The sequence below is a fragment of the Momordica charantia genome, assembly GCF_013281855.1.
Source record: "Momordica charantia cultivar OHB3-1 chromosome 3 unlocalized genomic scaffold, Mcharantia_2.0 BLBB01000003.1, whole genome shotgun sequence".
Lineage (NCBI taxonomy): Eukaryota > Viridiplantae > Streptophyta > Magnoliopsida > Cucurbitales > Cucurbitaceae > Momordica > Momordica charantia.
In genome coordinates, this window is record NW_028275161.1 from 16,814,458 (window position 1) to 17,363,951 (window position 549,494).

Consider the following 549,494-nt stretch of genomic DNA (forward strand, 5'->3'; position numbering starts at 1 on the left):
CTACCATGGGAAACTCCATGAATTTTAAAGGGTATTAGAGCTCAATAAACTCATAAACAAGAAAAAGGATCTGATCGAGATTGGTGAATTTAAAAGAACCGTCATCTCAAGGGGCATGTTATGAATCCATATTGTCCCGAGTTTTGAAATATGACGTCTGTATCTCCTAATTAGGCTAATGAAATATTTTATTTCAATCTTTTGACTATTTGTCAACCTCTGACATGGTATATTTTATAATAGAATAGTTGACTTGACAGTTTTTATTTCATAAAATAGATGATACGGTAGTTCAAAAAATGAAAAGAAAAATAAGAAAAATAAAACCTCTCTCTCCTTATCGTGTCCTAGGATTTCTACGACAGGAAATAACAAGCTATCAATTTTTCAATAGTGGTCGGAACCAAGTGATCGAAGTTAAGTATTTTCACAACTGAGACAAAGAGGCGAGGGTGAGAATGAAGCAGAGACAATTTTAGTCAAACCCAACAAGAACAAGAACCCTAGTAAAGCAGAGAAATAACACCAAGAAGGGAAAAAAAATGAAAAAAGACAAATCCCCTGCTGAAACAAATCTCTCCACCTTCTTCTGCTGCATTCAAACAGGCCAAAACTGGCGTCAGATCGCAAGTGGGCACCACTATTTATTGGGGTTTTGTCAAAATTTGAAGGTGGGTTTTTCAATCAGTGAAACTCAAACCATGGAGGATGATCAGCTGGCCGATCTGTGGAATTGGGGATGGGGGAGACTTGGAATTCAAAGTTTCTGAAACTTCCTACATTTTTTCTTCAACAACAACCGCACTCAACCAAACACGAATCACATTTCACATTTCACATTCTTCTGCCCTTCAACCATTCTGTAGGAATGCAACCATTGAAGCGAAACTTTATAGAAATACACTTACTTTATCACTTCATGTTCATGCCCTCATAAAAATTACACTTAATTACACTGTTTTAACAATATATCCACCATAATAGTTTTACTTGATAACAATGCCCACCACATTTCCTTTCCATTTAAGGCCTGTCTCTCTATATACATATTTTGGAAGAAGCTGATCCTATATAATGCTTGGAAGCAAGAGCTGGAAGAGTCGTGTGTGTGTGTAATATTATAAATACTGATATTGGCTTTTCTGATTCTTTTGGAGATGGGTGTCTCTGGCAAATACCTCAAAAATCAACAGAAAGTAGTATACCTCCAAATTTGGCAGCCTCATTGCAATGGCTTATTTGTCCCAAAAAACGAAACTTCCTGCAATTTTCATGCCAATGAGATTCTATCAGCTTAAATTACAAGTTAAATTTTCAGAGTTGTGCCTAGTTAATCCCTGTGCAATTTAACAAACTCAACTTATATCAAGCAAAATAGGGGGAAGGAAAAATGAGAGGAGAGAAAAAAGTACCAAGAGTGGGCATGAGAAGAGAGATGACAGCAATGGCAGCCACCTTGAGAGGCAAGCCAATCTTGACCATATCCGGAATTTGAATATAGCCAGTGCTGAACCCAACCACATTGGAAGGTGTAGCAGTGGGGAGAAGGAAGGCCAACTGAGCCCCAATGGCACCTGGAATCATAAGGAACAGCGGGTGGAGGTGCATGGTGGTGGCTATTTGGATCAGGATTGGGATGACCAGCGTGGTGGTGGCGTTGTTGGAGGCGACCAGCTCGGTTATGAGGCTGCTCGTGAGGCAGACCGCAGGAGCCACGGCTAAGTATGGGGCTCTCTCTAGAAAGTTTAGTGCGTTGGCTAATACGTCTGCCAGACCACTCTTGTTTACCCCATCTGCTATGGCGAAGCCTGCCCCAAGGAGTAGTATGATCCCCCATGGCAGCTTCTTGCATTTGTTCCAGTCCATTAGCTTCTCCCCCTCTTGCTTCTTGTTTGGGATTATGAATAGTAGCGTTGCCATCATCACCTACCGAGTTTCCATAAGTGAAATAAGAGCTAAGCAACACGGATACAGACACGAGACACAAACACGGTTGTCTTAGAGGACGCTAATTAACAAGTGTTTGATACATAACAAGTATTGTATTCATATTCAATTTGGGTGTTAATAAATGCATTGAGAGGTGCAAATTGAGAGAAGGTAATAACGTAATGAGTAAGTGATATACTCACACTGACAGTTCCATCGCCAGCACGGCCATTGAAGAGAGCTCCCCAACCAGGAATGTCATCTGTGATGTTCTTCGTCATCCACAAGAATATCAGAATCTGCAAGAAAATATCTCTGTTTCAGACTCAAGTTCAAAGTTTTCTCAGAAAAATGATGAACTAGTTTAGTTTAGGGGCAGACCGAGAACACAGCCAACACCATCTTCTCGGCAAAAGCCATTGGACCTGCTCCATCATAATCCAACATAAATATCTCAAGTATCCAAATTTGTAAGAATTGAAAAGCAATACGAGCATGATTTGAAGCTCACCCAATGCTTGGAGTTCTCTCCTGAGTTGGCCCTTATCGAGATGAGCGGAAAGCGCGGGGCCCGACCCTCTGGGGCAATACATCAAACACAAGACGACCCAAAACACGAAGAAGATGAGCAGAGCCATGGGCAGCGCGAAAAAGCTCCAAGTGTTGAAGCTGATGGGGTCCGCCTCCGGAAAATAGCTCTTCCACATTCCGACCAGTATGAGGTTGACGCCGGTGCCGGTGAGAGTGCTCATCCCTCCGATCGGCGTCGCGTACGTCACCCCCAGAATCACCGCCTTGCAGAACTTGGCCTCGGCGTCGGACCGGGACCCACCCGTCGGAAAACGCTGGAGGATCCCGGTGGCGACCGGCATCATCATCACCGCCGTCGCCACGTTGTGCATCCACATGCTGACGAAGAAAGTGGTGGCGCAGATTCCCAGAAGGAGCAGTGGTGGGTTCAGTGGCTCCCCACAGAACACAAGAGTTACCTGAGATGTATCGTGTGGTCCAGATTACTCCTTATCTTAAAGTTTGTTTGATGAAGACAAATTATTTCTTATTCCAAAAAATAAAATAAAAAAGTTTAAATCTCCTTTTTTTTATTTTCTTTTATCTCTCAATTTCTAGATTTTTTATTCATGAATTTTAAAAAACTAGCTACATTGGTCCCAAATCTCAAAATCTTATTTAAAACAAAAGAAAGCAAAGATCAGGATAAGAATGATATTTGCCTTTCAACATTATATTTATTAAATTTTTTTATTACTTTAAAAAACTTCTCAATTTTGGAACTTCTGTTTCTGTTTATTTCATTCTTGTATTTTAATTAGTTATTGATAAATCATTCAACTATACCTTCTTTTTATCTAAGTCATTCCTTTTATTTACAAAGTTGATTTAATTTGAACACTTTAGACCTTTAATGTGATGATCTAATTGTTAAACTAAAGAATAATATGCGGAGACTTATTAAACATAAAATTAAGAGTACAAAATAGAGAAATCAAATTAGATTGACATAATCTTAAAAATACCAAAAAATCAAATGAACAGAGTAGAGAACGTCCTTGGAAGTAAAGGAGAGTGACGAGATAAATATAATCTATAAACCAAATTTATAATCTAACTTATTAAAAAAGGGAAAAAAATAAATAAGTTGATGTAAATTGATATTTTTAAAGCTTATGAATCAAACTCGAAATATTTTAGACCAAATCTGAATTTAAAGGAAAGGTCAAATAGAGGGATGTGGACGTGGATAACAATTTGTTTGAATGAGGAAAATCGGTTCTCTTCATTCCTTTCTTGGAACAGAAAATTAAACATCTCTCCTTCACTCAATTTTATAATACCAAAAAAAAAATTAATCAGACTGGTTAATGGTTATTCAATTAAATAGAATAATTAGTCCACCAAATCATACCTCCAAACAAAAACAAAAAAATTATTAAAATATTTTCTTCTCCATGTGAGGTTCATTTTCGTCTAACTACTTTAAGTTTTGATTTATTTGAGTTCATATGGTTTGGTACTATTTGCAACCATGAATTTATATCATATAGAGTTTCTTCTATTATGAAAATTTTTCAAAAAAATCACTCTTTTTAAAGGAAAGGAAATCGAACCAATAATTTGAGGGTTACAAAACTAGAATCAACATTTTAAGAGTAAAAAACTAAATTGACGGGCGAAATTAACCCCAAAAATGGCAGTGAACGGAGAAAGAAAAAGAAAGGAAGAAGAAGAAGGAAAAAAAAAAAAAAAACTCACATTGAGAGCCAATCTTTTGTGAATATTGTAATGCTCGACGGCGAGAGCGAGAATGAAGCTACCGAGAACGAGGGCAATGACGTCGTCCATGTAGGCATGGGCCACGTCATCGGCGGCGGCGATTCCGAACAGCGGGAACAGAAACAGCGGCGACATCGACGTGATCGGCATCGGCACCGCCTCCGTCAGCCACCACGTGAATATCCACGCCAGCACCGCCAGCATGTTCCGGCTGCCGGCCAACCCATCCAGCTTCACGAACCAGCACACGGCGGCGCACAGAACCGGCCCCAGAATGACGTACAAGTTCTGAACCGTGAAGACGGAATTCACGGTCGATCGGAAGCTGCCGGACCGCCGGACTGGGTCTCCGACCACCGGCAGAAGCGGCGCCTTTGGGTCGTCGGAGATCGGAATGGGTGCGTGGCCACCGTTCATTTTTAGAGAGAGAGAGAGAGAGAGACGAAATTGGGGAATATTGATGAGATTAAATTGGGAAATTTGGGTTGCGTTGTCTGAGTTGGCAAATTTGATTTTGCCTTTTTGCTGTAGAGTTTCCTCACAAATAGTTTACTTTATTATTATTATTTGTTTTTTTTTTAACAAAAGAGACGTGTTATAACTCTTTTTTTTTTTTCAATTAGACATATATTTCTAATTAAAAAAGAGATAATTTGTACTTGGATTGGAGAAACAGCACAGATCTCCTAATAAAGTTAAAATAACAGAGCGATTTCAATGATTTGCGCAGCCCAAATCGTATCATAAAGTCCGAATTAAAACTATACTATTCTAAAAATAAGTTTCAAGATAATTATATTTAAATAATGAGCTGTTTTACCGTATTAAAAAAATCCTGATAACTACTGTTATTGTTTTTATTTTTCTTTTCCTCTTAACAATTCATATTATATCAATGTACTCACAATAATTTATTAAATCATGATTTACATTTCATCTAATTTTTTAACTCTCAAAAGTTTTTTTATTTTAGGGTTCACACTATTTTACATTCCTGCAAAAACAAACGTAGGAATCCAAATGTCCGCCTCACGGGAATCTTAGATTCTCACGAAACAAACGACCTATTAGGATTCACTCTCCTTCCGAGATAATGTCAGCTCGTTCATGTATCCCTCTACTCATGTGTCACATGTTTATGAACTTCCACTTTAGTTCGTCCTCTAAGACAGTAATATACAAGAAACGATCCCACCCTTAAACTATTTATAATACACTAGAACTATGATTTAAACTAAATTTTGGAATCTAAATCTGTTTAAATATGATTAAAATCTTAAATTAAACATATAATTTAGTTTCTCAAACTTTTAAATTTTCAACTTCCTCTATATGATTTTTTTTTCTCAATCAGCCCATCAGTGTCACTAAAAGTCTAAAACAATACAAGAATAATGATGCATGAATTTAGATATGGTAATTTATATGAGGCGGCTATCGAGTTTATATTCTACGGCGACAAGAGTGATTTAAAGTTCCAAAAGTCCCTTGGTTAATATTTTAATTTCTTATTTCTCACTTAGAGACTTGATTTTCTTGTTTCCAAAATCTCTATATAATTTTAAGAATGAAAAATAAAAATAAATACCAAACAATTATTTTATTTAAAAATTAGAAATGTGAAATAAAGAACGGATCGTCCTTAATGACTACAAATCATATTGTATTGACTAAATAAGTTTTTTTTTAGTACAACATGTGAGGTGGAGATCGAACTCACAACTTTTTAATTAGAGATATATGTTAATTACCGCTAGTTATGCTCACTTTTGCAACTAAATAAGCTTTTCATTTGATGGATCGACCATAGAATCCTGTTCAATAAGTGGAACGCATTAGTTATCCGCTCTGGGGGAGGCGAGAACATCTTGATCGAAAGCTTCCCTATCTCGAATAGAATGAATAGTGAGAAAGACTTTTCCAAATTCGCCGTTAAATTACCTGTATTTCAATTAGTTTAAAATTTTCCATATTTTCTTCAATATTTAATGCCCCATCCGTATTAGAATTAAAACATCATATAGCTCAATTTAATTTGTAGTATCAACAAAATTTAATTTGTAAACGAATTACTCATAACTTAAAAATTTAAAAGAAAATGCATAAAACTTTAGATTTTATAACATTAATTAAGAAACGTATGTTCCAAATTCCTTTGGCATAATTATAATCTTGTGGATGAAAAAGTATAAATGCCAAAACTCCAATCTAAGAAACTTGTGGCCTCCCCTCGTACTTTTCAATCCTCTTTTCCCATTTTTTTTTCTTTTACTCAATATGTTCTCCTTTTTCATTATAATTTTAAAATAAAAAAAATAGTTCAACAATAGGGATGGAGATTCAATCCTTAACTGATTAAACTATATTCAAATTAACTATTTTTTTTAAACCTAACATATCAAACATATAAATAAACTAATTGACATAACATTTTTTAGTACAACATGTAGGGTGGAGGTTCGAACTTACATGATTGATGCTCGACATAATATATTTAGTATATAAATAAAAATAATTTAAATAAGCATTAGGGAACTGAATTTATAATTTGAAGAAATTAAAAAAAAAAATAGTAGATGTAATAGAGAGAAATTTTTGGAAGCAAAAGGGATGTGTGGATTGTTTATTAATGACTAATTAATTAGTTCAAAGTTGTATAGGACCAATCAAAAGAAACCACATCCAAATATTGCTAAGCATAAAAATTCTCTCTCTCTCATCCACTTATTTGGAAAATCTTTGTTTTTTTTGTTTTTTTTTTTTTTTTGAGAAATGGAAAATCTGTGTGTTTTAATCTCCTCAAAAATAAATAATAATAATAAAATCTATTCATTGGATGTGGCTTGTACAAATGGGACACTCCAAACGTCGTTATTATCCTACGTGTCAAGAAACTAGTGATGATCTTCTTCAATTATATAGGTGACATGGAATTTAATTCCAATACTATTAGTTGGTTACATCCAAAATACTTTATTGAATTTTGCTCCAATAATTGTAAGTTTATATATCTTAGATTCAAATCATGATGTCGGATCCCATGGTTTTTATTTTATTTTATTTTGTATGGAACCTAATTGAGATGGGTATAAATTAGTCGGATTTTTTTTAGTTCAATAACATGTGAGAATAGAAATTTGAACATGTAACATTTTTTTTATCAATGATATATATTTTAATCCGTTGAATTTGATGGTTAGGTTTATAATTATGAGAAAATAGATGGACCACTTTAACTAGTTTGAGAGGAGATAATTTTAGAGCAATTTATTTATAAAAAAACTTTCTAATATTTCCTGTTACTATTTATTTATTAGAATATAATATTAAAAATATGAGGTAGGAATTTGAAGCTTCAAAATCGTTAACAAATGAAATTTTGATTTATATGAATATATACATATACCTACCATTTCTAAAAGTTCCAAACTTTAATACCAAATTCATGCCTCAAAAAGAAAAAAAAAAACCAAATTCATAAGTTAAGATATATACAAGATAAGTCATTAAATTAGGCCCCACCTTCACATCTTAAATTGGATAATTAGCTTTTTTTTTTTAATTTTTTAAAATAAAAACATATGTACGAGGGTTCACAATAAAGATGGTGTGTCATAGGAGTTATATATATAATTTTTAATATCTTATGATAATTGCGTTTACATGAAGATGATATTGAAAGTAAAAGTTTGAATCTGTAATTTTTAGAGAAATTAGTTATTAATGTCTTGATCTAAAAGTGAATGTCCCATAGGTCTATAAATTGGATGTGCTAATATATAAATTTGTCTTTTTTTTGGTACGTAATAAATTTGTTTTTAATGCTTGTGTCATTTTTTAACTTCTGTCCTTAATGTTTTACAATTTTTTATTTTTTTAAAGTAATGATTTTTTAAATCTAGCCTTCCATAGTCATTAAAAAGTTAGAATTCATATTGATGTGATATTAAAATATATTTTTATTAATTGAGTCAGAAGTTTTTCTTTTTTTTTTTTTCAATTTTAAACATGCGTGTTCATCCATAAAATAAAAAATGTATCCACTTCCTCATGATATCAACTTGAAATAAGTGAGTTAAGATAGGAAGAAAAACCAATTAGCTCTTGAAAAATATAATATCATTTTTATTATAGTTTAGTTTTCAATATTACTGAATTTGAATGTTTATCTTAAATACGTTTAAAGGTATATTTAGGAGAAAATACTGTTTTTTACATCTAATTTGACATATATCAATGGTCATACTAAACTTTCAATTCATCCTTAAACTTATATACACGTCACAACTTGTACTAACTAATAATTTATGCTAATTTACACATTAATTGAAATAAAAATATAATATAAAATACTCACTAATAATTAAGCTTTTCTCAAATTAAGTTTAATTAACATACAAAATCGAACATTAAATAATTCCGCTTAAACTTACTACTTAAAAAAATTGACTCAAATATCATTTTTGTTAAATCCTATCGATTCATACCAAAATAAATATGTCTTACAGTTAATTTGACATTGCCTATGAGAATAATTTTTTCGATAATTAAAAATCTATTAGAGGCTAAAAATTGCAACATTCTTCAAAATTTAAGGTGAAGATTGTAGTAATTATCTAAAATTTAAGAGCAATTGGATAAAATTGAAAGTTTGGAGTAAAAATTGATAAAATTAATCTTTTCTCCTTAAATTTATATAAATATATGTTCGAGATATAACATAAAAATCTTGATAAAATAATAGATGTGACTTTGAATAAAGGAGACAGCCAAACTTAAAACTTATATCGAATGTTCGGTGAATCCTTAAATATGATGAAACCTATCATCTGATTCCTCATGTTCGAGTGGACACGACCAGCGCCACGTGTCCGATAATATAGGACTCGATGGGCCTCACAAGCCTAAAATCTGGCTATAAACCACGTGGGCCCTGTTGATGTGTACATTAGGAATCTTCATGGTCATACACGTGGAGAGCTGCAGTTTCTCGTGGGTGACGTGGAATGAATATATCTCCCAAGATGTTATATTAATTAGCAAAATTTAGTGGGTAGTGTTTACTCATTTCAATTAGGTACGTCTTGGTATTAAAAAATAAAAATAAAAATTAGGTATGTCTTTAAATTTCCCATAGAATTATTATTATTCACATCTTCAATTGGATAATTGGCTCTCTTTTTTTTCCGGACTGTTAGCTTTAATTCTTGAAAATATAAAATATCAAGGAATTGAAAATAAAACTGATGGCTCATCTTTTAGAAAATCATATGCTTTAAATGTACACGTAAAAATACCTCATAATTGATTGGTGGTGATTCAATCGAAAAAGATCTTTCAGAGAATGATGTTGGTCGCTCCACGTCACAGTGACCTTCATATAGTAAAAGTCTGAATTTATGACTTGATGTGTTAAGTTATTGTTAAGATCAATTCATTGAAGTAAATACCTTTGTAAATCTATAAATAGAATGCGTTGATATTTAAATTTATCTTTGATGCTTGCTGTCATTTTTTTTTTAATTTTTGTCCTTAATGTTTTACAATTTTCAAAAAAATATTTTGAAGTATTGATTTTTTTAAATTTAGTTAGAATTCATTATCGAGATGACGATGTGATATCAAAATTTATTTTATTAAATTGAGTGAAAAGTATTTTCTTTTTTTTTCAACTTAATGAAATTCATCCAAAAAATAAAAAATTTATCCACTCCCTCCCATTATCTAAGTTACAATAACTTATCCAAACTTGAAATCAGTTAGTTAATAAGGAAAAAGAAGTCATTAAAAATATTACAAGACCAAAAATAATTAGAAATAAAATGTCTTTTTATTATAGTTTATTTTTCAATATGACTTAATCTGAATGTTTATAATAAATACATTTAAAGTTATATTTATGGGAAAAATCTATTTTTACCTCTAGCTTTCACAATTTATATCAATTCCATCCGAAACTTTCAATTTCATTAAATTGAATTTCAATTTTCATCCTAAATTTTCAATTTCATTAAATTAAACCTTAAATTTATATACATATTACAATTTGTACTAACTATTAATTTCTACTAATTCATACCTTAATTGAAACACAAAATTAATATAAAATACTCACAAATTTAATAAAAATAAAGTTTATTTTAAATCGACTATTAAATAACCCCACCAAAACTTAGAACTTAAAAAAAAAACTCTAATGGATACATATTATTCAAATTTAGTGATAAAATTAATCTCGTCTTCTTATATTTATATAAATTTAGGTTCAATTTGACATAAAAATCTAGATCGGCCACAAATTGATAAAATAATAGAGGTGACTGAATAAAGGAGACGGCCAAACTTAAACCTTATGCTGAATGTTCGGTGAATCCATAAATATAATGAAACCTACCATTGGATTAATCAAATAATTAAGGATTCAATTATCAAAAAATAAAAATAATAATAATTAAATAGTTAAGGATTCGAGTGGACACGACTAGCCACAGGTGTCCGATAATGATAGAACCAACCAGTGGGCCCCACCAGCATAAGAATCTGCCTATAAACCACGTGGGCCCACGACGATGTGTACATTAGGAATCTTCTTGGACATACACGTGGAGGGCTGTAGTTTCTCGTGGTGACGTGGAATGAATATATCTCCCAAGATGTTGATACACAAAAAAATAATAATTTAGGACATGAAAATGAGTGGTATGAAGGGATTTTGTGAATAAATAGGGACGAGTGGGACAAAAAATCAATTTAAAATAGTACTCTAGCTAGCTTTTTGTCAAATATTTTAATTTATTCGAATTTATATTTTATTTATCTGATTTGCTCTCTTGTATTATATCATGTCAAATTATCTCTTTTAATTCAACCACCATGTGTAGATCAGTATCTAAGCAATAATGTTATTACGACGACAAAGATTTATCATAATCAAAATCGAAAATTTAAATACGTACCTACTGAAATGAATAAACACTACCCACTAAAATTTGCTCTTTTTTTTTACACTAAACATAATAGGTTAAGATTTAATTAACTAGAAATTTATTAAAATCAAAATTTAAAGTTTAGAAATGAAAATAAATAAATAAATAATTGTTAAAGTCGGACACACAAAACTATCAAAATTCATAGACTTGAATTGATAACTTAACATAATTTATTCTAATCTTGATCTCTTTTTTATAATTATGCACATGGATGGAGATTGGAGAGCAAAGTGACGATAAAAATTGTCAAAACGAGTATAGTTTAACGGTAATTGACATATACGTCCGTCCAACTATGAGGTTGTGAGTTCGAATCCCCTCCTCAGCATATCGTAATAAAAAGAAAAGTGACGACAAAAATTCATGATTAATTCTCCTAACTGTAGGCAAGAAGTCTTATGTCATAAATTAGTGATAAAAGTATACCAAAAAATACAACTTCAAAATACATCCATTACGTGCCATTAATAACTTCTAGGTGAGGAGAGAAAACAAAGGAATAAAAAAAAATTAATTGAATTTAATACTTTGATATAAACTTAATAACGTAAGTATACTACTTTTGTAATTTCTAATCCTAATAGAAAATCTAATTCAAATAACATTATCTAATAATATTATTTAATATCCTCTCTCAAACTCACAATTGGCTAAATAAGTGAAAACTAATGTTTAAGTCAAAATAGAAAACCAAATCCAATGCCAATGCCAAAATTAAAACTAAACCAAACCAAACTCAAAACCAAAACCAATGTTGTAGAAGCTGCAAATTGCTATAGAAACTATAATATCCCAATGAACAACGCCAATGTCAATGCTCATGTCAATGCCAATAGCAACAACAAAAAATGTCAATGTCAATGTCAATGCCAATATCAATACCAATGCCAATGCCAATATCAATGCCAATGTCAATCAATGGCAAGAAGCGAATTCAAATAAAATTCACCACACAAATCCATCAATCAAATCCAATCCCCTTCAAAAGAATACTGCAAACAAATTTATTATTTCTTCATCATTCTCCATATTGTCTTCCATGCTTTGATTACTATCTCATCTAACCTGATTGCGCTATACCATAATAATTTTAAGTGAGGAGAGAAAAATAGATAATAATAAATAAGATTTCATTGAATTGAATATTTTGATACAAATATATTAATGTATTTATACTACCCTATAATTTCTAATCATAATAGGAATTCTATTTCATTTAACTGATTTTATTTCCCAATCTATTTTATAAGAGAATCTTACTACTTTTTTAAACCTATTTTGATGAGAATCCTAAGAATGAAAGAAAAAAAATCTTAAGTTAGGAAAAAAGAGTTATTAAATTATCCACGAAAAAAATATCTGAACCTCCTTCAAAATCAATCTCATACGATGGGATAAGTTCTTAAATGGATTGTAATGGTTAAATATTGGATATATATATATATTTGCAAGAAATTAAAATATAAATATTAAACATTAGAGCATACAGGATTCTTCAAAATTAGGTGAGTTGATTCTTCAAGAAATTCCACTATTGTATTAATACTTTTGTAAGTGATGCGTGATTATGAAACTCTTCTCTTTTACTTTTCTCTCACACTTCACACTTTTAAGGTACCTCAAAAAGCAAATTTGGTAAAAATAGGACAGAACCTATAGGTAAGAGGATTAGAATGTGTGGCTACGAACACGATGTCGAGGTTTCTCCTCTTCTACTTTTCTCTCTCACTTCACACCTTAAGGTACCAGGATAGGAGCTATAGCTCAGAAGATTAGAGCACGTAGCTACGAACAAGATGTCGAGGTTCGTTCATAGGATGGGGCACGTAGCTACGACACCAACATGGTGTCGGGATTTGGAAAAGAGATAAAAAGTAGTTGTGAGGGTAAGGAGTTGAGGGAGCGGGTGGGGAGAGGGGTGAGGAGAATGGAAGCCAATCATCAAGGTAATTATAAACATCAAGATGGCGGAGGCGACGCTGCTCTGATAAGACAGACATTAAAGAGCAAAGAGACTCGGCCCTAAGCTCGATCCCACCAAAGCAAAGGCTCCACAAATCCTTCTCATCCAACAAACACCCCATCCACTCCCACAACAAACATATTTCATCTACTTTATTGCCCCCACTTGGGTCACAAGCCCGCGCAACCAGACTCAGCACTTTTTTCACAATCCAAAAGCCCAATAAAAACAGATCTTCAGCTGATGCTTTTAGCGATGTGGGACAAAAATTACAAAGACTTATTCCTTGCCAATTTCGACTTCAGTTTTTTTAATTTTAAGTTTCTTTCCTTTTGTGTTGTATTTGTGATCCAAGGCCAACACTATTACTTTCGTTAATAAAAATCAAGCTATTACAACTAATTCATAAATGAGTTAAATAAAGGGTTACCGAAGGTTTATAGTTCTTTTTAGTTCAAGAATGTAGTTAATGATCACTAGGTAACTAATTATAACCGGTAATGAGTACAATTTCCCTTATGCATCGAGATATTACCATGGGCCAGTATTCCATCTTTTTTATCTTCAAATTCTGACCATGTGTAATAGATTAAACTATAAGTATACGCTTCTAATAGATTCTTACATTTTCAATCTTGTGTGTAACAAGCCATGAACTTTCGATCTTATAACTAATAGTTTGCTAAACTTTTAATTTTGCACTTGCTAGATCTCTGCTCTTTTTTATCCTTCACTCACACTTTCTTCAAGCTAAAACATAATTTATCTCACCAATTTTTTTATACATATTTTCTCTCATTTGTGTCTTTATTTTGCAAGGCTGCTCTCTCTATGCATTTTGTCTCACTTGTCTTATCATTTTTTTTTACAACACATAGAAATAGGGATTAGAAAAGATAAATACCTTAACCACTGTAAAAACGACTTTAACCACAGCTGAAGTGAACATAACTCAACAGTAATTGACATATATCTCCAATAAAAAAAATTGTGAAATCAACCCTCCACCCCACATGTACTAAAAAAAAATACCTTAACCTCCCGTTGAAGCATGTTTAGGTTGGTAAAAACATATATACATATATATATTTAACTCAAGATCACTGGTGAAATATTAGATTCAAGCAACAAATGAATTTTTTATTATACAATTTTTGCTGAAGTGAAGTAGTTACAATTCACATACTCCTGATAAAATCAATTTCTATCTAAAACTATCTCAGACATATTCACAAGAAGTTCTAAATTCATCGGGGACGTTTTCGTTACTTGTAAACAAGTCAAACTTATGTTGATAGGTTAATTGAAATTCACATATCTTGCATCATAAGCTAGTTAATCTTACAAGCTACATAAACTTATAAAAGCTATTCTTATAAGCTTCTCATGTAATCACAATAAGAAAAAAGCACATATAATTCAAAAGCACACCTAAATTTTTGTAATAAAACATGTTTAATGAGAATTCAAACTCACTTTTTCTTAATCGAAAATATGTCATAACCAGTTGAGCCATACACTTTAGAATCAAAACGCATCATTTTTTGAAGAGAACAAAACACATAATTTTTTTTTTATATTCGTGAGTGTCCAAATCAACTTACGCACAACTCGACTAATCTCACGATGCAAACACCTGACCCTACAATATTTGGTGTCGAAAAACACATAGGAATTACTAATTCCTATGGTAGGTGGCAGTCATGGAATTTGAACACATTCTCTCTCAATTAACCCTAACCTCTTTGAACCAATAGGCTACCCATGATGATTACATCATTTTTCTTTTTTGAAGAGAACAAAACACACATCATTAATATAACATTTCCCATCAACTACAGACCATAATTAAGAACAAAAATAATATGAATGTCATCTTATGAAACTCAACTTTTCCCAAGAACCCAGCAACCTGAGTGATACATTTTATCTATTTACAAATAGGAAATAGTACTTTCAAGTTTCAAGCATACCACAAAACTATCAATTCCACAGCATTATAAAATTCAACTATTTGATCCAATCTAACCACCTATACAAGATGTGATAGTATCGAAAATATCCTTCTCAGCAAATTTATTAAAAAAAAAAAGAGAGAGAGAGAGAAAGAAAGGAGCTCTCTCAACCATATATTTAACAATCATGGTACAACCCATGACAAATACAGGTTGCCTTGTGCATTGAGATGTTGTAATGTGCCAGTATTCTATCTTTTCTATCTTCAAAATGATGGTCACGTGCGTATTAGAATAAAGCACAGAATTCCCCTAAACTCAAGATGCCTCAAAGGATAAGATCTGGGTTTGTATACTAAGTATCGGAATCCTACGGTGGTGTGGGACTTCATAAGAAGATCTGTGATCTGAAGCTTTGAGAAAATGTATGGCATTGAACCCTATAGAAAGTGATGGCGAAAAAAGTGCCCTGAGTGAGGCTATTTCGATATGTTTTGTTCGCTCATGATGTGCTATTTGAATAGCATTCTAGTTGTCACAAATGAGGATAGTAGGCCAGAAAAAGTGACTCTCATATATTGTTGTAACCATCCCAACAAAATAATCTCATCATCAACTTCAGTTGTAGCCATGAAGGATATCATAAAACGTGAAGTTTGGGATAGAAATTAAGGACCTGTTTGGTGAAAAAATCCCTTATTGTTCTCTGTTCTTAAGAAGTAAACTTCTCGAGGCTAAGTACGTTATAAACTCTATATTAGCTGCTGCTACTCTATATATACGTATATGTATATTTCCACTCTTCCAGTAGCTCTTTCTCCTTTTGCCTATAACACCAGTTTGAACCCTTCTGACAAGAAATCCTCCCTGAAAGAAACAAATTAAACTCATAGTTCCATAAAATTTATCAAGTGTAACTAAATGAACTGGCCACAATATCTACAGATAGGGATCCTGTGTAGACAGTAAATATTTGTATATGAATAAAGAAAATCAAGCGACAAATTGAAGTAATTATCTCATGTTAACAAAATTTGGAAAGGACAGGGAGAGAAGAAACAAGAACAGAAATGCTTTCAGACAAAGGATATATTAATAACCTCTTATCTTCAAGGTTGTTTTCAGGCTTTTCTCTATAAGCATCAATTGGAATAAGGCTTTCCACTAATGTTTCTGCTTCAAAGCTATGAGGCAGGCCACCAATCTCAGCATCACGAACTTTTTGATTTTGTAGGTCATACCAGATGAGTCTTTTCCTGTTCTGAAGTAAAAGAACTTCACGGCCAGTCTTTGAATAAGACAACAGTTTGACAGACTTAATGGAACCATCGAAATCAACTTGCGAACCAACAGTGAGCAGTTTCGTCCATGACTCCTGAACTCCATACTCCTTCATCACCCAAACCTCTAAACGAGCTCTTTCATAATTTGCAAGCAAACAGAGATACCCACCTAAAACATGCACATGAATTTCACATTTGGTATCAGTAAACTCTGGCAATGGAATCTCTTTGAATTTATCAGTTGCGAGAACGAAAGCCACCACTAAATCAGCCACCCCCATGCCCAGATTCTGATGAGACACAACCCAATGTAAAGCACCGTTGACAAAAACCCCCATTTTCGAGCTATAGCGCAGAGAGTAAGTCATACTTTGAATTGGAATCCAACAAAACTTTCTCAAGCTAAAAACCTTGACAACCGATTCGATATCCATAGGGTTCAATCTAATAAACTGCGAAATTTTCAAGAGTTTAAAGTCATCGTGAACAGAATCGTACCCGAATCCGTAAGCGTCGACAGAGAAACGAAAAACATCATCAGAGCGCCGCTCCGGGGGAAGAGACGGCAATATACGGTACTTCCGGGTGGATGGATTCCAGAGAGCGATGTCATCAGCTACGTTACAGATGCACAATATGCCGTTACAAGAACCCCAGATCCTAATCCGACTGCCGTAGCACATGAGAGGGTGAACAAGCTCCACGGCACAGTCGAAGGGGTCGAGATCGACGGAGAAGAGAACGGAATTTCTTCGGATGATGAGGCGGAGATGAGTTCTGGTCTCGATTGATTTCTTCAGCTGAAGATTGACGAAATCGGAGCAATCAATGAGGCACTTCCATGTCTTTGACACCCGCCTGAAGCGCAAGATAGACTTCGCCGGTAATCGGCAGATTATATCGACGACAAGCTCCATGGGTACATCCTCCATGGCTGTCCAAACTAGGGTTTTCTCGGGTCTTCAGAAGTTCGACTGTTCGATTTTGGCTCATCTTTTATCTTATTCACTGCGTAAGGTAAAATTTTCCCCAAGGATTGGGTTTGGTTAAACGGAGAGAACCAACCAAACCAAACGGTTTAACTTCGGTTTAATTTTTTATTAGTTCGGTTTCGATTTTGCTTCCTCCCACAACACAGAGGTAAGACGACATTAATTATAAACCTGCTCGTGAGGCTAATTGCAATCGAGTTCGGTAGAATGGATTTAGTGGATCTGCACGAATGAGTAAAAAAAGAGATGAAGTGATAAAGGAGTTTTACCTCTATACTAAACAACGATGGCCCCATACCCTAAATTGACGATGGTTTCATGCCCTAATTTAACAACCTTTTTGCTCTCATACCACGTTGAACCACAATTCAAAAGTTCGATTATGGTAAATTTTAATTTTTTATTGACATATGAATAGTCTATTTTAGTCATGTTGTTGTCTTTTTTAGTTATGTTCCAACAATATTTTTTTGTAGATCTCTTTGTTGGTCGTGTGCCTCTGTCCCGAGACCATCCTTTTCTTTTTCTTCTTAATATTCCTAACATTTGCCAGAAGAAAAAAAGGTAATTTAATTTTTAAGTATTCCATTATTGGACTAAAATCACAAAAAAATATTTTATTTTCTCTTTTTTCAAGGAAAAGAAACTTTAGCAAATAGCCACTTGGGCTATCACCAAGAATGGATCTTTCGGACCAAATTGGTGGATATCAGTCCAGATACATGACTAAGGCCCAAACTCCAGCCCACTAAATTAATTGACAGTTTCTGCTCGTTAGAATTTACGGATAACACATGATTAAGTGATATATTATTTTATTTTTAGATTTTATCCTACGATTATAAATACTGTTCTAATGATGAAAAATGAATGAACTGTATTTAAAAAATTTTCATACAACCGTAATATTGAAAATCTTTTTGAAATACGAAATTTGGACAAGAGTTTTAACAATTTTCTGACGTAACATATATTTTTTACACCATAAAGAGAGAGGAGGCTTTTTTGTTAACAGATTTTTTACGGAATGGCTTAAAAACTTTATGTACATGTTAAAAATAAAATTGAGAATTTAAAAGGATTAAAGATCAAAAACTATCTTTTATATTTGCTATGAAGCTTGCCTTCTAGTATAATAAAATAACATCATCAAATGAAAAAACCAAGTTTGTATAGCTAATTGTATTAATTTTTCTACATTCTAATAAAAGGTTAAGATGGCTAATATTTCCCATCTTGATAAATCTCAATCATTACATCAATTCAAACGACCAATATTTTCTCTTATCATTTTAAAGGTCAATGATTCGTTCCTCACCTCTGCAATTGTTAAATTTAAAAAAAAATATTATTATTATTATCATTATAGTACCACTAGTTATAATCATCCTGATAGAGGTAAAATCTACAAGATAATCAATGACTTTAATAGATAATAGAGTATTTCATTCCCAACTTCTCATTGATTATATATATTTTTTTTTTTGAGTAAACATTGATTATATCTTTAAAGCTAAGAGTGTGACTAGATGATATAAAAAAACCTAGTACATTGTAATTGAAATTCTTTTGGCATATAAATCCCTAATTCACAAACACTAAAATCTCAAATCAATTCAATTTCAACACTAAACTTTAGGTAAGAGAGATAATAAATTAAAGAGTTATGTATCGTTAAAAGAAAGAGGAGAGAGAACACATATTGTGAAGCAGACCAATCTAAGAAGCTTGTTCCAAAAAATTTTAAGGATGAATTTTAAATTTTCAATGTCCAATTAATTATACCTCCCGTTACTTCAACTTTTGAGAAAATAACTAAAAATTCTAAAAAATTCCATAGAAAGTTTCAAGAGTATTATTCAAATGATCAACTCCTAATTTTTTTCAATTTGTTTTATAAGACAATGTTTTAATCTTATGATATTTTAGATTATAAAACCTAGAAAGGAGGAAAATAATTAAATATATAATCCCAATTAAAGGAAAATGCAGGGGAAAAATAATAATACTTATCATCTCACACCAAATACTTAATTATCAAATTTAATAACTCTTAGAAGTTGAGAGATAATATATTATCTTCAAACCCATATAGCAGCCAAATCCTTCAACTCCATAACACATCCTTCAACTTAATTTCTTAATAATTCAGATATATAAATTCCCCACTCAAAAACCTCAATAAACCAATAGAAAATCAAAGAAAGAAAAAACATCACATAAATTAATAACTACTTAAATACTCTCTCCCCTTCTTCAGTTCTTCCCTTCACATGGCTTCCATCTCTCTATTCTTGGCTCTTCTCTTCTGCTACCTCAGCTGCTTTCTCTTTTTCAACTGGTTTCTCATCCTCCACTGCGGCTGCGGCCGGTTCGGCAGCGGGCTCGGCGGTTTGAGACTCCTCGGCCTTTGGCTCTTCTGCTGCAGGCACGGCTTCTTTGTCCACTGATTCAGCTTCCGCTGCTTCTTCCTTCTTTTCTTCTTCCTCAACTCTCGGCTCCTCTGCCGCTTCCACGGCCTCCTCCGGAGCTTTAGCCGATTGTACGGCCTGCAGACAAAATTTTACCTTTTTAACTTTTCATAGATATAATGAGGTTGTTGTTTTAAAATTTGTCACAAATTAAGAGGATAAGGAATCTCCTTCCTTCTTCGCTCCGCCCTTATTTACCTGATCTGCCTCCGTGGCTTCAGGCTTTGGTTCTTCTACGTCAGCTGGCTCAGCCACCGGAGATTCTTCGCTCGCTGGCTGGACTTCGGGAGATTTTTCTTCGACCTTCGCCTCCGGCGCCTCCACGTTCTCCGGCAAGTTCGCAACCGATGATTCAACCTGCAAAACCCAATTCATGTAATATTTAAGAACAAGCGAAAATACACCAAGAGAAAAAAAACAGAAGATCCTTTCACTGCATGTGCCATGACGAACATATAACAGGAGCGGAGCGAAGAAAGGAAAAAGAGGAACAAATTACCCCAGATCAAAGAGTTAAATATTTTAGTCTTTTTTCTAGCTTACCCATTAAATTTTTTAAAATCGAAGATCATAGGTAACAAAAAATAAAGTTGTAAACGGTGTTCGAATAAAAATTTATGAATCCGCCACTAATTACAAAAGTTCATCGATCTCGTTAGATCAACTAGATCTACGAGCATATAAATGCGCCATACTTGAGAATTGGTGGCTAAAGTTGAGTAAATTAAGAGTTAAATGAGAACAAATTGAAATGTCTGGTTGATCAAAAAAGGGAGTGATCAAGCTTCTCTTAGATATCTCTGAAGAGAGAGAGGAGAGAGAATGGGTTACCTCAACACTGGCCATTGGAGAAGAAGAAGAAATAATGAATGGGGAAAATAAAGAATAGGGAGAGAATTGAGAGAGAGAGGGCTGCTTGTGAGTGAGATGAGGAAACAAATGAATGTGAGAACTATTTATAGAGTAGAGTGAATGGGCAAACCAATAGAACTAGAGAGAGAAGAATCTTATGCAATAGAACAACTCAATTCAGTGCCACTGGTATAAGGACATCAGTTTTGTCCAGTTGTAAATGTTTTCCCTTTATCAATTATTAATTGATTCAAATTCTTAGTGCAAAATACTTGGCTCTTTACCGATGAAGACTTGTTTCTATCTTTGTTATCGTTGAAAAATTGATAATTCATTATTTTTTTGAAAAAAATTTATATTTTTACCTTTCTTTCTAAATTGTCGAATATTTAATAATGATGAGATCAAGATTGGTCCTCGTTGTTGATGAACAAGTATATTTTATACTTCTACCCTACCAAAAGTTATTATTATTTATATATATGTTAGTGCTGGATTTGGGATGAGGTGACACGCTAGTACGAACTCGACATAGACGACTAGCCGACTTGAATTAGTATCTGCAAGACAAAATGTAACATCGGTGGGGTGTGCTTGGTTAAATGCACACTGAAACTTAAATTAAGACTTAAATCGAACTGGTGCAGTGACGAGTTGGTGTTTTGTGCGCACAAGACTGTCTATCTTTACAAATGTATAAGACTCCACTTTTTATAAGAGGAGAGAATATTGGGAACTGTTACTCGAACGAGCAACGTCCATATCTGTCAGCGAGCAAATCTTCTGCTTATAGACATATCCTAACAGCAGAATCGTCCTTCTACTAGATGTCAACATATATTTCACCATACGAACTCTGCTTCGGGTAAAAACCAAGCTGAGCACTACTTCGCACGATACAGACCTACGTACCTTCATCAGCTCAATAGTTGAGTTGCTACCAGATTTATGTGTCCTAGTCGAAGAGGACCACGTGTCGCTCTCTATTTTAACTCATAACAAATATATATTTTCTTTGGAATTATGATATATAAGAAAACAATAAATTGTGGTTAAGAAAAAAAAAAGAAGGAAAAGAAAATGGAAGGAGATGTGTGATATCAGGATCATATCTTTTCTTTTGAGTTGGTTTCTGTGTGTTTTGAGCAGCATAACATGGGCTTGTATGATTGACATTTCTCTTTTATGTATCCCCACACCTTTTTTTAGGTTTTCTTTAATTTGCTTCCCTACCATCAAAATCCAATTTTTTATTTTTCAATTTACTCGAAAGGTGTCCTTATTTATTTAATAACGATATTGTTTTAAATCCATCCTTCTAAATTGTTGATACCTATGATAATCCCTATCATCGTTATTTGGTATATCGTATCGATCTTCTTCATAGAAATTCGTTCACAAAGATTCAATGATGGATTTAGATGTGTGTGTGAGATCTCTAGTTTCGTTTCTTCGGTTTGGTTTTTGATCATTTTTGTTGGGAAATTAAGGCACTCCAAACAATTTTCTCTTCTAATCACACTACACAAATAATAGAAATATAAGAAAAGCAATAAATGACACAAGAACTTATACTGGTTTGACCAAACAGTTTATATACTACGTCCAGTCTTCAGTTCAGATGCGGGTTCCACTAAATGAGAATTGGATACAAGTATACTCATAATATCTCATTTTGATATTCACCTTCTAGAGGTCCCAATAAAAGCTATCTAGTTAGTTTTTAAGTATTTAACATTATACTTTAGTACAGGAATGAAAAAACTCACAAAGAATCAAGATACAATTAACCCAAAAAAATGTTCTCGATCGGCTCTCTTTGTGTGTTGCCAATACACCGAGCCTATATTTGAAATCTGCCAAAAAACTGCTCTCAATGCGACTCAAGAACCCTAAAACTGAAACTAATGTATTTATAAAACATCGTTATAGTGTCATGGTGCCACAGACGGAAAAGTCTGCGAGCATCCCCCATCGCGATAGTGCCGCAGCGCCCTGAAGCTCCGCTTTTTTATTCTTTTCATTCCTGCTTCGTCCCGACTCAATCCTGACTCGTTACGACGTCGATTTGGCTCCACCAATCCCAATATTTTTATGAAATATTTTATATTTATATGATCGCTATATTAGCCGATCATATTTGTTTTAAATGAATTCATAGATGTTCACTCTATGAGTTTCCGCACACCTTCAACCGTACATTCTCATATGGAAAGGTCAATATATGACGAAATTTTATAACTCTAATATTTTCCATCTTGAGTATCATATATGAAGTGAAAATTGACCTTTTAATAAATAAAAAAAATAAGTGGATTAACTAATTAACTCAATTTTGATTTATTAGCGTACCATTAATCAAACAAATGCCCACGAAAAAGATGAGACCCTCCGCGAAAAAGCACCTGGCGTGGCGATGATCTAGGCCAAGGTGGGCCCCATATATGTGGGTCCCACAGGAATGGCTGCCGACGTGGCTATTTCTTTTCATTTGTTTTTCCCTTTCCCAATTTGACCAATTTTCGTGTGAAGTGGGGAAACCGACCCTCTTCCATTCCACTGGCGAAAAAATTTGCGGGCCCAAACGTATCTGTCTGCCAGATCGGACGCTCGTGATATGGGACCCACTCTGCCGCCCCTCTACTGTGCCACGTCAGATCACGGTCCTCGCTTCGATCCGTGATCCCATGATAATAAATGAAAAAAAAATTTCTTTTACAAATTTTTTATTATAGTTCTATTAGTACTCGTAGTTCAAGATTTTAAGTGTCGATGTAGAAAGAAATATCGAAGTCTCAATTTTATGAAAAAATAGGTATCAATAAAAGGTCGATTGATGTTGATTGATATTTCTCTACAAGGTAGAGAAATTAAAAAATCGAAAAAAATATGTTAAAGTACTAGTTTGGTCGCTTTTGTTCATTTTGGTTAATGTACTTTTAAAATGTTTGTTTTGATCCCTATACTTTTAATTTTAGATCATTTTAGTCCGTATTCTTTCAAAATATTCATTTTGATCTATGTATTCTTAAAATGTGACAATTTTGGTCCCTTAATTTTATTCTTAATCTCATTTTTTTCTATCACAATTTCAACACGACACTAACATCAATATATTTCTTAAAATGTAAACATTAATATATACTAAAGAGTTTTCACGTGCAAAGTTTTGCAAAAAGAGACTAAAATGATCATTTAAAAAAACAGTGATCAAAATGAACATTTTTAAAATACGTGGACTAAAATGAACCAAAGTTTAAATACAGATATCAGAGTTCCATTATAAGAACCAAGGGGCGTTTGGTTGGAGGGTTTACTGAGCTGGAATGGGCATGGGCAACTAAACCCCTTGTTTGTTTAACATATTGAAAATTTTTTATTGAGAATAGTTTATTCCCACGCATCCTTTATTCCTATGGACAACAGTTTTCTTTGACCTTCTATTTTCATAGGTTTGTCCATCGATTTTGTGTCAGGTTTTTATTTCTGTCCTTTTAAATAATTTTTTTAAATATAATTATTTATTTTATTTTATTAACATAAATTAATTAAAATTAGTCAAAATATTTAAATTAAATTTATAATTAATAAAACAACATTAAAATTTTATCCAAATTAATTATTCTATTGTAATAAATTAAGTTACTAAAACATATTCTTAATTTTTTTCATAAAAAATGTAATAGATTGATGCAATTGATAGAATGAAAATATTAATTTTGTTAAACATATTTCTTTTATGATAATTATTAAGATTGATTGCTAAATAAAATCAACAAATAAATTTATATATATGTGTATAATATATTTACTAATGAGTCAAATTTAAATTAAAACATTGCTTAAAATAATTTTAATATTCTAACTTAATAAATATATTAATTAATTTTCATTAATTTTAAAGCTTTATACATATATATCATTTTACTAAGTATGTATATATTGAATTTTACGTAAATAACCTTTACTACTAATTGTTTCATTGATGATTATGCTAAATGGTCAACAATTTAAAATTTAGAATGTTAATATAAAATAATTTATAAATTAACATTATTAAATTTATATAATTTATTTTAATTAAATTTGATTAGTTATTAATTAGGTTTACAAGGACATAAAATGCATATTTCTTATTCAATCACACAAAATAAACATATATATAATTTATTTTCAGATATTTCAATTTCAGACCTCTGAATCCGAAACATGTATACAACCAACCACAGTTACAATTTAAACCCAAATATTTTAAATCCCAAACTATCTTTTTGAAACCTCCAACCAAACCATCCAAAAGAATTAAAATTCAAGAATCGTATTGTTAGATTTTAAAATTTACAAAAAAAAAAAAAAAAAGCAACATCATCGGCAAAAAGTCAAGTAAATCCATACAATTGCAATTATTCGTCTATCACAGGAGAACAAATGAAAACATCTGGGAAGGGTAAATCAGTAATTTGACGCAGAACATTCACTGTGGGGCCCCCTTCTGAGGAAAGGATGTACCGCGGTGGCCGATCTAAAAGTTCGATAGAAAGTAGGACGGTGAGACGGGCCCCACAGGCATTTAACCGTTGTTAGACCAATAGTAGAATGCCACGCGTCATCGCCTTTTCCTTTATTTTCTTTTATAAAATAAAAAACAGTGGGCCCCGACCAGTCTGCCAGTCCATTACATCATGATGTATAATATTACTGATGGACGGATCGCATAGGCCCTATTCGGTGCCACGTCATCCAAGTTCGTGACAGCATATTATATATATAAATGTATTCTTAGTACAGTAATATTTTATATCTTATTGTTCTTCTTATGTTATGTTTAAAAAGTTTATAAATCTGTTTGGTTGATGACTTTAAAAAAATGGAAAATAATGGATTCAACCAAAAAAAAAGGTCATAAAACTGTGTTTTTAGTGTTTCCGAATATAGTAGATTTAAAGATTAAATCTCAATATAAAAATGGTTAGAAGTATATTTATAATTATATTTGTAAAGTAGATACTTATCAACTAAATATTTAGTAGAATATTGTGTTATAAATTTTGTATAATTATCATTTATAATATTATATCAGTTGTAGTATATTATGTTTTACACATTTGAATTTAAAAAAAAAAGTAAAATAAGTTTATTATTAATATGGTATATTTATAAAAAAATTATATTTATTTCATGTAATTCTACATTATATGGTATATATTGAAGTCATATAAGTGGACTAAAATAGATAAATAGATGATCAAATGTTATCATATCTAACACTTATTTAACATGACAATAAATCGATATTTTCTGTTTGGTTAACTATGCTAGCAAATTATACTAAGGTTTAAATCTAAGTAAATATTAATTAATTATATTAAGGTTTAAATATTAGAAAATATATGAATATTTCAAAAGTAAAAGATAGTTTAAGGATTATTTGTGAGGTTTAATCAAATCATAGGAACTAGATTGAAATGGATAAAATTATAACAACCAAATTGAAACTAAATTGGAACTCTTAAATCCATAAAAACTAAATTAAAACTATGCCCAAACTATAGGGGCAAATTTTGTAATTTAACCCTTAAATTATGACAATCCATCCACTCAAAACTTGTAAAGTTATCGCAATTCAAGACTCTCGTCATAAATGAATTACTGCCAGATTGAAAATACACCATCCTTAAATTATTGAAATAATTTGCAAACCTGTTGATCGATCAATTATTTAATTGATTCATCACATTATTAACTTATTTCAATAATACATCAAAATATTTCTCTGTTTGAAGTCCATCTTCCTAACAAAGTTTCACAAACAACTCAATCAAATCTTTTCTCAAAAACAAGGCTGGACACAAATTATTTAACAAAGAAAATAAAGTATGTTTTCTACAAAAGGTACCTCCTGAATTCTTCCCCATGCTAATCCCCGCGAAATTTGGTGGGAAATTTCGAGGGAACAGGGAAGGCTTCCCTGCATCCCCACCACAGGAACACCCCTACACACAAGGCTACAATTACATTCTTTAAATCAATCTCAAATTTGTTAATTCTTTAATCAAATAAATAAATAAAGCAAAGAAAAAGTGATAAAATCAATGTCATTGTGATATGAAATGTCATGAGTTCACAGAATAGGGGATGATGCAAACATGTTTGGTATAATGGACAAATGCAATTAATTTAAAAGACAAGAATAAGTGATGTATTATAATGGCCAAACCATGTACTATATAAACTATAACATCCACATGACAGTCTGGCACCATATAATCAAAACTCAAGCAGTAGGTAAGTTGCTTTCATGATGCCTTGTCCAAGTTGAATGGGCAAATTTTCTGGTCCATTTCCAATAAGAATCGACTCCTTTAGGAATATCAAATTTTGGGATCATGTTGCCTTTAATGACTTTAGAGAAGAAAAATAAAAGAAATTGTGGAAGCTGATGATCTTGGGGGGCACCAAAACATTGTATATTATAACACCCCCCCTCCTTTTGAATTCTGACAAATGAAAGGTGATAAATGAAGAAACATGGTTGGTCCACTGGAAAGAGCCTGCTTTCTTCAGGGAGAACCAGAAAGGAATACTTGAAATCAATGATCAATCAGCATTTACTAAAAGGTTTCAGCCACTGCTACTCATGGAGAGTGTTTGGCAGAACGAATCTTCTTTTTCTCTTTTTTTTTTTTTCCCTTTCGTGATGAATAAAGCTCCCAACCATGTCTTATGGAAGTCATTTCTGAGACACTTTTGACATTTTGGAAGGGGAAATGGTCGTCTGGATTTTGTAGGTTCTATAAAGCATTGGGTTGAGATCTCAAATTCTAGTCCAAATCCAATCCGAGGCATAAACCGAACTAAATATTCTTAGAAGACCACAAAATTCTTAGTTCCAAGGTATTCATAGGTCGTGTTCTAATAGGTCATACTGGCTTGGTTTTCTTCCACAGTATACAGGCTCTATCCTGATTCCCTGATTCATAAAGTGAGTGTGTGAGTGTGCGCATGTGAGAGAGGCTTATATTCCCTCCTAGAGAATTTCAGCTTCATCATTGCATTCCACCTTTTATAAGAATTGATTGTACATGACTTGGAAAGATATCAATTGCTATTAGTTGGCTGGAAATAAGTTAATGTTACACTGTCCATGGGATAAAAGAGATCTCTACGTTTCACAACAAACCCAAAAAGTGGTCCTAAGTTGTAATAACAATGGAAAATATACTATAGAATGAAGAAATACATTAGCAGAGAACCCGAAGAAGGAAGACCTGTGAGCCAGAAATCAATCAGCTGACAAACTTTCTCAACACAGCTTCAGCACGATGCTCAAACTTAGGCAGGACCCATTCATGCTGTACTATGTCTAAGTTGTCCTTCTCTGCACTCAAACCCTGACAAGAAAAATGCAATACCAATAGGATCAGCAGTAGGGATTTTGAATAATGGTCTATTCAAGTGTTCATAAAGGTGATATTGACCAATCATATTTCTTAACAAGTAAACAATTATATTAGCAAAGAGATTTGTTATATAGATGGAGTACAAAGAACATCGAGTCATGTTGGTCTAGGTTTTACTTTGAAAAACGGTCTAAATGACCACTAGCCAGTGCCGTACAAATGAGTGACCCAATAAAGAAGATGGGAACGAGGGAATCAAAGAGGTCCAGATTTTAAGGAATAAAGTAATTCCTGGAACCTCCATTAGCATTAGCAGATGCAGATAAAACGTCCATAGTAAATTGATTAAAGTTCAAAATCACTTGAAAATTGTTGCAAGTCGCACATCCCAATGATATAATCATATTTGGTTGAGGTAGCAGAGCAATTGATGTGACAAAAAGTATAAGGTGGAGCATCACTTATACCGAGGCAAGGATCGAGGGGGTTAGATTGTGTAAGAGAAATTAGCTCATATGTGCAACACACGGCTGGGTAACATAGAGCTAAATGAGCCTTCAAATATAAATGTCGAATAACACGGTCTACAGTATGCATTTCGCAAACACTACATCAACAAGATGTTTCAAATAAATCATCAAAGAAATCAACAAAAAATCAATTTTCAACTCCAGTGTTTTCCACTGATATCAATTCCAGGTGAACGAGCAATAGGAAAGTTGGGACAACTAAAGGCTTGTCCTGCCTAAGACCAGGCAGAAGTAGGGTCAATCACAAACATGGGATTCAAAGTAAAAAAAAACATGGATTGAAAGTAACATAATGTTAGAGGACCACCTACATCTACAGTTCTGGATTGAAACCTATATGTTTGGTTACCCCATTTAGAGAGCAAAACAATTTATCATTTCAACCTCCATTTCATTCCCTTCCTGCCCCAAAAGTTATCTTGATCCTGTACTTTATATCATGCAGTTCATTCTTTGTCAGTTTGCTCTGTAATAACTACTCTACCAACCTGAAATTGTGAATAATCATATGACAAAAATAAAATTCGTGGTCCTGTGTTCTAGTACATCTTATTATAGTCTAGTTATTGGCCAATGAAAGCATTCTAACTTTTGACTTGAAAAAACCAGGCACCGCCAGAATATTCTACTTTTCCTAAAATATTAAATCCACATCAAACTAGGAAACAATTGCCTAAAAATGCAATTGGTGGTCCTACGTTCTAGCATATCTTGTTGTCATCTATCTATTGGCCCAGGAAAGTATTCTAACTTTTAACTTGAATAAAACTAGGCTTCTTTAGAACATGTACTATTTTGCCAGAGATTATATCCACGTAAAACTAGGAAACAATAGATTAAACATAATATAGATGCATATAGCTGACTGGAGACGAGAAACCACAAAACCAAGCAGCATGATGGTCAAAAGGGAGGGCAACATCAAATGATATTAATTGCATATATGATCAACTCAGGACATACATGTCACAAGGAATTTAAAATTTCATCACGACATTTTAATGGTATGGGTCCTACAGACTACATAACTAAGTATTATATTCCTTGATGACTTTTCAAACTCACCGGAAGCTTTTAACTTGAGACCTCTAAGCCAGTATGACCGAGAGATTCGAAGACCTTGTCAACCGGACTACTACTTGGGGGCCCAATACAAAAGACTGCTATCAACAAATAACTAAAAGGTACAACTCTGATCTTCAAAATGAAGGGTATGTATGACAATCTTCCCTAACGGGGCTAGTGCAGGATTGAGCAAATCTAGAAATGGCTATTCAACCCAAGCTAACAGTTATCACACTGAACTTGCAAGTTCAACCAAAAGGAATTCCTCACAAACGTAATGCAGACAATCAGGAACATAGACTGGATAACCATATTTAGCGCTGCCGCTAGGTATCAGATTTAACTACACAGGCGCTACTCATTTCAAAGTATACATGCATCAGGTGGTCATGAAACTAAATAAACAGACTCACAAGATCTATCCTTTACAGTGTGTACAATATTCTTTAAGGTGTGAGGCACACTAAAGCACAATATTCCTACAGAGCATGTAGAAGGAAAAAAGAGGGCCTACCCTTAGGCCCACGATAGAAAAAATATAAATTGTTATGAATAAGAAGATAATGAAAGGTTTAAGAAATTAGGACTTTTATAAGAGATTTTATGGAAAAATTAACATATAAATGAATAAATAAAAGGGCTTCAAGCATGATTCATTAAGGGCAACTCTCTTCCAGGGGGGAGGAGTGCTTGAGTATGTACTATAAATGAAGGCCAAAGTTTGAGACTGAACCAGAACCACTGAAAATATGCTAAACTTCCTTCAAGCTTAGTTTCTCTCTCGGGTAAAAGAATAAAAAACAAAATGAAATATAGGCAGCCTCAGCCATGTTCTTTTTAGAAGATTATAAACAAAAATGGTGTCAAATACAAAAAAAAAAAAATTAAAAATCAAAATAAGAAAACACATTTGTTCAACCATGAAAATTGATTTGCGTGCTACTGATGCAAGCTTGGGTATATGAATGTGTGCATGAGTACATGTGAAGAGAAAGAGGGAGAGTAATTAAAAATGAAATATAAAACTTTAAGCATCCAGATGTGGCAGCCTGCAAATTGAGCAGCAAGTTTAAAACACCGTTAGTAATGACTAACAATATTTACCTTTGTTGGGTCCATGCCGAAACCAGACATTTGCATCATTCTCTGTGTATCATCCATTGCTGCACCAAGAATCGTTTTCTTATAAGACACAATATAAACACTGGAACTTTCAAAATGCTACTTACTGTGAAAGCAAATTCCATGAAAAAACTAACCATTTTCTTCTCCCAGAATGAGACTGAATAAACCTCTTAATCCGAACAGATTTAGGAAGTACCTTACACAAGTTACATGAACTATAAGTGATAATCATAAATCACTCAACCAAATTCTTAGGGCACAACTTTACAAATAAATCTCCAAAGAACATTAACGCATGCACCAAAATATCATAAATAATGATCTCGGAAAGTACCATGAACGGCTACTGACATAGCTGACATCTACAGTACTCAAGTCAATACCATTCTGTAACATCGACCGGAACCTTTGAGTCAGAGGAAAGGGTATTTTTGCTATGATAAGAAGAGAAGACACCATCAGATGCAAACAAAATGGAGGCTGAAAAAAATAAAGGACACTTGCACAGGGAGAAAAATCAATCAGCATTAAATGTGCAGGTTAATAAACCTGAAGATGTTAATTTTTCTACCAGTAATAACCAACTGGATTGTCAGAAAAGAAGATAAGAAATGGAAGAGAAACAGCAAAGATATAGTTAACAAGAGATATACATAGTGGTACAAAGTTCCCATATATGAAAATCATAAATAGTGTTAGCATACCATTTAATTTAACACCTAAAAAGTATAGAATTTATATATTCTAGATAATTTGGAAATTCAATCAACCAAATAAGTGACCCTCAGGTATTCAAAAGTATTAGTAGTATGAAGAACATACCTGCTACAAATCCGGAGAAGAAAAAGTTTACCCATGCAAATGTAAGAGTCTGGTACAGAAGAAAAGGATAAAAAAAATTATGAGAATAAAAAGATAAATGAAAATGTAAATAATCAAACTTCATATGATACCAAACAAAAAAGTAACTATAGTCACCTGAGGTATAATCATTGAGAGATTCTTCTTCATCATATCCATTGCCATATTTGGATCTGAAAACATCTGTGCTTGTGCATTCTGGGCCTGGCCTTTGGGAACATAGAGCAGACCATTCTCCTGCCAATTCCATGTGTAGAATATCTAGGTTATCAGAGTGTCTCTTTATCCCCGTTTGATAAGTAGCATATCATAGTTACAAACAATGAAATCATCCTACAAGATTTAAAAAACACAATATCACTGCAACCGTCCTAAATTGGTTGCCCAATATAAGGGGTTCGCATTCCACATGCCACCATAATCAAGGATGCAATGAATACAAGTTACAACTGATGAAACCTTATGGGCATTGCATAAATACTCTACAATTCAGACTCAAAACCAGGATTCTTCGCTTCATAACTTAATTCAAATACGATAATGAAGTAGATGAGTAAACAAGATTCCTATCTCAGAAACCATAACCTATTAAAGCTTCCTCGGGTTCCTACTGAACATGAAGACTCGAGCTCAATCTCGACAGAGAATTTTACACCTTACGCCATCGATGAAGTACAGAAGTATGTAAATAGAAGGGTTTGAGTAAGTTCAGCATGCTTGAATAAACACAGAATCACACACTACATTGGAGGGGGGGGGGGGGGGGGGGGGGGGAAGCACCTCGTTGCCGTAGTAAACTCTGCGGGAACGAAACGACTTGAGGGGGATAAAATTAGCACCAGCACGTAAATTCCGAGCCCTAAGTACGATTTGCCTGAAACCCACCATTAAAAAATGGGTCACGAATTAACGAGATGATGAATGATGTAGGGTTGAAGATTAGGAATCAAAATTTACCCTTCTCGTACGACTTTGGCATCGGGGACTGGAGACGAGCGCATAAGCTTGGAGACGAAGTAGCGGAGAACGCCGATGAGAACCATCACCACCGAGAGCGGAATTAGCACCCAATCTCTGATGGCGGTGTCGAGCACTAGATCTTCCGCCATGGCTGCCGGCTAGATCCAATGGGCGAGCTCTTCGAAAACGAACCACGAAAGGCGAAGCCACTCTACTATTCGAATGTTTTGGTGCTTTGGTCCGTCTATAGGAAAATTGGCCAAGGGAGAAGGGTATTATTGTCATTTCACTCTTAACCGAGTGGCGAGTACAGGGTTATTTCGAACGTCGAACTTCGAAGTACATTATTATCTAATTATATAAATGTGTTTAATGTTTGTGTCATTTTTCTAATTTATGTTTTAGGAAAAATAAAACAAAAAAAAAAAGAGTAATTTCATCTTGGCTAAAAATATAATTTTTGTCACTATATTTTCATTAACAATATAGTTAATGAAGTTTAGATTTTGTTATACACCTTCAAATTTTCAAACGATTCCGTTGTTGTAGTTTAATTTTTTTTTAACCGATTTAGTCTCTACCTGGTAAATTTTGTTGAGTAAATATGTTTACCTAAATGATTGAACAGTTACATGAAAAAAATTAATACTTCACTTTGATAGGATAAGTCGTTTCAAGTTGTTTTGTTCTTACTCACAAATCTTGATAGGATGTTTTGTCCTTATTTAGATTGTGTCAAGTCAAACACGCTTAATTTTGAAATTCTTATGATTTAAGCTTTTATTAACATGCTTCCATGATTTCACGACTTCTCTCATTCAGTTGTGGTACTGGTTCATCCATATATCTCTTACATCTACTCGAGCGTCACACATTTATTGCTATTTTAAGAGTTACTCCACAAGCGACTGAATATTCTACAAGAGTTTATTCAATCTTATCATACCATGTAATCCTTAAAAAAATGTTTTGAGTGAGTTATTTCAGTTTCGCTTTCGTTCTCTAGAATCAAAATTCAATCAAGTAAAGTCTTACTTAAAAATTCAAAAATTAATTATTTTATTTGTTGAGAACGAGTAGTTATTTAGTTTATAGGAATTAAAATAAAAAATTCAAAGAATAGATTTTTCTTTGTTAAAAAGATTGTTCTAGAAATTTTTTTCCTTCAAAATTTAACATAGAATTTTAAAAATTTATTAAAACTATATTATAAAACAAAAGAACAAATAATACATTTGAGTAATATAATATGTCTAAGTTTAACTTTTAAAAAGAGAGACAAAAAGTTAAATGGTTATGAAGGTGCTAAATAATTAGATTTTTTATTGTTTGGTAGATTAGCATAGAAGTCAAAAATAAATTAAATAAAAATAAATTCATCTTTTTTAAAATCTAATTATCCAATTAATTACCAAAAACACTTGTCACACATTCAATCCATATATAAACCCTTCGGTTTTTCCCCACCAATTTTCCTCCTCTTACTATTTACATGGAGCTTTTATTTCGATTTATTCAATTTTTTCTGTTTAATAATCTGAGTAGAAATCGAATCATCAAACTTTTAAAATTAGACTAATCTATAATGAAAGGAAATATTAACTTTTATATTTAATGCCATATGGTTGAATTATTCTTTTATTATTTCATGTTGGCCATATTTTAGATGGATTGAGTGTGGATTGTGGATTATATATGGATATGTTCAATACTTGAGATTTAAAATTCATATTTTAGTATAATTTTGTAAATTGAAAAAAAAAACATATTTTAATTTTTCCAACCTGAATTTGTAATGGTCACATCTTTATGGTCAAGAGGTTATAAGTTCGAATCTCTTGTGACTAAATTGCAAGTACAGGAAACCCTTAATTATTAATTATGTGTCAACCCGAACATAAGGATAATTTAACTGGTTAAGACACCTTATGTCTATGTCTATTAAAAGATCGTGAGTTCGAATTTCTATTCATTATATTGAAAGAAAGCTATTATTTATGTACTCTTTTTATACTTAAATGTGTTAAATTTGTGTCTATCAACTGTTACTCACCTGTGAATATATATATATATATATTTATTTATTTGTGGATGTTAAAAGAAATGAGTAAACTTTAAAATCTATCCGTGGGGTTTCTTTGGGGAAAGAATATATTGGTCAGATAAGAAACTTATTTATTGATAAATAAAAAGTGTAAACACAAGGGAAAGAAAGGAGTCTTGGCCTATACCTACACAAAAGTTATGACAAACTTTCGGTTAGGAATTTGGTTTTGGTCTTCAGCATCGATAGATCCAATGAACCATGTATAAGAATCTGGGTAATTACATATTTCTCAATCGATATGGTGCTAAGACCAACATACTTTGCTTGAGTTTGAAAAATGTTTCATTGAGAGTGACAAAAAATAGAGAGTTGTGGGAACGTCTCGTGCCAGGTATTTCCTCTTATTTATAGAGTGAGTCATCGGGTTAGTTTGAATAGACCAACTCGATCGGATTTGATTCGCTCGAATTTGGTCTAGTTGGGTGATTCGATCCAAATGGGACCCATGTTATTTTCTTAACTTCAATTTAATCCATGACTATTTGGTGCCATCATTTCACCCATAACACCATCCCATTGTTACAATGAGTTAATTGTATTGGTACTATAGCTACACGATAAGCACTATGGACTTTATATCCAACGATCAAAAGAAATATATCACCTAACAAGAAAAAAACATAATAAACTTTTTTCGTGGATAGGAAAATTATTATGTGCCTTGAATTCAAGGAGGAATCAAATATTACATGTTCTAAATTGAAAGGTCAAATTATTTTACGGTTGAAATAATGTGATTTATCTATCAAGCTATCGAGGACTTTGAGGGAAATCTATTCCAAAATTTCCAAAACAATTAAGATTCCTCCTAGGCTCCTAAAGAGATGAGATTCTAATAGGAATTTGCAATGGCATAAAGTTTGGGAAATTTAATTAGAGGGTAGTTAGCATTTGTTTATCAAGCTCCAAACGAAGAAGTTCGAGAGAAATCTAGTCCAAAATTTCTGAAACAATAACATTTCTCCTAGGCTCCTAAAGATATAAGATTCCAATAGGAATTGCTAAAACTTGGTCGATAAAGAGACTCTGGTTAGAAATAGCGTAAAGTCTTAAAAATTAATTAGAGATGAACTATTTATCTATCCAGCTATTGAGAAAGAAGTTTGAGAGAAATCTCTATTCCAAAATTTCCACAATAAGATTTCTTCTAGCTTCTAGGCTCCTAAAGAGACAAGATTTCAATGGGGAATTGTCCAAACTTGGTTGACAAAGAGATTCTTAGTGTTGGAAACCATAAAAGTCTTTGGAAGGGAGAAGCTATTGATGGAGAAGTTTGAGAGAAATCTATTCTAAATTTTTCGACACAATAAGATTTCTCTTAGGCTTCTAAAGAGATGAGATTTCAATAAGAATTGCCAAAACTTCCTTGGTAAAAAGATTTCTAGTATAAGAAATGGTATAATTAAAATCTTGAAAATTAATTAGAGAGCCTTATTTTTGCTAGGCAAAGATGTTCGATAATTTCTTATCATAGTTTCCATCCTTCGGCCACGAAGTCTTTCAAGTACTTGATGATATATCCTTCCATGAGTCCAGGCTTTGAAAATTTTTATTCACATTCAACGTCTTGGTCTTAATTTTCATTGAAATTCATGTTGAGATAGTTTTCTTCCTCTGATCTCTCTTGGGCAAAAAACACGAAGGTTACAATTTAACTGTTCCTAAAGTCACTTATAATCGAGTAAACTTATCGTTCTATGCCTGCAACATTATATATTAATAATTACCTACCATTTAAATGTGTATCAAATATAAAAACATACTTACAAAAATAAAACAATCATTTTATGTGCATTGAAACACACACTACAAAAACCGCGCCGTTTTAAGTAGGCGACGAAAATTCGTCTAAAGATAAAACAACGTCATTTTGACTTACTGTTTTTCATAAACGGCACCATTTTTTTCGATACTTTTAATGTGCGACGAAATGAATTTTCTATCACATTTTAGCGACGAAGTTTTTCGTGTCTTATGTAGAAACTTAAATACATTTTGTCGCATATTTTGCAATGTAAATAAGTTTTTGCGACGAAAAAAATAGTCTGATTTATTGTAGCGACGAGGTAACCCAATCGTGTGGTGGGAGTAGCTGAAGCAGTGCAAAACAACCAAAAATGAAAGACAATCCTTCATATATATTTTCAAATGCCATCAAGAGTGCATCAAGCACCACTCCACATGTAATGCTTTTATAACTACCAAAAATTTTCAATAATACAATAATTTAATTGAGTAATTCTCTTCCTACTTGACTAAATGTTTAAATAGTATTATTTTAGTTTTTATTTTTGACTATGTATATGACAATTTTAATCCATTTATTTTCATTTTATCTTTCGCATGACGCTTTGTTCATTAAATATTAAAAGATTTCTATTTATATAAATTTAATAAAGGAACAACGGTTACATAAACTAAGATTTTGAAAGTAAAATGACCAAAATAAAAAGAAGTAGAATCAAAAAAGAGTATTTAAACTTTGAATGATCATCAACTACATAACCCCACCACCAATACTTTCCAACCACTTTTCATTTAACATACTACTCAACAAACATGGAAAAAAAAACTTCAATTTAATTTGACTCTAAGCATCTTCTTGCTGTATAACTTTATTCTTCCCATTCACATAAATTATGATTAGTTACAAAGATTACCATGTATAGAACAATAGTTGAGTTAAATTTGGGAGGATGAAAGAAAAAGATCAAATTTTTTTTTCTTCTCTAAAAAATGAGAAAGGGTCAAAGGGGTGGGAGAGGTCCACCTAATCCGCAGGCTAGGCTGTTTGATATCTCGTGTTTGTTTGTGCCCGCAGTTGAAATTCCAATCCAAGTGATTGAGATTTCAGCAAGAAAAATAAATAAACGAGCCCCTCGAATCTTGGTCCTGCACCAACGGCACTCAGTGGCCGTCCCTTCGCCATTTCTCTCTCGGGATAGAATTTCGGATCACCGCATGACTCGTTCCTTCTCCCTCTTCAACTTTTTCTAACCGCTTTCGCCTCCTCATTCCTTTTTCTTCTCACGAAGGTTATAGGGTTCTTCTTCTCTCTCGATTCTTCTGCTTCCCTTTTCCCCTTTCTGGGTTTTGCTTCTTTGACCTGCCCCTCTTTACCCCCTTTTTCGTTTTTCCCGTCTTTGTCAGACAGATTCTTCTTTTTCCCCAATTGGGTTTTTGGGGTTTTGGGGGTTTTCACTTGTTCTTTAGCTTTTTGGCTGAATTTGTACTGGTGGGTTCTGGGTGTGTCTGTTTTTTCTTCGCCCCCAATTTCTGTGTACCATTTGTAGTGGTACGATTCTGCCTCTGTTGATGGCCTGTTGTTGATGTCTCTGGACGTTGAAGCCGGTTCGAGTTCAAAAGGGATCATGGGGTTCGACGAGAAAGACAAAGATGGGAAAGAAGACGCTTCACCAAAAGACGTTTCACAGCCCAAAAAAGCTGAGGATGAAGAGGACCCGGATGCGCCTGCTGGGATGAGTAGGAAAATGAGCGAGAACTCCATCTGTGCAACTGAAGAGGAAGACGACGAAGATGGAAGGAAAATCGAATTGGGTCCTCAGTACACTTTGAAAGAACTCAACGAGAAGGACAAGGTACTTACTACGACTACTACTTTCACTACTCTCTCTAATCTCTCTCTCTCTCTCTCTCTCCCTTCAGTTTTTTGAGACCCTTGTGAGATTTCATTTCTAGGATGATGAAAGCCTGAGGAGGTGGAAGGAACAGCTTCTGGGGACTGTGGATTTTGAAGCCGTTGGAGGTAGTAGTTCATTTTGAATTTGTAGATTTTTGGTTGTTCTTGTTTGTTTTCTTACAGAAATTTGCACTGTTTTTGTTTTGTTTGTGTATGAAACTGTGAACTAGAAACTCTGGAACCGGATGTGAAGATTGTAAGCCTTGCAATAAAATCGTCGGGGCGGCCTGACATTGTTCTGCCAGTTCCAGAGAGTGGGAATCCCAAAGGCCTGTGGTTTACTTTGAAGGAAGGCAGCCGTTATAGCCTCAAGTTCACTTTTCAGGTCAGCAACAACATTGTTTCTGGCCTCAAATATACCAATACAGTGTGGAAAACTGGCGTCAAAGGTAAAAAAGAAATGAGAAATCTCTCTGTGTATACTCTGTTTTGCTCTGTTTTTTCTCTCTCTCTCTCTCATTAATGGTGTAGTACTGTTGTTTTTTTTTACTGTTACAGTTGACAGTACAAAAGAGATGATAGGAACCTTCAGCCCCCAGCCTGAACCTTATGATCATGAAATGCAGGAAGAAACAACCCCTTCTGGCATCTTCGCCAGGGGATCATATTCAGCCAGAAGCAAGGTCAGTTGTAAATATTTTAGCCTTTCATGTTTTCAGTTTTTAAAAATTTGGATTTAGATTTTGAAGTTGTTTTGAAAAGTCTAAGACAGGAGAATGCCCTCCCAAGGGCAGCCCACTTGGCAAGTACATGATGTCTCTGACTTAGAATCTTCTATTGAACTTAATATCAAAACTCTTGATGTCTTCATGATCCGGACCTTGGGGCGGGCATGGGTACCCTTAGACATAGGAGAGCAAAACTCCGAATCCTCATTCTAAAAAAAAGACAAAAAGTAGTGGTAAACAGTAAATTGAGGAATGAGGCTACATAATGTGAAACCGTACTACCATCTTGAAAACCCATGAAAGTTGGGTAATCCACGTGGGATGATAAACTTACCTAACATGATTCTCAGTGAATTTGTAGAAATTTAGATCGAGTACTAGACTATGAAGAATCAGACAGGATATTAAATATTGAATTTGAAAGCTTTTATTAATTTCCTTTATGGAAACCAATTAAAAGCTCTCAATTTCAACTGCACCTGCTCATTTATGGCTTCCATCACATGGCTTCACTGGCTGTTTATCTGAGAGCTCTCTTTCACATTAAAGAGAGAGCAGCAGCTTTTTTTTTTTTTTTTTTTCCATTTTTCATGGCCATGCTTATGCAATAAGTAACAACTTGCCAATTTCCTTTTATCCTGCCTTGTTTTGAAAGACATGTTTTGTTTCACATGAATCATGAATCAATGTCTGTAATCTTGTCTGCCTTTTTTCTTTGTTGTTTTTTTTTTTTTTGGTTGGCTCAGTTTGTTGATGATGATAACAAGTGCTACTTGGAGATCAATTACACATTTGATATCAGGAAAGACTGGAAGGAGGACCAGCCTGCTCAATAATATGATCGTCTTCTCGAATATGATTGTTTGATGGTCGATTCGTCCCCGAACCCGCCACTGCTCGGGTTTAAGATGTTTGATTTTGCTGCTGTTCTTATTTGTTCTTCTTAATCTTCTCAAGGTTGATGTTTCTTTTTTTTTTTTTTTTCTTTTTTGACAATGAGGATGAAGGATGAAGGATGTTTTTGAACTAACAATAGAAAAAGAAAAAACAGAGAAATGGGTTAGATTTGTACTGTCAATAAAAAGGCTCAGCTTGGTTTTTTTGTTGGTTAAATGTTAAAACCAGCCTTCTCTCTTTCCTTCTCTTTATGATCTCTCTTATTACTTCATAAATTCGCTCTTCTTTTCTTTAGTAATGTTTTGTTTTCAAATTCCTTTTTTTTTTTTTTTCATAGAAATAAGTGTAGTTGATAGTGTTCGAACCTTATTAATGGTTTTGTTTATTAAAAAAAATAATTTTATTAAACTTAAAATTGCATACTCAAATTAATAAAAATAAACCAACATTTTCAGGTCACCAAAATGTCAAATATTCGAACTAATAATATCTTTTTTTTTTCTATAAACAGTTTGGAAGAAACACTTAATAGATTGTTAAAAAAATTGCTTTTTAAAGTAATTACACCTTTGAAGTATGAACAATTGCTTTTTAAAGTAATTACATCTTTGAAGTATGAAGTAAGAAAATAAGGAAATAACAAAGAACCGAACAAATTATTATTAAGAAAAACTTCTAAGAAAATGCAACCAAGTGCATAATCAAAAGCAATTTTTATAAAATTACTTTTTAATCTTAAATAATTAAAAGTATCTCAAGCTCATTAAAGTCTCCCAATACAATAATACAACAATTCAATTTCTGTGTAGTTTCATTTCTATAATTTCAATTTAGTCATTGAATCTTAGTACGTAACAGTTTAACCTCTATAGTTTAAAAAATTAAATAATTTAAACCCTATTATATAACAATTTAGCACATTTGGTCCCTTATCAAGTCTAACTACTTGTATAGAAAATTCTATTAAATATTAATAATATATTTGATGGTCGAACTAAAATTTAAACTGAAAGTATGAGGATAAAGTAAAAGAAAAACAATATAAGATTTGTAGTATCAATAGACAAACATGATCATGGGAATAAAAATTTTGAATTTAGATTAAGAAATTAGCTAATTTATACCGACACATGAACATGCACCACTTTTAATTATTAAAAGGTGTTTTTCAAAATCCACAAAATTGGATTAGGGATATGATTTCTCCCCCTTCGTTTATGCAATCAATCGTGGACAATTATAAAAATAAAAACCATACTTTAAGGTAAGTTATTTCTTAAAGGAAAAAAAAAAAAGCAACATGGGTCAGTTTGGTCATCGATGTTTCGCAATTATTAATTTTACCTTTGATGTATTAAAATTTATCAATTAGATTCGACGCAATTTTTTTTAAAAGTATTTGCTAATGTAGGTTTTTTTTTCAAGATACTATTGACAAAAAGTTTTTTTTTTAATAAAATTATTATTTTATTAACATACGTAACTCAACCTCTCAGTGATACGTGTCCAAATATGTTAATAAAATAATAATTTAATCACATGATAATTTTATCTTAACAATTTTCTTTTAAGAAACGATTTAATTGAAAATTGTTAACCAGCTGAAACAAATTTGAGAATTTTAAAAGGTCAAAAGATAAATTGAAAAAAATATATATTAAAGATTAAGCTTCGTATATTAAAAAAAAAATCAAACTAATGTGTTAGGGTGTTTTTTGTTTAATGATGGTATCTTGGCATGTGATGATTATGCGATGGGTTTTGTGGAATTTTTTTATTTATTTTTATTTTCAAAAAGTTATCCGATAAAGTTTGTCATTTTTAATGGATTGAGTTAATTTCTAGCCAGATTATATATTTAAATATAATTTTAGCAAAATAAAATAAAACCTATCCGATCAAAATAAGACGGTAGAAAAATAACGAAAATATTAAATTTTTTGTTCAACAAAATCAAGTATAAATTTTGAAAAAAAAATTTGAAATAATTTGTTCTATTGATGATGCAAAAATTTTGTTACACACTCTCTATATCTATTTTTTTTAGACCATTTTGTTACTTACAATAATATTTTTAAATTTATATTTATACAACATTTAGGTCTTATGATTCGATATTAATTAACAAACTCTTTTATTCCTTAAATCTGCTTTAAAAACGTTAACATGAACTTAATTCAACAAGTTATAAATTTAAATCTTTATAGCTCAATTTAATTTTATTTTTTAAATACTAAATTTAGTTTTTAATATTTAAAAAATATATATTTATATAACAACTACTTATTTAAACCTTTTATCTCTAATTAATTTATTTAAGTCATATTTTCTTTAACGATTTCAAATCAATCCATATTATTAATAAATATGAAATAATAAAAAATATATACTATTATTGCTTTTATTTTAGTTTTTAAATAACTTTTATTTTAGTCTTCCTCCTTCCAAAATTGATATTGTTTTAGCAAAAGTTTTTAAAGACATTAATGGCATAAAATAACTATAATACTAATAAAGTAAAAGTTTATGTATCAAAACAGGTATATTTACTTGTTAATGCGTTAAATAATAAGCTAAACAGTAAAAAGCCCCTAATTTTTAAGGTAATTTCCATGTGGTTCTTTATCTTTTAAAAATCTTAATTTGGTCCTATTGTACTAAAATTTTGGGGAAAAAAATATTTTTCTTCTAAACTTGGCAAGTGATAGCACACTTTGTGAGCTACATTTCATGAGATTTATATTGAAATTATTTGTTAGTTTTCGTTTCTTCATGACAAATTTAAGCACATAAGATATATTTTGCAGGAATAAAGCATCAAGAAGAAACGAGACATATTTGGATCAAAATGAGAGAAAAATCGAAATCAAAGTGACCAAGATAGAATAACAACAAGATTTGGAGCTAAAAATCAGGGGAGATAGCGCCACGGCACTAGCCTAGAGCGTCGCGGCGCTCTAGAGTTTAAATTTCGCGTTTGTGAATAGTGTAGCGCCATGGCCCTGTATATAGCGCTACGGTCCTGCCGTGACAACTTTTTATAAAAATAGGGTTGTGCAGCCGTCGAAAGGGGGAGTTTGGAAGAGGTTTTATGACAGTTTGCCTTTTTGGCCAAATTGGAGGGCAAGGAGACCATTGGAAAGCTTAGAAAAGTGATTTTCAAGGCTCGGGATCGTGGAGGTCGCTTCGAGGACTGACGATTGACACGCCGAACATAGTTTCTTCTCCTTTCCCTTGATTTTTCTAGTTTTGTTATGGACTTCTCATTGTGATTTTATTGAATATGAGAAGCTAAACCTCTTATCTTAGGGATTGATGTAGCCATTGAATTTTATGCATTGATTGTTTAGTTTTCTTGATTGAATGTTTATGAATGTTCTATTTATGCTTCTCTACGCTTCATGCCTTGAATCTACTGGCCATAGATTGATTGATTTTAGACTTGAAATCTTACGCTCGGGAGAGATGGTTTAGAGTTAGAACTGGGATGCATAACTAAAGGGGTTTTAAGATCGAGAGATTTAGAAGTTCTTTAGAGGTCGTTAAAATACTTGTTCAATAAAGCCTTTACTTGTTATAGAAACTAGATAGGGATATTGGTTTCATAATTGGTAAGGAGAATTAACTTGAGCTCGGGAGAGGCAGTTGAGATTTGAGAGTTCTTGGCCTGTAGAATTAGTAATTCGTTCAATCTTGATTAATTAAGTAGTTGGTTCATAAATCCAATAGGTGAAATCAATTCCCTAAGACCTTTCTCCTCATTGTTTTTATCTTTGTTATTGCTTGTTTATTTCCTTTGATTATATTCTCTAATTTGATTTTGATTCTCTAAATAAAATTGAGCGATTGTATATGTGGTACTAGAGTGATCTAGAAACCCAATCTAGAGGACGATATCGGTATTTGACTTACCACTTTATTAAAGTTTGACCCGTACACTTGCGGTAAGCAATTTCTGCTACAGCAAGATCAGTTCTTACTATAAACTTTCAATTTCATCAAATTGTACCATTTGATAAGTGTTGCTAATTCTACCACTAACTTTAACAAAATCCTGAACAACATTTTCGGGCTCCTATATACCAATGAGATTTAGTGAAACTTAGGGAGGTTATACCTGGCGAAGCAAATGTGGAGTGGTTTTGAGTGTTCCCATTAGTAGTCACAGAGCAGCTGCCAACTGATAGGTGGACTTGGCACCATACTAAGAATGATTTTTATTGAGTCAAAAGTGGGTACAAAGTAGCTATGAGAGATAAATTACTTTCACTTTCAACTAGTGATAAAGAAGCTTGGTGGAACAAATTCTCATGCCTCTAAAAATTAAAGTGTTCATGTGGAAAGTATGTATGAACAACAATCCAGTCATGGCAAATCTAAGAAGTAAGGGTTTGGATGTTTTACATGTGTGCCCCGTGTGTTTGAAGAAAGTCAAATCGATGCCAAGCAAATTTGGAATATTGTGTGTAGGGGTAGAGCAAAATCTCAATGATTTTTTCATTTTTTGATCCCTGGTCTGTTTGGATGAATCAGTTTTCTACCTCAGAGTTAACACTCGTCACTGTAATCTATTGGACCATTTGGAAGGATAGAAATTTCATGAATAACATAAGGGCAATCTCGGATCTATTTGTGAAGGCTTCTTGGATTATTGATTATGTAGAAATTCTCTTCACAAAGCCATAAGAAGTCAAAAGATGTTAATATTGATTTAATAATGTATTTTTTTAATGCTGCTGTTTATCATTTTGCTTGGACCTCTCTTACTTGTTATCTTGTATGGCCCATTATTCTTCTTGGTTAACCCAACCCATCTAAAGTTCTAGGTCTTGGTTTTGGAACACTTATATAAGCATCCTTATCCCTTTTTCGTAGAGGAGAGAAAAACCCGAAGAAGAAGAGAGATAGAGGAGAGCCACCACCTTGAGAGAGAGTTCAAGCCTTCACCTCCAACCCGCTGGAGTGGTTGTGCAATCGTAAGGTTCTTTGGCGATTTTGTTCAAATCCGGGTTTGGATTCAACGTAGATCTAAGCGTTGAGGTTGTATCTTTCTATCTTGGTTGGTTCTTACCTATCCTTGAAGAGATTTACATGTATTTGAGATTGCTTCTCAAATCTCTTCTTGAGTAGAAGGTTTAGATCTTGACTCTCTGTTTTAGATTTTTCAATTATGTTTTGGTGTATATGCCTATTGTGTATTTGTATTTCGGTCTTTGTAGTTAATAATAAAGACTCGCAGGGATATTATCTTTGCAAAGCAGATGTAGGTTCTATTTTAGGACTGAACCACTGTAATTCTTGTGTCAATTCTCTATTCTACATTACTGTTAGTCTCTAGAAATTATGTAGAGAATAATTATCACATTGGCCTCTTAGTTTGCATGTGTAAATACTATTTTAGGCTATAGAGAAGTCATTAAACAAGAAAATTGATTCTGGAATTTATGTAAAATTGTAACAAAAGAGAAAAAGGATTCTTTAATTCGTTCCAATTTGTGGGTGCCTCCTCCCCGTGGGCTATGGTAAAAATCAACACGAATGTTGCTTTTGCAAATCGCATAATGGGGTATTGGTGTTTTGCTCTGAAATGAGAATTCAAAAATTGTCCCGGCAATGGTGGATATTCACACGGTAGAGTGTCCTTTAGTGGGCGAAAATTTTGACGATTCATGAGGTATTGAGATTGGCTCTGCGTCTAGGGTTGAGAAAGGTAGGGAGAAAACGTTGAATGATAGAGATACAATCGGTTACAGGATATGAAAACTCTCTCTTGATCATTTTTTGAAATTTCTTTTAATCAGTCAAAGCGAGCATAACTAAGCGGTAATTTTGACAACTGACCATCAATTTTCTATAGCCTTGATGGCAATTTAATTGTTTTTTAATGAAGTTTATTCTAAAAAGTGCCAAAAAAAAAACTTAATAATTTAATAAAAATCAAGTTTTACACATAAAATTAGATTATCAACTATTAAATAACCATGCTTAGAGGAAATTGAGATTTTATACCTGGTAAAATTTCCAAAATATCCTTTTCTTTTTAAGCAAAATTCTCCACAATCTTGAGTTTTCTCATCTTAAAACTCACATTCTTTTTTATTTGGAGAATCACTTTTGATTCCCGAAAACAAGAAGTTTTTTACCTATCGATAATTTTCTACAATATATATAATACGTAAGAAATGGCTCCTCCAACGATGAAAATCGAATTTGCATAATCTCGGTCAAAAATTGCATAAATGCTGAGACTTGTGCAATTTCGATTTTTTTGAGGTTGGGATTATATCTAAAATGCCTTCTTCCTTGCTACCAAAAATCGTCAAAATTGCTTTTAAGAAATTGAATTTAGGGTGTGTATTTTTCTTCTATGCGGATAACAACGACACCTGCTCCTCAACTTCTTCTTTTCAATCGAAAATTTGGTTCAATCTTTTCTTCTCATATCTTCTTCATGGATTTTCTCTTTCACCGTGTAGATTTCAAATATTATATGAAGTGTCGGTCCGAATGGAAGGGGTTAGGGTGCGGATTATGCTGGTTTAGTTATGAGATGATTTTTTTTTGTGGATTCTAAGGGGAGACTATTTTTGTAATTTTACAAGAGCAAACAATAAAAATTGGTCAAAAATTAAAATAAAGGATCACAAATAAGGGTTTTCTTTTTTCTTTTTTTTTTTTATAAAAGGGTAAAAAATACGAATGAATAATAAAATAGGGTTAAAACCTTAATTTTTCTATACTTAACTAGCCAAAGCAAGCCTAGCTTTAGTCTACATCATCCTTTCTTTTTTTCTAATTTTTTAATTTATTTATAAAGTTTGCCTACATCCTATTAATTTCATACTATATTTCATTTGACAGTTTATGATAACATTTTTTTTCAATAAATTTTCAAATGAAAACTTTGTAAAAAATTGCAACAATTTTTAAATAAATTGCAACACTTTATATAAATACAAGTCTAATATTAGTATCATTAAATTATTGTTTATCAAGCGAGAATCTTGAAAACTTAAAAAAGCAAATCAAAAGCAACTTGAAAAATTAGAGCATTCTTTATTAGATTAGACTTTAGAGAACCGAGTACCCTCTACTCTGAGTACCCATTGTTATTGGTTCCGCTCTCTTCTGATTACCAGATTCCAGTTCCAAGACCATTGAACTTCCTTCCGCTTCAAGTTCCTCCGAAATTCTGAATTTGATCGACCTCCACCGCCTTACAAGTTACTACCAATTCAGCCCGGTTCCTCTCAAGATCATGAATCGCGGTCGCCCTGGATATGGAAGACCCCATCCCAATAGCAGAGGACGATCTTTTCGCTCCGCCGATAATTATTCCTATCGTCCCCGCCATGTAACTTTCCTTAATCTCCTCAATGTTTACTCACTTTCGCGTATTCCCTGTTCTCTGATCTTTCTTTTGTTTATTTATTCCTGCCCATCAATTTGACTGTTCGGATTCTATTTCAGTAGAGGAGGGATTTGAATGGATTACCCATTTGTGTTTTTGTGTTGCCGTGTGCCACTGGTGGATTACAATAATGGCACTAGGAAGATTAATGGGTTACTTGTTTATCTCTGGAATTTTGAAATTTGAAGTTTGTTTGTAAATAAATGAAAATGTAGTGAATGACGAAGGTGCTGGAGTTTAGATTTTTACTCTCACGCTCACTTCTATTCTGTTCTTTTCACATTCTAACACAAAATTCAGGCTGGAGGTGAGGGGCCTTCTCTTGATGGTTCTTCTAACCCTAGCAGTGGTGATTTCCGAGGCAGAAGTTCTCAACAGATGCCGTCAAGGAATTTTAGGAAGAATTATGGGCAGAATCAGGCCTTGAGTTCTGAACAGTGGCAATGGCGGCCTTTAAATAGTGGGAAAGATGCTTCTCCTTCTCCTGGCGCTGTGGATCTTCAGCAGGAACATAGTTCAGCTGATGGTGCAGGCAATGCCTCTGAACAATTGTTGGCATCTACGGAATCAAATTCTAATAGCAACGAACTCTCACCGTCATCTGCTCTAAATGTCTCTAAAGATTTGCATTCTGCTGTAGAAAGAATTCAGATTCGAGAACCTACAACAGAAGGGGAAAGTTGCAGTAGTTTATTGCCTTATGATAATTGTAACAGATTAGCTGCTGTTGACCAGGAACTCAAGGTTCAAGTTCCCTTGGAATCCTGTGCTAAAGAAGAGAGTTCCTCCATAAAATCAAAGGAAAATAATGTTTCTAACTGTAAGGGTTCTGAGGACAACAATAAGCCTTCAGTGAACCTTGATCCTTTTGATATTTGCCCCCCAAAGTCTGGACGTATTACGCTGAATCCTTCTTTATTAGCTACGAACAAAGAAAAGAGGAACGAGACGAAGCGCACAACGGAGGGAAACTGTGGAGTTGTGTTGAGACCAGGCATGGTTCTTCTGAAGAGTGGAATTTCCCTCAGGGATCAGGTATACATTAATTTTCACTCTCTTAGACTTACATACATAAATGAATAATGTATATCAAAATCTTGTTATTGTAGAATAGCTCGAACATAACTGAACCAGTTCTTGAGTTAAATGTGTTTCCATATATACATAATGAGGGAACGCTCACCTTCCCAGGACCGGGAAGTGCTTTATCATCAAGCAGTAAATGGATTTTATTAAGTTGGGTTGTAGTTTTCTTTCACTATGGTCTGTGATTTGCGTTGAGTCTAGGATCATCATGCAGATGTTGGATGGTTTTGTTTCTGTTGTTTGATTGGCATCACACTATTTTTTCTGGCTCTGTTGGTAGTATTTTCAAACTCTCTAAGACCTGCTTTATTATTTTCTATCTTTATTATGCTCGCAGGTGCAGATAGTAAAAAGATGTCGGAACCTTGGTCTAGGCGCTGGAGGTTTTTACCAACCCGGTTACCGCGAAGGAGGAAAATTACACTTGAAGATGATGTGCCTTGGTAAAAATTGGGATCCTGACACTAGTACTTATGGGGATGTCCGTCCATTTGATGATACAAAACCACCACGCATTCCAGTTGAATTTCACCAATTGGTTGAGAAGGCAATCAAAGATTCTTATGCCATTATGGGAAAAGATTCAACAGCCAAAACTCCTGAACGTGTACTTCCATGGATGGAACCGAACATCTGTATCGTAAACTTTTACTCGCAAAATGGGCGATTGGGTCTTCATCAGGTCTGCATATAACTCCTCTGCTCTTCATTGCTCTTCATTTGCATACTTTTTCCATGACAATCTCTTTACATCCCATACAATGACCCTTTGACATTGAGTTATTTTAATATACTCCCATTACATTAGGATCGAGATGAAAGTCGAGAAAGTCTCGAAAAGGGGTTGCCTGTTGTTTCCTTCTCCATTGGCGACTCTGCAGAATTCCTATATGGTGATCGAAGTGACATCGATCAGGCGGAGAAAGTCACTCTGAAATCGGGAGATATTTTGATATTTGGTGGAAAATCAAGACATGTTTTTCATGGGGTGACTGAAATTCATCCAAACACTGCTCCGAAAGCACTTTTAGAAGAAACAAATCTTCGTTCGGGTCGCCTGAATCTTACTTTCCGTCAATACTGAAAAACAGTCTTCTGCTTAGCAAAGGAGATATCCATGAACCGACGCTGTTAAGGTGGGGATTTTAACCCTCGAACTTTTATATATATAGACGTTGGGGATTTGAACCTCCGAACTTTTATATATATAGGCTTTGGACCAATACAAATGTTTTAGTTGTGGTATGATCATCTAATCTTGAGACATGCTAGAGTATGTTTAAATGCTGAGTTTTGTAATTACTTGTAAATACCCTGAACAGCCTGGGTAAATACTACTCTCTGTGTGGAGAGCCCAATATTTTTGAATTGTAATCTCTGATATCCTAAACTAGTTAAATAATATAAAAGTAGCCTGAATTATAGCTTAGCTTCAATTATGATCCCAATGTTATAAAAGTTGTAATTTTATAGGCTGTCTAAAAAAAACTAGATCTCTTTTTAAGCTTAAGCCTTAATTTTCGATGAAAAATTAAATAAAGAAAAGTAATAGTGATATATGTTTTTTTTGGAGAAGTTAACAAATTATTTTTTTCTAACACAATTTGAAAGTCCAACTCTCTATCTCGAATTAGGAAAGTTATCACATGCTAGAAATAGAACACATATGTAAATAGGATAAAGATAAAGTTTAAAACATAAGGGCATTTTGGCAAATTTGGAGTTTGAAAGGAGCCGTATGTAAAAAGTAAATAAATAAATAAAATGTTAAAATACTATTTTGGTCCTCCTCGATTTATTTTAGTCCATGTAAGAAGGGGTACCATTTTGGTCCCTTCATTTTATTTTTAATATCTTATTTCTATCCTAATTTCAACATGACACTATATTCAATATATTTATTGGGTGTAACTTTGACTTTATATTAAATGATTTTCATGTGTAGAAATTATGTTAAAATTTTACAAATAAAAACTAAAAATGATAATGTTTTAAATGTACCATAACTATAACCAATATTTTGAAAGTACAGAAATTAAATTATAAGTTAGAAGTATATTGGCCAAAGCGAGCATAGCTTAACGGTAATTGGCATATAATAGTTTCAACCACGAGATTGTAAGTTCGAATCTCCCGTCCCAACTCGTTGTATTAAAAAAAATTAGAAGTATATTAATACGGGACGAAAATATTATTAAAAAAAATGGTAGGGAAGAAGCATTAAGCCCAATTACCTAAAATTTGGATCCATCTCTTCATCTTCAGCGCCCAACCTTACTTTCCAACGCAAAAACGCTCTGAAGATCAAGAGAACAGTGGCCGCGCAAAACCGGCGAGGACAAATTTGGAAAGCTGATCTTCTGAAGCATAATCGATTCAATACTTGGAAGAATCGAGCTTCTCATCGGTAACTTCGAGTAATCAAGCATTTCCAAGGAGAGCCATCGCCGCTGGAGTTCCGGAACCACCTCCCCTTCGTACTCTCCTTCTTGACTCTCTGTTTCCCCGCTTCACTTGCTGGAACTATAAGTTTGAAGTTATTGCCGGCTCTCGTGGAAGGTATGGCACCGCTGCTTACTAATAATGAATTATGGTTTGATTTATTTCATTGGAAATAGTTCAATTATTGATTCGGGCAAGAAAATTGGGGAAAAACTTGAAATGATTGTTTTGAATTGTTAATTGTTCCTTTTTTTTTCCCACTACTTTTCTCGGCTACCAAACAGCTGCTGCACTCCTTATTATTCCACATTCGAGCTATTCTTTTACGTGTTTCATGTGTTCTTGCGGCTTCGATTTCAGCTTGTTTTCTTGCTGAAATGACCATATGTCAATCTAGGGTTGATATGCAACTAGAAATTTTGGGAATTCTTGGTTCAGTTATGCAGCATGAATTTGATATGTCTGATTAAACTTGGGCTATTTGGTTGAAGTTATATATATTCGCGTCATTACTAAATTTGCCCAATTGCCAGACAAATTGAAAAGAGTAATATAATGGGATCAAAGAGACGAGATGATAATGCTGTAGATGAGGAAGAGTTAGCTCCAGAAATAAAGAGGCAGAAATTACTTGGGGAATTCTCACCTTCTTCTCCTCCACCGGCCTCAGAGAACCCTCGGCTTCCTGGTTTTAACTATGGTGATGATGATGAAGAAGAAGATTACAAATTTAAACAAAATGGAAGCAGAAATGGTGGAGATGGAGGGGACGACAATGACGATGAGGAAGATGATGAATACGATGATGATGCCAATCACGTAAAGCGAAGCCGTGATGTTGAAGTTCGAAAAGATTGTCCTTATCTCGATACTGTAAACCGTCAGGTGGGTTGCTTGTTTCTTATATGTACATTGATTATGCATTTCTGCATCTCGGTGTTAAGGCCATTTGTTTTTGTAATGAGTTCGTTACCTGCTGCTTACTATTTAGTAAGCTTTATTTCCTTCTTGTCAATTCATATTTGTTAATGCTTCGCAGGTTTTGGATTTTGATTTTGAGAAGTTTTGCTCTGTCTCTCTGTCAAATCTGAATGTTTATGCCTGCCTGGTATGCGGCAAGTACTATCAAGGGAGAGGGAAGAAATCTCATGCTTACACTCACAGTCTCGAAGCAGGACACCATGTGTATATCAACCTTCGGACGGAGAAAGTTTACTGCCTTCCTGATGGCTATGAGATTAACGACCCCTCATTAGATGATATTCGCTATGTCTTGAATCCAAGGTGTTTGCTTATACTCGATCCATTATTTGATTAGAACTTTTTTCTAGTCACTGTGGCACACTATTGGCGCATGGTACAATAATTTTACTGTCTCCAATGCTAAATTTATACTAGTGCCACAACAACACCCAAAAAAACGACAAAAAGAAAAAAGAAAAAGATAATCCTTAAGTTCTAAATTCAACACCTTTAATGTTGTTTTTAGCTAGCTGACTGCTTCTTAGTAACATTTATATTACTAAAACATTGAGAGCTCAATTTTATAAATGTTTCTTGCACTTCATCATCTTTGGTGAAATAGGGATGTGAAATATCATCATGGATCCTTAGATCAAGAAATCACGCCAATACCAAAATGATGTGGGACAATGGTAATACATTTCTGGGATTAGTTTAAGAATTTTTAGAGAGATTTAGGAGTGCTCATGACTGTTGAAACCACATCCGGTGTATATTTAATGGAAAAATGCAACATTAAAATTACAAACAAAATAGGAGGATAGTTGTAGAATTTCCTACTGGACCTTAGTGTTCTACCTAGGGGATATTTCTTTAAAAACTTCTTAAAATTATATTTCAGTTTTAGAGAAAAATTAATCATAGTTAAATAAGAATACTCCAAATTCATCTAAGATACTTATTAGACCTAAACATAGATAATTACAATTAGGATTTAAGAAACTAAAGATTCGTATAAATGAGACTTGTTAATAAAAAATATCTTCAAAATTTATCAGAATATGAAACATAAAATACAAATATTAATACTAATAATATAATAAATTATAGCGCTTGGCTATGGATAGTAATCATACTATCTTTAATGAAATGTGTTTTGATGATTCTTTTGGCACCATGGTGCAGGTTTACCAAAGAGCAGGTAGAGCTGCTTGACAAGAACAAGCAATGGTCTAGGGCACTTGATGGATCTGATTATCTTCCTGGAATGGTAATTGATACTCCTTTATGATTATAGCCTCCTCATGATTATAATGATTGGAAGGCATTTCTCGTGTAGCCCCTTGGGCGGGGTTTCCCTCTACCCGGCCCCTAGGTTGTCTCCCTCTTGTCATAATTCATACTTTCCCATTTCTCTTTAAAAAAAAATTGTGGGTTGTCTTTTTTGTTAGATTGGTGAAGGCCTGAAATTTGGGTTTTGTTAAACAGGTGGGGCTTAACAACATTAAGGAAACAGATTTTGTAAATGTGACAATTCAATCCTTAATGAGGGTTACTCCACTCAGGAACTTCTTCCTAATACCCGAGAACTATCAGCACTGCAAATCTCCACTTGTCCACCGGTTTGGTGAACTCACACGTAAGATTTGGCATGCAAGGAACTTCAAAGGACAGGTTTGACTGTACTGTCAAGTCACTGACATTATTCTTCTCGGATGTGGTTGAGTTTTTATTTTTTAAATTCATTGATTTTTAATCCTTGAGGATTTATAGGTAAGTCCGCATGAATTTCTGCAAGCAGTTATGAAGGCTAGTAAAAAACGTTTCCGAATAGGTGCACAATCAGATCCTGTTGAATTCATGTCATGGTTTCTTAACACACTTCATTCAGAACTGCGAATGTCAAAGAAAAGTAGCAGTATAATCTACGAATGTTTCCAGGTTCTCTTCAATTTCCTGGAGTTATATCGTGAATTATGCTTTGTTGGTACTAGTAATAAGTGAAATTTATGTCAACTTATTTATTTATTTATTTGGATAGGGGGAATTGGAGGTTGTGAAAGAGATTCACTCAAAAGCTCTCACTGAGAAGAAAGAAAATGGTGACGATCAGGATGCTGGAAGTGAAGGAAGCAGCGTCATAATGGAAACTTCTAGAATGCCATTCTTAATGCTTGGATTGGATTTACCACCACCACCTCTTTTCAAAGATGTTATGGAGAAAAATATTATACCACAGGTAGGTGTCATTTTGTTGCTATTGTCTTCAGCGCAGTAGGATACTCATATAAATACTAGTTCCCAATATCTTTTGAAGATTTTCATTCAGTGCTTATTTCAATATTGGATATTTATTCTGGGGCATTTACAAACATTGACCCTACAACTGCTTTGACCATTGAGAGTAAGGGTAACCAAGATAGGGGAGGCTTTAGAAGAAAAGAACATGGAAAGAACCTGAGAAAGACTCGATAATTTGTTTTTTCCTTGTGCTTCGGCTTTCTGCTATTTGGAAAAAATGGTTGTGAATTTGAGTTGGAGAATTAAAGACCTTCTAATGGTTCTGTTTGGAGGCGCAATGGTTGTAAGAGCTCTCTTAAATTGTTGGTTGTTTTGATCGTTGCTGTTAAAGATTTGTGTCACTCCATAATAATTTAGTAATAGAAGACCATGAAGAAACAAAGGTTGTAACAAGATCCCAAAAGGTAATTCTATCTGAGTCACTTTCATGGAAGATCCTTCTATTTCTTTCATATCACACTCCCACACCAAAGGATGTTCACTTGGCCTTAAAAAATTGTACCAACCATGAGCTGTACAAATGCATTCGAAGGTTTGTTAGGGAATACCTAGCTAAGATTGAACGTGTCAAGCAAATCATTCCCCAACAAGCAGCCACAAAAGGGCCGTATAGGAAAAGATGAGTTGTCTTATCCATTCTTTCTGCACAGGATGCACCAATTTGGAGAGAAATTCATCGTGGGCATCAATTTCTGAATCCTGAAGCACGTCTTAAGCCTCTCCTTAGGAAAGATCCAGAAGAAAACCTGGGAAGTTTCAGCTGCCAAGTAGCATTTCCAATGTTAGGAGGCATCAACACCTGATGATTCATGAGCTTAGGCATACGGGATTCGACAGAGAAGACTCTACTGCTCTCAAGCGTCCAAAATTTTAGGTCTTCACAGTTGGTGAGAGCAAAATCAGCCAAAGTATTTGAGAGCACGGCCCATTTCTTCGGAGAGAGATCCCAACCTCTTCGATTTTCAGACCAACATTGAGCTATCACCAAATCTTTTGAGTTGGCCATCCTAAATAGTCTAGGAAAAGCATGAAGGAGAGAGTCATTTAGGAGCCATGGGTTCTTCCAAAAGCGCACCTTATCCCATTTCCCACCTTTTTGTTGTACCAATTGTCTGCTATGGCGCAACATTGGTGAATCTTAACCCATGGCCCTCTATAATTGTAAATTCCTTCAATAACCAGCCACCATTTATTGGGAAGAAGATTGTTTACTGGTTATTATTGTTCTCCAAAGAGCCGCCTTCTCCATTAAAAACCGCCATCCCCATTTAGCCAAGAGAGCGGTGTTTTTTTTTTGCAATCAAACTCCCCAAACCCACTCCTCACAAGCTAGTAGGCATAGAAATCACCTCCTGACTAATAGGGTTGGGGCCTCCTTTCTCCATACCACCTCTCCCAAAGAAATTTCTGATTAGCCTTTCCAGTCTATTGATGATTTATTTTGGACATTAAAGTTTGAGAGGATGTAGCGAGGATACTTGAGAGAGGAGTGATGTGGCTAGTGTTAATCTACCACCTCTACAAAGGAGATGTGCTTTCCATCTTGCTAATTTCCTTGCCACTTTCTCCTCGGGTTCCCGAAAAGCCAATTGGTTGTCTTTTTCTCCCAACGGCATACCTAGATAGGCTAAAGGCCTGGAGCCTACCTCACAACCCCATGAAGACGGATGCAGTACACAACACCTTCTCTTTTTAACATTCAGACCATCCACCAGACGTTTTGCCAAGTTGTTCAAACCTGAAATCACTTCTAAACAGCACACCATCTCTTTTAGGTTGGATAGAATTTCCCCATTGTCAGCTGAAAATACCAATGTGTCGTCCATAAATTGTAGATGACTCAATCTCTAAGTGTAGAGTGATTTGAGTGGGTTGTTGTATCTTGGAGGGAATAGACTTGGGAAGACTGATAGAAACCAAATAGCTAAAATAGATTGAAAGATAAAAGATAGAAGGCTAATCCCAAAATCATTCAAGGAACTTGGACCCTCCCCTCTTGAGATCACTCAAGCCTAAACCACACTACACAGTTGCATACTTTCATCTTTTCCCCCTTACTCTATTTATAACAACTCTCACTAACAATTTTCCTATCTAATTGCATATCATTACTATTCTACTAATAACCCTAAACACTCCTAAGGTCATTACTATCAATCTATCAAAAACCTGCAGCACCCGTGGTTGATAAATAAATACACATCGCAGAGGGCTTGAAGCTCCTTAAAGAGAGCCAGAGACCCACACCTCAACCTAATTGTTTACGTGTTTGTTCTCAATATTTACTTAAATTACGTTATTTGTAATTCCCTTCCCCTGCCAAGAGGCAATAACTTGAAGTGATTTAATTTCTAAATAATTTTTTATTTATTTATCTTCTAGGTTCCGCTCTTCAACATTTTGAAGAAATTTGATGGTGAAGCTATCACAGAAGTTGTCCGTCCACGTATAGCAAGGATGCGCTACCGTGTCACTCGATTGCCTCAGTATTTAATTCTTCATATGCGACGATTTACAAAGAACAACTTTTTCGTGGAGAAGAATCCCACACTAGGTAGTTATTTGATTGCGTTATATTTGTAAAAAGATTACAGCAGAGTGAAGCCTTCTTAATGTGTCATCTTGAGGTAATCTAATGATTGAAATTTTGGTTTCAGTGAACTTCCCTGTCAAGAATCTGGAATTGAAGGATTACATCCCCTTGCCAACACCTAAAGAGAATGAAAAATTGCGTTCAAAGTACGATTTGATTGCAAATATTGTCCATGACGGCAAACCCGACGAAGGGTGCTACAGGGTGTTTGTACAGAGGAAGTCAGAAGAATTATGGTAATTTTCCTTTCCCTTTTTGTAAATGGTGCCCAATGATCTAGAATTTGTCTGATCCATTGTAATCTAATGTCGAAATTACAGGTACGAGATGCAGGATCTTCATGTCTCAGAAACACTTCCTCAAATGGTTGCTCTCTCCGAGGCTTATATGCAGATATATGAACGGCAGCAATAGACAGGAAGTTCGATGTCCACATCTAACTGCATATTTAGTTGGTTTGTTCGTTCCCCCTCTAGAAGATATGTCCCTGTACTTGAACAGGAGAGATTGGAGAGAAGATGAGTTTTGAAATGGTGGGATATAAATGCAGCTTCCTGTTATGGAAAAGCAAACACTTTCACATATTTGAATCTAACTTCTTCGTTATTTGTAGAATCAATTGTCATTCTGGACAATGCTGCACACTCATTTCAGTAAAGCAGGTAAAAAATTTGTTCCCCAACTTACTTTTAAGTTTTATGTGACATATCATTGATATACTAGGACTGTAATTTTCATCAGTAGGAAATTAGGCTTGAAAAGTTTTCAATGCAGCCTGCAACTTTGGTTAACTTTGGATTGGAGGACTTGTATTTGCAGAGTTGTGACTGCGTTTCAAAAGCTTTGGTTCATGGCTGCATTTTTTACTCATAAGTGGTATGTGGATCCCAATGTCTCTCTTAGTATCGTTCAACCATACCATAATTTTGACTGTTGCATATTATATCAAACTTGTTTACTTTATATTAGGCAATTTGGATTATTGAGCTGATCACTTAGTTCGCCCCTCTTTAGTGTTTAATAAATTTGTGAATTCAATATATATATATATATCAAGATGTTAAAATACTTTTGATCCCTGTATTTCAATTTTGATTCATTTTAGTCCTTATACTTTTAAACTGTTCATTTTGATTCATGTACTTTCTTCTTTAGTTCATTTTCGTCTCTATACTTGGAAAATGTTCATTTTGGTCTTTATACTTTAAAAAAAATGACCATTTTGGTCCTTTCATTTTATTTTAAATCTCATTTTTTCTATCACAATTTCAACATCACATTATAATCAATATATTTCTTACAATGTAAACATTACTTTATACTAAATAGTTTCTTTTATGTGTAAAATGTGTGTTAAAATCTTACGAAAAGGGACCAAAATGATCCATTTTTAAAGTATAAGGATTTAAATGAATATTTTCAAGGTACAAGGACAAAAATGAACCAAAGTTAAAAATAACATTTTCAAAGTACAATGACTAAAATGAACCAAGGCTAAAAGTACAGGGATCAAAATAGTATTTTAACTTATATAAGGGTCTTTTAGACAAAATTAAAAGTATGTTAAATTATTAAATTTATTGGTATAATTTGGGCTTAGTTTCAATTTGCTGATTTTAAAAGTTTTTCACTTTAATTTCTATTGTTTCAGAAACTACATATATTATTTTTTAAAAAATCTTTTAATAAAAAATATGTATTTGATGGGTGACAACTTCATGTTTACCTAAACCATAAATTGAAACTTTAAAATTGTCAATTCGAGTCTATCTCTGATTAGAAAGTCATGAATGTAAATCCTCACCTCACCCCAGATGATTGTATTAAAAAAAATTGAAACTTAAAAATTAAATAATGGTAAATGACATTAATTTGGGAGGGAAAAAACGCTAAAGAAACAGGTGAAGAATGAATACACAATATTTACAATTACGAATTACAAAGAATTGAGAAAAACAAGACATGCATAGCAATTAGCAGTAACATGGCTGACCCACATTCAATGCCACTCTTTAATACAACTCCCAACTGCACAATTTCAGTCTATTAATTCCAATTCCACGCCCATTTTTCTCAATCCCATCCCAAATCGGAAAAAAAAAATGGAGAAATCACGATATCCCTCAGTGGCCACGGCGGCGGTGATTCTGATGACCGCCGTCTGGCTGATGAGCCTTCCGGCGATGGTTTGCCCGGCGGCGGACGGCAAGCTCTGCAGCAACTGCATCAGAGACAGGTTGAAGCTAGATTGCCCGGCCTGCGCGCCGCCGCTCCGCTGCATGGCGCAGTGCCTGTGGGGCGGCGCTCCAAGGTCGAGGTGCGTTAAGCGGTGCGATTGCGGCGGCGCGTGGCCGAGGCTGTCTACTTGTAGGCGATGCATGTCCAGATGCAAGTGCAGTTGCGGCCTTTCTTCTTCGAGCACATTAAAAGTTTAAAACTTAAAACCTCACTTTTGGGATCTGGGAAGTACTATTTTGGTCACTTTGCTCCAATGTTTTTGTTCGGTTCATTTTGGTCACTGTATTAGTTCACTTTATTCCGACTCTTTTAGTCATGTATTGGTTCTTGTTTTTTTTATAAACGGTTCATTTTGATCTCTGTTTATTAAATTTGAATGCGAATTTTATATACGATGGAAATTCTTTAATATATAATTATAGTGTTACGTTGAAATTACGACCTAGAAAGTGAGATAAAATATAAAATAAGATGGCAAAAAATACATGACCTAAAATAGACATTTTAATGGTATATAGACTAAAATTAACCAAAATTAAAAATAATTTAAACTAATTAGAATGTTATAGGCATGTTTTGGTTTGCATATAAAGTTACGTAGTTAATTTAAGAATCGAACATTTCACACGATTGGACGATCAATCGTACTTGAATGTTTTTTACATGCAACTCAGGAAATATGAAATTTAAAAAAGGATGGATCCTTGGTACAGCTTTTCATTAATAGTCAAAATCTATCCTATATAATGTATGGCTTGGCACCCTAACTAGAAATAGAAAATGAAGTTAACATAAGCTTTGTTGAGGGGTTAAAACACTTTGATCCTTAATTATCTCGAAGCCGGAGGTACAATCTCCATCTCCACGTTTGTTTTTATCTTTTATTTTATATTTTTGTGAGAAAAAAAAGAGGACAACCTAGGATAAAATGTTTAGGCACTCAGGGGACAAACTTGAGCTCTGTGCTTGGATAATGACTCTCAACCTGCATTAGAATCAAGTAAAGAAACTGTTGTATTTGTACTAATTTTGTACCTTCCTTTCCTTGGGCGGCTTACATGAAATGGGAGTTTGGTGATGTAGATGTTGTCGAGTTTGATTCTCTTTCTTATGATGAGTAAAACGATAGCTAGATATATAAGTATTTAGTCAGATTTATAGTTCCACCGTCTTACTTACATTTAAAAGTCTTGGATTCCTCTGATTCCAAATTCTCCAAAGGGAAACAACCAATTCCTCAAAATCTGTTGTGTTAACCTTTTCTCGCCAATCCCTAAGACAAATCAAAGGATTTTGGTGCTATCCATTCGTTAAGAGTGTCGAGAATTTGGAATTTCTCCACTGCCTCTTCACAACCTTGCAACCCCAAAATACATGGAAACAACAATTTTGAACATCCACTCCCCCGTTAAAGTAGATTGACCCTGTAGGGAGTTTATCTGAGCACAATCGTCAAAAGAAAATTCTAAGTTTACTAGGGATATTCATCTTCCACAGCTCATTCCACTACTTGAGTTACCGATTCAATTGAAGAGGAAGAAGCATTAGAAGTTGAAAGTGTGTCATATGAGATACTTTATAACCGCTCTTAATAGAGTAAATTTCATTCTTCTCAAGATATCAAATCAGTCTATCTCTTCCACGTAACGAAGCAAGCAAGATAACTAGAATATGTTTGGCTTCATCGTCTGAAAAAATATATTGGATTATCTCTCTATTCCATTGACCCTTAATGACTAACCTCAGTTTTAACATGAAGACTCATAAATGATGAGATTTTCAACGAAGGATGATTCGACACCCAATTGTTCCCATAAATCTTAACATTCTCCCATCTCATTCCATCCAACCTTTGCAGACACAAAGTCACAATTTCCCTATAATACCTTCCTTTTAAGAACTTGGCAAGGAGAGAACAAGAATCATGAAGAATTCTCCAAGCTTATTTCAACGGAGGAGTTTTATTAAAGAGTTCTAAATTGCGAAATCTTTTACCAACAAAATATTTTGATTTCCACGTAGGTTTTCATCCTATCCAATGAATTTTTCGTATCTTCCTCATTCTCTCCCCACCATCTATACATTTGTTGTACTAAAAAAATATTAATTAGTTAATTAAAGAAAATAATTTCGTCTGGAAAGCACAAAGTCTTTTAACCCTAAACCAAAGTCATAAAAAGCGAAAGCCACATATCACTAAAAGACAGAAATACCCCTACGCTATCATGATCTTGAACTAGAGGATAAATTCGGAAAACAAAAATAGCATCAAAAGTTCCTTAGATGAATTAATGTTGTAGATTGGATACATAGGTTCTCTCTTGAATTATGAAGAAATGACAAATAATAAAATAAAAAATAAAAAGGTAATTTCCCCGAGCCTTTCATTCTCTCTAGAAAAGTGTCATCATTTTCTCATTTAAAGGAGTAATTTGAGAGCTGTTAATTTAGAGCTAATTAATTTAACTAATTATATAAATTAAAATAGTTGTTTTTTTCTTAAATAATAATTATCTTAAAATTTAACTAAACTGTAACAAAAAAGAAAATAGACAGTTGATAAAGAAACTTCAATTTTAGATAAATGGATATTAAAGACAAAATTACCATACCTTAGATTTTCTTACGTTCTTTTTTCTTTTTTAAAAAATACTTTAACTACATTTTTAAACGTTCAATAACAGTTACAAATGATCTAGGGGATCTCTACCTTTTTCAAATATTCATTTCCCCATCTTTAAACTAATTTATTTGTCTAACCAAAAAAAAAAAAAGGAAAAACTATGACGCGTGGATATCCGACACGTGGGAATAACCGTACACTACGCCGCAGCAGATTATTGCCCACTGAGAAACCTCTGGAGGCAACGGAACCCCAAATACTGAGCACAGAACCTCTCCATTTCCTCGCCGCCGCTCTCCCGGCAAACCTCCGCCTCCATCTCCGCCACCGTCTCCTCCCAATTCCTCACAATTCCGTCCAAATCCCAGCCGTTGCGGTCCACCTTCGCCTCCGCCACGGCGTCCAGGATCTCCTGCAGACCGACGATCCGGCGGCTCACTTTCCTCCTCGCCTCCCTCACCGCTGGATCGATCCCCGGCACCGAGTCCAGCCTCAGAAGGAGACTCATCACCGCCTCGTTCATCCGCACCTTCTCCAGATCGCTGCTTCTCACGGCGTCCACCGTCTCCTGCCGCTGGATCAGAATCTGGATTTGATCGGCTTCTCTGTCGACGGCTGCGATCGTTCTGAACAGAGCGCGGATCCGGCGGGATCGGAAGGCCGCCTGGATCTTGGCGGCTGCGGAGGACTGGAGATGCAGGGAATCGGGAGGGGCAGAGTGGTCATTGTGGGCGGCGCCGCCGTGAGAGGAGGAGCTCGAAATCATGGAAGAAGGTGGAGGAGGAGAAGGATGAGTAAGATATTAATTTTTCTTTTAATAATTGAATTAAATCAATTCGAAATATATTGAGGCAGAGAATAGAACCGACCGTTTTACGCTTATCCCAATGCTCTCTTTTTTTCCACAATAATGATGGATGCTTCGTTATTATTATTATTTTCTTTTAAAAAATCTTTTTTTATTATAATAAAAGAGAAAAGGGTAAACTACGCTTTTTTTTTTTGTCCATGATTGATTTTTATTTGGTCTTTAAATTTCAAAAAATTCAGATTCCTATTTTTAAAAAATAATTTTAAATGATCTATGACTCTATGACTAAAATAGACTACAAACGAAGTAACATGCCAACACTAAATTGACAATTCTCATATGTATATGTCAATATAATTTTATATAAAATCAACCCATATGTTAAACAATAAACTCAACCCGACCTGATCATAAAATATTTGAGTTGGGTTTGATTCGGGTTACTTACTCAAAATATTGGAGAAAAAAATAAATGATAGTATTTTAAACGTTTATTATATAATGTTTAACATTGAATCAATGTTCAATATTTATTTATATATTGTTTAACATTAAATTAAAACCTTAAAAAAAGTTGGTTTTAAAAATTGTTGTAGAACAATTCATCTCTAAAGAATTATGGAATGAAATAAAATTAAAATAAATATAATTATACATAATTTTAGTGAGTAAAAAAATTAGTTTTCAATTAATAATTTGGGTGGATTCGATATTTATTTTAGGTGAACTATTGAACCAATTCAACCCATAAAATCTTTCATCTATTTAAATCTAATCTAACCAAAACAAGTTTATACAAACTATATGGCGTGGGTTGAACTTTATCAATTTTTTGGGTTAGCAGGTTTTTTGAACACTAATGGTACAATTTAGCTTTTTATTTCTCCCTGTTGAGTATCGACCAACCCCACCAAAATAAAAACAAACACAAATCTATGTAAAGTAAAATTGTGGTCTCAAGGAGTTGAAGAGTCTGAAAACAACAATCTCATGCGACAAAGAACCTAACTAGATCGAACCATATAATCCTTTTATGAAATATTCGAGGTCTTGGCTTTATGGCATAAAAGAGTCTTGATTACGAATCTAACAACTTCAACATCGTCATTTTACGAGAGATGAAAAGTAGCAACATTGAATGACATCAAATGTCTTTGTAGGGCATGGGCATGAACCTAAGTAAGAAAATGGTCACTATCCAAATTTGTCCAAGAAAATGAGGAAATTTGAAAGGAAAAAACTCACCTTAACAACCAATAAGATAGATAAGAGAGAAAAGAAATATTAGACACATTACAACCCCATCCATGTGGTTATTATACCCACGAGCACATAAATACACATTCACAGTAATGTTAAAAGCAAAACAACAATAATACTATTTTTAAAAATTTAATGACTAAAATACACCTTTCAAGAGTTCTTGAACGAAAATAGAATAAACCAAAAAGTTCAAATATTAAAATAGACATTTAAATGTCGAAAGAAAGTTTAGTAGGGTAGAAATTTTCTTAGTCGATATAAAGAAAATGGATTTCATAGGTCGTAACCAGAACGAATTCTACATCTTACCTAGCTCAATATAGTAATTATACATGTTCTATCTTACTCTAGTAAAGTATATCACCCTATGATTACTAATCTAATTAAGGTTGTTACATGATTAAAAAAACCAAATTCAACATGAAGCAATAACCTACAACACTATATTTGGATTAAAAAAAAAAAAACTCAGCTGATCCAATAAGTAAGCCCAAGCATAAAGAGAAAAAGGGTGAGAGTTATATAAGAAATGGGAGTGTGGGGAGGAGAAGAGGTGGAAGGGGTTGACGGAGCTGCGGCTGAATCCGCCACCGACACGTCGTTCGTTCTTTCATCTTCTGTCGTTTCGGAATTCTGTTGGGCTTGGGCTTGCACTTGCACGTGCAGTTTCAGGCCCTTTTTGCAGCTCTCTTGTTCGCTACTCGCGAAGTAGCGGATCCCTTCTCCGTTTAACGCCACGATATCTATGCCGTCCGTGTACATCCTTGTGAAATTACTAACATCGCACGCTTCGTATTCCTCTTGGCTTCTCAGCTCCACCACATTGCCGTGTGCCGCGGAGTATGCGAACCCTGCGCCATACCACAATCCAAGTTTATTCCATGGATTTTCAAATATATATATATATTTTTTGGATATCAAAGAAAACAAAAAAAAGTGACTTTTTTAATTAAAAAATTAGGTTAATTTTTTAAATGGGGTATCTAATAAATAGTCCTTAATTTTGAATGCGGTATCTAATAAATAATGAATTTTAAAAAATATTTAATACATTTCAAAAGTCTAATAAAACTTTTAATTATGTGTCAAAGTTCTAATATTTTTAAAATGAAAGTTTCTAGTTTTTTCAACCTATCATGTCCATACCAGAAATTATTAAATACAAACTTAAAAGTTTATATAAAAATAAATCTATAATTAAGAGGAAAAAAGATTAAAGATGGATTCTATAAATAATTATATAAATATAAACGAGAAAACATTGTAGGTCAATAATGCACGAAATCAAAATAAATCAGAGAGATCTCAACATATCCATTCGTGAATTTCCAGGTGTTTCCGAGTTCCTGGCGGGTGGGAAAAAATCGCGGGTTCCGATTTCCATCTTCCTCCCGATCAGAAATTTCTTACGCATTAAATTAGAAAATGGACGGATGGATCGGCAAAGAGATCTTACAGATTTTGTCTCCGACTCGGAAGGATCTCCCGGCGGACCAAGAACTGATGTCCGAATCGACGTCCCAGCCGCGGTCGCCGCCGACGACATGGTGCGTCTCCGCTCCGGCACCCGGCGGCGTCGCCGAGTTCACAAAAAACGCCGCCGTCAAAACCGCGAGTAGCTTCTTCATCGCCGCCATGGCTACCGGCTGAAAAAGCTAGATCAATTGCTCTCTCCAATGCCGCTCTGTATTATATTTCTCCTCAGATACGGAAAAAGAATCGGAATTCGAGAAAGCAAAAGGATTAGGTTTTTTTCTTTTTTTGAGAGAATCGTTTGCCTTTTGCTTTAGTATTTACATTTCGTAATTACTTCAGTTAGTTTTGGTGGTTTATTTTTAGTTACCATTGTAAAAATTTGTTGTTTTGACACGTGTAACTCCCACGGCCAACCAATAACACAATTTTGCATCCCACATCGGTAAAAGGAAGAGAAGAGGCTTTGTTTTTGTTGGGGCTGAAGAAACGGCAACATCGCCGAGCCCGGTAGCGTGGGGTTGTGACCCGAGCGGGGGCATTAAGATAGTTGAAATAGTGGATACGTGTGTGTGTGGACAGATGGGCTTGACTGTGGGGTGGAAGAAGAAGGGGGCATTCTTAGGGACCCTATTTGGAGGGATCGAGCTTAGAGTGGGAAGTCTCTTCGCTCCTTATGTCTGTCTTATCAGAGCAGCGTCGCCTCCGCCATCTTTGTTTAATTACCTTGATGATAAAAAGGCTCTATCTATTCCTCCCCTCTTTCACTCCCCTTCCCCTCCCCCCCTCTCACAACTACTCTTTTTATTCATTTTTTTTAATTTAAATTCTAATATATGTTTTCAAATTACACCTCACTCATGTCTAATACGGATTTCACTGACTCTCTGTTTGATCAAAAAAAGACCAAGTTCGAAATCCACATAGGTCGGAGCATGTGAGATGATCTTCCTTAGCTTCAGCTCGGCTTATCGTAGGCATGTTTTAAAAGTTGTCTAATCAATTTTTAGACTTTCACTCTTTTTATTCAATTTTTTTTTTCTAATACGTGTCTTAAAAGCTGTCTAATCAGTTCCTAAAATTTTAATTTTGTATCTAATACGCGTTTTATTTACTCTCTATGTTCTTATTGTAGACATGTTTTAAAAGTTGTCTAATTAATTTCTAGATTTTCAATTTTGTATCTAATACGTGTATGAATTATCAATCTTGTATCTAATGAGTTTTTAATTTTTTGGACTTTGTACCAAACATATATTAAAGTATATTTTGTTATTCAATCTTTAACTATTTCAAATGAGAAGTGTTCCAAACAAGCTTTTAAGATCCCATGTTCTTATTGTAAACATGTTTTAAAAGTTGTCTAATTAATTCCTAGACTTTAATTTTGTATAACTGCGTCTTGAAAATTATTTAGCGTTTGTATAAGTTTTTAATTTACTTCACATTGTAAACGACATATATTAAAATATACTTTGTTATTCAATCTTATAGGTATTACAGCTCTTTCACTCACTTTTATTGTTATTGTTTTTTCAAACTTATCTATTTACGAGCTATTTATTCCAAAATTAATATGAATTAGTAGTTTAAATGATTTGACACATTTTTCTGTATTTGATTAGATTTTCCCTTTTTAAAAACCTATTCCATTCCTTTAAAAAAAAGAAAAAGAATAAACTTGACCTCTTTTCCATAATTTATCAAATATATTTGTAGTGATCAGGTGGGGATGGCAAAGAATCCCGTGGACCCAACTTTGTAGATACCCGACCCAATCGGAACGTATCGGTTAAATTGGAAATTTTATTCGGGGATCTGGGACGCCGACCCCATCATTGTCTTTCGCCTCCTTTAATATTTTAATATTTCTATAATTATTAATTATTTTATTTAATATATTGATTTTTAAATATATTTTATTAATTTTGTTAAAGCTTACGCCCAAAATTACCCAAATGTTAAATTTACATTGTTTTAACTTTTTCTTAGCAGCCACCCACACACAAAATCCACTCGCTCTCAACCCTTTCTTCTTCAAGTTCCTTCTTCTAGGAAAGCAACCTATCACAGGCGCAAAACTAAGGAAAAAGAAGGAAAAAAAAAAAAAACAACAAAAACAAAAAAGACAATTGAAAATTCCCAACGGGTCCCGCGGCAATTGAAAAAGTATATTTTTTATATATTTTTTTTATTTTGCACTTTTGAGTTGTAGTTGTTAAAAAGTTACGAAGCAACATTCGCGTCGTCGGCCGACGCACCTTCCTCCGGCGAGTAAATTACGATCACCTCCGACACCTCCGGCAGTCTGAAACTCACTTTCTTCTTCAACTTCCCACTTTCGCTTCTGCAAATCGAAAAACTGCCGCCAGAAAACTCATCCTGATCTGCAACCGATTCGCCGACCGCACCCCCCGATCTCTCACAAATCGAAGACGAATTACAAATCCTCGTTGGATGCACTTTTCTCTTGAATCCGCCATGTCTCGATACGTTAAACTTTCCGCCATTACCGAAACCTTGCTCCGACGACGGTCCCGGAGAAGCCAAAAGCAACTCCTCCAGAGACAGGTACTCCCTCTTCGTTTCCTGCTTCTCAATCGACGCCTCTTTCTCTCTCTTCACTTCGATTTCCTCTCTCCTCCACCATTGTAGCCTTCTCCACTCGGATATTCCACGGCCTGCAAAATCGAGCCCTAAATTTTCAAAAACAGAGAATCGCATCGCAGTAGGAAAAATTTCCGAAATCTGAAAGCGCTTTTCGGATTACCGTCACCGGAGGGGGCCGCCGTCGTCGGTCCTCTGACGCACGAACTCCTGAAGCTGCAGAGATTGGCTCCCATGGGAGATCGATCGGAGGATCGAAATTGGAAGCGCCTTCCGATGGAAACTGGATTGATGAGAAAGAGAGAGGGATCAATGGTGATAAGTAAGGGAATTTTGGACGGAGAGGCCTAAGAGGGAGGAGATTCATGTCAGTTGCAAGGAGTCACTTAGTTTGTATCATAATTTTTGTTTGATTTTGGTGGAGATTAGTTTACAAACTACTTGTTTGTTCTTCGTTCTTGTTCTTATTTGATTTCATTGTCCAAATTGAAAGGGGTTCACTTCATAAAAAACTATGTAGTTGTTTGATTTGCACTTTTTGATTCTGGATAACTTATTGCCTCAGTGATATTCTAGTCAATATATAGATTTCACTTCCTCAAATAAATAAATAAATAATAATATAATATAGTATAGTGTTCTAACTATATAGTTAATCTTACAATTTCTAAGATTGATGGTTTAACTAGCGTCCTTAGCCCTCATTTCAATTTTCATCTCCATGAAATTTACCACTATATTCTGTATATTTTTCTCGATAATTCATGGAATTTGATTGCCTGCTTATTATTATTAAGTATTATTATCATCTTAAATAATTTTTTAAAGAAATTTCTAATTAAATGATTAATGCATAATGATGATTTTATGGTCCAAGTATAATTTTTGTGTGTTTATATATATAGGGGCAAGGGGCAGGGTTGGGAATGGGGTAAAATATGTACCACACCATCTGGTGGATGACTTAAATGAGCATTCCCCGTCACATTTAGGACAAGTCTCTACGGAAAAAATGAACCCACATAATTTGATCGATATTGAAGCTCAAAAGCAGTATTAATAAAAAAATAACAACTGGTTATTTTTTTATTAATACTGCTTTTGAGCTTCAATATCATAATTGTTAATTAGATGCATGATATTGAAAGATGTACGTAGCCACATTATGTTAATTCTATCATTTATCTCATGAATAGAATGAATCTGATAAAAAAAAAAGTCTCGAGAATGATATAATCTAAGATGTGATAATCTATTTAGTTTATGATCTGGTACCTTTAGTTAAATTGAAAAAAAATAAGGTCATGGATGAATTTATAACAACAAGCTTGAATAATTTTTTTAATGGGTTGCTTAAAAAGATCAAAGTTACCCATGATTGGATTGACTTAAAAAGTTTCATTCTTACTGATTTGAACATATATTTATTGGTTAAGGTATATATCATCACTAAAAGGTTAAAAGTTCGAGTTCTCACTTTTTCACGTGGTTGAATTCAAAAAGATTAAAATATACATATGTATATGTATATCCTTCTTAGCCCAATAATTTAATTAATTATTTGCGTTGTATATATCGTTTTTCAATTAAAGTTTTAATTAAACAAATTTAACTCCAAACACTCGACGTTACATCTCTAAATTAAAATAGGACCAAATAGTTACAAATAGAAATAGGGAGATTATGAGAATCAAAATATATAAACTAATATCATGTACTCAAAAGAAAAAAATAATATTATATTTAAAGTCAAATTCCAATTCGGTCGGTATGGTTTGAACTTAGGCATCAATTTGATCATTATTATTTTTATATAGTTTCAAACTAGTCCATATAATTTTAAAAATTTCAATTTAATTTTATCACACATAGTCTTTGGTGTTACAAGTTGTTGTTATATTACAAATATTTGACACAATTTATATTTACATAACAATGAGAAGGTGCTTTTTAATTCGCTAATTGTATTGGTTTACTATATTAAGATTAGGGTGGAGTAAAAAACCAAATGAAATAAGTGAGTTTTATAGTAGGTATAAAAAATGGTGCAAAGACCATTTTTAAGGTATGACTATTTCAAAAAAAAAAAAAAAAAAACTATAGTGACCAACGTAAAAATTTTAAAAACATAAGAGACTAAATTAAATTCAAACTCAAATCATAAGAACAAAATTAGAGTAGCATCACATCACAAAACCTACACAATTATTACTAATATGAACATAATTTAACTGGTTAAGATATATATCGTTGAGACTAAAAAAAGATTAGAAATTTGAATATTCACTCCCACATGTTTTTTTAGTTTAATTGGTGGTGAGATTCGAACCTCCGATTTTTTAGTCGAAGACTAAGATTATTAATTTTGAGTTATGTTCGTATTCGTTGAAAATTTTGTTACTGGTAGGAGGAAAATATTGTAATTTTTTGTTTAGTATGAAGAAGATATTGTAATTAAACCTTACTACTAATGGAATTATAACTATAAAAGTTTAATCGCACTGATTTGTCAGTGCTAAAAGGCAAATTGTTGAAGGTAACCATCTAATAATTCAGGGGTAGTTTTAGTAAAATTTAAAAAAACGGGTTTATTTTTATATTCTTATCGAAAAAAGGTCATTTTTGTAAATTAATTACCCATTTTCTTGGGCTGTAGGTTTCGGTGCGAGATCATCATCGTCGTCGTCAAATGTTCTCTCGTGTGGAAGAAGAAGTGACAGTTCTGAATCCAATACAGAAAATTCCATTGGAGTTAACATTCTCTTCTCCGGCGCTTACCAAATTCACAGAGAAATCAAGGACGAAGAAGCTTCGTGTAATGTAAGCCTTCACTACTCGACAGGTTGAGATCAACTTTTTTCGTTTATCCACTCTGTTTCGCTTCTCTTTCTCACTCTTTGTCATTCAGACTTCAATCATTTTGATCCGTCGCCGTTCTCCACCTGTCTCGTGCTGCGTACAGCCACCACAGGTTCCACTCACTCTTTTGTTATTTTGTTCTTTTTGATTTCGAGCTCGGGATTTTGTTTTTCAAAAACAAGCTGAACTGATTCATTTGCGTTCCTAATCACATGAACCGTGTGCTGGCGTTTTGTGTGATTGTTCTACCAGGGTATATACGGCATTGATGTGAGATCTGGTTTTGGAGAGAGATGCAGAGAGAGAACAGTATCAACTATCCGTCGAGCCCTAGTGCTCGGCTTCGTCACCGTAGGCGATCAAATGAGGTTTCTCCACCTTGATATGACTTTTATTGTTTTCCGCTTATCTTATCAGCCATTTTCTTTTCACATGATTTTGTGTTGCCTCAGGGAAATGATATATACACAAATGGTATAATTTTCTAGAACTTGCTAATAAGTTACTAATGATGGTAGATTAGTGTTTATCTTCATTTTTTAATAATAATTAATACTGTTTTCTTTTTTGTTAACTCTTTTGTCGCTTTATTTATTTTCCTTTTGAATAAATTGCAGGAGAAAAATATTTTATCTTTTTGCAACTGTTATCATTTGCTTGCTCTGTTGACACAAAAATGCCCTGAATTATGCTTTTCTTCCCCCAATTTTTTTAGGGTATTGCGGAGGATTTTAAGCCAAATGGAAGCAATTTACTTGTTAATGACAGAAATAAATACAAGTCTATGTTGATTCGTGCCTATTCATCCGTCTGGATGATTGGAGGGTTTGCATTAGCAATATACCTTGGACATCTCTATATTATGGCTATGGTGGTTGTAATCCAAATCTTTATGGCACGAGAACTCTTCAATCTACTTAGGAGGACCCATGAAGATAGGCACCTCCCAGGATTCCGGTCATTAAACTGGTACCATATGTATCTACTTTTTATTAAGAAGGATTTAATCTACCAATGAGAATTAATGGTTTTAGATGAAATGCCACAGCCAATCTTCTTCCATCAAATTTCATTGCTGTTATTAGTCGTTATAGGTGTTTTATGATTCCCAAACTCTATGTAGGTACTTCTTCTTCACGGCAATGTTTTTTGTTTATGGCCGCCTTCTCAGTCAACGGCTTGTCAATACTGTAACATCAGATAAAGTTCTGTATCAGCTTGTTAGCAGCATTGTCAAGTATCAAATGGCCATTTGTTATTTCTTGTATATTGCAGGTATGTCCTTGCATTATGCTTAGTGACTTAACTTCAGCAATGAGGACTAATGACATCTGGATTATGTTCAATTGGTATTTATTGTCTGCTCGGTTCTTCTATTTTGACTCTTGAAAATAAGTTAGTTTACTTTTATGAGTGCATGCTTGCTATCCTATTATCTGAATAATATATATCTCTCTCTCTTTCCGTAAAAAGATTATCTGGCTGTTGAAGTAACACCTTGTGTTGTCATGATCAGGTTTTATGTGGTTCATTCTTACTTTAAAGAAGAAGATGTACAAATATCAGTTTGGGCAGTATGCATGGACACACATGATCTTGATAGTGGTGTTTACACAGTCTTCTTTCACTGTTGCTAACATCTTTGAAGGAATATTCTGGTAATCCATTTTGCTTTTTGAGTGTCCTTTGTTCTATTTCATTCAGTTGTCCCTTTTCTTCTTATAATAAAATTGTCCTTGTTTAGATTTATTTTTGACCTTTTGCTTAGCTAATTTTTGCTTGATACCATCTTAATTCTTAATATCAGGGTATATTTCATATCATCAATGAAATATTGTTTCATATCAAAAAAAAAAAAAAATCTTAATATCAGGGTCTGAGTTTTCACTTGGTTTCTTATGCCAATTGTTTTTTTGTTATCTTCTCTGAACTATGGTAGTTATTTCTAGATGTTTCTTATATCAAAGATCTTAGGATACTAAATATACGAGTTTATAAAATATTGAAACAAGGATTATCTCATCTATGACTTATGCAATACACTATACCCAGCATGAAGAAGCATAAAATCATCAGGTCATTCGAATCACATTATTTTATTAATTTAAACATCTTCTCATATTAGGTAAATGTATGTTTTTCTTTTGGAAATAGAAATATGTATTTTATAAATGAAATTTACAAGGAGGGGGAAAAACCCCAAGCAAAAGGTTACAAAAAGGCCCTCCAACTGACCAAAAGAATTAAAAGATTATAGTTTGAGAAGGAAAGGTAGCATTTACATTATGATAATTCAAAAGCAATTACAATGTCAAAAAAAAAAAAAAAATCAAAGTGTCTCCCAAAGTTGCTGGAGATTCTATTGTTTCTCTCCAACCACAATGACCAAAAAAAATCTTTAGAGATATTAGACCATAACATTTATTTTTCTCCATGAAAAGGATGGGCAGTGAAGGTAAATGCAGATCGGTCATCAAGTATAAATCCAGTTGAAAGCATTATGGATGAAAGACCAAAAGCTGTGAGCAAATAGGCAAGAGGATAAAAGATGCACAGCACTTTCAGCATTTTCAAAACATAGACAGCAGCAGTTTGGAGGGAGGGCCATGTGGGGCATTATTTTTTGAATTACATTGTTTGTGATTATGGCTTTATGAGAAAGCTCCCAAAGAAAAAGGAAAAAAACTTTTTTGGGGAGCTTCCCGCCCCAAACCAAACAGAGAGAGTGATTTTCTAAGCCATGAAGGTGTGTGAAAGAAGAGAATAAGGAGCGTACTGTAAAAGTTTGAAGGTAATTGTACCTTATTACGGCTTTATAGAAGTGTTATGTTTACTTAGATGCAGGAACTTTTATGGAGCCACAAGATGTACAACAAGACACAATCTGAGTTAAAGTGAACAAAATCCTTAAAAATTTCAGAAATATGATACCTTGAAAATATAAATTAACTCTAATTAGTCGTAGTGAAAAATAATTGGGAATGATTAAATTCTTTGGTGGAGGTCTAAGAAGAGATGCACCCACTCCCAAGCCTCTCCCACAAAATGACAATAATATAATTACTACCCATGATTCCAGCATTCTTCTTGAGAGTAGGATCATGACTAGATATATAACGTCTTCTACAAACTAAGAATGTGAATTGGTAAAGGCTAGTTTAATAACTCTTAGCCTATCGATCAAAATCATTACTGACGTCCATGTATATAGGACCAAATGCAATTCATGCAAGATATATTTTCTTTTGGGATAGGAACAAAGCAATTCATGCAAGAGATGAGACGAGGTCTTGCTAGCAAACCAATTGGCAGTACTATTTGTTCAAATAACTCTCGTCTCTCTTAAGGGGTTTGGGATGCAGATTCAGTATCTTAAGCTTAAGAATGTCAAGTCTGGAGTTTAAGTGGAGGATTTAGTTTGAGGTGCAGGTTTAGGAAAACTATGTGATGAGTTTGGGGTAATGTTGAAACTCATGGGTTTGTCTAGAAAACCCCAAGCTTAGACAACCCCACTGGGAAAACATGGGTTAACATCTGAAGCAAAACTGACCTCACCTTGAACACCCACTTAAAGGAAGATTCAAATGTTTATATTATTGTGGATTCGTTCTTGAATAGAATCTTCTTAGATTTATCAATAAAAGGGACAAATGTCGCACAGAAGAGCTATAGGTGGGAATTCCGATGATTGGTACGAGAACATATACAACAATCATTGGGGATTCTTGGTAGGTTCGTGGGTTCAAATTTGGGATCCAACCCAAGTTGTGACATTTCGCATGAGCCAACAAATAGTCACAAGACAACCATTTTGCTACATCAGACTAAATTATTTTACCTTGAAATTAACCTAAAATATAATATCAAATAACAGGAAACTCCAGAATAATTAAATTCTCAACTTGATATTAGTTCTTTCTAATTTTGAGATAAAAAGTGACATATTCCTATCTAGTTTTGCACCTGCATTTTATCTGAATTTAAAAAATTATATGGAGGAAGATGGTTGTATGAAAATTTTTTATGCAAGGAATTAGATTTTGTGCTCAATGACCTCTTAGGTATAAAAGTATGAAATGTTCGAGGAAACAATGCTGTTGTTTGTAACTAGAGGTTAGATTTGGTTTTTACCTGGCCACATTACCTAACTAGTGCACATATTTTTCTATTGAATCATAAATTTTTCATGTCTAGTATTGTCGGATCAAAGTGTTCTCTTGAATGGTTTCATTTGTATTGTAATGATCTTTTTAATGTGCATGATGAAAAGTACACAGTAGGGGAAACCTCAAACTTGAGCTTACAAAATTACACTCCATTTGTCTAGCATGCCCAATCAATGTTGCGAAACACTGCAATAATTTGTGAATAAAATTTGATGGCATCAAGGTCCATTATGTTAATAGTTAGCATTTTAATGACCTTTACTTAAAGCCAAATTTTAATTCTTTAGATTTGTTATTTGATAGATTACCAAATGTATGGGCAGGTTTCTCCTTCCGGCAACACTCATTGTAATAAATGATATTGCTGCATATTTTTTTGGATTTTTCTTTGGAAGAACCCCGTTGATCAAGATATCTCCAAAGAAAACTTGGGAGGGATTCATAGGAGCCTCTGTGACAACTATTATCTCGGCATTTATGGTGATTTTCTAACAGAAGAATGACTACTGATGCCAATTTAGAATTTTTTTATTCCCGTCTATTTCTAATTATGTGCACCTTGTTGATTTTGGAGTATATCAAATGACTGTTTCTTCTTGGTTAACCTGAGAATGTGTCCAACTTTGGGCAAAAAATGTACCTTGTCTTAGCCCACCTATTATACAATGGTTTTGAATGTGCTCGAGATGGTTGTATAATTTGTAAGATTCTTATCCAAGTACAAAAATGTCGAGTTTTTAGGCTCTTAATCCCCATAGCAAGTGTAAACCACTGATATCTGATTTAGGTATCTTCTTACTATAAAACACTCTCAAGTAGGTACGATAACTTTTTTAGTTTGTAATTGTATTGAGTACAACTAGGACATATTATGGGTAATTAATTTTAGTTTTCTAGATTAGCAACCTTTCTTACTTGTCTTCCTACCATTGTCTCTCAATAGTCCTTGATGATCAATTGATATTCATTTTTTTTGTTTTTTGTGAAAGAAACAATTGATGTATGAAATTACAAAAGCCTCAAGAGAGGGATTACAAGAGACACTTCCAATTTGCTAAGATATTCATAGATCTAGCTTCTAGCTTCTGGAATGCATTAGATGATGCTAAGTAAACTTTTACCTATTATTTAATGTTTGGACAGAGGTATTTTTCTTCTTCATAGGGGGATGATGTCAAGATGGAAATATCAACTTCTTCAAGTGTATTGTGCCCATCAGGTCTAGGCCTAAAAGTTGATGGCATTGATTGGACTTCTATTGGCATTGAAGAGAACCTTTAAATGGATTTTTTTTTTTTGTAACTGAAGTCTTTCTAATATTTGTGCCAATTGGTGGAGGATGGGTTTACGAAGATGAAATTGGAGGCTTCATCTTAAATATCAACCTGAGGATTTAAAAATGAAGAAGTGTTTAGATGTAGAGATCCTAGTTGAAGTGTGTACTGTGTCGTAAAGAAGGTGCTTGAAAACAGTCCTCAACCCCTGCCCCTGCCCCCACAAGAAAAAGAGAGAGAAAAAAAAATGCCTTAGGCACGTAATGTAAATGCCTTTTATTAAGATTGATTTCTAGAGCTACGAGTTTCCTTGGGGTCAGGCGGTTGTCCTGTGAGATTAGTCCGGAGATGACTCTATTACCATGGATAAGGTAGATATTAAAAAGGAAGTAGTTGATTATTACAGAAGGTTATATACGAAAAGTGCATGTATTGGATTTCTTTTAGCAGGATTGTTTTAGGAAGCAATTTATCATTGTTTAAAATTTTTCTATTATTTTCAAGCCAAAGATTTCAAAAGAAGGCTCAAACAAATTGTGTCAGAAGATATATATATATTTTTTTGTCCCTTGAAGGGTGGCTGTGAGAAGGCTATTAACGTTGGGGGGAGAACTGATCGGCAAAATGAGACTTAATGAAGGGACGACTTTGAGATTCATCATCCTTTCTACAAATGAAGCACCAACCAGGAGGAAGAAACCAATTGCAGATTCACTTCTGGATGTTTAGTGCGCATTTTGATACCTCTTTAGGAAACTCCTGAAGGAAAAACTTCACCTTTTTTAGGATACCTTGAGTACCAAATATTATTACAGAGTACCGTCAAAAAGCCTACTTTTGGGAAGGTACCTAAAAAGGGATTTTGTGGAAAGATCCCAGAGGAGCCAATCAATTAAAACCATTTATTATAGGGTTTGGAGTATTACGTACTGATGAAGGAGAAGTTTGACATAAAGTTTATAAAGTTTGCCAAGTCTTGTATTTCTTGTTCCAGAAAATTCCTTCTAAATGCTGGTTACAATTGAGAGAATAGAGGTTCCAAGTTTCTTTCATGGTGCAATCTTTGTGGTTGGGAGCGAATATAGTCTTGAGATAGCAATAAAGGTAGAGAGGGGCACTTCTGATCCAAGTTTCAATTCAAAAGCTAGCATTTTTCACACTTCCAATCGAACATTTAATTCTTTTGATGATGTGGTGTCTTTAAGCTTAAAAATTGGACCCCAAGGGTCTTCATAGAGGAGTGAAGAGAGAAAGCCCGGCCCTAGACCACCACCTATTTTTAGAGATACCATATTTAGCTACTAAGAATTTTCTCCAAAAACCCTCTTTTCCAACACGAGAACAAATTCTATTTTCCAGGTTATGGATTTGAAGCCCTCCAAATTCTAAAAGATTATGGACTTAGCTCTAACCAAGTAAATTCCTTCCTAACTTCTTCCCGTTCTAAATTCCTAACTTGGTCATGACATCAGATGCTTCATCAATTCAGAGGTGAGTCAGTGTATTCTTATATTGATATTACTATGTGAGCTTTTAATGATTATTTTTTTAGACTGGAGCAACTTTTGCAATAGCAATTGACCACAACAATGTATGTTTTATTTTTTCCTTCTTTAGGTGGGAAAATAACTGAGAAATGAGAATAGTCCTTATAATCTAGGAAGCACCACCACGTTAAAAAGGGGACAGTGTCGGTCTTGGACACTTGTCCAACATGCTAATATTTTTTATATTTATTTTTAATTTTTCGGACACACGGGCGACATAGTGAGGACACACAATCTTATACATAACGGAACAAATTGAATCATTTGATTCAAGAACATTAAGAAAAGCAAGGCTTTTACTCACCTGAATCACGACACAACACTTTGAGAGTTAACCAAGAACAATATGGATAACTAAGAAGAAGGTGGGGGGGGGGGGGGGGGGGGGGGGGGAGGAGTCGGCAATGTTGAGAAAGAAGGAGGTGGTGGCAACATTGTTAGGATAAAAACTAGGGTTGAGAATGAGCTTTTGTAGTGGGAAGAGAGGAATAGGATAAAAATTAGGATTGGGAGGGTAAGAAGTAGTTTTTTTTTTTAATGGGAAATGGGCTGGAGGGATAAAAACTACCTTTTTTTTTTTTTTTTTTTTAATTTAGAGATCTTTTATACATATGTGTTATAATTTTAATTAATATTTGAATTAAAAAAAAAAAATATATATATATATATATATATAAATTTTATTTAAATATTAATTAAAAAGCAGAACACATATATAATTTTTATATAAAAAAATTAATTTGTCCCCACCATGTCGTGTCCTACCTTTTTTTTCAAAATTGAGGTGTCCCCATGTCTGTGTCGTGTCGTATCCGTGACTATACTTCTTAGCTTATAATTAATTCTTGAGATTGGTTTTTAACTTGAATGGGGTGTTGTTCATTTAACTTATTTCATAACAACCTTCAGTTACTAGATATTTTTAAAATATTACTTGAAAAAAAGTATTACTTTTTTATTTCTCTGATTTTTGACTATCATGCAGTTTCCTACAAAAGTCCTTGTTTATGAATATGCTTTAAGTGCTGGGAAACATGATTATAACAATAAAGTTGTAACTATAATACTGATGCTATAAACTTGCTGGTGCAGCTTGCGAACATCATGGGTCGCTTCAGTTGGCTCACTTGTCCAAGAAAGGTGATTCTTTTGTAGTTTTCTTGCCCTAATTTTTGGTTTCAAGTATAATCAATCGTCCATGCCTGCTTACCTAGGATACAAAATGCAGGATCTATCGACTGGTTGGCTTCACTGTGATCCAGGTCCCATGTTCACACCAGAATATTTTACTTTACCAGAATGGGTTCCTACATGGGTGAGTACAGTGGCAAACTTGAATCTGATTCTTGTAATAATTTTTTTTTTGTTTAGGTAATTAATGTGCTTGTTTTTTATTTTTGATTGACCTGTGAGTTTTTAAAATCTACTTTACCCACATTTGTTGAGGTGGGATTTGGAGTGAGAGAAATATAGAATCTTTAGAGGGATTGATCGACCTTAGAACGAGGTTTGGTCCCTTGTTAAATTTAAGGGCTTTTGTATTATCTCTTAAGTTTGATTGTGTTTGAGATTTGGTCCCTTGTTAAATTTAAGGGCTTTTGTTTTATCTCTTAAGTTTGATTGTGTTTGCTTGATCCCCTTCCTTTAGTTTGTCTCTTTTTGGATTTGGGCTATTTTTTGTATGTCCTTGTATTCTTTCATTTTTTCTCATTGAAAGCATGGTTTATCATTAAGAGTAACATTTGTTGATTTGGGAAAAACAGTCCTATTTATCCTTTTCACTGGTAATTATCATTTGGCAATCTAAGAACCCTTTGTACAGATTTTATTGGCAAAAGGTTTAATTCCAATGTTTTACCACAATGACATTTAATCTTAGAAGATCTATCTTTTGGAATTTCTATTTATAGAAAATGAGTTGAGCGATTACTCCATTGTTCAAACTGGCATTGTTGCAACTGCCCAATTTTCAGAATTCTTACTTTACCCTCTTCTTCTGCTTCTATCTCTCTTTTTTCTCTTCTTATTTTTTTTATTTGAATAATTGATGAAAGATGTAATACCATGAAAACAGGGATACAACCTAGAAAGCCACAGGCAAGAGGGATCCCTCTGCCGTAGGTTATAAAAATATCCTCCAATCTAAGTTGATAAGAAAGCTGCTGTAGTTTCAAATTTCATTATGGAAGTCCCTGTGAGACAAAATTCATCACTTTATTAGAAATCATCCATGAAAAAAATGTGATTTTAACAATTTTTTTGAGGTGGATATTGTCTTCTTTCTGCGAGAGTCTTTCCTTTTAACATCACACTTTCATCTTATTTAAGTGCACATATTTGAACCTTCAAGTTTGTAACCTAACCTTGACCGAGAAGATATTAACTATATTATGTGGGCACACCACTTTTATGATAATCTCTGTCTAGCTTCGTTCATGGTGGGATCTGGTTATAGCACATATATTTTGTACGTGCAAATAGGCCATGTTCTTTTTCCATTCTTACCTTGCTGGATTACATCAGATTAATTTAGCCTGTGTCATATCTTTGTCGGAAGCCTGAAAGATCCAGCAGATGGATTTGTTTGAGGCGGTAAACAGACACGTTTTATTGCGTTTTGCCGGAGTGGTCTGTATTCTATGATCTGCAAGCTTGGCTGTATACAGTTCTTGATGTTACAATTAGTTATGACTAGTCAATTTCTGTTCATATTTTTACTTGGATCATTCTTTTGCAGTTCCCATGGAAGGATGTCACCATTTTGCCAGTTCAGTGGCATGCTATATGTCTTGGTTTATTTGCGTCAATAATAGCTCCTTTTGGTGGCTTCTTTGCCAGTGGCTTTAAAAGAGCTTTTAAAATCAAGGTTCCTCATTTTTCTTATGGCAAAGCCTATTGATTTTGTAGCTACAATAAAATGTGACATTTTCATATCCCTTTGAAGGATTTTGGCGATAGCATTCCAGGACATGGTGGAATCACAGACAGGATGGATTGCCAGGTATAATGAATTAGTTTGGATGGTAAAGAATGTTTTATCCCTATCATGACATATAGGCCGTAAATTAGAGCTTTCCCTCTTAATATAATTGTGACTTGGATGGTTATGCATATTATTGGTGCTTACATCTAATTAACAACGTGTTCTTTGTTAAGAAATCATACTTCCAGAGAAGGACATTTATACCATTGCTCACTTTGTAAAATGAGTGGGAGAAGAAAAGGTCTTTCAATTCTTGAGATACTCACTCATCCAAGGGCTTCGACAATTGGAATTCTTTGTATCCTTTGTGTTCCAACCCAATTTGCGTAAACCATATTTACTAAACAGAATTTTGTGCCAAATAGTATCCTTCTCCTACGAGAATTTCCATGGCCGACCCATTATTTCGATGTTTCCTTTTCTAAGATTTTCCATCCTAAGAATCATCATGGGTTACTCATTGGTTAAAAGGGGCTAGGGTTAATTGAGAGGGAATGAGTTCAAACCCGATGATGACTACCTACCTTAGGAATTAGTAATTACTGTATTTCCCAGCACCAAATGTTGTAGACATATGATCCTCATTCACAAAGTGTCTAACTATAGTTGCATTCCAAATGATTATTTTCTATTATTGGTGACTTTCCTTGGCATTTTGAAGAGAGAAGAAGTAAAAATGAATTATAGAGAAAAATTGATTGGACAAGGAAGAATCTTCCTTCTTTAGAGAGGAGGTTTTTTCCATTTGTTGTTTCCCCCAGATTCATCAACAATGATCTCTTAAGCATTTTGAGGAAGGGTTTTCCTTAGAGGCATTTGTAAGTAGGTCAAAGACCAAGAGCCTACTCCACAAGAAATTAGATGTGCTTCCTATCAAATCTATCCCGATAACAATTGATCCCAGCCACTTTAGATTCAGGAGGTTAAGATTTTAGCATGAAGTCTTCCCATCCACTTGAGTAGGAAGACTTCTACAAGAATTGTGATCAACTGGTAATCCACACCAAACAAAAGATCATTTGCAAATTGCAAGTGATTAAGGTGGATAGTATTGGTTCTATCCAACCTCAAGAACAGCCCTTTCCAACATCCTGTTTAGAGGGTCTCCTGTTATAACAGAGAAAAGATGAAACAGGACCAGATCAACTAGTCCAGTCTCCCAGTAGCTTCAAGCTTACCTCTCAACTCTCATTATGAAAATTAGGATGTTTGTTTCATCCTCCTTTCCATGATCAGGAGGCTGCCTTCTGCATTATATACTTTTGATGTCCCTCACCATCTCACGTCTCTGTTCCGTGCTTTATCTCACTGCCACTGGCTCGCCTTCTTTTGGGTCATCACTCCAACTCTCTATTTGTCTATGTTTTTGTCCCCTAATTTTTGTATCTGATTCTATAGTAAGAACTGATGGACTGGTCAACCTTAGTTCAGTTTAGTTTGGTTCTATCCATTATTGGTTTAGTTTGGTCTAAAACCAAACAGAACCTTTGCACCCCTTATTTTTCTTTTTCATGGTCTATTAACATGAATCTCTTTCTTATCAATGTTCCCCACGGTTAAAATATATGGTTTTTGAAATGCAGATGGTGATGGCCGTATTTTCATACATCTATCATCAATCATTTGTCGTGTCTCAGAGCATCACCGTTGAATCAATTATTGACCAGGTAAGATGACTGTCCTTTTCGTTCACCTTTTCTTGTTAAAAGATAATCTTTTGGGCAAGAATATATGTGCTGATGGTATTCATTTATTCTAGATACTAATGAACCTTACGTTTGAGGAGCAACAACTTCTGTTCACGAAATTTGGGCAAATGTTGCAGGACAGGCTGATTCCACAATAGTAAGATCTGTTGTCCTTCTGTATATGGTGATCTAGGATAAAAGATTTGATGCTGACCTGTATATGGATGTTTTGTTGTAATTTTCTTTAACTCCTATAATTTATCTGCAGCAAGTCTCGGAATTTAGATGATTTTTTCCCATCATACTTTGTATAGTTTTTGTGCATTTTGATATTGTACATGAACTCCCCCGGGAAACCATGTCCTCTTCTTTCTGATTTTTTAGGTTGAATGTAAATACTATTACACTTGCTGAACTGAAAATTTCCTCGCACAATTTCAGCTACTCTTGGTTTTATAATGTGTTTGAGAATGCTGGTACGAGTAACGTTTTCAAATGGAATATTTTTATATTGAATTTTTCGTCTTCTTTTACACCATCCGGAGTATTTTCCCTTCTTTCATGATGTTGGGATTTAGAACTTTCACAGAGAAGTAGAAGAGGTTAGAAGACTCACATGAGAGGAAATGTGAACTCAGCCACTAAAGCCCAAGGAGCCTATTTGATTAATTAGGAAAGGAAATATAGTAGCCTCACCTCCAAAGTGACAGTCTAGTTGGCAAGAGTTTTCGGTAGGATTTTCGGTCTCTTGGTCATACTGACTTAGTGGTTTCAAGTTCGAATCTTCTAGTGAGTTTAATATCAAAAACCCTTTACGTCTCCCGGATTTGGATCTTGAGACGGGTGCGGATCCCCCTGGGTATAAGGGAGCAAAACTCTGACTCTCCGTTATCCAAAAAAAAAGAAGAAAAGAAAAAAGGAAATATAGCAGCCTCTGTACATGTACACGTCACTAAGTAGAAGGGCATATAGGAGACTAAGCTTGGTCATAGATTTCACCTTTGAGTTGAAAATCCTTGGTCTAAGATATCTATGTGTTTGATCTTCTTACTAGACTTACTTTTGATACTGAGCTTCTCGTTGACAACCCTCTCCCAAATAAAATGATGATCAATCTTTGGTTATTTGATGCACAATTTGATTTTCGACTATGCAAGTGGTATTTACATTGTTATATAGCAGAATGGGAGCAGAAGATTGGGAAATATCAAGTTCACGAGGTCAGTCGTTCAGCCGTTTCATTTGCCATCCCTTGGTATTCAAATTCGGTACTAGACCTCAAGACCACCTCTTGTTTTGACGAGGACCAAGAAATTTAATGGTTGCAAATCGAGGTATGGTACTCGCTTGTACTATGTCATCCTGGCAAGAACTAGCTTAATGCACATTAATAAAGCATGTATTATAGAAGCATGCTTTTGAATATCCTCAAATGGAGGGACATCTCTTCTTGCATTTAGAGCAACAAAGAAGACGTTTTAACAAATAGTTTAGCCCTCGAAGAGATACTCAATAAGGTAGTTGACTAATATTAGTTCTATTTCTGCAGCCAAACCATTAGCTATTTTTCAAAATTTAGGTGTATTCTTATAGAGCAATACCTACAAAAACTTTACATTATATACCTCTCTTTCTAAGAGCCTTTGTTCTTGACATTGGTATTGCTTACTCTAAAAATATAATAAAAATTTCAAAATTAGTTATAAAGAGTATATTTAATCGGCAAAAAATATTTTTCATTTCAAAAGGCATATGCTAAACTAGTCTCAATAGTTTAGGATAACTTTTGAGTGTGAAGGGGTATGCAACTTAACATATATACACAGATATATGCATATATGTATGTATGTAAAAATTATGCATATATCAATTAATTAGTACTTTGAGATACACACATATGTGTTAAAAGTTTTTTTTTAATTAATTAGTACTTTTCACTATAAAAATGATGTAAAGAGCTATGAAGAATACATACGTGATTTGTAGGAATTTTTTTTATCGCTTGGGATATGGTTCGATAGTAAATTGACATAGTTTGTAGGTGTGAGATATTATCTTCAGACTATAGTTTTTTTTTTAAGCGGAATTTTATTGTGGGTGTGGGCATGAGGTAATGAGAGCTTTCTAGTTTTTATTTGTTTATTATAATTCACACTTGCCTAATAAACAGATGATTTGGAGTTTGTTAAAAGAAGGAAAGAATTTCCAACATAACTTTGACAATAAAACAATAGATGAAATTCAAAAGTATAAAGTAGGCATGAGTAATATTACTAGAAATAGACTATTCTAGTGGCCATCATGTGTCACTTCAACTCTTTCAATCCTACAAAAAATTTGAGAACACAAGAATAAGGAATGCCAATTTCTTTAGATGGTAGGAATCAAAATTTTAAGTATCTGGATGGAAATGTCGATTTTTGATAGATATTTCTGGAAATATTATAAAAATAAAAATTTTGATTAACAAATAAGTATTTTAACCTTTTTAAATAATTTAAAATGATTAATATTAATATAATGTTTATAATGGTTATATATTTTATATTTTGTCGATTTTTTTTTTGTAATTACTATGGAAATGTCGATTTAGTCCTCATGTTGATGTCGAACCCATGAATAACTAGAAATAACTAATTAGAAGTCAATTATTTATCAACTCTAATAAAATTGACAGCAAAAGAGAATAATTTTTATGTATTTCTCTCTCTTACATACAAAAAAAAATTAATAGAGGTCCGAAAAAAATGAGTGTTGACCGATAAGCATCTAAGTATTGTTTGAGTATTATTATTTAAATTTTACGTCACTGAAAAAGTGTGGCTAAACTCTAAACTCAATCAATGTATATAGTACAAAATCAAGTTCAGATACACAATTTTACAATGGTTTAGACCTTGATTAGAAGTAGGGGTCATCTTTCTCCAACCCTTCAAGATATCCAAAGTCCAACTCAATCTATTCTTTAAAATGCCACTATGGGCTTCCACAAATAGATCAATTTAATTCATTCTAATTTTGATCCAATAAAATCTAACTAAAATTGGTATGGTGATGGGGACTTTTTGAGTACATAAATTTGACTTTTTGACTTAAAAGTACACTTTTTTCATAGATAAATAAATGGTGAGTTTGAGTCTCAAAAAAAAAAAAAAAAATAATAATAATAAAATGGTGAGTTTGAAATGATTTTATGAAAGGGTGAAAAACATTTTTCAATATTACAAAGTACGTTTGGAAGTGCTTTTAGTACGGCATTTTTTTTAACTATTATGTTTGGGAGTAACATAAAAATATTTTTTGATAAAGTTAAAAGCACCCGAAGTGCTTTGTGAGAATGAATTTGAGTGTGTTTGAAGATGACGGTAGAATTAGTGATTTTGAAAAGGAGATTTAAGTATAATTAACTTTCTAAAATCAACATCCAAATGATATCTTAAGGTGTGTTTAGGGATGATGGTAGAATGAGTGATTTTGAAAAAAGAGATTTAAGTATAATTGATACCTTAAAAAATAATTTTAAGTGATTTTATGCTTTCCTAAAATCAAAATTTTAATTTGCCAAACACGATTGCTTCCAAACACACCCTTAAAAATCAATTTAAAGTGATTTAAAACTTTTTTAAAATTAATTTCTTTATTTGACAAACATGATCAATAGAAATGAAAGTGATTTTGATAATGACAAAAATGATTTCGACTCCCAAATGATACACCATTTACAGGGTGCTTTTAGCATACATTATAGTGATTTGTTGCTAAACACGCTTTTTACTAAATTATAGACGAAACACTGGCAAATATACTCCTTTGGTTAAGTAATCAGAAGTGTTCATAAAATTAAAAAAATAAATTTTTGAGTGGTTTTCTTAAAAACATTTAATTAGTGTTTTACTAAAAACTACTTTTCTTAGAGTCATCTCACTATTAATAACCAACTTACTCCATTTCTTTTTTTCGAATCCTACTATCTAAAAAACCTTATTTTAATTCTTTTAAATTTTAACAAAACTTTAGAGCTACTCAAACAATATAGATTATTTATTTCCAATTTTTTTTATCTACAAACTTCAGCCGTCGGATCAAAATTTTCAAAGAAAATCATTACTAAAATCGATGGTCGAGGAGTTACAATTAGCAAGCACGTGCATGGAGTTAATCATAAGAAATTACCAGATTCATTGAACCTGGGCTTGTTAAATAGGTTCATTGAATCTGGACGTCAGAAAATTGGCTAATAATTAGATTGTAATAAAACAACACCCATTTTCCACATCTTGTCGGATGATCTGGCTTGGTTTTGAAACTCGCCCACCAAGAACAACTCTGACGTGGCAGATCATGTGGGCCATACTCACGAAGATATCTTTGAATTGCCACTCTGATGTGGCGACACGGGTCGTGATCTCTCTTCCAAGAAATTATTCGAAGAGGTTGAAACAAAGTGGTTGACAATTATTTCACACATTTCAATTCTATTTCATGGAGTACTCAACAGCTTCCTAAAGTACATTGACTTGTCCCTCAGTCGAAACACTTGGATGTATGAGATAAGTTAAACACTAGATAGATTTTAAATGTCGATGTTGATAGAAGTGTCGAGATCTCAATTTCATGAAAACATGTTGATAGAAATATCAATGAATATTTGATCTGAAAATGCTATAAAAATTAAAAAAAATTCATAACATAATTAACAAATTAGTATTTGACCATATTTCTAAACAAGTTTAAAATTTATTAATATTAATATTATCTAAATACTACTGATATATTTTGTTGATACATTTTTTTGAAAATATTTTGTTAGATATGCATGTTGATTTATCCCTCATGTCGATGTCGACCTCATAACTATATGAAAATATTTACACGTGGATGGAAATTTAAAACCTTGTTTGTTAAAGTATCATATAATTGGCAATCACCTTAAGGCATTAGTAATCTTTTTTATAAGTTAAAACTATTTTTAATCTCCACCCCATAAATCAATAGTGAAGACGTCGGTTCGAGTATATATTCCCATGTCGTGTTTGAATATTTCTATGACTTGACCATTTTGGATGTTGTGTTCGTTAGAGTTCATCTTAATGCAATTGAAAAGTTAAGGTCAAAATTGATACATAGAACTAAATATAAGGGTAAAAATTAAAAATTTCTCAAATTTTTCTGAGGATTAAAATGAAACATTTAAAATTTAATAGACTAAAATTTAACATTTAAAAGTTCCTAAGTACTAAAATAAATTAAATGTTACTTAAACATAAAAAATAATTAGATTGGACATAAGATTTGAAAATGAAAGGACTCATGTTGTCTGTATGGGACTCGAGTGGAAATCCTAATTAGAAAATAACTAAATGTACAAAAAAAAGGTTGAGAAATTCGATAGTAATTAACAACAGTACATTTAATTAACATGGTCCACCACTATTGTGCACTTATTTAATGCAACTTGGGAAAGAGTTATACTTTGGACTATTCTAATTAATAAAGTTTGTTAAAATATACCCATTAGATTTAGTAAAGCGAGTATAATTTAGCAACTCAACGGTAATTGATATATATCTCAAACTAAAAGATTGTGAGCTCGATCTCCACCCTCACCTGTTGTATCAGAAAAAAAATAGTCATATGATTCAAAGATAGATTTTGCATATTAAAATAATTGCATTCACATAGAATAAAGTTTATACAACTTTATTTGAACTAATAATCTATGCTAAGTACGAGATCATGTTAAGAAGATGTCAATTTGAAATATTAGTTGATTAGTCAAAGAGTTGAAACTATATATTTTAGAGTCATTAGAAAATTAAAGTTAAAGAATAAATAATATTCGAAATAATTACTTTTTAAAAGTACAGTGACTAAAATATGACGTTTTGAAAGTATAGAACCTGAACTCAAGTGGACATTTTAAAAGTACAAATACTAAAGGAATCAAAGCCGATAGTATATGAACTAAAATGATATTTAAATCAATATATAATAATGGCATTATTATCCGTAAGAAAACCTTTAGGCTTGTTATCCAGGAACTTAGCTTGTTCAAAAACACTGTAATGAAAGGAAGATAGAAGTTTGTCGCTAGGTATTTGACCAAATATGATTCCACATAGAACTCGTCATTAAAATATCCCTAGAGGGAGATAAGGGCTAAGTGGAGCGAAAAAAGTTTTCAATGACCGGCGGTTACGATTGTTGAACCCCTTAGGTCGGTAGTCGAACCTGAGGTCGGATTCCTCAGGTCGGTGGATGCCTCCTTTCATCTCAACTCGGTATGGGTCAAGTCGACGGGTTTTGATGGTCCATTTCTGTATCTTTAGTACTCCGAATTGAATAGATAATTACACGTGTCGAATCTGATTTTGACCACCAATATCTAGAATGGGGCTAAAAGGATTTTTTACGCCTCCTCTTTTCTTAAGTTACATTTAGAACTTCATTTAGAACTATTTTGACATTTCATATTTTAAGTTACACAATAAAATTAAATTATGGAATCATTTTTTTCACTATAAAGACTCCTTTCCTTGTTGCTCTCTTCCTAGATTTTCTCCATCTTTAACTTCATTTGACTGTTTAATTTAACTTTATACAATAAGTTATATTTAATTCATATTTATCTACTAGAATATAATATCATATTGGTAAAGAAACAACAATCGATGAGTACTCTATCTAGGGTTTATGTCTAAATACTTAATTCTTAATTAAATTTTTTTTAAAATAAGAACATAAGAGAAAGTAAAGTTATTACAGCATTAAAGGTTATCCACTCTAACGAAATCACGATGTCAATAGGGAGATTCTTCGCACGACCAGCTTTGAAAAGTTCCCTGCATCACTGTTTTATTAGTTTCTATTAAACATCTCATATTGAAAAAATAAGAGACCTAATGAATATTTATAATTATATAAATACTATTTCTTTCCTTGTTAATTGGTCTTAAAATGAAATCTGATATTCATATGGTATCAGAGTCCAAAAACTCAAACGACGGTACCGACCTAATGAGATCAAGTTGTTAACTATTACCAAATCCCCACTACAAATTCACCCACATTTTAACCAAAAATATTGACCAATAAAAAATACTAAATATCACACTTCGCTTTCCATAATTATTAGAAAATTGCCACTACCATCAAAATAATGTTTCTTTTAACGATACTTAAAGTGCTAACTCATTTTATTTCTGATAACACCTAAACTGATATTTTATTTTCATTTAATTTGTTACTTTTTAGCTTTATTTTGTTGGATTGTATTTTATTCCAGATGATTCGTTTGGTTTCATTTTTATTGGTTGCAACTAAAAATTTAACCGTTCTTGAAAATGATAACTTTTTATACCTTATTTTTCTAATTCGTCAACCAACAAGAAATATAAGTACCAACAAAAAACGTAGATGATAACCAATAAGTACCTAAGTTTTTTTTTTTTTTCATTTCTTTCTATTTTATAATGTTATAGAATAGAGAGAATTGGACAAATGAATGTAGCCATGAATTGGGAAACATTCATTTCTTCTCCATCCAAAGATGCCCAAATACATTCCTCAAGAACCAATTTCCCCATGATCATATATAAATAAATCCCTCCATTTCTTCATCCTTTACTCTCCAAAATCTTCTCCTCAAAATTTCCTCAAACATTATTCCAAAAGATCCTTCCTTTCCGGTTCCCCCTTCACTTCAATCCCCATCTCTCAAAAGGGTTCGCCGGAAAAGGGGAGAATCCAAAAGGGTCGTTTCGAGATCGGTAAACGATGAAGATTCCGGCTAGATTTCAGCGGGTGGCGGCGGCGTTTCAGGAGGGCCACGAGAGCAGCGGAAGCGAGCACTCGCCGGAGAGTTCCACCGACCTGTCGGACCTCGTGAAGTCGTTTATGGAGAGATCATCGGATTATAATTTCGGAGGTGGAGGAGATGAATATGATGATGGCGCCGGCGGGGGCGTGGAGAAAGAGCAAGACGGCCCCGTATCGGACGGCGGTGGCTGGTCGTTGCCGGAGGCGAAGGAGACTCTGGAGAGGCTGTTTGGATGCCGAGAAAGTGAGAGAGAAAGAGGATCAATTCGCCGGAAAATTCAGGCTCAGGCGGAATTGGCTTGCCGGATCATTGGCGAGAAGCCTTCTTCTCCGGGATTCAAACGTAAATTGATGACCCATTTCCGGGAAAGTGGCTTTGATTCCGGTGAGTTTTCTCAGTTCATTTCCAATTTTAGCTGTAATGAAATTCCATTGGGATTTATGTGAGCTGAAATTGGAACTAATTGAGATCAAATTGAGTCAAATTTGTTGGTTGGTTCAATTTCTTGAAGTATAAACAAAAACTAGTTGCTGTATTTTGTTGGCTTTGGTCATTTTCATATAATATAGGAAAGATTATGTATCATAGTCTTAAATACTTAAAAAGCTTTTGAATCTAGAACTTCACACATATGATCGTACTAAAAAAGCTGGTAACAGGGTGCAAATCCAAATTGTTAACCGTCTCTCTACTTGACTTTCAGGTCTGTGCAAATCCAAGTGGGAAAAGTTCGGGCGATTCCCGGCTGGGGATTACGAGTATGTGGACGTAAAAGTCGATGGAAACCGTTACATTGTCGAAGTTTTCCTTGTCGGAGAGTTCGACATTGCTCGCCCGACGAGCCAATACGTGTCGCTTCTAAAAGCTTTCCCTCAAATATATGTTGGGAAAGTAGAGGAGGTGAAGAAGATAGTGAGAGTGATGTGCATAGCCATGAGAGAGTCAATGAAAAGCAAAGATATGCACATCCCACCATGGAGGAGAAATGGGTATATGCAAGCCAAGTGGTTTGGTTCATACAGGAGAACAACAAACGAAGTGGCCACCAAAAGGCAATTGGACCCTCAAAACCCTAATTTGAAGAAATCAATAGGGTTTGAAGCTAATTTGCCTGTGAAAATTACTTACAATTGCAGAGGGGAATTTGGGAGAAGAATTAACAATGGGTTAAAAGTTGGGCATTTGAGTGCTGCTTTTGATGGGCAAGGCATTGGCTTGTGATCATATATATATATATATATATATATATATAGTATATATATATATATATTATTATATAGTTCCTCTATTTGTGTATATAAAGTTACCAACTAGCAAGCAATTGGTTGTGATTCTTAGAGGTGAAAATGTTTGGTATTTTTTTATGATGTTTTAGGGTTTTGTTCAAAGAGATTGGGAAGGGGGTGGAGGGGGACAAAAATTGAGATGCCATTGATTATTAAGTTGCCAAGGTCAAAGAAGATAAGAACAAAACCATAGTAAAATTTGTTGGACTTTTGATCCATTTCTTGATAAAGTAATGAGAAGTACCTTTTTGTGAACACAACAAGCTCTCTTTCTGATGTTGGTATTATATATAAAAGAATATTCTAGGTATATATTGAAGATGTGTTTTTCCATGCAAATCCTCAACATTCGTTGAAGGGCCGATCCTTTTGTGCCAAGTAATGTTGTGAGACTGGTACTTGACGGCTCACGCTCGCTCTTTTTTGAAGGTCCTTTCTATTCTTAGTATGGTTTTTCCGACCGGAACACAGCTTAATGCTCAGCTTTGCAGAGCAACTCTTTCCTTTTTGTTCCAAGAAAAAAGATACACATTTGTTAAGAGTCAGTAGTAGAGAGTTGAAAGTATTATTTTTATCTGTTGATGTCTGATTTTAAAATTATAAAAGTAGCATGTGAAAGATGCTATGAGAAATGTTTATTTTTTAGTATAATTTTTTGGGGATACGAGGGAACGAACCTCTAACCTCGAGGGAATGAGTATATATCAATACCAATTACCGTTGAGTTATGCTTATGTTGGTCAACAAGAATGTTAATCTCGAATTAAAAGTAATTTTGAATTTTACTTGATTGATTTTGTAGAAGGCGCTCTCGAGCTTTGGTACATACCTACTTGAGAATGCGAAAGATACCTCAATTTAATTTTTGTATACAAGTTATATCTATTGTATTTGTGAAAAGATGACCACTCATGAAATTCAATTATATAATTGTGGTCAACCATGCATTAAGCTCCCTAAATGGTCATTAATAATTTTCTCCAAGAAAAATATCAATGTCCAACATATAGATTTAAAAGAGAATATTGAAGTGATTAGTGCAAATTTCACTATACTAACAAGACTTATTAAACACATAACTAAAAATTTACAAGTAGAATGACTAAATAGACATAACTATAGAAGTTTTGGAATACTTTTTTCATATTACAAATGATAAATAGACATAATTTCGAAACCAAACCTATAATTTAACCTTATTTCATTTGTTTTTAAAGATTTTCATTTTAGGTTAATAAATATTATTGTTGCAGTGCGAAACTGAATCATTAACGACCTTTAGGATAATAATAAATGTCTTATCGAGTGAACTACATCTTGACTTGTTTTCTTATGTGTTGTTGGAGAATGATGATAGAATTTTACTGCTACAATTTCTTTGATAAGGAGAAGTTATAATTCCAACTAATAACTAAAGAGAGTAAAGATAGAAACAAAATGATAACTACAAATTAAATTCAGTGGTGATATAATTGTCAAAACGAGTATAACTTAGCGGTAATTGGCATGTATCTCCAACTAAGAGGTTGTGAGTTCGATCCTCAATCCACATATTATACTAAAAAAATAGTGATATAATTTTGAATAACTTGTAGAGTAAAATGTTTTAAAGTTGGATTATGCCAATTCATTCTTTAACTCAATCACCGTTATCTTGTCAAAAGAGAAAAAGAAAAAAGAAATTTAAGTTGAGATACTACTGCACTTTTTACTTTATTTTATTTTGGTTCTTTGATTTTAATTCTTGTACTTTTAATTTTTTATTATTTTAGTCATTGTATTTTCAAAACATTTGTTTTGGTCATTGTACTTTTAAGAAAGTGGTCAATTTGATCTAAATTTTATAAACAATAGAAACCTTAATTTAAATTTATAGTTGTATGGCTTGAAATTCAGCAATAAAGTATTATATTAAAATCATGATTGAATAAAATTAAAATAAAGGGATTAAAATACACACAAATAGATGTTCGGAAAACATAAACACTAAAATTAACCAAACTTGAAAAAAAAAATACTAAAATAAACTTTTGAGAGTACAGGATAAAGATAATATTTAAACCCAAAAGAAAAAGGAAAAAAAAATTGTCAAACCCGCACACGGCCATTGATCAGCTTGGCCGCTCCGAATGATCCAATTCTATAAGGCCATTCTTCAGAGCTCAGATTCAGACTTAATTCAAGCTGGTAAGCACGGGGATAAAGCAGAAGAAGACTATTAATGGCGGCTTCGAAGCTCCAAGCATTCTTGAACCACCCGGCTGGCCCTAAAACCAGTTAGTTTTCTCGATCTTCCACAATCGATGCTGTAATTTTTGTTCTATAGGGATCAAATTGAAGTATGCCATCTCGTTTTTCTTTTCGTCTTAGATTTTGCTCCTAACGTCTCATTTTATGAGAAGAATCTGGATTGCGATAGATCCATTTCCATTATGATTGATTGGTTAAATTTTACTTCGATTAATGTTATTTGGAATTCTAATGTTGTGGCGTTCATTTTCTTGTGTATTATTTGGCCGGATAGCGGATGGTCATTGATTTTTAGATGGTGTGGATTGCAGAAGAAGCCCAGATAATTTTATAGAACGATTAATGCAAAATCTGAAACGGATGTCTGGCAGTTATTGTTCAGTCAACGTGAAAGTTTATCGTGGATGTATGAATCGGTTTCTTTGGATTCCCGATGTAGTCGTAGAATCTTTGTATTTAGGTACCATAGCCCACGTGTTTCTCGTGAATTATTTCAATTCACTATTTCCTGGGCTGATATACCTTCGAGTATAGATAGGGGTTGTATTTCTGCGCAAATTGAAAGCATAATGATATTCCCAAGGAGAGGAAGAAATTCAAATCAGAAGATATGAGAAACTCATTAGTATTGTGGCCAATTTTCCCCATATCTGGCCTCTTACTTGTTAAAGGTGCCTGTGAGGATGTGTTTCTCTTGGGAATCGTGTTTCTGCTTCATGATGAGGGTACCGTTACTGACTTCTATTGGTTGTAGCTGTGGTAAATGCAAATCCTCTTAATGTCCATCTACAAAATTCTTTCCTTGTAGGGCATCATCATAGGGGCCCTAATGCTCAAGTCACAAAATTATTTTCAAGAAATTTAACTTGAAATTCTCAAATGTAAATGGAACTTGCTCAAAATATTGCTGCACCTGGACCTCTGCCTTCATGTTAATGCTCTCCTAGTTCTAATTTGTCAGTTACTCAATTTTAATGGAACAATATTAAAATGTTTAAAGTGGTTACCTAACCTGATGTTCGGAACATAAATTTTCATTTATAACCTGGATTGAAAGAAAATTTATGCTTTTTATCGCTGTATAATCACCTTTTGGCTTTTGTACTTCTTTTCAGTCAATAACATTATCTCTTGTTCATAAATAAACAAATAAAAACTACAATTCTTGCTTGCCTTGGATAATATCTCATGATATGGTTACTTGTTGGGAGATTTTCCTACTGGGTTTCATAACAGGATGTGGTTCAATACTTACAATGACCCAAAAAAACTGTGACCTACCTGGAGTTTTATTGCATGATCTCTGATAGGAATGTAAGATTTTATAATGCAATTAATTTTTGTGGCCTTGTACTGAGGCTCCCATCTCAAGAATTTTTTTTTTTTGTTTTTACGATTTTTTATGTTAATCTTTGTTGGGAGGCTTTCTTGTAATAGTTGTTCTGAGCAGGGGTTGCTTCCTCTCCCTGCCCCTAGTTTGTATCTTTTTTTTTGTTCCTTGTTAATAATATTATCCTCTTCATAATGCAGTTCACTTCTGGGCACCAACCTTTAAATGGGGTATCAGTATAGCCAATATTGCTGACTTCGCTAAGCCACCAGAAAAACTTTCTTATCCTCAGCAAATAGGTATGTGTTTCTGAGGCATTGGAAATGCAAAGGGAAGTTGAAAAGGTTATTCAAGCCATGTAAAGTCCGCACCTTTTGGTTTTTTTACCTCTATCTTTTCTCACGTTCACTCATATTGCTATTTCAAGGGAAGGTTAATGTACTTTCCTTTCTATTATAGTTTGATTTTGAGTTAGAACAATTCCTTTATTGACTTTTTTCCTCTTATTGTATACATCCAGCTGTTACAGCCACTGGAATTATTTGGTCACGTTACAGCACTGTGATCACACCGGTAAGTTAAAGAAATGATTCAATAAATGACTTAAGGAACCATAAAGTGATGATTATGTAACCATATGAATGGCACATATTGTATACAATATAATTATTGTAAAGACTATATTGGCCTTTCACCTCATGTGGTTCAATCTTCTTTTCTTTTTTGGATAAGAAACCATGATTTTGTTGATGTGAATGAAATTTAAAACTTCCAAGAAATTACAAAGAGCATCCAAATTGGAAGAAATGATGGAGAGGAAAAATTACAAAATTCTCCCAGATAAAGAACCCCCTAGGGAAGCAGCCTGCACAATAGCACTCTCTTGAATAATTCTACTACCCTGCTTAAACTAAATGTTCCTGAAAGTGGCATTAATAGCATTAAGCCATAAGATACTGGGACTGGCTTTGTTTTTTAACAAGGAGTCACATAAGAAAGAGTGCAATCCTTGCTGCACTAAGTAGGGGAGGGACATATTCATGATGAAGCTTTGAAGCATTTTCCACAACACATGGAGAGAGAAAGGACAGCTAGAAAAAAGATGCTTCCTTTCCATAAAGCTTTGAGGGTTTCATTGGGGAGATTACTGGTGCCTCTATCAAGTCCTTGATGAGAGGACTTGCAAGAAAGGGCCTTGATTTATCAAGAATCCTAACTCTTCTATCTTAATTAGTGGTGAGGGAGCAACCATAAACTTTCTCCATCAGTTCCAACTTCCAGCTGATCTTCCACCTAATCCAAGAAATTCCTCCCGAGGTCTCAAAAGTCCAAGAGTTGAATTGACTATTCCAGTTCTCAGTTACTGTCAGTTCCTTTTCCTTGGCAATGGTGAACAAGTTTGGATATTTTTTTAGCTGATGGAAGATCCATCAACCAGGAATCTACCCCAAAAGCTGACAATAGTACCTTGCCGTATCTTAAACTTCATGCGCCTCTTGATCAGAACATTTAGAGCCAGGATATTTGCCCTCAGGGACTTCTCACTCTGTGCTAGAGGTGGTTCTCTCTTCCCAAGGAAACCTCCACAGCCATTTAAAAGTAGGGCAATATTTGTTATTGTGCTGTCCCCAGACCCAAGGCTACCCAGGTTTGACAGGTTTTGCCACCATTGCAGCATTTGTTAATTTAATGAACAACCCCCCCCCCCCCCCCCCCCCCCCCCCCCCCCCCCCCCCCCCCCCCCCCCCCCCCCCCCCCCCCCCCCCCCCCGGCAGTCTAAGATTGGTTCTCTCTTGTAAAAAGTCTCTCAATTGCTTAGGATTTAGTCACACCAACTGGCACCTTGTGTACAAATAGGAAGCAGGATTGTGGACTACTTAGGATCACTTAAGTTACCCTTAACCTTCTGCCTCTTGAAATTAGGATCCTCCGTTGATGTGAAGCCTCTTTTGAATTTTCACTATAACAGGACTCCAAATGTCTTTTCTACCATGATTACCACCAATATTCAGTAATTTGATTGTGTTCCATGAGTTTTTTAAGAATTTGGAATACATCTAAAGCCAGGAGCTTTGTTACTACCAAAGCTAGAAATTGCATTGAAAACCTCTTGCTCCAATGAGTTCTTGTTATCTGTGAATTCAGATGATGGAGAGCTGGAGGAATTTGGGTGCCTACTGGATGTCCAAAATGTAAGTTATCCCACAGAAAGCAAAGATAAAAAACGCTGGTCCCACCAACTTTTAGGAGTAACTCTGCCATGTCCCTATTCATTGTTGGAACTAACCGATTCCAACACCTGATGAGTGGAGAACGTGGTCTGGAACAAGGAAGGTTAAGTTTTTTATGTGGACCATGTGTCATAAGGCTTAATTACGGCTGACAAAATTTAGATGAGATGTCCAATATTGTATCATGATGCTGAAGAAAACTGCAAACATTTTTTTTTCACTACCGTAACAGTTACAGCAGAAATTGTTGGGAATTCTTGCTTAAACAACTCCAGATTTTCTCATACCTATGATATTGTTTCTTCCTGAAGATTGTCCATTGAACTATCTTTTGAAGCATTGAAATCACGGGTTTTGACCAAGTTACAGGAACAGAGGCCACCAAGGTCTTCCAACTCTTGCCCAAAAATCCTCTCTTTCTGAAGGAGCTCTAGAATCAACACAGATAGAAAAGGCCCCTAAACAACCTCTTTGATATGAAGAATATGAATCCAACAAATTAGAATATGTTTCCAAGAACCAACTTATCAAAATATGTCCGGGCGATCTGTCTCCAATAAGAGTTAACAGACTTTATCCACAGCCACAACTTTGCCTTTGGCAGTACTACAAAGTCTGGATTACCCTCTAAAATGAAAATTTTGATCAAGCATCTCTCTTCTTACAGGCCCCAAGCTCTGTAACATTCCAACTCAATATTCTCATTGATTCTCCATCTTTCTTGGGCTTCACTGGTTTTTCAAGCCCCAATCGTAATAATTAAGAGAGCTGATTGAAGGAATGATTCGCTGTATTGTAATATCCTGACTGATCTATATCTTGGTGGAACCGTGGAAGTATCTAATTGTAGGCTTGTGTATATCCCTAAATATTTCTCTCTCCGCTAAAATAATCTCAATTATATTGTTTGGAAACAAAATAAACTCTAGGGAACAGGCATATCATTAGTCAGCACACGGATGCGTTGTCTATTCTTTCCCTCATCCTTGTGCTTAAGAATGGCTATTTGCATGTGTTTGGTAGTACTTTAAGGAACATATGAATAATAAAATTAGATTGATGTGGGATGTATTTTGTCACTTCTTTCTTTAACCTTCCCTTGAAGTACCTTGTTCAAACTAATTGGACGAATTAGCATAGGACCTTAGATTGTATCTTAGCTAATCACTGCACTTTCTGACTCTGAACATTTTTTTCTTTCCCGGAAAATGCAGAAGAACTGGAACCTTTTTAGTGTCAATATTGCGATGGCAGGGACTGGCATCTACCAATTGACAAGAAAAATACAGTAAGTGATCACTTATTTATGCTCGTTTAAAAAATAAAAAAATAAAAAAACTAAAGGCATGGCCTGGTGGGGTGTGGGGATTTTGTTGTGATCTAAATTCTAGGATAATACTAGCTTTAGGTTTAAGTTATTGACACATTCAACTTGGAGCCTAAATTATGAAGATAAGCCTAAACATGCATTTGGATCTTTCAACTACTATATTTTCAAATCAATCATGTGCATCTATGCCAATAGTTTCAAAATATTATTTTTAATACTAATCTCAGAATTGGTATCGATAGAGAGAACTCATGTCCTGGAAGTTTGCGATTTTGTTTTATAGGCAAATTCTGCTCTTGATGTAAACTGTTGCACTTTATTGAATGCAGAACCTAACATATTCAAACAGAATATTCTTATAAAAAACAGACAATATATGAAAGATTATTTCAAAAAATTGTCCTCATTAACATAATTTACCTTGGAACTTTGCCTAGTTGTTTGTTGGATATTTTTGGGAGGATAGAGATTCTTCCATTTATCCTTCCTTTCCATAATCTTCACTTTTCATGATCATTTCATCTGGAAATGTATCAGGCACGATTATTTCTCTGGGGAAGAAGTAGCTGCTGCAAAAGAATGATGACGAAATATGAAATTTCCCTTGCAGTGATTTGTGATGTACCATCTGATCTTCTAGCAAAGGCTCTATAACTCAGTCTTATCTCCTTGATTTTACTTTTGTAGTTAAGCTTGAAACTGTTGGGAAAATAAATAAGATCCTGATTCAGGCAACACCATCCTCTTTATGAAACGCTTCTGAATCCATGAGTTATGGCAATTGTGCATTTATCACATCCATGCTGTGCAGGTTCAAATTTCAATGGCCGTTTGAATTTTTTAGATGTAATATTTAAGGTTAAATTATATGTTTGTTGCTTCAATTTTGAAGTTATTCAAAGTTGAGTGGAAGGACTGAGACACGAAATCTTTTTAATTCAATAAATATTGGATGAGTCTGAAGATAATTGGTGTTTATATACAAAATCATGCTTAGATGGCAAAGGTTCAAAGATTTATTCCGATTAAATATAATATTATTGAGAGTTTTAAAATCTATAAATTTGATAAATTTCGAAGAAATTGCTATATCCTCTAATCAAATGGGAGAAATGGGTGGATATTCTGATGGCTCAAAAGGATTTAATGAAAAGAAAATTGATTAAGTTGGGGGTGGGAATTCGAATTCTCAATTTTGGTTGGATATATGTGCATTAACTTGTTGAGTTATAGTCTAGTTGGTATTGTAGACAATTTATCATGTCACAAACCATTCTCAACAATTGCAAACATGAGCTTAGCTCAACAATCAACATAAGTTTAAATCATTTAAAGGTCAATTGACATATATCTCTTACCAAAAGGTTTTGCATTTAAATCTTCCCACCCCATTTATTGTACTAATAAATAATAATAATAATAATAAATAAATAAATAAAAACAATTCTCAACCGACATAAGTTTAGCTTAACGATAATTGACACGATTAAGAGGTCATGAGTTTGGATCTCCCACCCTCAAACGTTGATAAAATTTGTAACCAATTTGTAACCAATTATTTAAATGAGATGGTTGTTTTAACTTGTTAAGATGTTTGAAGTTTTTCCTAGAACTGTTAAAATTGGTGCTTCCTCTATCTTGCAGCAACGGCATATTGGAGTTCATTTCTTCTCATGGATGAGACAACAGTGAGTAATAATTTCTAGCCAAAATTGAACAGAGAAATCAGGCATGGTGGTTGGAAGGGACAAGAGAAGGAAAAAAGAAAACATCATATATTGATTCAACCAGCAGGGATTCCGAGTCCATAAAACAAAACATTAGACACTGAAATCAAATTAAGACTAAAACCTCAACATCTGCATAATAGTACACAATCCCTTCAGCTCTCATCATTACAGTTTCTACGTCCCGTAAGTTATGAAGCGCCCGGAAAATATCGATATCAAATCTCGAGGATAAAAGAATTGGAACTGTATATGTTCTGTGACAAATCAAAATTAGCTCAAATAAGCAAGCATACTAAAGAGTATTAGAGAACCATATGGTTCCAGGATTAGCAGAGATCTGGGGATGTCATAACTCAGTTCCAACAAGAGAAGGACGAAACTGCAGCTGCTTGTAAGACGTTGAAGACGGGTCCAAGCAATGAACACACCTTTTAGGTCAGCCCCTCCTCTTGCCATCTCTAATGTGATCAGCTTTCGAACCAGTTTCACCGTCGTCGTTGAGAGCATTCAAGTTCAGACTTAAATCCAAAGTACTTTCATTCAAATCTTGGCGAACTGCATGATCGTTGTCCTGAGACCAAAAAAGCCGACCAGAATAGGTTTGAAACATTAGAAAAATATGAAGCTTAATAGCCAAAGGTTTCAGGTTACAATGTCAATGCCATTACAGCCAAATAATTGTAGTGTTCTTTAGCTAATCAGTTTCTATCGAGCATATGGAGCACTTTGACATTGTAGAAACAATTTACCTGACTTTCTTCCATTGGCACATCATTAATATCTGGTTTCTCATCTAGCAGCTCGCCCTTGGCATTTGCCATTGGTTCAACATCATATGATTTGTTGGCTTCATCTTCAACTTTATCAGAAGCTTCATTTTCTGCAGCCTCGTTTTTCTGTTCCTCTAACACAGCAATCTGTACATGAAACAGACAAATAAATGCACTTTCCAATCCCCAAACGTCCATTTAGAACTTAAGGACACAGTTATACAACCTGTAGAACAGATCCTGTTCAAATAAGGTCGTTTACAACCCCCGAACGTTTCACTAATTTATAACCTAAAGAGAGATGTAAAGATGTGCCGAACCCCATACCTCCCACGACCTATTTAAACTCACAAAAAGTTTCTGTTTTGGTCCACCTATATAAGCTACAGCAAAATAAATGACTTGCTATAGTAAGCAATCCTTATCCCAAAATGTTGAGTTGAGACCAAGACAACTTAATCATCTTGCCAAGGCTCGCCTCTAGACCAAAGAGATGCTAAAAAGCCTGCCACAAATGACCCCACACCTTTGTAGCAAAATGGAAACTCACAAGTGATTCGGATTTTGCAGCAACACATTTACACAAGCTACACCAGTTGGGTCGAGGAGAGCCTCAGAATGAAATCTGAAGTATTAATGATCCTAGGGACTACCAAGAAAATATATGAATTTTCTTTGAGATCTTCAACCTTCAAGTTTGAAGAAGAAAAGAGAAATTGAAGAAAAAGGGAAGGAAACCAACTCAATGAAGATTTACAAGCAGAGGGTACCAAATGGATCAACAGACCACACAGACAATCACCTGACAAGGAAAGAGGTTAAGTCTTTGAGATAATAGAAATGGAGTTCTTATAACATTGCAACTTCTCTTTCTATATATCATTTTCCGCTGTTTCTTATCAATATATGTGTGTGTATATATACAACGGTACAAACAATGCTGTTAAAAAGGTATGTCCTATAAAAAATAAGTGTTCTTGTTAGCAGAGGTCATTACAGCATTAAAAACTATAATCATTGCAACTGTTAACAAAGTATCTGGTTGTTAGCTGAGTTTATTAGAGCATTAAAAAATAGGTTTAAATCGTACGTTGGTTCCCGTACTTTCAGTTTCATACTTTCCAGCTTCAGCTTCCGCTTCAATCTATTTTGATCCCTTCCCGTAATTTTCTAATGTCCATTTTAGTCTATTCCCTCTACTTTCAACTTTTGTTCATATTAGTTTATGTACTTTCAAGGTGTTTGTTTTGATTCCTACACTTTTAAAAAGTGACCATTTTGGTGTGTAAAATCATAACACAAATTCTATACACAATAAAAATCTTTTAATACATGATGGCAATATTTCAAGAAATTAATCGAGTGTTGAGGTGAAACTGTGATGGACAAATAAGATAAAAAAGAAAACAAAGAACCAAAATAGTCAGACCAAAATGGATGTTTGAAACTTGAAGTACAAAGACCAAAATGGACGTTGAAAGTACAAATATCAAAATAGACAAAAGTTGAGAATGCGAGAACTAAAATATGATTTAAACCTAAAAGAGGAATAATAAACAACCATCGTACTTGTTGTCTAAAGTTTTGAATTCATCGAGCGATTGGAAATATTCCAACGGAACCGAGGGAGGCTGCTTAACTCTTTCCCAGGCAATCCTGTCAAACATCCAACTCCTATTCCCTCTTTAAGGTCCTTTATAAGGTTACTCATTATTTGGAGAGAAAAGTTCGAAGCTCCATATGTGGTGGAAGTAGCCATAAAGGGGGAAATCACCTTATTAATTGCTTTGAATTTTATCACAAGTCCTAGTTTTTTAAAACAAGAATGGTCATATGTAAACCTCGCATTCTTTTAGGTAACCAGCCTTCCAAATTGCCTTACATATTAGCATTGAGAACACCTCTCCACTACAAAATTTACTGGGAAACAAATCATCAGAATGCTGTCCATCTATCAAGAGGCTACCACCACCACAAATCTCGACTGTGAGACTCTGAAAATTACATCTATGTTGTTGAGTTACCTGTTGAGACCCCAGTCTTCTCTCTCCTGACAAGACCTACCTAAAGGACCACATGACCTCCTAGTTGGGTTGTAAACAGTAAGTTCCAAAAACAATGACACATGCAACATCTGAAAAATAAACCTTTGCTGTTATAAGGCAAGGCTAAATAACCTCAGAAAGGAGCTAGCCAAGGGACGACTCTCCACCCAATAGGCCTCAAAAAGCAAGTACTTATCACAACCTTCTTTTTTCGAAAGGCAACCAACGAAACAACCACATGCAATCATCGTCAAAGCAAGCCCACCTCGAGTTCGACTCGACATCCCGTGAGCGTCACCCCCACTCGATGGAAGGACGTGGATCTCCGTCTGATCCGACTGGAAGCCGTTGGGGTGTGTGTGGCCCGACAATTGACATTGCACATTCCGACGACCATCTCACTCTGCCAATTGCCAATCCCACCCACAACCGACACCGATGCCCGAGGCCCAAGCATGCCACCACCCCAAACGGGGTGGAAAAACTCGTTTGGAGCTCGAGAATCAACCTTGGAGCGGATACAAGGAATGGAGAGCAACATCGCAACATCCCACGCCCAACGAGGCTCATACCCTATTATAAAGACCAGATTGTTTATTATGTCTTAATCAGTAACGCTGGTCATATCCTACTTTGGATGCCCATGGCAATTAAATAAACGATTAATTCATATAGGAATAATACATATAAACTTAATTGGATGGGCAAAGAGATAGTGATATTATTCAACAAGAGAACAAAACCTACTACCAAGGCACCTTTTTCATTATTGAGTTTCTAAAAGGATGGAATTGGTATTAGTAACCAAAGGAAATCATCAGCCTACAAAAGCTGATAAAGAGGACTCAAATCTTTATGCCGTTTTGTTAGATCATGGAACATCAGAGGTCTCCCTTACATCTTCAGCAAATTGAAATCTCTCCTTCCGTAGAAACCTAAAAGAAGAAAAATTCCAAGAGTGATTATCTTTAATGGGCAGCTTTGAGGGTATTTCCAACCCAAGTAGAACAGACTCTTTGATGCGGTCTACTGATTCACCAGGATTTTGAGCGTTAAATCTCTCCTCAATGGCCTAAACTCATCTAAATGGGTACTTAATCACAATACAAGCTCCATTGTTTGGAAGACTAGAATCCCAAGGAGAAGATATTTCTTTGGGAGGTGCTTCTTGAAAGTATAACACTGCTGAAAAACTATGAAGAAAGATGCTGGCTTCACCCTCCCAAACGTGTATATTAAGTAGAAAAGAGCCAAGAAATCCCAAGACCATTTGTTCTTTCACTGTGACCAAGCTTACAAGTTTTGGAGTATGTCGTTTCCTTCCTTTGGGTGGTCTTCTTCTTTGAGTCTCTAAGCAGCTGATAATATATTTTTCTCTCTTCTCCTTAACCACCACTTCAAGGATATGAATGGAGTAGTTTGACTTAATTTCATTCGGAGCTTCTTTTGGTGTATTTGGATTGAGAGGAACCTAAGACTTCTTTAAGAAAGATAGAGATTTCCTGTTTTTTAATAATGTCATCTTTATTACAGCTTCTTGGTGTAAGCTTATCAAGCTTTTCTATAGTTATTCTGTTCCTGATTTTTCTTTTAGTGTAATCGGAGGGTTGTTCAATAACCTTGGATACTATTTTAATTGCCAATGAACCAATAGAGAATGGAGATAGAATCAAGAATAAAGAAGTGATTTTCATGCTAGACCTTGAGACAGCCTATCATAAGGTGGATTGGGTTTCTTTCAAAGGCAAATTTCACGGAAAAGGGTTTTGAAGTTTGATGGAAAAATTAGATCCAGGATTTTTTTTCCTCTCTTATAAAAAGCCCAAGCTGGAGCAAAACAAAATAGAAACAGAAATAATTAGTAGGAGGAAGGATAATTGATAATTACAAATATATATATATATATATTCAAAGAAAATAACCAAAGAGAGACATTGGCTCACTCCAAATATCTTCTCAACCTCTACACCCTTTGAAATTCTCTTATTTCTCTCAAACCAAATATTCTCGATCATAGCAAAGAACATAATCAGCCACAAAAAACAACTCCATTATGAAAGGAAGGTGAAGAAGCACCCCTTCTATCCTACCCCCAACAATCACTGCTAGAAGCCAAACGCACACTAAAGATCTTAAGATATTTGTCCCAAATTTTAGAAGAAAATTTACATCTTCACAACATATAATTCAGGATATCTGACGCCTAATAGTACAAAACACAACAATTGGACCTCAAACTAAAGGCAAATATCTCTAAATGAAATCTGTGGCTTTGATCCTTCACGAGACAACCAGCCAAGAGAAATTTTACTTCTTAGGGATTTTAGTCTTCCAGAGGTTTGGTGAAGAAAAGTGAAGACAAAAATGAGGGTTGAGCAATGAAACAAGCACAGAAAGCTTTGCACGAGGTCCTTAAGAGCCCAAGGGTCAAGGTGGGCACCATGTAACAAGAAGAGCAACGAAATTAAGTTCATAGACTCAAGATCAAAAAGATCTATGGAAATGGAAGTTATGAGAAAGGGAAGGAAAGTTGTCATCTCACAACAGAATAGAATTAACAAAGGCATATTGCCGCAAAGAGAGGTTCTAAAGGTAGGTAAAAAGGTTACAGAGGATTTCACTATCATTCCAATAATTCCTCCTAGAATAAAAGGCGGGACTCAATGAAATGGCTTTTCAAGACTCTTAAAAGTGCCTTGTGCCATAAAATAAGTAATCAGATCAAGAGACAACTGAATCCACTCATGTTAATTTTATGCCACAAAGAGAAGTATCAGATTCTTGAGAGAGAAGCACCAAAGCTACTTTGCTAGGAAGGCAACAGTTCTTTTCATCAAATTCTCGAAGGCCCATCACATAGCTTAGACACACCCAACTAACTAGATGATCACGAGACTGTCTTCCCTCCTCTAGTAAAAAAACAACTCGATAACCTCTCAAACTTGAAGCAAACTAAAGACGTAATCCTAAAGAAAAGAATCTGTCGAGGATGTAAACATAGTCCTACATTGCTTAGAAGTGCGGAAGTTTCATAGTATATAAGAATAGACAAAAACTTCCTAGATACAAGGCATATAGAGTGGGAGAAAAATAATCGTGCAGACTTGTATCATACTATTGTAGAAATATGGAGAAATCCATTGCGTTCCAACAGAGAAAATAATTAGGAACCCCCTTAAGGATCTACTGGATGACGTTAGTTTACCACGCTTAAAAGGAAAAAGAAAAGGGTTTTCTTCACGAGCTAAAGAACTTCTAACATTTTTCAACCACAGGGACCCAACAGGAGCAAGCCCTAGGGTTATGCCCCATCGGGAGGCATTAATAGGACATGGGCAACTTAGAATGTGGCTAAGGTGTAACTTGAAAATTCTCCACAACATAACACAGTCCACATTCTTACTCACACATTTGCCCACACGCATACTGGGGCACTCACATGAAATTCAACAGACCAACCAAGCCACAGGGAAAGCATTCAAATTTTCAAATTCAACAACAAACCCAGATCACCAAACAGCAAAAAAAGAAAAAATGACGGGTACCGGCATGTATTTAAATTTCCGGCGAGGAGGCTCCTCAACCACCGGTGGGGTCTCTTCTTTTCCGGCGTTCTTGTCGTCAGTGTTGCCATTGTTGAGACTCTGGGTAATTGGCGTCCACTTGTAGAGCAAAAGATGTGAAGCGTTAGTCCCATTGGCAGTGGCAGTGGCAGTGGCAGTGGCATTGGCGTTGATGGTATTGGCGTTGGTGTGGCGCTGGGAGTGGGAATGGGCGTTGGATGCGGCGCTGGACGGCGCAACGTGGACCCATTTCTTCTTCCACTTCCTCACCGGCCCAGTGAACACCGTGGCCGGTCCGTAGCGAGTTGAAGACCGCCCGAGTCGGGCACCAACGCCCTCCATGAATCACAATCAATTTCTCGGATCGGTGACTGCCGCTGATTCTGATAATAACTGGCGACTCGGTGGGGCGTCCGATCCGTATTGGTATTGGGGGAATTGGAAAAATTGAGAGAAAAAAAAACAAAAAAAAAGGGAATTTTTCTTTATCTCCTTCCCTCTAAAATCCTTTTGCCTTCCTCTAAAACGCACAGACAGATGGCTTTTTCGTTTTCCAATGCCGTGTTCCCGTGTAATCCTCACCCTTCAAAACTGAGATCTGAATTTTTTTTTTTTTTTTTAACAAGGTTATCCAATGGGGGCATAAATAATGAAATTTGTTAGGTATATTTTAGCAAACATATGGTAACCTACCACGCAATGCTTTTTGAATTAGAAGAAAGTGAATGTCGTGTGTCGATATATCATGATTTCATATATATATATATATATATATATATATATCAACTTCGCATGTCTACCTATCACATGGACGTTTATCATTGATAAATATTAATGATAGAGTCTATCATAGTAAAGGAATAAGGAATAAGATTTTATAAGTATGGTAAAATTATTTGTCATCCATTATAATTCTCCTGAATCTTTATGATTGTTATTGTTTCAAATCTCGGTATGCTTGGAGAATGTTGTCTATTTATCTTTAAGTCTTAAGGCTGCATGGTATTGATTTTACACTCTACCTAAAATGTCTTGTACCAATATAATTGTAACTCGTACTTATTTATATATTAAGATTTTATCAACTTATAACTAATGTTTGGTATGTATCAATGGCCATTGAACCTCCCTTTCAATAGTCTTTTGTTCATTCGCTCGCAAGTACATTAAGAGTTGGATTTTCTCCCAATGAAACTTGAGAATTTTATTGATAAAACTTAAAATCATACTATGATATAGTCAATCATCATGAGTTGGGTCAATAAATGCAAACGTAAATAAAAACAGTGATATTTTGTAATTTTTTTAATGAATTTTCAAGTATAAACTAATTAAGACTGACCCGTCCTATCAAATTCGAGATAAAAATTAATTAATTATTTTGAAAAATATAATTAACAAAAATTTTGATAAAATAATTAAAAATTCTTGAAACTATTTAGAATTAATAATTAAATGAATACAATGTTTACATTTACAAATTAAAAAATTAACCCATTGTTTAAATACACTTTTTTTTCCACAGTACATACATCTCAAAAAGGAAAAGAAAAAGGTAAAAAAATCTCTCTAAACCATCGTCCACGCAAATAGCCGTCTTCTCCCTCTTGTTTCCACGCCATCGGAATCAATCTCTTCGGCCAGAATTTCTCAATTCAGTTCCAATTTCTCACTCTTCCGATCAGCTGCCATTTCCCCTTCTCTTCACTTGCGATCTCCCTAAACATACACCCACTCCCAAGAACGCACAACTACTTTAATCTTGCCCTCCCAATCAGAATCAGGAAAACTCCCAGCAAAGGAGGAGATTCCAGAAAAGTTGTATGAAGAAATGAATGTATGAAAAGGAGGAGCAGAAACAATAGGTGATGTTTTATTTTTAAAATTTTGAGTTCATGGGTGCTGGGTAAATCTTAATTTCTTGATTTTTTTTTCCTGGTTTCAATTTTGGTTGTGATGCATTTCTTGTTTTGATTTGTTGACGTTTGTTTTCCCTTAACTTGTTAGAAGATGCTTGTTGATAAATTGTGCATTTTGTGAAGGAGGGGGTCGAATTGAGAGTGGTAAAACTATCTTTGGTGATTGGGAACTCTAGCAAGGGACTCCTCTTGTTCTTGTCGAGACGTATTTTGTCATAATGCTTTTCAATCACTGTTTTAGTTGACCTGAAGTATTATCTTTCTTATTGATTTGTTGGCTTTTCTTTGCATTTTATATGGTGCCTGCCCACAGAAGAAAGTTCCATTTTGGGGTTTTTTTTTAATTTCTAGTGTTGCGTCCCATTCACCTTGTAATGATGTTTACATCTTTTGTTCTTGTCTGAAGTACTGGGGAATCACTTGCTTATTTTTCGATTTAGATTCGTGCACTTAAAGTAAATGAGAAAGCTTGATTGGTTAGGGTAAACATTTGCATTTCCTTTTGGCCGAGTGATTTATGTCATATGGGTCTGCATACTAATATATGATTACGAAAATACCAAAGCTTTGGTTCATCCATTTCATCAATGCAAGCTTCATTTTTACTCGGGCGAGTCTGCATTGATGTGATAGTGTCATAGAGATGTTTAATAGGAGGTCTACCCACAACCACCACGAGTTGGTCTCATAGCCATGGGCCAATTCGAAAAGAAGTAAAGGACTTAGAGAGAATGAGTTTAGACTAGACTATCTACTCAGATTTAATAACATACGAGTTTCCTTAATAACTAAATGTAATAAGGTCACACGGTTATCTCGTGAGATTAGTTGAGGTGTGCGCAAGCTAATTTGGACATTCATTGATATAAAAGAGAAGTATGGCTATGCATACTTGCGTAGACTAAAGCATTATTTAGAGCGTTGAGTTGTGTAGGTAGGAAAACTAATGCACACACAAGCTCTTGCATTTTTCCAGAATGAATAGGCAGGCTTGTGCCCACAGTTTACTTGGCTCTTATGAAAACATCTAGGCTAGGGATGAGATCAAATGAGAGGATATCTCGATCTGCTTGGGTTGATATTGAAATTGTGTAGAAAGGAGTTGGACATTGGGAAACTCATGGGAGAGAAAATTTAAAGGTGGACCTCTTGGCTTCACAGTCTAGAGGAACCCTTTTAGATTTGTTTTTCCACTTTGTGGTCTTTTGGAAGATGGGGATCTAGTTGCACACATGATGGTTAATGTAGGATTTAAATTCTTGGACAGTGTCTTATCAAAAAAAATTCTTGAACAGTGGATTTATTTTTGGACCCCAATTTATTTATTTATTGATTAGAAACATATTTCGTCAACTGTTCCATCGTATGAAATATACTCGGCTAGAAGCTAGCAAAAGCTAGCAAAAGCTAATAGGGTTGGAAAAAACCTCCCTAGTTATCATAAATGGTTGAATTTGAGCTACTTCAAATATATGGAGTGAGCTTTTACTTGCTCGTGGGATCGTTTGGTTTTCTAGAATGAACATATTTGGAAACATCGCTTGCTAGGAGCGTCCATCTTAGACTCTTAGTATATGGTACTTAACTTGCCTCATTTGTTTTTGAAAACTATAACTCAAACAGTTCTAATATTAACAGGCAATTTGATTTGCAATGGATTCTAGCACTAATGAAGGCAGTTATCAGACCAAACCCAAATGGAGAAAAGTGGCATATGGAGGGATGCAACCCGGGTTTGATGACAACTATACCGATGAGTCTTTTCTTGAAGAGATGGTCATGAATGCCAATGTCGTCAAGAGAGATATTCTCAAGGTGATGTTGGACTCTATTTCCATCTCTGAATATCTGTGCATTGTGACCCTTGTTGGACTCGTTTGGACGTACACACTCAGATCGACTCTCGATGAGGATTCCCTCTTATTTCTCGATATTGGTCTTCTAGTTTCAGGATTTCTAATTCTTCTTTTCACTGAAGAGACACTATCCTTGAGTCTTCTCTTGCATTACTTTCTCAATATATCCTTTTTCACAACTGGGTTGTATGTCTTGGCTCCCATCTACCAAACTCTCACTAGATCCATTAGCTCTGATTCTATTTGGGCACTGACTGTTTCACTTATTATCCTCCATCTCTTCTTACATGACTACTCAGGTTCCACTATTAGGGCTCCTGGGGATCTTAAGAATCCAAGCTTAACCAGCTGCATTTCTTTAAATGCTTCTGTTGTGGCCTCTGTTCTTATTGCTTCTCGTCTTCCATCACGGTTGCATGTGTTCGCCATAATGTTGTTCTCCTTACAAATTTTCCTCTTTGCTCCACTGGTTTTTTACTCTATCAAGAAGTATTCTCTTCATCTACATCTCTTATTTTCTTTCTGTTTGATGACGCTCACATTGGCGTATGTTTATTTCCTGCACCAGTTGCTTTTCGTATTGTTGGCCAGTCTGTTGGTTTTTGTAACCGTGGTTTGTCCATATTGGCTCATACGAATTCAGGAATTTAAGTTTGAGATCAATGGTCCTTGGGATGAGGCCAAGCTTTGTTTTGATATAAGAGATTGAGATTCTGTTAGAAAAAGGGTAGGACAGAAAATGTAAGAACTTGAGAAGACTATTTCTATCAAGGCCATACCGAATTTTGATTCGTTTTAGTTAGAAAATGCACGAGTTTGGAATTCGATTCATCGTTAAATTTCTTAGTTATTTTTCTATGTTGATTCAGCTGGCTTTTATGCAAGAGTAGGGAGGAAAATCATGAAAGTGGGAAAGAATGGGTGAAAGTTTCTGCTCAAAGCTCATTCAAGCATGATGATAATTTCAAGTGATGCTATGAATGATCTAGTATGAATACTGATGAAAATATCAATAGAAGAACATTCTGCTGTACTTAGATGCTGACTCCATGTATCCTTGTGTCGGGATCGGGATTGATTTAGCGAAAAACGAGATTAATTTTAGTGTAGTTCTTGGTTTTGAAGGTGAGGTTTTTTACTTTCTGTCTAAAATGGAGAAATTGTTTTTACAGATTTGTAACCTTTTTAATGCACACAAGAAAAAAGACCTCAGTTTCTCTGATAGTATAGGCTAAGGGTATTTGTTCTTGTTTTGGCTGAGTCTTCCTAACTTGTAAACCTCAGTGTTTTTTTTTTCCTGATATTTGCAAAAAATGGAAATTTTTATAGATTCACTCATAATTTATTATTTGAAGTTCAAAAACATGACACGTCACTAATTAACATTAATTATTAGATTATACTTTTGGAACCAAGAACATGTTGATTTTAAAATACATGACGCTATAAGATTTAAATTATTGTGAGCCGTGAATACATTTGAAAAAGAAAAAAACAACTAACTTCAATTTGATAGAGGGTGTGTTTCAGAAAAAATGATTTTCAGTAACTTAAAATATATATTTTTTCTAATTTATCAAAAATTCATTCATAATTTTAGGAAAAACAAAAGTTGTTATGTTTGTAATAAGTGTACGTGCTATAGTTTGTTTTTTTTTTCCTAATATTTCACATGATGCACTGTTATCTAAGTTTTATATTTTGAAATGAAAACGTACGTGTAGTTGCATTTAGAGCCATTTAGAGAGAGTATTATTTAGAAAACTTATTTATACAAATTTCTAAAATTTTCTAATTTTACCCTTTTAGATTTCTGCAAGTAGGATTTTATTTTAATTACATTTTACCCTTATTTATTGTATTTATATTTATTATAGTTATTTATTTTTTTAAATATAAAAGATTTAATTACATAAATTATTATCATAATCCTTTAATTATTATGGTCCCATACTATTATCAATCACAGTATATATCTACTTATATATTCGCATATATACATTCAAAATCATTATAATATATATCCGCATATATACATGTTGAGTTATAAGATATATCATAATCAAACTCACTATAATATATATCCTCATATATAAAATAGTTCACACGAAACCAGAAATGGAAAACAACCGTTGGAATGTAAACCTTTCGATCGGGATAAACGTAGACGGATTGCTCTGGCGACTGGAGATGAAGGCAGGCAGAAACGACCGGAGAGGAAGGAAGGATGAAAATCTCCTTTCAAACGTTATAAACGGAGACGGGTAAAGGAGAAAAACGGAAACGGTCGGAGAGGAAGCCAGACAGAGATGAACGATCGGAGAAGAAGAACGGATGGTCGGAGGAAGGAGAAAGGAGTTCCGAAAATGGATGGTTTTGGGACTTTTTTATTTTTGAAAATATAATTAAGCACATTTTAAGGGATTTAAATTGTAACTTCCGAATTTACCAATTCTAGATTTTAAAAATTATTTAATATTGAGGTGGATCCTTAAAAGAATATACTAGTAATTTATGTGATGAATATCATCCTAATTAGTGTTGTTTAATGACAAATGTTTAAATTTTATACATTTCAATCATTTTATGTAATTATGATTCATAAATAGACTATCAATATAATGCATTTACTGTGAAAATAAAAATTTTAGGACTTGTACTCATTTTTTTTAGTACAACAAATAGAGATGTCTAAACTAGGAGGTTGATGGCTTTTACCCACCTCTACTCTGGTTTAGATTTGTCGTGCATTATTCTCTTTTATCAAAAATAAAATTTAGTTGTGTGGATTAGTTAATACAGTGACATTAACACTAAACCTTTATGATTTATTGCTTATATTTTATCATATACTTTTTAAATGATAATTTTTTAAACATGAAATATATTTCATCTACTCAATTAGGCGTGGTCAGACAACTATTCTTGCTAATATTTTCATAACCTCAATTTGACCACGTACTCTAACCAGAGAAATAAAATTATTTAATACATAAAAAGAAAAAAAAAAGAAAGTAAAAAGGAAGAAAATCTCTTTATTGTTCAAACTGTGAAAGCTGAAAAAGCGTCCAAGTTCATCTCTACCTGAAACTCCGGTTCATATCCAGTCTGACCGGAGCTAGAAATCGTACAATTACGAACATTTCAACTCTATCATTTGAATAATAAGTCTGGAAAAGTACAGTGATCTATGCGGGCCCATTCCATCAAACACAAGAATATCCACCCAGGAATCGCGACGTAAAAATATATGTCTTAACTCGTTGAACTAATTTGAAAGTTTGCCCCAGCCAACGAGTAACAAGAGTTCCCATTCAAAGGTCTGCCATTGTTAACCGAGAAAAAAGTGGAACTTGAAAAGAGGATGGGAGAGGGGTCTCATGCCCCATGAGTGAGTTGCCAAGTGCCCCGTAGCCTAGAAGAGCAGTCTACCACAAGATCGAGTGAAAGCCTGGAGCCAAATTCCCTTGTCGGGGAGCCCTTGATCCATTGCCAAGTTTGGTCTTTCTCCAATCCTGTATGGAAGGAATCATCCGGAGTTTCACGATTGGATAACTTTATTGTTAGTTTGAATGTAATTTTAAAATATTCATTTTAGTCTTGCTCTCAGGAAAGGGGATTATTTTTTTAATTTATAAAATTTCAATATACATTTTAGATCGAAATAATACTTAGCAAACTTTTTTAGATTTTTTTTTTTTATTAAAAGCACCTGAATTATTCTTTTGAGGTTATGCGCTATTCATACTAAGAAAAATAGTACGGGGATAAAAAATTAACGGAAGAAACCAAAATCTTTTATGTATGTACTGTGTATACTAAAATCCCGCGTTTCACGTGAATATTGCCCGTCGCCATGCATTGTAGTTTGCAGGAGCAGTAGCATCGTTTCAATCCCCACTCGCATCTTCATTCCACGCGCCGCCACTCGCGGAATCGAATAAAATCCTTCTGCAGCTTTTACAAGCTCCGGACCTTTCGCTCTCTCTTAATTAGATTCCGCGCCGTCCATCTCACAAAACTTTTCTCCGATGAAGAAGCTCTACCGGAGGAGGGGAACCGTCCACCCCTCGCCGCCTACCATCTCCGACCACCTCTCCTTTCTCCCCGCCGCCATCCTCGCCCTCGCGGCGGCGCTCTCGCCGGGCGACAGACAGGTCCTCGCTTACCTCATCTCCTCCACCAACTGCTCCGGCCACCGCTGCAAGGCTTCCGCAAAAGGCGGCCCCGACCACCCGCCGGTGTTCAACTGCGACTGTTTCCGCTGCTACACCAGTTACTGGATCCGATGGGACGCGTCCCCGAATCGGCAACTGATACACGAAATCATCGACGCCTACGAAGAAGGCTTGGCTCAGACCAGAACCAGCAAGAACAATAGGAAAGAGAGGAAGAAGAGAAGTACCGGATCCGGGTTCGAGTCCGGGCCCGGGCCGAGCGAGGGGAATGGATCCGAGGCTAATTCGAGATCAAGAGATCTGGAGCCGCGGCCGAGGGAGACGGAGGCGGCGACAGAGAGCGGCGGCGGCGGCGAGGATGAAACGGAGAAAGGATCGGTGAGGAAGATTGTGAGTTTCATAGGGGAAAGAATCTGGGGAGCTTGGAATTAAGTAGTTGATGATGAGTTTTTGGAGGTTCTGTTAATTACTCCAATAATTATGGAGGAAGATGAGAGAATTGAAGGAGAAAGAAAAAAAAAAGGTGAATCTGATGAATTAGTTAAGCTTCCATTGATCATCATCTTCTTCTTCTTCTGGTTTCTGGTTCTGAAATTAGTTGTGTATATAAAATTGTATATATATATAGCAGTTTTTGAATTTGGGGATGACTATATATATATATGTACAAATTAATTCTTAGTTCATACATCTCTGTTTGTAAAACTAGTTGTTTCATTGTTCATAATTAAACTCTATTCTCGTTCTGGAACTTCTAGCAATTCTTCTTCTTCTTCTTCTTCTTTTTTCCTTTTATTTTATTGAATTTTTAATACCCCAAACAGCCCTAGGGTTTAGGGTTACTCGTACTTTACAAGTGTAGCTATGAAAATTTTGATTATCCATATAAATTTATATGTCTGACAGAAATTTAATATTCTACTCTTTTATCATATTTTTGCTCTTACAAAAATATCACAGAGGTAGAGATATTTTTACTTCTGAACTATACAAAATTTAATTTAATTTTAGTATGACAAAAATTGGGTAGAAATTTGAACCTCCACACCCAAATAACAGCTAAAAATGTGGTAAATTATTAGACAACTTAAATTTGAAGTAGGAAAGTCTAAATTTTCTATAAAATAACCTAGAGAGACAAATTCATGACTTAGAGAGAGATAAATTCTAATTATTACTAAACTAATATCATGTTGACAGATTGGTTAATTAAGAATTTTATAAATATAAGTTGTGGATATCATATAGCAATGGGATTTCTTTAAATTTAGAGAAGGTTTAATATCTATAAAGATAGGGATGGGGCGGTTTAAAAAGGAAAGAATTTAATTTTTATAGTTATAGGTACGTAAGCAAATAAAATTGTAGTTCTACTAAAAAAATAATAATAATAAAACGAAATAAAATTGTAGTTGTAATTTGTAAAGAAAGAAATAAATGTAAAAAAGGAAAAAAAAAAAAAAAAAGGTGATATCAGATGTGTTAATTTATAAGTGGAAAATAAAGAAAAAAGGAAATAGAAATGATGGGTCAGGAAAAAGGACGGGACTGCTTCGATTAAAGCGATGGAATCAAATTTCAAAAAATTAAAACATTAAAAAATTAAAAAAATAAAAAGGGCAAAAAGGGCGGGAAGTGGTCCCCACTAACGACTCCATCTCCAATGCTCTTTTTCGGTGTTCCCCATGCCACGCCCATGCTTTTATTTATTTATTTATTTTATTTTTTTCAGGTTTAAATATTATTTCGATGTTTAGGGTTTAAATTGGGTTATTTTAGTTTCTCTAGTTTTAAACCGTCTATTTCAATCTCAAGGTGATTATTTTTATTCTTATTTATAAAATTTAAATACAGATTTTATATATGTTGGATAACTTTTTTATACAAATGTATGGTTATATTTCTGAAATTTGTATAATGTCGTACTAAAATTTTGATGAAAAAAGTAAATGAAAAATCAAATGAAGGTACACAAATTTTCACTTTGAGTACATTGATAAAAAAAATGGATGCTTTGAAAATTGGAGTGAACAAAAATTGAAAGGGTAAGAATTAAAATAAATATTTTTAAAGTACAGAAACCAAAATTAATCAAAATTTAAAATAGATCGACACGATAATACTTAAATTTAATTTTATTATTGGAATAGGTTATTTAGAGTAAACAAAAAATTTTAATGTATCATACTATTTCAACTTTGGATTTTGTTTCGATGCTTAGGAACTTCCCCACTTTGTTTTAGTTTTTAAACTTTTGTTAATAAATTTTGTTCTATCATTTGGGTAAATTTTAATTTGCTACACCTAATTTTAAAAGTTTCAAGTTGATCCTCAACTAAAATTCAATTTTGTCTCTATATTTCATGAGTTCTCTCTAAATTTCACTTACCTACGTGAAAAAACTTTATATATATATATATATATATATATATATATATTACTAGATTTTAAACTCTAAAACAATCCACTAATTTAGTTATCCAAATAGAAAATTGTCACCTAGAAAACATTTATTAATAATAGACTTTTTAAAACATTTAATAATTTGTCACGATCTCAATATTTTTCTAGAAAGAGATCCTAACGATGACAAAAAAGAAAAAGGTACAACAAAGAAGCCTTACATTATAAGCCCTACTCATAACATTTTGTTTCAAATTATTTTTATTTATTTATCTTTTTTAATACAATAACATGAGAGGTGGAAATTCAAAATCACGGTTTTAAGTTGAGACTAGATAACTTAACTAGTTGTACTAAGTTTATATAAGATTATTTCGAGTTATTTTGATACTTAATTATGTTGTTTATTGATTGAATGTGTTGCATTGAATAAATTAATTATTAGGGCAAATTGTAAATTTATTTTCTTAAAAATTCATAAACAAATTGAATTGATTCAAAATATTTGGTTGTACTTTTCTTATTAAAAAAAAATCTGCCATATAAAATAATCTCTCTACAATTACACTATCTACTAATTTCTTTTATTCTTACATGTTTACAAACTCTTTTTCATTCATACGTATTCTCAACTTGAACATAACTCAAATGGTTAACGTATATACCATCAACCAAAAAATCGTAATTTTGAACTTCTACCCTCAAATGTTGTTTTATAGAAGATTTTTTTTTTTTTTTTTAAAGTTTAACAACATAAGAGGTGAGAGTGGATATTCAAACATCCGATATTTTAATCATATTTTAATCCATTCAGCTATGCTCTAGTTGATAATAAAACATGTCTCTAATTGCCCAATCGGATGTCATCCCTAGACGAATTGCAAACTTGAGGCTTACAATGAATGGGGATTTGTGTAAAAGGAAAGGGCATTTGGGTAATTTGAGAAGAATTACATGAGTTTTGGAGCCCATGTAATAAAGAAGAAAACGATTCGAGGGGTGTTTTTGGGAATATGTAAAATATTGGGGTCTTTCTTGCCCCACCAATTAATTCAGAAACAACAAAATATGGACTGTGGGCTCAATTATTAATTCTGTTTTTTAAAAGTATCCACAGCTAAAAGAAAGGGTTACAAACTTACCATTCAAATATAAAAGTCGGAATTTAAATCCACGACTTTGAAAAGAATATTTTGATTAGTTGTTTGGGATAAAGGACTTTCCATAATATTGTATGATTTAATTTAGGCATAAAATTTTCATAGTTTTATTTTTTATTTTATTCAGAAAATTTCATATCAGTAGAGATGTTGTCTCTCACTTATATAACAATGATTTTCTTCCATCGTAGATTACAGATTTTAAATTCCTCATTTTCATTTATATATATATTTTTTAAATACACATTAAGTAATATTTCTAATTTTTTAAAAAATGATTACTACAGAATCTAAGCTACTTCAATTTTAATTTATTTATTTCATGTGTTTCTTTGTTGTAGTATCTAAATTCTAGAAACTTTCAAAATCTAAGCTATAAATTAAAAAACTTAGAAAATATATATTTTTTTAAGTTGGTTAAGAATTTAAATGTATTTTTTTAACCAACGTAGAAAACATATAAAAAAGTTGTAGAAATCAAGCCTACTTTTTAAAAACAAAAAAACGAAGAATGAAATCATTATCATTATCGACATAACTTAGTTATGATGCATGGTTTTGAAATTCCCTGGCTTTAGGAATAAAAACGAAGTTTTTTTTTTATATAGTTTAAATTTCTAACAAATAGTGTTATGGTATATTTTGGAGTGATTATGGGAGTAACACATCATTCTTACCTCCAATTTTTTTTTAGTACATGTGAGGATGAAAATTCGAACTCATGAATTTCGGTCGAAATAGGTGGTGGAGCAATATTCAAGTTGGGTAAATCTATTAAACTTACTTTTTAGATTTTATCAAGAAAATCTTAGAGTAATAAAGACGTTATCCTATTTTTAATCACTACCATATCCAGGACTTTCCCTTGAAAAAAAAACATTTTTTTTCTTGTTTCTTTTTTTTCGTTTTCAATTTTTGAGAAATATAAATATTTGGTAACTGTTTCTATTTATCATTTTTTAGGTATTCTGTATTTGGTAACTACACAATTTTGGAACTAACAAAATCAAGTTTTTTTTTCCTCTTAATTCTCCATTTCAGTTTTTTTTTTTCGAAAACATAAATGAAAGCATGATTTTATCCTTCTTAACTTATAAAAGGCATAATAAATATTAAAAAGTAAAAAAAAAAATTAAATACTCAATTTAAAAATTATTTTCATATAACCCTTTAAACTTTTTTAATTCTAAATTTTAAAGAAATGGTTAACAAATACAATTTTGTTTCGTTTTGTAATAAAAAAAAACAAGAAAAAGAAAAAGTTTATGTAACACCACTTTCTTTTTCTTTATTAAAAAAGCGAAAACAAGAAACATGGAAATAAAAATATTACCATCCGAAATATTCCTAGTCAATAAGAGAGCCTTTTAAAATTTCAAGTATTTAAGTTTTTCTCAATGAAAATTTTATCTCAAGTTTTTTTTTTCGTGTTTGCAATTGGTTTGAAATTTCAAGTTTAATATTCCATTTCAGTACTATATAATAGAAATTCGAACTCACAATCTATTGGTCGGAGATAAATACCTTAACTAGTTAAGTTATATTTAGGTTGAAGAGACATTATTAGAAGAGATTTATTGACTAGTAAGAACGAGTGTGTTTTTCAAAAGAATGATTATAATAAGTGAAAGAAGTTAACCTTCACTTTCTTCTTTTTCAAAGGAAATAAAGAGTAGTTTCTTTCAACTTCATAGAGTGTAGATTCAAATTTCCAATCTTTTGATTTGAGATATATGCTTATATGTGTGTTACTAAATTATTATTATTTTCTTTTTTTGCAAAGATAAATATATTAAACAAAAAACGGAGGATCTCATAGCCTGAGATAAGGCACAACACCCCAAGGACCAACAGAACAAGAATACATAAAGTAAATCAAGAAAATAAATCTCGAACCGAGATAAAACATAGGATCAAAACTCAAACAACAACTCCCAGATGATGTAATACAACAATAATAGACCTCAGCTTTCAAAGCAAGCAAGATGAGAGAAGGCGACCGACACACCGCACCCACCTGAACTCTAGCATTACTTAATTAACTTTTCGACACTAAAAAATTATTGAATAATATGAATTCAAAACAATCCAAATTGAATTTGTCCAAGTACTAATAATGTTGATCAATGTCTCACATCATATGAAGAATATTCCTTTCTAATAAAATTACAAAAATATAATACGTAGCATTTGAGACACCATAACTGCAAAGAATCCTAGTGGGTTTAACCTAATTCCACTATCTTTCTAAATGATTAATTGCTTTTCTCTTGGAAAAATGTCTACTTAATTAGACTTTGGTTCTAAATATTTAAAAACCTATATTTTAGTCTATTAAACTTTAAAAAATAAATATTACAGTGTTTGTTTATCTCAACTAAACCTATGTTGCTTTTATATTCTAATTAATATGTGGACGCTTAATGAGTTATATACATGTTTACAACTACGTATTATTTCATTTATAACAATTGATGTTAACTTAAAATCAAATATCAAAATAGTTATTTTTTAGTTTAAAAGTCAAAAATAAATAAACATAAAGTTTAAGAACTAACACCACCCCAAATAGTAATAATTTATGCATTTTAGCCAAAAATTGATCAAAGCACTCAAGTAGGCAATCAGATTCTTGTAATACTGCATATTAATACTCTAATGCCTAAGTCGGTTGTTAATCATTCTCAAATTTGAATCAATAATCAAATTCATGTGTACCTTATTTATAAGGATGAGAGAGTGGTTGCAACCGCTTAGAGATCGCACACGTTACCATACCACAGGATGGTCAATCTGTATCACATTCTTCAGGTATAGTTTTGTTTGATCGCAGATCGGCAGGTGATCCATCCTTTCGCCCCCTTTGCTCAGTCAGTCGTCTTGATCCGCCAGAGGGTCTTGAGCTAGCTTCCTTGAAGAGGCTTGATGGGAAAGAGAGGTAAAAGAACCTAAGGAAGGTACCTCACAAGCTCTTGGATTCCATGGCTAAGGCTTACTTTGGCAGATTTTAGGTGAGGGTGGACTCGGCACCAAATTCGCTTAGTGGTTAGTGGTGTAGTTGGACAGCTTTCATGTAAGACATGGAGTATTTGGCCAACCAAACTTTAGTTCGACCATTTAGCTTGTAATTCAGAGACACGCAATTTGCTACATGTCAGGTTCGGAATTCATCCTTCATCACCGTTCTTTCGACAATTATTTTTACAATAAAATAAATATACAAAATTAATTTTATGGCTAAATATGCGTAGGGTAACACTACGTCTAAAGTATTTAAATTTTTGCTTTTAACTTAAACTTTGAATTGATCGCTTCATTTCACAATTCACCCAAAGTGGTAAAAGAGATATTATTAGCGAAGAAAATTGTTAAACCTTATGAACATATGCATTCGAGAATAATTTATACCATTAATTTTAGAATGATATCAGTATCTATGGATCAAAGAAAATCAAAATCAAATTAGTAGAATTATAAATAACAAGATTTATGGAACAAACGTTTCTTATTTATTGTTTTCAAATGTTTTAAAAAATATAAGTATTTGGTAACTATTTTTTCTCATTTCTCATTTTAAATAATGTTTCCCGTAAAAATTTTGGAAAACAAAATCAAATTTCTCATTTTTTTTTGTTGTTGTTTACTTTTCCATCTTTTTTCTAAAACATGAATAAAAGCATAATAATATAATATAAAAAATCTGCTTTTTTAATTTAAAATATTAAGGGATAAAAAATAAGAAATTGTTACAAACATGTTCTATATTTTTCTCAATAACAAATAAACAATAAAAATAAGAAACAGTTAACAAATATAACACAATTTTTATTTATTATAAAAAAAGCAATAATAAATAAAAATGGAAATATTACTAAATGGGCATAATCTACCGAAACCACAATCAAATCTATATGAACAAAAAACCCAATTTCTTTCCTTATTTGAATAATTTAAATATAATATGTTATAATTTTTACCATTTTCCGTAATATTACGTCTGATTCTGATCTACACGAAGCTCAAAAATGCAAAATTTTCCAATATCTACGTGTAGGTCTGTCCCTACTTTTATAAGCAAGATTCAAATGAGACATCATCAAAAACATAAAAAAGGATTACTTTTTTTTCTTTTTTTTTTTTATTTTTCCAAAGGAAAAAAGATGTTTTAATTTGCAAGCATTTAAGTAACATCTCTATTATTGAAAAATCCAATTTTTGTAAGGTACGTCCACATGTAGAATAAAGATATGTAATTAGAATTGTAATAAACTGTTGATTTAAATACTATTTTAGTAATATACTTCTAAACTGTGTAATTTTAAAATTTTCAATTTGATCTTTGTATCATTTTAGTTCATCTACTTTTAAAACAACTATTTTGATGTCATCTATTTTTAAAAAGTGAAATTACCTTCGTTCTAATCATTAATCACTACCTTAATTTTCACAGATTTGGGATTGACACAAATTCAACATTTTTTTCTTTGAAGTACAACACAAATTCAACCCTAGTTAATGTGTTGACAACTATAGTAAAGTTAGGTGAAGATTCCCTTTGATTGAGCAATTTTGATTGCACTTTTAAGGCTTGCTTGAGAGACAATTTTTAGATGGTCTAAACACTACTTCTATTCATAATGCCATTTTTAAGCTCAATTATATTCTACTAATATAATCCCATTATTTTGGAAAGACATTAATTGTACAGACAAGCTCTTTCTTAAAGAAAATTAAAACAACGATTTGTCTAAACAAGTAAAACCTTTTTTTTTTTTTAAATAATCTCTCAAACAAGTCGTCGTTTTTCTTAATACAATCGAACAACACAATTGTACGTAAATTAGCTCGTTTGGGATCATATCTTCTTAACTTAAATAGCACGCTTTCTCTTACTAACTTATCCACTTTCTCATACCAAGTTCTCCATATACATATTCTTCACTAATCTCTCTTCATGCACTCAAATATACCTATACTTTCTCACAATTTATTTATGCATATACTTTCTCTCTAATTAACTTATTTCTTTCTTTTTTTGTAATTTCTAATTAGATCAAAAGCATTTTGAAATATTAAAACCAAATAAATTGTTTCCTTCGAAGAACTTATAAATTTATGATTGAAAAGTAATTTTGATTAAAGTATCATGTGAGGGTGCCCAAAGAGCTAACTTACATGAAGAAATAAAAGTAAATCAAGAAAACAAATCTCAAATATAGGATCAGAACTCAAATAGCAACTCCCAAACCAGTACAACGATAATAGACTTTAGCTTTCAAGGCAACCGGCACACCCCACCCACTTGAACTCTAGCATTACGCTCCCTCCAGATCACTTTTAGATCAATTAAAAACTCTCTCAAACAAATCCTAATTTGTAATTAAATACTCTCAAAATTTATTCACAGAAAAACTTTTCAAAAAATAGGATGCATGATATTTTATTGATTCAAGCAAAAACAGAAAAACAAATCAACCAATCAAATTTGCAGAGATTTTAACTAATGCTAAAAAGCACTCCACTGCATAGAATTGCACTACCTTCTTTCTGGAGATCGACAACAGGCACCCCATAATCTACCATATTACGCAGTAAAATCATGTTTATTATAATTACTTTACAATTTTTACCCCTCTCTCATTAATCGATGACCCATAATTTTTTTAATTAACTGTTTTATATTTTTATATTATATTTTTAATTTATACTGCTAATAAATTTTCTTCAAATAAAAATTTGTGTCCATTTTTATTAGTTATATGGTTTTATTGCGAAATACTATAAATTTATTATTTAATTTTGTTATTATTAATTACCTTTTTAGAATATAATTTATGAATAATAATTTTTAATAATATTTTATATTAAACCGACAGTTGTTGTAATTTTACTTTAATTATTCATTATTTATTAATATTAAATAAATTGTTATAATATAAAATATTTACTTTCAATAATATAATAATAAAATAAATTAAAATTTATTATTATTGTAATTAAGAAAAGATTAACACAATAATGTATTTATAATTAGTTTGAAAGAATAAAGAGGTATACTAATGTTATATATGTGATTCCAACAATTTTAGTAAACAAAGAATTCTGATTCCGTTTCTTAAATTTTCATTCCGATTCTTGGTAAGTAAAACAGGACTAACGTAAATATAACTTGAAAATTTATCGACATATTTAAGATTTTTTACTGTAGCTATTAAAGGGAAAAAGGCTTATTGACGCTTATTTCTGAGTTCCTAACTGGGAAGGAAAACCAACAACCCCCTCCAATACTAGTTTAATAACTAGATCTAGAGTCTGGAAGACATCCCCCCAGCCACCACTAGAGTTTCACCTGTGATATATGAAGCGTCGTCCGATGCCAGGAAGGCAGTGGCTGCAGCCATGTCTTCGGTCGTACCAAGCCGATTGAGTAAGGTCTTTGCCTCAACGCCCTTCTTCTGAATTTGGTTCAAATCCAAGTGTAGTAAGTAACAAACTTTGCTATTTAGTATTTACCAGTGCAATAAGAAAGCCAATCCATTGAAATGGGTTACTTACAATGGCATCATTAGACGTGAGGAAATCAGCAAAGTGCGTCGGTACGAAACCAGGGGCGACACAGTTTACACGAGTGTCGGGGGCCATCTCTGCTGCGAGAGCCTGAAGGAAATCAACAAAACAAGCAAAAGAAAAAATAAATATTTAATTTTCAGAAGTCCCAATAGTTGCAAAAAGCATGTAAACCCATTTTTTAACCTTAGTCAGTCCAAGAAGAGCTGTTTTTGTCACCCCATACATGGCCAACAAGGCAGAAGGCTGGTATCCTTCAATGGAGGAAATGAGAACAACTGAAGAGCCTTTCTGCAAGTGAGGAGCTACTTCCTGTACCAGAAATTAATGAAATTTTAAATATATGCACAAGTAGTGTTCATACTGAAGGGGGTAGTTCAAAAGATTTTTGAAGTTCACAAATAATCAAATCTCAAATCAGCATAATCTTTAATTCCAAAAAGCCCTGAATCATGAAATATTATGCATCAGTACAGTATAATACCTGCAAAAGTAGGACCGAAGCTTTAACATTTATGTCCCACAGCTTGTCAAGGACAGATTCTTGAGTTTTCAAAATGGAATCTACTGATGGATTGACAGCTGCATTTGATACAACTACATCTATTTTCCCATATTTCTGAAAGAAAACCATTGAAATTTAATTATTTGATGTAACAACCTTCAAGGATTGGTGGATAATTACAAGCTACAAGGTAACATGAATAAAGTCCTCGCCTGATGGAACTCTCTAACGCTCTCTCCCTCTCTCTCTCTCTCTCTCTCTCTCTCATGTTTTAAAATCTCATAACCAACCTCATTGATATATGCAAAGGAAAGAGAAAACAGAAATAGTATGTATATCATTAACTCTGAGCTTGATATAACTCTATCCATGATTATCACCAAGAATACAAAGATCATAAAGAAAATCTGCCCATTTTTTGAGTTGTAGGAATGTGGAACTTGTTTGCCTTCAGAAACAAAAACATATGCATTTATAAGCTCGAATCTTCCAATAACATGATGGTTTTTAAAATAATGTTGAGTAATCATCTATTATAACCACTTCCAGTTCTCACTTAGTTCAGAAGAACTTAAAAAGAAGGAAGTAAATAGTCTCACCTGAATAGTCTTTTCTACAAGGTTCTTCCTTTGCTGTGCATTTGACACATGACAAACAACCCCGGACACTTCAAGTCCTCGAGCTTTGAGTTTTTCAACTGCCTCATCTACATTTTTCTACAATAACGCTAACTAGAGTTAAAAGGAGGTTGTGAAACATACAAATAAAACACGAAAGGTGAATTCCTTCTAGTAGGTAACGGAGGAACTCTGAATGAATAGAAAGAATATTTTTGGAAAAAATACTTTGAAACAACATAAAACACATCAAACTCAAATTTCTAGATAGAAGACCAGGTTTTTATTTCTTTTTCCACTCTTTTCTTTTTCTTTCTCCCTTTCTTTGTTCGTTTAAATGTTTCAGGGAAGGGTGGACTAGAGGCCAACTGGTATATGATTAAGAAAGAAAGTATGCATAACATTCATGAAATACTTTTTATAACACCTCTGATTTATTCTTCACACTGATAATGGGTAGAAAAATATTTACTGATGATGACCATTTAAGTATTCAAAATTTTATAAATTAGAACCAGTTATTTAAATTTCAACTTAATTATTCATCTACAATTAGCCAAGTTGATATTGAAGTGATAGTTATATAAGATTTTCTTTCTGGAGTCGATTCTTTTCTCTAATATATCCTCGTTGGACTAAATACTAATCCATACCAATATTCTCTTTTTCTTTTCTTTTCGACCCGGGCTTATAAGGTGGACTTTTAAGTGAAGATACAAGTATTGAATCATCTCAAATTTGACAGCAAAAAAAGATATAAATAAATAATCCAGTTTAGATTCTTTGAACTTTCAAACTTATTCCAGTTTCATCTGTATGTTTTGAGATGTTCTGTCTTTATATTTGAACTTTCACAAAATCTGTTTTCATCTCGGAAGGTGTGTATTTTAAAGCACAAATCCATGGCATGCCTTCACTACAGAAATTAAACGGCAACAGGCCAAATAAACAGTGATACAAAATTCAAGAGAAAAACATAACAATTGAGAAACAATGAGTTCGAGAATTGATCTGGATCTAATTTCAAGACATTCAATCCTGAAATCTCACAGTGACAAACCAGAAGCAAGAATCACACCGGAAATTGAAAACAGCAAAATCAAGCGATAATTTCAAATTTGTTGAGATTAAAACAAGAATTGGGGAACATCGATGAACCTGTCTGCGGGAAGATATAACAACGGAGGCACCTTCCACGGCGAGACGTTCGGCGATTTGGAAGCCGATACCCTGAGTTGAAGCAGTGACAATTGCCACCTTCCCCTGAAACCTTTTCCCGATCTTCGTATAATCCATTTCTCTCCGTTCAAGGAAATTTGGAGCAAGTTTTTCTGGTCAATTCACGAGTTTCTTCCCGGGAAGCGAGAGAGAATTTATTTTGGATTTCTTTTTTCCTTTTCTTTAGGACACCTGGAGGATGAATTTTTTCCTTTTTGGAAAAAGAGAGGATGAAATAGTTATTATTGATTAATATTAATATTAATAATTTTTGACGTATTTAAAATGATAAAATAGTTATTTATTAATTTAAATATATAATACGTATCCTCTATTTCTCATTCTCGTCCAAGACTCAAACCAAACTGTTTTGAACTGTTTTGATAAAATAGTTATTTATTAACCTTCGGCCAGGTATTCTCGACCCTTATCGAATCGAAACCAACCATCCACTCCACTTGAATAGTTGAGTGATCACCGACTAATAAGAAAAATAACTTTTGTCTTCTTCAATTAGAACAAATTCAATCGACCATAAACAAGTTCCAATGGCCGTTGATTGTAATCAATATGTATAACTACATTTAACATAACTCACTTATTGAACGAAATTATACTAAGGTTAGCTAATATTTTGTTAAATAACACCAAATTCAAAATTTTAAATACTTAGATCTTTACATGCGAACATTGAACTTACCACAAGGCCATCGTTATTCCTAATCCATACTCTCCTTAGGTTCTATCAACTTGGTTTTACAAATTCATTTGAACTAATAATTTATAAATATCAACATCACATAACAAGCCACCAATATCGACAAACTCTCAACGAAAATACAACTATTATCGCAAAAAGAATGCAACGATGAACCCACCATTGGCCTTTTTTAAAAAAAATAAAAAAAAAAAAAGACGAGAACTTTGAAGATTACATCAAAATGCCCAATCAAAATACACATACACTTGAGCATTAACTAAAAGTAAATAATGAAGAAAAGAACTTCCCAAAATTTGAATTCCAACATTCACTGCAACTACGAACATACTATGAACTATCATATCATTCTATATTTTTCACTCATAAGGATTTTTGAAGTTCTTCAGAAGTTCTGGGATGTCATAGCCAAGCATGTCATCCACAGCTTGAATCATTTTGGGCTTCAATTTCTCAAATTTATCAATACTGTACCCATTTAGTACCTCTCTAAAATGCTCCACATTTGGGAAGTCGCCCGCGGGTAGGTGGTACTCCCTTTGAACCTGTGATCCAAAGTTCGAGAAGGTTGACAATGAGCATAACTCGACCGGTCAAGACATTACTTACCTTAGGAAAAAAAGACATAGAGAGGAAGGAGAGAGAGGAGCTACCTTTCCAAACTCATCTTCAAGATTGTCAGTAAGCCGTTGTTGAGCTTTAGCTTTGCCCATCATCGCAGGCATCTCTTTTTTAAGGTGGCTGATAATGTAAGCATGAATCTTAGCCGCTCGGGCGCGTTTTACAAATTCATTAATCTGGGATGTGGAAACGAGAAACGAGTTCATTGTTTAGAACATAGTGATGGTAAATGCAAAAAGTGTCTTGATTCTTGCACATTACATACAAACACGTACCCGACGGTCGCACGCTTTCTTTGGGATATCAATCAAGTCTGTTAAGAGGTCATCTTGTTCCTTCACAAAGAGATCGCGACCGATTGGCCCAACTGAGGCTTCATTAACAGGCTTGTCGTTGAATGAACTGATAAAATCAGATATAACAAAATTACCAAGTCAAAACATACATAAATAATTTGTTTGATACATAAAAAGTAGACTTATGAATCAAAGACCTACCCAATATATACACGAACGACCTCTGGAGTATTCAACACTTTTCCAAGAGACCACATCAATGCTCCGTATACTCTCATTAACTAGAATGATGGAAAGTTGAAAAAGTACACATTATAATCCTCCACGAAAGGATACTACAAGGAAGAAAATAATCATATAGGTCTAACTCTTACTTGTTGAGTATCAACTTGATCTGCTTTATTGAGAACAACTCGGATCTTATCATCTTGACCACGAAGAGATCCGATTACACGCTTGAACTCGTCACTGATATCGAGTTTATGGGGATCAAACAGAAGAAGAATGAGATCGCATTTTGCTGCAAACCATGATATAACCCCTGTGAAATCATAGCTTCTCTGTGTGCGTTGCTTTTCCCCAGATAGAACTCCAGGAGTGTCCACAAATGTAATTTGATCGAGCAGCTGCAAGTATAGGTGAAAAAAGTTGGCTTCAGTATAGCAATTTGGCACAATGAAACTGCAAAACATTTAAGAGCAATAAATGAACTGATGGTATTAAATGTTTTTAACTAAGTTATCAAAAACTTCCAACTTACAGGATGTGGCATTTGGGAACATTCAAACTTTGACAAGAATGCTCCACCGAAGGATGTCAAACCAGAGAATGGCATGTCTGCATGAACGGCAATGGTGTTTCCTGGAACACTTCTCTCATCTGGTCCAGACTGAGTAAAAATTCACAATACAGCAATGGAACCATGAACATGTTAACATATGCCCCTTAAAAAGAATATATCATCCAGTTTAACTACATAGGGACTTGCAGTTCTTTCTTGTACGAATAATGCATCTGCCAGAAGAAATGGTATTTGGGCCTATCGACCGAAGTAGCTTTCGAGAAAACACATTTCACAGACAATGAGAAATAAAAGAACACTGAAAAAACTGCTCGTGCCAACTTTTCTCCATTTGAAAAATTATAGGAAACGCATTCAAAAAGGAGAAAAAAAAGCTACTAGGAGTGTACAATATGCAGTTAACGAACTACAATCCATATCTTTCCTTTGACAAAATATAAAGAGCAAAAAGATCATCTGCAGTGATTAGCAAGAACTATAACATTCAGATGCTGGAATGTTTCAAGCAAAAAATATTGCAAGTAAAGAACATGACCAAAGGTCAGAAATAAAAACTTCAAAAAGCAAGCTATCAGTTATAATGTATGAGTTCAAAATTAATATTAAACAACAAAAGAAAGGGCTTCTCTTACCATAACTACTACAAATCTATCAGTTGTTGGCTCCGGTCCTATGTGAGCTCCTGAGGGAAAAAAATTAAACAAATAAAAAACATGTAATAATTCAAAGTTAACATATGCCTATTAGTTATTACGAGAGCGAAAGAAGTAAACTCGACTCACCTGGATAATTACATCTTAACAAATGCTTAATAAATGTTGTCTTTCCAGTTGAATATTGGCCCAACAACATGACCATGGGCTTGGCATCAAAGTCACTGCTTGTCTGTGCAAGAAATTAGTCAAAAAATTGTTAAACGCATTGAAGTAACATTTTACAAAATGTTGGTAATCATGCAAGAATTTCTTCTTCCATCTCCATTAAAAAATTTAAGTGGACAAGAAAATTCACTATCTACTCACCAGCAGTGGGGACACAAAATCATTAAACCGATAAGTAGCTTCCAAAGGCTTTAGCTTTTCATTGTATAGTTTCTTCAAACCGTCAATTATTGATGTAACTGCAGTATGGGATAGCTGAACAAAAAATAATGCGGAAGAAAACATTACCAGAGAAGAATAGGTCAACACTTGCAATCACATTTAATTACTATGAAAAGTATAGATATGGAACAAATTGAAAAATAAAACTCATAAAAATAAGCAACAAGGGAAAAAAAAATACATTTATCAGAAAAGACCACATAATACCTTGCTCCCAGATTTTGAAGCAAACCATGGAGTTGATGACGGTGGCTGGGATTGAGGAGGTCCTATATTGGCAGGGTATCAATTAAAATCACAGACCATGGTGGCAATTATATTATAGAAATTCAAGAATTGGAAATTGTCTAACCATTGGTTTCAAGTTGGCTAGATGTTGCTAACCACTTGGACTTCTGGAAAGAGGGATCACAATGCGTTAATGTTTCATTATTTCAATGTAAAGTTCACCTTGTCAAACGAGTGACATTACTTACAACAACGTCCAAGCCTTCTAGAACTGGAAGTTTAATTTCCTCCATCGCAGCTGTATGTGAGAAAAAGGACGTCAATGTATGATGGACAGTAACCAAATATTGCCTTTTCGTTACAAGGTGTTATGTAAACACATGAGCACAATAATTGAATTCACTGGTTACGATATGAACCAGATTTCTTAAATTCACTTTTCTTCAAAACCTTTCACTAATAGTTTTCAAATAATCAAGTTCATCAATATGCAATAAAGTCAAGCAAGGAACCAAACATTAGAGGATGGATTAACTGGTCAGAAATAATTACTAGCTTTATATCACAATATTCCATCTTGTATTCTTTACCGTGAGAGCATTACCATTGCTACATTTCGAGGATCAGAGAAAGAGAGAATAAAAATAAATAAATAAACCTGAATATCACTGATATCAATACTGATATTCATAGAATTAAAAATTCTGGCATATGATATCTGGATTATTTGATGTCTTGAGCCAGACAAAAAATCATATTAAAAACAATATAGACTTGATAACACGGAAAATCAATCTATTACATTTCAAGAATAAGAGCCAAAGTATTTCAAACCATTAAAAGGGTAATCATTCAACTTGCCTGCTTCTTTGAGGATATCTGCATTCAAGTCAGACCCTGATTGAGCTAAAGAAATAAGCTGGTCGTCATCAAAACAATAATTAGAATTAGAAAGAACTCCATGTAGTGGTTAAAGTAATAAAATCAAAACAGAGAAGTATAATAGAACCTGCATGGCAGTAACAAACTGATTGAACCCTAAATATCCTTGTCGTTTGGAGTCTGCAATAGCCCAAACCTTTAAACAGGAAATGAAAATATCACTTTAGTTTCACTTGCGGCAAAGTAGAAAACGGGAAAAGATATAACATCAGAATCCAATTTATCCCCCCCCCCCCCCCCCCAAAAAAAAAAAAAAACAGACAGCAAAGGCAGATACTCGATGCAATCTCAATGTATTAGCATATTCAACTTCTTAATATGTATTTAGTCAAAATGCCCCAACATTTTACCATCACAGTTTCTCTCAGCGTGATTAAGAGGAAGATTTGTAAAGCACAAAAAGTTTGAAAAAGAGACAAAAAAAACGAAAATCTGTGACCACAAAACAAATGAACGTAAACACAAACTTTGACCAAATACACAAATAAGGAAGATTCAGAAATACTGATTATCCACCTCTAAACTTAACATCAAGTTCCTAACCAACTCAAATCATAACTCTCTAGTTTACAGAGTTCGATGGACTAAAAATTAAAAAAGAATGAAAGAGAGATACCTGTTTGAGCTCTGCGCGAGAAAGATGAGACATGGAGAAGAACTGTATGGCGTCATTTCCAGTAACACGGCCATCTCCATCTACACGAAAAGAGAAAACAAAACGATGAACATCTTGATGATAAATTAAAGAAAAAGAAAAACGATTGTGGGTAGAAAGATAACCTGAATCGGCCAAAGTGAACCACTCCTGAAAGATCTTCTGCTGTTCTTTCGAGCAGACTCCAATCGCACCCGATCCGATCTCCATATTTCAGCGAAGCTCTGAAACTGATTCGGAAAAATGGAATTCGAAAACTGAAGATGATCTGCCGGATTATGGCGGCTCTACTCTCTACTCTCTGGTGCTCTGTTTGATTTTTATCCCTTTTTTTTCATTTCTTGCAACAGTTTTGGCGCTCGGGATGGGGAAAATTGAAACGCACGTCGATGCAAGAAACGATGCCGTTGTGGCTCGTTTTTGTCGGGCGCGGAAACGGCTTACGGGGAGACCGAGCTGTGCTTCTGTGTGACGTGATGTATATACCAATCTCTGTAGCCTTCGGAATCGGACGGCCTGGATGGAGTTTATGGGATGGCGTTCGTCAGATTTGATTTAGGCTGGACACGTGGAGCGGAGACCAGGAAGATTTGGTGGGGACTTTCCAGTGGATTATTATTGATCCGTCCACCCGATATTTTTGAATGCGAGTAAGAGCGCCCGTTTGAAGTCTGAACAAATCTGCTGCGTGGAGCCCACGTGTACATAACTGTTTAGTGGATGAAACGCAGGGGGCCCGCAAGGTTTTTCAAATTTTGAATTTTCTACCAAAATTGTGAATGTAGGCTACATTTATTTAACCGCAATCGTAATAGAAAGTAACCGTAATAAAAATCAATAGTAATGAAATCAATCGGAATCGTAACGTTATTCTATTGATATTGTTTACTAGAAATTTTTTGCAATCGTAATGAGAATTCTTATGTTGTTTACTAAAACTATTGGAATCGAAATCGGAATCAGAGTCAGATACATACAATTACTAATATACTCCTTTCTCCTTTTGAGCCAATTACAGATATATTATTGTGTTAATTTTTTTTAAATTACAATAATAATTATTTTAATTTAATTTATTACTATATTATTGATAGTAAATATTTCTTATTATAACAATTTATCTAATATAAATACATAATGAATAATTAAAATAAAATTACATCAAATAAAATATTTTTTATTAGAACAACCAAACTTTAGTAAAACATATTATTAAGTTTTATTATTCTAATATTTAAAGTAATAATATCTATTTTAAAATTTATTGATATTAATTAATATTATATAATAAAATCATATCAACTAATAAAAATTGGAGTATAAATGGAGAAGAAATTATAAAAGTATAAAAAAAACTAATTAAAAAATTATATGGATCTAATCCATAGATGAGAGAGAAACGATAAAAATGATACATTAATTATAATATATATGTGGGATCCACGAAATAAGGAATGAGAATGGGATTGATGAGGTCGTAGGAGTGTAATGGGATTAGACATGTAATGGGATTACAGAATTTGAGGTGAATCCCACCATTTGATTACATTCTTACAATTTGGTAAACACCATCAAAGGGAATCAAAGTTTTCATTACGATTTATTGATTACGCGGGTAACTAAACGGAGCGTAATATTTGACATTTGTTAAAGGTTTCCAATCTGGAAGGAGATAAAAGTAATTTCTTAACCGATTAAATTATTTATGTGTTACTCTATTAAATGTGTGTGTTTTTTTAGTACAAGTAAGTGTTTTTAGTAAATATGGAGATGAGGATAGTCTCCGATTTTTTTTTATCATACTTCTACTTTATTTTTTCTAATTCAACACGTGGATAATTTTAATTTCAAACTAGTAATAGTCCGACCAATTATGACACAAGTAAATAGATACTCAAAGCAAAACCGAGCGTAGCTCAAATGATTAAGGCACTTATCTTTGACCAAATGGTCATTAGTTCCAACTCCCACCCTACAAGTTGTACTTAAAAAAAATAGATACTCAAAAATTATGTCTTATGTCAGACATCTATAGGTTTTGTCACATAAGCCCAAAGGTTGTTTGGTTTTAGTTTTAATTTAAAATTTTTTTGGAATAAGATGTCCGGAAATAAAATCCTTTTGAATAAGATTTCTAGAAATACAAAAATAATTGTGTTTGATTGTCTATTGAAATATTATCAAATTTTCATGGAAATAATGATGTTTGTGTTTGTTGCTGCAAATTAATGTTATTAAAATCAACTTTAGACAATATTAGTCAATTTTAAATAATTAATTGTTGCTAGTTGATTTATTCTTATTGAGTTAAATTACTTTAAATTATTTTAAACAATTATAATTTAATTTAATTTTCATTCATTAGTAAATTAATTTTCCTCAAAAAAAAATAGCAACTTTAAATTTTAGATGGTTGATTTTATTTGGACATTTAAAACAAATAAAAATATATGTAGCAATCATTCTAAAGAAAGAGAAAAATATTCAGCAATCAATCTTTTAGTTGTAATTAATTAATGGTAAATATTATATTTTATAAATCAAATATAATATTTATCAAAGTTAATTGCTAAACATATATAAAATTATTCATTTTAATTTTATGGGTTGAAGTTTTTGTAATAACCTAAATCAAAAGAACAAATAACCAAAGAGAAAGGGAAAAAAAATGAAAAATAGCAAAATAAAAAGGAGACGAAAAACAAATTGGAGGTGTGGGGTTTACACCTCCAACCTCACGAATAGATATTATATTCACTTTGGAAGATATATTTTAAATTTTAATATATTAATAATTATACATAACCCATCAAATAGTTCAATAAATTATTTTAAATTTCATGAAATTTTTTATCTTGTTTGAAATGTTAATGATTTCAAATGAATTAACTAAATTTATTTGTTTCCATGTTCGTGAGAAAGGAAAATAAAATAAAAAATTTACTGATTTAGGTTTTTTAATCTAAATTTATTAATTCTAAATTAAAATATGACCAGATTAAATTGGTAATCTATTTTGAAATGCTATGAAATCCTATAAAATCCGATCATTTTGATTCCGAATTTTTTGTGTGTATAAAATAATGATTTCAAATACGGTAAGATTTAAAATTATTAAAAATCATGTGCTAACAAATAGTGGAATTCATTTGAAATCAGTCATATTTTTGAGATCCTTCAAAATTTGAGATACAAACAGAGCCTTAAAATTTGAGATACAAACAGAGCCTTAAAGCATATAAATTGTGACAATTTGCATCATAAATACATGAATTTAAACAAGATTAAGTGATTACTATCCTTATGAAAGAAAGTGATTACTATCAAATATATATCAATTGACTATGATTTTTATATGCAACAATATTATGTAATATTTAAATTCAGATGTATATTTAAATCAAAATACAAGAAAGAGATATTCTTTAAATTGAAAAACAAAACAAAAAAGTGGAAAATAGCCAAACTATGGAAAACCAGCAGAGCACTTCCACTCTCTTTAGTGTTGAAGTAGTTGATCATATTCTTCACTTTGGACACAAACAACAACATACCTGCATATTTAAATAAATATAATATTTCAGTATTTGATACTATTATTTTCATAATATGATATAAGCTAAATTATATATATATATATATATATATATCAGACTTTAAGAAATTGTTAGTATTTTAAATTTTGCTAAAAATACAAATGTGTTTTTAAGGAGGAAAACTATACTAAAAGAAAGGGTGAGAAAGAAAACATAATTTCTAAAAATAGAAACTAAAAGTTAAATAACTATAGATGTAAGGCATTAAAAATTTAGATGTCAAAATAAAACAAATTTAATAACGTTTAAACCTCATTTTGGTCTCTGAACTTTTTAAAATATTCATTTTTTATTGTTGAGTTGTCATGATCTAATTTAATCTTTTAAAAATCTAAAAGTAACTATTTTGATATTTAAATCGTCAATATCTAATTCAGTCATTGAATTCATAAAAATAACTATTTTGTCCTTCATGGTTATATTTTCTCACTTAATATATGCTCACTTGATAGTTGATACTCGTCTCAGGCAACCGAGCTATGTAGCTCCAATCAAAATTTTAAAGATCAATGTCACATAAATATTAAAGTCTCGAATTCAGACCTGGATAAAAATATTGATAAAATTTCAATATCAATAGATATTTATGAAAAAACCATAAAAGTAAAAATAAATTCATAAAAAATATTTTTTTTTAGTACAACAAGTAAATATTCAAGCCCATGAATTCTTGGTCAGAAACACGTGCCAATCAGCTAAGTTCATTTTGGCCCCAAAAAGAATTTAAAATCAATAAATTAAGTTGTTCCCATTTTTAAAATAAGTTACAATTTCTTATTATTAATATTATTTCCACTTATTTCATTGACATTTTTTAATATCTCATCAATAATTTTATAATATAATCGAAATATCAACTCACAGTATCGAACTCATCCACGCATAGAAATAGAAATACACGTGAATGTTGATATTCCAACGAAAATCTAATAACCTAGCTCCAATAAATACTCATGTACCTATAGAAGTTGCGTAATTAGTTTGTTAAAAATAAAGTAAATGCAAGCAAAAAAAAACTTCAAAATTAGGTTTTAGTTTATTCCCTATCATAAAATAGCCCCCAAAAAGGAAAAAAAGAAAAAGAAAAAAGGGTTTACCTTGGATACAAAGGAAGTGGATCCATGGACTATCTGAGGGATGGGCTGTTGCTTGGTCTGATTCGTCAATGGCGGCACAGCCTGAGAACTATTCGAACCTCCAATTTTCTTCTCCATCTTCACTTTATTGAAAATCGCCGTGTATCCATCTCCCGATTTCGGATCCCTCGCATCCCAGCTCCCAAATTTCGGCACCGACGCCACCATTTCCCCCTCATTCCGCCGAGCCCTAGGGTTAGGGTTAGGGTTCCCGCCATGGCCGGCCGCCGTCGGAGGAAACCGGCTGATTCCGTCCACTCCATTATTGATCTTCTTCCTCCTCCCCCCCGGCTCCTTCAGAAGCGAGTAATCCGAACCGCTCCTCTCGCTGCTCAATTTCTCCGATCCGGAGCTTCGCCGGTCGCGATTAGGCTGCTCGCGAGGCCGCCGGTGGTGGTCGTGATGCCGCCGGCGGTCTGAGGGATTAGATCTGTGGTTCGCGGCGGGGAACGCCTCCGGCGGATAGGTGTCCGGATCGTTGGGATCGAAGGTTACGCCAGCGGCTCGGAGTTCGCCGGCGTTCTCGAAGCAGATGGTGTACGGTACGTCGTCGGTGTCCCAATTGCCGAATTTCGGAACGTGAGATGACGATTTTGCCTGCCAGCCCAATATTGGATTAATATAAAATTTACACAATCATTAATTTGACATTGTAAAAAATAAAATAATCTCCCAAATCAAAAAATTTAATTTGGTAGCTCTATAATCAGAGAAACTACGAAATCTTAAGTTTATAGAAATAACGGTAATTAATGGCCCTTCTTTCTTTCTCAACTTCAATTAAAAAGGAAATAAACCCTCACCGTCATGAGCTCTGACTCGTGGTGACAAAGTTATGAATCGATTGATAAATTCAATACCAATATCTTGATTTCTAATGTCACGATGGTGGGTCAACGTTGCAAGAGGAGAGGAGCAAGAATTAATGTTTGATTGGTTAGACAATTATTTCGACACTTCCCAAGTGTTGTTCGATGTTTCTTAATTTGCTTTGATTTTTATTTATTTTTTCTTACTTTCTAGTTATCTACATTCTTTGTTTTGCTTGGTCGATTTTATTGATTTTGGTCGTTGATTTTGTTTTCTGCCACTATTATTATTTTTTTTGTTCTTTCTAAAGTTGATATGTTGGTATTTTGTGATATAGAATATGATATATTGAAAGGCCGGCAATGATATGTTTGTGTAAACTATTTTAATTTCATTTGTTTCTTTTTGAAGGGTTTAATATAATACAGAGAACAAATTGAAGGTTGAACGGGTGTATATTTTCAGCCCAAAAAAAATCAAGATTTAAATCTCCACCTTCCACTGTTGAATTAAAAAAAAAGATAAATAATAATAAAATTAATAAATACAATTAATATGTATTTTTAAAATGATATTACGTAGCGTTGATTTGGTTCTTATACTTTCAAAACGGCAAGTTTGGTTCATATATTTTTAATATTTGTTCATTTTAGTCAAAGTTCATTTTGGTTATTGTATATTTAAAAAATAACTATTTTGGTCATTCTATTTTTTACTTTTATCTAATTCGTTGTATCACAATTTTAACATAACATTTCACTCACTAGATATATTAAAAAATTTCTATTGCGTATAAAATTTGTGTTAAATTTTTACAAATATGGACAAAAGTTGTTACTTTTTAAAATCACAACGACCAAAATAAACCCTTCGAGAGTACAAAAATTAAAATGAACGGGACAAAAACAATATTTAAACCTTTGTTTTAAATTGTCACCAGGTTTTTTCTAATACAGTATAAATTTTGACATTTTTAATGCATTTCACGTCACATTTGAATTTGTCTTGCTATTTTTGTAAAATTTTAAATTTTTTGTAATACATATTTCTTTTATGCATGAGATAAGCAAAACCAATAGGAAAAAAGCATCTGAATTTTTGGCATGCTTTCAACAACTCTCCTTTTATACTATACTATTATTAGTAATAACTATTAAAGAAATATATTTTAAATACTATATTTTAACTTAACTTATTAACCTTTTTTTGGATTAATGGCAATTTTTTTTCAAGAAGAGTTGAATAGCAATTTAACATAACATGCAAAGAAGAGGTCAAATCTTCATATTAAACATTTTTCTTGTTTTTTCAGTACAACGAAGAGGAATCTAGCTAAGTTCACGTTTGACAAACATTTTTCTTGTTAGTCACCGTCATTAATGTAGTTGAGTTGAAATTTAATTATAATTATGGATAAAATGACAATACCTAGAAGCCTTAGCAATTTTGGAGGGATTAAGAAGCAACAACAACGGAAGATTAGCCTGGAAACGGACTCGTTAGAGATGGAGAAGCTACTGAACAATACCGACATTGATATTACCGACATCCACTGAATTGTTGAGGAAATTAAAGCTCTCGGGAAGGAAAAATCAGTGATTTCAATTAAATTCACCAAGAGGTGGGCGAACTCTTTGGCTCCGGGCTTACTCAATTACTCGAGTGGTTTCTGGTTGAATTGAATGCTTTGATTTAGTTCTCTTTTAAGCCCTTTTATGTTAAAAAAAAAAAAATACAATTATGAAGGTGAGAACCACATATTTTTATTTAAAAATTATCGATTTTATATCATTAAAGATATTTTTCCTCATATTTATATGTCCAAAATTTCTCTCATAATTTCTACTTTAACCTCATATGAATTGATGCTATATTTTTTTTTTTACTGCATCAGGATTTTGAGTAATTTAAAATTTTGATAAATTTCATTATTTATTGTCACGATAACTATGTATCGAAAACGAAAAAAAAAAATTCCTAACCATTCTTATAATTTTAAAGTAAATTATATATTTAGGCCACGTTTACTTATCCACAATCGTAATGGAAATCAATCGTAATGAAATGGATCGAAATCGTAATGTTATTTCATTGATGTTGTTTACCACAAATTTTCTAGAATCGTAATAAGAATTTATTTCATGTTGTTTACTAAAACTGTCTGGAATCAGAATCGGAATCAGATATATAATAATTACTAATATACCCCTTTCTCCATTTTAACTAATTACAAATATATTATTGTGCTAATTTTTTAAAATTACAATAATAATAAATTTTAATTTTATTTATTACTATATTATTATATTATTGATAATAAATATATTTTATTATCTAATATTAATACATAATGAAATTAAAATAAAATTACATCATATAAAATATTTTTTATTAGAAATATTATTAAATTTTATAATTATAACATTTAAAAGAAATAATATTTATTTAAAAATTTTATTGATAATATTAATTTATCATATGTAATAAAATTACATCAACTAATAAAAATTGGAGTATAAATGGAGAAGAAATTATAAAAGTATAAAAAAACTAATTAAAAATTATATTGTATTTAATCTGTAGAGGAGAGGAGAGAGAAAGGATAAAAGTGATACATTATATAATATATATGTAGGGTCCACGGAAGAAAGAATGAGAATGAGATTGATGAGTTGTAGGAGTGTAATCAAATTATACCTAATGAGATTACAAAGTTTGAGGTAGATCCCACTATTTGATTACATTCCTAGTAAAAATCATCAAAGGGAATCAAAGTTCTCATTGCGATTCATTGTTTACGATTGTGGGTAAGTAGACGAACCATTAGTCTCATCATATTATAATTTTCTTATAATTAATTTATAGCTTGAAAGATTATATTAATGAACCTTTTTTTATATGTTTTTTTTTTCCTTTCTAACGGACATGAAAACAAAAGACTCCAATTATATTCTCGTTTCAAATCTTCTTCATGCCAATAAGATTAAAAGAAAAAATCATTTATTTAACCATTTTTCATTCAGAACTAGGGTTATTAGAGAGGAAACAATAACTTGAAATTAATTATTTCATTGTAACATTTTCGACGTTATTTCAGGTCGCAAAGATTTCATCGTACAAATCAAAATTTCTTGTAGATCCACATAAATACACACGCATATACTACATGTATGTATATATGTATGTATATATATAAGTAAAATTCATAAATAATATTTATGGAGATTAGGAAATTTAAATTGTGTAAGAGGTAGCAAAAAAGTTCAAGAAATACCAACAGTCTTGTTGAGCAGCCACAGGACAAGTGCAAGTTCAATGGCAAAAATGGATTTCAGCCATGTTCTGTCCACCATGAATCCATACACTGTAATTCCTGCTTTGTTATTCCTCAAATATACCACTGCACACACAAAAAAAAAAGTTTATAATACTTTTATGAACTTTCGACTTTGTATCTAAGAGGACTGAAATGTTTTAAAAAGTATTCAATAGGAGAAATTGGACCCTTTTTTGTTTTTTTAATTTTTCAGAATTAATGTCGGATGGCTTACGCTGCGAATTCCTATAATCGAAACTTACAGGACTTGAACCCAAAACCTTATGGTAGGTGATACCATAAGATCCAAGCCCTTTGATATTGCATCTCCTTTAGGAGATAGAGAACTTTGACGATCTATTAGACACTTCTTACTTACGGGCACCTTTTGATGCATACAGTTAAAAAAAAAATCAGCTACAAAAAATTGATGTTTAGATTCTAAGCTTCTTAATCGCGATGTCATTTTCTTGTTCTGGAATGGTTTTCTTTCATTCTTTTAGGATTTAAAGTTTAGGGACTTACACAATATTAAAAGTTGAAGAGAGCTATGTTTACTTACCTAATGCCTGCCTCTTTTGGAATGAGATTGTGTGGGCAAAAACTGGCATTAATTTGGCATCGTCCAAGTCGTCATCATCCTCATATTCGTCATCAGAATTAGATACAATGGTTGACATGACCCGAGCTGCCGTCGGCGTCTCACCGTCGAGGTCGTCGAAGGTGTTTATGATGGCGGCGACGTGCCACTTGGCAGCAAGGCACGTGATGGACTGTGCCTTGTGGGTGATCTTTGCAGCACTTCGGAGGCATATGAAGATGCCTGTCACCAGGCTGACGGAGCATAGCTGCATTCTCAAAATTCATAGCTTTTACCAATGTAACCAAATCAAATTCCCACTAAATTACTAATTATAGGTGTTTAAAGCAAGTATCTTCTACTTATACCCAAAAAAAAAGTGACAATTAGCCAATCTTATAATTCAATTGGTCAAGACAATTAATTATATCCGAATTAAAAGATCATGAATTTGAATTTTCACCCCAACATATTGTACTGAAAAATGACAATTAAGGTGAATAAAAAAATGATAAAACTCAAGCGTGCTTACCGATCAAAAGCAACTACCGTTACAAAATTGACAATTAAAAGTTGTGAATCCAGGAGGGAAGAAGTAATTAAGATTACCGCAAGTTGTCCAGCCTTGGAGAGATTGACATGGGCATTGGATCTGGTAGTCATCAAGAGAGATATAAATTGACTGGCGGTGACCAAAACCAGAGACAGCAACATGAACACTCTGAACCGATGGCTGACGATTCTGAGGGTTCTTCTGAGCCCCAAATGCTGCCTCAAGATGGCGCCCACCTCCGTCTCCCGATGGAAGGCGCGCCCGAAATCTTCGAGGCACACCATCTGGAGGCGGCAGACGAGGCGGAAGAGGATGCAGACGAAGAAGAAGATGGAGGTTCTGTAGAGCCAGGAGCAGAGCTCCAGTGCACAGCTGGTGATGTAGCTGATGTACATGTTGTTGCCGTAGTATGGGATTTGGTTGGCTGCTGAGACGTACCACCACACTTTGTACGCTGCTTCTGCCGTGAAACATGGGAGGAGGAAGAAGCAGATCAGCTCCATTGATCTCTGCCACAAAACAACATTATTCATGTCTAAAATTCAGTAATAATTTTAATTCTGTTGAAGTAACAATTTAATCCTGATCTTTAATTTATAGTAATCTATTTATATCGTTTAAATTGGTCAATTTAAACATTGTAATAAAATTTGTAATATGATTTATTTAGTTCTCTAGAGTGAACAATATTTTTAAAATTTAATGAGAGTTTCTAAACTTGTTAAATAATGTCAATAAATCTCAAAAGCTTTAAGATAATTTGTAAATGTAATCATTTATAAATATAATGTGGTTTCTTAGATGAAAATTTTGGTAATTAACAAATCAAATGTATTTAAAAACTACAAATACTAAATAATTACCAAATGGACACTTAATTCTGATTAGATCTTTTAAAGGAAAAATTATACATTTTTTACTGCACTAACAACTGTTAGGTACTAAAATTAAAAAGCTAACAATTGGACATTATAAAAAAATTTATATTTTTTTGACCTTCCACCATTTTTAATACGAACAAGTGGGATAGGACATGATCTCTAGAGACAAGTGTCAATTATTTTTCATATTTACTTTTAAATTTCTGCTGTCTAGTTAAATTGAGTTTATTTTTTAAAAAATTACCAACAAGTATGAATCTATAAAAAAATTAATTAGAAAAATAGCGTTAAAAGTATAGAAAATAAATTAAATTACGATTAAGGTACATATATTAAAATTATAATTTAACATATAAAAATAAATACTTATAAAAAAAGTGATCGACTTAAAAAAAATATTAATAGCAAACTTAGAAATTAGAGGAAGTGTGATTTAATTATTATTATTTATTATTTTTATTTTTTTTGAAACAAGTGTGATTTTAACATTTAACTTTCTAGATGCATACTTTTAAATTTTTTAAAAAATGAAGAGGACAGATAAGTGAGAAAGATTTAAAATTAAAATTTATATATGCATATTGTAAAACTTTTTTAAAATGGTGTTAGGCAGACATAATACTATATTTGTAAACTTTCAAATTAAAATTAATATATATATATATATATTTATTTATTTATTTATGTATACCTTCAGCAAACATTTTTAGAATTTAAAATGATAATCAAAGTCTTTTTTTTTTAATAATAATCAAAGTCTGAAATAGTAAAAAATACGTTCGTTTTGATAAATTCATAAGCTAATATAATAATAATTTGTCTAATCAAGCTCTATGGACTAGAGACATTCTTTTATTTTACATCAACATCGTTTAATTATTATTTTTCCATCAACTGGCATCGACTTGCGCAAAACACATATTTAACAAAATAAAATATTATAATAATAATAATTTCGGAAAATATGGACTCATTAAATAAATAAAATAAAATAACGATCGAAAATGATTAGTCTTCGTCTTCATCTTCACGAAAGGGGATTTTCAAATGCTCTGAACCCAAAAAAAAAAAAAGGAAAAAGAAAAAGGATCAAAACATACCTGCAATTGCTTCGAATACTCATCCCGAACCTTCCGATTCGCTTCACAGAGCTTATCGAGGAACAGAAACCGCCTCAATCCGTAGAGACGGAGCCAAAAAGAGAGGCAGGCGAAGGAGAGCGTCGCGGCGGCGGAGAGCGAGAGCTGGACGACAACATGGAAAGGCCTGCTGTGATCTTCGTCGCAATTGGCGCAAGCGAGAGCGAAGTGCGAGGCGAGGGGGACGGCGATTGCTAAGACGAAGAACACGAAGCAGGAGACCGAAGCGCGCCATGGATTCGACTGATCCACGATGATTCTGCAAATCCATTTCAGGTAAGATTCGAAGGCGCTTCTCGATTCGGATTCGGCTGCTGCTTCTGATTTTTCCGGATCGAGCAATTGATGCTGTTGCGAATCGATTTGAGACGAGGCTTTCTTCTTCTCGTCTTCCATAGCTTCGGAATCTGCTTCGCGGCCGGAACAGAGAAGCGGGAGATTCTCATAGAGCGGAGAGAGAGAGAGAGATGACGTGGGGGAAAGGGGAGGAGAGAGGGAAATATATAATTATATTTAAGTTTTTGTTATTATATTTAATTCATTAATTATTTATTTATTTATTTGTGTGGTTATATATATTAAAATAATCTGTGGAGTTTCTGGATTATATGAGATATCTCGCTGTGAGACGAAAGTAAAGTCAGAAGTGGGGCCCAATGGGAGCAGTGTCCACATTGAAGTTGCCACGTGTATATCTTCTTTGTTGCAGTTGAGCCACTGCTTGAAGGTGCACAGTAATATCCACGTGGCGCTTAGCTGGCTGATTGTCGACGACTGTGGCTGAAGCTGATTGGTTGATTACTATTTAAAATATCATCTAGTATGACTTTTCTTTTTCTTTTTTTTTTACTTTTTTTTTTATGGAAATTTCAACCCCAACTTTAATGGTAAATGATGTGAAGCTCGTGTTGATATAAATAGAGACAGCTTTGGGTCTATTTTAATATGTTTTCATTTTTTGTTTCAAAATGTTGATGGAGGTAAACCTTTTATAGCTATTTTTATTTGTCATTTTTCATTTTTAAAAAACTTTTTTAGTTTATGTATAGATATTGAAAATAATTAATTAATGACTCGTTTAGTAATGTTTTCATTTATTTTTTTTTCAAGTTTTCGTCTAACTATTTAATATTTCTCATTTCTTAATTTTAAGAATTTGTTTCTTGAATTGTATAGAAATATTTTAAATAACAAAATTGTATTTATTGTTCTAGCTCATGTTTCCAGTTTTTTCAAAATAAAAAATAAAAGAACTATTTTGTTATTTGCATAGTAGATATTAAGAAAGATTATAAGATAAAATTGTAAATATTTAACTTAAAAACTTATTTTTCATTAAATTTTTAATTTTAAAATTTAAAATGCTTGCTGAAAAAACAATAAATTATTACTTAGTGTAAATAATATTAATAATAATAAGCAATTGTCAAACTTAATTATATTTTTAGTTGCTAAAAAAGATGAAAAAAAAATAAACTTAAAACATACCTAATAAATAATAAACAATAAACGAAAATATTACCAAACGAATTTTAAATTCTTTGCTTTTCCAATTTCTATATATTTTTTTGTAGATATAGGTCAAAATATTATTTTATCATTTTTTATTTAAAATACATGTATAAAAAATAAATATTACATAAAAGTTTGAGTATTTAATTTGAAAATTTATATCTCAGATAAAACTTTGTACTTACTTTAATCTAATATTTTAGTCAACAATAAATAATAAATGGTCTTTTTTTTCTTTGATAAAACAATAAACAAACCATGAATAATTTTCAAATGGAGTTATCTTTTTATTTAAAATGAACAAATGATAAACAATAAACATGAAACATAAATGTTACTGAACACGTTTTGTTTTTTGTTTTCTTTATATATTTATTATTACTATATTAAAAGGTAAATGTAATAATTATTGTTGACTAGACAAGAAATATTACTCGATTTTGAAGGGGTGAGAAATAGTTTTGAAACGATGAGTTTTTTAAGTAGATAAAATAACATTTAAATTAATATATAAATTTATTATGATATATATTATTACATAAAAATGGAACATTTAATTTGAAAAATTATATTTCATATAAAACTTTTATGTTTTTAAGCTAATATGGTGAACAATAAATATTAAATGTCCATTTACTTTTTCATAAAACAATAAACAAGAAGGAACAACTACTAAATAGAGTTGTGCTTTTTATTTAAAATGAAAAATCGATAACAATAAATAGAAAATAAAAAATGATAAATAATAAACACCATTATCGAACACCCTTTATTTTTATTTTTCTTTATATATATTTATTATTACTATATTAAAATGTAAATGTAATAATCATTTTCTGACCGGCCTAGAAATATTAGTCGAATTTTGAAGATTTGAGAAATAGTTTTGAACATGATGTGTTTTTTTAAGTATAATAACATTTAAATTAATATATAAATTTATTAGGATATTTGAAAAATTATATTCCATATAAAACTTTGTACTTTTTTTTTAATCTAAAATATTAGTGAGCAATATAAATAATAAATGTCTATTTACTTTTTAATAAAACAATAAACAATAAGGAACAACCGCCGAATGGAGTTATGTTTTACTTTAAAATGAAGAAATAATAAATAATAAATAGAAATGGAAAAAGATAAATAATAAACACCAAACAAGAATGTATGAACGCCCTTTGTTTTTTTTTCCTTTATTTGATTATTACTACTCTATTAGTAGGTAAATGTAATAATCAGTTTTACTTGGCTACAAATATTATGAAATTTTGAAGGTTCGAGAAACAGTTTTGAAAATGATGTGTTTTTAAGTAGACAAAAAAACATTTAAAATAATATATAAATTTATTAGGGTATATCTTTATCTTTTTAATTTTAAAAAATAAATATAACATATTTTGATAAATTATACAAAATGTTACTAACATTTGTGTTTAATTTCAAATTTGCCCTTCATATTTTTGTAGTCTCAATTTCATCCCTGAATCTCTTAATTGATTCCATAAAAATAATTTATTAACTATTTAATATACGGTAAAATTTGACACTTAATTTTGGTGAAAATTTTTATGCTAAGACTAAATTATTACGTATTTAGTTTAATAATTAATTTGTTATCCATTTGAAAATATCATGATTAAATCGTTATAAAATAAAATTCAAAAACATCAGCAAAGTCAAAAATAAAAGACGGATATATCTCGGAGCATAACTAGAAACATCGGGAGATTATGTTGCATCATAAAAAATTAGAGAGGCGAACATTAAAGTTGGCTGCAGTATCATTCAAGATAAAATTGACATTAACACCCTATAATCAGAGGACTATAATATATCACCATAGAAGATCACACTCACATCCATCTAGAATCGGATTCCGTTCAAGCAATACATCTTCTAAAGAGACAAGATTTAGATCTTATAGAAATCATATGGACCGTTGAGGAAGCTCTTCTTCTTGTAGAGGAGAAGAAAGTTGTGTCGTTCAAGCATGTTTGCATGGATCAAAATCAAGCGGGAAGGACAAAGCAATAAATGAAGGAATTTCGTCTGATTGGTTCCATTTTACTCCTCTTTGGCTTTTTGATGTAATCCACAGTGAACTGAAGTCTGTTTATTCTTATTTCATTACTTTCTTTCTTTAAAAAAAAAAAGATTAAATCATTATTTTAGTGAAAATGAAAGAATCAAATGTGATTTTTAATAAAAAATAAAAAATAAAAATCAACCATACCATACTCGAACTTCTGGTTCCAGAAAGGACTCGATTGAAATTGGGGCCAAACTAGAACGACAATTTTGTAATTTAGCCTAAAAAAACACAAACATTATAGAAAATAGCATTAATTCGTGATCGAGGGAGGCGAAGAAGGGAAATGGCCACAGGAAAGTGCCAACTGCCGATTAACAATTCGTTGACGGTTCATCCTTATACTTCCCCAGTTCCCCCTCCCACCATTCACAGCTTGAATTCCGAATTCTCGCCATCTCTTCGGTTCCCACTGTTTAGCCGATGTCGACTTCTTGGTCTTCTTCGTCTCCGGCGGTGTTTGCGATCTCCTCCGTCGAATTGAAGCCAAGCAGTACCAAGTGCATAGCCCCCTTCAGAATCGGCTCTTCTTTTTCTCGACGTTCCTTCTCTACACGCCCTTTGATTTCGAGGTATGGGTTCATGTTAGTGGTTCTTGAACAGCGGGAGTGTCAAAGATTGTCATAACTTGTGTTTGTTTAGATGTCTCCGAGTGAGCGAAGAAGGGTTTTGGACTGATTTCTGGAACTGGGTTGTCGTTAGGTTTTAGGGAATTTGGGGCTCTGTAGACTAAGCGCAATCTCATTTTATTTCTTTGGTTTTTTGTTGACGTGGTTAAGAAATTTCTTTGATGCAATCATTTGCATCAATTTTATTGTCTCATCAACTGTAATTGGTGATCTAGAAAATCGTGTCGTGTGCTGGCAACAGTTCTGAAGGAAGATGAGCCAAAAGTTGTTGTGGAGGAATCATGCCCTCCCAAGGCTGTCGATGGAGGGGAAGGAGTCAGTAAGGAAGGACCAGAAAGTTCATCCTCTAACGGATTGGATAAATGGGTTATTAAGTTTGAACAATCTGTTAATATTTTTCTCACGGTAAACTCAGCTGATTCGAATTTCGACTATCATGTTGAAGAGAACTGATTACGTTGAACAAACTGCATGCTCTTTGTTTGTGCACTATCGGTTCTGCAGTAATTGATCTGTTTTATCATGACTCCTTTTTACTAATCTTTCCAGGATTCAGTAATAAGAATTCTTGACGCATTTTACCACGACAGAGCTTATGCGAGGTTCTTTGTGTTGGAGACTATTGCAAGGGTTCCCTATTTTGGTGAGGTTTTAAGATACCTTGAGCTTGATTTTACTTCAAGCCTAGCCAATGTTAGAAACTTTCTTTTCGAGTTGCTACACGCTCTAACAAGTTGCAAGAATTAGTGCCTGTGAAGGTCCAAACAGGACATGTGCCTTGTTTGCTTCCTGGAAACATAGCTAATCTATAATAATCTTTAATTTTCTAGGACTTCTGTTCTCGTTTCTGGCTAAGTCTGTAATTTAAATGCAGTTTTACAGGTTATAAAAATAATTTAATGACTCCTAACGTAGAACATTTTCATTCACTGAAATTGAGTTCTCTCCTAAATATGCAGATAGATGTTCAATTTAAAAGAATTGATCTTACAGATAATTTTAATTTTGGAGCCAGATTGTACAGCTCCTGTGGATTTTATTTGAGGTTGAGGATGTTAGTATATAGTTTGTAATTGTTTTTAACACCTCCCTTTAAATTGCAGCATTTCTGTCGGTTCTGCATATGTATGAAAGTTTTGGTTGGTGGAGAAGAGCTGATTATCTGAAAGTTCATTTTGCTGAAAGCTGGAATGAGATGCACCACTTGTTAATCATGGAGGTAAAATATTATCTTGGGCTTCCTTTAAACTGCACATAATATCCTTCTCCTTATGTTGCCCCTAGGAGATTTCATGATTTCATCCTGATTATAGTTAGCAGTATTCCATTTTTGGTTTGTCCCAGCATGTTGCAGGCCTGTATTGATGATAGATGAAGGCTGACATAAGAATTTACTATTTCCTACAAGATTTTCCTTTTCAATCATCTCTATGAATTATTTAAGTTTGTGCACCCATTTGGAGATTGAATTATTGAATTAATGCACTTTTCTGACTTGAGTGCAGGAATTGGGGGGTAATGATTGGTGGTTCGATCGCTTTCTTGCTCAACATATTGCTGTTGCATATTATTTTATGACAGTATTTATGTACATGGTTAGCCCAAGAATGGCATGTAAGTATCGAAGCTGTAAACTTACAGCCGCATATACTCTCTTTCTCGCATCATGTTTTGCTCCTGTTCAGTTCACTTTTGAAACTGTAATAACTTACGAAGTAAACAGAAAACTGGCATGGCTTTCCTACTTTGTAAAACTAAGAAAGGCATTGAAAAAAATTCCCCGTTTGGCATCAGTTCTTGCGTACATCAATATAAAGTGGCTAGTTACTTCGGGACACCTTTATGCTTCTGCTATGCTTTAACATCTTCAAGTTTTTTGCATTGAACTTTTAATGACATCTTTCTCTATGGATATTGTTCTTACTGCAGATCACTTTTCTGAATGTGTTGAAAGCCACGCATTTTCAACTTATGATAAATTTATAAAAGCCCAAGGAGGTATGTTGGTTGCAGTGGATGTTACTGATCTTGATTTTCCTCTAGTTACCATTGTATTTCGAATGAGAATATCGTTCTGATGTGTTCCATTCCTTGTGTTTATCCATAGAGGAGTTGAAAAAATTGCCTGCTCCTGAGGTTGCTGTGAAATATTATACTGAAGGAGATTTATACCTATTTGGTAATTTCCACCTTTCTAACCACACGCACAGTTCTTTCTGTTCAAACTGGCATTAACAAATTGATTTCATGCAGATGAGTTTCAAACTTCCAGAGCTCCCAAATCACGAAGACCAAAAATAGGTAAATTTTGAAATATTCTTAAGTTGCTGTGGTTCATAGTCCAATATATCATAATATAAAACAGCCATGAAGGCATGTCTTAAACAAGAAGATTTTCTTTTTCCAAAAAAATGGTTGGAAAAAATAGGAGAAGTGTAGAAGCTCGCAGCGCATGTATTTGATTCTTTTTCTTTTCTTTTTATCTTTATAGCCTAGGAAGTTTTAAACTCCTTTCAGTTTATTAAGCGAGCTTTTAAATTACTGGGAGATTCTATAATACGTAATAGTTGATGTAGATGCAAGTCGGTCCCGTTGGATCTGTTGCATGTGTTAGAAAGTAATATAAATTTACATGCACCCCAGAAATTGATAAATGAAGGGATAAACTTTTCAAGTCAACCCCTATAAACATAGAAATGTTATTAGAATAGAACTATAAATGTTATTAGGGTATTAAGAGTATATTAGGAATTAAACAAGGAAGTTGTTAGGGAGATTTGTTATAGAAATAGAGTGAGCAAGAAATGATTGAGGTAGGCTATTATTGTTTAGTGTGGTCTACACGTAAGTAAGAATACTTGAGAGAGGAGAAAGTCCAAGTCTCTCGAATTAATTGATATTTATTGTTGTTCTTTTATCTTTCCATCTATTTCATTTGTTTGGGTTCTATCAACGCATTGTAGCAGAGATGTATTTTATAAGATAACCTCATTAAAATTCTTTACCATTTTCTTGTTATCTAGAGAGCTTGTACGATGTATTCTTGAACATAAGAGACGACGAAGCCGAGCACTGCAAGACCATGAGAGCCTGTCAATCGCACGGGAATCTGCGGTCCCCACATTCTTATTCAGAGAGCTCTCCTGAAGACGACGAGCCACTCTGCAACCTTCCTGAAGCAGACTGTGAAGGCATTGTAGACTGTATAAAGAAAGCTGTCACTACTTCCCCTCCGGTAAAGCAAAAATTATGATATATATGTACAAATATCACATAGAAAGAACATGTAGTTTCACTAGATTCACACATAGCAAACATCTCTCACACCTTCATATAAGAGAAGGTATCCAAGGTCCATAAATAGGTTGATTATCTTTGTAATACGAGGATTATGCGAATTATAAAGAAGTTCGAGTGTTATTTGTAGCGATGCCAAAGAAAATAAAACCATAGTTTTCTTTGAGCTTTGAGAATTCTCTGATAAATTAGGTGAGAAAAAGTCTCCTTGAATATATCTTTGTCCCTTCATAATTCCTGTAGTTCTTTTTATTTAGCTTTGTTTGGAACTTCTTTGTTTGAACTTCGTTTTAAGCCATTCAATATGTATTGAACTTTCTGTTTGGAATTCTATCTTTGGACACAAAAATAATCATTGTAATGGAGGAGTAGTTATCAAAATATTAGGTATGATTGAAGGTTGTAAACTGATCATCTTAAAGTATGATGAGTCAGTAGGATGAATGAAACAAACTTGCTTTTTGGGATGAGTCGTGGAGCAGATTGTTTAGTTGGAATGAGCTATATGTTTAATGAATTCATGAGTCTGTTTAAGTAAAATAATGGGGTGGGTTAAATGTTATTGATCCAAGTGGTTGTTTGTTTAAATTAGTTTAAGTGTGTGTTTGAGAGTTGTTGATGCAGAAATTTGGCTTCTTAGGGTTCCGTCAATATTCGCACCAATATTCTATAATAAAAGGATAACGAGACCTGCAAAACAGAATAACACTAAGACCAACATGGCTGTTGCCACACAGGCTCTGATGCTTAAGTTAGGAACGAAGTAGTTTAGTATAAAGTGTCAGGTATTGTGAGCATAACAAATAGTAGAGATTTGTAGCATACCTCAAAGTATTTTCCCTCTATTTATCGAGGGGAAAACCTAATAGAGATTTTCTCATATCCATAACAAGAGTGATCTTTGGCTGCAACTTTTTAATGCCAAAACAAAAGGTCGAAGAACCACTGGACCTATTATTGACCTTGTGACCAGGGTAGAGCTAGTTGGAGAGACATTAGCTAGCCTCTATCCGCATCAGTGGTTGATCCGTTAAAATCACTTACATTGCTATTGATTGTGTTTGGCAAATTAAAAAGTTGATTTGAGTAAAGTTTAAAGTCACTTTAAATTGACTTTTAAAGTATCACTTCGATGTTTATTTTGAAAAATAAATTATATATATATATATATATATAATTTTAAATAACTCGTCTACCCTTACTCTCAAACATTATATGAATTAGAATATTACATTTATTCTATATAGCTTCTATAACTTATATTAATGATATTGATTCATGGCTATTTAGGGGCTATTTAGTCTAAGGTTTGATTACGTCCTTGACAACAAGGTGTTTGAAATTATTAGTACTTTTATTGGAATGATTTTTGTCAAATATATGTGGGCGACAAAGTACTTAAGAAATACGTATATGTTTTTGTTTTGCAAGGCTAACATGTTAACTATAGCTTTTATTTATTTATTTTTCTTTTATTGTAAATTTCCAAAGAAATAATCATACAACAATATCAACAAGGCTAATGATACTCTATAAATAAACAAAACAATGCTAAAGGGAGAAAACATTTATAACAATATTTTAAAAAAATGTATATGTTTTGAATTTTATTGTCGAGTGGTTCCTATATAGATGATGTAGTGGCAATAATCTTGGTCCTTGTCATATCGTTTACCACGAGGTATTGGATTCGAGTTTTGTACAGATCACTGTATTGTTCAGCCAAGACAATTTATTTGTGACGTTAACTTTTACATTTTTGAAACTGAAGTATTATTGGTTAGGTTTACAATTTAAAATAAATGTATTGGTTCACACTAACTTTTTTAATGAAATTTAGTCTCTCTCTCTAGCTCGACTCGAAGGTTGGATGTCACAAGCTTTCTTGAAAATGTTCCCCCTCTCAAGTGAGAGAAAAACTCTCTATTTATGAAGTTTTTCATGTCTTTCGTGGGTCTGAGTTCAGTTAACTTTTGATCGATCGGTTAGATTTGAGCTAATTTGAGCTTTAGATTCGATTGAATTTGAACCCAATTTTTAAACTGATCTTTTCTATCCAACTTTTAATGAATTTTGGATTTTATTTGAGTTTTGACCCAATTTCCACGAGTAGAGTTGAGATTATTTAGCTTTGGACTCGATCATCTTATTTGATTTGCCAATTTTCATATCTTATAATTTAATTAGACAACACGGGTCATTTGTGACCTCACAATTTGCTATTGGTCAAAATTCATTATTAGATTGTTGTTATTAAATTTGTCGGTGTGATGACTAAAAACTAGTTCTTCTATCAACTAATAGATAAATGTCTCTTCCAATAATTTTAAGAAAATCAAAAGTGATTGATTTGATTCACGATTAAATATGTTATTGAGAAGAAAATCATCATCACTGATCGAAAATAGTAAAGGTTTTAAACCTCGATTCCAATGAAAATCTCAAGATATCAATTTCATGGAAATATCGATAAAATACTGACGTGGATGAATATTTATGTAAATGTTAAAGAAATTAAAAAATATCTAAATTAATGGATAAACATTTTTCTATTTTCAAATAAGTTAAAAATTGATTATATATATATATATATTAATACTTGGAAATGAGATTCAAACTGATAATCTCTTGCGATATTATGTATATATTAATGATAATATTTTTCATATTTTGTTAATTTTTTCTAATATGATATAAATTTCAATTTATTACCTCTTAAGTTGATGTCGAATCCATAGATACATAAAAGTATTGATAATGAATATTTAATACCATAAGTAGAATAACTATAATCATGCATGGCCTACGAGAACGATGTTTGATATGTACTAATTTTTTCGAGGCAAGAGGTTTGGTACCCCGTAACCGGTTTTACTTGACACACAAAAAAAAAAAAACCTACAACCATGCATGCATCTAACCAATTGATTTTAATTTTTTAACATATAATATTATTAAAAAAATGGAATTAATGAATGAATTAATAATAATTAATTAATAAAATAAACACAAAGAAATCTCCCGCCTAACGTGGGCAGTTTTGGCCCTCACAAAATATCTGTCCGAAAACAAAAAGCGACGCCAAAGCCAAACGGAACCCAGAGATTTTCATCTTTTGATTCCCTCTTTTTCTTCCTCCGTACGGCATCACCTACCCCTTCCCCTCCCTTCTTTAATCCTCATTCTCTCCTCCTTCAATGGCAGCCACAAGAATTTCTCAGGCTCTGGAGTAGCCGCTCCAAAATATCTTCACACGGAGGAGCAGCAGTTATGGGAGGCGGTTCAATGGCACCTCTGGTTCCTACTGTCAAAACCGAGCCCTCCGCCGCCGACTCCACCGCGCCGCCTCCTCCTCCGCCTCCGCTTCCTCCTCCTCCGCCGCCGCCGCCGGAAGCAATGGCTGCTGAGCTGGAAGCGGGAGAGCTGAATGCGACTGCGTCTGAGGCCAACTCCGAGGATTTGGACAAGGATATGCTGTGCCCCATATGCATGCAGATCATCAAGGACGCGTTCCTCACTACCTGTGGACATAGCTTCTGCTACATGTGTATCGTGACTCACCTTCGGAATAAGAGCGATTGCCCTTGTTGCGGTCACTTCCTCAGGAGCAACAGTATTTTCCCCAATATTTTGCTCGATAAGGTTCGCTGTGCACTGCTCATGATCGATTTTGGAATTCTTTTTGTTGATCGTAATTTGGCCGCTTCAGGAAGTATATAGTATTTGCGGTTGATGGGAAATGTGATTTTCCAATTTTGAATTGTTAGTTTTTAGAGATTTTATTTATGTTTCTCTGATCTCATGTCTGAATTGGCTTGATTATTTATTATAAATTTAAATGGCTCCTGTCATTAAAACAGAGGTTTTGGTATTTTTCAATGTTACTACTCGCAGTCCCGATTTGCTTATATGAATACCAGTTGAAATCACACGTTACTCTAATATTAGTAAAATATGTGTGGGCGACAAAGTACTTAAGATTTGACTCTGGAGAGTAAAACTTTGGTCCCGCTTAAAATGTTGTTGCACTGGAGATCCTTCAGTATTGTAAGAAATCATTGTTTAATGGTATTTTATTTAATAATGAAGCCATTTAATTATGGGTGAAATTTTATTTCTGCCCTTAGATTTTTCTATTCCTTACATTCTTAACGAACAGTTTGGTACCTACCAATGGAAGAGTAGGTGGAAAATGAATGTTTTCATCTATGCAGGAAACCTTTATATTTCTTAATGACAATCATAAATTGAAAATTTGTTTCAACAGTTTTTGATAAATTTTATCCGACTCCTCCTTTTTTGTCCCGATACTTATGTTTATACTTTGAAATAACTACAGTTTGGGTTCCTTCCATTGGGAATTTCGGACCAAATCCTATACTTGTTTGAAAGTACAAAGACTATAATTGCAAGTAGTGGGACTGGCAAAGTATAGGTATCTTTTTTTTTTTCCTTTTTATATCCGTGAGTGTCCAGGCTAGCTTACACGCACCTCGACTAATCTCACAGGAAAACCTGTCCTGAATTACTAATTCCTAAGGTAGGTGACTATCATGGGGTTTGAGCTCATTCTCTCTTAATTAACCGTAGCCTCTTTGGACCAATGAGCCACCCATGATGGTTCGGTAAAGTATAGGTATCGACATAGAATAAGTGGCGAATTACATGATTCAAAATAACATTTTAACATAACATTTGACTAGCAGCTAAGCAATGGCTTCACATTTTGTACCAACATGACAGAAGATCCTAAAATCTTCATTATGCAGTAGTTAAACTTAATGCTAAAATATTGTAAAGCTTTTATATCTAGTATCTGATGCAATAGTAAATTATTCAATTATGCTGATGATACCTTGGCCATTTAATCATTTCAGCTGAATGATCATGCAACAATGCAAAGCAACATGAATTTTTCTGAGAATATTACTATTAAATCAAGGGGCAGGGATTCAAATTTGCAATCTAGAAGGGATGTTAGTAATGCAATTGCAACTATGCACATGTTGACCTAACGTAAACTGACAATTATCATGTATTAAAGGAAATTATTGGACAAGATCTTCTAAATGTTGGGCAAATTGGATATTTTGGCTCTAAAATTTGAGTGATAGTTTGGAAGCTTCATGTTACTCTGAAACCAAAATTTTTTATGGCCCTGTCTCTGACTATATGTTAAGTGACTGTGTCATTATATAATTGCATTCTTGAATTATAACATTGAAATGCATCTTCATGTTTACTTGTGTACCAAATTTTGCAGTTGTTAAAGAAAACTTCTGCTCGTCAGATAAAGAAGACTACATCCCCATTTGGATATCTTCATCAGGCATTACAAAAGGTCAGCATAATTGTGTTACAGTTTTTTTTTTCCTCCAGAATTGTAAGTTACTATTTTAATGTGTTGATTTTAATACGTACTTCCTATTATTAGTCCCCCTCCATGCCTTCATTGTCCTCATTTTACAAGCTGGTTTTTCCTCCTGACCTTTATCAGGGCTGTGACATGTCAATAAAGGAGCTGGAGGAACTTGTAACCCTCCTTGCTGAGAAGAAAAGAAAGATGGAGCAAGAAGAAGCAGAGACAAATATGCAAATTTTACTTGGCTTCTTGTATTGTTTGAGAAAGCAAAAGCTTGAGGAGCTTAATGAGGTCTCTTTTACTTCAATTGTTGTGTTTGTTTCTTGCTTATTAAAGATTGCGTATGAGAAAAACTTTATGTGATCTTATCAAAAAACAAAAAAGAAGTCTTTTCTAAGGCTTGGTTGGAGTCTGCTTAGGTTTAGGTCACATGTATTAAAGGGTATTGTGAATGTATAACTTGTGTGGTAGAAGTTCCAGTTGAGTGTGGTGCATGTACCAAGTATTTTCTTGATATATAAATAGAATCTCTCATTGATCAAAACTTTTGTTAATTGTGTTAATTTATTTTTATTTTTATTTTTTTACCATTGTAGATACAAGCTGATCTTCACTATATTAAGGAAGACATTAGCTCTGTGGAGAAACAGAGATTGGAACTATATAGGTCTAAAGAACGGTACTCAGGGAAAATGAAAATGCTGGTTGATGACACTGTATCCACAAAATCACGGTCGTCATTGATCGACAAGCATGGAAATGGAATTAATTGTGGCACTCAACGGTCACAAGGCTGGATGAGTTCTGGGAATTCAGCCAACCCTAGAGCTGATGTAAAGATTCAATTAGGTTCCCAGGGACCACTTAGAAAAGATGCTTATTGTGGTTCAGATTTGCATTCTGTTGCGCAATCTGGACTAGCCGTGGCAAATAAAAGGCGGGTCCATACACAGGTAAAACTTTCATTTAAAGTATACCTCTATGGAAAAGCTATCATGATGGTTCAGTCTGGCTTCTTAATCAAACTCAAATTGGCATCTTTCTGTCAACAAAATCTCAGTAATCTGGAGATAGATTATTCGACCTCCTTAATGAATATTCTCCCAAAATTGTTATTTCTCGTTGGTTATTGTGAAGATTGTAGAGATCAGCTTCTTGGTTCTAGTGGTGTATACTTTTGAAAATATTATCACGAGTTCTTAACTAATTCTCTTACTAATCCAATCATTGAATGCCTTGATGCTACATTGTTTATGGCACCCTTTCAAAAGTTATGTGCATCTTTTAATTTTTTCCACTTCCTAAACTTGAATCTTCTTTTTGGTTGGATTTTTAAGGTAGGGCTCCTGGAAAAAGCTTTCTTTTAGGTTTTGTCCTATTTAAACTATTTTGCAGGTTTTGTGGATGTAACAGGATAGAAAAAATTAGGGAGTTGCTTTCATGTTGACAATGCTTGGAGCATAGTGCACATTTTACTATTTCTTTTTGTACTAGGGATGCCAAGTCTGTTGTTTCCGCTTCTGCTGAAAGTTTATATTGTTGGAGATTTTCTTGTACTGTTGATTCTTTTTAGTTGCTTAGCCTTTTTTTTAATATTTGTGTTCTGTTTTCATTTCAATTGTCCAATGGTGGCCAAACCTCCCCCAACAATGTGTATTGCTTCTGGTCAGGAGAAAAAGAAAGATTTGGGCCCTTAATTATTTTCTAAAAAAAGGAGAGGGACTAGGAAACGTCACCTAGAGCAAAGAGGAAATGAATGGGGAAACTATGTAACAAGTATACAATAAGAAAAGGGTGATCAATGGATTAGGACGAAGGAATTCTTTATAACTTGCTGAAGACTACTCCTTTTTATAATTCAACAGACTTCTATTTTGATGCAGCTCTACGTTATTTCCTTTTTCTTGCATTTTGTTATTGAGCCAAATTGATTTATTTATTTATTTTTGAAATTAGAAAATGTCTAGTTTTTCTGTGCTGATTAAATTCACGCAGCAATGCTATTATGTCAATTGATCTTTAGGTTTTTAAAAAATATATTTAAAAAAAAACATTGTTAATCAGAAATGGAGTGCCTACCTTACTGTTTGATACAATTATTGACATTTAGGACCTGTCTTTTCATATAGTTTAATGAACTGCAAGACTGCTATCTGCAAAAACGACGAAATTGGAGGAAGCAATTGTATAAACAAGAAGATAGAGATACAAAGTTCAACAGCGGAGAAAGTTACAATCCTGCTCTTGATGATTTTCAGTCTGTACTAACTTCATTTATGCGATATAGGTACAACTTTTATTTACTTATTTTAATTAATTGGCATTGGTTTCTCTTGTGAGTGTTGATTGCCCTAATTTATTTACTTCTGTCTTATGACATGGTCTAATGGATTAGCCGATTGAGAGTCATTGCGGAACTTCGACATGGTGATCTTTTTCATTCTGCAAATATTGTATCAAGGTGAGTGATTGTTGTTCACACTAATACATTGACATTAAACTCCTTTGGTTTGGGAGATTCTGCTGGAGTGATTCTTTTACAGGGTTTTTAATCATTCTTAAACTTAGTTTAATCTTTATACACTTTATTTATCATGGTATATTGAGCCTATGGATATTTGGTTTAATTCAAAAATAAGTTTAGTCAAACTTGAAGTTATTTTTTGCCCTAAGCTACCTCAAACCTTTTCCTCACAACTCAATAATGATGGACATGCAAGTGTCAAGGATCTTGGAATAATGAGATTCTTGTTATTCACTATTATTTTCGTGAATTACTTTGAACCTTCTTCCATCACCATCTCTATCCTTTTCTGAGATAAATGCATATTCATTTTCTTTAGGGTTTGTTTGAGTTGTTAAAATTCGGAAATGATAATCATGTCATTCTTGTTTCAGTATAGAGTTTGATCGTGATGACGAGTTCTTTGCAACTGCTGGTGTTTCCCGTTGCATCAAGGTTTTTGAGTTTAGCTCGGTAAGCATTTAATGGTTATTCGTTGAGAAGCCACAACGGTCTTACTTGCTAGAAAGACTTCATAAGAAAACTTGTCAATTGGATGTAGAAGATGGTGACACTGATTTCATGTCCAAAAATTTATTTCACACTTCAGAGAACTGTCGCAATTTGTTTGTCCTGTAAGTTAATATTCCCTTTCATTTGTTTGGTGAAACTTATATGTAAGAGTCAATCCATGGAACATTTGCATACAGATGTTATGAAAATGCCATCCCAAAAATCTTGGAATGGAAACTTATGCAAATTTTTTGAATTAATTGATGGAAGTTTAATACTCAGTGCACTTTAGCAAGGACACCTTGATTTGTACTAATCTTTTTAATATGTTTTGACTTGTTGGTTTTCAAATTTAATTTAATATTTTAGGACTTAATATTAATTTGGTCAATACTAGTGGATTGGATCATAGTATTAATTGATGTGGTTTGTTTATTATTTTTCTTGATATAAATCCTGAAACTTGTTTTATTAGTAAGTTAATAACAAGTAAAATATCAGAAAATTCATATTTGAATGTAGTGCTTAACTGAAAATTATTGGTTAATGCAACTTATATCTTTAAGTTTAAATTATTGTGGTTTTGCATTGATCATCTATGAGTGAAGGGCCTGACTGAACACAGTTCACAACAACACAAAATGTTTATGTTATAGCGAATGGCCACATGTTATACCTGTATCCCAATTTTGTTTTTATATGTATGTTTATAAATTATTGATAGTACTTCTTGTTTCCAGGTCGTAAATGAACCTACAGATGTTCACTTTCCTGCTGTGGAGATGTCCACACGGTCAAAACTTAGCTGCTTGAGCTGGAATAAATACACAAAAAGTCATATTGCTAGTAGTGATTATGAAGGAATAGTAACTGTTTGGGATGTAAATACACGTCAGGTGGTGGCCATTATCCATCAAAAGTTTTCTTAGCTTGTTGGTTGTCTCCATTATTTGGTCATGTTTCTCTTTTTTAACAGGCTCTTTTCCTTTTAGAGTGTTATGGAGTATGAAGAACATGAAAAACGAGCTTGGAGCGTTGATTTTTCACGTTCTGAACCTTCCATGCTTGTATCTGGCAGTGATGACTGTAAGGTATTTTACTGAAGAAAACACTCTTTTTGAGTTGGTGAAAATTATTGATCTTAGAAATTGGATTTGTGATTGATGGGCCATAAGTGAGGGTCAACCAGCAATTCCCTAATTTCTGTGATGCATAATTTTCAACCTTTTCAATGATTCACTTTATAGCAAAGAATATTTGACTCATCAACTGTGGCACTTGGAAGATGCTATCCTTTGTTGAGTCGTATCTGTTAATACACCGTTTAATTTTAGATCCATACTGAAACTGTCACAGGTAAACATGATTTGTAGAAATAGCCCAATACAATGGGGCATCACTCAGCTCTGGGTCTGATTAATAGTTTGGTCAGTTCTGGGTGGTCTTTTCTGAAACAAGTTACATTCTGCTTACTAACACCAATTTACAAAACTAGGTTCTGTTCAGTATGTTTTGTATGAGACTATCTCAGGTGCTTCTCTCCTTTAACAGGTCAAAATTTGGTGCACAAGACAAGAAAATAGTCTGTTCAACATTGACATGAAAGCAAATGTTTGCTCTGTCAAGTACAACCCAGGATCTAGCTTATATGTGGCTGTATGTCTATTTTTCTCTCTTAATACAAATATCATAAACACTGAACTGAAATTATCTTTGTTCGTTTCTGTGTGTATGATGATTCCTTTTAACCAAAGCTTTTCTGACAATCCTGATCAACCTTTGCTTGCACAGTTTAGCAAATCCTTCTCTCCCTAATACTTGAGTTTTTTCAGGTGGGTTCTGCAGATCATAATATCCACTATTACGACTTGAGAAATATCAGCCAACCTCTGCATGTTTTTAATGGCCATAAGAAAGCTGTTTCTTACGTGAAATTCTTGTCGAACAATGAACTCGCTTCTGCTTCGACTGACAGCACTCTGCGATTATGGGATGTAAAGGAAAATATGCCTGTGAGTCATCTTCTTGATATGTTGTCTATTGACATCCAAATTGAAGTTAAATCTTTATGAAAATTGTGCTCCTTTACCCCCTCTTCTTTTTGTCTCTCGTTAGTCTTTCTTGGCCTAGTATATTTTCTCTTGATTTAGTAGAATTACTAGTTGAGTTGAAATTCACCATCCTGGGCTGACTTTGAGGTTAACAAGTGCCAATGTAAATGGTAGGAGCTTGCAGGGAATGAGTTTAAACCACGTCGGTTACCTACTTATAATTTAATATCCTAAGAGTTACCTTGGCAACTAAATATAGTATGGTCAGACACTTGTCCCATGAGAATAGTCAAGGTGTACGTTAGCTGGTCTGGACACTCACAACTTATTATAAAAAAACTAATTGAGTTCTAATTTGTCTTTGCTATTTTTTACCTGAAATATTGACTCGTAATCTTTGGGAATTTACACACCAGGTCTGAAAACCTAAACATAAAACCATGTGAAAAGTTGCTAGACTCAAATATTTTCAGGAAAACATGATGTGATTATTTGTGCATACTGGAACTAGGAATCCTGTCATTGTTATGGCTTAGACCCCTTTTTCCTCTCGCTCCCTCCCTCCTCTCAGATCTCTTTAAGTTTAAAACCGTTCATTTCTCTGATAAGAAAATTTAGAATGTACATTATGATGTGAAGTTGGCAATTGGGAGAACTAACATATATATTCATACTGGTTACCGTATATTCGCACTGATTCGTCTCTTTATTATTTCAGCTGTGTGTGTATCGAGGACACACGAACGAGAAGAATTTTGTGGGTCTAACAGTAAATAGTGAGTACATAGCATGTGGCAGTGAAACAAATGAAGTTTTCATTTATCACAAGGTTATCATTTCTTTCCTATCAACATCTTATATTGGCTGCTATATTTTCCTTGTGATAAAGACGATTGGTTGAGATCGACGGGATTTACTTGCAGGCAATATCGAAACCAATGGCTTGGCATAGGTTTAGTTCCTCAGATTTGGAAGATAATGATGAAGATGCAGGTTCATATTTCATAAGTGCTGTTTGTTGGAAGAGTGATAGCCCAACAATTTTAACAGCAAACAGCCAGGGAACTATCAAAGTGCTGGTTCTTGCACCCTGAATCGCAACATTAGAAATGTCTTGAGACAAAGAAAAATGAAAAAGCAGGTACTGAAGTTTCATGCCTTCAATCTGTGTATATGGTGAAATACCACTTCAAGTTATAATCAGCTCTTAAATTTGGTTTTCATTCAACATCTGTGAAAGGGTTGATTATGCAACACTAAGATTTTTTTCCCTTTTTTCTTTTCTTTCTTTTTTGGCATGGCTATATTTAGTGGGAATGGGCTATTTGTTGGAGAAATGTTCATACATAGTTTGGAAACTGCAAATGTTTGTATATTTTCACTGGACTTTTGATTGGGAGAGACAAATAGGGATATTTGTTAAAGACTTAAAAGTTATGTAAAGTCAATGAAGAAATTTGGATATTATCTTGCGTTTTTTTAGCATAGTTTCACGTTTAAGGTATCTATTCTTTTACGAGGTTGGAGGCTCAAAGTTCTACTTGCACTAGAAAAACAAAAAATCGGAATAGTTGGTTTTTCACCAACTCAATTTCGACCCCATTTTAAATAAAATTCTGTCTCAATACCCTATAAAAAGGTTTTAAATATTGAAATGAATAGAGTATGTCTCAACTTCATGCAAGTATTGATAGAAATATCAATAAGATTCTACATTCAGCATACATTTTTGAAAAAATCACTAAAATCGATATATTTGTAAAAAAGTATATATTTAAATTAGCAAATGAATGTTTTACATCATTTAAATTTTGGTCAATTGGTTTATTTTGATCCATATATTTTCGAAATGTTGATTTTGAATTTTGAATTTTAAATTTTGGTTCATTTTAATTTCTATATTTTCAAAATATTTATTTTTGAGCATGTACTTTTACAAAGTGGATGTCTTGATTTTATTTTTCATCTCATTTTTCTATCACAATTTCAATACGACATTACACTTAATATATTTCTTACAATATATTTACGAATTTATATTAAAGAGTTTCAGGAAATAATTTGTGTCATAATTTTACAAATAAGGAATAAAATGGTCAATTTTTTAAAAGTATAGACGTTTTGAACTTACAAAGACTAAAATAAATTAAAGTTGAAAATGTATTGACTAAAATAAACAGAATTAAAATGAGCCAAAATTGAAAATATAAAGGCCAAGATAATATTTTAACCAAAAGTTAAAAAAAATTTATTATTAATATTTTAACCGTTGATATTTTTACGTCATAATAGAAATATTGATTCACTTTTTTTATATATATAAGACATATGAAAAATTTAGATAGAAATATCCACATGTCACCGAAAATAAATACCTCAACCGTAAGAATTGATGGGACAAAGTCAATCTAACCATAATTCAAAGTAGATGGTTCGATCACCAACCCATGATTTATAAAATTAAAAAAAAAAAAACTGATGAAACCATCAAGATTGTGAGTGGGTGTTGGATCCAACGGTCAGGAGAAATATAAGGAGTAGGACCCACATTTCGATTGTTAAACCTCGGCTGTAGTGGAACTTGATCCTGTTCCTTGTGTATCTAGGGTTTTCGGTCACTGAACTTTCGCCGATGATTTTCTCTCATACGGACGCGTGACCTGACCTCGCTGTCTAACTTAATTTTCGACGATTCATCTCCGATTCGCTTCCTTGGGCATCTCAAGGAATTCAAGTTTCTCTACTTTGAGATTCTGGTTTTGTAAGTTTGCTGCCTCCTCCTACGAAAAATCTTGCAATTTCCGATTTCTGTATTGTGATTTTCATTTTCTTTCTAAATTGTAATTTCTGTGGTTTGGCATTTGAATCTTCCGTGTGTGGGGAAGTGGGAAGGGGGGTTGTATTTTCACTTTTATATTTATGGGGAAATCCGGGACTCGGAAGAAGAAGGGCGGTTCTAATCATGCTTCTTCGGGTGTTAATTCAACTCCAAATGCTAATGGGGGTGTTGATTTGGATTCTTCCATCTTTCTGAAAAGAGCCCATGAGTTGAAAGAAGAGGGGAATGTAAGGTTTCAGAATAAGGATTATGTTGGTGCTCTTGAGCAGTATGAAAGTGCACTGCGTCTTACCCCCAAAACCCACCCTGATCGAGCTGTGTTTCATAGCAATAGAGCCGCTTGTTTGATGCAAACGAAGCCAATTGATTATGATGCTGTTATTGCCGAGTGTACCATGGCCCTCCAGGTCCAGCCCCGATTTGTTCGCGCTCTCCTTCGGAGGGCTCGTGCATTTGAGGCCATTGGGAAGTATGAAATGGCTATTCTGGACGTGCAGGCCTTGTTGGTTGCCGATCCTAACCACCGAGATGCTCTTGAGATTGCCCAGCGGTTGAGGGCTGCTGTGGGACCTCGCCAGGAGGCGCAACAGGACCTTCAGAGCCGCCCATCGCCTGCTGCTCTTGGTGCCTCAGCTGTTGGTGCTCCCATTGCAGGCTTAGGTCCATGTTTGCCTGCCCGACCAGTTCAGAAGAAGGCAGCAACTTCAATTGGGGGGCCTACGGTACTGCTAAATAGTAAACTGGAGAAGCATCAAGGGGTTCTAACTACTGAAAATGGCCCAACTGAACCCAAATTTCAATTTCCCAAAGTAGTCTTGAAGCCTTCCAGTGGACCTTCAAAGGCTCCAAATGTAAGCGACGATAAATCGAAGGTAGATTCATTTTCCTTATTGTCGTCACATGCTCATAGTCGACACCAAGAGCCTAAGGTTCAGTCGAGGCCTTTGAAGCTTGTCTATGACCATGACATAAGGCTTGCAACGATGCCAGTGAATTGCAGATTTAAAGTCCTTAGAGAGATTGTGAGCAAGCGTTTCCCGTCATCAAAATCTGTTTTGATTAAGTATAAGGATACAGATGGTGATCTGGTGACAATAACCTGTACAAGTGAACTTAAACTGGCGGAGCTTTGTGCAGATAGCCTTGTTCCTAAGGACCCTGAAGTAGATAAATCTGCTTCAATTGGAATTCTTAGATTGCATGTTGTGGAGGTGAGTCCCGAACAAGAGCCACCTTTGTTGGAAGAAGAGGATGAGAAACCTGTCGAGAGTGAAGAATCTAAGGGAGGTGGCAGTGGGCATGTTTCACCTCTTGGGGAGTCTGTGGCAGGAGCTACTGATTCTGAAAATGATAAGATAGAGAAAGTTGTTCTGAAGGAGAAACCAGGAGCTTTGGAAGATCCCGAGTGCAAGGAAATTGAGATGGATGATTGGTTATTTGAATTTGCCCAGATTTTTAGAACCCATGTTGGTATTGATCCAGATGCTCATGTAGATTTGCACGAGCTTGGAATGGAGCTCTGCTCCGAGGCTCTTGAGGAGACAGTAACTAGTGAAGAAGCTCAGAATCTTTTTAACAAGGCAGCATCGAAATTCCAGGAGGTTGCTGCTTTAGCTTTCTTCAACTGGGGCAATGTTCATATGTGTGCAGCAAGGAAACGCATTCCTCTAGATGAGTCATCTGGAAAGGACATCGTGGCAGAGCAGCTTCAAACGGCGTATGAATGGGTGAAGGAGAAGTACACCCTAGCAAGAGAGAAATATGAAGAGGCACTTTTGATTAAGCCTGACTTTTATGAAGGTCTATTGGCCCTTGGCCAACAGCAATTTGAAATGGCTAAACTTCACTGGTCCTTTGCACTAGCTAAGAAAATAGATCTATCAAGTTGGGACTTTACAGAAACACTTGACCTTTTTGACAGTGCAGAGGAGAAGATGAAAGTAGCGACCGAGATGTGGGAAAAATTGGAGGAGCAGAGGGCAAATGAGCTAAAAGATCCAACCGCATGCAAGAGGGAAGAACTATTGAAGCGACGAAAGAAACAAGCAGGTGGTGGCACAGACAGTGAAGTGCAGGGAATAGGTGGTCAGCTTGAGGTTTCTGCGAATGAAGCTGCAGAGCAAGCAGCACTGATGAAGTCTCAAATCCATCTATTCTGGGGCAACATGCTCTTTGAAAGGTCCCAAGTTGAATGTAAAATAGGGACCGGGGATTGGAAGAAGAACCTCGATGCTGCTGTAGAGCGTTTCCGACTTGCTGGCGCTTCTGAGGCTGACATTTCAGTTGTTTTGAAGAATCATTGTTCTAATGAAAATGCTGCAGAAGGAGACGATAAGAAGAGTCTAAATGTAAATGGCAGTGTGAATCCTGAAAAAGAAGATATCATAAATGAGGCCGATCAAGCATCAGGGTAGTGAGTGAAATGATGTTACCATCACATTATATAACCACAGTGTTCGAACACACCCAAAACTGATTGCTAAACTTCATTACAACGAACCGAAGAAAAGAAACGACATATCGTCTCAGCCAGGCGACTCCTTTCGGATTGACGCATTGGATGCCAACACACTTTGCAGCAATGTAGTTCATTCATCATTGGGGGCAGGTTATGAGTTCTGAGTGGTAACTTTCTTCATGATTTCACAAGTTTTCAAGTAATTTGTCTGCCAGATTGATGATTTTTATCTTGAAGAAACAAACTCATATACTGGTTTTGCCTCATAACTTATTCAAGATTGTGGTGAGCATTTGTTGTTGCATATCCCCCCCCAATATTCTTAATGAACATGTCATGCCATAGTAATATCATAACAATTGTGGCTGGAACTGGAAGGAGAGATGATTTTGGTTTACTTTATGAGGCTTTTCATGTCAGACAATATATGTAAAAGCTTCGGCTCTAGTGTTTTGTTTTGTTTTTTTTGCATCACAACACTTGAAAATATGATTCAATTGCTGTTTTTTAATGGATAATTGACATGAAATGAAGGAGTGTATCAAGTAGTTTTTTTCAGTTGAGATGAGGATTATGTTCCTTACTGAGATCGCCAACCGTTGTACATCTAAAATCGATAGACTGACTTTGGTTTGGGTTTGATCGGTTGGCTTGATTTTTCGACTATTTTTATGTACTTGTGGGTAGTGATTTATTATACTCAATGATCTACATACAAATTTTAAATTTGGGAACTTGAAAGTTACTCAAGATATCTATGGTCCGAAGATGGGGCCCGGTACAGAGAACCCTTAAATTTGTAATTAAACAAAAAAAGGTGGTTTATACGAATTCTGTATTCTATTGGCGATGAAAGGAAAAGAAAAAAGGAGAAATATGTAATGTGGGAATCCAAGAGAGAGAATACAAACTTTATTACTTGAAGAAGCGAAGGAAGATGTTGCGAATCGTTTCGAATTCGTATGCAATCAAGTGTTCAAGTTTTATATATAGATATCATCTTAAGAGAGAGCGATGCAATAGAGGAGAATCAATGGATTTCTTCGACACAATGCAAATCCCTTACAAAACGGTGATAAAAGAGGAATGGAAGAATCTGAATCAAGAATTGATCGACAAGACGAGAATCGTGTTTCCAATGACGACCAGCGGAGACACGGCGTTGCATCTCGCCGTGTACAGCGGAGAAGAAGAGCCGACGAGAGCTCTACTGGCGACGATGTCGGAGATAGATGAAGAATTCTGGAAGAACAGAGCCGGAAATACGCCGTTGCACGAAGCCGCCGCCGTCGGGAATCTGGCCGCCGTCAAGCTTCTGGTGGAGTACAACAAAACGGATCTGTTGGCGATGAACATTTACGGCGAAACGCCTCTGTTCAGAGCGGCCAGATTCGGACACCTTCACATCGTCGAGTACTTTCTGGAAGATTGTGAAGATTTCTTTTCTCGATCGCCGATAAATTGGACCACAGGGAAGCAAATGCCGATCATTCACGCGGCTATTCAGAGCGAGAAATTCGGTTCGTCTCTGTTTTCTCTTTCAATCTGTAAATCTAGGTTTTCTAATCCACCATTGATGCGCGGTCACAGATGTGGTTTTGAGATTGGTTGATTTCGAAAAATCACTGTTGGAGATGAAGGATCCAGAAGACAAAACAGCTCTTCATGTGCTCGCAAACATGCCGCTCGCTTTTCGAAGTGGATCCCCCCTAAAATTCGTCGAATCAATTATCTATAAAGGTAAGAATTCTCACCCCTGTACTCAAGAAAAAATGGAGTCAATTTTGAATTTTATCTAAATAAATTTAGATTATATTGATCTGTTACTTATGAGTCATGACTATAGAGCATAATTAATTTTCGTGATTTTCTTTTAAACAGTGCTTCCTAGTGATGACATTTACAAATATAATTTTTCAAATTTTGGGTCTTCCGACAAAGACGAATCTGAAGGCTCTAGTGCTACGAAAAACAAGAAGAACGAAGATTTAGAAGCACAACGTAGTTCTGATCGTGGACTTAATTTTTGCCATTCAAATTGCTGTAAGTTTTAAAATTTTATAGACTAAACTACTAAATTGATTAATTGACCAATTGTTGTATATATTCAAAATAAATACTAAAATGAGGTTAACTTATAAATTTAGTCTTTAAATTTTGATAGTTAAATATATATATATATATATATATATATATATATATATATATATGTATGTATGTATGTATGCTATTTAATCTCTAAATGTTAAAAGATTTCATCTATATTACTCAGACTTTGAATTGATAATTAATGATATATTAGACAGAGACTAATAGGAAAGGAAGGAAATAGGTAGTTTTATTTTTAGATTCATCACTAAAGATTTTATAATTCTTTAGTTTTTTAGAAAATAGAAAAAATATATCTTTTTATGTAGTTTTCTTTATTGTTTGTCAAAAATTTAACAGTGGCAAAAAAAAAAAAAATATTGAATTTTGAATTTTGTGATTTAAATAGTTGAAAGTTTTTTAGATTCTAAATTTGAAACTTTTTAAAATATAATAAAAATTTTATAAACATTGTAAATCATTTCATTTTTTAATTAAGAAAACATAAATTATAATCTATTGTAAATTACATAATAGTTTAAAATAATAATTAAATAAATCAATACTATTTTAGATTGGACTAAATATTTAATACCATTGGCTTACAAATATAATCCTAAACAACCTCTAAATAGACATTCGTAACCAAATAAACTAAAAAATAATAATAAAATTTGTAGTTTAAATTATCTTTAAAAAGAAAAAGAAATTCTAATTATAATCTTTGTGGCAGGGAAATATTTTGTACACTTTTTGACGTGCTATTTCTGGAGATTCATCTTTCAAGGTTTCACTCTCACTCTTATTTTCTCTCTCTCTCCTGTGTGATTCTGAATTCTGGAAGTTGTACAGGGTGGCCGCAATGGAAACAATTGTACCTGAAAAAGCGGGACCACAAATTGGCTGTAACCATCACCAAGATGCTTGCTCAGATCGATTATTCATGGCTCAACACCAAACCGACGCCGGAGAACAATGAAGTCGACTCCACCGGCGTCCACCTCCAGATCGACGGCAAAGACTTCCCCACAGACACTAACCAAAGGCCGGAGGACGACAAATCGGAAACTAAAGACATCGAGTACGACGATCACCACGAAACTCCGCTCCTCCTCGCCGCCGCCAACGGAATCATCGAGATCGTCGAGGCGATCGTCGATGCGCATCCTCAGGCCGTCGATTACGTGACGGAGAAGCAGAGGAACGTCCTGCACGTGGCGATCGCGCACCGCCAGGAGCCGATCTTCGATTGGATCCAGAAACGGAGATTGATAATGAAGAGGCTCGTCACGCGAATCGACGCATTAGGGTTCACAGCGCTGCACCACGCCGGAATCACGAAATTCTACCACGGAGGAACTCACGGCCCTGCTCTGCAACTCCAGCACGAGCTCAAATGGTTCGATCGAGTGCAGGATCAGATCCCCAAGCTCTACACGATGCACCACAGCCACAAGGGTAATGAGACAGCTCGAGAGTACTTCGACAAGACGCACCAGAAAATGCTCGAGGAAGGAAAAGAATGGCTGAAGAAAACCTCCGAGTCCTGCTCCGCCGTCGCCGTCCTAATCGCCACCGTCGTCTTCGCCGCCGCCTACACCGTCCCCGGCGGCCTCAACAGCAAGACCGGCTCCCCGGTGCTCCTCAAGGAACCGATCTACATGGTGTTCACGGTGATGGACATCGTGGCGCTGGCCACGTCGTTGACGTCGGTGGTTCTGTTTCTGTCGATTCTGACGTCGTCGTTTAAGATGGATGATTTTCTGCACACGCTGCCGCTGAAATTGTCGATCGGATTTCAGCTGCTGTTCTTCTCGGTGGCCAGCACGATGATGGCGTTCGCGCTGACGATCGTGCTGACGATGAGATCGAGGGAGATAAAATGGACGATGAGTTTTCTGTATATGGCGACGTTTTTTCCGGTGACGATGTTTATAATCATTCAGCTGCCGTTGTATGTGGAACTGGTGAAGAATATTTGGAGTTATCGCCACAATCTTTTGAAGTTCCTTCCCATGGGTTTCGTCGCCCCATTTTGGAAGCTTCCTTCCAAAATTTTTATCAGGAAATTTGCTTGATTTTTCATCACTGCCTTTGCAGTGGCCAGTGGGATTCATGGAAAAAAAAATTTATATTTTATTTGTCGAGTGTGTATATTTATTGTTTTTTAGAACAACGTGGCAGAGCTATGCTTGGTTCGTGAAAATATTAGGCCCGCGATTCTATCGCAAGATAAGTTAAGTGTCGGTCAAAAGTCAATGATTGTATAAAGTGGATACGATCTTTGTGCCAACACGTCATATATTAGATAGACTGGAGATGAGATTGTAGGAGAAATCTGTAGGCAATTCTTACACCTTGAATAAGTTAAATACAATATAGGATAAAGCTTCGATTCCTCACTGACGAGGAATTCTTACCATCATTGAATATTTGAATAAAATTTTGTTTTTGCATTTATCATTAAATGTCAAATATTTAATGATGGTAAAGAATAAGTTACCTCTCACCGGTGAGAGCCAAGTTTTATCCTACCATTTGAATTTAATGGAGATGAAGAATATTTTCAACGAAGAAGGGGTGAAATTGTCAAATAGTTCCAAATATTTTAAACTTTAGGATTTAATTTTTACCCTTTGAAATTTAGAGGTTCGGTTTAAACACTTGGAAAAGTTTGAGGGTTTAATTTTTATTATTAAATATTCAGGGGTCTAATTTTTACCATTAAATGTGTATAAGGGTTATAATTGTAACACCTACCATATCATATTTTAGGGGTGATTTGTGCCATTTTTTTTAATAACAATCTACTTACTGATAAGTCTATGAAGTTTAGTCTCAAACTTTTTTTTTTTTTTTTAAGTACAACACACTGTAGAGGTGGGTAGTCTCAAACTTTTATAATTGTATTTTAACATTGAATTATATGTTTAATACGTCATTTACCTATTTAACAATTTTTTAGCAGAGGAACGTCCTGCACGTGGCGATCGCGCATCGCCAGAGGCGTATCTACGACTGGATCGAGAAACGAAAATTGGTAATGGCGAGGCTCGTCACGCGAATCGACGCCTTAGGGTTCACAACTCTACACCACGCCGGAATCACGAAATTCTACCGCGGAGGGACTCAGAGTCCTCCTCTGCCACTCCAGCACGAGCTCAGATGGTTCGATCGAGTGCAGGATCAGATCCCAGCGCTCTACGTGATGCACCACAGCCACACGAAAGGGACGGCTCGAGAGTACTTCGACAAGACGCACAAGCAAATGCTCGAGGACGGAAAAGAATGGCTGAAGAAAACCTCCGCGTCCTGCTCCGCCGCCTACACCGTCCCCGGCGGCCTCAACCAGAAGATCGGCTCCCCGGTTCTCCTCACGGAACCGATCTACATGGTGTTCACGGTGATGGACATCGTGGCGCTGGCCACGTCGTTGACGTCGGCGGTTCTGCACACGCTGCCGCTGAAATTGTCGATCGGATTTCAGCTGCTGTTCGATGGCGTTCGCGCTGACGATGAGATCGAGGGAGATAAAATGGACGACGAGTTTGCTGTATATGGCGACATTTTTTCCGGTGACGATGTTTATAGTCATTCAGCTGCCGTTGTATGTGGAACTGGTAAAGAATATTTGGAGTTATCGCCACAATCTTTTGAAGTTCCTTCCCATGGGTTTCGTCGCCCCATTTTGTGGAAGCTTCCTTCCAAAATTTTTATCAAGGAACGTTGCTTGGTTTTTCATCGCTGCCTTGCATTGGGATTCATGAGAACAAAAGAATTTATATTTTATTTGTCAATGTATTTATAGTTATTGTTTTTTCTAGAAATTTCCATCCTACAGCTTCTTAGTTGAAGATGGCCGTTATCAATTACTTGAGTTTGACGTGTTTATATTTATTATTTCTTATTTTACGGATTAGCTGATCTTACTAATATATTTCTGGATTATTTTTTAAAATATTTATAATAGATCTTCAAAATTGAAATAAGTTTTTTTTAATTGGCCTCTGATAAATGTCATTTTATTATAATTAGTTCTGGTTTACTTATAATGGGAATGAATGGAAATAAAAATCAAATAAATCATTTGGAATCATTATAAAAGGAAATGTTATTCCTTTTGTTGTTTGCTAAAAAATGGTCTCAAATTGGAATCATATATATATGACAATATTACTATTATGCCAAATTTCTAGATTATTACAAATATATTAGTGTGCCTATTACTATATTATTGTTAATTATAAATATTTGTTATTATAACAATTTATTTATTAATAAATAATACATAATTAAAAAGAATTACATCAACTCTAAATACTTTTTTATTATAACACTACTAGAATGGGGGGGGGGGTTGTGACAATCATAATTTAATATAAAATATTATTATTCTAATATTTAAAAGTCAATTCTATTTTAAAAATTTATTGATATAATTAATAATAACAAAGTAAAATTAAAATATTAAATATAAATTTATAATAAAATCACATCAAATAAAAAAGTATACAATTTTTTATTAGAATAAAAATTATTAGTAATGTAAATGAAAAAAACATAAAACTATAAAATAATTAATTAACAAAGTGATCAGTCTCTAGAGGGAAAAATGGTAAAAGTTGTAAAATAATTATAATAAATAAGTGAGACCAGTAGAGTAAGAAATGGAAAGGAGATTGACAAAGTTGTAGGAGATGAATGAGATTGCAAAGTTTGATGTTCGTCGTTGGATTTCATTCCTGCAATTTGGTAAATATCATCCTAATAAATAAGAAATTTGATTGATGTTGCTAACCCACGTCGAACAACCAGGGTAGATCAATCCAAACCTAGTTAGGCCAACCACGTGCACCCGGTAACCCCTACACAACCATCTTAAGACAACCCAACCTTGGACGACTAGCCCAAACTAACACATGCCGAGTCTCTCAACTCGGGCTGACCAATACAAACCCACACTCAATTTGACCACTCAATTTGACTAACTTGGACCCTCATCCTGACCACGTCGGGCCAACCATCTCAAACCTGACTATCCTAGGACGACTATCTCAAGATCGACCACTTTGGGACGACTATCCCAAGTCTGACCCTCCTCGAACGACTATCCAAGGCTCGACCATCTTAGGTCAACCACCCGAAAACCGATCACATGACTCGACCACCCATGGTCAACCGCGTCAAACTCGACCATTCAAGGCCGACAGAATGGGGCTCAACCCTCACTCTTACAAAAGTATTATAGGGAAATGAGGAATGATGGTGGAGATGGGAGAGAGAGAAAAAAAAAACTAAACAAATGAAAGAAATTTAATGAAGATATTTATGAAGTAATAAATTAATTGTAAAGGTATTCTTATAAAAATAATTTATTTATTTCAATGTATTATTAAATATAATGTCTTTTTAAATAATGTGATAGTTTTAAAATACTTTAAAATTAACCAAACATCAATAATTTTAAAGTTATTTTTAATTATTTAAAAACCAATTTTAAAACGTGAAACCAAATATCAAAGTAATTTTATAAAAATCAATTGTAATTAAATATTTTTCTAAAATCATTCAATTTTACAATTATTCCCAAACACACCCATAGAGGAGATCCTAACATATGATCTCCCGTCGAACATATATCTTAACCAGTTAAATTAGACGTGATCAAACAAGATCGAAAACCGATTCGACTGACTAAAACCGATCGAACCGACATTAGTCGATCGATTTGAGGGATGACTCGATCAACATCGATTTTTCTCAGTAGAAAATCGACTAGTCGATCGGTCGATTCTTCCAATATCAAGGACTGATCGACCTATAGTTTAAAAAAAATTAATTTCATACCAATATCTACCACAGGGAGAGCATTTCTCTTAAAATAAATGGTAATTAAGAGAAGATTGAATGAAAAGAGGAAGACGGCGAGAGTTAGGAAAAGAAAAACGAGAGAAATAAAGTGGGAGAAAAAAAAGGGAGGGAAAAAAAAGAATACTTAAAAAGAAAAAAAAAAAAAAAGAATGGCATTAGCCACGTGCGACATGAGAAGTGTAAAAAAAAAAAATAATAATAATTTCACGTGATTATTTATTTTTATAATTATCATTTTATTTATTTGTTATTATTAATTTTCTTTTTTTACCTATTTCTTTACCTACTTACGTGACTATTTAATAGTCATCTCTTCAATTTCTCTCTGTTACTTTTTCTCCTCCCACTGTCTTCTCCTCTTCCATTTTTTCTCCTTCTTCCTTCCTTCTTCTCTTTCTTCCCTAAGATATCTGCATTTCAGTCACACCAAGCTGTTCATTTTTTCGAGTTTAACATCTATTAGAAACCGATCAAACCGACGATCGAACCGTTAGTTAAACAGTCGGTTCGTACAGAAACGTTAAAAAAGAACAAAAATAAAATTTCGACCCATCGATGCTCACCCCTGAGTTGAACTATAATAAGGTTTTAAAAAATGGATTCCAGAGTTGATCGAAAAGAGAAAATTTTTATTAGTTAGTTTTCATATCTCTTAATAATTTCCCCGCTGGAGGAGAATTTGGCTGGTGGGACAAGATAAATTTATACATATTTTTAATAATACTCATGTATCATGGATCAACATATTTATTTATTGCTCAGATCGTTATATTTTTGACAAATAGGAGAAAATAATATAGAAAATAAGAATTTTTTTTCTTCTAATTTTTAAAAGTAAAGAGTTATGAAATTGTTAGCAAAGATAAGAATATAGGTATCTCTACGAGAAAATGGATGTTTAGCAAAATTATACGATAAAAGCTGGTTTAGTCGTTGAGTAATGTGATAAAATGGCCTTTCGTCGCCATCTTAATTATGTGCGATGCTAGGGTTTTCATCGTTGGAGTCCTTTGACGACTCCATTCCAACTATCAAACTTGTGATAAAAATAAATAGTTTGAGCGACGAAAATATTTCGGTGCTATAGTCATTTTTTTAGACACCTATATATTGTTCTATTTTTATTTAGTTATCTTGGTAGGCATCTAACCGTTGAATTTGGATATTTCTTTACCTATTTTATTTGTGCCTAGATTTTATTTTATTTTATGTAAATAAATTTATATTTTATGGAGTCCATATACACATATATATTCCTTCTTGAGCCATTTTTGCCAGAATTTTGATGATTTCGAATATAATAAATTTCAAATATATTTTGTTATTTGTTATCTTTGCTCGTAACTTTGATACTTTATTCAGTTGAACTATGTTTTTTTTAAGTACAACATGTTGGGGAGGAGATTCGAACTCACAGCCTCTTGGTTGGAGGTATATGCTATCTTTGATGTGTATTTTTCGTTCTTATTTGTTTCTTTGTTTTTAATACTTTTAATCTTGTTATAGTTTAATTTTCTATTAATGAATTAAGATTAAGAGTATAAATTATTTTATTTTATTTTATTCAAAAGTTTCGAAAAAAGATGTTTAATTTCAATAATTTCAAATGTTTAAATCATTTTTAAAATTTTCTTGATTTCACGAGGGTTTAAAATGAGAAATTTTTAAAAGTTTGTTAGCAAAAGTCGGATTGTGATTCGTGTAGGAAGCCAATTTAAGAAAATGCTATTAATCAAATATTTCAAACCATTTATATTAATATAGAAATAATTTTACCTAACAATAAAAATTGTTAAAATTCTTCTTTTTCTTTTTCTTTTTACCGGAAAATTGTTAATTGTCATATTCACATTTTCATAAAAATAAATTTAATATCATGGACCAAATATAAAAAAACACAATTTAAAGTTTAGAAGCAATGTAAGTCACTTTATTAGTAAAAAGGAAAAAAAAAAAAGCATATAAGTAATAACTTTATATAAAAAAGAATTGAGAACAAAATAAATATATTGTTGCTAACCTTAGCATATTACTAGTGAATAATGTTTTAAGCATAAAGTTAGAATCATCGTCCAATTAAAATCGTTTAATACAAATCTATGACTATATTTGAGAAGAACTAGTGAGAAATATAATATTAAAATTTTAATAATAAGAAATGAGATAAAAATAAAAACAAAGCGACCAAAAGTTAGAACGTAACCGTATTGAAAACTCAAGACTTGGTGAGAATTCTGTTCCTTACTAATTCGAATCATTAAAACTTACCTCTATTGTTGGGAAGGAATAACTTCTTCTTCAAAAATTATTAGTACGATGATGATGTAACACGATGCAAAAGTGATATATTTCGTATAAGAAATACTGAGTTGTAGTACAATAGGCAGTTAGCTAGGAGAAAAGCAAAGAACAGATGGTTCGGTTTTAAGAACAAAAAATCTTATTTAAAAAATAATAAGTCGTTGATGTTTACCAATAGATATTTCCAACCTAAAAAAAATAAGAGAGATAAAATAAGATAAATAGTCGTCAATTTTTTAATAGTAACCTACTTACCGATAAGCATATAAGTTTAATCCTAAAAAGAATTAGGTTAAATTATAGGTTTAATCCCAAAACTTTTATAATGGCGTTTTAACTTTTAATTATTTGTTTAATAGGTGATTGACCTATTCAGTCATTTTTCAAAGTTTAGACCAGCTGAAGTCAACACTATTCTATCACGTTGCATGAGGTACAAAATTCAATTTTGTAAGTGACACAAAATTACAAATTCATTAATTTATTATACTGAAAATTAACACAAGGGTATACCTCTATATACATCATCCATTACCCCAATTATCATTCACTTATAAAACCTATTGAGTACAGTCTATTTTATATATATAGTGTGCAGCAACAAATTTAATTTTTTAGGGACAAAATATCTGTGATCATAGCGAGTTAAGGCATGTACAGCAAAAACGAAGAGTGAATACAAATTCTGGAGAGAGAAAGTAAAGAGAGAGAATAGAAGCTTTATTACTTGAAGAAGCAAAGGAAGATGTTGTTCAAAAATGGCGATGGAGCAACCTTTATATAATGGATATATCATTTTCAGAGAGAGCGATACAATCATAGATCAGAGGAAGAATGGATTTCTTGGACGAGATGCGAAGCGCTTACAGGACTGCGATAAAAGGGAAATGGAAGAATCTGCCTCAAGAAATATTGATCCACAAGGCGAAAATCATGTTTCCCATGACAACCGGCGGAGACACGGCGATGCATCTCGCCGTGTACAGCAGAAAAGAAGAGCCGACGAAATCTCTGCTGGCGGCGACCTCAGAGGTGGAGAGAGAGTTCTGGACGAATAGTGCTGGAAATACGCCGTTGCACGAAGCTGCCGCCGTCGGGAATCTGGCTGCCGTCAAGCTTCTGGTGGAGTACAAAAAAGAGGATCTGTTGGCGCAGAACATTTACGGCGAAACGCCTCTGTTCAGAGCGGTCAGATTCGGACACCTTCACATCGTCGAGTACATTCTGGAAGATTGTGAAGATTACTTTTCTCGATCGCCGATAAATTGGACCAAGGAGAAGGAATTTCCGATCATTCACGCGGCTATTCAGAGCGAGAAATTCGGTTCGTCTCTGTTCTTTTTTTTACGTTTTTTCTTTTGATCTCTGAGTCTAGGTTTTCTGATCCGCCATTGATGCGCGGTTATAGATGTGGTTCTGAGACTGGTTGATTTCGATAAATCGCTGTTGGAGATGAAGGATGAAGACGGCAAAACGGCTCTCTATGTGCTCGCAAACATGCCACTCATTTTTCGAAGCGGATCCTCCATGGGATCCTTGGAAAAAATTATCTATGCGGGTAAGAATTCTCACTCCCTTGCTCAAGAAAACATTCAATCGATATTCCTTTGGATTAATAGGAAGAAAAATGGAGTCAATTTTTTTACGTTGAAATTTTAATTTTATCAAAATGGATTCCGGAGTAGATGTGGAATAACGTGAATTTGGATATTTCTTTACCTTATTTGTGTCCAGATTTGGTTATTTATCCAAAATAAATTTAGATTATATTGAGTCCTTCTGTGGATTTAATTTTGAACAATTTATTAGTCCGTTACATCCGTTGATGAGTTTTTAAACTTGGTTTTAAGACTGTATTTATTGATTTTCTTTGAGCATAATTCATTTTCGTATTTTCGTATTTTCTTTCAACAGTGCTCCCCAGTGAAGATATTTATAAATATAATTTTAAAACTTTTGGATCTTCCAACAAAGATGACTCTGAAAGCTCCGGTGCTTTGAACAACAAGAAGAATGAAGATTTAGAAGCACAACATAATCCTGATTATGGACTTAATTTTTGCCGTTCAAATTGTTGTAAGTTTCTAAATTTTACAGACTAAGCTACTAAATTGATTAATTGACCAATTGATTTTTCTCTATATGTATATATTGAAATAAATACTGAAATGTGCCATATTAAGAGGTTAACTTAGAAATTTAGGACCGTTTAATATGTTCTATTTTGATTTTTGGCTTTTAATTTTTCTTTTAAAAAATGGTTTCATAAGCAATTCAATTTTTCAATTTTTGATTTTTAAAAACAGATTTAAAAAAGAAAAGATTAATTTTCAAAAACTGATTTCTGTTTTTAAAATCTAATTTTTTTCTTTTAATACTCTTAACTTTTTTTTTCTTTTCTCCTACTTATCTGTAACAAAATTCTATGCCAACTACTGATCTGGGATCCAATTTCTGAATTCACTCATGAAATATTTTCCTTATCACACACCAAGAAAAAAGAAAAAAAAAATATAATTCTATATCTTTGTGGCAGGGAAATATTTTGTACACTTTTTGACGTGCTACTTCTGGAGATTCATCTTTCTAGGTTTCACTCTCTCTCTTCTTTCTCTCTCCTCTGCTTTGCTCTGCAGCTCTCTGATTCTGATTCTGAATTGTGAAACTTGTATAGGGTGGCCGCAATGGAAACAACTGTACCGGAAAAAGCAGCACCACAAATTGGCCGTAACCATCACCAAGATGCTTGCTGAGATCGATTATTCATGGCGCAACACCGATTCGACGCCGGAGATCAACGAAATCGACTACGGAGCCCGTCGCGGAGAACGTAAACAGATAGAAGAAGGATCCCTCCTCATCAACAAGATCCAAACGGAGGAGGACGACAAATCGAAAAGTAAAGACATCGACTACGACGATATCCACGAAACTCCGCTCCTCCTCGCCGCCGCCAACGGAATTATCGAGATCGTCGAGGCGATCGTCGACGCGCATCCTCCGGCCATCGATTATGTGACGAAGAAGCAGAGGAACGTCCTGCACGTGGCGATCGCGCATCGCCAGAGTCAGATCTTGGACTGGATCGAGAAAGAAGAATTGGTAATGGCGAGGCTCGTCACGCGAATCGACGCGTCAGGGTTCACAGCTCTGCACCACGCCGGAATCACGAAATTCAGTCGGGGAGGGTCTTACGGCCCTGCTCTGCAACTCCAGGAGGAGCTCAAATGGTTCCATCGAGTGCAGGATCAGATCCCGACGCTCTACGCGAAGCACCACAGCCAGAACGAAGGGACTGCTCGACAGCACTTCGACAATCAGCACCAGAAAATGCTCGAGGACGGAAAAGAATGGCTGAAGAAAACCTCCGAGTCCTGCTCCGCCGTCGCGGTACTAATCGCCACCGTCGTCTTCGCCGCCGCCTACACCGTCCCCGGCGGCCTCAACAGCAAGACCGGCTCCCCGGTGCTCGTCACGGATCCGATCTACATGGTGTTCACGGTGATGGACATCGTCGGGCTGGCCACGTCGCTGACGTCGGTGGTTCTGTTTCTGTCGATTCTGACTTCGCCGTTTATGATGCATGATTTTCTGCACGCGCTGCCGCTGAAATTGTTGTTCGGATTTCAGCTGCTGTTCTTATCGGTGGCGAGCACGATGATGGCGTTCGCGCTGACGATCGTGCTGACGATGAAATCGGCGGAGATAAAATGGACGATGAGTTTACTGTATATGGCGTCATTTTTTCCGGTGACGATGTTCATAATCATGCAGCTGCCGTTGTATGTGAAACTGGTGAAGAGTATTTGGAGCTTTCGCCACAATCTTTTCCAGTTCCTTCCCATTGGTTTCGTCACCCCATTTTGGATGCTTCCTTCCAAAATTGTTACCAGGAAATTTGCTTGATTTTTCATGGCTGAATCGGTGATAAGGATAAAGTTAAGAGTCAATATTATCTTGTGTTTCGTGTGCTTATATTTATTTATTGTTTTTTATTTTACAAATGGTTTCTACGTAATATATTTCTTTATTATTTTTTGAAACATTTATAGATTTAGATCTTCATAATTTAAATAAAGTTTTTTTTAATTGTCCTCAATAAATGTTATTTTATTACAATTAAATCTCGTTTACTTGTAATGGAAATGAAAATCAAATAAATACATTATTCTGGATGGTAAATATTTGTTATTATATCAATTTATTTAATATTAATAAATAATTAATCATTAAAAAGAATTACATCAACTAGAACACTTTTTATCAGAACAATCCTTCTTATGAAATATTATTAAATTTTACTATTATAATATTTAAATATAAAATCAAATCCCGTTGTAATGAGGAACACAAATCCCAAAATTCTAAACTTCAATTTCTTAATCCCACCGCACCGCAGCTCGCAAACCTAGAACCCATTTTAAATCTCATATGGACTCCAAAATTTGAATCCCACCGCTTCAATTTTTTTTTCCTTTTTTGTTATTAAAGTCTAATTTCAACGAAAATTGGACAAAACACAGAAAAAATTGCTTATTCCATTTAAATCTCTGGTCTGCGTCGTCATTACTTGAAAGGGTGGGGAAGATATTTGGTTTCTGGTTTTCTTTCTTTTCTAAAGCCCTAAACCGACCCTTGAACCAATTTGATCTTGAACCAACCCATAATTGGTAGCCACATCATAAAATTCTCTTCAGTTTAATCTAATATTTAATGACAAGGATTAAATTGTATCCAATTTTAGAATACAATGACTAAATTGTGTTACTTTTAAAAGTTTGGGGACTAAATTGTTACTTTAATGAAAGTACGGAGCAAATGTGTTTTTTAACCTATCATAAATTAATTTATTTTTATCACAAACGAATAAATTCTTATAATGATTTATTTCATTTTTCTATGATAAAAAAATGATATATGCATATAAGAAAGTAAAAAGTTATTGGTGGACAATAGACTTTAAGATATTGATAAAAAAATTGTTCAATTAGATATGTTGATGCAATAGAGATTCTTTGTGTGGGATTTGTGGAGATGAGTTCCTTCCTATTCTTTTTTTTTCAATAAATATTTTTTTCTTAAAGAAATTTTCATTTAAATATTTAATTTCTAAGATCTAATTCTTTCAAATATATATTATAGACAAGGTAGAGAATAATACATTATTTTTCTTAGTACACAGGGGATAACATATTAAAAAAATGATGCAGGGCGGGAACATGAGAGGGGAACCTATTCGGTGTCCTCGTCCTCATTCTCATTCAGGTGGTGGGAAAAAATTTTCCCCCATCCCCATCTCTTGCAGGGAATTTAAACATAAATTTTCCATCCATTTAAGCAGGTCCTAAATTGGATGGGCCAATGGAAAAAAATAACATCCTCATCCCGTACTCCTACATATTGGACTTAAAACTTAAAAGGAAGAATAATTAAATTTTATTTGACACAAAATTAAAAATTAATCCACAAGTAAATTTATTTGTAACTCAATCCAAAAAAGCGAGCACAGCCCAGCAGTAATTGACATATACTTCCAACCAAGAGTTTGTGAATTCGAATCCCCCAACCAACTCAGACCGACCAGTCCAGGTTGTCCAAGTTAGACTAACCCATGTTGACCAACACGAGCCAAACAACTAGGGCAGATCAATCCAAACCCATTCAGGCCAACCACGTGCACCCAATTGGACCCCAGCTTGACCACATCGGGCCAATCGTCTCAAACCTGACCATTCTAGGACGACTATCTTGAGCTCAACCACCTTGGGATGACTATCCTAAATCAGACCACCCCGAACGGCCATCAAAAGCTCGACCACTTTAGGTGGACCACCCTGGGCCCGACCACATGTTGTCAACCACGTCGAACCCAACCATTTCAAGCCAATAGAATCAGGCTCAACCTTCAGTCTTACAAAAGTTTTACAGGGGGGAATGAGGAATGATGGTGGACATTTGAGGGGAAAAAATAGATATTTATGAACTAAGAAATTAACTGTTATGGTATTCTATCGATTATAAAAATAATTTATTATTTCAATTTATTATTATTTTGAATAATGTGGTAGTTTTAAAATACTTTAAACCAAACATCAATACTTTAAAATCATTTTTAATTATAGGAAATAAATTTTAAAAAGTGAAACCAAATATCAAGAGTAATTTTATAAAATCCAAATTTTAATTAAATATTTTTCTAAAATCATTCAATTTTATCATTGCATACTACCGTCTGTGGTTCCCTCAGTTTTACCTGAAATATATATATATTTCAAAAAGTTTGCTAGAGTCAGATTTGGAAGGAAGCCGATTTAAAAACTTGTTATATTAATATTAAATATTATTGACACCTAAAGTTGGAAGATACAAGTAACTTTTAAAAAAAATTAAGAACAAAACAAACACAATGTTGCTAATCGTAACATATTACTCGTCAATAAAAATCATCGTGAAATTGATGGGTCTAAAAGGAGTAGGGACATACAAATTTATGGCTATAAATTAAAAAAAAAAACTAAATATACAAAATGTCAGGTTACGTGTTAAAATTATGATCAAAATAAAAATGAATGGATCAAAATGGTTGCTTCTTAAAAATACATGACCAAAATAGACGTTTTAGAATACATAGAAACAAATACACATCGAAACAAATATTTTGAAAGTAGATCAAAATAAACAAAAATGGAGACTACGATAATTCCAATCTATGAAATAATTTAAGAGGATATAAAGAATAAAAAAAGAATAAATCTAAAACAAATTTAAAGTAAAATAAAATAAAATCACAAAAACCAAGGAGCAGAAGTGGAACTACCCTAACGACCAGCGTTAGGAGACGACGCTTACCCCTTAACGAACCAAACCAACCAACCAACCTTCCGCATGGCGGAGAGTCCAAACTCCGAAAGATCTTCTTGACCCGTTCCCTTCATTTTCTCTCTCGCCTTCTTCTCCCAATTCTCTCATCTTCCAATATCTTCAAAATCATTTCTCCATGTCTCCGCCGTTCATCGTCGATGGCGATGTTTCCGCCGCCAACTCACCCTCTCCGCCGCTCATCGGCCGGCTTGCTTCTGTGTACAGCGAGGTCCAGGCCAATCGAATCGATCAACCTCTCCCTTTCCCCTCTGTTCTCGGAAAACTGTTCGACATTGTCGATGGCCCTCCCAGCTCCGCCGCCGGCAACCCGGGTACTTATTAATTCGACCTTGTGGAGTAATTTTTTTAGTCTTGTGCTACTGTTTCATAACTGGCGACAGTGTATTATTGTGTTTTCCTGTTGCTTTTGGGATCGTGTTGAGGTCAATCGCCAGTTATTAAGGTTTTAGAGTGCTTGAGTTGTGGTTTCGTGAATGCAGCCGAGATCGCGAAGCTGTTTCCTAATCTGTTTGGCCAACCGTCGGCGATGTTGGTGCCGAGCGATTCCGGTGCGGTCAAGGTGGATAAGAAATTGAAGATCGGAGTTGTCTTGTCTGGAGGCCAAGCACCTGGAGGGCATAATGTGATTTCTGGACTATTTGGTAAGATTTTACTTCATCCACATTTATAATTAAGGAATACATTTTTATTTTTTCTGCACAAGCTGTTCTTAATTGGCATCTACGATGTGGTGAAGATTACCTACAGGATCATGCAAAAGGAAGCACGTTGTATGGTTTCAAGGGTGGTCCTGCAGGGATCATGAAATGCAAATATGTAGAACTGACCGCACAATTTATCTATCCATATCGAAATCAGGTTAGAGTTCTACTGGGATTTCTAGTTTTATATCTTTAGAAATTGTTACTGTGAATGCAATTGTTGATCTAAATGCATTGTTTATATCAGGGTGGTTTTGATATGATTTGTAGTGGGAGGGACAAAATTGAAACTCCAGAACAGGTGAAACTCTTTTTCTTTCCAGAATTTGCCTTCTGAGACGCTTTATTTGTAGTCAAGGTAGAGATTGACAGTTGGTTCAATTTTCAGTTTAAGCAAGCTGAAGAAACAGCTCAGAAGCTTGATCTGGATGGACTTGTTGTAATTGGTGGAGATGACTCCAATACAAATGCCTGCCTCCTCGCTGAAAACTTTAGGTACTTTTGAGAAATTATGAGAGTGGAACCAACGTACCATGAAACTTGTAGATAAGGAAGAGTCTTATTACCCTAACTCTTTGCAATGGTTCTGTTATTGACTTTTTCATTCTATTTTATTGTTTTCAAATTAGGAGTAAAAATTTGAAAACCAGAGTGATCGGTTGCCCAAAGACTATTGATGGTGATCTCAAGTGCAAAGAGGTCCCCACAAGTTTTGGATTTGATACTGCTTGCAAGGTATTAATTTCTTTACGGAACTGCTTAAGAACTCATATTTTCTTGTCGGCTCACCTTTGATCAATGTTGCAAAGTTGAAGTAGTTTCTTCAAAAATTCTAGTAAAAAAGGGAATGTTGCATGCTCGAGATGAGGTTCTTAATAGGCTCTGCTGACGTTTACGCAGATATATGCAGAAATGATTGGCAATGTGATGGTTGATGCTCGATCAACAGGAAAATATTATCACTGTACGTATTTTTGTTAATGCAATTGGCCTTTGATGTAAACAGAAATGAGATCTGATGTACTGTTTCTGAATAACTGAATTCTTGAGGACTTTAACAATAAAGTATTTTGGGTTCAGATTTGTTACTAATCCTCATCTCTATCCATCATCATTCTTGTTGACATCTTCTTCTATACTGCCACGCAGATCTTAAATTTCCTAAATTTCTATCTTGTTTCCCCTGCAGAATTCAGAGAACTTTCTTTGTTCTCTTATGTTCATATTCTCCACTATTTGATCTACCTAACGTGAAATTGTACTAATACATTGTGCTAATTTAGTTAATATCTCTTTGTATCTCACTCTCAAGTTTCAAGTATATTATCGTATGCCATTAACAGTGTGCATACATCTGCACTGCAGTTGTAAGGCTTATGGGTCGTGCTGCTTCTCACATTACGCTAGAGTGTGCTTTGCAAACTCATCCAAACATTACTATTATTGGAGAAGAGGTAACTACTTAAACTACTTAATATATAAGTCTTTATTCAGATGTAGATTGTTTAGTCAGGGAGGTGGAGCAGGTGTGGGTTTTACTTCTCTACCTTTCTTGCCCTATGTTAATTATCCCATGAATTTGCTGGCTAGTAAGTTACATGTTGATTGGCAGGGCAGAGCATTTACCACCATATGCTTCACCTTGTTTGTTCTCTCTCAGTACTGTATTTTGTGTGTCCATAGCAACAAGAATATCTGCAATAGATATCTTGTGTGTCAATTGATTTTATCTTACCAATTCATTGGCTTTGAATGTGATGCAGGTGAAAAAATTTCCATTTGGAAGTCTTGAATACTCTGTTTTTTTTTTCCCTTTTCAATGGAGTTTTAGGTTATGGAGTAGACCTAATTTAGAACTTGTTTTGAAGGTTGCAGCTAAGAAGCTTACCCTGAAAAACGTTACAGACTATATCGTGGATGTAGTAATTAAACGTTCCAAGCTTGGTTATAACTATGGTGTCATACTTATTCCCGAGGGTCTGATTGACTTCATTCCTGAGGTACTGCTTTTGTTATTAAAATTAATCATGTCTGTTTCTTTAGCTTTATACTCATAATGAAAGGTGCCACTAACCCAAGATACTGGATCTCAATACCATCATTCTTGAACTCATAAGCATTTATAACCTGCTTTTCTACAGGTTCAGCAACTTATTGCGGAACTCAATGAGATTCTTGCCCATGATATTATAGACGAAGATGGGATATGGAAAAGGAAACTTACAACTCAATCTCATCACCTTTTTGATTTTTTCCCACCAGCAATACAAGAACAATTGTTGCTTGAAAGAGATCCACATGGCAATGTCCAGGTAAGTGTTTTATTATTATTATTATTATTTCTTATAGTTGTCTTTCTGTAGATTTCGGTAGTTCGATTAACCATATTATATTTATCATGTCAGGTTGCCAAAATAGAAACTGAGAAAATGCTTATTCAAATGGTTGAAACTGAGTTGGAAAAGAGGAAGCAAGAAGGTGCATATAATGACGAATTCAAGGGGCAGTCACACTTCTTTGGGTACTCATTCTGTGGCCACTTGATTCAAGATGATGTGAAAAAATAACATTTGTTGGAGTATCTGATGCCTCGTGTGTAATATTTATCTGTTTAATTATTCTGTTGATTTGTAGGTATGAAGGGAGGTGTGGTTTACCCACAAACTTTGATTCAACATACTGCTATGCTTTGGGTTACACTGCTGGAGCTCTCCTCCAAAGTGGAAAAACTGGACTAATATCTTCGGTTCGTCTCTCCCACTTCTCGTAGCTTCTGTTATTTTCCTTTCATTATTTTATTGTTATCAGTTTCCTTCAGAGATTTCTCCCCCATTTCTACTGTTGCCATGGAGTTCACTTGGTATATATGTTAATTATATCCACCAGGTAGGAAATTTGGCTGCACCAGTCGAAGATTGGACGGCTGGTGGAACCGCATTGACTTCGTTAATGGATGTGGAGAGGAGGCACGGTAAGAATTCTTCTTGAAAACTTGAATCCCTTTCTCGTTCTTCTTCTTCTTTTCTTTTTTTTTCTTTTTTTTTTTTTTTGGATAAAGAGACAATTCATAAAGGAAAGAAACACAAAAACAACCAAAGGGACAGGGGACGAGAAGACCCCCTCCAAAAAGGAACTAATGAATCAACGCTCTCCAATCTTGAAAGATCATGGAGAGGTTGTAGTTACAAAAGAATTTCGTATTCATATGGCACCACCAAGAGGCTGTAATATGTACACTATTACAAAAAGAATCAAAAGACTTGGACTTATCATCAAAAGAGCGAATATTTCTTTCCATCCATAGGTTCCAAAGAAGCGCTCGAAATGCACACTTCCACAAAAAAATATGCCTTTCCTTTGAGATGCCAACCAGCAAAGCTTTCCATCATCCAATCCTCAACCTTTCTCGGCATACAACCAGTAAACCAGAAAATCTCAAACAGAATCTGCCAACCTTTAGAAGCAAACGTACAATGTAGAAACAAGTGATCTAAAGATTCTGATTCCCTTAAACAAAGGCAACACACCGACGGGGAAATAGACCAATTTGGACATTTCTTCTAAAGTCTCTCGAAAGTGTTTTGAGCTCGGTAAGCTAAAGACCAAAGAAAAATCTTCACCTTCTCCGGAATAGAGTCTTTCCAAATAAAATTGATTAGGGGGGCTTGTAGCTTTGGGGAGTCGGTGTCCATTTGCTTCAACAAAGCTGATTTCGTTGTGAACTGACCATCCCCTCAGGGTGCCAGACCATCTTATCTGGTTCTCTGCCAAGGACAAAAGAGTCCAGCCCCTGTACTAACTTCACCCAACTCTCCATTTCTCTATCAAAAAGATCCCTTCTCAATGCTAGGTCCCATGTCTGGTTCTCCTCATTCCAACAATCTTTGACAGAAGCATTCTGTTTTAAGGAAAGAGCAAACATATCCGGGAATTCATGCAGAAGAGGCAAATTTCCAGCCCATTTGTCCATCTTTTTGGTAGAAACGATCTGACAGGGCATGAGTAATCCATCCAAAAAGAGATCAATGGAGTTTGTTAAAGGACAACCCGTGGGTTGGCCTGATGCTAGGAAGTATGGATATGGAATTGAGACCCGTGTATTGCGCGTGACACGGTAAGGATATGTTTATTAATATATATGTACCATCTTTATGTATTAAGAAAATTCAAAATCAATAAACTTATGTATTTTTATGCTTAAAAAATGAGTTTGATGTATTTTGCTGCCAAAAGTTTGATACTAGCCTAACAAGTACCAAATCCATATTCACTTCGTACCATTAGTGTATGACTCACGTCTATTGAACTAACAAGTGTCTGAGATGTGTTTAATAAGTGTTAGAGTGACTGACACGCATCGGACATGGACACATTACCCGAATAGAAATGTTTCTGCTTCTTAGACCCGATTGGATAAGCTACAAATTTAGATTTAAGGTCATAATTTTAAACTATGGGTAGCTGTCTATGTTAGTTATAAAATATCTTTCGACTTTTCTAACATTATATTAATTATTATATAGTAAGGATTAAGCTAGTCTGAAGCTGAACATCCATGATTATAAAATATAAGAAAACTAAGGATGGGAGTGTCATGATTGTCTGTCTGGTGACATGTATCCTCTTTCTTAACAACTTCGAAAAGCTTCAGATCGACTGTTCGAACGTTTGCATGACGCCTAGTTGAGTATTTTAATCATTTGATCTCTTTCTAAAAGGTAGAATTAATTTGGCAGGTAAGTTCAAGCCTGTGATCAAGAAGGCAATGGTGGAACTCGATGGTAATATATATTTTTCTGGAAAGAACATTATTATTATTTATTACTATATTACCACCTTCTTTACTCACAAGTTCGGAATTTTGATATACCATACTAAATTTCCATTATTCTATCCATATGGTCAGGTGCACCTTTCAAGAAATTTTCATTGTTCAGAGACCAGTGGGCAGTTGAGAACCGCTACATCAGTCCAGGTCGGTATTTTCGCCCTCCAACGTTAACATCAATATCCCAACTACTTCATATCTTAGCATGTTACTGCTGATTTTGATAAGGAAACTACCATCTTTTTGTTGCTTTTCTGCTATGAGTTCAATCCAGAAATTTAACCTTCAAATCTTTACTTGTTCTATCTGGTTTTTGTCTCATTACAGGTCCTATTCAATTTGTTGGTCCTGCATCAAATGTGCTTAATCACACTTTGTTATTGGAACTCGGGGCTCAGGCGTGATCATATTTCTTAACTCGTGACGATTTTCTGTCCACGACGCAAAAATAGAAGAAAAGAACTGTGTTGAATGTTTCCTTTGGGTGTCAATAATGCTTCTTCTTATTGCCTATTGGAACTCTATTTACAGGCTTACAGTAGGTTTATTGAATAAAAAGGGAAATGATAGACCAATTGTAATAAGATAGATCCTTTAGAATCAACAGTAGATTTTAGAACTTGTTTTTGTTCTGTGTAACAAAGTTCTAAAACATACCATTTGGATTAATTTTGTTGCAGAATGATCTTTGAAATAATTAAAAGTGTTTCAATAATTAGTGTATGTTTTCAAAAAGATTTTAGGGCAAAATATCTTTTTTGGTCGTGTTTGCAGCTTTTTTAATACAACAAACGGGGGGAGAGGTTCGAATTCATGATCTCTTGTAAAAATAGATACTAATTATTGCTAAGCTCATGTATTCGAATCTTACTGTTCTATTTTGACTTTGAATTTAGTTTTCTGCATTTTTAAATTATGCCCGCTTTTTTTTCTTCAATTTATTTACGATGTTTTTCATAATTCATACTAAAACATTTGAATTGTTACCAATTTTTTTAGGTTTTTAATTTCTTTTTTGTTTTTAAAATTTAACTTAGATTTTGAAAATGCTTCGTAGAAATTAGATAACAAAGCTAAAGACTTAATTGGATCGACAGGTTGAAGTTTTAATTTTATAAAGATATTGATATCCGTGAAAAACTTTAAAAAAAATTATGAAAATCATGGAAATTAATGAAACTTATTAGAATCAATAAATATTGATATAATTGGACTGTAATTGACTATTCAAATAATATGTATATGAAAATGTTTACTTTAGACATAAAATTTGAAAATGTTACTAAAATATATAAAAATCTTTGTACATTGTTAATGTTTAAATAGTTTCGACCAAGCTGAGTTCAAAAAAAGAAAAAAACAAAACAAAACAAAAACAATTGAAACTAATTCTTAAAGTTCTAAAAAAAAACTTAAAAAAAAATGTTGTGCCAGATTCCTTTCCGAAACGTAGCAGTTTATCACGACACTACAATCTGCATAAAAACTACGCGACCTTTCTCAAAATCCTCTCCTCTTCCCTTTCTCTCATTTCGATCAGCATCTCCCATGGCGTCACGAGACGAGAAGTCATCGAAGCCCTCCAGCAGTCGGCCCGGTGGCATTCGAACCCTTTCCGATCTGAACCGACGCTCGCCTGATTCCGTCGCCGACTCCGATGCTCCTCAAGAGTATTACACCGGTGGTGAGAAGAGGTCACTTTTCAACCCTAATTTCATGTTTCTCTTCTGTTCTTGCTTGTGGTTACGTTAATTTATTTTCCATTTCCATCACGAGTCTGTTTGATTTATCCTTTCTTTTTACTGTCTGAGATGAAATTAGTTGAAGGTTGATCAGTGCTGTGCCTATGGCTTTTTTGGGGGAAGGGTATTGTATTTCTCGTCGCTTTATTCGTTTGTTTTTTTAATCATGTTTGGATTCCTTTTGGACAATTGGACTTCGGCCGACGTTGTTGGATATTGAAATTGAAATAGCAGCGATTAAAGATGACGTAGTTGAGAAGAAATTCAGTCATTTTTCATGGTTTCATTGGGACAAGTGATTTGCAACATTGAAGAGACATTTTACTCGATGGTTAAGCTGCGGAATATCATATGTAGAGAGGAGGCCAACAGGTTGGTAGTTCTATCTTGGTAGAAATCTTGAACTCTTTGGTTGGATTTGTTTAGCGACTGCAGTGAGCGATTATATTCTATATCAGGTGAGGGATAGTCGCTCGCTACTATATTAGGTGAGTGATGGTGGATAATTTCAATGTGGGACTCAGTTCTGTAACTTGGTACTAGTGTAGGGTAGTGATGATCTTTCTTCCTCTTAATGTTAGCTAAAGGAGAACTGGCAGGAGTCAGACCTGAGGTAGTAGGCTTCCAAGTTTTGCTGTCATGAGATTAATTGAATGTCACACGATCAAGTTTCACTGAGAGAGCAAACCGTCCCTTTTCAATATTCCTGTCCATCGAGTTTCTTTGATGCAGTAAATGGTATTCTCATACCTCATTTTTATACCCTTTGATACTGTACCACTTAAAATGAGCCAAATCATGCCTCAGATATTTGTTCACCCCCAATCAAGCATTTTATTAAAAAAAAAAAAAAAAAAAAGACTTTGGAACTTGTTGATAAGACAAGGTGGCTTTAATTGGCATCATATGCAAACTAGCTCCAAATTACACAATTACCCAAGCTTTTCTTCACTGTATTCACTAGAAATAACTCTATGCCATAAGGAAGAAAGCTCCAAGGGACTTCCAAAACCATTTAGAACGGGGTGCTGAATTCTTCACTGTAATGCTATGGAAACATAGAAGGGAACTATAAATTCTTCATTCTAATGTTATTGAGACCAAGGTCACCACAAGAAATAGGTAAGGAAACATTCTTCCAGTTCACCATATGGCTGCCACTTTGAGGCTCCTTCCTCAGAAGTTCCTCGGAAGCTATTCTATTCTAGAGCTTGCTTGCTTCGGATTCTAAAAAGATATAAAACATAAGTTGGAAACTCTGGAATGATTGAGATAAAGTCAATTTTACCCCTTGAGATAAGGGTCTTCTTCCACTTTGATAGCTTATGTTTATAGGCCACACAGGTGATACTTTGCATTGTACACTCGTAGAAAGATTATGGAAAACCCATTTGATCCCAGATTCATCGAAAAAGATTGTTCCATAAATTTTGGTCAGAGGGGGCACTGGAAAAACAAATAAGCATTCTCATTACTTCTGAAATCTGCTGTATTTAAGCTCTCCAAGTAGCAGCAAACTCCAGACAAAAAATTCAATCCTTTTTTTTCTTCTTCTTCTTCTTCTTTCTTTTATTATTATTATTTAATTTATTTATTTTGGTTTTTCTGGTTTCCAACTAGCCTTGGTTGGGATGATAGGCATCTCTCTTTGGGTGGCTTTCATGAGAGAAAACAGAGATTTGCAGGAAAACATTTACTCCTCGTTTTGGATTAAACTCAATCACCTGGAAGCAATTAACGTTTAGATCATTTAGATTTCATCTCAACGGAATAAACCACCAACCTTTAAGCTCCTGAACAATATATGTCAATTTGATTGATCTGGTTAAAATAAATATCAGGGAACAATGTTCCGAGAGATAGATCAGAAATTAACATGCTCTCCACAATTTGATTACTATCTGATCCCCAAATCTACGCTTAGATGAGCTTATAAGGTAGTTTTCAGCTTAGAAAAGGAGAGCACACTCAAATTAATTTTAACTGTGCCCCAGCTCAACTGCTCAACACCGTATTAACTATTAATAGCAACCTCCTTCTGCCATAAAGCATCTGGTTCCAGGTAGAAGCTCCATGGTCATTAGATTTCATATTTGTAATCGAAATTGGTATTTTGTGGCTGTATATGGTTTTGGTATTATGTATTAATTTATGCTGATCTAAGCAATAATTTAATATCGGATCTAACGTAATGATTTGTTTTTCTTGTCTCTCTTCCCTCCCCTCCACTTAAATGAAAGAAAGAAAGAAAAAAAACTGTCCAATTATTATATATGCCAATTCTAATACCAAGCTCCTTTTGGAAGTTAATCTGAAGTTGAGAATATTGGTAGATGCTTATTGGATGCTAACACTGCTACCCAACTTTCAGTGGGATGCTTGTCCAAGATCCAACAAAGGGTAATGATGTCGATTCACTTTTCAATCAAGCTAGGCAAATGGGAGCTGTGGAAGGCCCTATTGATCATGCCCGTTCATCTTCAAGCTCAAGCAGCTTTACCGGAACTGGTAGGTTACTTACAGGAGAAACTGTACGTTCTGCACCTGATCAGCCTGAGAACATTGTTCACAATATTGTATTCTGGAGTAATGGCTTTACCGTAAACGATGGCCCTTTGAGGAGGTTGGATGATCCTGAAAATGCAACCTTTCTGGAGGTAAGTGGACAATACTGATAATGTTCTAATGAAATATTTTTGCGTGCATGCACGCACGCATCCATTTACATTTTTGTATGTATATCATAAGAGTGGAAACAAATTGAAATTCATTTTATGGGCAATACTTGATCCTTTACAAGTGTTTCCAAATTTGTTGATTGCTTGAAGAAAATGTTGTGGAATACGTTCTTACTTTTTTAGCTTGATTTTTATAAATTCAAATTTCATTTGATCTTAGTAGCAAACTTGCAAATAAGAAATCATACTGATCACTGTCCTGAGGTGGTTGTGTTTACATATTTGTATTATTTGACTCCAGAGCATCAGAAAATCTGAGTGCCCCAGAGAACTCGAACCTGCTGATAGGAGGTCCTCCGTTCATGTGAATTTGATTAGGAGGATGGAGGAGTATCGTGTAAGTATGCTTGTTTATGAACCACGATAAACGACAGAAATTTATTCTGTCGAGGATCGAGAAACTGTAAAAGTTTATAGGCTGGAGCATATAAATATTACACTTGGTATTTTGCGTCTTGCAGGAACCAGAGAAGCCACGTCTTCCATTTCAAGGTGTGGGAAGAACTCTTGGAGATAGCGGGCCAGCTCAAGCAGCAACCCAACCAACTGCTACTCCCACTGATGTCAATGGCAATCCAAGCCCTTCTGCAGGCCTGATCGTGGACGAATCGTTGCCATCAACCTCGATTCAGCTTAGGTTGGCTGATGGAACACGCATGATAGCTCATTTCAATTACCATCACACAGTAGGCGATGTTCGTGCTTTCATCGACGCGTCTAGGCCAGGGGGTGCCAGGAATTATCAGCTGCAGTTGATGGGGTTCCCTCCAAAGCTTCTTAGCGACGTGGGTCAGACAATACAGCAGGCTGGTCTTGCCAATTCTGTTGTCATCCAGAAGTTTTAGCAACAAGCTTTTACGCATTGAAGTTGTTCAAAGATTGGGAAAATTTGTGATGTATATTCGATTCGAAGTAGTCAAGATCGTTTGAATATCGTCAGTGTTGCAGTCCTTAGAGAGAGGATACTTGAGTTCATGTTCTGCCTCAGAGACTTGGAAGTCATTTTCTGCTATTAGTTACTGCAAAAATTCGTCTTTTAGAACTATATATTTTTCAGCTTGCATTTCTGTCTAGGAGTGTTGTCGGGGTGTGGATGCGAACGTTCCTGCAAATTTTGCGGGGATCGGGTTGGAGATTCTCCACAGCGATCAAGCTCCTACGTGAAATTATTCCCCATTATTTTTCTTTTAAGAAATTCTCTCAGGTAATTCTTCATTTTAATAGTTAAATTTCAATGATGAATCCTAGGAAAGGAAAATTGTAAAATTTTCTTAGAACGTCTATAATTCATAATACAAATTATCAAATATATAACCGGGACTATGAAGGAAAATTTTGAGAGGAAAGAAAGAAACTATGAAAGGTCAACCATCGGGATAGAATTAGAAGCCTCATCTTCGCCCTCTACCTATTTAGGAGAGGGAGAAAACGAGGTAGAGACTAAGTATATAGTTTAGGATAGGAGAGGGAGGAAGAATTTAGGGGGAGAGAAAATTTGAAGGGGTTTCGTTTAAATAGTTAAAAAGAAATCAGGTGGGGATGAGATATATATATATATTTTAAGAATACAACGATACGTGAGGTGGAGATTTGAACTCGGTCGAATTTGTCCTCGTATAGGTGACGGGGACAATATTCTCAACTTTGTAATGTTAGAGCCTAAACGGGGAGAAGAAAAAGTAACATCTTTATTTGTATATTTCAGAACTGTTATTTTATATTTCAATTTTGAGAGGGTGAGGAAGAGGTCGAAGTTGAATACTTTAGGATTAGAGGTCAAGTTGAATATTTATAGTAAGATTTTAGAACAGAACAAGTAATCTCAACTATGGAAGTTCAATACTTGTATTTGGTGTGGGAGTGCTGGTCACAAGTGTAATTTTTGAAAGATTCACTATTCACACTCTACTTATCATCCGTCATTAGATGATGAAATTCTCAATATTTTAAATGGTGATGTTGATAGAAATATTGAGATCTCAATTTTATGGAGACGATCGATGAAAATATTGATAAAATGTTGATGTCCATAATATTTTGGGAGAGGTTATAAAAATGAAAAAATTCGTAAAAAATATTTAAATTAACAAATAAGTCTTTCACCCTTTTTAAATAAGATAAAAATCATTAATATTAATATTATGTCTATATTAGTGATATTTTGTTGATATTTTGTGCTTTTTTTATAATATTATAGAAATATCGATTTACTCCTCTCATATTGATGTCGAATTAAAGATACATTAAAATGTCAATAAAAATATCGAACATATTAACTAAAATTAAATACCTTACTTACACCACAAGGCGGGAGAGTCGTGAAGAACAAGTCGAGAGTCTTTGTAGAATGTTAATGAACCAAAGTACATAATCTACCCTCCAAATCAAGGAGAAGAGTGGTGGGTCCATCATCACAAAGTAATTTAGCCAGGTTACCTTTACTCCTACCTAATATATTGGGCAAGAAAAGCCAACTCCAACTCTCATGGAAGATTTTTTTTTTTTTTTTATAGGATTAAAGGTCAAATAGAGGAATTTGATAACGTTCACATTTCTTATTTCTCTTTTCTCATTTTTGTGTATAAAGAAAAATAGGATTGCAGGATCTCCACCCCTACCCCTAGATGAATTCAAGATTGATAAAACAAAATTTTTATTTATGTTGAAACACATCAGAAACAGAAACAATAAACACGAAACTTTTTTTTTTATTATTTCTAAAATTTCTATAGAATTTTGAGAATATTTTTAAAAACTAAAACAAAAAATATATATATAAACATTTTCAAATACTTAAATTTTTTAATAAAATTGAAAATAAAAAATAAGGAAGGAGATTGTTAGGAACTATAATTTTTATTAAAGTTAAAATATTTCTGTCTCATGGAATTCGAGGTTTAAATCTCAAACTCTCCCATTGTGGTGTAATATATATACACATATATATTTTTTCTTTTTTTCTCTTTTTAAAGAAAAGAGTAACATTTTTATTAAATATGATATTAAAATAGATTAACTAAAATATAATAGAGATTTAAATCTTATTTTGTTATTTGAATCTTATTTTGTCTATTTGTTATCCATTTTGGTCCATCCACTAAAAAATACTTTAAGTCCTATATTGTTTTTTTCGTCTTTGTACTATAAAAAATTTAGTCCGTGTACTTTTAAAAAATGATAATTTCAACTCATTTATTTTCATTTGTATGTTATGTTAACCACAATTTCAACGTAATACTCCACCCTTAAAAGTTAAAATATTCTCACCAAAAAATTTTTTTTGCGCCAACTTGAGCATAGCTCATCTGATTAAAGCATCTGTCTCCGATAAAAAAGTCGTATATTTAAGTTTCCACCTTCACATGGTGTACTAAAAAAAATTGTTGTACATACTTGTGTTATGATTTTACACATTAACAAAATGGAAGGACCATTTTTTAAAACTATCATAACCAAAATAATGAAAATAATAACACTTACTTGCTACCCACCCCCGACCATCGTTAAAATTTTGACAGAGGAGAAAAATACTAGAAAAGAGATATTAAGAAAAATGTAAATTTTTTAGTATGTGTTCCTCGATCCAGAATAGAATATTCTATTTTTTGTTTTCAGATTTACTGAATTAAATGGATTCATGTATATTTGAGAAATTCGTTTTTTAAAACTGTTTAAAATTTTGTGATCTAGAAATTTTGAAAACAACTTTTCTATGTTTTCAATGTTTTCTTAATTACATTAAAAATGATAAAAATTTTGATAAATATATTCCTTCATATTATAAAATCATAATAAATCATATAATCTTGTAAAATAATAATTATATAAAATTTAAAAAAAATGTTAATAAATTAATTAATATAATTTAGATTAAACTAAATATTTAGTTTTAATCTGTAACTATTTCTAGTTTTAGGAATATATTACTTAACGTAACTTAAACAATTTTAAATTGAGATTCAATTACGAATCGTTTTCTTTTGACCATTTAGTTATATTAAAATTAAAATAATAATAATAATTAAAAAACGGAAATAAACATACAAACTTCCAAGTTCCAACGTACGTGTGAATGTAAAGGGCCGCGGTTGGGTTGCGCTCCAAAGAAGGCGTCAGTGAGTGTGGATTGGATACTGTTCTTCTCTTCTTCCACGATCATCAGATTAATGGCGATGATGAAGAACTAGGGTTTTGTTTCTGTTCTTCCTCCGCCCCCGATTTCCAATTTCTAGGGCTTCCATTTCCCCTGCTTCTCTCTGCTGTCATATCTCTCAATTCCGTCCCATTTCCACCACGCTCCCATTGCTCCCTCTCTCATGGCCAAAACCAGACCGCCCAAGAAAGACTTGGACTCCTACACCATCAGAGGCACCAACAAGGTCGTTAGAGGTAAAATGTGAGCTTATGGGTCTTGTTAATGGTGCTTTCCCAACGAAATGAGTGCTGATTTGCTGGTTTTTGCAGCTGGAGATTGCGTGCTGATGCGCCCATCGGAAACGAGTAGGCTCCCCTATGTAGCGCGCATCGAGAAGATCGAAGGTGATAACCGGAACAACGTTAAGGTTCGAGTGCGGTGGTACTACCGACCGGAGGAGTCGATTGGGGGCCGGAGGCAGTTCCATGGAGCCAAGGAGCTCTTCTTGTCTGACCACTACGACGTGCAGAGTGCTCACACCATTGAAGGGAAGTGCATTGTGCACTCGTTCAAGAACTACACTAAGCTTGACAATGTGGGTGCTGAGGATTATTATTGTAGATTTGAGTACAAGGCTGCTACTGGGGCTTTCACGCCGGACAGAGTTGCTGTGTTAGTTTTCACTTTTTGTTGCGTTGCCTTGTGTGTAATTCTAGTGCAAATTGCTTGAATGGGTTTCAATTTTTTTTGTGTGTTTTTTCTTGCAGCTATTGCAAATGTGAGATGCCTTACAACCCGGACGACCTCATGGTGCAGTGCGAGGTCTGCAAGGATTGGTAAATCTCCTTGTTATACTTTTTGTGTGCTGAATCGCTGGTTTCTCTCGTGTGTTTGCACTTTCCAGTGTGAAGTATTTACATAACCAATTGAAGGGCTTGATTTGTGTGTACGAGAGTATGCGGAGCATAATCATAATGAACTAAGAATAATTTTAGGATAATTTTTAAAGTAGTGCTTTAACGTGGAGCCTTCTTCAGTTCTTATTTATTTATTATTATTATTTTTTTTTTAGTAAGAAAATTTTTAAAGTACTAGGGAAGTGCTTCTCACTTTAGAGTTCTTTTCGAGTGTTTTTAGATTTTTCAAAAGCACTTTTGGTTATGTAACCAAATATGGTTAATTTTTTTAAAAGTACTTTTAATGGGTTAAAGTAAGCTATACCACAGTCACCTTAATTAAAGACAGATTTATAGATGCACTGAACTTGGCTTTCAGCATCAATGATCATCTGCAATTCGTTAAAATTGCAACACAGACATTATAGTAGGTAGCCAAAAGATCACCTGGATCAGTTAATTTTGTTCCATCTGTAGGTAGGCGGAACTGACCCTCAAAGTGCAATGTGATGTACAGTCTTTTATGCATTGTAATTTGTTGCTAGAAATAGAATATTCACTCAAACTCTATTAGAACTCGATAACTAAGTTCTGATTGGAGTGGCTATTATATCATTTTGTTTTGTGCTGAAACTTCTAGGAGAGTCCCAAACCCAAGAACTCACTCTTGAAGCTTTGTTGCTATCTGAAAGCACAGAACTCTAGTGTTTCCTTTGGTCTATAGGTATCATCCTGCTTGCGTAAGCATGACGATCGAGGAAGCAAAAAAATTGGACCATTTTGTGTGTTCTGAATGTGGACCTGATGCTGACATCAAGAAAAATGAGAATACGTTTTCAGCATCACCGGTGGCGGATGGGAAGGTTAGTAACTGTTGTCTGTTGTTTCCTACGTACAATGGTAGTTTGATATTGTTGCTTCCTGCATACAATGATAGTTCGAATTCGATATTGATAATCTTTGTCAGCCTATTAGCCTTTATGCACTTCAACTCATGTCAGATGTTTCTTTTTCTTTTCTGGTGAGTTTAAAGATTAAGTGAGAAGCACAAGTACAGACAAGAAGACAAGTTAAATACACAATGTTTGGAATCATAGTTCATGTGAAATGTGCAGACGATAACTTTAGTTCCTTTAACAATCAGTGCAATCATATTCTAATTGATTAGCTTTCAATGTTTTTCTTTTTATTCACTTGCTATTATTTATGATCCTTAAAGGCCGGCCATTGGGCTTCCTTTAATGGTTCATTTTTTACTTTCATTGATAGCTACCTAAAACTTTTCTGCATGTATTAGAAAGTGAGTTGAAAGCTCTTTTTGTGAATTTCATTCATCAATGATATCGTGTGTTTTCATAACAAGCATTAAAAGTGAGTTTCTTAGTAAAAATATGTCGTCTTTTTTGGCTTTGCCCGTCATATTGTCAGTTTGTTTGTTTTACATATGGTTTTCCAACTTTCTAACAAAAGGTTTGGATATAATTATTGGAAAGAACCACCCTTGGATCCAACTAAGAGGACAGAAAAAAAAAAAAAAAAAAAAAAAAAAAACTAAGAGGACAGAATTCATTGGGATGCCACCTACCTAAGGATCAAAATATTAATCGTCCTGAAATATCGCCCCATGGCCCCACCCCCTTTGGACAATTACCACTTTCTTATCTGTCAATGCAAGTACATTATATAGGATACCTTTATCATTTTTCACATTCCGGATTTGAGCTGTATTGTGTAGGCAAGCTTTTCCATTAACTTAATAGATCCGTTGTTTATTAGGAAATAGTACTCCTTTCTTGTTTTTTTGATTTTCTGACATTAGTGTGGGACACTGTTATTGATATAGCGAAAAATATAATTTGCTTTCTATGGTCTGAAAAGCTGTTATCATGGATTAAAACCAACGCCAACTCTCTCCATTTTCTGCATCTTTTTTTTTTATTCGAACATTTTACAAGAGTGTCAACCAGAATGGCATGGCTTTCAAGTTGTGTTACATTGCTCTTTGATCCATTTAAAAGAAAAGGTATTGACAAATTATCTTTTATAATAATACCATGTTTAAATTAAATATTTAATCTCATCTAAAGTTGATTGTCTTTTGCATTTCTTACACATCAAGGCCCTTGTATCAGTAATGCTGTTTCTTAATATTGTTTGAAATTTCCTTCATCTTAGCTGAAAAGTCATCTATCATACAACGTATTTATGTTGGTTATAAATTTTACATTTGAAATAAATGAATGAAACTTGTATGAATTCATACTTCCACCTTTCCTTTTGACTGCCATTGTCATCTGCATTTTCAGTGATTCCCTTTTGATGAATTATTATGTGCTTCCTTTTTCACAGCCTTCTGAATTAAAAAGGCTGCAACACCTCTATGTGGAAAAGAAATGCTTTCTTTTCTTTCTTTTTTTTGAAAAGAAAAGGAATACCTTTACATCTTGTAGGAAACAGAAACGAATATATTGTAGGGGAGATGTAAAGAAAAAAGGAGATAAGATATCTCCTATATATCAAGGGATTACAAAACGGACTCCCGATGAGCGGAAAAAAGGAAAAAAAAAATACTTAAACCCCCTGCTAATACACATCCATTTTCGCGATTTTGGCTCGAGACTTCATCAAGCTACAAGTATACTAGTTATCTCCACGGCAGGAGATGTTTCGGGTGGGTAAGAATTAATAAAAGATTGAAGGAACCAACTTCTGTACAAGGATGAGAACAACATGATTGGTTGCTTTAAGATTCTTCATGTGTTCTTTGATGTGTTGTGTTAAACGATTAACGTAGAGTTCGTTATTGTTTGCAGCTCGAGCCAAAGCGACGGAAGCGATGATTGTCGGCATTCTTTGTCAGATTCAACCATGGCAGGAGGTTCAATTTCAATTGATATTTATGGTAGAATGTGTATAGCATAGCTTGGACTTTTCTGTGTAAAACTTTAGTTTAGTGACTGAAGTTATATGTATGTGTGTATGATGTAGTAGTTAGTACTCAGTAGTAGGACTTTAGGGAGTTTGTCAAGAACAATTCAGGCTGGTCTTGAATCCTTTGGCTAAACTCTCCTGATTCTGTTTAGAAATTTTTGGCCCGTTTAATAACATTTATATTTCTTGTTTTTTTTTCTTGTTTTAAACTTTTTAGAAACACAAGCGTAAGCGTTTGGTAGCTGTTTACGTCTCTCTCTCTCTCCTTTTTTTTTTGTAAGAAACGTTCCCAACAATTTTGGGAACAACAAATCAAGTTTCTTGTTTGTTGTTTTCGTTTATAATTGTCTTATCATTCTTTACTTATAAAATGCATAAAAATTGGAAATTGAATTAAAAAAATTGATTACTAAACACGTTTTTATTTCTCTTTTTAATAAAGAAAGAACAAGAAATAGTTATCAAAGTGGTTCTGTTTTTATTTTTTTTAAAAAAAAAACAAGGAACATAAACATTATCAAATGGTCTTTTAGATGTCGTCGAAAAATGGTCGATTCTAAGACTACGATTGAAACACACAAAAGAAATAATCAAAGAAGTGAAGTAAAGTTAGTGTGTGATCCAAAGAAAGAAAGAAAAGTTAGGCATTTGCTGTTTGGCGTGGGTTTCAGCTCAAAAATGGCAACCAGTTGGGAAATTATGAACAACTTTTATACGTTAAAACATCAAACTTTGCTTCCATTTTTGCTTTAATCTCTCTTCTAAGTTACTTTCTTCACATTAACCTTGCTCCTCTCTCTCTCTCTCTCTCATATATATATATAAGAGTATATAGAGAGAGAGAGAGATCATACAATATGGCAATACTTAATACTTGGATCATGGAGTTTTCTTCACTACTAATATTTCTACTGTTTTGGAGTTTTTTTCTTCCTTGTTTTACAGAAGAGAGAGAAATCTACTTGGTCTTAATGGAAGACGACGACCCAGTTGCCTTCCACCAAAGTGAGAGGACAACTAGTCCGAGCTTCGAGTTAAGTATCGTACAAGGACGGAGTGAAGAAGGAAGAAGAAAAACACTACTCCTTAGTTTTCTTTTTAATTCCAAAGCGGGTTTGATATGATGATTTTGTTTTTGATTTTTGAAAATAATAAGTCACGAATATGTTTTTAGAAAATGTGTTTCTATTTTTGAAACTCGACTAAAAATTCAAACGTGTTTTTTTAAGAAAGATGATAAATATAGGGAAAAGAAAACTTATTTTTTACCGTTTAATTAAACTTGACATTAAAATCTCCGACCCTTTTAATTGAAGATATATGCATTGAATAGTTAAGCTATATACTCAAGCCGAAACATAGTTTTTAGATTCTTTCTCATCTGATCATAGTAGTATCTAATACTAGAATTATCGAGCACCCTCAAATAACTTCTCCCGATCGTCACTACAACTAAATATATATAAAAATCCTCTTAAAAAGTGTAAAAACTGACTGTTTCTTTTTGGTTTTTTTAAAAGAAGAAACAGCAAAGTTTCAAAAAAGGCAGCACCAAGAGAACTGGAGGGATTCCACGACCAGTTTCTTGAGAAAAGTCTAAGAGTGGAGAGCTACACGAAGCTTCACAGCTTCAAGCACATCATCAATGGGTTCGCGGTCCACACGACGCCATCGGAGGCGAGAAAGCTGAGAGAAGCTGAAGGGGTTGTGGCTGTGGAGAGAGACAGAGGAGTGAGGAAGATGACAACTTACACCCCTCAGTTTCTAGGGGTTCCCTCCACATTAAGGGCAACAGTGGGATGCAAGAGGAATGAAAGTAGTGGTGGAGAGGGGATTGTTATTGGGTTTGTGGACTCTGGGATTGACCCGACACACCCGAGTTTCGGTTTCGGTTTCGGTCTCGGTCTCGACGAGTCTTCTAAGTTTTGTGGGGTTTGTGAGGAAGGTCCTTTTTTTGGTTCAAATTCTTGCAATGGGAAGATTGTGGGAGCAAGATTTTTCTGTGCTGGGGCTCAGGCTGTTTCACAACTCAACTCTTCTGTGGATTTCCTCTCCCCTTTTGATGCTGAAGGCCATGGAAGGTAAGCCTTCAACCTTAGCTTTTGTGTTTATTTGTTTGTTTAACAGGGGTTCTTGTTTTGTAACGTTCTCGTTTCTTATTCATGTTTCTTCCTTTTTAGTAAGAAAAAATAGAGTTGCATGGCTTTCAACGGCTAAACACGCGTGGATTCAAAATAAATCAAACAAAATTTTTATTTAGGTTGGAATGAATTGGTAATCGAAACAATAAAATAAATAAGGAAACAAAACATTTTTGTATTGTTTCTCAAAACTTTTATAACATTTCGAGAATGCTTCTAACAAATAATAAACGAGAAACAAAACGCTTAGATTTCTTAATAAGATTATAAATGAGAAACAAGAAACAATAATGTTATCAAATGGATCCTTAATTTTTAAACCTTTTATTTTGATGGTTAAAGTTTGTATAGAGGGCTACTTTTAAATTTTAAGTCTTTGTTTTTTATAATTATTTAGTTTTTTCTTTTTTAAAAATATATATATATATATATATTTTAAATTTGTCAATCTAAGTCTCTCAACTGATTAAAATATTTATCTCTGATTAAAAAGTTCGTAAGTTCGAATTTTCTCCTTCACACGTATTATACTCAAATATATATATATATATATATATATATATATATATTTTGAAATTAATTTGGTATGCTAGTACGTCAAAGAATATTGGGTTTTAAAATATATGTGAGTTCATTGTAAATAATTGATGAGAAAAATTAAGTGAAAAAAATATAGAATATTTGAAAGTTTATAATATGAAGGAAAAAACCATTAAAAACTTAGGGTGGTGGGTTGACTTGGGACTTTAATTTGATTATAATCGTTATTATATTATATTTAACTGATCTTAATTTTCATTGAACTGATTGAAATCAAAACATATATTTTTCTATTTTAATTTAGTTGAATAAAAATATATTTGGACATGGTTATCAGCCACGTGGCATCTATAGCTGCTGGAAATGCAGGGGTTCCAGTCGTTGTTAATGGTTTTTTCTATGGATTGGCCAGTGGGATAGCGCCACGTGCACGGTACATTAACACATTCCCAACATATATGTCATTACATTTGTATGCTTTTTAATACATAAAACTTCAATACTCTTTCTTACAAAATTTAGTGTTAAATACAGTAAAGAAAAAGTGATTTTTATTAAAAGATTTCATTACGTATAAAAATTCGTATTAAAATTTTACAAATAGGGATCAAAATAATCCCTTTTTAAAAATACATCACCAAAACAAACATTTTTTTTAGAGTATAATAGCCACAATAGTATTTAATCCATAAACATATATCATTGTGCTTAAGTTAGAATTAACTAATTTGGTTTAAAGTGATTTTTCTTTTTTCTGGACAGAATTGCTATTTATAAGGCTGTGTATCCAACAGTGGCTACTCTAACAGATGTAGTTGCAGCCATAGATCAAGTAAGTTCTTCATACGTCCATTTAATATCGAGTTTCGAAATAGATAGCTTAAGATTTGACGGGAATGCCAAAAACGAGTCAAAGTTTAAGAACCAAAATAGAATATTCGAAAGTTCGAGTTTCATGTCGGGATTTGTTTTGAACAAGTGCAGGCAATTATTGATGGAGTTGATATATTGGCATTGTCTGTTGGACCAAATGAACCACCAGAAGTAGGATTTACGTTTCTAAGCATATATGACATTGCTGTATTATCTGCCACACGAGCCGGAATCCTTGTGGTTCAGGCTGCCGGAAATAACGGCCCGGCCCCGTCAACCGTCGTCTCTTACAGCCCTTGGGCTGTCGGCGTGGCCGCTTCCGGCACCGACCGAGTTTATCCGGCCTCACTTCTCCTTGGCAATGGCCAAAACGTTGGAGGCACAGGCTTGTCTGGTATGTCTAATATGTTGATTAGAACTTGGTATAAATTAATTAAGAAGATACAAAATATGAAAGAATTAGATGTAATTCTCACTAACTGAAAGCAAAACTATGAGAAAAGTTTGTTTAATGTTAAAAAAAAAATGGAAATGTGGTTCATTGCTTGCTTTTATGCATATTAGTGCTATAACTTTCAGAGAAGTTCTCCCTTTTTACTTATCTAGTTCATCGTAATCATTTCTAGTTTGAGGAGCCCTGTTCAGAGATGAGATTCTCATGGCGAATTACCTATTTTGTAATTAATTTTAAATACTTTTAAATTTAAATTTTTAAATTTTTAAATATATATATATATAAATGAAAGAAAATTATATAATGAAAATTATAATGAGAAAATTTAGAGAGACGTGTTTTGTTAATGAAAAATAAATTAAAAAGATGAAAAAGCTATTGAGGAAAATTTTAAATAGAAATTTTATAGATTTATTTTTTAGATAACGTAAATTAGAAAGATAAAGAAAGTTATTAGAAGAAAAAAAAAAGATCAGAGAGAGAAAAGTTTGAGAAAAATGTTTCAATAAATTTTTTGGGAGGAAAACATTTTAGAGAGAAATTTGTTACTAAGAATTTGAAAATCGTTTTTGGAAAACATAAACGATTATCAAACAAATTTGTTTTTCAAAAACTAAAAACAGAAAACAAAATAATTATCAAACAACCTGTTTAACAAATCAAATTTAACTACTCTATTCATCTTCCTCAGGACCCACTCTGGGGAGTGAGTTTTTGCTACATAAGCTGGTATTGGCCAAGGATGCAGTGAACCAAAATGTGGCACTTCCCACTGAAGAGTGCCAATATCCTCAAGCTTTTGACCCAAATATTGTCCAAAACAGCATAGTAATCTGCTCCTTCTCTCAAGGATTCCTCAATGGAACCTCCACCCTCACAGCTATCCTTCACACTGCAGCAACACTCAGATTCATGGCTTTTGTTCTCGTTGCAAATCCGAGCTATGGCGACTTCATTGCAGAACCCATCCCCTTCAGAATTCCTGGCATTCTCGTCCCGAGCGTTTCAGATTCTCAGGTACAATATCTACTTTGATTCAAAACCAGCGAGAAACAAAGTCGTTATCAAACAAGAATATCTGAGAATTTCTATTTGCGCTCGAAATAAATATAGGTGATATTGAAGTACTATGAGGAAAATATATGCAAGGATGGGAGGGGAATGGTTACAAACTTTAAAGGCAAAGCAGCCATAGGAGAAGGAAGATTTGCTTCATTTGGGGGCCAAGCTCCCACAGTTAGCAGATTTTCATCAAGAGGACCAGATTACATGAACAGTAATAGGACTGCAGCTGATGTGCTAAAGCCCGATATTCTCGCTCCAGGTCACCAAGTTTGGGCTGCTTGGAGCCCCCTTAGTGCCTCGGAGCCACTTTTAAAGGGTGAGTTGAGCCAGTGTAAAGTTCTGTTTCGGTCTCTAAACTTTTATTTATTTTCTGCTTAGTCACTTGATTTCGGTCCTTGAACTTTCATCACTTTTTGTTTTGGTCCTTTTTCGCTTTATGGATTGAATAGGATACCATTTTGCACTCTTGTCTGGAACAAGCATGGCAGCACCTCACATTGTGGGAATAGCAGCACTTATCAAGCAAAAGAATCCTTCTTGGACTCCTTCCATGATAGCTTCTGCAATGTCCACAACTGCTACAAAGTATGATATGAATGGAGAGCTTATTCAGGCAGAGGGATATGGCATTCATAGTTTATATCCTTCTACTCCCTTTGATTTGGGCGCTGGCCTCGTCTCTCCGACCAATGCTTTAGACCCGGGATTGGTCTTCCCATCAGGTAAATTCCAACAATACACACTCTACCTTTTCACTATGTCGTATAATGTGGTTTTGAAAATCTAAAAGCACTTGAAAGGGAAAAAAAAACACTCAAACAATGTCCTTTTCCTCTAACAATGCTAGTTAGGAAAATGTTTTACTCGAAAATGCCATTCCTTGAATAGATTCGACACGCTCATAAAACAAGAAAACCATACCATGTCATTTCAACATGAAAATTGGATAGCTGAGATTATATTTGAGGATACATTATGATTCTAGTCACTATATTATGCCATTTTTCAGCATTTCGGTTCATGTTGTTACATAATTTGCATTTTTACTCTTACTATTCAGCATGATATACCACATCAATGGCTCCTTACTATTCAACCACATGATTAACATAAACTATAGTATATTTTAATAAAAGTACATGAACTAAAAATGAAACGAAGAAAAGCATAGATATCAAAACACTAAAAGTCGTTGAAGAAAACTGACCAGCCATCTTGAAACAGAATATGAAGACTATATAAACTTCTTGTGCTCTTTACCTGGCGTTGATCCTGCTGTCATCAAAAGCACCACTGGAAGACATTGCAATGCCTCTCTCTCACAGCCACACCCAGCAGATCTGAACCTTCCTTCACTCACAATATCATCACTGGTTGGGCAACAGGTGGTGCAGAGAAGAGTGAAGAATGTAGGAGGCAAAGTGGAGACATATGTGTGGTCGGTGATCCCGCCGAACGGGACAACAGTCGACATCAATCCGCCATGGTTCGCCATAGCGCCAGAAGGGGTCCAAAACTTGGAAATACAGATCAATGTCACACATAAAATGGATCACTTTAGCTTTGGGGAGATTGTTTTGACAGGAAGTTTAAACCATATTGCAAGGATCCCTTTGTCAGTTTTGGCTGTTTCTACATCCTAAAGGACAGGATTGGTTCATTTTCTTTGAAAGTCTCTCTATATTCCTTACTTTTAAAAGGGGGTAAAATTTTTCAAAAGATTATAATGTGTAAAATGTCAAATAAGTGATAGTTTCAAGATGAAACTAGTACACTAGTGTAGTTCTTAGAAATGAGCTCAAAAGTTTGAATATTACCAATATAGAAAGAAAGATCTTGTTGCTATAACATTTGAGAGCTAGTAGTTCTAATGGCAGACTGTTCTGTCTTTTTGTACAAAAAGGAAGTTTAGCCTGTCTTAAGAAAAAATCTTTTGAATGGTTTCTAAAGGTGAGATACAACTTTTCAATATCGATGGCGAATCTATATATAAATTCATGTGTAATTTCTGTTCTTTTAAATTTTAATTCATTTACAATTGTGGAACACAATTTAAGACGAGACCCTTTAAAGGTGGTCTTCTCACTAATGAATATCTCGTTTGATGTTTTGAAGAAAGAAAAAAGTTTCCTTTAATATAAACTATAAAAATGGCCTCTTGTATATTTCAAACTATGAAGTATTTTTTTCATAAGGGGAAAAAAAACCTATAAAGTTTCATCTCCTGTTACTTCATACGGTAAGTTTTGTACAATTTTTCAATTATAGAGTAGCCTACTGTACAATTTTTCAATTATAGAGTAGCCTACTCTCATTTTTCATCTGTATACTACAAAATTCCATGCATCTTCTTCCCGAAAAAAGAGCAACCTTCAAACTAACCTAAACCTAACTTAACTGGTTAAGATATAGCACATATATCATTGACCAAAATATCGAAAGCCTACATGTTGAACTTAAAAAAAAAAAGTGAAACTCTAAAAATAGAAAACATCACCAAGAAAGAAACATTGAATAAATCATGTCAGGATAATTTCCAAGGACATAAATCTTCTTTTAGCACTCTGCCAATCTGAATACTATGGTTTGACCCAATTAAATGGGTCTTCTAATCCAATCAATTAACAATATGGGATAATTCTTTCATAATTTCACAAAACAAATGGGCCTAAACTAGAGTGGACAATACATTCAAATCATAAGGTGATAAAAAAGCAAGTTACCCTGTCCTGCACATACATTCATTGCACCGTGGATACCTATAAACACTCCTTCCTTTGGGTCTTTTCAAGACGTGTTTTGTTTGCCTAACTGCCTTCCTAACTCTTATCTCAAAAATCCGCCACTCTATAGTGTTGTTCTTCGTAAATATACTTGAAAGCCTTCGTTTGTTCGGTCGAATTGTAGGCATCCTTCCCCCACCGTAGTATATCCGATAACCAGACACGAGAGACGACAACTGACTACCAGAGTCTGTCATTGCAAATGCATCAGCAGCTGTGCAGCCTATGAAGTCCAATGCTGCCAACTAAAAGAACATAAATCCGTCATTCAACTAATATGTTACAATAAGACTGCAAAGTACTTTAAAACCCTTCCGTACAAGAAGAATATAACATTTCACAGCCACATAAGCACCATAGCTTGACCATTGTATGAAAATACATGCAGAAGCAAGATAATTATCAAAGAACATAAATTAGAACTTTCTCGAGAACTGAGGAAGGGTTGTAAATATGCAGAAGAACAAAGTCAAGAAGTACATAACTTCGTATGTACAGAAAGTTTGTACAACAATTTTCACATCTTTATTATGCCAGGTAGTGAACAGATGGGCATCAACTTTAGTAGAGGGGCTGAGCGATGAAAAATGGATGCAATCAATTATCAGCTAAGTTTTTTATAGAAACACCTTTTCTATGTTTTACAAGGGCCAAGGGAGAATTAGAGAGCTCCCAGACCTCTCCCAAACAATCCTAGACAAAATAGCCAAAAAGATACCCCCATACCTGACTACTCGGGGTGTACTACTGTACGTACCCTAACACAAAAACCCACACTGCTCTTTCTACACCTATAGTGGCCCCTCCTTTTCCTAACGGTTTTTCCCTTTCCTATATCCTACTAGCACGTGCCCTTTTCCTAGAGTATACATTCTTCACCTGAGACCTATCAGTTTTTTCCCAGATATTCTTGTAGGAGAAATTCCCTTGAGAGTAGATTACTTGCAAAATTTGTAGGAACACAAGAATAAAAGTAATATCCAAGTAAAATTTCCATGTCTAAAAACGCTATTGTGATCTGATTGATAGTGACAAAGGTATGTAATTACCTGAGAAGAAAAGTTCATAAAAGGTTCGAGCTCGGTTGATGAAAGCAACTTCTCCTTTGTAACCAAATTAGGATACAAGCTAGTTAGAGCATTCAACCTTGAACTCCCTCCATATATCTGTGAGCCTGCCACAAATACCTTCGTCTTGCGTTTGAAACCAAGAGCAGCAAGCATAAGTACTGCTTCTTCAGGTGTCAAAGGACAAAGACCTTCTAACCTAAGTTCTGCAGGAGAAGGTAATCTGCAACAACAAACCAGGTTTTAATTAGGTCAAGGTCCCTCATTAAATATAACAGATCAATACAATGAACTTGAATCTCTTCACTGAGCATGAAACTATTAAAACCTTAATAAATGAAAATGGTGTTTAATATTGCTTTTCTTGGGCATGACAAGCATGGAAGATAAATTTGCAATGAACAAGGTGAACATTAAAGCTCTAATGGAGAATGAGTAAAGAGAGGGAGGAACAAAATCCAAGTCTCCTGTCATAAGCGATGGAGTTCAGAAGTCTGTCTATGCCCCAGAGTAAGCCACATTGTCAGAATAACAATGAAAATTTACATTATAAATAGGTAAACAATCAATGAAATGGCTGTCATCTTCCTGCATATACGCATATGACATATCAAAAAGATGACTGGAAAAAATCACAATACATACTTGGTGGTTTTCTGGAGAAGAGACAATGCTGGAAAATGGACTGCCCGATATGCTTTCAACTCTTTTCTTTCTTCTTCACCTCCACCAAATTCACAGAGAGAGTGAGCTACCATGTCAATTTCAAATCTCAAATGCAGAGATAGGTATCTAGAAGATTTTGCAGAGCGAGCTCTGTTTTCCTTCATTGTTGATTTTGCAAATGGGCCAACAAGATGTTTGTCCAATGGTCCTGGGTAGCCTTCTTGTTGACGTAGCCTTTGAAGAAGCAAGGCACCAGCTTCTTGAATTTTAGGAACAAACCTCAGAGCATGAAAATTACATCTGCATCGAAGTCTCTAGATGGAAAGCCCAAATCAGGAATATGAAATACAGAGAACACCTGCATAACTAAGGAATACAAAAGAAGAGAATATTCCAACATCTGTTGTTCGTAAAATACAAGAAGCGTATAAGAACCAAGGATGTCCAGGTCAAATTACCTGTAACTCAAATGATAATGGGTCAAATGCCAAGCGATTACCAAAACCCAGTAAATGCACGACCTTATTCTTAATTAGAATAGGAAGAATGTTTTTCAAGTAAAAACTTGGCTTGGCCTCTTTGATAATATCAGCATCCGTCACCTGCAAACCCAACAATATTATCAGTACAACTAAATATGCACACATAAGGAACGTAGGAAATGGATCGACTGAAAACTTACCACACTTCCAATCGCCTCCAAGTCTAAGGACCGTAAATTATCTGGAAGTTCTTTCACTATATGGATGTCAGGAGTCATGTAGTTAATAAAATGTTCCTCCTGGTAGATATCGCTGAATTGACTATGATATTACAGAATCTTGCACCATCAATTTTCCATCCAGAGAAATAAATAACTGAAAATGATGCTTATTGACTGACTAATGCATGGCATGGTAAATACAATGAAGACAAAGCAACATTATGAAAGGGGACATCAGAATAATTAATATTAAGTTGGTTTGTATAACCACTACAACATCATAAAGAAAAGGGAAGTTTAAACATTAAAAATCATGTTTTGTAGCTAATGTAAACATAAAGCTCTTTCCTACTCTCATCCAAAATTCGGATTTTGACCATCTTTATTGTACAGTCTTAGAAAGAAAAAAATATACCTACCTATCGCAGCCATGTTTTCTTCGTTTTTTATGTATAAGCTTACAGTAGCCACGTTAACTTTAAACTAGGAGCTGTTTCACAATTTTACCCTATAAAGAAAGTAAAAACATTAAAGTAGAAAATGTGTCTGAAAGAGTGATTGTATTTTAAGGCCTTAAAAAAATCAATCAGCCACTAAAACAAAATTAAGCCATAAATCCAGAAACAGAGCACGAACTTTATTAGTGAACAAGAACCTTAACATAAAAGGATCAAGAATTACAGAATATAATTATATAAAACTAGTAATATAGGAAAAAGGAAGAGGAAAGAACAATCACCTCACATCTTTCCAAACGCTACTATACAAAAACTTGGGAACAACCAAAGTTGAATTAAGTAACCGTGCCAGTACAACGGCATTGCAAACCTATTTCATGCAGGAAGGGGAACAATAATCATAATCAACTACTTAAGGTTGAGATACTCTAATGCAATAACATAAATAGGGATAAAAAAAATAACAACTCAGGTTCAAGGGTGTCACTCACGGCTACTCGCTGTTGATTCATCCCACCGTTTGCAGTAACCATAATGTATCCATCGTTTCTCTCTATTACCATGTCAAGAGTTTTATTGCTAAAATTAGAATAAGAATTAAATTCCATTAAAATTCAAACAAATGAAACCCATTAAAAAATGCACATAAACTGAGAAGACGAGACTCACTGCTTGGCTCCCAATTACGTTGATCAGCACATGGCTTCCAAGCAGACGAAGCAATCACTGGCTCCTGCCACAAGTCCTTCGGCTCGGGTTTGTTTTCTCCCTACCAAAAACAAATCCATTGACGAATTCCGAAAAAAGTTACACATAAATGAAATTGGGATGTTTCCCTCGCGTTCTACCAGTATAAAGAACAAAAATTTATCTTCAAATATACCTCGGCCAACGCATGGGCGGCCAAAGCCAACAATCTACCATAATTTCCCTTTGGCCATTTCCTTCTACTAGACTTCCGTTTTCCCTGCTATGGTAACCAATAAAAGACAAGAATCACTAATTGGACTGCGAATTTGAAACATGATGATAAATTTCTTTAAAGAAATTGACTGAAATTTAGAATTAGTAATCCATACCTGAACTGCAATCCTCGGGGAAGACATATTCCCAGAAAATCCAGTACTGGAATTGACCCCTTTATTATCTTGTTCTTGAAGTCTAACATCTTGTTCTTGTAGTCTCGAAAGCATGACCCAATTCACCAAGAAAAATAAGCCAACCAACAAAATCAAAAACAAAAGCCCTTTGACTCGCTTTCTCCGGTACCACACTGCCCCAGCCTTCTTCTTTACCCGCTTGTCGGCTTTCAACTTGTGCATACTCTGATTCGATGGAAACCCGAAAAGCTTGAGCCCTGAAAACGAAGACGCGTGATGAACGTCGCCGGAGGATTGGTCAAAGCTCCCGAATCGACTAGGACCGAGCTGCGGAGAGTGACTCGGCGAGGCTTGGCGATTCCTGGGCGTGGTCGAGCCAGAACGCACACGACCGGTCCCGACCCTGGTTTCCGGCGAATCGGAATCTTCTTCTCCGGGCACTAGCTCGTCGACGGCACCGCTATGTTTGAAATTGGATCCCATTACAGAAATTGGGAGGTCATCCATGGAGGCCATTTCTCGAACTCGATTACGGATCCGAGATAGCGAAACGAGCGGAAGATGGTTGGGTTTTATAAGAAGAAGAACAAGCGCGCGAGTTACTAAAAAACAGCTAATTGCACCCACCAGCACACACTAATGACACCCACGAAAAAGGAGGAGAGAATTTTCATTCTTTTTCCTTTATATTCCACTATATATTTTTTTATTAAAGAGTTTTTTATTGTGTAATCATTTTACAACAAGTATCAAAATAGTCAATTTTTTAAAATACATCAATCAAAACGATATGTAAAAAAAATAAACCTTTTGAAACTACATGATTAAAATAAATCATAATCGAAAGTATATAAGATCACATTTTTCAAAAAAATGTAAAAGACAGTGGATTATCAATTAAAATAAATAGTTTTCATGCCAATTTGATTGTAACCTCTCTAATCAAGATGTTATAAATTTGAATAACTACCCCACATATTGTACTTGAAATTGGAAAGTTTTCGTCAAATGTATATATTTTTTTTGGGTTAGAAATCATATAATGTATAATAAATTCATAAAATAAAATATGAAGTATTAAGTTTCTTAATTCCACAATTTAAGAGAATTCAAATTTAATCAAGTTCCGGTATAACAACTAAAATACAATATTAAATATTCAGCTTCTTAACAATAGGGGTGGTGGTGCAGTTGGCTAGCGCGTAGGTCTCATAGCTAAAGAGTTATCCTGAGTTCGAGCATCTCTCACCCCATTCAATTTTAATCCAAAACAAAATAATTTAAATTTAAATTTCAGGTACTAAACCACAAACTTTTAAATTTTATAAGGAAAATAATAAAAATTCATATTAGAATTGAAAATGAAAACAATAAAGTACAAAAGTGGTGTATGGAATAGATATTAAACAAACTCTCATAATGCATCAGATTTGTCATCTTCTTATTTGTCTTTTATTTTTTTTTTCTTTTTTCTCTCTACAAGTAACCTTCACGTGTAACCCATTTGAAGTTTTTTGATCTGTGAGTCTTTGACCACACCAAAAGAGAGGGAGAAAAAATAAAGTTTCACAAATTTTGAAATATTGAAAAACTTAATAAAATAGATCATTATTTAAACTTTATAAAATGTTAAATTACAAATTTAGTTATAATTTTAAAACCTACATTATTTAATTGCATAGTATTTCTAGCTTAGTTTAAATAACAAAAAATATATAATAAAACGATTATCTAACGATCTAAAAAATTTCAGTTATGCTTGTAAACTTGCTAAATTGATAAGGGCTCTATTCTTTTCTTTTTTTTTCTAAGAATAGAAAATACAAAAATAGTTAAATACGATTTTTTAAAGACTACCATAGAGACAATTTTAGTAGTTATATTTATTTACTCCATTAAACAATTTTAATTACTTTTCAAAAAATTTTATTTTGATTCTAACAAGTTTTGTTTCTATCATTAACATTATTACTTAATTATTTCCTTAAAAAATAGGGAAAAAAAAAGTGTGAATATTTTTTAAAGACTACCATAGAGACAATTTTGGTAGTTATATTTATTTACTCCATTAAACAATTTTAATTACTTTTCAAAAAATTTTATTTTGATTCTAACAAGTTTTGTTTCTATCATTAACATTATTACTTAATTATTTCCTTAAAAAATAGGGAAAAAAAGTGTTACTTAAATATTCACGACATGCTAATTAAATCGATTAATGATTAAATACAAGATGGGATAAGCCAACTAGATAAAATAAGGACAAATTGCTCGCTTCTTTAGTTTATTCGCGATCAACCTTTATTTTATCGAGTTAGCCTGTGTCAATCGTCATCGATCAACTATCACATCAACATTTAAAGTAATCATAAAAATTTCAAGGAAAAAAAATACTAGCAATGACAATATATATAGATTAGAAGCCTAAAAAATCTGGTCAAAAACTCAGAACAAAGAGAATTTCATTATATTATATGCCCCACAAAAGGTCTCCACTTCTCCTAAAATTATTGAAGGAAAGACAGAAGCTTTGTATAGTAACCATTTCCATGATATACACTCTAATTTTGGCCATAAGTTATAAAATTTGCAACATCATAAATATTTTAATTACAATATCTTGCATTATCTGATTTAGATACAAGTTGGCTTGGTTTTTCACCTGACTGAGTCTGGCTTCTGGGTGTTTTTAGTCAAAATTCCAAGCTCTCTCCAGAAGTTGAATTTGGCTGGCTGTGGAAAAGCCTCAAAATGGCAACTCGACTGCATCGTGGTCGGGTGTTTTATAAGAGAAACCCGACTCGTCACTCGAATGCCTTTTTACCACACTGGCCCTTTGTACTAAACGCACCAAGGCTTGTACTACTTCGGACATCGGAGGTCGAAATTCGGGTTCGGGCTGCAAAAGGTTGAAAAATCATGAACACACTTTGGAACAACTGGAGAGTATGGATCTCACAAAATTGAAGGGAAATTCGCTTGAATAAGAACCAGCTCTAAGCTGAAACTTATTTTTCTGATACACAAAGCATTATTCCAGACAAATGTGAAAATGAAAATAATAAAATGAAATAACTCTCATGGGGTCTGTTGTTCCATCTATCTAAAACAAACATCATAAGATTGGGCGGAGAGAAGATCCAGCTCAAGATGACAAATTTGCTTTCGTTTTTCAAGATTTCGTTAGCATTATCAGATTCTGCAGTTACTAAAGAAATTTACCTGAACGCAGAGCGCGATGATATCGGCAAACCGTGACAGAGATTTTGCAGGGTACATTCCGTTCAAAGTGGGATCTACCATTTTCGCTAAGGAGTCTATATCATGAAGTTGGGGAGTGGCCCATCTCACAAGTGACTGCTCCGATCTTACCCTGGAACTGCACAAAATCAAAGGGAAAGGACACATTATACAGATAAATCAGCAACAAACGGATGTGTTTGATAAAATGTACGTAACTTGGTGCAATTGAGAGTAGTTTACCTGTCGAGTGGCTTTCGGCCGGTCAAGAGCTCCAACATCACCACTCCGAAGCTGTACACATCACTTTTTACAGTGTATACACCAGACAAGGCAAATTCTGGAGCACTGTAGCCGAAGGAACCAACCATCTGAGTAGAAACCTGCAAGAATCATTTATGCATAAAACGTCTGGTTAGAAATTATGTAGTAGCAATCCTGGAAAAGGTGCTAGAAAGATATGGATACACATTTACGAGCTTGAAATATAACAATACTCAAGTATTAACCTGCCGCTCTGTGTTGGGTGTTAAAGCAGCCAAACCGCAATCTGACAAATGGGGGTTGAGCTCTTCATCAAGTAATATGTTTGCAGTCTTCAAGTTTCTATGTACAACAGAAGGCAAGCAAACCTCATGCAAGTATCTACAACACAAAAGTTCCAAATGAGAAGATAATTGGAGTAACTGTTTGCTCCCAACACACTCAAGGAGAGACTGGTTAAGTTGTAATAAACTCGACGTACTCTAAAGCTCTAGCGGTTCCAAGTGCTACTCGGACACGTGCATTCCAAGTCAGCGTCTTACTACTATCTTCAGCAAAATGGAGCGTGTCGTGTAAACTTCCATTTCCAATGAACTCGTAAACTAGAAGACGCTGCCCATGCTCTGCACAATACCCATTTAGTGTGACAATGTTTGCGTGCCTCAATCTTGACATGTTCGAGACTGCTTCAAGAAAATTGTCTTCTTCCTGTAGTGACAATGCTGCATTGTCGATTTTCTTAATTGCCATTGTCTACATTACAAAAAAATAATAAGAAATTACTTTTGGAACTTATTTTTGGTGTATAGACGATTGATGATGAGATGAAGTTACCTTCCCGTTCGGAAACTCTGCTCTGTAAACACGGCCAAGAGAACCTTCACCAACTATGCATTCTTGGTTAAAGCTATTTGTTGCACTTTGAAGAGAAGCAACGGTGTAAGAAGTCGAAGTAATAGGGGACTTTATTCTTTTCACAGATCCATTCTTCGCTTGTAATCTCTCAGAATTCATTTTCTCTGCAGGTAGAGGCTTAATATCGGCAACAGCAGCAACGCTTTTTACCCGGTGCTCTTGCACCTCAGCATTCACTAAAATAATATTAGAGTTGGATAATTCGGCTGATGAAAAATGAAAAACAAGATCCCCGTAATTCAATTGAATCTTAACTAATGTCGTTTATCCTACTTAATCAAATGGCATAGGACGTACCACTAGTGCCAGTAGAGAGCCTTCCACTGGAAGCTCTAAGACCGATGTTCTTTCGTTTTCTCTTCTGGACGCATACAGCAAAAGCAACTAACACAATGAGGACAAAAATTATAGCACCCAGAATTATCCCCACTATTGCCAAAACAGGCAAGCCTTTATTTGAGTGGGATGAGCTGCCATCAGAACTTGGGGCGGTATGGGTGCCACTGCCAGATCCTGGATGTTTCGTGCCATTTCGAGATCTACCAGGAGGAGGTGGAGTAAAAGGTGGTGGAGGAGGTGCAGGACCATTATCAAATGAATTTCCATCATATCTGTTTTATGTATAAGATATATTTAAATACATTAGGCAACAGTTCAATATATCAAGATAAATATACAAAAAGATAATGCCCAATCACTGACATGAAATTTTCGATTGAACTCAGTTCTTTTGGTATCCATCCACTGAAATGATTATTTGCCACATTTCTGTAAAGCAAAGAGCAAAGAAATAAGAAAAGAAAGAGAGGTAACAGCCAACAGGACCTGAAGCCACAATACATAAGAACTTACAGAGTGGTCAAAGGCAAACTGATAAGACTATTGAGAGAACCAGTCAATTGGTTGTTCTGCAAAAAGCTACAACAGTGCAGAACCAATAGAGTTAAAATGTCAGTTTCTTAGAAAAAATTTTAAAGTCTTTTGAAAAGAATGCATCAGTTTCAAAAACTTACAGGGAAGAAACATTGGATAATGAGCTCAAGGAATTAGGAAGATCCCCAATAAAGCTGTTGAAAGAAAGGTCCCTGAAAAAACAAACAGAGATTTTTTAACATTAGTCGATTTGAGAACAAGATCTTGTTGTTTCTCTCATGAGAGTGGGCACGAAATCTGAGATATATGAATGGCCCTTAGTGAAGTTCTCATAACTTAGAAAACAACTAGCTTTTCACTCTCTACAGTCTCCAGAAATAAACATTCCTTAGTTCATATACTTGAATTGACTATTATAGGCTTGGAATTATAATGACTTGATAAAAGATATTGACACTAAAAATAAAAAATAAAAAATGAGATATCCAACTTCTGTCCACTCCGTCAAAAACCCAAATAGGTACATAATCAAACCAATTGGGATCGAGCACAAATTTTATGACCTGGTGGGATATCAAGAGCCTAAAGTGCTCATTAGCGAAGTCCTCAAAGGTTGAGAAGCACCTTACTTCTTCCCCACTCTGTCAGAACCATGGAGGTCTATTATGAGTCTATAAGTTACAGATTCAAATACTTTAATGGACGTTCTGGTTATTTGATTACTCAGGATTCAAAAAGAAATGCATATTGAAGTCATAGATCCAAACATGAGATATGTGAAAGATCGTAAAAATGGAAGCAAACAAGAAAATTATTGCATAACCAGCAAAATGAAAAGGAGGGTTCAAAGAAGAATCTTACAAGGTCCCTAGGGTGGTAAGATTGGTGAAAACGTCTCCTATCGCCTGGGATAGCAAATTATGGCTCATATTCCTAAACCATGGTTTCGAGAGGGAAACATAGTCAGGGGCATCCAGTTCTAACTTAATTGCATGAAAAAGGTTAACGAATGCATAGAACTTCAAAATCACTCACAGATAATTTAGAGAGGCCATGGTGGAAAAGGAATAAGGAAGATTACCACTTAAGTTGTTTTTTGCCATGTTTCTGCACATATGATTGATTAGAAAGTAAGCAACTAAACAAGAACAAACAAACAAGTCAATATATGATTCAGCATACAGGCTTGTGAGGTTCGGCGGCAACTGGTAAGGGATCGTGTCGTGAATATTGTTGTCGCTCATATCACTGGAAAACATATACGATCAGATCAACAAGTCAAAAACACGTAAGCACAGTAACATTTTGGAACCCCAGAAGAGCATGATAAGAAAAATGGCATAGCAGTTTACTCACAGCTTTTTCAATGACAAAAAACTTGATAGCATGTAACCCATCGTGCCATTCAGCCCTAACCCAGAAATCTCGCTATTGGAATAAGCAGTAAATCAGTTCAATCGAAGTAATCAAGCGATAGAAAACCAAAAAAGAATCCTCATTTCTACTCACATGGAAACGACTGCGGGCCCATCACAAATCACCCCTTTCCATGACTCTGCACATGGATCGCCGCCGCTACTAATCCAACCAGTTAGCTGAGGAGGACTGTTCAATGAAGTGTATATAACTTGCAAAGCTTGAACTGCAACAGTAAAAAAGAAAAAACAACACTCAGATGAATAATAATCATTTCCACCTCTTGAAAATCATAACACAAACAAGAACAGCTGAAATCTCGGAAACTAAGCTAAATGTCCTCCGTTATTTGAGGACAAAAGCGAAACAGCATTCAGTAAGAACTCAGAACACTATTTCGTTCCCAGTTTTACTCTCCTGAGTTTTCCAGTCCAATCGCCAAACAACAAACAAATCAGTGCCATTACCGAATACAAACACCAACCACATTTTCAAACAAACAACCAAGAATCACCAATTTCCCAATCACCCTTTTACCCCCACATGACCAAAATCAATCCATCAACCCCAGATTCAAAAAAACAGAGCAAAAACGAAAATCAACCCGATCAAAGAAAAACAAAGGGAAAAGGAAATCGACCCACCATCAGAAGCATCGGTAACAGCACGAGCAAGCCGGAGAGACCCAAAGATCAAGAAGAAAAACACAAAGAGGGAAACAGGAAGGAAGTTCCGCAGAGCCATTTACAACCCCAGACGCATTCGGCGATGCTCTGTTACAAGCTCTTCTCCACGGATTCAGAGCATGCAGAAGCAAGAGAAAAGCGAATAGCGAGAAGAGGAGAAGGGAGAAGAAGCTGCAGCAGTAGAAGAAGCCGAGATCGAGAGGCAGTGGGAAGAAGCATCGCCATAAAAGACAGTGACAGCTATAGAAGGAGAGATTCGAAGCTTATTGCGGAGTAATGAAGAGAGAGAAGGGGGAAAATGGAGTAAGAATGTGTCGGCGAAAAAGGGAAGGAGATTAAAAATCTGGAAATTGGCGGAAAACAGGAGGAAAAAAAGTTGGGTTTTTTGTATGTAGCCAAGGCAAGCAACGTATGAGTAATTTTGGTTCGCTTTTTTATTTTTCTTTTATTCGACTTTATTGCTAGTGGTTTCGGATCCCTTTCTTTTATTCTCACGTTTTTAGTTTATGCATTTTTAGAGCTAAATTTTTGGTCACGTCAACCTTTCACATTTTACACAGTTCCACTCTATTACGTAGTCTATCTTTTCAATTAAATTACTTTAATATTTTTTCTGGTAAAATATATTTTGATCCTCGATATTTGAAAAATTTTTCCAAATGATTTAAAGTCTATTTTGTTAGACAACGTGACAGTTATAATAGCATTAAATATTCGTCGACATTTCCATTATACATGGGTTTCTACATTGACATGAAAATTAAGTGACATTTTTATTATATTATAAAAATCGACAAAATATGAAAAATATCAAAAAAATATCATTAATATTAATATTAATAATTTCTTTTTTATCGATTAGTTTAAATATTTTTTACGATTTTTTAATTTTTCTCACTTTGAAATATCCATGACATCAAGATTTTAACAATAGTTTCATGAAATTGAGATATCAATATTTTCATCTACGTCAACATTTTAAAACTTGACAGTTATGTAAGTGACTGTATGTACTGATTTGACAATATATTAATTTAATAATATCTTTGCAGTGACAGTATTTTCCCTCTTTTTTCCTATTTTCTTCCTTCTTCTCCCTCTCTTCTGTTGACAGCGTTGTCATAGCTACATGTTTATCTTCCTATCTACTACCCACCATTTAGTAATTGACTATTTTCAAATTTTAAGGACTAAAAATGTCTATTTTAATTTTTAAAAGGGACAAAATAGGAAGCTACTCTAACCTAGGAGCCAATACTGTATTTTGAGCCTACTTTTTTTTATTTAAGACGAGGTTGAATTCTTTTATTGAGAGTTCGTAACTTCAATTGTTTTCTTTTTTTTTTCATTGACATTATTATTTTTATTAAGTCCCTATTGTTTTAAAAATTTTAAATAATCCCTTGTATTTTAACATTTTTCAATTTCCTTTACTTTTGGTAAACGAAAAGATTGTCTGATAATAAATTTATACGACAAAATATTTAGTGAATTAATTTCATTTTAAAGTAAAAAAAGATCCACTCATTGGGTTGTCGTGAAAACTCTAAAATATTTAATCTAGATAGTTAGCCACCATAGATTTAACACACTCTCTATAAGCTCGGAAGACTATGGTAACTACACTGAGTACCATACTCCCTTCTATTTATTGCTTGCCACATTTTCAAAATGATGTGGGTCAATTCCTTCTATTCATTGTATAAACAAAATGGCGTATGGTACTCCAATCATACTTAATCTTTTTTACTTACCAGAGTTGCTTAAAATATTTATTTTTAGTTATTAACATTTACCCTTTCTTTTAGTTTGTTGTTAAAAAATTTGCCTAGAAATTTGATATTGTCTTACATTATTTTTTGGATCTTATATCTATTTTGAAATTCAACGTGACTATTTTTTTAGATATATAATAGGTAAATGACACAAAAATACATTCTACATTGTCTTTTAGTACAGTGAATGTGGAAATGAAGGATTCAATCTCGGCCTCAAAGAAATAAACAATATGTCTTAACTATTAGACTAATGTGTTATAATATTTTATGTTTTCTTTTTTCCTTCTTGAGATGCATTTTTTGTTGTTATATTTCTATTAAATAATTTACCTAAAATAATAACGATTAATGATGAGAATAGATATGGATACTAGTACTAGAACTTTAATGCTTAAAAGTTTAGTATGGGATAAATATTTTACTTAAAATCTCACTCTATTTTATAACAATTTTTTATGTTTTTATTTTTTGAAATTGAATTTGTATAATCTTATCAAATCAATATTTATTATTATAGAAAAATATCAAGGTAATTGAGTTTTTTTTTTATTTTTTTAATAAAATTTGTTAAATTTGTAATTTAACTTTTTGTATTTTAATCCATTAAGAATTCAAATCTATAATTTTTTTATTGAGAATATATATCTTATCAATTGAATTATATTCAGATTCTTATAAATGTGTAGTACTAACATTTTTATTCTTCCAATTTTAATGTGACATACGTATTGCCCACTCAATATTAAATTTAATAAAAGCATTCGATCCATTTATAGCATGGTACAATTGAGGGATTTAATTTATTTGGTCCACGTGTTCTTTCTGGGGATTATTTTGGGGGAAATTGTTATGGCTCGTTTGCTCACCAAAATTTCCACTTGCAAAAATACGTAAGTTTTGAAATTTAAAGCATCAAATTGAAATATAAAAAAGAAAAAAAAAAGGGAAATAAAGTAATTGTGTTTTCTTTTTCCTTTCCATTTTAACATTATTTTTAAGTTCATTTTGTACCCTCTTACATGGTACGATGAGACAATACACTTAAATAGTTGTAAAATTAAATACTCATTCTTGTTTTGGTTGAGTCATGAGTGTCTTTTTCCGCACATTTTGTAAATATTATTCTTTCTTATTTCTAGTTTCTTTTTCTATTTTATTATTTTTAATAAATAAAAATATAATTGTATTGGATAAATACTTCTTATTTTTTATTTTTTTATTAATTTATTAAAAAATGAAATAGGTACAACCATTTCATGCTCTCTAACATTTTTAAATATTTTATAAAGTAAAATTTTATGTTGTATTTATTTTATATTTTATTAGTCAATAATGATAAAATAATATTTGTATTTATGTTTTGAAATTAAAAAAAAGTAAAATAAGAAAAAACAACTCGATTTTGTTGCTTCCAAAATTTATACACAACTTCGTAAACATTTTTAAAATTTAGAAACGAAAAACACGAACAACTATAAAAATATTTATATTTCTGAAAAATTAGAAACGAGAAATAAATACGTCACCATATGGGTATTTTGTCACTTAGTATTTTTTGAGTTGATATTAGTTTTTTTGTTTATGATTTGTTTTTTTTTTTTCAGCTAATTTTGAACATTTATGTTGAATTCAAGTGTTTTTTTTTCTTTTACTTACTTGGTAGGTTGAGATATTGTTCAGGTCATTTGTTATTGTAAAAGCCCCTAAAATTTACAATCCAATATGATAAATTAAAAAGAAGAAAAAATTAAAATAAGACCTAATACCAAATTTGGAGTCAGTTATCCATTAAAATAAGACTTAACACATTCATTTAAATACAATTGGGTTAGACTAAATTATCAAACTATTGTAAAATGAACCAATCAAATTCATTCAACCTCTTAAACGTTCTAATTAGACAAAACCAATAAAAAAAATACTAAATTAACAAATTATTTATTATTTAATTTTTATTTTTATCAAAAGATCAATTTCGAATCCTCGACTCCAAGTTTACAATCTCCCCCTTCATCTTCATCACATAAAACGAAGATGAAAAAAAATAATAATAATAAATAAATAAAAACTAAAAGAAAAGAAAAGTTAAGGAAATTTTATTCTCAAACTAAATATTCACAATCAATTTTTAGTATCCATTCGTTATACATAGATATAAAAATATTAAACATACATTAAAAAAAAAATACATTTAATCATCTCCTTTATTTATTTTTTTTCTCTCTCTCTCTCTAATTCCTTGCCTCTCTTTTGCAACTTTTTTGTTTTATATTTCAATATTCTAACGTTCTCTTGAATTATAATAAATTAAATATCTCCGAAAAGTATGAAATATTTTATATTTGTAAAATAAAATAAACGCACTAAGAAACAAAAGAAAAAAGGGACGATGAAATTTAAATTATGGGGAATCAATGGAAGGTTTGAAAAAGCAATTGCAATCTCAATAATTTAAAAGGGTAATATCGTCTTTTGGCATCCTTATACTAATTAGTTAAGTGACAATATCATTAGTAATTATGGTTTTCTTTAATTATCTTTTTTATCCTCTTTCATCATTTAAATATTAAATTTCAACGCCGCGTTTTCAATAATCGCTCTTATATATTAAATCCATGCATAATCATAATCATGTTTTTTTTATAATGATATTGAATTAAAAAAAAATTTATTTGATTTATGTAGTCCTTAAATTACAGTATTTGTGTCTATTTAATTATTAAACTTTAAAAAGTTTTAGTGGGTGTTGATACATAAATTTGGCATCTTTGGATTATGTCAAATTCGCATCAATCTTCTAGAATAAAAGGGATCGACGATACATGCAAAACATATAATAGCACTAAATACTAGCCACACGAACTCTGATGCTTGAGTTAGTATTAAAATAGTCGAGTGTAGAGTGTATGGTATTTAAGCATACCTTTCGACTTACTTCCTATTTATAAAAGTTGAATCTTGATCTCTCAAAGAATTACGGAAGTCAAATCCGAATACATCTAGGAAATCTAGTTATCTGGGCCAGTGTATGTTGTTATGGGTCTGTCGTCAGATCAAGAATTTGGACGCGATGGGTTCGGGCTGGCATGCATCACGGTCGAGTCGATTCTCTAGAGTTCTCGGTCGCAGGGTCGATAACTACTCGGCGTCGTGAGCCTGGTCGGCCGGGGGGCTGGTTTGGGCCGCCGAGCACCGACCCCCTTTATGGTTCGTGCCTTTTCTTGGCTCTCCTTGGATCTTTCTCTCGCTTGGCTGGGTCTCCTCTTTCTTCCTATAACATCATGAATATTAATTTAGGATCATATGTTACCCTCTCACTTCATGATGATAATGATAACAATATTAACTAAATATTTATTTGAAGCATTTGTATCTATTGATCTTACATGTTGTGTATTATACATATGGTAAAATGAGTAGATGTATAGAAAAAATAAAGTGATAATCGGTCTATAAAACTTAAAAGTAATTGTTGCTTACAACAAATATGTTACACGTGCCATTTAAAATTTTGTGGAGCTACCTGCTTAAGATAAATGCATATGCTAAATAATTCACTCTTTAATCTCATCACATTTCATCAGGTTGCAGTGTTTACACATTGCCAACAAAATCATAATCAACTTGCCAATGGAATTGCGTATTTTAGGATTGAAGAGGAACTCGATGGAACATGACTTGAAGATCTTATAAAGCAAGTATATTAATGTTGACAGAGGAATTAGAGCGTGTGCCCCGCTCATATTTATTAAAGTTGGTGTTTTTTTATAATTAAAAAAAAACTTTAATTATATAGAGAAAAGTTTTTACTTTTTTTATAATAAAAGAAAAGGTTTTTACTTTTTTTTAGTAGCTTTTAACATATTAGTTATGAATGATTATTATTATTATTATTTGAGAAAATGAATGATTAAATTTAAACATTAATGTATAAGTATTTTTTGTGAAATAAATGCGACAAAATAATTCAAAATCTCTATTGCCCTACGGTACAAAATTGATTCATCAATAATTGTACTAACGGGCGGGTCCAAGATCATAATTCCATTCTTGCATTTATTATTCGTCCACATTTTGCAAATAATTTTACCGTTTAAAGGAACTAATTTATCCACTAATACATAAAAATATTCAAAATAAAATGAAAGTCTAACATCATAATATTATTATCGTTGTTGTTTAATTAATTATACTACAAAATGAGATTAATCTTATATTCCCTCATGCTTTTCAATTTAAACAATATCTCAAAACCTTAACGTCAATTAACAAGGACATAGTGAAGTAGTAAGATAGAGAAAAATTGTCCCTCTCAAATCGTTTTACATTAAAAAACAAAATTATATACAAAAATTTAAAATTTTAAAGTTTATTTATAATTGTGCCCTCCATATCTTAAAAAATTATTGAAATAGTATGGATGTGTGTATAGAATAGAATGTAAATATTTTCTATTTTTATAGAAAATTTATCTTTTAAAACTCTAAATGTTGCCCTTCATGTACTACAAACTCTAAAAACTTTAAATTAAATCATTATGAAAGAAACGGTTAAATTTTATCAACCTAAAGATAATATGCCCCTAAATTGTAATAAAAAAATTATATATGCCTCTAAATTAGTGTTTTTATAAACATGTTTGGACACGGAGGCAAGTAAATTGAGAAAATAAATATTTTATTGATCAATGGGTCAAATTTTACTAATGAGTGGATTGAATTTCATATGTCAAGTAACATACGAAGGACATGTTTACAAACTTGAATAAACAATATGATTGTTATATATGGAATAAGATGGTAGAAGATTGGGCTACATCAGGAAGGACAACTCGGACCATCAACAAGCAGAATCGAAACAAGACATCAGGAAGGGCAATCAGGTTCATTGACAAGTAGAGCCGGCCCAAGGCACGGAGGCCAACCCCACCTCGGCTCCGACCCCACCTCGGCGCCGACCCCTTCGGCCCTCGACGCTCTCCTTTTCCCTCTCGGTCTTGGTTTCAAGCGTATGACGTTCTGGCCCTAAAGCTGAGCCCTGTACTTGTTCGTCTATCAACGCTGGAAGTATCCTGGCCCAAAGCCCACGAATATCCAACCTAGAGTTGACGTCCTGAGAAATCTTAGGGGGACAAATTGACTATAAATAGGGAAGTGGGTCACCCCTTGAAGGTAAGTCAAGACTACACTTTCAAGTCTCTTACTTGTTTAAGTGATCTCTCCGTTTGCTAACTTAGGCATCGGGGCACGTGTGACTGAAGTCACACTGGGTTAGGGTTTTTGTTAAGTTTTGCAAGTATTTGGTCCCGAAGTATTCAAGTTGGTGCGTGGAGCGGAGAGAACCGGTCTACCAGAATCCCAGCATCAACAATAATAACCAAGGGTTCGTTTGGTAACATCTCGGTTCTTGTTTCTAATTTTATTAAAAAATTACACAATCATTTGACAACTATTTATATTTTTTGTTTATCATTTTTTAGAAACATCCTCAAAACTGTACTATAAATTTTGTAAACAACAAGAAACTAACAAGTTTCTTATATATTGTTCTTATTTCTAATTTGTTCCAAAACATAAATAAATATTTTTTTATATCATTCTTGGGTCCATGCAATTCTATTATTCTTTATTACAAATGAGAAAATATAAATAAAAACGTTATCAAACAAGTTAAATTAATAGTCTTTTTGGATCATTAAATAATGGAAATATTCGAACCTAGTAATGCATTGACCTAGAAACCAAGTTAATATAATGGTCAAAGCATAGATATGCAAAATCTAATTATATATATATATATATATATATATCTAAGAATTTACCCAACAATTATATACACAACTTTGTATTTTATATTAAATAGGAATATAGGATGATGAATATTTTATTAAGGCAAAAAATTATGAAATGGATGGGGAAAAAAGGAGTGGGCCCAAATTGCTTCCCAACGACTAACTCAAAATCGTGGAAGGAGGCCGCGAGAAGTGGGCGGGAGAGACGGCCACCGACTGAGCCTAAGGCTTTTTACTTGGAGTTGGGACAAAATGACCAAAATGTTCAGTTTTGGACTGTGCCCTTTGTTGACTTACCAATGGCGTCTCTGACTTTTCACTTTCTGCCAAAAACCCAAAAACACCCTCATAAATGCGCTCTGTTCTCTGATCCAGTGGGCCCACTCACCAAGTCTCTATAAAATTTATAGCTTCTTTATTTCCAAGTAAAAATGTATTGACCACATAGCTACTACACTTATATGAAGATGGAAAGTTTCAAGTTATTAATAGTTTAATAGTTCTAAAATGGTGACTTATTTTTACCTTTGCAAAATAAAAAAAATTAGTGACTTATTTGATACAAATTTGAAAGTTTAAGAATGTTTGATATTTTAAAAGTTCAATAATAAAACAAAAATTAGTATATGAAATTAGTCATAAATGATGATAAAAATTATTTCAAAATTTTAATTGCATTTGAAATCAAATGGAAATCATTAAAATTAAAATTTATGTTTTCGATGTTCGCAGTAAATAAAAAAGAGGGAAGTATAGCATTTTACTAACATGCCTTTATAATTTAGCATTGTAAACAAAAATAGCATGATATTATATTATCAATAATATAACAGTTTAACATAGAATAGTAACGTCAACAACATCTAAGAATGAAATCATTTAATCAAATCAAGTTAACTTAATAAATTAGTAGGTCAATTGGTTAAGACACTTACCTAAAATCTAGAGACGGTGAATTCTAATCCTCATATCTCTATTTGTTGTACTAAAATAAAAATCAACTTAATACATGAAAAGGAATTACAAAAAATATATTCACACAAAATTAAAGAGAGATTTTAAATGTATCAAACTATCAATCTCTTATTTTTCTTATCAAAACTAAAATAAAAGAAAAAGAAGGGTGATGAGAACTTATCAATTTAGATTTTGCTTGAATTGTGATCCAAAATTATATCTAGAGAGAGACGAAAGAAATATAAAGATGGTTTATCTTATATAAGTTTGAGGTGGAGTAAAGTAAATTTGAATTTATTTGTAATTTGCAAATTCTTGCCCATCCAATTCCAAACAAAGGGCTAAATTTAAAATTTAACCAAAAAAATAAAAGAAAAAAACTTTCTTTTTAACTATTTTTAGGTACTCTGTATACGAGTTTTATTGAAAATCATTTTTTCCTGGGGAGGCATAGGAAGCAAGCAGAGCAAATAAAACTTACACTTTGTCCCACATCGGCGAGGCTCAAGATGAAGAAGCGGAGAAGAGACTATAAAAGGGAAGGGGCTACCACTTTCCAAATCATACCTTTCTCGGCCTTTTGGCTAAGATCAAGTGTAGTATCTGTTCTTATCAGTTTAATATCTGATACGTGGGCCATCGGCTCACATGATATTAAATTTATTTTTCTAGGGGTAGGGCCCACCACAGTAGCTTGCTACTGGGGCCCTTACGCGTCGCCTGGGCCTTACACTACAGCCCAGGCCCGGCGCACTCCTCCATATAATAGTTCAATAGCGACTTGGCCCAATAAGATAGGGCTAAATATGTGAATCATTGTTGTCCATCTTTTACCTGAATGTATCTCAATAATTTGGAACTAGTCAATTTTGATATTCCATATTCTTCCAAAATATGAGCGATAAATAAGGACCGGTAAAAGATTTACTTTTTTGCTGATAAAAAATTTTAACTTTTTTTTTTGTTATTTTTTTTTGTTACTGTAATTTAAAGTGGATAACGATTTATCGTAAATTTTTTTTGTTCATTTCTTTCTTATATGTATAGATTGATAAACTAGAGAGACATATTATGGATTACAGATTAAATGTATGATTATGGATTACAGATTAAATGTTATACTAAATTTCTATTTGGTCCCTCAGGGTTAAAAAGTGACACTTTATTCCTCAACCTTTAAAAAATAGTTATAAATAGTCATTTGACCATTAGTCAAAAATAGTTATAAATAGTCATTTGACCATTAGTTGACTAATGTAAATATGATGTGGCTGTTAACTTGATGACTAGATTAGTTGATACATACTTTTTTTAGTGAGTTGGCAGTGTGAGAGATCTAGGACGAACAGTTGTGTGCGATAGACCGTAAGAGTGGGATGAAATTGAAATTTGAAAAGGGAGAGGAGAATACATGAGAGTGAGAGAGAAATTGAAGGAGAAACCCTAAAACACAATTGATTAGGAAAACAATTGAACTTCTACACATTTTTTATTGGGGCAAAACCAGTGGGAAAAAGGCTAACATATTACCAACATTTGGAACATAGAAGAGATGAAACCTTGAAATTAAAAGTATCGAGCTCATAAGGAGCATGGAATTAAAGAGAAATTAAATGTGCAAAAACATGAAAACAGAGAGGAAAAAGAGAAGATACTCAACGAACAGAAAACTCTACAAAAAAAATAATAAATAAATAAATAAATTGGATTATGCATATTTGGACAGTGGTTGTACAGTCGACTTTCCGGCTAAGGGATGTCGCGATGGAGCAGAGGGCGGCAGCCAACAATTGCCGGTAGAAGAGGGATGCCACCTAAGCCCAAGAAAAATAATGAAAAAATTGCCAACTCATTAGAAAGTATATATCAACAAATCTACTCATCAAACTAACAGTTCTATCATATTTCCATTAGTCAACTAACGATCAAAGGACCATTTAAAACTATATTTTAAAAGTTGGGGGCTAAAATGTTACTTTTTGAAACTTAGGGACCAAATAAAAATTTATCCTCAAATTTAAGGACGATTTTACTCTAATTTTAATAATTTTTTTTTACATTGTTACAAATTTCCCACTATATTTTGAGTAAAGCAATATTTCAAAGTTATAATGGAAACATATATTTTATAAGACCTATTATATCAAATATTATAGGAGTACTAAAATAAATAAATAAATATATATATATATATCAAATATTATAGGAGAAAAAAATATTTCGAGGCAATAATGGTTGAGTCACCATATCATTGTTGACCACCATTACTTGGTGGCAACCGCTATTTTGAGGAAACAATTATATTTGAAGCAATCATTATTTTGAAGCCGATGCTACATATTTTTTACGAGACAGCAATTATTTTGGGACAACGTATATTTCGAGGTGACCGTTATTTTGAGGGAACCACATATTGTTGCTTCACTTATATACAATGGTTGGTAACTACTATTTGGAAGCAACATGTGTTTTAGGCAAAAACTATTTCGATGAAACAATTATGAGGTAACTGTTATTTGGAAATGATCGACTCAAATAGATGTTCATCATAAACTTTTTTTTTCCTCTCCTCTTCCTATTGATCAGAAGCATCTAACAATGTTACAGTCGAAAGAGCTACTAAGCTGCTATTGTTGGGGAACTCAGTAGAAGCGATTTGTCGCTTCCGCCTCTCTAGGCCTATCTCGAATGAAAAAGAGTCTTCTCCCCTCCGTGAGAATAAATCTGAAAGGCATTTTCAATTCCGAAGGCTTTTTTGCTTGAGCAGGGGGCTCCGAGTCTTGTGTTGACAAAGAACAAGATCCTCAATCTCTCCTGAATATCGATCAACGTTCTCTTGATATTCAGGAATTTTGGGGCACCATTATATTTCGAGATAACATATATTTCAAGAGACCAAATATTAGTTGCCTCAATATAATTGAATCACTGTATAACGACCATTATTTGGAGGCAACATATATTATTTAGGTAACCGCTATTTCGAAGAAATAATTATATTTGAAGCAACCGTTATGTTGATGCTATATAAATTTCAAGGCAGCTATTTTTTGATGCTACATATTTTTTGAAACAACATTATTTCGGGGTAACATATATTTTGAGGTGACCATTATTTCGAGGGAACCACGTATTGTTGCCTCAATACATATAATCATTGGCAACAATTATTTGGAGACAATAATATTTGTTTTAGACAATTGCTATTTTGAGAAAACAATTATCAAGACAACCGTTATTTTGAGGCTACATAGATTTCAATGCAACTATTTTAGGGCTACATATTTTCCGACACAATCATCATTTTGGGGCACCACATTTTTTGAGACATATTTCAAGGGACCAAATATTGGTTGGCTTAATATAATGATTGACAACCATTACTCGGAGGCAACATATACATTTTAGGCAATTGTTATCTTGAGGCTGCATAAATTCCAAGGTATCCATTATTTCAATATATAAAATTGTTGGCAACCATTATGTGGAGGCAACACACTGTTTTAGGCAATTGAGGAAACAATTATCGAGTCAACCGTTATTTGAGGCTACATCATAGATTCTAAGGCAACAATTTCGGGGCTACATATTTTCCGACACAATCGTTATTTTGGAACACCATATATTTCGAGACAACATATATTTTTAGAGACCAAATATTGGTTGTCTCAATATAATTGTTGGCAACCAATACTTGGAGCAACATATAGCAACCATTATTTGGAGGCTACATGAATTTCAAGACAACCATTATTTCAATATATACAATTGTTGGCAACCAAATATATTTGGAGGCAACATACGTGTCTTAGGCGATTGAGGAAACAATTATCAAGACAACCATTATTTTGAGGCTACATCATAGATTCCAAGGCAACAATTTCGAGGCTACATATTTTCCGACACAATCATTATTTTGGAGCACCATATATTTCGAGACAACATATATTTCAAGAGACCAAAAATTGGTTGCCTCAATGTAATTGTTGGCAACCATTACTTGGGATGCTACATAAATTTCGAGGTAACTATTTCCAGGCTACATATTTTCCAACACAATCATTACTTTAGGACAACATATATTTCAAGAGATCAAATGTTGGTTGCCTCGATATAATTGTTGGCAACCATTATAGGGAGGGAACATATATTTTTAGGCAACTGTTAGGGCAACTATTTCAAAGGCTACATAAATTCCGAGACAACTATTTCAAGGCTACATATATTATGAGACAAATATTTCGAGGCTACGTATATTCTGACACTGTTATTTCAAGGCAACATATAGTTTGAGACCAAATATTAGTTGCTTCACTGTAATTGTTGGCAACCTCCCTTATTTTGAGGCTACATAAATTCCAAGGCAACTATCTTAATGCTACATAGGCTATATATTTTCCTTATTTGGGAGAAACATATATTATGAATCAACCAATCTTTCAAGGGACCAAATATATTAGGAATCAACCGTTCTTTTGAGGGATCAAACATATTTATGAATCAACCGTTCTTTTAAGGGACCAAATACATTAGGAATCAACCGTTCATTCAAGGGACCAAATATATTAGGAATCAACCGTTCTTTCAAAAGACTAGGGACCAAATATATTATGAATCAACCGTTAAATATTGGTGGTTCGGCAACAATTATTCTGAGGCAACTAGTATCAAGACAACCAAAATGCCAACGCAGCAGAAAAGGAAAAAAAATCATTAAAGTTAAAAAGAAAAATATCTTAAAACCTGTATTTTTTAAATTAAAAGAAAAAAACTTAATTTTGGAAATTAAAGTTTCAAAGCAACCATAGTTTTAAAAAAACTCATGAAGATAACCAGTAAATCCTTTGAAGAAGGTCAAAAGTAGAGGGGGCAGAAATCTTACTTTGCATCTGAATAAGAATAAAATTACATTTGTACCCCTAAAGTCAAAAAAACCAACCGTGGGCCTTTCCCCCTCTTCTTTTCCCATTCGTTTTTGCTTCGTCTTCTTCTTCTTATCCTCTTCGATTCCCTCCGTTTCCTTCAACACAGAAAGCTTCGATTAGACGTTCCATTTCGTTTTGAAAGTAGCGTGGACATTGAAGGTTCGATTTCATTTTGTTTATTTCTTGTTTTCCTTTTCGATTACGTTTTTTTCCATCGATTTCATCTTATATTTTTAGGGGTTTTAGTTTCCGGCGAGTATTCTGGTTGTTTGAGGTGTATGGGAGGTTGAAGATGACTGTCGTTGGTTATTTCGTAGGAAGTGGGTTAGGGCTTCGATTGTTTAGAATCTGGAGAATTCTCGGTGGGTTTCGTGCGAAATAGTTTAGGATTGCCAACGTTTTGGAGTTTGTTCTTAGGAATTTGATGATTTCTCGGTGGTTTTCGGGCAAATTAGGTTACGGATTTGGGAATTTATGAATTCTCGGGGTCTTTCGGGCGTGGTGGATATGCAGTTGGAGTATTAGTTATCGGTTGGATAAATTCTCGGGGCATTTCGGCCATGGTGTGTTGGAAATCCTCTTTTATTTATTTCGCCCGAAATGCCCCGAGAATTTTTACAGACGATAAGTAACACTCTACATTCCCGGGGCATTTCGGGCGAAATAAATTGAAATTGTTGGAGATGTAGGATCTGTCAACTTTCTCGGGGCCCGTTCTCGCCCGTGAAAATAAATTGAAATTGTGACTCATTCCAACTACCCCCATAGCTAACAAATAGGCGAGGCATCCTGCATGTGAAAAGAGAGGAATTCAAAATTCGAAATTCGAAATTTTCGACGTTCTTGGACGGAAGTTATTGTCGTTCGGGCGAGAATTCACGCCCGTATACAATATGATTCTCGCCCGAGAAACTCATATTATATTGTCATTTCCGACCGTGAATAACCCTAACTTCGCCCGAGAATCATGGAAAAATACAGAGTACATGCCCCAAACATGTCGTTCTCTAAGGAAGAATAAAAACCACAAAGATGCACTCAAACGTTTCCAAATAAACAAAAAACAAAAGGGTAGACATATAAATGTGAGACTTCAGAGACGAAAAACACAAAAATAGACCATTCTTTGTAAATGACATTTCACCTACCTCGTTTGTGTAGAAATCTTACTCAGCTACAAACAAACTATGTGGTCAGATGGAAGAGTTACTTTCAATGTACAATATTCTTTTTGTTATCTGCAAAGCTGAGTACGAAGTGCACAGATGAAGAAGACTGGTTTGCTGAAGTGCACAGATGAGAAGTGGTTGTTTGATTAATTGGAAAACCTTAAATTCTCGGGCGAAATAATACCAGTTAACGGCCTGGAATTCATTGTAAGTCAACCTAACTTCTCGCCAATTCTCGCCCATAAACAACCCAAAATTAGCATTTCGGCCAATTCTCGGACGGGAAAAATGCGATTCTGCCCGAGAATTAGTTATCATTATCACGCTTACGGTCGGGAAAATCACGTTTAAGCCCGAGAATTGACGCTATAATTGAGGGGTAGTTTGGTACATTTAATTCCACTGACAATTCTGAAAAAGTATATTTGGGTCATTCAAAACAATTTTTGAGGGGTGGATTATTTGAGCACATTGGAAACTTTGGAGGGTCATATGAGTTATTTTTTCGTTTCTTTTTATGGGTTTATAAAGTTTGGATTCTCGACAGAAGCAATTAACATTTGAGGATTCTGCAAAACCCCTAAAAAAATGGTGAAAACCATAGAGAAGATGCAAAAAGGCCCAGATTTCAATTAATTACCTGCCAAGTTGAGAGAATCTAGGGCTTAAGAACCCCTCCAATTCGAGAACCGGCCGATTACGAACCTGACAAACCAACAAGAAAATTACGCTAACCTTCTCAAGATTACGGGTCTTGGATTGGAGAAAGTCTGCAAGTTGCAAATGAAACTGGAATCTTATTGGGCTGTTGAAGTCTGGAAAATAGATAAGATCAAATAAGAATTGGTTATGATCGTTAGAAAGATTAAAGAACTGACTCACCAGAAAAAAGAAAGAATGCAAGGAAATAAATACCTCAAATTTGAGAAGAGATAAAATATAATTGATATGCAACCTAGAAATTACAAAACAAGTGTCCAAAAGTAAAGAATGTTCCGTAAAGAATGAATGAAAAAACGAAGAAACATAATTAGATAATGAGATAAATACCTCAAATTTGAGAAATAATTGGGAGCCCTTTAGAAATAAAAGAACAAGGGTCGGCTCTGCAAAGATTGTGCTAAAAACCTGAAACAAAATGAGATGATTAAAATTAAGATTCTCGAGGGAAGAAGAGAATTGAACGAAACAAATACCTCAAATTTGAGAAGAGCTTAAATATAGTTGATATCCAACTTAGAAATCACAAAACAAGCGTCAGAAAGTAAATAATGTTCTGCAAAGATTGAACGAACAAATACAAAAATAGAATGAGAGATAACAGAAGTTACGATTCTTGACGAAAGAAAGAGTGAAATGAAATAAATACTTCCTCAAATTTGAGAAGAGCTTAAACAATAGTTGGTACCCCACCTAGAAATCAAAAAACAAGTGTCAGAAAATTAAGAACGTTCTGCAAAAGATTGAGATAGAAGGACGGCCTAAAAGCGAAATGAGAGAAAAAAAAAATTAAGATTCTTGAAGAAAGAAGAGAATGAAATGAAATAAATACCTCAAATTCGAGAAGAGCTTTAATATAGTTGAGATACCCAACTTAGAAATCTCAGACCAAGTCTCAGAAAGCAAAGAATGTTCTGGACGCAAAAAAAACCCAATAATAGAATGAGCAAAAACAAATCTAGATTCTTGAGTTAAGGAAAATCAAAGAAAATAAAATACCTCAAATTTGAGAGAGCTTAACAATAAATAATACAAGTTTTCATAATGTATAGAGTTAACATCCTGAAAGGATTGAGATTTAGTGAACAAACAAGTCTTACCATGACAATGGCACTTATTCTCATGGAGATATCGACCATGATGATTGACTCACAATTTCAATATTTCCTGTGCCAACTTTAGAGATATTATCTATGCTAAATTTCATCTGTCAACAAAGGAATTCATTTTCCATAATGAAAAATATATTGTTATGCTCTGAATATGAGAGAAGAACAAGAAAACAACACTATGGTTAAGGAAAAAACAACACAACGAGAGAAAAGTAAACAGAGTATTGACATAATAAAATAATTTGGAAACAGCCAAGAACTTAAATTTCTTTACCTCTTAAGAAAAGGACATTAATCGATGTCATGCTTCCAATTATGTAAAAGATGTAGCAATTTCAATACACCAGAACTGTAATATACTAACCGAGAATGTGGTGAGAAGAAGAAAACTACTCGAGCACTGCTGGAGAAAAATAGCATAGAAGTTTAAAAACTCATAAAGAAAGACATGAACAACTCAAATTTAAAATATTCAGAACTCCATACGGTCTTGTGGTTCGTCAATTACCTGAAATTTCTAGACACTCCACTATTATGGCTTCTTTTGCCTTATCTAGTTCATGAATAACCCAAAAGATATAAAACAGTTTTCTACTCCAAATACTTCACATCTAAATGAAACCAAAGGCCGTCTTGAAACAAAAGTTGATATGCCCATTTCAAAAACCTGAGGTATTTGATCAAAGACCCAAGTGAACGCAAAAGAAAACCTTAGCAAACTGATCCAACAAATCAACTACGTATTCATTTGGCTGGAGAAACTCATCTGACAAAGGCAAAGTTCTTAAGCTATTTTACTCACAAATAACAATAAAAAAGGACCAAGGCAAAGAACCCACCAAATTAAAAGGCAAGCACATATATAGCTTAAGTAGTTTAAGGTTGGGCACTGGTTTAAGAACTGATAACTTCTTTTCATAGATCGTCCATACCAACTATAGAAATATTACTTAAGAAGAGCTATGATATATGATGTGTGACTATGAAGAACAATAGTTAAAATGTTAAAAAGTGAAGGACATTCCGCCAATATTAAATAAAATAAGAGAATTTCAGAGAACAAGCAAATCTTACTGTGACAATATGCTGCGAGTAATGTTCATTTCCACGCAGTTGTTCATTATAGCACACTTGGAATTACATTGACATCTTTATAAATTGGTTTCTGGTCATTTATAGAGCAAAGGAGAATTGTTCAATAAAACTTACATTTAACCATATCAACAGTTGCATTGAGAAAGACCAATATTTTGAGACAACAAAATATTTCAAGACAATATTATATTCAAACAACCAGTATTGAGAAGAGTTAATTATGCCAAATTATTTCGAAGAAACATATATTCCAAGGCAACATATACTTCGAGTGAAGCAACATGGCAACTAATGCATTTCGAGGGACCAAATCGCTATAATTATTGCCAAACATTGTCCGGAGGCGACATATATTTTTTATTAACGGTTGATTTAAAGCTACATAAATTCCAAGACATCCGTTTCAAGCTACATATTTTTCGAGACAATATATATTTTAAGGAAACTGATCATATTTCAAGGCAATATATATCCAATGCAACCGTTATTTCGAGGAGACACATACGTTGGCAACCATTATCCAGAAGCGACATACTTTTTAGGCCACCGATATTTTGAGGCAACAATTATATATCGAAGCAACTGCTTATTTTGAAATTGTACAAATTCTGAGGCAACTATTACAAGGCAACATGTATTTTGAGGGACCAAATATTGGTTGTCCCAATGCAATTGTTGGCAACAATTATTTAGAGACAAGAATTATATCGATGCAACTGTTATTATTTTGAAGCTACATAAATGTCTTAAGGCAACTCTTTCGAGACTACATATTTTTTGATAATATATATATAGACGTTGTTTAGAGGGCCATATATTCGAGGGACCAAATAAAGTGGTCACTTGATATAATTGTTAGCAACCATTACTTGGAGCCAACGTATATTTTTGGAGGCAACCATTATATCGAGGCATTCGTTATGTCGAGGTATCCGTTATATCGAGGCAACTGTTATTTTTTGGGACATCGAGGCAACATATATTTTTGGAACGTCGAGGCAACTGTTTCAAGGCTACATATTTTTTTAGAATATATATAAACGTTATTTGGAGGCAACATATATTCGAGGGACCAAATAAATTGGTCGCTTGATATAATTGTTAGCAACCATTACTTGTAGCCAACATATATTTTTGGAGGCAACTATTATATCGAGGCAACCGTTATATCGAGACAACCGTGATTTTTGGGACATCGAGGCAACCATTATATCGAGACAACCGTTATATCAAAGCAACTGTTATTTTTTTGGGACATCGAGGCAACTGTTATTGTTATTTTTTGGGACATCGAGGCAATTGTTATTTTTTGGGACCTCGAAGCCAGTCATTTTTAGGACATCGAGGCAACATATATTTTTGGGACATCGAGGTGGGGAACCAAATAAATTGGTCGCTTGATATAATTGTTAGCAACCATTACTTGGAGGCATCCGTTATATCGAGGCATCCAAGCAACTATGATTTTTTGGACATCGAGGCAACTGATGTTTTGGACATCGAGGCCCGTTATGGCGAGGCAAACGTTATGTCGAGGCATCCGTTATGTCGAGACATCCGTTATATAGAGGCAACTGTTATACAGTTATTTTTTGGGACATCGAGGCAACTGTTATACAGTTATTTTTTGGGACATCGAGGCAACTGTTATACAGTTTTTTTTGGGACATTGAGACAACATATACTTTTAGTATATCGAGACAAGATATATTAATGGGGCATCGGGCCAACTGTTATATCAAGGATATCGAGGCAACATGTATTTTTGAGGCATCAAGGCAACTGTTATCGAGGCAACATATATTTTTGGGTATCAAGGCAACTGTTATTGAGGCAACATATATTTTTGGGGCATCGAAGCAATTGTTGTATCAGGCAACTGTTTTATATCGAGGATTGAAAGAGTTTATCAGGCAACTGTTTTATATCGAGGATATCAAGGCTACATATTTTTTTGAGAAATATTCGTTATTTAGAGGCAACATATATTCGAGGGACCAAATATATTGGAGCAACCATTACATTGAGGCAACTGTTACATCTACAAATATTTCGAGAACTATGTCAATATACTCGGTAACCTACACAAGCAATTGCCACTTACTGTGTCCAAAGGGATGCATAGAACGGTTGCAGATCGTTGAGGAACCGCTCAAAATTATCAACCGTTCTGTGTATCATAAGCATAGAAAGTAAATGACCTTAAACGAAGCAGTGGCAAGAATGTTGACAAAATTTCCTTACCAAAAACCTTTCGGACCTTGATTAGTTTAATAGGTTTTTCCGCTCACCACGAACTATGTACTCCAGCTTCAATCTCTCAAGAGGGCACCAAAAGTTATATCATAAAGCAAAAACGCCATGAATGAACATGTCACGTGACGAAATGAGATTATGTATAGCCATACAACAACATTCTTACAGAAAGAAAGAACTATGGAAAAAGGTGGTCATAATAAGATGCTGAGACAGGGCAGAGTGGCTTGCTTTTGCATAATGATCTATATTGGAGACGTAAAAAAAAGTTATGCGGAATCTCCTCATTTGTTTTTCAACAACTGGCATTTAGTCTAATTGGTCCCATTCTGGAAACAATAATTTCCTAATAAATCATTGAATTTGGAATGTTGAAACATTATACGCTATTGATTTCATAGCTAAAAAACAAAATTAGTAAAGAATGGAAAATTGGGAGACAACCCTTGAACCACAGCAGCGACAGCGATAGTTCAAACGTCTTGCTTAATTTTCAATAGGCGGGGTCCGGGAAACGGAAACGGAAACGGATACAAATTCGAGAGGGTAGGGTTTCGAGAGGCGGGCGGAATGGGTCTCAAAATTTTTGTGGGCCGACAGAATATGGAATCTCGACGTATTTGGTACCAGTTTCAGCCAAAAGTGAAGTGGGGGGAAATTTCCGCAAGAAGAGAGCGATCTGAAAGAGATGGAGAAGATACCGAATCACTTTCTCACAAGAAACCCGAAAGATTTTAAGAAAGTGGGTTAATCGAGTGAGAGAGTGGAGAAAACCCTAGACGGTAAGAATCGATAGTTTTCGTAATCGCAAAACGAATGGCAAATAGAAATCGATAAATGAAATCGAAATGGATAAGCGAACCTGGGAACTGATTATGCCGTCGACGAGAGAAGCCGATGAACAGATACGAAAGAAGAAGGCGGAGAAGGAGATGTACGAGTGAAGCAAACCACAGAAAAGAAGAATAATAAAATGAGATGTCAGACCCACATTTATAGCGTTAGCCTGCGTGGAGAATAAGCTACCTAAAATATAATAATTAATTGTTGGTTAAAATGTTTTATTATTACGGTTTAAATCAAGTATTTATTAAATTTATTTAAGCAATATTATTTATATAAAGAAAAATATATATATTTTACTAAATCGTCAAATATTAAAAAGAAAATCCATAATTTTCTCTTCTAGAAATACAAATCTTAATTTTAAAAAAATAAATAAACATTAAAAAAATAGAGGACAGTAGAACAGAGGGATATCGATGCAAAATTTTCAGAAAAAATCGAGCAAATTGCAGGTATCTATGCAATTTTAATAATGGTTTAATTAGGCTATAATAATTATTTTTTAGTATGATATCTAAATATATAAGAAATGTATTTCGAAAATCAAGAAAATTGTGGATATGTGTGAAATTTTTGAATTAATAAATAAGAATTTAATTATAATTTAATTAGACTATAGGCAAGAGAGTTTGAGGCTGGATAACAGAGGTATACGAACTCAAAAGGGTTAGGGTTTCGCAACTGTGAGTTTCGAAGATTTGATGGTCAATTACAGTTTGGATTATCAATAGAAGCAATTAAAATTCGAGGATTATTCATAATCACCATTGATTATATATTTGGAACCAGTTTCGAACAGGGAAAAAAAATTGGGGAAAAACCTGAGAGAAGATGCAACATTCGGAAGCCCCTACGATCGGGTAAGTTTAAGATTAGGGTTAGGGCACAGAATTTCAATTACTTGAAAAAAAATCCATGGGTAAAACTCGTAGAAAATATTACAAAAGCATACTAAAGCACAAATTGATAATTTAGTGATGATCAAGAACGCTCCGAATCGAGGACCAAGCGATTACGAACCCACAAAATCGAGAGCAGAGTCATTACGAACCTACAGAACCAAGAAGAGAATTACGATCTGGTTTCCTGTACTTCCAATCCCGATAATCGACGGATATTAAGCGAGATTGAGTGAGAGAGAGAAGAAAACCCTAGCCGGAAACCGATAATTGAAGTCGGAAGAGAGAATCGAACCTGGATAGATAACTCCGGGAACTGAACGCCGCCGACGAGAGAAGGCGTTGCAACTGAGAAGAAGAAAAACGCGGGAGAGGGAGAGAAACGAGGGTCTGAGGAGACGTTTCTCAAACCAGGGTTTGAAGAGACTAAAAAGACTGATGCCCACTGGCTTGCGTGAAGACGAAGTTAACTGAAACAAAATTATAATTTGTTTTTTAAATAATAATTTAATTTTAACTACACTTTTCTAGCAAATAATGCTTCTTTTTTTTTCTCTTGAGTAAATCGTTTAAAGAAACACTCCCAGAATTGGAGTAGATAATAAAAATCTTTTATGTATTTTAAATTATGTAATTTATTTTTAAAATTTTTAAATATAGTAATAATTTTTACTTCATTCATATTGAACAGACACTCATATCAGTAGTATATTAGATATATATCACACATATATCGTAAGTATATCGGACACACTCATATCAATAGTATACCACATATATATTACATATTGTATATCATTTGGGTAGATTATCATTTTTAAATTGGACCTCAGTTTTTTTTTTAATGAAAAGTGTTATATTTGAAAAAGCAGACGTGGTTACTATTTAGATTCTTGCTTTTGTCTTTTTCTCATAAATGGTATTTATGGAATTTTTTCCCTAAATTTATGGAACAATAATATAAATTAAATTATTTATATCTTACAAAGTTTATACAATATTAAATTGGTTTTGTCAAAATATTAATAAATAAATATGTAATGTAAGTATCTAGTTTGTAAATAGTATTTATTAATTTTATAATTGTTTGTTCCAAAAGCTGTTTTTAAAATATCCTTATGATTTTTTTATTTATATTGAATAAATTATTTATATAATGTTAGAAAAGTACTATAATGGCAATAAAATAAATTTAATTACATTTGAATCCTTTTGACATAAAATTATGCCTTCGCACTGCATACCACATGATACAATATTGAAAAACACTGATATACAATAAGAAAAGTAAACAAAGTATTGGCATAATATAATAATTTAGAAACAGGGATTAAATTTCTTTACCTTAAAAAAAAGGGACATTAATGGAGGTTCGGCTTGCAAAGATGCAACTATTTAAACGTACTAAAATAAAACTTTGTTATACACTTACAAATAATGTAATGAGATGAAGAAAACCACTCAAACATATAGTTTGTAGGCAACGAAGAGAAAGTTTTGAAGCAACCGTTATTTTAAGGCAACAAGACTACATAAATTTCGAGGCTACATATATTTGGAGGCAAATATTTAAAGGATCTATATTTTACGAGACCATATATAATTTGAGGGGACAAATATTGGTTGTCTCAATATAATTAATATAATTACCAAAACAAACCCAACTCAACAGTAATTAAAATATAACAGCCGTTATTTAGGAGTAACGTATATTTTCTTAGACAACAATTGTATCGAAACATATTTTGAAGCAATATAATTTGAGATAACCATTTCAAAGATAAGTTAAAAATAATTAATATTAACATCACATATATATTAATAATATTTTGTATATTCGGAATTCGTTTGAATACGATGAAAGGTGGATTTACTACTCCAATCGATCCACGATATTTAATGCCATGACATGGTATATTAGAGAGAGAGAGCAAAAATTAGTTCACAAGACTGTTTTTTTTTATCTAATTTTTGGTTGGAGATGGGAGGGCAACCGAATTTCTCCTGAATTATTGGGAGAGGAACGCATGAAATGCCGTGAATTCGAAGGCAATCTCTTATGAACGGATATTTGGTTACTTGCTGAGGTAAGAATTCAAGTCCCTCGGGGCTTTGAGCGAGAAGGAAATGACTCAGTCGTTGAATACGAAATCCGAACGAATCCAGAGACAAACAAGGATAACGACCTTCGTCCCTCTCAATCTCTTCGCGGGTCTTGTTTGAAGTTTCGATCGGATCTTTTAAGTATGAACAAAAAAGGGTTGGCAATTTTGATGCGAACCAGGATGAGACCTAACAACGATCTCACCAAGCTCTCTCTATCCCCTCTCACTGTATGCTCGTCTCTCTACGTTCATTTTTTTGATTGTGGGGTTGAATTCAAGTCAATTTCAGCTATAATCCTAGTTTAATTTCTCTGGGTTTATTTTTATTTTGATGGTTGGTTTGAGTTGGAGTGATTTTAAGCTATAATTGTAGTTTGTCTCTATCCCTCTTCATACTGTATGTTCGACTCTCTATGTTAATTTTTTAAAAATTAATTTTGGGGTTGAGTTCAATTGATTTTCAGCTATAATTCTAGTTAATATCTCAGGTTCTTCATTTTAATGGTCGGATTGAGTTTGAGTGATTTTATGCTAAACTGTAATGTGATTTCTCTTCCTATATTGGTTTCGTTTAGGGGGGGCGTCGCAGTATTCTGAACTCGAGTTACTCTCAAAGTTGTTGATGATTCAGGATAATTGAACTGAGAAATATAGTGCCGTAAACAGGTTTTATGATTTCTTGATACAGAATCAGATGCAACTTAATTCACAGGATTCCAGAGGACGTGTAATGGAACATTTCCCGGACGAAAACAAAAAACAGCTCAAGATCTCAGGCAACACAGAAAGGTTTTGAAATTTGATGTACTCGAATGTAAAAGTTATATATTTTCTTGTCCAGACTGCTGTACCGCCACTTATTTTTGTGCCCGACAAGCTAAAGTTGATTTATGATCAATGTTGTCAGAGATTTTGATATTGTTCGTGGATGGATGCATTTGGTCATTTCTATGAAGAAAATGGAAGGTCTAGATGACGTGCTTAATGATTTTTCGAAGGCAAGTCTATAAATGTAACTAGAGTGTTTAATTTCTACGCAATTCTTATTATATAATCATGTTAAACTCACGATTTGCTTTTGGATGTGATTATTCTTGTGTTTGTAACATTCATGTTCCCAGTTCCCTCTTAATTACTTAGGGCTATTTCAGTCTCTCCCCTGAGAACCGCAGGAAGTTGCTTCTCATGCTTGCCAAAGAGTATGACTTCAATAGAACGCAAGTTCGTGATCTGATGAAGCAATATCTTGATCTTGAACTTCCTAGTGGTAAGACTAGTTTTGTTTTCTTTCACAGAACATTTGTAAACATGCACCTATATGTGTTTCATGATGGTAGATATAGAATTGAAGATTGATTTGGATCCGTAGTTCTTGGCTTCAGGTGAGAATGCACGATCTGTTGGTCAAGACGATAAAGCCCCACTTTCTGCTTTCTACCATCTTGAGCAAAATTTGAGGCATGCTCTGAAACCAACATATGAAGTTCTTTTTGAGCGACTTAACACACATCCTGGTGGGCTGGGGTTCTTGTCCATTCTACGAGCTGATATTCTCTCTGTACTTGCGTAAGATTATGATTGATGTTATGTTTTATTTCATCTTGATGGGTTTATCTAATTTCAGTTTAACTATATACCCAATGACACGTGTAGCCATTTAAAGAGACTTTTATAACAAGGTTTTTTCAAATAATTAAAAATAGTGAACTGGTAGTAGATGATCTAAAACTACAAACACATCTGTCAGGGATAATATTGTGACTTTATATTATTAGAGAGGAAAACATTGCGTCTTTGAGAGCACTGGATGCCTACTTAAAGGAGAAACTCGGCATGTGGCTCAGTCCTGCTGTCTTGGAGCTTCACCAAATAACTTGGGATGACCCTGCTTCTTTACTAGAGAAAATTGTAGCTTATGAGGTGTAATTTTCTTCCATTAGTCACTCTTATATGATATCTTTTGTCGTATATTTTGCTTACTTGTTCAAACCCTTCCACAGGCTGTGCATCCAATCAGCAATCTTATTGATCTTAAGAGAAGGCTAGGAGTTGGTCGACGTTGTTTTGGATATCTACACCCAGCGATACCAGGTTTACTCCCCCTTTCCCTTGTGCAGCTTTTGGTTATTGCAGCTAGTCATAGCCTGTGTCATCGGCTGATTATATTTAAGATACAAGTATTATCAAATCATCCCTTTGAAAAACTTTCCGGATTTGGAAATCATGGTATTTGTTATGTTTGTACTTAAGTTGGAAAATTTTCGATTGGTCGTTTGCATTATTTGGATGGAGATTGCATTATTATTAAAATAATGAAGATTTAAGCTCAAGTGCTCAACATAATGAAGATTGCATTCTATCCATTGTCTATCGTGCATTTGTGGCCAGGGCAGTCATATTAGGCAGAAATTATAGGGTTAGGTACAGAACAATAGTGGAATTATGTTGCAGTGCTAACTTCATGTTATAAATTATAATACCAAGGTTTTCTCCAGGTGAACCTCTTATTTTTATTGAAGTTGCACTGTTGAAAAATGTGGCTCAGACAGTACAGGTTATTTCCTTGCATCTATGATCTAAGCTTATTATTTATTTATTTTGTTATTAGCATTATACTTATACATTTGTTTCTTGTTTGGTAGGAAGTTTTGTGGGACGATCCCCCAATACCTGAAAGTGAAGCAACCTGTGCGTTGTTTTATTCTATATCCTCTACAAAGGTATAAATAAGTTTCAAAGTTAATATACTGTTTGATCTAAAATGTTTTGGGAAGGCGTTTACTATATTGTCCTCTTCAAATGCAAGATCAGTAGGACGCCAGTTGCATTTTCCATTTTAAGAACATATCAATATACTGTTTAAAGAATGTGTTATTTTCCACTTCTTTTCATTTTCTTAGTTAAAACTTGTAATATAAAAACACAATTTAGAAAATTAGACATGTTTATAGTTTATCAGTATGATTAGCTAACAAGAGGCTTACAATATTTGGTTCATTCTTCATATGTCACAATTCTCGGGGAGTTAGATTTTTTTACTTGACTATCAAGGTTTCCCTTTTTGCTTTCTCTGAAAAATGGTTGATTTGGTCTTCATGTTGATGGCAATCTATTTGTTCACATTCTGATACTTTTGAAACTCTGCAGCCTGGCTTATCAGGAATCAATCTTGGGAAGTTCCTCATTAAACGAGTAATAACACTTGTGAAGAGAGACATGGCATATATCAGTGTATGTATTCTCTCGATTATTTGGCCAGAGCATGGAAGTTTTGAAGTAAAATTTTTCTGCTAGAAGCCTAGACCTCATGAGAATAATGTTATGTATGGAAAGCAGCCCTCCCTGAACTCTGTACCTTTGATATTTCTTTGACCATTGATGCTCTGCTTGAATTTTGTAACATTTGAAGTTAATTTGGATGGTGGTATCTATAGGCTATTAGGCTGTAGGATGTGACTATGGAGGAGGTTTCGTTCTTTATTCTCTCATCTAATTTTTTCTGTCACCCATTCTGACTTTGATCACTAAATTTAAAATTTGTCCATCTCTCTCTGCAAATGAAGTTGAAGAGAGAGTCAGAATGAGAGTAAGGAGGTGGATGAGAGACAAAAGGGAACGAGAAGAGGGTACAAAGGAGTTTAACTAAAGGGATATTTTGGGCTATAAAATTTTGATATGTGCTGTGAGAGTCCTATTAGGGGTATAGGGGAATATTAGTTTGTTAGTATGAAGGGGTAGTATGGTAATTAGAATGGTGATTAGTTAGGGTGAGTTGTTATAAATAAGGGTAGTAGGGAGAGGAGAAGGATATCTTGGAGAATTGGAGAATAGTTTTGTGTAAGGAACTTGAGAGAGTTCTTTCGGAGAGAGATGACCCTCTCAAAAGGCTATCGATATTGTAATTTCTCTTTGATTTGTAATATAATGATTTAGTTAGGTTCTTGTATTTGGGATCCTAACATGTGCATCAACAAATTCCTTCAGGTTGATAGATATGCAGTTTAATAGAGCAATTACAAGTCATCTCTTCATGCGTTTGATGGTTGAAAATTCGATGATTGTTTTCTAAAGCTTCACTTGCCGTTGCCGTTAAATCACACTATTACTTAGTTGTTTGCTTGGATTAATCACTAATTTTGGAGTTATATTTTCTGCAGACATTCGCAACTCTAAGTCCTATCCCAGGTTTCATGCATTGGCTTTTACCAAAGTTGGCATCTCAATCAAATCTAGCCGAAAAAGAGGTTGCATCGCGTTCATCCGGAAATGAATCTGCTTCCACTTTCTGGGAGAATATTCTTGAACCGGAGGAGGAGAGAGTGCTCCTTGAATCATCACAGTAAACAAATTCATAAATCATTCAATTCATTTCCAGCCTCTAAAAGAATGGTAGTGAAATTTCCACAAAAACACTGACATTTTCCTTGGCATCTTGCAGAGAATTTGTCACTGGAAAGAATGGCATGGAGGTGATGTTGAAGTTATTGACATTGTCAAACCATGGGTGGACTAGTTCGACGAAATTGCTTTCAGCATTAAAACACCCTTTAATGCGCTTGTGTGCCAGGTATAGAATTAGGAAATTTGCAAAAACCACTCCAAAGTCCAAACTATAGAGGTCGTTACAGTCACATCCTCAAACTTTTAATTTGATCATCATCTCCAAACTTACAAAATTGTTGTAATTGTGAACCCTGATGTATCGCAAAAAGCACAAACTACCACAAAACTATAAATATGGTTACAATCAAACCCTTGAGCTATAAGATTGTTATAATCAGATTTTATTGAACTAAAAGAATTGGAGTTAGATTGTAACAATCTATACTTCGAGGTTTTGACTGTAATAGTTACTGCAGTTTGGGATGACTTGTGCATGGACAATTTTTTCAGTTTAGGGAGACGATTAATACAATTGAAATTTTTAGTGTTATTGTAACACCTCTTATAGTTTTGTGCATGATAGAATAAAAAGCTAATGGATTACGTATGCCATTTTATTGATTTTAGGTACCTTGTAGAAGAGAAAAAGAGAGGAAAAGCTCTAGATTCTGTGGCAAATTTTCACTTGCAAAATGGAGCAGTGCGTAATCTAGCATTTCTCTTGGATTTATTTCCTTTGTTAATTGTTACAAAATAACTGAACTTTTGATATCGCTTTGAATGTATTATTATCTTTGGAAGTGTGCTGGTTCTTCAAATGTTGTTTTACTGTTATGGATCAAAAAGAACTAATGGATCATACGATTTGCTTGTTCTGAATGTTCTTAATATGGAACAGATGATCGAAAGACTTAACTGGATGGCAGACCGATCCGAAAAAGGCCTTCTTCAAAGTGGAGGTATCATGGTGAACTATATTTACAGGTAGTCTCCTTTGAATCCTGTCTTTTCACCTTTAATCACTTCATGACTTCTCTCGATAGGCCCAAGATAACAATGCATATCATTAATAAAACGAAACTGGATTGGTTCTACATCAGGTACTGTAACTGTGTTAAAATTCTCAGATTGAAAAACTGACACTGAATATTGATGAAAATTGACTTCATAGGATGGAGAAAATTGAAGAATATGCTAATTCTTACTTCAGCACTGGCCAAATACATTCCTCACCTGACATTCTTCGTTACGTCAAGGTACAGTTTCTGTCACTGGAAGACATGCATATTGACATTTCTCCAACTCCCGAGTAGTATCTTTGTGTATCTCGACCAATCTTATTAGGATAATTGCTCATCTACGTTTACTGACAATCTTCATCTCATCCTTTTTTTCCCCTTGTTTTTAGTCCAAGAAATTGCACGATGAATCTACAGAGTAGAATTTCTGAAAGATTCAATAGGTGGTTATTCTTCTCTGCCGCCATTGTTGCTTCTTCAAGTGCAGCTGGTGGCTACAAACCATACTGTGGGATGTTAGGATATTAAGTATTAAAGAATAAGATATGGCCTTTTGCTGGTGTTGCCTTCTCTAAAATATGTCATCGGTTTGGGGAAAAGACTGTTGTGTGTATAATCTTTCAATATTATTCTGTGTGTATGCTTTGTATTAGATATGCATTTCCCCCTATTATTCTCTTACATATTTAACATCTTTTCTTTTTAAATAGATATTCTCAGTGTTATTTAATCTTGTTTTTTTTTCTTTGAAAACTTTATTCTTGTTTTTTTACGGGGAAAAACTCTACTTTTATTGTAGGAATAAGTAGAAAATACTGGACAAATTCAAAAGAAGTAATAACAACACAAGAATTTAAGTACAAAATTCCAAATCGGAGAAAAGCCACAACCCACCAAAAAGAAATTTACTATGTAAAAAGATTGTTATAAAAATTCTCTGACCGACTCCAATTATACAACAAAATACCCTCTCAAAAGTAAATAGCACTCAAATAACATACCAAGTTTAAAATGTTTGGGAGTCGGGGAACACACCCCTCATTGTACCTCAATTGCTCTTATGATATTTTGCCAAAAACCTTACCATCTTTACCAGAAAAGCAACAAAATTGAATCACAAAATAACCCCACAACTTTATAATAATTAAAATTATTAAATGGGACTGAAAATGTTAATAGCAACAAAATCGAATTACAAAATAATTTCACAACTTTATAATAATTGAAATTATTAAATGGGACTGAAAGTGTTAATATTTAACTAATTTAAGGTTTTACATTATATTTTTGTTTCTATCAAGGGGTTTTGGGTGAAATGTATGAAAAAATGTTTTTTTAGTACAACAAGTGGGGCAGGGGGATTCGAATTCATTACCTACTTGTTAGGGATGTATTCCAATTAAGTAAGGAGGTTGAATGTATAATATGATTTGCCTTATATCTCTATTATAAATCTTTTTTATTTTAAAAAAACTCAATCTAATACCCATTTAGCTACTATTTGTTCATTTTTTATACTAATAATAACAAAAAATAATTAAAAAAATTTAAATTTAAATTTAAAAATAAAAAATATATATTTATAACGGGGACGGGTTGTCCGGGGAACCCGTCCGCGATCGGGGAATCCTCGCCCCCGTCCCTGCTTCTCCAATGGGGTGGGGATGGCCCCCCGGCCCTGCCTCGTTGCCATTCCTAATTATCACAGTATATATTTTGAGGATCGAGATTAAAAAATATATATATTTTATACCAAAAAACAAAAACAATTGAAAGTACAATTCATATAATTTGAAAAATACACATTTTTGTAGAGGAGGTTTGAAGAGCTGAAACTCCAGTTTGTCCCACATCCACGAGGCTCAAGATGGAGAAGGGGAGAAGAGAGTATAAAAGGAAAGGGGCTGCCACATTTCAAATCATACCTTTCTCGGCCTTTTGGCTAAGATCAAGTGTAGTATCTGTTCTTATCAGTTTAATATCTGATACGTGGGCCATCGGCCCACATGATATTAAATTTATTTTTCTAGGGGAAGGCCCACCAGAGTAGCTTGCTACTGGGGCCTTACGCGTCGCCTGGGCCTTACACTACAGTCCAGGCCCGGCGCACCCCTCCAAATAATAGTTCAATGATTTTTATTGTATGTGTTCTGCCTAACCTGGGCTGAAAGTACAAATCGCTAATTATCATTTGGGCTTTGGGCTTCGGGCTTCGTTTTTTGAGGTGGTATCTTGAATGACCACATTTATTAATGCAATTCCTAACCATGGTTCGATTCTGTATTTGCAAAAGTCGAGTGCTCTGTTGGGTTCTCGGTCTGGCGACACAAATTTCTAATTAATTTCGGGATACAAATTTTAACTAATTTTGTGCGGGATACATCTTTCCTTTTTATTTTTCATATACATATATATAATATATATGTGTGTGTATATTCCTCAACACCTTACTATTTGGTCAAGAATTGGATCAAATGCTTTTTCAACGAGCCTGAGATTATTAGTGAGCAGTGTTCAAGTCAGTAAGTGATGTTCGCCAATCTATTCTTGAGGAGAACATAGTTTTGCGTACTTAAAATGAGGCATGGGGTCTTCTATTTATAGGCAGAGCTTCCGACAAAGCTCCAACGGCCCGAGAAATGCAATGTGTTGTTGTGGATGGTGTCGAAATGCTATGCCTACAGAAGTACACTTTCATCAACTTGATTGATAACTCACACATCCAATGTAAAAGTTTGAGCTCGACTGAGCTGATAACTCAGGTATGCCGAAGCGTAAAACTTAGGTCAGCTAACATGGACCATGAGGTACGACCGTCTCCATCTCCAGCCGTTCAACTTGACCTCTGACGAAAGTTCGAACTGTAATATCTTCTATATGTGAATCCTTGCTGACTCATCATTATCAGGTATATCACATGTTGACATCGAGCTATTGAGAAATCACCTCTAAATACTTACCTTTCCATTTGAATTTTAATGAACTTTTACCTCTACTACTTGAATGTATATTGATTCTTAAATTAGATTTTAAAACTTCTCTAGTTCATATTTGTTTCTTAAAACTAAGTTAGTCTAATACTTGTGTTTTTTTTTATGAAAATTACAATAAATGCCCTGAAATAACAAAAATATTATTGCTTTTCTAAAATAAAAATGACTTAAAATTTAAAATTTCACTGGGATTCTATAGACCTTTTTACCAAGTAAAGAAATTCAGTATAAATTTTTATTTTTTAAACATTAAAAAAATAATTATCATCAAATAGACATCAACATGACTGTGTCATTCACGTAAAATACAAAAGAAATTATTATCCACCTAACCCTATATTCGTTACTGTGGTGCACAACACCACCAACCGTTTCATTTGTCAACAAACTCATAAATAGAAAACTCAAAAAAGAAAGGAAAAAACCATTAATAAACCAATCCCAATAATTAAAATTCTTTTGATTGAACATTAGATGAATGAAGGCAATCTAATATAAATACAATCTGAAAAAATATTATAATATATTACATTATGTGACGAGAAAATGAAAGAATTGAAAAGACGGACAAATAAAAAATACATAAAATTACCTTTCAAAAAAAAAGAAAGAAAATACATAAAATCAGCTCATGAAAAACTAATATGTTTAGAACGTTAAAGATTAAAATATTATTTTGTTCCGTCATTTTAAAACATCTATTTTAATCCCACTTTTAACTTTGGTTCATTTTAGATCTCATACTTCTAAAATGTTTGTTTTGATCTATGTACTTTTAAAAAACGACCATTTTAGTTCTTATTTGTAAAATTTTAATACAAATTTATGATTTCATTTCTATAAATTTAGCGTATGAAGTGTCATGATGAAATTATGATCAGAATAAATAAGATCAAAATAAAAATAGACGGATCAAAATAGTCACTTTTTAAAAGTATGGGACCAAAAATGACATTTCAAAATTGAAGGAACTAAAATGAACAAAAATTGAAAATACAAAGACCAAAATCAACCAAAGCCGAAAGTAGGGACCAAAATAGCATTTAAACCAATATTATATTATTTCGTATGCTAACCTTACTTGGGCTTCTGGATATTGAATAGTGTCCTTTGACGGCCCATTGCTCTAAGAGACGTTATTTCTTAACTGGGCTGGGCCTTGTGGATTGGGCCATTCGGATAATGGGTATCATCTTCAGCTACGTCTGAAACTCTAAATATTATTATTATTATCTTAAATGGGTAATGTAATCTGTGTCTTAAATTTTTATTATTTAAGATAAGTTAAATTCAAATTTTATTTCCATATAAGACACAGATTACATTACTCGTTTAAGATATAATTTTAGAATCCTAACCAAATCAGAAAAGAAGAAAAAAAAGGTCTTAGAACTACTTGAATTTTAAATTTTGACTAGGATTCTACAAACGTTTCATAAAATAAAGAAATCAAGAATAGACAGACCAAGTGTATTTTATAGAACAAAAAAATAAGGAAAAAATAAAATAATAAATAGAAATTAGTATCTCATTTCGTAGGTATGACTGTCGTTTTCTGAAAAAATTCAAAATTAATTATTGGTATCTACCTCTATATTAGTTCTTATTTTATTTAAATATAAATATATATATATTTAATTATAGATCGGTACTTTCTCAAAAAAAAAAAAATATATATATATATATATATATCAGGGCCTATTTGTACATTGACATTAATGCCACCCACCATTTCATATTTGTCAACAAACTATCAATAAACTGTTTCAATGACAAAGAGAGCATAGCTCCAATCAAGAAGCTGTGAGTGCGAATTCCCTCCTCAACATGTTGTAAAAGAATAAATAAATAAACAGTTCAATTCCATAATACTTTTGAATGTGAAATGAAGGGTATTATATTATAAAAATGGAAAATTAAAGAATTCCTTTGATAATTTTCTTATTTATTGTTTTTCGATCTTTTTAATAAATAAAAGTAGAATGACATTTGATAATTATTTATGATATTTTATTCTTTTATTAGAAAAAAAAACTTTATACTTGTTCCATTTAATATACCTGTAATTTTATAACTAAAGAAAGAAGATTTTCTACTTAATTATAGTTTTGTGTTGGTTTTATCTAATCCAACCAATTTTAATACATAAACTTCAATTTATAAGAAACAATTACCACCAATTAATCTGTGGCAATTCAAAAAGTATTTTTAAAATACTAATAATTTTATCGTCAAAATATTACGATGCAAAATTTTACTTTTTTATATAAAAGTTTTAGTTCTATCCCTGAATTAATCCACCCAAAATGACTCTCTAGCACGATGGAACCCGATAAATTGGATTAAATTAATATGTGATATTAAATTAATATATGATATGGTAAAGTATTGGATTTCTTTGATACCCCTTGGGTGTGGATCGTGATATCATTAGAGGAATATTTTCTTAATTTTGAGTCTCTACAAAAACAAATAATGAACAAAACAATAAATATTTGAGATTAATAAAAAAAAATGTCACTTTCAAAAGTCAAGTTGAATTATCACTTTGGCCTACATCAATGTCCATATCTGCTGGCTATTCTCTTTGATTTGCCATTTAACTGTTAATGGTTCCCTGTTCCCTTTTAAGAATCTTTGTTTTTTCCCCCTAATTTCTTTTCATATTTGATTGGATATAGATTTTTATATAAATATTATATATTTATATATTATGTAGGGAATAATTTATTTACTTGCCAAGGAATACATCTCCGATAAAAGGTCGTGAGTTCGAAGTCCCACCTGCATTTCTATATATAAAATTTATGCATCGTATATGTTTTACGAAAATTTCGTGTTACATGCCTACATAGTACTTAGACTCAAAGACTTGTCAAAAGTGAAAGTTTCATAAATGGCAAAGGTGTAATTTGAGATTTATATGTTATGCCGATTTTTTTTTATACAACATGTGGGGGTAGAATTCGAACTCATGAACTCTTGGACAAAGATAGGTGCCTTAACCACTTGAATTATGCTCGATTTGACATGGTATACCGATTCTTCAATGTAAATGTGGGAATGGAAAAAATTATCAATTAAATTTGCATGTTTTATGGATCTAAAATGATTAAGAGATTTGATGACATTATTGGTGATATAATTCTTTTTGAATATCTTGCATAAATTGTGGATCCTCCCACCAACTTGGTTCAATGTTCCTTTGCATTATTATTTTTAAATTTAAACATGTGATAACAAATGCTCGTGTGATTGCTGACGTTGGAGTATTAAAAAATAATTAAATGTATCATATCTTGTCAACTTTATTTATTTATTTATTTATTTTTATCAATTGGTAATTTAATTAATATCATATCATAGGTATTAAAGTTTTGTTGGGCTTTTTTACTTTTTTTTTTTTAAGAAGAAAAGGAACTAGAATTACTTAAATGAAGTCACGAGGGCTTAGCCACGTGTCGGAGAAAAAGCTTATGAAGCAATTTTATGGACAACTTGTTTAGCTTCTTGACGCACAAACTCAAAATGGATACGAGAGAAATTCGAAACCAGAGTGCGAATGTCCTTTACCCAGCTACCAACTTCCAATAGGGTTTCACCTTCCCCTTTGATAAACTGATGGATTACCCAAAGGGAACCCGATTCAAAAATCAAACATTGGAAGTTCAATCTTGCCGCGAGCCTCGTACTTTCGAGAATTGCCAGAAGCTCGGCCACAAAAGGTTCATAGTAAGATAAAATCTATTTATACTATTAATATATATGATGTTCTATCTCAAAACCAATATTGAAAATAAGAGAAGTAGCTCATGTCTATTACAAACCATTGTAAGGTCTCTTTTCATTTCAATGTGGAATCCTTAACACACATCTACTTCTGGAATCGAGAATTTGTTTTTGAGCCCTAACTGCATTCCCGTCATTCCAAATTGCCTAGTAGGTCAAACAAACCAATTCAATCTCTTGAGTAGTAAGGACCTCCTTCAACAACAATATGAACGTTCTTTCTAATGGTGTAATTAGAAAAAAAAAGGTTTAATATAATATTTATTTTACTCTATATATATAGACTTATTTTTCTAAAGAAAGAGTAACTTGTCGAAAGTGTCAATCTAAACATAGTTCAATTAGTTAAGACATCTGATCAAAATATCATGAGTTTGGACCCCCATCCACATTGTACTAAAAAATAATAGTCGAGAGTAGATAACCACTTTAACCTTGAAGAAAATTTGATGGCTAAATATCGAGGAGAGCTAACCAACAAAGATATTTTCAATTAGAATAAGCAAACCTATTATTGTAAGTAGAATGGGAGTTCCACGTAAAATTAGTTAACCGATGTATGAATATGACTCACAATTTTTTGTAAGCTTCAATTTGTATAGTTTTGAGATAGAATAACATGAGTTATGCAACAAGAAGTAGAATGGTAAAAGAATAAGAGTGTGTTTGTGAGTGATGCTGTAAGAAGTGATTTTGAAAAAGAAAAAAGATTTAAGAATAATTAATTTTTCAAAATCGTCACCTTAAAAATCAATTTCAAGTGATTTTTGTGTGTTTTCCTAAAATCAATTTTTTAATTTGATCAATGGAAATGAAAGTGATATGGCCCTGACAAAATCACTCCCAAACACACCCTAAAATATCATTAGGAGGAAAATAATTTTATGTAATATATCATGTAATTTGATTTACGGATTTATAATTTGTGAATTAAAGAAAATGAATCTTAGAAGTAGGTTTTAAAAATCTTGATTTGCATAGATCATTAGATTGATGTAGTCTATAAAATTAGCATATCTATAATATCTAAGATTAATTAATAATTCACATATTAAATATAGGCTTATTTTATAATATTAGACGATTATACAAATTTAAACCTATGAGATGTACATAACAGTAGTATACAATATGCTAATTTTTCACTAATTTTTTTAATGTTATTTATTTTATGATCATCCTAAACTTTGATGGATCAAAGGTTATTGGCTTTTTTTCTGTTGACTTTTGAGCTATTTGTTAATTAATAGAGATATCTAACTTTTGAGCTATTTTTCTTGTATATAATCAAAATCCAAAATCATCACTCAACTAGACTTGAATAATATTATATCAATTTTACAAATTGAAACTTATTTTCAATCCAATCATTTATTAGTTTTGAGTTTTTTAAAAATTCATTTATTTAGATGCAATTACAATTCTCCAAATTTTAGTTAATTTAATTTTAAATCATATTATAGTCGTGAACATTTATATTTATTCTATTAAGATTCATAAACTATGCTTTTTTTTTTACTTCTTTGAATCTACTTTAAAGTCATTTTAGTCCGTTAATTTTACTACATACGTTTATTATTCATTTACCTTATAAATATAACGTCATATGTAGTACTTTTAAATTAATTTGGATTAGTACAAGAAATACTACTTTCAACCACGTATAAATTTCCATTGCTACGAGGGCAAAACATCCTCGTGTGCATAAATAGTAAAAAAGAAGAGCTGAAAATATGCTAACAGTGTGTTAGTAAAAAAGTCTCTACTACGATAATGAAATAGGAAAAAAAAAATTCTTGACTTGACCACGAAACCTATTTTTTTGTCATAATGAGACTATCTTTTGTCATCGAGCTTTTTGTTATTTCGTCGTTGATAGCAGTGATTAAACAAATTTATCAAAATATACATACATATACTCATATAAAAGCATTAATACATTTTATACTTATAAGATTTCTTGGAATTCAAGCCATACAAATTTCTTATATACTTTAGAATAATTCCATACACATTATTATTTATTTTTGTGTGGCAAAGAAGGCTTTGCCATAAAGATTTGCTTTTTGAAAAGAAAACTATACTTTAGAAAGAAGTCACATATTTGTATCAAATCTTTAATGATAGTTGAATTATTTTTGGGGTTAGAAGCTGGTTTACACATAATTACATTTTTGTTAATATATATAAAAAAAAAGACACTCATTTCCTTTTACCTTCCGCTTTCTCAATCTTTTTATTTTCTCCGATGATTTTAGTCTCCATATTTTTAAATTTATTATATTTTAGATTCGCAAACACTATTGGTAAATCACTTGTTTATTTGTAGTCTTGTCGTTATTTTGAAATATACTTCTTGCTATTAGTTGTTTAATAATCGGCGACATAACAGTACTGAAAATAGTTCTTTAAAAAAGAAGTATTGAAAATAGTTGAAATGTTGGAAATTAGTTTTGGATAAACTAATTTAATATGCATTTTAAAAAACATTACAATTTTTCATTTTTTAAAAATATGGTATAAGTATGATTTTTTTATCATGTTTTATACTAGATTTGAGTTATATATATACACACATTTTTTTTTTAATTTTCAAAATTTCTTGACCTATATTATTTTTTTTGTTAATTGGGTAAATGCCTGAGTTTTTTTAACTTTGAATTTGAATTCTCAAATAAAATAAATTATGGATTGAATTTTATTTGATCCTCTCCAATTTCGTAGTGCATAAATTTAATTTAATTAATGTAAAATACTTCTATATTATGTAACATGATATACAAGTCAATCTTCCATCTTAAACCTAACTCCCGACTCAAATAGATAAATAACCAAATATATTAAATGTTGAACTATGTCCCAACCCAAATAGTTAAATATTTGTATTTTTTTTTGTTTTAATTATGGATGGCAAGTTTGAATTTTTATTCTTTATTTGCGAATATAATATTTAAAAAATTCTATGCAACTTAATTTAGTAAAAGGGAAATTTGTGGCCACAATTCTCTATTGGTTAGGAATCTTTTTACTTTTAAAAAGAAAGCTAAATGGCAGTCATTAATGGCAATGGCATTATCTTCCCTATCACCTCCATTTGTCTAATCTAGTGATGGAGAATTTCAAATAATTATTAACATTTCATTTCAAATTTGTTTTATGATTTTTTTTTAATAATTATGAAAAAGAAAGAACCCATAGAAATTTAATAGGAGTGCAAACTATATATGTTTACTTGATTGTTGGTCAAATCCAATGCAACAAAATTGTCTTTGAAAAATTTTGCATTATTGAACAATAACAATATGGTATTTTTATTGTCTCAAAAAAAAAAAACAATATAGTATTTTTAACCAATGGTAATAATTAGGTTTAAATCCTATTAGATTCCTAACCCTAATAGGCCTCATAGATGTCAAATTTCAAAATGATTTTTTTTTTGGTTAAATAACGAATGAAAAGTTAATATTGAGAATTGAATCAAAAGTTAATTTGTAAGTGGAAATCTCAAAATATTCACAACTTTAGGGACCAAAATATAACATGATTGAAAACCTGAAACATTAGTAATTAATATAAAATAAATATTTTTCAATTGTGAAATAATAATACTTATGTGTTGATCGGTCAATAAAGAAAGAATAATTTACCTTTTCAAAGAATAGCCCAATTGAAAGATGCTAAATGAACTAACAACGAGCAAGATAAAGAAAACTCATTGCCCCATATGTAAGACCTTAGTACAAGAGAGTCCTTCTCCAATGAGAATTTATAAATCTTTTGGACAAGACAAGAAAGGAACTCGTCCATTATCTAAAAGGGATAAGATAAAATATTTCTACATTATTATCATTAAAAATTTGACAGTTATTTATTATTTAAAAAAAAACATCTATTTTTTTCTCTCTTGTTTATATATTTATTTTTCTTAATTTTCAAAATTTTAAGAGGGTTAGATAGTCATAACACCTAAATGTTATTCACGTTCAAAATTTGAAATATGGACGGAGTCCAAAATTTTCACAATATAAAAGTCAAAAGTATTAATATTATAATGGTATAAATAAATAACCAATATCCTTTCTATTCGCACCATGTAAAGGTTGGAAGATGCCATGTGGCAAGTGGTCATTGGATTGTCATCCGCAACGGTCAACGACGGCGTAACATTAGGTTCCTCTTTGGATTTTATTTAACTTTTGTTTTTTTGGTCGTTCATACCCGACGGGCCGGGCCGGTCTCATCCAACTGTCCCGCGGCTGTCCAAATCTTGCCACCCGCTAACCTCCCAAACGCGATCGCCACGCGGAACGCACGAGGGGCGCGTGTTCCACACCGCCCAACCCCTTTATTCTCCGACAAAATTCCTTCCTCCTCCAAAAGGATTCGTCCGCACGTATTTATACATGTAAATTAAAGACCCTTTTCATCACGGATTATTGTTTTAATAACATATTTAAACATGTAAATGTTATTTTGATACGTGAACTTTAGTTCATATACAAAGTAAAATTAATTATTTTTTACAATGTTTAATGTGTTCACGTAGGTTAATAAAATCATAAATTAACGACGCATTAATTTTATGTAAACAACTTTTAATATATTGTTTTTCATGAAATGATGTAATGAAAATGTTTAATATTTTACCAGTAAAAATCAAAATTCGTTACATTATTTTTAAACATAGTATAGTTTTGACTGTTTTGACATACTTTACTTTATGCCATCCATGTAATTACCTTAAATGTATCATATATTCATGAAAAATATCTGAAAAATTGGGACAATTTGATATGTTTAAGCTAAAAATTTATGTCAATTTCCTAATTTGATATATATATTTTTTAAGATCTCCTAATCTTATTGGTTTTCTCTTTACTACAATAGTATTGAATTTTAAAGACGATAATATTGAATTTTCCTCTTCCAATTTTTTTTTATAATTTTCCATAATTTAATTTTTTATTTTTATCTAGATCTAACATGAATTTGATGTGAGGAGGCTTTTTCCTCAATAGATTATAGATTATTAATGCCACGGAGTCTAAGGCCCATCTGATTGCAACTTTTATTGCAAACTTTTACTCTTCCAAATGAAAGTCCTTTTCTTAATTTTTTATTATTATTTTTGTTTCCTTGAAGAACTGGAGACAGAAAAATAGCCGTTATATTATCCACGTGGGATTTGCCGACATCGAAAAGTCCGTTTCCCGATTCTTCTGATTTCCACTTAATTAAAATCAAGAGAAAAAAAATTAGAGACACTAATTGAAGTTCAACAGTTGATTACTTTCAGAAAATTCCCCGACGATAAAATCTACCTCAAGCTCATGGATCTCACGCTCAACTGTTCATCACCATTCCACTCTCCACAAGGTTTATCTCTCTTCTCTCTCTCTCTCTCTCTATCTGTATTGCTTTAGCTTTCCTTGAATCTGACTATGGCTGTGCTTTTGGTGTTGGTTTCTTCGCAGCGTGAGATACTCTGATAATTCCGCTATTTTTGGTTGGATTTTCACGTGATAAGTTGTTAGTTCAGGACGCAATTCATTGTCCGTTGGATGGTTGCCTCTTTTGGTTGGGCAAGTTGGTGGCGGCGAATCGGAGAGAAGAAAGGGAGATTAGTAGCGTATAGTGTTGGTTTTCCCGCAGCAGGAGTTTAAGAATCTTCTCTGGCTTGATTCGAGCAATCCGAAGGCTGTCTGGTTCATCTTCTTCTTCGGTATTTCTGATTCTCCCAGATTTTGGCGTGCGGAGGGCTGTGGAGGGTTGCTTTGGAGAATAATAGCGAGTAGGGAGTTCTTCTTTTATTGTACTCGTTCTTTTTAATGTGTTCTTTTAAGTGAATCGGGTGGGATTTAATTAGTCTTCCGCAGTCAATTTTGTTGCTATTTCTGCGTGGTTTGTGCTGAAACTGCTTCGTATTCTTGATTCCCTTTCATTATACCTAACAGTTTACTAATAATGGAATTGGTGCCACCAGAAACGTTTAACTACTTCATTTGTGGATAATATGAACTCTTCTAGTCAAATTCATGTCGTTAATTGAAATCATCAATGTAAATGCTAATTCGTGTTTTTCCCAACTGCTAATTGGGCTGCATTCCAGTCCTCGACAATGTCAACTTTTTGTTTAATGTTTCTTTAGATGTGTATTATTGTAATTGATAACACGGTTTCATTTAGCTAATAGATTATTTGAAAGAGCTGGATGTTGGATTCGGTACTCTAATTTAGTAGTTAGTGGGAATGTAGATGTGCCTTCAGTGGTGTCAAAACCTTGCAGACGATTTATTTCCATTAGTTTGGTGACTGAATACGCTCTAATTTCTATTTCAGGAAATAAACTCGCCTGCGGAGCCATAGGAAAATGGCTAATTTAAAGGATATTGGGGTTTCTGCAGCTTTCAATATTATCAGTGCATTCATCTTTCTTTTGGTTTTTGCCGTCTTGAGGCTTCAGCCTCTCAATGATAGGGTGTACTTTTCAAAGTGGTATTTGAAGGGTTTAAGGAGCAGTCCAGCACACGCAGGTGCCTTTGTACGTAGGTTTGTCAACTTGGACTTCAGGTCATATCTAAAGTTTTTGAATTGGATGCCGGAAGCTATCAGAATGCCAGAACCTGAGCTTATTGACCATGCAGGATTGGATTCTGCTGTGTACTTGCGGATATACTTGATAGGGTATGCAGTGAGCCGTATGTTATGTGTTCTATTGTAACTATCCGATACATTTTTCTGCTTATGTTGATGACAACTTTGCATATGAATCCCAATCACATGTTGGAATGGATTTAGAGATATTTTAGACTCAATTTTAGTGGTTTAGTTGTAAAATATGTCCAGTTTAAACTACTCTTGTTAGGTGACGGACCCAACCCAAACCAATTATATGGTATTTGGGTCTGGTTGATTTGGATTGTTTGTCTATTTTAAAATTTTGAAAAAAAAAAGGTGAAAATGATAGTCTTTATAGTATCTATTTACCCATTTTCACACATTGAATTAAAAAGAGTAGTTTAAATTCATCTTTTATTTTAAGAAAACTGATGCTACAAGGTATTCAATTGAACCAATAATATTCTGAAGATTGTTGTCGAGTAAAAAATCTCAATGAGTGAAATGAAATGAAGAGAAATATATGCGTAAGTAACATTATCATAGAGATATTTCCGATCAATATATTTTCGAAAACACTCATTTGGATTGGGTTACCATGATCTTTTGTTAGATTTCAGGATTGTCGCTAGCAATTCATTCACTGACAATCTCAATTGTTAATTTTGGTTGACATCTGCCCTTATATTTTTTGAATTTAAGTTCCACGGTAAATGTTGGTTGTAATATTTAACATATCTTTCCTTACCTTCGTTGCAGGCTTAAGATCTTTGTCCCTATAGCATTCCTTGCATGGGCTGTACTGGTGCCAGTTAATTATACTGATGATAATCTGGATATTGCTAAAGACACGGCAAATGTGACTGCTAGTGATATCGATAAGCTTTCAATATCAAACATCCCTGCTAAATCACAAAGGTTTGAAAGGCTTCTTTCTTTCATGAGCTATAATGGAACTTTTTCTTAGTAAGCCTGTGTGGGCCATAGATGCTCCATGGTTTTGCACACCCGTATGGATTGTTGACACTTGCCAGGATACTTATGGTCTGGTTTGATGATATCCTCTTAAACTTCAGTGTCATTTTCTTCTGTTACTTATTAATTGTAGGTCCTTCTGTTACTAAAAATTTTACCAATTACGTAATACGTGGTTCACAGTCCCTATTGATAATTACATTTTACTAGCACTTGATGTTCAATCATTGTTGCATTGAGCATGGCTCAATTGATTAAGTACATCCCGACCAAAAGGTCTCAGGTTCGAGTTCCCACCCCCACATGTTAGAACTGAAAAAAAGAGAAAAAAAAGAAACTATTACTGCATTGGTTTGTTCAAGTTTTAAAACCCCTCTTTCTTCTTGCGCATATGACCAAAATATCTTGCAGGTTATGTCTTTCATAATTTCTTTATATTATATTGATGAGATAAAATGAAACATGCCAAAATGTTCTCGCTTGCATGCAATTTAAACATGTACTGGTTCTTTGGTAACATGATCGTAGAATCAGTCTTGAACAGTTTACACTATTGCTGTCACCACAATAACCTAATCTTCAGTTTTCCGTTTAGAGAATTTTAAATGGGTTATATTCTGTTCGGAACGTTAAGTCTGTTGGGGGGTAGTCATCTCCCCTAGGGCAAAAATGTTAAGATAAGGAAAGGAAACTTGATTGAACTTTTTACTCTCTTAGTATCTCTTATGTTCTTCTTCAATACTGCAGTGGTACTTATATATCCTCTGATTTGGTCTATAAAATTTTAGTTTCTCATAAATAAAATACTGCAGTGCTTTTCTACTCTTGCTAATAATGACTGTTAATTTTGATGTCTGTTTCTCTCTGATGTTGAGCGTTATTTCAATTTTTATTTGTTGTTCTAAAATGTAGGTTTTGGAGTCATATAGTGATGGCGTATGCATTTACCATCTGGACATGCTATATACTCATGAAGGAGTATGAGAAGGTTGCCTCACTGAGATTGCAATTTCTTGCATCAGAAAAACGCCGTCCAGATCAGTTTACAGTGAGATTAGAACCTGACTTGTTTAGTATGATAAACTTATTACTTTGAAATGGGTCAGATTACTTTTATACTTCTCTTTATTGTGAGATTAGATTTTCATTTTTTTTTAGATAAGTAACTTTCTTTGGATATATCAAAAAAGGAAGACAGACTAAAGGCTGGGGTAGAGGGAACCCCACCTAAAAAACTAAACAACCGCTATCCAGTTGTGCATGAACATGGATAGTTTGTAATTACAAAAGAATTTACTGTAATTGATGCACCACCAAGAGGTAGTGTGCTGTATATTCCTACAAAAGAGATCAAAAGTAGTGGACTTATCTTCAAAAACCTGATAGTTTCTTTCGAGCCAAATATGCCAAAGGAGAGCTCTAGAGGCACAACACCAGATAAACCTTGTTTTCTTAGGGAGGGTCCAACCATGAAGAGCTTCAGCCATCCAATCTTCAATCTGTCTTGGGAAGCAAGTGGAGATCTCAAAAAGAAGCAAGTGGAGATCTCAAAAATATTTAGGAGGAAATGCCAAATCTGTGAAGCAAAAAGGCAGTGCCGAAACATGTGATCCATGTTCTCACTGTGCTTCATAGAAAGAGTGCAGACCGAGGGGGACAGTGTCCAGTCTCTGGAGTTTATCATGGGTATTCAAACTTCCATGGGCAAGGGACCAAAGGAACACTTTTTCCTTCTTTGGAGCCTTAAATTTCCACACTGCTGAAATAAGAGGGGACCTCGAAGAGGGGCTGCAATCCACCAAATTCAAAAAGGCCGAACGAGTGGAGAACTGACCATTTTTGTCTGTGGACCAAACTACTTGATCCTCACCTTCCCCCAACCGCACCACATCAATTTCTTGAATAAGCCCCATCCAGCTTTCAACCTCCCATTCGAAAAGGCCTCTGCGTAGTCCAATATCCCAATCATTTTCATTTACGTTCCAACACTCAGCTACCGTTGCCTTAAGGAGAAAGATTGATCATGACAGGGAACAAGTTTCGGAGAGAATCATTCCCAATCCATTTGTCCGACCAGAATTTAACTCTACTTCCCATTCTCACCTTGAAATCAAGGAACTTGAAAAAGAACGTGTTGTTTTTAAAAATATCAAACCACGGCCTTCTCCTAGCACGTCCTTTAGGAGGAAGTGTACACCATCCCTGGGAATCTTCTCCATAGATACTTACAATCACCTTCTGCCACAAAGCATTAGTTTCTTGGGTAAATCTCCATAGCCATTTAAGCAGTAAGCTATTGTTCTTTTGATGTAAGGCCCCTATACCAAGACCTCCATATTGCAACGGAAGCGCCGTCTTCCCCCAATTCACCAAGTGGTTACTAGATTTTCATTTTCTCTTCTAAGCTTGATCAGGACCATTGGGTTTAAGTCTCTTCACATTGAGTTCGGATTCTAAAACTGGAAATTCTGAAAACATTTTTATATTTGGAGTGTTTACAAATTTAAAATTTGAAACTTTAAAGTTAAGAATTACATTAAAACGATATAAACTTTATTGTTAAAATTAAAATAGGTAAAACATATTATTTTATAAATTATATAATATTTGTAAAATAATAATTACAAAACATTTACAACATATATGTTAATAAATTAATTAATAATATTTTGGATTGAACTAGATATTTAGTTGGTACCTACTAGTTTACAAATATATTACTAAATACATTTAAATAATTTTTAAAATTGAAATATAATTTTTATACCTGCCCACCAAACACATGATCAACACTAAAAACATGGAATACTTGAATGTCTCGTCTTCAAGATTTCTGTTTATCCAACCAAACTTACCCTAAGTTGCTTTTAGTTCTCTCAAGTCTGTAAAATCATTTTTTCCTTCCAACTTTTTTAAGTTCGAAGTCTTTGGTTTTCTCTCCCACTATTATTCAACACAGCGTGGTCCTTCCCTTACTCGGACCCTTCCAGCTTTTGAACATCTTCTTGGAGGCCCATCCCCTTAAAACAAAAGCAAAGTTCCTATGGAGAAACGCTATCAAAGGAATTGCATGGTAGATTTGAATGGAGAGATTGTAGAATATTTAAGGATATGTCAAGAGATAAAGAGAAAATTTGTGAAGTTCTCTCCTTTGGAGCGCTCTCTTTCAAAACATTTCTTGGTCAAAGCATCTTTATGATCTCATTGGCATCCATTGTAATTTTGGTTACATGAAGTCTTCTTTCTTATAATAAAATAATTATTGGTGTTTGTATGAATCATGCCTTTAAAAGATGCTTGCCAGTAACATGATCTGGTGGAGACATCGCCTTGCCTCTCATTCTGAATCTACGTGTTCCTTGTAAGGGGAGCTTTGACCACACACTCTTTGCTATAAGATCCTAGATAATTTATGACAGCCAGCTTCCTTTTGTTCTGGATTGGGATGCTCAATATTTGATGGCAGGTCTTTTCGATAATATTCCTTTCCTTCTATTCCTTCTGACAAGTGGCGATGTAAAACTATTGGAGAAATGAGGCTGCTGCCATTCTATTGGGCCTTGAAAAACTGTGAATAGATGTTATAATTTTAAGGGGAGACAGTGAGAGGGGTTTATTTTAGAGTTGGGCTGAGAAATCCCTCTTTGGGCACTCAACTCTGATGTCTTCTTGTAAGTCTTCTTCTCCCCGGCTAGTCGGAACTTGGAAAGTACCCTTTGTAATTCCTAGCCTGTTCTCTTAGTTGACGCCTAGTCACATTGCTGTGAATTTGATACATAAGTACTACTGTTTCTGGTATAGGAAAAAGGATTCCGTGTTTAAGACAGTAAAAGGAAGGGAAGGTATGGGTATCGGTATGGGGGTTGGGTTTCCACTTTTGGATGACTTGTTGAAGTGTTCTTGGAATAGCATGGTTCACTTTTTCAGGCCGCATCACTAATATCATGCTTTAATTTGAACTTTGACTTGTTTATTTTATTTTTTGGCAGGTCCTTGTAAGAAATGTCCCACCAGATCCGGATGAAACAGTTAGTGAGCTTGTTGAGCACTTTTTCTTAGTGAACCATCCAGATAACTATCTTACTCATCAGGTTGGTGTCTTCTTCTTCCTTTTTTTTTTGTTTTTAACTTTATTTTAAAAACTCAAATCTAAAATAATAAAAAGGAAATAAAATCTCAAATATGGGCCAGACCATCCAAAATACGTCTATGTTGCATGGAATGCAGCATTTGCCGTTGGAAAAATATTTTCCTTTTAGTGTAAAATGATAACAATTTAAATATGTGTTTGACACTGTTCTGGAATTTACTGAAGGCTCATATTTCTTACAATGAACATGTTACAAACTTCTTGTGATTTGAATAAAATATATGCAGGTGGTATATGATGCAAACAAGCTAGCCAAACTGGTTAAGAAGAAGAAAAAGGCGCAGAACTGGCTTGATTTTTACCAACTCAAGTATTCAAGAGACTCTACAATTAGGCCTCTTATGAAGGTAACTATTTAACTGGCATATCTATTAAAGCATCTTCTTCCATCCTATGTTGATTTTCTAAAAACCACTACTGAAATTGGTATTGCAACTAGACTGGTTTTCTTGGACTTTGGGGAAAGAAAGTGGACGCGATTGATTTTCAGACATTAGAGATTGAGAAGCTGTCCACAGAAGTAAGTAATTCTTACCAGATTCTATCTTGAACTTTTTGCACACCTTTTGGATTATACTATTGTGATAACTTACACTTTATGTATGGTTAAGAGCAGTGTCAAACAGTAGGAGTTTGAAATCATAAGACCTTTTATTAATTAAGCTGCACTGTCTATGGATAGAAGCTGATAATATCAATATATTTTTTTGCATTAATTCACATATTGAGGTTATTGGCTCTTTTTGCTTCTGCCAACTAAGTACCTCTCCCTTGATTATAGGAGATGAATTAGTGTTTACTAGATTGTAAATTAGGAAAAAATTGTAGGAAATCACATAGGATTCATCAATGCTTCGTCCTATTTTAGGTCCTTGTTTTTTCCATTATATTTATTGAGGTCTTTGTACTGTCCAGATAGCCTCGGAGAGAAAAAGGATTGCCAATGATCCAAAATCTATAATGCCAGCAGCATTTGTTTCATTTAAGTCGCGTTGGGGTGCAGCTGTTTGTGCACAAACTCAGCAATCTAGAAATCCAACTATCTGGTTGACAGAATGGGCTCCAGAGCCACGTGATGTATATTGGGAAAATCTAGCAGTCCCATATGTTTCACTTACTGTTAAAAGGCTAATCATGGGCGTTGCATTCTTCTTTCTTACTTTCTTCTTCATGATTCCCATATCAATAGTACAGTCTCTTGCGAGCATTGAGGGGATTGAGAAGATGGCACCATTCCTGAAACCCATTATTGAAAGGTATGTTTCACCTTGGATCTTTTAAATCCTGCATTGGTTTTTGAATTAATGACAATTAGAAATTATGTTTTGATTTATTCATTTATTATTAATTTTTTCAGGTCCTTTATTAAGTCATTTGTCCAAGGTTTTCTTCCAGGAATTGTGTTGAAGATTTTTCTCATTTTTTTGCCTACAATATTGATGATAATGGCTAAATTTGAAGGGTTTACATCTTTGTCATCTCTGGAAAGGAGAGCAGCAGCTCGTTATTACATTTTCAACTTCGTGAATGTATTCCTTGGCAGTGTAATTGCAGGAGCTGCTTTTGAACAGCTGAGCTCTTTTCTTAAGCAGTCTGCGGATCAGTAAGATTCTCTCTTAAATTGATCATACTCTACTCCCTTAAAATTAGTCCGTGATCCATAATAGTTGATCTTGTTTGAGGCTGTTGTATGCATTTCCATTGAAGAATTGGAGTTATCGATTTGCAAGTTGTTGTGGCTATACCATGTCTGTTTGATTATGTATATGGTTGAGTGCTTTTTTTTTTTTTTTATGTTGCCCGTGTTTCTAAGGGAGGACTCACTATCAGCAGTACATGCATATATTGTTTTTTGGGTACTCTAATGTTAATTAAAGTTAAATGTTTATTTTACGTTTCCTATATGTAAAACTGCGGGTGCGTTTCAGTTACAAAAAAAAAAAATATATGTAAAACTGCGGGTGTGTGTTTTAACCTTGACCACAGCACATCTCAGTTCGAAATTAGCATCAGTAAATAATTACCTCTTGTCCATGTTGCTTGCTGGTGTTGCCTCACATCTTCATCTCTAATTTGTCAGTTAAAACTATTCCACGAGCATAGAATTCTGATCAAATATTCCACCTTTTGTCCCTCCCTTTTTTCCTTATCTGCAGAATTCCTAAGACAATTGGTGTAGCGATTCCAATGAAAGCAACTTTCTTCATAACTTATATTATGGTTGATGGATGGGCTGGCATTGCTGGGGAGATTTTGATGTTGAAGCCCCTAGTAATGTTCCACTTAAAGAACTTTTTCTTAGTAAAGACTGAGAAGGACAGGGAAGAGGCAATGGATCCAGGAAGTCTTGGTTTCAACACAGGAGAACCTCGAATACAGTTGTATTTTCTATTAGGCCTTGTATATGCAACCGTGACGCCTCTTCTCCTTCCTTTCATCATAGTCTTCTTTGCCTTCAGCTTTGTTGTATTCCGCCATCAGGTTAGTCTTACGAGCACAAGATGCTGAATTTGAAGTCTCAATGTTTTTTCTTCTTTTCGTGTTTCTCATGGATTATGCGTTCAGAGTGTATGTTGCACACGTGTTTTCAAATTTTTCTGCTGCATGACGTCTATATTACTGAATGTTATATTAATTACCATTCCAAAAAATTGCAGATCATAAATGTTTACAACCAAGAATATGAGAGTGCTGCAGCATTCTGGCCTGATGTCCATGGGCGCATCATTTCTGCATTGATTTTCTCACAGGTGGTTCTAATGGGATTACTAAGTACAAAGAAAGCTGCCCAATCAACCCCATTTCTAATTGCACTTCCAGTAATCACCATAGCATTCCACCGTTACTGTAAAGGCCGTTATGAACCTGCATTTCTCCGATATCCCATACAGGTTTGTTGAAGTTTATCGATATGAAAAAATAGTGTGTGCTTTGAGAATCATCATTTTCTTTCCTGAAAGTTGAATTTTGTTTTTCTATCTTTAGATTGATGAAAGCAAAGTTTCCCAATTATCATTTTCTTTCACGATTCATGTTCATCCTAGATAGCCTGATTTTATTTATGGAATAGATCTTTTCTTCTTTTATTTAGAAATAATATTATCTGATATCTAACTTGGTGAAAAGATACCAGGCTGGTTCTAATAGAGTTCAAGGTTGGTTTTAGACCATAAATGAAATGTTTGACTCACGATTTTAACGGGATATTTGGCTCTATCCCATGATTTTAACATAAGTATGAGTTCATTGAATCTGAGTTTGTATATGTTGAATTGTGCAAAGGAATAAGTCATATGTTTCTAAGTTGTGACGTGTATTTAGTTGGTGGGTTTACGATTTGTAAAAGTATGTGTTATCAAAGGTGAGTTGATACTTGAAGTTAATATAGCAGAGTGTGATAATAAATCCCTAGTTTCAACAACAAACTCGTGTACCAAATATAAGTTCGGGTCATTAGTAGTCCTAACTCGTGAGTTGAACAATATCTTTTCCTAATTACATGATGCAATTTTGGATTCTTTCCTCTAAAGTGAAAGCCTTTGCTCTTCAAATTTGAGTCCTGTATTCTGTCCTTTGTACTTGGTTTACCACCCTTTAGTGAAACGTTCGTTAAAAAAAATTCAGATTCAGGATTCGAATCTTCGACCTTTTGGTTTGATATATGCTTTAACCATTTTGAATTATGCTCATTTAAAAGTTGACTTGTGATGTCATAGGAAGCAATGATGAAGGATACTTTGGAACGTGCGAGGGAGCCAAATCTGAATTTGAAAGGCTACTTGCAAAGTGCATATGCCCATCCAGTTTTCAAGGAAAGTGAAGAAGACGATGACGAAGCCGAGTCGAACCAAGCGTTTGAAACAGAGAGTGTGTTGGTAGCGACAAAGCGCCAGTCGAGAAGGAACACTCCGTTGCCGAGCAAAGCCAGTGCTCCTACCTCTCCATCTTTGCCCGAGGTTCGGAGAGACAACCAACAACCTTGAAAAACGTATCCAAGGTATATAGGATTCACATCTCTCTGTACATTTTACTTCTATAAATATAATGTGTTTCTGTTGTGGAGAAATGAGGTTGTAAATTAATGAGAACTGTCATTATGCTGAGCATTCTATAATTTTTTGATTTAGTTTGTTTCTTAATATCAAAGATTATTATCTCTTATTCTCAACCATTGGAATTTGGAGCCTCTTTTGTAATTTTGTAATTTTTAGTTAGATTTCCATGTATAGAATCCTTTTGTAGGAAGCTCTCTGTTGTCTGTTAAGCTATTGTCTGTTCTTAATGAAAGTCAGGTACGTTTTTTTTTAAATTGCGAAATTAATATTTTGAAGTAAGATCTCTGTTTTATAAATTAAGGTAGAGGTTAAAAGTACTAGGTCATTGTATTTTTTAAAATTGACTATTTTGATCTTTATTTGTAAAATTTTAACATAAATTATACTAAATGGAAACTATTTTCCATTTAATATAAATTTATAGTTATATTTTGATAAATTTAATGCATAAAGTGTCATACTAAAATTATAATTAAAAAAATGAGATTATTTTTTAAAAATACACAGGTCCAAAACAAATGTTTTAAAAATACTAGACGAAAGTTAGAAATAAAGATTAAAATAGATGTTTAAAGTAAACATGGTTTTTAAACCTTAATTTTAATATAATTAGTCTTGGACTGATTTCAAATCAACATATTCAACATTCGATCGGATTAATATTTCTAATGTACTAGTTACCTAAATAAATAAATAAATTAGGAGACTATTTTTGTAATTTTGTAATTGGGTTTACTGTTGATTTAATTTCAGACTGGATTCTGTTTTCAATTGAGTGGATAAAAATTTCCTCTGATTTCAGTTTGGTGTTTTCATTGGTAAATATTAATTCTCCTGGTGGGCCAAGTTTGCGAACCAAATTGATTTCAGACCTAATTCTCGATCCAATTACATATTTTAATTGTTAATTTATCTTTAATTTAATTTATGGTTAGTATATAATTAATTCCTAAATAAAATAGATAATGACGTTTTATAATTGGTCCAAAATTTATGGTTTTACCGACTCTAGTGAGTTGAATTCAATTTAATATATAATGAAATATTTAGGGATTGCTAGCTTTAATGACTAATTCAATCTCATGGTTGTAGGTATATGACAATTACCGTTGAGTTATGCTCGTTTGGATGGCGTGTTAGTGTTTTTGATGAGATTTATTAAAAAAAATCTTGTTAGTTTCCTAGAGATTGAATCTCCTATTCCAAAAATAAAAGATTAATTATTCAATAAATCTTATCAAATCTACAAATGTTAAAAAAAAAACTCTAGGATTTTTCTCTCTCTCTTTTTTGAAAACACCTTTTATGGACGAGTGTTCACATAAATATCTATTAAAAAGTCAGAATTGCACTGTTGAGTTTAAAGCTAAAGATTGCGATACTTGTCCAATCCTATAATCTAACTCGGTAAAATTGTAAGTTTATGATAAACGTTCTTGAAATTTATGGTAAAAAAAAAATTTCTTTTATTATTATTCTTTGAAAAACTCACAAGAAACAAATTAGTTATATAAAAAAAAAAAAATATAGATAGATATTAAGGTATAGATATAATTAAGGTTTAAATACTATTTGCAAGTATATGATTCTTATCCGAGGAAGTCTTGTAATGGGTCTATACAAGAGCGGTCTTTGACCCCAAAAATTCATGAAGTTTTGTGTGAGAAGTTAAAAGCTTGCGGGTTTGATCGTTTAAGGTCATCTCCCACACTTGTTCTGTTAAACAACATTAGTTGCCCACAAATATGTTTACACCGATTCTCCTAGAAAACAATAAAAGAACTTACAAAAATATATGAATTGATTTCAAGGATCCAAATTGTAGAGGTGAGCTGACCAATTAATCAAGCTACAAGGACAACATTCTACTTTGTAAGATTATTATGGAACAAAACAGTGCCATGAATTATATATATAAAAAAAAAAACAGTTGCATGAATTCTTTAATAAAAAATTAATAATGAAAAAATGTTAAACTTAAGCTTATTTTTATTTTATAGTTTTTTTAATATAGGATATTAACCAATAATATGTTTAAAATGCTGATTTTGAAGGATGAAAGATTGAACTTTCAACTTAAAAAAGCTGGTAATTAATCTTTTAAATATTGAGTTATGGTGGTAATTTATTTATTCATTAAATTAATTAATGGCATATTTGGAAGGAAATTATTAGATTAGTTAAATATAGAATTGCCAACTATGATACAATTTGACCTCAAATTGTTTATGGAAATTGACACTAAAGAAAATACTTATATAAACAAGGTTATATCTATAAAAGAAATTCTTTACATATATAGAATTATTTATTAGATTAATTAAAAGCGTATTTAGAAGAAAATTACTAGATTAATTAATTAAAGAATGTCCAACTATGGTACAATTTGAGAAGTTAGTTTATGGAAATTGACACACTAAACTACTTATATAAAGAAGGTTATATATACACACTTTACATTCCAATTGTGATAAATAAATCATTATGATGGATTTGATATGATTATTTGTTAATTATCATTAAGCAATTTTTAAGCTATAATAGTGTAAATAACATAGCAAAGCAATTTATTAAATTATAATAGTGTAAATAACAGGGAATAGTATTTGAGTTATTTTAAGCGTGAAAATAAACAATATTTTAAATTTATGTGAACTAAAAATGATTTGTTTTGAAGAGTTTGATTCTTTTATTTAGTTTAATAAGATTATGATTCACACCTCTGGTTTTTTTTATTGTTATATTATGGTTGGCCACGAAGAGTTTACTATTAAATACTATCACTTATTTACATTTTAATATATACATTTAATTATGAGACCTGAAAAAGAATATAACATGTAGCTAAAAAAAAAGAATATAACATTTGATAACTTTTGAGTGTCACAAAGATTTTAATTAATTAATTATAATAAAAACAAATATACTAAAAACTATTATAATAAAAACAATTAAGGTAATCCGCCGTGAAATGAATAATATTATTTGGATTATTTTGACACCGTTAATTGAATAAATAATATTTTAATTATAGGTACCTTAAAAATGACTTTGTCACATCAAAAGAACTCAACCTTGAGTTATTATCGACATTTTTTTCTGTTTTTTTTTACTATCAAGAGTTTTATAGACGACCATATATCTTAAGAATTAATTTTTATGTATTTTCTGACCTTAAAATATTGTAGGATCGATAGCTATCGTGAAATAAGTCGAGGTACACATAAACTAATCCTAGATATTAAAATAAAAACTTTATATATACTAATTTTATAACATGCAATAATTTAGATATCTCCTACTAAAAAAAGATATCTCGAAGGTAAAAATTGCAATAACTAAAGTTAAAGGTTGAATTGTGTGGAATGGAAAAGTTAGGGTAAAAATTGATATTTATCCCAAAAATCAACAAAAATATTCTCCTTCTGCAGGATCTCCATAAAACGACATCGTTTCTCTGATTTTTTTTTATTTTTTAAATTCTTTTGGAAAAGATTTTTCTGATATTTCGAAGGCTATACAAGTCACGAGATAGAGCAAAAGATACTGTGATATTTATATCCACTCGCAGAGTACTGAACGTGTGGTTCACGCGCCTTTCTTCAGATCGCGCCATTAAAACCTGGTATCGTCTCCTTCCTCAGTTCCTTCCCTCTCTCTGCCGTCTTGCAAAATTCTCCAACCCCAGCTCTATTTTCCAACAATGGCGCGAAAGTCCTCGCTCCTCAAGCGAACCCTAGCTTCTCTCTGCTTTGTTCTCGCCGTTTATGCTATCGTCAACACCTTCATCAGCTCCTCCGCCACTCTCAAGCTCGACCGCTCCTTCCCCTTCAGCGCTGCCAATTCTGTCATGGTTTCGGATGAAATTGGGTCCCAAGAGAGTGATCTTCTCAATAGTTCAGGAAAAACGGTTTCGTCTGTGAAGATTTACCTCTACGATGTGCCGATGAGATTTACGTACGGTGTAATTGAGCACCATGGCATAGCGCGCGGGGGAAAACCCGTCGAGAAACTCACGGAGCTTAAATATCCGGGCCACCAGCACATGGCGGAATGGTTTTTGTTCTTGGATCTGCTGCGACCGGAGTCCGAGCGTGTTGGGTCTGCTGTGGTTAAGGTGTTGGATCCTGAGGAGGCGGATTTGTTCTTTGTACCATTCTTCTCGTCCCTGAGCTTGATCGTGAACCCTGTCCGACCTGCAACGGGGCCGAATCAGGAGCAGCGGAAACTTGTGTACAGTGACGAGGAGACGCAGGATGCGTTCATGGAGTGGTTGGAGAAGCAGGAGTACTGGAAGCGGAACAACGGGCGGGATCACGTCATCATAGCGCAGGACCCGAATGCATTATACAGGGTGATCGATAGGGTTAAAAACAGTATCTTGCTCGTGTCAGATTTTGGGCGGTTGAGGTCGGACCAAGCGTCGCTTGTTAAGGACGTGATTTTACCATACTCCCATAGGATCAATACTTATAACGGTGACATTGGAGTTGAGAATCGCAAGACTTTATTGTTCTTTATGGGCAATCGATACCGTAAAGAGGTATATTTAAGCAATGCCTTGAAGTTTTTCTATTTACGCAATGCCTTGAAATTTTTCTATTTATGCAATGTCTTGAAATTATTAATGGTTATTGTTAGGGATTCATCTGTTATTGTTCCTTTACCCTTCTTCTGGTATACATTAACTTTCTGGTTAAGAAAGTTCAGAGACTTGCACAGTTGATCTTCATCGAGAGGGAGTTGCGAGTCTGAGAGAAACTTGTTTTGGAAGATGACAAAATGTTAGTAGACATTGGATATAACCCTTTTAGAATTAAGCTCTTGCGCACTGCAGCAGGTTCCATTACAAGTTGGCGGTAGAAGTTGTCATTTGTTCTGCCAAGGTTCCTTTAATTTTACTGTTAGCTGAAAATGATAGTGATACGAGGCTTCTTAGTTCAATTATGTTTAAGATATATGGTGGTTATACATTCCAGGACGAAGTCTCTAGGGCTTTATTTATTTCTTATTTCCTGCCTGACATGCACATAATAATATGGGATTTGGTTTTTGAATTGATTCTTCAGTTTCTTTTTATATCATATTAGCTAACACAAACCTCAACCAGTTTGCTGAACTATTGCTAGACCTTATGACAATTGATGTAGGAAACTTGTAAGGTATCTATAGAATAGATGAACCTAGATTACAATCAATGAATCATCTATAAATTAGTCACCATTTTTCCCCTCGACTTTCAGTCAATTCAAAGTAGTTGATTCAACTTTGTCTTGCAATGCAAAATGTAGAGTTAATTTGCATATCAGTTATTGCAAGAAAGAATTCCATCTAGTTAAAGTTACACGAAAGAATGCCATCTAGTCTAGACATATGTGCCAGTTAGATAATAATTTTCAAGATAAATCCAAGCGACTTCTTAAATCCAAACGATCATTTCCCCTATGGCTACATTGTTACGACTTCACTCCAACTGCTATGGCTACCTTGTTACAACTTCACTCCAACCAAACCTTGTTTGAATTCTTGATGCAGAAAAAAAGTTTTTGCATCAGTCAATTGAAAACCTGGAAAAAGATTCAACCTATGGTAGAATAGAACTAAATATAAACTTAATATTCACAACACATATGAATACCTTGACTCTAACCTGAACAGTCTCAATGTCCAACTTTATTTTCAATATCTTCTCGCTTCTTTTCAACTGAAGTATCTAAGGATAGCCAACCCAAGACTCGACCCTTTGAAAGTCACTCTCTTCTTTGAAGCTTTATTACCAAATATCCTGACCAGTGATCCATAAAGGAGGAAGAGAAAAAAGAAATCAATACACTTGAATCCTTGCAAAAAATCAACTTCATTTTCATGAAACTTGCATCATATGCTCCTTATTAATAATGTAAATTAGATTGCAACCAAGTAATGGATTTACCATGGAATGTAAAATGGCTCAATTTTAAGCTTGCATCAGTCTTGCCTCTCTCCCCCTATCAAGTTCAGGAACCCTGGCTTTCTCCCTGTTTTCATTTGCAGAACTCTTGGCCCCAGTCAGCTCACTCCCCATCTTTACATTTTCTCCTAACCACAAGGTCATAAACTACCCTTGCCGACCACTCTAAGTTGTATTTAGGCTAATTTACTGATTTCATAAGTTGTGTTGGTTTTGATTTGATGTAGAAATGCAAAACTGTCGGTCTATAGCCTATATAACAACATTTTGTTTTGTTTGTTACCAGTGTTGTTGAGGCGCACCCGGGCGCTCACCTCAGGCGAGAGGCGAGGCGATTTCGCCCAGGTGCGCCTTGCAAGGTGCCCAGGCGAGTGCCTTCAATCGGGCACTCGCCTCGGTGCGCCTTTGTGCGTCTCTCGCCTGAGGCCAGGCGATCGCCTCGTTGAAGTGAGGCGATCTGCCTTATTTATTTTATTTTATTTTAATTTTTAATGTGTTTTTTTTAAAAGAACCTTTCTCCCTCGCAAAATACCTCAATCCACAAACCCTAACCATTCTCTCTGCCTCTCGACATTCACCTTCACCACCCTCAATCTTCGGCCATCGCCCACTCCCGTCTCCGATCATCACCGTCGCCGCTCCCGTCTCTGACTAAACTTATTGCATTTGGTTGTTTTATGTATCTTGTTGACATTTACTATGACATTATTTTGGTATTTATTTTTTAAACTATGTTTACTATATAAATTTATGCACTATATATATAATTTTTATTTATTTATTAAGGTGCGCCTCGCTTCACTCGGGCGTCGCCTTTGTATCGCCTCTCGCCTCAAGGCGATCAAAGGGCTTGTCGCCTTGAGGTGCGCCTTGCGCCTCGAAAACACTGTTTGTTACAATTCTTTACAAAATAAAATGTATCTTTTTAATAGATATTATGGTTATAATCTTCTCTTTGGAGTTCTCTCATTTTTGCAATTACTACGCTTTTTCTTTATTAACATCAATGGGAGGAAATTTTTGTAATTCCCATAGCCTCTTTCAGGTTGATGCCTTATGACCTTTTGTACCTTTAAGGTTTGTTAATGTCAGTGTATGGTTTCTTATTAAAAGAAAATAAAAAGTTGAGTTCATAACCGATTTGTTTGCCGGTCGTTCTTTTGTGTCTGTAGGGAGGAAAAATACGTGATATGTTTTTCCAAATACTTGAGAAAGAACAGGATGTCATAATCAAACATGGAACACAATCGAGAGAGAGTCGGCGTGCTGCTACACATGGGATGCATACATCTAAGTTCTGCTTGAATCCTGCTGGCGACACTCCCTCTGCGTGTCGACTCTTTGATTCTGTAGTAAGCTTATGTGTTCCAGTTATTATCAGTGATAGTATTGAGTTGCCTTTTGAAGATGTTATAGATTACTCCAAGATTGCAGTATTTTTCGATTCGGTTTCTGCTGTGAAGCCTGGATTTTTAGTTTCAAAACTGAGGAAAATATCTGAAGAGAGGATTCTGGAGTATCAGAGGGAAATGAAAGAGGTTAGTATTATTTGTTCTAGGTTTTGATTTAAATCTATTTACCAAAGGGTAAAATAGAGTACTAAGAACTGACCAAATAAGATATCGCTATTTCATTGATAATTCAAATTGGTTGTATCACTGTTTTGAAAAAAAAAAAAAAACTAAACACTTAATAATTTAAAACTTATGAAAACTTGCTTCAAACATGTACGGAGAAGTTTCAACGGATTTTCTACTTCCAAGTAAATAGCTCAGTGATGCATATTAATCGAGTTTCTTCTATTGAATGTATGTTACTCAGGTAAAGAGGTACTTTGAGTATTCAGACTCAAATGGCACAGTGGGCGAAATATGGCGTCAAGTCTCGCAGAAGTTACCTCTAATTAAGCTAATGATTAATCGCGAAAAGAGGATCGTTCAGAGATATGTTAACGAACCAGACTGCTCTTGTCTCTGTTCAAACCAAACTGGCATCAGGGCCATACTATAATAATTTATTTATGAATTTCTGGTAGAGTCTAAGTCGCCCTAAAAATGGCACGCCAGCTACGAGACTTCCAAGGGGGAGGAAATTGAGGATGTAGTTACATGTCTAACTTCCCGTATTCCTCAGTTGAGCTGGCTTTTCTTCTAACCAGGCAGGTATAGGTTGCCATATTTATACGCCTATTCAAGTATTACTTCACTTCTCTTTACTGTTGAGTTGGTTATGTAGAACTGACATAGCCATACAAAAATCTGGTAATAGTGTAATTATTTGTTCATTTTTTGTGCATTGTACAGAATAAGGGTCCGTTTAATCCTCGATATTCGACTGAAACTGTTTTCTTCCCTTTTCCCTTGGTTGTAGTAGGCTTGAGATAGACAGTGGGGCATTAGAAACATCTCCAACAAGCAACTTGGTCTTTTACTTGGTAAATTTGATAAGTATTGTAGATTACATTTCAAATCACTTTCACTCTCTCCTTCAATGTTTTTGGGTGGTGACGTTGGTAGCTAAAAGGAAATTCTTTTGGGTCAATGGCTGAAGGTTATTTTTTTCATATCCCAAACTTGCATAACTCTATAGCTGTATTCATTCCATGAATGCATACTATGTATAATTTGTGGTTACTTGAGTTATTGAAGCAATTTGATGCAGTAGGGGCGAGTTTGGTTCGAGTATCATAGAGAAAATCGGTTGGTGGCAGTTCATTGTCGCCAGAAATCGACCATTTGGTCGACGATCTCGTGAACTGTTTTCTCTTCTCTCTCAAGTTTTTTACCCATCACTTTCAATTTCACTCTTCTTTCTGGATCCCTCAATTTGGCTTTGATAAATTGAGCTGAGAAATTGAATGGAGGTATGTCTCACCATAGAAGATAATACTTCAGAATTAGAACACTCTTTTAGTTTTACCGAATGGAGAGTGGCTGGAGAATTTTCAAGAGAAGTTTTCATGGTTCAAACTTCAAACCATCAATTTTCAATGTAACAAATTATGTTTCAATTCAAGTAGTTTATGGTTTTATTGTCAGTATTTTTTTATAAACCAATCTAAACATAATTCAATTGAGTAAGGCATATTTTTGACCAAAACATCAGAGCTTGGAACTTTCATCTTCAATTGAACTCAAGAAAGAAAGAAAGAAAAAAGATTGACTCTATAAATTTCAAAATTTAGCTTCTCCATGACCCATCTCTTTTTCCTCTACACTATAACCAAAGAAATTATTTAGTTAAAATGTGGACGATAAATATAACCAAGGGTAGATTGGGTAAATTTTTTTTATTTTTTTTTGGTTTTAAATTAATCGAATTTGTTTAATCTGTGATTTAAGTTCTATTTCAAACAAAATTGAGACGAGTTAAAATCTTCCTATAATAGCTAAAAGAAATTATTTATTTAAAATGTGAATGATAAAAATATATTTCACCTAACAAGATTGTAATAGATATGAATTCAACTTAATGAAATAGATTTTGAAAGTTAACATATTTTGGTTATTATTTTGTATTTAGATTGGAACTCTTAACTTTCAAAAAAAAAAAAAAAAAGTCAAATCACACAAACCCTGTAGCTCATGTTCAAACTTTTTAAAACATTATACATACGACAAATAAGGAAGAACGAAAGAAAGTTTGGAAATCTGAGCATAGTTGAGTGGATAAGACGCTTATTACTATCTTAAAAGTTAAAATTCAATCTCCATTGTTCAACTAAAAAAGAAAAACCCGAGAGGAAAGGAAAAAAAGAAAAAGACAGCTTTATACATCCCTCCAATTCGAATCATCTGCAGAAGTCATTGTTTCTATTGTTCCCATGTTCAGCTTGTCACTGCAGATACAATAAATACACATCACAAACAGTTGTGTATGTGAGCAATTGGGTTCAACCTGGAGGCCATTTCATCTGTCTCCCTCCCAGAACATGCAAGTGAAGATGATAAACAGATTGGCCTGTTCACACACACACAGATCAGTAAGAGCAGAGGAAGAAATGTTTCAAGGATATGGATTGGTGATGATTAACTTACAAGCAGTTGCACCACTGTTGATGACTACACGAAATCCTTCAACAATGCCCTCTTTCTCAGCCACTATTTTTGCTGCATACAGCAGCTCACCCAGTATCTCCCCATGTCTTGCCTCAGCCTGATCAGTATATGAAACCTCAAATACTGCATAATATCAAATGCTGAAGAACAGAAACAGATCACAACCAAAACTGCTTCTTCAAGAATATTACAAGCATTGATTCCTCTATCGTTCTTTGGACTTTCACTGCTCTTTGTAAATATGATTAAAGTTTGTGTTTTTAAAGAACAATTTCTCAATATGCCCTCCATGGCAACTTTGTTCACAAGGGCTTGAGGTCTCCTGGTCATACCGACTTAGAGGTCTCAAGTTCGAACCTTCCAAGGACTTTTTACGATGGTTGATATTATTGGCAAATTTTTACAAACTCCCTATCTCCTAAACCTGCGGTCTTATATTGGCTTTGCTATCCATGTAAAGCATAGAAATGCATATGATTCTTCCAGCCAAAAAAGGTTGATGACATATCTCTATGGTATAGTACAATGGTGAGATTTTTTGTAACATAAGATCTACAATAGACTACATGTGATTATAGTGCATTCTCATGCATAAATTCTAAACAAACACTCTAAAGGCATCAATCACCAAAAGTCCAAATTTATTTAATTTGGATGTTGAATATCTAAAGACGTCATATAAATAGATTCCCTACGAACAAACAACTCACTAATCCATTACGGATTGACTGACAATATAGCATATAGCATGTCTCGACGGTTAGCTCACATTTATAAAGCACAACATATTTGAAAAAAAAGAATGCAAGAAGTAAATAAAACAAAGAGAAAATGAACATTCCATATCTTATTTTAGAGAATCTCAGCCTATGCAGACTCGCATATCTAAAAACATAACATCTGCTGCATATGACTAATGATTACAAAGAAAATATATAGAAATTAGAAACGAGAATGGAAAGAAAGTACCTTACCCAGCTCTGTCAATCCATCTCTGAGCTTTGGAATGATTAGTATATGAACAGGAGCCTGTGGATTTATGTCTCGAAATGCTAGGACTTTTTCATCCTCATATACAATGTTTGAAGGAATTTCCTTAGCTATTATTTTGTCAAATCTGAAAGGGGAAAATGTCAAAAAATAAGGAACCAATTAATTCCAGAATTTATATGCTCCATATCAATCTAATTATTATCTCTTAACATGTAATATTGACTCCATCTCAATTTCTTATTGACCACTTCATTGAATGTAAATATGAAACTATTAAAGGGTTCAAGATTTCTTCCAACAGTGTAAAACATCTGAAACATACTTCAAATTACTCCAAATATGGATTGATGGACCTGTCGAACAAGGTTTTCACATGTAACATTGGCTCTCGCTCTTTGCTTTGTTCAAGAGTTGATAATTTTTTTACACTAGCATATCTTCTCATAAGGTTTTAGCAAAATCTAATCAGCCTCACTAATTTACGAAAGACGGTACATGGTTGGAGCTCCACTTTCTGCATCAGACGCAGCTGCTTTTGCAGCAACTTCTTCATTGTTTGTGATACTAGCACGAACTATCAATCTGGAGAAAATACAATGCAACAACAATAACAACCATGTCAAGAAATGAGTACTAGATTACTTGAATGGTGGAACAACAGCAAATTCTGGAACCTTAGTAGATGATATTGTCTTGTCTGTTTCTAGGTGTTTTTTTCTTCTTTTTTTTTTAACAAGAAACAATTTTTCATTAACGTGTCCCCACCACGTTGTGTCATGGGACAGACGTCGTGTCCATGTCCCTGTCCGTGTGTCCATGTTTCTTAGGCCTTAATTACATGGGCATTTACAGGCTTATACCTCAGTTTCATTCTGTTTCTGCGTTGCAACCTCTAATGATTCATTCCCCGATCAACCCATAAAACACATCGAAGAAACGAATTGCAATTTCCTTGTTCCTTTTGAAGGAAATTATTAGACCTTCCATTGTCAACGATGATATATTTTCTACTTTCAAGAGACACAAACCAGAGGCTTCCATACTCATTTCAATGATGATACAAGATGTGGGGAGAAAAACAGAGCAGCTACGAGAAAAAATATGGATCATATTTCTTCGCTACCCTATATTACAGTCGAAATTAACAAAATCCACAAAAGGGATTGCTCAATTACAAGCGGGAAATCGAAATAACTACATAGAAAACGGATTGAATACCTGCGAGAGCAAGTGCGAAGTGGGAGGAGAAAGCTCGTGAAGTGGTTGCCGGAATGTTTCAATTTCGCAGTCACCAATGTTCTTGTAGTCGTAGCAATACATTGCCTGCCATTTCCATACCAAAACAAACAATTGAACCCGAATTTCACATTCCATTATAACAAAGATACTAAAGTATACAAGAAAAAAGGAAGAAGAAGATAGAAACAGAAAGCACCTCAAGAAAGAGGTCCGTGCAGCCATTGGCTCTCTCAATGAACCACGCGAAGAAGACGACGACCACTGCCCACTGCCACCAAGGTGTGCAAAATGAAGAAACAGTTGATGGGTTAGGGATTTTTTTTTTTCTTATTTACATAATCTCATCCAACCCAACAGATATTACTCAAATGGGTCGGGCCAAAATTGAAGGCAAAAGTGGGAATTATTGGTGGTGGCCCATTTTCTCTCACCCCATGTCTTCTACTCTGCGTTGTCCAGAGCGAGAGAGGAGCGCTGACGATGGCTAATCTCTTCATTCTTAAGGTCCCCAGTTGCAGTTCCGCCTTAAGGAGTGTCTCTGTTTCAGCTTCATCAAATGGTTCCCTCTCTTTCGCTATCTATCTCGTTTTCTTCGATTACTTCATTTCTCTTATTCGCTCAAAACAGTCAATGAATTGGGTATTTTGGCGATGAAATGGTAGGCGCTCATCCGTTATCAGCGGGCAGCGGCAGCGGCAGCGGCAGCGGGCCAGTGATCCTGGAGCTTCCTCTGGAAAAGATTCGGCGACCTCTAATGAGGACCAGAGCCAACGACCCCAACAAAGTCCAAGAACTAATGGACAGTATACAAGAAATTGGGCTTCAAGTACCCGTGAGCTTTCTCTCTTCAACTCATCTTAATTTAACACCTTTTAATCTGTTCCCCAAAAGATCAATGGACGGAAAAGATTATATTATTAAGGGCTCTTGATTTCTCTTGCTGTCTTCTACCGCTCCTAGTTTTCAGAAATTGATACTCTCTTAGGTGTGGCTATAGCTGTAATTCATGGCATTTTGTTAATGGGTTGGGCTTGAAAGTTTCATTGGTAGTTCCTGCAAACTTTTCTTGAGGAACAGGACTCAAAATGGAGTTATTTTATCTATTTATTGTTAGGATAAGTTTGCAGTTTGAAGATAGAACCGTGTGAGACAAATATGAACATAGACAATGTAATGTGGAAGAACGACGAAGTTTTTAACTGGGTAGCATGTCCGTGAGTCATGACAAACAATTGGAACGATCCTATGTTCCTCCCAATCACCAAAAGGAATGTGTTGCTCAGCAATTCGATCATTGCCTGCAAAAGTCCATATGTACGTAAAATGTATCAGGGTGTGTTAAAGTGTTGATAAATGATTAAATTTGTCGCAATCCATCTGTTTAAATCTTTTAGTTCAATGGTGATTGAACATGGTAGTAGGAGGTTTTGAGTTCGAACCCTGCAATGTCATTTCCTCTAGGTCTTGTGCAAATCTCTAAGTCCACAAGTTAGAGGAAGCGTTAAAAGTGTTGATAAATGATAAAATTTGTCATAACCCATCAGCTTAAGCTTTTGGATTTTTAGTGGTGATTTAACCAGGTGCCCTTTTCTTCTAGTCAAGAGAGATCGTTTACTTTGGATATTGTGAATCATACGATATACCTGTTATAATCATGAAGATATTAATAGCCATATCGAACAAATAAGTATCAATAGGGTGAAAGTGGGTGATATTGTACACATTGACATTAGTATGTTACTCATTCTCACTGTTGTGGATGCAGATTGATGTACTTGAAGTTGATGGAGTTTATTATGGTATGCTTATACTGATGAACATTTATGTTATTTCTTTCTTCAGTTAAGATTATTATACTACAAGCAAAAAGAAAGTCTTGTATCATACGCATAATTCTGTTTACGAATGTTTTGAGCTTGCTTGATTAGGAGTAGTAGAAACTGGAAATCCTATTTTTAGATTTTTTTTCCAAATAAGCCATTATCGATTTCGAAGAATGAGATTTAAGGCAAATTGAAATAAGATTTACCCCCCATTTCAAAGTGTTAAATCACTCATCAACCTAAAAACATACATACAGAGGTTCAAACACAAGATTCCTAGTTTTGATTCCATGTTAAATCACTAATGAACGTAAAAACTTAACAATAACTTCACAATAACTTTGATATTTTATAGATACCTTAATACAGAGTCTACTGACCATTTTGATAAATAAATATCACATCGGATGTCATTTTGAATAACTTAATTTCCTTCCCTGGCTAGGCTTCTCTGGTTGTCATCGTTACGAGGCTCATCAACGCCTCGGACTTCCTACAATCCGCTGCAAAATTCGCCGTGGAACAAAAGAAACCCTGAGGTCTGTTTCTTTCACTAAATCTTATGAATGCTATTTCTAATTCTAGTTATTGGTCCTTGATCTCACATTAGCATTCATTTATTTGTGTACATTTTCATCTTGCAGGCACCACATGCGGTGAAGTTTCAGTAGGTTGGCTGCTGGTGGTGAATTTGCAAATGCAAGTTCTATCAAACTATCTATTATTTTTGACTGCCATAAAAAACTATTACTGGATACTTGAAACAAGCATGTGTATATATCATTGCAAATACTCTGTGTCAAAGTTTACCTGTAAATAAACCATTACTTCTAAATTCATTAACATTTTTAAAACTTCTGTAAACTTGGGCAAAATGCAATCCAAGTTGCTGCCTTGAAAGAGGCAAAAGAAAGTGATGATGTTATTGATGTTGAGGTTTGTTTCAGGATCAAATGTGACCTATGACCTTACATTCTGATAGAATCTCAAGTCTATTATTTATGTCAACGTAGGAAACTACAAGTCAAGGGAGAATTTGATAGCTCCCTATTCGTTACAACCAACTATTTCGTAAAAAATAAGCCAAAGATCGAGATATATCCTATACTATGTGATACCACATTTGCTCATTTGTTTTGTCTCCTCTTTATGAATATACCTTCTAAATTGGGAGTCTATCACATTCAAAATTCCAAACTGAGATATTCAAGCTTTTAAATTATTCTTACGAGTAAATTATACAACTCAGCAGAATTTAGCCTTACATTTTTCTCATTTCTATTGTGGCAATGTCCACAAAATGTTTCACCATATCTTAAAAAAGAGATTGAAGTGTGAATGGTTATTCTCTATCACTATTGTTATCTTCAATTGACTTGAGAACTGTTTTTCTCAAACATTTAGCAAGATTTGCAGTTGTTTTATTGGATTCTTCGTCTTTTCTCCCCTCCTCTCTCAGAATGATAATTTTTGCTATTAACAATCTTTCAAAACTCTTAATCAAAGGAAACGAAAGATGGGATAGTTTGAAGAGGATAAGCCAGACATGGAACCAAGTAGATGCCTTTGATTTCAAGAGCCTTTTTTTCCGGTAATCCTCTTTCAATCAAATTTCAGTGGATCAAGTGATGAAATAACTATGGTCAATTAGAAAAATTCATGCGATGGCCAATCGTTCGAGCATATGATGTGTTCCAGGTCGGGCCAAAGACGCCAGTCACAATAGTAAGATCAATGGAATTACTTTATATGATCGCTATTTAATTCTATCACAGAACCTGAAGCAACTTCAGACGTACACTTTTAACAAAATTCATACAAACTACAATGGTAGAACAAGAAAATGAAACAAGAAAGGAAAAATGGATAACTTATGTATATTACTATTTGGCTAAGGCAGTTTTACTTGTATGCTAGCGGTCCAGACCTTGAGACAGCAAACCTAGGAAGGGGGCTAGGACCAGAGCTGCCTGAAGTTGAACCCTCGACAAATTTCACTTTGCGGCTAGAACTATAATCCAAAGGGCCCGATCGATGGGCATTCCGGTGTTTAGTTTCGATGCTTCTCGAGCTACCGCTATCATGATCATAGATAGGATTCATTGATCCTTTGAAGTAACTCAAATCACTACTGCCATACTGAGGAGTAGCATCACCACGAGGCTGTCGTGGTGCAGGGGATGCATGAGATACTGCAGGGGAATGGCGTGGGGATGGACTGAGGAGTGCCAATGGCCCTGGAGAATTGGCATAGTACTGGCTATATATTGAACGTAGAATGGCATAAGGAACATACGGCTCCAAAGAGCTTCTTGGAAGGTAAGGTGAGACCTCACATAGTTGATCAAGAAAGATGAGTTGGGCTACAAGATGAGATCTGTAGGAAAAAGAAGTTAGTACCTACAAATAACCACTGGCGACCAATATTGGACATGAGAAAGACGAGGGTAACCTACAAATTTGGTCCTTATAATTTAGGCCAATTTTCAATTTAGCCCTTGTAGTTTCAAAAGTTTCCCAATTTGGTCCTTATGATTTGGGTTTTATTTCAATTTGGTCCTTATGGTTTGGTTAAATCTCATGAATTGTCCATGTTGTTACTATATCACGTGTGTTTTTCAATTTGGCTAAGTGTGTTAGCCACCTTAGTAGGTTTTAGATTTCGGTAAAAATAGAGGAAAATGAAAGAATTTTCAGGTGAATAAAAAATGATTTAAATATGATTTGTGAGGTTTAACCAAGCCATAGGACCAAATTGAAAAATAGCTGAAACAATAGAGATTAAATTGAAAATTTTAAAATCATATGGATCAAATTGAAATTTTTGAAACCATTGGGGCTAAATTGAAAAATGAGCTCAAGCTATAGGAATCAAATTTATAATTTAACCAAAAAAAACTAAGCTTAGACTCCTGAAGGTTTTTAATTTTTAAAACAGGGTTTGAGTTAGCATCAACATAAACTAAGAAATAAATATGAAAATTTGGATGACCTGTTTGTTTCACTCCATGAATCTAAAATGATCCCAGCGGCAAGTTTTACGAAGAGCTGCATTGTAGACTTTATACTTGCTTCAACGGATGTAATACTGTCGGCCTCAGAATTCAATGTTCCACCAACATGACCATTTTGAAAGGTCTGTCTCTGCTCATGTTCACGATCCAATCTCACATACTCACTTCCAGCAATCACTGCAGTGATGCACCTGCAACCAGATTTAGTTGAGTTGCGCAAGCGAAAAGAAGATCCAGATTGAACACAAAGCTATGTTGGAAGAAGCTAGAACAACATGCTATTAGTTGTGATGGAATACTTTTACAAATTAAAATGTATCGCACCAAAATTCACGTGCGTTTGAACTTGGAAACAGTTATTGTAATCTGTAAGATTAACAGGTCATATGCCAGCTCACCTTGCCAGGCAATGGATATTACTGTTGAAGCCTCCCGTATCAACATTGAAGGCGGTTAAGTTCCAAATGTTAGAAGTCATAAAGGAGGCAAATAAATATGGTAACAAAGCCCACGAACCATCATTCGCACCCCCCACATCTTCCAAAATAGATCTTATCCACTGTGAATCATGATCAGAGATTACTGCAACACTGTTAGCCACTTCTCTCATCCTCCTAATATCCTTCCTTTCAGGTAAAGCATCGGGTATATGTTTAACAAACCCAGCTAATAATGAATAAATCAAGGATGCACTATCTTCGAGAACGATTCCAGCTGCTTCAGCTAAGTTCTTATCAAAAGCCAGAGCTAGACCTGCTTGAATACAAAATCCAACTACTGTCTCCATATCAACAATTTGTTTGATAGATGCATCTCTTTCAACTCGGTCACCAGAATGAAGACTGCTGGCAACCGACTCTAGCACCTCATGGTTAGACCTCAACGATGTGTCAATGCAGTTTAAAAGTGCAGCTGTATGTTCTTTTAGCATACGCTCTAGCTTATCCACTCCATAACCACCAAATATGCGAACAAAGGCCTGTAGTTCCCTGGCATCTGTGACAGAGTCAGCAAAATATCCACCCACAGGCCTTGTACTCTTGAAGCATTTGTGAACTGGTGCAAATAGAATTCCAGCACCTGAAGTATCCTTGATTATATTTTCAATGTACCAGTTACAGACAGCTTCAGCTGCTGACCCTGTCTGTTGCTCTGCTGGCTTCTCAAATAAGTGCAGAGATGAAACTGGACCTGAGCATGCCTCCGCAAGCAAAACTTCTCGTATTCCCTGGGTAAGGTCCATGCTAATATGCTGCTCTGCAAGATGGACAATGCTGATATGCCGACGAATCAGAGATTCTAAAACAGAAGGTCGCTGAAGATCATTCTCGGTTTTTATTACAACAAGTAACCTCCTCCTGAAGTTGCCAAGGATGCACTCTCTCATATACTGCAACAAATAATTTGTGAGCTACTATGAAATTGCACGATCCATTCGCATAATGCATGATTCTAAAAGAATTATCAAAGTTGAAATTGTTTACAAGACAAAGGTAGGAACTTTTAAAGAGAGTAGAATAACATAATAAAACAGTATTTCTTTTGTAATTGTTTGTGTTTAAGTTGTTTTGGTTGTTTTTATTTTCCGTTAATTCTCTATCACCCAGTTTGTATCTTTGAACAATTTTTATTCCTTTTCATAACTTCAATGAAAAGTTCGTATCTTGTTAAAAAAAGAAACAGCGAAATATACTTTGTAAACGTTCTTGTATCACTGAGGTCGTGGTTTCAAGTTCCTTAGAGATTACCAACTCAACTTATTAAACCTCACAAGTTGATTGACTACCAATGTTTTAAACCTCACGAGTCCATTGACTACCAAATGTTGTTATTATGTGTTGAAAATTTTTTCCTTCTTTAGACTTGTTGTTACTTCTGCATAATTTCTATTTCGTATTAATTTCGCACTTTTATTTTGGAGAGTTTGAATTCTTAGGAAAAGCAATCATGTTTAGAATTTGAACATAATATTTCAACTTCAGATAAAGACATCAAATGAGTTAAACACAAATAATACTAGTACTCATCCCAGAAGAAACGACACAAGAAGTTGAGTTATGTAAGAATATTCATATTTTCATTCAGCAAATATTTTTAGATGCCCTGTTTTAAGAGATGACGAATGAGAGAGGATGTTTTAGAATATCTTGAACTCTTTCCTCACCGGGACATTCTAGTCACTATTCTAGAAGATTTGATGATATTTTAGTCAAATGTCTAAAAGAAATTGTTCTCTTTCTACATCTCAGTCTGCATCATGATATTTTGGTCAAGTGTACTAAAAAGAGAATCTGTTTTTCTTCTAGTTTTCAAATAATTCGTCCTTAGTTTTTAAAAGATTTCATACCAGGTAGCACATAGACTAGAATACTAATAAAATTCTTTTATTCTCTAACCCCATGTACTAGAAAAGGCAAGTCCGTTCCATTTCCCTAAATATACTAGGAAAAAGACCTGTCAATATCTTTGTCAAACACAGCCTCCTCTTATTTGGCTACTTTCTCACGAAAATGAATATAAAAAAGCATGGAGCTGATTTTAAATGCTCGTGGAACTGTGACATTACTTGCAACTCATCATGACAATTGGAAGACTATAGAAGGAAAAATAAAAGATATGAAAAGCAATCATATCATACCTCCCTCAGCACAAAAACGTGATTTAGAACACATATAGGCTCCATATCATTCAGAACAGAACATAGATTGGTCAACCTTTGCATTGCAGCTTCAAGCCTGTCAGAGGAAATTTGATAAGACTATGATCGTTTCATTGAATGGTAAAACTAACAAAGCATTATAAGATAGTTTATTTATGTACTTATTTATCTATTTTTCATTTGAAACACAAAAGCATTGGTGACAGTAACAAATAGGGTATAAAAACTTCCAGACAATATCCTCCACCAAAAGAACTTTGTTAAATTTGAAACAGATATTATTTAGACAAAAATGATCCGTTGCTAAACTGCTGATAAGTTTATATTTTTTATGTTATCCCACAAGCAATGAGGTATTTCAAATTTACCATAAAATATTTATTGATTCCTTTCAAGCTATGTTGATCAAAACCCGGGAATCAACCAAAACTGTAACAAAGAAAAACAGCTTACATTTTGATTGAACCATTATTTTCAGGATAGCTTTCATAGCCAGGTAAGGGAAAGCCAGCTGCTCCTTTTGGAGATTTATTTAAAGGAATTGAAGCTCTCGAGGCATAATTTAGAAATGAAGCTACTTGCTCCGGCAGAAGCTGAAATATCTTAAAGCATTAGCCTCAAAAAATGATTATTTAAAGAAATAAAAGATAGAGAGAAATTTGGATAGTCAAATGAGAATGGTGCTTAGAGTGCTGGATATTGCAACAATATAAAAGTACCTGAATCTCTAAGGCACCAAATCCTCCTTCAGAATCAAGGATGTTAATTAACCCCTCCAAACCACCCATAATAGATTCAATGAGAGATTCTACATAGAGCACAGCGTCCCTGCCGATTCTGGTGACCTGCCATGCACTTCCAATCACAAAGGCTTCTACGACATATTTGATAAAGTGTGTAATAAGGCAATGTAATACTAGGTGGATATTAATTTGAACCACATCAAACCCGCAAGATAATAGTGATCATGTGACTCATAATCACCTTACAAAATTTCACTAAGACAAATTATAAAAATATTGAAAGAAATATCCGCCTGTCAATGGGGAATTTCCAACTCTCATTCCTCACTCATTCTCTGCCTTTAAGATATCCACATAAACCTTAAATCCAACAAATCTGCAATTAATCCTTCACAAGATGCTAAAAGTGTTGTATATGTACATTGACATTTACTATATAGTTCTCATTCCAGTTGAGAGAGGAATTTTTCTTTTGGTAGGAAACATGTATTTCATTGATAGTATGAAATAACCAGATTACAAGAAGGGCTTCCAATTAGAGACAAGGACATTTAGAAAGTAACTATTGAAAGGGGAATAAAAACCTTTATTCCATTCTAGTCGAGAGGATTTTAAGAAGACGTGTCATTTAATGAGAACACAAAAGTGAACAACTAATTGCATTTTCCTTTCTGTGACCATTGAAGGCTTCTTGTTCACACCATGTTCCACTTGTCTAAATGTTTTAGAACGATACACAAAAAGTAAGAAAAATATTCAAGGATACAAATTCAAGAAAGAAAATTGTTCAAGAATACAGACTCCCGAACATAACAAAAGAAGACAAAACAGCCAAAATTAAAGAAGGCATTTGGTACTATTCCAAGTTCCAATGACAAGGCAAAAGATCAAAGGAGGCCACATTGGAGCAGGCACATATTCACTTGCAGCAGTTCCCACACTTTCACCTTTGAGGCCAAGGTGGGATCTTGGGAGGGGCTATTGTTAAGCCTCTGATACATTACACAGATAAGAAGACAAAAGTGGATGAGGGGAAGAATAAGAAATAATGCAGGAAGAAGGGAAGTTATTAGTTTCGGTTACAGAGAAAGTTGTATATAGAGCATGAAATTGCATCCTAGAAGGTGTGGTAGATTTGGATTAAAAAAAAAAAATGGCAAAATTGTCCAAGGGTTTGGAGGTATAAATTGAAGGGAATGTGATCCTTGAAGAAGAGAAGGTAGGTAGGGCTCTTTAACACTCTGCCAAGTACATTTCTGAGTAAAGTTCATCCAGTTTCGCTTGCCTATCACTTGATGTTTATCTCTCCTTCTATCTCTCCTGCATAATTGATAGGGCAGTAAAGTTGCCTATCCTTTTCTCTTCATTTATCTCTCTCTCCCCTGCATAATTGATAAGATAGATTTAGAGAATCCTATCACTTAATTGCAGTTTAACTTTTGCATCATAGTTGTTACCTCCGTCTGAAGGATATCAATTCATTTGATCTTGAATGTCAATAGACTATATATACCTTGAGACTTGCTGAAATTCAAACTTGGCCAAATTATTGTGCATGTTCAGCCTAAACCATTCTTCAATGTACTTCCCACAGTTCTTGATCCTTGATGACAACTTAATTCAGAACAATTGCCCATAATTAGTTGGTAGGAATCTTTCCTTTAGAAGTCGTCACATCTTAATCTTAAGCCATGTGAACAACTGGCTTGCTCATTCTTCTTCCGTGAGCATGAAGCTGGTTCCCACCAAGTTTGAGGGACCGGATTTCAGCTTATATGCTACAGATTTGATATTTATTTCATTTAGCATATCTACGTAATAGCAGAAGTTCTTAACCTATTTAAAGCCAGTCCAAGAACTCATCCATGTTGAGGATTCATAAAATCCAAGCAGTTCAACTTCCATGCAGTATACCGGTTACTAGAGCTTCATATCGACTCGTCCCAAGCCTTATTGACTTTTTATATCAACTTTTGCATCATTCTTCATCATTTAAGTTGGAGCCATCAGATGGGGTATCTCTTTATTTTTTGTGGTTCTTGGTTTCTTGCCGCTTGTCCAACAATCTTCTATTTGAAAGATCATCTTGCATTGCTTATGCTTGGACTGTTGGTCTTTTGTTTTTTTTTCTTTTTTTTTGATAAGAAACAACAAGCTTCATTCAAAAGAGGTTACAAAGGAGCAACAACCTAAGGGCGGGGACGAGAAGGCCCCCCCCCCCCCCCACCCCACCCCACCAATACATTACAGCTTTCCAATCACGACTGTTGGTCTTTTGTTAAACTAAATTTTCTGGAAAATATATTGGAGTCCTTGTATAAGTTGCTTTAGATTCCCTTCAATGGTCGTGATCGAGGTCAAGTACAGCTGATGAAACAAACCATGATAGGAGAACTGTTTGTCTCCAACAGGTTCTTGTTTCCATTGAAGACTTTCAAGGAGCACTGACACCAACTTTGGTGTAAAGAATACTTAAAGGTTAATAAATTTTTATTAATATCAATATTACTCAACTGCTAATACAATCCAACCCTGTTTAGAGGCTTCCAGGTTGTTAAATATCTAGGGATGCTTCCTTCTAAAATAGAAAATTAAAAGTCAACCTAGATGTTCGAGCTAGGAATTTGATAGCAGGGAAAAGCAAAAAAGAAGATGTGTCAAAAAGTTACCTCCTCTGGGACAATTGGAGAAGCACACTCGGGAAAACTACTAGCAATGCCAAGCCATGCACAGCAATGTTGAGGTCGCCCTTCAGGTCCAAACATTGTATTTCTGAAGACCTTTCAGAAAACAGAGGCATATTAATTAGCACATTATCAGCACATTGACGAACTAAACACAATAGTCAAAATACAACTGCAGGTAATAAGAACCATGGAGTTCTTGAAAACAAAAACTCACTGTTGCAAGGTGCTGGTGGTAGAAATAAAGCTTTTTAAGACTTCCGTGCTTTGATAATTGGGATTCTAGCTCGTCAACACATCTGCAATGACACAGAATATGAATGTCACTTTTTTATGCTGCAAGCGGCTAGATATCTGTTCATTCTTTTCCTTCCTTTTTCAAATTTTTTGTCATGAGAAACCCAGTTTTCATTAAAATGGATGAAACTATAAAAGAGATTGAGAGAGACCTTAGCACCAAAGAAGCAGCAAAAAAGATTCTACTGAAGTAAGCGTTTAAAAAATCATATAAGGCAGAAGCACAAAGAAGTAAATACAAATAACTTCCAATTATCTACAGACAAGAACAATGGATATCTTTAAAATCAGAACACGTGAACACTCAAAGTGAGGTATTAAATTGAATATAAAGCTCCACCTCCTACTCAAAAAGCATCTATCCCAAAACTCTCCTATTATGTTCTAGCCAAATCGTACCTTTAAATGAATCTTTTAAGAATCTCAATATTGTATCAATGGCCAAAATAAGCTAGGAAAAAGTTGATAAATGAAAGTAAATTTTGACATAAAAATTTCTTACGATTAAACATATACCTTCTAGCACCAAGTCATGATGATTGTTGTATTTTTGTTTCACTAACTTATACTCTATTGCTCCTTATTAAAAGATTGCATAAATTAGGATACTTTGAAATTTTTAGCTCTTATCTGACCACACCTCCATTTTTAAGAAGGAAGATTGAATATTACCGATGAGGCTCCTAAGAGAGATACTGTCATGCAAGAAATTGAACAATATCAAATTTAGACTACTCAAAGCATTCAATAGAATTTTGATCAATAGAACTTAAGCAATGGTAGGGTTACAAGCCAGTTACAATGCTGTGTTATAGGTAGATAAAGTACCTGGACCAGTTATATGCAGCATTTCCTTCTGATAATAAGCCCTCTTTCCCAGTGGAGACAGTTGCCTTCTCCAAGTGTCTAATGTTAATAGAAGACCGGGAAGATGTGACAATCATCAATACTGACAGCCAATCCTTTCGTAAGTCCTATAAATGAAGATAACTACCATTTCAAAATCTGCTAGCACATAAGAATGATAAATATTAAACAAGGAATGTAGACGCAAAAACTCCTCAACTTTAATTACCTCTATTATGTACCATTTGAATGGTTAGACTAATTAGCTTCTTTAGAATTATTCATATTTTTTTTCCTTCAGAACACTTGGATGGTTCGACCCAATCACAGTAGGAGATACTTAAAACAATTTAACAACTTTATAGAGATTAAACTAAGAGACACACAAAGAAAATTCAAATATGGTGAGAAAGAGAAATAAGAATAATTTCTGTATAGAAAATGCAAGGAGTGCTGCAACTAAGGCTTTGCAGCCATTTATGAAACCGGTGCATCAGTCTATGCTGCTACTATCTGTTTTATGCTACGATCAGTTGTGAAATTTTAGGTGGTTGTATTCATACTCATGAAAGCATGAGGAGAAGTTGTAGTTTATTTACATGATTGTGTAGCTCTTCACATACGACTTCTCTAAAATTGTTTATTGTGCTATAATTCCCTTTAGAGCCATGCCAAAAGTTTAGAGATGCTAGAATAAACACAGTTGACCTCATTGGTCCAAAAAGTATTTTTGTAATTAGTTTTGGTTTAGGGATGAGAGGATGTTTTATCTTCCTCCTCTTACTTTCTATATCTTTCTCTTGAGATGCGTAGTTTGTTTAAAAAAAAGTTACAAAAATAATAATAATATACGAGGAACATGAACATCGCCAAAAGAGCATGAATACAGAAGCTAAAAAGAACACATTAATGTGCAAAACACTTCAAACTTCCTCTGAAGAAAATACTCATCTTCATCATGAGCTAGATTTTAAGGATTAGTTGCCAGTAAATTGAATGAAATCAATACTTAACAAATAAACATGTGCAAAACTTCTAAAATGCTAACATGTGAGCATAGCTCATACTTGAAAATGATCATGCTTTTCAGAGTCAGTGACTTCATTAAGCCTTATGGAACTTGGGCCTTTTTTTTTAACAAGAAACAAATACAGTGAGATTATCCTTGTGATTATGCTACGTAAAATCCAGGTTAAGCAAATAAGTTACAATAAATATAATTATTTATCAATACTTTAATATTCCTTCTCATTTGTGGGTTTGAAAATTTGCACAAAACCCAACAAGTTGTTATCAATATTAAATGGGGCAGAAATGAGAATAACAGGAGTTTGAACACAAAACCTCCTGCTCTAATGTCATGTCAAATCACTACTAAACCCAAAAGTATGAGTTTATGGACTAGAGTAAATTTAATTATTTATCATTACTTTAACCTGCTATAAACAGATTGCACCTACCAAATTACCAACTAAAATATAAAGTCACTTCAGTATACTGTGAACGTTTGTAATATTAGGAAAAAGAATGTCAAAATCTAGAAACTACATCTTTGTTTATGTTTTCTATAACATATACAAATAAAGTTCACAGTATTTTTCAAGATTGCTTACTGAGAGATCACATGTGAGTGTAGATATGTTTTCGCCCTGTGGCTTAGGTATGCCTTCAAGGTGAAGAACAATTTGCTGAAGAAGCCCCTTTAAACTGGCATCTAAGTCGAGAGCCACCATTCCAGGAGTACCCAACAAAAACCGGATTCTACCAGCACACGAAGAAAGATATGACAATGCATAACCTCGAATTGCTGCACATAAATATATATAAATTTGTCAAAAGAAAAAAAAAAAAAAAAAAAAGAAGAAAAGGGTGGGGAACCTTACCAGAGCTGCATAAAGTGAAAAAACTTAGAGAATGAAAGATAAAATATTTTTCGTTCAATCATAATATATGAAAACTTTCCAGTCTCGAGTGGATTCTTTTTTCCACTCACAAAAAATAAGAAAACTTCACGCTGTTCCATATTTATTAAACAAATAATACAGCAAGCAGCACAGTTTTTAACGACATATCGGTCTTTGATGGGCATCAAAATCACTATTTTATTAACAACATATGATAATTTTATTTGAGAGACTAAACCAAACATAGAGATGAAGAAGCATTATGTCTTTAAATACCGATTTTTAGATGGTACAAAATACCTCCAAGTAGAAATATTTCTGGCTACAGACAAGGCTTAGTTCCAACTGCAAATTTGATCATGGAGCGATAAAAAATAAATGGTAAATTCTACATTGAAGCAAGTAGGAGTGGCCCTATATTATTGGTGCTCAATTTGTTGTTTCCTTTTTGATATCTTAAATTGTTTGGGCATACTTACATGCTCTTTACTAATTTTACGAGTCTAACCCTACAATATTTAGCATTTTAATATCTTCGATAGGTGACCACCATGGAGGTTGAAACCATTCTAAGGGCTACGAGGGTTGCTGTTTCTTAGAACAGAAAATGTAAAAACATGCTTGGTTAACTGCTAATACCGTTCAAATGCCACTCATCTCAAGCGTGTAAGTTGCTTAGCAAAGGCAAACTTAATCATTTAATTATTCTTAACATTTATTTATGAACAGTATTGGTGTGTAACCAAAAGATGAAGCTTTACTAATCTTATGTATCCATTAAACGGAAGGGAAAGATGCCTTTTATAGGCTACTGTTTGGGAGGGATAACTGATAACAAACTTAACTAACAAAGTTCCAACTAATCCATAAGGTAATAACAAGATAACCAAACTAACTACTGTAAAACTAAATAAACTATCCAAAGAATACATCAAATTCCCTCCTAAGAAAAACTCGACCTCGAGTTTCAAGATGCCAATTGGAAAGAGTCTGGTGCCTTATACTCATATATATACGCCACATTCAATACCGGCTATATTCGTAGGTCCACTGGAAGATTGATGCAATAGGCGTTGTCTCCATAACGTTGCAGGACCTCAAAAGGACCTATCTTTTTGTCCTTCAATTTGTTGTAAGTTCCTTTGGACCGTTTGTGACTTCTTGAGATGAACCATGACTAGATCGCCTATCTCGAATTGTTTGGACCGTTTGTGAGCATCTGCAATAGTTATATTGATTAGTACGTTTTCGTGCAGCTTGGTCAGTGGATTTAAAAGGAAGAGAAGACTTAGCTGGTTCATCAAGAAGTTTGGCCAGAGTAAGCGTGGCTGAATTCTCGGGGATCATCGGCTCATTCAACTCAGGAGGAGCAGTCTTGGAAGAAGATGCCCTGTCCCATGTCGTCCGTCGAATAGGAGGCTTCAATCGTTTCCGCTCAATTTTCTCTTCAATCTTGGTAGCCATGGTGATTGCATCCGTCAACATATTTATGGGCTGAACATCCAATTGATCTTGAATGTCCTCTCAAAGACCATCCACAAATCAGGCAATCTTGTAGTCCTCTGATTCGGCCAAGTTAGTTCTGGCACCAGGCCTGTGAAATTCTTCAGCATAATCGGCGATGGACTTCGAACCTTGACGACATCTCTGATACTGTCGATACAACAGTTGCTCGAAATTTACCGGCAGAAATCTTCCACGCATCAGACGGAGCATACGCGGCCAGTTGCGAATGGGTTGCTTTCCTAAACACCGGCGATTAATCTCAAGCTGGTCCCATAAGGCCAATGCTCCGGACTGCAGCTTGAAGGCCACAAGACAGACCTTCTTGTGTTCAGGGTGGTTGGTATAATCGAAAAAACTCTCGACGTTCTTGACCTAATCCAAAAACCCCTCTACATTCATCTTACCATTGAAAGTCAGAAGATCTATCTTCATTCTGAAATCGGGTCGAACACCCTGCCATGGTGGTACTCCTCCCGATCACGCCTAGGATTTGCGCAAAAAAAATTGTCTTCTTCGTCCGAAGAATCGGAATCTTGTACGCGTAACTACAGTTCTTGAAATCGGCGCTCAAGTCCCCCTTCACGTCCAGCTGCTTCAGGTGTTCGCGATCTATTTCTTGGACGATTCTGACGTTGGCCACCACGATTTGCATTGCCTTGGTTACCCAAGTCATCCCGTAGTCGCTCTTGCTCGATCGCAATGTTCTCCAAGTGTTTTGACAAATTCTCCATCAACCCATGGATTGTCTAAACACTGGAACGAACTTCGCACTAAGAATCCTCTACCAACAGTAAACGTTCAGTAGCTGACCTTGGCGATAGTGGTTGATTTGTTGCGGGATCCACCGCGGGTCCCTTGCCGGAAGGCGCTGTGGTCTTCCCAGCCATCAGATCCGAAGAAGCTTGTTCAGGGCTCTAATACCAAATTTGGTGTGTAACCAAAAGATGAAGCTTTAATCTTGTGTATCCATTAAACGGAAGGGAAAGATGCCTTTTATAGGCTACTGTTTGGGAGGGATAACTGATAACAAACTTCCAACTAATCCTTAAGGTAATAACAAGATAACCAAACTAACCAAACTAACCAAACTAACTACTGTAAAACTAAATAAACTATCCAAAGAATACATCAAGTATGAAAATTTAATTAAACACGACAGCTGTAGTTTATACATATTATGTGGAGTAATACATTTTATTCACAATAATCTATGACTAAATATAGTAGTTCAAATGCGTTTGACCCACCTGCAATGTACTTGCGCACTAAACAACACAGGCGATCCATTCCATCTATAAGGAATCCAATAGTTGGATCGCTAGGATCCTGCCATCAAAATTTAGTTGAAATCAAACACTTCCTCAACATTTTGGTATAGGAATTTTACAGGGTGGAAGCACTTTACTATGTCTACTGGTATAATCCTGGCAGCTTTGGATTTTGAGGATGCAATTCCCACATGTTGAAAATACCAGGTCACTTCAGATTGTGCTAAAGCCAGCGCAGAAAACACCATCTGTCATAAATATTAATATCAGGGAAACATGTAAGAAGTTTATGCATCAATATGTTTTAAAAAACTAGTAAAATCCGGATGTAAGTGGTAGTCAGAGTGTAGTACTATTTGAGTGAAAATAAGTCCATAAATAAGTTCATTTTTATCCATTCAGAGATTTCAGAAACTTTCAAAATATGAAAATATAAAACATGGCTAGAAGAAAGAACTAAAGGAACTTCAAAAAAAAAAGGACTATCAGTAATTTATAAGACCAGGATCCAAACAAATCCCACTTACATGTAGATTTTTTTTTTTGGGAAGGGGGATGATCTCTACCCGGCCCCTAGGCTGTTCATTATTCCCTTTTTTAATATATATATATATATATTGGGAATTCATTAAATTCAAAGCTTCCTTTGGAGTTCATACTCTTAAATCTTTTTTTCTTTTCTCTTTTTCATAATTATGATTTCTATTTTGTCAACCCGCCAATAGAAGAAACTTTTTGTAATTCTCATGGCTCCTTCATACCATATCTCTCATTGTGTTTCATTTTCTTGCCTCTTTAATTAAAGTTTAGTTTCTTATTAGAAAAAGAGAGGAAATATTCACACCATACCAACTTGAAAAATCTAACTACATTAGTAAAAGCAACCAAAAATCTAATACAAATAAAAACACCGCAAGTTATGCAAGTAACGAATGTTTTCATAAATATCACACCAAAAGGGAGAAGTATACCTGAATATTAGGGGCTAATAAACTTGGTTGATCAGTGAAGAATATCACCATTCTTCCAATCTCTTGCTTGAGAAATATTCTCCTCTCATGATGTATGGCATCACAAGACACCATTGCTTGTTCCTGGATCTCACTGTAATGCATAACAAATCATTGCATCATCAGATTCATGATGATTTTGACACAAACGTGAAAGGAGGGAGAGGGTGGGAAAAAAAGAAAATGCACACACAATCAGGCCAAAACTCATCAAGATATCTAATGAAGACAAAATCAGGGTTTCTTTTTTTTATGAGAAACATACCAAGAAAAGACAACATAAGGGTTGGGTGGAGGACACCCCCTAAAGACAATAAGACCTTCCAATCATACTAAATCATGAGGATGTCACCACCAAGAAGTATGAGGAGGTCACCACCAAGAAGAAGTATGTTGTACACGGTAGTCCCCTATAGAAGAAGAATCTTCAAAAACCCTTTTGTTTCTTTCTTTCCATAAAATTCAAATGAGAGCTCTAATAGCACAACTCCACAACACCTTTGCTTTGTTTTTGAACCTCATACCCACCAAACATTCCAAAATCTAGTTGTCAATTCAATTTGGGAGGCAGGCCAAAAATCCAAAAATCTGAAACAGACGAGAGCACCATTTCAAAGCGAACGAGCAATGAAGAAAGAGGTGATCTATGGTCTCTGCAAAATGAGGGGGAAAGGGACCATTTGGGGAATTTCCTTTGAATATTTCTACCGAGTTTAAACTACTATAACAAAAACTCCAAAGGAAAAACTTTACCATTTTGGAAACCTTGAACTTCCAAATCACTTTCACCAAAGGGAAATTTTTTATTTTTATTTTTTATTTTTTATCTTTTATATCTTTTTCCAAAAGAGGGGAGATGATATGTCCCCAAAAGATCAAAGGGTTACAAAAAGGAAGCCCAATTGATCAAGATATGAACAAGATCATAATTACAAAAAAGAATGGCGCGAGAACTCCAATGGATTCAAAGAGCTTGTCAGAGTTCCAAAAAACGTCAATACTATAAATTTTCTCTTTGACAACCGTTTCTCTCATATCAAATCTTTCACAGCATAGCCATTTTAGTATAGTTGAGATTATTTTTTAATTTTTCTGGAAAAACAAATTAATGTTTTCAGATATCCCATCAAGAATGGACCTTTGGATAAGATTTACAATTGATATAATGAAACACTCCCATGAACTAAACCTACAAAATACACTACAAATTGATTCGATAACATTAATTCTTCTATGTATCCAAACACAGTTTAAATCCTAGGCATTTAACTCATTTCCCCATAACCATCAAGCAGACCACATTATCCAAACATGCGGTTGATGTTTGTTTATTAAACAATACCAGATAATAAGGGAACTCTGATACGACCCTCCAAGAACCTTTGCCTGTACTTCTTAACAAAGTTATCATGCACATAATGAAATTTGCAGAGTACAATTAACGCACATGGTCGGATATACCAAAAGAATCTTCTTGAAAAGGAAAACTTCAGGTATTGACTGATAACAATATCCTTCCAACCCACCCGATTCTCAATTACTGTAGCGTATGGAGTAAGAAGTAAAACTAGAATTTAAATATTTTTAAAGAAAGGATGATTTTGTGTTGAAACAGAACAAAGTAAGAGACTTGCTTTACACCTGATCATTTTTTCAACCTGCTTGGCAACACTATACTCCAGATCGGCTTCTTTCTGCTTTGTACGCCCAGATTTGGCCATCTTCTTTGATTCTAATACTCTTGGTAAAACATATAATTGATAATCCTCATGTAGATGTATGAACTACATGTCAACAATCAACGATGAGTTAACAACCATAAATGAACAAAATATATTTCAATAAGGCCTTCTAAAGTTTCTTCAATCTCACCTCATCTCGAAATAATGAAAGAATTAAGTTTTCCTTCAGTACGACCTGAAATGTCAGGAGGGAGGATGAGAAAGAGAAGATAACGAAATCCATAAAAAATTATTGATAAATATATGAAGCTGAGATTTTTTTTTGTATTGAGATAAGTGAGAATTATTTATTAAAAGAAGAAATAAAAAATTTTGTGCCCATCCAACTAAAGTGAAAAGACTAGATTTGTTTCTTGATAAGAGATAATTCTATTGAGAAGGAACAATAATACAACAAAGGGGAGGGATGACAAGCCCAACAATATAATAGGAAGATGGCGAAAACCCCTCCAACTAGCTAAGACCAAGAAGCCAACAAAGTACTGAAATATTTGAGACCCAACAATAGGTCAAAATAATCAGGACACACACATCTTTCCCCAGGTTGGTAAACTCCAGAATGCTAAGGCTTTGCTACTATTCCATACAAAATAAGGAATGGGATGCCATTAAGACAACTAAATTCCAACTTCTGAATCACTGCACAAGAATTGATCTCCATTTCCTTTGTTTCCTTCTTCCAAGATCTAACAAAAGTAAAGGGCTTTTTGAGAGACCCCTTTAAGGAAACAAATCCCATTGGTTTCCCATCAATGGCAACCAAAAAGCTAACAAGCACATCCACCATTCCACCATTTCCATATAGTCCCAAAGTGTTCACTCTCCAACAAAGAATCCAAAACTCCCTACCTCATTATTGGCCTCTATGTGGACTAATCGGAGGACTACCTCTTCCTCTGTTTCTCCACGATTATGTCATCACCCATCAACTGCTTTCTTGACCACAATTAGGGTCGACAATTTGTCCAGTACTGGTAAAAGTAGCTTCAGACATGAAGATAGGGAAACACCACACTTTTCAACCTTTTGACCAAGAATTCAGCAACGATCATATGCACACAAATTGTAAGACTAATTGATGTATCAATGAAAAGTTCTTGTTCCTTTGTTTAAAGAAAAATTTGATATTTACCCAGGGACTTCCAGAGCATTAGCTTTCTTTGGAATAAAAGTAATAGTCTCATTCTTTTTTTTTTATAAGAGTAATAGTCTCATTCATAATAGCCCCCAAACGTTTCCATGACCATGATATCTATTTTTTGTGAGAAATATTAAATAATCTACTCCATAAAAGTTTTTGCCCAGTGATAACAAAAACAGGTGGTCTAAGCCACTGGGTAGGAGGATTTTATATCGTATTACCTAAAGAGTAAATATATGGTCCAACAAATTTACTCAAATATAGACAATTGGAATGACATCAAATTAGTACCAACATGATGCATGAACCAAAAATATCAATTAGCACAGGTTCTTATTTTTTCATGTCCTATATGTCTAAACATGAGCATATTCTTAGTTAAAATGGAAATTTTCAGCAGTAAGGAGAGGACTCATAATATTGAGGCAAGTACCAGAGCAATGTCAATGCTGGTTACACGAAGCAGCTCATCAGGACAAACAAGATACCCAAACAATACCCACTCCCGATAGGAAGTGACATTTGCAAGATCTTGTGCTCTCTGCACAGGAAGTGGTTGAACAAAGCAGAAGAATAAACAATAACACTACACTACTTCAAGAGGTTTCTAATTAGCAGTAGTAAGAAATAGAAAGATCATCCAAACTCCAAAGAAACGTTTACCATTGGATGAGCAGAATTTGTAAGTATGTCTGGATATCGAGGGTGATATGGACTTAAAAATCCTTCATTTCTAAGTTTCCTTGTATCTGTTGACAGAAAAATAATAGGACCCACTGCCTCTAAGACCTGAAATGGCAAACCAGGATTACATTAACAACTCTTCAGAAGTTAGAACTTTACATTCAATGCTTACATAAACAGAGAAAAAGAAAGCAAAAAAATATTACTCCAAGTAAAAATCTAAAGATAACATGAAAACCAAGCATAATTATTCGACGAATCAAAATTAGGGTCCAAAGAGGCAAGATATAAATTGAATAAAAAAACTCTTGAACATTTATTTTTATACATCATAGATGTACACCTTTTAGTGCAATCTTCTCAAAATTATAGAATAAAAGCAAAGAAAAACTACCTCCAGTCTTGAAAATCAGATAGTATTATAGTTAATGAACAAAATAACTATTTCAGATAAATATCACTTTTCCTTGTTATTCTATATGTTGAGACTATTATTAAAGCTTGGTTGCAAGAATTTAAAACAGGTGATGTACAGCTTTTGTGTTACTGTAGCTAACAAAAGTTGACATAAGAAACCATTTTAGACCATTTTCAAATCTTCAAGGGTTACAAATCTGTAAGATTTTAGGACCAAATGGTACTACTTTTCAGACCCCATTGACTAAAAGAGGTACTTGTCCTTTTAGTTTGCTCAGTAAGTATGTGTGTGCACCATTCCCATCTTTCTCAACATTTCATATATAAAATGTTGGTTAAATTAAAAGTTTTGTCCTGGAACTTTGAAGGTTGAGTCAAAAAAATCTCTGAAGTTCAAAAAATGTTGGTTTAGTCCCTAAACTTTCAAATTATTCTACTTTGGTCTCTCAACCTTCAAATGTCCATTTTGGTCCCTAAACTCTCAAGTTTGTTCCATTTTAATCCTTAAACTTTTGAAATGTCTAATTTAGTCTCTAAACTTTAAAAATGCAATCATTTTGGTCCTTACTTTAATTTTGATTTTAAAAAATGCAATGTGTTCGTATGAGATGTATTTAAATCCCATAGGTTGAAACCGAGTATTAGGTAAGCAAATTTTATGTGGAAAAATAATCTAACAAAGGACCAAAATAATTGTTTTTTGTTTAAGTTCAGAAACTAAAATAGACATATGAAAGTTTAGGGATCAAAATCAATGTTTCAGCCTCTAGGCTTTTCCTCCTAAAGAAGCAAGGCGATATGAGGCGAAAGCCTCAATTTTAATTAAAAAAAAAATTATACAAATCTTAGATTTGTGTGATTAGGTATTGCTAAACATAATAGTTATATAAAATTATCCAAAAAGAAAATCACCCCCAACAATTACCACTTAAATAAAAATTCTAAAAGTTATCCTTACAATCACTAGTATTATCACTAATAGGATGGACTTATTCTACATAATTGTTGTCTTCAATGGTTTTAAAGTCTAGGTAGTAAAAGTAGCAATAGATCCAATTGTTACAACTCCTCTATTAGCATTCCATAGACAAAGAAACATGTATACCTTTTAAGAATTGGACAAATTAATAATATTCTTTTATCATCACACAAGGCGAAAAGACATTAAGCTTCATCGCATCTTCATAGAGGTGTAAGCTTTTTATGGTCCAAAGAAGGCGTAAGTCACGAGACTAAAAATTAGAGTCTTGCCTAGAGGCAAGCCTCAAGGCATAAGTCTCAAAAGTCTTTTAAAACATTAATCAAAATAATTATTTTTTTTAATTTTAGGAACTAAAATAGGCATTTTTTAATCTAATAAATCCCTAAACATTTAATTTTATGTCCAATAAGTACCCGAATTTTTTAAAATATCTCAAAAATTAAGGATTTATTGGACACAAAATCGAAAGTTCAAAAACATATTAAATACTAAAATTGAAAGTCCAGTGTCCTATTAGACACTTCTTAAATTTTAGGGAGGTAGACATTAAAAGATTATGGACTTGATAGATGCTTTTTAAAGCCCAGACTCAGTAGTTACACTCTAAACGACCTTGCCACAAATTGGAAGGCGTTCCTGTAACTTTTTGGTATTTTGTATATTTCATATCATCAATGAAATACTTGTTTCTTAAAAAAAAAACAAACAAACAAACAAACCTCATTGAAACAACTCTAAAATGGACTGAATTTATAATTTAACCTATAATTTTTGTTTCTCATTATGCCCAAAAAATACGGGCCATCTTTGTAAATTGCTTTTGTTAAAATAAAAGTGACGTTAACCTCTCCAATACGGGGGCTGACAAAATTTAGATCTTCTTGTAGTCCTTTCAAAGGTGGATCATATGAGTCAATGAATTGAACCAGCCTGTAACTCAAAAAAAAAGAGACATAAAATGAATAATTTGTTAGTATAAATAAATATAGGAATCGAGCTGAAACTATGAAAGTAAGAGCTCATGATGAAAAAAAAGTTTAGCATCACCAAAGTGAGATGATATAATATTATTTTGGCTAAGAAAATGGCTAACAATTAGAATAATGGAAGAATTTCAAAATGACTGGTCACTGAAGCTAATGCAGAATCCAAAAACAACACTTCAGCTAACGCAGAATCCAAACTTGTTAACCCGATTAATTTTGTTTTCCATCCAAGAGTGCCAAAACTATACAGTTCAATAAATAACATAATTTTTATCTCTCTGAAATTACAAACAACGACAGGCTGAGGCAGGACTTAATAAATAAATATGCCTCATACCGATGATAAAAATCACAGTCTCGATCATTTCTTGTCATGGCGTGCAGGAGGTTATAAATCTGAAGCATCATTTTCCTTGGCAACTGTCATGAAACCATTATCAGCAAAATCAAAACTTAACATGTCAATGAAAACACCGGTAGTTGCCAACATGAATAGTTGATAAGCTCTTAGATTGATGAAATTGAAACATAAGGAAAAATGCTTAAAACAACAAATGTTGTAGTTGACTTGCCTTATGCGCAAACAAGTTAACACGGATGAAGGAACAAAAGAGATCCATAAAAGCATGCAGGATGACTGAATTTTGATGGGGCTGCAAAATACTGTCACAAGTTATTAGAGATAATATACAGAATCATTGCCACTGTTATTCGAATAATTACACCGAGAAAGTACAGTCAAAAAGTGGTAATATCACAAGTACCAAGTTTTATATACTCATTCAGTGATATTGAGCCTTTAGAGGCTACAGTAAAGCTCTCCAATTGATTTACATTGGAAAAAGAAAGCTCTAGTCAATTGTCTGTGTCTAAACTTTTTTTCCGTTAACAAGTTTGAGGAAGCTCTCCAAAGCTTATGTAGAAACTCTATCTCAAAGCTTAAGAGATCATATGGCCTCCACACATCTAATTTTATCTTCAAATGTATTTCTTGTAATCAAAATTCCCATCGAATGGCTAGAACCATGTTCAACTACAAAATCACATTAAGAGATTTGGTGGACTTAAAAGATAACAATATTTTAGATGTTGAAGATGTGTTGGAGAAGAATGGGTTTCGGGTTCAATGTTGATTTAACATGGTATCAAAGTATGAGGTCCTATATTCAAACTTATGTAATGCTATTTCCTCCCAATAAATATTGATAATCATTTGTTGGGTCTTGTGCAAATTTTCAAGCCTACAAGGGAGTGTTAAACATTGGATTTAAGCATTTGAGTTTAATGGTGATTTAACAAAAACAACTTATAACAAGGTAAAAAAAAAGCATCTAGCCAACTAATTGCATGTGAACCTCAACTAATCGCACAAGACAACTAGCGGAGTCCACAACATTTGGTTGTCAGAAAACTCACAAGATTTTAATATTCTATGTAGGTGGCCACCATGGGGTTTAAACTTATTTCTCCAAAGTCCATTTTATCTTTTCAATTGTCACAATGACCACTAGGCAAACCCATAATGGTGAATAACTATAACTTTTGTAACTACCACTTCTTTTAATGGTGACTAGCAGCAATAAAATTTGAATTTGAACATTCCCTATCCAATAAGGAGACTTTCCCAATATATTTTGTTTAGTTCTAAGATGCCTATAAAGGTGGCTAAGATTCCTGAAAAGGTGACGGAGGGCAAAGCGGGAGATTCAGAAAGTCATCTCATAATTTGGAAAGTTATGATCTGGAAAAAGCCTAATTTCAGTGATCATGGGAAAGGTTAGGATTGGGTGCCATAGTTTTTTTTTCTCCCTCTCTCTCTCTCTCCCTTTTACCCTTCTTGGTCTTGGCATGTTCAACAAGGGTGAAACCTTAAAAAAGCCTTCTATTAATGCATATATTGGTTTCAAGGTCACCCTTTTAATAAAAAAATAATACAAGTTGCTAACCAAACTTTATATAAATATCATTCTGGCTGGCTAACGTCTTCTGCAAATTAAATGACTATCTTTAAGACTCACCAATAAAGTTATAACTGTACTACTAATGTCCAGTATAAGTCGCAGAGCCTGTTCTCGAAATGCCATCAAATCAAGAAGCAGCTGTTAAAGAAAAAAGGAAACTGTTACAATTCATAGTATATGCTTGAAATCTAATCGAGGAAAAGAAAATAAACATTTGGAATGGCACAGTAACCAACGTGAAAACTCTATTTCAGATTGTTATTACTTATTATGAAGTCACAAGTGTTAAGAGTATAAAGAGTTCAAATGAAATTTACATGTAACTTCTCTTGGATTAAAAAATCTAGATGTAACTAAAATAAACAAACCCAGCTGCCAGTATTCTAATTTCTAAAATACAGATATAAGATGAAAGCTGGTTAAAGATCTACCAAATCTTACCTGAACCCATGGTTCCAGACTTTGCATATGAAGTTCTGCACTATCATTGATAGCGTCTAGAGCAATTTTATCAACCTGAGCCAATATTTTCCAACAGCATCCCAAGTTTAATATTACTGTACAAATAAAAGGAACTGATCGTATGTGCCCAAGGGAAAATGACAATATAAATGAATCTTACACGTTCAAGTTGTAATTTGCTAAAATGCTCAGGAAATTTTTTTGAGAGCAATATGCAAATCCTTGGGTGGTTGGGTAAAACTCCTGCTTTCCAAAATGCTTCAGAAAATACATGAGCAATTGGATCGGGATAGTCTAAGATTTGGTTCAACCTATATATTTTAGCCATAAGACCATCTGCAACTTCAATAAGCTGGTACACCCACTGAACATTCAAACCCTTATGGGACCCAACTGAACTGGGGTTCTGGCCATCATGGGCAGTATTCCTAGTACTCCGAGCTGCAACTGGAGAACTCATATCTGGCCCCAAGTACTCGGTCCATCTTGACTGGTCATCCTCCCTTGTTCTAGTACCAGTTGGTGATTGAGATGGATCCTGAACTGAATATCGTTGTCTTGATTTCGCCATTGGTTAATAACTTGGTTCCAAGAAATTCTGCAATTTCAAGGTGGGGTGGTTGAAAATCAAATGTTGAATATAACGACCAAATTCAGTGCTAATTCTGTGAATTGCAAGAGAAATCATGGAAGCGAAAAATAAAATAGTTCCACACAACACTAATTGTTTCTATAATCTTTCCAGCTCCACGGGTCATCAGTGAGCGACAAGACAACGTCGTAGCAAATTCAACCTAAGCAACTAAACAGCCGCAACAATTTCCATACTCTTTTGAAATCCTTCCTCTCTCCAAACTTCTGGAAACCCGATGCTTTGTTTCGGGCAGAAACTACTATAGTAGGAAGCTCAATGTTTGAATTCCATGAAAACAGTTTAAAGGGTATAAACAGCTCCCTCCCAACAGTGCACACGTCGAACTAAATTGGCAAAAAACAGTCACATTCTTTCTTCTCCCCCGTTAAGGCGCATTAAGACATAGAACCAGACGGAACAAACAACAGCGAAAGAGATAGAGAGAGAGACATACACATACCTTGCTAAGCTTGAGCTCCAATGGAGAAGCAGCTTAAGTGAGCTCAGATCCAAGTCTTCCTGCCACTGGAAACGAAAACAAACAATTGAATTACAATTGAAAACAAACAATTGAATCACTGTAATTGAATCAGAAAAAATTACAGTGAAATGGAGCTGGTGATGACGATGAGTTGAATAATTCTTTTGTTTTCTGGACGAGTCAATCTCGCGGGCGTTTTTACGGGAAATTTCTTCGGTCCTCACCAGTCACCACTTCACCATTTTCACTCTTCATTTTAAGAAACCTTTCTTTCTACTCTACTGTCTCAATATTCGGATTTTTTTAATTTTTCTTTATTTCTTTCTTTCTTTTTTCTGAAAATATGTGAAATATTGGGCATGGCGACGTATGAATTGCGTAATAAATATAGTTAAATAAATTTGAAGTAGAAAAAATTAGTTTAAGTTATTATTAACGTAACGCCCACCAAATATGGACCGACCTATCTCACAATGTTTTTAATTGACGAACAACCCAACCTTGAAACATTCTATAGTCAAACCTTGTCGTTAGTGTGAGTTCTTGGAAAACTTTTATCTGTTGAGCGACGATCTTTCCACTCAGTACTATCAAACAAGAAATTAAAGAATGCGTTCACAACGAGAAACCAGATAAGAGAGAGAAAATGTGATCAATGGAAAATGAATTTATTTCTCATTATTCAAAAAATATTTTCCACAGTGATATATATACCTATCTGTCACATATCACTTCACAGCTGTTACCAACTATAACAGATAATTACAACAGAATTGATCTCTCTTCCTAAATGCAATTAATGTGCTCTCTTAACACCCCCTCAATGGTGGGGGAAGCTACAATATTGAGCTTGGACTACAGCGGAAGAAATCGAGAGGCCGAGAGAGGCTTAATAAAGATATCAGCCACTTGAGCTGAAGCTGGGAGATGACAAACCATCAACTTGCGCTGAAGAACCAAGTCACGACCAAAATAAATGTCAACAAACTATCAGATCACTAAAACCGACTTTACTTGACAGGTGAGTCTCGTCAAACTCTGTTACATCTTTACACTCAAAATCGTATTTTAAAATTAGTTACAAACAAAAGATTCGTTATTATATAGATGAATAATATTTTATTTGATGATTCAAATAACAGCAACAAAACATTTGAAGGTTAAAAATATAAAATTTTAAAATTTATAGAAGAGAAAAAAATATGAATATAGAAGTTTTGAGTTCAAAGATATTATTTTAGTCATGGACTACACAATTTTTGTATTAATTAAGAATGTCGTTTATTTGTTTAAAAAGATTATTATATGTATTTTTATGTGCATACAGTAATTACAAACTTCAAATGAACAGCTAATTATGTCCCCTAAAAACACTCTTAATTAATAAGGTCATCAAAAGCTTTTTCTTTTTTCTTCTTTTTTTTTTTTTAATTTGATTGTATGGACAATGTCATTATTAATGCGGTCACGCCTCTTTGTAACTATAGTGGCAAAGACACCCTACCATTATTTATTGCTTGCAATAACTTATATGAGATTTTATTACTCTCTCCACATTAAACAAACAAATCTTAAGAAATCATGATTTTTTATTTGATGAGGATAATCTCACTTAACACTTTGTATATTGGTGTATTTGTCATTATAATTAAATTTATTGTAATTTCCAATGATACCATGTAGTTTAACATGATTATTATAATTAATTCATGGATTAAATGACCAGCATTAATCGATGATGAGACAGTCCAGGCAAAGTCACCTCTAACTCTTTGTGTGACCCATGAAAAGTCTAGTTCGACATTGTCTTGAAAACACGAATGCCACTAACGTAAAATATGTTAAACACCATTACGGAGCGTCAAAATGGGTAGAACAATGTTTTCCAAAACTTCCATATAAAATGTAAGGTTCATTCCTTACAAACATATGAAATTCTATGCAACCTCTCTAAGTTTTGCTCGACACAAGTTCGAATTAAGTATTAACTCAGGTTTCAAAATGAACGTAATCATCAGTGCAAGGTTATGTTTATAGGTCATCAACTCGCTCGAACAAGAGTTCACTTTGGTTTGAACGCTTGACTCAATACATCGTCTAGTATCTTTCACAAACACAAAGTATATGACTTATTCCCTCGAGTTCGAAGATTCAAATTCTCACCTTTGTACCTTTTTGTGACTTAATTTTGAGTGCATTTAATATATCTATGAGCAATTGTCTAATTTAATTTTAAAAATTAAGAAATTTAACTACTTATTTAAATTTAAGATTCATTCTAAAAAATGGAAAGTTTTATATTAAAATCAACTCGTTCCACTAAAAATGAATTTATAGACAAACTTTTTATATAGCATTAATTCATTGTCAAATTACACGAATATGAATATATATTTTTAAAATACGACAAGGTTGAATAAAAAAAAAGTTTAAATATAATATTGTTTAGAAAGAAAAAAAAACACGGCTAATAGAAAAGCCTTCCGACAGAGTTAGTGGTACACACGTAGAACGACCTGCCTGCTGAAAAATAATAATTTAATAATTAATATCATTTTTTAGTTTGACTTGTTTATATAATAATAAAATACATAATACAAATTTAAACTCACAACTTTTTTTACTTGAACAAAATTATTGAATCGTTTCAACTTTAAATAATAATAAATAATTTATCTACTGAACTATTTTTAGTTGACTAAAACCTTTTTAATCGAGATAAAGATATTATTATTACTGAATCGTGTTCAATTTAGTAGGGTGGTCGTTTAGTTTGAAATTTTTGAGTGGATAGGAAAAATATTTGTAAATATATAATTTTATAAATGGTTGTAAATATGAGATTTCAAAAAAGTATTTATAAATATAGTTTTTTCGTAAAAAAAATGATTAATCATTTGATAATGAAATGATATATTTTATTTGATATTGATTAAGATTATATCCATTGTAATTAAATCAACATTATTTTAGATATTAACTAATTAACACATATCTTCAATTAAAATATTATAGTTATGGTTTTTTTTAGTACCCTCACATGGGATACTAAACAAAAACTATAACTACAATAATGATTAATTATCAAATGATGTATAGTTTACTTCTAAAGTTTGTAATTATTATTTAACTGCTATATTTACAATATTTTATCTTAATTATGCTCGACATGAAACCAACCGATTTTAAATATTTTTTTCAAGAACTAACTTTAGCCATCTATGAAAAGGGAAAAAAAAAGGTACACAATTACAAACACATTTTTACTGATTTTATTCTTCAAATAACAATTAGCTATTTTAAAAAATTATACAAATAGCCCATTCTTTCTTTTTTCTTTTTGTTTTGTTTTTGGGTTACTTAAATTTTAATAAAATTGTGAGTTGGAAGTGGAAGACATACTTAGCTTGGACTGCAAGCTACCATGATTGTTATCTCTCACTTTAATTTTGATAATAAACTGCAAAAGATATCACCAAGCATTGGTCGTAATTATGATTTAGCATGACAAAACAAAAAATATGGTGTTCTTTTTTTTTTTAATTTCATGAATTGTTATCACTATATTAATAATAATAAAATAATAGCTTTATCGAAAGCATTTGGTTAATGATAGGATTGAAATATTATTTTACTTCCAATATTTTTAATTTTTTAATTTTGATTCATTTGGTTCTTATCCTTTCAATTTTCGTTCATTTTAATTAATTAAATTATAATTATAATCTAAACTCAACCGCATACTTTTAAGAAGAACTATTTTTGTCTCTTAATTTTATTTTTAATGTCATTTTTAATCATAATTTCAACAAAACACTACACTCGATATATTTCTTTAAATTTTTTCGTGACTTTATATAAAATGATTTACGTTATGGGTATAATTTATGTTAAAATTTTTATAAATAAGGACTAAATTGATCACCATTTTAAAATACAAGGAATAAAACAAACATTTTAAAAATATGAGAACTAGAATGAACTGAGGTTAAAAGTACCTTAATCAAAATGAAAATTTTAAAAGTATATCGACCAAAATAGTATTTTAATCGTGATAGATAGTGGAGTATTAATTTTACAGCAAACCCGCACATCACCCTTAAAGTTAGATATTTAGTCGACATGAGAGTTCAAATAGTTGGACATTATTAATGTATTTTCTTATACGTTTTAAGTTTGAGTCTTTGGAGACTGAAGTTTTGAGCTTTCTTGTTTCCAAGAAATTATTATTTTTATTTAGAATGTAGATTTTGGAACTATCATATTTCGAAAGAGATACTTTTTTGAATTTAAATGAATCTCCGTATCTTTTGAAAACTCAATTTTTGATGTATATTCATGCTACAATAATAATCAAATAAAATTTGTTTTAACCAACATGAAAGTTTAACAATAATTAATATCGGTCTCTGATTAATGTCATGAATTCGAATTCTCAACCTGCTTGTTGGACTAAAAATAAAAATAAAAAATAAACCATCATATTTCTCCACTAAATGTGTTTCTTATTAGAAAAGCTATGACACTATTATTTTTCACCAATATTTGGTGCAAATATTGGCATGAGTGTGAGCTATGTGGGTAGGCATCAACTCAAAATTTGTAGGTAGGTATCGTGTTTAACATTAAGGACAACTAATTTCAAAAGATTTGTAATAATGATGAAATATTGGGTACAAAAGCAAAAGTTAAACTATTTAATTAATATAGATTAGCCATGTACAAAAATTCTTTAAATATCCCTGAACTGTAGAGTAGGTTTTTCGTGATGCTTCATGTTAAAATTTACATTTATAATTTTAACGTTTAAAATTGTTTCAAAACAATCATTCTGTCAATTTTTCATTTACGAAAACATAAACGAGACAGGTAAGTTGTAAAAAAAAAGTACATATGACTACATGGTTTCGGATTTACTCCTAGACTTTAAGGTAAATTTCAATTATATAATCTTCCGTTTTAAAAGTCACAACACTGCTACGTGCTGACATTCAAGTAGTCGCACTGACACTGTCATTTTTTTATTTTCTTTTTAACAAACACGTTGATAGAAGGGGCTGTTTTGAAATAATTTTAAGTTGAGAGTGGAAATAAAACTCTTGAAACAACAATGACATAATTGAAACATATCATAAAGTTCGGACGCATTTTTTTTCATAATTTAACATTTTAAAGAAGTTGTGATATTTGAACTACTCATCACAAATCGGTGCTTTAAGAATGAATAGCTTCATTTTTTTTCTAAGAAAAAAGAAAAACAATGGTCCAATATATCTTTACCAAAAAAAAAAAAAAAAAATTAAAAAAAAAATTAAAAGAAAAAACTATTTTAAAAGCAATTTTGAAACCAATATTAAGTCTCTTTCACGATCTATACATTTGACCTTCCTATTTTTGTCTTAGACAACTTGTATTACACTAAAACTGTATAAATTAGGAGTTACGTATTTTTGTTGTTTAGCTATACTCGTCTTGACAAATACAAGTTTGATTTAAGACTTTACTTCCTATCTATTAATAAATTTATAACAAATACATACGAGTCTTACCATTCACTCAAGTTCATGTATGATGGGTGAGAGCCGATCGAGAGGACAAAAAATGTCAAATGAAACCGATCAAACCGACTCAACTTAGTTACCTTTGAACTCCTCAGTTCATTGCAAGTCTAGTACGATGGGTGAAAGCCGGTCCAGAAGACAAAAAATATTAGGTGAAACCGACCGAACCGACTCAACTTAGTTAGTTTGAAGTATCTTTATTGACTGGTTCAGACTGATTTTAGTCAGTCTCGCACAATTTGGGTTGCGCAGTTGGCTCGGTTTATTTTCTTTTTAGTTTTTCTTAAACCGTCCTGCTTGCACCCGTAAAACCACAAAAAAAAAAGGAACTGTCATTAAAATTATTGAGGTTTTACAACAGAAAAACCTGATAACAAACAATACAATGGCAAAATTCTCTGCTTTCAGTATTTTTATTACGTGAATGAGTAGAGGAACTAGAGGAGCTGTTCCAGTTCCCCAGCATTAAACTCCTTCATCGTGCATGGCAATTGGCAAGACATCTCTTCATCAACCACAGGTGGAAATGGGAGCTTTCCCTTTTCATTATAGCCTGAAAGCTTCTTTAATCCTTTACCCTATTCAACTCAATCTCAGAAGCTTAGCAGAGAAACCATGTCAGAATCCGCGGGTTTCTATTTGCCTTTTCATGTTAACTTTCAGAATATCTATTTTTGTTTTGTGTTCATGGAGATATTCCAGGAACAAGTGGAATTGGTGGCTTTGGCTTCTTTGTTTTCTCGACCATTATGGCTTGAGTCGTTAGAATGATCCCGGTGATAGAGGCCGCAATCTGAAGCGCACATCTAGAAACAAGGCAAGGATCTACTACACCGGCATTGAGAAGATCCTCATATCTGTCTGTCATTGCGTTATATCCATGTCGCCATTCGCCAGCTCGAGTCTTCTCCACAACAATTACTCCATCATCTCCTGCATTACTTGCAATGTATTTTGCAGGTGCAAGGAGTGCCTGCAAGTCATTTCAAAGTCTATTGAAAATTTTAAAGGCACACCAATATCACAGTAAAAACTTAATAAAGTTAAAACAGTCATTTGTTAATTCAGTACCAAAATTCTTTAAGCAATCAATAAAAGGAAACTTATTAGAACTCTATAGAACTATAGAACTGATCATGTTCAAGTAAGGTCGTCAATAAAAGGAAACTTATATAAGTCCAGCATCTGATGAAGTCCTTTTTTTTTTCTTTTTTTCGTTGTTATAATCACGATATTGGGCTCCATTCCTCCACTGCTTCCATTATGCTCATAACCTATCCCGACTAATCTTGAGGAGACTTCATCCACCTCAAGCCTAGCTCATTTCGTATACGTAGACTTGCATCTAGGACCTTGGAGGGTATATCTCCTATCATCTTTAATTCCTTAAGCCCTTGTCACTAGGAACCCCTTGGAGGTGCAATCAATAAACTTAAAACTCAAAGAGTTATTTGTATTTTGTAACACAAAGCAACGGTAAAAAAACCTATTATCATGAAAGGAAACTTCTCTAGGTGATCAACTGGATAACCATATTTCTAAAAGCACTACACTTGGGAAGAACAAAAACTGGAATATTGCGCCCGAACTTAAATTCTGCATTCATCTTCTTTATAATAGAGAACATCTATCTTGCCTTGTCAGATAGTTTGCCTATCAAGAAGACTGTTATCCAAATCAAAACATTCCGTTTCACCAAATCATAAAGGTACCAAGATACTAGCAGTTTGATTTCGAATAAAGAGAGGGCAGAAACCATGGTAGAGAAAATGGGCCTGCACCATACCTTTCCCACGAGATCCACACCCATCTGCTCATCCTGATCCTCCATCGAATGTTTTATGGTTGGAAGCAATTCAGACAGATGAACATAGGTAGCACCTCCACCAGGAACAATGCCTTCATTCATAGCAGCAAATACAGCATTTTTTGCATCCTCAATTCTGAGTTTTCTATCTTCAAGTTCCACCTCTGTATGTGCTCCCACCTAACTTCGACCACAATAATAAAAAAGAAGTAAAAGAAAATATTGTTATGCCTAGAAATAAGACAATATGTCCTATGTAAAATAAAAAGAAAAATGACAATAATCAAGGCAACACAAAGGCCAATACAATAATATTAGGGGGGAGGGGATGGATGATGACTGGTTTATTAATATTTGCAAGAAAATAAAATTTTTGCATTCTTATATTTCAGTCGAAAAACGATTAAGAGGCTTTCTGTTAATTATTTGTTGCTGTTTAAGTTCTTACTCTTCTTAGGTGGACTAAAGATTATCCTCAATCTTTTCAAGCACCATGTGTTTTGTAACTTCTATACTCCGTGGTTTCTGACTTCTAAAAACGGAATAACAAAAACTTGAATCTGTAGATACTTATGAAGACAAATTGAATGGATAATATGCAACACAATAGATTTAACCGATAGCCATAAGTTGAGATCTTGGTTAAGATGAACTTTTACTACTTTTAGATATGATCTTCAATTTGCATTTATATCACTCAGAATTCCCATGCAATCAACTGTTTAACAGAGAAATTTTTGGATGTTTAGATAGAAAACGTTCCTTTGTGCACTATACTTCCAAGGCTGTACAGCATTGTAAATATAAAGAGCTGTACATTAGCCAACTTCAGAACAAGGATGCCAGATTCCTGAACTTCTAGAAGAAATCTGATAAAAAGAAGTTGCGGGAGTGTTCTGACATGCTCCCTAAAGTTGGTAACTTCCAGGTGTCTTCAAATGAGGATGGTGAAGTTTGGTTGATTCTTCATGTTCCTTCTTTGTGATGTCCCTCTTAAAATGTTCATCAAGGGACAAGAAGCATTTAACTTTTAGCTCTCTGAGGCTGTTTGGAAGGCTAGCTATCCTAAGATGTGCAAGGCTTTCTTCTCAACTCGGTGTAAATATTTGGGATAAATCTCGACCAAGGAACCGTAAACGATACTAATATCCTTCTTATGGAGACTTCTTGGCACTTTTTGACTACGAACTCCAATCCCATCCAGCATTAAGCATTACAGAAGCTCTCTTCATCGTGGTTTGAGGTCAAATTTTCAATGGTAAGGCAAAAAAGCCCTTGGGTATAATGCAACCAGGGCTGTCCTTCGGGAAGTTCACTTGGAGAAAGGAATGAAAGATTATTCCAAGTAGAAGAAAGCATCGGGAGGATCTGCAGGAAACTGTTGCTTCTGTAGTCTCAACATGGAGTGATTTGTTTAACTCTTTGTGAAGTTACCCCCTAAATTCAATTGTAAAGCGTTTTTGTAACCCTTGGCTTGAGGGGATCTCTCGACTCTCTCCCTTAGTATCTTCATCTCGTGAATAAACTTCTGTTTCTTTTATATGTAGGTATGTAAGTATAGTGATGAGAATATACTTCCAACTTCCATTTAACTACTATACTAAAAAGAAATTGGCTTTCAGTTAATACTACAAAGAAAGAACTAATCCCTTCTCCATGGTTGCCATAGCGAATAAGGATATATTAAGCACCGGATTGCAGCACATGACATTACAGAAAAATCATCAAGCCAAATAAAATCAATGGTGAAAAATCTCACAAAAGCTGCACTTTCAAGAAATCTTTCAAAACCACAAACCTTAATGACAGCAACTCCACCAGAAAGCTTAGCAATCCTCTCCGAGAGCTTTCTTGAGAGGTTGGAGTTATCTGTTTCAACAAGATCCTTTTTAATCTGCGAAATTCTTGCTTGAATTTCAGCTTTAGTAGAGGGGTCAGCAACTATTGTTGTTGAGTTACATGTTATAACTATTTTCCGAGCAATTCCTAGCTGGTCCGAAGTTGCACTTTCAAGATCTAGACCCAAATCTCCAGACAGAAAATCAGCACCTGAGAATTTTAAAATAAAGTCAACAAACTAATATTGCACTGTCTCATAATTAAATAGTCAAATCAGCTGCAAGTTAATACCCCACAGCAGTCAAAATCACATAAGCCAATCTGATCTATACTCATAAACTTTAAAGTTTAAACTATATACCAGACAAACACCATCTTAGTCACTCGCACTCTTCCAAAATATAAGTAGGCTTCTTATGTTCTAAGTTTATTATAGCATGGAGGCACTGATGATGAGTGCTTGAACGGGAGAAAAAAAGCTTAATAGAAAGTTTATCTATGAGGGAAGAATAATAGAAATAATAGCATCAAAAAACTCTCTTTATTCAATTCGCATTCTGCAAAATAAACCTGAAAGGTTTAAATAAGAGTTTCTACTATCTCAAATAATCATGGAATAGCTTTGAAGCTTTGCAAAAAGTTAGACATAATCCAGTAATATTCTAGGCTCTTTTCCAGGAATCGGATGAAAACTGACCTGACACTACACAGCTTCAGAGCATAAGGCAGTACAACTGGTGAACTGAAAGCCTAAGAATATATTCAGGCCATTTTAAGTGCTTCTCTCTCTCTCTCTCTGTTTTTTTTCCTCTAATAAGAAACAGGGGAAACATCCACTAAAAGGCCACAGCCAACAAATTCATTTTACGTGCTTCTTGAAAGAATTTGAACGGGAAATCAACAGCTATGTCAAAAAGGATAAAGTCACAATGGCACCACAAGTACAATATGAAATCTGATGCATAATGTCACCGAACAAGAAAACCTCCCCTCTGCCAAAACCCCAACACAAATGTACAAAAAGCAGGACAAGTGATGAAATAATTTTATTGCTTATATGTGACATTAAAATAACAAACATGTAAACAAGCATATTTTTACTGTTCATGGATGCATTTAGTTCACCTGTCATTAGTGCAATATCTTGCAATAGAGCTTTCTTTCTTTCACCAAGCCCAGGACATTTTACAACGGCCACATTAACTAAACCCTGCACCTTGTTCAGCACTAGGGTTTCTAGTACTTGTCTTGAGATGTCCTCCGCAATAATTAGCAGAGGAAGACTAAGTTGTACAGTTTTCTCCAACAATGGTACAATTTCTTTGACAGTAGAAATTCTTTGATCAGTTACTAGGACTTTTGCATTGTCAAACTCCACGATAGACTTATCTTGGTTTGTAATAAACTGAGGCGACATGTAACCTTTATCAATCTGCGATGAGAGATACAATGGAATCAGAAGGACAAAATTAAGAGAGAATGAGATAGATTTTGGATATTACAGATGCACATTAAATAGGCACTTGATGCAATGCAAATATAATGGAATCTGAAGATCTGTCTTCAAACTATCCCAAATCTAGAGACACAGAGAGAGAAAAATTAACACCGCTTTAAATTAGAATTATACTATCCTCAGAGGATGTCAGAAAGCTTCTCCTTTTTGCTGATAAATCATTTACCTTCATTCCTTCTTCTATTATTACAGAAGTCTCAGAGGATTTGGATGACTCAATTGAGATCACACCATCAGGGCCAATCTTTTCTATTGCTTCAGCAATTAAGTTCCCCACATATTCATCATTTCCAGAAGATATCATTGCAACAGCTGCAGAAAGGATGAGGGTAGTTCAGCACCATTTACTTCCCAAATGAAACTTCACCGGTGTTCAACCAGATGAGAAGAAAGAACCTTTAATATCATCTTTTCCTTGTACAGGAGTACTTTTCTTCTTTAAGACCTTGATTAATTCCTTTACAGTCTTATCTATTCCTTTCTTTAAGGAAACTGGGTCAGCCCCAAAGGAAATTGCCAATAGTCCAGATTTGACCATTTCACGTGCCAAAATTATTGCGGTGGTAGTTCCATCACCAGCCAAGTCATTCATTTTACTAGCAACCTGAAACCAGGAAATTCAAGAATATATATCTTAAATGTTAAAACTACATCGAAAAAGCTTACGAATAGGTGGGATTTAACTTAACAACCATGAATGACCTCTTGGATCAGCACCACTCCCGCATTCTCAATTGCATCAGAAAGCTCTATAGCTTTAGCAATTGTAACCCCATCATTAACCACTTTAAGTGTTCCTTGTTCAGAGAGAATAACATTGCGACCTGCACGTTTTGGTAAAAAAATAACTTAAATATCAAATAAAAGCATTATTTCAGATGTGATTGCTGAGACTGATAAGATACAGCTACTGCACATTAAATTTAGTTATGCATCATTCTTGTAGCAATTCATAAGGTAGACAGCAGATTTAGCGATCAATAATGAATTGCCAAACAGTTCCTGATTTGAGTGGTGAAAACCGCAATAAAAGTTCTTCGCACAAATCAAATGAAATTATACGTGGGGAAAGAATTTTTCAGTGACCAATCTTTTCACTCCTTTCCTCCACACGCTTTAAGAAATTGTAACTCCAGCAAGTTATATCACGCTCATACATTTTCTACTAAATTTCTTCAACTAAGATGTGAATGATTAGATACTATATAATCTAAATCGGTCGTATTTAATGAAAGAAATAAAAAAAAAAAAAAAAAACTCGCCACTTTGAATCCACCCCACATATTAACCAAGAAAATTGAACTCGGTAAGTACTGCACATCGGCTTCCTAAGCAGAAACCCGCAAAAGATACAGACCCAAAAAAGGAGAAACGCCACATATCCAAGCTCAAGAAATGGCATAAAAATTACAGAAGATAGAAAGCCCGTCCAACCTTTAGGGCCTAAAGTGATAGAAACAGCATCAGCTAGCTTATCAATCCCGGCTAGTAAGGCCCCTCTGCATTCTCTACCAAATGAGATCCTCTTCGGGCCGGCCCTGACGACAAAATTCCTCAAATTCCATGGATTTCTGGCGTACCCAGATAGCGATTGGCTCCCACGGAGCTTCTGCAGAGCACCCAGCAGTTCAAAGTCACAGAAAAGAGACGGGAGAAGTGCGGAAACAGAGATGAAAATCGACTTACAGGGAAGAGTAGAGGTCCGAGAAAGGGAACGGATGAAGAGAGAACGCGGGGAACTTCCATGAGTTTGTCGCCGTCGTTGAGATGCGAAGATTCAATCCAAAGGTTTTGTCGGGGTTTTACGAAGCTAAAAGACTGAATTGTTTCTAGTTCAGGTTGGCCGCTTAAACGAGTAATCTGTCTATTTCTGGATTGTGTGACGTTAATCTAAATAATAAAAATTCTGAAAATATTTTTAATTTGAAACTGAAAAAATAAAACCTAACCTGAGCATAATTTGTGAGTTCAGACAGCTGGTTGATTTCTTATCCCTATATTTATTGTAAATAAAACTTTCGATAAATACACCACGGCCGTTGTAAACTTTTTCGTGGTTAAAATTAAAATATGAAAAAATAATATATGATATTATAAAATAATAAATGTACAAAAAAAAAGTAAAAAATTTATAACATATATATTTATAAATTAATCGATCATATTTCAGCTTCATCAATTATTAAATTGACAATACATTTGCTTAACTAAGGACATGAACATGCGTCTTTGAATTTTAACCCATTGTACTGAAGAAAACGATGAATATTTAATTTGATTTGGCTTCGAAATTCGAAATTTTCCTTTTAATTTTCCCTTTTGTTCATTTTGATTTTTATAAAACATCCAAGAATTTTAGCATGGACCAAATTAATCATTTTGTTAAAATAAACATCTTGAAATTACAAAAACACAAATAAACGTCTTGAAATTGCATGGATCCGAAGCCAAAAGCTGAAAGTATATAAATAAAACAATCTACAAGTTTGACATAAAATTTAAATATAGAGTGAGCAGATAAAGAGCTTGGCATCCGGGTTCCCTCCGAAGTTTAAGCATAAAATGTAAATTTAACATATCACTTATTTTTTAATCAAAAGCCAAAAAGTTGCTTCAAATCACTACACTGTCAAACATATTTTTCAAAATGACCATTCAATTATTTCATCTGAGTGAGAAAATTCCACCAAATTTGTGAGCCTTACAGAGGAAAGAAAATCCAGAAAAAGGAAGAAGGAAGAAACGTGCAGTCCAGAGAAGCAGCTGAACTGAAGTGATCTGATCTGATGCAGAGTTCAAACATCTCAGTGCTTTGAATCTTCTTCTTCACAGAACTTGGAGTACTGGTCAGAGTCCATCAAGTTTTTCAGTTCACCACTCTCACTCACCTCCACTTTAATTATCCATCCATTTTCATATGGACTCGAGTTCACCTAAATTATCATCAACACAAATGGATCAGAAAACACGAAATGGGAAAGTTATCAACCGTGTCACTATTTCTTAAAAAAAGAAAGAAACGATTATCAAACGTAGTTCTGTTTTTCTTTTTTAGAAACAGAAAACACTACGTGAGAAGGGAAAAAAAACGTTACTAAACGAACCCTTAAGATACCAAATGACATGAAAGCTTTCCATGGAAAGGGTGATTACCATGTTCTCAACAGAGGCAAAGGAGTGGATAGATGCAAATAAATGGAAATTCTTATGTAAACATCAAAACATGGTTAAAGAAGGCTGTATAATCCAAAGAATTCAGAATATGCAAACTCCCATGACAACAGATTCATGATGCTAAGAAGAGTTAGTACAAGTCAATCTGCAACAAAATCACATACTTTTGACACGAAAAGAACACTGCACATAAGACTAACGTCTTGCATATAATCCCTCTCCACAACACAATCATGACGAAGCAACTTTAACCTTCACACATTTACCTTAACCAAATCTTTTTTCTTTTTTTTAAAGAAACCGAGCGTTCATTCAGAAAGATAAAAGAATATACAATCAATGGCATACAAAAAAAAAAAAAAAAAAAAACCCACCCAACAAAAGGAATCCAAGCCCACAAAAAGGGGCTCTAAACCACAAGAAGAATACCTGATAATTACATAATTCCTTTAAAACCGAGGCCCACAAAGAAGTACTAAATCTTATAAGCTCCTAGACAGCCTCCAAGACCTCACTAACCCTCTAAAAACTCTAGCTGAATCTTTCTGAGGACCTTTCCACGAGAATTAATGAAATTGAGACTTAAGTCATTTGTTAAATAGAAACCATTTTGAAGTATCTTGAAGTAGAAAGAAAAATAAAATAAGCTTAAATCGTTCAAGAACGTGATTAAATCATCACTTAGAGCAAGAATGTTAGATCAAGGAACCCACCAGACCAGGGGAACTGCTGAGCTCTTCATTGACCTCAATGATTTTCCCTGACACAGGAGAATTAATATCACTGGTAGCTTTAACACTTTCTACCGCGCCGAAGCTGCCATCCTGTTTAACAGAAGTCCCAACTTCTGGTAATTCAACATAGACAACATCACCTAAATGATCTTGAGCATGATCAGTTATGCCAACAGTTGCTTGATTCCCTTCTACTTTCACCCATTCGTGAGAGGTAGCATACTTCAAGTCCTTCAGAACTGCACAATTGGAGATACAAGTTATTTTCACTGCACTCAAGTAGTTTTAAATATAAACTTGAGTGTTAAATCTTTCATGATTCCTTTTGGATAAAGAGAAGTTAATGAATTTTGAATAGAAACATTAGACTTTCTTTTTCAAGCATATGACTATATGAAAATTTTGATTCTCAATTTCTTTCCCCTCTTAAGCATTGAACCATTGAGAAACATGTTGTACATCCCATCCTTTTCTTACATTGTTTATCCGATGCAAATATCATGAATATAAAGTACAAACTTCTGAAAATGAAAACTTTTAATTATAAGAAATCAAGCTTTCACTCGGGAAAAATGAAAGAATATACAAGGGGCATACAAAAAAAAGCCGCCAAAAGGGGCCAACCTATAAGAAGGAACCTCAATACAGTTAAAAGCCTTAGAAACCAATACTTAAACAAACAAAAGTTTGCACATTTCATGTCCCCTTTTAAACCATGGAAATGAAATTTATGTTAACATTTTTGTTGTAGAAGACAGACAGAAAGTTATTGAAAATAATAAATACGTCCTTCTTGTATCTTGTGTCTTAGTTGCTTTATTTCAGGAAAACGGTATGCTAACATTCCATGTCCCTCATTTATTTTCATGTTCCTTAGGAGCTAAGTATGATCGGGAGGAAGATTGAGATTAAAACTAGAAAACGACGTATAATATCATCAGCTAAAAAGATCATCAAGGCACTGGTGTTAGTTCAAATGACAAGATAGAAATAAGAACACGTAAAAAAAAAGTAAGGACTGAAAATAGCAAGTAGAATAGAATAATAACTCATGTTTGAGATTCATCACATAATAATTCAAATGGAAGATGAAAAGATATGCATATTCAACAAATCCTCAAATATTGGATGTAGATTTAAAAGTATAATAACATCAGTGAACCTAACAACCGATTCAAATTTCAAGAAGTCATAAAGCAGAATGGGCAAATATTCATTAAATAATCGGCGAGGGAGAAGGGGCAGACACAGCAGAAAGCAGAGTAAAAGAAACCTTTGTTTCTCTTTCTTTTTTAAAGAACCATTTATTCTTCTGCCTGAGATCCACAACAGATATTCATTACATAATCGCCTCAATAATTCAGAAGACAAAGAGACGTGACTGCAGAACAAAAACGAGAGAAACCCTGCAAATTCTCGAAAAGGGTCTGCCATTGATCAAACAAACGCAAGATAAACAAAACCCATTATTGGGAAATGAGATCTTTACATGTCAGAATCAGATCAATCAATTTCGCAGCCCCTACCATAAATACCACCTCACAAACAATCAGATTACAAAAAACTGAGAGAAAGAAAATGAGGAAAATCACTATGGAAAAACGTCGGTTCAAATTACCAGAAGCAGACCCTCTATGGGGTACTGAGATCCTAAGGTATGAAGCAGCTCTCGAAGCCCAGAGCAATCTCGACGCCATTGATGAAACTCACAGCACTCTGTAAAGAAGAGAAAACCCTTTTCAGCAGAAGCTTGTAACGTGCTTTGGCTTGCCGTCGCTTCTAAGAGAAACGGACCCTTATTTGCTTTGTGGGATCAATATCACTTGCCACAGCACAGTAGGGTTGGTGGGGATGCCGTACTATAGTTTTTTTTCCTAACAAAATTTTCATTTTATACTTGATAGATTGCATTTTGCGTATTTTGGGTCGATTTAATTTCATCTTTTGAGACGTGGGATCGTAAGCAAAGCAAGCATTAAACAGAAAATAAAGAAAGGGAATACGTACGATTGAAAAATGGAAGAGAAATGAAGAAAATTACGGTTTGAAAGAGAATCCCACATTCATCGGAGTGTGAGCCTGGGAGGTGGTGGGTCAAGGTGTCAACAACAAACCCACTTCGCCACTGCTGCGAAAGCGAAAGTTGGTGAGCGGTGGCTTTGTTTGGTAGCTCAAAATGTGTGCTTGTTTTTGGATTTTTGTTTTTTTTTATTACATGGTGTTGGGTGGGAGATAGAATTTATAACCTAACTATATGTCAATCACCACGGTACTATGTTCACTTTGGTTGGAAATTAAATATACGATACTGTTTTTTTAAAATACTATTTTCGTCCTCTATTCTATCCCGTCAAGGTTTTAAATGTTAGTATAGATGAAAATGTTGAAGTATCAATTTCATAGAAATATTGATGAAGGTATTGGTAAAATGTCAATGTCATATATTTCTATAAAAATTAGAGAAATTAAAAAATCGTAAAAAATATTTAAATCAATAGATAAATATTTTTCTATTTTAAATAAATTAGAAATGATTAATACTAATATTATGTATATATAAGTAACATTTTGTTGATATTTTTTATATTTTATCGATTTTTTTGTACTACGATGGAAATATCTATTTATCTCTCATGTTGATGTTGAACACATAGATATATGGAAATATGAACGTGTCGACGGATATTTAATACGATAGTTCTCATATTTTTAAAATGTATATTTTTGTTATTGTACGTTCAACTTTAGTTCACCCAAGCAAATGCTAGCCTGGCTCAGCAGTAATTGAAATATATCTTACCCGTTGTGAGTTCGATCCCCCACCCTCACATATTTGTACTAAAAAAGACTTTAGATCACCCAAGTCTTTGTACGATCATACCTTGTTTTTAATATAAGAGAATATATAGGAAAAGTCTTAAAAGGTTTCCACACGGAGGGTGTCAAAAGTGTTAGAGTTCATCTTGCCTAACATTTTAACTTGTATAGGTGCAGTCACCAAAAACAAAGACAGAGACATACATGATATGTCCCTTGTTCCATATTCAAATGTAATAGGGAGTTTGATGTATGGAACAATATGTACGAGACTCGACCTAGCACGTGCCTTAAGTGTTGTAAGTCGGTTTATAAATCAATTTAATCATACCTCGTTTTTAGTTTTATGTTTTTAAAAATTATGTCGGTTTCTTCACAAACTCAATTGCTTAAAGCATTTATTTCGACCAAAAGATCATATGTTCGGACTCTACTAAAAAAATTTTGGAAATTATTCTAATAATGATATGCCATGGCCATTAAAGAAGTATAAAAAATGAGTGAAGTTTGTTTATCTTTTACTATGTGCAACGTATTGATCACGTCTCATAAAATGCTAGAAATAAACGAATTTAAAAAGGTCAATTCAACAAGAAGTTAGAGATGGACCGGGGCCACAAGTAAAATTTTGGATATGGAAATTGTGAGAAATCAATCTAATCATACCTCGTTTTTATCACAGGATGAATATATAAGAAAAGCCTTAAAAGTTTCCACACAGAGAGTATCAAAAGTGTTAGAGTTCATCTTGCCTAACATTTTAACTTGTGTAGAAGTCAGTCACCAAAAATAAAGACAGAGATACATGATATGTCCCTTGTTCCATATTCAAATGCAGTAGGGAGTTCAATGTACAGAACGATATGTACGAGACTCAACCTGGCTCGTGTAAGTCGGTTTATGAGCAATCCCAATAAGTCTCGTTGGGAGGCAGTAAAGTGGATTATGAGGTTTATAAAATTAAGTCAGAATTATGGCTTGTTATATTCAAAGGTTGGAGACAGTACATATATTCTTAATAGCTTCGTTGATGCAGATTTTTGCGCTGGTCTAGATAGACGAAGGTCTACTTGCGTCGTCTATAAACCAAACATTTGTATCAATTCTTCCTGATAATTTTCTTCACAACTATGATTGCTCATACCATGTTTTTTTTGAGACGACTTAGTTTACTTATGTTGTGTAGAGCAGGGTCGGCTAAATGAAGCATACAAATGTAGTAAGAATATGGACGGCATTGAATGTATATTTTTTTGATATCCACGAGTATTTGGACCGTTATACTGCACCAAAAATATTTGTAGAAGGAATTGAATGGTGAGTGGCTACGTTATGTCTTTTAAAATTTTATGCCGATATGAAATAATGATGGACGGTACGGAGAGGGTGAGCACTAGAATGAGGGAAACGTGCACCGAAAAAGTAAGCTTGTTGCACTTACAACTTAATTTAGCAGGCTACAATGCTGGATGCTATGAATGATGCCTTTTCTTATTTCTCCAAAATTTGAAGGGGATTTTGTTGATGAACTTCTTTGGCTGTATTCCAAAGCTTGTAAAGAACTTAAAATTGGTTGAAATATTCTAACTGGTTTCTCAAATAAAAGCGTTGGCGAACCATCATGAGTTAACTTTGTGGTCAAATAAGTGTCGATGTAAATAGTAAAGAGGAATGAGATTCAAAGCATAGCGGCCACCTCCCTAAAATTTAATATTCTACGAGTTACTTTGGAAACTAAATGTAATAGTAGGATGCTTTAAGCGACATTTTTACCTTTCTTCCAAGAGTTAACAATCCATAGATCCAATTGTTCACTCTTTTAGCTAGACACCTAGTTTCACTCTTTGTTCACTTTTTAGGACCCCTACCTTCCACCAAATATAAAAAACATTGAGCTGCCTAACTTGCCGACATCTCGACGAAGAGAATCTCATCACGCAATATAAAGTACCTATCAATTTAGTAGCATTGTGGACGACCCGTTGAGAGTGTTTTGGAGAAGTAAGGTATCTCGTGAGAATAGTCGTACAAACTAGCTCGAACACTCACGGATATCAAAGAAAATAATAAATAATAGTGTGTTGGTGCCAAACAACATCAAATCTTGCTATATTCTCGACATTGGTAAACAAGAACCCTATTCTCTTGCTCTTTTATTTTTATAAATTTGTTCAGCTTTGCACCTTATGAATCTGAATTATCATTTTGTTTTTTAGATTTGACTCAATTGTCATTTCGTTTGTTATGTTTTTCCTTCATAGCAATTAAAGTCCTTTTGTCTCGCCCTTCTTACTCTGTGGCATCATATCTCATGGATCTTCTTCCTCGATCTCAAGTACTCTTCTCGTCAATTCCTACCTTTTCCTAAGATAAAGATGTCTATTATATGATTTTTTTTGGGAGGAGTCAATCTCTTTTTCAATTTTTGGGCTTCTCCACAAATGAGTTATCAACTTTAACCAAAATTATCCTCTGTGTAGAAGGCTCTTTTGTTAAACAAATAGGACCCGTTTGGTAACATTTAAATTTATTGTTTCTGATTCTTCATTTTAAAGAAAAATGAATTGCATGACCCCGACATCTATGAATTCAAGTATTATGATAAAACAATCTTTTTATTTGTGTTTTGGAACAAATAGAAAATAGAAACAAGAAAAAAGAAATTTATTTTGGTTGTTTCTAAAATTTCTATACGATTTTGAGAATATTCCCAAAAAAGGAGAAACAAGAAATATAGTGCTTAGATTTCTTAAGAAAATTAGAAATGAGAATGTTACTAGACGAGCCCATAATTGTTTATCCGGCTTTTGATAAACCAACCTACGATAAGAACCAGAGACCATGTACAATTAAGGTATGAGAAGTGAATCCCCACCCCACAAATTATCGAACTAATAAAGGTATGCTAAGTTGAATTTTAATATTATTGGGACATAACCATGTACAATTAAGGTATGAGATGTAAATTTTCAGACAGGCAATACAGTTTTGACATCCTTGTGCATTGTTCTAATAACATTGGTTACCTGTTCAATCTGCTCTTCACTAGAACATGCTGAGAGAAGTACTTTGGCAGTTCCCCCATCTGGATAACAACCAGCATCAATCATCTGTTCAAATATTTCCAAGCATCTTTTATAAAGCTTCTTTCTGGAGTATGCACCAATCCGAGAAGTCCACGTCACGACGTCGGGTTCTAAATTCTTTGCTGGAAGCAACAGGAACAGCTCCTCCATTCTCTCCAGAAAACCTGCTCGCCCATACACATTGATCAAGATGTTGTATGTGCTGATATCTGCTCTAAATGATGACCCTTTTTGCATTGTAGATAGAAGAGCTTCCATTTTTCCAAATTGGCCTAAACGGCCGTAAAGATTAAGCATGCTGTTGAGAACAAATGTGTCTGGTTTGAGGCCAGATTTGTGCATTTGGCCTATAATATCTTCACATTTAGCTGCATTGCCAGCGTTTGAATGGGCAGATAAAAGAAGCATGTGGGATTTCATTGTCGGGGTTATACCGATTCGTTTCATCTCTTCGAAAACGGATTGCGCATCTGAATTGCACAAGAATTAGAGTTAGAAAAGCATTCATTTGTGAAAGAGAATGAATGATAGAAGTTGATTGCGTGCTTGAGGAAAATGGTGGAAAAATAATGGCAGCATGCATCAATTTGAACACATGCTTTACATTTAGAATTTAGATCCTTCCCTTGTCTGTGAATGCAACCTTCCTATTGCAAGGTACATGATTTGAGTTGGTTATCTTTGTTTCGTATGTTCAGGGGTGAAGCCAGAAATTTTCTTAAGATGGGGCAAAATTTCACATTCTAACCTTTTATATATATAACCTATTAATTTAAAACATTTAAGGACAAAAAAAAAATAAAAAGTAAGGACAACAAATTAGAGAAAAACTATACAATTCTAAGTATTTTATATATTTTGAATTTAATACAAAGAAAACAAAATAATAGGGATTATGCAATGAGTGAAGAAATATCAGTAAGGCTTCGCTGATAACCATTTTGTTTTTCGTTTTATGGTTTTGAAAATTAAGCTTATAAACACCACTTGTGCTTATATGATTTGCTACCAACTTTTTAAAACCGATTTCAAAATCTGCCTAATATTAAAAATATATATATATATATATATATAGTTTTCGAAAACTTGTTTTTGTTTTTGAAATTTAGCTAAAAATTCAGTTGTATGTTAAAGAAATGGCAAGGAACAAGTTTAATTTCCAAAAACAGGAAACTAAAAATAAAATGGTTATCAAATGGAACCTAAATATATCATTTAAGTTTACATACCCTCATGTAGACCAGCTCTTCCATACGCATCCACCATGATATTGTACGATGCTCTATCTGGTTCACATCCCATATGTTGCATTAGTGAAAAAATTTCTGCAGCTCCATATGGAAAACCAGCACGACTGCGATGACGAAAAAGGTACACTTTTTACCGGAGAGAAAGTTACATCTAAAGGATATTACTGTAATCTGAATTTTTCTAATGCATGAAAACATAAAGCTTAAGAACAGAGCAGCAAATTTATAAGCAATTCTTCTACATTGATCTTAGTTGCGGCATGATGCATAATTAAACTAGAAGGAAATTGATACACTTATAATCAGAATTCAGAAATATGATGTGAACAATTAGAACAGGATCATTCAATTCAATTGCCTACTAAAGATCACCGGTCATCAAGGTCCATATGGCCAGGCCTTCAAAATACTGTCATCCATTTTGAAATGAACAGTGAAATCACACTAAATTTCGAGAATCAAGACTATATCTACAAGAAGGTTGTCCGAGATTAGTTTTACCTATATGCTTCCATGAGGGCATTATAAGCGTAGACATCAGGCTCATAACCAGCCTCTTGCAGTTGTTCAAATATTTCTTCTGCTTTCTCACAAAGTCCCTCTCTAGCAAATGCGTTTACTAAAGCTGTAAAGGTGCAGATGTTAGGTTTGCACCTTTGACTTCTCATTTCATCAAATATCTTTAGAGCCATATGAGACTTACTTTCCTGCATAAATCTCTGATTATTAGGCTAGACGGGAAAAGGTTAAAAATCAAAAAACAATTTGAAATCCACATGAATACTACAGTAGATTCCAGTGCTTTTATTCAGGATTGTCATTATCTTTACAAAAGCTTCAGGCTATTAGATCAATGGCTAAACATATCGTGGCTGGTATTAATTGCTCCATTTAAGAGGTCAGGAAAGTGACTGAGGATTCGGGTGCCCAGCAGGAGATTGATCTCTTTCATATTTGCATTTTTCGTTGCTAGGTACTCCTAAGCCTAAGGCATTTTCATATCTGATTTTCTAAAATATTTCTTGCAGGCTCGACAATTGAAGCATGCTTGTCACTCCAAAGGAACGCAGATTACTTTAAAGTTCAATTAGTTGGTTCTCTCCGAAATTCCTATTTATTTCTTCTCGTCTTTGAAATTGAGAAGAAAATTAGAAACTTCACAGGAACAGGAAGCGCCAAGTTTGATGGTGCGTCCCACCTAATTAACAGGAGAATAGCATCTCTCTCTCCCATTTGGAAGGGGTGGCCTAGGGATTGTCAACCTTATGTACAGTATAATATGGCAGTTTTCCTTGTTGGATTTGGAAATCTCCTTTGGAAGAGAAGACATAATGACATTAAATGATTGTTACTAAGTTCGGTATTGATCTTGGTGGCTGGGTTTCAGGTGGGTGTTAGTTTGGTTAATCCAAGAAGTTCCTGGAAGACTATCCTTAATCTGAGAAGCATTCTTTGGGAGAAGTTTCTATTATTGTGAGTAATGGGAACTATGGCAAATTTTGGGAGGATAGTTGGTGGAACCATGGGGTCGGCTCTTTTGTGCGATGACTTCCCAAATCTTTTCACCTTTTCAGGTAAGAAGGGCCTTACTCAATCTTGGTCTCCTCATAATACCTCATGAGACTTTAGGTTGAGTGGGATCTGAAAGGATGAAGAAATTGAAGAGTGGATTTCTATTGGATATTCAACTGATCTGTCCAACAACCCCGTTATTTACTTGTTCTCTGGCTGTCTAAATGTAGAAGCTATGCTTCTTCCATTTGGTTTCAATTTACACATGCATTCAAGAAACTGAATTGAACATAGGGCAAACCAGACATGGTGAATCTGCACTAGCGTGGCTAGATTAATTGACTCCATCTTCCATGATAATGTCCATTCACCCAATTAAGCCTCGGTAGCAGTCAAAAATCAGATGATCCTCTCAGAAGTAATTAATAATACAATATGCCTTTTCTCTAAATGTTCTCATTATGAACTATTTTCATGCAAAATGAAAACCAAATATTAACATTTCAAAATGTAACAAGCAGATTAGATATCCCCGTTGCTAGATTAACTAATTTACAAGATCCTGATTCAGAAAATGAAAAGGAAAGAATAGTCATCAAGCATTTACATAATAATAAAGTATCGTAAAGATATATTCGCAACCCAAAAACAGAATTTATAAGTTTCAGCTTCAGTATCCAAGATATTCTTCGATCCATCATACCCGTACTAAAGCAAATAAGACACATCATGAAATTAAAATGCTAATAAAAGAGTTCGTAACTTTAACCTGTTCGGGCTCACCTTTCCATACACGTTTATTAACATTGTGTAAGTATCTGTAGAGGGTTGGCAGCCATCTCTCTTCATCCTGTGAAAGATCTCCACTGCTTTGACATTGTTTCCGCCCTTTACCAATCCATCAATATAAGCATTGTATACAATTGCACCTGTATAACAATTAAATAAAGTTTAAAATTTTCTTTGCACCACTGTTATTTTATCTTGCAAGCAAACATTAAATTTCTTATGCCACTTGCATCGATATCGTCCTATTACTTGATAGGTATCATCGATATACTTCAAAGAGTTAGAAAAATAATGATAACCAAAAAAGATCAAGTATCATATAATGATATAAGTAATGGCTGCAGTTGTAGCTACAAAAAGGAAATAGTGCGCTTATCTCCTAAAACTAAAAGTTAGCATCTCGGAATAGTGCATATTTTTGGGAGCCCTGAAAATATAAGTTTAGAAAAATAGCACTTGGGAATTCTTAATGGGTCGCCTTCTCATCTCTTCCTCCCAAAAGTCTCAGATCCTTTCATTTGTTATTCTCATCATGACCACTAAGATTGTAAGAGATTTTTATACATGTTCAGAATTCACCAATAGAAATTTATTAATTCTTTGCTAAGTTAATTTTCTCAGTATGCACAAACATCACAAGGGTAGTTACAGAGCCAAATCAGACAAAACCAACATGGATGGCTGGCCTGGGCTGTTAATGATAACATTGGTATCAGTTTCATGTCATCCACTCTGCAAAAAAGAATGATAAGGCAGTTCGTGCAAGAACTTTGACAACGATTTAACCACTGATTCTTTGATGGAAATGATTGTTAGGTTTTAGAGATAATGAAGTTTTGGTGTTGTGAAATGCCAAGTATTCTCAACTTTAAATTAATTAAAAGCACAAAAAATAACTAATCAGTGGAATTGACGAGACAAGCCAGCAATGACTTGGTTATTCACAGTTAGTATTCTTGACTAAATAACACATGGAGTATGAAGCAGCATAAATAATTTAATATTTGACATATGATTTCATGTAGAAAACTTTTGTATGACTAAGAATTCTCTTTGGAGAGAAATTTGATACCAATGCACATGCAACAAACTGCACATGTTATAATAATAATTGGAACTTCTTAAATTTCTAAGCCCTCAGAAGTTGATAATACTGGCTCCCCATAGCAGGTGACTGATGAGTAATAATAATAAACATACTTGGTGAAAGGCCATACTTTCGCATTTCAGCAAAGACAGCTTCAGCCTTCTCTAGCAATCCAGATTTGCAATAGGCCTTCAGAAGAAGTGCATAAGTATCTTCTGTTGGAATGCAATGAGATTCAAGAAGTTCTAAGTATGTAGATTCTACATCCTTATACAGTGATTTCTGCCCATAAGCATCCATAAGTAGATTGTACACAATCACATCTGGTCGGAAGGAACTCTTGTTCAATATCCATTCACATATCTATACAATATCAGCAGCAATAACAAGTGTAAGCACGAGTTGCATGTGCAAACAAAGCCATTTTTATGAACATGAAGCTCTTTCTCTCTCGCCCTGTCTCGCTCTTTCTCACACCCACACACACACAAAAACACATGTCGTCACATGAGATTTGTTTAATCCATTCAAATTATTTGTCCAGCTTGCATGAACTCCTCTCACCCTACAAATGTGCATAACTATGTATCTTATCGTCTAACTAAACTATCAGCTTAAATTCATTGAACTATAGAAGGAAATAGAAAAGAAGTTGAGGAATCCTTGGATTTGGTTTGTTGCATAACATTTATGGAGTTCTATATACATATCTTTTTTAATTACTTTCTGCTTTTTACTAATATCCACTAGAGAGCTTCTTATAATCTCATTTGACCTTTGGGTTAGTCCGTTAGGGTGGATAATGAATTTGTTCCACTTCCACATTCCAAATATTCTGTAATTAACGTCTTAAAATTTTAACAAAAGTAAATTAAAAACATAAAGGTATACTTGGCTAATATTTTTAACATTTAAATCTTTATTATCATTGTTGAAAATTTGTTACTGTCTGTAGTTAATATTTACTTCATTATTTCCTCACTTTCTCTCGGCATAATGAACTTTGCTCTTTCCCATGACAAACTTATTCTAGTTGGAATCTCCTTGGTCTTTCCTGGAAAATTAGATTTTCTATTAGCTATTTCTTTCTCTTTGAAAATATCGATTTTGATTATTCTTCATGATAAACGAATTGGACCTTTAAACATTCAAGTTAATTGGCCTGTAAGTCTTATTTCCAATATTTTCTCAAATATTCAACTCAGCATATCCCTATATGCTATTACAGATCAGTTTAAGGGGACCCCACTAAATTTTCATCTTTCTTCGGTCATCAGCCTTGGGGAATATTGAAGAGTAAGAGCTCCATGGACCCGAAAGTGAAAATTAAAAGATAAAAGATGTGTAACAGCAAAAAAAAGGAAGGAAAGAAAGGACCAAATTAAGGAAAGGTATTGAGTTCATACCAATATGATTGGACCCCATTTCCTGTTAAGACGAAGTTGAACAGCTACACTAATGATATCATCCCAAGTTGAATTATTGGGAGGTAGAGTGTCAAGAGAATCCCATAGTCCCGTATAATCTACCTCTTCCCTTACAAAGTCCATAATCTGTTGAGCAATAGGGCCCAAAACAGGGAAGATCCCATCAACAAAACCAGATCCATACTTCCATCCTCGTCCCCTCAAGGAACCACCTGAAACAAAATGATAACTGAAATATCTAAGATAATAGACGCCTAAACCTAGATTACAAAGCACAGTTCTAAGTTTGCAACATGTCTTACATCGTTTTCTTGACAATCTTTTGCGATCGAAGGTTCTCAATTTTCCACGTTTATCAACGTAAAGGCCATCACGTCTGGATTTCTCAACAACTTCATTGTCTGCGCACTTCACTGTCCATCTGAAATCACTTCCACAGCATCTCGGTTGTAAGTAAACGTTGTTAAGTGCACTTCCAAAAATCATCCTGCAGAATTTTCCATACAAATTCCAAAAATAAAATGACAGATAATCGCAAACAAATGTTCAGGCTTCTATCTGTTTTTATCGCAAGAGACGTGGTGGCACAGAAACCAATAACAATGAAAGCGAACATTATATTGATCGTTGTATAGTAGCAGTTCAGATTGCAAAGTAACACCCACAAAAATGAATTTGTGTAAAACAAAAATCCTTCTCAGGAAGCAAAATTCACAAAAGCCCATTAAATAAATAGGACAAAAATGGAAATGGAGGTAGAGAACAATTAGTTTTAACATGGAAATAAGCTTCAAACGAAAATTAATCAATGAAGTTACGATAACTCGTTCAAATACAACGACGAACCAACCAACACTAATCGCTGTGTTTAATTCCAAACAGATTTGTCAATCAGTAACATGAATTTTCGGAAATGCATTCCGCTACCTCTCCAACTTCCGTTCCAATGACGGGGAAAATCAACTCTAGAGCTCCCATTTTGAGATTCAATTACAGAAGGAATAATATATAACAAACTCAAATCCAATTTCAACACACGTGTACCATGACGAACTACAAAGTTGCAAGCCGCCATTGGAGTGTTTGCAAGTGACATTGTTTGGAACAAAACAAGTTTTGTAAGCTTGTATTGGAAAAGAGGAGCGATTGAACTTACATGAAAGCGCTGAGCAGAGAGTTTTGAGGAGTTCGAAGAAGAAAGGAGATATGGAACAGTTAAGATATGCTCATGGCAATGGCAATGGCAACGTCCACCACTCTTGAGCCGGGAAGCAGATAGAGGATAAAATAAAATAAAATTTAAAAAAATTAGATATTTGATATTGTACACTAAATTTTAAAATTTTGACCAAATTTGAGAAACTTATAATTATTATTATTATTATTTTAGTGGACATTTTTAGAAACCATATATGTTTCTTTTTAAATTATTTTGTTAGTTTTTAATAACTAGTGAACGTTTTGAAAAGGTAAATTATAGAGCAATTATATTGGATTAAATTATATATTTTATTCCATCCTTGTGGTAAACAATACTAGAAAGCGATTTAAATTCATTAGTTTATGTTTCTAGGTTTTTTTTAGAACCTATCAGTTACTGTTGAGTTAAATTAAGTTTATGTTGGCAATGAAGGGTAATATAACTCACGTAAATTTACATAATCTTGTTATATTTATAAATATTGGCCACCTTTTATAATTTCTCAAAAATTTATTCAATAAGTTCTTAACAAATAAGGTTTTTTTCTTAAAGAAATCAAATAAAACTGCTATTAATTGCCTCGTAATAACCATCTTGTGTACAAGATGAAAATATGAAGCAAAAACAACGACTAGACAATTTATATATATAATAATATTTTTAGAACACAATATCAAAACTAATAATAAATCTCTTCCCCACTTGGTTAATGGATCTTGTAAAAGGGGATTCCCCTTCAACCTTGTCCTAGTGGCTTAATTAAATGCATCTTTCTTAAAAAAAATAATAATCATAATAATTCTTATATTTTAAAAACCAAATACCTTCCATACACATTTGGTAACATTCTCTCGTTCCATTTACATTAATAATAATAATAGATTGCCCCAAAACTCAAAAATAAAAACATGATAATACAATTGAAAATGTTTCTAAAAAACAAGAAACAAGAAACAATTTATTTAGTGGATAAAACTTAGCTTCTTATTAAGGACCAGACTTTGTACTTACCACCATTAAAAAAAAGAAGACAAAATTACTCCTTTTGAGGAGTCAAGTTTGTTTAGTATAATACATAGAAGGGTAAGGTACCATAACGAATTATGTTTAAGTTGATGAGAAATATAAATAATTGCAATGATTTCTTAATTAAATTCAAAACAAAAAACAAAAAATGAGAACGTTAACCAATAGATTCATAAAATCTGAAATAATCCATCTAATAAAATCAAGCGAATCTAAAATCATATGTTAAACCAAAATTATTTACTGTTTAGTGTGGTTGGAATACTACCTAGTCACTAGCTAAAACTGACCATTTTAGAAATTGAATATTGTAGTTAAAATATACACAGAACAACCGTTGAAGGACGACCGCATTCAATTGAATTTTTCCTGTTAAACAAAAGATTTCAGAAATTCCAACAAGAACAGTGCAGAAAAGAAACATAAATCAGTGCAGAAATTCCAACATGGCTTATAATTTTAAACAAGAAAATTTCTCCACAGCATCTAAAATCCAAGCATAATTTTTTTAACTAACATACAATGGTGGCGGGTATTGGGCAACCTAAATGTTCCATACAAGAACAGCAATTTTTCTTCATAAATTTGGCAATGGCAGGGCCATCCCATGCCCCATCAAGTTCACAAGTTGCTACTTCACTTCAAAATCAAACAGTCTTTAAATGAAACCTCCTCCGAAGACAGACATATTGCTTATTCTACTTCAGCCAAGTAATCGTCGATCTCGGCAGGGGTTAGTACTCTGCAAAAGAATAGGTTGAAACTAAATTTGTATGTGGGAAATGGGCTGTTCTAATAGAAAAAGATGCATGAAATATCAGATTGACATGGTTCTTCACAAGCAAATCACGTAAGAGATACAAATTGTGAATTTTTTAACATTTTTTTTAACTATAATACCAACTTGACTTACAATTAACAACTCTACATATATACACAGAATTTTTGGACCACCAAAGTAACTTGCTAATATGCGGAAGATCAAAATTTTCAAATTTCAAGAGTTATCTCTCCAGTCCAAAGTAACTTGCTAGTTTTCCATACTAAATGGAACCCCACCAAATTAAGAACAGTACGCTCACAATGAAGCACATAAACACTACAGCCTACCACACAATTCAACAATGCACAAGGGTTTTGAAGCTCAACCCAAAGTATAGGGTTTTTACTTCCACCAAAACAGAATCGGAGGGACCAACCTGAATTTTTTATCTGTGCCAATAATTCCAATCTCAATGTTTTTGCCAGAGATCTGTCCTTCAAATCTAGAAAAAGCACTTACCAATGATTACCATAAAATAAGAAACTACATTAAGATGCAGAGTGCACTGCAGAATGGCAAATCATATACATGGTTTACAAAATGAGGATTTAAATTTAGATCTCTTCGTGTCTTTATTATTATATCTCCATCCCAAAGATGCTGCCATTTGATAGCATCCTATCCTTAAGGTGGAGAGAGAAATAAATATTTAGAAAGCAAGTTCATACATGAAACAAGATTAGTTAAATATACATACCCCTCTTTCAAGGTTAAGATAGCAGTGTGCACTGCATCATCGAGCTCCATGTCATCAGTATACCTAAATTGAAAAGTAAGACCACCAAATTGTCAAGAAAAATATAGGAATGGGGCCAGGAAGCAAAACAACTTGCAAAACTACCCATGGTATGATACTTGGCAGCTTTTAAATCAGATTCTATGGATAGATTTTGAATCTTTAAATTTTGAGTTCACAAAGCTTGCTTTGGATTCTTATTTAATAGGAAAAATGAAACAGAATAATTAATGTGAAATTTGATGCAGAAGCTGCTTACTTTGGCTTAAGAACTCAGGTGATACAAAACTATAGCAATACCTTTTTTCAAGGAATGTTTTGGCGTTAGAAACATTCTTCCCCATTGCAGAGGCTTTCCAAGAGAAATATGAACCAGATGGATCCACCTAGAGAAAATTATTCCATTCAAGAAAAGTGAATTGGGGAATAGCTTTTCAATGATGCTAACAAAAATTCATAATTTTTATCCAAAGAATACATATATATAATCGAGCCATATTGTAGCTAGAGACGTGATAGGAAAAACAGCAATGTACAGTCAGGATTTTTTTGGACTACTCTAATTAAACACTGTACACACTGCTCGTAGGCTTTTTTTTAAATTAAAAAAATATAGGAAATAAATACTTCATCAATAAGATTAAATATAAAAATGGAAAACAGAATAACCTCCGCGCTATTGTGTGCACGAGGGCATGTACTGAGCATGCAAACAGCTCACTCGAGTGTCTTGAAATCATTATAATAATGATGATGATGATGATAATATTAAAAAGGTGGATTCCTGAATCTTCATTCCCAAGTTTACATGAAACTTAATTTTGATATGGATGAATTATGAAAAGGACTGAATAAGTTAATAAGACACGAGAGATACTCTACCTGGTATAATTGAGGACCATTGTCATCAAACCCAGCAACCAGCAGAGATACTCCAAATGGCCTTACACCACTACAGACAAGAAAAAAGAATGGAACTTCAGAATTCGACGATGAAATTGGAAAATATATTCAGGAAAACAGCACCAAAGTTTCAGTCCGACAAGAAAAATATCGGAAAGGGCAACATGGCACCACAACCATTTTCAATGGAACGAAAGACGAATATGCAAAAATGGGGAAATGGGGGCTTGGAAAGAGAGACTAGAAATGAAAGAGATGTTATCCATGTTATGTCCATTCAGAGACTTTAAAATAACTTTCCGGAAAGTTAGGCTACACCAATTTGCATCAAACTTCCATTTAAAATTGTAGAGTTCGAACAACTTTCAAGACAAGAATTGTGGTTACCCGGATTGGGTGAACTCCTGCATTACAGCTGCTGTTTCCCTCACAAGTTGGGTGACCGGAATTGGTTCCTATAAAACATTTTACACAAGTTACAACCATGTGAATAAAATCATTGATAGTGTGATGAAGAATTAGGAATCACGTGCTCTATTACAAATGAAAAATTATGTGCACTCACTCGAAAAGGAAACTTAGTTAACAAAGCAACTGATTGCAATAATTTGAACAAGCTCAGCTATATTGAAGAGAATCAAAATGAAACTAAGATTGTTGATATTCCTTTTAGAAGTCTAAACTTATTATTTGAAAAGAAAACAAGAAAGGGTGCAAATAAGAAGTATGTAATTTGACACAGTCAATAGTTTATTCTCCATATTCAAGCAGAATGCGCAAGTGTACCAAATAGTAAACTCATTACTTCCACAAACTGAAGAGTACTTCAGTTACAGAGAGAATCAATATGACGTTTAAAACCTCATTGTACCTAATGTACCAAATTGTCCTTATAGTAGACTAATTATACGAACTAAAGAGAGTTTTAGTTATGAATAAATGTGATGCAGGGGTTGAAACCTCATCGTACCTTGTAAAGTCTATGATATTGCTCTGCCTGTTTCCTACTTTTTCTGACCAAAACTCTAAAATCTGGACCCATGCCGCTGCAGGAAAAAATATCATTATAGAACATGAAGGTGCTTACACAGGAAATAATGAATGCTACAAATGGATTGACTGACATGTATGATATATCCAACTTGTTATACTAAAGACCATAGAAATGCTATGACAACTCAAAGTAATAACACGTAAATCACAAAGACAGCACATTTACAACGATACAATAACAACAGTCTGAGGATGCTCCAAAATAAGTTTATCCGTGAGAGAGACATAGCAAAAAAGTAGGTTTCCAAGAGGTAAATAAAATCAAACCTGTAAACAACTCCAATATTTGGTGTAAGAGACTGTATCTTTTGAACCTGAGACAAAGAAAGAGCCTTAAATTATAATGCCAAAAAGAAGAAAGGATTTACAGGATTAATAAATCATAGTTACTAAATTTCAGTAACATACAGATGTTTCATCAACCAAGATAGAAGGTAGTTTCTTTTCAGTCGCAATGACTACACCATTGGCAGCTGCAAAGAAAAAGGCATACCCTAACCGTCAGTAAATACTTTAACACCCTTCCACCGCATATCCAAAGTTATAATCACGAACCACATAATGCAACTTCCCATGTGAGGCGTGAGATCAAACAACCAAAACCCAATACAACTGATTCGATAACCAATCAGAGACCTTAATGCTGATATCATAATTGAGGAAAAACACTTCACGAATAAATTCCTAATCTAAAACCCAGAAAAAATCGAATAAATCACCGTGCTCCTATAATGCAATAGGAAAATCACCTCTAATAATGAATTCTGATGACAAATTAAGAAATCATTCCGCGTCGAGAAATGAGGTAGGATGCAGCAGTAAGATAGATAGATAGATACCTTTGATACCGAGAGATGTCTGACCAGATCCAACCGCTGTCAAAGCGTGCTCGATCTGCACGAGCTTTCCCGATGGACTGACAAAAACCACAAAAACACACCATTAGAAGGCAGAAACGAGGGAGAAAAAGAGAGCGAGTGGTGAGTGACAGACCTGAAAGTCGTGAGAGAAAACGAATACTGGCTATCTCCCATGGCGTCTTCCGAAGAGCAAGCGTGATGGAGGAGAGGAGGGAAATCAAGAAGCGGTTCTGAAATGCGAATTCTGGAGCAGGGCCGGAGAGAAGACTGTGGAGCTAAAAAGCGGGGATTTCTTGTTGCCGAAGAAGGCTTCTGATTCTGGGTACCGTACGACGGGCCTTCGTTTTCCAACTGGGCCTCTCTATTTCATAAATTATTTTCTTTTATTTTGAAAAGTAGGCTTAAATACATTTTTTGTTTTTTTTCTTTTATTTCATTTTGATTCTTAAAATACTTTTAACTTTTAGTTATTTATTTTTTCTGTTTTAGTTTTTGTAATTTAAAAAAGTAATGTTTAAAACAAAAATCCTCTTTAACAAAAGGCGAGGTAAATTATATTTTAATTTTAATAATTTTTTTCAAGTTAGCAATAAAAAAGTTTAAAATTAAAATATATGCCACATGTCGAAATCGTGAGCGTAGTACAAAGGTTAGCCTGATCTATTTGCGATGATTTGTAAAATAAATAGGAAAATATTTAAGTTCCTGGACCACATCACTCCCGATTATGATATGACCCAGTAATAACTTTGACATGGGTTAGCTTTGAGATTTTTTTATTATTTTATAAAAATTGATATATTGTTAATATCCTTTAACTTTCAAAAAACCCATTTCAGTTTCTCCTCTCCTATTCTCTATCCCTGTGGTCTCTTGACTCTCTATTTTGAAAGGCATCTCATTCACTTTCCGTATTTAAATTATAGAATTGCAATTCATAACCATACAATCATTTTTTGCTTTTTATTTTCCTCATCATTCATTGTTTTCCCTCATATTTTAAATGAAATCTATGTATATTTTCAACAGCTTTATTCAATTAGGAGTCTCATGTCAACAATGTGAGAAACACATAAAAAATTTTCGATCATTGAGAATAAAGATTGATTATTAATGAGTTTTTTAGTTCTATTTATTATGGAGAATGGAGAACAAAAATGATATTTGGTTAGGCGTGTAAATAGTATGTTTTTTAAACAAAAAAGTAACAAATAGACGTATAAATTTGGATGAGTCATTTTTACCGGTTTATTCCCCATGAAATCACCCCAGTTTTTTTAAACTAATAAATGCACGATGGTTGAGATATTTAACGTATTTGTGATTCTTAGACATTTTTTTTATTTTTTTCAGAAAAAAAGTCAAATAAAAATAGGAACTAAGAAATGAGAGGTGAGAGATAGTAGGGAGAGAGACAAAATGAATGAGATGCGCGTAAAATATATGTTGAACAGATATTGAGATATAAATTTTAATAAAATAATAGAAAATATTTTAAATCAACCCATGTTAACTTATTATTGGGTCATTCATTATAAGTGTTTTGATCATGAATCTCGAAGAGTCAAGTTTTTTCCAAATAAGTATGTTCGAGCCTAATTCTAACTGTTTTGTTTCGAAGCAAATCACATCCAAGTGATAGTATTATATCCTTTAGTTTAATTTGTGTATGTGATTAATTTATAAAATAAGGATGCTTCATTTAGCCTAATTCTAATTATGGTGAAGTATAATTTTAATTGTTCTGTTCCGGGGTCGTGGGACTTGGGAGTTTTTTTTTTTCTAATATGACGGGGATTTCAAACTCGCGATCTCTTGATCGAAGATAGATACTTAAACGAGTTGAGCTATAGCTTCCCATTTTATTGATTCTGTAATTTCTATTCTAATTGATCTTTTATGTTCATTTCGGTTTCTTAATCCTTACCATTTGGACGGCCAAGATGTCACCAATGCGTATGGCATTACATATCAAGTTGCAGTTCACAAGTCAACTTGGGCCTGGCCCAATTATACGACCATGCACACAGTAAGTTTCCATTTTTGGGCCGGGCCTGAATAGATGTGGGCCTTTCTGAACCGGGCAAAAGTGGCCGGACCGGGAACCCGATGGACCCAAAAAGCAACCCGAATAAGAACCGCACCATCATCTTGCTTCGCAAGAAAGGGTCTGCTTAAAGCACAAAGACAACACTGAAGAAACTTGCAGTTGCTGCTTCTTCTCCTTCCTCCGGTGTCTCAGGCAAGTAGATCTCCGTATTCTTCATACGCTTCTATTCGTTTTGCGTATTCAAATTTTCACGATTTCGGATTTTTGGCGCTGAATACGTCATTTCTGCTACTTGATTTTGGTACGATTCTGATTTCTCAGTGTTTGTGCAGAATCCAGGCGGGGTTTTTTGATTGAATCGGAAAATGTTTCTTACCAGGTGATCCAGTGCATTCCCTCTTACGCCATCTTTCTCTCTCTATTTTTTTTGTTGTTTCTATTGTTTGATTTTATGTAATCTCTTTCTGTGGTTCTTGTTGTGGGTTCTGTCAGGACTGAGTATGATAGGGGTGTGAATACCTTCTCTCCCGAAGGTCGATTGTTCCAGGTTGAGTACGCGATTGAGGCTATCAAGGTATTCTATCGCCTATCTCCACTTTCGCCCTCTCATTTATTGGTTATTTCCATTGAAATTCCGAGATTTTTTGTTTGTTTGTGAGATTTGGCGAATGCTAGGCAGTTAAGTACATTAGGAGCATAATTTGCTCCACGTTTTTTTTTCCTTGTCCATTTTATTGAATCAACTGGGTGAATTGTTGCAGCTTGGTTCGACGGCAATTGGTTTGAAAACAAAGGAAGGGGTTGTGCTTGCGGTTGAGAAACGTATTACATCTCCACTACTGGTCTGCTTCTCTTCCTTAGAAATTTCTATACTCGCATGTACCCCCGAAGTTGTTATTGTAGTCATTTGCATATAAATTTATATTGAGTTGAAGTTAAATGTCTAGCAGTCTAGTTAAACATTTTAATAGACATGGTTGCCAATGTGATCTAGAAGTTTATATGCAGCTCAACGTGAGTCTCTTGCATTCAATCGCAAAAAGAAAGTTGCACACTGGTTTTAATTGAAAATTAGTTTTTGACCCAGCTTCTATCTGTTTGGATTTTAAGTATTTTTCTGGTTTTTGAATTATGATTTTCAAGCTTAGTTTGAATTATGATTTTCAAGCTTAGGCACCATTTTTTTTCCCTAACTTTTATTTAGGAACCAAGTAGCGTGGAAAAGATCATGGAAATTGATGAGCATATAGGATGCGCCATGAGTGGATTAATTGCTGATGCCCACACACTTGTTGAACATGCTCGAGTTGAGACCCAGGTGGTGTTGCGGTTCTTGCCTTACATCTATCTGTGATATATTGTTAGTGACAAACTATTGAATTTTTAACTTCATCTTTTGTAGAATCATCGGTTCTCATATGGTGAACCAATGACCGTGGAGTCCACAACACAAGCTCTTTGTGACCTAGCCCTAAGATTTGGTGAAGGCGACGAGGAGTCCATGGTTATTACTGAAAACTTTTCCTATTCGAGCTATCCTATCTTTTGCCGCTCCACTTACTCTTGAACTAATTGTTCTAAAAAAGTGGCTTTAAAATGACAAAGAAACTAAACAGTTAACTCCACTTTCATCTTTTCTTTAATCTATCAGGTCTCTTTAAATATTTTTTTAAAAAAGTAACCTCCATGTGCATGACTTGATTAGAGAATTATTTCATGTCAAAGTTAATTAGTTTGTGGACAACTTTCTGACATTATATATATGAATATATGAAGAAATTACTCTAATTTTCCTCTGAGTAACTTTGAAATGAGTTGAGGGCGATATCGATATTCTGCATAATCCTTTTCGGTTTTTTAGAGAAAATAATTAATGCTTCATAACTTCACTTGCTAATACATTTTTTGCTTAATTACATGTCTGGCCATCTGATAAAAAATTCAGCCCAAATCATATATATATATATAATGTTTTGTACGCATTTCCATTTTGAGTTATGTATTTTCTGTGCCTCTGTACAGTCTCGACCATTTGGAGTAGCGCTTCTTATTGCCGGCCATGATGAGAAGGGGCCCAGCTTGTAAGTTTCCCTTTGCTTGATAGCTTAGAACTGATTGATTGATGTGATCAGCTGTTATTTCATCACTGCATTCTGTATATGCAACCTCCCCCAAACCTAATGGCAGCTGCATGGGACTTGTGTGAACACTTTTTCTGCATCCTTCCATTATTATGGCAAGAAAAAGAGGCTATGACCAATTGATTACACGTACATATGTATATGGGATGCCTTCATCTCATCTCCAAATTTAGTGCTATAATTGTTCCTCCGACTATGTTTATGCTTTCAATTCTTTTTGTTTTTTACCCATTTATGCGCCATGCATGCTTGTTCCAGCTTTATGAACTGAGTTTTGATTTGGCCCTCATATTTCTAATTGTAAGTTCTCTTAACGATTAGAACATTACATTACATCTTCCGTTGGAGGGCACTGTGTTTGTTTGCTTTTAATGTCAAATCACTTATTTTTCTTTTCATAATCAAACTCTATTTGAGTAGTGTTCATTTTTATTTGTGTAGAGAATATCTGCGATAGCATTGTATGCTATTTTAAAATTAACATCAGGATTCAGAACTTTAGCATCATCAGTAATATGAGTTGTACATAAACTTAAGTTTCATCCATAATATCTTGGCAAAATATGATGTTTTTCCCCAAGTTTTTCACCTCAGAATCTGTCGTATGCAGGTACTATACTGATCCATCTGGCACATTTTGGCAATGCAATGCTAAAGCTATCGGTTCAGGTTCTGAAGGTGCAGACAGCTCTCTGCAAGAACAATATAACAAGGTGTGTTTCATACCTTAAATTATTCGACAGATGGAGCATCCCGAACTCATACTTGTCCAGTCATGAGATGCGTGGTAGCTACAGACCAAATTTAGAAAAGATATATAGATTTAGAGAAGATATATGGTCGTGAAAGTTTATAAACTACCATCTCTCTGCAAGAACAATATGCTGAGATATGTTTCCTACTTAATAATTCGACAGATGGAGCATCCCAACCTGATATTTGTCCAGTCATGAGATGCATGGTAGCAACAGACCAAATTTAAAAATATATATGGTCGTGAAAATTTATAAACTACCATGGCTAGTGGTTGTTAGGACATTAGAAAAAAAGGTAAAGGACATAGAAGGAATAGATTCAAACCATTGTCCGACTCCCACCTATTTTAAATTTAAAATCCTACGAATTCTCTCAGCAACCATGTAGTAGGGCCAAACAGTTATCCGTGAGATTAGTCTAGAGACTTACAAATGTAAAATAAAAAACACTGAAAATGTACAAGCAATACGAGATCTGCATAGTTGAGGCCTGGAACCAAAGGCTATAACAAAGAGCCCCTACAAGCAATCTACCAAATGACTAAGACGCACCCATGCTTATGTCTCTGGAAATCTCAATGGAAAAATCCACACTACTAGAGAGGGATACACTAATGCTTTCCCTCGTAAAAATAAAATCAACTTCTTTGTTTCTGTTCAATTGTACTCTGGAAAGGAATAATCTATGATGAACTCGATAGCTGAACGAATTCCAGCTTAAGCAATATATTCGTCAGTTGTCCAGCAGTCCAGGGTCAAAATTAGTTTGATATGTTACTTCCATTGATTGCAGGAGCTAACTCTTCTAGAAGCTGAAACCATAGCACTTTCAATTCTGAAGCAGGTTATGGAAGAGAAGGTACGTAATCAGTGCTTTTGATAACCCGTAAGAAGAATTGCACTTCTATCACTAACTTTTGCCATCTAATAATATGTTGATAAAACCGTGCCCCTCCGATGTCAGGTGACTCCCAACAATGTCGATATTGCGAAGGTGGCTCCAACGTACCATTTGTACACCCCTGCGGAGGTGGAGGCAGTCATTGGCCGGCTATGAGAAGGTCCTTTCGAAAATCCTCCGAACTGTTGTTATGTTTCTTGTCACTGGGCATGTATTTGTACTCTTCTTTGTCTGGTGAGGGAGAATCTCGGGTTTTCGCCTACTTTAGAAGCTCTTGGTGATGCGTTTACCGATAGCTTACAGATTAATTATGGGACATTCTTGATGGTTTATTGCGAACTTAGATGAACAATTTGATTAGTACTTTTACGGAAGCTTTCTGAACATAATTCTGATACTGCAATTGCGCCATTTTGAACACAATGTGAGAATATCTTGTGGCTAACAGGTAACATTCGAGAGAGCTGCAAGCAAATTCATTCTCCTTTTCTCTATGGTTTCAATACTTACTTTTAGCTTTGGTTTATTTTCGTCCATAAATTTTTAACTTTTGTTCCTTTTAGGTCATGTGCTGTTGAAACGTCTATTGTGGTCCCTTTGGTCTATTTATTTTCATTTTTATCATATTTCTTTCATACTAAGTTTTTTGAAATATAGCCATAAATTTATATCAAAAATTTTTCATTAGGTTGTGCAAATAGGGATCAAATTGGTCGTGGACCAAAACTAACGGTTTGAAAATATAAAGACTAAAAAGTATAATATTTGAAGGTGCGGAGACTAAAATTGTATTTAAACATATATATTACAAGTAGGTTTTGGTTTCTACGTAGATGTAGGAATGAGAACGTCAATGGGAGGTAGAAAGGAAGATGCCTCATCTTTTTCATATTTTTCTCTGGAGTTTATTTATAATTTTACTCTTGCTTTATTTATTTATTTATTAATCTTTGAATTATTTTTTTCTTCTTCATGCAACGCTTCTCTTTTCTCTGAAAATTAAATACATACAACTTTGTTGTCCAAAATTGCAATGAATTTCATTTCACATCTGGAAGTTCACATACTGTGGTATTTCATTAAAAAATGCAAATCTGTGTTCTAAGGAAAGTCTCAATTTCTTTGCAAAAGTACAAAATAAAATATAGTTAAAGATTCTTCAAATTCTAAAATTTAGTAACCAATATTTTTGCAATATTATGGAAATTAAAGGAGAAAAAAAAAGTAGCCATTTTGAAAATACAATACAAGCGGGGAATGATAATGGAGGAGGAACCTGCGGAACAATTTATATAATTTATTATTATTATTATGTTAAAAGGTTATTTAATTTAAATTGTGCTGGATAACAATTTCGTTCTTATTTTTCTTTTCTATTTTAGCCGAGCTTTTTTTTATTATTATTTTTTTGAAAAAGTACAATCTCATCGTGGTACTTTAAATATCGTTCTCTTTTATCTTTTATATCTTACAAATTTTTAGTTACATTCTTAAACATATTTGGTGCGACGAGTCAAATATGTTAAAATTATGGTTAAGTTATAATTATTGATAAGTATTCCTTCAATACAACTTATAATTTGTCTATTTAATTATCAAATCTTTACATTATTTCTAAAATTTGTTTATTAGATTATAAGATTCATGTTTAATTCATGTGTAGCGACATAGATTGAATATAAATATAATTTAAAATCTAAAAACGTTATTAAAATCGTTAAAAAAATAATGATTAAATAGATCTAAAGTTGTAAGTAACTTACCATGTTCAAATCTCTACCCTAATTTCAAAAGTAAAAAAAAAAAAAAAAATCTACCCCACAGGCCACAGGCCACATTTTTTATTTTGAATAGATAAAATACCAAATTTATAATTATCTTTAAATTAGTAAAGTTTTGATATTTATTGTCCCTATAGCGGATGAAAAAGGTATTAAAAACAATCAATGACCATAATAGTTAACATTTATGATTATTTTTATCCTTAATTCAACACTATTCATAAATGGAAGAAAATACTAAATTACAAAAATACCCTTAAAATCTGTCATTCGTTTTATAATACATCCATCTTTTCGGAAGTTTGAATATTATCTTTGACCCTTCATAAACGTTTTAAAAATAATTGTTGAATAAATATTTGTTAATATTTTAATGGAAATTTTACGTGACAATTAAAGTAGAAACTTGTTTAGATTAAATCTGAAAATAGAAAAAATGTAGAAGATACTATCTTTTTGGAAAATGAGACTAACGCAAAATTGTAAGAAGTTAACTTCATAACGAGAGAAGAAAATTTTTAGAGCAAAATTGAGATGTTAATTATCAAGCAATTATAGATTATGTTAGGTCAATATTTTGAATATTTTAACTAGATATTTATTCTATGAATATTTTTGAAACGAATAAGGTATATTTGAAATAAGTTAACGAGGACTTTACTTTTTTTTTTTCTTCCTTTTCTTTTTAGGGAATTCAGCGAAAAAAAAGTGAAAAATAAAAATCCAACTCCGTTTAGGAAAAACATTCAAATAATATAAAAATATTTCGTAATCTCCTCTGCTCGGCGCCTTCGATCACACTATAAAAACGCTGCCAACCGACCTTCGATTTCGGTTTCTTATGGCTTTTCGATTCCCCACACATTCTTCTTCTTCTTCTTCTTCTTCCTCCTCAACGTGAGATTCTCTCTCTCTGTGAATCTTTTTCCCGTCCCCTGAAGGCCGGCGATTCGATTCACTCGTTTCAGTTTCCCGCTTGTTTTCTATCTTCGAAGCCAACGCGCATTTGAGGCGTCTCTCTCGCCGATCGTGTTGTTTTGGATTTATTTTTGAAGGTACTATGTGTAAACTAGACTTGTGCGCATGCTCTGTTTGTTTCTGTTGAAATTTATTCGTCTTGAGAAACATTGAGTCTAGGGCATGTGGTAGTGAAGTGATTGACAGTCTTGTTGGCTGCCTGCTTGTTTTGTTATAGATTACTTTTAATCCATTGCGGTCTTCTACCTACTAATGTAGGTCGTTTTCGGAATGTTTTGGGTTGTTGTTGGTTTTCTTTTGATCAGGTTGCTTATTGATCGTTATCCATCTTACGCGGATTTAATTTCATATGAATAGAGGGCTAAGGTTTCATCAATAACGCATTATTATGCCCAGATAGTTTAATGAGAAAAACCTCGTCTTCATGGACCACTTATAGAAACCGTAACAGGCACACACACTGACACGCTTGTTCACAGGTTCACATCGAAAGAAAAGTATACTTAGCTGGAGAAGTTGGAATGATGAAGAAAATATTATGGGATACCTAAGAGTGAGAGATGGGGCTGGAATAGTGTGAGAGAGCTAATAATTGGAAGGTGTTCGATTTCAACAGAGTGAAATCAGAGAGAGAGAGCATAGCAATGAAATTGAAGGAAGGGTGCTCTGTTTGGACATATGGAGATTAAGGGAAATATTTTTAGGGGCAATTTGTCATAAAGAACGTAAAATTACTAATTAGTAACTTTTCATTTGAAGGCATTTTTAACAGGTGTGGGGGTCAGAATAGCATTTTTCAATTGGTAGGCTAATGGATCACTATTGTCCTAGGTTTTCCTAGTGGAAAATTGGGAGAGAACACTCTCCTGCTTTGATTAAGGGTGTTTTATCCGGGTATTCATTGACTAATTACACCTCTCTCTCTCTCTATTCCAAGTTAAATAGTCACCATTTATTTTTCTTATTCTCTGTCTCTATTGTATTATTATAGTTTTGGAATTGACAGCATTTCATACAGCGAATTAATGGGGGTTAATATGGAGAGTTATGCTCATGGGACTATACCAGAGTATGGTGCAATTTTTATGTCAAATAGTATGACTAAAACAGAATGCTTCAAAAGGAAGTTATTCGGTCTTCCATATTGGCTAGGCAACTTTGTACAGCAAATTAAATCTGGGATGATTTTGTTTCTGTTTGAATACGAGAAGAGAGTACTTCATGGCGTATTTCAGGCAATTTCAGATGGTGCAATGAACATTGTGCCCCATGCTTATAGCTCATCAGGGCAGCAGTTTCCTGCACAGGTAATGTACATGTGAGTAACATTTTCATATTGTTTAAATCAAATTTCTGTTCTAAAATTTCGTTTCTCCTTTCCAATTGCTATTGTTAGGTTGAGTTTAAAATAATTTGGTGCTGCAAACCCCTTTCTGAAGATCAATTTGGAAATGCTATTAGGGAGAACTATTTTTCAGCCAATAAGTTCAACTTTGGGCTGTCTGAAGTGCAGGTTTGTTGTTTTTCTCTCAATTTGGACCCTAATGATTCATTGCCTACTAAAAACTTCTCTTTGATGATTCAACATGTAGGTGCATAGGCTTCTATCTCTGTTTAGCTTGACAAAATCTAATGACCAACTCCGTCTGAGACAGTTAAGCAGTGACTTGTTTGAGTGTTCAAGTGATTGCTTAATTGATGAACGTCAAAGTGTTGCTGATGATGTTAGGCTTCTATTGAATGGGAGGTTACAAGGGAAACAAATGGAGGGTGAAGACCAAAGTAACACCATGCAGGAAAGTGTTCCTCCGCTCTATTACAATCTCAGAAATATAATTCCTTCCACAGAAAATCCAATACATTCTTCTTATATGGATGATACAAACCTCACCTATAATTCTGGTTTCTATAGTAATGCTCAAATCATGATGCCCAGCCTCCACAGAATATCAGACTGCATTACTAGCACACCTTTCCAAACATCTGTATATGTAGAAAACAATACAAATCCTTCTGTGAATCAATGTGAAATAAATGTATCATGTTCTGATCCCAGCTTACTGACTTTTCCTACACGAGAGTTTGAAAATGATGGAGACTTGAGGAGGTCTATCAGCCAGTACGCTTCCCATGAACTTAATTACTCCCCTTCCCCGAATCAGAATGAGCAAAACATAGCAAGGCAGGAAAACACCGAAGCATACTATATGTATGCTCCTGTGATGAAAGAATTTCCCATCCAATTTCCCTTTGATTCAGTCGAAGTTTCAAGTATGCCCTCAAACGAACATACAACAGCCAACCATGGACATGAAATTAATGGAAATTATGGAAGCATGCATCCTAATCATTTAAACAAGGGTAGTGTCTTTTCTCGCTTAGCCTACCCATCTGATGCGAGGGTACAAGAACTTGATGACTATGCTGATCATGAGAAGCAGTTTTTGGATTCATCTTTGGATCAAGTTATGTCTGTACTGCAACAACACCACTGGCAATGGGACATGACTAACCACGAAATGCTAAGTCAAGAATACAAAGTTGGTAGAAGCTACGTGAAAAAACAGACAAAATCTTCTTTAATTTCGTATAGTAATTGCTTTCAAGTTTCCGATAAAGTAAGGACAGACATTGAAGACAGTATAGATGACAGTAGCAAAAATGCTATAGGGCTTCCATTTGTGAATTTCAAGCGGCGGAGGAAACCATGCAAAGCTGAGGATAAGGCCCTAACTGGTGGCCAAAATGTGAGTATTGGAAATGCTCAGTTGTCAGGTGTACAACAGAAAAGAAGAAAGTTAATTCGGCCCAGCTTTGCCCATAGTGAGTTACGTGATTGTGGAGCCGCCAATAGTGTCTCCGGAGGTTTACAAGGCTCATTGAAGGAGAGTCTCTTTGGAGAAAGGACTAGTAGCAATCCTTTAATTGGGTCGAACAAGACAGAGAAAGTCTCTCAAGCTTCTGAATTGCCAGATATTATTTGGCTGGTCGAAGACGAAGACAAGAATATTGGTAGTGGAAGTGTAGCAACAGCAGAGTATCCTTTTGGATCCACTCTAAATGGAATTGAAGATAGGATAGCGTCCTCAAATTATGTTAGTGACCTGAATATTACCCCCAAAGTTCTTGGAGTGAATGAGAGTTGTAGTAGTACTCATAAGGCTTCAACTTCAGAGCATCATATGGCTTCGCAGAATCTGGATAATTCTGGTTTGTGTAGTCGACAAGAATCACCCTCTGAGGGATCTGAACTAAATGCTGGGAGTAGTTTTATTAGGGTTGATGAAGGCGGCAACAAATGCAATGAAACGGAATTAGTTAAAAAGTACGAAAATTGTTGATGAACCAAATCAAGGTTTTGCCACTGCAACGAAAAGCACAAATAAAAGTTGGAGTCCTCTGGACTCAGCTTCAGAAAGTGTTTCTGAAGGATTTATTGAGATAAGTAAGCAAAATGACAACAAGCAGCAGTAGAGGAGACCTGGAAGGAAACTGACCTTTTGAGCTAGACGTCTTTTTTAACCTGTTTTGCTGTGTTTCTACTATGAAACCTTTCTTCCTTTTTTTATCTTTTTCTTTTTTGGTTGCAACAGAATGTTGAAAGTTCTTCTTGGAAGTGACACATGAAAATGGTGGGAAGTCTCACAGCTGATGAACTAAAAGCAGCCAGACTTTACAGGTACTTTTGTTCTTTTGAAGATTTTATTCTTCATGAGTATAGTTTTGTTCAGTTACCATTACAGTGGTAAAAATTATTGGTGGGGAGGTTAGGATTCTTAAGTTCTTGTAATTTTTCGTGAAGAATCATGACACGTAGTGACTTAGAGAAGTTTAGATTAGAGCTGATAGTGTTGTAGAAATGCAAGTCAATCAGCTTTTCCAAGAATATCCCCTCCTTTTGTATAGACTCTTGTTTTCATTTCATTTTCAATACAAAGATTCAGCTTTCTATGCAAAAAAAGAAAAACGTAGAATACTCTCCTCTGCTTGTGATTTGTGCTTTTCTAGCTCTTCATTTGTGCACGACTGTCATGGGAAAATGAAGTTTGCAAGTCATGTTTCTATGCAACCAAACTTTGCCAACACTGAATTATAATTAGTTTTTAGGGCTTCATTTTGTTAGAATTTGTATATATGTTCTAAAAAGATTACTTACATTTAATACTTAAATGGCGTTTTTCATTCTAAAAAAAATAGCATTTTTTATGTTAATTGATGGCGTTTAACTTTTAAATAGTATCTAGTAGGACTCGAACTTTTACAGGCTCATGGCGTATGCATATAATTTTTGGTATTGACAAAATTGAAAGTAAGTTCAAGAGGTGTTGTAGGTCTTTAAACTTTTAGTCGTATGTCTAAGAGGTCTCTAAATCTTATAAAAGGTCAACAGGATGTATTACTTATTAGACATAAAATTGGAAGTTAAAAATTTATTAAACTCAATATTGAAAATTTTGGGATCTATTAGATAAATCTTACAAACCATACTTTAATTTAATCTAATTGCCATTAATTGCCATAAATTGAAAAGTGGCAAGTCACTATTTTGGTTAATAGTTAATTATAAATTATTAGCTAACTAATCTTATTACCATCAAATTATTAATTTAATATTAAAATTTACATTATCTTTATCACGTGGGCTAACTTTATCACCACACCAATTGTTTTATTACCATTTGGCGATTTATTATATTTTTGATTGACCTGGAAATAATATTGTTCACTCATTAGCAAACTTTGCCTAGATGGAGTAAATTGGTTATCAACAATGGAAATTGGTTAATTATTATAAATCAGTAAACCGTTCATTTAGCTACCTGAAATTTTGGTCAACTAAATCAATATCTAACTTTTATTGTAATCAAATTATTATTAACTGCAATATCAATATGTTACCTTTTAAAGTCACCAACTTTAGTCGATGCATGATTTGCTGTATTGGTTGAGTTTGAAATAGTAAATCACTAATTGAAATTATTAAATTTCAATAATTTGTTATCTCAATAGCTTGTCCTAAATGTCGATACTTTGGTGGTTTTATTGGATAGATTTCTCATAATTAACGTGAGTGCTATTTAAAAAATCGGATCCTAGTTCTTTTCTTTCGGATCCTAGTTCTTTTCTTTCTAGTTCAACAACGTATGAAGCGAGAATTTGAATTCTTGAACTTTTTATTGATAATATATATCTTAATTAATTGAACAAAAAAATGTAGGCAAGGAAAAGTTTACCAAGTAAAAAGATAAGAAATATCTTTCCATGAATGAAAACTTTCGTGGCTTCAACAAAAATTCATAAACTATACAAATTTTATTTATAACATTGCCACCACAAATTAAATTATTTAATTGACCTAATTTTTTTAAGAGATGACCCACAACTCAGAAACTTACAAATAAAGAAACACCTCCTCTAAGCCCCTCAAAAAATACAAATTAAACCTCCAATTTCAATTTCAAACCTTTCAAATGGTGTCATCTTCGGATCCTTGAGAAGCTCCCATGACCAACCAAACCCAAAGAACATTGAAACAAACACAAAAACCCTAATTCAAATAAGAATCGTCAAAAGTGAAAAACAAAATCAAAGATATGAAAAAGGCACAATTTTTTAATCCAAAGCATTTGGTCCAAAACACCTTCTTTGAACAGGGTTCCAAACCCATTGAACCATAAATTTCCTCCCCTTGACACCATTCAAATTGTACCCATTTCCCCAATTGTCTTTATAAACATTCCCAACATACCCTCCTCCCCCTCCTGACCCATACAATCCCACACACAAATCAGCTATCTCTGTGGGAGCTGTTGGATCCTCTCCTGCATACCAAGCATTCACCAATGGATTGCTTGATGCTTCTGCCAACTCATGAGCTATCACACTCACCATTCCATCTGCCCCCACGTACCCGTTCGGCGCGCCCATGATCGTGCTCGGCGGTGGCGCCTCCGAGCCCGTTGGCCGAGCAAATGGGTATGCGCAGACGCCAGGGCATTGCTCCCCACTGTGGCCGACCCAAGCATACGGTACCGTTGCACCAACGATCATCGGGAATGTGAAGTAATGGAAGCCACACACTGCCCTACAAAAGTCTTGCACTTGAACATCAGGTGAGGTGAGGACTAAGTAGAAGCCACTATAGGGATTTAGAGGCAAATTATTATAAGCTCTTGGATTTGAGGGGGTGATTGAGTTTTTTATGATGTGTTGAATGGCTAAACGACTCAGGTAGCTGCCTTGGGAGTAAGACGAGTCGTGGAACTCATCGGAGAGATGGACAGTCCCAGTGATGTTCGAGTTAGTCTGGTCAGTGTAGAGTCGGACCGTCTGCCACCAGTGAGCGACAGACGGATAACGAGGAGGAGGAGAAGGAGAAAGAGAGAAAATGAAGTCTCTAATAACATCTTGGTGGTTAGGGTTCCAATGGCCATACCAAATGATATAAAGGTTGATAGGGGAAGCAAGGACAGGACCCATGTGGTATTGTAGGTTTACAAGGTCAGAGGAGCCTTCAAAGTTGTTAAGGTTGTCTTCTTGGGTCCTCCATGGGAGAGCTTGAAGAGAAGAAAAGGAAGCAAATAGGAGGAAAAGGAGGAGGAGACAATAATGGAGATCTTCCATTTCTTCTAGCTTGGTGTTGTGTTTTGATGAGAAAATTTAGACAAGCTTAAGATTCTTCTCTTCTTCCTAGGTTTTCTTGTCATGTCCTCAATTTATAATTGTCTACTTAGAGAGAGAGATAATTTTTTTTTTTTTTTAACCTTTAATATCATGTCCACCATTGCTATTGAGAGAGATTGAATGATGAATATTGTAGGGTGAAGTAGAAGCATGCATGTGAAGAAATATCATACATCTTTTTTTTTTCTCCTTAATTAGTGCACTTGTTTGTCCTCGACATCTTTGACTCTATGTTCCTTTAATAAAGCCAAATCAAGAAAGGTTCCATATAAATCAATTACTTTAGGATAATATGAAAGGTGGGATAGAACATTAACTTTTTAGGACGTTTGGATTTTTGTAACTCCATCGAGAAAAGTCAAGTCTATACTTGATATGTGAATTTTTAGTTTATTTAAGGATAAAACTTAAGTGCTTACCTTTAGGTAGGTATCTCCTATCTATCACCACTAAAAGAATATTGACAGCCGTTTATTTTAGTAGTTGTTAATTTTTTTAGAGTTTGTAAGTCAATCGCACTTAAATTTTATCATTTATTTATTATTAAGCTACATAGTATATTAATCTCATGTAACATATAAATCGAAGTTAGGAAAAATCTTATATGAATCATAATGTCGTAAGTAAACCACAAGTTTCTATAACTTGTTGATTTGCATAATTTCAAACTAATCAAGACTTGTTAAAATCATGGGTCAAAAGATCAAATAAGTTATGACCATAGCTTTAATCAAATTCTACAAAGTTTGGAGTCTCTTTTTAAAGCATAAAAGAAGTTGAATTTTAAAAGATGGGTTAAATTTATTTCTTGCAATGATGGCAAAGGTGGGAAGTCCATGTGGTGGTTGAAGGTTTTTAAAGCATCTTCAAAGTAGGAGCACATTTTTTTTTTCTTTTTCTTTCCTTTTTAAAACCATGTCTTTAAATTTTAAGTCTTTGTCGTTGTCAAAGCGTGCATAGCTCAGCGATAATTGACATATATCTCAAATTAAGAAGTTGTGAGTTCAACCCCCTCCCCACATGTTGTACTAAAAAAAGTCTTTCGTCGGTTAACATGAATATTAATAAAAGAGAACCAAAATAAAAATATTTGTCAATGATAATCTTTTCAAAAATTTTTTGTGTGTGATTTTTTATAATGATATCTTATTATATGATATGAGTGTGATGGTAGGTAGGTTTATCTTATATTTATAACTAGGGATAGATTATATCACATTGATGAATATCAGTGATAGACTTTTTTATCCGTGATAGAATCTATCTATAGTCTATAAAATATAGAGTATATCAATTAAGACTCATACATGAAATTGATAATATGAGTTTATCAGTAATATACTTTATCACTGAAAGATTAATAGACGTTTCAAAATCCTTTTAATATGTTTCTTGAGTGAGTTTAGACTAAAGTTGTTATTAATTATTATTTTTTAGTATTTTTTTTAAACAATAAATGTTAGATGTGAGAATTTGAATCTTTGACGAGAAGAAAGGAATATATATATATATTTTAAGAAGATATTTAAATCTTATTTTAGTAATTTTTTTAATACAATAAATGTGAGGTGTGAGAATTTGAATCTTTGACGATAAGAAATTATATGTCTTTACCGCTAAGTTATAATTACGCTGGCAAATCTTATTTTAGTATTCAAACTTTTCTATTCATCTCATTTAGTACATAAAAATTTTATTATAATTTATAAATTTGATATAAGAAAAAGTATTATAATCTTTTGTTGTTAATTTTTTATTAATCATTAAATTTTTTTTTAACAAAATAGAAAAAGAATTTAATCAAAAGTTCTTAAAGTCAAAATAAAATATTTAAAATTTAAGAATTCAAAACTAGAGCAAAGATGAAATTTAATGAAAAAATAAAATATTGGGTGACATATTAATTTATTTCTTTATTTCAATATTTTGTCAATTTAATCTCTAACCTCAAAAAAATGTTTACTATATCCTAAATTTTGAATTATACTTATTTTTTTAATATATGAAATTTCAATTAAAACACATTCACCATACTTCATTTCTTTGAAATTTGGTAAGGTTTACTATATCCCTAAATATTGAATTATACTCTAATCTTATAAATTTCAATTGAAACACACTCACGATACTTCATTTCTTGAAAATTTAACTGTATTTATGTAAATTACAAGAGGACGATACTAAAAGTAAATACATCAACTTTTTAGCATTATAATTAGAAATTTGATCAAAAATTTTAAAATGGAGTAAATATGTGATATAATTTTAGCCAAATTAAAGTATAATTTACGTTTAAACACTATTTTGAATTTTATTTTGGTTTATATATTTTCAAAAACATCTATTTTAATCTTTATGTTTTCAATTTTGGTTCGTTTTAATCATTGTATTTTCAAATGATCAGTTTTGATTCCAGCAATTTTCAAAAGTGATCAATTTAGTGTCTATATGATATTCATGTGTTGATTCTTCAACATCAGTCGATTCGAACCTCCACTTAATTTCATCCAAACTTTATCCTAGTCATGGATAGAACACCTAGGTTCGGGTTCATAAATAATAACGATGGTCCTCTGAAGACTTTCTTTCACTACGACTCTGGTGGGTTTTCTTAACAAAGTCACTGCCTATGAGTCGCTGTAGTTACACCTCACGAAATTTAGTAGGTACAATAATGGGACAAAAATATAAATATTTAAACCTAGCCTCAAAGAGGGTTGGCGCCCTCGAATGAGACCCGCATGGCCGGAGCGGCTCCGTCACAGAGCCCCTGTATCCTTTATGCCTTTGATGCAACTCTTCGCTTCTCTCCGAATTCTAAACCGCCATGGATTGCATCTCAAATTTTCTTCCATTTCTTGTCCGGATTCCTTCTCTTGCTTTCAACGATCCTCAGTTTCTGCCTCTGCTACATTTTGCTCCTCAGTCCATTTCGATCATTCTCCCAGCTCTTCGCCGCAGTCTCCTGTGCAAACGATTTGTTCGTTGGTCATCGAGTCTTGTTTTCGTCAACCCCATCTCAGACTCTCTCCTTCTAAGTTGAAGCTTGAGCTAGACGCCGATTCTTTGACTCATGAACAAGCCATTTCTGTCGTTGCTTCACTCGCCAGCGAGGAGGGTTCAATGGTGGCGTTGAGTTTCTTTTACTGGGCAATTGGGTCTCCCAAATTCCGCTATTTCATGCGGCTTTATATAGTCTGTACGATGTCATTGATCGGGAAATGTAATATGGAGCGAGCCCATGAGGTGGTGGAGTGTATGATAGGGGTTTTTGCAGAAATTGGGAAATTGAAGGAGGCGGTTGATATGATCATTGACATGAGAAATCAGGGGCTTTTGTTGACCACCAGGGTGATGAATCGTATAATCATGGTTGCTTCTGAAATGGGGCTGGTTGAATATGCAGCCAACGTGTTCGACGAAATGTCTGCAAGAGGTGTGGCTCCCGATTCTTGCACTTATAAGTCTATAATTGTTGGTTACTGTAGAGATGGCAATGTTTTGGAAGCAGATAGGTGGATCTGTGAGATGATGGAGAGAGGCTTTGTGGTTGATAATGCCACATTGACTTTGATTATTAATGCTTTTTGTGAGGAGAATTTTGTAAACAGAGCACTTTGGTTTTTTCATAAGATGAAAAAAATGGGTTTATCACCAAATTTGATCAACTTTACATCTATGATAAGTGGGTTGTGCAAGAGGGGAAGTGTTAAGAAAGCATTTGAATTATTGGAAGAGATGGTTAGAAATGGCTGGAAACCCAATGTGTATACCCACACATCCTTAATTGATGGCCTTTGCAAGAAAGGGTGGACAGAAAGAGCTTTTAGACTGTTTCTTAAGCTTGTTAGAAGTGATAATTACAAGCCAAATGTGCACACTTACACAGCCATGATAAGTGGGTATTGCAAAGAGGAGAAGTTGAATAGAGCTGAAATGTTGTTTGAAAGAATGAGAGAACAGGGGATGGTCCCAAACACAAACACTTATACAACTCTCATTAATGGGCACTCTAAAGGTGGTAATTTCAGTAGGGCCTATGAATTGATGGAGTTAATGTGTTATGAAGGTTTCTTCCCTAATATTTGTACATATAATGCAATTGTTGATGGACTCTGTAAAAAGGGGAGACCAGAAGAGGCTTTCAGACTTCTAAATAAGGGGTTTTATAATGGAATTCGAGCCGACAGTGTGACGTATACAATTCTGATATCCGAGCAGTGTAAGCGAGCCGATATGAATCGAGCTCTGATGTTTCTAAGTAAGATGTTTAAAGTTGGTTTCCAGCCTGATATCCATTTATATACCACTTTGATTGCTGCCTTCTGCAGGCAAAAAACAATGAAAGACAGTGAAAAGTTATTCGAAGAAGTTGTTAGGTTCGGTTTGGTTCCAACAAAAGAAACTTACACATCCATGATATGTGGCTATTGTAGGGAGAGAAAAATTACCTTAGCAGTAAAAATTTTTCAGAAGATGAGTGACCATGGCTGTGCACCAGATAGCATTAGTTATGGAGCTCTAATCAGTGGCCTTTGTAAAGAGTCGAGGTTGGATGAGGCTCGCGGATTATATGATGCCATGATGGACAAAGGACTGTCTCCTTGCGAAGTTACTCGGGTGACGCTGGCTTATGAGTATTGCAAAACAGAAGACTTTGCTTCAGCCATGGTTATCTTGGAACGGCTTGACAAGAAGCTTTGGATACGCACTGTTCATACACTAATACGGAAGCTCTGCAGTGAGAAGAAAGTCGGCATGGCAGCTCTGTTCTTCCATAAGTTACTGGACAAAGATGGCAATGTCAATCGTGTGACTTTGGCTGCATTCATGACTGCTTGTTGTGAAAGCAACAAGTATGCTCTCGTCTCCGACATATCCGAGAGGATTTCAAAAGGTATCGGCTAACCAACCTCTGAAAACAGGAATGATAGATGAATTTGTTGTGTTGAAGAGCTTAAACATGGAGGAAGATAATGGCCAGAAATGGACTTGAATCTCTTGATTACAATTCAGCTGAATTGAAGAGATGTCTTCCAAGATGATAAGGCCTGATCCTGCACTTGTTTAAGCTTTCAGCAGGTACTTCAAGTTTGATTGCATTCTTTTGGCTAAATTACAAAAAAATATCCTGAACTTTGATATTTGTTTAAAAAATACCCCTATTTTTTTTCAAAAATTTCAATACTACCCTTACTTTCATAAACTTAAAAAAAAAATACTCTTTGAACAAGTCTTCGTTAATATTTTGAACGGGAAGTTGACGTAGCAGAATCTGGAACTAAGTAACAATTAATATAGAAATAGGTTCCAGTGCTCTGAGTCTCGAACTTGATTCTCTATTGTTCAGACAAGCTTACACGTTAATTGTCGTCCTAGATTCTCAAGTTTCTATTCAAAATTTTTATGGATATTTGAAGGGGATTTTTGAAACCTCTATACTTTTGAAAAGATGGGGATATTTTTCAAACAAAATATATATATATCTATCTATATATATATATTTTGCAATTTAGCCTATTATTTTCTTCCTATTGTTTTCTAAAGAAGTAAAAAAGAATAGAAATGACAAGAAGAATTCTTTGTTGTTACAGCCACAACATGAACAGTTTTCAGAAGAAAAAAAATGAAGATCTTGAATGAGAAGTACATCCTAAATGGCACATCCTTTGGCCATCTTAAGGATTGGATTGGAAGCTGAAGCCTTTTCCCTGTACATTTTCTGTTTTCCTTTTCCACAATAAGATCTTCACATGTTCAATAAAAATTTAAAATATTATTATATTTTTTTTGAAAAGAAAACATTATTATATTTAAATCATATATTGTTCTCTTCTTTGCATTCAACACTTACCTATATTTAAAAAGTTTTTATTGCATAACTTTCATTTATCATTAAGTGTTGTATATTTAAGAACAAATGAAATAAATGTAAACTTCATTAATTAAGCTTGTGACATTGTGGTATATTTTGTAGCTATAGTAGAATTATTTTTTGTATTTGCTGTAATTTTAAAAGATTACAAATCTAGTTTTTAGTTCTACATTATTATTTTTAGGGAATGTTCTTATTAAATACTATTTTAGTAATATCATTCCGATCACATTTTTTTAGCACAATAAATATTTGATTTCTTATCACAAAGGAGGAGATGAATTATATGTTTTTTACCGTTACATTAGGTTCATGTTGGCTATCATTTCTAACACCTTGAAAATGATAAAATCCCATGAATTAATATTGAATCATAAAATTAAATAAGTGAAGAAATTATCACTAGCCCCTAAAAGGCAACCCAGTTGGCAAGTCCGTGAGTTTAGTATTAAAAACCTTTGATGTCTTTTGGGTCTAGACTTTGAAATACTTTGGATATAAAAAAGCAAAGCTCGACTCCCAGTTAAATGATTAGCAATGGTAAAAATTATGTATCTCTACAACAACAGAAAATTAATTAGCAAAGGTTGTAATTATTTCCTGCTCATTCCAGTTTGAATTTTATTTCAATAAAATAAAAAATTTTCAAATTAAAAATGATTCACTTAAAATTAAAATTATTTATTTGTTTTTTCTGACGACATTATATTGCAAATGAAACGAGAAATTCTAGTGTATAATAATACATAAAAAGGAGTAAATTGATTATTATTATTAATAACTATTTTTTTAAGACAATAAATGTGGAGTATAGATTTAAATCTCCAAAAATAAACCGACATTATTTAAGGCTTTAAGCAACAATAATCATAACTATTAGGATTTGTTCAATTGAGTAAATTCATGATTTTTCGATGACTAGAGCATAACTCAAATTTGTCAAGACATCGTAACTTCCACTACAAGATTAGAGGATGAAATCATCCAACTACATTGCAATATTTTTTAATGATTTTCCGGAAATAAAAAAAATTGGGAAACCTTTTCAAGAACTTTTTCAAAAGCGACCTTCCATGTTAAAAAAAAAACAAAAAAACAAGGGATAAAAAAACTAAAAAAAGACAAAAGGAAGGAGAATTGAAAAAAAAAAAAAACCCCCGAAAAGGAAGAAAGAAGAAGAATAAAGGGAAATTCAGTCAAGCTTGGTGTGCTTCAGTTGCCTTTAAGAATACTTCATCTTCTTCATCTTCTTCATCGTCAAGGTAATTCTGAACTCTCTGATTATTCATTCTTCTTAGTCTTTTCAACTTCTCATGTTTCTAAAATCATCCTATGAATTGAGTTATCTGAATTTACCTTTTCAATAATCCAAACTGTTGATTGGCTGATTGGATTGGTGCAATCTAAAATATGATCGCCGATTGAATGATTAATATCATGTATTTGTTTTGCTGGATGTGGGCATTGATTTCTGTCTTTTGGTTGATCGGGCTGGTCCGTTTCACGTTGATTTCTGATTATTCCGAATTTCGAATTTCTCATCCTCCTCCAGTGCCTAATTTTCTGTTGTGTTTGATCCGAAATGGGATCTTCGGATTCAACAGAAGGAAAAAGGAGATGAATCTGAAACTTGTGAATGAGAATGGGAAATCTGATTTGCCCTTGAACTCACTTCAAGTGAAGAGGATTTTGTCCCTATGTTTATGTACTTTGACTTCGATTCTCTCAGTTTATGAATATCTTTGGATGTTTTGGCAAATATAGTTGATCTGCTATACTTATGGACCATTCTTTCAGGCTTTTCTGCAAAATGGCACGCTCAGCGCTCGATGAAATGTCTACAACTGGTGCCTTTGAAAGAACAGCTTCAACATTTCGCAACTTGATCTCCCGAGATCATTCCTCTCATTTTCCTCCAGAATCAGGCAGATATCATCTCTACATATCGTATGCTTGTCCTTGGGCTTCCAGGTGCCTTGCATATTTGAAGATCAAAGGGCTCGAAAAGGCGATCAGTTTCACGGTAGATCTTCTTTTTCATATCTAAATGAGTGCATGATGTTTTTACTGAAAGCCTGATCCCTTTGCATCCACTGTCTCTTTTTCAGTCAGTCAAGCCAATATGGGAAAGAACCAAGGAAACTGATTATCATATGGGATGGGTTTTTCCTGGCTCTGATACAGAGGAGCCAGGTGCTGAACCTGACCCTTTGAATGGAGCTAAAAGTATAAGAGAACTCTATGAACTTGCCAGTACAAATTACAGCGGAAAGTACACGGTTCCAGTAAGTATCAGCCACGGGTGCGATTTTAATTTGATTTTCTAAGTAGATGTTATGCAGTCCTCTCAGTCTCTTCATCTTGACAGGTTCTGTGGGACAAGAAACTCAAAACCATTGTTAACAATGAGAGCTCAGAGATAATTCGTATGCTCAATACTGAATTCAATGATGTAGCAGAGAATCCAGCTCTAGATCTCTATCCTCCTCATTTGCAAGCTCAAATTGATGAAACTAATGGTTGGATATACAATGCCATTAACAATGGCGTTTATAAATGTGGGTTTGCAAGGAAGCAACTGCCTTATGAGCAGGTAAGCATTCACTATATATAGAAGCTAAAAATTTAGAATGTTAAAAAGTAATGATTGCTTGAAAAAACCTATCAATTCGACCTCACCTGTTTCAGTTAGTTGTCAATCCGTGTATAACTCAGTGGATAAGACGCCTATTAATTTTTCTAAAGTTGAAGTTCAATCCAATGGCGCTCCCACAATTGTTGAACTCTTAGAAAACTGTTCAGGTTTAAATAAGTTGAATTTTTCTAGGTTGGTTAGGTCTATAATTTCTCTTCAAACTAGTTTCGGCTGAATCAAGCTAACTTGAATTTATTCATTCTGTCTATGACAAAATTACTTATTCATCAACTATTTAAGATACATTTTTACTCATAACATTTCTAACAATTTGTTGATTCGAGTCTTATTTTAGTTATAATGGATTAGATCCATCACCTTACCTACTTAGAAGAATTGTCAAATTTACGACTCGAGTAATTAGATTGGATAATGTATCTTTCTAATTTCATCCAACCCGAATCCATGAATGCTCTTACTAAAACCATAAATTTAGTCTAGTACCTGAAAGTATTACTGAAGGTAGAAATAAAATTATGAACCAAGAAATAAAATTATGAACCATTCTTCTACAGGCGGCGGCAGAATTGTATGAAGCTCTGGACAGATGTGAGGAAATACTTTCCAAGCAACGATACCTCTGTGGGAACACATTGTCCGAAGCAGATATTCGGCTGTTTGTCACCATAATAAGATTCGACGAGGTACTTCTACCAACTGATCCTATAAAAAATGTGCATTTTTTCCTCTCTCCTTCATTCTCCTTCATTCATTGGTGCCGAGCGTGGGGAATGCTAGACGTTTGGTAATTTCTCCTCCAACCAGAATAAGAAGAACACATTAAAGTGGCTAATATGTACATCTAGTCGCACAAATTGCATAGTATCGTAAATAGCTACTCCAAGTATTATCGGGAGAGTTTATAAATCAGTATTTTTGTTTTGTTTGTTTTTGAGCTCAGGTTTATGCAGTCCACTTCAAATGCAACAAGAAACTGCTGCGGGAGTACCCAAATCTGTTCAACTACACCAAAGACATATACCAAATTCAAGGGATAAGCAGCTCTGTTCATATGCAACACATAAAGAAGCATTATTATGGAAGCCATCCTACCATCAATCCATTTGGCATCATCCCTCTTGGCCCCAATATTGATTACTCTTCTCCTCACCATAGAGATAGATTTTAATTTCCTCATAGTTTGGCATTGTGAATGGCAACTGTTACAAGAGTTTGTGTTTATGGTTTACTATTCTCCTCATGATAGAGATAAAAGATAGATTTTCTCGAGAGTTTTGCATTGCCAATGGCAGCTCTTAGAAGAGCTTTATTGTGTTTGTGTTTGTTACTTTGTATCCCCTCTTCTTATGAAGAACTTGTTTGAAGTTTGAGTTAAAATATATTTGAGAAGTTTTTTTTTTTTCTTATTTGCAGTGTATTTATCATAAATGGTGTGTGTGTTTTTTTATACTTTTATTAGAAATGGTATTTGAAATATGTATCATATAAGCACTTTTAGAAGAAAGTAAGTTAAATGTTTCTCTGAAAGCACTTCAAGTGCTTTTTATTAGTTTTAAATTTTTTAAAAATATTTTTTATTAGGTAAAACTTGAAAAAAAAAAAGTTTTTAATTAGTTTTAAAAATTTCTATCCTTCGTTAAAATTTTAACCAAATATTGCCCATTTCTAAAAAAACACTTTTAGTTTAGGCCATCTATGGAAACCCAATTTGAATGGTGAAGATTTCCCTTTTTCAAAAAAGATTTTATTTAATTATAAGTACAATAAATTTACATGTTTCGAAATTGCTTTATAAACGATTTTATGATATTGTTTATTTTATTTTATTTTTGTAAATATAAATGATTGCAGATTGGACTCAACTAATTAATAATCTTTTCGAAAACAAATTTTCAGAACAATAGTTCCCGTCAATGTGGGCTGAATCGCAGTAAAATACTCGAAAGAATGTATACTTTTGATCGATCTCGTAAAAACTCAAATAAATTACATAAATTTACGATCTCAAACAAAAAATAAAAAGAAAAAAGAAATGCAATTAGAAAAGCTTCGCCGACGGTGTTCTTCGATGGACTTCGCACCTGGTTCGATGATATGAATGGCGATTTCAGGGATCTAGGGTTTCATAATTGGAGAGAAGAGAGACAGAAAGAGAGGGAAAACTTAGCTTGCTGGCACTGCGATCTCTTCAGAGCGGTTCCGGCGGTGGAGCAGAGGGTTCGCACCGCCTCCGCCTCGTTAGGGCAAGCCGTAGCCACCAGGCACTCCGCCAGAGAACGGTTTAGATGCCGGCAAGCCGATCGCCGCGCCGGACCGTCCGGAACTCGCCTGTGGCAGTCTCGGAGAGCCTGCTCCAGCCGCTCGCAACCGCCAACGCCGCCGCCGCTGATCGGAGCTTCGCCGGTAGGTAACATCCCATTGCTTTCCCATGTGGCTATGGGGTCCCACACCATTTGGGAGGGAAAGGAAAGTTGCTCTGCAAATTAGTAAAGGACCTAACCTAGCGTATAAAATGCCCACTTTTTTAAGAAAAAAGAAAATATATTTTGCAATTTACTACATTAACCCTGAATTTTCATTTCTTTTCTATTCTTCCCGGTTTTATTATTATTCTGTTAAAAAAAATATACATTGGGTCCCTCGAACTAAACTTTATTTAGTCTCTTAATTTTAGGTAATAATTTAGCCCATGTAGTTTAGTTTATAAATTAGTTATCTGATAAAATCTACATATAATTTTGATGAAATTTTTTACGATAGAGATTAAATTATTACAAAATTTAACGTTATAAGCTAAGTTCAAAGATTAAATCGTTACTTTAACAAAAATATATGATAAGTTATTGTTTCTTTTGTTAAATGACCAGTTTGGTTTCTTAAGCCTTGTTTGGTAATATATATATATATATATATATATATATATATATATAGCTCGAACAGTAAATAATATTTACTTCCGTGGAGAGGTTAAATCTCCATGCCTCTACTTCCACCCATATATGTTGTTTTGTCTTATTATTTACTTTTTAAATACATCTTCAAAATCTAAGTCAAATTTTGAAAACTAAAAAAAGTTATTTTGTTTTTGAAATTTTGCTAAGAATTCAAATGTATTTTTAAGAAAGGTGAAAAATATATAAAAAATAAATCAACATAATTTTTATAAATGAAAAACTAAAAACAAAATGATTATCCAATGAGATTTAACTGTTATCTATAAACTTTCAATTTTATAAATAATTATTGTAGTTAATTGGTCATGAAAGTTTCATCAACGTGTCAGATAAATGTTAAACTAACAAAATTGTATATAGATTTTTTTACGTGGGATAGGAGATCGAATTCACAATCTGTTAAAAACTACTTGAAGTGCACATAACTAACGAATACACAAGTTATAAAAATATTAAAAAGATTATTAAAAACTTGTTAAAATAGGTTAGATCAAACTTATATTTAACATTTTATTTCTCTCTCCTTGGGTCATTGTTCTGTCCTTCCCAAAAATGTCTTCTAATTTAGATTTTAAAAATCTCTTCTTGAAAAGACCCACACTCAACTTTCTTCTTGGACTCTCAAAAAAATCCTTTTGGATTCAAGGAACGATCTTTCTTATATATCTATATGTCTATTACATTTTAATATTTATAAATAATTAATATGAGTTTAATTTTCCTTTTAATATATACATATATTTAATATGTAGGACATTGGGATTCGAACCGATGAAAATCATTGACTTTAATCTTTTGGTGTCAATTGAGTTATTTGAGCTTAACTCTTAGTATTATTTAATTGAAGTGTTTAAGTTGGAAAAACTTGTTTTTCAAATTTAATGACGAATCACATGGATTTAGTGATATTGTTGAGTTTGTTGATTTTAAAACTGTTTTTGCATTCTATCATTGAAATAGTGAAAATTTAGAAAATAACATTTCTATACTACATCGTCGTATTATAATTACTTCTAACTTTTGTAGAATTGAAAAATGTAAAATATAATATAGTATAATATCCTAAAATATAGATTAAATTAATTAATATTATTTTAGATTCAACTAAATATTTAGTTGATAACTATGTATATATTACCAAACACATATCGGAAAATATTGAAAAGATATTCTATTTTTGTTGATACTAAATTCTTCTAATTGTGTTCAACGTTGTTTTTAGCTAGATTTGTGCGTTTTAGTGTTGGGTTTTTCTATGTTTTATTTTGTGGTTGATATTTCTCACATGTGGTTAGGTTTTCGGGATTTCTTAGACTTTGAAGAACAAAAATACTAAATATTATTATCGTCGCGATTAAATTAAAGGTATTAAAAAGTAATGCAAAAGTTTGTTCAACATCAAATATAAAATGACAATACCTCTTCTTCAAAATGTGATAAAAATATTAAAACGATATCGAAACTATGTAATGCAATACATTTTTCATCTTCTAGAACATAATTTAACAGTTAAGATATTTCTATTTTACTATCACTTAGAGTTCCTAAATTTAAATTTTCATATTCTACATTTGCTTTGTTGTGATTTCCATTGACTTCTTATCGATATCAACATCGATATTGACATTTCATCTTGACATTTTAAATTCTTTTAACTTTATATGACATGTGAAAGACATAATAAGAAACAAAGTTGTCGAATTCAAAAGCAAAGAATAATGGAGAGTACAGTGATGAGAAGACAAGAGAGGGAGGGATTGTACCCTAATTAATTAATATGCTTAGGCTTGATCTGCAACATTGAGCTGCAGCTTTCTTTTCTTTTACAAACCAACCAAACAAATACGAAAACCGATATCCAATCGGTGTATTAGCGATGTATATATATATTTTAATCTCTAATATTTGAATATTTTTTCAATTTAATCTCTCTATGTTTTAAGATTTTTTAATTATACAATTTTTTAGTGGAGGTTAATTTTATATTTATACTTTCCAAGAGTGTGTTTTTTTCAATGGTGAGTTTTTAGGATTATGTTTATTTGGGCCATCTTTATACTTTAAAAATATTATATAATAGGCCATTAACTTTTAGTTTTATATCAAACCGCTGTATTAACGACGACGTGTATATATATATATACATAAATACATATATATATATATATATACATACACATACATACATATACATATATATGTTATATTTATTCTTTTATTAATTATTTATATATGTTATATACATATACATATATAAACAAAAACATATTTAGTAATTATTTCTTGATTCTTGCTACTTCAAATTTTAGATTGAAAAAAAATAAGAGTTTTGTATAAATTTAAAATTTAACGTTAAATATTCAAATATTTTATGTTATATTTATTTTTTTATATTTATTATGAATTTTAAAAAGAAAAAAATGACTTTAAAAAAAATAAGACAAAATAATTATTTAAAAACAAAAATTTTGATTCTATTGTTTCCAAAATTTCTACTCAACCTTAAAAATATTTCTTAAAAATGAGAAACGAGAAATAAGATAATTATCAATTGTTTATGCTTCTCAAAATTTAGAAACAAGAACATTATATATCAAATATGCCCTAAATATCTAATTAAACTCGCTCAAAATCAACGTGATGTGTAACTTTAAATAATATAGTAAATGCGCCCACATAATCATTAAACCAACAAAATTGATTGGCAACAATGTATTTTGTCCACTAAATTTTTAAACTTAAAAAACGTGTCTAATAAATATTGGAACTTTCAATTTTGTGTTCAATTTATTTTTTAGAATTTAAAAATTAATTTAAAAAAATTTGTCAGACACAACACCAAACATCTATTATAAATTTCTTAAAGTACAAAAACTAAATAACACAACACAAATTTTTTTGGAAATAAGCATATAATTTAAGTAATAAAATTAATAATGAAGTGGAAGAGAAAAGAGCACAAATTAACTTTATTTTTGTCTGTTTTGTATGGATTTTTTACTTTTTTTCTACACTCTTCACAGTTTTGTCTCTTCTCTCTGCTACATTGATTTCTGGAGAATGGATGCTTGAGACAATCAGACAAGACATTCAAGGCTCAAAACTTTTAGATAGAAACAGCATTGACTTTCATTGCCAAAGTTTGGGCAATTTCCTCTGCGATTCAACGTTGAGCTTCTGTTGACTACAATCTTATGTCTTAGAGATGAAAATGATAGAAGTTAAATGAGGAGAAACTATTAGAAAAGAAGATGAAAGGTATCTAGCAAGAATGAATTTTCTTATATACCGAATCCATATAGGTTCGAAAACTCTCACCAAATAGGAGGAACAAATTTCGTGTGTGTTACAATAGCTAACTATTAACTATTAAGTACAAACTATCGATGATTATTTAATCTGCAAAATATTTCAAATCTATATTCCATGGCGATGAATTATGAACATATAAAGATTTTTGAAATCTATGAATCTAACTATTATTAACAGCAACCAGATTGCAAATCAATAATTTTTCTTAAATTAAAGAATATGAAAACGTGAGGAGAGAGAAGAATATTGGACATCCCAATTTCATATCTTGAATTTGCTTTAAAGATGAAAACTTGTAGAGAGAGAGAATAAACAAGATAAAAACTTGACTTTCCATTATTATCCCAATATATCTTGGTTTTTGCTTTTAAGTTAAAAGGAAAAACTTCTAGGAATTGAAAGAGAGAATTGCAATTCCATTTCCATATCTTGGTTTTGCTTTTAAGATGAAAACTTCCTAGAGAGAGAAGGGTTTTTTTTTTTTTTTTTTTTGAGAAGAAGAATTAAGAGAATAATTGACTTAATTCCCATTATACATCTCTTGGTTTCCTAAAGATTAAAACTTTACTAAAGAGAGAAAGAGAGAGAGAGAGAGCATTGACTTCTTCCACTTCCAAACATCTCACAATAATTTTTCCTTCCAAAACTTAATGCTCTTCCCCATGTGATTTGGTTGGGGAAATCATCAATATATAGCAAAGTAGTTGAAACAAATCAATTGGAAGAACCAAAAAAAAAAAAAAAATTTAAAGAAAACCCTCCAAAATATTATTGAATCCATCAATAGGCAGATCTTTAGCCAGAAACAGCCAAAACCCAGTTGGGAAAATTTAAAAAGGATGAACCTTTAGAAGCAATTCATAAATTAATGGCAAATATATTAAGAGAAATTAAAAGTTATGTACCTGAAATGAAGGATGAACATTAGGCATTGTCAATTTTTGTTGGTGAATGAGTGATTGAAGCTACAAGATGACCTGATTTTTTCAAAAACTAAACCCTAAAAAAACAATAATATCAAGATCCAAAACCCATCTCCCTTATAATTGATCCAATAAAACATCTCAAAAAACCAGATCATGCTGGCAGCTTCAACCTCTCAAACCAACATATATTTCCCCAAATTTTGTTTGAGAGAAGAGAGAGAGAGCTAGAGAGAGAGAGAGAGAGATTTGTTTGAGATTTGAAATTAGGGTAAGGCTTTTTAAGGATTTTGGGGAAGAAGGGATAGATTAGTCCATCCATGTTTTTCTTCACTTCTTTCTCTCTTAATTTGTAGCCATGGGAGAGAGATGAAATGGCCTGGTTTTGGTCATTTTACAGCTATATTATTATTGGATGCTGAATTATTAAAATTCATGCTATCTAATTAATTAAGTTAAAAATCAAAAGGTGGAGGGGACCATATTTCTCCCCCGCTCGTAAACCAAATCTAGGTGATGTTTTCGTTTCTTGTTTATTATTATTATTATTATTATTATTTTTTTGTCTAATTTCAGCTGTTTTTGTTTCTGGTTTTCAAAAGGAATTTTTCTAGAATTGTGTAAAAATTTTGGGAAACAAAGTTTTTGTTCCTATTTCCAATCTTTTAAAAAATATAGATAAAAAATCATTTTATTATTTTGACTGGTATATAATCAAAAAATATTATACCACAAAAATTTTGAATATAAAGTTTTTGATGTTTTTTAGTTTAAAATTTTAGAAACAAGAAACAATGGGTGCCAAATGTGTTTTTTTTTTTCTGTTTCTTTTCTCAATAAAAAATAAATAATAAGAAACAAGAAATAGATACGGGACATAACTCTATTTTTCTAGACTAAAAAAAGAAGAAGAAATAGTAACGTTATTAAAGTAATGTCCAAAATTTGAATTTGTAATATACATTATAAAAAAACTCCAATTTTTCATTTTGCACTCATCAAGAATAAATCTTTTCTAGGTATTACTCAAAATAATATAATTTATAAATGCCCCCTTTTACCATCTTATTATTTCAATATATTTATGTACATATTTTGAAGCCTAAAGAAGAAAAAATAAAAAAGGAAAAGCTGGTTGTGAATATGAAATTTTCTAACAGCAGGCCTTAGCTATATATATCTAGGGTTTCATAATCAGACCATAATCTAAACACCTCAATAATACACCAATATTGTCTTTATTTCATTAAATGTCTACATTTTCATATAATAAAATTGTTTATTTTTTGGACTACTTAATTATAATTAAATATTTCCCCATAAAAAAGTATCAAAATAAATTAAAAATAAAACCCTAAATTATATATTTTGAAACCTTAATCTATTGTATTTTTTCAAATTGAACCACTAACTTAACTATAGACAATACTTTGATTTAATAAAAATCGGTTCTTCATATATTTAATTAAAATATTCAATCACAATAAATTATTTGGTTTCATTTTTCAAGGTTGTCAAACCTTTATGAAAACTATATAATAACTGAAAAATCATAGGGTTTGTGATATAATTAATTGAATAATAAGCTTTTTTTGATTTATTAGGAACCTTAATAAATAATTAAATACATATAGGCTAAATTATACCAAATACTTCAATTCAATTTTGTCCTTAGCCTAAGCCTAGGGTTGTAAAAGTTTCAATAATTTTAGGTTAGAGGCAAAATTGATTTCCTTAGTTCAACCAATGTGGGAATGTGGAGAATTGCAACCTTAGAAAAAATATAGTTGGTATTTTAGCCACTGAAATCCCGTCGTTCGAAAAGTTTCAAACATACCCTTAATTTATTATATTCTGATAATAAAACTAATGCATTAAAAAAAAGAATGTAAAATTAAAACTTTGAGCAAAATTGAAACGAGCTACACATAAATTAACGATAAGCTTAGTTATTTAATCTTTTTAGTTCAAAAATTACGAGGAGAAGGAGTACTGAACGATGAACCTTTGAAATGATGTAATAGGTACCTAATCAATCCAATGAAGTTAATTATATTTGAATTAGCATTAACAATTTAGGTTTAGATAATAACTTAATTAGCCAATATATCTAAACTAAGATTCAACTGGCTAAGACATATATCTCCGATCAAACTCCATTATTTTCTTTAGTGACTAAAAATAAAAATAAAAAATAGGAGATTGGCATGTGCATTATGTAATATATTAGGCAGCTGAAGAAGGGCAGTTGGCCTACAAAATACAAAATCATAAAGAAAAAAAAAAAGAGTTGCATTATTTAATAATGGTGGGGATTAAGGCCATAAATTGGGGAAGTTGGTGGAATATATGAGTTGAAATGAGAGGCAGCTGCTCCAAACTTTGTCCTTAGCTTTGGGAGTTTCCTCTGTCTCTTAGGTCACTGCCTTTAATTTTCATTTGGTTGACAAACACACAATGGCTTATGGAAAAATTTCCCTATGGAATTAGGACCACTTAGAAATTACTTTTTTCTCCTTTTTTTTTTTTTTAAGTTATCAATTTTGATTACATTTCATTACATATTGGATCACATGGTTTTGCCTTTTTTTTTTATAAACTTTATCTCTAAGAGAAAGGTGCATGTGTGGTTGTGAATAATTTCAACTAACCCCAAATTCAATATATTTCTTTTTGTTTAAACCTTATTTTTTATCCAAAGTTTTTGTTCTGTTTTTCTCTCTAGCTAATTTTTTTTTAAATAACCATTTTAGTGTATTATTTTGTCACCTAATATTAATATAGGCTTATTCAATTGCTTGCCTCAAACCCATGTGGCTTAAACACATGCATGTTCATGTTTTTTTCGTTCAACAATTTTTAGGGGTGAGATTCAAACCTCCGATTTGTAACCAATTAAGTTATGCTTTGGTGGGTAAATACATCTTTATTAGAATTTATATTAATTGCCAATTTTGTTGTAGCGTGTGTTCAACACACATACTCAAGACCATGTTATTAATTTTTTAAAACTAAGGAAAATAAAAGTCAAGGATCAAAGTTTATTAAAAAAAGAAAAGGAAAAAGTAAAGAAAAACTTAAGGATGATCTATATTAAAAAAAAAATTATGTGACTAAAATAGATATTTTGAATAAAAAAGATAAAAAATATAATAATCTAAAAATTTTTGAGATTTGAGACCGATAAATGATGTTTTTTTTAGTACAACATGAGGGTGGGGATCAAACTTACAACCTCTGTTGTCCAAAATGCATATCAATTACCGTTGAGCTATGCTCATTTCGATATTTTTTTTTCCTTAATATATTTACAGTATTAATAGAAAGAGTATGGTGCCTTATTTTGTTTAATTTTCTTATTGGGTTTTATTTTGTCTCCTTTCAAATTAGTTTTTTCAATTAATGATGATGGATTTTGTAGCTGTGTCTTAATTTTATAATTTACATATAATTAACCTGACAAATTATTTTAATAAATTTGGCTCTGTACTCTTTAATAAAATGTTGTTGATGTGTTATAACACAAGTGCCTTAGCGCTATTTTAAAGGGGATGATTTTGAGAGGGAAGTATTTTTTGTGGTGGCAGATGTATACTGACACATACACTCATATATTTTTTAATATTATTTTCAAATTGTTTGAAAAGAAAAAGACTTTTAAGGTTGGCAATGCTCCAATTTTTTATTTCTAGTTATTAAAAAAAGAAAAAAAAATTGCATGGCCTGAACACTCCGAGATTGAAACAATATTTTTATTTATGTTTTGGAATAAATTGAAAACGAGAATAAGAAACAAAAATATTAAACTTATTTTTGCTGTTTCCAAAATTTCTATACATTTTTTTAGAATGTTTAAAAGAATGAAAAATAAGAAACATAAATATTTGTCAATTGCTTAAATTTCTTAATAAAATTAGAAACAGTAAACAAGAAGTGAAAACGTTATCAAACGGACCGACCTTAATAATTAAACTATATAATGATCAAAAGTGATAATATAATAATACAACTATACAATGAAAAGAAGCAAACACCTTTTAGAAAACATCTATATGGATTGAATTTCCAAATCAATCTTTCTTTCCACAAAACAAAATTTTTAAAGGTGAAATTCACAGTTTGCACCAAGCAACAGCCAACAGGAAAGCTTCCAATTTTGGTATTGACTTCTTTTTTCACTTCTCTTCCAATTTTAAAAATGTAAGATTTTAAATCAATGTGTCCCATCTTCCATCTTTCCCTCATCACATTGGACCACTCCTTGTGGAATCTTTCAATTTCTTGTTCTTAAAAGTTGGGGCACCCCAAAAGTTGGGTTTAGTATTAGTCAATGAGTCCAATAATGGCAATTAGGTTAAATTATGTATTATTAACTTTAATCGTTTCGATTAAAATTTTACTGGGTTATCTATCAATGTTAGGTGAAAATTAATATGGAGAGTGAGTTTGGGAGTTAAGGTAGAATGAGTAATTTTGAAAAAAAAAATTCGAGTATAATTGATTTTTGAAAATGAAGTTGATTAAAATTTATCCAGGGAACACGTCATCAGCAAGTTCGACTAAAAACCATGAGGAGTTCGAAAACCAATTTGGAAGATGCGCAAGATTAAATTGCCGAACTTGGTCATTCATATACGAACTCGACTCTAACGTTCAAATGGATAACTGCTTATATAACTGCGTTCCTTCTTAACGCGTGCAGTTCGCCTGAAATTTCGGAGATGACCATATATTTGAATTCATAACACCTGATTATCTAGTTATTCTATAAATACCCTCAAGTTAGAAGGAAAAATGTAGACGATATTTGAGATTCAATCTTCCAGTGTTCCGAAAGATCTCATTGTTTCAATTATTTTCGATAAAAATATAAGTGATTTTAACAACGACAAAAGTGATTTTTGTCATGTCAAATGTAACGTAAATAAGCACTTAATTGTTTAATTGTATTCTAAAAAAAATCACAAAGATCCAACAAGAAATTATTACTACTTTACACTCCAAAATAAAATTACTTTTCCATCAAAATAATGCTTCAAAACCACTTATCAAAAGTATATGTGTTTCTCAATTATTAAAGTTAAAAAGATCACATGGTAGAGCTCATTTGTCACACATCCACAAATAACTTCCTTATTTAATGTTACTCTTTAACAAAATGGCAGGAGATCATACGATGACCTTTAATAATCAAGATACATAAAGATGATAATGAAATTTGTAAGAACAACTAATTAAAGCCATAGGAACTTAAATTTGTAATTGTTTACGCAAAGAATTGCACAACGGTGTTTACAAACCTAGCTCGAACCCGATCTCCGACTCGACCTGAACAGTGTAGTGAACCTGCACAAGAGGGCAAACTCTCCGACGATCAAGTCAGTATAGGTGGGACTCGATATTAAGTTCGAGGTGAGATTTGATACCTGAACGTGAAATGAGACCCTCTATTTATATGTAGTGGGTCCGACAGCACTCACGACCAGTAGTTATCCCTGTCTTTTGTCATGTCGAACCTGTCGAGGTTGAGCAGATCGAACCCATTCAAGTCGAACCCTGACCTTTACACTTACCCTTACATATGGACAAATTAGGTCTCCTCGGTAGGTTCGAGGTGGACCTGGAATATTCTTTTATTTCTAAACACCACTGAGCGTCCTCCACATGTCCTCGATATTTTCATCCCTAAACAGTAATCATTTAACCTAAAAGCTATATCTTATAAATTTTTATACTTAGATTTTGATTCCTTTTATTATCTTAAGCCTAAGATGTAGTAAAATTGTCAAAAGAGTCTAATTAAGTAAGACTCTTGTTTGGCCATGGAATAATTCTTCAAATAATGTTAACCCATTTTTCACAAAACCCTTTAAAACCCTATTTCCAAAAATGCCCTTTTAAACCCTAAAGGGCCTTACCTTTTCTAGTTGAGAGAGAGAGAGGTACATTAATTAATTAAATTAATTAATGAGTAGGTGAGATTAATGTGGAGTTTTGTCCATCCTAACCAATGACTTTAGTGAACCAAGTAATGTGATATGTTTCCTATATATGTCAATGATCATGTTATAATATTATTTAATTATAGGCTTAATGATGTTTAAACATTTGGTTATGGCAAACATGATAAATCTCCTTTGGATTAATCACAAACAAGAAACATCATGAAGAGATGCATTGTCACTTTTGATTTGATTTTCCAACCAACAATTGACCACATCAATTCATAACACACTTAGATAAGATAGTAAACCAAACAAAAAGTGTGTATTTTGGAATTTCTATTTTCAATACTATTTTTAATTCTAAATCCACTTTAAATCTAACTGATTAATAAATGTTACGTTTGTAGAAAAATCACAGTGTTGTTTTGTATGCATGCATATGAAATACATTAATTAGAGGTGCTGCAAAATCACTAAAGTCACGTTGAATAACTATTTTGTTTTTTATTTTCTATTTTTAAAATTTATCTAATTATAATACTAGTTCTATTAATATATTTCTTTATTTTATTATCCAGCACGTTTTCAAAGTCTAACCAAAAATTTTGAAAACTGAAAGGAAAATAAAAGTAGTTCTTGAAAACTTGTTTTTGTTTTTCAAAATTTAGTTAAGAGTTTTAAACGTGTTTTTTTAAGGACGGTGATAGACATACTTGAATTATGAGAAAGAAAACATAATTTAAAAAATATATAGAACTAAAATAAAATATATATCAAACAAGGCTTAAAATCAAAATATATTGATGACCCATATTACAACTCATCAATGATTTGAAAATTTTATATTTATTAACAGGAGTATAGCTCAGTAGGTAGGTAAAGACATGTCGTTGGATTTGTTTTTTTAAAGTTCTTTGTTGGATTTGTTGCATTAGAAAACTACGAAAAGTAAAGAAATTGTTATATATTTAAAATTATTTTTTATATTATTTTCCTACCATTACTTTTACAAAAATACATATTTAAAGGAAGCCATATTCCATTCTTCTTTTTTTTTTTTTTTTGTAAAAATTCGTAAATGTTGTTTTTAAGTTTTTTGGGCTTTTGGTTAACGAAATCCAAGCTGACCCATTTTCTGAAATAAGCCCATCAACTATCGAAATAATTTGCAATAAAAAAGAATGAGGTGGATTATATTAGACAGTTTCTCTATATAATTGCATGATTCTTCTCTCAAACATACACTTCAATATTTAAAAATATAATTTTATTTCTTTTCCAAGAAATCTTTTTATTACTTATAGACAAAATTTTAAATGTCGATGTCGATAGAAATATTGAGGTCTCAATTTTATAAAAATATACGTGGAAATATCGACAAAATGTCTATGTCGATGGATATTTCTGTAAAAGTTAGAAAAATAAAAAAAATCGTAAAAAATATTTAAATTAATAAAATAAACAATTTCCTATTTCTAAATTAGTTAAAAATAATTAATATTGATATTATGTATATATTAGTGATATTTTGTTGTTATTTTTCATATTTTGTCGATTTTCTTGTACTATGATGAAAATGTCGATTTATCTCTTATGTCGATGTAAAACCCAGTGAAAATATGGATATGTCGATGAAAATATCAACGTATCGACGGATATTTAAAACTATGCTCGTAGAAAAGAATAGGCTCATCGCCAAAAGTTATATGTATATATAAAATGGTATGAGACTCACTTTTATTATCTAAATATTATGTAATATTGAGAGATACACTTATTTTTATTGTATTATTATAATAGTATGAATATTTTAAGGCTCGTTTGGTAAAGTTCTCGATTTTTTGTTTGTCGTTTTTAATTTTATTAAGAAGCTTTAAGTATTTTATAATTATATGTTTTTTGGTTTCTCTTCTTTTAAGAATATTATGATAAATTGTACAGAAATCATCAGTTTTCTTGTTTCCTTTTCCAATTTGTTTCAGAACATAAATAAAGATATTGTTTTATTATTTTTGAATCCATGCGTGTTGGGGTCATGCAATTAAATAATTTTTATTTATTAAAAGTATTGAAATGGAAATAAGAAAGGAGAGCGATATCAAATGAACTCTAACATTCTCATTTCTTTTGTTTTTTGTTTCTTTAGAACCTAATTGTTTGATAACTATTCATGTTTCTCTTTTCTTCATTTTTTGAAACATTTCCAAAATTGTATAATATTTTTTGAAATGACGAAATAAATTATTTCTTGTTTTTGTTTCAAGTTCTTTTTTGTTTTTTTTTTCAAAACATAGATAAAATTATTATTTTTTACTTATAAATAGGTTTTGATGTTGAATGTATTGACTTTTCGTACTTGGTAAGTAATCACAAAATTTAGAAAATAACAATTAAGTCCAAAAAGAAATATAACACTTAGTCCAAAAAAAAAAGAATTATCACAAAGATTCATGTCTCAACTCTTTTTTTTTTTTCCAAAAAATTCTCAATATATATATATATATATATATGTTTGTATTTGTTAGGAAAGAAATAGAGAAAATTGAGAGTCAACAACCTATGTTTTCCATTTTGAGTGTTAATAAACTAGACAGGATTGTATATATTATCTAATTCTGTAATTCTATTTTTCTAAATTTTAAAATATATCATCCTAACGTATTGGTTTCTAAATAGAATATAGATTATATTTAATTTTCATGATCACGTTCGATAATAAGTTCACTTTTTATTTTTATTTGTTAATAACTTTTTTGTTATATTTTCATATTTTTTAAATAACATATTTAAATTCATATTCAAATTTAAAAAATATCAAACGAAGTAGTTATTAGAAAAATTAAATCTAAAAAAAATAATGTAAATGAACGTACAATAATACATTTAATAATATCCAATCCAAACAAACATTACATAAAACTTAAAAGTTAACTGTTTTCTATATTTTTAGAACAAGTGGGTGTGAGATCAAATTCAGAACCTCTTAGTTAAAGATAATGTCAATTACTGAGTTATGTTCGTTTTGACAATTGTTTTCTATTTTTATAAATAATAGTTATAATTTTTTTTAGCCGCCAACCCACCACCATTGAATGACTCACGTTGGGAATCTTGTGATGGACTAGGTAATTGACGAGTGTGACCCACCTATCTAAGTCCTATAAATACATAGACACATTTCATACAAAATATTAAATTTCTGTTTAAAATATACACTCTTCTATACAATTTTAACTAAGTTCAGCTCAACATCAACTTAAACTAAGTACCAAAAACTTAAGGTAATCAAGCACACACTTATGTAATGTTCTATTTGCATGTGTGCACCTTGGTTCAACGTCCACTTCAAATCAGGAGTCAATTCGTTACTTAGTCTAAAATCTTTCATTGACATAATCAATAATTTGCATTAATTTTTCATTATTTATAGCACACTTTTCTTAATTACACAAAATTGAACCCATATAATTTCAAAGCTCTTATATAATTCTTTTAAGGAAAAACAAAAGACTCAAAGAGCTACGTATACTCAAAGAAAGTCAACCAGATTTCGTAAACAAGTAGAATTATAATTTTCCACCTATATATTTCTTGCATTAGAATTTTGAATTACTTTGTCGTTAAAAAAATTAGTAGAAAAGCCAGCGTGAATATAGCTGAATTGATTAAAACATTTTTCTTCGACTAAGATCGTGAGTTTGAATCTCTACATCTACATAGTTTACTTTACAGAAAAAATAAATTATTATTGAAAAAATAGATTAAAATAAAATTAAGGTACTAAAATAGTCACTTTTCAAAATAGGTCCAAACGATCTTCAAAATATCTATTTAGTTCAGGAACTTTGTTAACCTTTCAACTTGGAAAGTGACCAATTTTATCTTTGTTATATTATTTAGCCACTCAAAAATTACTTTCCCAATATTCGGTATCTGACTTGTGTAGTTTTAGTACATGGTCTCCCGTTAACACGTTATTCTATCATACTATTCAAAGTTATCTCATTAATTCGTTGTCTAAATATCAAAAAGTGAAAATAGTTCAACGATAATTAATACATATTTCTCAACATTTTTTTTAGTTAATACGATTAAAATTGATAAAAATTTCATAAACAGAGAAATTCGGGCAACCAAAACATGTGGAGCCGTGGAGGCCATCGACCGACGACTTTGATTCCCAATCATTTCCAAATCCGGACAAATCTTCCGTTTCAATCCAGATTACCAGAAGATTTCTGATTGCCACGCCTCAAATTCCCAAATCCTTATCCGATCCTCGTTCTCCTCCTCGCCGCCGCCGTCTTCTCACAATTTGGGGGTCCGATTTCACTTGCGCTTGACGTTCGTGGGGTGGGATTCCTATGGCTGTGCTCCTGGAGGAGATTGTGAAGTCCGTTGAGTTGTGGTTGAGGCTGATCAAGAAGCCCCAGCCGTACGTCGATCCCAACCTCGATCCGGTTCTTCTGATTCCCGGAGTTGCAGGGTCGATTTTGAATGCGGTAAATGAGGACACCGGCAGGGAGGAGCGTGTTTGGGTCAGGATTTTAGGGGCCGATTCTAAGTTCCGAACTGAGCTCTGGTCTTTTTACGATTCCGCTTCTGGTAATATTATTGGCTTTATGCATCTCGTCGTAGACTAGTTTTTCTTGGTAAATTTGAGATGGCTTCGGTGATTGGGGGTGTCTTTTATTCAGCTTTCAATTTGTATTCTTGCGTTAGGTTTTGGGTTTCCTTGGATAGTGAGCCCTATCACGTAGACTATGGTGTTTTGAGGCTGTTTTGATGCCCAAAATTTAGGGGAAAAGAAGGAGATGGAAGTCATCAATGTGGTATATGCGTGGTGTAAAAAATTAGCCTAGCTCGAATTCTTTATGTCTATTTTTGGTGACTTTTAAATTGATGAATTTTGTTATAGTTCCTATGTGATCAGCTGTGTCATGACGTGAGAACATCTTTAATAAACAACATAGATTTATTCGATTCAGAGTTCAAGGAGAAATGGATTCTGGTCAAGGCCATACTTAATTTGTCTTGAAGGGATCTTGCAATGATATAGGGTGAATTAGACGTTATTAGATGTATAGGTGAGTACTTCAGTCGAAGCTATCCAAGAAATAACGATTTTATCCAACGTTACAAATTGATTGAGTGGACTGGTCATCAAGCAGTTGGTTGGGAACTGATTTATTTGATTAGTTGTGCGAGGCTTGGCTAGTCTGTTGTTGTTGGAATCAGGGAGCAATTTAATATTACATTAATAGAAAATCTTGCAAAATTGAGTCATGGTTAGTTGTGATTGAGGTGCAATGTTTATTGTGCCTTAACAAACATGCAACATGAGGGGTTCAGCTGCTAACTCTTCATTTTTGTTAGCTATGTTCATGACGCGTTCCCCTCTAAAAGTTTGGGAACAGATTTTTTCCTGTTTGCCTAGTGCTTATGATGTAGGATGAGCAAATTATTTGAATTGTAAACCCAAGATATCTAGTTGATATTAATCTTTGAATTATGATGTATAATGTTGTTCTAACATTCTCTATTCATTTTAAAATTCTCCTTCCCTCCACAACCGGGGGGTGGGGGGGAAACAAGAGAGAAGTTTTGAGTAATTCCATTTTTTTTTTGACAGAGTAATTCCATTTCTTGTTCCAATACACTAACATTTTCTACTGGAACAGGTGAGTCTGTATGTTTTGATCCGAAGACCAAAATTAGAGTTCCTGATGAGAGAAGTGGATTGTATGCAATAGATATTTTGGACCCTGACCTGGTATACTGTTAGTCTTATTTATATACTGAATTTTGCTTTAAGAAGTACTTAATTCTAAATTTGTTTGGATTTGGGATGAAGTTATTGACTGGAAAATCTAATCCTTTGCTCTTGTTCTCACATGCACACGAACACGAACTCATGTATACTACTTACTTTTAACGGTCAGTTTGTGTTGTTTAAGCATAGATAAATATGCATTTTGTAAATATAGTATCAACAGATACATGCATGTGTTATGCAAGCACATACTGACCCTCAAATCAAATATATGCATGTGTTGTATTGTGTTAATTTATGTGGAATATCTTACAGGGCTTAATAATGATTATTGTATAAATCCTGTGTAATTTTTGTATTTTACCCCAAAACTATTAGCTGTTTGAATTATTGGCAATATTCACTTTTATGTAGAAATATTTTCTGATCTTTTTGTCCATTCAATTAATTAGCTGTAAGTAGTTGAAACTTATAACTAATGGACTGAACGGATTTTTGTTTGTTTTTTTTTTTCTTTTTAATTTGCATCATAGATGATCGGATGCGATTCTATATACTATTTCCATGACATGATTGTTGAAATGACCAAGTGGGGTTTTCAAGAAGGAAAAACTCTTTTTGGATTTGGATACGATTTTCGGCAAAGTAACAGGTATCAACTAAATTTTGGATTATTTTATTGCTACTTCACTTATTTGTCCTTTGAAAGTATAGGAAAAATCTAAATGATGATAGTGAATCTTGTGATTTATTAATATATATATATATAGAGTTATTTATAAGAAACAATTTCGTATGAAGTTTTAAAGAACCGGAAAAGAGAAAACCTTGAAATCAAAGGAGTTACAAGGAACCTGTCCAATTGGTCAAAAGAGATGCATAAGTAAAAGAACAAAATAGATGTGACATTTTACGCCAAGTGACACCATACTTGGTAATATTAAAAGAATCCAATCAAAACTATGGTTCTTTCAGGAAAAAAAAAGTCTCTGATTTCTTTCAATCCAAGTGACCCAATAGAAAGCTCTAACCATGTGTAGCCAAAGGATCTTCTTTTTGTTGTTGAATGGGTGGCCTGAAAGAGTGAGCGATAGGAGGCTCTTTGGTTCGAGGGGAAGTGCGACTGTCAAACTAAGGGATGCAAGCAATACATTCCAAAACCTTGATGCAATAGGGCAAGCGTGAAAGATATGGCTTTGAGTCTCTCCATCTTGGTATGGAGAATTGAACAAAAAGGGCATCTACTGCAGCAAATCTTGGGTGTTGATGGTACAGCGTGAGATAGCTCCCAAAGAAAGAATTTAATCTCTTTTGGGTATATGCCTTTACAAATGGACTTTGCTAGAAGAGATGAATCATTTGTCATTTTAGAGCCCATATAAAAAAAAAAGATTTGATGGTAAAGAGACTTTTGCTATCCGGTTTCCAAATCCATTTTTCCTCTGCTAGGCCAAGGAGGGAGAAAGAATATTGGAAAGATCTGCCAATTCTGCTATTATGACCTCCTTGAAGTTTCTTCGAAGCCTCAAGTCACAAAAACTAGCTTCTTCCTTCCATACTTTGATTGAAGCAAACTTGTGAAGGGATATATAGAAAGTATGAGGAAAACATAAATGGGTGTCTTTTAACCAACGATCATTCTAAAAGGATGTGGAGGCACCATTTCTCAATTGACCAGCCAAACAGTCATATATGACAATTTGGTGCTTCATGACATCAGATTAACTTATCTCCTAAAAGATCTTAAAGTGATCATCTTTCAAATGTAAGACTTCTAGACAAGTTCTCTTCATGGAGGCAGCGTGCTTGTATTCCATCGAGGACATCTTGATTTTTCAAGTTTCTTTGTTGTCCTCTTTTTCCTATCTTGCCCTTGCCCTGCATGGTGAATAAATATTTGAGTTGAGTTGACTTTGGAGTACCCCATTCAGTTTATTTGAAAAACACATTCATATCAGGTCATGTAATGTTGTCCCTGCTTTGCGCCTTATGCACCTCTTGTAATTTCCTTGTTGAGTTTTCTCATATTGATGGTTGATATTATTTTTAGGTTTGTAGTTCTGGGACTTTTAACACTTCTGCTTTACCTGTTTTTCTAGGTTGCCAGAATCATTGGATCGTTTAGCTGCTAAACTGGAGGCAGTATTTAGTGCTTCAGGAGGGAAAAAGATTAATATTATAAGTCACTCTATGGGTGGTCTTTTAGTGAAATGCTTCATGTGCCTGCGCAGCGAAGTAAAAAATCTCATTCTTCGCATTCTTTATCTACAATCATCTACTGCCATATTCATCCTAACTCCTAGGGGTGGAGCCAATGATTTTTTAAATGGAGGGACAAAAATCTTGTAAAGCCATGTTTAATTAGAAAAGAGTGCAAGTCGGTGGGGAAACCGAATTACTTAATTTTTATCTATAAAATTTAAAAATTTATAAAAAAATTTGTTGACAGCAGAATGGGCCGACAAGCCCCTCCTCTCAAGTCTCAACAACTTGTATCCACACCCTGCTGTCTCACTTGATCACATCAAACACTTCCCAAGTTTATTTTGATTGTTTATTTCATTTTATTTTTTCTTTGGTTCTAGACTTATCTATCTTGCCTCTTTGCATATATTCCCTATCCACAATATGAAGATTTTTATTTAAATAATTTCTTACACTTGTTTGCAGATCTTTGAGAAGTATGTGCAGAATTGGATTGCAATTGCTGCTCCATTCCAGGGTGAGACTTCTAAAGTCAAATATATGCAAAAAGACAGTTTAAATCCTTTCGGCTTAGTAGTTCATAAAGATTGCGCCTTCTTGAAATTATTACCTTAGCTATCTATTATTCTTTAAGGCCAAATTTTGAGACCATAGCTATCTTCAAGAAGAGATTTGAGAGGTCATTACTGATAATTGGGTTAGATATTGTCCGGATGTGCTTTAAACCAAACAAAGGGCAATTTGCCCCTTCTTTTTTTGTGAGATTGGGTCAAAATATGTTTCCTTTTTGGTTAAATTAAAGTTATATCCGGAGATTTCCTACATGTGGGGGGCTTAATATAATAAACAACAAACAAAAAAGGACAGCTCTTCTTTCTAAATGGCCTTGGACGTTTTGTAGAGAACTATTATGCTATTTGACACAAAATTACACAGAAAATAGTAAGGATAACACAAGGCATTTTAATTCTCTATTTTTGAAAATTCTGTTGTTTCATGTTTTGTTGTTTTCATGCATCTTATTTCTGCTTTCTGTTAATGTACAATCAGTAGTTACTTTTTAATGTAGGAATTAATTAAAATTTTCAATTTCAAAGCTAATATAAATAAAAAATAAATACAAACAAGAATATGATAAATGTCTTTTCATCTTGTACTTTTCCCTCAATTGTTTGATCGAAAAGGTTACTCATGGTCCAAACGTCCTCCGATCCTTCATTTTTTATTTGGAGTGGTTGGTTTATGTGATTGCTAGTCCAAATATGGATCCTAAATTGATGTATAAAGTGCACTCAATTAAAAAATTGAAATATTGCTGTAACAGGTGCACCTGGATATGTTACATCTACCTTTGTGAATGGAATGTCATTTGTCAACGGATGGAAACAGAACTTCTTTATATCAAAGTGGAGCATGCACCAACTGGTATGAGTCAAAATGATAGCACCATTATATGTTTTCATGTTGCTTGAATAGTTGAACAGAGCTTTGTAGAAAGAATTTGAAATGAAACGATATTGACTTTATTGTATTTTCTTCCTCTGTGAGAATTATTCCTGTGGTCGTATTTATTTATTTTATTTTATTTTGATGATGGATGAATTTGGTCTTGCAATTCATGTGGCAGTGTCTGTAAATCCTTTCTCTGATTTCTACCTTTTGAGACTCTTCAGTTGAGCTTGGTTCTTTTAATGGAATACAATTCAAGAGAAATCCATCTAAGATTTAGGGGGTCAGTCTTTGGATTTTAGCTTTGGAGAGGTTCAATACTTGTGGTAGATTGTATGATCTTTCTAGTACCTCTGTGTCATTGAGTTCTACTACTTGTTAAATTGTAGAGGAAAAGGTTTTCTTGCTCTTTTTCATCTCGCTTGGTGTGCTTTTATGCTTCTCGTTTAAAGAAATTTATGGACCATTATCTCCTTTTTGTGGATCTTCTAGAGACTTGTGATTTTTCCTTTGATGTTCATTATGCTGATTGTGTATATTTTAGTTTTTAAATTGTATTTCAATCGTTATGGATACTTTTCTGGCTTAATTAATTTGGTTAACCCATCCTTTTTTTTAGTTTCTATTATAACTAACACTGTTGTTTCCCCTCAGCTTATTGAATGTCCATCCATTTACGAACTAATGGGTTCTCCGGACTTTAATTGGCAACATATTCCTCTTCTAGAAATCTGGAGACAGAAACATGATGACGATGGGAACCCTCACAATGTGTTGGAATCTTACCTGCTTAAAGAAAGTGTTGAAATACTGACAGAATCTCTTTCAACAAACGCGGTGAGTTTTAATTGCTGCTATATTGTCATATACATCACATCTAAAGATTGGGTCACCATTATAGTGTGCTATATTTTATATTTTCTCTGGAGGGGGAGAGGGAGAGTCGTATAATACTTGGAAAGTTCTCGAAATAGATGATTTCAAGATGTGAAGATTCGATAATGTAGTTAATATCCTACAATTTATCTTGGCAACCAAATGTGGTAGGTCCATGTGATATTCCCATGAAATTAGTCCAAATGTAGTAGGGCCATGCGGTTGTCCCATGAAATTAGTCGAGGTGCGCACAAGCTGGCCCGAACACTCATGGATATATATGTATATATATATATATATAAAAAGATATATGTGGTTTTTCGCACCGCTGGACTTAAACTAAACTTGAATAGAATATTATATCACAAATAAAAAAGTGAAGATTTAGACCTATGATTATTAAGATGCCTTCACAACTAAACTATATTTAGATCAGTAGTTTTAACTTTTAACTCGAACTTAGTGTTGGTGTTACGTCAATTTGTGGGTGATTACATAATAAATCACTATGATACATGTCTGTGAGATATTTATATGTGTGAGATAGGGAGATCTAAGATGTTACACATTCTAGGTAAACTGATTTTGGTATGCGTTTACAAACTTTTAAGTTTTATGTACTTGAACCAGATTCTTCATGATGGATTGACTATTCCCCTGCCATTTAATTTGGAGATTTTGAAATGGGCAAACGAGACACGGGAAGTTTTAAAGAATGCTAAACTTCCTTCTCAGGTTAAGTTTTACAATATATATGCGACGGGTCTTGAGACACCACATACTGTTTGGTAAGCCTACATTTGAAACGATATTTTACAAAGGATTATTGCAATGAAATTATTAAAATCCTGCTATGTCAGTTTTTTACTCGGCTTCTGAAAAATGATGTATTATTTATTCTACAGCTATGGAGATGCGGAAAAGCCAGTTGCTGATTTACATAATCTACGATATATTGAGGTCACTGTTGTCTATTCTATAGCATCTTATCAAATATGATTTTACATTCTATAGGGTGGAACTGGAACCTTGAAGAAATATTGTCAGACAACTTTTTGCTATTTAACTCAATTTTATATTCTATTGTCTACCCTCTTTCGTCCAACTGTCTTTGAAGTTATGAAAAATCAATCTGGAAAGCTGACTTGAATTTTCATAATTTCAGCCCAATTATATTTATGTTGATGGTGATGGCACGGTTCCTGTGGAGTCGGCAAAGGTTTGTTCTTGTTTATTTATTATCATTATTTTTTTAATAATTGGGATATCGGAGTTCTACTCCTTGCATTATACTTATGGCTCACCCCTACTAATTCTGGGAGGTTTCGCCAATTTGCTATCTCGGGAAGATAAGAAAGATTTTAAGCTATCAAGTTTTCGACCTGGGGCTAAAATCGAGGACTTTAGAGGGTATCTCGAAACCTCTCAAACCATTTTTACTAGGAACTAGGCACCTCTTGGGGGTTTATCCCTGTTTCATTCCTCTTCCTAACTTATGATCAACCACGTAAAGGATGAACATCTGCCAATCATTAAGATGATTGCCTACAATTTGAAGATGTAACTAATTTTCTAGCCTTGTAAAATTCTAATATTTTTTTGTCTTTGCTTCTTTTGGCTAGTCTTTGTTGCATTTCCAACATAGTAACACGAGCAAAATAAACGTTCAGAAGCCACGATGCATTTTCTTTTTCAGGCTGATGGACTCGATGCAGTAGCACGGATCGGGGTGCCCGGTGAGCACCAGCGGGTTCTTAGAGACCACCGCGTCTTCCGGAGGCTCAAGCACTGGCTCAAGGCAGGTGATCCTGATCCCTTCTATGACCCGCTAAACGACTATGTGATCTTGCCAACAGCTTTCGAGGTCGAAAGTCATGTGGAGAAAGGTTTGCAAGTAGCAGCTCTGAAAGAGGAATGGGAAATCATCTCCCATGACCAAAATAAGACAGATGAGTTATGTAATGACAAGCCATTGGTGAGTTCCATTATGCTATCTCGAGTTACTGAGGATTGCCCGTCCTCGAGGGCCGAGGCTTGCGCAACTGTTGTAGTTCATCCCCAGCAAGACGGTAAGCAGCACGTCGAACTGAATGCTGTTAGTGTATCAGTTGATGCATGAAAGTGGCGCGGCCTGTTCTTCCAAACCCGACTGCAATCAGCCTCATGAGCATTTGCCATTGATGCCGTTTGATCGAATATCTGTACAGTCATTATCACTTGTTTATGTGGTGAGAAATGTATATTAAAATTTAGATTTTCTTTTATTTTTTATTATTTTTTTATGTATATAGAAGAGACATAACTAAATGATCGTTTCCTTGCAGTGCTTTAATAATGGGAGAATTTAATCATGTAAATAGAAATATAAATGATTTAGTTGTTTGTTTGTTATTTATTTTTATAAATTTGTATTCTATAATTGTCGAATTAATTTGATAAGTGAATTTTATTAAATGGAATGTAACATGAACTAGTTTGTTCCTTTAATAAATTGGTAAAGTATTAAAAACTTTATATGTCTAAAAAATCGTTTTTGGTGGTGGCAAAACAGAAGATATCTTCTTTAGAAAAACCCTGATTCGATTTAGTTTGATTTGAAAAATAAATTAGAAACACCCTTAATTAAAATTGATACGCTGCTAAAAATAAAATGGGACAAGATTGCATGATAATCTTTTTAAGTTAAATTATAAGATTGGTCACCTATTTAGTTTTTGTACTTTAGAATTTATAATTGGACAATATTGCATGATAAATTCTTTATATGTCTACAATATTGCAACGTACAATTTATATAAGATAAGATAATTGGTATTAAAATTAATGAAATAATTTAGGTTAAAAATTATTTTTGTCCCAATATTTTCATTGAATTAGTGAATTAGTTTATAAACTTCCCCGTGGAGAAGCCTCTCGGAAAGATGGAGCTGGAAGTTCTCCCACGATTTTATTCCATGTACTTTCAAATTTGTAACAATTTAGTCTACATGAAAAATATCGTTTAACATTTAATGAAATTTATTTCATGCGTTGCTTGACAAATTAGTTAGGGACCAAATTTGTCTGTAAATTACAAAGGATAATCAATCATTACATAATAAAAATTGATAATTTATTTTTACGAAATTTTTCACAATATAAGTTTAATTGTTACATAGTCTAAATTGTTACGAATTTAAAAATTCAGAGACTAACCATTACAAATCAAAACTCGGGACTAAATCGTTACTCCAATAAATATACAAAGATATTTTTAAATTAGACACAAAATTGAAAGTTAGAGTTTATCATATATAGATATATATATTGTTTGGCTATTTTTAGTTCAACCTATTAAAAAAACAATAGTTGAGGTGGGGGATTCAAATATATGACGTCTTGATTAGAGACAGGTGTCGTTGAGCTAAAACTCATGTCGGCAAAGGGCAAACACCTTTTACAGATGCAACACAATTAAAATATTTTAAGAATTAAACTTATAGATTAACCAACTTATAAGTAAATGAACCAACTGTTTTCATCAATTTTCCACCCTTCAATTTGAAGGGTAGGATAATCTAAAGAGAAATTATTCAATGGAATTGTCACGGTGATATATACAGAAAAAATAATATTTAAAAACTTCTCTTTTATACCTATAAAATAGATATATAAATAATAATGACATCCTTTTAATCATATTAAATAATTTCTTCTAATTACAAATATTTATAAACTGTAATTAAATGCCAACATGAGCTTAGCGTAATTGGCATATGTTTCAAACCAAAAAATAGATATTTCTAGAAAAGTTATAAAATTTTTTTTTGTAAAAACTATTTAAATTAACAAATAAATATTTAATCATTTTTCAGTAGGTTAAAAATAGTTAATTTTAATATTATAAAAAATGTCGATTTATATCTAACGTCGAACCATAAATATTTATGGCAATGCAACGTGTCACGAATATTTAATACCAGAATGGATTGTGGAAATTAAAAGATGATTTATTTTTTATTTTTTGCCCTAATCAAGATTGCATCTTTTAAAAGAGAACAGTGAGCGCGAGCATGCGCGCGCCAAAACCCAGCCGCGGCGGAGGGAAGACGAAAACGAAAATATTTTCGAGAGAGGCTCCGAATCCAAAATTTCTTTCTTCCGTCGAATCAATTCAATGAGATCTTAATCAGGTTATTTCGACACTTTCTTTTGTTCTTCTTAGAATTACTCTTGTTTTTCGTTCTCTGATTCTATCGTTATTTCCTTGATCGGTGTGATTTTGTTCTTATTGTTGCCTGGATTCAAGTCTAGGGTGGATTATTCCCCTTCTCGCAAGGGTAAATCAATACCCTCTTGAATAATATATACGCAAATCACAAATCTATACTGTTTCGGAAATTGATGTGTCTCAATTTCACGTCTATGTTGAGTGTCCGTGATTTGGTGTTTCCCATTTATTTGGCTTTGAAATTCCCATATGCTACAGGATCAATTGAGTCGATTGAAATGTGGATGAATTTTATCTTTCCTTCTATTTTTTTCGTTTTCCATTTTCTTTTCCCTGTTTCTGGTTTTGGAATTGAGTTTTTATATTGTTCTATGTGCTTCTTGCTTTGAATGATGACCGAGTGGTGACTTATTTGAACATGTATCAGCTGAAAGAGATGGTGTTAGCAGACGAGGAAATCACTAGACTCTTTAGAATACGAAAAACTGTGTTGCAGATGTTAAAAGACCGAGGCTACTTTGTTGGAGATTTCGAGATTGGCATGTCTAGAGAGCAATTTAGGAATAAGTATGGTGAGAGCATGAAAAGAGAAGACCTTGTTATCAATAAAGCCAAGAGAAACGATAGCTCTGACCAGGTATAATCTCATGCTATGCAATAATAATATGAGATTTTAGTGACTCATGCAGTACATTACCACAGGAAAAATTTCTATTTGAGTTCTTCTCAAGTACTTTGACATGGAAAATACTTCACTATTGATCTTTGATTAGTATAATCATATTATTTGATAAATATTTCCCATGTTTATGCAGAGTTTAGTTATAGGAATGTACAAGCTATTTGTTAATTCTTTTATTTGCGACTCTTTTATACAGATATATATTTTCTTTCCTGAAGAGCAGAAGGTTGGTGTCAAGACAATGAAAACCTATACAAATCGTATGAAATCAGAGAACGTTTTTAGAGCAATATTGGTTGTTCAACAGAATTTGACCCCCTTTGCTCGTACTTGCATAGGTGAAATATCTTCTAAATTCCATTTGGAGGTTTTCCAGGTAAATGTTAAATTTCTAACTGTTTCCTGGAGTTTTCTAATGTTGGATTGAATAAAATAGCATCATCATATGCCAGAAATTTAATGAGAACCGGAGGGACCTCGTATGCTTCTTCCTCAAAACTAGTTATCATTGAAAGATTGTTACGTTGAATTCCATCTAGAATTTCAATTGAAGTTAAGAGATCTAAGCAATTACTCGTTTAATCCCTCATGTATAGCTTTTTTTTTTGGTTTTATAAGAAATCTGAAACATATGTATTATATAGACAAAAGAGCACTAAGAACTGGGTAGAGGGCACCCCGCCCAAGAGCAACTAGAAGAGAGCTTTTAAATGGCTGACAATCATGCTAAGGCTTAGTTACAAAAGTTTTTTTCTATAATTAAGCATACACCAAGAAGATACCACCAAGAAGAGGTGTACTAAACATTCCTATAAAAAATATCAAAAGTGTAGGCTTTATCTTTGACGATTTCTTTCCAACTTAATGTGTCAAAGAAGAGCTCTAGCCACACAATTCCAATTCCAAAGGACCTTTTCTTTTCAAGGAAACATCCAACCTGCAGTCCTTTATACAGCCAACAGTCTATTTGCTTGGCAAAACAAACCGAGATGCCAAAAATATCCAATAGATAATGCCAACCTCGAACCACATAAGGACAGTGGATAGATAAATGATAAATGGACTCGCTACTTTTGAGGCATAAACTGCACACCAAGGGAGAAAGAGCTCAGTTTCTACATTTCCCTGCTTTAGCTACAAATTTCTTGTGATTTCCATAATACCGTGCCTACTCTTAATTTACTGAAGTTAATGCCTACCCATTTGTCACTTGTTGATGCAGGAAGCAGAATTGATGGTCAATATTAAAGATCATGTTCTCATTCCCGAGCACCAGTTGCTGACAACTGAAGAGAAGAAGACGCTGCTGGAGAGGTATACTGTAAAAGAGACGCAGGTTAGTATCAAATTCTTTTCCCCGAAAGACACCACATGTTGAGAATTAATTTCTAAACACATACTGAAACGTGTATCTTTTAGTTTTTAATGTGATTTTGAATTTTGCTTCAGCTACCTCGCATTCAGGTCACTGATCCAATTGCTAGATATTACGGGCTGAAGCGTGGACAAGTTGTGAAGATTATCCGACCAAGTGAGACGGCAGGAAGATATGTGACATATAGATATGTTGTTTGATATTGACCTGATTGGCCATTGAAGTTACGGTTCTTGGAGCAGTGGTTTGAATTTTAGGCAATGTTTCTGTTAGCGTGGGCTCAATCTTGTGGGGAGTTTCTGTAGGATTTTGATAGAATTTCAGCGGTAGTGGACTGTTATTCATACACTAAACTGAGTAGGATAATTACATTTGTTTCTTTTCGAGTTTGACAAGTGATGATGAAGATTCAAATTTTCAACCTTTTGGTAAAAAATACGTCTTAACTAATTAACCTATGTTCAGGCTGACGAAGATATGTTTCTCTTCGATTTAACCTTCTGTTGTAAGATAGATTCTTATGTGCACCTGTAGTTCATATAATATTTGCCAGTTCTAAACTTCGATAGAACTTTTGATATCTTTGAAGTCGCATGAGTACAGACAGAATCCAAAATTTTTGTGCTCCTACTATGTTAATTAGGAATCTAACTTATGGAGCCTATTTCATAGAGATATTATTTTTTTTTGAGCAACATAAATATGGAGTGAAGGATTGAACTTCCTAACTTTCTTTGCATGTCCTAATGACCACCAATCTAACCTATGTTGATTATTTTGTAGGGATATTATTTTTTCCTACTATTCTAAATATGTAATGGATGATTGAACCTTTGATTTTTGTCTGCATAATCTTTAAGGTGTAATTTAGTAGATAAGATATTTATTACCTAATTCTATAATTAAAATTTTAATTATTGATTCTCAATAGTTTTATGATCCATTTTGTAAAATAATTTTATTATATTTGCATTGATACTGTATATAGACAAAAGTAAAAAATATATATATCCATGTTAAATTTAGGGTATTAAATTTTGTCAGTATATGGACATTTCAATATATATATGTAGAAAAAAATATATATACCCATGTAGTTAAAATTAGGGGGTTGAATTTTCGTCAACAATGTTGATATTTTTTCTTATTGTTGCAAAAAATACAACAAAATACAACAAAATATAAATAAATATTAATATTAACAATTTTTACCTTAGATGCCTTTTTTGTTTAAAAAAAAAAAAAAAGGCTCGCGCCAAAGAGCAGATGATTGTGATTCTACCCAATTTACTTACCATTTCCAGAAAACCAAAATCTGTGAACCTCAGCGAAGCAGCAACCTGTTCCAGAAGCTTGGAAGTGGAAGTGGAAGTGGATTCTTTGCTTTCCATTACAACACTTTGAGTTTCAGATAATGGCGATCTCCATTGCCTTCTCCGCGAACACCCATTTCCCATTTTCTCCAATTTCCAGATCAATTTCCTCTCTCAGTCCAAGCCTCGCTCTTCTTTTTAACGCCCCAAGAAATGCCAATCATGGGTTTCTGCCAATTCGACTCTTGGACACCAAATTGGACAAAATCAGGGCTGCCTTCTCTCAAATATCTTACGACAAGCAGTACCCAAAAGTGGGCGCCAAGTCTCTCGGACCCATTCCACCTTCCCAGCTAATTCAAGTCGTTGAAAATGCCGCCAAGACTGGAGCAGAGGTTCTGCCAGTCCACCGCTTTTCATTAATTCTTCGTCTAACAAATATGACGATATTTTGTTTTTCTAAATTCTTTTAGTTCATTGGTTGGGTCTTCTTCCTTCACGCCTTTTGAATTTCTTGTTCGTGGGACATGGTAGTTTCTGATATAAAGAATGTAATATAACCAGTTAGAATCAAAATTTGGGAAATTGGGGGGGATATCTTGTATTTGGAAGTGAAAGATCAATTGGGGTTGTTTTACTTGATTTGATTTGGATAATTGGGGTATGCAATATTTTGGGAAGTCATCAAGATCACTCTGAAGTGTCACAATGCAAAACTGTGTTTGACCGGGTATCAAAAATATGTAACTGGGAATTCTAACTTCTGAAGTTATGATCAAATATTACTTGGAGCGCCAAGTGTCTGTTGCTGGGAAATTAAAAGGTCAATTGAAAGTTATTCTGTATCAGTCAGTGTCTGAATTTTAGCTTCTGAAGTTTGCTCTACTATGGAGTTTATTAACACGATTGATGCCATTTAAGAAAACGACACTTTAAGTATTTGCTTGTTCACTTCATAGTGTGACTTTTGAGACCTTTATCTTGATGTTACCAGGTGGTGATGGATGCTGTTAATAAGCCTCGGAATGTTGAATATAAGGGATTGACCGACTTAGTAACCGAGTAAGGATTTCTTTGGAATTTCCAACTACAGTGACATACTTTTTATCTTCGGTGGCTTATCAAACTATAACTTTACAAAATAGATTTTGTTTTGTGGTGTGATATGAAATTTTTTGTTTGTATGATGAAATTACATGGAGACGAAGGAGATTCCTAGCTCATGACTCTCTTGGATAGATTAAAGATGTAGAATGAAACATATACATGTTTTTGCATCTAAAATAGAAGTAAAGATATAGAATGAGTAGAATGAGATATATGCATGTTTTTAAAGCTATTGTTGAATTGCTGCATGTCATTCTTGAAAACTTTCATATTTGGCGCTCTACAGAATCTCTCAATATTTAGTATATATACAATGTTTTCGCTAAATTACCTCTAGCCAAAGAAGCTTAAGACTTGACCAGATATTGTTGTGGGTATGGTTTTGGTCTAGACTTTATTGAATTGCTCTATTTGTTCCGTCAGTTTTTAGAAATGACAAACTAAACCCTCATCATTTGATCGATCTCTTTACAGATTATAGCGATATTTAGAGGGAAATCCCCTCGGTTTGTGCAAAAAAAGAGTTGAAGATTTTTGGCTTAGTCATACGACCCACACCATTTTCTTAACGACTTAGTATGTCATATTCGCATTCTGTTTTTAGCCTGTTTTCCTGATTTACTTGCAGCACAGATAAAATGAGCGAGGCTGCTATCCTGCAAGTTGTAAGAAAGAATTTCAAAGATCACCTCATCCTTGGAGAAGAGGGAGGAATTATAGGAGATTCATCATCTGATTATCTTTGGTGCATTGATCCCTTAGGTTTGTACTTGCGACTTTTTCTTTTCTGTGGTATGAAAATATAAAGTAGTAATTAGTAAATAAAATTTTCAGTATTAGGAGATGCACCAACAGCTTCATAGTAGATGATTTGTTGCCTCCAAGATTTATTTGTAAGTCTTACTAATGATTACTTTGTCTTTCATTTGATGAGGTTAAAGCTAGCAATTAGATACTGAACTTACAGTTCCCATTACATCGAGGTTTCTGGTGACAAAGAAACTTTATATACCACATATGTAGTTTGTCCCTTGGATTCTTTTGTTTGATATTTTATTACTAAGATATGGTCAATCTGCAAGATTCAAACTCAATTCTTCTTGAAAGAGTATTCTGTAATTACTTTTCTTCACAAAGTTATTCCGTGAAGTTGGGTTCCAGTTATAGATATGTCTACTTGTAAATGTGTGAGCATTTTGAGCAGCAAAAGAACTTTTGTCTTGACATCTTGACTGCAAAGGTTTTTAGTTTGAGATGGTATTGTTAATTTTCTACTTTCTAGACATAAATCATACCTAGATTTGAGGACAATTTTATATCATCATTAATTGATTTTAATTTAACTTTTGAAATGTTTATATTGTCCCGATGATAATTTGATGTCATAATGTACTAATTCTTTTTGAACCATTGAAGTACTGGTTTGGTTTTATATCTACTCATTAGTTCATCTTGAAATCCCTTCTAATATATGGAGGACATGTTGAGTTTTATCATCATTTGCTTTTAGAATCCTGCGGCAGAATTTTTAAAGTTTATTCCTCTGTTTTATCATTACCATGTGTGTAATACAATAAGTACAAGTTGTCTAACCTCTTTATTCATCCAGATGGGACAACAAATTTTGCACACTGCTATCCGTCCTTCGCAGTATCTGTTGGAGTTCTATTTCGGGGAAATCCTGCTGCTGCAGCCGTGGTATTCACACTGTAATCTATTTGCATGCCTCGGAGCTGTGCTTTACTCATGGAGCAGTAAACAAAAAAGTTGACCATTAAAATTGAGTCACATTATTGATTATTCAAACAGATAACCAGTTTGTGCTTTTCTTCCCGTAGGATAAGCTGGTCTAAAATCATCAAAGCTTAAAACCCATCTTGTCTGTGATCTGAATGAAAGTTTTTAAAAACTAACAAAGAGAAACAAAATGATTCCTGAAAAATTTTAAACTTTGAGGAACCCATGTGGTTGGATTTGAATCATTCTTAGTATCTAGAATAGTCTGGTTGAGAATGAAATAGGAAACAACGAAAGTAATTATCTGGGAAACATCAAAGTGGTTATCGTAGCAGTTGGGCTTGGACATGTGACAACATAAAGATGAGATGACGTTGACAGAATAACATGCCATTTTCATAAAAATTATGACATAGCCACGATAAGCACGTGTGTTGAAATATATGCTTTACACGCATACCTTTAGGGGTTGGAAAAGCTCCCAGAAGTTTTTTTCCCTCTCTCTCTTGTTGTTGTAGTAGTAGTAATCTTTGGAAGCCTTTGAATATTTTATTAATCAATGAAATTTTTGTTTCTTGTTTAAATAATTGAAGTTTTTTCTCAAATCCTATAACAAACATTATCTTGTTTTGTTTTGTGGTAAATGGGAAAGAATCTTTCATCATATTTTCTATAGATCATGAGACAAAAAATGATAAACCAACGAAATAGATTATCAACTTTTAGATAAGTAATCAATCATCATATTTTCCTGGAAATTAAAGATCAAGGAAGGTTCATGCTTTCTTTTATTCAAAATGACAAACCAACGAAATAGATTATCAGCTGATTTGATTTTCTTTGACATGCTTGTTTTTTTTCAAGGCTTCTGATATCTTTATGAGGTTTTTGCTGGCATAACGTATGTTATTTTTCAGGTGGAGTTTGTTGGAGGTCCTATGTGCTGGAACACTCGCATATTTACTGCAACTGCGGGTGACTGTTCTTATAAATTTTTGCTTAAAATATAGTTTTGGTTCTTAAAGTTTATCCATATTTCTTATTTGGTCTTAAGTTTAAAAGGTTCTATATTAATCCTTCAAGTTTCAATAAGTTTCAAATTCAATCCTCAATGTTAAAATCTAAATAAAGAATTAATAACCAAAGTAACATGATTTGTTTTGTTGTTGATTAACATTAACATTTACATAAAATTATAGTTTATGATCTAGAGATGACAATATGGACATATTTTGCATTACTTGCACAGGATTGATAAAAGATAGGGTTAAAGCATGTTTAGGTAGTTGGAAAAGAAAGGAAAATGTTAGAAGACTAAAGGAAATTTTATGTCAAAATGTCAGGAAACAAAATATAAGTCATGGTCACTTTATCATTAAAGGTTTCAATATGAAGGTCTGAATTTGGAATTGATTACAACTTGAGGGACTAAAATGGAATAATATTTGAGACAACTAGAAATGGGTAATTTTAGGGTCTAAAGCTATATTTTACGCCTTCTATTTTTTTTATTTTATTTTTAGTTTCTGTTCCATTGGTTAGTTTATCTTTATATTGATGTTTGTTACGTTAGGTGGGGGAGCATTCTGTAACGGCCAAAAGATTAGTGTGAGTCAAACTAGCCAGGTGAGTTTGTTATGTAGAAAACAATTTGAAAATGATGACGTTTGTTAGCATTTTCATTGTCTTCCAACTCCCAATGCATTGGAGATATCTGTTTGCTTTGTTAATGAACTATTTATTATTTATTATTTATTTTATTATTATTATTTTGGAGAAATCTTATCCAAATTTTCATGGGGCAACAACGTTTACCTCTTTATGTCTTTTCTACTATTAAATTATTATATTTTTTGATTGAAAAAACTAATTGTCATACTATTGGAACATTGTTAGATATTTTTTTCCCTAATTCACAGATTTGATAGACACAATTAAAAAATCAGTTATATTAAGCATAAGATATAAGTTTGTGTCTAATATATTCTTGAATTTTAAAATGTCTAGGTCAGGGTTCTATTAAACACAAATTGTAAGTTTAGAGACTTATCAGACACTTTAAAGTTCAGAGACCTATTAGACACAAATAAAATTGAAAGGGTAGGAATCTATTAGATATTTTTTGAAGTCTAAGACTAAACTTGTAATTTAACATATATATGTACGTATGCAAGTTTCTTACTGCAGCTTTCCCTTGAAAATCCATGATGCTGAAGTAGTCATATATTTCTGCTGATGAAGATTGTAGCACTCTCGTGCTGTGTTAATGGTTTTTGTTTTCTTCCAAAACACTTGATCTACTACTTGACATCCATGCCCATGAAATTTGACTGTGCTTGCACATTTTCAGAAACTAAAGAATGCTCACGTCACATTCATCTCTTGTAATTAAGTTCATCAGAGAAGTATTCTCATTGTATTTCATAGTGGGGATAGCTTTGTTTGATGGCTTAACACTATTTTCTACTTCTTTCAGGTGGAACGATCTCTTCTGGTTACAGGATTTGGATATGAACATGATGATCCATGGGCTACAAATATGGATTTATTTAAAGAATTCACAGATGTCAGCAGGGTATTCAACTTCTACTGGTTAGCCATTTTTGACAAACAGTGCTCCGTCTACTGCCAACTGTCTACCTATTTACTAAAATTTTTTTTCTCGACTCTTCAATGTGCAGGGAGTGAGAAGGCTCGGTGCAGCTGCAGTTGACATGTGCCACGTATCTCTAGGAATTGTAGAAGCTTACTGGGAGTATCGTCTAAAGCCATGGGATATGGCTGCAGGTGTTTTGGTACTGCACTTGGTCTTGATGTGCATTATTTCCAGTCTTTGAATTGGACATATGAATAGGAAAGCTAAGGTTATTCTGGTGGCGACCTAAGAAACTCGTACAATTCAGAAGAATTTTACTCATTTTTCTTCAAGATGATGACCTCAAAGGAACCAGACTTTAGGATTTCTCTCTTATTCTTTAAGAAGTTGTTTCCATGTGCAGATAGTCGAGGAAGCCGGTGGAGCGGTGACTCGCATGGATGGTGGCAAGTTCTGCGTCTTTGATAGATCTGTTTTGGTTTCTAACGGCGTTGTACACGACAAGGTAATGCTTATGGTTCTGCACCCAGAATAGAAAATTTCATCTTCTGTATTTCTAGGTGCTGATTTTGGGCTACTAAAGGCATAAAAAATGATTGTCATCTTATTGATTGGAATAGTCTCCCCTCCAATCACAAAAATGATGGTGGCTTTGTCATTGGAAATCTTAAAGACAAGAAGATAGCTCTTAATACCAAATGGGGTGTTAGAGATTGCCACTAGAAAGAGCGTTGATAGTAAATATCTGCTCGATACTCACCGATTTACTAAAAGTCGTAGCAAAATTTGAAGAAACAACCCATGGGAGGTTGTTACAAGAAGGAAGTGGGTCACTGAGGATATACAATACATCATCAAAATTAGACTGACCATTTTACTAGCTTTTGGAATGCAGTTTGATTAATTTTCTTTCTTTTTTTTTTTTTTGAAAACAAGTTTTGTTAATTGATTAACCATTGAAGCTCATTTTTCCTACGCACTTCCAAATCATTAGCCAAAAATTTGCTAGTTTGTCCATGAGAAAACCATTGTTGGCTCATCATCAAGTTGTTCTGAATTGCAGCTTCTGGAGAAAATCGGTTCTGCCACAGAAAAACTGAAGAGCAAAGGACTTGATTTCTCATTGTGGTATAAGCCAGAAAACTACCAGACAGACCTTTGAACTGCGCCACTTGATATCCACTTTTCCAGTCTCCGAGAACAACGTTGCAGAACGAAATTGCTGTAAGTTTACATCAGGTAGAGCCATAATTTTTCGCTGTTTCCCTTTCCAAATAATAATAATAGTTTCAACTTGAGGATGTTTCATATTCTGCTTACATTGTTTTCCAAACTCAGGCTATGAATGTTTAGTTGAGATACATACACCACATCACATCAAGTTCGGTTAATGTGATGTTTTATTTTTGTTCACCTTTGGTTCAATGACAATACCTTTGAGGATCATCCCCCTCTTCCAGTGTCCTCCATATTTATACATGCTAAACTTGATCTCGCCGTCGCCAGACTTGTCAGGAACAACCTTGAATTCGCCTATCGGTATCTTCACCCACTCAGCTTTTTTCTTTTCCTTCAATGTTACTTTATTCTTATAGATTTTCCCATCTGGCTCCGTGAGGCTGATGGTAACTGGAACGTTCCATCCGTACGCATCCTCTGTGATCTTGATCTCAAATACTGCCTCGTACAATGTGTTTGGTGAGAGGTCAGATTCCTTAATCTTCCCATTGATTTCAAGCCAACACACGTTTAGAAGCTCTATGATTTTAATAGTCTTATTGCTACTGCTGTAAAGAAAAAAGAAAGCGGATTGGGACCAGATAGAGTAGGATCACAGGTAAAATAGATTGAGAAAAGAAGAAGTTACGAAGTAAAAGACAATATTTAGCTTCATGCTATAACTCATTGGATTTTTGGGATGGGTTGCTAATCATGGATGTCCACCTATTTATAGCCCATACACACTTGCTCATCAAATAAATTTTACGCTACATATTAGCCTCGGATAAAGTGATGATCTAGCAGCCATATATTTTCCACATATTGGCCTTGGATAATGTGATGATCTCGTTGCCACGATTTTGCAACATCTTGCTTTCTAGTAACTTTTAGTGACTTTAATTATCCAAGGAAGCTCCTTGGATAGATTTGACAAAATATTTAATCTAGTGGTTTCTAGAAATTTCTTGAATAGGCTTGACAAAATATTATTTAACAACTTCAGATGTCACGGTGCCATTAGACAAAAAAAAAAAAAAAAAAAAAACTCGGCAAAATCTTTTCCCGACAAAACAACAACAGAAGTTAATAAAGAAAATGTTAGTATAAGATTATTATACCTTAACTTCGAATGCCATTTCCAGTACCTGTTGTCTGAACTCCATTCTATTGAGAGAGCTTTGGGAAATAACATGTAACATTTATTTGAATTCTCATCAAACCAACGCATCTGCAAAGTATTAAAAAACAATCAAGGAAAAAGAAATCTTTCTTTTTCTTAAATAATTGATAGCTAAACTAATTAAGATATATCAGTGTACTAAAAAAACAGATATATCAGTAATATTTCTTAGTATCGTCGCATCTATCTAGTCCACCTAATTTTAGAAAATTTCTAGATATCTAAGTGCATATTTGGCATGTCATCCGAATTCTATTTCAGATTTGTTTTTGAAAATTGTAGTTTTTTAATTTGAAACTTTAAAATACAGAATTGATAAATACTCTATCTCGTATTATAAACTAATTTTATTTTTACTACAATTAAAACGTGTAAAACATAATATTTTATAAACTATATAGTATTGTAAAATAATAGTTATACAAAATCTATAATGTTAATTTTCATAATTGGTTTTAAAAAAATTAATTAATTAAATAGTATTCTAAATTGAACTAGAAATTTAATTGAAATTCAATTTCTAAATTTACTACCAAACACATTCGAAAACATTGAAACTATGACATACAATCATTGTTTTTCATTGCATCTTATTACTAGCAAAACGCACCCTAAACTGACTTTTAAAATTATGTCCATTTGGTTGATTATACTTGCAAAAAAAGTAATTAAACTTTCAATTTTTTGAATGATTGAAATTAATACAAGAGCCCTTCAAGTACAAAATTGAAAATTCAATACGAGGACAAAATAGGCAATATTTTGGAAATTTCATAAACAAGTTTAGACTAAATAGGTAGACGATCTTGAAACTTCAAAGACCAAACTTATAATTTAATTAAACCTAAAATCGAACTACCTCATTCACATGTCTATATATATATATATACTAAGATCTTTATTATTATTTCAAGATCTTGAAATGAGTATTAGAAATATTATATCACTTGCCTTTTTGTTGTCGTACAAGAGTTCTCCATCAGGGAATTTGACATCACTAAGCTCATCCACTCTTCCGGTGGCGTCGTTAGGCTGATTTCCGTGCTGCAGAAAATCCATGAAACTCGAGATCTCATTGCCCATTTTTCTCACAGTAGGGACAATAGAAAAGTTGGGGCTTAGGCTCTGATTTTATAGGGGTTTAATAAAAAAACCTTTTAAAAAAAAATTTTTAATTTAATTTAATTTCATTTTCAAAATTGATATGGTGATGGATGAATTTTGATGGGAATATGTTCTCTTTGTTGTTTGTTTGATAAGATACTTGGAAAAAGGAAAAAAGGGGTTAGAATAAATCTGCAAAATTGAAAAAAAATAGCAAATAAGCTTGAAGTTGAACATATTCCTGTATCTATTTTGATAAAGAAAATAATTGAGGTTGAAGTTATTCCATTACTTTTTTTTTTTTTTTTTTTTTTTTGAAATCCTACTTTATTCCATTCTTAAAGCAACAAGATGGAGTTGGAAGAAAGATAAGTGCTGTGGATGAAATAATATGCTCTTTAATTTCCTTCAAACTTTTGACACACTCTCAAATTTCCATAAAGACACCCTTAAGTGTTGAGGGGTTGATTTAATAGCTAATTAACAATTTCTGTTTTTTATTTTTAGTTTTTATGTTTTCTAGTTACCCTTGAAAGATGACAGGATTAAGCAATCTGCTGAAGTGCTGTGAAATGTAAAAGTGAACTTGTAGGGGAGCGTTCCGCTTTTGAGGGAAGCACCCGCGCGAGCAGTGGTGGACGAAGCGGAAGCCAGAATGTTGACTTGAGTAACGCAAACATTGGTGAGAATCCAATGCCCCAAAAACCTATACCTACTAATTTGGTGAACTTGAGATGCATTTTTCCTCGAGCTCCTGAAAAAGATTGGAAAAGAAAAATCATATGTGTTTGATAACTGTTTTTTATTTCAAACCTATTTGATAACAATTTTTGGTTTTCTGTCAAAGAGTTGAAGAGATATTTTAGAGAGAGAAAAAACTATATAGGGTTGAGATGACAATGAGGTGAGACATGAGTTGGGATACCTCCTCAATTTCCACCTCACTATTAAAAAACTCGACAAAAAAACTGTCACAAATTGTTTGGGTGCAATTTTGGCGGAAAAAATGCTACTTTCCAAATTTTAAAAATTTTATGACAATTGAAAACAGTCATGTAAACTGATTATTTATTTATTTATTTAATTCAATGACAGTTAAAAATTGTAATGAAACGGTGGAGACACAATTTTGATAGGAAAAAACGCAAATTTATGGATTTTGTAAAATTTTGTGAGTTAATTTTTAAAATCTATAATTTTTTCTATTGGACGACAGTTAATTTTTTTGGATTTCATTACAATTAAAAAAACATGACACGTAATAAAAAAATTTGTCACAAATAGTTTTGGACATGTTTATTATTTAATTTTTTATTATTATTTATTTTTGCAAGAATTTAATACTTTATCTTACCTTTTGTTTGCCTCCAGAATGTCTAAGAAATCATTTTAAATTCAATGATTTAAAGTCTGGAGAAATAATTATAAATTATTTATCTTACAATGAAATAATTTGAAATGAATATAATCAAATTTAGTTGTTTGGATGTTTCGCTGGAAATAAAAATAAAATAAAAAATTTATTGAGTTAGGTTTTTTTATCATTTGAGTATTAAATATGTTGTATTTAGGGTGTCTTTTAAAAAGTTGTTGGTGGAAGAAGTACTCGAGTAGCCTAACACGATGTGTTGGATTCTATTAGATAAATTATTGGTTGGGTGGTTATTAGTTAGGAAAGTCAAGAACCAACCGGTTCGTTTGATTTGTCGGTGTTGATGTAAAATTTTGGTCTAAATTTCACCACATTCGCACCAATCTTCAGTAATGAAAAAGAAATTGACATCAATCTACAAAACAAAGATACCTGGATATTGGAGTGGTGTTAGCCACACAACTTGTGATGCCTAAGTTATAATCAGAAGGTTGATGATTGTCAAGAGTATAGTTTTTCAGTGTAGCTTGATTGTGAGATTTTTTCGATGCTCCCGATTTCTCCTCATCGCTCCATCTTCATTGGGGGTCGTCCACCCCTTCGTCTTTTAACAAAAATATGGATTCCACTCCTCGGCTCAACTTTTTCCTTCTAGGGACCATACAACCCCTATAGGATGTGAATATGGTTTAACGAAATAGCTTTATAAAAATTTTTAGTATTGTGGATCCGCTTTACTGTCGGCTGTGTGTTCTCAACCCACTTTTAGTATCGAAATGGGTTCCTTACAAGAAAGGATTACTTCTACCAAGGAAGGGTCCATAACGATTTGACCTATTATGCTCGTGCCACGGCATTTGCACCCAAGTTAAATAAATAAGTAAGATTTTTATAAATAATTAATTTTATCACAAATAAATTATAAACACATTTCAAGCATTATAATTAATTTTAATGTAAAGATGCATAATAAACATGAATAACAAATTTTTGACAATTAATTTCATGTAATTTATGATAAAAAAAATTAATTACAAAAATTAAATAGAAAAATATTTTACAGAGATAGGTTTAAAATCAAAATTCATTTGGGACCATTGGATCTTCAAATGTTTAAAATGAAGGGTGGAGATCTAATTGTAATATAATAATAATAATAATATATTAAAAAAATAAACCTCCATAAGTCCCGACCGCCAGAACCTCTTTTAAATTATTTTTTTTTTTTAAATTTTAATCAAATCTGTTCTTTTGTCTTTACGGTAACATCTGTTTTTTCAATTTTCCTTTTTCCTTTTTAATTTCATTTTCTTTCCTTTCTTTTCTTTTTTGTTTTAAATCCATTATTTTCCTTTCTTTTTCATTCTCTCTTTTCTTTTCAATTTCTTTTTCTCTTTTGTTTTTCTTTTTGAATAATACGTTATGCCACATGTCATCATTTCACTGGTCAACGTCCGTCACGTTATCCGCTTGGATATTTTTCCTTCAAGCTTGTTTTAATCATAACTTTTTCGTTTGAGTTTCGATTTGGGTAATTAAAAAATCTCTGAAATTGTTGTATCAGGCTCTATGATGTGGACACTCCAAAACAACTAAAATTTTCGATAAACAAAATTAGATTTGTTATCATCCAAAATATTAATTAATTTGAGATTAAGGACCAAAAACAAACATGAAGGTGACCTAGATTAATCAACCTTTAAAATAAAAAGATCATAAGAGAGAATAAAATAAAAAAGCTAAGAAGAAGAATAAACCTCGAATTGTGGTGGGAAATAAGTGAAAAAATTTATTTTATAGTTCTAAGAAATAAAGAGAGAGATTTTGCTACCTATAAATATTCTATGATTAAACACTACTAAATGAGGATGATAAAAACTTTTTATATTCTAATATTTTAAATGTAAAATTAAGTAGAATTTCAAAGGACAAACAGAGAGAAAAAGATAATGAATTTGAGAGAGAGACAAAGGTGAGAATTTAGATATAAGTGGGGAAAGAGAGAGTAAAATATGAGAGACAGATAGTCCAAGGGGAAGAGACGAAGTATGAAGAGAGTAAAAGATAGGTTTGAATGACAAAATTGTCATAAAACTAATAAAGAAAATGTTTGCTAACACAGTGTGTTTTTTATATAGTATATACTATACATTTGATTGATGACCTATACCATTTATAATTAATTCTTCAGTTGAATTATTGTACTAATTAATTACAATTAAAAGTTGATACAATTTTATTAAATACATTTGTTTTGAATTTAACTTTTATAAACTAACAACGATTAATTATTTAAAATTAACTCGGGTTAAACTGGTTGAAAGTTGATTTTGATTAATTTCAATACTCTGCAATTAATTAAAAGCAATGAATCATTGCAAACATGAGCTTAGTTTTTTACGATACAAGAACTTGGTTCACCTTCAAGGATGATGTTGTCAAGATAACGAGGTAGTCCTGGTTTATTATTAATTACCCAATGGAAAACTTAGTAATATTCTCCATAGAAACTCCAATTCGACGAGAGTACTATCATGGAAGCAAAGATTTCATATTGGGGGTTGCTTGCTTATCTGAATGAAGAATGTGAGAGGCAAATAATTCAAAGAAATTATGTGAAGATTTGCAATATAATTGAAACTTGTTTCTAACCAAGTAGCTAGTCCCCATGTGTAAAAAAAAAAAAAAAAAAATTTAAGACCATTAATTCTTTAGGGTAAAATGTACGTTTAGTCCCTAAAGTTTCAAAAAGTGACCGTTTAGTCCCAACCTTTCGAAAATGGTTCTAAAAGGTCCCTAAAATTAAACTTTTTTTAGTGCGACCAATGAAATGCTGATGTTATTCACAGAAAACTGACGAGGGTTATAAAATGGATGTTTATTAAATTTATATTATTTTTTAAACTTATGTACAAAATCAATTGTCAAACTTAATAAATTGGAAGGAAAATTCTAAATCAGTCCAATTCTTCTCGTATTTACCCCTTTCCACTTTCTTCATCCTTGCTATGGCTCCCTAGCTACAAGAACATTCTCCCCAGACATGGCTTCATTTCCATCCTCGTCTCGGAATGTCGGAATTGATGGAACTACCCCTACCTAGAATCTGGATCTTCTCAACTTCACGCTCAATGGGAACCCCCGGTATCCACGTCTTTAGAATTAAATTCGATGTGTTTATGCCAATCAAGAATATTCAACGACCCCAACGAAAATCAGGTGTGGGAATCGATTTTAATTCCTTGACCACTAATTACTTCATCGATGACCGTGGGTTTTGGTCGGGCGACGGCCCGATTCTTAAAGAAATTGGCGGTCTCTCATTTGCTGGGTAAATATACGCTGCATATATAAATTATGTAATACTAGCAAACAGATTAAAGAAACTCTCCTTTGTTGGTTAAATATACACTGCATATATAAACTGTATAATACTAGCAAAAAGATTACAACATAACTGGCTATAAACGATACAGATACTGACAACTTAATAAATACTCAAACTTGATAAATATAGTCGAGACATGCTTCAATAGCGCTGACCTGAAGACAATTATTCGCTCTGCACAAGTTGCCGACAGAATACAGCGATCGTCTTAGTAGGATACAACGACTAACCCCAGTAGAACAATAACCTCAAACTACTCGAATCTGACAGAACTCTTAGATACTTGCTCTCAACAAAAACAAGAACAACACCACAAAAGAAGAGAGAATTCTTGTGAGAGGAAGATGAACTGAAATGAGAAAACTTGATATGTCAAATGAGAAAACTTGATACGCAAAAGGAGGAAAACCACAACTATTCCAACCATGTAAATCTATCACACAAAATTAAACACAGGTAACATTTTTAAATATGTAATTAACACATAAAGGTAAAAAACTTCTCAAAAAACTTAAGTTTAACATCATAATTAAATTCCTCAATTTCATTCAAAATTCACTTTCTTTTGCACATTAAAAATCCAACATCCTTCTCACCGTGCACAATAACTTATTTTTCGGGAAATTTAGAATTCTTTCTTCCAGTTTACGAGTGTGATGATGAATTTTGTAGAGTTTGTTGGAGAAAGAGGAGAGAGAAAGAGGAGAAGTGGGGAGAGATTGAAATAAAATGCCACGTAATTTTAAAAATGATATAAATTTGATCTAGGGATCAAACTGTCACTTTTTGAAATTGAGAAAACCTATCCCCAGACTTTCACGTACTAAAAAATTATTCTGGCATGAAATTACGATAACATTCTCACAAGTAAGTATTTTGAAAAATGTCGATCCACAGCTTAAATTGAAGTGCACCAAAGCAAGGAATTGGAACCATCATCATCGCACCAATCATCATGGGAATTGAAATAGTAGCCTTATTGTAGAGAAGAAAGAAGGTTGCACTAAAGGTGACGAACATGCACACAATGGAGATGAACAGCGAGCTGAGTCCCAAAATTAATTTAGCTGGCAAAGAGTGCAAGAAATCTTCTTCTGTGTAGCGTGAAGTTAGGATAGACAAGAAAATCAAAATAGAAGTTGAGGATGAGATCAAAGCGGTCGCATCGGATAAGATGAACACGGTGAACCAGATGTTTGGTTGAAAAATAGGAGTGCCTGTCTTATCATAATTGCCGGGAATCGTGAAGGCTGCAGCGAAAACTACGGTAGCGATGAGAGTTGAAACAACCATACAAGAGTTTGCTGTGTTTTGCATCCATTTCTCGCCCTCTGTCAGTAGATCCTTGTGTTCTTTCGTGAATAATTGGCGTGGTGTTAACTTGCTTTTTTGCTCTTCAGAGGATATTTGATGTGACGTTATCATTAACTTTTTGTTGTCGTCGAGCCGTAGTAGATCTTCGTGTTCTTCCGTGCATGGTGTTGACTTTTTGCTGTCTTCGCATTTGACCTCGACTAGTAGCTCTTTGTGTTCTTCCTTTTTCGTGTCTTTGCATTTGGCCTCGAGTTGGGAAACTGGAACTACCTTCTCAATTTCATTGAACCAAATCAATTCACGTTGCATTTGAAGAGCTGCTCCGGAGACCTTGTTGAGATGATGAGGAGCAGCTAGTTTGGCAACCAAATACATTATGTCGTTATTATTCTCAGAAGTGTTTTTTACTAGGAAGTCATTGAGCCAACCCACGTCATATAACAGCTTCCACACAACTTCAAGTCGATTCTCAATAGCTATATGAAGTATGGTCGTAGCATCAACATCTTTTTCCCATAAAATCTCTGGGAAAAACCGAAACACCTGAACCAGAAACTCAGCATTTCCTGCCTTTGCAGCCACATGCAATAAATTCGGTTTGCTAATCAACTTTACAACATCCTCGTATGTTGAAAAATACGAAGCATATTCAAACAACGATTGCAGTAATCTAGTAGCTGCTTCCTGCGTCATATCTTTTTTGTACAACCCCTTTATAGCTGTCGTCAAAAACAAAAATTAAAAATTAAAAATTTAGGATGATCCTAATTTGTCAAACATGATCCGATCCATCAAAGCATACCTTTAACTATGCGCACTTTCCAACTGGTTGCGGGCATCCAGCTATCCCTGCCTATTGGTTTTCTGGCCATCACCTCGAATGGAGTCTCGCCATCATCTCCGCTATGGTCACCATTCTTCTTCTTGCATTTCCTAGTCGCTAAATAATTTACGTCCGATTCAAGAATTTCCAAACTTATATCTGATCAGCAGGAAACGCGAGATTAGAATTGTACGAACGAGAAAATTAAATACTTGCGTCGCACATATTATATTATATTGTTTGAGTTACCATATAATTCGCTGTTTAAGGTGGCGTTGAAAATGTGAACCTGTTCTTCTACTGGTAGCTCGTGGAAAATAGTTTTGGACAAGAGGTAGTGAGCCATGTCTCTACGCTTGAACAATACTGCTATGAGGAGGGGAGTTTTTTGGTCTGAGGAGCCACACTTGGATGGAAGATCTTTGTCCATGGCCACCATGAGCCTAGCAATTTCTGTGACTCCTGATGCAGCGGCAAAGCAGAAGGCAGTGTATCCATCTTTGTTGCGTATGATCAAGTCATCCGGCTTCATTTTGTGGAGCAGATGCTTCACGAAACTTGTGTGCTGGGCTTTCACAGCAACATGAAGAATGGTGTCTCCGTTTGCTGTTAACTTAGCGCGAACCAAGTTCTTTTCCTGCCCGGCCTCGTCTATCAGTTTTTTGGCATACGTCCACTGACCATTCAATGCAAATTCTCGTAGAAGAATTTTTCCTCGATCTGTACTTGGTAAAAATCTCGTAAGATTCCAAGTCACCTAACAAAAAGTTTATAATAAACACGGATATCTCCTCCCTTGGTTTCAAAGATCATTTTTTAAGTGGAAAAGAATAAACCAGAGGCTGACCAAACTTAATTTAACAGAAAATAACATCTATATAAAAAAAATATGAAATTTTAAAAATGAAAAAGTTTTTTATTTTTACCTTCATTCTTGAAGTCCAAGAGCCGACCCGGAAGTAGCTTATGAAACTTTTGAGTAGCTGTGGGTAGCCGTGGGCTGTCGTCGTCGGTAGACGTGGTAGAACGAAATAATCGTCCCATGGAAACCAGGTATGGTTAATTACGTTGCTGCCCTGCGAGATGAATGAACTGCAAAATGAACCGCAGAGTATTTGTAGGAAGCAGATGGAGGTCCTTTATGCCTTCAAAAGTGCAAAAAGGAAAACAAATAATGGAAAAATTATAAGCAAAGAATAATACTTTATTATTATTTTTTCCTTTGGAACTAGCCAAGAATAATACTTAACTTCTTGTCCATAGGTAGGTATATTAGAAAAAATCACACTTGAGAGAGAAAATAGGTTTTTTTTTTTTTTTTTTTTTTAAAGAAAATGTTTGGGTACGTACTTATCGATAAGACCTAACTCATTAGTTCTTCACAAGAAAATTATTATGCTTTGTTGATATATAGGTTAGTCATAAATGATTTTAAATTTCAAGATTTTTAAATGATGGAAATAATTTTAAATTCTTAATTGCATTCGGAACAAAATGAATTTTTTGATAACTTGAAATGATGTCGTGTAACCATCCTTAGATGGTGGAGTGAGGGAAAAGCCTCGGCTACGTGCTCCGCGAGGCTTGAATAATACCACCACACTCCTAGTAGTTGAAACCAAATGAATTTCAAATAGTTGAAATTAAAATTTATTATTTGAATGTTGGCCAGAAATGAAAAAGAGATTTACTTGGTGTCCCGAAGTGATATTGTATTAATAATAGTGGTTTTAATAATGAATAGGATGCTAATCCATATAAAAATTAAGTTGTTTAATCAAATGAAAGTAAAAAAATATATATTATTTAATAGATCACTATTATATATATTGGAAAAGGGACATAACACCATTAAAATAATTTTAATGTAGACTTTTAAAAGAATAAAAAAAAATTATTTTTTATATATTTTCAAATAAAAACAACCTCTTTTTGAAATAATATAAAAATAACATTTTTAAAAACAACTTTTATATATATATATATAACTTTTCTAAAATAATATAAAAATAACAACTTTTTCTTAAATAATTTTAAAATAACAACTTTCATATAAAAAAATATAAAAAATATAAGTAGTAAAAAAAAGAAAATCAATGCTTAAAGATTTAAATCCCAAGTCATATAAGAAAGAATCGAGAGGCCTACGCTACTAGGCCAAATAATATATTAAATTTGAGGGCAAGCAAATAATAGATATTTATAGCAAATCACGCATACCACGATATTAAGGAAGAATCAAGAGACATACACTATTGGCTCGTTTGGTAACGGTCTCATTTCCAGTTTCTCGTTTTTTGTTCTTGTTTCTATTTTTTTTTTTAGAATTAGAAACAGAAATATGTTTTGTAATCATTTCTATTTCTTATTTGTTGGAAAAAAGATATAGAAACAAAAATATGTTTGATAACTATTTCTGTTTCTTATTTTCATTTTTTTGCAACATCTTGTAGGTGATATTTGAACCTACTACAACCTATTGACCTAGAATATATACCTTACTCATGTTAACTAATTTTTATTTTTAGTTTGACAAAATTTAGTAAATATAATATAAAAAGATATAACATAGATTCGAAGAATAATATTTATTAAAGAAAATATAATTTAGAATATAAATTTCTTTGATATAAAAGTATCAATTATTAGCTTAAATAAAGACTAAAATTTCAAAATATTTTTAATTTTAAAAATAGAATTTTTTTTGTTTAATAAAATATAATAACTTTAAATGAAGAATAAATTATCAAAATATTGTAAGTTAAAAAATATAAAACATTAAAAAAGGAAAAAACAATGTATCCAAAAAATTTTTAATTTTAAAAATAGATTTTTTTTTGTTTAATAAAATATAATAACTTTAAATGAAGAATAAATTATCAAAATATTTTAAGTTAAAAAATATAAAACATTAAAAAAGGAAAAAACAATGTATCCAAAAAATTTTAATGTTAAAAATAGAACTTTTTTTGGTTTAATAAAATATAATAACTTTAAATGAAGAATAAATTATCAAAATATTTTAAGTTAAAAAATATAAAACATTAAAAAAGGAAAAAACAGTGTATTAGAGAAAATATAATTTAGAACTTGTTTTGATATAAAAGTATAAATTATTATTTTAAATAAAAAATAAAATTTTAATTTAGAAATAGAATATTTTTTGTTCAGAAAATATAATAATTTTAAATAAAAATATACTTTGAAGTAAAATTTTTAAATACGGTCAATTTAAAAAATAGGGAATTTTTTGTTTAAGAAAATATAATAGTTTTAAATCAAAATAAAATTTCGAAACATTTTAGATTATAAAAATATAAAATATAAAAAAAGAAAAAAAATAGTAAAATATTTGTAATTTAAAAAATAGGAAATTTTTTATTTAAGAAAATATAATAGTTTTAAATCAAAATAAAATTTCAAAACATTTTAGATTACAAAAATATAAAAAATATGAAAAAGGAAACAAAAAAAATAGTAAGTTGCGTGACTTGGTGGTCAAACACGGTACTTTTCATATAATGATAATCATATACACTAGAAGACCATTGAATGCGCTTTTAAAACTTGAGACAAATATATTATTTAAATTAAAAAAGCGTCTGGACACAAAATAAAGAAACAGAAACGGCAAAAACGAAACTACTTTTCGTAGTTTCAAAAAATTGGTCCATTTTTTGGAAACGTTTCTCAAAATTTAGAAAGAAGAAACAAGATTGGTTATCAAACATGTATGTTTCTCAAAAGATGAGAAACAGGAACAAGAAACATGAAACGAGAACGTTAACAAACGAGTCTTATGATGATAGGTGAAAAAGTTGTACATCTAAACTTCTAATTTTAAAAATTAAACTCTTAAAATTTGGTTAGAAATATCTTTTTTTACTATCTCCTCTCTTTCTACTTTCTCTCCTTGTTCTTCCTCTCTCTACTTTCTATTTCTAAAAATTAGATAGTTTTTTTTCTTGATCATCGTGATCAAGAATCATTGAATTTAAATTGAGAGTTGAAAAATGGAAATGAAATTGGGGTAAAAATAGGGAAAAAAAATCTTAAATTTGTTCCTACTTGGTGTCAAAATCGCACTTTAATGGAACTCGAAAACCGATTGTGTGACACTTCTTCCGCCCACAAGCAAGTTAGCCAATAAGAAATCGGATAGTCGGTGGCACAACAGCTATATGTTGCGACCTCCACCCCCATTCTCGGGAAAATGGTTTTGGAAAACAGGGTTAGAGAAAAAGATTTTGGAAAATGTTTGAAAACATTTTGGAAAGTTTGTTGTATGCTTGAATGCAAGAGAATAGATTAGCGGCAAGACAATATTACAATGCAATGTAGGGAAGATGACTAGGCGTTCCCCCTATGGTACATTCTATGGCATATTTGATCTGACAGTGTGTACGTGCAAAGTGGCGAGGAGTCACTCGCCACCAAAAGTACAATGAAAAGTAAACAACATACAAAACTAAATACATAACATAAAAGTATGTGGAAAGAGGTAGTTATGGGCATGCGACCACAGGCAACAGGCCTTGGACGAACATGACCATGCATGACATTTTCCCCCACTTAAAATGATTGACGTTTCTGTCAAACCATTGCTGCTCGAACTCTTCAATCTCTGCTACAGTTGTCTTCAGGTCTTCGACACGCTCCCAATTGATCTCTTCATTTGGAAGTCCTCTCCACTTGACTAAGAATTCATGTACGTCTATCCGTGGTTTTCCCACTCGGCTTGTTTTATTGGCGAGGATTAACTCAACTTCTTTGTCAACCTTGTTTGTCAATGTGACCGCTGGATGAGTTACCTCATTTTGTGTGGGGTCGATGGTATCCGGATGGTAAGACTTCAGGTTGCTCACATGAATCACTGGATGTATTTTCATCCACGAGGGTAGTTGTACCCTATATGATGTCTTGCCCACCTTCTGAAGGACGTTAATTAACCGGTCATTCGTATTTCAGTACAAGGCGCTGGTCTTTGTTCCCCCGGAAGCAAAGTTGTTCAGGTCTCAGCTTCACAAGAACTTGATCTCTTGCTCGGAACTCTAAAGGTCCGTGCTTCTTGTCCACACACTTTTTCATGTGTTTAGACGTCTTCTTGAGATATGCTCGAGCCACTTGTGTTGATTGTCGCCATTCTTTGGTGAAGTGGTAATCTTGAGGGCTCTTTCCCACATAAGGGTGATCAACAACATGATGCAACACAGGTTGTCTCCCACATACGATTTTAAAAGGGTGTTATTCTAACAATTGAAACATAACTGAGCCACGTCAAACATTTGTATCCAGTTATTTTACCGAGCGTCAATAAAGTGGCAGAGGTACTCTTTTAGCATACTGTTGAAACGCTCTATTTGACCATCTGTCTGTGGGTGATAGCTCGAAGATATGTTCAAATTAGAGCCTAGTAGGTGAAAGAGTTCTGTACAGAATGTCCCTGTGAATCGTCTGTCAATATCGCCCACAATGCTTTCAGGGACTCCCTATAGTTTCACAACGTTTCTGAAAAATAATTGTGCAGTCATTTCGGCCGAGCACATCTTCGAAGTTGGGATGAAGATCCCATACTTAGAGAACCGGTCGACTATCATGAGGATTGCTTCTGTCTCCCCGAGTTTTAGTAGGTGGGTGATGAAGTCGAGAGACATGCTCTCCCATGGTCTTGATGGAACTGGTAGGGATTCTAGCAGGCCCGCAATCTTGGTTCACTCCACTTTGTCCTGTTGGCATATGAGACACATTTTAATATATTGCATCACGTCGTCTCTCAGATTGGGCCAATAGTAGCCTTTCTTTAGCAGGACATATGTTCTCTGCTACCCAGCGTGTCTTGCCCACATCGTGTCATCACACTCTCCCAGTAGGAACTTCCTCAAGTTCCCAGAACGGGGAATGTACAAACAGTTGCCTTTGGTGAAGAGGATGTCATTCTCGACCCAAAACTGCCAAGTCTTCCCTTCGTTGGCCAACTGAATAATCGCTTGAGCAGCTGGATCGTTATGTAAGTTCTCTTTGACGGTTTCACGAATGGATCCTGTCAATTTACTCACTTTCAAGTGAGCTAACATGCACCGGGTTGCAGGTTCACTCTTTCTACTGAGGGCATCTGCTGCTTGGTTCGCCCAACCTTGCTTATGTTCAAACTGAAAATCAAATTCGGCAAGGTATTCCTGCCATCTAACTTGCTTTGACGTTAACTTTGGTTGGTTGAAGAAGTGGCAGATTGAACTGTTGTTAGTCTTGACGACGAATTTGGCCCCTAGGAGAACCGTTCAAACTCCTTCCTTACTATCCTCTGTACATTAAGAAAATGGTTTGTGGGAACCATCTTAAACTGAGAGGGGCATCGAGAGATTGATAGAGATGTTCGCTAGAGTTTTCAAAACTCATTCAACAGACGACCGAGGAACCTAAGAGAAAAATGGGAGAACCTCCATTTTAAAAGGGAGCAACTTCCCCACTCACCACCTCCTGGTGGGAAGTGGGGGCGTTTCCTCCATTTTTTCTCTTAAACAAGACTTATAAAGCAATTGTGTGACACTTGCTTCCACCCACAAGCAAGTCAGCTAATAAGAAATCGGATAATCGGTGGCACAATGACTATATGTCCCAACCTCCACCCCCAATCTCGAGAAACGGTTTTGGAAAATGGGGTTAGAGAAAAAGGTTTTGAAAAACGTTTGAAAGCATTTTGGAAAGCTTGTTGTACGGTATGCTTGAATTCAAGAAAATAGATTAGTAGCAAGATATAAATATAACGCAATAATGTAGGGAGGATGACTAGGTGTACATGCCCTATAATACATTCTAAGGCATATTTGATCTAGCAGACATGTACGTGCAAAGTGGCGAGGAGTCACTCGCCACCAAAAGTACAAGGAAAAGTAAACAACATACAGAACTAAATACATGACATAAAAGTATGTGGAAAGAGGTTGTTATGGGCATGCGGGTACAAGCAACATGCCTTGTGTTACAAAGGCGAATTTCAGAATATTAGTGGCTTGGTTGACCGGACCAAGACCACAAGCATAAACGATGGGAAGGATCGACGTGTGACAAAACTGGTGACCGGAGCCAAGGTTGCACGACATTGCAGGCATGCAGGGTACAAGTTGCAGATGCTGAGCGTAGGGGGACGTTCAGAGGAGTCTTGGAGCTCGTTGTCATGTATGCGGAAGTAGTCCACTTTGCATACGAGTGACTGACACTGACCATGGGCGAGTCACGTGACACATAAGAGAGTTGTGTCGACATCGAGGCAACATGTACGAGATACAGACGGGCGCTGGGAAATGGCTGACAGCCTAAGACATGCGGACAACATGTAGGCCCACGAGTGGCCGAATGACCGATGCGCGTAGGTGGGGTGTATGGGTAGCTGAGGCAAAGAAGCAGGCATGCGAGGGCGAACATTCATAGGCGGCCGCATGTTAGGCCGGACACGCATGCAGGCGGTGTGTGTGGCCAGTGCACGCCCCAGGCAAACAGTCGGTTGGGAGCACGAGGAGGTAGGCGACCGAATGGAAAGCGCACACGCGTACACGTTGGGGCTCGTGTAGGCGGACATGAGGCAGCGGCATGGTTTTTTATACAAGTTGGTGGGCGGAACGTTTCTTATGGTGGGAAAGTCATGGATGCTAAATTTAGCATTCCTATAGTTACGAGGGAGGGTGGAGTCTCCACATTATACTCCAACACTCACTTGTTTAAATATTTGTAGTGCACTCTAAGTAAGCTAAACTTGGAGTGTCTAAAAATAGGTAGGTCGTTGCATGTATAAAAGATTAGCTTGAGTAGTGTTCAAGCGAATCCACTCCATTATTACACAAGTTGTATTTCTTTGCGTTGGAAGCTAATAAAAGCGAGGTAAGAAAATTGGGGGTGTTGCCCCTTCCAACTTTGTGTTGGCAGCCATTGAAGATCTTGTTCACCAAGGGCTGAGGTATGCAACCGTGGACCACGGAGTCGAAGTTTGCCCTCCTCGAACCTTATTGTATCCTTATATCACTTGTTTCTATTAACATTCATGGAGTTCTATCTCAGAACAAATTAACGATGAGAAGAGTATCCCATTTATATTATAATTAACTATTGTTAGGTCTCATTATCTTTACAATGTGAGATCCTTAACAATTTTACCAAAAATCTGTCATCAATTTTCCCTTGATTATTTCAGAGCACTTGCCATGATTTGCAAAGAGATTCTTAAACGTGCACATTGGCCACTTAGTGAAGTGTGTTCACCATAGAGTGAAAAAGAAACACTTAGTTCGTTTTCTAGATAAACGCGTATTTGCATTAAGTACTAAATATTTCGAACTATAGAGTGGTGTCTAATTGGTCTTTGAAGTTTTAGAAGGGACACTTCTGTAACTCTTTGAGATTTAAACAATTGTTCAAAATAATTCTTCAATTAAATTGTTCATTAGTTGACTAACACAGAAACGATGCGGTGTGATAAAGTGAACTTTTTAAGTGTCAAATTTTATATTATTTTAAACTTAGTAGCTTTTTTTTTCTTCCCCTTCGACCTTTTTCTTCCCTGCTCATTTCTTCCACGACGGTTTATGAGATTTGATTTCTTCCTTTTGATTTTGATGCTAAATTATTGAGCTCGATTAATTGATCAATTTGTGAAATTACTTTGGGATTTGAGAGATTTTCATTTGCGAAAATGGATTGGAAATTAGAGGAAAAGAGAGAAACCGCCCTGCAAGAGAGAAGTAAGGAGAAAGGAAGAAGAAAAAGATCACGAAGGAAATGAAAAAAAAAAAAACAACTAAGTTTAAAATAATATAAAATTTGAGATATTGTTTAAAAATTGTCACTTCTCGCCAAAGTGAGGATAGCTCCGTGATAATTGACATATATCTCCAACTAAGAGGTTGTGAGTTCGAAATGCTTCAAAAATTGACGCTACGAGTTTGTGACCTGGAGCAGCCGACTTTCTTCCACGGAGGAGAAAAATGGAGTCGCAACAAGTATTTGATTATAGGGTGTTATTGGCCACCCAAAATGCATTGACAAGCTGATCTGTATAAAAAGATTTAGGTTCGAGGGTCGTTTGTGTAGGGAGAATGTATTAGCACCCCATAACCCTCGTCAATGAACGATAATTTATTTTTCATATTATTTTCAAGAAAATGACCTTAAAAAAGATTTTATATTTATTTTTAAATGTCTCACGTTTTATTGATCGTAAATAATGAACAATAATTATGAGTGACCTAAAGCCATTGAGAAAATTTGTTTTTTTTGAATTTAAATTGGCCTCCCAAAATAAATTCAATATCAGGGAATCGACCTCTCGAATTCTCCAATCCAAATTTTTAGAAAATATTAAAATAAGATTTAGAAAAAAAATTAATTTTTTGACTTTTAGAAATTTCACTGAGTGCTTTTAAAAATGTCAACTTTTTAGGAGGAATTGCCTTTATAATTTTTTTTTTCATTTAAATGTTTTTTTTACAGCATAATTTTCCTTATGCAATAAGATTTACAGAATGGAAATATGTTTTTATTTTTTAAAGAAAAGATATTTATTTGCTTCAAAATATGACTTTTTTTAAAGAAAAAAATGCAAACAATTTTGTATGAGTATTTCAATTATTTTTCTAAACCAAACTGAAGATAAATGAGAAAACAACTAAAAATCATATTAATATCAAATCTTGGCCTCTCAAGATATTGATTTTACCTTGAAGAATCCAAATAGATCGGCCACCCAATATTTCGAGGTTAAAAACCTTTGATAAAATTAAAAAATCTCCACCGAGTGATATCGCTATGAAAATTACATAATATATACATATTCGTCAAAATATTATAGGCATATTCTAACTAAACATGTTTAAAAAAGTTGGACCAATCAAATGTGATGTTACAAGGAACGATAGTATAAAACTAGAAATAGAGATAAATGAATAAAAAAAGAACAAAAAAACAAAAGAAAATAAGCAAAGAAAAAGTAGTCACACCGCCCTCGTGGCTTCTCCTCCATGTCTTCTTTGCGCTCTTGCTTGCTCCCATCTGGCCTCTTGAGCCTTATGTTCACTGGAACATCCCATCCGTAGGCTGGATCTTTGATCATCACCACAAATGCTGCCTCGTACCATGCTCCTGGTGAGAGCTCAGATGCCTTGATCTTCCCATGGATTTCAAGCCAACACACGTTTACAAGCTCTATGGCTTCAATTGGGTTACTACAAGAAAATAATTTTGATTTTCGTTTTTTAGTTCAGCGATGGGAGATTGAATCATAGACCTTTTGGATGATCTTAAAATGTCTTATCTATTCGAGCTATGTTCGGACGAATTTAACTGAAAAGTTAAAGAGTGTCATACCTTGACTCTTCCATGGCTTTCCATTTCCAGTACTTGCTCTCTTCAGACCAAGTTATTGAGAGAGCTCTTGGAAATAACATGAAACAGTTACTGTTTGACTTCTTATCCATCCAATATTTCTGCAATTGTATTCAAAACAATGAAGAAAGTGTGAAGTTGTGTGTATTGAAATCTCTCTTATTCGTTTACTCAATTATATAAAAACTAATTAACAGCTCTTAGATGTAGCACAAGATTTTCTTTCCTCTCTCTATCTCTAAATCCGATAGTACTTCGTTGAAATGACAACTTATAATATATTTAACTGATTAAGGCATTAATAACATTTCTCAAAAGGGTATAGGTTTAAACTTTGATCTCACCCTACATAATGTACAGTTCTAAAAAAAGCACATGCATGATATTTATATATATGGTATTAGGTTTATTTTCTTTGGTTAAATTATAAACTGGTTATTGAATTCTTTCAAAATTATATCTATTTAGTCCCTCCACTTTAAAAATTTTCAAATAAGGACTTTTGCATTTAAAATATTGTTGAATAGTTCACTATTATGTCGTAACATTATCATTAATTTTATCAATGATCTAATAATATTTTTATACAGGCTGACTTTATAATTTAAAGATTACGTGGTAGACTGATATTAAACTGGTTCAGCCATTTGATAATGTAATCATTAGACTAAACAAAATTACAAAATTGAAAGTAAACATCTATGACATTATTTTCGGAAGTTGAGAAAACTTATAATTTTAAACTCTTTAAAGTTTATATATCTATGATAATTTTATTTACCTTTGTTCTTTTGTTCAAGAAGATTCCAGCATGGAGTTGATCATGAAGCTTATCCATGGAGGATCTGTCCACTGCGGAGTCTGCATCTTTCAGAATAGCTTCCAACCCATGACCCAGTTGCTTCACTTCTGCCACCTTTGCTCCGCCGTGGCTGGCGGCGCTGCCAGTGGCTGGCGGTGGCGGCTGCGACTGTGCAGCCTGCTCTTCTGACCACCCAGAGCCCATTTTTTTTTCTCTTTTTCTATCACACAGTCCGATCAAAAAAGGGTTGGAGTTTCAGCTCTGACTTTATAGGGATTAATCAAATTTTTAAAAAAATATATTATTTCATTTCATTCTCGAAATTGAAATGGTGATATATGAACGTTCATGGAATCTATTCTCTTTTGTTTGTTTATACAAGATATTTGGGGAGAAGGGCTTAGAATAAATTTGCAAAAAAAAAAAAAAAAAGGAAAAAGGGCCAAGAATCTTTAAAATGAACCATCCATTAATTTATTATTCTTTTTGGTGTATGATATTGAAAAGAATTCTTTTAAAAGATATATGTGTGTTCAAAATGAATTTTATGAGGAGAACTATATTCCATTCTTAAAATAAATTAGAAAAGAAAAAAAAAATCATGGGATTGGAAGAAGGCATCTTTAAATGCTTGGTGCAATATGATAAGATAAGGTGCTGAGAGAGTTGAAAATGAAATGATGGTCTCTTTAATTAATTTCCCTTCCAACCAATTCATCTACTCTCAAGTTCTAAGAAGGCCCTTGTGAATGTTGGGGATGGTGAGTGTTTGATATGAAATTATTTTGGATTTGTATCTCACTTGGGTCTTTTAATTTTTACTAATTATTCCAACAAATCTTATAAAATAGAAAGGATTCGGCGAAGCCTGCCGAACTAAAAAATTATACACCAATATGATGCTCTCATGCTTAAGTCAGAACTATATTTATGGGGAGCGCAACCAGTTTTTTTGTAGCATTACTTTGATGGGTCAATAGGACAGAGTTCCTTGGGGAACTCAAATTTAGCTTTAGACGATCCTATGATCTAAGAAGTCTCCCAACTCGGAGGCGTCTACGGGCCAATTTTATTCAGACCTGAGCCTGGTTGGCCTAAAACGATGAGCGACCTTGTTGGCCATTCAAATGGCTTAATTTTACCCGTAACAATTTCTAAATTTTCAAACATTTTCTAAATTTTATTACTAAGATATGTCAATCTGCAAGATTCAAACTCAATTCTTCAGTTGGGTTCCAGTTATAGATATGTCTACTTGTAAATGTGTGAGCATTTTGAGCAGCCTGCTTTATAAAGAACTTTTGTCTTGACTGCAAAGGTTTTTAGTTTGAGATAGTATTGTTAATTTTCTACTTTCTAGACATACATCATACCTAGATTTGGGGACAATTTTATATCATCATTAATTGTTTTTAGTTTAACTTTTTGAAATGTCTATATCGTCCCGATGATAATTTGATGTCATAATGTACTAATTCTTTTTGAACCATCAAAGTACTGGTTTGGTTTTATACCTACTCATTAGTTCATCTTGAAATCCCTTCTAATATATGGAGGATATGTTGAGTTTTAATTATCATCATTTGCTTTTAGAATCCTGCGGCAGAATTTTTAAAGTTTATTCCTCTGTTTTATCATTACCATGTGTGTAATACAATAAGTACAAGTTGTCTAACCTCTTTATTCATCCCGATGGGACTAAGAGATTTAGCTTTGGTTTAGAATTTGGCAGCGCTAAGAAAAATAGTAGCAAAATGAGTTTCAATGGAATTTCTTGATGAATTACTAAATCCCGAAAGGTTCTTTTAAACATACACAGAAAGAATTTCAATGGCATTTTTCCATCTAAGGTAAAATGCTTCAATCAACAGAATCTTACAAGGCATTATTCCTTCTAAGGATTATGCTCAACGGTCAAATAAAATTAAGCAAAGAATAAGGCTAATTACACAAGGAACTGGGCTGTAACAAATAAGGTATCACGTTGCACTATAATTGCAGCAATAATTAAGGAAGATTCTGATTTAGAGAGAGATGATTACTATCACCTCTTAGTTGGCTATTTCATTGCTGATTTCATGGCTGATTTTGTTATTTAACAGCTGGGGTCTAGTTGGCTGCTTTGGATGTTAATAAGGTGGCGTCATTGTGGCTGCTTTGGGTGTTGACGAGATGGTGCCGTTGTTGTGTTCTTTATCATCGTTTCTCAAACTTATGGTAGTGGTTGAACCAACGCCAAGTTTGCCTAGTAATTCCTTGAACACGGCCTTGTAAGTGACTTGGTCAGAATGTCTGCGAGTTGTTTTCTGGAGGGAACATATTTAGTGATGAGGAGTCCAAGTGCCACCTTTTCACGGACAAAATGATAATCCAACTCTATGTGTTTTATCCTAGCATGAAAAACTGGATTAATGGACATATAGGGAGCACTCATATTGTCACAGTATAATTGTGGAGTTTTTAGTAAGGGAATTCCAAATCCATGTGAGTTCAGCTGTTGTGCTGGCCATGACGTGATATTCAGTCTCTGAACTTGATCAAGCAATAGTAGGTTGCTTCTTGGATGACCACGAGATGCAGTTTGCTCTAAAGAATATGCAAAATCCTGTCGTGCTACGACGAGTCAGAGGACATCCGCCCCGATCTGCATCACAAAAAACCATATAAATTAGTGGAGCTATGTTTATAAAGAGTGATTCCATGATCCATTGTTCCTTGGACGTAGCGTATGATTCTTTTCACAGCCTTGAAGTCTTTAGTCATTGGATTTTGGAGTTGTTGACACACTCGATTTACTGAGTGCACGATGTTAGGTCGAGTGAGGGTCAAATACTATAAATATCCTACAATGCTTCGATATAGCTTCGCATCAGTAGGTTGATTATCATTTGGTGAAGCTTGAGTGGATGTGGCTATTGGTGTGCTCACGGAGGATGCTTCTAGCATTTTAGTCTTCTTTAGGAGCCTGTTTTAACCCAAGCTCTTGGAGATGGACAGAGAGAGATTTTTGAAAGTAGTCAATCTCTTAGAGCCTGTTTTAACCCATAAAGAGATTTTTGAAGCTTACACACATGAGATGGACAGAGAGGATGGATAAAACTTGGAGGTTGTTTCATGAATACTTGTTCCTTCAAATGAGCATAAGGCATTTTTTGTTAAGGATCCCACCTTGAAAAGAGAGGGAATCTAACATAGGTTTATAATAGATATGAGCTACTCTTCTCATTGCCAATTGATTTTGAGATGGAACCTCATGAATATTAATATGGTATCAGAGCCCAAAACGCTCAAACGAGCAACCGGTCCAAAAATGGGATCCGGCCAAGATCGAATAATAGACAGGGACCTAACATAAGTTTATAATAGACATGAGCTCTCCTCTCATTGCCAATTGGTTTTGATATAGAACCCCATGAATATTAATATTTTTGACGTCTAATTGGCGAAGAGTCCAATTTGTGCTAGTGGCTAAGGATAAAATTAATCTGATTGTCCTGGGCTTAATCACCGGATTGTATGTTTCTTCATATTCCAACCCTTCGACCTGACTATATCCTTGGGCCACTAAGCGAGCTTTGTAGCGTTCAACTGTCCCATCTTCCTTGCACTTAGTTTTAAATCCATTTGGGACCAACAATATTTATGCCTTGTGGTTTAGGTACAAGACTCCAAGTTTGATTCAATTTCAGTGCTTGCATTTCTTCTTCCATAGCCTGCTTCCAATGGGGAGATGCTATAGCAGCCTTGTAATTCTTAGGTTCTGAATGTAGTGTTTCAGCAATATATGAGTGATTCTTGGCAACCTTCAGGTGATGAGCTTTTCCTTGGATAGGACTGGATCAAGTTGAGGATTTTTAGCCAGTTCCCTCTTGTGACCATGTTGTGAGTGCTGTTATCTTGTGAGTGAGTTGGTGGATCTGTAGGTGTGTGAGTATTTTCTGCATCAGAGAAGGGAAGTTCAATGTAAATACTATTGCTGATATCAGGGAGAGACTCACAATTTATTAAGTTAGAGCAAGGCGGAGTAGTATTTAGAGTTGAAGAAAGCAAATCTGTATCAGTTTCTGAGTTGGTCAGTGTAGGATCTGCTTCTTGAGTAGTAGAGAAGTCCAAGCTGGTGGTGGCTGCTGTCTCTGACGGCACATTGTGTGGTTCAATTTGCAATGCTTCTAAGGGAGGTGTATTAACTCCAGCATCAGTAACACCTAATTCATTCTCGTTGTCTGACCATTTTGTGCCTTCTGAGTAAGAGTTTGCAGCCTGGTCGAAAGCCATTGTATATGCCCACACATTGATTGACTCTTGTTCTATTGGTATGAATGCCAAGAATGTCCTTGCTAAGTGATCCTTCTTCCTTGTCTAGAGTGCCTGCAAAATCAGTGATAACAAGGGAGGTGTTTTTCTTGCTACAACTATCAGTATCTCGTTTCTCAAAAGGGAAGACTTCTTCATCAAAGACTACATGTCGAGAAATATAAACCCGATTATTAGAAGAATCTAGGCACCTATATCCTTTATGAACCATGCTATAGCAAACAAAAATACAAGGATAAGTCATTTTTGAGAATTTATTAGTATTAGAATTGCTTATTTAGATAAGGAAAACATCGACATCCAAAAATCCTAATGTTACCATAGGTGGGTTCTTTCCCAAAAAGTTTTTTGGAAGGGTGATCAGTTAATGTTTAAGGTCTTTGTAGGCATCCTATTTATGAGATAAACACTATTCAAGAAAGCATCGACCCAATATCTTAGGCATATGAGCTTGAAAAATGAAAGAGAGGCAAGTTTCAACAATATGTCTGTGTTTTCTTTCTACGAACTCCATTTTGCTGTGGAGTGTATGGACAAGAAAATTGATGATGTATTCCATGTTTTCTAAAATTGTCTTGAAGACTATAGATTGAAATTCACCACCACCATCACTGTGAAAAACTTTGATCTTTCTTTCAAGTTGGTTTTCAACTAAAAGTTGGAATTTTGTAAAGCAGGTAAGAAACTCAGATTTCTTTCGCAAAGGATAAAGCCACACATGCCTAGAGTAATCATCTATAAAACTAACATAGTCGTATTTGAACTTTTGACAAGAAGAGATAGGAGCGGGTCCCCGAAGATCACAATAAATTTTATCCAATGATTTTGAGCACACATTCTCGTTAATCTTAAAGGGGATTTTACAATAACTTTTTCCTAATTGACAAGAAGAGCAAACTTGTTGTTTCGTTTTCCAATTTGAGACATTGATGAGTTGTTTATTGGAGAGAATTTTCAAGAAGTTGTCATTCAGGTGTGCTAGTCTTCTATGGCATACAACATGAGAAGCTGTCTTTAATGAAATAGCAGTAGATGCAACAAAAACAGCAGGTTCAACAAAGGCTCCCGTTTCAATTTTCGGCTGCAGTGTTTGCAGTTCATATAGTCCCTTCTTTTCACAACCTTCAGTTAGTACTTGTCCCTGAGAATCCTTAATAGCAAATTTATTAGCAAAGAAAGATATGGAACAACCATTATCTTTAGTAAGCTTTCTAATGGACAATAGATTTTTCTTTCATTTCTGGCACAACAAAAACATTTTTAAGAGTAATATGACCTTTATGAGTTGTGAGCATTGTATTTCCAGTGTGGGTGATATTTAATCCTTGACCATTTCCAACATACAGATTGTTAGATCCTCTATGGGATCTTCAGGATTGAATTGTACCTGGGTCATTGAGTATGTGGGAGGTTGCACCCGAATCAGCATATATGTTTGTATCTTCTGTTGGGTTTGTAAGGTGATTACAAACAAAGTCCCACGTTGGTTAGGGAAATGAATGATTATGGGTATATAAGAGAAGACAATTATCTCCATTGGTATGAGGCCTTTTGGATGAAACCAAAAGCAAAGCGATGACGAAGGTAAGAGAAATTCGTTCTGTACAGCAACGTTAACATACAGCTGAAGAACGGCGGACAATATCATACCATTGTGGAGATAAGGTGGGGTACTTGGGTACCGTTGTCCTTAACATCTCCCACTTCATTCAATGTAAGTGCAGCTAGAGGATACAATGGCTTTATCTGTTGGACAACAAATTTTGCACACTGCTATCCGTCCTTCGCAGTATCTGTTGGAGTTCTATTTCGGGAAAATCCTGCTGCTGCAGCCGTGGTATTCACACCGTAATCTATTTGCATGCCTCGGAGCTGTGCTTTACTCATGGAGCAGTAAACAAAAAAGTTGACCATTAAAATTGAGTCACATTATTGATTATTCAAACAGATAACCAGTTTGTGCTTTTCTTCCCATCTTGTCTTTTGATCTGAAAGCCAGTTTTTGAAAACTAACAAAGAGAAACGAAATGATTCCCGAAAAATTTTAGAACCCATATGGTTGGGTATGAATCATTCTTAGTATCTAGAATACATCTGGTTGAGAATGAAATGGGAAACAACGAAAGTGGTTATCTGGGAAACATCGAAGTGGTTATCTAAGCAGTTTGGACTGGGACATGTGACAACATAAAGATGAGATGACGTTGACAGAATAACATGTCATTTTCATAAAAATTATGACATAGCCACGATAGACATGCTTGTTGAAATATATGCTTTACAGGCATCCTTTTAGGGGTTGTAAAAGCTCCCAGAAGATTTTTTCCCTCTCTCTCTTGTTGTAGTAGTAATCTTTGGAAGCCTTTGAACATTTTAGTAATAAATGAAATTTTTTTTCTTATAACAATAATTGAAGTTTGTTCTCTAATCCTATACCAAACAATATCTTGTTTTGTTTTGTGGTAAACGGGAAAGAATCTTTTGATCATAGTTTCTATAGATTCATGAGACAAAAAATGATAAACCAATGAAATAGATTATGAGCTTTTAGAACAGTGATCAATCATCATATTTTCTTGGAAATTTTAAAGATCAAGGAAGATTCATGCTTTCTTTTATTCAAAATGATAAACCACCGAGCTGATTTGATTTTCTTTGACATGCTTGTTTTTTTTTTCAAGGCTTCTGATATCTTTATGAGGCTTTTGCTGGCATAACGTATGTTCTTTTTCAGGTGGATCGGAGTTTGTTGGAGGTCTTACGTGTTGGGAACACTCGCATATTTACTGCAACTGCTGGTGAACGTTCTTATAAATTTTTGCTTAAAATATAATTTTGTTTCTTAAAGTTTATCCATATTTCTTATTTGGTCCTGAGTCCAAAAGTTCTATATTAGTACGTACCTCAAGTTTGAATGAGTTTCAAATTCATTCCTCAATGTTAAAATCTAAATAAAGATCGAATTAATAACCAAAGTAACAAGATTTGTTTTGTTATTGATTAACACTTACATATAATTATAGTTTATTGTTGTACGACGGATTTTCATTTTAAACAAGAAAGTCACGTGGCTTAGAGTAATGCGGTCTGCGAGACCCGAATTGAAGAACTGGACACCCAGCTCAGGCGATGGCGGAGATAAGCTCGGCTGAGTAGAAACAAGCACGGGCGCGAGCTCGGTAAAGTACGTAAACCGGTCCGAAATGGACAGGGAGTCAACCAACGTGTGCACCACTTCCAATATCTAGGTTGAGAAATTCAGGATACGGAGGTTAAGAGAATTCCAAGGGAGGACGGTTAGTGAGGACCGCCACTATAAGAACCTAGAAGAAAAAACAGTAAAGGGCACAAAGGAAAAAAGACTTTTTCTTACTATTACTGACAAAATCCTTTAGGTGCTAACTCCTTCCCTAAACCATTAACAACATTTTGTTTATTTGAATTTAAATTGGCCTCCCAAAATAAATTCAATATTAGGAATTGACCTCTCGAATTCTCCAATCTCCGTCATAGGAAATTTTTAGAAAATATTAAAATAGGATTTAGAAAAATAATTAATTTTTTGACTTTTAGAAATTTCATGAGTGCTTTTAAAAATGTCAACTTTTTAGGTAGAATTGCCTTTATAATTTTTTTTTCATTTAAATGTTTTTTTTACAACAAAAATTTTCTTATAAAAGAAGATTTACAAAATGGAAAAATATTTTATTTTTTAAAGAAAATATATTTAATATGACTTTTTTTAAGGAAAAAATGCAAACAATTTTGTATTAGTATTTCAACTATTTTTCCAAACCAAACCGAGGATAAATGAGAAAACAACTAAAAATACATCATTTAAGCATATTAAAAATCAAATCTTGGCCTCCCGAGATATTGATCAAGAAGATCGGCCACCCAACATTTTGAGGTTCCATAGTTGGGAAATTTCCTTTTGAAAATCTAAGTTAAAAAACTTTGATAAAATTAAAAAATCTCCACTGAATGGTATCGCGATGAAAATTACATAATATATACATATTCGTCAATTATTATATGCATATTCTAAAAAAACATGTTTAAAAAAATTGGATCAATCAAATGTGATGTTACAAGGAACAATAATATAAAACTAGCAAGAGAGATAAATGAATAAAAAGAAGAACAAAAACAGAAGAAATTAAGCAAAGAAAAAGTAGTCTAAATGTGGAAGAAACAATGACAAAAAGAGATATGCCTACTATGAAAAAAGATTTTGGGAGAGAAATTGTAGGTTTTTTTGGTGATGTGTTTTTCGTGTCGTCCCCTCTACCAAAACAAACACCATCAAATCTTATGATTTTAGGTAAAAATTCTAAATCAAATTGAAATGTTTTCCAAACGGCTAAAATTTTATTTTGAGAAAACATGGAAATTTACATTTAATCGAAAATCTTTTTGATTTTGTTACTTTTTTTTATTTTATTTAAAAAGATTTGATTTTGAAAAGGAAATTAATATTGAAATCAAATATTTATTTATTTCTTTCTTTCTGATAAAAACACACAAAAGAGAAAATATTGACCATAAAATAAAAACAAAAATTTTATAGGAAAACTACTACAAATGAAATAAAAAAAATCATGCAATGGAATACAGACAAATTTAAGGGTCTACCAACATATTTTAGAAAAGTTAAACAAATCATTAGTATTCATTCAACTATTTTGTAGTTCTCTTTAGAGATATATTAGTTTTTTTAGTTCAACGATTTTAGAAGTAAAGATTGAACTACCAACCTTCGGAATCATATTAATTAGATGTCTTTTTCCTTGGTTATGCTCGAATAAACCCTTAGAATTATATTAATTAGGTTCTCCGTTAAACTAGTAAAAGGTTTTTCCTATAAAAAAATTAATAATTAAAATCAACCCTAAAAGGGAGAGAGAAACTTTCTACGATCTAGATCTAACTCCATCATCAAATCTATTGTCCTCTCATCAATTTATACAATTTTCATGATAATTAAGAGATACATATTAATCTTAATATAGCTCAATTAGTTAAGATATATATGTGTTGTTGAAAGAAGACGACGAAGATCAGAGAATAACAGGTTATTTTTTATACAACACAACTAGTTGCGAGTTGGTATGAAAAAGGTTCTACTCTTACTTAATTATAAACCAAAATACAAGTAGTCTGTGAGTTCCATTTTTTACCATTCTCAAACTGATCCCTTGGTTCGAATGACAACACCTTTGAGGAACATCCCCTTCTTCCATTGCCCTCCTTCATATTCATACATGCTAAACTCGATCTCGCCACCGTTGTCATGATCTTGTACCGTGAAATCGCCTATCGGGATCTCGACCCACCGCCCTCGTGGCTTCTCCTCCATGTCTTCTTTGCGCTCTTGCTTGCTCCCATCTGGCCTCTTGAGCCTTATGTTCACTGGAACATCCCATCCGTAGGCTGGATCTTTGATCATCACCACAAATGCTGCCTCGTACCATGCTCCTGGTGAGAGCTCAGATGCCTTGATCTTCCCATGGATTTCAAGCCAACACACGTTTACAAGCTCTATGGCTTCAATTGGGTTACTACAAGAAAATAATTTTTGATTTTCGTTTTTTAGTTCAGCGATGGGAGATTGAATCATAGACCTTTTGGATGATCTTAAAATGTCTTATCATTCGAGCTATGTTCGGACGAATTTAACTGAAAGTTAAAGAGTGTCATACTTGACTCTTCCATGGCTTTCCATTTCCAGTACTTGCTCTCTTCAGACCAAGTTATTGAGAGAGCTCTTGGAAATAACATGAAACAGTTACTGTTTGACTTCTATCCATCCAATATTTCTGCAATTGTATTCAAAACAATGAAGAAAGTGTGAAGTTGTGTGTATTGAAATCTCTCTTATTCGTTTACTCAATTATATAAAAACTAATTAACAGCTCTTAGATGTAGCACAAGATTTTCTTTCCTCTCTCTATCTCTAAATCCGATAGTACTTCGTTGAAATGACAACTTATAATATATTTAACTGATTAAGGCATTAATAACATTTCTCAAAAGGGTATAGGTTTAAACTTTGATCTCACCCTACATAATGTACAGTTCTAAAAAAGCACATGCATGATATTTATATATATGGTATTAGGTTTATTTTCTTTGGTTAAATTATAAACTGGTTATTGAATTCTTTCAAAATTATCTATTTAGTCCCTCCACTTTAAAAATTTTCAAATAAGGACTTTTGCATTTAAAATATTGTTGAATAGTTCACTATTATGTCGTAACATTATCATTAATTTTATCAATGATCTAATAATATTTTTATACAGGCTGACTTTATAATTTAAAGATTACGTGGTAGACTGATATTAAACTGGTTCAGCCATTTGATAATGTAATCATTAGACTAAACAAAATTACAAAATTGAAAGTAAACATCTATGACATTATTTTCGGAAGTTGAGAAAACTTATAATTTTAAACTCTTTAAAGTTTATATATCTATGATAATTTTATTTACCTTTGTTCTTTTGTTCAAGAAGATTCCAGCATGGAGTTGATCATGAAGCTTATCCATGGAGGATCTGTCCACTGCGGAGTCTGCATCTTTCAGAATAGCTTCCAACCCATGACCCAGTTGCTTCACTTCTGCCACCTTTGCTCCGCCGTGGCTGGCGGCGCTGCCAGTGGCTGGCGGTGGCGGCTGCGACTGTGCAGCCTGCTCTTCTGACCACCCAGAGCCCATTTTTTTTCTCTTTTTCTATCACACAGTCCGATCAAAAAGGGTTGGAGTTTCAGCTCTGACTTTATAGGGATTAATCAAATTTTTAAAAAAAATATATTATTTCATTTCATTCTCGAAATTGAAATGGTGATATATGAACGTTCATGGAATCTATTCTCTTTTGTTTGTTTATACAAGATATTTGGGGAGAAGGGCTTAGAATAAATTTGCAAAAAAAAAAAAAAAAAAGGAAAAAGGGCCAAGAATCTTTAAAATGAACCATCCATTAATTTATTATTCTTTTGGTGTATGATATTGAAAAGAATTCTTTTAAAAGATATATGTGTGTTCAAAATGAATTTTATGAGGAGAACTATATTCCATTCTTAAAATAAATTAGAAAAGAAAAAAAAAAGATCATGGATTGGAAGAAGGCATCTTAAATGCTTGGTGCAATATGATAAGATAAGGTGCTGAGAGAGTTGAAAATGAAATGATGGTCTCTTTAATTAATTTCCCTTCCAACCAATTCATCTACTCTCAAGTTCTAAGAAGGCCCTTGTGAATGTTGGGGATGGTGAGTGTTTGATATGAAATTATTTTGGATTTGTATCTCACTTGGGTCTTTTAATTTTTACTAATTATTCCAACAATCTTATAAAATAGAAAGGATTCGGCGAAGCCTGCCGAACTAAAAAATTATACACCAATATGATGCTCTCATGCTTAAGTCAGAACTATATTTATGGGGAGCGCAACCAGTTTTTTTATAGCATTACTTTGATGGGTCAATAGGACAGAGTTCCTTGGGAACTCAAATTTAGCTTTAGACGATCCTATGATCTAAAAAGTCTCCCAACTCGGAGGCATCTACGGGCCAATTTTATTCAGACCTGAGCCTGGTCGGCCTAAAACGATGAGCGAGCTTGTTGGCCATTCAAATGGCTAAATTTTACCTGTAACAATTTCTAAATTTTCAAACATTCTGTTTGTTTCGAACACAACACCAAAAATATTCATTTACATTGTGTTGCATTGCATCCACAAAGTCTTATGTATTTTAAGCCACAAACATAGAATTTAGGTTAAAATACTATTTTTTGTCCTTGTACTTTTGCCTCGGCTCATTTTAGTCCCTGTATTTTGAAATGTTCATTTTGGTCCTTATACTTTTAACTTTGGTTCATTTTAGTCCCTCCTTTGAAGCTACTATCACTACCGAAGCAGGCTTGCTCCTTCAAAATCAAGTGGCTAAGACGGGCTATTATGCCTATTCAACAGATTCCGATTGTGATACAATTCCATTGCCTGCTCCTATTCATGTTCGTGTTTACTTGTATGCCAGAACAACAAGGTCTAAGGACTCCTATTCTAGGTCTGAAACTCGGTCTGTTTGCTCCTACAAAAACTCATACGGTGTGTCTCCTACTCCTCTCCTGATACGAGTTACTTTGAAAAGATTCATTTTGATACATGTATTTTTAAAAAGTGATCATTTTAGTCCCTTTTTGCAAGATTTTAACACAAATTTACATATAACGGAAATAATTTAATATAAAGTAATGTTTACATTGTAAGAAATATATTGATTATAATGTGGTGTTGAAATTGTGATAGAAAAAATGAGATTTAAAATAAAATAAAATGACCAAAATGGTCACGGTTTAAGAATACAATGATCAAAATTAACATATTCAAAATACAGGGACCAAAACGAACATTTTGAAAGTATAAAGACTAAAATGAACAAGAACTACAGAGACCAAACTAGTATTTTAACTTAGAATTTAATATATACAAACGATGTATCGTTAATCTAATTTTTTTGTTAAATATTGCAATACAAAACTTTAACCGTAATAACCAGAATGAACATTCTTAAAATGATATGATCAAAACCGAACCTACTTTTGATTTTAAATTTAATTTATTGTTAGTTAGTTAGATCTTTTTCTAATTTTTAATTTTTAATTTTTAATTTTATTATCCAATTTTAGACGCACTAACTGCATGCAATTAGTTTAAAATATTAATTTTATATTCGAATTCTCAATCTCAACTAAAAAGAAAAAAGAAAAAGAGTATCAATGTTTCTTTCCACACAATAAGGGAAAAACAAATCGAGAGAATCATGCTCTAAGTTTAAATTATTAACATTCTGACAAATATATGGTAGATATTGGTTGGTGACACATAGATTCTTTAATTATGTAATGTCAAAGATTTCAAAAGAAAATTAAAAAAAAGGATATTATTAATGATATTATATGAAACATTCTCAACCATTAAGGTTTTTTTTTTATGTTTATTTGATAAAATAAACATGGTACCTTTATGTTTTTTTTTTTTTATGTTTTTATGTTTAGTATGATCACAGCTACTTAACATATAAGTAAATTGAATTGGATTGAAAGGTTATCAAACTTAATCAAAGCTTAGTTAAACAAACTTTATTTAAGCTCTGAGTTGTAACAAAATAGGCCAGATGGTTGGATTAACACAAATATTTTAAGTTTCAAAGTAAAAGATCACAAAGTTTTACAAGACTATGAACAATAGTACATCAGCAAAAACACAAAATTGGATCAACAAAATAATAAAATAACCATTATTTATTTAGTAGGTTGGACTCGTATGCTTCGTTTTACTTCTTGTATGTCTATTGTCTTCATCTTCTTCGTGGGTTCTTCTGCTTAGAGCTTGGGTTTGGTTTTTCTCTCCTCTTCCGTTTGTATTGTTTTTGGATATTGAAGTTAATATAAATTTGTTCTCACCTTGCATAGTGGATATGTAGACCACATTGGTCGAATCACTATAAATTTTGACGCTGTCTTCTCTCCCCCCTTTACTTGATTTAGTTTGATGGGTAGATTTATTTGGATATTAAATAATATTGTTTGATAAATTAAGCAGTGGTTATTGGTGTATTTCACACAACAGTTCTCTAAATAAAACATTCTCGAAAATAATGTAAGACTCGTTTGGTATCGTTCTCGTTTTTGTTTTCTCAATTTTAATAAAGAAAAATATAATTGTTCACTATTTTTTTATTGAAAAAAAAAAGTAATGAATTCATTTTTATTACGTCCCGAAGTCGATGCCATGTGGCTTACACACTAGTGAATGGTCCCTATAATCGAGACTTGTTGTCTGAGCTGAGTAATAATGTGACCAACACATGGCTTAAACACAAACTTCATAGTAGGTGATACCACAAGGCCCTAAGTCATTGCCAATGGGGATGGGACAAGAAGTAACGAATTCTTGTTTTTGTTCTCTATAATTTTATACGAAAATTAATCTTTTAAATTAAATTTTCAATTTTTTATGCTATTATTACTATTCAATAATTATTATGCATTTTATAATCCGATAAAATATTATTTTTTATGAGAAATGTAAGCAAGAACCAAGAGACTTAATTTTCTTATTCCTAAAATTTCTATACAATTTTAGACACATTTCTAGAAAAATGACAAACAAGAAAGATAAACAGTTATCAAATATATAAGTTTCTCAATAAACTGGAAACAAAAGACAAAGAGGCGGTAACATTATCAAACGAGCCGGTCATTTCTCCTTCTTCCATTCTTAGCCATGATGTAAACTGCAAGCCCATTATTATTCCACCCAAAGCATCTGGTTACAGTGATCACATTGAAGCCCACTTTGTACTTCTTCCCATAAACCTCTGCATTATCTGTTGAAAGCCATGAAACTTGCAAAAGTTGCACTGCTGAAATTTGGGTCCTTCCTATAATGTTATACATATAACATATAGGACAAATTTAGTAAGAATTTTATGATGACATTCTTCAAATGATTAGGAAAATGTCGGTTTAAATCTTAGTTTGGTCTTTTAGAGACAATGAAATTGAAAGTTTTAAAATTTAGAAAACGTAATCAAAACTTTCTAAGATTCATAGAACAATAAAGGAGTTAACTTTAAAAGATTAAGGGTGAAATTGAAAAAAAAAAAAAAAAAAAGCCATTTACATCATAATGGGTAGGAGTGTTCAAAAAACCCGACAACCCGACCCAATTTGTAAGGGTTGTGTTGGATTAGATGAAGCCTTGGGTTGGTTGGGTTGTGATTTTCCCAACCTGTTTGGGTTAGGTTGGGTATCAGGTTCAACTTTTAAAAAATCGGGTCAATCCAACCCGACCCGAATTTATGCATATGTGTATTTTTCTTAATTATATATATAATAATATATTTATCTTCAATGTTACCATCCATTTAGTGTTAATCATCACCCTTAATTCATTTAAGATTTTCATATTATCTTCTTCCATTTTTTTATCTTAATCTCAACCGTCCATTAAGTTTTAATCCTAACTCTCCATCACCGTCGTGATAATTAAAATAAAAAGAAACACAAACCGACAATCCAACCCGACCCAACCCGAAAATATTGGATTTGGTTGACCATCCAATTCAAACCCAACGACTCTTATATATGGCCAACTCGAAAATTCAGGTTGGTTCCAAAACCCCTCCTAACCTCATCCAACCCGTGAACGCCCCTGATAATGGGTTGCAAGATTAACTTGGCCATTCAGCTAGCCAGAAAGACAAATATGAAGGAAAAAAAAAAGTAAGGTTTCCCATAGAAAAGAATATATGCAAGCATGGGAGAAGTGGGTATTAAACAATGGAATACCTTCCAATAAGCAAATATAATACCAAAATAATTTGAACTCTTCAATTATTGTCACCCATATGGAACTAGAAGCTTCTTAAATGTTTAAAATGTATTCAAAAAGCTTCTTTTCATGATCGCGTTGGTAAAGTATTCGATCGCAGGCCTCAAAATAAATGGTAACTCAAGATCTCAGGTCCTTACCATTATGTCGTTTCAAGGGACAATAGGAGACGGATGATTTTATTTTAAATTGAGAAGGGACTTTAATTTCAATATATGTTTGTCTTGAGAAAAAATGGCATATTTGGAGTGAATATAAGCCCACATGGCAAAGAATGGACTTCAAATACAAAGAAAGTAATTAAAGGGTAAAGAGATTTGAGGCATTTGACTACAAATTCAATATTAAGTTTGGGGATCAAAATCTAAAAAATAAATATGACCTACATGTGTGTTTCCTAAAATAATCACTGCAACAATTTTAGAAATTAATGATGTCTAATTAAATCAAGAAAATTAGTAAATTAAAAAAAGGCCACAAATGGTATGGGTGCTTTTTTTTTTTTTTTTTTTTTGAGAAAAACAGAGATTTACGTATTTTTTAAGACCATCATAAACCACTACAACAATTTTGACTTTACATGACCTGCGCAAAAAAAGTCAAAGAGATATGAGTGCGTTTTTTTTTGGGGCATATTTTTCAAGATTTATGACGGTTTTTCATCGTCATAAATGCCTGCAACAATTTTGAGATTCCATTGACTGTAAAAAACAAAAAAAAAAGTTACAAATATTATGAGTTTTGCGGGAAAAACAGAGATTTACAAATTTTTTTGAGATTTATGTTGGTTTGAATCATGCAACAATTTAGGATTCCATGACGGCGACAAAACCGTCACAAATATATATTATAAGCAAGCTTGTTGGTATTGAAATGACAGGGATTTACATGGTTTTAAAGATTTATAACGGTTTTAACTTTCATAATATATTTCTGTTAGTAAACGAAGAAGAATAAGAAATATAAATTATGAGAGATATATGTAAGATATATAGCTAGTTAAACTACAATATTTATTTATTTATTTATTTTTGAGGAACCTATGGGTGATGCCTTATCTTTTCTCATTGTGTTTTTGTTAAGGAACAAACTTTCGAGATCAAACATTTTTTTCTTTCACTCGATGCAGTTTGAAGAAGGGTGTAAAGGTAAAACCAAGAAACAAAAAGTCTACAATTCTCACTCCACAATTATAATGCTATATTATTTTATTAAAAAGAAAACAACTTAGATAAAATACTCATAATTTCAAATACCGTGCAATCATATATTCAATGTCTGGACCATCTCATCTCTACTCTCACTCCTTGAAGGGAAGGACGAAAAAAAGAAAACTTCGTGAATTGAATCCCTTTGTAACAGAGTATCAGTCATATTGAATAATACTTTAGTTTTATCGGCGGGTCAAGCTTAATTTTCAATCTTTTGGACCAATGCATGGTGGATTCGAAGTCCTCCCTTCCATTTCCCGCTCCAAACCTCATACATTCCAAAGTAGAGTCGGTGGTCTCCTGGCGAGCTTGATGGAGCCTTCACATCGATAACTAAATCGTCCTCTAGAATATCGAACTTCTTCTTATCATAGCTTTTTGATTCAAGGGACACCTTCTTATACATGAACTTCCCTGACTTCCCAATCTTAGCCATCACGTAAACCTCACACCCTTTCCATCCAAAAGCGTCGGGTGCCATGGACACGTTGAAACCGACCTTGTAGCTTTTTCCAGCCTCCACATTGTCCGTTGAACATGTCATCTCCAGCCACGACACCTGTAACAGCTCTGCAGCGCTACTCGAGTCCTTCCTATGAACCCAGTAACTCCTCTTAGATTTAGTAGTAATAATTTAACATGACATCAATGGCAAAAAGTTCTATATATATCCAAACTCGTGTAATATCATTTATGTCATAACCTAATAACGAGAGTTGATATTTGCTTACGGTTTGCGGGTTGGACGAGGCAAGCGCCAATAGCGGTTGTCATTGCCCCATGTGATGGTTAAGCCTCTTGGATAAATTATAGTCTTCTGATTCTGTTAAAAATATGTATATGAAAACGTTACGAAAATGTCAAAAAGGGAAGATATAAAGAGAGAGACTTGAATGATGATAAAGGATTAATTACTTTGATCTTTTCTATTGCCTTTGGATCTCCATTGTAGTGAGGTGTTGAATAGAAGGCAGCCATAGCTTTGCTAGAAATGAAGGTAGCTCTCTCTTTTTTTTTTCTCTCCTTGTGAGAAATTATGGTGAGGGAAGAGATTGTGTAATGAAGCATTTTATAGTTGGAGGGAGGAATAATTTTCCTTTTTTCTTTTACATTATTTTAAGTTAAGGAGGAGTAATTAATATAATGGAAGAATATGCAAGGAACAAAGACATTTTGATGGGCTTACATTAAAAAGCCATCAAGCTTGAAAAACACGAAAATTAAGATCCAATTTGATAACTATTTTCATCGTTCTGATTTTTTGTTTATAAAAATTATGCTTCTTTTTTCGTTTTTTTTATATGGTTTTCACCTTCCTTAAAAGACATATGCCAATTTTCTATTAAAAAAATTATTTTTCTAAATTCCTAAGTTTTTAAATTTGCTTAGGTTTTAAAAATGTTTTTAAAAGTTAGATAACAAAAATAGGAGTAGTGTTTATAAGCTTAATTTTTAAAAACAGAAAATAAAAATTGAAATGGTTATCAAATAGAGACTAAAATTTGAGATATGTGTTTTCTTTGGAAGTGTTTCTTAGCCAATCATTTATCTGGGAAGAAAACTAATTCAATGTTTCTATCTAAAATTTGGAAATGTGGTCGCATCTACTGGAATAATGCAAGTGATGATAATTTTTCTGTGAAGTCTATGAAAAGAATCTGTTGTCCTTATGAACTTATTGTTTGGTTCAGCATCCAAGATTTGTGCCACTCTTGTCCCTAAAAAATGTGAATCTTTTCTAGGGCGTGCTGCGTAGGGGCATTAATGCTCACGACAGGCTCCAAGCCAGACTTCCTTCCATGTGCTTAAGCTCAAGTTGTGTACTCTCTACAATCAAAATAGTGATTCTATGGATCATTTATTTCTCCATTGTCCATATTTAACCTTCCTATGGACGTGTTTCTTCAAGATCTTAAAGATATATATTGGTCTTCCTGCTAGTGTTGATGCCTTCATACCTGAATATGCATAAATACCCCACTCTTGAACAGTAGAAATTTGTTTTGGTGCAATGGTTTCTGCTCTAATCCTTTGGTTTATTTGGCTCAAGAGAAACAACTGTCTCTTTTCAGACAAATATAGACCTGCAGCTCTTCTATGAGATGATATAAGAACCGCTGCTTCCTCTTGATCATCTAAATCAAGGTTCTTTTGTAATTATGCCATCTCCACCATCTCTTTAAATTGGAGTGCATGTTTTCCTTTTTATTTACGAAAATTTTAAAAAATACTTTGGTAATTAAAAGCACTTTTGCACTCTTAGTTAAAAAAAAAAAGAAAAAAAAAAGTACCTTTTTTAGTAAAAAAAAATACTTCTTTATTAGTACTTTGGCATGTCAAATAATAACTAAAGTAAAACTATAACAGTTTTTTTTCAATATAATTCTACTGAGGTGAATTAGTTCAAACCTTGCAAACTTTAATGTAGAGAAATCACTAGTACTTTAATCAATGAATCGTGTGTATATATATATATATATATATGATGAAATTTATTTAGAATTCTAATGTGGGTATTGAGTCATATATGTGTTAAAACTATATTTTGAGGCCCCTTACCCATAATTTTAGTATTGATTTCACAAGAATATAGATGTCTCACTTATATAAAAGTTCTATAGAAATATTGATATTCATGAGTTTAGTTGAAAAAACCATAGAAATCCTAAAAATACCATAAAATACATGCGAATTACTAAAGAAAAAAAAAACATTTTAACCCTCTGTTAAATGTTTTTATTATCAATGCTTATGTTGACATTATTTATTTTTTTAAAATATTTTTTCTGTTTCATCTTTTTTTTACCATAAAAATATCATATTTACTATTTAAATTCTAAACATATTATAGGTGCGTCAATTGAATATTTAATTTCTTAGTCGAGGGATAAATATTAGTTAAAAACAATAATTTTGCTGTTAGAAATAAGATTTTATGTTAGTTGAACTAGTTAGTGAGAACTCGAACCTCTAATCTTTAAGTAATATTTTGGTTGGTTTAAATTATCACTACTACACTTTGAAATTTTCGTGATGTTAATGAACAGTAAAAAATGTCGAAATTTTAATAAAAACGTCACAATGAATAGAAAATATTTTCCTTAAATTTTAAAGTGAAAAATAGGTCGGTGACATATTATTTGGAATAGATTTTTAAAAATGTTTAAAATATAAATCACAAAAGAATATTACTTTTTAAAAAAAATTATAAAAGATATTATATTTTTTAAAACAAAATTACTTTATCATGGTTCTTTACACATTGTCCCCACAATTTTATTATTAACTTTTCATGTAGGAAAGAAACGGCAATATTTTTTCAAAGTAAAACAAAAGATAAGATTAGATTCTCTCTTATTTTTCCTTCTTTCTTTAATTTTTTTAGTAAAAATTTTGACTTTTCGACTCGACTCCCCTCTTTTTTTTCCAACTTCTCCGATTAATATTTCATTCTTTTTTTTATTTTTGAAATCGATATTGTATGACTTACGCTATGAATCTCTATAATCGAAACTCGTTACTTGAGTTGAGTAATACAATAATCAAGTACATTACTTGAATCAAGACTGATAGGTAATACCACAATTCCAAGGTCCTTGCTGCAGCGTCATCTCGACGATTATTTATTCATTCTTATTTTTAGTTCCCAACTTTAACATTTCTCTCCATGTGGGTTCATTTTTTATTAGAACATAAAATTAAGATTCCTAATGATTGAAGCACTTAAAAAAGTTTAAATTTTAATTTACAAAGAATTAATAAAATAAATATAGATGCTAGCTTTTATGGTCTATGGGCGGCATACATACAATGATGTTTGAAGTTAGCTGCCAATGGTATAGTAAGGAATAAGAGACAAACTAGAGGATATTGATTTGATTAAAAAGTTTAATTAAAAATAATGGTGGAGAAAGATCGAATAATTATTGAACAATTAGTTAATTGGGTATTTATTCATCCTCGCTTATCTTCACGTTGACTACTAATAAAAATTCATTTTCTACCGTTAGATTTCAACTCATTTCCTTTCACTTAACACTAGTCCTTTCAGCCAATGAACCACCTATGATGGTTGGATGTCTATACTTCTTAGATATTTAATATAGAACTCTGACTATAAAACGAAGTTAGAATCTATAATTAATACGATATAGTCAAATCTTTATCCATAGAGGTATAGAGAGAGAAATAAGAAAATAGAAAACAAGAATCTACGGTTATTACCTGTCTTAGTTAAGTTTTTTTTTCCTTTTTTCTTTACAAGTGGTCAATATTTGGTTGTATTAAGTTATTTTTATTCTTGGCTTACACGTGTATATAAATACCTACTTGGAGATCTGAAAAAAAAAAGGATGAAATGTGGAGGGAAGTGGGACAAATGACCTAAGATTATTTGGATTGATTCCTCTTTGGATTATAAGTACTGTAACTAGTATTACTGTGATAGGTTTAATTGGTATTTTCCTTTAGGGTTCATATTTTTTATTAGGTTTGGAGTACATGGAGGCGTAAGTATCATTTTTTCTTCATTTTACCTCTATTATGGTATCAAAAGGAGGGATCCTATGGTGTGAGAAGAAGGGTTAGATATCTTATAAATGATTAAATTTATCCTAAAGGTTTTTGGTTCATTGTCAATTTGAGCATAGCTCAACGGGTTGTAAAGCACCTATCTTCGACATAAATAAGATTGTGAGTTCGCATCTACACCATCATGTGTTGTACTAAAAAAAGAAAAAGCTTTCTGAGGTGATTTAATCATCTTAAGAATAATAAGAAAATTAATCCAAGATAATTTTTTAATTATACTTTGGTAAAATATAACAACAATAATAAGTCTACTTTAACTGAAAATAATAATAATAATAAAAAAAAACTGCATTTATCTTATACTGTTTTAAAATGTCTTTTTAAGCTAAATTTTAAAAGCACAATCTTTTTGAAAAAAAAAATTGAGAAGTATTTTAATTTTTCCCATCAAAATTTGTATGTAACTTAAAAATTTATCTTTAAAAATAAGAAAGAAAGAAGAACATAAATGAACTTGTTTTGTGAACAAAAACCTCATGTGAAAATAACGTTAGTTGTTTAAATCTTACGTTGATCTCTGTATTCTTAGTTTTAGTTCTATTGATCTATATACTTCTAAAACGTTCATTTTAATCTCTATATTTTTGAAACGTTCGATTTTGATTCATATACTTTAAAAAAAATAACTGTTTTGGTCACAATTTTAACACGACGCCACATTCAATAAATTTTTTGAAACATAGCCATAACTTTATATTAAAGAGCTTCCATTGTATTTAAAATTTGTGTTAGACTAAAAAATAGTCACTTTATAAAAGTACAAAAGTCAAAGCACATGAATCAAAATAGACGTTTTAAAAGTAAAAAAATCAAAATGAATAAAATTGTATGTACATCGATGAAATTAGTACTTAAACACGCTTTAAACTGAATCCGCGTGGCAAAAAGGACAAAAAGTTGGTGAGAATGGAACAAACTATATATCACAATTCACCACCCAAAGTTCGTTTACTCAGAAAAAGCATAAAGAAAAAAATAAAATTTTCGTTTATTTTGACATTTGTAAAGCATTTGAAAATTTCGGCCGTGTGTTTTATAATTTTATTTGATCTCTCCTATGTTTATACGAGTCTTTAACTTACTAAAAGTCCAAAGAATATATATATATATATATCATGATTAGACATTAGCATTTTCTAAAAATATATTTATAATTTAAGTCGGGAAATTTAGGGATTAGCTAGCTTGAGAGGTTAAGTAAAATAATCCATCTCCAGCGGAGTAAAAGTAGGATGAGACACATTGATATAGATGTATTGCATATATATATTCTATTCGCAACGTTACAGTGACAGATCTAGAATTTTACGTTATTAGGGGTAGAAGTATATATAAACATCATGATGGAAAAATATCAATTTTAAGTCTGAATTTTGTGCGTGTATGAATTTGCATGCCGACCTGAGTAAGCTCAATTAGTTAAGTTATTTATTTCCGACCAAAATTTTGTGAGTTTGAATCTTCATCCCCACATGGTGTTGTACTAAAAAAAATATCAATTTGCACTTTGCTTTAAGATAGGTGTTGTAATCTTCGCTTAAACTTTAAAAAAACGTCGGTAATTTGACTTTTTGATAGATTTTCGTTTGAAACATTGTTGAAAAAAATATTCTCATATTTGTCAAATGGAGTAGAGAACATATATTTGGTATGAAATTGATAGAATTTAGACAAAAACGACGTTATAGTTAGTTTTGTTTTTTTAAACATTATAGTTGGTATTTTTCTAGAGTACATTATAGTTGGTTTTTTTACTTAAATTTGTAAGTTTTTTAAAATTATTTAATGGTGCATTGTTAATCAAACTTAATTGAGAAATTTCATTTTTATTAAGTTAGTCCAGACTTTCTCTTCAAATTAATGGGTAGAAACTAGAAAATATAACATTTACCAGTTCTTAATAACAACGTGGTATTGCTCATTAAGATAGAGGATCCTATGTGAGGCAGAAGGAATTGAATAAATAAGAAGAAAAGGTAGAAATAGGAATGCGGAAGGAATCACCTTTACCGGACGCAAGAGGAATGAAGTTACCAATACTTTAGCAGTTCATGCAAGAGAGACAACATTTAAGGATCTGGATCGAAAAATACCTAATGTGGGTACAAAGAGTTCTTCACTGACCTTCCCAATTCGGATTGATGTTTCTTTTTCTCTGTTCTTTTGTAAACTTTTCTAATTTGTAGTAAAATATATATATATATATATAGAAGTCGTGTGGGGAAAATATCTGTCTATTATATTAATTTTAACTAATTTTAATTAATTATTTAAGGATATATAAACCTTTTTTAATGTTAAAGTGAGTATAGTTCATCGATAATTGACATATATTTTCAACGAATAGATTGTGAGATCAATCTCTTGTACTAAAAATATAAACTTTTTTTAATTAAAAAATCTCTTAGTAATATTGTTTTCTTTTTCAGCTTAAACCATTAAAATTTAAAAATATTTAACGTTTTTTATTAATAATTTAATTGAAAAGATAATAAATTATTTTAAAAATTTAGGGTCGAGAAATAAATCGGAGATGTGTCGGGTCAAGGCAAGGAATGCAATTCTTGCATAACCATGTTGCCCTTTTGTGAAACAGAACATATTATAATATAGATCAAGATGTTCTATGCCAGTAGATTATGATATAAGTTTTTATTTGTTAATTTTGAGAGGACTAAAAATAATGAAACAAAGGTTAATTTTCTGATATATATATATATATATATATATATATATATATTAGTACATTCTAATACCTTTTCTAGAAACTCATGAGTGAATTGTGAATTTTTTAAGTTTAGCCACGAATCTTAACCACTAAAAACTTTAGCCTAAAGAGTTTAATTCGTTTGATAAAAATTGTTTGACCTTTGAATTACCTCTTATTAATCTTAATTTTTTTACTCTTCAACTTTCCTTATTCTCTATTTTCGAACTCTCTTGTCACAAATTTAGGGTCCATTTAGTTAGGTTCTTTTTTTTTTTCAATCCCTGTTTCTTGCTTTTCATTTCTTATTTTTAAGAAAAACATAATTATATTTGACAACTCTATCTTATCCTTTCTTTTTTAAAATAAATAGAAATATGTTTGGATAACTATTTCTTATTTTTTATTCTCTAAAATTTTAAATTTAAACAATTAAAAATTTTATATGAAAATTAAAATTTCAAGTTAAATGTTCAAATTTTTTATGTTATATATATTATTTGTTAGACAATTTATAAGTCAAAAATAAAAAATAATACTTTTATCTGTGTTTTGAAAAAAACCGAAAACCAAAACAAGAAACAAAAATACGAAAACTGACTTTAGTTGTTTCCAAACTTCTACACAATTTTGGAAATACTTTTTAAAAATAAAAAAATAAGAAAGAAGAACGGTATGTTACCGAAACAATAAACAAAAACGTTACTAAACTGACCCTTGAATACTTTGAATTCTTTCATTATATTCAATGTTCCATTTCGGCCAAACTTTCATCTCTCTCGAAGGTACCCCATTTAACATAAAAAGTACATAATGTATAAAATTCAATTTACAACACCAAAGAATTAGATGTAGCATAAAATTTAAAGCATTAAATTGGGTTTATATGCACTAATCTACGAAGGTTGGCCGACGTCAATTTGCAGCCATAGTAAATAGGAGATAAAATTAAATAATTACAGAAAGTGAGAAAAGAAAAAGTAAAAGAAAAATGAAAAACAATAATAATAAAAATAATAAATATTAAGTGGGTGGGAATAGAAGTATCCAATTTTACGATGGATTAATCTAAGAAAAAAATATGAATATATGCGGGAACATAAGTGAAGAATGATAAAATAATACTTTTATTTATATTTAAAAAAATTGGAAACAAGAAAGAAAAAAGAAACTTAATTTGTCTCCAAAATTTCTACGCGAGGTTTCTTTTTAAATGAGAAACGAGTAATAAAAGTAGTTACTAAGTGTTTAATTATGTTTGTCAAAAATAAAAACAAGAATGTTACTCTAAACATACTCTAAATAGTTATCAAAAGTGAGAAAATAAAGAAAATAAAAAGGAGGGTAGGAAATAGAAGTATCCATTCCCATGGATTAATAATCTAAGAAAAATATATGAATTATGACATGCTAATTATATATATATATATATGCTTCTATTAATTTTAAAATTTGTTCATCGACAATCATTATGGGTGGCTCATTTGTCCAAATAGATTAGGATTAATTAAGAGTTCAAACTCTATGATAACTAGCCACCCTATTGTAGGGTTAGACGGTTGTCTCGTGAGATTAATCAAAATGCACTAAACTGGTCCGGATATTCACGGATATAAAAAAACAAAAAACAGAAAAAAGAAATTGTTCATCGGCTGTATGAAGAATAATTTCCATTTAAGAAAAGGGTTTTGCTTTAATTTTGTGTGCTATCTTATGGTGAGGATGGGAGAGAGGGAATCTTCAAACATTTTAATGGACAACAGACAGACATCCACAAATTAAAGCAAAGAAATGTCTTTTAAGGTCATGAGTTTCATTTATGTGTCGGCTGAAGATAGAGCCTTTAATATGGAAAAAAGAAATGCTTAAAGAATAAGATATCAATTTATTCTTTGGGATATGAATATGATATGATATTCCCAAATGTTTCTGTAATTTATTATTAACCACTTCTTTTTAACTCTTTTCATGAAAGAATATCTATATATGCATATTCACAATTCAAGGTGGAATTAAGTTAGAAAACAACCGATGTATATAGTATGGATCATGCCAAAACGTCAATACAAAATTAGCTCAATATCGGCCAAGATATAGCCTTCTAGATTACACGGATGTGTGAGATATCAAAATTTCATTTTTAATAATACACGAAAAAAGGTGATGCATTTGAAACTGATGAAGATGTTGTCGCACATTATTTTATCGAAATTTTAAAGCTATTAATAAGGTCTACATGCACTGTTTTCTAAAAAATTGGCCGTTAATTTGGATGTTTAATTATTGAGCGTGTTGCTCATAATAATCGTCGGATACATGTTCGAAAATTTGTAAGCCTTGTAGTAACTATTTGAAATATATATTAAGTAGGATCAAACCATCAATGAATCAAAAAAGTTAGACTAATAGCTTAGGGTAAATTTAATTCATTTATTGATATCTAACGTTCCCCTCACTCGTGGATTGGAAAATTGCACAAGACCCACAATTGGAAATCAACAATAAATAGAAAGGAATCAACAATACAAGAATTTAACATCTAACCTCGTGTTATGATATACTATGTTAAATAAACAGAATTAAATTACCAATAAATCTAAAAGCAAGAAGAAGAAAAAAAAAGAGTGAGAAAGGAAAGAAAACAGTGGGTGTTGGGAATAGAATTATCTATTCCAAAATTCCATCGACTAATCTAAGAGAGAGATGATAGGAATGGCCTTGCCCATGCATGCTTTTGTATTAAATTTATTTTGTTAATAATGAATTTATTTTGCAAAGAATATGGTCTTTTTCCTTTTGTGTGCTGTGTGGGTGAGGAATAATAATCTTCTAACGAACATTAATTGATTATGGACAGCACAAAAACAGCAAAGATATGTCTTTGAAGGTAATGTTCGGGTATATGTCGGCAACTCTGTCTGATGTGGAATAGAAAAAGGAGAGTCAATTTGTCTCAAATTTAAAAAATTATATACAAAATTAAAATCAAAAGATAACATATAGTTGGATTTGTAAGGTGAATGCAAACAAAAATTCACATTGGTTAGAAAAGAGCATGATCCACAATTATCTCCATTGGTATGAGACTTTTTAAGTAAAATCAAAAGCAAAGCCGTGGGGTTATGCTCAAAGCGGACAATATCATACCATTATAGAGATACTTGGAGTATTTGGGTGTATCGTGTTCGAGCTTAGCTCAGCGTTATCGTAATGATCCCATTTCTTCTTTCTTCTTTCTCATCAAGTTTCTTATTTCTATTCACGTAAAAAAAAGTCTTATTTTTATTTCCATTTTTTTATCGTGTATAAAACTTTTACTTTTTAATTTAAAATTTTGAATAACAAGGAAGAAATAGTTTACAAACATTTTTCTATTCTTTTTCGTAAAAAATAAATAAAAGAACAAGAATATTAACAAACGGGTACTAAAATTTGGGGGCCCATATAGTAACGTTCCAATTTCTTGTTTTTGATTTTGCAATTACTTATGTTTCTTGTTTCTCATTTTTTGGAAATATTCTCACAAAATTGTATAGAAATTTGAGGAAAAATCAAAACAAGATTCTTGTTTCTTAATTATTTCCGGAAAAATGATATGAAATAGAAACAAGAAACTAGACGTTATCAAAATGGGCCCTTAGATTTCAATTCAAGGAGAGTGAGCATCGACAAAAATAAATTAAAATTATAGTCTTGATAAAGGGAGATGCTTTTAAGAATAGATGAATTTATTCTTTGGGTTATAAGCCTTCTCATTGGTTAACATTTACTTCCCATTTTTGGGAATTGACATTCGAAAATCAGAGGAAATTAATAAGGATAAATGGCACTTGCAGCGCCCAAACACAAGTGACATATGCAGTGACATAATCCAACAAAAATAAGAGTTTCTGTTGAAAGTTAATCTGTAACTTTCAAAAATATGTATTAAATGTAAGTTGTATTTCCAATAAGAACTATGATAACACACTTTGTGAGCTACATTTCATGAGATTTATATTGAAATTATTTGTTAGTTTTCGTTTCTTCAGGACAAATTTAAGCACATAAGATATATTTTGCAGGAATAAAGCATCGGGAGGAAACGAGACATATTTGGATCAAAATGAGAGAAAAATTGCAATCAAAATGACCAAGATGAAATAATAACAAGATTTGGAGCTAAAAACCCGAGGAGATAGCGCCATGGCGCTAGCCTAGAGCGCCGCTGCACTCCGAAGTTTAAATTCCGCGTTTGTGAATAGTGTAGCGTCATGGCCTTGTATATAGCGCCACAGCGCTGCCGCGACAACTTTTTATAAAAATAGGGTTGTGCAGCCACCGTAAGGGGGGAGTTTGGAAGAGGTTTTATGGCAGTTTGCCTTTTTGGCCAAATTGGAGGGCAAGGAGACCATTGGAGAGCTTAGAAAAGTGATTTTCAAGGCTCGGGATCGTGGAGGTCGCTTCGGGGACGGACGATTGACACGCCGAACATAGTTTCTTCTCCTTTCCCTTGATTTTTCTGGTTTTGTTATGGACTTCTCATTGTGATTTTATTGTTTTCCATTGAATATGAGAAGCTAAACCTCTCATCTTGGGGATTGATGTAGCCATTGAACTTTATGCATTGATTGTTTAGTTTTCTTGGTTGAATGTTTATGAATGTTTTATTTATGCTTCTCTATGCTTAATGCCTTGAATCTACTGGCCATAGATTGATTGATTTTAGACTTGAAATCTTACGCTCGGGAGAGGTGGTTTAGAGTTAGAACTGTGATGCATAACTAAAGGGGTTTTAAGATCGGGAGATTTAGAAGTCCTTTAGAGGTCGATAAAAGACTTGTTCAATAAAGCCTTTACTTGTTATAGAAACTAGAGGGATATTGGTTTCTTAATTCTTAAGGAGAATTAGCTTGCGCTCGGGAGAGGCAGTTGAGATTTGAGAGTTCTTGGCCTATATAATTAATAATTCGTCCAATCTTGAGTAATTAAGTAGTTAATTCATAGATTCAATAGGTGAAATCAATTCCCTAGGACATTTCCCCCATTGTTTTTATGTTTATTATTGCATTTTTATTTTCTTTGATTATATTCTCCCTTTTGATTTTGATTCTCTAAATAAAATTGAACAATTGTATCTGTGGTACTTGAGTGATCTAGAAAACCAATCCAGAAGACGATATCGGTATTGACTTACCACTTTATTAAAGCTTGACCCGTACACTTGCGGTGAGCAATCTATGCTACAAACTACCATGCTCATAAATATTGAATTTCATTATGAATTTTGTAAAAATTATTACATGATGAAGAAATTATATTTTTACTTTAATTATTCATGTATTTAATTTTTTATGTGGTATAATAAAGCTTTATATGCATGAATATTTGTGAGTTCATATATACAATTAGAGATATTGTGGATTTATATATGTGTATGGTTGACTTAATTATTAAGTTTATAAAAGAAGAAATAAAAAAAATGCAAGCAAATTTGGTATGAGAAATGAACCAAGTTCTGACTTGGGAAGAGTTTAATTATCATATCAAAAGTTAAAACTTCAATGCTCTTCTATATTTCTTCGTGTTGTCACTGAAAAAAAAAATCTATTTGTTTTTATCATAATAAAAATAGTCTCAGATTTAAATTATTAACTTAATACAAGTAGAAAGAAAGGAAAAAAATGCTAGTAGGAGAATATCTTCAATTGTGTTAGTATCTATACCACTTTTTTAATTAGGTCTTCTCTATTTTTTTTCGGGTTAGATTGAGTTGAACAACACTTTTGAACTTAACTCAATCCAACCATTTAACTGTTTGGTTGGGTTGGATTGGCTCGAATTATTTTGATCATTTGTTTAACATTTTTTCAAAAAAAAAAAAAGTTAAAAAGTTTAGTATTTTAAGTATCATATTCACTTATTCTCAAGAATTGAATTAAGATCAGGAAGTTGATGTTAATTTTTACCTTAAGAAAAATTATACTCTAAGAACTTACAAGAAATTATATTTTCAAAAGGATGTTGAAGAGTACAAAATTTAATTATAGTTTTATATTTAGCAAATAAATATTTTTTTAATTAACAATAAATTCGGGTTGGTTTAGTTCAACCTAAAACTAATTTGAACCAACTCAAACTCTATAAAGTTATAATTTATTAGAACTAAACCAACCTAATTTAAACACATTTATAACCTAATCCAACATGTAGGATTTAGGTTGAGTTGTATCAATATTCGTTGTAATTTCATTTATCAATATTCAACTTTAAACCTTGGTTTTAGATTTTAAAAACCAAAGATATGAAATACAAAATAAACCTAAGGCTCCTCTTTGTGGATAATTGTCCTAGCCACCTCAATCTGTAAAAAAACAATTGAAGAGAGTTATATTTTTAAAAAGATACCATATAAATTTATTGTGCCCTTGAGATATTGAAATATCCATGTTACGGCACGAAAAATATACCACATTTGAATTTTTTTTAGTATAACATGTGGGATGGGAGATCGAACTCACAATTTCAGATTTGAGATATATGTCAATTATCTCTCAGGCTCTGTTTTGGCACATTTGAAATTATTGATAATGTTCGCACACTTGAGAGAACTAAGGATTATTGATAATGTTCACACAGTTTGTTTAAGGCAAGATCTTTGAGAGAGCCACACGTATACATTAACTTGTTGGGAAATTTACATTGTTAGAAAATAAAATTCGTTGCAAAAAGTGCCTGTGGCGACGTCGCTAAGGTACCTCTCACGACGAACTACATTTTGTCGCCAAAATATTTGACTAAGAAAATTAAAATTAGACGAAACTTTTAGCGGCGAATGTAAATTTCGTCGAAAGAAGGTACTTTTTGCGATGAAATATTTTACGTTTCGTTGCCAAAGGTGCTTCTTTGCAACGAATTTTATTTCATTGCACAAAACTTTCGTCGAGCAAATAAGAAAATTCTTGGCATTGAATAGAGCCAAAACAAGAATATATGGTTTTCTTATCTTAGAGAGTCACACATATACCTTGTAAGTGACGTTTGAAGAGTTCTAATACCGCTTGTTCAAAACAACGGTATCTTAAACTATCTCCACAATGATATTATATTGTCTACTTTTTGGGCATAATCCTTATTGTTTTACTTTTGGTTTCATCCAAAATGCTTCATATCAAATGGAGATAATTGCATCATCTTCTATGTATAGTATATAGACACGATTCTCTTACTTAGTTAGTGTAAGACTTTATTTGTATTTCTCGCAACTCTAACGAACATATATAGGAGGAGGCTTCCCAACATTATCAATCTGTTTGTTAAACTTTTTAATAACCTTGTGAAGTTTGTTAAACTTTAGTAATAATTAAGAGTTCACTACTACAAAATTGGCTTCTAGAAATAGTCATTATATGTTTTTCTTGACGTTTATAAACTATCGTTAAAAGATATTTCATGACAACAATTATAAACTGTCTTTATAAAATATTTTGTGACAGTTATAAACTATCGTTATTTAAGTTTTTGTTGATAGAAGAACAAAATTTTTTTATTATTTCAGTGATAGTTATAAATTGTCATCAAATTAGCGTAATTTATGACATTTTTAAATTGTCGTGGATGGCCGATTCGTAACTATTGTTGTAACTATATTAACTTTGGCATTCTCCTTTTTCCTTGATGTCTTGATCCATAATAGTTATATATTTGTCACGAATTATATTAATGACAGTTTTTAATTGTCATTGAAGTGCTGGAATATTCTTCCAAGCGAGTAAGATAAGAAAACCATATATTATCCACTGCCCCAAATTTTTAATGTTCGCCACGCATTTTGGTGTAACCTTTTACAATTGTTAGATACAATAACATTGTTATTAATTTTTACTTTCTTTTTATTGTCACAATTTGTGACAGGCATGCCTAACATCCATTTCCTCCTTACTTTGATGACTCAAATCAACCGATCCCTGAAAGTTGATGATCTATTCATCAACCATCACGACGAACGCATGATGGATCTTCAACCCTCCCTTCCACATCTTGCTCCAAACTTCATACATACCAAAGTAGAGCTTGCAATCATCAGAGGGTACTGCTGTTTCTTTGGGAGTGACTGTAATGACCAATTTGTCCTCAGGAATGTCAAAGGGCAAGGGCATCCCTTGAGATTTCCCCTCAAAATTTACCTTCTTGAAACTGACAGTTCCTCTTTTCCCAATCTTGGCCATTATGTAAACTTCACGCCCTTCCCATCCAAAGGCATCTGGTCTTAGGGATACTCTGAAACCCACTTTGTATTCTTTGCCAATCACAACATCTTTAGGGGTAGAGCCAGTTACTTCTAACCATGCCACTTGCTTCAGCTCTGCAACACTATCTTCATCCATCCTACAAAGTGTCATACCTCTCAAACCAAGAAAATAATTTTAGATGCCGTTTATATATGGCGATCTCAACGAGATCGTTGTCGCAAACAATCGAAAGAAATAAGGAAACCAAGAAAAAAAGTACTCTATAAAGTTCATTCCTCTCACGTGTCTATAATCGTATGAGTATTGTCGCAACGTCATCGCGACGCGGAGCGGCCGACATCATCCCCTGACGGGTCTCTTTTGAGATTCGGGTTTGGGGTCGCTACCAATCATATACGATATGTGATTGGTCACCTATTTTAAAAACTTGGTCTACGAAAAACAGATTTTGGTTCGGGAGTCGACTGAGTGTAGGGAATGTGTTAGCACTCTACGACACCCGTTCGAAAACGGTACCATATTTTGTCAACAATTATCCTATTATACTTTGGTCCAAAAAGAAAAATAAGACGTGTGAATTACTCCTAAGTAACCTACCACTATGCCAACACCATATGATACAACTTAATATTAATTCTTATCATACAAATCTTTATTTAAAAAAAATGTTAAAAAAAAATAAAACTAAAACGAGAAATAATAATAATAATAATAATAAAATAAAAAAAATTTATTTTATTTTAGATTTGAAATTCCTCTAACAAACTTCCTTAAAACAAAAAAAAACATTTAAAACAAACTTGTTTTTAAAATTTAAAACAAACTTATTTTAACAATAATCAAATCATATTTAAAACAAATTTATTTTAAAACTAATCAAATCATACTTCTTATTTTAAAAATAATCAAATCATATTTCTTATTTTAAAAAATAATCAAATCATATTTAAACAAATCTATTTTAAAATATACCAAATCATATTTAAACAAATTTATTTTAAAATATATATATCAAATTTAAAACAAGCTTATTTAAAACAAATAAAAAAAAATCAAATCATTTCTAAAACAACCATTTTCTATACCACGTACTGCACTGAGGAAATTCTGGGTGTGCCCGCGGGTCTGAAACCGTGAAGGAGCACTCGAGGTCGGATTCAGGCGGTCGGTGATCCGTGCGTCGATTGTAGAACTTTGCGCTGGACTACTGTGGTGCAGGTTGGTCTGAACTTGTGATCATCGGGGGACGTGTGTAGTCTGTGTATCGTTGGGGTTGCCGGCCTGGGTGAAGAGGAAGAGAAGGTGATGGTAGAGAGAAAGAAGGAAGTGAATTCTTCTCTGTATGGGTTATGTCCGTCTTTCCTCTCCACTGCAGCCCTCCTTGAATACACCTAAAACTAACCATAAAAAAGAAAAAGGGGAAGAGAAGAGAGAAAAAGAGGGAGGGGATACGTATGAAGGAAAAAATCAAAGGAGAAAACTGTTTTTTTTTTATCTTAAAATCAATTTAAAAAAAAACAATTATTTTCAAATAAAATCTAATTTTAAAACTTAATTTGATTCAATTAAAACTTTACATTAAATTTTATAATAAAGTAAATTATGTTATTTTAAACTAAATCAATAAACATAAAAAAATATATAAAAATAATAATAAATAAATTAATAATAAAATTTTAAAAAAAAAAAACGAAAGTGAGCCGGACCAAATACGGTGTCTACAAGTATTGTCTACTTTGGACTTAAGAATAACCCGAATGACTTTACTTTTATAATCAAGAAGGTCTAAAACAAATTAAATAGGTCAAATTTGAATTACAAATAAGCCCACAATATAAAAAATAAAAAATATGAAAACAACCTTAACAATAGTGGTAGAGCGAAGAAGAAAAGAGAGGGACAAATTGCTCGGAATTGAAATATTATATATATGTAAAGTTAGAACGTAAAAGTTTGCCTCACAAACCACACTACTAATCTCTGAATAGAACGAAATACGAATAGAGTAGAGGAGAATTCATCCAGACATATATTTTTTTTGTTTTCTTTTTTTTTTAATACAAAAGAATAAAATAAAATAAAAATCAGTTTTCCACTTTAAAGAAATTAGACCATCAAAATTAATTTAATAGGTATAGGAGAATTGATAAAAAGAATGAGAAAGTTGCAGCTCACGGCTTGTCTTTACCAGGTAATTGCCAATAACGGCTGTCTCTGCCCCATGTAATATTTAGTCCCCTTGGATACAATTTGAACTTATTACCCTGTAAAATTAGAAATGACATATTATATGCCATAAATTAAAAAAAAAATATTAAATAGGTTGGTTTTTGTAAATTTTAAGGTTTTATTATTTTTTTTTCTCAGAATTGATATCGTGTGGCTCACGGTAATAAACCCCTATAACTGGAGTTTGTTGTTTGGGCTGAACAATATTATGACCAACAAAAGACACTCGGTAAATTTTAAGACTTTGTTTTATATTTAAAAATACATAATTATTTTTATACTGAGTGTATATATATATTAAAAATAAGGGATCGTATCTTTTCATTTATGTTTTAAAATAATGTACCAGCTTCAAAAATATGAACGACCAAACTAAGATGGCTAACCTTTCTATGCGAATCGACTAAGATTAAATTTATAACTTTTACGTCACAAAATTATCTCTCTAAGAGAATTTAATTTAGATTATATTTTACTTGGATCGAGAACTTTGCATGTATGAAAAAATCTTTATTTTATCTCAAATGTTAACGTAATTGTTATCATTGTAAAGTATTATGACATGATTAGAAGTGATTTTGACATGTCAAGAATTACTTTCTTTTCATCGCCAAAATTAACAATTTTTTACAATGACATCTAAGTAATTTTAGAAGTGAGAAAACTTTTACCTTCTAGAATATACATGAAATTTATCCTATACAATAAAACTTCTCCCTGAAATCTTGCATGAGTCACCTAAAAGTTAATCGGTTTCATTTCTCTCTCTTAAGATTTAATATTTTTCCGAACTTTTTTCTTTCTAAAATTTCGTCTTTTATAACTTTTCATTCTCTTTCTAATCTATTTTTTCTTCTGAAAATTATGTCTTCGATTTTTTCGTTCAATTTTCTTTTATTGTAATTTTTATTTATCTATGTATTTATTTATTTTCTCTAAAAATTACATTTTGAATCTTATTTTTATTTCTAATTTTTTTACTATTATTTTTCTCTTTCTTTCTAATTTCTTTAACATATCTTTTCCTCTCAGCTTTTTTTCTCTAAAATTATTCTCTTTTTGTTTTTAACTTTTCTTTCACTAATTTTTTTCTAAATCTTTTTATTTACCTCTCTAAAATTTATCTTCCAAAAGTTTAATTAGTTATATCTCTCTAAACTTATATTTCAATGTCTCTACATTAGGGATGACAAAAATTTCTGCAAGGTCGGGCCCCATAAATAGTAAATGCATGTCCCGACCTCGTCCCTGATTCCATTTTTTTAATAATTATATATATTTATCACGTTTTTTTAATTTTTTAAGTTCTAAAAATAATTAAAAACAATTATAAAACCGATAATTTTTCTCGAGAACGTCTCTCGGATCGAAGAACGAGGTGGAGACAGAGATTAAAATTTTCACGAGCACGAGAATGGGGGAGAGCATCCTCACTCGCACCCACATCATTGTCATCTCTACTCTACATAGAATTTTCTCTCTCTAATATGTATTTTCAAATTTCTAACATTTTAAAAACATAAAACTAAAAATGGTTACCAAACATATTTGGTTTTCCATTTTTTAAAACGAAAAAACAAAAAATGGTTATGAAACATTTTTGTTTTTTAAAAACAGAAAACCAAAAACTAAAAACAGAAAAATCAAAAACGAAAAACAGAAATGGTTATCAAACAAGCCCTATGAAAGTTTGAAATTAACGAATCTTTCAAAAGAGTAATTCTTGCTAAACATGCCCTAATAAATTTTCCATTTTTCATTTTTCTTATTTAAGCTTGATTTGGATTAAACTTTTTTTTCTTTTTTTGTTAAACGTTGAAACTTTCTACCATATTTGGAATACACGTTTATGTGGGTGTATTTTAATTCTCTTTATTTTTTTTCCAAAGCAACCTTAGATTGCAAGAGAGAAACCATAAGCTAAAGAGTTTGCAAAGCATACCTCATCCTTGATGGCGTCTGTGGAATTAACTTTGTAGTGAGGTTTCCAAAGGAGACCCATCTCCAAGGATGATAGACAAGTTCCACATATAATTCCTTCAACCTTCTTCTCTGTCTCTCGAATGAATATCAGTTATTTTAGTGCTTCTGATGAGTGATGAGTGAGAATAGTATAAGGCAATTAATTAATTAATTAATAAGGCTTTTATAGAGCAAAAAAAGAGTGGAAGAATATATATTGGGTTTCTAAATAGTACAAATAAAGTTTCACATTGGTTAAAGAAGAGATGATGACAGTTATCTTTTTTGGTATAAGGTCTTTTAGGTGAAACCAAAAGTAAAGCGTGAAAGTTATGTTCAAAGCAGATAATATCAATACTATTATACAGATATTTGAGATACTTATGACACTATATATTTTTCTTAAAGATGGTGCCCCAAAATCAATTGGAAGAATTTATTTTTGGAGGAAGCTTTTCCTATATACTACCATATTGCAATATATGTTGTAAAGTAATGGGAGAATTGAATTCTCTTGAGATTTGTTGTGTACTCTTGGATTGTATTGACTTCCTCTTCTTATCTCTTTGGTTGTTTCTTCTTCTTTCTTTTTCTTTTTTTTTTTTTTGTTTGGGATGGGATAGTTTTGATGGAAAGGAATCGAGGAATATAACACATATATAATTCAATTTGTTGGATGGTAAGAGAAACGTGTAAGATATTAAATCCTAAACATGTGGCCACCATGGAATTTGAACTCTCAAAACCTCTAAATTAATGAATTTCTCATTATAATTGACTTGTGAGTATTTAATATTAAAGATTAATAAACCACATCACTCAATGGATTGGGTAAATTTAATTTATTGATGAGTATCTCAACATTTTAAAAGCAAGCATGAAATTTTTTTTTCACCTAATAAGATGTCGGGGTGGGGATATGAAATCTTTGACCTTTTGGTTGATGATATATGACTTGACCAGTTAAACTATATACAGGTTGACAAATTTGAATAAATATACTATTGAGATGTCGGTGTTAAAGAATAAAGCGGAGACCTACTTCCATTGGCCACTAGTTATATATATGTTACTATATTTTGAAAGTCAAGGAAACCACCTCCAAGGAATAATAATCTATCTTTTACATTCAATATCTGTCAATCAATTTAACCCTCTTTTTTTTTATAGATCCAACGTTTGATTCTTCATCCCACAATCATAAAGTTAATAAGGTTTTATGATTTGTCAAAGAAAAGAAATAATTAATGTGATGAGCTTTTAAAAAATAACAGAAATTAAAGGTAGCCGTGGAAAAGTTGAAAACATTACCACACTTGCAATTAACAAGTTGCTTGAGATGCTCAACTTTGCAAAAGTTGAAAACGAATTATTATTTTATTAAATAGATTCCACAAGTTGCTTTTAATTTAATTTATTGATATTTTTATAGAATATTATAGCCTGAGATTTCAGCTGTCCACGACGCTTCAGTGGTTGAGGTTGATTCTCAAGTGTTCTGTGGACTGACTTGCTAGACATCCACCTCTAGGGTTTTTACATATTAGTGATGAAATTATCCCTACGCATCTTTCTTTCTTTTTTGGCCGCAAAGTTAAATTATAATTTTCGATAATGCTGATATCTTTAAAATTCCATCAAAACTGCTAGCTCAGTGGTAATTGACAATATCTCCAACCAACATGTTCTGAGTTGGATCTTCATCTCCACATAAGTTTTAAACACTAAATATGAGGAATATATTATTATATATTCATGTCTCGAAAATATTGTGGAGATTTTAATTTAATGGACATGTCGATAAAATGTTGATATCGATGTATATTTATAAAAAAAAATCAAGAAATTTATAAAACAAATATATTTCAATTGAAAAATAAACATTTCACCTTTTTTTTTTAATAAACTTAAAATTATTATTATGTCTATTTTTTTTAACAACGTATTTTATATTTCATCAACTTGTTTTTTATATAATGGAAATATTGATTCACTTTTATATATAGATTTTGAACCCGATTTTAAATATATTTAAGTATTTTTTTAGGGGCAATTACAAATATGGCAAAACCATTTAGTAAAATTAGCAAAATTAGCAAAATAGCAACTACATTTATTTTTTTCCAAATATATCACTTTTTTTAAATATAAAAAACGAAGATCCAATTTTAAAATGACAATTTTACCCAAATAATATATATCTGTAATACATCTTTAATATATCTTACTACTTATATATGTATGTGATATATATCTAATATACTACTAATATGACTGTCTGATATACTTACAATATGTATGTGATATACATCTAATACACTACTGATATGAGTGTGTAATATATTATTGATATAAATGAAAATTTATACTATATTTGAAAATTTTAAAAAGAGGCGACATATTTTGAAATAGATAAAGATTTTGCTATCCATGGCAATTTCACCTTTTTTATGGAAAATTTTATATTTGGCTAGGAGGAGGAGGATCCAATTAATGTGTTGTCTTTTAACTTATGCGCAGTTTGGAGCCTCTCTTACTATTTGGTAATATTCCTTGCCTTTAATTTGTTTAATTTTCAAGTTTGAGCTTTTCTCCATTAATTTGTACACTACTAAAAATTACTAATTAATTTACACATTGAGATTTCTGCGGTAAAAACTTCGACAGCCACCCAACACTGTAATTGGCATTACAGGACTCGTCCCCAAATAGAGGAAGCCCCAACTATACGTCCCGCGGGACTCGAATCGGGGAGGGGATATCCCCATTTGGCCACAAGCCTAATACGCAAGTTTATAAACAATTGAGATTTTTGTCATATAATCAACTCCTTGTTAATTAAAATTATCACTATGCAACTATAGAAATCAGTATCCTTCAACTAAACTTTAACAAATTTCTCACAAATCCACAGCTAATTGGGTATGATTTATGACTCAACATAATGGATCAATAATAGTTATTAAACCATCCTTCAATTTTTCAACAACAAATATATATCAACTCATAACATAACATCTACAAAGCTTCAAAAATATGGTTTAATCGTGTTTAAACAATAAAATAAAATAAAACAAATCTCTCATGTACTGATAGGTAATTAATTACTAATGGTTCAAAAGTTTAATCAGCCAATCGTCTGAACAAATGCATCATGAATCCTCAATCCTCCCTTCCACTTCTGAGTCCAAACTTCATACAAACCAAGATGAATTGTTCTAAGCTCTTTGGGAGTTGAAGCATCAACTGTGATTTCTAAGGGCTCCTCAGGGATCTTGAGACTTTGATTTGTTGGTTTGTCTCCTAAAGAAACTTTCTTGAACATGAACTTTCCTGACTTCCCAACCTTAGCCATTACATAAACCTCAATCCCATTCCATCCAAATGCATCTGGTTTCATTGATACATTGAACCCCACTTTGTACTTCTTCCCAACCTCCACATTGTCTGTTGAACATGTCACTTCTAGCCATGAAACTTGCTTCAGCTCCGCCACCGATGAACTTTTTGGCCTACAAAAATTACATAAAATTACACGGTTTAACTACCACTGAAGTCAAAAGCTTAATCTAACCGGTCATGATAACTTTAAACACTATCAAACGACCATAAATATTAATTTGAGAGTACATGACATAACAGCAGCTCAAGCATACCGGATTTCCTAGTCTAGTACGTATCATGTTATTAATTACGGCTGAATCCAGAAGTACTTAAGTTGATAGGTTACAGTAAATTTAATTTTTTACTCGTATTCTCAACACGCTTGAAAGAGATGCTTACGTGTTGGAGTTAGAGATATGCCAATAGCGATCGTCATTACCCCATGTGATGTTTAACCCTCTTGGATAAAATCTGGTGTTTCCCTGCGTTGAGAATCAGAGATCAGACGTAGAAAACTGATCAAAGGAAATCTTGAGTTATTTCAAATATATATATATATATATATATATATATAAAATAGTTAAAATCACAAAAATGAGAGGATGTCCCATAAAGAGAAAATTACCTTGGTATCCTTGGCTATGGCAGTTTGATCTGCTACTCTGTGAGGGCCAATTGTCATTATTGGGTTATAGGAGAAGAAGAAGGAACTGGAATATGTGAGTTTTGAACTGTAAGATAATCAGTTTAATTTGCTTAGTTCAAAGGTAGATGATGAGATGAGTGGAGAAAATCTGATAAATAAGTATTTATAGATGAAGAAATTAAACAAGAACCAATTTCCACGTACACCATGGGAAAAGGAAAGTGCTTTTTTTTTTTTTTGTAGTGATCTTGAAAAAAACAGCTGCAATATTCCCCACGAGGTTGAATAGTATTACGCGGTGCTTTAGAAACTTCCTTAAACTTTATGAATTGAAGAATGTCAATGGTGTTCTTGTTTTTTGTAGTTATTTTTTCTTAAGTTCGTGTATGAAGCTTCCTTTGGTTGTAATATGACCAGAAAAATGAATCAAATTCTCTCGAATCTCAAAATGGGCTGCTTGATGGCTGTTTTCATTTTTGTTTCACTTTTTCCTTTTTTGGAGAGAAATTAAAAGTCGAGGAGGTTGTTGATTTTATTTGTGCGACACCCTGCTGAAGATAGACAATATCAATATTAACGAGGTTTCATCTCAAAATCAATTGGGAGGTATAGCTCACGTCTATTGTTATAAACCTTTGTTAGGTCTCTTGTTTGAATTGATATCTTTTAACGAGAGGAATCATATTGCTCAATCAAAGAATTCCTATGATGTCGGTTATTTTTCCTAGATCGTTTTTTCCAAGTCTTTAAGTGATTTCATACCGGAATTAAGAATAAAACGAGATAATTTATAGAACCTCATGAAATCAAAGGAAAAGAGCAAGTAAAATAAGAAAGAACACAATCAATTTTTATAAATGGCCTGCTCCATTCCACTTGGCATTTGACAAAGAACCTAAACCGGGAGAATAATGTATACAAGAAACATGAAAGATATCAAAATTTATATAATTTCGTCTCAAAATCAATTGACAATAATAAGAAAAAAAAAAAAGTAGTATATCAGCCGTTATAACTTTCTAAAAGGGTCAACTTTTCTGATTTATTTAATGACTAAAAATAGTTAAATTAAATTTTTCTATTTGTTGATGTTTTTTAGCTGTCAAGTGTACTGACATTTTTTACCGTCATCATTTGATGCCTTAAATCCTATATTTATATTTTTTTTAGTATAACAACATACGGAAAATCGGAGATATGGATTCTAACCCGATTGATAATGTATATGTCTTGTTATATTCATGTTTCGCCACCACATATTTATGTGCTTTAATGGAACCAAAATTTTGAGTTTTTTAACCTAATTCTTATACTATGAAAACAATCGTAAATTCATAATCTCTTTAGAACATCATACCCGTGTTAGTAAAATTAAGATTCTTAATCTTCTTTTGAAGTAAGTTGACTTTCTTTTTTTTTTAACTAATACATTTAACTAGTAGCAACCATAGGTTTTCTCTCCTCTCCAAAGATTGAGCTAGTTTCTGCCAGGGAGAGGGGTGGCTAATGGCCGACTCCCCTCCTCGCCTTCTCCTCCCCGTGAAGGATATGTGTTTTCTCTCAGTCCTCTGAGTTTTTTTCAAAGAGTTTTCCTCTATGCTTTGTTATAGTTTTTCCGTGGTTTTTTTCAAGTAATAAGTAACATGGATTGAGATATTATGGGGACACTCTTGCTATTGTGGAGGTGACTTTTGGGGAGGATCCTTCTTTTCCGCTAACTTCTATGGTGGCGAACGGTCGTCGGGTGTTGGAGATCTTCCCGTTGGATGCTGATAATGCTGTTGCGGCTGACAAAATCAAAGCCAACATTGTTATGTATGGTCCATGGCTTAATCATCAGGGCATTATGAAGAGTTAGAGCTCTCGAGAGGACTACCTTCTGCGATCTCTTGGGATGACTCTTCATCTTTATTGCATTTTGGTTCAGAGAACTTCCATGGTTCAGGGGCAAAGCATGGTAGAGAAGGTGGGCGACGACGAAGGCACGGCAGTGATCGACTCGAACACCATTTTAGAATCTGTAGAGGCTATCAATGTTAATTGTATTAAGATCCGTGACCAACATGATTTGGAGAATTTGACTAATCTTTCCTTACCTGTGGAGAATAAGGCAACTTTAGAGCAATTATTTTCCTTCAAATCCTAAATAGGGGTGTCATAATTGACAAGATCTCTCAATTAATTGATGAATCTCCCCTGAAATCATTAAATGAGGTTGAAGATGGCGTGACTTTGGATGAAGTGTTTAGTGGGCTAAAATTTGTTCTTCCTATTTTATTAGCCAAGTTTAATGATCGTTTCTCTGTCCTTTAAGATAGTTGTTACCCTTTGTGGCTTCTGGTGCATTGTCGCCACTCTTATGATGTAACCCTTAGTGGTCTGATTTCTTTTTAACACTTAGATCAAAAAATATATATGTACTTTTTTTTAGTTTCTCTTTAAAAATATAATAATGTAAAAGTGGCAGCCAGCTTTATCATGTCAATATAGCCCTACTATAATCTTGAGAGTCAAGAAAAACCAACCTCCAAAGGAATAATTTTTTTTGGATTGAATCAATGACGCATTCAATGTCTGGCTAGCAACCACGAGAGATAAGATAAGAAGACCAATTTAATTTGTGGAAGAACTAGAGAAGAATATCACACACTAAATACAACCAAAAAAAAAACCGAGTGATGAAGAAAAAAAGAATTGGCCAAGTTGCTTTGAGATGCTCAAACTTTATGCAAAAGTAGAAAAACAAATACGCTCCCTAAGAGATTTATGCTTTTATTTGGGAAGTTTCTCCCTTCTCCTTCGACGATACAGAGTGGAGATTCGAATCTCTCGCAACTTTTTGATCGATGTTATATACTTTAACTAGCTAATTGAGCTATATACTCAGGTTAGCATACTTCTAACATGAGTAACGACCTTACTCCAAGTTTTTTTAATATACATCTAACCATTATTAAGGAGCAGCCACGTTGTAATGACCTCACTCCAAGTTTTTTTAATATACATCTAACCATTATTAAGGAGCAGCCACGTTGTAATGACCTCACTCCAAGTTTTTTTTATAGCTCAAAGTAAAATGAATGCAAACTCTTTACCCCTAACTACACCAATAGCAACAACAGACATGAGGAAAAGTTGAGAATCTTGGTCACTCGCATCACAAGAAAATCTTCTCTCTCAAAGTGGAAAAGTTTTAATATTTTGAAACTCAATTTCCCTAAGAGTGTGAGTTTGCTGTTTAGGGAAATCAACCTCTTTCCTTTTTAATCAAACTCTCGAGTTAAAAATATTTTTTCGCCAACTTGAATATAACTTAACTGATTAAGATATATATTTCAACCAAAATGTTGAAAGTTCGCATTCCTACTCTCGCACATTGTTGAAAAGAAAAAAGAAAAAGACAAAAGACAAAACGACTCTTCAATTGTCCTAACTTTTTTTTTCCTTCAACAATATGTAGCGATGAGGATTCGATGAACCTCCAACCTTTTAATTGATATATACCTTAACGAGTTGAGCTATATGTTCATAAATTGGGTCCTAACTTGTATTTTACTTTAAAAAGTAAAATTTCCTAATTTTATATGTTTTTAAATATATAATTCAATAAAAAAATTATCTTTGGACTTTTTTTTTTTTTTTTGGAAAATCTTTGGATTCATTATTGTAATCCATGCATAACTTAGAAGGTGTGAAGAAGGGCATCATCAGCTCACAAGCAAAGGTATTTAAGTGTTAGACGAAATATATATGTTTTAGTCTATAATGTTTAAGTATTTTTTTAATTTAATTGGGAAGGGCGGGTTTTAGGAACTAAAATTCAAACTTTGTAAACAACTATATAGGACTACATTGAAAAAACACCCATGTACTAAACACATATCTAGCCTAAAATTATTACTTGTGCATACTTCTAACACTTATTTATTAAGTGAAAAGTTAATTACAACACCACTAGGATTTAGAATTCGAATTCGACACTTAATTGCCCTTGCATTTTCGTGCATCCTCTGAAACAAAGACTATCTCTACATACCAACATGTATCTTTTTAGCATGTTTTGTTTTCACTCACATGCTTCCTAGTAAATCAACTAGCAAGTCGTCTGACTCCAAGATTGCTCCAAGCCAGACACGCTTAACTTTGGAGTTCTTATAATTGAGCTATCGACGAAAAGAAAGGTACACCTTATAATTAGTATAGATAGTACTTATCAATTCTTTTGAGCCTTTCTTAACCATACTTCCATGATCTCAGGATCCCTCTTATTCGGATGTGACATCAGTTCATTCATGGTACCCCTCCTCTCTACTTGACTGTCTCAGGTTTTAAGAACTCAAAAGCTAACTCATTGATCTATACCACACAAAGCTCAAATGTCGCTCATCCACACGCTATACACTCTGCCCTTTTTTCGGTTGCTCTATTGTAAATTGTGGTTTCCTAGGACAGTTGTGACTTCTTGCGGTTGAATCCATGGGCCGACAAGAGACAACTTGGCAAACTGAAACATCTTAGAATTCAAAGAAAGAGAAATTAGAAAAAACGATTTCCATAGTAGAAGTGTCGAAAGGATCTTGGAGACATTGCACTAAAGGGAACCATTTGAAAATCTTACAATATACATTAGTGTAATGGACTTTCCTTAATCACACCAGACCTGATATTGTCTTTATAACCAACCAACTTGTTCACTTCATACAATTACCAAACAATGCACATGGCAAACAATCGAAGGAAGATTTTGAGATGAAACTATAAACTTGCATTATCACATGTTAGTGTAAACTAATTGAAAACTCAAAAGATCGAATCCCCACTTTTATATATTGCTGGAGTTTAAAAAAAAAAAATTGAGCTCTCTCTTTCTACTCGATTCTATAAGCATATAAGGAAAGAGTAAGTGAGATTACTAAGTTTAACCACAATCAGATTTCTGTCATAATACTCTTGGTAATTTCACTTATATGAACATATAGCTTTATGCAACTTGTAATTAAATATCAATATCCTTCAATTAAGCTACAAAAACCAACTGTATCATAGAGTTTAACATTTATTCTCACAATCCACAACAGTTTGGATTAATATTAGCAAGTTAAAACATCCTTTTGTTTATACAAACATCAACTGATCATAACATCTCAAAAGCTTCAACTACATTTTCATTCAAAAAATAAAACAATAATAAAATATCTCATGTCACTGACTCTGGTGCAGTAGAATGGCTCAAATTTAGCCAATCTTCTGAATGAATGCATCATGGATCTTCAATCCTCCCTTCCACTTCTGAGTCCAAACTTCATACAAACCAAGATGGATGGTCCTAAGCTGTTTGGGCGTTGAAGCATCAACTGTGATTTCTAAGGGCTCCTCAGGGATGGTCAGCTTTTCATTTGGTTGTTTGTCTCCTAAAGAAACTTTCTTGAACATGAACTTTCCTGATTTCCCAACCTTGGCCATTACATAAACCTCAATCCCATTCCATCCAAATGCATCTGGTTTCATTGATACATTGAACCCCACTTTGTACGTCTTCCCAATCTCTACATTGTCTGTTGAACATGTCACTTCTAGCCATGAAACTTGCTTCAGCTCCGCCACCGACGAACTTTTTGGCCTGCAAAAGTTATAGAAAATTTTACAGTTTAGCCACCACTGAATTCAAAAGCTTAATCTATAATAAGTTCCAACAATTAGCATCAATATTAATTTAAGAGGAAATGACATAACAACCGCTCGCTCAAACATGCATACAGGATCTCCTGGCCTAACACCCATGTTAATTAATAATTAATACTACATCTAAAAGTGCATAAGTTGATAGATTACAGTAAATTTAATCTTTTATGCATATTCTCAACATGCCTAGAGAGAGATGCATGCTTACGTATTGGAGTTAGAGATATGCCAATAGCGATCGTCGTTGCCCCACGTGATATTAAACCCTCTTGGATAAATTCTGGCATTCCCCTGGATTGAGAAAATCAAAGATTGGAGGTAGAGAACTATTAAGAAAACTGATCAAGGGAAATCTTGAGTTAATTTCATGTATATAACTAAATAAGTTGAAAGAAATGAGAGGATTTCCAAAAGAGCAAACCTTGGTGTCCTTGTCTATGGCAGTTTCATCTGCCACTCTGTGAGGCCCAGTTGTACTCATGATTGGATTTATAAGCTCTCCCACAAGAAAGAAGAAGAAGAAGGAACTCGAATGTGTGTTTCCAACAGTAAGATGAGTTTTTTGAGTATTTATAGATGAAGAAAAAAGGATGTTATTGAAAAAAATATTATTTGGGACTTCTCTGTCTGTAGTGATCTTCAGAAAAAAGAGGAAAAAAACAGCTGCATTATTTCACAAGGAAGTTGAAAGATAGAATATTACTTGGTGCTTAGATAAACTTCCTCAACTTTACAAAAGGATTGTGTTTTTCGAATATGGATGAAGCTTCCTTTTGGATTTCTGTTTTTTAATAAGACCAAGCAAGGAATAAATACTCCCTTCTAATCTTTTGTATTTTTATCTTTCGTGGGCTGCTGACAGTTTTTCTTTCTTTTCTTTTTTTTTTTCTTTTTTCATTTCTAGAAAGAGAACTCGTGGGAACATAAGGATTTGCCAAGTGCTACATTTTTAACCGTTGCAAGTGTTGCTACTTCTGTCGAAAAGAAAGGGGAAAGGAAAGTGAATGTTGTGATGTGTGAATTTCGTAGAATGGTTAAAGGTGACAACACCAGAGATCGTGACATTGGAAGAAGCTCATGTGGTAAATTTGAGTTTAGATTTGGCTGAATTTTGATACTATAGAGAATGTTTTTCCGTTCCTTATCATTTTATCAATGAAAAGTTCGTTTCTTGTTCAAAAAGATACCATAGAGAATGTCTCTTCATCTCCTATTCATCCTCGACATGTGTCGATGGATGTTGAGTTCAATGATTCTATAAAAATAAATCATTTACAACCTTGAAATATAAAAAATTTAATCTCTATATATACATATTATTCTGAGGATAGGGGACTGAATTCACGATCAGAATTAAAATGGAGAAAAACTATTCCTCGTCCCCGACCTCATTCTCGTTAAAATGAGAAATTCTCGCCAAATTCAGTGGTCTCCATAGAAAAAATTGACACCCCTACCAGCAACTGCATCAATCACACATCTAATGTTAGATATGACCAACTGTCAATGTTGAATGAAGTTGCTTCAAGTGTCTAGGCAAGAAAACTTCTATACCTTGCTATGATCAATATATGACTTCATTTAAACTATGCAGTTTCCACTAGACTATCAAATATCATAGCTCCTTAATCGAGCTAAACTCACCTAAATTAAGTGGCTTCTGGCCTCGTCCTGCTAGACTACTAGATATTAGATTCATCGAGGGTACAACTCACTCGGTATCATTTAATGTTTTAAAATTTTAATTTCCTGTCAAGAATAGTAAGTACATAATTATATCAACCTTTACAAAATCCATCCTATTATAGTCTTTACAAACAACTTAAAAAACAACGACAAGTGAAAATCAACACCATAATGAATTTAGATAGAGCTCTCTCGACTCCTCAAAGAGTGGTATGAACAATCAAAGTGATCTTTGGCATTTTAGATAAGAACATTCTAAATGGGAGTATTCAAAAGGTCAACAATAAATATTAGTTTTACAAGATTTAAACAATATTTTCAATACTACTGCAGTATGGAGTTCTTCTGTATTACCCTCACTATTTTTTTTTAGAACTGAGAGTCGGAGCTTTGCTTTCTTATACCCAGGGACACCCATGCCCGCCCCAAGGCTCTACCCCACTATCAGAATCATGAGAAGAAACCAATTAAATCAATTAGTTAAAGAGATAATAATGTGACCAGATGTAAATCGAAGTAGTATGGAATCATTTCAAACTACCAAGTTGACGAAATGATCCTAATCAACTCATGCTCTTGTGAGCAGTAGATGCAGATGCCAGATCTTCTGCTGTCACCGGTTGGTGCAACTGCAACAACCATAAACAAATTCCAGAGTTAGGAAAGTGAGGAAATAAATTTATTTCAGATGCCCAATAGTTGGATGGAGAGAACAAAGAAGTAACAGGAATGGTAAATTCTTCAGAGAGCAGTCAAAAAACATGTCACAAATTATATGGATCATTTTTTCTTATTTGGCAAAATTGGAGAGAAACATGCACAAACGTTGGAGTTACATAACAAACTTAATGTATTTTATCAAAAAACACCCACTTTATTTCCATTTCTTATTTGTAAATTTGAAGCTTGTATGAAACTAATCTCAATGCTCAGAAAAAAGCAAAACTGTTGATCATTAAGTGCGGATTGATCGGAATCATACTGCTTGTGCAACGGTAAGCCAGTGAAAAGAACGCCGAAACATATCATCTTGTGAAGGCAGGGTGCTGTGGTTCCAATATGTTATGTTTCCAAATTTGGCCTTCACCTCCCAAGAGTCCTGAGACTGTTCAGAAGCTTTTCGCTTTCCAAGATCTTTCCTCCCTAGCACAAAGCCTGAAGAACAATAGTTACAAATACATATTGATCTTTTAATTCAAATTGGTGAAATGAATTGTGGCGGTAATTTATATCAATATCAGAAGCCTGCTTTCCTAGTACATGAGTTCAAATTAGGTAAGAAATGTTCGAAACGAAACATTTTCAACAGAAGACAACTACACACTAACTCAAAAGGATAGAACACATGTATCCATTCAAACAAAGGCCAAGGTAATAGAGGAAAAGAGCCGAGCCACCCGTACACTTCAAGGACGCACGAACGAATAAAGGAAATAAAGCTGCAGAAATTAGTTAGTGTGGGAGTGTGTTTCAGTGTGTGGGTCCCCCAATTTTGTAATAGGATAGTACAGCAGTAGGTCGTCCTGGGGTTTTTCGCAGGGGAGGGTATGCTTTCATTTTGGGATTTTGACTTAGACTTGTTCTAAAAAGGAGAAAGCCTGGCCTCTTTAAGAGCTCGAGAACGTTTGTCTTGTTGTTTCTACTGTTTGTTCATGAAATTTATGCAGATAGGTCTCTGAGACCATAATTAATATATATATCTTTCCAATTGGCTATAATTACAAAAGAAACAAGGGATAGTTACAAAACTGTTCTCTGTATAGCAGCCTAAAAACTAAAAAGAAACATGAAAATGAATGATCTTGTCCCTTCTCATTTCCTTTTTCTACAGTCATCTAAAAACCTATTGTTATTGTTACTTTTCATTCCGAATCTCCCAGAAATGAAACCAATATATCATACCAAAGGATAAGGTTCGAGTTATCCCTTTTCCTGCTGTCTCTTCCCCTTTAAAATGCACATGCAATGCACCAAATAAGGAATGCGAACAGGCAGACTTGCCAATGAATGTGCTAATCTTTAGCCAAAGAGATTACCAACTGAAGTTTCACAAAATAACCATTACGATAAAATTCAGCTGAAGGAGATAAGGAGAGAACTTAACTCTCAAGAAAGTATTATTGTACTCACGAAAGGCCTAGGCCCCAGGCTGTTGTTTTGACAATCCCAAAAGCAGAATTGAGACAGCATGAGGCAGCAAAACAATAAAAGACTAGATTTTTGGACAATTCTATAAAATTTGGGTCCCGAAAAATTAAATAGGTTTTAAATGAAGTTGATCATGAAATGGGAATAACATTGATAGCTAAATTCATCCTTTTCCAGATTAGATTCTATTAAAAACAGCAACCTGGAGACATATACAAAATGCATGTTGAAAATCCCTCAAAATATATCCAGACACATTACAAGTGAAGCAATAAGATTAATCAGAACAAATTCCTAAGAATTCTGGGAAAGTTCTTCAGCAATTGTTTCAGTGAATCCCATTGAACCCACATGTGAGACAAACAGTAGCAGCTAAATCTTAGAACAAGAACTACCAATATCATAATGTTCTAATTCTTCTTCTTCGGATTCTTAATACGCCATAGCCAATTTCAACAGGTCTTGAAACTAGCCAACATGAACATAGCTTACTCTGGTAATTGGCATCTACTCCTTTCCTTGGGGTCGGAAGTTTGAACCTCATATTCTCAGTTTGTTGTTAAAAAAAAAATAAAAAAAAAATAACGGGTCTTGAAACTAAAACTACAACCATATTTAGACATTAACTAAATCAATGAATTAAAACAAGTAAATGAAAAGGCAGTCCGTACCAGAGTAACCTTCTGGAAGGGAAATGGTAGCTCCTTGCAACTTTCTTCCTCTGAAATAAGCTTCCTCAACGCTCAAACCGTCAACCTCGATTCCTTCGTCGATGGACAAAAAAAAATGAAAAGGAAACACTCAGTAAATTACAAACGAATTACCGAAGGAGAAACGGAGAAAATTAGGGCATTACCAGTGAATTTGGGTTTGAAATAGTGAGAAACAGAGCAAGGACCATCGAGTTTAACGGTACAGGGAAGCTGATGAACTTTGCCGCTGAGGTCGACAGCTTCCGAGTCCCTCCCAAGATCAAGATCCACAATTACTTCCCTTTGCCTCTCGTTTTCCGCATCCATTTGATGAATTTTGAACCAAACCCCAAATCTGAAAAACCTTAAACCCCACGTAGATGCTTCGGATTTCTGGCGATGAATTTCAATCGACCATTTTTCCTTCAGATTCTATAATTCCCGCTCTTTTGAGCATTGAGAATCGGTTGTCGTCCAAGATTTTCCCGCTCAAAATTATCTTCATTGTTTTGTTGACACATTAAATCTTAATTTTTTGTTTTTTTTTCTTCTAAATAAAACTGGTGAATGAAATTTACTAGGAATTTTCTATGAGATTCAACCTACCCAATTACCAATTCATTGTCATTTTCTAAGATCAATTTTTTTTTCTTTTACTTATATTTTATCGTCTAACATTATAACATCTTTAGAAATGATTTTAGTATAACAAATTATTTTCATGTCGTTGTCAAAATCACTTTTGTTTAAAATAAAAATCTTTGACAACAATATATAAGTGCTTTTAGAAAATGGCAAAAATGTATCAAAATCACTCTCAATCATATTTTAATTATTTTTAGAAATTTTGTTTTATTTGGCAATTTGGGAATTTGAGTATAAGATTGAAAATTTTAGCTAAATAGAAGAAATCCATAATGTTTGGGTATCTTTTCAAATTTGTTTTAAAAGTTTTGATTTAATCCTTTTTGACATTTTTTAATTTAATCTCTCATTAGCCACAGACCTGGAAATTGATTTATAGAAACGCATATGACATAATGATTAGTAAATTGGCAAAAAATTAAAAGAGGAAAAATGTCACATAAAAAATAAATTTTTAATTCCTCCTTCAAAGTTCTAAGAAATTGGCAAAATTTTCGATTATTTTCTTTTTCATACTTTTTTCTCCTCTAAATTCTCACTAATTCAGTATGGATTGCGTAGTGAAAAGTTTGACATCAATCAATTTAAAACTTTTTAAACAACAAAAATTAAATTAAAAGGAAAAAAAAAAACTCTCGAACGTTTGAGACTAAAATATATATTTAACTTTTAAAAAATAAAGGATTTATTTTAATCAAATTCTATTTTAGTTTCGTTTTAGACATTACTATTTAACTGTTATAGTATGTTTAATAAGATGTTACTTGACATAATGTTACAGATGAAAGCATACAACATTTTAACAACAAAGATTAAAACAAATGCTTGTGGAAAAAAAAGATTTATAATTACTTCAACAAAATTATGATTTGAGAAAATATATCTATTGATATGGGCAAAATATGACCATTGATAAATACACCATACAAATATATTACTGGTTTATCAATCACAACATTAAACATGAACTAAACTACAATTATCACTATTACAAACCTTGTAATCTACAATCTCATAGCTCAAAATCTGGATCAGAAGGACTCTATAGGAAACGCGAAGGTTGATAATGGCTAAAAAGGCTAACCTTCTCCCTCTTTTCGAAATTAGTTCTCCGAATCGGTGAGATCGGATGGACTCTCAAGTTCTCCCATACTTGCAGAAGCGAAAGACTCGGTAGATTCTAGTGTTGAGAGAGACGAAGTAGTGTCATCTGAATCATCGTCGTCGTGTAGAATAATATGATCGTCGTCGATCTCAGAGCCATCAGAGCCCTCAGCTCCTAGTAGGAGTCTGTTGATTGCAGACTTGGCAGTTTCAACAAACCATTCATCCTCAGGGAGTGCACTGATTAGACATAGCAATTCAGTTTTTCTTATATATTGAAAAGACAGAACGACAATAGAAGAAAACACGTATGTGCATGTGGCAGTGTGCATGCAAGTGACAGCAAGAGCGAGAGTGAGAAAAAGAGAGACCTTTGTGGATCAATTCCTCTAGCAGCAAACGTCCTGATAGCACGAGCAATGATAGCAGATGCAATCTGATGGATGTGGCGAGATGGGTAACCAGCAAAACGTGCAATTTCAACAGTAAAGTGCATATCCAGAATTAACTGCCAAGAAAAAGATATTATGCTCAGCACAGCGCACATGAAGAGAAACGAACTGATGCACAGATTACCCATAAATATAATCTTCTTTTAGTTTTCACTTCTGAATTAAGTGATCATTTTTAGGCATGTGGCCACCGATTTTAAGTCCATTCAAATCCTTTTACTTTTTAACACAACTTTCAAACAACAACCTATATATCCACCAACAAATTGTTTCAGTTTGTAACCTCACGAATGATAAAATGTGTTGTTCAAGGTGGGGGGTGGGGGGGTCTTTGGAAAGGCAGAAGACTGTACCTGCTGCAACCCGATCGGCAGGAGATTAACTGAATCGTCTTCAAAGACGCCCCAAAACTCTTGTTCATCAGACAACCAGATGAGGACAGTCTCTGTTAGCCTAGCAAGCAAAATCTTTTGTATCTTCTCTTTTCCAAGCAAGACATCTCCCGCAACAATTGCCAACTGTTGCAGTTTTGCAAATAGTGCCTGCAGTTATGCCAGAAATCACGTTATTAGGAACCAAAAAAAAGGAGTTTGAATAGGCAGAAGCCTGTATGGATTAATCATATTGTTGTTAATTCGGTCCCTGGTCATCAAACTGGGATCAGAGAATAGTATTTTACCACTTGTCAAGTTGACCTTTGGCTTCTTAAAATTTTACACAATTTAATTCCAGGAAACTTGCGTGTTTATACGAATAGCTCTCAATCTTAAATTTTCTACACTACGTATCTTAACTGTAACTTTGAGGGATTATGAGTTACTGTTCAAGGAACTTTTGACAGCACAAACATAGAGAACTAAATTCAATGTGGTTTAAGCCCAAAACCCAAGTTATAGTGCAACCGCTCAGCCAAAGTTTTTTTCATGACTGTGATCAACAAGCACAGATTATATATCCTATCGACCTAAAATGATTATCATGCACAAAAGAAAGATTAATATTCAAAGTTTTGTAATCAGATAAATGCACATAAATGTAATTTTCTCAACACATTTAAATTAGTTATAGACACCGGAAATGCTTTGAGAGTTCTTACTTTATTGAATTAAAAGAGATGCAAATTCTGTTAATGTAATGAACTGAGTGGAAAATTGGCTAATAGTACAAGATGAATTTTGATGATCCTATTGAAACAATACACATTAGAACACGTGGATATTCTAACATAAGAGGATGGTACCTGAAATGGAAGTGATGGACGAGGATCAGAACCCCAATGAAGATCCTCCCCGTCCCCATTTAAATAAATCCACGCATCTAATCTTGTTTTGCCTTCTCTTGAATATATGAAACTCAAGACATATTGCCGGCAGAAGTGATCTCTAAGCTTATCAAATGATTGTTGAAGATGGCGCTTCCAATCCTTCAGTTCAACAGAACTTCCTGAATTATAGACAACAGTTTCAGTTGATTCACTCTTCTGGTCTAATTCATCCTGCCGTTTCCAGATGGTAATCACAGCATCTGGTAAGAGTTCATCCATAATGGTAAATGCTATACCCAGAATTGCTAACTGTTCTGAATCAGTTTCAACTCTAAAGGGTATGGCCTCTTTTAACTCTGTGAGATTTTCATCATCCGAGGGGCTTGGTAGTGCTTTGAGTAGAGCATCCATGTACTTATCAAATAACTGAGAAATTCTATTTAACACGTTGCCTCCAAAATGAAAAATGGCCGATGACATCAGCTGTTCCAATATATCCTATAAAAGTTGCCATGTTTCAAAATCACATTGTCAGTTAATGAATAAATCACCAATTTACCAAACAAAGTAATAAGGGAACGTCATTTCAGGTGTTTATTTCCATCTATATTTGTGTACATTTTTCAGCATGCTTGTCTGTAGTTATATGGAATGATGTTTAAATTCTTTCTGTATATGATAATATCACTCTCCTGAAAAAGCAATGGAAAATTTATTGACCAAGTAATGATGCTGTGTATAATTCAGCTATTCTATAAGCATCTCTATGTAAGCATCATCACAAGGGCAGAAATTGGAAATAAATGCAGGCAAATACAAAATGAGAGATTCAAGAAGGCATAAATGCAAAGAGTAACTATGGGGATCCCGGTAACTTGCCATGTTTATGTTGGTGATGCATAAAATCATTTATTCAAATTTTAGGAACAACTAACAGTGGCTGGCCATGGGCCAAGCTATAAAGCCAAATGCCTTGAGGTCATAATTCAAACTACCTATGATATTAAAATTTGATAAGTTTTTCAACACTAAATGTTGTATACTAATCGAGGGGTGCATAATTAAGCCCAACACCCAAAACCATTTTTAAAAATAAATAATAGCAATATATGTATGCCAGAAAATCAAATAGAACAAGAGCAGAATTTTTTATAAGAAATATTGGAATACAAAAAACCAAATTAGGATGAAAAAAATGACCAACTTACATCAACAATGTGCATGAACTTCATCCCACTAACCACAAGCAGACTATCTGAGGATGTCACAAATGTAGACAATGACGATGCAAAGCGAGATGAGAAAACAAAGTTTTCATCAGGTTCAGCCAAGTCAAGAATGGCTCTTCTAGCTCTTCGAAAGTTCAACTCTAAAACTTCTTCCATAAAAGACCGCAAAAGCACCAAAAGTAATTTTGACAGTTTCAAGCCTTGTGTTTCCAACAATGAACAGTATTTAAGACTAGCATGTATGCATATGCTAGCTGCACGCAGAGCAGACACTGTCTCAGAAGATGGTGCATTGTCTTTCACCAATCGTACAAAAAATTCAATTTCCCATTCAGCCCATTGAACAACTCTATTTGTGTAAATAGGATCATCACCAAATATTGAAGCAGATTCTTTTGTTGCCAGTGAAATTGCTGAAAACACAAGCTTACTCAAAGTAGCTGAAAATGTCTTCGGACAAGCAGCACACGAAGGAAGAAAAGCTGAGGTGCTCCTTTGAAGGCGAGATCCAAATGACTTAAGCAGTAATTGATGAGCCAAAGAACCTTTACCAAGTCTTAATAAACCAGATAAGGCCTTTTTAAGCTCAAGAAGATTTACAGAAGGTTGTTCGGCAATTTCAATCAATTGTTCCTCAAGCATTGTTTTTCGTTTCAAGAATGCAGATTTGAACGAGGACAATTCAGTTGAAATCTCCCCAGTTGCTTTGAGCTCTGGAGAATTTCTCTCTTCTGCATCTAAAGCTTCCAGTGCTTCTTCAGCTTTATGCTCGGTTAAAAGGGTATCAACATTCTCAAGAAATATCATATTGTGACCATCTTCCACTTTTGACAAGGAATCTTGAAAGTCATTAATTTTTGCACCATCCTCGACTTCATCAGTGCCATCATTAGATTGGTTCCACTGTTCTAACTCATGGCATACACCACTCATTAGATCTTGCACTAGAATCCTTTGGGATGAAATATGTTTTTGCAGCTCAACTAACTCATGCTCCATCTCCACAGCCTCTTCAGATATCCTGAATAACACCCAAAATTAAGCCTTACACTCATGAATCTACAAGAAAAAGGACTGAAACTCAACTAACATGCACCCTGAACTAAATATGAATAACGACGAGAACATCAGTAGAAAAGAGGGACAGCCTTGAGGAAGACAAGGGATAATCTTCGTTTGGAAGGAGGAGAGGAAACTTGCTAGAAACCAGCTTAACGGATATCAATACCAGAATAACCGAAAGTGGTATACAAGTGCGAGATCAAATAACTTCCAGAGAGGGATGAGAATTTAAAATTATGCCATAGGTTAGTGGCCACCGGGAGAAACAAAACCCCTATTTTTTAACTTCATCTGAGGCAGTGAGAAGTTTGGTTAAAGAAGTGGGTACGGAAGCTGTTTGAGCTCTTCAAGAAGTTCTACAAGAAGAATAGATCTTCTTGAACCAGAACGGTTAGATTGACACCAAATAATGCGGAAGAAGCCAGTTGATTGGAAGTGGAACCTTTGAGACAACAGAATGTCCTTTTTTCCTTTGATGAGAAGAGACCAAGGAGGTTTTTTTTTTTTAAATAAACACGTATAATTTTTTTTCTTAATACACAGGTGGGGTGGGAAGATCGAACTCGTGACCTCTTGGTCAAAGACAGGTGCCAATTACCGTTAAGCTAAGCTCATGTTGGCGAGACTAAGAAGGTTTATTAAGCGATCAAAAATCTGATCACTAGCAAATTACCTGGGCCGGATGGTTATACCTTGAATTCTTTTAAAAAAATGTTGGAACATCAATAAACCCAATACTATGACGGTGTTTTTAGGATTTTTTGATATTGTTGTAATCAACGCTGGTTTTCCAGTGAACTGAAACCTGAAAATTCAAATTTTCCCTGTTTCTTCATATGCTCACTAGCAAATTTCCTAGGCTGGATGGTTATACCTTGAATTTCTTTTGAAAAATGTTAGAACATCATAAACCCAGTACTATGATGGTGTTTTTAGGTTTTTTTGGGAGTGTTGTAATCAACGCTTGTTTTCCAATAAACTGAAACCTTAAAATTTCAATTTTCCCTTGTTTCTACATATGCTTTCCTTTCTCTGGCCACAAGCATGAAAACATAGTTACTTAAAAACTGTGAAGTACGCATGCGACATTGACAAATTTTTAGTAGATGGCAGGCCAGAACCATATTATAATGCCAAAAAGGCAGTTTATTACTTCAAAGAACCCACTCTATTATTTGTACATTTGCTAAGTGGTCAGTTTGTTACCTTAAAAAAGCCAAATACTTAGTCTGCATATTGCCACATAAGTTCTCCACAGCATCCTTTAAATCCATGAGCTCACAGCACAGCCTTCTAATCCCCTATACAAACAACCATTTTTCTTATATCAAATCCAGTACAAACTAAAGAACCAAAAAAATGAAAATTAAGTTTAAAATGCAGAAATACACAATTCAACAAGTGTTTAGTGATATAGTTGCTTTTTTTAATGAGAAACTTAGAGAAAAGAAAGAATATACAAGAGCATACGAAAACCCAGCCTGACAAAAGGAAGCCGACCTAGAAAAAATGGGCTTCGATCAAAAAGAATTAATGCTTAACGGATAATTACAAAAACCTTAGAAACAGAGCCCACGGGGAAGTATTAAATCTATTAAGCTCCCAAACTTACTTCTTGGATCTCTCAACCCTCCTAAAGATTCTATTATTTCTCTCAAGGCAAATTTTCCACAAAATACCAAAGAAACAAGTCTACCACAGAAACCTTTCATTATCTGAAAGGGAGGGAACAACAAAACTTCCTCCGTCAGTGCCCGAGTGCCCGAAAATCCCCGTTATGAGCCCAAGATACCCCAAACGACTTAAAGAAATGACCACAAATATCCTACACAAACTGACATCTCCACAGAATGTGGTCAAGATCTTTCGAGGCACTTCTGCAAAGCACACATCACTGCAGCCTCAACAAGAAGGAATAATGCCTTTGAATACGATCCAAGATGTTTGAATTTTCCATGTAAGACCTGCCACCCAAAAAAATTTATCTCTTTTTGGAATTTTAACCTTCCAAAGTAAGGCTAACAACGGGCAGGGGAGGAAGAACTCTACAGGAGAAAGAAAGAGCAACAGAAAAACCATTTGAACAGGTTAGGGGACCAAACCCAAGAATCCTTTCTCCCCCGACAAAAAGGAACGTCCCTTTGCAGCAAAAGTAAGGCAGAAACCTCCAAAGTCTCCTTGTCCATCAAAGGGCAACTGAGACTCAAAGAAATAGAAGGATTGTGCATCATGCTTTTTTTACATTTAAACATCGGATGGTAGCAAGGCTTTCCCTTTTATTGGACAATTGGAGAATGCAGTTATTTATTGCAGATTGGTTGGCTGCTTCCTAAACTTCTTTTGCTTTTCTTTCAAAATTTGATGAATACTGACGATGTGTGGAATAACCAAAACAGCAGTTGGCGGCTGGAGCCCTTAATTTAGAATACCATTTTTGGACAGTGAATTGGAGGATTGGGAGAAGCTTAAAAGAGACTTCTTGCCAGCAGAAAGCTTTGTTTGAAGAAGACCAAAGTCTTTGAAAGCTTGATAGCTGAGGTGTTTTAAGAAGAAATCTCTCTTTTCTTGCTTCGCTCAAGGTGACCTGATCCTTCATACTCATTTAGTATTTAGAGTCTCAAGGTTCCAAAGGAGTGCAAAATCTTCCTATGGTATCTAACTTTGGGTGGCAATTGGCATCAATACAAACGACAAAATTCAAAACCAAAACTCAAATTGGTGCTCCCCATGTAAGAATAGCCAGGCAGATGCTCAGCATATTGCCAATTCTTTCTCCTTCGTGAAGGTCTTATTATCAAAGCTTTTAGAAATCTTCAACATCTCGTGGGTATTCTCAAGATACTTTGAGAATTTGGTGGCTTAAGGTTTATCCAGTCGGAATTCAGTACGCTTATGAAGATTTTGTGCGCACTTGCTTTCTATGCTCTCTTTTGGTACACATACTTTTAGAACGCAACTAAAGAATCTTCCAGGATGAAAGGAATACTGAAGAGTAAATATGGGATGTCATTGTTTATCACACGTACAAGTTTCTAAGGGCCTACCAAGTACAAGTTTCTTAGGAACACAAGCAAGATGAGTATGCACAACATTCATGCATTTTCTAGAGGGGAGTGTTAAAGTTCAGGTTAGTTCTGCTCCAATCCCAGAGGACGGAATTAGAATTAACACTACAGTTTTTACCCTTTTATTTTTGTGTGTGTATATTATACTCTTCACGTACATTTCTACACAATTTTTACAGCTAATTTTCCCCCGTGCTAGCTGTAAAGTAATAGTTCACTTTTCACTCTAGTTGAAATTTATCTACCAGAGATTCTCTGTACAAACAGATCAAAAAAGGGAGAGAGGATTTTCCAATTCCTTCACAATATCAATGATGAATTCATAACAGATAGATTAAAATCAGTATTGTAATCAAGTGGACAAACCAAATCATAATAATGTCGATAAATATCAGAAATTGGATGGAAACGGGAGCTAGAATAAAAACGAACAATGACCCAAAAGCTTGAATCTGCAGTAATTAAAAAAAAACAATAATAACAAAACTTCCTTTCCCTGCATTGTACCAGTAAGCAAGCAGAAAAACGGCAAGGGAGCGGAAGGAAGAAGGAAAATATCAAACCTGCTCAGTGTGGGATTGGTAGAGAGAATCAACCTTGGACTGCGGAATGATGCTCTCAATAGACGGGAAATCATCTTCCTCTTCGCTACTCTCCATTCTCTGAAATTAAAATCCTCTTCAAAACCCTCCCCAGGTGAAATTAGAAGCCGAAATGCTGGAAAAACGCCAAATCTCCAGAGGCGAAGCCGAGCAATGAATGTCTGCCCGCAATGGCTTCTGCTAACAGCTCCCGGACTGTGCGAACCGATTTTCCGATCAAATATTTGAAATTGATCAAAGGGTTCAGAGAAGAAGTTGAAGATTCTCTTCGAGTTGCACTTTTTTGCTCACACCTTCGTAATTGATTTGGTTTAGCCTCGGGAATCTCGAAGTTCGATGGAGGATCTTTCCACTGTACTGTATGAGTGTCCGAGCAAAAGCTCCCCTCCTGAGGAAGAAATAAAATGGCATTTTTTATTTGTTAAAATTACAAATTGTTTTTATTTATTTTCAACTATTGTATTAAACTCCAATGGGTTAAGGTATATTATTCTCAACTGAAATTGAACTTTAAAACAAAGTTATTAATATTACTGATATAATACAATCCAGCCAAACTCAGTGATAATTGACATATACTTCCAATCAAGAGGTTGTGAGTTTGAATTCTCTCTCCAATTTGTTATACCAAAAAAAAAACATAATTAAATAAGTAAGATATCAATTATATTGTTTGGGATTGAAGGTTCGGCCTTTCATTCTTATATGTTTTGTTCTAAAAAAGTAGCATTGGTGTATCATCGCTAAGCTATATTCGTTTTTTAAAAATATGAAGGGTGAGGATTTGAATTAGGCTCAATTTGACATTTATAAAATATGTTTTCTTCTTCCTTGAAAAATTTAATTAAACTATTAAATCGATAGAATTTTGAAAATATGAAAGTCTTTTTTTTCTTTTTGTCAAAATATTATATATTAACTTTTAAGAACCAGAAAAAGAAAAGTTCAAAAAACTATATTTTGACCCATTATACATGATTTTACTTCGTTAAAGAGATAGAAATTACCATTAAGCTAAGCTCGTGTTAGCAATACATCATTGAGTTGAATTTATAGTAGAAATAACATCATATGTGATTAGACCCCTCTTTAATTAAACAAAGACGACTTGACCAACATGTGCATTTAGCTCCGCAGTTATTAGCATAACTCGAAGGTTCAACTTTCTTCCAATTTATTGTACTTAAAAAGAAAAAAAAATTTGAAAAAGAGCGTGTACTTACCTTAAATCAAATCCAAATAATTTTCAATTATTTTTACTTCCTCAAATCTAGACTTTAAGGGTCGTTAAACTCAAAAAAATATATATACATAGAAAGAGAGAGAGTGACATGTCATTGCATTTTATCAAAATATTCCAGCTTTTGGAATCTTTTCCTTTTCACTTTTGTTTAAAGGCAAATTAACAATATAATTAGATGAAAATTGTATGATCCCATTGTTTGGTATTGGTACATATTTTTCCATAGAATCATAATTTTAAAGGAAAAACAAAAATCATTTCCAAATTCCTCCCAAATGACCATCTCAAGAATAAATCATCCAAACAAATATAACTATTCAAATATTTTCAAATAGTTTTGAATAACCGATCTAAATATATGTTTTAATCTCTGATGTTTAATTATTTTTAAAAATTTAATATTGAGAAATATTAAAATTGATAAATAATAAACTTGAGAAAAGTTTCTTATTCTTATTCCAAATTTCTTAGAAATGAGTAGAAGTTAATTTTTATTCTCTTGATGACATTTTTCCTCTAAATTTTCACAAAATTATTAAGTTTTATGCCATGTAAGTTAATCTCGGCCAATTTTAACATACATCATCAAAAATAAAGAACTAAATTTTTAAAAAAATTAAAACATGAGAAACTAAATTGAACCTTTTTAAACCATAAGAACTAAATTAAAAAAAAACCGATTAATAGCTGAAAAGCAATGCATAATCAATCCAAGGGGAGCCTTCATTAGTTTCATGTGAACATGGCTTGAATTGCAGATAGACTCCAATAAGAAATAAATATAAGTTACAACAATGGAACCAAAATCAATACCTGTAAGTTTATAAAGTTAAAACCTATGACCTTGGCGTAAGGAAATGAAGCTTTCTATGTCCTGGGATCTAGCACCGTTTTTTGATTTATGACTCGTAAGCAGCATCGGCTGCAGAGGTGTCCATGTCGTTCAAACCAAGTTCCTCGTTCTGTTCCCAGGATCGCTCATACTCCTCATCTAGGAACACCACCAAAAAATTTTATTAAAGAAACTAGCTTTCATTTAGATAAAAAGGAAAGAATATACAAGGAGCATAGCTCGACAAAAGAAGGGACATCAATCCAAAAAATAACAATTGAAAATTACAAAAGCCCTTCGAAACCGACACCCACATGCAAGTATTATCAAAACAAATATCTTTTGTAAATATCCACGTGACGAAAACTAAATCAAATAAAAAAAATTCTCTTATGTAAAAATTTTGTCGTTATCTCCTACTCATATTTTCACTCCTACCTTACCTACACACTTTTACAAAAAGCTTTTTTTTCTTTTTTTTGATAACCAGGAGTCGGAGTTTTGTTCCCCATAACCGGGGCACCTACGCCCTCCCCAAGGCCCGGACCCAGAAGACGTCAAAGAATTTTGATATTAAGCTCGCTTGAAAGGTTTGAACTTGAGACCTCTAAACTCGTAGACCCAGAGACCCCAAGCCTTCGCCCTCTTGTGACTAAAAAAGTTGTAACATGTAGCAAATTGAGACTATGCTGAGCTGAGCGCCCATAAGTAGCAAAGAGCATTAAAAACAGCCCAACAAAAAGAACCAACAAGTTCATTCTCAAATAAGTTGATACTCGGAAAATATTAAAATTAATATTTCCTGTTATTCTGAATAAAAAGATTAAGATAAACAACTAATTTACAGGCAGGGAAAAGCCACTCACGTGTTAACTGATGGTCATCTTTCATATCATCAGTCACTGGTGCAATAAACGAGTTTGCTAATGCATCGTCAAGGATTAGAGTCCAAGGTTCTTCCAAACTCAAGAGCTGCAATAAGAGAAATTAGCAGAAAAAAGACCCGGAAGATTGTCAAAGTAATAGTAAATATTCCCAATAAATGGAAGATAGTACAGCTTAGTAGTAAAATATGTTAAAATAAACACTCTAGAGAAGATTTTGACTCAAATTATTTATATAGAACTAATCTGTTTGTAGAAACATTTTCATTCGAAGTATGTTTCCCCCCAATGACCTATGTGCTTGCCAGCCCAAAGGTTTAAAATTACCTGTATGTAGGAGTTTATAGAACACTTTTTTCATTTTTCTTTTTATTTTTAACATAAAAAACACACATCCCACTAATTTCTTACTACCTACCAGTAAAGATTTCATCCACAACTCAACTAGAAAGAAAATTAAGAAGTTGCATATCCAATCCAATGCTATGGTTGTTTTCAAACATAATATTGGATTGGCGATCTCCCTCAGTGGCTTTCAATGAAATATTCTGAACGATGCAAATTACCTTGGTTAGTCTTGTTTTGAAGTCCAGCCATTTGTTTTTTTTATTTTCATCTAGACTGTCTCCGAAGGTAAATCCATGTACTCTCTCTAGACCTGCATTGATAATGATCCATAATGAGATTCAGTTGTGAGTCCAGATTTGATTTCGAAGGGTCAACATAATAATATAAATTTAGGTCCTGTTTCAAGGATCTAATCTAACTGAAAACTTTATCTAATCACATATTCACATGTATACTATAATGGACACAAATAAAATTTAAGTGAAAAGCTTCCAGAAACTATAAGAATCAATTTTCTAAATGGTTTTCCAATCTCTCCTAGTCATACCCATTTCATTCCTTCTGCTTGCGCCTTTCCCCTAGCTAAAATGTTGTGTTTATTGCCCCTTTCTAAGTTTCTCCTCCATTTTTTCTACTAATTTCTCCATCATATACCTGTTTCCTTAAATTCTCTCTTTCTTCTCTAATTACATTATCAAGTTGTCAACTTCGTTTCACCAGGTCGGTCCTTTCTGACTATCCTTGGTTTTCTTCATCTACTTCCAATGGTTTTTACTTTTTAATTTGGGGTGCACATAGTCGCAAAAGTGCCCACCCAAGCTTAAGCGAAAAGTGGGGAAAATAAAGGCTTTCTTTATTCTAAAAGTGCACAATAGAACAATAGAAGTAAACATTTCATATCAAAAAAATTATAGTAACAAAAATAATGAGAGAGAAAATTAAAGAAAAGAGGGCTTTTTTAAGAGTTTATTAGACATATAGAGGCCGTTGTGTTCACCATTTAAGACTCTATAGCTGACATTCAGAGGCAGTACATGTGAAATGATGCAAATGCATACAGTGCAGAAGATTAAATATACTCACTTTCACTTATTTTTGTGATTAAACCTTCAACGGTTGTAACAAGTCCCCCAAGAGTGCCACTAGCCAGCTCCAAGTCGAGATCTGGGACTTTTACACTAGCAGTATCTGACTGGCAAACAACACTACTCTATCAGACTGTATGTTCCAAATTACATGATACAAGCACATTAGTTACTTCACAGTCTCTTGCCCAGAACTCAGCCCTATTAGATTTACCTTTCTTTGTTTTTGAGGAAACAAAACTTCATTAATATAATATACAAAAACGGAAGGAAACCTCCATCAAGGCTAATGGAGCTTAAAGAAAAGCCCCCGATTAGCACATATATCATATAATATAAAGAGTTAGTACAAACCACATTGCTAAGCCTACACCGTGAGGCAGCTGTAAAATGATATGGTTAAAAAGCTAAAGAAACAAATTTCCATCAAAAAGAAAAAAAGAAAAAAAAAAAAAAACTTTTCGTTGACACTTCAAAAGTTACTAACAACCAAACTCCTGAAAGAGCAACAAGGCAACAACCCCAAAATTAAACTGTACACATTACGTTACCATCTTCAAAACACAAGATGGCACACATGCTATGGATACAACAAGGTAGCCCCCCATATTAAAAGAAACAATGCTGACTATCACCCTACTTTACAGAAAAGCATTCCAACCAAAAATAATTTCATGAACAGTTGAAAATTGTGATGATCATTCATCATGACAAACCTTTATCACATCTCGACTGAGATCTCTAACATCCTTCACATGAAGAGTAGTTATCTTTCCTTTTTCAGGTATTCGCCCACCTGGCTTCAACTGCATAACAAGACTACAATTATCATCAAAACTCAAACAAGCAAGTGAAAAGGTACAATATAGGCAAAGTATGACATACCTCAGAACTACGGTAACCACAAGCATCACAAGTAGATGCCATGACAATCACTTCTTGGAAGTAAGGAATTTCTGTGTTTTGTTAAGTTTAAACTTCTAATGTATTTCTGTAGGAGATCCCACATTAAAATAAATAAAGCCCATATAAAAAGTTGGAACAGACCAGAAGATTCCCCCTAGTTAAGATTTAATGCTCTTTAACAGATTTACAGGCAGTAGATCGATCATTCCAAACATAGTAAAAGAAATAGGAGAAAATAATAATGAAAATAATCCAATTCTTTCAATCATTAAGGCGATCAATAGCATTTGGAACCAAGAGAACAAGCTCCAGACCACTGGTCTGAATTGATTAAAAAAATCCACAATTTATGGATTGTACCGCCTCATATTCTCCAATAAGTGCACCTTTGCTTTCAGATTTCCACCTGCCTTGAATTCATTTATCAAAATTTTTTTAAATGGCTTCATTGATGAATCTGAACTACAAATAATACATGTGCACTTTCAGGCTGGCTCTCCATTACACGTGAGAATAGATTGTCTTTGTCTGCCCCCTCGCAATGTATCATAAAATCTAACTTAAACCACTTTGGGCGGCTGACAATTTTCCAACAAAGATAATAATTAATTACCTCAATATAATACTTGAGCGTGCCCTTACCAGTACCATTGAGATACTATCACAGATACATGAGAGGATAATAGTTTGGAATCAAAGTTTTCAACTCTAGGATACTATACTATATGTATCCAAACTAAAATGATATACATGCTTCATCTAATATTTGGTGAGATCAATAGACTAGGACTCCAGATTTCTTTGAAGCAAATTAAAATTTAAAATAAAAAACAAATACGTATAAAGATTCGAAGATCATATTCACAAAAAATCATCAAAAGAGTTGCAAACAGTTAAATGTAGATATAATCATGAAACTAAAAGTTCATACATAGAGACTTAATTGATCCTTAACTCCAAATAAGGATGACAGTAATGCTACTAGGATAGTAATAGAAATATTATTAAGATATTAAGGGTATCTTAGTAATTAGCTAAAAGATTTATTAGCAGGGACTTGTTATAAATATAGTGGAGGAGGAAAGGATGGAGGAGGGCAATTCTTTAGTGTGGTTTAGGCTTGAGTAAAAATACTCAAAAGGAGGGTCTAAGTACCTTAAATTACTGAGTTATTGTAGTTCTTCTATCTTTTACATTTCAATATATATTTCAGCATTTGGTTCCTATCAATAGATTGACGAATTAGTTTAGCTCCACCAAGTGACCAAAGTTCAAGAATGACAAGGATACTGGTTACAAACATTCGAGTCTCACACATCGTCGCACAAGCTCCACATGTTGTTGGAAAAGTCATCACCTATCAAATAAAATCAAACATAAAGCATTAATAGTGAGTATCATTTCAAAAGATAGCAAAGAGAAAGCAAAAACAGAAACTTAGGAAATTTGATTACTTCTTCTGGTGCAGTATAACGAAACAAGGCATCAGCAATCTCTGCACTGTTACTCTGAGCTATTGCTCGATGGCCAGCCACTGCTCCTACGGATCCATGTGCCTCTCCTCTAGCTTGATTAGAATTAGCAACACCACTTGTTGATGTTCCACCCTCGGGTTCTTCTGATTGTGATGATTCAACATAATAACCTAGTGAAGCTTGTTGTTCTGGAGTCCGCTCATAGAATTTGATACTTAATGATGGATCCTTGGCTGGTGCAAATCTAAAAGTAAACATCCTCACATCCATAAGATATCCATTCTAAAATGCTTTCCAATACAGATATATAAAGTCTCTAATATATTAAAAAGAAGGAATATCCAATTATTATTTTTTATCCTTTTGTCTGTTTTCAAATTGAAAGAAATTAATTATATATTTTATTGGATGGGTTCCAAGTACCAATTAACTATACATGGTGCATTTCATTGGTTCAGTACTAAGATTGGTTAAATTATTACTTTTTTCTGAACATGATGCATCACATTGATTTCTTATTATTAAAATTATTTAAGCTGTTATTTTTTATGAGTGTTGAACGCTATGAATAAATTTTAAATGAAAGAATATAAAAGATATTTTAGTAGTAACTAGTAGCATTTTAATCACGGACATTGATCCTAGTAGATTAAAGAATAAAGGCCATCCCAATATATAAGCTAGTAACCTAAAAAGAATTTTTTGGGAATTAGCAGATTTATTGAGACAAAAACCAATATTCTTTATTTTGATAAACTAAAAACATTTGTTATCTGATAATACCATTTGCAATCTTATTTATACAACAAGCTAATAAATTAGTAGTCACATGGATGAAGATTACTAAAAAGATTCAATTCTTAATCAATATACATTTGAGGCTTTGATAGTTTTTATTTGATAGGAACTATTGTTTAGTTAAATATTAAATAATTACAATAAGGAATTCAATTGACTCAATAGTCGGTACATATAGAACTTACCATAAACTTATAACATATATTAATTTTCCTTTATATAACTTTAGTAATTGAATTGATGAAATTCGTTTAAAATCTATTTTTAAACAAGGTGAAGCAAATTAAAAATATAATGTGTGATGCAAAAGACTAACGTAATAGTAGAAGACTGAATGTCACAACCCAAAATACTCGACCTTAAATCAGAAAATTATTGCTTAAGTTCATCTCTTACGGGTTCTCGATGAAGCTGTTTCCAGCTGGATCATCCAATATGAAGGAGAAGGATGAGTCTCCTACAGCACAAGCTTTCAGCTTCAGGAGAAACTGATCTATTGCTTCAGCAGTCTGAGGATCCACCTTCTACAAAACCCAGAAGATCTCCATAAATATAAAGGTGCCCATACGTACAACAATTTACAATCGGAGGATAAATGCATGATTACATACCCTACGTTCCTCTTGAAGGGCTTCCAATCCATCCACAGCTCGTACCAATATACCTTCCACCTAAAATAATCATCACGTAAAAAGGATGGTTAAAAATTCTATAATATACCTTTTCCTGTCTTGAAGAAAGGGACACCGAAGAACATTGTAAACTAATCGATGATTATGGAAGAAGAAACTCCGTAGTTCCATTCACTAGAGCCCCATATAAGCATGCATAGGAGCCTTAACTAATAGAGTGTATTATATGATAAAAGACAAAGGACTAAAATGTTGAAACAAACATCAATATATATGTTGTAGCAAACATGTCATAACTGACTGAAAAATATCATGGACTGAAACATGAGAAGGCACAACTAAAAATCAACAAAAGAATATTAGCACATCAGCAAGATACACAACCTAAAATTGGTGTTCTGAAGTAATTAATCGTGCATATAAATCAATTGATTGGACGAAGTCTTCAAAATACAGTCCAGAATGAAACAAAGAAAAGAAGCCATCCTTTACAGTGTTGGGGCAAATGGTAGAGGTAGAACAAATACAAAAGAAGAAGGGGGGATTATGGATTGCAGTCTGGGAGAAGCCCGTATGAGCAAAGCAATCTCAAACCTCATAAAAAAATTCTCAATCCCTTGAAAAACTCTACAAACTTCTCTTCTCCCCAACCAACAATCTATAAGACTGCTTCCGCTGTATTAAGCCTACATCAATTCTTGAAAAGATGACCCAGAAAACTACACTAACTAAAATTGTAATAGACAGAAGAAGTGCAGACAAGCACAAAATAGTAGACTGAACAATTACATAGACTCGTACAAATAACTACACAAACTTATTATAATTATAACAGACGAAAATGCCCATGTAAAAGAGACCCAAGAGTTGTTTAAAAGTTGTCTATCGAAAAATGCCTCGAGGAAACAACAGAGATAGTATTGAACAAATGCATACACAAAAATACATAACAAGCCAGAGATCAGAGCAAATATTAGAACAGATAAACAAAATGGAGTAGGACTTATAGGAGTTACTGTTGAAAGAGTTCCACGTTGAGCCTCTGCAGGAATCTCGAAATCCAGTTCAGGTATCTGCTCATGGAAATATACAAGTATGGTCATATAGCAACAGAATCTCATACTAAAAGTTCAAGAGAGTGTCTATTCTAGCCAGAGCAATCTACTGTGCTGTGCAATGCATCTTTTATCCCAACCCATGAATTCCCCAAACATCTTTACATCTTCACCTAAAATGTGAAACAAGATATTTATTATTTACTCAATTATACATTGAATCCCTTTACCTCCAAGCTACAAATTTGACTAGCTTAGAAGAATCCAAATATGAATAAGGCCCTTATCTCTTAGTTCTAGGAGGGGGTTTTCTCTACCCTGCCCTTAGGCTGTTTCGACTTTCCTTTTGCTTATATACTACATTTCCGTTTCTAATAAGAAAAAAAAAGGGAAGAAGAAGAAGAAGAAAACTGTCTAGTGTTCACATATAACAGCTAAATAAAAATAAAAATAATAATAATAATAACGATAAAATAAAAGGCCTCGTTCAAGAGCCAGATGGATTTGCCAATTTTTTTTTTTATAATAAACCAAGCTTTCATCGATAAAATATGAAAGAGAACAAAGACCACAGGGGCATAAAGAAAAGACAGCCCAAAGACGGGCATACAAAAAGAAAGCTTGCAAACGTGATTTTTCAATTTCTATACCTACCTTCCATGCAAAGGAGATCCAGGAGCTGTTTAAAAGTTTCATTTTAAAAATTGCTATATTTATTTTTTCTATTTAAAAAAAAAGCAAGCTAATAGAAAAATTGGTGGTTTTCTGAAAATAATTTCCAGAACAGAAACACCATAAACATGACAGATTGCCATTCCATAAGTTTTCATTGTTAATGTTTTCTAGAGTAATTTTCCATATACAATCATTAACCTTCTTTAAAATATAAATTAATTATAAAATATTGCACTTGCAATCTAGTATAAATCAAAAAATGGAAACGTTAGAATAAAAGTATCTTTGTGAAAAGCTTCTTATATTAACAGACACGAGAAATTAGTTTAAAAATTACTCCATAAATTAGTAACAAAAATTGAAAAAAAAAGGTCCAAACAATGCTGAATTTTCTTTATGTCATCTACTCATGGTATGGGCTCAGAGCAGGCAGAGTTAGACGGCTTAAATAAAAAAGGAGGTCAACACTAACTCGTTGTAACATCATGTGTACGTGTAACTGAATGTAGTACCTTAATAATGGCAGATTCAGATTTCACCACTTGTCGATTAAGCATCTGCATAAATATTTACCGACTTAGATATCTGATTACACTCAAAACAACAGGCAAGATAGAACATGGAACAAAATATCCAGAATTACAAAGCTAGGATTCCTATGATGAGTAGGCATTCGGTGACCAATTGTTTAAGGTTGAGAAAAAGGTATTTAAGGGCTGAAACTATTGCCGCAACGTTGAAACCAGAAAGAGCAGTTTTCATTGACGTGATGCTCCAATAGAACAAGGATTCATTTATAAACAAAAAATGACAAAAGATTGTGGGTAACCATTGGAAGAGCATACCAATTTTTATCAGTCAAATGATCGGCATTCATCTTATAATTCATGCAACTAAACACAATACAGCAGGAAGTTGAGAAGGCAATCTTTGAGGTCAAGAAGATATCTCTTTGAAAATAGTCTTATCAACCAAAATAATAACTTTAAGAAATCATTGAGGAGACAAACAGATGATCAACATATAATTAACGTTAACCCTTAAAACAGTGGTTTGAAGCTTCTTCTGATCCTCCTAAGGGAAACATAATAAAGTGAAAAGAAAACCTCTTCCACAACATAACTTAATTCAATGAAAATAACCTTTTGGTCGCCAGCAGGAACCACCAAACAGTAGCAACACCCCCGTGGCTGGATCTCACCGGCAAACTGAACTTCATTGTTCCTGAAAAAAATTCAAGTCACTTAAAAATCAATTAACATACGGAACCATCATGCTCTACTCACAACGAGAATTTCACAAGTAACATTTACCTCTCACCACAGTGTGGACATTCAAAAGCTGACAGCAAGATCTACAGTCAAATTTATATCTTAATAGGGCTTGAAATGTGATCAATCCACAACTAGAAACACGTAAAATTAAAGTACCTTTCTGAAGTGCGGAATTAAAGTCAGCAAAAATCTCGTTATCCCCTGAAAATGTAATGCAGACAACTTGACGAGTTATAAACAAACACGGTAACCAAAACACCACCCAAATGACACTAAAAACCACAAAATATCGTCAGCTTTAAGGTAATGAACAAGAGGGGTCCAATTTGAAATCAGACTTCTAATTAAGGGAGATAATTGCGATAAATTGAAGGGCAGGAATAAAACGAATACGTTTTCTTCACAGCGCATGCAGAGGCTTTCTACTTCGTAGCTGGGAACATCGGCGTCGTCGTTTGCAACTACTGCTTCGACAACCGACTGCACATCCAATACTGGCTCCGAGTCCTTTGCTGCCATTGCTCTCGCCCGTAGGAATTCGTTTGTTCACTCCTCGGTGGCCGGAGGGTTACTTCCGTTTCTCTGAGTTTGACGACCGGCGGCGGTTCTCACTCTTCAAGGTGGCGCTAAAGATGGAGATTTTGAGAAGTGGCTCGAAAGTTCCAAACTTCCTACGATTCTCCCTCTTCAAACTCTCTTTTGCTTCCTTTTTTTTTCTTTTATTTTTTTCGTTATTCGTGTTATTTACATAAAAGCCCTAAAATTTATTCAATTAATTAAACTAAAACATCTGTCCACCGAAGTTTAGTAATAATTGATATAGATGCATATTTTTCAGTGAGTTTGATCCCACTCCATGTATTATACTAAAAAAAATTAAACTAAAGAGTTTGAATTTTCAATACATATAATTTATATAAAATAAATTAAATTAAATTTTTTTCTTGTGCTGCTACCATAAATGTATTTTACGTCACTTATAAAAATAGATTTACAATACATGAATACTAGTCGCCTCCGCCGAAAGATGCTTAGCCAGAAACGACGAAGGGGGAAGATTGCGAGCTCCGCAACAAAAGTGGAAGCGAACCCCGACTACCACTATAGGGACCACTCGAGTTCTTGAGACCAATGAGGGGCATAGGATAATATCTCAATAAATAGTAATAGATTTGATTGTCCTTTGATATAAAAAGTCGTATAGTCTATGGCAAATATTAAATTATGACTTCTTCTGTGTTTGTAATTGTGGAGAACAATCATTAATAACACAATCTCGATCATATTTTACATTCAGGTACGTGTCTTAATTTGTCATCAATCATGCAAGCGAAGAAAGTGTGTCTTATACCATTAATGAAAATATATCGCAATATATAAATTAAGATAAAATCTCAATAAATAGTAATAGGTTCCATTAATATGAAAAATCATCCCGACTATTTCAAATTAATGGCAAATATACATTTTAGTCCATAATGTTTGTTAGTTTTATAAATTTCATTCGTTTTAAAATTTCAATTTAATCATTGATATTGTAACATTTTCCCGATACAGTTCCTCATCATTGATAAATGACAAGCTTACATAACGTGCTAATTGATACTCAATTAAATGGTAGAATTTTATAGGAGACAAAAGGTGATCAACAAAATAAAACTGGAAACTTATATTACTCTCTAACAAATCTGAAAGATGAGTTATATGTCTTAAATTATCTTATCTTATTTTAAATTTATCATAATTTATTAAGTATTATATACTCTATAATTTTATAATCTACTAATTTTAACACTCGTCCATAATGAGAGATTAAAGTTAAAACACTCATATTTTAACAATAATTAGCATATATTTATGAGAGATCTCCATACGTTGCATTAAAAAAATGTGGGGAGACTAAATTAAAAACTGATAAAATATATTGGACTAATTTTTAAACTTTTACTTATCTTTCAGTTTGCAGAGGGGAAAAAAATGGAGGGAAAGTATGTGAGGTTCTGATGAATTGCTTCTGATAAGGAAGATGACGATACGATCAATGGCTTCAATCCGGTGCCGATGCGTTCCTCTCAATCCCACTCTCGATTTCGTATCTTTGGGATCTCACCATCGTCTTCTACCTGCAATTTCTACACCCACCAGAAGAGTTCTGTCCCTCTCGGTTATATCCACCGCTCTTTCAACATTGGCATCATCCTCCTCTCTCGCCGTTCCTTCCATATCCGCCGCCCCGGAGTTCTTCGAGCTCCCGGACTCAGGCGGCGTCAAGGCGCTTGAGCTTCGCGCTGGCTCAGGGGAAACCCCCGTCGACGGAGACCAGGTGATTTGGTTTTGAAATCCGTTGGGAATGCATTGGGAACGTCAATATATTGCGTTTTTTTCTGTTTCTATTTCTTGGGTTTTTTTTCCCTTCATAATCTATCGAGGGTTTGGATTGGATTAAGGTTTGCTGGTTCTATGAGAGTGTTCCGAAGGGCTTCACGAAATCTTTCCATTAGTACTTTTGCGATGATTTTGTAGTCCGTAGACACTGTTCTCCAAGCTTATGAGCCGAAAGTTTGCGACTTTTTGGCAATATATCTCTTGGGGTTAAGGCTTTTGTAGTTTTCTCTGATGCATTTGTTGTAGTTGAGGATATGCTATCTTTTTTGGTGGCGTTCCAAGTTTTGTTTGAAGTAATTCTCTGAAAATTCCATCGGGCTCGGGTGATTGATCATTGCCCAAAATATTGACAGCAACTGCAATATCTTCCTGAAAAGGTTGTTCCAACCGTCGCTTCTTATTCTCATCAATAGGATTTCAATCTAAACCAGTACGTAACCATCTGCCACCAGGTTCTCTATTGTAGAGCTTTCTGAAAAAATCCTTTGATTTATTCAATCTATTCGTCTCTGGTTAAAAACTGCCCATATATTCTAGGTGTTAATATTGTTGATTAAATTCTTCCTTCTCCTATGGGACATAATTTTATGGATCGAGCTTGTGTTTTCATCAATCATCACCTTTGTTAAGCCAACCCGTCTTGGATGTTTTAGTCTACTTCCGACTTCTCTGTACTTGAAGTCCAAAAACAGCGATGTTCTCTTATTATGGAGGTAACAGTATCATTTTGGTTTTCCCTGTCCCCCAAAGTGCTCCTGTTTCAAATTTTAATATTGGACTTCATATTTTTGAGCTTCTGAACGAATTACCAGCCTGCCTCCCAATCTGTGTGTTTTGTCAATAAAAATCAAAGGAAGAGATGAAAAGAGTGTGAGCGGTGCAGAAAATTTCGAGCTCGAAGGGAGTTGGACCCAGCACACCGAGATTGAGCTTGATAGAACACGACACTGCTTTTGCTGGGAACATCCTTCTCCACCAACACTATTCTTCTATCAATGACCGAAAACTCAAATCTTCTTCCTATTACAAGATATTAGGAAAAGATCGACGGATTTAATGGACTTCTAAACTTAGAAAGAATTCTCAAATTGGCTCTAGCCCCACATTTATAACCACTGACAAGGAGGCTAGGCAAGGCATGGCATGGCATTAGCTTGCTGCTACTTAGCCGATTTACCAACTTGCCTACGACCTCTTGATTTGAGCCTCAAAGTAGATTTGACTGAGACGACACCAGTGTGAGTTGAACTCTTCAACTTCTCTTTTGTCTGGTAGGTTACAGACAATCGACACCCCTTTTCAGCTCTTTATCATGGTGAGTGAGAAAGTTGACTTCTAGACTCACAAATTCCTCAATCGTGCACTTAACTAATGATGAATAATGTAGTCAATGGGTGTACAAGTGAAGTATCATTTTATCTTGTAATTCTTTCCAAGCCTGCTTTTGATTAATTGTGTGGTGGCCTACTTTCTTCCGTTGATGATACCAATGGAGATGTTATACCTCACTTACCTATGATGAAATTTTGTCCCTCTTTGAAATATTTCTGGATCCATCCATATTTGCAATTATTATTATTATTTTTTTTAACGAGCGACGAACTTTTCATTAATATATGAAGAGGAATCAAACTTGTTTAAAGATACAAAATCTCGAAAGGAGTGAATGGATGCAATTTTTATTCTTTTCTCCAGCCTTCTGTTGTGATCATTTCGTAGAGTTGGCTATCCGCTTGAGTGCTAGTTGTTAAAGTTGATTGGATGAACACCGTGCTTTGTAAAGATAGTATAGGGGAAAATTTTATTGCTAGAGTATGAAATCCAGATATTCTTAATAAGGAGTATTAACGTGAAGGTTGCGGTTCATTACTATGGAAGGTTGGCAGCGAAGCAGGGATGGCGCTTTGACACATCGTATGACCACAAAGATGAAAATGGGGAACCTCTTCCTTTTACATTTGTTCTTGGCTCCGGGAAAGTAAGTCAATTGCTGCTGATATCCTACCATTTTGCCTAATTGAATCCGCTTTTAGTTGCAAAGCAATTTGCTCTTAATCTTGCACAAGGTTGATTATGATTTTCCTTTCGATTTTCTATTTTTAAAAGACCAACTTGTTGGCTATCAATTTATTTGTTTATTATGCATGTTATGATATACTTTAAAAATTATAATGAAATTTTAAAAACTAAAATAAAAGTATTTGTTAAATATATATATATTTTTTAAATTTTGAAATGTTATAAAATGTCAAGGTTATTGCGGGAATGGAAGCAGCTGTGAGAACCATGAAAGCTGGTGGCATCCGTAGAGTCATAATTCCACCGTCCCAAGGATATCAGAATACATCTCAAGAACCTATTCCACCCAATGTGCGCACTCCTGTTTCCCTCCCTTTGTTTGGTTCACGCATACTGTCTTATTTAAACAAAACAAGTTAGCATTGTTGGATGTGATTCTAATCCATGACCTTTTAGTTGGGATATATGTCTTAAATGTGATTCTAATCCACGACCTTTTAGTTGGGGATATATGTTTTAACTAACTGACAAGTTGGCTGTATCAAGATATAATTGATTGCACATGCATGAAATAATCAATTTTAATTCTAAGGAGTGTCACGATGATAAAGGTTTGGGATGTTTGAAGATATTCTCCCAAATCTTAGATTCAAATCTTTAAGTTAGAAAAAAAAAATCCTTAAATTGAAAATTTAATAACTTAAAATCTTTTTAAAGTTTCTAGAGGTTATATAGCTCACTTTGGTCGGTGAAGTCTCTCTAGTGAAGGTGGATCATTAGCATAATGTTGGGATAGAGTCTAACAACTTGACCAATTTTTTAACAAGAAACAACTTTTCGTTGATAGATGAAAAGAAAAATATACAGTTTTGAATTATTTTCAAATTCTTTTGTTTTTAGGTTTTGCATCATTAGCATGTCATGTCGTGTCGTGTAAATCATTGTTGGTTAGTGTTAGTTTAATCAAACGTACCGGTATACGAAGATTTAGTTGGAAAAACATAATTATTTTCTTTTCTTTTTAGTTAAAAGAATCAAATAGACATAATTTTAATCTATTTGTAACATTTCTTATGAAGTTTTAGTCTTTGATAATAAACATATATATATGATTTTATGACTTAGACTTGGTATTTAAAATGTAAATGGTAAACTTGTGCATCGTTTGACAAGTTGAAGCTTGAATTTATATGATTTTAGAATTAGCAAGTTTGGACTTTGGAGTTCAGAGGCACTCGTGACATTAGCAAATCGGTAGCATATAACAAAGTCAAATAACAAACATAGACTCAACTCAAATGCTCCCTTTCAACATCCTTAAGATTTAGAGAATTCATAAATCATACTAACCAACTGCTCAGTATTTTAAATAACTCACGAATTTTAAGTGGTTGTCTAGTAGGGCTGATCATCGGTCGGTTTTTGGCCGACCCGGTGGCCGAAAACCGACATTTTTTTGTTTCAGTGTATGCTAAATCTAGGGTGAAGTGAATGGGCTTGGATCCTTACTGAACTTCAAAAAAAAAAAAAAGTTATACATTTGTGAGATTTGATCTGCCTTTAAATGTTTGATTTTCACGAGGTGTTATTTGAATGCAGTACTTTGACAGGCAGAGGCTATTTACCACCATTTTTAATCCAACACGTCTGGCAAATGGTGAAGGTTCCAGCCTTGGGATTCTCATATTTGACATTGAGATGCTTCAGGTAAGGCACTTCACCACCAAGTTTGCATCTCCAGGTTCCTGAAAACAGCTCCTCCTTCAATTTCCTGTACTATATAATTCTACTTTTTTATACAGAATTATTATTATACTCAAGTTTTGTACATCATGCTACCTATATAACCCATAAATACCATATTTACATGCACATAAGAAGTACTAATATCTGTGTTAGATCCGTGTATAGGTCAAATGAACAAGTTGTAGTGTCTTGTTTATGAGTTGTAGGTAACTGATGTTAATGTTAAATTGCTGATGTTCTTGTGTGAAAATCAAATGTTCTGGGACGTATTTGGATGACTTTTCGAGGTAAATATGTGACATAGGAAAGAACGCTCAGGTCAGTATTACTCAACTCGAAATGGGCTATCAATCACACGTGCATGTATCTGGATATGAAGACAACTTCCCTATTTATACTATTGGTAAGTGGGATCCATTAGTTGGTCATCTGACATCACAACGGGAATTACGATGTAAGTTCTGTCGTAGCGGGATGATGGTTGACAAAGGGTTGCTCCGAAATGTGCTAGGATGACCACGGTTGCTGAAATTCGAGGTACACCTCGTCCTATCCTTTCGATCTCTCCTCTCTTACCACGTCGAGTATTAACACTTTCGTTTGCCGATTATAGGTATGAATCTCCTCCCTTTATTTATAAACCTGAATGATTCTCTCACGACAAAAACTTCTTATATATCTCTTGCCAATATAAATTTTTTCCAGGAATTACGTAAAATTGTGAAAAGTGTGCTTGATTTGTATGGCTGATGATGTAGTAGTTTGCGTGTTAATTTATTTATTAGAATAGGGGTCTATATGCCAAAGCGAGCATAGTTCAGTGGTAATTGGCATATACCTCCAACCATTAGGTTATGAGTTCGAATCCTCTCTCCAACGTGTACTAAAAAAGAATAGGGGTCCATATGAAACAAATGGATTAATTTTAAGGCTTTTTTGAATCAGGTCAGGGGTCTTATTCTAGATAAAGAATATGATATTTTTTTTTCTAGATTATAAAATAAAATAAGGAAATATCTGAAGGAGAATGAAGTCTTTTAGAATTGACTATGAAACAGAATGATCAATAAACTAAATTTGATAATCTCTATGCACCTAGGAAAAAGATTGACAGAAGAAAATTTAAGATAGCTGAAATAAGAAATTTGACACATTGATAGTATCAAAACCAATTATGACACATTTTTGTAACTCGAATTAATCGTATAAATGATTCTCTATGGTCTTTAAAAAGACCTCCCCACCTCGTTTGTTAATGTTCTTATTTTTCAATTATTACGCTTTATTTTTAATTAAAAAAGTAATATATTTACCGATTTGAGTGTAGTTTAATTGGTTAAGTATGTATCTCCAATTAAAAGGTCAATGTCTTCGAGCTCCCACCTACACATATTGTACCGTAAAAAATAGAAATGTCATTAACATTTTTTGTTTTTTGAGTAGAATAAATGGGGTAGGGAATTCGAAATCATGATTTCTTGGTCAAAGATAAGTATTAGTTACTGTTGAGCTAACCTAACATTGACAACATTTTTATGTTATACTTATTTTTTAATATTTATTAAAGTTGATATCATTCTTTCATTCAAACATAAATAAAAACAGTTATCAAATACATATGTTTGGAAATTAGAAACGAAAAACAGTAAACAACAAATAAGTTATTGATTTTGTTGTTATGAACTTTTTGAAACATTTATCGGAGTGAGAAATAGAAATAGTTACCTAACGCTAATATTTTATTTCTTCAAAGGATTAAGAATATATAAGAAACGATAACCTTACCATATACAACTTTAATTTCGTAATTTCTTATGTTTGAACTAATCTTCTCTACTTTCCCATTAGCATGTTATTCACTTTTTATTTTATTTCATTTTTTACTGTTGCATGTTATTTTACTTCATTGTCATTTCACCAACAACCTTAATATTAATATTATATGTTTGTAAAGATTCACCAACATCGTTCAAAATTTTCCAAAAAAAAACATCATTCAAAACTATGGAACACTGTTAAAATTCCCGAATTTTACAAATTCAATTAGTTATTTATAATCTTATACACATTAAATACATGGTTGAAAACAATATTTTCCCCTATTTCTCGTAGGACACCTGCATTACACTAGCTATAATCAATAGATTTTTTTTTCTTTTTTTCTTTTTTTTAAAGGTGCTAATAAATCTTCCCTTTATAACAAAAAAATAAAATATATAATAATAATAATAATAAATTCAATTTCTTCTTTATCTTATGTAAGATACAAATCTTCCTTGCAGACTAATTAAATGTAAAGCCAATGAACAAAAATAGTAAAAGAGAAAGCTAGAGAATATTAGGAAAAGTCGTAGATTGAATCATTTTATTCTTATGTGTATAATGATAACAAGATGTGAGAATTTGAGCATCACTTATCTTTAATTATAAAATAGGCTACTGTGTTTAAGAAATAAATAATTAAAAGCAGTGTTATCAATTTCTTACCAAAGGACATAAATGAATCGTTAACCAATTTAGACCTCGCTTAATCTAAAGTTTAGAGATCGTGGTTAGTGCCCACATAAGCACGGTTTAACGTAAATATGTCATATATAAATATTTGTTGTGCTAAACAAGAAATCGTAGCCATAAATCAATATATAAGATACCTATTATCAAAATCGTTGTTGAACTGAGAAAAATAACATTGAGGGATCATTATCATATTTTGAAAGATCGGAGACTGAACAAACATCATATTTAAGAAAATAATAATAATACATTTCTAGTTTAACAAAAATATACCTAAATTTCTAAAGCGAACACAACTCAGCACAATTGACATGAGGGTGTGAATTCTTGTTTTAGATACTATTTTGGTACATGTACTCTTAATTTTGGTTTCCATATATTTGTCAAAGCATTCATTTTACTTTCTATTCTCTCAACTATGGTTTGTTTAAGTCATTATACTTTAACATCTATAAGTATTATACTCCCTAGTACCATCGTACTAATAAAAATAGACATTTCGAGAGTATAAGTTATTAAAAAAAAAAAATAGATCGAACCTAAATCAGTGTATTTTGGCAAATTGAGAGTGGAATGGTTGAAAAGAAAGAGAAGCAAGCGAGTGGGGTGAGTCTTCTCTCTCTCTCTGGTCGTCAGTCGCTTTTCAAAGCTTCAGAAAATGGTTCCCCCAAATCTCCCATTTTGAAAACCATAATTATAATTATATTCCCCTTTTCTTCTTCTCTACTCTCTCTCTCTCTTCGCCAGTTTCACTTTTACTTTCATAAAACCCCATCTTCCCCCTTCTTCTCTTCCGTTTTTCTGCCCAAAATCGGCGACGGGAGAGCACAGATTTGGTTTCTGCGAGGTGGGTTATTGCTGTTAACCCTCCTCCTGCGACGCTGAGCAGTTTCTTGCTCGACCCACTTCCCCAAGCCCTAGTTTTTGCTTGTGGTTGTTGCCGGATTCCTTACACATGGCGCAGAAGTCTCTGATCTACGCTTTCGTCGCTCGCGGCACCGTGATTCTCGCTGAGTATACCGAGTACAGCGGGAATTTCAATTCCATTGCTTTTCAGTGCCTCCAGAAACTCCCCACCGCCAATAACAAATTCACCTACAATTGCGATGGCCACACCTTTAATTATCTCGTTGACAACGGTTTCAGTAAGTCCTACTGCTCCTTTTCCTCCCCTTTCTTCGTTGTTTGATTTTTCTGATTTCTGAGATTTGATTTGATTTCTTTTGTTTTTGTTTTCCCTTTTTGTTGTATAATGTTTTTGTGCTGTCTTTATTGCGTTTAATGGTCTTCGAGTTTCGTTTCTGGTTGGGAACTTTTTTCTGGAAGAGTAGTTTCTTGATTTCCCCATTTATTGGATGTCTTTCTTGCCGGAGATGGTGCTTCTTTAGCTGATTTGAAAAAAAGAACCCCCGATCCGTCATTTGTACTCAGTTAAACCTTTTGTTTGGATGCCGAGAAAATGGGGAATTTATGCAAGTTTTGTTGTTCAAGCCTCCTTTTTCTTTTTGCATTTTTTTTATCTCATTTATTTTATTTATTACCATTGGAAGTTGATACGAACATCATTCGATGGTTTTGATGAAATACGGGGAAGGAAAATGAGACCCGAGATTTATTTATATCATATATGATTAGATTTGGACTTGCTTTCCGTTGTTCTCTAATGGGTTACTATATAAAATATACGAGATCTCAAAATGGAGAATTATTTGTCTAGACCCTAGAAGATAGGTATTTGTGAGAATTATTATTATTCCTTTTTTGTCAAAACCATAAGAATTATTGTTATTTATATTTTGAGCCATCGAGGGTTTTACTTTTAAATGCGTACCTTATTGGGAACTAGCTCTTTAGTTATGATCTGGCGGCTCCTAAAGCTCTGTTCGTAGATGCAATTGTGAAATATGGCCTAATATTTGTCTTATTTCTCAATTCCACCCTAATTTTTTTAAAAGTTTCAGCTTCACTCTACATTTGAATCTAAGTAAAGAATGTCTTGGACATTAAAATTCATAACAATGTGATGGCGTGACACTAAAATCCATTTTATTAATTGAGTTGGAATAATCCTATATTTTAATTTAACTAAATGGAGATACCCACATATAAAATTAAATATATATTTGCTTCACATGATATGTTTTGTAATAAGGTTGCAAAGTTGTTGCGGTAGAAAATGGAACCATTAAAGATGTTGCTATGCTGATGATTAACTATTTCATCTTGTTTCCTATGGAAGCCAGATTGACTATATCATTACAAGAATCCTATTTTTCAAACTGTACGCAATCATTTTTAATGTTTATTTACATTAAAGAATTGATTAAAAAAACTTAATATATAAATGATAGAATTGAAACTTTTAAAATGTTAGGGATAAAATTGGAAAATGACATGTGTATTTGGGACAAAATTATATATTTAACTATAGAAATATACAAGTTACAGAATCAAGGACAAAAAAAAATAACCCTTCCATTTGGCACAAACAAACTGTACTTCCAACATTGTTAAAAAGACTAGACTGAGCTCGATACAGTTTGGATGAGTCATATCTGTCTTAAAATGGGATGGGAAAGTAACAAGTCCAGTATGAAGAAAATCTAAAAATGAGTCACTTGGTTTCTCTTAAACTTAATCTGACTTGGATGGTGTGGAAGTGACTTGGGATATATCAGATTTGATTCAAGACGACTCAATTGTGTATTGTTTTCATGTAGATGGTGGACAATGAAGAATACTCACAATATATTCCCATTCCTGGTAAAATGTGGAAGAATACCCACAATACTCACTAACTAATAAAAATGGTCTTCTTCAGATTTTGAATCTAGAAGGGTCCTCAGTAGTTTGTGAATGCTACAGCCTGATATTTTGCACTTTCCATTGCATATACCTTTGAGAAACTGTTCTTTTATTTTTCCCTTCAACAAAAATGTTCTGTTTTATTTACCTTATCATGGTGTCGAATAAAATAGTGGTTTGATCCTGAAAGGGACCTTTTCAGTTGCTAAATGCTAAAGCCCTACCGACTATTTTCTTTTTCATCTCATCAATGTACTAGCTCATTTTTTATATGTATTTTTTCTTCTGACAATTAACTTTGAAATATATGGTCCCACCCCCCCCCCCCCCCCCTCCCCCTCCAGATGAAATATTTCTCTGTACTGTGCCTTGTATTGCATAGAGTATGATTTCTGACCAAAAAGTCATCCCTCCATTTTCTTCTGTCTTCAAAATTTGCAGCATACTGTGTAGTTGCAACGGAATCAGCTGGAAGGCAAGTGCCTATTGCATTTTTGGAGCGCATCAAGGATGATTTTGTGTCAAAATATGGTGGAGGAAAGGCTTCCACAGCTCCAGCCAATAGTCTTAACAAGGAATTCGGGTATTTGATCAAAGTACTTGCTGAGGATGGTTTATAGAGTATACATTGTTGATTAAGTATAATATTATTTACAGGTCAAAATTGAAGGAACATATGCAGTACTGTGTTGATCATCCTGAAGAGGTTAGCAAGCTTGCAAAGGTGAAAGCTCAGGTTTCAGAAGTGAAAGGTGTTATGATGGAAAATATTGAAAAGGTAAACATTCAATTTCATCTTGCACAATCTTCTGGAAGCTTTTTCTGGATGTTCTTATTGGATGCAAAGTTTAGATCTTTATCTTGAACATTTCTAGAAGTACTAGCCTCGAGGCTTTTTTCTTTAGCCACCTCCTCTACCTATTCTTTCTTCAATCAAAAGCAGAGCCCTTTATCCTTATTGTTGAAATTTCTCACACATTCTAACCTACCCTGATACCTGTTTTCTGCTTGAAGTTTTAGTTTAAATTACCTATTTGTAGAATATATGCAAATTATACGCCAAACCTTTGACTTTCTAAGAGCAGATGTCTTGGTTCTATTGAAAAAAAATGTCTATCTACTGTAACTTTGAAGGCGTGCCTTACTCTGCTCATATTGCTGTGTGTCATTTCCAGTTGATACAATGGTGCCTTTTCGGTTGATTGTTAGCTACTTTAAAGATTCAATTTTGATAAGATGCATTATTATTTGTACATGGATGGCTATTTTTATATGTTGCAGTTAATGTTTTATTCTTTTGGATTGGACTTTGGAGTCCTTTCCTGTGATTGGACTCTTTCTTGGGCTCTTTTTTTCTTTGCCCTGGTATATTCTTTCATTATTGCTCATGAAAGCCTGGTTTCTCATTAAAAAAAAAGCTAGCAATGTGACTAAACATGCTTGGAGAATTACTTGTTTTGGCCTCATCACACACAAAAAAAAAAAGATTCTTAATGTGGCATTATGATGCCCTGACCTAATCTCCCTACAAGAGGGGGGAATAGGAAGCAATGAGTTATAAGAAGAGATTTGTGCAATGAAAGAATGGTAAAAGTAGAAATATTCTTTCACACACAATCCAGTCTCGATTAAGAAAGCTCTTCAAGTGGCATGAATAAGGACTTTGAGCTTTGTTCTTGAATCAGTGTCTTGAAAGTAGCCGAAGAAGGAATTCTTTAATAATAAAAAGGTTACACCGTAAAAAATTATAAATTGTGCAAACTATAGCACTAAAATATCGTTAAATAAGTGAACACTTTAAGAATAAATGCTCTTGGTCTTCATCGTTGCTTTTACACAAGATGCATCACTGGGATACCGAAGCAAGGTTTAGGTTCTTTTGGATCTTGTCAAAAGTGTTGATCTTGCCAAGAGAGGAGGATCAGAGAAATGACTTCACTTTTCTTAGGAGTCCTAAATTTACAGCCAAATAAAACCCCTCAGGAAGGACAACAAATCCGTCAATTGAATAATTAAAAATAGGTTTCCTGGTCCATGCTTCTGACTTTTTGAGCAACTGATTGGGATAATGAAGCCAAAAGAAGACTCCCTATTCAACACTTGCTGGATTTGTATGCTGTCTGCAAGATTATATATCTTGGAAATGGAAACTCTCCCACATTTATTGAGCGAATTGTCTTTCGAAAAAATCTCAGGCTTCATCCATGAGGAGAGTAGGCTATCTTTTGATAATGCACCCATTTGTCCCCTTTTCTTTTCATCTCATTCTTATGATCTCATCCTAGGACATAATTAACAAGTTAGTCTCTCTCAGAGTGGAGAAAGGGGTTTAGAGGGCTTCCTTGTGGGGAAAGAGAACTTGCCTGTTGCATGATATTACTCTCTTACTCTGTTAAGGGACGAAGTTCCTTTATTAATCTGAATCGCTTGCTATTGTTCTTCAAAGCGGTTTTGGGTCTTAAGATTAATAGAGGTAAGAGTTCTTTGCTAAGAATTAATGGCGAGCGCGAGCGGTCCAACTTTACACTTGGGCTTCCCTGGTGGGGTGTGAGGTCCAAAATTTTATGTCTTCTTACCTCAGGCTTCGTTTAGGCTAGATTTTAAAGAGCTTGGTGTTACTCCTGTTGTGGAAAAGGATCAAAATCACCTTTCTTTTTGGAAAGGGCTTATTTTTTCTAAAGGAGTGAAACTCACTCTCATTTAAGGCCGTGTTAAGATGGATCCCAAATTATGTCCTGACCTTGTTTAAGAAATTAGGTTGCTTGTCTAAAATCCAGGTGGTCGTGACTAAAAGTTTGGAGAAAATTATGAGGGATTGATGGGTTAATTGAGATATCATTTCGATACCCCGGGAGGTTGGGGGTTGGAATTTGAAATTCAAAATTGAGACATTGTTGGCCAAATGGTTGTGTTTTTTCTATGAATGTAATGCGTTGTGGAGTAGGATAGTCGTGAGCTACTATGGGTCCCCTACTTAATGATTCTCAATCAATGGTCTTAAAGATGTATTCTAATTGCCTCGGGAAGGCTATTTTCTCTATCTTTCCCTTCTTTTCCCTGTTTGTTTCTTGCTCTATTGGGGATGGTATTGGGACTTGGGCGTGTCTGAGAGTGATGGTAGGATGAGTGATTTTGAAAAAAGAGATTTAAATGTAATTGATTTTTTAAAATCACCATCAAAGTGATACTTTAAAAATCAATTTAAGGTGATTTTAAACTTTCCTAAAATCAATTTTTTAATTTGCCAAACATGATCAATGAATGATTTTGACAATGGCAAAAGTGATTTTGGTCACGTCAAAATCACTCCCAAACACACCCTTATTTTTGGGAGGATTTTTGGGTGGGTGATATAAACCCTTGCGACTTTTATTCCCTCGCTTATATCGCCTTTCACTTATACCACCTTTCTAATGAGGTTGTGTTCAATGACCTTTGTGTTGGACTTGGAGTCATGGGGGAATTCTCCTTCTATTTCTTTGGGTCTATGTTGGCCTTTGATGGATAGTGAATTGTTGGAGGTTGCTTCTTTTGTTTTTGTTATTAGGGGACGTTCGCTTCTTTCAGGGAAGGATAGACCTTCGTGTTTGGTCCCCTAATTTGCCATTGGGTTTCTCTTGTAGTTATTTTTTTTTTAATATTTTGAGCATTTCCTCACTTCCTCCAATGCCTTCGCTCTGAAGGTAAAAATTACGACAAAGATCAAGTTCTTTGTCTGGCAAGTCTTGTGTGTGAAAATATTACCTTTAGGCCAAATTCACATATGTTTTTCCTTCTTGTTGGCCCCCATAATCTGTGGAGTTGCCAATTCGTCCCGTTTATTTGGGGCTGGTTCTTGGAGGCTTTCGGGGGGTTTCCTTTGCTTGTAACAGGGAGTGTAGGGCGATGATGGAGGAGGTATTGTTGTTTCCTCCTTTTCGAATTAAAGGACTTCTATTGTGGAATACTTGTTTTTTGCTATTCTGTGAGCTATTTGGCTTGAGAGGAATAAGGGAATTTTTAGGGGGTTGAGAGGTCTTGGAAGGAGATTTTGGGAGACTGTTAGATTTAATACATAGATACTTCTATGTGGGTGTTGGATTGATGTCCCTCTTATAAGCTGGTCCTCTTTTTTCCAGCTTGATTTTTGTACGACCTTTGTATATTCTTTCCTTTTATCTCATTGGAAGCCTAATTTCTTTTAAAAAAAAATTCCTACTATCGCAAATTGTTTTTTGAACAAGAAACAAACTTTTCATTATAAATGTTCAAGGATACAAACTCCTTAGTGAGAGCGGAAAAAGACAAAAAAAAAAAAAAACCAACAAAGAACAAAGCTCTACAAAATACAAGAGAATAGAACAAATAAACAAAACCACATCCTTCATTCTGCAACAGCGACGCCAAAAATCTATCGCCATTGTAGTAACAAAAATATGATTGAGCAAAGGTCTGAACAACTTTCTTCTTCAAGACTTGCTCTTCCCGTAATAATCGCCTGCTAAAGAGATACTGAAACAACCGCTTATCGAACAATCAAATATTGAAAAGTAGAGAAAGATCTTCAATAATGTCTAGAAAGTCGGGTGGAGTTTCTGATAAAGAGGAAGAACGGTTTAAAGAAGGAAAAAACTCCCCAAAGTCACTTCGAACTTCTAAACCAGAATCAATGCTACTAAAGTTGACTTCCTGATCCTCACTAAAATCTGAAAGTTCTTCTTCCAAAGCCTCTTTGACAATGCCATCATTAGTTGAATAACTAACCCCTTGAGAAAGATGAATATTCTTTGAAAAATTCTGAAAATCTTCTTTCAAGACCTCAATTTCAACAGAAGAAGCAACCATCAATGAGATAACTTTCAAACCCTTGCTGCAGTTATATTTCATTGAAAACTACTTAACAAAAGAAAAAAGCTCAACTTCGAGGTTTAGTTTCAAAAAGGGTGAACCATACTACACAGTGACGAAAAAGTCTTTTCTTTGTTGCTGATAAGTGAACTATAAGTGATCTAGCCGAAGAAGTCTCTTAAAGATTGGGAGAATTGGAGGGAAGAGAGAGTTTCTCGTTGAAAAGAGACTTAGATAAACCTTTTAGTCTTTTGTTCCCCCGGCTCTACCATCTTTCTGATAAGAGGTTGCATTTGATGGCTGCTATCATGGATCCTTGGGGGAGGGGGTTGCGCCCTTTGTCTCTTTGGGGCTTTGGGGCTTCGTCGTTCTGTGACTGATCATGAGTCTCTCGAGGTTTCCGCTTTGCTTGGCTTGTTGTTGGAGGTTTCTTTCAGTCCCGGGAGAGAGGATATGCTTGTGTGGTCCCCCAGCCCTTCTCGGGGTTTCTCTTGCAGCTCCTATTTTCATGTTTTAAGCTCCCCAGATTCTTCCCTGTCGACCCCTTTGTTTACCTCTCTTTGGAAGATAAAAATTCCGAAGAAGATAAAGTTCTTTGGGTGGTAGGTCTTACTTGGGAAAGTCAATACCTTGGATCGTATTCGGAGGACTTCGTCCTTGTGTTTGGGCCTGTAGTGGTGTGTTCTTTCTTTGCAGAGGGGCCTCTGAAGACCTCGAGCATTTGTTATGGTCTTGCCAGTATGCTCAGAAGATCTGGATTCGTTTTTTTGACTGTTTTGGGGTAGAGCTTGCCCTTCCTAGGGATCTTAGGGCGTTTTTGGAGGTGCTGCTTTCCCCTCCTTTTCGTGATAGGGGGCGGTTCTTGTGGCAGACAAGTTTTTTGTCTACTTTGTGGGGCATTTGGCTGGAGAGGAAAAATAGAATTTTTAGGGGGGTGGAGAAGACGTTGGATTCTGTTTGGGACCTTGTTAGGTTTAAGACTTCTTCGTGGGCTTCGGGTCTCTAAAGTCTTTTGTAATTATCAGTTAGGTGTTATTCTTTTGGATTGGACCTCTTTTCTTTAATGGGTGTCCTCTTTTGGGGCTGTTTTTTTGTGTGCCCTTCTTGTATTTTTTTTTCATTTTTCTCAATGAAAGTGCGGATTCTTATAAAAAAAAAATCCTCTAAGGTGGTAGTTTTCTTGGAAAAGAAGCATTGTAATTTTTTGTGGAAGCCGAAGGGAACTGGAAGCACCTGTAATCTTATCAATCAAAAGGTTTCTTTGCCTATTGATTAGGGAGGCCTTGGTATTGGAAGCCTCAGAATCTCTTTGCAAAATCATCAACGACAAATATTTTTCTAGCCCCATGAGCTGGCTGGTGTGCTCAAAATTCTTCTAGTGTAGGAAATAGAAATCATTGGAGCTTTATTTCCAATTGCTACAACATTGCTAAACCATAGTACAAGATAAACCATAGTACAATTGCTACGTATCCTCTTTTAGCAGGGGCATTTGGTTGAGAGAGAGACTTTTACTGCTATTTATGGAGTTGAATCGGTGGGGGTGCGTTTGTTGGTTGGGATCTTGTTAGATTGTTTTACTCCTTATGTTTCACTATGTCAAATAATTACAAAGAAGCCTGGACATAAACACGCAGTATGGAAAAGACACACAGCTATTGTGATACATCATTTTCTTTTCAAAAAATTTACGACATGGGCAAGACAAAGACACATCAAACATGTATGATTATTTCATACATTTATATTATTCTCCAGTTAAAAATAAGGAAATTAGGTGTGAATAATCAATATATCCATATATAATGTGATGTGAGTTGGAAAACATGTGAATATTTTTCCTGCTTAGGCTGAGATTAATGGTCCTATAACATGCACGTTATTGTTTAGTTTGACCAAATCCAGTGTCTTGCTCAGTTTTATCTCTTTTTGAGTTCATATTTTTTAATAACAAACAATTTCATTGATGGTGTGCAATTATAAAAGAGGGTAACCGTATCCAAGGGAGTTACTTAAAACTTCTCCAATTAAATAATAGGGAAGAAAATTTATATTGATGGGTAAGAGTATATGTTGTGTGGCTTAGTATTCAAATCAAGCATTATATTATGATGCGAAATGACATTCATGCTCCTTATTGTGTAGGTTCTTGATAGAGGAGAGAAGATAGAACTTCTAGTGGATAAGACAGAAAACCTTCACAACCAGGTTTGTGTCATCTCTTTTCCTTGCCCCTGATAAATGTATCTGAATATGCTCATGGATGAAATATTATATTGGATTTCAATATTTGTACATGAGCATTGTTTACGACTGGAAATAATAGATGTAACACTTGTCACTTCAACTGGCTGAACTATTTCCACAACTGTTGCATCAAAACTATCGCCACAAATGTTGCAAGTTGCAACCCGATAGATTTTTTGTATGGTAGTCGTTGCAAATATAGCGTCACACATTCAGTTCGTACATGCAAGCAGAAGTGTGACAACTGGTAGATGAGTTTAGTTGGCCATTTTTGAGAAGTTAAAGTAGATGGTTTCCTGAAACGGCCAACGGGGATGGCAATTTTATCTCAATTTTTTTTTAATTGTTCTTAACTATGTTTATCAAGTGGATAATAATGACTAGATGCAACTGTGTATAGTGGAATTTGTATTTGATTTTTTCTGTGAGCATGTAAATTAATTGAGAATACGGTTCCGAGTAAGGAATAATCCCAAAGTGTCCTTCAGAAACCAATCTTCATTTTGAAGCCTCAAGGTACATTCCATATAATCTTATAATTACAAAAAAACCAATGACACTAGATGCACTTTTATCTCCAATTTAGGAGTTGTATTTCTTGTACAGGCACAGGACTTTAAGAGTAGTGGGACGAAAATTCGAAGGAAAATGTGGCTACAAAATATGAAGATCAAGTTGATCGTTTTGGGGATTTTGATAGCATTGATCCTTATCATAGTCCTTTCGGTTTGCCGCGGCTTCAACTGTGGAAAATGAACGCTTTCTGAAGGAGGAACCTCACAGTGAAATCTTTTGGCATGGTATTTTGAGAGAGAGAAGTGATGATATACATGATTTGGCTATGTATGTAGTAAAGTAAAACAAAGTTCAGAATCTCTGTTTTGTTAAAAGCAAAATTTACGTGTGAATGATCACTTATAATATTCGTTACTTTTTTTTTTCCTTGGAAGACAACATGAGGTTTGAATTTTCTGAATTGGAGATAAAATGCGCTATTCTGTTTTTATGGAATGGTGAGTCTTTATAGTTTTGTAGTTATTTCTTATTTACTCTGCTTATCAGTAAGTTCTTGGGGGTGTTTTGGATATATGGCTGTTTTGAGTTTTATTACAGGGAATATAAGAGTTTATTAGAATGAAAAGTAAGAAAAATGGAAGTATGTAAAGATGGTTTGTTTGAAAGAGATGCATTTTGTTTGACAATACACTTTCTAGTGTTTGTGTTTTGGAATTATCGAGCAAGCTTCGATCTTAAGAAGGTAATAGATATCTTATTCACTTATCTATATTTAAATTGGTAGTAATTATTATGATTTATTTGGTATGTAAGGACAATGTTTTAAATATTGATGTCGATGAAAATGTTGAGGTCTCAATTCCATGGAAATGTTCATAGATTTTTAGAAATCTTGAAAAACTAAAAATTTATACAAATATTTTAAATAAAAAATGATTAATATTAATATTATGTTTATATTAGTGATGTTTTGTTAATATTTTTATATTTTATCGATTTTTTTTTTTTTTTTGCAATAGTATGAAAATGATTTATCTCTTGTTGATGTCGATTTTCATGGACATGTGAAAATGTCTACATGTAGATGGATATTTAATGTTTTGGGTAAGTAATGAGACGTATATATAATCTCGAGAAATTCTTATGCGCAAAAGTTTTTGTAATTAAAATTAGCAAAATGGGCAGGATTGGTACAAAAGGTGGAATAATATGCTTTTCCAAGTGATGTCATATCAGAAGATAATATTGTTCTTATGCTACAATGTTCTGGTTGATTTGTAGGAATGAAAATCTAGATTTTGAAAAAAACAATGGAAATCAGAATCTTCATCTGATTTTTGAATTTAAATAAACATTTCATTCAAATGATAATTCAACCATTTTGGAGAGATGGGCAAAATATAAGATAATGAAGTTCAAGTTAAAAAATTAATCAAGTCTTATAGTTTGTTCTTTTCTGCTAGTTTTTTTTGTTACTAAACTTTCGATATTGTTAATACGATTAACTAAATGGTGATATGACACGTTGGTTGGACGCATATTAAATGTAGCAAATAAATAATATGAGAAAGTGGATAATTGGATAAAATAAAATCATACCACATTCTTAAGCATTATTGACTTATTTTAGGTATCTATAGTTTGCAAAATAGTAAATTGTAACATTCTATAAATTGGTGTTGTTGAATTATAATGAATTTATTACACAATACACCTAAAATAAGTCATGTTAGCCAATTTTGTGGAAATCAATGACACGTTTTAACACAAAAAGGGCATGTGACAAATTTTTGTAAATCACAAAGTTGCTTAAAATTATATATAAGATAAAAATATTTGATTTGCAAATTTTTTCAAACTATAGAAATGATTGTAATTGTCGATCTAAATATATAGCTCAATTGATTAATGTATTAAAACCTTAACCAAAAGGCTAGACGGATAACGTAATTGTAATTGCTAACATGAACTAACCAATACTTCATTTCTTAAGGTTAATAGTATAAATTTTCACACCCTACTTTTTTTTACTGAAAAATTGTAATATTTTATATTTCTACGACGAAAAAAGGTTACCAAATAACCATTTAATATCTCAAATAGTAAAATATTGGTGCCGGTTGTTTATGATTTTGTAAAGTTTGAATCTTTACCTCTTATTTACGATGCACTATTTTATCCGTTTATAAAATGCTGGTAGAAAACTAATTGACTTTGAATTTGTTTATAAAAGTCACACACCCAACCAACACTTTGCCATCATTTTACCAATAAACTCAAACCTATCTAATAAATGTTGACCAATCCACTTTGGATGAAACTCAACAAACTTCAATAATAATAATAATAATAATTATGAAAGTTTGAGAGACAATTGAGGGTAATGTGAAGAACTTAGCCCACACGGTTTTGAATTGAACAATGAACATTGAAAATGGCTTCCACTTTAATTTCAATTCCCATAACTTCAAAACTGTCACAAATTATAAATGAAAAAGTCTTCAAATTTAAGGAAAGAAGTCAAGAAAGGGATTTCACTATGACTTGACTTGTAAAATAATTAAAAAAAATTATATTTAACTACTCGGTATCCTTGTTTGGTTTCTTGTTTCTTGTTTTGCTTTGCTTTCTTTTTATAAGATAAATATATTTTATTTTGTACAAAACTGCTTCGTCAAGGCTTAAATCATAATACGAATTTTCAGATTCTCTTTCTCTCTCTCTTTTTGGTCTATTAAAGGAGGAAGAAGTAGCTTTGTAATGTTTTATTGAATGAAATAATTAATAATTTTATCTATCTTAAAAAAGTGGTGTTTCATTGACATTTTATAAGTCATAATGGCCATTGTTTTGGGTACAGATTCAATCAGATTTCTCCATTTTTAGGTATGCATTTATGAGTTGTCAAGTCTCCTCAAAGTTTCTTGTTGAGATATTCGTAAAAGATTAGATTTATTCTGACCTACAAACTTAAACTTTTGAGTTCATTGGTTGGGTGATACCTCTTCTTTATTTTATGATATTATTTGTTTTGGATCAAATCAGGTACAAATTTACCTTGTTAATTTATAAAGATGTATTTTTACTCATATATTCCTTCCTAATCAGTATCATCATACTTTGACTTTTCCTCCTTATTTTTACCGTGACAGATATGGTTCATTTTGAACTTTTAATTTTGTCTACTAAATAATATCTTTATTTTTCTAGCTAACTTATAGTATTATATTTCATTCTTTTACATATTTTATTCTTAAGCAAACAGAAAGGCAATTCCAACTAGATCTTCCTCAAATCCTATCCATAAAGATAGAAAAAGGCATCCATTTTCTTAATGTTGATATCAATGGGTGCCCACTAAACCCAATATTTGGAGTAGAATACAATCTCTCTCTCTCTCTCTCTCTCTCTCATAGAAAGCTATGCATCAATGTCATCTCCATATTGGGTGGTGGAGTAATTAATTAATGTTGATTTTCATAATTTAAAATTACAAATTGCAATTGAATGAGACATAATTATTGAGCCCTATGTATGAGTTAGGTATGCACTAAACTTAGCCTTGAGGTTGCAATCAACTTCCAACTAAAAAAAAAAAAAACTTCACTTTATTTCATAAAAAAGGAAAAAAAAAAAGAAAAGAAAAAGTAGATAGCTAGGCACTAACCTTAGTTTTTAGGGTGCTATAAAAAAATCTTCAGAAGGGTATTTATTTATTTTTTTGATAAGGTTGGCATATGCAATTATGTATATAAAACTCTACACTTTTTCATCACTTTTTGTTTCCTCTCCCACCAAATGTACATTAATTTTCTTAAAGTAAATAGTACTCCCTCGTGTCTTGAAAAGGATATTTTATTTTACAATCTCTCTCGTAAAAGCTTATTCAAAGCGGTCATCATAACGTACCTTGTCTTTTAAGCCTACATAGTTGAAAAACCAAATTTTGATCGTCCCTTGTCTACTGCCATAAAATTGACAGCAACCTCGTTATTATAAATACACACTTTCTTCTAGTTAGCACTACGACTTTCTAACATAAGAGATACCATTGAGAAATTATTAAAAGCAGTCGTCAGATATAATAGTTGTCATTCTCGTAACCATTAAGTGTATATATACAAATGGTTAAAAGAAACATCATACTGATCTCTCTCATGCACCCGTTAATGATAAAAGCGACAACCATATATTTTCATCAACCACATCGATAAATCCACATCTTCTTAAAGTAAACCATACACGCCCTCAGAAACTTAAAAAGGGTCATTAAAAATTTGCAATCTTTCTCTCTCTCTCCTCTCTCTTTGTGGTGAGAGAAACGTGGGATGGGACCCGATGTGAGAAAATGTGTGTTGAGAAGCAACATGGGACTCTTTCAAGGTGATGGGAAATAATAAATATTTGTCCCAAAGCAAGTTGCAAGTTGTAGGGTCCAATCTTGCATACTTTTTTTTTTTTAGGGTTTTGAAGATAGAGAGAGAGAAAAAAGTAACATGTTTTTCTGATAAACAATAGCCTTCCAGAGTTCCTTTTTTTGGAGGTTTAAAACCACTACCCACCCCCATATACCTTTATTATAAGGGCAGATTTTGTCCACTCCATCTCCCACCAAACCCCCACATGGGAATATCTATGCAAAGTGGGGAAACCCCAAGTTTCCAATAAGGACTAATCAGTGCCCTTCAAAGGGATTTAAGGGCACAGGTGACCTCAGATTGTGGGGCACTCCCAATTCCTCAGTTGGGAAGAAATTTAAAGTGGGGTTCCCACTCCTTTTTATCTTTGATTTATCATACACAAAACAGATTGACTTGTCCTGCCAAAAGCACAGAGGAGGGAGAGAGAGAGAGAGAGAGAGAGAGAGAGAGAGAGAGAGAGAGAGAGAGAGAGAGAAAAGAAAAAGAGAAGGAAAAAACTTTGGCATAGCCATATTCTTGCATGTGGGATGAACTAAAAAGTTTGTCCTCATGCCTCTCTTTAGTTATTTTCCATCTCTGCAAACCAGATGGGTGTGATGTCAAATTCATACAAGAGATCAGGGATTTATGTTATGATTATGAATATCAAATGTCATGAAATGGCCAAATTATGCATCACCTTTTCAGAAAGTGAAACAGAAGAACTCTAATTTTATCTACTTTTTTTTTAAAAGATATATATATTTTTTCTCTTCTCTCCCAATAATTCTTAATTCTCTGAACTGATAAAAAAACCCGAGATAAAATCATATGTTTGGGAATAAAAATATAAGTGGGATTTGGGAGGAAAAAAGAAGAAGGTGAAGATAACTCAATGGTGAATGATATTTATTCTTTTCCGACCTACAGGATACTCCCCATTTTTTGTACTAAGAAAGATAAGAACAAGTTAAAAAGAAAATTGAGTTTTTGTATTTGCCTAAATAGCATAAAATTTAATTATATATTTTTAGATGAAGTAGAAAGTTGAATATTTTATTAAAAAATGTAAAAATAATTTAATTAATGAATCAAACTCAAATGTAAATACTCAGAAAAATTATAGTGGGAAAAGTTGTGACATTTTTTAAAATATGTATTACATACATTTATGTTATGTACTATAGTGTAAGTTAATTTATATATTTAAAACTATATCTTAATATATTAACTGTTAGTTGATTCTTCTTTTCGGAAAACTTCTAAAATTATCCCCGAAAGAAATGAGGTTAAATTTATCACAAATCTCATTCCATTAAATTTGATATGGTAACTTTTTAAAAAAGTAGGGAACATTGTATTTTTTTTTTTAATTTTAAAGTGTTAGATTTATTAATTTTTTTAAGACAAGATACCATTTCATTAAAAAGCACGTGAGAAATGTACCTACGGAAAAAGATATGTCTTGAGAAAAATATTTCAATTGAGAGAAATGATAACTATATCATAATTACAAAATAGATTGGATTTAGAGGACCAAGTAGAGGCAGGATAATATCCTCCCAAATGAAGCGCCGGGTCTAGAAACTTCCGAAAAATGTTAGATTAATTATTTTTAGAACCCATTTTAAAATTTTCTTTTGCCAAAAATTTTTCTCAAACCCTCCTCTTCCACTCAATGCCAAAAGATCTCTCTCTCAAACTCAATTAATTCAATGGCTCTCCCAACCCCCAATCACACTCAAGTTTTTCAGTGAAAAGGATTCACAAGTCTCCTACATCTCTATCCTTCTTAAGTTTTCTATCATTTTTGTCTCAAAGGGTGTACAATGAGAGGGAGTTGATATATACCATTAATGCATATTTCACATTCTATTTCCCACTTTCCAAGTTGTATACATTAAAAAAAATAAACTAAATCGCAGTTCGACTAGATATATCTATACCAAAAGATCGCGAGTTCAAATTTTCATCCTGCGTGTTCTATAAAAATATTGAAAATAAAATGCTTTGTTGGAAGGAAATTTAAAATTAAGACGAAACGATCGACTTTTTAAGAAGCTAAAAAATTACACAAATTTTCAAAACCAACATTTCTCCAATAATGTTGTCAAATCATAGCATAAGATAGTGAATTAATTATAATATTATTTTGATATATCATCAAACTACTAGCTCCAAAACCATAAACATCATATGGGCTATTCTTCTTTCATAGCATGGACCTCTCTCTATTATATTAATTGGAATAATCAAGAAAAAGGGGTTGGGGATGGATTTTTGTTTCTAGTGCACTACTTTCCCTATTGAGTGGTCCAATGTTTTGAAATGAACCCAAAACAATAGGCCATAATTAATCAATAAAGTTGAAGTTGATGCATGTGGTGTAGTTGCCGAAGACGTTTACGTTCCTGTTTCTTGTTTCACGTATTTTTATTTTGAGTTTTTGAAAAATATAAATGTATGTGTGCATTTGATAATTGTTCTTCTCGTTTATTGCTGATTCAATTTTAAGAAGCGTTCCAAAAGTTTAATTAAGAAATTTTCTTTTTTACCAAAGCGAACATAGTTCGACAGTAATTCACATATATCTCAAATCAAGAGGTTGTGAGTTTCATCCCCTACTTACATATTGTACTAAACGGAAACATTAAGAGAATGAAATTTGATTTCGTTTCTCGAGGAAAATTTTAGATTTCATTGGATGACTATTGAATGATATTATTTTTATTAATGGCTCATATATGGAAACATGGTTGGACTTATTTCCTTTTACATATTGGTTTAGTAAAATATAGTTTCCTTTCCATTTGGATAACAAAGAGTTGATTTGTTTGGCAAATGGCCTAATTTTAATTGAATGATTTTCCTCTATCTACAAGAATTGATTAAAATAAGCATTGATTAAAAATGGAGAAAGAATTTTCCAGAAGTGACAGGGAATAAAACTAGAAAATTTTGACCTGTCTCATAATTTGACCAGCAATTATCAATGAAGACAGTGTTCGTATTTCAAATAGTCAACTTTGAAATCCCAAATTTACAACTTTAATTTTATTGTAAAAAAAAATAATAAAAAAATAAAAAAAAATACCGCATATTTCATTAACATCAACGAGACAAAAAACCAAATGAAAATAAATTCGTACTTTAACCAATTGAACTACATTTATAGGTTGACAGTTAGAATGAATGTTATTCTTTAAAAAAAACAGTACAGAGTATTAAATATCTAAATAGAGTTAAAATGAATCTATGTTTTTTTTTTCCTTTTGTTTTATTTATTTATTTTTTCAGTGAAAGATGCCCCTAGTTTTGCCATTTTGTTTTCTTTCAAAATTAATTTGTGAGTGAATGAAATTCTGAGTACATTATCATCTTAACTTTTATAAATCTTTTAATCATAATTTTTTATTAGATATTTTTAAAACAAAACCAAAAAAACAATTTTGTAAACTCTCCTAAACACATCCTTCTATGTTTTGACCTTCAATCCATTGAGAAAATTAAGAAGCTTCTGTTCAATATGACGTATATATTCTACTGAAAAAAAGAACTATATATAAAAACATTTTTCATATATTCCTTTTTTCCAAAAATAATCCAAATCTCAATTAAATGCAATCTCAACGATTGTGTAGTATATTTTATCCCTAAATTTTAGATATATATGTAGCTACATTGACTTTGAAATTTTCTTACTTTTGATCCATATCATTGCATTGATAAAAATAAAATGTACTTTAACAAAAAATCAGAAAATGATAGAGCGGCTTGTGATAGATTGATCGACATCTGAAGAACGTTCGACCAAAAGAATGAGTTACAAGGTGAATTGTAAGTCCCAACGTCAGAAGGACGAGCATTTTTGGGGACTAACCTGCTTCCCATTATTCGACCAAGACTATTGTCTGGTCCTCAATTCAATGAATTAAAGATGAATAAATTATTAAACAATCGTTTTAGGCTAAAATTAATGATAGTAAATTTTTTTTGGGTGAATAGAAGATCATAATTAACAACTTAAATGATTCCTTATTCCAACTTCAATTGGGCATTAAAATAAAACTGATTTAGAAATTTGGTCCATATCATCTCATCTCTCTTAAAAACTTCAATCATTAATTATTTCCATTAATTTGACCATCAAATTTAATGTAAAGAGAACCATTTTTCCTATGCTTATACGCATTGAGGACTGCGTTTGGTAGTTGAATAACGTTGGGATTAAGCAACTTTGGGATTGAAATAATTATAAAGAGATAGGAAATAAAATTTGGCAACATATATTATAAATTTAACATTAAATAATAACACTTTTAATTTCAAGGTCAATTTTAGACCCATAGTTTGGATGAGAAATTTTTAAATACTTTTCCATTTCTAAGTTCATCATTCGAAAAACCATTTTATTCCATTAATAATTTCTGACGATCACGATCATTTTAAAATTTGAAACTGGACCCATTACATAAAGTTACAATTATTTTTCCACATATGATCAGGTAAGTGAAACAAAAGATGTATCTATATTAGATTTTTATTAACTAATTTAAATAATAATAATAATAATAAAAGTACTAAAATATTTCTTTTAATATAAAATTTATAGAGCCGACCATAGCTCAACGGTGATTGATATATATCTCCAATCAAGAGGTTTTCTTTTTATTCTTCGATCTGAATTTTTCGGTACACTTTTTTAAATAGATAGGATGAACATTTATTTTTTTTTAACCTTTAGTTTCGTTGGTACATCAATTGTCGTATTAGTTGTTTGGTATACATATCTTTCAATATGAATCAAGTTGATAACTACAAATTCATAAACATAGACAATAATTACGTTTTATTTAAAGATAATTTAGTCAATAAAAGATATTCAAGAAACATGACAAATCAAACACAAGATAGCTTTTAAAAGTTTGTCCAATAATCCTTTCAAACGGTGTAACTGGAAGTTTAAGAATTAACAACTATAAAAGAAGAACAACTCCAATTTATTTCAATAACCAGATCAATTAGGAAACCAAACTAAATAAAAAATAGTTATCAATATCAATATTATTCATGAGTTCCATCTCAAAATCAAGGGTCATGAAATGAGTAATTCATGTTTATTATATACTTTCTTCTCAGTGTAGGATTCTTGACATGTCTTTTCAATATCGTAGCTCTAGCTCATCGATCTTGGTCGGATCCAGATGCTCGTTTGAGCGTTTAAGCTCTGATACCATATCAATATTCATGAGATTTTATTTCAAAATCAATTTGTAATGAGAGGGAGAAACCCATGTTTATTATAAACCTTTGTAAGATCTCTTTTATCTTCAATGTAAGATCCTTAACCCACATAAATCATTTCCTAAACTATAAATTAATTAGACCATGTTTTTACTATGTCCTTTTATTTAAAGAAAAAACCCTTTTAAAGATTATTAATTGATTAATATTAACATTTTTTAGTACAACAGAAATGGGGCGCAGGAATAATATACTTGAACCTCCAATTTAGTTATATGTCTTCACGACTAAGTTATAGTCATGGTGACGAATATTATCGTATTTATTGATTCTAAAAGTCATAAAACTACTGGCTTTTAATAATCAATCCGTGTCATATCTCTCCATTAATATTATTCAATATTGATAATTAGATAAATTTGAATTTAGGAAAGTGGATGGAAAAAAAGACTTAGATTAGGATTAGAAGCAAAAAGGAAAAATGAATGTGCATATAGAAAAAGACAGTGGATTGATGATCATGAGATTACAAAACTTGAAACCCTTAATGGGGTTTGAAGAAATTAGAAGAAAGAAAAGAAAAACAAACAAAACAAAACCCAAAATGATTATGAAGATTGAAAGGTGAAAAGATGATGAAATTGGGCCATGTTTGAGAGACAAAATTCAATGAGTGGACACATCATTGCAATAAAAATGCCATAATATGAACAATATTATTCAGAGTCACAGTAGCCTCCAAAAGAGAAATTCCAAGAAAATGACTTTTTTTTATTTTTTTTTATCTCTCTCTCTCTTCAATCACAATCTATTTGGTTTCCCATTTAAAGGTGTTGGTTGCCTTGTCAATGCCTTTGATTTTTGATTGCTTTGTTTGTTTGTTTGTCAATTGATATGCAAATGTAAGTACAGAAGAGAGAGAGATGTGGTGGAAAAAAGGCATCCCACTTTGTACAAATTTTTTTTCTTTCAAGCCATTGATTAAATCAAACATTTTTATATATGGCTTTTTGAAAAAGAAAGGGAAAATATTTTTGTAGCTTTTTAATTTCTTTCTGAATATGGCATCTACTGTGAAGATTCGAGTCTTTTGAGCCTCATGAGTGAAACAGCGGTTTACAATAGAGCGACCCGGGACATCGAGCGAAGAGCTCAATTAAGATTATCTTGGAAGATTTATTTTTAATCATGAATATATATTTCATTTCCCATGGATAAGGGTGAATAAATTTAAGATAAATTTGAGTGATGAGTTAGTAGTGTCAAGGAGGTGAAAATGCTATTCCACGTGTCACTTGTTGAAGTTGACACGAGATCAAACTTGAGAAGTTTGAAGAGAAACAGACCAACACAACCCATGACGATTTCGAGAGTTCGGACATAGGAGGCTTGGAAATATCTTCCTCTAACCACCCACTTGCCACTACTATGCATATTGTTCCGCCATCTTTAGATGAGATATGGTGAACAGTTATAATCTAACTATTGGCTGCTCATAAATATATCTAAGGTAAATTGATCCTCAAGTACACACAAATCTTGATATTTAATATGAGAGTGAATTTAGTTTAAACCTATGCTGACTTGAGGGTCGAAGTGTTCATTTCTCTTTTACAGGTCAATTTCAAATTACTCGTAGCGAGTTTGAGTGAGTTTTGTGCACAAACGAGTAGGTTCCTTTATATAAATAATTGAAAAACATATTTTTTTTTCAGGAAAACTCACTTGTTTATTGTGTTTTGATAATAATTAATCAGTATGTTTCTATTTTATGTAATCATAATGATATGAAACTTAAACATTTATGGAAAACAAAATGAAATCTATTTTAAACTAGTAGAATTTTTTTCCTAAAATTTATTGATCGTGGGAAAAAAATATTTGAAAAAATCTTAAATATACATGGACAAGTTTTAGTTTTGAGGGCACAAAAAATTTAAATCACATTAGAATAATGCCTAATAGTCATTATATTCATGACATTATGTCCATATATATATATATATATATATATATATATATATATATATATAAGTGAACTAAATGGCACATTTGCCTTTGGAAGGAAGCAAAACTTTTGACAAGACTGATACACAAATTAAAGGTTGTTCATCTAATTCATGTTATCAAAGAATGTGACTCTTAGGAAGACAAAGGAAACAATTATATATAGTGAAGAATATCGATAAAGGTACCATTTGATTTGTATATGGAAAAGTGATTTAGTGTAAATGAGTTTACCAAGGATAATGAATTTTTCCATAGATATTTTCATATGTTCATCGATCTCTGTATTCGACATCGACACAACTGAATCAACATTTTCATAGTATCGCAAAAAAAGTTGACAAAATATAAAAAATATCAACAAAATTATATCATTAATATTGACGTAATACTAGTATTAATAATTTTTAACTTATTTAGAAAAGGTGAATTTTTTATTTATTAATTTAAATATTTGTTATGCATTATTTTTTTCATGTTTTTATTTTTTTATAAAACAATTATCGATAACAACCTATTATCAATATTTCTATCAAATTGAGATCTGATCGACATTTTCGACATTGACATTGAAAACCTTGTTCGACACTAACATTGAAAACTTTGTTCTTAAACCCTTAATTTTTAATATAGATATTCAAATTAAAACTGATAGTTAACTCTAGCTTACATTTTAAAAGGTTTAAGAGCAGGATTGTTGCTTCGCTTTGGGAGGACATCCCATAGATCCTTCGTCATGGTCTTCCAACTGTCATTTCTCTTAATTGGGTTGTCTTTATCTAATCAACCTCTTTTCGTCTGGTATGTTTCACACATACTCGATAATGAAATGATACCCTTTTTCTAAAAAAAAAAAAAACAAAAAAAAACTCTAGCTTACATTTTTCGAAATTGTAGTTAGAAAATGTAGCCTTCCTGACAATAATTTAGTAGAAAAATAAATAAAAATTAATTAACATGATTTCATAGATAAGTAAAATTGTAAGTGTTTGAAGCCACTCATTTTCTTCCCCTTTTATAAGCTAGATATAGTCTTAAATTGACTAATTGTAACTAGTTGAGCTATTAATAGTAAAATCATTAATTTTTTTATATATATGTATCTTTTTAACTATAGATGACAACTAAAAAAGATTCATATATGATAGAAAAAACTTTTACCTAACAAAATATTTAAGTCCATCTTAAATTGTGAATCACACTTGTACAAATAAAATAAAATAAAATAATGATCATTGGAACATGAGAGAGCATGCATGAGAAAAAGAAATTGGTGACATCAAATCACCTTAATTCTCTCTCTTTCACTTGGCTTTTTAATTTCCCATTTAACTTTGCTATTTATTTCTTAACATGGGTCTTCTTTTTCATCATTAACATAATAATTACAAGTCATTTTATATTTCCTAAAGCTAGGGTTTTATGGAGGGTCCCATGTTATCTTCTTTAACTTTCAAGTAGCAAAAGCAAAGCCACTTTTATCAATAAAGGACTCTTCAATCTGCCTATCATTTAGCTTCCCACTCCCATAAAGCTCCCCCAACTATAGTTTCACTTTGATGCTAATGTTTTTTTTCCTTTTCTATTTTTTGAAATTGGTATCGGATGACTTACGCTAATAAATACCTATAATCGGAACTCGTTGTCTAGACTGAACAATACGATAACTAGCACAGATTCGAACACAAGACCTTTAGATAAGTGATATCACAAGACTCCATATCTTTGCCACTGCGCCATTTCACAGGGACCACTTTGGTGTTAATGCGATTTCTGTTTCTTCTCGTGCTTACAATGTATGTAAAGTGCTTTTCTCTCTCTTTATATGTGAACTCAAAAGTGCTTGTCATGATGGTATGTTCTACCAAAAGTTTCCACATCTTTTAACCTTTTGAATTGTCCAAGGATAGAGCTTGGAAGTGGAAGTATTACTTATTATTAAACCAAATTTGGAGGATGAGAAAGTTGAAATATTAACAAAAGGCAACAACAAAAAAAAAAAAGGGTGTGTGAGCTGTTTTGTTGAATGGTTGTGGTGTGTGAAGAAAAATTCACCAACTTTCCCAAGGGCCAAAATGGACATTCTTTTGTTCTTTTTTTCTAATAAATTGTTCTTGGAAACTTCTAGGAAGCTAGCTCTCATAGTGGCAATTTTTTGGATATGAAGTAGAAGAAAAACAAATTAAGCATCAAATTTTTGTATCAATAATGTATCAACATTATTGTAATAAATTAAAGGTTCCAACATGGGATATCGCGACATCTATTTATTTCTCTATTCAATTTATACTCACATTTTTTAGAAACGACTTTGCTACAAAGATGACCAAATTATAAAATATTACCGATAGAATTGAAAATTGATATAATTAAATTATATATTTATCTGGTTAACTTTAAAACTTAATTATATTAAAATAGTCTATATTGAGTCATAATTAACATCAACATTCACATCTATCTTCGATGATATTTATATAAATTTAAAAAAACTCAAAATTTCCAATATTGTTTATTACTCCTAGATTTTTTCTTTGTGTTACTTCCTTGAATCCTTTACAATTGGATTTTTCTCTCTAGATTTTTCTAGGAAAGCAAACAAAAAGTCTTGGAAGTAACCATTTTTCTTTTCTCTCTCCTTCCTTAAGAAAAATATGGATGAGAGAGAGTGGAATAAATCATTGTTTTTGACCCACCAATCATGCATGTTTTTAATGTAATTAACTCCCATTATTATGTAATATATATATAGTTTTAGAAAACAATATACTTTATAGTTTCTTTTCTCCCATTATGGTGTCCAACACCCTAGATAGCAAATGCATTAATTGTATATATTAATTTAAATAAGATTATAATTGGCATGTGCTTGACTATAGTATAATGTATTATTCTATAGGATAAATATATAGAAATCTAGATCTGCATGTACTTTGCAATATTATTCCCACTTACTCCATTATTAAATCATACATTCAAACCATATCTTAAATATAGATTAGGGAGACAAAATTCATATTATATTTCCATTTGCCCATCTAATCGTTATCTACAATAATTTGATTTGTTTATCGAGTGATTTTATCATGTTAGTTGACATTCAAATAATAAATCTCACTTGGTTAACTTAATTATGTCATCTCTTCCTAAAATTATCTATTAGTTTTACAACTTTATAAAGAACAAAATATTTATCATTATTTAAAACTACAATAACAAAATGCCAAATTGTTTATCATTCCAATTCGGTTTAAAATTTTAAGATTTCGTTAAAAATCACTTTTTGGTTCATAGACTTTAGTTATTTCAAATTTTTAATTAATTTTGCCGTACTCTCAACTTTAATATATAACAATTTAGTATTTGTAGTGTAAAATTTGTAATAATTTTAGTTCGTATCATGTAAAATATTGTTAAGATTTAATGAAGTTTCTTATATAGGTAGATCGATAAAATTACGAAGGACCAAATTTGTTTATAAACTACACAAACTATATCTTAATTACATAATAAAAACCAACACTTGAAAGTTTAATAAGGTTTTTCACTGTTATAAAATTTAAGCTAATGGACAAAATCATTACTTCAATAAGGGACTGAATCATTACTTTGGTAATTTTGTTTCTAACGATTCATACAAAGTTCAATTGGGTCCATCGAGAAAACTTTTCTCAAATTTTTAGGTAAATTTCCTAAACTCAAAATTTTTTTTTGGGTCAATTTGGTCAATTCCGCCACCAAAATGGTTTTTATCCTTAAAATTAGAAAAAAAAATCAACTTTTTACCTCCAACCTTATACTTGGTTGGAAACTTCCAATTTCAGTAAGCTATGCTCTAAATTACTTTTAAAGATTAATATGGCAAAGTATCAAAATCCTATATATATATTGACATTTTTTTTTAAATTATTTTTTGAAAACAATCTTATAGACATCCTTCAATTTTTAGAAAACGACACATCATTTTAGAATTATGCCCAAAATCAAGGGAATCTAATTATTCTTTTTTTCCTTTCCTCTTTCTTCCCTTTATTCTTTTAAGAAAAACCTTCTTTCCCTAGAGTTAATTTTTTCTATTAATATAGTAATAAAGAAACACATGAGATTTTAAAAAGATAATTAAAAAAAATTATCCCTACCACATGATCAGCTATTCCCTTAATTAATCAACTCCCAAAGGTAAATCCATCAATTATTTTCAAGTCTAATAGGTCATTTATTGTGTACTCTTAAAAGAATTAATTCCAATTCTTTCTTTCTCTTCAAGTTTTTATTGTTAGTGTGTGTGTTTTTCCTCTTTTCAAAATGGGTTGTTGGATCATAAGGAAATGACACAAATAGTTCCATTTAAAAAAAAAAAAAATTGCATCCACCAATATTGGGATGCAAAGTGGGAAATTAAGAAGAGCAATAATAGAGGGCTATGGAAAATGGAAAAATTAGGGTAAAAGGGGAAATAAAAAGAGAGATGAAGATGGAAAAAAAATGGTGATGGGTGTGGTGGGAATCCCATAAGTTTCCATTTCTATTTTGCTTCTTTTTTTCTTTTTCAATGGTGGCATGGCAATGGAAATACCAATACCAAATAAAATTCTTCCTTCTTTTTTTTTTTTTTTTTCATTTTCCCATTAATTGTCTTTTCTTTTGAAATTCTCTTTCCATTTTTGAAGCTTTCTTTTTTAGAGGAATTTGAGAAGATGTTGGACAGCTTTTGAACAAAGTTGGTGATTCTTCCATGTGACCCTCCTACTTCTTCCTCATCTTCAAAAAGAGTGTGTTATGTCAATTTCAATGGCCTTCCAAGTTTAGGTCTAAAGAAATTTCATCCTCCTTTTTCGTAAATTCACTATTTGATGCTTCTTTTTTATTTGAATTCTCATCATTGATTTGTGATATCGTCCACGGTGAACATAAGCTTCACGACTTTATACTTTTGGTTTCACCCAAAAAGTCTCATTTTATGGTGAGATCATGGTGTCCCTAACTTATATACGCCCAAGATCTTTCCCTTCCCTAGCCAATGTGGCACTTTGATCCATTCCTAACAATCTTCACCTCGATCAAATGACTATTGGTGGGATTTTGGTCGCACATCTAACAATAACGATTTATTTTTAATTTTTTGATTTTAAAACTTGAGCTAATAAAGATTTTGTATTATGTTAGAGTTTAGTTCAATAATAATTTACACATGTATTTAATTAAGAGATCATGGGTTTGAATCCTGACCTCCAATTTGTTATCGAAAAAGAAAACTTTCAGGGGTAAAAATAGGTTTTTCAAACAGGGTAGATTAGGGAAAGGGGAAAGGAAAACTATTGGCAAATAATTATTTTTGAAAAAGAAAACGTTATTAGGTAGAAGATATAATTTAAAATGTTGTTTGAACTAAAAAAAAATAAAAAAAAGGATAAAATGTTGTTTTAGTTCAACACATCACATTCTTATGACCTTCTTACTATGTAAATAATTTTATATTTTGAAAATGATTTCAAATATAATGGTAGTTTATATAATCAATTAAAGCACATAAAAGGAAAAAAAAGGAGGAAAATTTTTATCACATCAAACAAAGAGTGATATTTTACTTAAAATATCAAATTATCATATTAATAGATAATTAAATCCACTGTAATTCATCAATTTTAGCTTTTAAATTGATTGGTGATTAAACATAATAATTCAAGATCGTACGTTCAGAGTTTTTAGACCACTGTGTTATCATTTCTTTCAATAGACAGTTGTTATTTAGGTATTGTAAAACCTTTTACCCTATTAGCTTAAGATTTTTGGTTCAGTAGTGATTTGGCAATCTCTAAAATGGTAGAATAAAACCTTATATTAATGAAAATATTGTCTCTTATCTTTAAACCGTCAAATCCTCTCAAAATCTAATTCACTTTTCTTTAAATTAACCAATTAAATTAAGTTCAAATTCACATTAGAAATTTTAATTTGTATTATCAATATTCATAAGATTTCGTCTAAAAATCAATCGACAACCAATAGAATAGTCTGTTTTTATATTTTTAACGTGAGATTCGGTAACATGATGAATAATATACCATCACAGAAATAGATAAAAAAAGAAAAAGAGAGAAAAGATGTACATTTGTGGTTAAAAGAGGGCAGATGTGAAAGTACATGGTAAATGAATGGAAACAAGAGGTAAAATTTCAACATTTTGTTTGCATTATTTTATAAAGAAGTTCATCGAATCTAGAATTAAACAAATTTACGGTAAAGTAAAAAAGGAAAATAAAAAAGAAAAAGAAAAAATGATTGATGACGTGGGAAGCGTGGATTGTGTTTGTGATGGAAAAAAGTCATGATTTTATGATTGACTTTCACGCGCCGTGTTTGCTTCTGGTGTACCTGTACCACACACGATTCCTCCACCCCCATCCCTGGAATTTGACCCAGATGCTCCGTACGTAGTAGTGACCTGACAACCCCTCTTTTTTATTTTTAATTTTTAATTAATAATTTTTTTCCCCGCAACAAAACAGGGAAATGGGGGATCCACTCTTTTTTTCCTCTTTTCTTTTTTGTTATTATTATTAATTTTTTGCACTCCGAATTGCCTAACACTGGCCCCACTGACGTGTCATTCAGGGCTCCCCTCTCAGCTTTTGTTGTTGTTACTTACAAAAAGATCACACGATTTCTTTTTAATCTCCCACGTGGGACCCGCATGGCCCACTTCAGCATCAAGCACAACTTTGCTCCCTTGCTTACGTGGCAGGTACCGTATGCCACGTGGCAGAGTTTATACTTACTGGCGAGAAAATCACCTTCTGCGAAAACGTACAGTTACGCCACGGACACGGTGGAGAAACCTGAAATTCCATAATTACCCCCGATGAACAAGATGACCAATTAATTAATTAATTAATTAAAGAGCAAAAAAAAAAAAAAAAATCTGCCATCCCCATGTGGTATTCCTAATTGGTTTAATAAAAAAGTAAAATTCATTGACTTTCTCTCTCTTAAAAACAAACCCACTCCCAATGCTTTGAATTAAATCCCAATCTTGGCCACCTCTATTGCATGCTCTCTCTCTCTCTCTGTTTTCTCTCACAACAAAAGCAAAGGAAAAGAATTTGTTCAATTTTCATGGCGGTTGAAGCACGGCGGATGAATCTTCTACCTTCTCCCTTCACCACCAGCAGGTGCCTATTCCATTCCATTTCCTCCTTCTAATTAATTTCCTCACTTTTTTTTTAATTTTCTGAATTTGGGTTTCGTTTTTGGCAGAGATTTTACGAAACCCAATGAAGGAGAGGCCGAGAGTGGGGTGACCTGCAATTTCCCGGCCAGGAAACGACCCAGGCGCCCGGTTTACGATGAACCCGCCGCCGCTCGCCCGGTTTCCGGTTTCTTCGATGAACAAATCCTCCACCACCACTACTCCGAGATGGACCGCTTCATCGCCATCCACGTAATAATTAATTAAGATTTTCAAAATATTACTGGACGATGATTTTAGAAAACCAATTATATTTAAATCTGTTTATAATTATTGCAGACGGAAAAAGTGAGGATGGAAATGGAGGAGAGGAAGAGGAGGCAATGTTGGATGCTGGTATCGGCAATAGAAGAGAGAGTGGTGAGGAAGGTGAAGGAGAAAGAGGAGGAGATAGCGAGGATGGGGAAATTGAACTGGGTTTTGGAAGAGAGGGTGAAGCAGTTGTGTCGGGAGAATCAGCTATGGCGGGACCTGGCCGAGACCAACCAGGCCGCCGTCAACTCCCTTCGGACCAATCTCGACCACCTTCTCCACATCGCCGCCGCCGGCCGAGACCGAGACCAAGAACAAGACGACGCCCAGTCCAGCTGCGCCACGTCGCCCACCGACGACCGCCGCTCTTGCCGGAAATGTGCCGCCGGGGACTCCACGGTGTTGGTGTTGCCATGTAGGCATCTTTGCTTGTGTACAATGTGTGGGTCCACTCTTCATACTTGCCCTCTCTGTAATTCTGCCATCAATGCCACCATACATGTTAATTTCTCTTAATTCAAAATTTTTTTTGTTCTTTCTTGGCTCAAAATTGTTGTTATTATTATAATCATCATCTTTATTTTTTTTTAATTCGATAGGTGGAGAAAGGTTTAGATTTTAAATCAATTAAAAATGAAACTAATTTATAAATATGACAAGTTTTTCTCTTTGTATATTACTAATATACACATTTTCATTGTCATATATATCCATATGACGGATTTGAAATTATTTAGGTTAAATTTGGCATTATTGCAAAAGTTAAACTCATTTCTCTCATTTTGGTAGGTAAAAATAGGGCTTTTTTGAAAGTCTTTTATATATATATATATGTATATTCTCCAAGTGTTCATGTTAGTTTAGAAATACCTAGATTAATCTCACGAATTTGATATTGACCCTATAGTAAATTTAGTGTTAAAAAATACATATAAATTAATTCTTAAATACATATAAATTAATTTAGTGTTATTATCTTTTTGAAAAGTATTGATTAGATGAGTAAGTAGGTATTAATTAGAGATTTAAGGATTGAAATAAAGAAGATTAAAGCAAAAAGGGTGGAGAAGAGTGGAAAAGGTAAGGGGGCCACGTGGAAGCTGACACGTTGGAAATGGGTCTCTGACAGTGGAGGAGTGGGGACCACCACGTGTGAACAGAAGAAGTTTGGATGAGTTATTATTATTTTTGTTCTAAAGTTGGATTCAGTTGCAACCGTACGTTCTGCTCGGCGAAATCAAGGTAACAGTAATTAATTATTACCACCACGCCTATTTTTTTCTGATAAAAAATAAATAATTAAATTACTTTTGCTTTTGCTTCACAATTTTCTTTGTCAATCTTTTCCAAATTCCAATCACAATCTCTTCATAAACTTATCTTACACCAATCCAGTTAAAAAAAAATTAAATATCTGAAAATAACTCATTTTAGTCTAGATATTTTATTATATAAAATAAGGGAGATTGAAATTCTCAATAGAAATTCAACCCAACAAGGTAAGAAATCCACATGAAAAATCAAATCTTATCGAGAAAGTAATGTTTTTTTTTTCATTTTGTCTAACTCCAATTTTATTAGTCAATTTGAACTTAACTAAACTAGTTAAAATACTTTATATTCTAGAGTGAGTTCGAATTTTCATTTCTACATATTTTATTATATTAAAAGAAAACTTTAATTTTATTAATTTATATTGTATGTGTCTTATTAATTATTATTGACTTGTTAATAAAATTAAATGGGCAAGAGATTTAAGTAGAACTCTACCTTTATTAAAATTATATATATTTTTATATAAATATTAATTTTTTAAAAATTTAATAAATTAATTGAAAGAGAGGATATCTGGTAAAATGGACTGCAAAAATCTGGAGCAGGCTGTCGGCTAAAACTTTGGAGGGCGCAGTGCCGACAAGAGAGAATTTTTATTATGAAAAGGGCAAAAAAAAATCTTGAGATTTTAATTTCAAATATTTATTTATATTAATTACAATGACTTATTTTTTATTTTTATTTTTTAATTTTTGCGTTCTTCTCTTCAAATATATATCATAAAAGTATCATTATATCATGTTTAATTTTACAGTTTGTTATTCTGAAATGATTTAATTTTATTACTTAGTATGCTTTTTGTTAAATTCAAACAATAATGTTGTTGGAAAGTAGAAATGGACTTGCTATAGATAGAGGTAGAAAAGATCGGTGTATTAAGATCTTTTCCTATAATCTCGAAGACACGACTTGGTCGACTTTGAAGTTTGACTATAAGGTGACTTGTAAGCTGGATCAACTTCACTTAGTTGAAGGTAGTGACATATTTCAATCATAAGGATCCGACAATTAATCTCTTACAACTCATTTTCAAACAGTACATCTAAAGGATCGAACGTCACTATCACCTTGCTCGTATAAATAGAAGCATCATTTTGATTCAGATATGCAACACAATTTTAGTTTAAAGCGATGAATTAGTTTTTTACTGACTTGAATGTTGGAGTGTTTGCTTTTTTTGTGCATGTCTTTCCCCATCAAGCTAGCTCCAAAGCTCGACCGTACCCAAACTTATCAATTCTCAAGCTAGATTAGGAATTATCATAAACAAACGTGTTTATTTTTGCCTTATATGTAAATATATATGTGTATATTTTCTTTTAAATAACCATGTTTACTCTCTCTTTTTAAGCTTTTGTGGAATTTTAGTAAAATTTCAAGTTACAAATAAATTGGTCAGAGTTATATGATTCAATAATATATTTTTTTGAAATAAAAAAATAGGAACTACTAGATATATATTGAATTCAATTTCTTCTTTCTTTTTTTATGAGTGCATTTAAATCTTCAATTTCTTTTCCGTAAGTATCCGAACTAGCTAGTTACGCGCACCCTAACTAATCTCACTTTATTCTTTACATTAACCCTTATTGACCACTAAACACACTATGGTAGTTTATATTTTAATTTATATTTTTATAATGTTTAATTTTAAGTAAAAAACTAGTAGCCACTTAAAAAAAGGGAAAAAAACTCAAATCACATATTTTATTTTATTTAAATTATTTCAAATACCAAAATGGCCATATCTAGTCAAAACAAACATCTAATCCAAGCAAAGTCAATAAAACAAAATCTACAAAATAGCCTTTGTCAAGCCACTTGTAAAACTAGCACTACCTAGTAATCTCAAGAAAATAACAATAAATATCCTTTTTTTTTTGGAATAACTCTAGAAAATAACATTTCAACTAAATGATGAACTAAAAAAATCATGGAACCGTATCAATTTCATTATTTATTCAAATTCAAATTCAAAGTTTTTGTTCTGTTAAAAAATAATAAATAAAAAAATCAAAGTTTTGTTGCTTCAAGTTTCAACCTTTAAAATTAAGTTTGGCCACTAAACCTAATATTATATATATTTATATATATGCAAATTGGCGAATGAAATATATTATTTATTTCCATCATCGATGCATTCACAATCATGACAAATAATTATAAAAAGAAAATAATCTTATAATTTTTTTGAAACTATAAAGAATTATAGAAAAAAAAGGAAATTCAAAAATTCTAAGCACTTGACCATGGGTTGTAGAGAATCAGCTATCTATCAATCAATTGGTTATGAAAGTGTGATACTTAAACATTGACAAAAACATTACAAAATATTGAGTTAAATTAACTTTATTTAATGTTTAGCTTCAAGACTAATATTTTCGGTTCTATTTATTTATTCGACAAAGTCAAACTTTGAGATTGGTTGACCAGAAAGGAAAAAAGAAGAAAAAAAAAAAACTCTTGAGATTTCAATTAATTATTATCAAAACTAATTTTAATATATCGTATTCGATGTCAATATGATTAATATTTTGTATTATAAATATTTCTGTCTTGCTTTATATTATTATTATTATTATTATTTTGAGTAAATGTCTAGCTTTATAGTTTTATTTTTTCCAAAGTTCGTTCACATTAAATGTTACACTAATAAAATGACTAAAAAAATCTATCACTGTTATGTTATTAGCCTTTTGTTTTCTACCTTGGGAATTGGATTGACCTAAAAAATTTTAATTATTATTGGTTGACTATTTAAAAGAATTACATGAATTTTTTTTGAAAAATAATTTTAATACATAAAAACTCTAACGATTGCAAAAAGATTAGATTAAAACCAAACTAAAATATAATAACTGAATTTATAAACATCAACTAATTAAACTAAATTTCTTTTGTTAATATAAATATCGTTCAACAAATTACCTATCTGCAACCAAAAGGTCGTGGATTTGAAAATTTGTTAATGCTATCTTTTTCCTATATTTCCTGTACCATACTTGATCATTTATTTAATAATTATAGCTTTCAAAATTTACAACAAATATCAAGACCCATTTACAAAGTATGTAATGATAAAATAATATTTAGATAAAATTTAGTGTAGAAAATAAATTAGGCAAAAAATAATATCATATCTATCTAAAGTTTTGTTATAATTATTAGCTTTTGGTGTTTGGTTTTATTTGTCCCCACTTTTAGAAAATACATAATGTGTTACGTAACATCTAAAGTGATCAAATTTAATTCTCAATTATCAAAATCCTCATAATTAAAAAAGTAGGAGAAAAAGGCCAAAATAAAAAAGCAAAGCATTGAAAATATGATGTAATATTTATGATCATTTAACCTATATAGGTCCATTGATTTGATTCATGTTTTCTCATATACCTTCATATTGCACCATCAATAAAAAAAAATTTAAAAAAAAAATAATAATCATCTTCGATTTTGTCAAGCGTGCTAATGAACTAATAAAAATTTAATCCAAAATTAAAAGAAACATAGTTGATTTTTTTAATTTAAAAACTAAATAGACACAACTATTTTGTCCGAACGTAGTAGATGAATATTTATGTTTTTGTATATGTTAATTTTAATTTTAGTGTATTGTATATGGTACAACTATAAGTGAATTTTGTTATAGTTTTTTTTTCTTTTTTCTTTTTGGTATGTGAATATAAATATATGAAATGAGATGTCACAATATATATGCAATCATAATAAATGTAGTTTTGTTTGCCAACTACTCTAGACATCACAATAATATTATATATCTTGAATTTTGCATTATTTATTTCCATTTGTACCCCAAAACCAGAAACAATCCAACTAATTATTGAAAGGTTGGAATTGATAGATGTGAGGGACAGCAATGGCATTAATTTCCACTGGCCTTTTCTCTTATTTAGATATGGTAACCATGCATTGTTTGTCTAGGTCTAAAAATTAAATATGTCTATTAAAGGCACATATCAATACTTATGTTCAAAATTAAATAAATAATTTATTTATTTTTTAGTTTTGAGGGAAAAATATCCGAGAGGTGAAAAAAGCACTACATGCCTTGGCTCGTTTGGTGGCATTTTCATTTCTTGTTTTTTTTTTTTATTTCTCATTTATAGTTGTTGAGAAACATGAGCCTTTGATGATTATTCTTATTTCTAGTTTCTCATTTCTAAACAATGCTTTAAATAAAAGTGGGTAGAATTTTTGGGATTAACAAAATCAAGTTTCTGGTTCATTAAATAAGAATATTATTTTATCATTCTTAACATATAAAATGTATAATAAATATTAAAAATAAATAAAACATAAATTTTTTGAATATTTAATTAAAAAATTAAATTTCATATACATTTTTTTACTTATTTAAAATTTTAGAAAACTAAAAACAAAAAATATTTATCATACACGTTTATGTTTATTTTTTCAGTAAAAATGAAAACAAGAAATAGTCATCGATAAACAAGTAACATTAATATTAGGGCACTAAATATCCAAAAACTTTATTATGCCAAAACGAGTTCGAATCTTCCTCCCAACATGTTGCACTAAAAAAATTATGATTTATTACACCCTTCCAATGGAATAAATAGGAAGGTTTTTAAGGGTGATTTATTTGTTTAAAATATGTTTTAAAATAATTGCCAATAGTATTTAAAAATATAATAATTAAATGTATAATAACGATCTTCCTTTTTAACCTATTTTAATAACAGTTGATTTCCATAATTGATGTTAAATTAAAATAGCAACAATAATAAGCATTGTAATATATCATTGATTGCGATGTGAGTTTCATTCCCCAATTAGTCTCTTTCGGGATTTTACACAAAAATTGGGCCACTGTAATGGGCCTTTGGACAAATTCATGGGCCGTATGGGTTGAGTGGCTTGCAAAAGGGAAATTTAAGTAAGTGGCTAAATTTGGCCACCCATTTAAGAAAATGTACGTTTGTTTATAATTTTGTAAAAATACCTAAAGGATATATTTGGAATTTTACTTTTTTTCCATAATGTCCTCACGTGGTGGGGTGGGGATCGAACTCACAACCTTTTGGTTGGAGATATATGCCAATTACCGCTCAACTATGAAATCGATAGTGAATTTATTGATCCTTAAATCATCAAGTTTTGTTCTGATTGGCAGTAAATATTTGATCTACTCACGTCAAATTTGGATTCACTAATGACAAGCTATTGATTAATCATTTTTAGTTATATGTAATATGTTTGATCAGGAAAATGACCAAGTTTGCCAACCTTTGCTCGAACAGAGGATGACTCGTAGGACGAGTTGGAAGTGTGTCGAACAGGAAACATGCAAAACAGAAGACACTCCGACGTCCAAGTTAGTAGATGGACGAGCTATATCCAAGAGAGGATATAGTTTCGCATACTTGGGATAGAGGCCGATTGTCTCTATTTATAGGCGGAATCTCCAACATGAACCCCGACAGAGCTATAACGGCTGTTTAAGGTATCTGAGAGTGTGCTGTCGTGGAATATGTCGGAGAGCGTATTCTATCAAAGTATCCGTAGATCAGCTCGACACCCATGTACGTGTGGTTGCTGACCAGAGGGAAATAAGTTCAGCTCGAATTGATATCCAGGATCCGAGGCGACATATCTTGACGTTAACGATTCAGAGTCACATGTTATTCTTATCATATTAGGACTCGCCATGTGTCAGATGAAAATTCACCTCCAATATAACCTTTTGGTTTTTTTTTTAATGGTTTTGTTTGATTGTGAAATTGACCAAGTTTGGATCTGAGAAGCTCAGATGTAAGTGCCGAAGTCCAAAGTACCTACAAAACCAAGGTTAGCACTCCGACTCTCTAATTAGTACACAATCCGGTCTAATCCTCTAGAGAGAAATGATTTCGTATACATTGCGTAGGAGGCTGGAGTCTCTATTTATAGATGAGCTCTCGATAGGACTCCTGACAGCGCTCCAACGACCTTCTGACCATTCAAAAAATGCGACGTATCGTCTTCGTGTCTGCAAGTGCTTTTCGAGGCCGACTTATAACTAATAAAGGTTGGCCGAAAGGTGAAAAATAGCTCGGCTTGTCTTCCACTAATCGAGCTGCCAAGATTTGAATCAATTTCAAGGGCGCGATTGATTCTTCTAACTATCATGGAGACCGTTCCATATGATGTTGATTCGTGGCAGGCGATAAATGGCCTCTAACATATTTATTTATGTATTCATTAAAAAAAATAACCATTGGATCCTTCGTAGTAAAATTTTTTGTTTTAGTCCAAATATATGAATGAGTAGATATTGAATCACTTTTAATTTTGGACAGCGGGCAATTCGTAGCCTTAACCCCGCCTACCTAAATTTCATTTTAAAGTTTGTTATCTAATCATAAATTTTCAATTAAAATTTCTAGTCAAAGAATTTAATTTTTACATTTTTGAAAGCATAACGACCCATTCATGTAAAAGTTCGAGGACCAAAAATATCATAAGAGCAAAAATAGGTACTATATTACAAGTTTGATCCTTCAACTTTTTAAAAGTATGTTTGTTTAATACCCGTATTTTAAAATATTTGTTGTGTTCATAAATTTTGGTGTCTAATACGTTTAATTTCGTTTCGTCAATTAAAATAACATGATAATTAAATAGACACAACCTGATAGTTTAGGTATCAAACTTTTAATTTAATTAATTAAATTTTTTTTAATAAATACTTAGACATCTATAATATTTTAGAGTCTTATTCCATCCAACTGAAATACGATTTTTCTTATTTGATTAATTATTATAATTACCTTGCATGAAGTTTAAGATTTTGAAACAAAATAAAGAACAAGATATTGCTTTAATTCTAATTGTTGAATAATCATGGATTCTCCACAAAAAGTTGCACAATTAATGCAGATTCATCATTCTTCAACTTTCATCATCTTATTTCAGCAGATTTGGTTTGGCCTTTCAACCACCATGTAGACTAAGTTATGAAGACTTGTGCACATTAAAAAAAAAAAAACCTTTGTATGTTTGATTAATAATATAATCTTATCCAATAGCCTAAAGATTTTTTTTAATTCATTAATAAAATTATTAAGGGTTTATAACGTCAACATTGATTAATAATTAATAATAAAAAAACATTGAGTAGTTTTCAAAGTGATATAAGTGATTCTTGGTTACGAATACATTCCCCCGTCCCAATCTCATCTTTGATCTTTGATTTATTTATAATAATTAATGATTAATTAGACTTAACTAACTAACTTGAACTTAACCCAAGAGTTAAAAGCATAAAAATTATATCAATTTTCACCATAACCTTTTAATTTAATCAAATTAAACTTTAAATTTAAATAAACGTAGTAACATTGACCTTTAAACTTGAATAAATGTTACAACGGCCTCCTAGTAGACTTTGGTTTGGAAATTGTATTAAAATAAATATTTTACGTGCTTTTAATGAATGATAAAATATATGTCTAGAATGAAGTTGATAAGATTAAAGAGAAATATGATACTAGGCTAGATTTTGTTTAAATTTGTGAGGTTTTTTTTTTAATTAGAATTTTTGAGAGATTTTAGAGTACTTGCCTTTTGTTAAAAATTAGTTGTAAACCTTTTTTACGATGTATATATATTCTGATGTATCTTTTTTTAAACAAAAAGATATATCAATTTTCACCATAAATTTATATCATTTTTATGATGTATCATTTTTTTTAAACATAGTAACATTTACCTTAAACATGTTACAATGCTTACCTCCTTTATAAATTAATTTATAATAGACTTTGGTTTAGAAATTGTTCAAATAAAATTTTTTTACGTGCTTTAATGTATTATAATTTATAAAATATATGCCTAGAATGAAGTTGATGAGATTTAAGGGAAAAGATGATACTAGAGCAAGATTTTTTTAAAATTTGCGAGTTTTTTTTTCCTTTTTTTTAATAGAGATTTTTAGAATTTTTGAGAGATTTTATAGCACTTGCTTTTTGTTAAAAATGAGTGAGTGAAAATTACGATGTGAAATGATTTTTATTATTTATAAAATTTTAATTTATCTCGGGGCATTAAACTTGGTTCCTCAACTGATAAAATTGGGGATGAGAATTCGAGATGGTAGGACATCCCTACCCTGTAGGATATATGTCAATTACTGCCGAGTTAGGCTCACTTTTGGCGTCATCTCCCCTAATTATTTAGACCTTATTTTATAACTTTTTCATTTTTAATTTTTAATTTTATAAAATTATCTATATTTTTGTTCATAATTATTTAAACACATTTGAACCTTTATTCATGTTTTTAAAAGGTAGATGCAGAACAAGAAAACTAAAAATAAAATAGTTATCAAATCAGGTCTTAATAGTTGTATATTCTATTATGTAGTGTAGGTAAAATTAGTTTTTGCTTCTACATAGTAATATTTCGCATATGATTTCGTAGCAGATTTGGAAATCGAATCTCAAACTTTAAAAAAATTGTTTAAAGTGTTTAGTAATATATTTGTAAATTATTGGTAGTTAGTCATTTAGTTCAATTTATAATATTATTGTTTAGTTTATTAACATATATGTTAAAAAAAATTGTAAAATAATTATTTTAGAATATTATATAATATATAATATATTATATTTTACACGTTTTAATTTTAATAAAATTGAGATGTTTTTATAACATGATATAATATATTTATCAAAATTTTTATCTTCCCAACGAAAGTTTCAATTTGAAAATCTTAGAAAACTGAAAACATATAAAAAATGATGTTTTTAGAATTTCTACTATTTCGATCACATAATCGAAAAACAGTTTTCAAAAATCAATACGATATATTTTATGATTAGAATACCATAAGTTTGTTTTTTTTTCACTACAAAAAGAGGTGAAATGGGTTGGAAAATCACACTCTAAAGAGGAATTCAAGGAGCTCAACTCTTATATTTTTGGCCATATGAAGCATCACCACTGTGGACCAATTCTTGCAAAACTATTTTATAATATTAACTATGATGGGTAAGTTTCATTATCTTATCATTAATTATAATTATTTATAAGTTCTTATATTTTAATTTATCTTAAAATGACGTAGTGAGGCCTAATTAGTTTATACGCAGTGAGGAAAAAAAATATTAATTAGAAGAATTATTGTTCTATACTTTATTAACTTTGCAAAGTACACTATCAAGTACATCGATATTGACTTTCATTATGTTATTTTCCTTTTTTTACATTAATTTTTTTATTCTATGATCTTTTAAAAGTAGAGTTATATATATTTTAATTTTATAGTTTAAAAACAAAGTCAAACTAATAACTGAAGAGGGACTGAAATTCATGTTGTAATTATACAATATTCCCACTATATTTTATATTGCTAATTTGGAATAAATGAAAATTGTTTTTTAACAAAATACTTTAAGCTAACTAGAAATGACAAATTGATAAAAATTCAGAGAGGAATTGATGTGATAAAACAATTAAATTTAGGTGAGAGCAATAAATTAATTAAAGTCTCCTAATAATTTATTTATGGGCAATCTTCAGTTGTGATTCTCCCTCTGGTCGAGTAAAATGGGCTACACCAGCTTCTTAATTCTATTGATTTTTCTCCTCCCATAATCTTTTAAAACTCTCCATTTTTTCTATAAAAAATAGGTAAGAATTTGTTAATCGAAAAGTTAATTTATTGTTCTCTTAACATATTTAGACGTGTAGACATGCTATTAAGAAGAAATGGACTTTGTTAATGGGGTAGTTGGATTTCATGTGTCAAGCAACATTTTATATTTATGAGTTCCCGACCAATATGTTTAAGTTGTCAACAAATATTAAAGACTTTCCAAAACCAGTGCATTTAGTTAGAAATACGATACTACCAAGAAAGGAGTTTATTATTATTGTTTTTAGTATAACACAGGCGAGAATGGAAGATTAAACCTCCAACTTTAAGAGGAGTAAAATGCGCTGACTACTAACTTAGGTTAATGTTGGCCTAAGGAAGGAGATTTAGAATGAGCAATAATACCTCAATCACTAAGTTATATTATGTTGGCCTAAGAAAATAGATTAATTGGCTAAGTAGGAGCATGATGTCTTATTAACCGTTAAGTTGTGCTCATGTTCGCCT

At 33.3% G+C, this 549,494-nt stretch overlaps 66 protein-coding genes, 2 long non-coding RNA genes and 2 other non-coding genes across 112 annotated transcripts; 35 read left to right on the top strand and 35 right to left on the bottom strand.

The window, feature by feature from the left end:
* Nucleotides 1–889: 889 nt before the first annotated feature.
* TDT (tonoplast dicarboxylate transporter) lies at nucleotides 890–4,732 on the bottom strand. Its single transcript, XM_088121795.1, has 6 exons — nucleotides 4,201–4,732; nucleotides 2,441–2,918; nucleotides 2,311–2,354; nucleotides 2,133–2,228; nucleotides 1,413–1,926; nucleotides 890–1,261 (listed from the first exon to the last, which is right to left on the bottom strand). Exons 1-6 carry the CDS (start codon nucleotides 4,636–4,638, stop codon nucleotides 1,236–1,238), a joined length of 1,596 nt encoding a protein of 531 aa, XP_087977921.1. The 5' UTR covers nucleotides 4,639–4,732; the 3' UTR covers nucleotides 890–1,235.
* Nucleotides 4,733–15,034: 10,302 nt separating this feature from the next.
* CPR1 (F-box and associated interaction domains-containing protein) lies at nucleotides 15,035–17,422 on the bottom strand. Its single transcript, XM_022286906.2, has 2 exons — nucleotides 16,229–17,422; nucleotides 15,035–15,995 (listed from the first exon to the last, which is right to left on the bottom strand). Exons 1-2 carry the CDS (start codon nucleotides 17,341–17,343, stop codon nucleotides 15,956–15,958), a joined length of 1,155 nt encoding a protein of 384 aa, XP_022142598.1. The 5' UTR covers nucleotides 17,344–17,422; the 3' UTR covers nucleotides 15,035–15,955.
* A 1,998-nt stretch (nucleotides 17,423–19,420) lies between these two features.
* Nucleotides 19,421–20,862, bottom strand: LOC111012542 (uncharacterized). The gene is made up of 3 exons (XM_022286709.2): nucleotides 20,706–20,862; nucleotides 20,073–20,231; nucleotides 19,421–19,952 (listed from the first exon to the last, which is right to left on the bottom strand). The coding sequence occupies exons 1-3, from the start codon at nucleotides 20,718–20,720 to the stop codon at nucleotides 19,692–19,694; spliced, it is 435 nt and encodes a 144-aa protein (XP_022142401.1). The 5' UTR covers nucleotides 20,721–20,862; the 3' UTR covers nucleotides 19,421–19,691.
* A 5,567-nt stretch (nucleotides 20,863–26,429) lies between these two features.
* LOC111012619 (ER membrane protein complex subunit-like protein (Protein of unknown function DUF106, transmembrane)) lies at nucleotides 26,430–32,895 on the bottom strand. Of its 8 annotated transcripts, none has more exons than XM_088121875.1 (9): nucleotides 32,665–32,894; nucleotides 32,488–32,581; nucleotides 31,825–31,944; nucleotides 31,669–31,717; nucleotides 31,181–31,280; nucleotides 30,981–31,042; nucleotides 30,826–30,884; nucleotides 27,995–28,117; nucleotides 26,430–26,694 (listed from the first exon to the last, which is right to left on the bottom strand). In XM_088121875.1, exons 1-8 carry the CDS (start codon nucleotides 32,814–32,816, stop codon nucleotides 28,013–28,015), a joined length of 741 nt encoding a protein of 246 aa, XP_087978001.1. In that variant the 5' UTR covers nucleotides 32,817–32,894; the 3' UTR covers nucleotides 26,430–26,694; nucleotides 27,995–28,012. The 8 variants fall into 8 exon arrangements, with proteins under 8 accessions (XP_087978001.1, XP_087977998.1, XP_087978000.1 ...); XM_088121872.1 differs by having other exon boundaries at nucleotides 26,430–26,719; XM_088121874.1 differs by having other exon boundaries at nucleotides 26,430–26,731.
* Nucleotides 32,896–37,616: 4,721 nt separating this feature from the next.
* On the top strand, nucleotides 37,617–40,255 carry LOC111012529 (Immunoglobulin E-set superfamily protein). The gene is made up of 5 exons (XM_088122075.1): nucleotides 37,617–38,373; nucleotides 38,474–38,540; nucleotides 38,645–38,863; nucleotides 38,973–39,097; nucleotides 39,889–40,255. The coding sequence occupies exons 1-5, from the start codon at nucleotides 38,104–38,106 to the stop codon at nucleotides 39,976–39,978; spliced, it is 771 nt and encodes a 256-aa protein (XP_087978201.1). The 5' UTR covers nucleotides 37,617–38,103; the 3' UTR covers nucleotides 39,979–40,255.
* Nucleotides 40,256–47,077: 6,822 nt separating this feature from the next.
* LOC111012720 (DNA N(6)-methyladenine demethylase ALKBH1C) lies at nucleotides 47,078–49,972 on the top strand. The gene is made up of 4 exons (XM_022286973.2): nucleotides 47,078–47,393; nucleotides 47,751–48,485; nucleotides 48,874–49,218; nucleotides 49,345–49,972. Exons 1-4 carry the CDS (start codon nucleotides 47,298–47,300, stop codon nucleotides 49,618–49,620), a joined length of 1,452 nt encoding a protein of 483 aa, XP_022142665.1. The 5' UTR covers nucleotides 47,078–47,297; the 3' UTR covers nucleotides 49,621–49,972.
* Nucleotides 49,973–50,768: 796 nt separating this feature from the next.
* Nucleotides 50,769–57,833, top strand: LOC111012606 (uncharacterized). Of its 5 annotated transcripts, none has more exons than XR_002601603.2 (12): nucleotides 50,769–51,095; nucleotides 51,512–51,863; nucleotides 52,018–52,262; nucleotides 53,127–53,211; nucleotides 53,430–53,615; nucleotides 53,715–53,882; nucleotides 53,983–54,180; nucleotides 56,625–56,796; nucleotides 56,900–57,071; nucleotides 57,156–57,368; nucleotides 57,449–57,497; nucleotides 57,610–57,833. XR_002601603.2 is itself a non-coding variant. In XM_022286811.2 (10 exons), exons 2-10 carry the CDS (start codon nucleotides 51,534–51,536, stop codon nucleotides 57,247–57,249), a joined length of 1,650 nt encoding a protein of 549 aa, XP_022142503.1. In that variant the 5' UTR covers nucleotides 50,769–51,095; nucleotides 51,512–51,533; the 3' UTR covers nucleotides 57,250–57,528. The 5 variants fall into 5 exon arrangements, 1 of the variants encoding a protein (XP_022142503.1); XR_002601604.2 differs by having other exon boundaries at nucleotides 57,655–57,833; XR_015789798.1 differs by having other exon boundaries at nucleotides 57,156–57,497.
* A 1,104-nt stretch (nucleotides 57,834–58,937) lies between these two features.
* LOC148212478 (uncharacterized) lies at nucleotides 58,938–59,465 on the top strand. The gene has a single exon (XM_088121824.1). The coding sequence runs from the start codon at nucleotides 58,938–58,940 to the stop codon at nucleotides 59,268–59,270; it is 333 nt and encodes a 110-aa protein (XP_087977950.1). The 3' UTR covers nucleotides 59,271–59,465.
* Nucleotides 59,466–61,633: 2,168 nt separating this feature from the next.
* On the bottom strand, nucleotides 61,634–62,608 carry BAG5 (BCL-2-associated athanogene 5). Its single transcript, XM_022286866.2, has one exon. The coding sequence runs from the start codon at nucleotides 62,460–62,462 to the stop codon at nucleotides 61,911–61,913; it is 552 nt and encodes a 183-aa protein (XP_022142558.1). The 5' UTR covers nucleotides 62,463–62,608; the 3' UTR covers nucleotides 61,634–61,910.
* Nucleotides 62,609–64,028: 1,420 nt separating this feature from the next.
* Nucleotides 64,029–66,036, bottom strand: LOC111012673 (cucumber peeling cupredoxin). The gene is made up of 2 exons (XM_022286905.2): nucleotides 65,227–66,036; nucleotides 64,029–64,621 (listed from the first exon to the last, which is right to left on the bottom strand). The coding sequence occupies exons 1-2, from the start codon at nucleotides 65,405–65,407 to the stop codon at nucleotides 64,239–64,241; spliced, it is 564 nt and encodes a 187-aa protein (XP_022142597.1). The 5' UTR covers nucleotides 65,408–66,036; the 3' UTR covers nucleotides 64,029–64,238.
* A 1,202-nt stretch (nucleotides 66,037–67,238) lies between these two features.
* On the bottom strand, nucleotides 67,239–68,148 carry LOC111012677 (uncharacterized). The gene is made up of 2 exons (XM_022286909.2): nucleotides 68,014–68,148; nucleotides 67,239–67,924 (listed from the first exon to the last, which is right to left on the bottom strand). Exons 1-2 carry the CDS (start codon nucleotides 68,084–68,086, stop codon nucleotides 67,470–67,472), a joined length of 528 nt encoding a protein of 175 aa, XP_022142601.1. The 5' UTR covers nucleotides 68,087–68,148; the 3' UTR covers nucleotides 67,239–67,469.
* Nucleotides 68,149–70,491: 2,343 nt separating this feature from the next.
* On the top strand, nucleotides 70,492–83,987 carry LOC111012609 (phosphatidate cytidylyltransferase 1). 3 transcript variants are annotated; one of them, XM_022286814.2, is made up of 14 exons: nucleotides 70,492–70,670; nucleotides 70,759–70,821; nucleotides 70,962–71,077; nucleotides 71,425–71,678; nucleotides 71,833–71,984; nucleotides 72,226–72,367; nucleotides 75,199–75,355; nucleotides 78,789–78,836; nucleotides 78,925–79,011; nucleotides 80,434–80,562; nucleotides 80,641–80,697; nucleotides 82,263–82,346; nucleotides 82,439–82,524; nucleotides 83,547–83,987. In XM_022286814.2, the coding sequence occupies exons 3-14, from the start codon at nucleotides 71,003–71,005 to the stop codon at nucleotides 83,665–83,667; spliced, it is 1,392 nt and encodes a 463-aa protein (XP_022142506.1). In that variant the 5' UTR covers nucleotides 70,492–70,670; nucleotides 70,759–70,821; nucleotides 70,962–71,002; the 3' UTR covers nucleotides 83,668–83,987. The 3 variants fall into 3 exon arrangements, with proteins under 3 accessions (XP_022142506.1, XP_022142508.1, XP_022142507.1); XM_022286816.2 differs by having other exon boundaries at nucleotides 70,494–70,670; nucleotides 83,550–83,987; XM_022286815.2 differs by lacking the exon at nucleotides 83,547–83,987 and having other exon boundaries at nucleotides 70,494–70,670; nucleotides 82,439–82,811.
* Nucleotides 83,988–89,932: 5,945 nt separating this feature from the next.
* Nucleotides 89,933–91,735, top strand: LOC111012735 (uncharacterized). Its single transcript, XM_022286987.2, has 2 exons — nucleotides 89,933–90,570; nucleotides 90,890–91,735. The coding sequence occupies exons 1-2, from the start codon at nucleotides 90,144–90,146 to the stop codon at nucleotides 91,405–91,407; spliced, it is 945 nt and encodes a 314-aa protein (XP_022142679.1). The 5' UTR covers nucleotides 89,933–90,143; the 3' UTR covers nucleotides 91,408–91,735.
* A 1,810-nt stretch (nucleotides 91,736–93,545) lies between these two features.
* On the top strand, nucleotides 93,546–99,410 carry LOC111012669 (mitochondrial pyruvate carrier 4). Its single transcript, XM_022286899.2, has 5 exons — nucleotides 93,546–93,748; nucleotides 95,253–95,351; nucleotides 95,573–95,625; nucleotides 98,498–98,571; nucleotides 99,151–99,410. The coding sequence occupies exons 1-5, from the start codon at nucleotides 93,694–93,696 to the stop codon at nucleotides 99,194–99,196; spliced, it is 327 nt and encodes a 108-aa protein (XP_022142591.1). The 5' UTR covers nucleotides 93,546–93,693; the 3' UTR covers nucleotides 99,197–99,410.
* A 960-nt stretch (nucleotides 99,411–100,370) lies between these two features.
* LOC111012736 (golgin family A protein) lies at nucleotides 100,371–107,298 on the bottom strand. The gene is made up of 3 exons (XM_022286988.2): nucleotides 106,704–107,298; nucleotides 101,093–101,260; nucleotides 100,371–100,914 (listed from the first exon to the last, which is right to left on the bottom strand). Exons 1-3 carry the CDS (start codon nucleotides 107,061–107,063, stop codon nucleotides 100,780–100,782), a joined length of 663 nt encoding a protein of 220 aa, XP_022142680.2. The 5' UTR covers nucleotides 107,064–107,298; the 3' UTR covers nucleotides 100,371–100,779.
* Nucleotides 107,299–108,250: 952 nt separating this feature from the next.
* On the top strand, nucleotides 108,251–111,749 carry SETH1 (phosphatidylinositolglycan synthase family protein). Its single transcript, XM_022286972.2, has 2 exons — nucleotides 108,251–108,586; nucleotides 110,279–111,749. The coding sequence occupies exon 2, from the start codon at nucleotides 110,294–110,296 to the stop codon at nucleotides 111,203–111,205; it is 912 nt and encodes a 303-aa protein (XP_022142664.1). The 5' UTR covers nucleotides 108,251–108,586; nucleotides 110,279–110,293; the 3' UTR covers nucleotides 111,206–111,749.
* Nucleotides 111,750–114,453: 2,704 nt separating this feature from the next.
* Nucleotides 114,454–115,425, top strand: LOC148212479 (uncharacterized). Its single transcript, XM_088121446.1, has one exon. It carries the CDS (start codon nucleotides 114,528–114,530, stop codon nucleotides 115,104–115,106), a length of 579 nt encoding a protein of 192 aa, XP_087977572.1. The 5' UTR covers nucleotides 114,454–114,527; the 3' UTR covers nucleotides 115,107–115,425.
* An 8,895-nt stretch (nucleotides 115,426–124,320) lies between these two features.
* IBR1 (indole-3-butyric acid response 1) lies at nucleotides 124,321–127,360 on the bottom strand. The gene is made up of 6 exons (XM_022286791.2): nucleotides 127,085–127,360; nucleotides 125,909–126,025; nucleotides 125,289–125,423; nucleotides 124,991–125,116; nucleotides 124,793–124,894; nucleotides 124,321–124,692 (listed from the first exon to the last, which is right to left on the bottom strand). The coding sequence occupies exons 1-6, from the start codon at nucleotides 127,220–127,222 to the stop codon at nucleotides 124,543–124,545; spliced, it is 768 nt and encodes a 255-aa protein (XP_022142483.1). The 5' UTR covers nucleotides 127,223–127,360; the 3' UTR covers nucleotides 124,321–124,542.
* Nucleotides 127,361–128,042: 682 nt separating this feature from the next.
* Nucleotides 128,043–132,898, bottom strand: LOC111012594 (EH domain-containing protein 1). 2 transcript variants are annotated; one of them, XM_088121717.1, is made up of 16 exons: nucleotides 132,635–132,898; nucleotides 132,471–132,550; nucleotides 131,922–131,990; nucleotides 131,774–131,831; nucleotides 131,161–131,210; nucleotides 131,037–131,076; nucleotides 130,892–130,953; nucleotides 130,604–130,717; nucleotides 130,364–130,466; nucleotides 130,214–130,263; nucleotides 129,540–129,668; nucleotides 129,154–129,405; nucleotides 128,981–129,060; nucleotides 128,759–128,885; nucleotides 128,516–128,659; nucleotides 128,043–128,407 (listed from the first exon to the last, which is right to left on the bottom strand). In XM_088121717.1, the coding sequence occupies exons 1-16, from the start codon at nucleotides 132,717–132,719 to the stop codon at nucleotides 128,222–128,224; spliced, it is 1,629 nt and encodes a 542-aa protein (XP_087977843.1). In that variant the 5' UTR covers nucleotides 132,720–132,898; the 3' UTR covers nucleotides 128,043–128,221. The 2 variants fall into 2 exon arrangements, with proteins under 2 accessions (XP_087977843.1, XP_022142482.1); XM_022286790.2 differs by having other exon boundaries at nucleotides 131,037–131,079; nucleotides 132,635–132,897.
* Nucleotides 132,899–135,752: 2,854 nt separating this feature from the next.
* On the bottom strand, nucleotides 135,753–138,342 carry LOC111012692 (RPM1-interacting protein 4). The gene is made up of 3 exons (XM_022286925.2): nucleotides 138,045–138,342; nucleotides 137,203–137,838; nucleotides 135,753–136,063 (listed from the first exon to the last, which is right to left on the bottom strand). The coding sequence occupies exons 1-3, from the start codon at nucleotides 138,048–138,050 to the stop codon at nucleotides 136,037–136,039; spliced, it is 669 nt and encodes a 222-aa protein (XP_022142617.1). The 5' UTR covers nucleotides 138,051–138,342; the 3' UTR covers nucleotides 135,753–136,036.
* A 2,758-nt stretch (nucleotides 138,343–141,100) lies between these two features.
* Nucleotides 141,101–145,017, bottom strand: LOC111012648 (uncharacterized). Its single transcript, XM_088121372.1, has 4 exons — nucleotides 144,482–145,017; nucleotides 142,557–143,009; nucleotides 141,930–142,215; nucleotides 141,101–141,451 (listed from the first exon to the last, which is right to left on the bottom strand). Exons 1-4 carry the CDS (start codon nucleotides 144,914–144,916, stop codon nucleotides 141,315–141,317), a joined length of 1,311 nt encoding a protein of 436 aa, XP_087977498.1. The 5' UTR covers nucleotides 144,917–145,017; the 3' UTR covers nucleotides 141,101–141,314.
* Nucleotides 145,018–148,370: 3,353 nt separating this feature from the next.
* IM (Alternative oxidase family protein) lies at nucleotides 148,371–152,281 on the top strand. Its single transcript, XM_022286996.2, has 9 exons — nucleotides 148,371–148,693; nucleotides 148,966–149,155; nucleotides 149,300–149,393; nucleotides 149,854–149,969; nucleotides 150,256–150,364; nucleotides 150,680–150,748; nucleotides 150,858–150,929; nucleotides 151,004–151,051; nucleotides 151,774–152,281. Exons 1-9 carry the CDS (start codon nucleotides 148,545–148,547, stop codon nucleotides 152,001–152,003), a joined length of 1,077 nt encoding a protein of 358 aa, XP_022142688.1. The 5' UTR covers nucleotides 148,371–148,544; the 3' UTR covers nucleotides 152,004–152,281.
* A 2,853-nt stretch (nucleotides 152,282–155,134) lies between these two features.
* LOC111012608 (E3 ubiquitin-protein ligase COP1) lies at nucleotides 155,135–163,943 on the top strand. Of its 2 annotated transcripts, XM_022286813.2 has the most exons (13): nucleotides 155,136–155,689; nucleotides 157,311–157,388; nucleotides 157,545–157,700; nucleotides 158,006–158,362; nucleotides 159,539–159,696; nucleotides 159,805–159,870; nucleotides 160,308–160,386; nucleotides 161,166–161,321; nucleotides 161,418–161,516; nucleotides 161,977–162,081; nucleotides 162,258–162,437; nucleotides 163,195–163,305; nucleotides 163,400–163,943. In XM_022286813.2, exons 1-13 carry the CDS (start codon nucleotides 155,318–155,320, stop codon nucleotides 163,568–163,570), a joined length of 2,088 nt encoding a protein of 695 aa, XP_022142505.1. In that variant the 5' UTR covers nucleotides 155,136–155,317; the 3' UTR covers nucleotides 163,571–163,943. The 2 variants fall into 2 exon arrangements, with proteins under 2 accessions (XP_087977818.1, XP_022142505.1); XM_088121692.1 differs by lacking the exon at nucleotides 161,977–162,081 and having other exon boundaries at nucleotides 155,135–155,689.
* Nucleotides 163,944–165,057: 1,114 nt separating this feature from the next.
* On the top strand, nucleotides 165,058–168,231 carry PHOX2 (Octicosapeptide/Phox/Bem1p (PB1) domain-containing protein / tetratricopeptide repeat (TPR)-containing protein). Its single transcript, XM_088121680.1, has one exon. It carries the CDS (start codon nucleotides 165,396–165,398, stop codon nucleotides 167,727–167,729), a length of 2,334 nt encoding a protein of 777 aa, XP_087977806.1. The 5' UTR covers nucleotides 165,058–165,395; the 3' UTR covers nucleotides 167,730–168,231.
* Nucleotides 168,232–168,466: 235 nt separating this feature from the next.
* LOC111012737 (uncharacterized) lies at nucleotides 168,467–172,286 on the top strand. The gene is made up of 5 exons (XM_022286989.2): nucleotides 168,467–169,293; nucleotides 169,364–169,513; nucleotides 169,655–169,816; nucleotides 170,595–170,648; nucleotides 170,714–172,286. Exons 1-5 carry the CDS (start codon nucleotides 168,711–168,713, stop codon nucleotides 171,937–171,939), a joined length of 2,175 nt encoding a protein of 724 aa, XP_022142681.2. The 5' UTR covers nucleotides 168,467–168,710; the 3' UTR covers nucleotides 171,940–172,286.
* Nucleotides 172,287–172,749: 463 nt separating this feature from the next.
* LOC148212480 (uncharacterized) lies at nucleotides 172,750–173,687 on the top strand. Its single transcript, XM_088122010.1, has one exon. It carries the CDS (start codon nucleotides 172,905–172,907, stop codon nucleotides 173,667–173,669), a length of 765 nt encoding a protein of 254 aa, XP_087978136.1. The 5' UTR covers nucleotides 172,750–172,904; the 3' UTR covers nucleotides 173,670–173,687.
* A 5,139-nt stretch (nucleotides 173,688–178,826) lies between these two features.
* Nucleotides 178,827–182,008, top strand: LOC111012667 (uncharacterized). Of its 2 annotated transcripts, XM_022286897.2 has the most exons (5): nucleotides 178,827–179,357; nucleotides 179,442–179,591; nucleotides 179,948–180,109; nucleotides 180,570–180,623; nucleotides 180,708–182,008. In XM_022286897.2, exons 1-5 carry the CDS (start codon nucleotides 178,868–178,870, stop codon nucleotides 181,937–181,939), a joined length of 2,088 nt encoding a protein of 695 aa, XP_022142589.2. In that variant the 5' UTR covers nucleotides 178,827–178,867; the 3' UTR covers nucleotides 181,940–182,008. The 2 variants fall into 2 exon arrangements, with proteins under 2 accessions (XP_022142589.2, XP_087977561.1); XM_088121435.1 differs by lacking the exon at nucleotides 180,570–180,623.
* A 2,832-nt stretch (nucleotides 182,009–184,840) lies between these two features.
* Nucleotides 184,841–191,159, top strand: LOC111012611 (pyrophosphate--fructose 6-phosphate 1-phosphotransferase subunit beta). Its single transcript, XM_022286817.2, has 16 exons — nucleotides 184,841–185,226; nucleotides 185,395–185,556; nucleotides 185,652–185,773; nucleotides 185,864–185,917; nucleotides 186,005–186,111; nucleotides 186,246–186,351; nucleotides 186,517–186,580; nucleotides 186,982–187,070; nucleotides 187,485–187,616; nucleotides 187,758–187,928; nucleotides 188,022–188,137; nucleotides 188,251–188,362; nucleotides 188,503–188,587; nucleotides 190,353–190,397; nucleotides 190,523–190,591; nucleotides 190,772–191,159. Exons 1-16 carry the CDS (start codon nucleotides 185,031–185,033, stop codon nucleotides 190,846–190,848), a joined length of 1,707 nt encoding a protein of 568 aa, XP_022142509.1. The 5' UTR covers nucleotides 184,841–185,030; the 3' UTR covers nucleotides 190,849–191,159.
* A 690-nt stretch (nucleotides 191,160–191,849) lies between these two features.
* LOC111012661 (plant UBX domain-containing protein 4) lies at nucleotides 191,850–195,997 on the top strand. 2 transcript variants are annotated; one of them, XM_088121602.1, is made up of 5 exons: nucleotides 191,850–192,138; nucleotides 192,421–192,558; nucleotides 194,558–194,843; nucleotides 195,166–195,261; nucleotides 195,386–195,997. In XM_088121602.1, exons 2-5 carry the CDS (start codon nucleotides 192,464–192,466, stop codon nucleotides 195,767–195,769), a joined length of 861 nt encoding a protein of 286 aa, XP_087977728.1. In that variant the 5' UTR covers nucleotides 191,850–192,138; nucleotides 192,421–192,463; the 3' UTR covers nucleotides 195,770–195,997. The 2 variants fall into 2 exon arrangements, with proteins under 2 accessions (XP_087977728.1, XP_022142581.1); XM_022286889.2 differs by lacking the exon at nucleotides 192,421–192,558 and having other exon boundaries at nucleotides 191,853–192,138.
* Nucleotides 195,998–198,978: 2,981 nt separating this feature from the next.
* LOC111012722 (chromatin remodeling protein EBS) lies at nucleotides 198,979–203,079 on the top strand. 2 transcript variants are annotated; one of them, XM_088121529.1, is made up of 6 exons: nucleotides 198,979–199,313; nucleotides 199,389–199,731; nucleotides 199,827–199,895; nucleotides 200,680–200,818; nucleotides 202,305–202,626; nucleotides 202,769–203,079. In XM_088121529.1, exons 1-6 carry the CDS (start codon nucleotides 199,241–199,243, stop codon nucleotides 202,870–202,872), a joined length of 1,050 nt encoding a protein of 349 aa, XP_087977655.1. In that variant the 5' UTR covers nucleotides 198,979–199,240; the 3' UTR covers nucleotides 202,873–203,079. The 2 variants fall into 2 exon arrangements, with proteins under 2 accessions (XP_087977655.1, XP_022142667.1); XM_022286975.2 differs by lacking the exon at nucleotides 202,305–202,626 and having other exon boundaries at nucleotides 198,984–199,313.
* A 310-nt stretch (nucleotides 203,080–203,389) lies between these two features.
* Nucleotides 203,390–209,624, top strand: ALE1 (PA-domain containing subtilase family protein). Of its 2 annotated transcripts, none has more exons than XM_022286968.2 (9): nucleotides 203,390–203,919; nucleotides 204,410–204,967; nucleotides 205,905–206,000; nucleotides 206,330–206,399; nucleotides 206,552–206,834; nucleotides 207,586–207,911; nucleotides 208,008–208,275; nucleotides 208,409–208,681; nucleotides 209,184–209,624. In XM_022286968.2, the coding sequence occupies exons 1-9, from the start codon at nucleotides 203,744–203,746 to the stop codon at nucleotides 209,600–209,602; spliced, it is 2,469 nt and encodes an 822-aa protein (XP_022142660.2). In that variant the 5' UTR covers nucleotides 203,390–203,743; the 3' UTR covers nucleotides 209,603–209,624. The 2 variants fall into 2 exon arrangements, with proteins under 2 accessions (XP_022142660.2, XP_022142659.2); XM_022286967.2 differs by having other exon boundaries at nucleotides 203,391–203,919; nucleotides 204,407–204,967.
* An 819-nt stretch (nucleotides 209,625–210,443) lies between these two features.
* On the bottom strand, nucleotides 210,444–215,375 carry LOC111012643 (O-fucosyltransferase family protein). Of its 3 annotated transcripts, none has more exons than XM_088121528.1 (10): nucleotides 214,716–215,375; nucleotides 214,520–214,603; nucleotides 214,306–214,405; nucleotides 214,128–214,189; nucleotides 213,918–214,006; nucleotides 213,158–213,278; nucleotides 212,934–213,077; nucleotides 212,455–212,789; nucleotides 211,792–212,032; nucleotides 210,444–210,987 (listed from the first exon to the last, which is right to left on the bottom strand). In XM_088121528.1, the coding sequence occupies exons 1-10, from the start codon at nucleotides 215,250–215,252 to the stop codon at nucleotides 210,679–210,681; spliced, it is 2,022 nt and encodes a 673-aa protein (XP_087977654.1). In that variant the 5' UTR covers nucleotides 215,253–215,375; the 3' UTR covers nucleotides 210,444–210,678. The 3 variants fall into 3 exon arrangements, with proteins under 3 accessions (XP_087977654.1, XP_022142561.2, XP_022142560.1); XM_022286869.2 differs by having other exon boundaries at nucleotides 214,520–214,606; XM_022286868.2 differs by lacking the exon at nucleotides 214,716–215,375 and having other exon boundaries at nucleotides 214,128–214,215; nucleotides 214,520–214,560.
* A 1,806-nt stretch (nucleotides 215,376–217,181) lies between these two features.
* On the bottom strand, nucleotides 217,182–222,503 carry SRF8 (STRUBBELIG-receptor family 8). Its single transcript, XM_022286836.2, has 16 exons — nucleotides 222,089–222,503; nucleotides 221,538–221,670; nucleotides 221,385–221,456; nucleotides 221,211–221,276; nucleotides 221,064–221,135; nucleotides 220,890–220,961; nucleotides 220,169–220,240; nucleotides 220,008–220,073; nucleotides 219,858–219,923; nucleotides 219,453–219,766; nucleotides 219,075–219,331; nucleotides 218,722–218,993; nucleotides 218,486–218,621; nucleotides 218,220–218,359; nucleotides 217,959–218,115; nucleotides 217,182–217,635 (listed from the first exon to the last, which is right to left on the bottom strand). Exons 1-16 carry the CDS (start codon nucleotides 222,186–222,188, stop codon nucleotides 217,483–217,485), a joined length of 2,148 nt encoding a protein of 715 aa, XP_022142528.1. The 5' UTR covers nucleotides 222,189–222,503; the 3' UTR covers nucleotides 217,182–217,482.
* An 8,716-nt stretch (nucleotides 222,504–231,219) lies between these two features.
* On the top strand, nucleotides 231,220–231,415 carry LOC148212481 (U2 spliceosomal RNA). The gene has a single exon (XR_015790026.1). It is a non-coding gene; the product is annotated as a U2 spliceosomal RNA (small nuclear RNA).
* A 3,008-nt stretch (nucleotides 231,416–234,423) lies between these two features.
* Nucleotides 234,424–244,142, bottom strand: LOC111012687 (uncharacterized). 3 transcript variants are annotated; one of them, XR_015789897.1, is made up of 7 exons: nucleotides 243,974–244,142; nucleotides 238,571–243,830; nucleotides 238,303–238,384; nucleotides 237,947–238,163; nucleotides 237,801–237,878; nucleotides 237,666–237,705; nucleotides 234,425–237,565 (listed from the first exon to the last, which is right to left on the bottom strand). It is a non-coding gene; the product is annotated as an uncharacterized LOC111012687 (long non-coding RNA). The 3 variants fall into 3 exon arrangements; XR_015789898.1 differs by having other exon boundaries at nucleotides 234,429–235,676; nucleotides 237,391–237,565; nucleotides 238,303–243,830; XR_002601610.2 differs by having other exon boundaries at nucleotides 234,424–237,565; nucleotides 238,303–243,830.
* Nucleotides 244,143–245,608: 1,466 nt separating this feature from the next.
* Nucleotides 245,609–251,915, top strand: LOC111012671 (malonyl-CoA decarboxylase family protein). Of its 3 annotated transcripts, none has more exons than XM_022286903.2 (16): nucleotides 245,609–246,011; nucleotides 246,359–246,572; nucleotides 246,691–246,781; nucleotides 246,924–247,050; nucleotides 247,166–247,349; nucleotides 247,559–247,703; nucleotides 247,784–247,874; nucleotides 248,279–248,337; nucleotides 248,426–248,503; nucleotides 248,931–249,014; nucleotides 249,941–250,122; nucleotides 250,222–250,350; nucleotides 250,794–250,866; nucleotides 251,065–251,150; nucleotides 251,338–251,422; nucleotides 251,575–251,915. In XM_022286903.2, exons 2-16 carry the CDS (start codon nucleotides 246,478–246,480, stop codon nucleotides 251,605–251,607), a joined length of 1,542 nt encoding a protein of 513 aa, XP_022142595.1. In that variant the 5' UTR covers nucleotides 245,609–246,011; nucleotides 246,359–246,477; the 3' UTR covers nucleotides 251,608–251,915. The 3 variants fall into 3 exon arrangements, with proteins under 3 accessions (XP_022142595.1, XP_022142593.1, XP_022142594.1); XM_022286901.2 differs by having other exon boundaries at nucleotides 246,472–246,572; XM_022286902.2 differs by having other exon boundaries at nucleotides 246,496–246,572.
* A 1,191-nt stretch (nucleotides 251,916–253,106) lies between these two features.
* Nucleotides 253,107–253,300, top strand: LOC148212482 (U2 spliceosomal RNA). Its single transcript, XR_015790025.1, has one exon. It is a non-coding gene; the product is annotated as a U2 spliceosomal RNA (small nuclear RNA).
* Nucleotides 253,301–263,183: 9,883 nt separating this feature from the next.
* LOC111012548 (hyperosmolality-gated Ca2+ permeable channel 1.2) lies at nucleotides 263,184–273,878 on the top strand. Its single transcript, XM_022286717.2, has 13 exons — nucleotides 263,184–263,343; nucleotides 263,442–263,758; nucleotides 264,307–264,651; nucleotides 265,345–265,503; nucleotides 266,473–266,608; nucleotides 269,550–269,651; nucleotides 269,938–270,057; nucleotides 270,150–270,230; nucleotides 270,626–270,966; nucleotides 271,068–271,313; nucleotides 271,867–272,191; nucleotides 272,368–272,601; nucleotides 273,427–273,878. The coding sequence occupies exons 3-13, from the start codon at nucleotides 264,338–264,340 to the stop codon at nucleotides 273,691–273,693; spliced, it is 2,325 nt and encodes a 774-aa protein (XP_022142409.1). The 5' UTR covers nucleotides 263,184–263,343; nucleotides 263,442–263,758; nucleotides 264,307–264,337; the 3' UTR covers nucleotides 273,694–273,878.
* Nucleotides 273,879–277,365: 3,487 nt separating this feature from the next.
* Nucleotides 277,366–282,067, top strand: ARAD1 (Exostosin family protein). The gene is made up of 3 exons (XM_022286842.2): nucleotides 277,366–278,308; nucleotides 280,888–281,253; nucleotides 281,537–282,067. Exons 1-3 carry the CDS (start codon nucleotides 277,469–277,471, stop codon nucleotides 281,723–281,725), a joined length of 1,395 nt encoding a protein of 464 aa, XP_022142534.1. The 5' UTR covers nucleotides 277,366–277,468; the 3' UTR covers nucleotides 281,726–282,067.
* Nucleotides 282,068–283,375: 1,308 nt separating this feature from the next.
* Nucleotides 283,376–286,362, bottom strand: LOC111012630 (14 kDa zinc-binding protein). 2 transcript variants are annotated; one of them, XM_022286850.2, is made up of 6 exons: nucleotides 286,202–286,362; nucleotides 285,985–286,089; nucleotides 285,262–285,348; nucleotides 284,743–284,890; nucleotides 283,753–283,870; nucleotides 283,376–283,675 (listed from the first exon to the last, which is right to left on the bottom strand). In XM_022286850.2, the coding sequence occupies exons 1-6, from the start codon at nucleotides 286,225–286,227 to the stop codon at nucleotides 283,608–283,610; spliced, it is 552 nt and encodes a 183-aa protein (XP_022142542.1). In that variant the 5' UTR covers nucleotides 286,228–286,362; the 3' UTR covers nucleotides 283,376–283,607. The 2 variants fall into 2 exon arrangements, with proteins under 2 accessions (XP_022142542.1, XP_022142543.1); XM_022286851.2 differs by lacking the exon at nucleotides 285,262–285,348.
* A 42-nt stretch (nucleotides 286,363–286,404) lies between these two features.
* Nucleotides 286,405–288,774, top strand: SRX (sulfiredoxin). Its single transcript, XM_022286852.2, has 5 exons — nucleotides 286,405–286,564; nucleotides 286,668–286,837; nucleotides 287,771–287,804; nucleotides 288,274–288,367; nucleotides 288,473–288,774. Exons 1-5 carry the CDS (start codon nucleotides 286,486–286,488, stop codon nucleotides 288,486–288,488), a joined length of 393 nt encoding a protein of 130 aa, XP_022142544.2. The 5' UTR covers nucleotides 286,405–286,485; the 3' UTR covers nucleotides 288,489–288,774.
* A 780-nt stretch (nucleotides 288,775–289,554) lies between these two features.
* GRL (transcription activator) lies at nucleotides 289,555–313,532 on the bottom strand. 2 transcript variants are annotated; one of them, XM_088122018.1, is made up of 25 exons: nucleotides 313,372–313,532; nucleotides 313,229–313,293; nucleotides 312,295–312,732; nucleotides 312,114–312,188; nucleotides 311,730–311,810; nucleotides 310,284–310,364; nucleotides 310,049–310,131; nucleotides 309,571–309,655; nucleotides 307,306–307,431; nucleotides 307,076–307,183; nucleotides 305,632–305,676; nucleotides 305,401–305,543; nucleotides 303,721–303,853; nucleotides 302,887–302,997; nucleotides 302,729–302,807; nucleotides 299,685–299,878; nucleotides 298,054–298,199; nucleotides 297,146–297,227; nucleotides 296,914–297,024; nucleotides 294,221–294,346; nucleotides 293,955–294,094; nucleotides 293,481–293,577; nucleotides 291,241–292,232; nucleotides 290,821–291,033; nucleotides 289,555–290,205 (listed from the first exon to the last, which is right to left on the bottom strand). In XM_088122018.1, the coding sequence occupies exons 3-25, from the start codon at nucleotides 312,703–312,705 to the stop codon at nucleotides 289,731–289,733; spliced, it is 4,137 nt and encodes a 1,378-aa protein (XP_087978144.1). In that variant the 5' UTR covers nucleotides 312,706–312,732; nucleotides 313,229–313,293; nucleotides 313,372–313,532; the 3' UTR covers nucleotides 289,555–289,730. The 2 variants fall into 2 exon arrangements, with proteins under 2 accessions (XP_087978144.1, XP_087978145.1); XM_088122019.1 differs by lacking the exons at nucleotides 312,295–312,732; nucleotides 313,229–313,293; nucleotides 313,372–313,532 and having other exon boundaries at nucleotides 310,284–310,374; nucleotides 312,114–312,173.
* Nucleotides 313,533–319,120: 5,588 nt separating this feature from the next.
* CPN60ALPHA2 (TCP-1/cpn60 chaperonin family protein) lies at nucleotides 319,121–325,828 on the bottom strand. 2 transcript variants are annotated; one of them, XM_022286951.2, is made up of 9 exons: nucleotides 325,659–325,823; nucleotides 325,407–325,581; nucleotides 324,675–324,796; nucleotides 324,369–324,576; nucleotides 324,139–324,284; nucleotides 323,582–323,888; nucleotides 322,416–322,666; nucleotides 320,597–320,797; nucleotides 319,121–319,783 (listed from the first exon to the last, which is right to left on the bottom strand). In XM_022286951.2, the coding sequence occupies exons 1-9, from the start codon at nucleotides 325,716–325,718 to the stop codon at nucleotides 319,496–319,498; spliced, it is 1,758 nt and encodes a 585-aa protein (XP_022142643.1). In that variant the 5' UTR covers nucleotides 325,719–325,823; the 3' UTR covers nucleotides 319,121–319,495. The 2 variants fall into 2 exon arrangements, with proteins under 2 accessions (XP_022142643.1, XP_022142644.1); XM_022286952.2 differs by having other exon boundaries at nucleotides 319,663–319,802; nucleotides 325,659–325,828.
* A 694-nt stretch (nucleotides 325,829–326,522) lies between these two features.
* LOC111012706 (Single hybrid motif superfamily protein) lies at nucleotides 326,523–329,741 on the bottom strand. The gene is made up of 3 exons (XM_022286956.2): nucleotides 329,499–329,741; nucleotides 327,860–328,119; nucleotides 326,523–326,905 (listed from the first exon to the last, which is right to left on the bottom strand). Exons 1-3 carry the CDS (start codon nucleotides 329,575–329,577, stop codon nucleotides 326,777–326,779), a joined length of 468 nt encoding a protein of 155 aa, XP_022142648.1. The 5' UTR covers nucleotides 329,578–329,741; the 3' UTR covers nucleotides 326,523–326,776.
* Nucleotides 329,742–333,598: 3,857 nt separating this feature from the next.
* LOC111012707 (Tetratricopeptide repeat (TPR)-like superfamily protein) lies at nucleotides 333,599–341,142 on the bottom strand. Of its 2 annotated transcripts, none has more exons than XM_022286957.2 (8): nucleotides 341,005–341,142; nucleotides 340,151–340,335; nucleotides 339,828–340,060; nucleotides 338,535–338,784; nucleotides 337,329–337,474; nucleotides 335,535–335,740; nucleotides 335,013–335,137; nucleotides 333,599–334,253 (listed from the first exon to the last, which is right to left on the bottom strand). In XM_022286957.2, coding segments are annotated over exons 1-8 (1,734 nt in total). In that variant the 5' UTR covers nucleotides 341,007–341,142; the 3' UTR covers nucleotides 333,599–333,666. The 2 variants fall into 2 exon arrangements, with proteins under 2 accessions (XP_022142649.1, XP_087978146.1); XM_088122020.1 differs by lacking the exon at nucleotides 341,005–341,142 and adding an exon at nucleotides 340,776–340,964.
* Nucleotides 341,143–342,506: 1,364 nt separating this feature from the next.
* Nucleotides 342,507–346,789, bottom strand: LOC111012709 (proteasome subunit alpha type-2-A). Of its 2 annotated transcripts, XM_022286960.2 has the most exons (11): nucleotides 346,584–346,786; nucleotides 346,430–346,506; nucleotides 345,999–346,063; nucleotides 345,858–345,904; nucleotides 345,508–345,583; nucleotides 344,925–344,992; nucleotides 344,517–344,586; nucleotides 343,935–344,020; nucleotides 343,596–343,658; nucleotides 343,275–343,340; nucleotides 342,507–342,817 (listed from the first exon to the last, which is right to left on the bottom strand). In XM_022286960.2, exons 1-11 carry the CDS (start codon nucleotides 346,622–346,624, stop codon nucleotides 342,769–342,771), a joined length of 708 nt encoding a protein of 235 aa, XP_022142652.1. In that variant the 5' UTR covers nucleotides 346,625–346,786; the 3' UTR covers nucleotides 342,507–342,768. The 2 variants fall into 2 exon arrangements, with proteins under 2 accessions (XP_022142652.1, XP_087978147.1); XM_088122021.1 differs by lacking the exon at nucleotides 343,275–343,340 and having other exon boundaries at nucleotides 346,584–346,789.
* A 1,805-nt stretch (nucleotides 346,790–348,594) lies between these two features.
* LOC111012708 (proteasome subunit alpha type-5) lies at nucleotides 348,595–352,823 on the top strand. Its single transcript, XM_022286958.2, has 10 exons — nucleotides 348,595–348,692; nucleotides 348,833–348,879; nucleotides 348,993–349,074; nucleotides 349,262–349,342; nucleotides 349,705–349,818; nucleotides 349,903–350,004; nucleotides 350,523–350,581; nucleotides 351,252–351,354; nucleotides 352,190–352,255; nucleotides 352,361–352,823. Exons 2-10 carry the CDS (start codon nucleotides 348,866–348,868, stop codon nucleotides 352,451–352,453), a joined length of 714 nt encoding a protein of 237 aa, XP_022142650.1. The 5' UTR covers nucleotides 348,595–348,692; nucleotides 348,833–348,865; the 3' UTR covers nucleotides 352,454–352,823.
* A 2,011-nt stretch (nucleotides 352,824–354,834) lies between these two features.
* Nucleotides 354,835–359,171, top strand: LOC111012754 (DCD (Development and Cell Death) domain protein). Of its 2 annotated transcripts, none has more exons than XM_022287016.2 (4): nucleotides 354,835–355,133; nucleotides 356,048–356,363; nucleotides 356,453–356,569; nucleotides 356,649–359,171. In XM_022287016.2, exons 2-4 carry the CDS (start codon nucleotides 356,082–356,084, stop codon nucleotides 358,395–358,397), a joined length of 2,148 nt encoding a protein of 715 aa, XP_022142708.1. In that variant the 5' UTR covers nucleotides 354,835–355,133; nucleotides 356,048–356,081; the 3' UTR covers nucleotides 358,398–359,171. The 2 variants fall into 2 exon arrangements, with proteins under 2 accessions (XP_022142708.1, XP_022142707.1); XM_022287015.2 differs by having other exon boundaries at nucleotides 356,075–356,363.
* A 1,148-nt stretch (nucleotides 359,172–360,319) lies between these two features.
* On the bottom strand, nucleotides 360,320–361,883 carry EXL7 (EXORDIUM like 7). Its single transcript, XM_022287017.2, has one exon. The coding sequence runs from the start codon at nucleotides 361,678–361,680 to the stop codon at nucleotides 360,670–360,672; it is 1,011 nt and encodes a 336-aa protein (XP_022142709.1). The 5' UTR covers nucleotides 361,681–361,883; the 3' UTR covers nucleotides 360,320–360,669.
* Nucleotides 361,884–364,250: 2,367 nt separating this feature from the next.
* On the top strand, nucleotides 364,251–367,524 carry LOC111012757 (Pentatricopeptide repeat (PPR-like) superfamily protein). 2 transcript variants are annotated; one of them, XM_022287019.2, is made up of 2 exons: nucleotides 364,251–366,637; nucleotides 367,335–367,524. In XM_022287019.2, exons 1-2 carry the CDS (start codon nucleotides 364,471–364,473, stop codon nucleotides 367,343–367,345), a joined length of 2,178 nt encoding a protein of 725 aa, XP_022142711.1. In that variant the 5' UTR covers nucleotides 364,251–364,470; the 3' UTR covers nucleotides 367,346–367,524. The 2 variants fall into 2 exon arrangements, 1 of the variants encoding a protein (XP_022142711.1); XR_015789733.1 differs by having other exon boundaries at nucleotides 364,252–366,822.
* Nucleotides 367,525–368,721: 1,197 nt separating this feature from the next.
* On the top strand, nucleotides 368,722–371,677 carry LOC111012758 (Glutathione S-transferase family protein). Of its 3 annotated transcripts, none has more exons than XM_088121697.1 (6): nucleotides 368,722–368,877; nucleotides 369,413–369,638; nucleotides 369,724–369,900; nucleotides 369,984–370,208; nucleotides 370,826–370,954; nucleotides 371,212–371,677. In XM_088121697.1, exons 2-6 carry the CDS (start codon nucleotides 369,426–369,428, stop codon nucleotides 371,437–371,439), a joined length of 972 nt encoding a protein of 323 aa, XP_087977823.1. In that variant the 5' UTR covers nucleotides 368,722–368,877; nucleotides 369,413–369,425; the 3' UTR covers nucleotides 371,440–371,677. The 3 variants fall into 3 exon arrangements, with proteins under 3 accessions (XP_087977823.1, XP_022142714.1, XP_022142713.1); XM_022287022.2 differs by lacking the exon at nucleotides 368,722–368,877 and adding an exon at nucleotides 368,886–369,320; XM_022287021.2 differs by lacking the exon at nucleotides 368,722–368,877 and having other exon boundaries at nucleotides 368,886–369,638.
* Nucleotides 371,678–372,207: 530 nt separating this feature from the next.
* LOC111012670 (cytochrome C oxidase biogenesis Cmc1-like protein) lies at nucleotides 372,208–372,849 on the bottom strand. Its single transcript, XM_022286900.2, has one exon. The coding sequence runs from the start codon at nucleotides 372,722–372,724 to the stop codon at nucleotides 372,395–372,397; it is 330 nt and encodes a 109-aa protein (XP_022142592.1). The 5' UTR covers nucleotides 372,725–372,849; the 3' UTR covers nucleotides 372,208–372,394.
* A 3,318-nt stretch (nucleotides 372,850–376,167) lies between these two features.
* LOC148212483 (uncharacterized) lies at nucleotides 376,168–377,859 on the bottom strand. The gene is made up of 2 exons (XR_015789818.1): nucleotides 377,443–377,859; nucleotides 376,168–376,423 (listed from the first exon to the last, which is right to left on the bottom strand). It is a non-coding gene; the product is annotated as an uncharacterized LOC148212483 (long non-coding RNA).
* Nucleotides 377,860–387,544: 9,685 nt separating this feature from the next.
* On the top strand, nucleotides 387,545–396,099 carry LOC111012603 (alpha/beta-Hydrolases superfamily protein). 2 transcript variants are annotated; one of them, XM_022286807.2, is made up of 11 exons: nucleotides 387,545–388,010; nucleotides 389,087–389,178; nucleotides 389,712–389,830; nucleotides 391,278–391,413; nucleotides 391,849–391,900; nucleotides 392,708–392,808; nucleotides 393,487–393,669; nucleotides 394,444–394,496; nucleotides 394,614–394,668; nucleotides 394,874–394,927; nucleotides 395,405–396,099. In XM_022286807.2, the coding sequence occupies exons 1-11, from the start codon at nucleotides 387,770–387,772 to the stop codon at nucleotides 395,825–395,827; spliced, it is 1,509 nt and encodes a 502-aa protein (XP_022142499.1). In that variant the 5' UTR covers nucleotides 387,545–387,769; the 3' UTR covers nucleotides 395,828–396,099. The 2 variants fall into 2 exon arrangements, with proteins under 2 accessions (XP_022142499.1, XP_022142498.1); XM_022286806.2 differs by having other exon boundaries at nucleotides 387,547–388,010; nucleotides 394,339–394,496.
* Nucleotides 396,100–397,720: 1,621 nt separating this feature from the next.
* On the top strand, nucleotides 397,721–400,488 carry LOC111012752 (DNA-directed RNA polymerases II and IV subunit 5A). Of its 2 annotated transcripts, none has more exons than XM_022287012.2 (5): nucleotides 397,721–397,880; nucleotides 398,346–398,555; nucleotides 398,797–398,976; nucleotides 399,823–399,936; nucleotides 400,050–400,488. In XM_022287012.2, exons 2-5 carry the CDS (start codon nucleotides 398,355–398,357, stop codon nucleotides 400,173–400,175), a joined length of 621 nt encoding a protein of 206 aa, XP_022142704.1. In that variant the 5' UTR covers nucleotides 397,721–397,880; nucleotides 398,346–398,354; the 3' UTR covers nucleotides 400,176–400,488. The 2 variants fall into 2 exon arrangements, with proteins under 2 accessions (XP_022142704.1, XP_022142705.1); XM_022287013.2 differs by lacking the exon at nucleotides 397,721–397,880 and adding an exon at nucleotides 397,890–398,027.
* A 742-nt stretch (nucleotides 400,489–401,230) lies between these two features.
* IMPL1 (myo-inositol monophosphatase like 1) lies at nucleotides 401,231–408,174 on the top strand. Its single transcript, XM_022286740.2, has 10 exons — nucleotides 401,231–401,683; nucleotides 402,283–402,350; nucleotides 403,024–403,157; nucleotides 404,005–404,093; nucleotides 405,050–405,107; nucleotides 405,706–405,758; nucleotides 406,609–406,707; nucleotides 406,814–406,927; nucleotides 407,132–407,233; nucleotides 407,792–408,174. The coding sequence occupies exons 1-10, from the start codon at nucleotides 401,390–401,392 to the stop codon at nucleotides 407,888–407,890; spliced, it is 1,110 nt and encodes a 369-aa protein (XP_022142432.1). The 5' UTR covers nucleotides 401,231–401,389; the 3' UTR covers nucleotides 407,891–408,174.
* Nucleotides 407,971–410,242, bottom strand: LOC111012571 (protein PHLOEM PROTEIN 2-LIKE A1). 3 transcript variants are annotated; one of them, XM_022286745.2, is made up of 3 exons: nucleotides 410,081–410,242; nucleotides 409,095–409,177; nucleotides 407,971–408,512 (listed from the first exon to the last, which is right to left on the bottom strand). In XM_022286745.2, exons 1-3 carry the CDS (start codon nucleotides 410,210–410,212, stop codon nucleotides 408,116–408,118), a joined length of 612 nt encoding a protein of 203 aa, XP_022142437.1. In that variant the 5' UTR covers nucleotides 410,213–410,242; the 3' UTR covers nucleotides 407,971–408,115. The 3 variants fall into 3 exon arrangements, with proteins under 3 accessions (XP_022142437.1, XP_087977583.1, XP_022142435.1); XM_088121457.1 differs by having other exon boundaries at nucleotides 407,971–408,515; XM_022286743.2 differs by having other exon boundaries at nucleotides 407,971–408,515; nucleotides 409,068–409,177.
* A 5,470-nt stretch (nucleotides 410,243–415,712) lies between these two features.
* On the bottom strand, nucleotides 415,713–418,224 carry LOC111012566 (uncharacterized). The gene is made up of 4 exons (XM_022286738.2): nucleotides 418,057–418,224; nucleotides 417,380–417,850; nucleotides 417,110–417,289; nucleotides 415,713–417,026 (listed from the first exon to the last, which is right to left on the bottom strand). The coding sequence occupies exons 1-4, from the start codon at nucleotides 418,172–418,174 to the stop codon at nucleotides 415,855–415,857; spliced, it is 1,941 nt and encodes a 646-aa protein (XP_022142430.1). The 5' UTR covers nucleotides 418,175–418,224; the 3' UTR covers nucleotides 415,713–415,854.
* Nucleotides 418,225–426,971: 8,747 nt separating this feature from the next.
* Nucleotides 426,972–428,595, bottom strand: LOC111012570 (lectin-like). The gene is made up of 3 exons (XM_022286742.2): nucleotides 428,283–428,595; nucleotides 427,484–427,602; nucleotides 426,972–427,341 (listed from the first exon to the last, which is right to left on the bottom strand). Exons 1-3 carry the CDS (start codon nucleotides 428,505–428,507, stop codon nucleotides 427,020–427,022), a joined length of 666 nt encoding a protein of 221 aa, XP_022142434.1. The 5' UTR covers nucleotides 428,508–428,595; the 3' UTR covers nucleotides 426,972–427,019.
* Nucleotides 428,596–437,677: 9,082 nt separating this feature from the next.
* LOC111012568 (lectin) lies at nucleotides 437,678–439,372 on the bottom strand. The gene is given in 4 exon segments (XM_088121458.1): nucleotides 437,678–438,178; nucleotides 438,298–438,421; nucleotides 438,424–438,436; nucleotides 439,114–439,372. Coding segments are annotated over 4 exon segments (738 nt in total). The 5' UTR covers nucleotides 439,339–439,372; the 3' UTR covers nucleotides 437,678–437,802.
* Nucleotides 439,373–445,200: 5,828 nt separating this feature from the next.
* Nucleotides 445,201–446,295, bottom strand: LOC111012691 (protein PHLOEM PROTEIN 2-LIKE A9). The gene is made up of 3 exons (XM_022286924.2): nucleotides 446,151–446,295; nucleotides 445,967–446,058; nucleotides 445,201–445,828 (listed from the first exon to the last, which is right to left on the bottom strand). Exons 1-3 carry the CDS (start codon nucleotides 446,211–446,213, stop codon nucleotides 445,435–445,437), a joined length of 549 nt encoding a protein of 182 aa, XP_022142616.1. The 5' UTR covers nucleotides 446,214–446,295; the 3' UTR covers nucleotides 445,201–445,434.
* Nucleotides 446,296–460,266: 13,971 nt separating this feature from the next.
* On the bottom strand, nucleotides 460,267–465,100 carry LOC111012653 (protein PHLOEM PROTEIN 2-LIKE A9). Of its 2 annotated transcripts, none has more exons than XM_088121410.1 (3): nucleotides 464,935–465,099; nucleotides 462,952–463,027; nucleotides 460,267–460,899 (listed from the first exon to the last, which is right to left on the bottom strand). In XM_088121410.1, exons 2-3 carry the CDS (start codon nucleotides 462,984–462,986, stop codon nucleotides 460,494–460,496), a joined length of 441 nt encoding a protein of 146 aa, XP_087977536.1. In that variant the 5' UTR covers nucleotides 462,987–463,027; nucleotides 464,935–465,099; the 3' UTR covers nucleotides 460,267–460,493. The 2 variants fall into 2 exon arrangements, with proteins under 2 accessions (XP_087977536.1, XP_022142573.1); XM_022286881.2 differs by having other exon boundaries at nucleotides 460,268–460,915; nucleotides 464,935–465,100.
* A 2,799-nt stretch (nucleotides 465,101–467,899) lies between these two features.
* LOC111012556 (protein PHLOEM PROTEIN 2-LIKE A9) lies at nucleotides 467,900–469,127 on the bottom strand. Its single transcript, XM_022286723.2, has 3 exons — nucleotides 468,964–469,127; nucleotides 468,738–468,820; nucleotides 467,900–468,466 (listed from the first exon to the last, which is right to left on the bottom strand). The coding sequence occupies exons 1-3, from the start codon at nucleotides 469,018–469,020 to the stop codon at nucleotides 468,082–468,084; spliced, it is 525 nt and encodes a 174-aa protein (XP_022142415.1). The 5' UTR covers nucleotides 469,021–469,127; the 3' UTR covers nucleotides 467,900–468,081.
* A 4,874-nt stretch (nucleotides 469,128–474,001) lies between these two features.
* LOC111012557 (protein PHLOEM PROTEIN 2-LIKE A9-like) lies at nucleotides 474,002–475,298 on the bottom strand. The gene is made up of 3 exons (XM_022286724.2): nucleotides 475,088–475,298; nucleotides 474,875–474,957; nucleotides 474,002–474,604 (listed from the first exon to the last, which is right to left on the bottom strand). The coding sequence occupies exons 1-3, from the start codon at nucleotides 475,145–475,147 to the stop codon at nucleotides 474,220–474,222; spliced, it is 528 nt and encodes a 175-aa protein (XP_022142416.1). The 5' UTR covers nucleotides 475,148–475,298; the 3' UTR covers nucleotides 474,002–474,219.
* Nucleotides 475,299–475,597: 299 nt separating this feature from the next.
* Nucleotides 475,598–479,719, bottom strand: LOC111012558 (ribonuclease H2 subunit C-like protein). Of its 2 annotated transcripts, none has more exons than XM_022286728.2 (5): nucleotides 479,357–479,719; nucleotides 479,172–479,264; nucleotides 477,335–477,507; nucleotides 476,894–476,981; nucleotides 475,598–476,129 (listed from the first exon to the last, which is right to left on the bottom strand). In XM_022286728.2, the coding sequence occupies exons 1-4, from the start codon at nucleotides 479,517–479,519 to the stop codon at nucleotides 476,916–476,918; spliced, it is 495 nt and encodes a 164-aa protein (XP_022142420.1). In that variant the 5' UTR covers nucleotides 479,520–479,719; the 3' UTR covers nucleotides 475,598–476,129; nucleotides 476,894–476,915. The 2 variants fall into 2 exon arrangements, with proteins under 2 accessions (XP_022142420.1, XP_022142419.1); XM_022286727.2 differs by lacking the exon at nucleotides 475,598–476,129 and adding an exon at nucleotides 476,507–476,793.
* Nucleotides 479,720–480,705: 986 nt separating this feature from the next.
* LOC111012559 (LOW protein: exocyst complex component-like protein) lies at nucleotides 480,706–489,016 on the bottom strand. Its single transcript, XM_022286729.2, has 7 exons — nucleotides 488,577–489,016; nucleotides 486,155–486,249; nucleotides 483,866–484,907; nucleotides 482,634–483,155; nucleotides 481,747–481,935; nucleotides 481,313–481,449; nucleotides 480,706–481,181 (listed from the first exon to the last, which is right to left on the bottom strand). Exons 1-7 carry the CDS (start codon nucleotides 488,670–488,672, stop codon nucleotides 480,941–480,943), a joined length of 2,322 nt encoding a protein of 773 aa, XP_022142421.1. The 5' UTR covers nucleotides 488,673–489,016; the 3' UTR covers nucleotides 480,706–480,940.
* A 1,544-nt stretch (nucleotides 489,017–490,560) lies between these two features.
* LOC111012659 (uncharacterized) lies at nucleotides 490,561–500,536 on the bottom strand. Its single transcript, XM_022286888.2, has 16 exons — nucleotides 500,216–500,536; nucleotides 499,979–500,023; nucleotides 499,862–499,902; nucleotides 499,691–499,772; nucleotides 499,061–499,105; nucleotides 497,835–497,891; nucleotides 496,798–496,857; nucleotides 496,583–496,710; nucleotides 495,368–495,632; nucleotides 495,204–495,270; nucleotides 493,893–493,963; nucleotides 493,724–493,813; nucleotides 493,006–493,114; nucleotides 492,141–492,232; nucleotides 491,557–491,662; nucleotides 490,561–490,849 (listed from the first exon to the last, which is right to left on the bottom strand). The coding sequence occupies exons 1-16, from the start codon at nucleotides 500,339–500,341 to the stop codon at nucleotides 490,758–490,760; spliced, it is 1,476 nt and encodes a 491-aa protein (XP_022142580.1). The 5' UTR covers nucleotides 500,342–500,536; the 3' UTR covers nucleotides 490,561–490,757.
* A 1,227-nt stretch (nucleotides 500,537–501,763) lies between these two features.
* On the top strand, nucleotides 501,764–506,680 carry LOC111012539 (FKBP-like peptidyl-prolyl cis-trans isomerase family protein). 3 transcript variants are annotated; one of them, XM_022286706.2, is made up of 5 exons: nucleotides 501,764–502,145; nucleotides 504,063–504,185; nucleotides 504,461–504,577; nucleotides 505,826–505,933; nucleotides 506,291–506,680. In XM_022286706.2, exons 1-5 carry the CDS (start codon nucleotides 501,849–501,851, stop codon nucleotides 506,486–506,488), a joined length of 843 nt encoding a protein of 280 aa, XP_022142398.1. In that variant the 5' UTR covers nucleotides 501,764–501,848; the 3' UTR covers nucleotides 506,489–506,680. The 3 variants fall into 3 exon arrangements, with proteins under 3 accessions (XP_022142398.1, XP_022142399.1, XP_087977500.1); XM_022286707.2 differs by having other exon boundaries at nucleotides 501,765–502,145; nucleotides 506,277–506,680; XM_088121374.1 differs by lacking the exon at nucleotides 506,291–506,680 and having other exon boundaries at nucleotides 501,766–502,145; nucleotides 505,826–506,128.
* A 2,529-nt stretch (nucleotides 506,681–509,209) lies between these two features.
* Nucleotides 509,210–519,376, top strand: LOC111012600 (vesicle-associated membrane protein 722). The gene is made up of 5 exons (XM_022286804.2): nucleotides 509,210–509,631; nucleotides 511,733–511,874; nucleotides 511,949–512,069; nucleotides 518,264–518,326; nucleotides 518,972–519,376. The coding sequence occupies exons 1-5, from the start codon at nucleotides 509,442–509,444 to the stop codon at nucleotides 519,119–519,121; spliced, it is 666 nt and encodes a 221-aa protein (XP_022142496.1). The 5' UTR covers nucleotides 509,210–509,441; the 3' UTR covers nucleotides 519,122–519,376.
* Nucleotides 519,377–537,528: 18,152 nt separating this feature from the next.
* Nucleotides 537,529–538,568, top strand: BRG1 (SBP (S-ribonuclease binding protein) family protein). Its single transcript, XM_022286867.2, has 3 exons — nucleotides 537,529–537,704; nucleotides 537,790–537,973; nucleotides 538,061–538,568. The coding sequence occupies exons 1-3, from the start codon at nucleotides 537,583–537,585 to the stop codon at nucleotides 538,547–538,549; spliced, it is 795 nt and encodes a 264-aa protein (XP_022142559.1). The 5' UTR covers nucleotides 537,529–537,582; the 3' UTR covers nucleotides 538,550–538,568.
* Nucleotides 538,569–549,494: the final 10,926 nt, after the last annotated feature.

Excerpts from the sequence above, each read along its gene's own strand:
- LOC111012752 (XM_022287012.2), top strand. The coding sequence starts at position 398,355 with ATGGTGTTAGCAGACGAGGAAATCACTAGACTCTTTAGAATACGAAAA. Across the intron at positions 398,556-398,796 it reads GAAACGATAGCTCTGACCAG|ATATATATTTTCTTTCCTGA; the intron begins GTATAATCTCAT and ends TCTTTTATACAG. Across the intron at positions 398,977-399,822 it reads TCCATTTGGAGGTTTTCCAG|GAAGCAGAATTGATGGTCAA; the intron begins GTAAATGTTAAA and ends TTGTTGATGCAG.
- LOC111012611 (XM_022286817.2), top strand. The coding sequence starts at position 185,031 with ATGTCTCCGCCGTTCATCGTCGATGGCGATGTTTCCGCCGCCAACTCA. Across the intron at positions 185,557-185,651 it reads TGTGATTTCTGGACTATTTG|ATTACCTACAGGATCATGCA; the intron begins GTAAGATTTTAC and ends GATGTGGTGAAG. Across the intron at positions 190,398-190,522 it reads GGCAATGGTGGAACTCGATG|GTGCACCTTTCAAGAAATTT; the intron begins GTAATATATATT and ends CCATATGGTCAG.
- LOC111012653 (XM_022286881.2), bottom strand. The coding sequence starts at position 464,994 with ATGGGTCTCCTTTGGAAACCTCACTACAAAGTTAATTCCACAGACGCC. Across the intron at positions 463,028-464,934 it reads CAGACGCCATCAAGGATGAG|GGTAATAAGTTCAAATTGTA; the intron begins GTATGCTTTGCA and ends CTAATTTTACAG. Across the intron at positions 460,916-462,951 it reads CCGTTATTGGCAATTACCTG|GTATGACACTTTGTAGGATG; the intron begins GTAAAGACAAGC and ends TTGGTTTGAGAG.
- LOC111012737 (XM_022286989.2), top strand. The coding sequence starts at position 168,711 with ATGTTGCGAATCGTTTCGAATTCGTATGCAATCAAGTGTTCAAGTTTT. Across the intron at positions 169,294-169,363 it reads TATTCAGAGCGAGAAATTCG|ATGTGGTTTTGAGATTGGTT; the intron begins GTTCGTCTCTGT and ends GCGCGGTCACAG. Across the intron at positions 170,649-170,713 it reads CTGGAGATTCATCTTTCAAG|GGTGGCCGCAATGGAAACAA; the intron begins GTTTCACTCTCA and ends GAAGTTGTACAG.
- LOC111012661 (XM_022286889.2), top strand. The coding sequence starts at position 191,867 with ATGTTGTGCCAGATTCCTTTCCGAAACGTAGCAGTTTATCACGACACT. Across the intron at positions 192,139-194,557 it reads TACACCGGTGGTGAGAAGAG|TGGGATGCTTGTCCAAGATC; the intron begins GTCACTTTTCAA and ends CCCAACTTTCAG. Across the intron at positions 194,844-195,165 it reads AAAATGCAACCTTTCTGGAG|AGCATCAGAAAATCTGAGTG; the intron begins GTAAGTGGACAA and ends ATTTGACTCCAG.
- IBR1 (XM_022286791.2), bottom strand. The coding sequence starts at position 127,222 with ATGGATTATACGAAGATCGGGAAAAGGTTTCAGGGGAAGGTGGCAATT. Across the intron at positions 126,026-127,084 it reads TTATATCTTCCCGCAGACAG|AAAAATGTAGATGAGGCAGT; the intron begins GTTCATCGATGT and ends GCGTTATTGTAG. Across the intron at positions 125,424-125,908 it reads TTGTAGAAAAGACTATTCAG|AAATATGGGAAAATAGATGT; the intron begins GTGAGACTATTT and ends GTTTTCTTTCAG.
- LOC111012706 (XM_022286956.2), bottom strand. The coding sequence starts at position 329,577 with ATGGCGTCGAGATTGCTCTGGGCTTCGAGAGCTGCTTCATACCTTAGG. Across the intron at positions 328,120-329,498 it reads CCATAGAGGGTCTGCTTCTG|TTCTGAAGGACTTGAAGTAT; the intron begins GTAATTTGAACC and ends CCAATTGTGCAG. Across the intron at positions 326,906-327,859 it reads TCAGCAGTTCCCCTGGTCTG|GTGAACTCGAGTCCATATGA; the intron begins GTGGGTTCCTTG and ends ATGATAATTTAG.
- LOC111012603 (XM_022286806.2), top strand. The coding sequence starts at position 387,770 with ATGGCTGTGCTCCTGGAGGAGATTGTGAAGTCCGTTGAGTTGTGGTTG. Across the intron at positions 389,179-389,711 it reads ATATTTTGGACCCTGACCTG|ATGATCGGATGCGATTCTAT; the intron begins GTATACTGTTAG and ends TTTGCATCATAG. Across the intron at positions 394,497-394,613 it reads GAGACACCACATACTGTTTG|CTATGGAGATGCGGAAAAGC; the intron begins GTAAGCCTACAT and ends TTTATTCTACAG.
- LOC111012648 (XM_088121372.1), bottom strand. The coding sequence starts at position 144,916 with ATGGAAGACGAGAAGAAGAAAGCCTCGTCTCAAATCGATTCGCAACAG. Across the intron at positions 142,216-142,556 it reads CCAAGGCTGGACAACTTGCG|CTATGCTCCGTCAGCCTGGT; the intron begins GTAATCTTAATT and ends TTGAGAATGCAG. Across the intron at positions 141,452-141,929 it reads CCAAAAGAGGCAGGCATTAG|TGGTATATTTGAGGAATAAC; the intron begins GTAAGTAAACAT and ends TTGTGTGTGCAG.
- IM (XM_022286996.2), top strand. The coding sequence starts at position 148,545 with ATGTCGACTTCTTGGTCTTCTTCGTCTCCGGCGGTGTTTGCGATCTCC. Across the intron at positions 149,156-149,299 it reads CTGTTAATATTTTTCTCACG|GATTCAGTAATAAGAATTCT; the intron begins GTAAACTCAGCT and ends TAATCTTTCCAG. Across the intron at positions 149,394-149,853 it reads TGCAAGGGTTCCCTATTTTG|CATTTCTGTCGGTTCTGCAT; the intron begins GTGAGGTTTTAA and ends TTTAAATTGCAG.
- ALE1 (XM_022286967.2), top strand. The coding sequence starts at position 203,744 with ATGGCAATACTTAATACTTGGATCATGGAGTTTTCTTCACTACTAATA. Across the intron at positions 203,920-204,406 it reads ACAACTAGTCCGAGCTTCGA|AAGAAACAGCAAAGTTTCAA; the intron begins GTTAAGTATCGT and ends TTTTTTTAAAAG. Across the intron at positions 206,400-206,551 it reads TAGTTGCAGCCATAGATCAA|GCAATTATTGATGGAGTTGA; the intron begins GTAAGTTCTTCA and ends GAACAAGTGCAG.
- LOC111012609 (XM_022286814.2), top strand. The coding sequence starts at position 71,003 with ATGCAGAGAGAGAACAGTATCAACTATCCGTCGAGCCCTAGTGCTCGG. Across the intron at positions 71,985-72,225 it reads TTATTTCTTGTATATTGCAG|GTTTTATGTGGTTCATTCTT; the intron begins GTATGTCCTTGC and ends TGTCATGATCAG. Across the intron at positions 82,525-83,546 it reads GACAGGCTGATTCCACAATA|CAGAATGGGAGCAGAAGATT; the intron begins GTAAGATCTGTT and ends ATTGTTATATAG.
- LOC111012594 (XM_022286790.2), bottom strand. The coding sequence starts at position 132,719 with ATGGAGATCGGATCGGGTGCGATTGGAGTCTGCTCGAAAGAACAGCAG. Across the intron at positions 132,551-132,634 it reads GTTCACTTTGGCCGATTCAG|ATGGAGATGGCCGTGTTACT; the intron begins GTTATCTTTCTA and ends CTTTTCGTGTAG. Across the intron at positions 130,264-130,363 it reads GTTAAGATGTAATTATCCAG|GAGCTCACATAGGACCGGAG; the intron begins GTGAGTCGAGTT and ends TTTTTCCCTCAG.
- LOC111012630 (XM_022286850.2), bottom strand. The coding sequence starts at position 286,227 with ATGGCTGCACGGACCTCTTTCTTGAG. Across the intron at positions 286,090-286,201 it reads GCACGGACCTCTTTCTTGAG|GCAATGTATTGCTACGACTA; the intron begins GTGCTTTCTGTT and ends TGGAAATGGCAG. Across the intron at positions 285,349-285,984 it reads CTTCGCACTTGCTCTCGCAG|ATTGATAGTTCGTGCTAGTA; the intron begins GTATTCAATCCG and ends TATTTTCTCCAG.
- LOC111012570 (XM_022286742.2), bottom strand. The coding sequence starts at position 428,507 with ATGGGCTCTGGGTGGTCAGAAGAGCAGGCTGCACAGTCGCAGCCGCCA. Across the intron at positions 427,603-428,282 it reads TCTTGAACAAAAGAACAAAG|AAATATTGGATGGATAAGAA; the intron begins GTAAATAAAATT and ends ATACAATTGCAG. Across the intron at positions 427,342-427,483 it reads AAAGCCATGGAAGAGTCAAG|TAACCCAATTGAAGCCATAG; the intron begins GTATGACACTCT and ends ATTTTCTTGTAG.
- LOC111012709 (XM_022286960.2), bottom strand. The coding sequence starts at position 346,624 with ATGGGAGATAGCCAGTATTCGTTTTCTCTCACGACTTTCAG. Across the intron at positions 346,507-346,583 it reads TTTTCTCTCACGACTTTCAG|TCCATCGGGAAAGCTCGTGC; the intron begins GTCTGTCACTCA and ends GGTTTTTGTCAG. Across the intron at positions 343,659-343,934 it reads AAAACATTCCTTGAAAAAAG|GTATACTGATGACATGGAGC; the intron begins GTATTGCTATAG and ends TTTTCAATTTAG.
- LOC111012692 (XM_022286925.2), bottom strand. Across the intron at positions 136,064-137,202 it reads CCACTTCCTTTGTATCCAAG|GTATGTTGTTGTTTGTGTCC; the intron begins GTAAACCCTTTT and ends TTAAATATGCAG.
- IMPL1 (XM_022286740.2), top strand. The coding sequence starts at position 401,390 with ATGGCGATCTCCATTGCCTTCTCCGCGAACACCCATTTCCCATTTTCT. Across the intron at positions 401,684-402,282 it reads CCGCCAAGACTGGAGCAGAG|GTGGTGATGGATGCTGTTAA; the intron begins GTTCTGCCAGTC and ends TGATGTTACCAG. Across the intron at positions 403,158-404,004 it reads TTGGTGCATTGATCCCTTAG|ATGGGACAACAAATTTTGCA; the intron begins GTTTGTACTTGC and ends TTATTCATCCAG.
- LOC111012671 (XM_022286901.2), top strand. The coding sequence starts at position 245,925 with ATGAACAAAAAAGGGTTGGCAATTTTGATGCGAACCAGGATGAGACCT. Across the intron at positions 247,051-247,165 it reads TGATCTTGAACTTCCTAGTG|GTGAGAATGCACGATCTGTT; the intron begins GTAAGACTAGTT and ends TCTTGGCTTCAG. Across the intron at positions 248,504-248,930 it reads ATTCTATATCCTCTACAAAG|CCTGGCTTATCAGGAATCAA; the intron begins GTATAAATAAGT and ends GAAACTCTGCAG.
- LOC111012542 (XM_022286709.2), bottom strand. Across the intron at positions 19,953-20,072 it reads AAGCCACGGAGGCAGATCAG|GCCGTACAATCGGCTAAAGC; the intron begins GTAAATAAGGGC and ends TTTTGTCTGCAG.
- LOC111012736 (XM_022286988.2), bottom strand. The coding sequence starts at position 107,063 with ATGGAGGGCGTTGGTGCCCGACTCGGGCGGTCTTCAACTCGCTACGGA. Across the intron at positions 101,261-106,703 it reads GGAAATTTAAATACATGCCG|ATTGCTGTGTTAGAGGAACA; the intron begins GTACCCGTCATT and ends TTTCATGTACAG. Across the intron at positions 100,915-101,092 it reads TGCCAATGGAAGAAAGTCAG|GACAACGATCATGCAGTTCG; the intron begins GTAAATTGTTTC and ends TTTTGGTCTCAG.
- SETH1 (XM_022286972.2), top strand. The coding sequence starts at position 110,294 with ATGGATTCTAGCACTAATGAAGGCAGTTATCAGACCAAACCCAAATGG.
- LOC111012708 (XM_022286958.2), top strand. Across the intron at positions 351,355-352,189 it reads TGCAAGAACAATATAACAAG|GAGCTAACTCTTCTAGAAGC; the intron begins GTGTGTTTCATA and ends CATTGATTGCAG. Across the intron at positions 352,256-352,360 it reads AGCAGGTTATGGAAGAGAAG|GTGACTCCCAACAATGTCGA; the intron begins GTACGTAATCAG and ends CTCCGATGTCAG.
- LOC111012677 (XM_022286909.2), bottom strand. The coding sequence starts at position 68,086 with ATGGGAGCCAATCTCTGCAGCTTCAGGAGTTCGTGCGTCAGAGGACCG. Across the intron at positions 67,925-68,013 it reads GGCGGCCCCCTCCGGTGACG|GCCGTGGAATATCCGAGTGG; the intron begins GTAATCCGAAAA and ends TCGATTTTGCAG.
- ARAD1 (XM_022286842.2), top strand. The coding sequence starts at position 277,469 with ATGGCGCGAAAGTCCTCGCTCCTCAAGCGAACCCTAGCTTCTCTCTGC. Across the intron at positions 278,309-280,887 it reads GCAATCGATACCGTAAAGAG|GGAGGAAAAATACGTGATAT; the intron begins GTATATTTAAGC and ends TTGTGTCTGTAG. Across the intron at positions 281,254-281,536 it reads ATCAGAGGGAAATGAAAGAG|GTAAAGAGGTACTTTGAGTA; the intron begins GTTAGTATTATT and ends TATGTTACTCAG.
- LOC111012608 (XM_022286813.2), top strand. The coding sequence starts at position 155,318 with ATGGGAGGCGGTTCAATGGCACCTCTGGTTCCTACTGTCAAAACCGAG. Across the intron at positions 159,871-160,307 it reads TCTGCAAATATTGTATCAAG|TATAGAGTTTGATCGTGATG; the intron begins GTGAGTGATTGT and ends TTCTTGTTTCAG. Across the intron at positions 161,322-161,417 it reads GGGATGTAAATACACGTCAG|AGTGTTATGGAGTATGAAGA; the intron begins GTGGTGGCCATT and ends TTTTCCTTTTAG.
- LOC111012600 (XM_022286804.2), top strand. The coding sequence starts at position 509,442 with ATGGCGCAGAAGTCTCTGATCTACGCTTTCGTCGCTCGCGGCACCGTG. Across the intron at positions 511,875-511,948 it reads AGTCTTAACAAGGAATTCGG|GTCAAAATTGAAGGAACATA; the intron begins GTATTTGATCAA and ends TATTATTTACAG. Across the intron at positions 512,070-518,263 it reads TGATGGAAAATATTGAAAAG|GTTCTTGATAGAGGAGAGAA; the intron begins GTAAACATTCAA and ends CTTATTGTGTAG.
- LOC111012557 (XM_022286724.2), bottom strand. The coding sequence starts at position 475,147 with ATGAGTACAACTGGGCCTCACAGAGTGGCAGATGAAACTGCCATAGAC. Across the intron at positions 474,958-475,087 it reads CCATAGACAAGGACACCAAG|GGGAATGCCAGAATTTATCC; the intron begins GTTTGCTCTTTT and ends TTCTCAATCCAG. Across the intron at positions 474,605-474,874 it reads CATATCTCTAACTCCAATAC|GCCAAAAAGTTCGTCGGTGG; the intron begins GTAAGCATGCAT and ends TAACTTTTGCAG.
- LOC148212480 (XM_088122010.1), top strand. The coding sequence starts at position 172,905 with ATGGCGAGGCTCGTCACGCGAATCGACGCCTTAGGGTTCACAACTCTA.
- LOC111012667 (XM_022286897.2), top strand. The coding sequence starts at position 178,868 with ATGGATTTCTTGGACGAGATGCGAAGCGCTTACAGGACTGCGATAAAA. Across the intron at positions 179,358-179,441 it reads TATTCAGAGCGAGAAATTCG|ATGTGGTTCTGAGACTGGTT; the intron begins GTTCGTCTCTGT and ends GCGCGGTTATAG. Across the intron at positions 180,110-180,569 it reads TTTTTGCCGTTCAAATTGTT|GGAAATATTTTGTACACTTT; the intron begins GTAAGTTTCTAA and ends TCTTTGTGGCAG.
- LOC111012754 (XM_022287016.2), top strand. The coding sequence starts at position 356,082 with ATGGGGGTTAATATGGAGAGTTATGCTCATGGGACTATACCAGAGTAT. Across the intron at positions 356,364-356,452 it reads GGCAGCAGTTTCCTGCACAG|GTTGAGTTTAAAATAATTTG; the intron begins GTAATGTACATG and ends TGCTATTGTTAG. Across the intron at positions 356,570-356,648 it reads TTGGGCTGTCTGAAGTGCAG|GTGCATAGGCTTCTATCTCT; the intron begins GTTTGTTGTTTT and ends TTCAACATGTAG.
- LOC111012691 (XM_022286924.2), bottom strand. The coding sequence starts at position 446,213 with ATGGCTGCCTTCTATTCAACACCTCACTACAATGGAGATCCAAAGGCA. Across the intron at positions 446,059-446,150 it reads AGGCAATAGAAAAGATCAAA|AATCAGAAGACTATAATTTA; the intron begins GTAATTAATCCT and ends TATTTTTAACAG. Across the intron at positions 445,829-445,966 it reads CCTCGTCCAACCCGCAAACC|GAAGGACTCGAGTAGCGCTG; the intron begins GTAAGCAAATAT and ends CTGGGTTCATAG.
- LOC111012673 (XM_022286905.2), bottom strand. The coding sequence starts at position 65,407 with ATGGCGGCGATGAAGAAGCTACTCGCGGTTTTGACGGCGGCGTTTTTT. Across the intron at positions 64,622-65,226 it reads CCGAGTCGGAGACAAAATCT|GGTTCGCATACTCCGCGGCA; the intron begins GTAAGATCTCTT and ends GGTATGGCGCAG.
- LOC111012735 (XM_022286987.2), top strand. The coding sequence starts at position 90,144 with ATGAAGATTCCGGCTAGATTTCAGCGGGTGGCGGCGGCGTTTCAGGAG. Across the intron at positions 90,571-90,889 it reads GGAAAGTGGCTTTGATTCCG|GTCTGTGCAAATCCAAGTGG; the intron begins GTGAGTTTTCTC and ends CTTGACTTTCAG.
- LOC111012722 (XM_088121529.1), top strand. The coding sequence starts at position 199,241 with ATGGCCAAAACCAGACCGCCCAAGAAAGACTTGGACTCCTACACCATC. Across the intron at positions 199,314-199,388 it reads CACCAACAAGGTCGTTAGAG|CTGGAGATTGCGTGCTGATG; the intron begins GTAAAATGTGAG and ends TGGTTTTTGCAG. Across the intron at positions 202,627-202,768 it reads CACGGCAGGAGATGTTTCGG|CTCGAGCCAAAGCGACGGAA; the intron begins GTGGGTAAGAAT and ends TATTGTTTGCAG.
- LOC111012539 (XM_022286706.2), top strand. The coding sequence starts at position 501,849 with ATGACGATACGATCAATGGCTTCAATCCGGTGCCGATGCGTTCCTCTC. Across the intron at positions 502,146-504,062 it reads CCCCCGTCGACGGAGACCAG|GTTGCGGTTCATTACTATGG; the intron begins GTGATTTGGTTT and ends ATTAACGTGAAG. Across the intron at positions 504,186-504,460 it reads TTGTTCTTGGCTCCGGGAAA|GTTATTGCGGGAATGGAAGC; the intron begins GTAAGTCAATTG and ends TAAAATGTCAAG.
- PHOX2 (XM_088121680.1), top strand. The coding sequence starts at position 165,396 with ATGGGGAAATCCGGGACTCGGAAGAAGAAGGGCGGTTCTAATCATGCT.
- BRG1 (XM_022286867.2), top strand. The coding sequence starts at position 537,583 with ATGCTCTCTCTCTCTCTCTGTTTTCTCTCACAACAAAAGCAAAGGAAA. Across the intron at positions 537,705-537,789 it reads TCTCCCTTCACCACCAGCAG|AGATTTTACGAAACCCAATG; the intron begins GTGCCTATTCCA and ends CGTTTTTGGCAG. Across the intron at positions 537,974-538,060 it reads ACCGCTTCATCGCCATCCAC|ACGGAAAAAGTGAGGATGGA; the intron begins GTAATAATTAAT and ends TAATTATTGCAG.
- LOC111012757 (XM_022287019.2), top strand. The coding sequence starts at position 364,471 with ATGAGACCCGCATGGCCGGAGCGGCTCCGTCACAGAGCCCCTGTATCC.
- SRF8 (XM_022286836.2), bottom strand. The coding sequence starts at position 222,188 with ATGGCTCTGCGGAACTTCCTTCCTGTTTCCCTCTTTGTGTTTTTCTTC. Across the intron at positions 218,116-218,219 it reads GGCCGAAAGCCACTCGACAG|TTCCAGGGTAAGATCGGAGC; the intron begins GTAAACTACTCT and ends GATTTTGTGCAG. Across the intron at positions 217,636-217,958 it reads TCATCGCGCTCTGCGTTCAG|CCCGAACCCGAATTTCGACC; the intron begins GTAAATTTCTTT and ends AACCTTTTGCAG.
- CPR1 (XM_022286906.2), bottom strand. The coding sequence starts at position 17,343 with ATGGAGGATGTACCCATGGAGCTTGTCGTCGATATAATCTGCCGATTA. Across the intron at positions 15,996-16,228 it reads AACAACCTTGAAGATAAGAG|GGAGGATTTCTTGTCAGAAG; the intron begins GTTATTAATATA and ends TGTTTCTTTCAG.
- LOC111012659 (XM_022286888.2), bottom strand. The coding sequence starts at position 500,341 with ATGGCAGCAAAGGACTCGGAGCCAGTATTGGATGTGCAGTCGGTTGTC. Across the intron at positions 493,115-493,723 it reads TCAGTCGAGATGTGATAAAG|TCAGATACTGCTAGTGTAAA; the intron begins GTTTGTCATGAT and ends GTTGTTTGCCAG. Across the intron at positions 492,233-493,005 it reads AATCACAAAAATAAGTGAAA|GTCTAGAGAGAGTACATGGA; the intron begins GTGAGTATATTT and ends TTATCAATGCAG.
- LOC111012529 (XM_088122075.1), top strand. The coding sequence starts at position 38,104 with ATGTCTCTGGACGTTGAAGCCGGTTCGAGTTCAAAAGGGATCATGGGG. Across the intron at positions 38,374-38,473 it reads AACTCAACGAGAAGGACAAG|GATGATGAAAGCCTGAGGAG; the intron begins GTACTTACTACG and ends TTTCATTTCTAG. Across the intron at positions 38,864-38,972 it reads GTGGAAAACTGGCGTCAAAG|TTGACAGTACAAAAGAGATG; the intron begins GTAAAAAAGAAA and ends TTACTGTTACAG.
- LOC111012558 (XM_022286728.2), bottom strand. The coding sequence starts at position 479,519 with ATGGATGCGGAAAACGAGAGGCAAAGGGAAGTAATTGTGGATCTTGAT. Across the intron at positions 477,508-479,171 it reads CCTTCCAGAAGGTTACTCTG|GCTTTGTGCTAGGGAGGAAA; the intron begins GTACGGACTGCC and ends ATTGTTCTTCAG. Across the intron at positions 476,982-477,334 it reads GGCTTACCGTTGCACAAGCA|TTGCACCAACCGGTGACAGC; the intron begins GTATGATTCCGA and ends TGGTTGTTGCAG.
- LOC148212479 (XM_088121446.1), top strand. The coding sequence starts at position 114,528 with ATGAAGAAGCTCTACCGGAGGAGGGGAACCGTCCACCCCTCGCCGCCT.
- LOC111012559 (XM_022286729.2), bottom strand. The coding sequence starts at position 488,672 with ATGGAGAGTAGCGAAGAGGAAGATGATTTCCCGTCTATTGAGAGCATC. Across the intron at positions 481,936-482,633 it reads GTCCATCACTTCCATTTCAG|GCACTATTTGCAAAACTGCA; the intron begins GTACCATCCTCT and ends GCATAACTGCAG. Across the intron at positions 481,450-481,746 it reads TGCCGATCGGGTTGCAGCAG|TTAATTCTGGATATGCACTT; the intron begins GTACAGTCTTCT and ends TTTTCTTGGCAG.
- LOC111012707 (XM_022286957.2), bottom strand. Across the intron at positions 340,061-340,150 it reads AAGATTGTCAAGAAAACGAT|GTGGTTCCTTGAGGGGACGA; the intron begins GTAAGACATGTT and ends ATTTTGTTTCAG. Across the intron at positions 337,475-338,534 it reads AAAGTATGGCCTTTCACCAA|GTGCAATTGTATACAATGCT; the intron begins GTATGTTTATTA and ends ATTGTTATACAG.
- LOC111012548 (XM_022286717.2), top strand. The coding sequence starts at position 264,338 with ATGGCTAATTTAAAGGATATTGGGGTTTCTGCAGCTTTCAATATTATC. Across the intron at positions 265,504-266,472 it reads ATCCCTGCTAAATCACAAAG|GTTTTGGAGTCATATAGTGA; the intron begins GTTTGAAAGGCT and ends TCTAAAATGTAG. Across the intron at positions 272,602-273,426 it reads TTCTCCGATATCCCATACAG|GAAGCAATGATGAAGGATAC; the intron begins GTTTGTTGAAGT and ends GTGATGTCATAG.
- TDT (XM_088121795.1), bottom strand. The coding sequence starts at position 4,638 with ATGAACGGTGGCCACGCACCCATTCCGATCTCCGACGACCCAAAGGCG. Across the intron at positions 2,919-4,200 it reads ACAAAAGATTGGCTCTCAAT|GTAACTCTTGTGTTCTGTGG; the intron begins GTGAGTTTTTTT and ends GATACATCTCAG. Across the intron at positions 1,262-1,412 it reads TCTTCTCATGCCCACTCTTG|GAAGTTTCGTTTTTTGGGAC; the intron begins GTACTTTTTTCT and ends TGAAAATTGCAG.
- LOC111012566 (XM_022286738.2), bottom strand. The coding sequence starts at position 418,174 with ATGGGACGATTATTTCGTTCTACCACGTCTACCGACGACGACAGCCCA. Across the intron at positions 417,290-417,379 it reads CTTAAACAGCGAATTATATG|ATATAAGTTTGGAAATTCTT; the intron begins GTAACTCAAACA and ends CCTGCTGATCAG. Across the intron at positions 417,027-417,109 it reads GAAAGTGCGCATAGTTAAAG|CTATAAAGGGGTTGTACAAA; the intron begins GTATGCTTTGAT and ends TTTTGACGACAG.
- CPN60ALPHA2 (XM_022286951.2), bottom strand. The coding sequence starts at position 325,718 with ATGGAAGTTCCCCGCGTTCTCTCTTCATCCGTTCCCTTTCTCGGACCT. Across the intron at positions 324,797-325,406 it reads TATCACTTTAGGCCCTAAAG|GTCGCAATGTTATTCTCTCT; the intron begins GTTGGACGGGCT and ends CAAAACGTGCAG. Across the intron at positions 322,667-323,581 it reads AGATATTGCACTAATGACAG|GTGCTGATTTTCTGTCTGGA; the intron begins GTGAACTAAATG and ends TAAAATTCTCAG.
- LOC111012571 (XM_022286743.2), bottom strand. The coding sequence starts at position 410,212 with ATGGGCAATGAGATCTCGAGTTTCATGGATTTTCTGCAGCACGGAAAT. Across the intron at positions 409,178-410,080 it reads TCTTGTACGACAACAAAAAG|ATGCGTTGGTTTGATGAGAA; the intron begins GCAAGTGATATA and ends AATACTTTGCAG. Across the intron at positions 408,516-409,067 it reads AAATGGCATTCGAAGTTAAG|CAGTAGCAATAAGACTATTA; the intron begins GTATAATAATCT and ends TTTTCTTTACAG.
- LOC111012670 (XM_022286900.2), bottom strand. The coding sequence starts at position 372,724 with ATGGTGTGGGACCCCATAGCCACATGGGAAAGCAATGGGATGTTACCT.
- EXL7 (XM_022287017.2), bottom strand. The coding sequence starts at position 361,680 with ATGGAAGATCTCCATTATTGTCTCCTCCTCCTTTTCCTCCTATTTGCT.
- LOC111012758 (XM_022287021.2), top strand. The coding sequence starts at position 369,396 with ATGGACCATTCTTTCAGGCTTTTCTGCAAAATGGCACGCTCAGCGCTC. Across the intron at positions 369,639-369,723 it reads AAAAGGCGATCAGTTTCACG|TCAGTCAAGCCAATATGGGA; the intron begins GTAGATCTTCTT and ends TCTCTTTTTCAG. Across the intron at positions 370,955-371,211 it reads CCATAATAAGATTCGACGAG|GTTTATGCAGTCCACTTCAA; the intron begins GTACTTCTACCA and ends TTTTGAGCTCAG.
- LOC111012720 (XM_022286973.2), top strand. The coding sequence starts at position 47,298 with ATGAATCGCGGTCGCCCTGGATATGGAAGACCCCATCCCAATAGCAGA. Across the intron at positions 47,394-47,750 it reads ATTCCTATCGTCCCCGCCAT|GCTGGAGGTGAGGGGCCTTC; the intron begins GTAACTTTCCTT and ends CACAAAATTCAG. Across the intron at positions 49,219-49,344 it reads GGCGATTGGGTCTTCATCAG|GATCGAGATGAAAGTCGAGA; the intron begins GTCTGCATATAA and ends CCATTACATTAG.
- LOC111012643 (XM_022286869.2), bottom strand. The coding sequence starts at position 215,252 with ATGGCCTCCATGGATGACCTCCCAATTTCTGTAATGGGATCCAATTTC. Across the intron at positions 212,033-212,454 it reads CTTCTCCAGAAAACCACCAA|ATTACCTTCTCCTGCAGAAC; the intron begins GTATGTATTGTG and ends TTGTTGTTGCAG. Across the intron at positions 210,988-211,791 it reads TTATGAACTTTTCTTCTCAG|TTGGCAGCATTGGACTTCAT; the intron begins GTAATTACATAC and ends ATGTTCTTTTAG.
- BAG5 (XM_022286866.2), bottom strand. The coding sequence starts at position 62,462 with ATGATTTCGAGCTCCTCCTCTCACGGCGGCGCCGCCCACAATGACCAC.
- LOC111012669 (XM_022286899.2), top strand. The coding sequence starts at position 93,694 with ATGGCGGCTTCGAAGCTCCAAGCATTCTTGAACCACCCGGCTGGCCCT. Across the intron at positions 93,749-95,252 it reads CCCGGCTGGCCCTAAAACCA|TTCACTTCTGGGCACCAACC; the intron begins GTTAGTTTTCTC and ends TTCATAATGCAG. Across the intron at positions 95,352-95,572 it reads TTCTTATCCTCAGCAAATAG|CTGTTACAGCCACTGGAATT; the intron begins GTATGTGTTTCT and ends GTATACATCCAG.
- LOC111012606 (XM_022286811.2), top strand. The coding sequence starts at position 51,534 with ATGGGATCAAAGAGACGAGATGATAATGCTGTAGATGAGGAAGAGTTA. Across the intron at positions 53,883-53,982 it reads TAATCTACGAATGTTTCCAG|GGGGAATTGGAGGTTGTGAA; the intron begins GTTCTCTTCAAT and ends TTATTTGGATAG. Across the intron at positions 56,797-56,899 it reads GGAGAAGAATCCCACACTAG|TGAACTTCCCTGTCAAGAAT; the intron begins GTAGTTATTTGA and ends TTTTGGTTTCAG.
- LOC148212478 (XM_088121824.1), top strand. The coding sequence starts at position 58,938 with ATGGAGAAATCACGATATCCCTCAGTGGCCACGGCGGCGGTGATTCTG.
- SRX (XM_022286852.2), top strand. The coding sequence starts at position 286,486 with ATGGCTAATCTCTTCATTCTTAAGGTCCCCAGTTGCAGTTCCGCCTTA. Across the intron at positions 286,565-286,667 it reads TGTTTCAGCTTCATCAAATG|GCGCTCATCCGTTATCAGCG; the intron begins GTTCCCTCTCTT and ends ATGAAATGGTAG. Across the intron at positions 286,838-287,770 it reads AAATTGGGCTTCAAGTACCC|ATTGATGTACTTGAAGTTGA; the intron begins GTGAGCTTTCTC and ends TTGTGGATGCAG.
- GRL (XM_088122018.1), bottom strand. The coding sequence starts at position 312,705 with ATGGCGAAATCAAGACAACGATATTCAGTTCAGGATCCATCTCAATCA. Across the intron at positions 305,544-305,631 it reads TTTCATTATTTCGAGATGAG|TTCATACATCTACATGAGGA; the intron begins GTGAGATTGAAG and ends GTTGACATGTAG. Across the intron at positions 291,034-291,240 it reads AATATCCATTGCCTGGCAAG|GTGCATCACTGCAGTGATTG; the intron begins GTGAGCTGGCAT and ends ATCTGGTTGCAG.
- LOC111012619 (XM_088121875.1), bottom strand. The coding sequence starts at position 32,816 with ATGGCGGAAGATCTAGTGCTCGACACCGCCATCAGAGATTGGGTGCTA. Across the intron at positions 31,281-31,668 it reads CTTCTCCGGATTTGTAGCAG|CAAAAATACCCTTTCCTCTG; the intron begins GTATGTTCTTCA and ends TTCTTATCATAG. Across the intron at positions 28,118-30,825 it reads TCGGCATGGACCCAACAAAG|GGTTTGAGTGCAGAGAAGGA; the intron begins GTAAATATTGTT and ends TTTTCTTGTCAG.
- LOC111012556 (XM_022286723.2), bottom strand. The coding sequence starts at position 469,020 with ATGACAATTGGCCCTCACAGAGTAGCAGATCAAACTGCCATAGCCAAG. Across the intron at positions 468,821-468,963 it reads CCATAGCCAAGGATACCAAG|GGAAACACCAGATTTTATCC; the intron begins GTAATTTTCTCT and ends TTCTCAACGCAG. Across the intron at positions 468,467-468,737 it reads CATATCTCTAACTCCAACAC|GCCAAAAAGTTCATCGGTGG; the intron begins GTAAGCATCTCT and ends TAATTTTTGTAG.